Source organism: Aquila chrysaetos, chromosome 2, assembly GCF_900496995.4.
Source record: "Aquila chrysaetos chrysaetos chromosome 2, bAquChr1.4, whole genome shotgun sequence".
Classification (NCBI taxonomy): Eukaryota; Metazoa; Chordata; class Aves; order Accipitriformes; family Accipitridae; genus Aquila; species Aquila chrysaetos.
The window spans coordinates 60328068-60861477 of record NC_044005.1 but is presented as its reverse complement, the minus strand read 5'-3'; the positions used below and the strand labels follow the sequence as shown (position 1 = coordinate 60861477).

Genomic DNA, 533410 nt, shown 5'->3' with positions numbered 1-533410 from the left:
TCTCTAGCTGAAATTGTTCATTTAAATCGTTATAAAAATCCACTCTTTTCCAATGCGAATCCTATATTCCCAGATTCAAGTACTGCTGCCAGTGCAAAGACTTCAAATTCTTTGAGTGCTATCACACTGTGTCAGTCCAAAGCCAAATTGCAAACACTTATCCACAATTCCCCTTACTCAGCTTTAAGCTAATTTTTCCAGCAGGCAAGAGTAGCCATAAAAGTATAGGGAAAGATTGTTAGAAGAGCTTAAGAAATTGTTGATTGATGCCTTCACAAGCTGTGGCATAATTCTGCCGCATCCTCTTCTTGCAAGAAGCAAACCCTTTCGTTCTGTTACTTAAGAGATTTTTAGCATGGGGTTCTTCAGTGTCACAGTAATTAAGAGCGATCACACCCACTGAAAGATGAAGCACGGAACAAAAGATGAAGTGATTGTTTAAGCTGAAGTTAACTGAACCAAGAAAAGTAAGTTCACTGACATGAAGAAAAAAGCTTTCTTTGTGTCCTTGGACTTTTACAATTAGCAAAGCTAAACAGACTTGTGTAACTTTTTCTACCTACAGTGATGGATAATGTTCAGGTCACAACATGACGTGTTGGGCGGTGAGGTTTTTTCCTGTAGGCTTGTTAAGAGTATCGCTCACGTCAGGTCTTTCCTTTAGCTGAGGTATGATGTGCCCAACAATGCTTCCCTGTTAGTCGAGGTTCAAACACGCTGCAACAGCTAACAAAGTTAGCTGGGGCGGGGGGAGCGAAGTTCATTGAAAACATAGGCAGAGGACCAGTCTCCTCCAGTTGCAGTTGATATCTGCCGAAAAGTAACATTTCAGAGGCCAATGGAGAAAGGAGCAATTACTGTCCAGCAAAATTACAATCTGAATGGGCTGCCATTTTCAGTGCTTCACTAGGACAGCCGTGATTGCTATAGAAACTTCGGAGAGTGAGACAGAGAGGTTTTCCAGCACTGGAAATTGCGAATGGAGAAGGTTAGACTGGGTGCAAAGCCCATTCAGTCAGGCAGCTGCCAGTTGAGCCTCTTTGCCAAGTAGATTGTAGGAAATGCTGATTAAAATGTCCACTGAATGCACCAGGCAAATTAAATTTCAGTCACAGCTGCCCGGCCAGTTTCGGTGGGAAGATGGCTCCGGCGCGTGGTGCACCTGGGCTCGCTGTCCCCCCTCCAGCCTCTCCCACGGACGCTTGCCCCCTGCTCACAGGTATGGCAGTGATGCTGTGGCAGTGGTGCTGCAGCCGTGGCAGCCTAAGGACACAGGTGAGATGAGGTTTGTGGGGAAAGGTGGTAGGGGCCAGTCTAATAAAGGATGTCTGTGGGGAAAGGTGGTAGGGGCCAGTCTAATAAAGGATGTCTGTGGGAAAAAAAAAAAAAAAAGGAGCCAGACATCGTTCCAGGTGGGGGAGCAGTGTCTCTCCCCACCCCAGCTTTGCCGTCTCTCCCAGGGCACAAGCTCAGTAGATGAGGGCTGCTGCCACGTTCACCTCCCCCTGAGTGGGCTGGCACCCCCGTTTTGTCCCACCCGTGGCCTGTGTTGATATATAAATAGGACTGCTCTCTTTGAACGTGTTGCCTTCCAGCCCCTTCCCCTCCAAACAGCCTGCAATGGACAGCTGAAACTGTCCCTTCGGGCCAGAATGGCTGGCGGTACAGCTGAAAGCGCCGCAGACCAGGAGTCAGGGCTAAGCCTGTGGGAGGTCTCGGTGCGTGGGGCTTCCCCCTCATCACCTCTCCAGCAGCTTAGACAAGCCCCTGAAATCCCTCCCACAGCCCATCGGTCCCCAGCTTTGGTTGCACACCCGGGTGCATCTGCAACTCCTGTAATGTCTCTCCTTAAGAGGCTGCTCTTACCCCAAACCCCCGGTCCTTTCATCTATGCTGGGGAAAGGTTTAATCTCTTTTTGTGTTCATCACTGGCCTTGGAAAAACAGTTTGTCACCCTTCTGGCAGCAAGCTGGCAGCAGTTATTCCAGTACTTCGCTCCCCACCAATCCCCTCAAGGACCATCCGTATTATTAGGCTTTATCGCCATCGTTGTTTCATTTCCTCCTCTCTCCTGTCTCTCCTCAGCCTCCTCTGATTTAACTCCAGGCAGTCAGCCAGAAGAGTCTCAGGCAGGTAAGCTCAGACACACGAAATGCTGTGACACAGTAACATGGCCATTTCCCTTCTCCTCCACAAGCTGCATGCAGCTGGTGTGCCGGCTTGGGCAGCAAAGCCTTCAGCGCTGCACCCCTTTACAACAGCTCTGCTTAGGACAGTTGCTTTTCCAGTCATGCTTGGCTTTGAGACAAAAAAATAAAACCACTTTGTGAACCAATGGGATTTCCTACCTACCTATTTTGCAGTTTCCAAATATACTGGTTCTTCATAGGCTGCACTTGAAAAAAAAATGTTTGCATTTAAGTACAAAGAATTATATGGCCTGTATTAGTAAAAGCAATGAGATTTTTCTTGCAGCGTAAGGGTGAATGATGTAACAAGTCACAGCTTATCAAATCCATGAAATGCTTGCTGTATGGAATTTTTTTTTTTTTTTTTTTTCCCAGAAAAAAAAATTATGCACTTTTGGTAGCAAATATAATGGATATTTTGGTCAGATTGCAATTCTGTTCATTTACAATTTCTCAATACACAGTTCTTTAAAAGTCAGACTGACTTCATCCTCTGCTCTCAGAGAACCTGAAGACAGTGCTCAAGCATCAAGACATCTGCTCAAGCCAATGTCTGTCATTGTCTGCTTAGGCTTTTTATATGCATTGGTTATTTGTTTTACTAATGGCTAACACCAAGCTGTTACAGTAGTGTGTATGTATATGTGTGTGCATATATATATATACACACTCAAGGACCTATGAATGGGTTTTGCAGTCCTTGTGGCCTGTAACTGTTCCCATAGCCATGAGTTAAGGCTTGGTTAATGGATGCCGGTCTGTCAGTTCTTGAACAATTTAGGAAATTAGTTATTGAGATAATGGAGAAATTATCTGAGTGTATCACAGCAACCCATACTTGAGGACACCTCCGTCTGCTAAGGTTGACCCTAATAATTAACAGCCTTACCCAGTGCCCCAGAGGTGCTTTATAAGGCACAAGGCTGAAGGTTAAATATCTTATGTGCATCAGATGTGCTCATTACACCAGTATGTCTATAATGGCTTTCCTGAAGCCACAGCAGCTTGTTAATTGATTGTTCTCATTTTACAGTCTTTCCAGGGGTCCCCTGTACCATTACAAAGCTGTGCCCTTGTCCTGGCCAGATTGCCTTTTCCTGTTCAGCCTGAGAACTAGTGTCCCCTCGCCGAACGGGGACCCTTCGCTTGCCCTTGGTCAGCTGTACAGTGCTGCTCAGGCACCCACTGTTCCTCTTCCCCCAGCCCCACTCCTCCACCTCAGCTCTTCCTTCTCTGAAATTCAAAGGCTCCGTAGCCAGCTGCCTCCCGTTTAACCCTCCACCACCACAGTTTAGCATCGAGGCAGCCCTGCAGTTCTCCCTTGTTTGGTCCAGGGTTTTTTAACTTAAAAGTTTTCCAGTATGAGAAGGTGATGATGAATCAAAGGCTAAGTGTCATGGTGTGGAAGAAGAACAAGGTTTGCAAGGAGAGCATGACCAACTGGTAAACACCTGCTTCTCTGATCAACTGCTACAGCTGGAAAGAAAACCAAAAAGCTTTCTGGGATGACACCACCTTTGCTGGCTCATTTGGAGCTGAAGCCATGGAGCTGTTAATGCCACATGCTCCTGCCTACGTCCCAAGTGAGAAATGAGCTGCAAAAGCCTCAGCCTTGGCTCGAAATCCTCCCAGGTACTTGGGTACCTGGCTAGAGTGGAAGGTAGGTCCCTGCAAAGAGGAGCTGGGCTTTAGCACCTCCCGTCTTTTAAATAGGAAGAAAGATGACTGAATTTTTGTTTTGCATATAACAGGGTAAGCAGAGGCTAAAAGCAGGGGGAAGTGGGTTTCAGCAGAGCTTCCCATTTCTTGGCTTAAAACAGACACAAGCTCCCATCTTCCCATTGCCTTCACTCCACAGCTTTCCCACGGTCATGCAAGGGGGGGATGCGCAAAGCCCTGTTGTGTTATGGCTCTTGGGGAGGTTTTACCGTTCCACTTGGGCTGAGATGCTCCTGATGGAGGGAGAGGCTAGACACACTGTCAGGATTTCTGGCTCCCTCTCCCCTAACTTTGCTGGCAACAGACAAGTCCAATGCTGTATTTTAAGTGATTGACTTGAGGCACCACTGTTCCATAATCTAGGCAAAATGGAGAACCCAGGCTAAGGCAGGATAAGCGGTAAATTAGCATGAAAGGCTGACTCTGAGAGGAGCTAGTCCCTAACCCTGTTCCGTAGGAATACCTTTGTGCTTGGGAACATCATATGCCATCATCTAGCTCCACCGTGCGTTGGGATCTCTCCTCTTGCCTGCCACAGGAGAGAGAGGGTTTTTTTTTTTTCCCCTTCACCCTTTCCCACACCAATGTACAAGCACTAGCAATGCTTTCTCTTCAGCGGGGTGTTTCAATAGTACCAAGCAGGCAATTTCACGTAAATCACGCTCATTATTTGTGCGGTTCGGTAGCAGTTTCGATCGAAACGCCTTTCCTGTTCTCCTTCGCTCATCTGCTCCACAGCGTGCATACCCCGGCCTCTGCGACGGTAAAAAAGTAGCAAGCTGGGGCTATAGAATTCCAGATTGGCAAAGATCTATCGGGATACCTGTCCTTAGGATGATGGAAGGCGGCATCTGGATGGCCCAGGACCCCCCCCCCCCGCCAAACGCTTTGCATCCACCGGGGCTCTGAAAATGCACCCTCCTCAGTCAGTCATTTCCCCCGACGGGAACTAAAATGGACCCTGTGCCCCAGGACGGTGCCTCAGGCTTTCTCCTACCCTCGTTTTAAAAATATCACCTTTCATATTTTAAAACTGTTTTGGAAAACTTACTTATGAGGGGAACCCCCCCCAACCCCCGCCGCCTGGGCACACGGCGTTGTGCTCCGAGCGGTGGGGACGGGCTCGGAGGCGGCCTGCAAGGACGGCGAAGCCCACAAGATGGCAGGGCCGCACCGCGGCACAGGGGCCGCCCTGCCCGCGACGTCAGCGGCTGCTACAGAGGCTCGTTCTAAAAAAGAAGCGGCTCCAATACGCCCGGGCTTTCACCTTGCCGTCAGACTGAGAAGAAAGTAAAATAAATAGAGCGTACTAGCTTGAGAAGAGATTCCTCGCAGAAGGTGCTGGGAAAAAAAACAACCAAGGAGACTCCCAGCACCCACCCTCCTGTCAGGGAATAAAGCGTTCGCTGGTGCCTCCAGGGTGCCCTTCGGCCGCAGCTCTGGGCCACGGCTGGCCGGAGGGTCGCAGTGGGCGCTGTGGGGACAGCCCGTATCCCCCGTCAGGCAGGGCGACCACAAAAAAGGGGGGCAGAGGGGCGGCATGGCGCTGCGGGGGGGCAGGTGGGCAGTGGAGCCTCGTGCAGGCCTCGGATGACTTGACCCTCGCCGTGATACAGAAGATTTACGGGTTTTAATATGCAACCAGTCAATTATTACTTGGTTTTGGGAAGTGAGGGCTTCCTTGGAAGCGGGGCTGCCTTATATTCAGGTAAATATCCCATCCCTGGCAGCGTTCAAGGCCAGGCTGGATGGGGCTTTGGGCAACCTGGTCCAGTGGAAGGTGTCCCTGCCCATGGCAGGGGGGTTGGAACTAGATGATCTTTAAGGTCCCTTCCAACCCAAACCGTTCTACGGTTCTATGATACTTCACATTGCTTGATCCTATCCCAGCCTCTCACCCACAGCCAGATTCTGCCTTGGAATGGCTCAAGCAAAATCTTCCTGGTTGCACCACCATGCAGGATCCCGCAGTGCGGGGCACGAGGCACGCGTGCTCCTGTGCAAAGCAAAAGGCAGGCCCCCAAAAATGTTTGGAAAGCTCGGGGCTTCTGCATGGCTACCTTGTGACTTCTCAGGCAGGCACATCCCTGCCTGGATCGCCACCTCCAGCCTACCCTTTTTAGCATGTGTTGGCACCACATTGGCTTGGTGATGGGAGGCTGTCTCCAACCTGCGGTGGCAGAAGGTCTTCAGGGGATCGTTGCTGCCCCTGCATGTGGGACTTTTTGGCAAGTGGAGTTGGTGAGTAGTGCCATCCATGCCTGGGATTTTATTTAATTCTGGGATGCTCATTGCACATACAAGTGGTCTTATGAGAAAGGGAGAATCACCAAACTTCAGGTGCAGCTCTGAATTTCCCAACTTCAAGGGCAGCTGTGACAACAAGTTGTTCTCTGTATCTCAGTGAAGAAATCTCCTTAGTATGGTTGTCTTCATCTGCTGGGATCCTGACATCGTTCTCAAAAAAATCACGACACCTGGAACAGATTTGGAGTTGATACAGCCTCATTTCTTCCCCAATAGTACAAGCCACTGCCCTCCCAGCTGGGAGGAGCCTGGCTTTTGAACAAGCCTGAAACTCCGATGCTCTGAGATCCCAAGCACTCATAGGATTTGGCTTACGGTAGACTCCTCAAAGAAAATCCCTTGACTGTGCCTTTAAAAAGAGATGGCCCTTGCTTGGGCTTGCTGTGGTTAAGAGCTTCAGGAAGCTCCCCAGTCCTGTTCTGCCACCCCTTCATCACCACAGTCTCTCCACTCCTCCTCCTTCCACGTGGTTCAGCTTGCATCAATCCTCTCCATTGCCAGTGTCCTGAGGAGAACGTGCAGGCTGTATCCTCTCCAAAAACACGGGCAAAGAAGGTACTAGAGGAGATGAGTCAACTTCTGTTTAACATTTTGTGGGCTGGGGGTTTTTTAAAATTATTTTGTTGGTTTTTTTCAGTGGAAGCAGGTCTTGTCTGCTTGGGCTTCCCCATGTGACTTCCCCTTCCAGGCTCATATCCTCTGCCGGCTGGTGCAAGCAGCTCCTTGTGCAGTCAGCTTCTGTTCTTTTGAGGCACCAAACTCTCCTCATATAGACTGCAAGCACCCCACATGGCATTCAGTGAGCCAAGCATTTGAATGCTCAATGTTGTTGCATATTTAAGTACCTTTTAGGCTGTATCTCTTAATCCTCAAGCTCTAAAAAATGCTAAATTCAAATGGAAAATAATAGACAAACTTGTTATGCATTGGTACCTCTGTGGTTTGCCTAGAGGCAGAAACGATTGAGACTTTTTCAAGTGAAACTATTGTACAAACATGTTGAAGGGAGGCGCACATAAGAAGAGACTTTTACTGGAAAACTTCACTCCTATAGACAACGTGCTGGAACAGAGGTCTGGTGACAGGTAGAAAAATTACCCCAGTGTTTTAAGAAACAAGAAAGAGGATCAGTCTAGCTACAGTGAAGAAGAGACAAGGGGAAAAAAAAAAAATCAGCTCCAATCAAGCATGCCAGGGCATAACCCTCTCTGCAGATCTCTTCTCATAAGGGTCCAAGCCCATGAAAGAACTTGCAATCAATGGATGCTAAAGTCTACTGAAGGAGCAAGCAGGCCATTAATGTAACAAGTCAATGAACTTTGATGGAGCTGACTTTTCTGGAAAATTAGCTGGATTGCCAGGGTAACCAAATCACAAAAGGATGCAGGACACAATCAACACACAGAAGGATACGGACATTTGCTGAAAAGTTCTATGGGCATGACAAAATTAAATGAAACTGGATGTCCTAGAAAACAGTTTCCACTTTCATCATGTCTCTCGGCTGGATTCCACAGTATCGCAGAAATGTTTCTACAAGAATTGATTACTTCTCACATTCTGGGCCCTGGAGGGCTTCCCACACTGCACAGAATAGGTAGGTCTTTTTGCATACAGGCTTAGAGGTGAGATCTAAGCCAGCTGGGTAAAGCCACCATGCTTCAATTACACATTACTATGCATATGACTGAATCCTGCGATCAACAAGCTGAAAGGAAAGAGAGTAAAAGGACTAGCCACTTATTTTACACACATTTAGCAGCAGGATATGCATATAAAAGCTGATAAACTGGGGGAGCAACAGTAAACTAATCTGAGCCAGAGAGCAGAGGTAGATCTTCTTCTGACACTGAGAATAAGCTTCATCTGACTAGTGATGAAGCAAATGGATCCATGCTGCAGAGTGAGGTCAAAAGCAACATCTCCCCAGAGTTTTGAAGAAGTTTTAGACTCATGGGTTCAGTTTAGCCTAAAACATGGGTCCTTCAGTTCCAAAACTGAATGTTCCCCAAAGGCTCAGAACAGTGTGGATCAGCTCCTGCCTGGGTCTGTTTTCAGCTGCAGTCTTTGCAAATAAGAATAGCCACTGCAGGACTTCACCTGGTGCCCCGACGAAGCCATTTCCATCTCTCCAGCCACAGCCTTATTCTTACATCCTCTGTACCTTGCTGCGCTGGAGCTCTTTGCTCATGCAGATACTTCTACTGCTTTCCAGAGGCATGTGGGCCTCTGGAAAACTGCTTGACTGCTTGCATTTCCTAAAAAAAAAAAAAAAAAAAAAAATTTAAAAACATTTCTTATTCTTAAAAAGGTTTTTTTTTTTTCCACATAAAAATAAGTTCAGGACTCTCACTATTTGGAGATCTCAGTTCAAACCCCTGCTCTGCCTCTAACTTCCCAAGTTCCAGAGAGTTGATGCACCAGGTTAATGGCTTGTGGGTATTGATGACAACTGGATGACAGCTCCACCCTTTCATTTGCCTTGTTTCAGCTCTGACTTTGTACAAAATTATCCTCTGGAGCAAGGAGAAGCCAGCAGACTTGATTTAAGGCTTGAGAGAATAAAATTCTTGCATCATCCCAAGCAGAGGGGGAGGAAGCAGGAAAGCACTGGGACCCCAGAAAAGGCAACAGGGATTGGGAGATTCTTGATTTCCACCACTAACTGGTTTTCCAGGAGAGAAGTCTTGTTTTTAAAAGGAGATTAGAGCACTTTTCTAGATACAGATTGCAGGTATTTTGCAAAGATACCTTAGTGCGTTCCTGTCAATAGCTACAGCATCTATAAATTTATACTTCTGGATGAAAGCCACTTTATCAAAAAGTTCCTGACAAGCTCTTATCTATGCAGCACATCACTGTCATACCCATCCCGTGTGAAATCTGTGCAAGAAAGACAGGGTTCATTTTGTCAAATTATAAGGAACAAATGGTGCCAGACTGAGTAAGAAGCAGCCTCCAAGACCTACTGCACCACAAATCTCAATGCAACACAGTGCACCGAGCCCAGCGGCAAAGGCAATATAAGGAAATGGGTATGAGGGAAACTAGGAGGCATGGAGAACAGGTGAGTCCAAAGCTCAAGAAGATGAAATAACAACAAACAAAAAGGAAGCTACTTATCCAAGCTACCACATGAGCCGCTGAGCATCATAAATTTTTACTCATGCTCTCCTAAGATGAAAGACACTGACACCAATCCGTACAGAGGACTTGTGGACTGGAGAAAGATTGGTCTTGCGATGGGTGTTGAGAATACATTAGCAAAGCCCCAAGCAGGTGAAAGATACAGTCCTTGCAGAAACATAGGGTGTGTTAGTGTGCCAGCAACGGGGCTGTCATTTTGATTCTTCCCTTCCGCTTTCTGCTAAGTGCTGTTTTTCTCAGTCTCTCAGAGGTTAAGGACAGATGGGAACCATTAGATCTTCACGGCTCCTTTGGGAACTGTTAGTCAGACCTCTTGCATATCCCAGCCCTTCAAACTTCACCTGCTTACCTTGCCTGAGTCTTGACTACAGTGTCACTCATGCTTTTAACTGTAGTTAGCACACATCCATCAGAAACATGCCTGTCTTGGCTCGGACACATCTGGAAAACGCGCCAACTGCCCTGACAGCTTGTTACACTGATTAATCACCTTCATTCCAATAAATTTGTGCCCAGTTTTTCATATGAATTTATCTGGTTTCAGCTTGCTGCTACACATTCCCATAATTTACTAGATTAAAGAGCCTTTCAGTACCTGATATTTTTCTCCCAAGGAAGTTCCTTCACCATCATAATCAATTCCCTGCTCAGTCTTTTTTGATAAGCTAGAGAGAGCGAGTGCTTCACGTCTCCCATTGCAAAGCATTTTCTCCAGGCTCTGAATCATTTTGTGTGGCTCTAATGTTCCACCACCCATTTTTCAACATCAATTTAAAACACACAAGCCATCCCAGTGCCAGTCTCATGAATATGGTATGTGCTCATATCCAGTTGCTTGTCCCTTAGGACTCTTAAAAAAACCCAACAAAACTATTCAGAGTCTTAGGCAGATGCAAGCTGGCTTCCTTCTGGCTGGTATTTGGAGCAACCAAAAACCAGCCATCACTCACCTTCACTGGTGCTGCCATCTCAGCAGGTAAAGAGAAAGCATGACAAGGCTGTCTCCCTTGCTCATTCACCGTGATGTGATTCAACATTGGAAAGCAAGGCTGCCCCTGTGCAGGGTACCGCTCTGAGCACAGATTGCCCCAGGCACACCCAGACCACATCCATAGGGATAAACAAGCCAATGGACACAGAGCAGCCGTGTCCAGGCTATTAAACTCTTCTTACCTATCAAAGTGGAGTGGCTGCAGCCAGACTTTTTACATCTATGCCCAGGAATTGTTTGGGAAAGTGCTAGCAGCCTGGGCCAATGCTGTCCCAGGGACTATTCTGCAGTCTCGCCATGGACCCAGCTGAGCTCCAGTACCTGGGAGTGCTCCCCACCGCCACCCCCTTTACCAAGGGAGATAAATGCCGCCTTAACACAGAACCAGCCTCCAAGGAGGGAGAAGGATGAAGCAACTCCCTCGCTTTCTCCTTCTGAACCCTCTTTCCTGACAGGTTAGCAGGGCTTCAGACCAGAGGGGCAGCAACAGGCTGGGGCATCCTTTTCCTGCCCAGTGGCGGTCTAAGGGCTGGCACTGACCCTGGAGAGGAAAGATGTCCGTTGCAGCAGAGCCTCCGGCAGCTGCATCAGGCCTCTCAGCGCAGCCTCGTGTGTCTCAGCAAGAGAAAGAACACAGGAAGAAAAGGCAAGAAATAAGGAAGAAAAGGCAGTAAAGGCACTTTTGCATAAGCTCAGAGAGGAGGTCTTGTGTCTGAGGTCTTGCATCACCATGCAGCTGGGATCAAATCCAGGCTGGCAACCTCACCTGGGCTGATGCTTTAGCCCTAGGGGGGTCCCTGAGCTGCTCACCCTGCATCAAACATCCACCCAGCACCAGCACCCCAAAGTTTTCTCATGGCAGGCCTGTCCTGCTGCCGCTTGTCAGAGTCGAAACAGCAGTCACCCAGGTATCCGATGCCAACAAAGCTGGTGGCACTTCACACCTGTTATAGGTAGATGAGGTGCCCAGGCTGAGCCTAGATACCACTTTTTCTACAGTTCCAGGGTTCTCAGATCAGGAGCTTGAGGGAAGGGTGAGTTTGGGAAAAGATAGTCTCCCCCCCCAACTCAACAGAAGGGAACAAAAAATATCTGATGGCTAATTATTTTATTAGATTTTGACTAAAACTATAAGAACTTTCTCTTTTTCCACAGGATTGTCCCCTTTCTTATATTCTGTCAGTGGCAGAAAATGCTGAATCACAAACCTGGAGCTTTAAAAAAAAAAAAAAGTATTTCATATGCAGAAGAAACATATCTTACATCATTTCATGTTTCCTGCTCTGCTCTCTGGTGCCACGTTCCTCATTTTCAGGCTGTTTTAAAGGTCAGGATTTGTTCTGTGAAGCTGACCTCAGACATGGGAAATATGCTGCCTCATCACTCCAGGATCTTTTCTCACATGATTAGTCCCAACATTCCTGCAAGTAGAACAGTCCCCAATCACCACTGCTGCAGCCACAAAAAAAAAAAAAACAAAAAAACAAAAAACAAAAAAACCCGAGATATTTTTTCTTTCCATTCCCCAAGTTAATATTTACCACCATCACAGCCTCATTTCACAGGCTGGGGGCTACTTCAGCAGTGTAATGCTATTGCCATCTATGGGCAAGTAATAGTCTTACCAGTCATACTTAACAAGTTAAAGTCGGAATACATACCTAAACTGACAACTACTCTCAGGAAAGTTTTAAAGGACTTTAAAGAGGATTTTATTTAAGATTTTCCAACGGCTAAAATATACTATCTGGATAAAAGTTAGTCAAAGGCAGCAATTACTTCTCATGGTATTTGTTTTAATCCTTATTATGTATTCATTCAACTGGCTTCATTTTGCATGAATAATTTTATTTTGATGCCATAATTTGAGCAGGTGGGAGAGGTCACATTAAGGTGTTGATCCGGAAGAAGCACACACACTCTATTTCGAAAAAAAGATCTGAACTTATTTGAAATCACTACTACCGATTATCAAATGTTTAAAGAATGATGGAAGGCACAACAGTGATGAACAAGCTTCAGTGCTACAGGAAAGCTGAAAATTAATTTACTTGCTTAATAACTCTTCTAAAAATGTAGGATTTCAACCTTAATAAAAGAACCAGTCAATCAATCTACTGGTTATAAATTACAAATATATACTGACAAAATAGTCTGATTGACGTGTAAAAGTTACTGCAAATTCTTTTTAGCTTGCTTAAGCCTCTAAGAAAGAATCTGGCTCTTTTTCAGTAACCTAATGGACCATGTTCATATGAAAAAGTTTTTGTCAGTATCTGTAAGAAATAGAAATCAAAACTGAACTCCCACTCACTGGGAGACTCTACAGGTGACATTTAAAAGAAAGCACAACACCACAGCAAGATGAAAAATGGGGTTTCTGTTAAATTATAACTAGCCAGACGGTTATACTGCTCTCAGGTTCATGATAAAGGCATAAAGATTGCCTCCCATGCCTGCAGAGCTCATTGCCAGGTGGCACGAACTATGCATGGTTAACTTGTCAGACTCAGCCTCTTCTTGTTGGTCTCTGCTGAACCAGCGAAAGGAAAATGCTCAGGCCCTGAGTGCAAAGATTGCCCCACAGCTTGTCACTCAGCAAAAAAAAAAAAAAAAAAAAAAAAAAAGGCAGCTAAGGCATCAGACCCATCTCAGGCCCTTGCCAGAGGAAGGGCACTGTAAGACTGAACCTCACAGAAGTCATATGAAAAGAACCAAAGCACAAAGTCCTCCTCTAACGAAGTCAGAACAAAAATGTTTGGATAGGATTTCTGGAAGAAAAAGCCAGAGGTGTTTGTGAATAAGCAGAAGAATAGGCACTTCCAGTGATCGCAGAACTATAAACAAAAGCACTTTTGTGCACTCCCGGATTACTTGCTCTTATTTTCTCTTACAGTCACATGCTTATGTGGGCCTGTACAGTTTGAAAACATGATTCATTAAGACGCCTTAAATTGCTACCAAGTATTGTACTATTAATACTGACTTTGTTTTAACTTTCCTGTTACTTGGTATAATTTGTTTCATAACTGTATCATCTCTTACTTGACGAAATTGCCACTGAATCCTTTAAAAGTTTTTGTGGATATGTGCACTACATTTCCAAAGCATTTCAGATTTATGGGTGCCCCCCTCCCCCTGTCATTGTTTCGTTGGTTCAGGGACGTTCCCTTCTTTTCAGCAGATTGAAACATCCAGTAATCTGAAACAGATTTGGTGACCCTATAGCATTAAATCATGCTTTGTGGTGCTTTATTCCTGCTCCAAAAGACTTTATGCATTAGCGGGTACATAAAATTGCACCAGAGACTGAATACATATTGAAAAGTAATAAATGATTCCATATGGTCTTAATTTTTCAAAGCAGTGCACCACTGTTTTAAAGCAATAGTGTTTAATTTTCCAATTAGGAAGATTTTTAAATAGCCCTTCTAACCCACAGATATGGGAACACTCTCACTTCAGATACTCTCCCCAGCTGAGAGATTTCGGTGCACCAACAATTTTCACAGTCAAATGGTGTCCTTGGTTAGCTAGCTAGCAAGGGTACAATTAGCCAAGGCAGTTAATTTCCTCCTTTTATTCAAAAAAGCTTGTGTCATCATTACTGCGAAGACACAGGTCACAAAGCCTCTGTGAGCAAACTGAATAGCATACGTTCCTCTCTAAGCTTCACGTACTTGAACATCTGTCAGACCTCAGCTACAGTTCCTCCCCAGTTTTCCCTGTTTACTTCCAAGGAAAAAATCTATTCTGGTAAAACAAGGCTTATAATACCTGTACCTAGATACATTTTAAGCCTAACATGCCTATTTTGGAGAGTAGCTACTGCATTTGGAAACAGCAGCGTCTTCAGCAGATCAGTTCTCAGCGTGTATTCAATTACGTGTGCTCACTTAAATGGTACCCCCCCCAAAAAAAATTAACAAAATAAAATCAGGTCTCATTCTCACTGTCATTGGCTCTCCAGAGGTAAAACAGCAGTGAACGACTTAAGATGCACACCTTTAACACAGCGGCTTGCTAGACTGAAGGAAATGATTTTGCAAGGCAGGCGAGGGTGCGTACGAATGGAAGAATTCAACTTTTCAGATTCCAGGAGGAGTTTGCAGGGCAGTTAGCTATAATTGCATGCCCCGAGAATGTTTAAGTGACATTCACATAAGCTGCAAGGAATGTAAGGCCTTTAATACCAGAAGCAGGACCAGGGCAGAACTGAGGCACTGAAGTTAAGAACTGCCCTCCCAAAAGCCCCTGCTCAACCGATGCCTAATCCCAGAGGCTGTGGAGTCCTATTTTTAGGTTGTCAGCATCCCAAGATACAGGACATTCTGCCTTTCGCATACCCAGAACCACCCCATGCCTCCAGAGCTCATTGCCAGGTGGCACGAACCACGCTGGGCAGCTCCGTGCCTCTCTTCCCCCTGGCCCAGCACTGGAATTTGGAGCTCAGACACATCTCCATGCAAGACGAGACCCTCGGCCCCGGCTGCGCAGCCTGCTCAGAGCACAGCCGACACATACCAGAGGGCTCCAGCTCCTTACAGCACGCTGCTGTGATCGCTCTTCCAAGACGGGACAGCAGGTAGGAGGTGCCCGTCGCTATCCCATCGCCCGCTGCAGCGTGTCTCGGGCACTCAGGAAATGTGACCCCCTTCCCATTCCTCTGACTTGATGCAGCTCCTGAGTCAGCAGCCACCCAGTTCCTCCAGGGTGGGAGAGAGAGAGAACCAGCTGCAAATGCTTATCATCAACTTCCCCACCATGTGCTGAGCTGCCGACTGCTTTTGCTTAACACTTCACCAGCCCCTTTGAACCCTTTCTCAACTCCCCAGGGGGGGCACTTCCTTCCCTCTGTGTGCCTTGCAGGTGCTCCCCACACCAGGAGACCCAAGGTCAGCTTCTCCCCCTGCTGCCCCCGACCTTCCTGAAGAGTGTCTTACCCGGGAGGTAGGCTAGCCTGAAGAGTATCTACTGGGAGGTATGCTAGCCTAACACACACTCCATTTTGAACCAGCCTGTTGAACCCGTACTGCTGCCTGGGGGAAAGGGTGGGGATTCAGGATTCAAGGAGAGGCCATGACCTAGCAATAATAATATTGCCATGGGGAAGGGAGGGGAACAGCCTTGGATTTCAGTCCCCTTTTCCAAGTCTGCTCCATGTACTTTACATTGAACGTTTGTCAGAGGACAAAACACGAAGTTCTGGGAAAAGGACCAGGAGCCACATCTCCAGCTCCTAAGGAAGCGCTCTGATCGCTGGAGATACAGAATGACAGGGGGAGGGAGGTGCTTGGACTTCTTCCTCCAGGGGCCACATACAGGAGAAAATAATTAATTCTTCGAGGGAACAGAAATAGGCTGTAGGTCGGCACCTGCTCTCAAAAGGAGAGGCCAGGCTGTGAGCCTCAGCAAAGGGAAATCCTTCCCCGCAGCCCTCATTCTCTTCACCCCATCCCCGATTAAAACCTCTGCTATACAAGCGTGCCTTACGTTTGCAGGTAGAGGGAAGCAGGACCGCGAAGGGTGGTTATTTTAGGGCCGCGGTGCGCAAGCGCCTCTACAACGAAGCAAGGACCGAGGCTGCATCTCTCCGCACAGCACCGCGCAGACAGGACGGCCGCCTCGGGGATGTTTTTGGCCAACCAACACCGCCACGGTTCCAGAGGTGTAGCTTTCAGGTCTCCCCATCAGGGCCCTACCTCCAGGCACTCGGCACCCGGGACCCTGCCGCCAGACACGCACCGGGTCCCTTTCCCTCACGCTGCCTCACGCAAGGCCTGCGAGTCCCCTCCAGAGGTGGGCTCCGACGTAGCTTTGGGAGAAGGGGAACGGGGGGGAAACGGAGAGACCGCCTCGCTTGGTCCTCGGTGCGGCTGCAGCTTCTGGCTGAAGGCGGTTTTTAGCGCGGGTGTCGCAGCACCTTCAGGAAGGGCTTTTCTCCCAGCGCCCGAAGCCCGCCCGCAGCCTCCCCGCGCTGCCCGGCCGAACGACGGGGCAGCTTCACGGGATGGGGCCCGGGCAGGGCTTGCAGGGGGCTGTACCAGAGACCCCCGCCCCGTCCACACCGCGCACCAGCGGCCGCTCCCCCGCCCCTGCCAGCCTCACGCCAGCCAGGGCCTGCCGACCGGCGCTCACCCCGGACCAGGCCGGCAGCCCGTCGCGCAGCAGGCCCCGCCCGGCCCGGCGCCCAGCCGAGCCCTCCCGGCCCGCCGCCGCCGCCGCCTCCCGGGACCAGCCCCGGCCAAGCCCGCCCAAGGCCACGGCGGGAGGGGTCGGGGGGGGGCACCCACACGCTCCGCACCGGGACGGCGCCGGCCACCCCGACCGGGACCCGGGACACCCGCCGCCGCCCCTCCCCCCGCCTCGCGCCCCCTCCCCGCGCCGCATTTTACTCGATTGTTTATTATTTTCCAAGGGGCGGTGGCGGGGTGGATGCGCCGACCAACGGGAAGCGCCGTTGCCCTGACGGGCGACGGGCGGCGGCCAATGGGCGGCGAGGGCGGGCCCCGGCGGTCACGCGCGGCTCTAGAGCATGACATCATCTGTTTGCACGGCGCAGCCTAGCTTGGTGCGGGCGGGGCGGGGCGGGGGTGAGGAGGCGGGGCTGCCGCCAGGGGGGGGGGCGAGCAGCCGCCGCGGCCGGGGCTCGGCGGGACCGGCGGGCAGCGCCCGGCCCTCGGCTCCGCCCGCCCGCCCTGCCGCCGGCAGGGCGGGGGTGACCCCGGCGGCTCCCCCCCGAGCGGCAGGCGCGGCCGCCCCCCGGCCCGGAGTAGCTGCCGGCCGTTGGGCTCGCAGCGCCTCGGGGGGTGGCTCTGCCCGGCGGGCGCCCCGCCGCCGTTTAAACGCCCCGCTGAGGTAACCCCGCCGCCGGCTCCTCGGGCCGGGCCGCTGCCCCCCGGGGTGTGGGCAGAGGAAGGTGTTAAATCATAATAGTGGAGTAATTAAGCGATAAGTGCGTATAATTAAGCCCGTATGGGGTAACCGGGGCGGGTTAAGTGACGTGCCCGGGTTGCGCAACGAGTCAGTGGCGGGGCAGAACGGCACTCGGCCGCTCGGACCAGCCCCAGCCAAGTGGGAGAGCTGTCTGTCTGTCTGTCTGTCTTCACAGGTACTGGGGAGGTCCGTGGAGGTGTCCTGGTGGGGCAGGAGGCATGGGGAGAAGGCTAAATATTTCCTTCGATCATTAACAGAAACTGCTATTGGGAACGTTAAATCCTTCTGTGTCACCGAAGATGAAAAAAAAAAAAAAGGTGGAGTTTCGTGCTGGATCTTAGCAGTTTGACTCGTTTCACCCTAATGATATAAACTCAATAACTGCCTGTACTTCCAAGTATTCAAAAATTATGATGCAAGCTTTTGAGTAGCGTAATGTCAGCTTAAAAATCAGGTTTTAAAAGGTTTTAAAATATGCAATTAGGGTTGGTTTTTTTCCCTACTTTCTTGCTGGCCCTGAAAGTATACTTGGGTCACATCCATGGCGCATCAGGAACTTGGCTTTTGGTTTAAAATGGAAGCTGAGATGCTCCTTTAATGGGACTTTAAGAACAGGGATCTCGGGAAAACACCAGCGTTGCAGGACTCATAAAGAAAGCTGAGAGAGCTGGCAACACCGCTATGCACTGCTATTTGTGGCTGTTATTAAGTGTACAAAACACTGTTAGAAACCTACTTCTAGCCACGAGAAGCTGAGCCTTTCTGGGCCTACAAGGTGCAGCTTTTTGGTGGGCCTTGGCAATGCAGCTTCAGCAGAGGTGAGGCCGCTTTAATAACAATTTTTGAAGCTATAGGGTTGAATTTTCCCACTCCCTCAGCTTCACAGCTCCTTATGCAACCAGGGTTTTTTTGAGGTTTCATTGTAAAGATTGTTTCTTCCAGAAAGGTGATCCTGTTTTTTAATGTGGATGACTGCAGTCACTGTACTCCACACAGTGCAGAAATGGGTCAAGAATTCTTCAGCAGTGGGTGCGGAAGTTTAGGTGTATGCACAGCTGAGTGCTTCTAGCCTTAGAGTTCGCTCCCCAAATTGTCAAGATCACTCGAGGAAACAGTTCTCTCCACAGTAGTAATGTCACTGTCTCCTTTTGCTACTGTACTTCTCTTCCTTCCCCTCCCCTCCGTTAGAGCGGTCAGTCAGCCAGTTCACAGGCTGAAGTCCAACTTCAATTGATCTTTAAATTGCTATTCATCACTTTGAGGAAAATTTTATAGTCAGAACGCTGTAGCCGTCTTTGGCAAACCCTTCATGTCTCCGTGGCACAATTTGGACCCTTGCTCTGTGTCTATCTGCCAGTCAGCCAATCTCCCCGTAATAACTGTGGAACCCATTAGCCAGTTCTAGCCAAATTGGGCAGAAAGGTTAAAGTCTCAGAGTATGAAGTTGGCCGGCTTCTACACGACATTTCTTTCTAATCAGCTCACAGGTTGCTCTGAATCAGCCACAAAACCTACTGCCCTTTGCCCAGTCTGTGTTTAAAGGACATAGTAGGGAACTGTGGGAAGAACAAAAAATACACTGAGGGAGCTGCTCTCTCACGGGGTGGATGGGAGGGGCGGATGGGGTTATTGCAGTGGACACAAACTTCTCGGAGACCAGGCTGCAGGTGGCTTACAAAACAACCCGACATATACTTGTTTGTGTGAAGTCCATGTAGACAATCAGCCGTTGTTTAATGTAACTGCAATATAACATCGTTTTATTGAGCGGCAGTACGTTTTACAGTAGATTTCTATAATGATGAGAAGTTCCAGGTCCCCCACCCCCCATGCAACTTTAGCTCTAACAATGCTTCTGCAGTAAGATATTTGTGTAAGAGAGGTAAAGCCAGAAATGTGACCTGCACTTCTCTAACTACCAGCCTGGGAAAATGTAGGTTATGGCAGAATGAAGGAGGGATCATATCTGGGTTACCGCCATGAACTGGTACACTCTTGTGGGAAGCTGACGCTCTGAATCGACAAAATGGAAGAATGAGAATGAAAGCTGAGCTGATGATAGCCTGCTGTAGTTGAACGTAGCAGCTCAAAAGAGTTAATGCAAAAATCGCTTAGGAGGATTCCCACCCAGAGTGCTGTCACAGGAACGTTACTTTCCCCAAAGCAGTATGCCAGAGGCCCCACGACTCGTGGGTCCTGCCTGGTCCATGTGTGGCTGAGATCACCCACAGAGATGACTCGGAGCTGCAAAGTAACTGTGACCCCGCCAGATCCATATAATCAGGTACCCTGATAGGGACACATGTTCTCCATGTAAACCTGAGTGGGGATAGTAGATAAAAGGAGAAGCAGAGGAAGACACAGCCCTGACCAGAAACACTCACAGTCTAAGCAGGCACGGTAAAGCGAGCAAGTGAGGCTTTCAGATGGCCTCAGGGCTGGCCTAACTTTATTCCTGTTGAAGTCAGTGATAAAACTCCCATAAACGGAGCCTTTTTGAAAATCCCACCCTTGGGGCATTAAAGTACTTAAAGGAAGAGACTGGAAATTGTGCAGGCTTTAGATTCAATTTTGATCAGTTTTTACACATATTTCAGTGGGCCCAGCCACGGAACAGTGATAAGAAGGGCTCCTCTGTCTTTCTGTTTTGCTCATGCACATTTGGTAAGTAAAACGTCTAGGATCAATTATACTGTGGTTTTAATTCCACCTCTAAACTTGCAGTATCATGGGCACACACGTGCTGTGTGGAGCTGTGAAGAACTGGTACCATGACTTACGTGATAAAGACTGTACGGCTGATAAACCAGTGAATTCTGAAGAGGGCAGATAATCTTGCAGTAAAGGCCCAGGGCTGGCACTCGGGAGATCTAGTTTTATTTCTGAGTTCTGACATGGGCTTCCTGTATGACCTCAGCACAGTCATGTAATTGCTTGGTGCCTCAGTCCATCATCTCTTTAATAGGGTTACTACTTACTTATTTCCTTTCGCCCGCCCTGGCCTGCCTTACTTAGACTGCAATTCTGCCAGGGAGTGGAGCATTTCTTACCACGTGCAGGGCCTTCACCCAATACAATGAGACCTAATGGCAATGCCTGTACAGTAATGCAATGCCAATTAAATAAATAAATGAAGATGATAATATCATTTAGGACTAGATTTGCAGCTTGTAATCCGGCCCAAGGTCAAAGTGCTACGCTTCCCTGGAACCTCGGGGACCTGAGGAAGTGCTCTACAGGGAAGTTTCTGCACTGGTCATAATCAGCCCCAAGCAGCAGCAGGTTTTGGGAAGGGGCCGAGCGTCAGTCACAGCTTTGCAGCCGGCCTTCTCTGGGTAACTGCTGAAAGCCACAAGTAGAGGCTCCTCGGAGACGCGATGTTGGACTAAGCGTCTTCTCATTGTGCACGGCCTTGTCTGATCTTGGTTCCTGGCTCTTCAGTGCTACTGCGGTTCTCCTCCCTTACCAGCTGCTAAATCATACACGTGAATGCCAGTATCACAATTGCAGAGTAGCTGGTGTCTTTTTGAGCTGCCCTGCATTCCCGTAAGGGGCCACGTTACCACAAAAGCCATGGCAGGGCTCGCAACGTTGTGACCCAAAATGGAGCTGCAGTGAAAATTATTTCCATTACTCGAACCTGCATTCATTCTGATTAATTCAGTGTCTCCTACTATATTTAGATAACTGAGGATTAATTGTATGCGTGCTGAAATGCTGTCCCTTGTAATAAAATCATGCCGAACTATTCCTAACTTGAGTGCCACTTAAATTCGAAACCTAACTAGACCCCGAGGGCCTTAGCCCTGACTTAGCAGGACGTGTAAGGCACGCAGGATCGGGGCCTTGGTGTTTTCTAATCAAACTGAATGGTTTTCAAATCTCATTGCTTGTCTATAATGCTAAATAAATCAGGAATACTTTAATTTGTCTGCTAATTCTACCCAGCAATGCTTCAGCAGCACACCTACTTCTCAACGCGTGCAGCTGTCTATATCTGGTATCAGAGACAAAGCTACTTTTGTACTAAATCTGGTCCCTAGTTTAGGTCGATACAAAGCTAGGCGAGAACTGATACATACACGTTGCTATGTAATGTATTTATAACTGCATCTGTATTAATAGCTTTATGTTCCTTGGCTTTGTGGGTCACCCCTTTATCCAACCCATAATTAACTAAGTCTTCAAGTGAGCTCCTTCGGAGGGCCTTCTGCTCGGGCACAGCCTCCGAGGAGGAAGTACAGCGGGATTACATTCACGTGTGGATGTCTGAACGTGCTCCCGTATCACCCGCAGGCAGAATGAAAGTTTTCAAGAAACAGCCAAACTGGACTCCAGATTTAACGTTTACCGGAGCAACTCGCGCACCAGTAATTTACGGCCAGCGGAAACAAGTCGGAAAAGAAACGGCGCGCCATTCCTCCGCCGTGCCTGGCAGCCAGCGCTGGTTTGACGGCGCGGTCCGGGCAGCGAGCGCCGAAGCTTCGCGGCGTCCTGGTCCGGTGGGCCTCACCGAGCCAAGAGGTATGGAAAAGCGCGATGGTTGCCCCTGGTTTTGCCCTTTAAACTCCAGTGAGCGCAGGGAGCCAGGGCTAACGCAATCCTCGGGAAGAGCTACCCCATGCTCCGAGGGACCTGAGCGCTTCCCGCCAGCCGGGCGGCGCGGCCAGGCCCCGGGCCGGCGGGGGACGCACGGCCGCGGCGGCTCGGGCGGAGGGGCCGCGCCGGAGCGGCGGGGAAGGCGAGCGGGCAGGCGCTTTCCCCGCCGGGTCCCCGCAGCCTCTCCAGCCCGCCCAGCCCCGGCGGCTCCCCCCCCCCCCCCCGGGCCCGCCGCTCCCGCCCCGTCGGGGCGGCCCCTGCGCGGCGCCGCCCGCCCTCCGCCCGTGGGCGGGCCGAGCCGTGCCGTGCGGTTAGGTTGAGGCTCCCTGCGTGTGTCTATAACTTTGTGTTGCTGCCGGTGGTTGTTAGGAGGAGGGATGTGGAAGTCGGCGGCGAGCAGGGTGACAGGCTGCTCGGGCGGGCTGCGGCAGGCTGGCTCGGCGCGGGCGGATCGCTTGCCTCTCGCCGGCTGCTCGCAGAGGGAGCGGGCGGTTTGCCGCTTTCCCCTCCTTCGCCTTTAAAGGGAAGGCTCCTCGGAGCTGAAGGCGCAGGAGCAGGAGGAGCAGGAACCATGCAGCAGCGCTGCTTCTTCCTCCCGTGAATTCGGATCCCGATTTCTGCCGGTGTGGAGGTGGCTGTTGATTCCCCCCCCCGCCCCTCGCCCTCCCCTCCCGATGTGGCTCTCCCTGCCTCTTCTGCCTGCGCTTTTTAAATGACTTGAGTGAAGGGGGGGGGGGAAACTGTCAAGATGGCAGCAGCAGGAGCAAGGAGGTTATGAATGTGGTGTTGATGCTGGAACAAAACCTATTCTCTTTGGCAGCCCTAGGGAGGGCTTAAAGCTTCTGGACCTGTTGGAAGACTGGCGATTTGATTTGTTCCCGTTGTGTTTGCTTTTTCCCTGCGAGAAGAAGGATTTATTATCTTCTTTTTTTTTAACCGACCAGCCCCCGGGGTGGCCTTCTCCCGCCCCCTGCTCCGTCGGCTGCGAGATTTTGGGGGGTTGCTTGCGTGTGGCTTGGGGGGCACCGCAAAGTGACAGGCTTACGCTAGCATGCAGTTGGATGTGTGCTAAGACTTCGGCTCCCTTTAGGGCGTTCTGAAGAAGGAAAAAGTCTTCGGCGTAATCTGAAGGACCGCTCTCCCTGCCCTCCTGCCGAGGGAGGGGGCAAGGGACCACCCCCCCAGCCCCCCAAGAGGGAAGATAGCTGCGGAAGCGACGAGGAGCGAGCTCGGAGGCGCCGGGGGTGGGGGTGGGGGTCCTCTCCCGGCTGGATACAGCGCGGTTCCCGCTGGAGCTACTTCTGCATCCGCATGGAGTGAAACATAAACAAACGCACACACGCACCGCGGGAGCAGCGGCCGCCGCTCCGCCGGCGCGGAGGGCAGCGCCGCGGGCACCTCCGGCACCGCCCGGCCCCGCGCTGCCCGCCCTGCGCTGCCGCTCCGGCTCCTAATCTGATTTTTTTTTTTTTTTTTTTTCTTTTTCCCTCCCCCTCCCTCTCACCCCCCACCTCCCTCGGCTCCGGAGTGCGCATCGCCCGCGGGGAGCGGGGCTCGGGGTGCAGCGGAGAGCCTGCCAGCCCGTAGCGGAGAGCGGCATGCCCGCCCGGCGGCCCCCCGCCTGCTAGGCTCCCGTCGGCACCGAGGAGGAGGAGGAGGCGGCGGAGGAGGAGCGGGGTCGGCGGCCGTCCGCCCCGTCGCAGCGCCCCGCCGCCGCAGCCGCCCGCGGGGGAGACCAAGATGGCAGAGGCGTCGCCCCCCGCCCCGCTCTCGCCCCTGGACGTGGAGCTGGACCCCGAGTTCGAGCCGCAGAGCCGCCCCCGCTCCTGCACCTGGCCCCTGCAGAGGCCCGAGCTGCAGGCCAGCCCGGCCAAGCCCGCCGGCGAGCCGCCCGCCGACGCCGCCTCCATGATCCCCGAGGAGGAGGACGACGAGGAGGAGGGGGGCGGCTCGGCCATGGCCGTCGGCAGCGCGGCCCCCGCCGGCGGAGAAGCGGCGGCGGCGGCGGCCACCGCCGTCCCGGAGGAGGCGGCGCGGCTGCTGGCCCCGCTGCCCGGAGGCGCCCCGGAGGGACCGAGCCTCTCGCCGGGGGGAGCGGCGGCGGCGGGCGGCGGGGGGCTGAGCGGGGGCCCGGCGGCGGCGCCGAGGAAGTGCTCGTCGCGGCGCAACGCGTGGGGCAACCTCTCCTACGCCGACCTCATCACCCGCGCCATCGAGAGCTCCCCGGAGAAGCGCCTCACCCTCTCCCAGATCTACGACTGGATGGTCCGCTGCGTGCCCTACTTCAAGGACAAGGGCGACAGCAACAGCTCGGCCGGCTGGAAGGTGAGGCGGGGTCCCGGGGACGCGGCGGACCCTCCGCGCCGCCCCGACGGGCGGGCTGCCCGCGGGGGATGCGGCCGCGGAGCGGGGGTGGTGGTGGTGGTGGTGGGGGGGGGGGGTGTGCGCCCGCGGCTTTCCCCGACGGCAGCCGGCCGGGCGCTGCTGCTGGCCGTGCTGCTGGTCGCGCTGTCGCCTTTGCTTATTTTGCTTTTAGTTTTTGTTTTTTTTTTTTTTTAAAGGGAGGGGGTAAGAAAAGTTTCGTCTCTTTCCTGTTGCTGTGTGCAAGCGGTGAGGGCTGCTAACTCGGGGAGCAGGGGAGACGCTGGAGCGGAGCTGGCTTCTCTGGTGCACGAGCGCGTCACCAGGGAAGGAAGAAGAGGGGAAAAATATTTTTAAGGCTGGGGTTTTGTTTAGTGGTCGTGTTTAAGTTATAGGTACCTGTGGTGTAACTCGTGCTGGAAATAAGCAGAGTTGCTTTTATGCAGGGTCAGTCTGAGCCTCAAAGCTCCAGTACAGAACAACTCTATTATTTTTGTCAAGAAATACCCCAGTGGTTTCCCACATGTTCCTCAAAGGCCATAGAGGGAAATTCGGGTCTTGACATTTCCTCATAAAGTTAATCAAAGCATGGAGTTATTGGCCGCTCAGCCACGGGAACGCTTGGTTTGCGTTTCCTGCGGTGCCAGTGTATGCGGGCACCGTCTACTGACAAATCCCATATATCCAAGCATTTTTTGTCCAGCATTGCGACAAGTTAGCAGCTAAGATTGCTACTGTTTTAATAAGTGAGGAAAAAAAAAATCTGGTTTTGTGGCTTGTTTACTTAGCGCGTGCAAAAGCACGTTGCAGGCAGGCAGGGTTTTGCTCTCAAAGACAGAGTCTAATAAGGCCTACCAGCAGCCGGTGCTGCACGTAAAGCACATTTGAAGTGACTTCCAGAACTGCTTTTTTCTCCTCATTTTCCATGTCCATCTATTAGTGTCTGTCGGACGCGGAAACATCACGTACTTGCAGCTATACAGAAATGCAGGTGCTGCTTGATGTCGATACTGTTTGCAGAGGGAAATCCCGGTACGGTTCAGTTGCTGCCGAGGGCCAATGCTGGCAGCATCCGAGACCGAGTTTTTGAATGGATGGCTGAAGGCGAATTTGCCGGGAAGTTTTATTGTGTTACAGAGAAATTAAATTTCCTCTTTGAATCTCTCTAGCTTTGGATCAGGGGATAACTTACAGTGTACAAATCAGTCAGAAATACTGTATGGATTAAACATTTCTGGCAGTTTTTGTATTAGCATCCCTGTCTCATATTTTGGTGCTTGAGTAGGGCTTTCTGCTAGGAATTGAAGTACAGCTGTATGATTTTTACCTTCCAAATGGAGCACTGTAGAGGAAGCATTTCACTGACAGACTTGTCTCAGGCTGGGGAAAATAAAAACACAAAGTTTATCGGTGGCATAGCTAATTCAAGACAAGGCTTTAAAAACACAGATCCTTTTTACAGCTTTTGCATCTGTATTAGGTGTTGAATTTTGATCTGACTTTACAAGCGCGACACGGAGTGTGATAAAGGGTTACGTCTTCTGATGACAGCCCGTGCCTTCCTAAGTTGTTTGGTTTCACGCAGAAGCAGTGATGTCAGCTGCTATGACGAATCCAGCCTTTTTATCTGATACTTTGAATTTTCAGTAAATTCTCGATAGCCGATTCAAACGAAGACTTATCGAACAATGGGGCTGATACTGTTTCGGCTGAATTTGGTGGCAAAACTCCTATTCACTTCAGCTGAGGCAGGATCTGGGCCACAACACGAAGTGGTTACATTGATTAGTATGATTAATACAGTCACAATTTTTCTGACAATTTATACTGTTAATTTGATATTGATCCCTTTGCTGAGCAGCATTAACTGGTACTTGGAGCTAATTAAAATGTTAAAAACTTGGATCCCTTGAGATTCCCCTGATATAATTTAGTTCAGAAGTTTCTCACAAGCCTTTAAGATGACCTTTCTCAGGAGATGCAAGCACACTGGTAGCAGAAAATTCTGCCTCTTCTGTGACTGTGAGCTGCCTCTGGAAGTTAGGGTGAGGTGTTCGATCGGGTTAACGGCAGGTGCAGTTGTGTGTGGGTGGTAGGGGCACACGGAAAGGGGCAAAGGAGAGGTCAGGAGCTAATAATTTGCCAGGCATCCAAAACTGTAAAATTTAATTCCTTAGCAAGGCTAGAGTTTCTTTTAATGTATGCTTATACATTCAGAAGAGGACTATTTCAGAAGAGGACTATTTCAGTTTCTTGGCTGGAACGTCAATTAGTTTGTGCAGAGGCAACACTCTCAAATAGAGACTCCATCTTAGTCTCCCGATGCTAAAACACATTATATGTTATTATCATCTTTGTTTCTCTCAAAGGTAATGAATACAACTCTTCAGGAACTAATGTCAGCTTTTCACATCAGACTTTTTCAGATTGCTAGTTACACTGAGATTTTAAATGAACAGAAGATAGTTCTGTATCAGAAGGCTTTTATCTTAATTTAGAATATTTTTACACAGCTAAATTCGTCTTTGAAGGCAGCAATCCCATTTAACAATATTCTGCTCTGGCACTGAGTGGGAAAATTGTCATTTTAAACAAAGGCAAGAGGAGAACTTGGTTTTATTATCTTATGTATTATTATATATGAAATATTAATACTGTTTCCAGTGAGATGTACTGAATGCCATAATCCGTAAACATAGCTGGGATTATACTCCTCAAAACAATTATTTTAAGAGCTATAAATTAAAGTTACAACTATCACTTTTTTTTTTTTTTTTTTTTTTTTGCCTGGGGCATTAAAGCAGAAGTGAGTATTTCAGATGTGGTTAGGAAGGCATATATTACGTTTCCGCTAATTCAGATAAGGTTTGCCCAATACCCCCCCCCCCCCCCCCCAACAATCTTCTTTGCTTCCCCCTCCCCGTGGCCCCGGTGGGATGTTAGCTAACCTAATACTGCCTGACAGCTAACTAGGGCAGTAGTGTACGGTGCATCGCTGTAGAGCTGGCGCGCTGCGGACGCTGTCGTGTGTTACGGGCAGCCTGGTTTGATACAATCCTGTACGCTTCCAAATCACCGGGAAGGGTTTAGCTACATGATTCAATATCCGCTTACTGTCCCGAATACTTACGGAGGGTCGATATTTTTATTTATCATCACTGGAGGCGGGGAAAAGGTCTGCCGGTAAGCTGGTTTCACTCCTGTGAAATGCACTGTGCCAGGCGGCTGTTGCAGGTACTTCCACACAGCTCCTTGGTGACCAGAACTACCCGTCTTCCCAAATTCAGGTATCTGTTACTCCGTTGATGTCCTGCAGTCACGAAACTAGTGTGCTGACTTAAAGAACAAGTTTTTCCCCCTAAATATTAAGGATGCAGTAACTCACTTCACTCAATAGTCTTGAAATAGAAAACTGAAACACCTCTGTGTCCGTGTATATAGTAGAGGTGCCTGGTTTCACTATAGCTCAAGTACTTCCATATCTCTTCCTATAATGTTATTTTGTAATTTCTTGCAGCACTATCTTGTGAAACAGTGTTTTCTACATGAAGAGTACACTAGGGGGACTATTTTCCTCTTTGTTGAGTGGTGTGGCAAGACTATGAATCTGGTCCTTTATACACAGATATCAGCAATACCAAAATTTAAATGCAGCTGATTTGCTTTGATTTGTTTTTTATATCAGACGCCTATTTGTTTTACACCTGTTGCATTCATCTTTCTCATGAAAGATAAATCCTAGCTGCTGGGATATTTACTTTGAAGGGGAGATTTTTGTAAACTTTGTACATGGACATTTCATCATTCCTTACTGTGTTTTATTGACCAATATATACCGAAGGGCTGCAGTCCCTTCAGCATAGGAAATGCATGAGTCTCTTCTCTAATTATTGAGACTTGAAAAGACTTGAGAAATTTGCCAGCTATGTAGACAGATGTCTAAATCTGTTAGCCAGATGCTGATACGCAAGATGTGTCGGACTTTTTTTATCATCTTTTTGCAAAGGATGTGGGAAGGAAGCAACACCACTCCCTGTTCTTATTTCTCCTTCCTCGGAGTGGCACACAGCGTCTTTATCAGGAGTGGCAGCATAAAACTAGAGTTTGCATCAGTTTCATTTTTCTCTGCTGTCTTTTTCTTCTTTTTTTTTCTTTTAAGACACTGTTTCCCAGTTAACTGCTAGCATGAATATTTTTTCCAGCCTTCTGTTATATTGTTACTTTTTTTTTTTTCTAATTTTGAGCTGCCTTGTTCATCTGTACAGAAGGGTTTGGGTTACAAACTGTAGCTTGATTATTTTAAGTTTTGATCTACCAAAGCGAGCACGGGTTTAAGCACGTGAATGGATCCTTGGGACTTCAGTGGGATTACTTGTGTGCTTAAACTTACTGCTTAAGCATCTTACCTGATCAAAGCCTTACTGTGTTGTGCTTTAACAAAATACTCAATAACATTTGTGAGTTTTGTGCTGAGCAATGTAGAGAGATGTGCGGTTCCAGCCCCAAAGTTGAAACCACTAGATAACAAGCTTCTTGTATCAAAGAGGAGTATACTTTAGTATCAAAGTAACAAATGACTTTTTAAACTTTCCAGTAGAAACCATATGTAGGTATTAGCGCACATTATTATTTTATATCTGTAACGTACATCAAAGATGTCACTTTTCCCCAGCTCATGCAGGCAGGTGACAGCTATTAGAGGAGAGACACTGAGTAGCTCTCCCAGAATCATTGACATCTTTTGATCCACAGTGTGACAGTGAGGAGCACCTCCACTGAAGGACTTGTTAAATGCAGATATAAACACATCGCCTTGGTGAATGTCATCAGCTGCAAAGAGTCACAGGCTCTGATAAACTTAACTTTTGATGTGAATGGGAAACCTCCAGTGAATGATGCCGGATAGTATTGCTGTGAGGCAGACCTGCATGATAAATACTGGAATCAACGTTCCTCAGTTCTTTAGAGACAGAAGGTTACCTAAAACACTCAAGCAACGTCGGCGTTGTCTGTAATAGGTTATGAGTGTCAATATTTGAACATATTTAAAATAAGAAGCTTGAGAGTCAGAGGTTGGCTCTTACACTTACCTGTGTGTTTGAAAGTACACGGTTAATGCTAATAAAAATTAAATCACCTTAGTGGCTTTTATATCCACTGTATTGTATTGGCTTGAACAAACACTGTCTGCGACTATCAGGCTGGGGAAGAGAGGTGTCCTGGCACTCCTGCCCCAGGACGTCCTGCGTCCGCTTGGTTTTGTCCTGGTGAAGCGAGCGGTGCCTTACACGCGAGGCCATTTTGTATTCGGGTCATTTTGGTGGTGCTACACCACTTTGCTGTAATCCTAGGAGATTAGGGGAGGCTGGGCACGTGCTGGTGCATTTAGAAAGACGAGCGATTAGGGTTAGCCCTGTGGTTTTGTGAAAGCTCTTTGTGCTGATGTGGACAAAGTAGGAACCCGGAGTCGGTGGCGTCCCTTGCAGAAGGCAGGCAGCGCTGGGGCGAGTGCAGCCCCCCCAGACCCCCCCTGCAGCGGCCGGGCTGTTTTCAGCCAGCTTGCTTGGGGTGGATGGGGAGAACAAGCGTGAAATCACCCCAGGAGATTATGGTGAGTGTGCTGGGTTCAAAGGGAGGCCGAAGGGATTGCTTTGGAGATAAGAGAAAACTGAGGATAAACAGCTGAAGCATTTCTCTAGGTGGCAGCCTCCTAAAGGTGCCCTGCAAGATTTTGGCAGGCAGCTATTTTGCGTGGAAGTATGGAAAATCTTTTGTGAGGATTGTTTCTCACTTGCAGTGCAATTACAGTGGGTCTTAGTGTAGTGGTGGCTTGCCAAGGGAGAAACTGAACGTGCTTCCTAACACAGGTGGTTAAGTAGACTAAAATCTTTGCATGTTCTTGTTTCTCTCCCGCTTTTTTAAAAACCTTACTACTATCTCTGTCACAGAAAACGTGCCCAAGGGCAGGGTTATAAAATGGCAGCGTTAGTTTCTTTTAAAGGCACGAGGCCCTCTGCGTTTCGAGGCAGACTCTCTGGAGGAGGGCGACCTCTGAGCATCCTCCCACCGCTGTTTCGTTCCCCCCCCCCGCCGCGAAAAACTGCAATTCCCAAGTCGGGGCTGGAAAGGGGCCACAGCCTCGCCAGGTCCTGGGGCAGGAGGCACATCCAGGTCCCGCTGCACGTAGCGAGCATCCCAGTAAAGGCCTGCCTGATAACACAGCGCTCGGGGAGGTGCAGGGGGTTTTTTTTTTGATGTGGCTTTTCTTGGGGCTGACAATACGTGCGTAGCGCAGTGGTTCAGGAGCAAAATAAAGTGTTCAAGTAATGTGCATAGTCATTCAGTTTTTGGTAGTGCTGGCTCAGCACACCATGAGTTAAGTGAAGATTATGCTTAACCTTTTGTTTGCTCTTTCTTTTGTGCTTCTACAAACTTAGGCTGTTCTTTTCTGTTACAATTTCCTAAGCATTGCCACACACTAAGCTTGGAAAATGAAGTGCATTTAGCCAATTTATGGCCTGACATATGTTAATTAACATTAATTACCTGCTTGAATAGTCCATTTAGCACTTATTATTAAAAAGTGGCTTGTCTACAGAAGGGGATTTTCCTTCAGTGTGAGATGTTTTGTTCTAACTTGCTTCAGACAAAGTCAGGATGGGGTATCCCGTGCTCCTCTGCACGGCTATACCAGTTTCCTGATGTTCCAGTTGTGTGTGTGGGATACGATTGCACCACTGACAGGCACCAACTCCTTACCCATGTGCATTTGACATTTATTTGACATCGGTTTAGCTTTCCCACACAAACCAGCGTGTTTCCAAGTGGTTTTTGCTGGCGGTGGGTACGGCTTTTGCACCCCTGATTGAGGCAGCTGGAGAAAGAGCCATGCTTCTCAGCTCGCCAGGAACTGCAGGGAGATATGGAAGCCTGCGGTGATGTGGCCCCAGCCCCTGTTTGGGGGTGGAGGGGTAGGAGAAGCTCAGGTTGGAGGGGGGTGCGTAGGAGCTGGTGGGGCGCGCCGTGGTGCCCTGCAGCGAGGGCGTCTTCAGCTCTGCGTGGCCGAGGATGATGGACCTTGAGGCTCCCGCAGCCGTTGAGAGCAGGCCACCGCTGGAGTGGAGCGTGGTCTCCAGCAACAGCAGGTTATGTCCTACTGTATTCATCAGCTGCGTTGCCTAAATTATCTCCTGGGCAATGCGTTGGGCAAGGGTTGTCGCAGGTCGTTGGTCTAAAACCTGTGAGATGAGGGGAGTAACAAACAGAGAGTACTCGTGCGATTTCCAAATACCAATGCTTAAAAAAAAAAATACTCCATTCCTCAAGTCACCATCCCCCAATTCCTCATTCCTGTCTTGGGAGGCTCCAGGGACGTTATGTCCTACTTCACCTTCTCTATCCTTCCCTCCGTAACACCACCCGGGGGAGTTGCATGGTGCATGGGGTGCCTTTGTGGGAAATGGAGGGCTGGCTCGTAACTGCGCAGGGTACATAGCTGCGTTTTGGTTGGGGATACGGTGTGGAGGCGATTAGGCTACAGGACTGACGAGGAGCAATTTCAGGGCAGTGAAAGGGGTTGGGAACAAGCGAGTGATTGCGTTAGTGCTCTGCCTCATCCCTGCGGTGAAACAGCAAGGGAGCTGCCTTTCAGTGGGGCTGGAGGAGAAGAGTATTGCTGTGTCGCCATTGCTTTTTGCCAGAATGGTCCCCCCTGATGCTGTGCCTGGCTGCGAGGTCCGGGAGGAGCCAGTCTTGCCCTGCAAAGCCAGAGTCCTTTCTCTGGGCCACCCCCCTTGCATATTTGCTCAAGGACTGACGTGCTCGTAGCGCTGCTTTGCAGGGAATTTGGGGCAGGTCAGGAGTTACAGCATTGGTGTCTTGTTAATAACTCTCTGTGTGTGTCCTACCTGGACTTTGCTTATTGGGGCAATTTGCTCTATCTATACACTGGTACCTATTAAAAATAAAGGCTATTTAAATGCTCCTACTCGTGTAAAACACCTTTGTAAGATTTCATTGACAGAGAAATGCCTTTCTGGGGATTTGTACTGGTAAAGAAATGCCTTGTGAAAATTAGCTCTTACAACAGACTTGTGCTAACAAATTGAATATCCATTCAATGCTTGCTCGATCACAACATGCTATGTACTTAAGAGCTGAATTATGAAATGCTGGGTTCTCACTTGAACGTGTTCATTTGGCAAGATGTTCTTTTGCTTTTCTTTTTTATTTTGTCCCTGCTGGTGAGGTTGCCCCTCAGTACGCGTAAAGGGACCCGCGAGGGAGATGCGCGCTGGGACAGGAGGGCAGCGGCAGCCTGCGGATCGTTGCCGGAGGGCTGCGGGAAGGTCCACCTGAAGTGAGGGGGATGGCACGTGGCACCGACAGCTTGGCACCGTCACGGCCTTTGCGGCTTGTGCCTCCAGGTCTCCCGGAGAGCGCTGCCCGCCAGTTTCGGGGGGCAAGAGGCTGCTCGCAGTGGCTGTGGGGCTCTGCCTGTGCAACCTCCGGCTGCTGCGCACCCGAGCGCCGCGGCCGGCCGTCGGGTGCGTTTCCGCGGGGTGAGTCGCTGGATCTGCGTCCCTTCACCCGCTGCCTGTGCCGAGGTGAAGGGTGGGTCCGCGCTGACGTCCCCGTGCCAAAATCCTGTTGAGGGCTCTGGAATGAGGGCAGGAGGCGGGAGCTCTGCCAAAGGTGCCGTTTTTCTCCTTTGACGCCTGCCTCTGTGGCTGCCCTCGCGCTTTGCGTTGCGCCGTGGGTCTGCCTGGAGGCTGCTCGTAACCCAGCCCTCACAGCCTTGCAGTGCCTTCAGGCCAGCCCGACTCCTCATCCCTGGCTTCCCGAGACCTTCGACTCTCCCCAGGGAGCAGCGGAGGCCGTGGGCATGCCCGGGATTGCGACTAGTGGGTAGGACGCGGTCCTAGGAAAAAGTTTTCGGTAGGTTTGCTGGCTTCTGAGTGGCGTGAGCCGAAAAGGGTAGATCCAGGCTGCTTGCCAGCGCTTGAGCAGGGAGGTGACTTCTGCTTGTCCCGACCCCAGAGGAGCGGGAGGCAGCAGATAAGTTGGAAGGCTGATGAGGACAGACAGCGGTCTGCTGGGGCAGGACGGATAGAGGAGCACCCAAACACATTGGCCCACGTCCGCTTGGGCTTCGCTCTGCCTCCCGGCTGCTGCGACTGCTCAGTTCGTAGTGGGAATGAAAACTGGTTTGCATGGATGCAGCCCAGTTTATGATGGTGCAACTATCATGGGTAGATGAAGTAAAGAGAGCGGGGTCTGACTCTTGTCCCTGCTAAAGGCCACGTTAAAGCAGCATTGGGGCTCTCCTACGGTGTTGCAGCAGCATGCATTTGCATTAGTGTAAGTAAGACTCAAGCCAGCAGTGCTTAAAATCCTGATTGCAGCTGAGCCTGGACTCCCTGTGAGGACCGAGCATGACCAGGGAGTGTTAGTGACAGTGTTGCACTTAACTAAACAAAGCTTTGTTTAAAAATGTATTAACTACCTAATAATATTCTAATACAAACTACTCTTCTAGTCTAGACAGCCAGCACCTCTGACACTGTAGATGATTTGACCTTATAACTTAGTTTTTTTCTCACACTGGACCATGTTGGTTTCTACATGTTTTCCAAAATAGGATGCAGAAGAATAAATATATTGTTCTAAAGAAATCATTTTAGGACACAACTTCCAGGGCCATATTTGTTTCATCTAGAATGTAGACTGAATTATCTTGATACATACTCCAGTTATGTGTCAGTGCTCTTAAAACCTGCTGTATTTGTTTTTTTTTCTCTCCACGCTAGCTCTTCAAGCAGCTATTTCAGCTCTCCAAAGACACGTTAGCCTCACTCTCTCACGTGAAATTTGCAGTGTAAACATACCTTTAAATGTGAGACTTAATCCAGATCAAAAGTTTCTGACTTTGTGGGTATCTGTGAAGTTAGGCTGTGAACGCCTATCTTGTGTAAATATATTTGCTAGTACTTCGTGGAGGATTTATCATTTTCATATATAAAGTTCTAAATATGCTTAGTACATAAAATTTGGCGTCTGATAAGTGAGAACTGCGCTCAACAAAGAATGTCTTTGTGCGAGACTCTCACAGGCTCCTGCTTTATCACCTTTTTTGCTCATTGGGTTTGTGCTGAGAGCAGTGATGTGGTTTCCTGAAAGCCTGTAACCTACTGTTTGTTCTGCAAAACTGCTCTGGACCTTAACTAACTTTCAGAGAAATTTTTTTTCCAGGAATTCTTAGGAGAAGGTGACGCCAGTTCAAGTCGCGTCCTGAGATGCTTGTAAGCTGAGACATGTAGAGCTGCTGTTCTTGTTTTTGTGCAACATGATCTGTTGTGTTTAAAAGTTTCACTGTATGGGGGAACTCAAAACCATTTGTCTGAGATGTCATGTTTCAGACTGAATGGTGCTTCTTTAAGTATTCATCAAGACCTACAATGGGAGGCTGCTGGTCCTATGATGCCTTTGTAGGATAACAGTGTTGGCACCAAGACTGATGCTGCCACTGAAGAGCTGTAAAAACTCTGAAGCATTTTGTCAATCTTATTCAAGCGGCTTCTGCTTTTGCGTAGCCTGACCATATATATGGTCCAGATAAATGGGCCACATCTAAAATCTGTGATTTGCAAATGGAAGTCATGTCAGAGCTCTGCATGGATTGGGCCAGAGGTTTCCAGCCTAGTTTGTGCAGCAGCCAAAAGCTCCGAACCTAATATTATTATTTTCATCATGATGTTGACAGTGTGATTCTCACTTCCCATAGCATGTTGAGATTTATTTCTTGCCCCATTGCTCTTACAGCCTGGTTCATACATGGTGAAAATACTTGTCGTTACAACGTACTAGAAAGTTTGCAGGCTTGGGGTAGGAGAGAAATCTTTTATGGGGAGCTGTTTTTTATAAAGCTCTGGGGAAGGGAGCCATGTGCTTAAGAAGGTGTTTGAAAATCAATAGTGAGGCCATTTTACATACAAAAAAAGAGGGGAAGTGTGTAGACAATAAGGTAGTGGCATACGGGGCTGGGAGGAGGAAGGATTCTGTGAACTAGCAGTAGGGAGTAAATCAACCTGATGTATGTTCATATACATCTGATGTCTACTGGGCCTAGTGGGGTAGCTTGGAGCAGGTGGAAGAAGCATACTGTTTACCTAATTAGAAACATAAATAAAATCTTTCCAACATTTTTCTAAATTAAAATGCATTTGAAGCATATGTCAGACTTCTCACATCCAGGAAAGATCTCTAAAACCCTGCCGTTCCCCAGGGAGGCTGTTTCTAGCCCACCTTTTTCAGGGCTCTGCCAGGTAACGGGTCCTCCTGGTCGGAGGGTGGGCTGGGACGTGCATTAGCAGTTGGAGATGTTGAGGTTCTTCCTGAGCGCACCCATACTCCTCTTTAATCGGTGGGAAAAGTTCCATCATTTGAGGCAATAGACCAGGGAATTGGAAAAACCAAAGAAAATGATCATGGTTGAAATCATTGAAGATAGGATTTCACCTCTGTGTATTTATTGAGAAGCGGGTGATGGTGGGGAGCAGGGCCTGGGCTGCTGTACAGTCAGAGCAGCTCTGTATCTCCAGTGTATTTTAGACAGCGAGGAGACAAAGATGATGCTAATTGCAAGAGAAACTACTTAACTGCTTTGTATTATGTGTGAAATGAAGGGGGAATAACGCTGATTGAGTGACCTATTTTGACTTTCTCAGTTTAATGTTTTAGTCTTTTTCTGGACAGTGAATTATAATTTTATCAAATCCTGCTGGAAATAAGTATGTTGCTGGGCAAAGTATTTTATCCTCGCAGTTTTAACTGCAGAATTACCTATTGCCGCTTGACTCGGTGGCAAGAGTTTCCTCTTTCGGCTGGAAAGGTCTTTTGCTATGCAACACAGTGGCAACAGGGTTTTTTTAATACAAAATACGAACCTGTCAGGAAGAATATAAAATAGGTCACTGAAGGAGTCTAATTTAGAAGGAGAAAGGGCATAAATCTCCACCTCTCTCTGATGACAGAAGGCCAAAGTACAGCAGAAACGTTTCCCTGCTTGTAAAATGCTGGCCCTGATACCAGAGAAGTTTATCTGTTAAAGGCACAACTGTAGCTAACCTCCGTACAAGTTTTTCGGCTTTATTTTCGGTACGTAAGTGGATGTTGCATAAGGGGATTCTTAAGACGACGAAGCGCCTCCGTTAGGGTCTGCTCTGCTTATTGTGCCGTTACAGAAATTGTTTGCTGTTTTGGACTGGTGTCAGGCAGAATAATACTGAATAAGTCCCAGATGAATGTGGGTGGTGAAAGGAGAAAAATAACTTCAAATAAAGAGGGGTATTATCAACTGAGCAGCCAGTGTTGATCCTATGGTTCTGAAAAATGGAAGCAGGAAAAAAGAGTCTTTTTTTTTTTCTTTAAAGATGGAAAATCTTAGCTGAAAAATCTGTTCTGACCAGAGTTTGGTAGTCTACTTAAACTTGCAGCAAATTGGCATTGGTGCAGCAGCGCTGCGAAGTATTGAGAGGGAGAACAGAAGTACAAACAAGCCCCCAAAACTTGAGAGGATCCTCAGATTCTTTGTCCATTTAGGACAACATGACCTGTAGCGTCACTTGCAGCTGCTGGATCCAAGAGTATAAATAGTGAAAAGAACACTGATTTGGCCAGGATAAAATGTTCATTTTGGGTTTTTCCAACAGCTGTGTCGGGACTTAATCCTGGCAAAAGCTTCTCACGTGTCATTTTTTATTCAGGCTCGTACTAAGCATGTGGAATGACAATGTTCTCTAATGGAAAGGAAAAAAAAAAAGGAAAAAAAGTAGTAAATTGAGAAATAGTGTGGATTTGGTGTCCCCTCAGCCTGAAGGAAAAACAGTTTGCTTGAACAGTATGATAGCAGTTGTTTGAGAAATTAAGTATGGATTTCCTTTGATTGTAGTTGAATCATGACATCTTACTAAATTTATCCAGTCTTGAGTGCCTGGTTTCTGGTTTGACATTTTCGTTGGATGGTTGGGTTTTTTGGTTGTTGTTTTTTTTTTTTTTTTTTTAAATATGCTCTGCATGGGCTGAGAGATGATAGTTTTCTTATTTTCTGCAGGAAACTATATCAGATGTCAAACCACCGATTCTTGCAGGTGCCTACGGGCATGTAGGGGCCAGCAGCTCTCTCCGTAGAAGCACCACGATACAGTGGGTGGGTTTGAGCAATGCCAGTGATGGGTCTTTCTCATTTTCCAGGAGCAGACAGGGAGTAGGAAAGTTGGATTTTGCATGACTTGACCATTAACTGCAGATTGCTGGAGTATCTCTGTGGATAGTTCTCACTGTTCAGTGAAGTGCTGAGCAGAAGTACTTAATAAGAGCGTACTTCATTTATACAAAAATCTGGTCCAAAAAAATGTTTCAATATAAAAGCCAAGTAGTTGGGAAGTACAAAATGTCAGAAATAAAGTTGTCTGTAACACTTGAAATTACTTCTCATGCTGGCTATGACACTGTCATTAGTAACGAGCTCACACACTCTATCCACCCCCAGTCTCCTTGTTGGGCTGGATGCTTCAAGGGGTATTCAGGGTTTCAGCTCGTCCCCGGTGATCTCTGTGTGGGCCCTGTGCCACATTTGTTGCACTCAGCTCTGAGTAAAGAAATACACCCTTCCTGGTGTGCTCATCTGTGTCATTCGCCTCCCCAGTATCCGTGGGCTTCCCCGACGAGCACGGTCCCAGCCCTGCGTCCTGTTCTCCGCTCCCTAAGCTCCCTGCCCGCCCTGGTCTCCCGTCCCAGCCTCCTTCCCTGCGGTTCCCAGTCCTGCTCCATGCATCCTCCCTTCCTTTTCCTGTGATCTCCCACCCCTCTGCTCACCTCCCCTGGTTTTCATATCTGCTCTGCTCGTCCAGCTTGCCTCTTTTTTTGTCCAGCTCCCTGTTCCGCATTTCTCCCCTGCCCCAGGATTCCCCGTTTCCTGTGTCTTGCCAATCCCAGGCCACTTATCCTAATCCCAGTTTCAGTTCAGGTTTGCAGAGCTATTAGCGGTGGGGAACAGGGTTTTATAGTAGGAAGTGTTGGACAATACGAGGTGTAGGTGGGGCTCACAGCACCACCTATAATTTACAACATTGTTTATTATTTTTAACTAATCCACCCTTAGGTAAGCAGTCCTGGTGCTGTCAGTGTGCAAATCCTTAGTCACTTGGGTAGTCTTGTTCCCTCTGCTGATAGTGTGTACGGAGGGGTTGCTCATTTGTGTAAGAGATGGAGGATCCAACCTTAGAGAGACTTCGATCTCTATTTTAGTGTGGCCTGAACTAGACAGCAAACAGTGTCTGAGATAATGCAGTTCATAGGGCTACTGAGCTGTCCCTAAAATATTTAATGGCACGTGTAGTAATTGCTCTCATTTCCATGGTGTGGGGCTGTTCCTTTTTCCTTCCCTGTTGGTGAGAAGAGGGGAGACATAACAAGTTCCTCAATGATAATACATAAGACATGAAGGCATACAGTCCGCAGTCACACCATGTTCTGCATCCTCTAGTAGGTGCCCTCTGACTTGGTGTATTTAGACTAGAAAACATAAAGAGCCTTTTCCTTGTATAGCTCCACGGTTTTCTTGTATCTTCTGCCTCTGCTGCTAACTTCATGCCTTGTCTTTAATGATTCTGGTAAATGCCTCCACATCTAGGTGGGAACCTGATCACAGGTGTTTTGTTATCAGAATCAGACTGAGAAACCTATACTGAATTGTTGCTTAAAACAGCAAGATGATGCCTTGGAGTACAGGAGGATGGACACCTTTGCTGCTTTCACTGCGTGCAGTGTAGCTTCTGTCATGGTCAGTAGGCAGCTTCCAATGGACTTCGTGCTAGATCAAGTCATTTAGTGGTGTGAATAACCTTATATTGACCTTTTAAAGACCTTACGTATAGAGCGTGCAGTTTATGAGTCTCTTGTTCCTTCGTGATAAAGTTCAAAACTTCAATCAGGTAACAGGGTGGCGTGTCTTCTTTCTATCGCAGTAAAGCGCATGCAAACACGCATTGCAACAAATAGTGCAAAGGCAGATCTAGCATGCCCTGCTTGCTCTCCTGCAGGAGAAATCGGTTTATTCTCTGCCACTGCTCCCCAAGCCATTTCAGCAGCTCGGTCAGCTGGGGGGTTCACTGGTGGTGGCTGATGCCTTTCAGGTACTGTGCTTCAGTTTCCCAGGCTATTGATGACAGCTGTTTAGTCACAGCCCTCTGGGTCACGATGTATGGGGATTTTCTGATGGTTGTGGTGACCTTGGGGGGGAATTAGACTGGATGTAATGTTTCCAAGAATTGGAGACGCCTGTGCCATTGAGCTGGTGCATGTTGCCGAATCAATTACTAGCATTGGCAGGATTTTGCTTTAGGGGAATCTCGCAGCTACATCACAGTCTTGTTATTAGTAGATTATTGTAAATTGGTTTTAATACAGAGCCAGATATTTGCTCGGAGGAGGGACCTTAAACAGTTGGTTTCTGTGAAGTATTTTCCCTATATGCAGCACTGTTGCAGGGCATACCCTGACACTGTATCTCACTTTCATTTTCAGGAAATTTTTATCAGCTCCTGTGTGGAAATACACATTTGGTGTAGAATTGTCATCCTCAGGTGGGGAATGGCTCTGTGGTGCCCCGACCTCCTCCAAAGCCGCTGGTGACAACGGAAACTCTCTGCGTGGAGATATTGTAACTTTCATGTAACGCGTTGAATCATGATAAGGGGATTCGGCGCTTTTGTAACTCGGGCTGCTGCGGTGTAGGCCCCTGGTGAGCTTTTGCAGAGGGGCTCCCCAGCGAGACCCTCAGTTTTTACGTGCCGCCTGCAGTCTAAATCCAGGTCACCGGCCTCTCCCGCGCCCGTCGCAGTCGGGTGGCACGGAGCGGTTGCGACGCGACGTGCTCGGGCGCTTTTAATTTACGACCTAACAGATTGTGACCGTGCCTCTTCGCAGGTGACGAGGGAGCGCGCCGTGACCCCGCTTCACCGGCGCAAGCTTTGAGCCGCACGGTTTTGCTCCGCGAGATGGGGGTCAGCCTTCGGGCTGCTCCCTTCTTGCCCTTCTCCGTTTTGTGCCCGCGCGGCGTGGTGTTTTCGTGGGCCTGCTCAGCCGAGGCCCCGCTTAGGGTAGCGCTTGCTTGTATATTAGGAAATGCAGCCCCCCTGATTCGGTCGGTCCCTTTTTCACTGTGTTTGTAATTGACTGCCAAAGTGTTCCATTCAATTCAAGTGCTGGTGGGGTTTTCCTCAAAATGCCTGTGTAGCGTTAAGCCCGTTAGGAGTTACAAATGTAAATATGTTTACACAAAAACGAGGAATGCACGAAAGCTGGCATTGCTTAAGCAGCCAAAAGCAGCGTGATTATATGCTAGAGGGACGCTGAAAATGTAGGTTGCCGGAGCGCGGCTCCAGAAGTAAATCCCAACCAGAAGCGCTTGCAGTCCCTGCCTTCTAACGCACGGCCTGCCCGCTGCGCCTGCTGAGGCGACGGGGAGAGGGCTCAGGAGTCCGTGGGCATCCTTCTGGATTCTTATCGGAAAGTTTGAAATGCCGAAGAGAAGCATCGGCTGTGTCTAAACGGGTCCTTCTTTTAGACTTTCTCAGGCAGTAGCAATACAGCCTGCAGCCGGGGGACCTGTGACGCTAGTGTTTCATAACTGAAAGTTAGGCATTTTTCACAAGCTGTCCTATTTCAGGTTGTGAGCGCGGGCACACGCACACCCCTCGCACACCCCCCGCACACCCCCCCAGCACATTGTTTACTTCCTCTGTAAGTTCTGGGACATTCAGTACTAAGGAGCATGATACGCTTGCATAAACACCCCAGCCAGATTTATCTCTCAAGCCTGTCTTTCCTTTCCTGTCTTGGAAAGTGATTAATCTGCAGCACACATTTTGTTCTTTGATTGCAGGGCATTATTCTGTAATCATTTACAGTTTTGCAGAGCTGTAGCACTAGCTTGATGGAGTATTTCTGTCATGTAGCCGGCGCTGTCGGCTGAAGCTTCAGCTGCGTAACGCGAAGGGAGCATTACCGTGCAGCTCTGTGTCACGTTAAAACTGTTTTCTTTTTACATTGCGTGCTTTCTGTGCATTCAAAAAACAAATCAAATGTACATATTTAAAGTGCAGGTAAGTGTCTCTGCAGCAGTACATGCTGGCGGCTGGTTTGTAGGTTTTAGAAACGGTGTCAGTACTGCAGCATGCTGGCTGCCAGCTGAGGTTTTCCTATGCATTTGCAGAGGGTGGAGGAGTTTAAATAACTTTTGTTTTCCATGCTGCACATCGTGTATTGAAGCCTACGCCAGTTAGAAATCGGCAACCTGTGTAGATACAAGAACCTGTACGTACCACCTGGTGTCTGAGAAAAACAGAAAGGAAGAGATCGAAGGTGAATCAGAAAATCTGTCCTGTCTGTACTGTATCGAGGCTTTTCCATGTGCCCTTTGTGGTTTTTGTTTGTTTTCCACGTTTTCTAGTGTGCGAGGAAAGGAGGTAGGAGAGGTAACAACCTTGAGTTAACATGCCGTGGGTTGAGATAAGTCTATCAAGCAGAGTTCTGTTTGATGCACGTGTCCAAGCGGTAAACCACTTCTTCTTTCAGTAAAAAGGTGTGAAAAGTAGGTAGAAAAAATTCAAAGAAAACTACATGGCTTTGGGTTCTGACATGTTGGTAACTTTATTTTTGCAAGATATGTGCACCTTTCTCTCCTACAAAGAAAGAGTTTTTAATGGATCTGAAGCCGGTGGGTCTGGACCAGTCACCCATGCCAACGAGCGGCTTGTTCCAAAGAGTCTCAGAGATCTGGCCTGAACACTGTGTCAGACAAAACACTTTTCTGTCACCTTACGACAAACCAAAGCCCTGTAGTTGAAAGACAGAAGCCACACCACTGACATGCGGTGTGCGAAAACCAGGGAAAACTGAGGGGTGCAGTGTCTGTTAACTGAGATGTCCAGAGGATCCCCTGCCAGAAGTCAGGACAAAAAAATCTTCCAACAGCCTTCCCTGTCAGTCTGATCTTGAGGGCAGGGCAGGGCAAAGGAGGGGGGTTTCCTCTGACTACAAATCCAGCAGTTGTTTTAAATGGGCAGGTGTCAGAAGAGTACCCTGCTCTGCCTTGGTGACCTGAGAGCGCTGGGCCGGGAGGAGCACCAGCCTCACATCTCCAATGATGGGCTTTGGAGCAGGCGGAACAGGCAGCACAGACGAGTAGTGACATGGTATTTTTCTTTTAACCCCTGCCCCCTGATTTACTGACGTATAGGGGTATCTAGAGCATCTGATCACAAATTTCACTTCTCCATCCTAGAAGTGCAAATTTCTGTAAAGTCCTCATGCAAATTCCTTAATTATAAATAAAGGGGAACTTAAAAGCAAGGAGGAGGAAGACTAAGGCTCTTGTGAAACAACAGCTGTTTAGGAAACCTACCAAATTGTGTAAGGGAGCAACAGGTTCAGAGTGTGTGTATTTATGGAGGTATCCAATTGCTTGGTTGGGCTCAACCCCAGGATTAAGGTAGCTGTCCTGTGGTTGTTGGAGGGGAATGTGCCACTTGGGATTGTGAATTTGCACCATCTCCACCCCAGTGGGACGAGGCCTTTGGTTAGATGGCGTTTGAGGAAGGGGCCAGGTCAATAACATTTTCCTGCAGTTGTGAATTAGTGCCAACGGCAAGGATCTTAGCAATAGGCAACTTTTCTTAGTGTCCGAGAAAAGCTGAAAATACACCAACCAGTGCCAGCCACTTCCTGTACTCTGCGTTCCCCCAAAACCAAATGGAGCTGCTGCTTGTCTCCCGACGTGACTTCAGTCGTGCAGCCGATTTTAAGCACGGGTAAATGGGTGGAAGCGACTCCACACAGGAGGCAGAGCGGAGCGCAGTGCTGCTGAAACGCAGCCTCGCGGTGCGAGTGCCTGTGCCCACGGCTGGGACCTGCTGGGGCGGGTTGTGGCTCAGCTTCAGGAACTGAATAATTCGTATCCAGTGCCCTGCGGTGGGAGCTTCCCCCTGCTGCGCTTGGACGTGTGCCACGGGGTCACGGAGCCCAGGTTCAGCATCGCTCACCCCAAATCCCTTATCGCCTCAAAATGGTTTGTAGCAGTTGTGGTTGTGTTCCTTTAACAGCGAGAGATGAACCCCGTTAATCTCTGTTGTTTATATCGCTGTTCATACAGAGTGCAGCTGCCCACAGAAAGATTTCTAGGACATACTGGGTTCAGTACAAAGGAGCTTCACACTGAAAACTTGAGGCCCCATCCCATCAGGCAGAAAGGAGCCTTTGCCTCAGTGTGGGTTAATTATTTGTTAATAGCTGGCTGAGTAGGCAGGACAGTCATGGACAAGGCATGAGGCTGCTCAACTATGTCCAGAGTAATGTTTCTGGAGTCAGGAGGGGTTTTCCTTAGCCCTCCAGAAGTGTCAGAGCTAATGTCATGCTGAAGTTATGAATCGTGCAAAAGCTTTGGGAGGAAAAGAAGCTTTGGGCTTGAACATATTCAGTTATGGAGGAATACATGCACTGAGAGCAAGATCCTCTTGAGTGGAACGGGTACCTCTAAGGGAGGTTGTGGATAAGGACCAGGTGCTGGGAACATCTGTCTGAACATCCCAACCACTTGCTGGCTGAGTGCAGTAAAAAGCTGCTGCTTGGAGCTCAGCGAAAAACTTAGTATGGCCGGGGAGGCGGAGTTGTCCGTTCCTGCATACAGCCCCCTCAGCTCCGTAACTGCACTGTTAATACCTCTACCTCCACGCTTGTCTGGTGCGAGGGTGGATGGAAACAAGATGTGTTTGCTGGAGAAAGACCCTTTGCCAAGCTGGACGGGTGAGTTTATAAAGTGATGCTGTGGGTGTCAGTGCAGAGGAGCTACTGGCCTCCTTGTCATGCATCACATCAGTGGAGAACCCCTGAACCGTGAAAGCGTCCCAGAAGAGGGGAAGAGCCTGTTTGATTGCACACTACCATTTTATCCTCTTCCAGCGCAGCCAAAAAGCATGTGTGTTCTTCACCCAAGGAGTTTGTTTTTAGGCAGAGTAAGATACACCACTGCTAAGTGTAGCTGTTGTGCAACTGCACAATTTTTGGCCGTGATAGCTGCAGTTGGGTCAGATCTTCAGAGAGGACTTGTCCCGTGCAAGCCCCAGTAAGATATGTAAAAAACCCAGCAGAGACTGGAACCGACACTGGTGGTATCTGAAGGAACAGCTGACGACAGGCAGCTCCCCTCCACCACCACCCCCCTAGCTCATTGCTGCTTTTCAGTCCTTTCTTTTCCCTGAACTGTGAGGCATCAGAGATCAAGTCCTGTTTATAGGTCACCCACAAGGGAAACTGGACATTAAATTCTAAACTTCTAACTAGGCTAACGTTTTATTTCTTTATTTCATGCTAGAGGTTGGTTCTGGGCTCAGTCTTGAAAGTACCTCCTGTGCAACATAGAATGCAGCCCAGAGAGAGGAAATGAAATCAGAAATGGAGAAAAGTTATTTTAATCATAAATAGCTGCGGTAGGAAGGTAGATGTTTATATGTGCAGTAGTACAGTACCTACTGTGTGTATTTTAGGAGAACCTGAGAATAGCAGCTGTGCTGAATTACTTGACAGCGAAGTCAAATATAGTTTAGGTTAAAAAAAAAAAAAAAAAAAAAAAGAAAAGTTGCCAGGGAGGGTGGATTTGCAGCGTGAAGTCCGTCGGTGTTATCTCCGCCGCACAGCACAGAACAGCCTGTGACTCTGGCGCTTGTTTGCGAACGCGCAGTTCCCGTAACGGGATACGTCCCGCTCCTGTCAGCGTGGTATTGTGCCGGGGTAGACACTCCCCCGCCTCCCAAATTTCCCCGAGAACCACAGGAGGCTGACAGCTTTATTTCTCCGAAGGCTGCCTTTTCTGAAGCACCACTGGTTTTGCATCTGATGGACCTGTTGAGTTTTCGATCTATAGAGCTTGGAAGCAGCGAAGCCGCAGGCACTAAAACCAGAGCTCTTGCTCACGCGCCGAGGTCAAAAGGATCAAAACCTAAATTAAACTTGTCCCTGAAATTTGGCTCTGAATCACAAATTCAGGAAGTTGTACATGAAAATCGGTTTGGGCACTGTTTCTTTCTTAAGAGTTCTTCGGCTAAAAATAATATCTTGCGCTATAGTTATAAATAATACGGGCTTTTTTTTTTTCTTCCCCCATCTAATTAAATTGTTACTCTTGCCACAATGAAGGGAAAGGGAAAAGATAATAACATGAATCTGGTTGAACAAGTATGTAGCTTGCAGGTTTCAGCTAGAGTGTTTGCAGCTGCAGCCGATGCTGAACCTTACGCTAATGCATTTAATTGTCAAAATGAAAAGAGGGTGCTCTGGAGAGATCGGCAGTGGTTTCTGCGTGTCCATCATTTGGGAAACCCTCTTGAAAGCTCACCCAAAGTGGGTTTTTCCTGTGCTGTCAAAATACAGAAGGAAGGGATTTTTATCTTATGACTTTTTTTTTTTTGAAGGAAACTGCAGTGTTTTTTGTAAAATTGTGGTTGGACCATACAGTAAGAATTTTTGATGGACTGGTGTCTTACTAAAATGACAAGCAGCGGCCATGGATAGCTGTGCCATGACAAAGAGCGGCACTCGGCAGGTTTGCCGCAGGTAAATAGTGGATAAAGCTGGAAAAACGAACTTTCCTGCGTCGTGATTGCAGCAGCGAGATGCTCTTTGAAAGCTTCGTGGGCAACCTGGCCGTGGCCGTCTGCCTGCTGAACGGTAACGAAGCAGCCTGGCGAGACGGTACCTATCTCACCTATTGCTGCTTCTGTGTTAGCGCCCAGAAAAGTTCCGCGTGTTTTGCCGCTGGGATTTGTCAGCGGCTGCTGGGGCCTTTTAACAGCGTTGGGGGTTTGCGGTGGATTGCAGGGGCCGTCGGAGAGGCCATTTAACGCAGCGCAGCTCCTGGGAGAGCGCTGATAATGGTCAGTGAAAGCAGTAATCCCAGAGGCCTAAGGGGATAACGACAGGCAATAACATGGCTGCCAATCTTTAAGCTTAATCATGACATCTTTCAGGTGGCGAGAGGGGTTATTTTTCCCCGATGAGGCCGCGGTGGGGGAAAAAGGAGGGTCCTCAAAAGCAGGGTACCGCGATGAGGCTGGCCCGTGCGGGTGACAGGGCTGGGCACAGGCTCAGAGATTGAAATTTGCTGTCACTTGTGAAAAAGTGGCGAGGCAGCTGCGTTATTTCACTGGCAGTGATGCAACGCCGGTGACACACCGGGACGGGAGGGACCGGCACGCTCTGTGACAGCACGGCATGTACAGGGTGTCAGCCGAGCAGTGCCCCAGCCAGTCGGCTAGTGCCGGCACTTCGGCTAGGGCTTCGTTTTCAAGCCACTATTTTATTTGCACGTAACAGCTGGCAGCATGTTTTTGAAAGTAACACGTAGTTACTGCACGTGTACAATTTCCAGAACACCACCTTTGCCTCTCCTGTTTGCTGTGCTTTAAGGGGTTTAAGACTTTTTTTTTTTTTTAATTTATTTTATTACAGTGCAGACAAGGCATTTACTAATTTCTCATTCACTTGTCAACTGCTCTGCAAGAGCGAAAATCTCACAGGAAAACACTGTGCTGGGATAGGGTTGTAAACAGAAAGCAGAAATCCTAGTATTTTTTTTTAATGGTTACTGTGTCGTCCTGAAGTTGTCTGCTGCCCTCCAAAAGTTAGTGATGGCACAGGCAAAAAGAATACTGTAATATTGAAACGAAAGACCCAAAAAGAAGAAACTTAAGCATTTTTTTAAGAAAAAATGCAAAAGGGGTGAGGGAGAAAGCTGGTGAGTAAGTGCGTGTGTTTGTTTAAGAAATTGAATGGGTAGCAAATACTTTTCCATGTGTGTGGAAAATATGAGTTGGCTTTTGCAGTGGCTTTTTATGGGAAGAAAGATCAAGGGTTCAGGAGCTGAAATACTTATTCATAAAACGTAGGGAGCAAAGACAAGCTCCTTGTTGTGCTTCTGCGCATTTGCTGTAAGTCCAATCTAGCTGAATCATTTCTAGGAATGGAGTGGGTAACTGGATTTCCAGCCTCCTCTCCATCCTTGGCTTCTCTCCTGCATGGCTGCTGCTGATTAGTACTGGTTGTATTGCGCTTTATGTGGAGGGTACGTGCCTGTCCACTTGATTGCTAAAGCTTTTACCACCTTGGGATCTAAGCACAATCCACTTGAAACTGGATTAAAACAGCCAACTCGTTTTACACAGGCCTTTTAACAGCTATCAGGCAGCAAGCAGAAGCTGACCCAGGTGGGATTTTGATCTGGTGCCGGGGAACTGGAAGGCCCTTCCCCATCGCCGGTCCCATCGCCGCGCTCTGTGTGTGGTTTCTGACAAAAGCAAACCCAACCCAAGCATTTCCCCCAGCGTCCGAGGTCTTTCGAAAGGCTGAAGGCGTACGGTCTGCCGCGTGAAGCCAAGCTGTGCCACAGGTGTAACATTTATTATTTCAGTGAATATGATCTTTTATTTGTATCTCTGAAGAAATTTGGGGTTGGGCTGCACGGGCTGCTTGCCTGGAGGTTTTTGCCGCGCCGGCTGGATGATTTGAGCCCCACTCGGCTGCCGGGACGTGAATATAGGTCAGTACAGCAAGCTGGGCTCGGCCACCGCGCCGTTCCGCGCCCGGCTTTGTTTAATCTGGCGCCTTCCCAGCTCGTCTTAAATATTGCTGTATGCCTGAAGTTGGTGCAGCTCGGCAAGGCTGCGCCGCAGAGGGGCAAGGTGGTTTTGGGTCTTTTTTCCCCTTCTTTTCAGTAAGTGTAATGGGAAGGGGAATTAAAACGGCTGTTCAGAATATTTTTGAGAGCTTTGAGAGGGCGTGCGCCCCTGTGCTTTCCACGGGTTTCAGGAGGGATTGATGCGGCAACCGAGGACTAAAGTTTGTCCATCTGTCAGGAGGCAAAGGGGCTGGGCTGGTGCTGCGTGGGCTGAATTTGGCTCGGTTTGGTTAGAAAAGGCAGCCTCGGTTATCTTGGTGATGAATATAAACCCTTCTGGGTGTTAGCTAGCAAGTTTTACTATTTAGTATTTTTGAAATTTGGTTCTGAAAGAGGCACGGTTTGGAGCTTGTGTTCTTTTTCTCCCAAAAGAGGGAAGTGGTTTTTTAATGGTGATCTTGGTCCGAAGTGCAAATGTTTTTTAGCAGCAAGGAAAGAGCTTTCCAGAGGAAAAAGGTTCTTGGTAAAACTGTCACCTCTGCATTCTGCCATTACCTTGCATTTAACAAATGGCTTGGGAGGGCTAACAAAGTTCATTAAAAGCAATTTGTTTACCTAAACAAAGCCCCTGTGAAAATGCCATGACTGAAGGACTCAAAACCCTCTAATGATTTTGTGGGGAGGAAAGAAAGTTTTTTCGTCACTTTTTTGTTGCTTTTAATCCTTAAATGTGATTCCCCTTCGCCCCTGGCTTTGCTAGCTCTGCGCCCGTTTGTGTGTGTGTGCTTGTGTGGTTATCAGCCCAAACGCGGTTCCAGGTCCCTTGGGGCAGCAGCCTTGCCTTGCCTTATGGCTCTGACAGGGCTCCACGCAGCCAAAAAGATCCCGGCGATTTACGGTTACCACCCTGTTTTTATTGCATGCCTCTCGCAGGCTCCTCTGCCGAGGCGATGCTGTGCCAGATAAGAGACTTTTCTCCTCTTTTGGAGCAGCTGTTGTACCTTGGGGGTATTCCTGCTGCTGGGGGATGTGGGGGAGGACGCTGGCAGGCTGGGCAGAGCAGCTTTAGCCGGGATGCTCACAGCTCTCCGTACCCTCTGCTGAGGTCCCCCCATTTCTGCTAGGGGCAACCAAAGGAAAAGGGTCTGTACTCCCCAGCACGCTGTTGCAAACGCAAATAGGGGCACGCAAAGGGCCAGCGTATACTCGCTCCTGTATGTGCTGCTCCGTCGTGGTAGTGTATGAAGTACCCACCCCCATTACCTGTGCCGTAGGGGCTTCTTTCCCTTGCTGGCTGCCTCCTGGCTAGCCCCGTCAGATGGGTATTTTGGCAGCCGTAGCTTCAGCAAGGTTAGGGGAGCGCTCGCCAAGGCGGAGGGTCTGGCTGTCGCTGCAAGGGGCGGCCAGTTGTAAAGGGGAGACGATGGCCAGCCGTCGGGGCGTGAGGACAGAGGCGTCTTGGGCTGGCACGCTCCCCGCACAGTTTCGTGCGAGGCCAGGCTTCATCAACAGATATTGGCTCTACGCGTTACCAGCCGAAGCCAAGGAAATATTTCAGCCTGCCCTTACTGCTCACCTCAGTGAACTTGAGTCCTTTCCTGTTCAAAACAGCATGGATTAATGTGAAGATCGGCCAAATCGACGCCAGTGGGGTGCTGATGGCGGAATGATAATTAGTGGCTGCTATCTCTTTCCTTCTTGTGGGTGAAGGCCCCCCCCCCCCGAGCTGCCAGGACAACCTGGTCCCGGTGTGGGTACCAACACATTGGTGCTGGTACGCTGGAGTTGGGGTGGATGCTTAGGACGCGAGTGCTGCGTCCCCCAGAACTTCTGCAGCCTTTTGGGAGACCCACTGGTGGGGACTTCCCATCTTCCTCTGGATTCCTCTCTTCCCCTGCGGCGATGTCCAAGTCAGGGACTGGAGAGCCATAAAGGGAAGATCGTAAATGTATGTGATACTTCAATTGGATAGCATGTCTGCGTTTAAATACCTTTTTGGCTGCAGGAACTAGCCTCTCGTGCCTAACGCTGTCATTTAAAGGAATAAATAGCAAGAGATGGGACTGAATTGTTTTTTAAGTATTTTAAAGCTAGCCGAGATACAGATGCTCCCAAGACCTCTGGCAAAAAGAAATTAAATTGTTTTTAATCTAGTGTATTAAGAGGATCAAAGGCAACCTGTCTTTTGGGAACCTTCTGCCTCTTTTTCACCAACCACCTGGGGAAAGCAAACCTTTCTTTAGGAATTAATATTTCTTTACGGTGCTGGGACACAGTTGTCCAGTCTTCCCACCTTCGCCATCTCCAGTCAGTACTTTATTGAGGGAGTTGTGTTTATTCTTTTCAGCCTGAGAGTTTGTTTCAAATTAATGCTGTGCTTCCACATAGAGTCAACTCAGATCCTTTGTCATTATCTCTAATACATGAAGCAATTAAGATCGTTCGGTATTCTGCAAGACAAGCAAAATCCAAAGATGTTCCTCTCTCCTCCCAACCTCTTCCACATTGTGCAAGTGGTTTCACTCAGAGGCCATGCGTTTTGGGAGGTTTTCTGACTTCCTTGCATGTTGGGCCAGCAAAATTTAAATCCTAAAGGTTGAGAGGCAACTGCCTACGTGATCTTGCAAGTGTTGCCAGGTATGAGGTGATCCTGCCAGGCCATTTGAAGATGGAGGATGTTGACACGGTCTCACAGGGTGTGATTTACAGCCATCCTCCCTCAGGCAGGAGGTGCTGGGGTGAACCAGAGCCAAGTGACCAAAAGGCTCTGTTCATTGCAGAGTCCAGGCAGGTAACTCAAAAACCCCAACGTTTCCTTTGCAGTGTCTTAAAAATTTCATTCTGTTGTAGGTAATTAGGTGTATTCAGAACAAACCTGCAATGGGCCACCTATTTTGTGCATCATTTTCCTATAGCAAATACCAGTGGGTTGCCATTACCATTGGATCACCATTTTGGTGAGGAGCTACTTCTCCATACCAGAATGAAGATGTGTTAATAATTACATCAGTGCATAATATGCTAGGTGAAATGGTTTCTCCTCAGCAGAAATTATTTCAGAGTTCAGATTTAATGGAACGGACTTGAGAACAGTTTTGTAAACTCCTTGCTTATTTTAGGTATTTCTCAGTGGTTAGGTTTATTTGCCCTCCAGTAACCTCTCCCTTTTCTTTGTCTCCAGTGATTATTTTTGTGTGGGGTTGTTTCATTAGCCCTGTGCACGTGGTGGTCATAGTTTGCTGCCCGACAGGAGTTACTTGGATTCTAAGCAGGAAAAAGGGAAAATTAATTTGTAGTTGCATACTCGTAATTTTGATTTTATCCAAATACAGATGCAGGATTATGCCAGAGAAGCATTTAATGCAGGTTTAATGCAGGATGTTCTTCTGTGTCTTCTGACTCAGAAAGGAGGGAATGAAAATTGAGTTAATGTCATAATGTGACATTAATTTTGGACTACAATTCTGTTTTTCCACAGACTCTTAAGGAACAGTGTGAACAACTTTCCCAGACAATAAAAGAACATATTGAGAAATTTTTTTTTTTTTTTTTTTTGACTTACCATGTTTAGGCATCATTTTACAAACTCTTCTTTTAGCATGACAGTTGCTCCTCCAGAGTCAGTACGGCTGGGTATGGGGAGAGGGTTTAGACTGTGATTAAACAAGTTCTGTCCAAGAAGTTGGGCACTTGCAGAAGCAACCTCTTCTCAAGATGGGAAGGGGCAAGGCGAGAGGACATCACTGTCACTTAGGACGGTTCTGCAGTCAAGCAGGACGCGTCTGTGTGTGGATGACGGTCGCATTAAGGCAGCACAAAAGCTGGCTCGAAAGGCTCTGCCGCCTGCCTCTCTCTGTTGGGAGCCTCTGTGCTCAAAAAAAAGAATGTCATTTGGACTTTTATTATTGTTTTCAGTCTGGCTCGGGGTGTTGCTGGAAAGTAGCTCAGACCTTCAGTGTGTTATGACAAGCTGACTGAAATTAATACCATATTTTACATTGTTTTAGAGAGTGACCTCTCCTCACTCGGGAAACATAAAGGAGCTCATCTTATTTCCCCAGCACTTCTTTCTAAATCTATGTTCATTTCCCCTTGGTTGGGCTGAATTTATAACACTGGAAACAAAGTCAAATGCAGAAGATTTAAAAGAGCTGGTTCTTGAACTTTAAAAGTTTCCTTGAATAGACTGGGCACTTCTGAATGTCTCCTTATTTACAGATTTTTTTTTTTTTTTTTTTTTTTTTTTTCTTCTTTTCCTTTCTGGAATTCCTGAATCAGATGAAGGAGATTTCCAGTATTACTGTGCTGGAAATTTATCTGTGCTTTCCATGATACTTTAATAAAAAAGATCACCCCCCCCCCCCCCGCCCCGACAAAGCTGTATTTCTTTCCTTTTGCATTGTTAATCTAATTATTTAAGTGTAATCTTAATACACCTGATAATCAGATAGAGTATACAAACTCTCTTTGTTGAAAATTTTTAATTGCATTGCATTTCTCAATCACTGGCACCTGAACGAAGGACAACAGGGCTGACTCCGCAGCAGTTGCCTTCCAGCTTCCTTTGCTTGAAGAATAGGTGGCAGTTGTAACCTTGTACCCTGAACCCTCTTCTCTCGGCACTTGTTATGATAAATTCACAAGGTGTCCTTTATTTTCTGGGGTTTTTTTTAGAAATTGCAAGTAGTGGAATAGAACTGAGTCCAAGATCTGGTATATTTTATCAGAGTGTTAACCTATGGATTTAAATGTGTTGAACAGCGATGATGGAGATGCTTCTGTTCACCCCTCAGTTGCCTCTCAGAGCTTTGCAAGAGTTCTGTGGAGTAAGTTAGTAGATTTTTCTTAACAAAAGCACATTTTTTTTTACTTGTAAAATTCAAGGACCTGGTATCTTCTCTCATCAGCAACTTCTGTCAGTTAGAACTTGTGATGGACTCTTTGGATAATTGCGTTTTTTCCCTAACATGATTGACACAGTTGAGATGAGAGCTCCTTGGAAGTTTTTCCCAGAGCAGTCCAAGCCTTTGGACCCAAATCATCTCGGTACTGATGTACTTTCTGGCAGTCAAAGACAGGATCCTGCGGGGATTTCAGGATCCCTGACAGCTGCTGGAGACCTCAGCCGTCTTTTTGATGTGCATGCCCCTTGAAGTTTGTTGTACCCATATTTATGGGTTTCTAAGCACTGTGAACCTTGACTCTGATGGACAGAAAGGTGAACTCTTGACTGATTTATGTGAGCCAGTTTTAGCTGTGGTCTTCAGGCAAAGTGATCAGTGGAGAGCTCAGATCTTCATGTAGCTGGTCTAGCAGCTTTTTGAACATAGTGAAACTTTGCCTTTATTAGCAGATTGGTAATTATTGCCTTATGACACCTTTCACATTGTATTTTGTAATTTATTTTTGGTGGGAGGACCTGTTAGGCACAGCCCGAGTCTTCTCTTGTCTCACTGTGCCCATTGCTGTAGCGATACTGGAGGACATCCCCTGACCTGGACCACATGCTCCGACACATCCCTTGTAGCTCCAGGGGCTTCTCTGAGTACTTTGAGTGACTGGACTTTTTACTTTTTTACCTTTTTCTGATGTCCTCAAAATTTCCCGGCTTCCCGGGCTTTTCATTTTCCCCACCTTTCAGTAATTCAGATTAGAAGCAAGTGAGCAGTGGTTGTTGGAGGCTGTGGACCCAGGTTCCTAGTGTCAGAAGAAACCTGAGCAGTAATCCCATTTCGTCAAAGAAAACAAAAGCTGTGCTTCCCTCACCGGACAGCAAAATGGCTGAGCTGAGCAAATCTATTCATTAGGTCTGTGACTTGCTTCATCTCCCTCCCATGCAATTATTTGCAGAGAGAAAAACTCCCATTGCATATTTTCATTCACATCATCCATGCTTGAGGACTTGGTCTAGAAAGATTAAACTTGCGTTCTGTGTTTGCTGCCAAGATGCTGCAATCCACCAGAGATAAAATTAATTCCTTTTTGCTGAGTGAGAATTCAAAGCTATTTATTAATAAGGAAAAGAAAGTACCAGATCTTTCTCCTTCCTGTCTCATATGTGTGGGCATGTGAAGGGTACCGGTCCTGTTTTTGACCCTCCATCACCCCTTTCCAAGGGACATTTTGTATAAATCAGCATTAGAATTAGCATGTTTCTGAAACCAGGTGTGCCAGAAATGGCTTTAATTTAAAGTCATTCATGCTTTCCAGTGTTTCCATTTGAACAGTGATGAGGAGACTTTCAGGTTTACTAGCAGAGTTGGTCTCTCAACTCCTGTTGGCTTTTACTGGGATACAAAGAAAAAGCTGTTGCTGTTGTCCTTGAAAAATCCCTCTGTAAATACCTAGTATTTTGTGATGAGTTGGTGTTTCTCTCTGGGAGTCTTTGAAGCTAGTATTTTCCTCAACTTCTTACAAGAATTACCTAGCAAAGCTTTATATTCAAATATTTAAAAGATTGTAATTGCTTTAATTAAAAAAAAGAAACAAAAAACATGCATGTACCTGTATTTGATTTATATTACAAATACCTGTATTATCAGGTTGTATTTGCCAGAGTAAATACCTGAAAGGTTTTAAGAAACTCATTATGTTGAAGCTCATGGACTGAGCTGGCCTGTTTCTCAGGTTTCACAAGGTTTTGTCCTATCTTCCTATGTGTATGCATGTTTATATGGGTGTATATGTGTCCTTGCATTTACCCTGCCAAAAAGCAAGCAGCTTGAAGAGCTGTAATCATTCTTGGTCGGGATAAATACACATTGCCGTGTTTTCTAGAACTACTGCAAACACTGGTAAAATGGTCTTGAACTGCAAGAAAAGGTGTGGTTTGCTCCCACGTAGGCAGTCTGAGTCTCTCTCCTGTGCAAACTAAAGCAAAGTGGAAAAGCTTTGCTGCAAGCGAGAGCCAGGCCTGGAGTCACCAACCCTTTCTGCCTGGGAGCGCGTGTTCTCCTCCGTAATGTCACACGGAGCCACGTCAGAATTGCTGGCATGAAGAAGAGGTGCGCAGGTGATCTTCTGCTACCTTGAATTCCCGCCCGCACCTTTGTGGCGTTATATCGGTTGCTTCTGCTCTCACTTAAAAATATACTTTGGAAGGAAACACTAGGTAGGAGACAGCATTTTCTAACCTGTTCTATAAGGGATTTAACGCATACTATTGAACAATATATCTTACCACCTATATCCTTTAGCATATATTTCTACAGCCGTATGTAATGGTGCATCAAAACACGCCATGTGGTGGGGAGTTCCAGCTCGTGTCCCCACGTGAGTTGGGGACCAGTGTGAGCAAAGCTGCCCCATTCCTTGCAGGAGCCGAGGTCAGGGCAGGCATTCTTGCACTAAGCTAAACTTCAGAAAGTCTCAGGAATTCAGCAGTTAAATTTCACTGAGAAGTAAGTAATGTGAATCAAATAAAAGGCAAATATTTTTTTCTCCCAAGAACAGTACAATAGTCCAGTTGTATGTGCCTTAAACATGAAGATAGCAGGGGAGGCTCTAAATAACAGGGGTGACAGGTGAGAATGGGAGGAGAGGGACGGGAGTAGGAAGGTCGGAGCCTTTTTTTTTCACCTTTGTCCAAGGAGCGGAGCTGTAATGGAGGGACTCGCTGGATGGGTGATGGGGGTTTGAAGATACACATGCAAAATCTGGAAAGAGCTTTCAGTTTGGGGTGCAAAAGAGCTATCTTTGTTTGAAGGTGGTCTTGGGAAGGAGCAGAGCAAACAACGCTGTCATAATGCATCTTCTCTTCCTTGGCGTGCAGTTGTCACGAGAGATTTGTAACTCTTTTCTTGGTTCATTGTTCCCCGGCTAGTGTGTACTCTCCATTCAGTAGTGCCAGAATTAAGATGAAGCCTGCCTGTTTCAATAAGGCGGCTTTGTTGTCCAAATGGCAGCACTTGTATAGAAATTGGATTGACTCCAGCAGAGCTTGCACGATACACTGCAAAACTGTTGTCATATGATCCTTTTTATTACTAAGAAAAAGCCTGTTCTGAAAAAAACAGACTAGTCCTTTTTTTTCTGTTTTGTTGGGGGGGGGGGGGGGGAATCACCAGAAAATTCTTTCTATTAATAATTAGCTGCAAATTTGAAAACTATGCCTAATGATTGACTGTAATAAAGAGATCGGATTAAGTGAAGTGACATTAATGTAGAAATACGATGGAGCCCTATCTACTTCATTTTATGTGGCAGCAACCTTGATTAATCAACTCACAAGTGTAAGTAAGCATGTACAGTTCAACCTTAGCAAGAAGGGGTGGGAGGTGATGGCACAAAGGGGAAGGGAGAGATGTTGGAGTGATGCAAAGTGCCGCTGTGGTTTCTGAAAAGTATGTTTCTCTCACCTACCTGCATTTCCTTAAGATGCGGAAAAGAGACAGCTTGCTATAAACAAGCTGGCTGAGAGAGCGGGCATCTCTTGGTACTCTGTGTTTGTATAGCACCGAGCACTATGAGTCCCTCACCCAGGCCAGGCACAAGGTAGGATGCATCCTTATGAGAAAGTAGCTGCTAATGTCTGCTAGTGCTCATGATGGAAATTGCTATTTCAACTCAAAGGATTTTATTCTCTAAGAATTTCTTTCTCCATTCTGGAGTAAAGCATCCATAAAGAGAGCACTTCTTATCAACTAAGGTCCAGGTGTTGGATTTGAAAAGAGAATTCTCCTCCCTTTATTCTTTTTTTTTCCAGTCATGTGCAGAAAATAGGTGAACACATTTTGTTATAATTATTGATACTAATTGTTAAGCAAGAAGTGTTAGTAAAAAAATAGTGCGTTAACACTGGGGTAATGTGAGGAGAAATTGCCATAGGTCTAGATGAGTTTTATAAGCTTTTTTTTTTAAATTTATTAGTGCACTTTTGTCTTAAGGTGCACTAAGAAGCCTCATTTTGCGATACTTTGTGATTTATAAACTGTTTCTTCTTTAGCTTGTCTTTTGCATCAATGTGATGAATATTTGTATAGGTTTTGGTAGCTACGAAATGTAATTGAGTTCCTAGCACATACAGAGTAGAATTAATAGATTTTAAAGCTGGAGGGACCCATTATGCTCATTGTCTGACGTCTGTGTGACATACAGGACATCGAATTTCATCTAATAATTCCTGCATCAAGCACATAAATTCTGGCTGAGCTTGAGGGTACTTTAAAGGCATCCAGTCCTGATTTAAAGACATGAGATGATAAAGCTCTTGGAAGTTTTTCCAGCGGTTCATTACCTTTTTTCTGTAGGAAGTTTGGTACTGCTTTTCCACTCTGAATTTTTCAAGCCACTGGGTTCTTTTGTATTCTGTTTTCATGTGCTAACTTCAGCCGATGTCTGCTGTCAGAGATCTTCGCTTAGTGAAGGTACATGTGACCAGGTCATTTCTTGGTCTTCTCTTAGCTAATCTGAATCAATTGAACTCCTGTCCTCCCTGAAAGGTGTGTCTTTTAGGGCTTTACTCTGGTAGTCCTTTACTCTTCTTAATACCATTTTATATAAGTATTGCTCATTATGGTTTTGTTTGGGTTTTTTTTCTATTATAGACATTCTAAGCTTTTTGAAATAATGGAATTCTCTAAAACCCTATTTATTGTTCCATCAAGTACTAGTTCCACATCCATCTGTAGGCACTACAAAGTATAATTTGTGTTTGGTAGGTGCGGAGGTGACTATTTGTGCATTGAGTGACTGAGGAACTGTCTATTTTTAGCTGCTCCAAGAGTCGAGAGGGTTGTCTAGTCATATGTTAGATAGGTGTGCCAGGTAATGTGATGAGAGACACGTATGTCACATTTTAGAAAATTCTGTCTAACTTCTCTCCCCCATCCCTTCCCTGGCTGAGAGTAGTTATCTGGAGATTGATAGTTCAGCACAAATTGTACGTCTAACAAATAATAATTAAGTATAGCGAAGGCCAGTCAAGCTGCCCTCTGTAGTGTCAAGTGTTGTATACACCAGACGATGAATAAATTGCTTCTCACAGCTAGGGATTCAGGATCTTTGAATTCAGTTTGATTGTGAAGCTAAAGGTATGAATGTGCTTTCCTTTTGCTCTATAGCCTGCAGTGCTGCTACTCCACATGTTTAGTGTCTGCTCCAGAGTATTTCTGCAGTCTTGATGGGAAAATTAGCTCTTATCTACAAATTACTTCTTTTTCCTAATTGTGACTTTTTTTCTCCAAAGATTTTTGTTTACATGGGACATAAAGGAACAAATATTATTTTATACCATTAGTGGAATTCACTAGGCAGAGGTTAATGGAGCGGGCTTGGTGGATGGGCTTTTTACAACACGAAAATCTCACCTCTGCTCCCCAGTGTCCCTGAGCTGCTGGCAGCAGGAGGGACCATCACCCTGTGCCCCCCCTCCTTTCAGCCTCTTCCCCAGACACCTGCTGTGGACCACCCATGGTTACTGGGCTAGAGGGACCTCTGGTCCCACTGAGGGTGGGGGAATTTATCATGGTGGTCCTATATCACAAGTAGAAATTAAATCAAAGGTTGTATTTACTGTTGGATAAACCAGCCTGTTCACTGTGAACTGCAAGACTCAGTACTATCGGCCACTTCTTTATCTTGTATTATAACAATTAATATGAATAAATTAAGTGCTTTAATAATATTCAGGAAGGACTTACAAGGATGAATATACTACTGAACAGAGACGTTAGGGATAAATACATTACTGAACAGAGAAATTTCAAAACTCTACATTGGATGTTCATGAGGACGCATACTGCCCTTTGCTCTTCAGATTGAACTATGAGGCTTGGAGCATCCTGTTGTTGCAGAGACATGTCGGTCAGGTCTGTTTTGCTATCTCCCCTACCTTTAGCAATGAAGGGGTGGGCACCAAGTCGAAATCCACAGTCAGTGGCCCCTGTGTAGCTAGCGGAAGGAGAGGCAGGGTGATTCCTCATACCCGTCTTATTGTCAGCTGAGGCAGTCGTGACCCCTGGCTTTGTACGGACACCTGGCTTTCGGGTGGACAAAGCTGGTGGGAGGAGGAGACCTTTTCCCACGTTGATCAGGAGTTTGTGGGAGCAGAGCCCTCCTCGTGTGCCTGCCTCTGCAGAGACTTGCTTTGTAGCTTGACATGCAGCTGTACTCTGTGGGATTGGGGGACAGGAGCTCTCCTCTGCCTTTTCTTCTCTCTCACCTACTTCAATACCTCCTGAAAAGTGTTTGCAAAGACACTTCATAGTATTTGAGTCTGTTCTCTAGCTCCACAGCTCCATTAGTAGTACCTGTCTTTGTAACTGGAGTCTCCATGAAAGTTCATTTCTATTAGAAATTTTCTTTTACTAATAATTTTTTTATTCAGTATTAGGTTTTTGTTTTAAATTGAATTTGCTTTGTGGATTTTTGTTTGCTTGGTATTGTAATTGAATATATTTCTTATGTCGGAGTTCCAAAATGCCCACTTTCCTCTCTATGCCTCTCTGTAGGGAAAGACAGATTTCTTTACCTACCCAGATATGCTAAGTGTTTTGTTTTGATTTAAGTGGAAATAATGTCCTTTTTCTGTATTCCTCATCCATTTCCCTACTCTGCTGTGCACGTGGTGAAGAATTTAGCCTTTTGTAGATGAAGGAACTGCAGCTCTTCTAAACCCACTGAAACTCCAGCCTCCGTTTTCTGCTGCTTTTTGTTTGCCTGTTACCTTGCACTGCAGTTTGCGTGAGGAAGTAGAGCTGAAGCTCTTGAAGAGAAGAAGGGAAATGGTGAGCTCTGGCATAGAGCCACGTGCAGCAGGCTGCAAGCCCTTTTACCAGCAAAGTCAGCAGCACGTCGGGAACCTTTTCTACCTGCATAAGGGTGTAAAAAAAAAAAAAAAAAAAAAAAAATCAGAGGAGACAGTGTAGTATAAGGTGGTTTTTTTCAGGCGCTGAAGAGGGAACTGCTGTTTGTGTCACGTCTGGCTTCCGTTCCTTGAAGGTTAGCCATGGAGAGGGAGGTGCTTGCATCCACTGATGGTTACAGCGCGGTCTCCATGCAGGGAAAGGCGTAGGCGTCTTCTCTCGCTGGCAGGCCACTGGAAGCTCCATGACAATTTTGGCTTGCTTCTGTCCTAATCCAAATCCACAGCTTTCCAAGTACGTGGCACAGGGGAGGTTACTATGGGTCACTTAGTTTCCAAGTTCGGTGAAGCTGCTGCGTAGCGCTTATTAAGGGGATGGGAGTATAACAGGTAAGCCGAGTAAATGGATTAGCCGTAAGCAGTCCTATTGTTGGCACCGCCTGGAGATGGGTTGTGAACCAAGCAGGCGTGTCTTGCGAGCGATATTCTTTTATCCCACAATTACGGAAGAGCAGCATAAATAGAGTGGCCTACATTGAAATGATTCCTGGAGGAAAGAGGCATTTAAAGCCAGGGACGGTTATGGGTACTTGGAGCAAAGTGTTCAACCACAATACCCTTTCCAAGAAGAAGGGGAGGGGAGAGGGGAAGGAGCATTAAGCCAAGCATCTCTCTGTCCATCACTGTCTGAGTGCTTGAGACGTTAGGGACAAATGATTCCTTCAAGGCACGCAGCACTGCTGTTGTCTTTAGGACCTCCATGGAGCAGCTTTTACCTTTAACTATTTTTAGTGGTTGGCTACTGTTGGCTTGAGGGGGAGTTGCACGAGTAAGGTTGCTTAAGAGGACGCCTTTGTGTTTTATTAACAAGACTGGTTGGGGAGGGGTAGAAGCATCGTACGCTTGTAATGGCGCACGTTGATGTGTTTAGAGAAAGCATCACTCTGCGGCACAGGAATTGCTGATAAAAATCACGGTTTGTGCCTGTAGTCCCAGTCCAAGAAGGATATTTAGCCTTTGAGTCCTCTCTGCCCTAAACGCAAGAGAACGTGGCTTGCCCGCGCTGTGCGGCGGCAGCCGGCGTGTGCGTGGGACGGGAGCGCCGTGGGACGGGAGCGCCGTGGGACAGGAGCGCCGTGGGACGGGAGCGCCGGCCGGCCGGTGTTTGTCCCCAGGCAGAGCCCTGGCTCTGGAGGGCGAGCCCTCCTTCCCTCCGCTCTGCGGCTTGCTTTTCAGCAGGGCAGCTGGGGCAGATTAGTTTTCACTGAGGTGCGTCATGGTACGCTTGTTGGTGTGTTTTTTGGTGTCTCCCCCAGCCTCCTGGCAAGGTTCGCAGCGTTGCAAGTGTTTGGCGGTGTGGCTCGCTGGGATCAAAGACGCTCAGGAGGCTTAGGGTTGGATATTTATGCATTTGTTTATTACCTGCTATTGTCACTCATGTTATCTAAGGTTAACTGAAAGAGCTCGGGCAAAACAGTCGCCCCTGCAGTTTTCCTGACTGCGTCCTCTGCGCTCCGGGCCTCTTTCAGGGGGAGCGGTCTTACCTGGAGCTGCCTCCCCCCATCAGCATCTCCGGGCACTGCGGCATCCCCTGACGGGTGGGCGCCCACCAAGGGCTGCGTGTGCCCGGGGTGCTCTCTGCGGGCGAGGGAGGAGAGGGTCCTCCACGTCGCAGCTCACGCTTCTGCTGGGTTGGATCGTACTCTGGAGGAAACTCACTCCGCTCCCCATCTTTCCCATTATGGCACTTAGGTACCACTTAGCTACCACGGGTGTCTAAATCTGGTATCTTTAGCTCAGAAGGAGACTCTTTCCCAATCCTGGCATCAGTCTGGGCTTTTACCTGGGTATGAACAAGCCCTTTCAGGTGGGCTGAATGGGACAATAAATACACAAGAGGTTCTGGGCAGTTTCTGTCCCACCCCCTTTTTTTTTCTATTTTATTAAGCTAATGGGATTTTGAGCTGATAGCAGGTCTTTGATGAAGATAAAAAGACATTTTCTATTGTGTGCATTAAAGCCCCGGTAAGGTAAATGACTTCCATGCAAACCACATTGTTTGAAGTGTCCTGCTGTTTCTGCCAGGTGGAGTTGCAGGAATTAACACAGTTTTATCACCTAGAAACAATCTTTCGCTATCTGCAGGCAAAAAAAGATTCTGGGAGATAGAATAAAAACTCAGGGGCTCTGTATGTGGAGACTAGGGCTGTTTAGAGAACATGTTAAGAGTTAAAGGATCGCAGGGACTTGTCCTTCCCTCTGGGACTTCCCTCTCCCCAGTGTAAAACCCATTCTGCAAAGACTTGGGCATAGATGTCTGTGAATCAGTTGAGGGAGCTGGGGGGAAGCAGCACGCATCCAGAAACATGCGTATTTGGGATCAGCTCTTCCTCTCCTCTGCCTCACCCTCTGTTTGTGTCCATTGTCAGGGACTCCAGAGCGATCTGGGTCTGTGGCAGATTTGTTTCCACGTGTAAATTGAAAAAATTTTGCAGTTTCTTCAAGTGCATATCTTTTGATGTTTTTCCCACTGAGTAATAGGATTGGAAGTCACAGCAGCGATTGAAGCCAAGTTAGAAATAGATCCCTCTTCTGACACCCCTCTGTCCCGGACCTGGCACGAAGGGCAGCCCGCAGCATTGCCCTGACACTGAGAGGGCCCACCGGTGTTTTGTTGGAGGATGTGTCTTCCACAGCTGCTGCCGTGGGAGGTAACAAGCTCCGTCGGCAGCTTGTGTTCATCAAACTCCCGTAGAAAGCTCTCTGCTAGTGCAAGGGAGATGGAAACAGCCTAGGTGTTTTCTAGTTTAGCTGTTAGCACAGACAGATTTTAGGATCAGAAAGAACCGTGTAGCCATGTACTGTATCAATTTATCCAAAACTTCCTATATCAGATTGGAGTTTGTTGGAAATACAGCACGTTTTTCAGAAAGTCATTGACTTTAAACAATTGGTCTAATAGGATTACTCATTTTCTGATGCATTTGATTTTAAATCTTTGTAAATCTCTGCATGGCTCATTTCCCCCTCAAAATTATTTTTTTTTCCATGTGAAATATTCTACAGTTATACCGAACAGGATTCGTATTTAACGCAGCATGGAAATAATGTAATTTGAGTATGTCCAATTTTCATTTGATTTTTTTATTTAAAAGATTTCTATTAATGCAGATCTTAAAATACCATGCAACATTGTCTGCAAATATAAGCATGAAATGACTGTGCTGCTGAGCTCCGTGCAATTTGCCAGCGAGGCTGAAGAGCTTTCTCAGTGCCTTGCAGCAGGTCAGAGGAACTACTTCAGCTGCATTCTTCCGCTGCCGTTTCTGTGATTGCACATTGCTTCCACTGTAGGAATGATAAAGTGGTATTTCACATAATTTTTCTCCTTTGGCAGTTCTTCACAGAGAACTTTGTGAAGCTGCAATGATCCATTTGAACTCCACTTCAAGCGTTGAGCGTGTCAAAGAGTGGGTATGTGCCATCAGTTTTGGCCTCATTTTACGTGGAGAATTGATGAGTTTCATTTCAGGAATGTTAATTGAGCCATCTGAGTTCAGGTATGAACTCTTTGCATAACTGCCTTTCGTCGAGGGAGTGAATTCATGTGACCCTTGCCTGTCCCTCCTCACTGGTGGTGTTTCTTTTTTTCACCGCAGCCCTGCTCCTAGCTTATTCCATAATCTAGATTATGGCCAAAGGCAAGACCTACATAAGCATATGGTGCATGCTGCACGTTGCATTATCTGAAGTCATGAGGGTGTGATTAATGGGCTTAGGGTTTTAGTTTGGCCTGTCTTACTCTCGTGTCTCCCTCCAGTGAGGTTGCAAAGCCTGACAAGTGGCTGCGGGGTGCGCGCACCAAGTGGCGAGGGGACACGAATTTCCTTGAAGTGCTGGGCAGCTGCCCAAGGTAAACCTCTGCTGAGAGGAGGAGGAGGGGGCTTGCTTCAAACTGGCCAGCCTGGTTTAGATGGCATTGTTCTGTCAGATCCTAGTGTCTCAAAGCAGCTCAGTCTCTGCCTTCTGAGCTGCGGTGGAGAGAGCAGGTGGTCTAATTAATGGGTCACATCAAATGATGGCAGTTCCCTTTCAGGTGTTGCTTGGCCTCCTGGAGCGGTGTAGAGGCTGCAGGTTTGTAGGAGGGAGCCGCTTCCAGCATACTTGCTATGATAGGGTTCAACAGATGTGCAGGTACTGTCAAAGAAAAGCACGTAGGAGCTGGACCAGGGGATAAAATCCTCCCTGCGTTGTCAACACCGTTAAACCAGAAGTCTGATCTGCCTTGCAAATTTGTCATCTGGAATTTGAAGGTTGTACCTTCTTCATCAGATTTAGTGCATAAAATGATTTGTTAGTGCAATACATGGCTGTCCAGGAAGAATACGGTAGGTGTCTGTCCTGCACATGTAGCAAGAGGCGCTGGCTGGCCTGGCAGCTCTCCGTGCTAGAGAGACGGGGGCTTTATCGTGCTGTTTGGCACAGTGGGAGAGGATGAGTAGATCAAAGCAGCAGGTGCAGAGGCTCCTGTATCTACACTATATTCAAACTGAGCATTTTATTCCAGACCAGATTTAGTCTGGTCCTTTGGACCAAATGGTCTCACTGCATATGTAGGTTGAATCTGTCCAAGTGACCGCTTGTTTCAGATCCTTCAATCTCCGTTAAAAGACGGGAGGGCATTTCATGCAACCCTGGACCTGAATTTCCCATTTAGTTTTCTCTGAAAGGAATCTCGTTTGGGCCGAGCGGAGCCGCCCTGTGGACCAAGCCAGCTTGCAATGGGAGGGATGGCCAGGGGAGTTGCTTCAAAACTGCTCCGGACCACCCGCTCATATGGACGCAGCCAGGGTGATCGTAGCTGGAGGTTTAGGAAGTCCGCCTTTCCTTTGCATCTCTGGCACCCATGGGTGCTGCGTGGCTGGTGGGAAGCCACGGCACCTCAGACTGCCCCGTCTGCTTCAGGTAGGGTTGTGTGAGCTCTCCAGGTGAAACCTGCTTTTCATCACAGCTGAATTCTTCCTAGCTGCTGGGGTTCTCGTAAACATTGCGTGTGTGTTGTGGTGGGAGATGGGGACCTTGCACCGCATTCATCTTCCACATTGTTGTCTTTGCTGCTTTCACAACAAAACCCACACTCCATTCATAAAATAATCTTGAAGGTGTAGCCCTGAGTATGGGGCATGCTTGTCAAGGTATCGCTTGCTGTCAGCCATGCTACCTTGGTGATATTTCAACAGCAACAGAAAGATTTATGTTTACTTGTAGTAACTCACCTTAAAAGCAAAAAGAGGTGAAGCTTCAGTTTCCAGCCAGCTTGCTTAAGGTGTGAAATTAGCTTTACAGGTACAGAAATTGAAGTTGTATCTATTTTATCCACAGTGTGGTGTTCAAACAAACTAAATGAGAAGCTTTGTTTGTGAACTGATAGTCAGAATTTTAAGTTTTTATTTATCTTGGAAAGATCTAATGGTTTGTTTTTAGTAATAACAATTCTGCTAATTTTTATGTTAGGCAGCCAAATGTTGTTGGCTTAGATATCTGTGTCCCTCAGAACTGCTGTTTTTAATTTTTGGATTTGGAACAAACCCAGCATCCAAAGTTAAAAGCAAAACTTTTCTCAGCAGGTTGAGACAAAAAAGAAAGTGATTATATCACAGAATATATGCATTTAACAGCCGAGGTTTTTGATTCCATGGTTACGACAACAAAACAAAAAACCCCACACATATAGCCAGTTGGTGATTTTATTGTTCGAGTCGGATGGCCTTTCTTAAAATGAATTTTAATGGATAAGCAAGAAAGAATGTATTGCTGTACTTGTGCAACTGAAGTTTATGAAATAGGATTGGAAAAATACACAGAATAATTGGGCACATCCTGTACTTAGTGAATCACCGAGCTAGTGCAATAAACATTGCTGCGTTCGGGAATTTAGATCTATACCTTGCTTTTGCCAAGAACATTGGGAATTGCTTGGGATCGCGGATGATCTGTAACACGCGCTACCTGAACCATACCCTGTGCAAAGATTTGTCTTCTTTGCATATTTCATGTTCAGAGGTAATTTTTGTTTTCGTGACACAGGCATTAGTCTGTGACACCTCGCATCTGCTTAGACTAATTCTGTGGAACCTAGGAGGCAAATCAGGAGCCATACATAGCAGGACCTCTGCAGGCATTGGTATGGTAAAGGAAAAAGATTCGTGAGCACCGAAGTACGTGATCTAACCAACATCTTCCTTCAGAGAAACAGTCTTTTGTCTTCAAAAGTCAAAACAAAAGCTACAGACTTTTGATAGCTTCAATATTGTTTGCCAGATAAGAGGGCTAAACTTGTGAACATGTTTAAGAAATTACTGAATTTCCAGAAAACAGTCTGTTATTTAAGGGACATGAGAACCATTACGAAGCCAGAAACAAATACAACATCCAAATCTGCTCTTGAATACACACGTGGCTCTTGCAAATTCTGAGAGCTGCACATGCACAGGCTTAATGGGATCCTGATGGAAACCATCCAGGGCTGGAGTCTGGCTCCTGGTGAAACTAGGACTGCTGTCTGGCTAGGACTGACGTTTGGGTCTCAGGCAAAATGATGGAGATGTTTTCTTCCCTCAAGGAAATATGTGTTTAGTCGTCAGCCAGAAAGACAGGATGGCTTGTGTGCAAGGCTTTTGCAGCACTGCTTAGTGTTAGTACTGGGCTTCTTCCATCTTCTTTACTTCCCCAAATCATTATATTCTTCTAAGAAGAAACTTTACTGTTTTTCCCAGTAGCAGAGTGAGTAAACCAGTAAACTGAAGGCTGTGCTCCTGTTCTTTCACCCTGCAAGGACAACTGCCGTCCAGGAGATGCAAACATCATGCATTTCTAGTACCATTGAACTGAATGGCAGAATTTAAGTTTTCAGTCAAAGCAACCAGTAGTTTCCTCAAGTGTCTGCAAACATGGATTGATAAGTCCCCAAAGGGTCTTTTACAGTTCTGCTTCATCTAGGGAGCAAAAGCCAAGAAAGTAGGAATAGGTTGGAAAAGTCTCACTATCCCCAGAAAAGTGCTTCTGTTCGGAGTAGCAGGACAGCCAGAAAGAAATGGTATCACCAAAATTTCTATGTTAACAGAATTTCTGGAGGTTAAACTTCAACAGCGCAGCCTTCTTTGTTAAAGATGTAGCCTCTCTTGGGGGAAGAGAGCAATGGATTCAACCAGCAGAAAGTGCCTGCTGGTCTTCCTGCCCTCCTGGATAAAAGCTGTAAAGGTTCAGGACGTTCCTGGGGAGGGGAAATCAATTCCCTGCACTCCTCAGCTCAATGCAGATGCAGCCGTGGCCGTACAGTAAGTGACTCATTCTGTGGCCATCTTTTTAATGATGAAACTATTATGTGCTACATCGCCCATTCAGGCATTTTGTTTTCTAATTCTCTACCCCTGGTTCCCAGAAACATGAATAATGAGGCTTTTAGCAGAGAGGTGGAAATGCACCCTGAGACACACCACCAGGGCAGGACATGCTGTTGGTTGATTCTGTGGATAATATTAGGGATACGGGGGCCTAATTGGCTTGAACTTTTGCTCACCCCTAAAATTAAATCCAAAGCTTTTTTATCAAGTTCAGATAAGGTCCCTGCCTCTATTTGACTCCCATTAGAGCTCCGTCCTTCTGTGTAGCTCCTGGTGGTGTCTCCTTCCTTCTGCTTGGGGTTTCAGGTGGGAATGGCAGCACTTTGCGGATGCAATAGTTGAACCCTAGCCTACAAAATCCGGTGAGCTCAGATGATAAGGAAAGGCAGTTTATTACTCCAAGAGCTGCCTTTCCCACATCAAGTAGATTTGCATCAGGCAATTGCATGAATCAGATCTTGATCTTCATTACCACAAAGTACAGCAAGGAAAATCCCATTTCTGAGAGTCTTTCTACTGTACACAGATCCAGATGTAAAGCACCGCTCTGTGCACAGCAAACGGGACTCGTATGTATTTTATTAATGTAAGTGTAATGTAATTATTCTCTTGTCCAGCTGGCAGGTGGTGTTTTCATTAAGAAGTGAATAATCTAAGCTATAGGCTCTGTAGAGGGGGATGAGTATGGAGGAGATTCAGGTCATCTGCTGTGGGACCATAAATAGAAGCTAACAAGGGAGCCCTTGCTGTCCTTGTCTACTGAAACTGAAAATCTGTTGCTTTTATTTTTCCTTTAAGCAGACTGCTTGCAAGCTTAGAAGCTAGTCTATTAATGAAATCTTTTCACCATCATGCAGTTTAACTCCTCATTTATGGTAGTGGCTGGAGGCACAGTGTGAAAAAATAGGTGTTATATAAGAGAACGAAAACTAAGTCCTTATATAAACCACTATGCATAGGAAGATAAGATGAAAATCACGCTTCTGGAGGTGCCCGGTATGTCTCTGGGTGTGAAGTAATGTTTGAAAAAGATACATGGATTACTTAAGGGTTTTTATTCATGTAGAAGGTCCTGATTAAAAAAAGCAAAACAAAACACACACAGAAGAAGAACAAGCCTGAACTGTCCTCCAGAAAGTTTTGAGAAGTGTGGTGTGTGGAGCTTTCTAAAGGAAATCTGATTGCTCTCTGACCGTCTGTGTGGCATCTTCTGTTTCCAGACAAAGTTTTCTCATGTCCGCATGGAAACGGGAGCAATTTCCTCTTTCCATGTCCTAGCAAGACTTTTCTTGGCACAAGTGACAGCGCAAGGCCTAGTTTGAGTTTTGCCCTGGAAAGATATAAATATCCTGGCCCTGTCCCAGGAACGTTCAAGCAAGGATTAGGTTTTATTTTTTATCTGGTAACATTCAGGGAAACCTATCCGGGTGACCAGCCTGGGAGGGGTGTTCATTTAGTAAAAGCTGTAAGTCAAGAAGAAAACTAAGCTTTTAAAAAATCATTATTATTTTTTATTCTATCATTTTAAATTTAGGAGAGGATGCTGGAATGATGCTGAGTGTCTTTTCCTCATGTACAGTGTAGGTATTGCCAGGCAGAAAGCTAGACATTGTTGTTGCCCTTTTGTAAAAGCACAGACTTCCATTCAGACAGGCTTGTTCTTTCTCGGAGGATCCTGCTTACTTTTATTCCCAGTAAAGCTCAGGTTCAGTTGCTGTTCTGCCAGGGTGGAATGTGGAGGCTGCCGCACCACCACTTCCAAGGAAACACCTCTGAGGGTGCTCATTACCCCGGCTGCAGATAATGGGAAACTGAAACCAAACCTGAGCAACAGCCCCTTGAAAACAGCTTTAGAGGCTGGTTGCCAAACAGTTTAGCGCTGTCTGGAGGTGCTAGTGTGATCCCTTCTCATTAAGGATGCTGCTGAGCTTCTTTCTTTTGTGGGTACTGAGAATACTTGAGATAGTTAACTACTGCCCAACTTAGTACAAGGAGCAATGGGAGTAGGGACAGTAAATAGAGCAACCCCGGCAAATGGTGAGCTAGAGCTTTGCCAGGCTGTAATAAAGCATGGGCGACCCTTTGCCAGACGTGCTCTTCCCTCTCTATTTAAAGATGCTCTTTATCCCCCAGACTTCATGAGGTGTTGTCTGGAAAGGCTCGCTGTGCAGATCAGTCTTTACTCTAAGCCTCCTTTGATACACTTTGCTTAGGGGGGGGGTTCCACAGTTACTGCAAGAGTCAGTGATCTCGATGTTTAACAGTTTTATTGTTTCAGGCGAGAATCCACTTCTCTGAATGCATCAAGCCTCAACCATTTGTATGTATGTGTGAAGGTCAGTGGGCTTGTCAAATACCCTATTGTAAATCCTGTCACTAAATCAATTTCTTTTAATTAAAAAAAATGCACTGCTCTTCAGAAGGAGTGCACCCTTTCATCTGGACAAAACCCATTATATCCCAACACAAACACGATAGCCGTGAGCTCTCTGCTAGTCTCACGTTGGCTGCTTGTCTCAGCTGGTCTGTTTGTGGTTTAGATATCTTGGTGGTCAGAGGGGGCTGCATTTTCCCTTCCTCTGAAGGAAATGGCTACTGTTATTACCCTGTCATCATCTAACTTTGCAATGTCAGAAGCAGAAAAAGTCAATAGTGGAAAACAGGTAGCCACGCCAACAGGTGAGAGATGTTCAAGCCCCCCTCCTCGCTCCCCCCAGTGCCTGCACCAGAAGCACGCAGAAGTCTGACACAACAGCTAAGAGCAGGACAGGATTTCGCATTCATTTAGTAATTCCCTTGGGGTTATACTCTTAGATGACTTAATGACTTAGTGTATACCCTGTCTGGAAGATAAGCAGGCATAATTCATTGCAGGCAGGTCATTCATCCTTTGAGATAACCAGCAACTACACGCCATAGGCAGCAGGGAGATAAAGATACTATACATCAGCAGCAGTAGTTCAAGGTTTCAACCTCTCCGCCTCCTTCTGTGACCCAGAAGTCATTTGCAGTTGATTATTCAGCCATTTGCTTTCTTTAGAGAGAAATACACTGGCACCAGTTGGCTGAAGTAAGTACATTGTCTGTTCTGCCCGTGCCTTTCAACGCAGCCATAGCATATCTCTACCTGGAAGTAGGCGTCCTCGTGTCACTTAGAGGCTTTATGGCTGCATTAAATGCTGGTTTTGAAAACTTACTGTAAATTGCTTCTAGTTTTTCTGGTGTTATTTAAATGGTGAGTGTTGTTCACCTACTGCTTGGGATGCTTGCACATTGTTAATTTTCAGTTTCAGTCCGAGAGAAGCCTTTAGGAGTCCAGTTTATGTGTTAGCAATATATATGGTCCAAACTGAGGCACAAAGAGAGAAAGAGTGTGTATATAACATAGTATATTATATTTCTTGGTTTTCTTGTAAAAATAAAATTACTTTCAGTGTCGGCAGGTACATTTTAAAACTGAACAAGTCACACGAACCCATGCTGCTCCTAAGCCAATAAATATTAGGATCAAACATACAACGTGACTTCCCTCTAGTTAATATTCCCTCCTCCAAAAATCTGCAGTCCATAAACAGCGATCTACATCTTGAGATCCCCTGCATTACAAAGATAAATGATTGAGTCAGCAGGTACTTCATGATGACTAACTCTCAGTGAAACATTTTGTCTCTTGTCTACAGGCACAGCAAAAGAAATAGCAAGTACGAGACTTTTGATACGGACATATGATGGCCGTGGTGTGATTCACAGTTTGTGATGTTGCTCTATTTGAGGAGGAGTGGAGGGAGAGAAAGAAAAGTCTATTTTTGTTTGTTTGTTTTCTAATTACTTGAGCTATTTTTTCTTTGACTCAGCAGCTCTGGACAGTACATACTGTACTACTGTAACCGGCAGTTCAGGGCTGGGAGGTCGAATGATGGTGACGATAAAAGTAAATATCCTGCATTCTCAGAGGGATTAGGAGGAGATGGAAGAATTAGTCTCATTATGGTTTTGTGTGGTGTCACAGTCCCTATTTGCATCAATGCTATCCTGTATGTAATCTTTAGACCTGCATTTCTCCAGTGAAGTACTAAAAACAAACAAGAAATCGGAATAGTTTTACTTTCACATATTTTTTCATTTACAAACCCCATTTGTTTAGATGATGAAAACACTCACCTTGCACAAGAAAACATGCTGCAAAGAAAACAAAGGTGTCTTCTTGTTTTCAGTAGTGCTTATGGCCTGTTTGGAGAGCGTCTTAAGAACAGAGCGAAGAGTGATTTTGATTGATGCGAAATAATTTGATAATTGACATGAAAAAGTTTGATTGACATGAAATACCCAGTACCACATGATGCTTTCTTGTCAGTCTGCATGCTACACAGTAAGAGTTGTACTCATCATGGCACACCTTTGCTTGGTTGTCTCATTCAAAACAGTTTGAATCCCAACTTCCAAGGTGAGCCCTTACTACTTTTAAAGGTGTTAAGCTGCATTTGTGTTTTCACGTAAGGAAACCCTCAAGCCTGTAATGGATTGCAAGGGCTTCTGTCTGCAAGGGGAAGAAATGCAGCCTGTGGACTGCTTTGTGCAGGAAGGGATGCTCGCTAACACACTTGTCATCTTCATGTTCTGTGCCAACCTGCTTTGTTAATACAAGACATTCACATGTCAGGATATATTTAATACAAGACTTTCTGGCTCCTTGAGGGAAAAGCCTCACTTTAGCAAGAGTAATTCACTAAAGTTAGTTGGGTGTGAATTTTAAGCAGGATATCCAGGCAGAGGAGTTGGTGTTGAAGGTCACTGGGGAGCAGATTCCAGAGACCTTTCAAAGATGCACGGCCCCTCAAGAACTGGGAATTGAAAACTGTTTCTTACTCTATCTTACAGGCTAAAAGCCCTGCAAAGCACATTCTTCCCTTTTCCAATGTGCTCTTCCGAGAAGTTCCAAGCAATGAGGAGGCTTTGTGGAAAGACAGTGGGGTTCTTGGGAAGGATGGGCTTCCCACCCAGTTTTTGCATGGGTAGCAGTTCCCATCTGGTTCCTTTATAGAGGCTGCTGTTACAGGTTTTTAATGCTTTATTCTATGCTCTTGCTTCCAATATTCATCACAGTACTAGAAAACCTAAATATGTCCTCTTGCAGCCTTTAATTATGTGATAAAAGCCATGTCCATTTTAAAGCCTATTCTTTTTCCAGACCGGGTGACCTGTGGATGGCATTCTCTTGCGAAGGAATAGGACTTCACATTTGCTGTTGCTGGCTTTCCCTTCTTCTCTCTTCCTTACCGTATTTTTTTCAGCTCTGAATGGTTCTCTGTGATTGTAATTGTGCTAAGTACATTCGGTAATGCAGAAGTGACCTATTTTGTACACAGTTTAGCTGATTCTGCAGTTGCCTGTAGGGTTTCCTAGCAATGTTCTTCAGCTGCTCCTTGGCTTACAAAAGCCTGGTAAGTTAAGCATGGCCAGCGCAACATACTGGATGCAAGGAAAGTTCAAGGTAATAGGGGAGGATGAGCCATACAGGTATGAATGGGTTGGACCGAGTGTTTATAAGGCAAGGTGGAGGCCTCTGGAACAGATTGGGACGACTAGAATAGATGTCATTAAATGTATTAAACTGTTGGAGGTCCTTTGTACAAGTTTGTTAATATCCAGTGACATGGCCAGATATTGTGCCCCTGTAGGCCCAGCAGTTAATGTATGATACCTCTGGCATCTGAGGTACATACTCAACTATAAAAAAATAGATGAGCTGGGACCCATTACCATAAACAGTGTCTGCAGTACTAGGCCTGGTAACAGATTGTTCTGTGCCTCATTAACAAGGAGATAGCGCTGTCAGAGGAGTCAATGCTTCATTTTGCCGTGTTTGCTACATAATCAGTTAATTTTGCTTAATAGTGGATTGCGTCACAGATGTGCAAAAGGGCAGAGTCACTTCACTTTCCGCATAAAACCTCCACTCTGGTGCAGCTGCAATTTTAACGGAGCGTGTTAGCAGGCAAGCTGACTTCAGCCGGTGTCCCTGCCTTACCCCCGTCCTGGCTTCTCCCAGCAGTGCTCTGGCCAAGCTCCATGCTTGTAAGGATGCAAGGTAAAAGTTCCTCAGACTAGAAATTAGATACAGGTCTATATGAGGGTGGTCATTCAATGTCTGCTGTGCTTGTGCCTTTTTTTTTTTTTTTTTTTTTTTTTAAATCTTATATAAGGTGCTGTCAAAGACTTCCCCACGTTTCATTGGGAAGTACTTTAGTGCCTGTCTTTCATCTAAGAATTACTTAGAATATGAAAGTTAGCAAGACTGATTTCTAACGAGATGAATCCAAATACGTCTATCTTAACGTGGATCTTTACATTTTACTGCCCCTTGAGTGCAGCTTTTGGAAAGATGACTAACAAGTCAAATACTGCAAGACAAAATATGTGGAGAAGCCGAGTTTAGACCACTGTTTAGGGACAGATTATTAGAGATTACAACTCAAGGTTTTAGAAGATCAGCATATTACACAGTAATATGGCATATCCAACAATTACTGCTAATCGTATACTCCTTAAATTTGTAGTGAAACTGGGTATGTGTAAATGGTGTTCTTCAGATGAAAATTAATATATTCAAAATAAGTAAGTATGTTCTGTACTCAACATATCCCAGTCTGAGAGTATTATAGGGATCTAAAAATAACTGAGTTTATAAACTCTGTTTATAACAGAGTTGTATAAACTTCTTGCTTAAAAAAAAAAAAACCAAACATGCAAAAAGTAATCCTAGATGTGTGAAGGGCCCCTGTTTAGAAAAATAGGTAGACATGTAATTAAGTTCATCTTTCTTCAGAAAAGCAGGCAGGCACCTGCTTAAATGTAAATGTGCTTAAGTTGTGTTTACTTCAAGAAATACTTAAGTACATTTGAAGTTAATCATCTACACAAAAGACTTTCCCCAATAAAGACTTGCATACACACAAAGGGGGGGAAGGCGCTTCAAAACTTAAGTATGATTATAGGTGTGAGTGATGGGTTTGATTTTAGAAGAACCTGAAGGAAGTAAGTGCACAAATCTAATTGAAATTCAATGAGTCTGGAGCATCTAATTGTCTTGGGTCCCTCTGAAAGCCTCAGCCTCTTTTAAATGCTAACAGCTGAGGGAGGTGCTGGCTCTTATGAACTGATTTCACATTAGCACACCAACACATTGCTGGATGTTTCTCCCCAGATGCTCAGTGTGGGAATGTAACCCTCTGTGTATGGTGTCTCCAGTATTGCCAAATACTGGTGTCGCTTTGAATGTTTTTATGAACTAAAAAACTACATCAAAATGCCAGTGTATTTACAAACTTCAGTATTCATCACTCAGGGAGAATTGCAGAAGGTAAGGGGGGGGGAATGGTGGTTCAATTGCAGTGCTATGAAGTTGTGAGCAGAAGAGCCTTTTGGAAGCTAGCAGGGTCCAGGTGAGATTTTTAATTAATAGGTTCCTGACCTGGCCCCCTACCTTAGTCCAGGCATCCTACACAGGAAGATTTGGATCTAAATTTTGTATTTTTCTCTTTCTCCACTTTGGAAAGTTGAACCAAAACTTTTCAAAAAATCCGTGAATTTGGCCAAGGTGCTTGGTTGATTTTATCTGCAGCCATGGCTGTAACTTCCCAGCGGATGTTCCCATGCTCACAGAGGCTAGCTGCATGTTAGGGCACAGGGAGGAGGGCCGCTTTCGAGAGCCACATTTTCCATGGCTTTGTAAGCTGACCCTAAGAAGGTCTTTGGTTGTCCTGCATCCTCCCTCCTCTCCCTGCGTCCCCTGTTGTTTCCCATGTCCTCCCTTTCTCTACCAATGTCAATTCTTCTGCTGTTCAGCAGGCCAGTTCAGAGAGCTGATCTGGCCAAAATCTGCCAGGAAGGAAAAAAAAAAAAAAAAAAAAGAGGACTGTGGGAGCCCTGTTTGGACCAGTGCCACCCAACATGAACCTGCCCTCACATCGTGGTGGTGGAGCTGTGTGTAGGCAGGCAGCTCTCTGGATGGGGGAACTGCTAAGGGGGGAAAATGATACACCAGGACAAAATCAAGGGTATTTTTACATAGGGCTGGTTACCCACTCATGCAGCCACCTAAGCATCTCCAGATAATCCTGGGGCCCAGTGCAGGGACAGGCCTGGGCAGTGGGAGAAGAGACCCTCTTGAGGCAGCATTGCCTCTGAAGGACGTGTTCCTCAAAGCACGGCTTTCGTCCTGCTTGGCAGGCACGTGCTTCACAGCTGTAGCAGCAGAGATGTGATGCTGTTGCAAACAGATGCATTGGGACGTGAAGATGAATGCCTTTAAAGAGAAAGGAAGGTTTGGGGGTGACTGGCATTAGCTTTTAGGACGGTAGGATGGGAGTCTTGTTAGCGTGCTGTGCCTGGCACGGCCAGCCCTGATGTTTGAGCTGTGTGGCCCATGGGGTCCCCGGCCGTGGGCATGTGCTGCTTCCAAATTGCACGTTGCTCAAATCAAAGGGTCTTGTGTAATGGGGCCTACAGGATCTCTGGGATGCCTTTTTTTTTTTTTTTTTTTTATTAAAAATGACTGGCAACAATACGCCCTTCTGAGGTTGGCATACTTCTCCATTAGCTCTTCCACTTGCATGTAGACACGTACAGTCAGACTTGCGCAGCAGCCTGTCACATGCAATTTGTATTTTTTGTTTGAGAAGCACCCTATAGACAAAACCTGTTTGCTTCTCCCTTTTGTTGCATTAAGCTATTACTGAGGGGATTTCAGAGGCACAGATGGGTTAGGCACCTGATTTCTGCTGACTTGAGTAGGAATCAAGGCACCTACTACTGCTTCTGGTGACTGAAAATCTCCCCACAGGTTTTGGCTCGCTGAAAGCTGCTTCGTTTTGTGTGGAAAAGGATGAATAAGTCTTTAAATAAGGAGTGTGTGCTCTTTGGGGGTGAAGGCCTTGTCTTAAAGCTCTTAGTATGCAAGCTAAATAAAACGAAGCCTTAAATACTAGGGCTAGTAGTAGCTTCATTACGTCTTTCCTTTAGTCACATATTTCCACTGCAGGGAGCGAGGCAGCCAGCCAGGACTTTCTGCTGCCCTGCCTGGTTCCTTCTCTTGTTAATTTGGTGATGGCGGATTGTGTCTCCACGGGACTGCTACACCAGGCTGGCTTCTAGTGTGGGTAGCGTTCACTGGAGCCTGGGGAGAAAGGCTTGCAGGCAGGGGTTTGCATACGGGGGCTTTTAAAGCTGGGTCGTACCTGTGCTCTGTGTGTGATGGCTGTTCCTTGGGATCTCTTTCTGAGCCTCACACCTTTTCCCAGGTTGTCTCCTGCAACACCAAAGTGCAATTTCTCAGTTATTTTTTGTTTTGATTAAAGGACTTAACCCTGGTTATTGGATTTGTTGGGGGCGACACGGACTGTTAGATGCACAAGGAGTTTGCAAGTGCTGGAGAAATACCATCGCACAGGTAATAGCAGGTGTTGCATAGTTAGTAGGTTTCAAAAGCTCACACCAAAGCCTGTTTATAAACTGGGAACCACTTTGAAGGAAACCAAAAACATCTCGCATAGTGCAGTCTGCACTTTCTATCTTGGATCTTTTCCTGTCTCTTTATAGTAGCCAATCCTTGATATAGCATAAGCACCATAAAAACTTAATTTTCCCTAGATGCTGTTATGTTTAAATCAGAGTAAGTTAAAACATTTAATAATTTAAAATTGTCCATGCGGTATAATTGCATTTCTGTTTTGCTGTCTGCGGCTGGGTTTAACACCCAGGCATTTACAAGAGTCCTCTGCATCATATGGGACATGTTCTGCTCTCGCTCTGTTTGCTGAGCTCCCGCTGGTGTGAGACAGAGGTCCTGTTGGAGCTGCAGGAGAGACCAGGATTGTACCCTTTTTTTTTTTTTTTTTTAATAGCTGCTTATTTTCTGAGGTGCAAGTTTGGATTTCCCAGTGCTGACATGGAGGTTAAGGGACAGGATCCCAATTGGTGCTGTGTGGCCATGCCGTTTCTGCACCCACTGCCCAGGGTGCTGGGGTGGGAACAGTAGGTTCTGCCTGCTTTGCTCCTGCATGACACCTACAAAGTTAATCTGCTTTTAAGCTTGTTGGCGCTTCCTTCTTGAACAATGTGTGCTGTGTGCGTTGTTTGTTTTTCAGGCTTTTAGTCAAGCAGAAAGGCAATTTTTTGCACTTACTTTATGCCAAAAGTGATGGAAGTATTTTCCCCATGTTCGTAATTGGACTCAGTAATGACCTTAACCATTTAGTACCTGTTGTAAAGTAAGCTCAGAGGGAGGGAAAGGGTTTAAGAATTGTTGTAGTTCAGGCATGCACTGAAATGTACTTCTGCTTTATTGGGAGCTGCACAGGTATTCTGGGCAGTGAGAAATACAGAGGAACTTGCAGTGAAATCTTAAGAAATCATTAACATGGATGATTTTGATATGTAGATTAATACACAACGAATAAGACATGTTCTGGTTTTTGAGCCAAGGCTATAATTCAGCTAAGAGGCTTGATACAGTACAAATGAAGGTAAGATCAAAACTGGCTCTCTTGTTTATTCCTACAACTTTTCTAACCTTTCTTCCAGTACTTTGATGGGATCTCTAACACCACCAGTGGAAAAATATAAAAGGCTAGTGGGCATAACCTCTGATTTGCATGTCATTCTACCCATTTGTGGTTTTTTTCACCAATTCTATATGTCTTCAGTGGAATGGAGCTGGCAGCAATACTGTAAGTCCCAGGAAAGGTGCTTCCATTTTTCAGTTGAGAGAGCAATGCAGCATTACAGAGTGTATTGCAGGCTTCGTATAGCCCTTATTACAGTCACGAGTGTTACGATTAATGTCGTGACATGTGAATTATTATTTTGCAATGCCAGTCACTGCAAGCATCTCCTGTTGCACTAAGCGTAAGGAGCAGCGTATTGGGTTCAGACAATGGATTATGTGAGGGGAAAAAAAATATGCAGATTGCAGCGTTTCCCGTAACATACTGTTTATTTTCACCACTTAGGCTGACTTTTTCTGGCAAAAGCCCAGCACCTACACCTGAGGACTCTGTGCCAAGCTTGGTACAGTACAGTACATCTGAGAAAAACAGTACAGCAACATTGATTTTTTTGCAGAGATTTCTTTCTGTAGGAAAGGGCAGCATGAAGGCTCTTCACCAGGATCGGTAATGACAGGGCGCAACAGCCTCGCCGCTGCCTTATTAGCGCAGCGTTACGAACGTGTTTCACGGAGCCTCCATCGATAGCATTGCCAGCTTTCGATACGTAGCAGGAGGAGCAAGGTCTCCGTTAAGACCCTGACTCACGGCGTGGCGGGGTGAAGCTCGCACCTTCTCCGGGCTGGGCCGGCGGCCGTGCCGTGCCAGTGGAGGCTCTCCCTGGAGGGAAGGCAGGCGGCCTGGGTCCCGCCAGCCCTGCCCCCAAGGCTGCGTCGGGGATAGACGGCTTCATCTTGCGTGGGTGGGGATTAGAGCCAGAGGCTGCCGAAGGAGCGTACCGAATGAGTTTATATCCTGGCCGTGCACCTTGCTGGCCGAGGGCACCCTTTTAGGAAGCGCTGGCGAGCCTCCCATCCCGACAGTCCCGGGCGATGCTTGTGGGGTGCTCTCTGCCCCCTCCAGGCCGGCTTTCCCTGCCCTCGGCGCACAGCTGATGCCGCCGGACCTGGGGTCCTTCCCCAGCCCGACCCCTTAGGCAAGCACTGGCAAGGCCTTTCCCCTCCATCGCACGAGGCAGGCGAGTTTCGGCATCCCCCTCCTCCTGCCGCAGCAGCCTGGGGGCGCGAGCCCTTCGGGGGACCGGCGTGGTGCCGAGGCCGTGGGTGCAGAGCCAGAGCCTGAGCCCCGGGTGCTCAGGCAGCCCCTCGGCGCGGCGTGGGCACGGCCGGGCGCCCGTGTTGTGGCTCGCGCGCCTGCTCGCGTCCCCTCGGGTCTGGGCTCTAATCCTGGCTTGAAATTTTAAATATTGACGGGGTTAATTCCTGACCGCTTCAGACTGCAGAAACTGGTCTCTGATAAGGCTGTGTTTAATAGGGATATTCGTGGTAAAGAGCTTTGTTGGCTAGACAGAGCTTTGCCTTGCCGAGCTCTGCTCTAGCAGGCGAGGAAGAGGAGGTCCCCTCCCAGCGTGCTCCCTTCTTGCAGCCTGGCAAGCCTGGTGGAGTACGAGACACAGGGGGGTGATACCTCTTTCTTCCCCTCAAAAAATAGCCACAAACTACCTTTACACAGTTGGCTGCAAGCAGTACGAGGAGCCAGCGTAAATGTACTGCTGCAGTAAGCCTACACTCTTAAACAAATGCCAAAAATAAAAGCAGCCTACCTTACTTTTTCCACCTTACATAGCAGTTTCCAACCACATCAAGTGAAAAGTCTAGGTGGGTGTATAGTGTTTATCATCACTGACTAATACACATTACATTAGCTGGGACGTTTGTTTTGTTCCTGACTACTGGTTTTAAAATGGTTTTAGTGAGGGCAGGAAAAATGATTTTAGTTTATATTGTCACCTAAGAGATAGGAGTGTGTTCTTGATTTGGGGAGGAAAGCTGGGGATGTAAGTAATACTTCTTTTTTTTGTTGTTTTTTTTCTTTTACACTACAACTGCAAGTAGGTTGAAAGGCAGACGGTGGAAGTGCAGAATCAAGCAATGCAGGCTTGCTTTCTTTAAGAGATGGTGTCAGCATGGTTTCTGTGCCCGCATTCGTCTGCAGCAATCGTGTCCTCCAGTATTTGAAAATTGTTTACATAGGTGGCAGCAAAATTTTATATCCAAAGCAACAGAAAATTGAAAACAGATCCACATCTGAAACTGTACTTTTTTTTTCCCCCCATAGTATCTCTTGTACGAAATACTGCAAGCCTCTTTCCAGGGAGACTTGGCCCTGGCTAAATTGCACCCGAAGGTGAGTGCTAAGCAGTGCACGGAGGAGGGCTCGCTGCAGCGCGGGAAGCAGGCGATGGTGCAGCATCTCTGACCTGGGGGTGGAACTGGGGGAGCGGAGATCACTGAGGGAGCAGCAGACACGGTGCATGTCATAGTGATGCTTTGCAAGTGGAGAGGGCAGGTTTTGTCAGCCATGCTTGGGTAAGGTCTGCACTGAAAGCACTCAAAACAGCGAGAGGGCAAGTCACAGCGTGCAAAAGTTTTTGGTCCTGTGCGTTCTGCAAACGGTGGTGGTGCGATGCTGGGGCTGAGCAGGCTGCCGGCACATGGTGAGGGATGGATGGAGGAGGTCCGTGAAAGCAGGGTGAGAGGCAAAGTCCAAGTCTACCAGTTTTTTACAGGCTCTGAAAGTCAGAAACATACCAAATACAGACCCAGAGGATACGTAAGAGCTAGCGTAAGGGGAATGCTGGTGCATCTGGAAGTGCTGGACAAAGAAAACCTTGTTACCTTGCGGGGCTTTAGCCTTTGATGCATTCATTTCAGTCACAGGATGTTCAAGTTTAGCCAGGAGTTGGCAGACAGATGGACTGCGAGGCAGTTCACAGAGTGACTCAGTCTAGGCGAGCGTGAAGAGTCATCCACATAAAGGTAACCTATTACAGTATTTTCACAGAAACTTCTTTTTTTTTTTTTTCCCCTGGGCTCTCATGTTTTTGTGGTAATGCCTGGGTTTTTGTTCGTGGTAGTTTTCCAGTTGATATGTTGCTTCCCGCCTGCTCTGCCACCCAGTCATGCCTCCACCTCCGCAGAGAGGAGATGCAGGGCTTTTGTTTGCCTGACCCATCGCCTGGCTGTTGTTGGTGGCCAAGCGGTCTTGCCTTTTCAAGGAGCTGTCAGGCAGAAGTACGGTCAGCATAAAAATTGTGGCAGCATCCCCATATTTTCTCACCGCCTCCTCGCTCTCCTTTGCTGGCCGCAGCGGTTGCGCTTCCTTGTGTTAGCTTCATGGAGGACCAAGAAGCATCTGTGATGTGTGATTCAAGGCACTCGTCCGGCTGCTCATTGCTTGGTGTGACCCTGTTTTCTGCAGTCAGGCAAACTCTTCAGGAACAACTGTTACACTTGGCCTTTCTTTCTAGAAAGCCGTGGCCTTGAGGCTGCATCACATGGTGGTGGTTTTTTTCTAAATGAAGAGGGTAGGAAAAGCACTATATTTATTTATACTGGGTTTTCTCAGAGGGAGCTGAATAGGAAAGTTTCTGGTCTAAACAACAGTAGAGAGATTTTGCCTTTGGATTGAGGTTTATCAGTTTGTTATCTTGTTATTTGATGCCTGTTAAATTGCTGTGGAAGCGCCAGAGTGAGGAGCTAGTGATCTTTTCAGAAGTGAAAGAAAGAAAAAAATGAAGGATTAGTTTACTCTCTGAGGCCAAAATTACAGGTATTAAGTGCTTTGTTTTATTGGTAGAGAAATCTTTATTGTTTGTTACAAGTCATTTACTTGAGAAGGGCAAGAAGAAAGTCTGTAGTCCCTTTCTCTTGGTTCGGATGAATTACTGCGTGTGTTGCTAGTACTAATTCCTCTTCCCATACCTCGCTGTCGGCCTGCCCTCCCCCTCGTTTGGGGCATGAGTCTTGTGCTCCAGTCACTTTAATTGAAACACCATAGTCTTGAGACAAATTTCCCCTTTTTCATATGCTATTATTATAATTTGGTTTATTTCTCTGGGCATGCAAAGGTGAGAACAGCTTGCACAGAGCTTGCAATCTTAGCGACGAAAAGGGAGAAGCTGAAGGAAAAAACCAACTTTAGGGAGAGAGAAGAGGAGAAAACCATTGCGGTCTAACTTCAGGTGCCTCTGTGCCCCACGTGAGCGGTGGGGCAGTTGTGATCTCGGGTGCTCTGAAACAAGCGTCAGGTCTCAGGATGCCTCAGGAGCTTCAACTCCCAGCTTGGACATCCAAGGTGCCTAAAGGTGGGCAGCGGGGCTCGTCCTGCTCTTCCTCGCTCTCTGTCCCCGGTGTAGTGCGCATCTCCTGCCAGGGATGTAGAGGGTGTATGCCCCAGTATTGGGATGTTTACTGTAGGGCTGTGTGGGGTTGGTTTAATATCAAAGTAGTTTTAAAAACAACCAGGCAGGCAAGACAGTGGCTGCTGGTAAAATGACTCTGGGAAGATGCCTCAGGGGGGGATTAAGATACAATGCCGAAGCTATTAACTGGGAAGATCCTACCTCCTCAGCTCCAGTTTGTTTTGCCAGTGTTAAGAAGGAACAGATCAAAGAAACTATAAACAGTTAAAAAAACTTCTCCAGGCAGAAAGGAGGCAGTTGTTTGGGAGCCGCTCAATGGGAGCAGACACCTGTCTGCAAGTTTACAGGAATCTCAGCTTCTCAGCAGCTCCCGAAACACGTGGTGGCTCGGGACTGAGCTAGGAGAAACATATGTCCTCCTTTGTATTGATTTTAGAAAACATCATGCTGCCTACCTTCTGGTAGTAGTAAACCATATTTTAATTTGAGAAAGCTGTTTCATGGGGCTGGTGGTGCCAGCGGCCGACAGGCCCCGGGTGTCCCCAGCTGTCCCCGAGCACCGGTGGGCGCTTTTGGAGAGGGAGAAGGGATGCAGCCGTGCCGGGGAGCGCGTCCGTCGCTGCTCACCGCTCTGTTGTGCGCCGATGACCCCTGCACGCCCCAGGGGAAGCAGTAAATCCTTGCTGGCCCTTGAGGAGGAGGAGGAGGAGGAGGAGGGTGTGATGGGACTTGGGCAGGTAAGGTCAAGCACCTCCCAGCCCTCCAGCAGCAGTGCCGCATCCTTGGTGGGAGGCAGTTATGGCCACGGGTACCGGCACAGCCTTCAGCTCAAGGTGTGTAGCTCCAGGAAGCCTGACCTTTTTGAGCAGTCTCCTTTTCAGTCTGCCTTGCCTTCTCTGAGGATTTAAAAAATCTACTTTTCCAGTAAACAAGAGTCTCAGTCTTTCCCCTTGCGCTTCCTCGCCTATCCCACTCCAGAAAAAGGAGTTGCTTGGCCTCGCTGGCAGACAGCCTCTCATAAATCTCTGCGGGCCAGATGGTTTGTAATTTATTGCCCACCTACCCCACCAAATATTTTCAAATTACTCATGTTACTTGCTGGCCTGCCTTTTGCCGTCCATTTTCCCCTTCTTTCCCTTCTAGCAAAGTATTTATCCAAGGCCTTTCACACATGTAAAAATCTTCAATTTAGATGCATCCGTTTGGAAGAAGTCCATCTCCTTTGCTTTGGGTATAGTTTGTCCCTCCCGACTTTGACTTCTCCGTAATAGGAACCTGTGTCGCAGAGGAATCTGTGGCTATTGGGTTGCCTCCTGCATCTGCTAGAGGTGTTACCTGAAGCAACAGCCTCTGAATTTAGGAGGCTTAAACTGTGTCCTTTCCTGGATCTCCCCTGCCACATGTCACTTCTTGTATGTGAAGTTGTTTATTTGGCTAGATGATGGCAGTCTCTGGCTTTTGCTATCTCTGCAGGCGCATATGGTCCTGCTGATAGAGAGTCCTGTGTGTCTGCCTCAGATTTGCGGGTGACAGTGGCATGTGCAGAAAGAAATGGGTGGAGTTGGCTGCACTGTATGGCGTGCAAGGCTCTGCAAAATCCGTATCTGTGGGAATTGCTAGTCAGCTCTTATCGGTCACGTCCCGACGCAGTGAGTTGTAGAAATCAAATTAGCAGACAAGTCAATTGCTTACGTCAGTCAGAAGTTTTGCACCGGGGATGATGTGATAGTCCAGGGCCCCTCGCTGGGTAGCGTTCCTGGGTTTGATTACGAGGGCTGTAACAAAATGAAAACCTGACAGTGCAGTTTTGTTTCTGTCTTGCTTTTTTTTTTTTCCTTCTTTCTTGCTCAAAACATTTTTTCTTGCTGTCATTTGGGGCAAGCAGAGCAGAGAAACTGTCCTTGCTGTAAAAGTAGAGAAAGCTCTGCCCTGTTATTTTATAAAACAAGTTGTTGTGACATACCACACGGTTCCTCACATCACTCAGTAGTTCATTTAGACTGTCACTGTACAAGGATATTAAATGACAAGCTAAAAAACGCAAGACAGTACAACGGTCCATTAAAATTCATAAAGGATATCAAATATTCAGAGTAAGAGATGTAAAAAGAAGCTGTTTGCTGTAAATACTAATACCTGTAGTTGCATAAACATAATGAGGAAGTGCTGTACACCACCAAGCAGTGGACCGCTGCTGAGAAACCCACGGCTGCCTGGGAATCCCTGCAGTTAGGTATTTCCAGAGAGCTGCTTACTGCTTCAGCGAAAGGTCTCCTTCAGAAGCTCCAGCCTGTCATGTGAACCTCTTCTTCTAAACAAACACCATGGCTAACTTGAAATTGGAGGCAAGATCAATTACTTTCAAGCTCTCAGTGGCACAGAGTAACAAGACATGATGTTACTCATTTCTTGTGTCCAAGGCAAAAGCAATGGACCTCTGGCTTAACATTTTGGAGGGCTTTTATTTTTATTTCCCTGTACTGCTTTCCCTGGAGTATTTACGTCATATGTCATGATATCCTCTAGTAATTCTTAACTGTCTTCATAACTGCAAATGCCTGTATTAGCAAAGCGGAACTGAACTTCCCAAGTACAGGCAGTAGGCAAACTTTAAATTTTAAGGGTACACCTTCCGAATAAAAGCTTCAGAGCTCCCATCAGTTCTTTCAACAGCAAATTCCAAGTTCAGTTTCAGCTTCATCCCACCTTTTGAAAGAATATCTAGCTGTAAATGCAAAAACTTAGAGCAATGGAGAATCCAGCCTGCCTTTAAGTGTATTTTTCAGAAGGTTAATTACCTTCACTGCTAATATGTACATGTTACTTCTGCTGTGGTTTCAGTTTCCAAATACTTGGGCCTCGTTAAGGCTTTGTCTGCTAGTAATACAGTCCCCAGCCTCCTCTACCCCAATCTGTAATAAATTAGTTTGCAAGGCTTTTGTCTGTAGCGATTCTAAAAATAATTTCTTATTGGAATCCAATTGAATCCGAGGGAAGCGAGGTGATAATCAAATGATGTCACCCTCACGTCTTGCGCTGCCTCTCGCTGCCTGCCAAAACTAGCAACTGTTGCTATGTACCCAGGGGAAGGTGATACTCCCAGCCTTTTCTTGGTGCTGGAAAGCACTCCTTTCCAGTGCTTGTCAGGCCCCTGAGAGCTGCTGACATCTGTCCCAGGCTTTTCATTTTACCCTTACTTGTTGGGATAGCCATGGAGGAATATGGATTGTGTCGTGGAGGATGCTTTGAATTTTTCCTGTTCCTGAAGAAGACCATTTCTTAAAAAGACTGCCAGTCTGCAGGACTGATGTGATTTAGCTCACGGAGTGCCTGTATTGCAGTGCTTGGGCTCTGGGGTGGAGAGCTTGCTGCAGCCTGTGTGGCAATGTCCAAAAATCCGTGCATCAGGACAACGGCATGACACCGTGACGTTTCCCAGCCCGTTTATTTCCTTTTCTCAGTAGCAGCCCTGCAAACGTGGCTGATGGTGGGACTCTCCCCCCAGCTTTTCTCTGGGTACTTCCAAAAGATCAAAAAACCGCACCAAAACAGCACGGCTCGTTGTCATTTGACACGTCGTCATTTGACACGTGGGGCTCCAGAAGGTCTTCGATAGCGAACCCAATCCTGTTGTCGGCGGTAGGGAGGTGTTGTAGCGGGTTGCTTCTCTCTCCAGTAAGAGTCAGCATGACCTGGGGGATTCAGTACCTGGCAGACGACGTTCAGCACGTTGCAGGGACCTGTCGTCAACAAGGCTAGAGTTGCAGATTATTTTTTTTTCCCCATGCTCTCCTAGCGAAACATGCTGTTGGGGTCTCCCAGATCTGCTGTTGGTGAGGCTTCTTACTGGCAGGGTGTGCTCATGAAAGGGCAGATGCCCCTCCTGACGAGCATGTGACGACTATTAATCCTCGCAGGAGTTAGGCTCTGACGCTGGCACGGCTCCCCCGCCAGGCAGAGCCCCGGGTCTCCAGAGACCTCTCCAACACCGCCGGCGACACACTGACCTCCCTCGGCCCATGCCTGGGACAGAGCAGACAGCCCTGGCCTTAACTCTGGAGTTAAGTGTTTGCCTGGAGCCGCCCAACCTTGTGCCCTCCTCTGGCTCTGCCGGCTGGCCCCTTGCCCGGAGGGAGGGGAGCTCCAGGTGCCCCTGCCTGTGTCCCTCCGTGACGTCCACCCACCTGGGACTCAGGGTGGAAACCTGGGGGCGAAACAAGCCAAACGTTCGTAAGGCCCCGGCTAGCTCCCGCGCGGCTTGGCAGCCGCTCCCTGCCCTGTCTGCACTCAAAAGGGATTGCTTACAGGTGTTGCCTTCGTTTTGCTAGTTCTTTAAACTTGCAAGCTCTGTCTTTGTGTTTGTGTTGGGTTTGCGTGGCAAGGTTTTCAGTAGTGGGGGGGGGGGGGGGGCTACAGGGGTGGCTTCTGTGAGAAGCTCCCACGGTGGGTTTGGGCAGCGTAAGGGTGCTGGAACACAGGCAGCCTGAGATACGATCCTGGTTTTGTACAGGACTTCATTTTTTATGTTAAAGATGCATGGTGGCAAACAGCATTGTACCCAGGTCCAGCAACATCCTAATTCTGGGGAGGGAGAGGGGGACGGAGAAGGGGCACGGCAGAAGAAAGCGCTGTGTGTTTGCTGGCTGGCGTACCAGAGCAATGGGGTAGGGTTGAAGCACCGCGGTGTTTTACGGCGTTATAATTCCCAGGGACTCTCTTCCAAGCATGTACACCATCCCAATATATAGCAGCAATCCATAGCTAATTGACATGTAAGTGCCCATAAGTGATGGAGTAAAGTTATTTAAAGTTATTAGTTACTTTGCCTTTCACCAAGTGAAAAAACCAAAGTTATCTAAGTGGAAAAAAGGAGAGGAGGAAAAAACCGGCAGAGCACCAAACTGTGACTTGTTCAAAGAAGCTTGTGAAAGTATCTTGAGGTCGTCTTTCCTTGAAAGCCTTTGAAATTCAAAGACTATGGACTCTTGCCTCTTGGCGCACGGACCAATTCCTCTCCTCCTGGCAGATTCTGCCTAACAGTTGCCCTTTTTTTTGTCCTTTAAATACCCCTGAATTACAGAGCTTGCTCATTCTGCTTTTCTTCATTCAGGTCTAAAGCCTTAAGGACTGTGTTGAAGTAGCAAAGAGGACAGCATGTACTGGATGTTAGAGCCAAGGGAGAGGGGGTGGGCAGAGGGAAGAGATGACCCTGTCTCCAGGCTTCCGTCCTAATCCTGCAAATTTTTTCTCTCATGAAGAGTTCTGCAGAGGTCAGCCAGACTTCTTGCACGAACGGCAATTACTTGGTATTCAGCATCATGCTTGGATTATGCTTAAAGTAATAATAATAACACGGCCAGATAAGGCATGGATGGGGTGCTTTAAGCCAACTGAATGGAGAGGCTGCTGAAGACATGCGTGGGATTAATTAAATAGAAATTTTGCTTGTTTGGCAAGCAGGGCTGAGTTAGGCCAGACTCTGGAGCTCAGAGAAAGTGGCTTCCTAAAAAGAACATAGAAATGCAGTGCCACTGGTGTCCAATGTGCAGTCCCTGGCATTGGCCCCAAGGAGGAAGGTTAGTCCAAGCGCACATGATCTTTCCAGGAATTACCTGCCCAGGTGGCCCAGTTCCCTGCGTGCCGGTATCTTGTGCACTCCCATGTTTGGCACTGCCATCAAATCAGGAGGCAGCGTTTCGAACCACCCCGCGCTCCCGTTGCATTTGTGATTACGTTGTTGGCTCTTGCAGTGGGAACCATTCATTGGGGCCTGGAGCTGCAGAGCTGCTCGCCCGGTACAGCCTTGAGCCAGGGCTGTTGCTCACAAGTGTGGCACTAGAGCAGCAGGAGGGAGGTGAAAATGACCAAAATTTCACCTTGTTGTGCCACAATGCCTTATAAATACATTTAGGGTCTCCTAATGCAGGAAGTCTGTCAGGTAGCTGCAGTTGGCTTCCTGGAAAATGAGCTTCAATCCTTACTGTTGTGCTGGATAGATATTTTCTGGCATATGCCTATATTAAGCTAGTTCACTGAAATGCAACTTATTAAAGTGCAACTTAGGAGCGACGTGGAGTCCAAAGTGCCCAACACTTCCGCAGCATTGGAAAAAAGATGGTCCTCTATGCATATAGCTTTAAGGTTTCTTGCTGTCCTGACTTTAATTGCTTTTGACACACTCATTTTAGGGCAATGGGGTGGGGGGGGACACACAACGCTTCAGTGTGAGTTAAACAAGAGGAACCCAAGTGCTGCCTGCTCCTGCCCATGGAGGCAGAGTGCCACGGAGGCAACGGCTGACGAAGATGGCAGCTGCTGCAGCTGCAGGAAGAGACAAGTACCCATTCGCTCTCTCCTGCTGTCTTCCCCCTCTGTTGACAGCATTGCTGTTTGTCCTGCCGAATCCTGATGTGGCTATCGCTACCCATCTCCCCGAAGGCCCAGAGTATGGTGAAAGGCTGGGCTGCCTCCCAGCCTCTTCCTCCTTATTTATGTGTCACAGGAGGAAAAAACCTAGGCGGAGATAGGTTGTCCAGGGTCATCCTGTTGTAGTTATGATGATGGCAACAATTCATAGCTGAAGCATTTGATTTGTTAACCTTATAAAAAGATGCCATTAAATACTGTATTTAGCTCCTCAGGGGAAGTAGCCTAGTTTCTTTTTCATTTTCCTTTTCTCATCCCTGTTTTAACATTAGTGACTCAGATGTCACTCTGCTTCGGAAGGGCCGCTGGGGTTATAGCTGTGATTGGATGGCACCAAGAACCCATTTCTGCTGAAAATAATTAATATGGTGCGTTTTCACCTCAAAAAGAGCCTGATGCAAAACTACTAGAAGGTTTTCATTAACTTTTGCAAGCTTTGAAACTTGCCTGTGAACAAAATTGGAAATTTCTGTGTGTCTCCTCTTGTTTATCCTTGTTAACAAGGCAAAGTCTGGCAAAGACTGGTACATATCTAACCCTACACATTGAGGGCATTCCTGTTCAAGTCCACAAACCAGCTCACGGGGTATGCATTTAAATACATGCAAAAGTCTTTGCAGGTGAGAATCTCACTTTGCAACAGGGCATGTGGTCAGATCCTACAGACAGAATGAGTTTCCACCAGCTCTGAAAAAAGTTTGGCTAGAGACAACTGTGGACTCTTCTGTCTCCTTAATTTTGTCATTTGCCACTTTGATAATCTTAACCAAAATGTAGGCTCGTTCATTTCTGTTTTTCTAGATATCCCATTTCCTCTAAACTTTAATCACAGGAAAAAAGAAAAAAAAAAGAAGAAAAAAAAGGCGTAAAGCTAGTTTGTGTTAGCCCATTTTATATTTTGCATATTAGCTCATATTACAAAAGTATTAGCAGACTTGTCATAGTGTATGCGCATACATGTTGCTCAGGGTGCTTGGTAGTAGATCCCTTCCCTTTCCCAGAAGGAGGGAAAATATCCCCATAAGCATTTGCCAATGCTTGCTCTTTCTGCCCTCATCTGTTCAGCTGCAACTTGAAGGTGCTTGTTTCTTGTGTACCTTTGTTATGAAAATGATACCTGGCATACTTAGGAGGCCTTGCATTCTTGAGCTATGAATACTGTGAACAGTGTCATAAAAAAAGGATGATGTACAAAGGCACCTTCATTCTTAGCATCGTCCTTTAAAATTTGCCCTGGGTCTTGAACATGTAGGTGTTGAATAAGGACTTACTGAAAGCAGTGTAGTTCCACTAACATAACTCAGCGTTTTCCCCCTAAAAGCAGGATGTGACATGTGTCCACCCAACCCACCTGAGGTCTGGGACCAGTTTCTCTGAGAAGCAGGAATTCATCTGCCTGTCCAGCGGTGTAGGAGAGCACCTATCTGGAGGGATTGTGGGACCATCTCAGAGTACATACAGCTACTGCAACCCCAAGATGCATAGATTTTCATTCAGCAATCAGTACTTACAATTTTCCAGAGTAGGGGATGGTGTCTGTGAAGTAACACCATCTTAGGGAACTGAGAGTTTGCCTCGGTGCTTGTCCTGATGGGCAGGTAAGGCAAGACTGGTTTGTGCTAGCAAGTGAAACCAAAGCAAGCCTCTTGATTTTATGTTCTGTAGCATCTTTATTGAATTAATGCTACTTTGTCTGCCTGTTGGGGCTGTAAGCTTCCAGATGCAAGTGTCTTCTACTTGTGCAGTCCTTCCCACAATGGGCGCTCAACCAGACTGCAACCTACAGAGTGGGTAATTCTTGTCCTGGTACCTGGTGACGACCTTGGCTGTTGGCACAGTCAAGGTCCTGAAACCCATCGCCCTGTGGCTCTGTATCTGCCTCTGAAAAATGTCTCAGTCTATGTACTGAGCGATACAAGGGCCCCACCATGGCCCGAGTGTTGGCTTCAGGAGGGATTACTCATGTGTGCAGGTTCAAACTGGGAACATGAAAGGGCTCTTCCACTCATCGTTCTGCTATTTGAGCTCTGGTGTTGGGGTGGGGTACTAACAAAGCATTGGGAAGTGCCAAAGCATTTTGACACAGCCTAGCTTTAGGCTCAACATTTAGCACTTGCGATTGTGATTGTATCAATGACAGTGATCTTAGTTTCTCGGATTAGATAAATAGCTTAAAAAAAAAAAAAAAGATGACTTTCATACCTGTGCATTTACATGGGTTGTGAGGTTTCTGGGATGGTGATGCTGCCAGTCGCACGTGAAACAGGAATGTCCTGCTTGCTGTAGCAAAGGGCTGATTCATTGGCAGTGTAATAGGTGTCATCTTCCCTTTTGACAGCTCCTCAGGTATATTTTACCCCTGCAGCGAACAGAAAATAAATTAAAAATCCAGTAAAACCAGTAACACGCAAGTCATCCGAGTGAGGTGAGGTTCGACAAAAACTAAAACAGTTCGTAAGTGGGGTTAGGTGAGGCTGGGATGAATCCAGAGGGGTAGAGGGAGAGTTTGGTCTGAGTGAGGGCGAGCACTCTGAAGCTGCCGTGCCCTGGGAGGTGCCGGGAGCAATGTCCCAAAGCAGCCCAATCCCAAAGGCTCCTTGTGCGAAAGGTGAGATCCACCTCCATCAGCGGAGAGGGTTAGGCACTTGCAGAGGAGCACAGGAAGATGGGCTGGTGGGCTCATTTGCTGGAGACGCCCGTTTCTCCCTGTGACGGCCAAGGGGGGACAGTGTCGCTAGCTTGGACGTCAAGGTCTGACCTGGAGCTGCCCAGGCTGGGTAAGGAGAGTTAAATTTTAAAGCTGTAAAAAAGCTTTTCTCCACAGGGGGAAAAAAAAAAAAATAAATCTAATGCCGTCAACTCAGAGATTACAGCCAGGGCATCACAGCATGGAGACTAAAGCCACGTGCCTTGGCGGTGAGTTTGTGGGCAGGGCTGGTTTTGGGGCTGGGTGTCCCAATGCAATGCGCCCGTGGAAGTCAGGTTAAAGAATGGGCTGAGGGAAGACTCATGAAGTAAACCCACCTCACTACTGTTCATGTAAGGACGGTGAGGAGATGGATGTTTTTGTCCACCCATGTCATCTGGCATGGCATCAGCTTGGTTTGTGTATACAGAAGCAAGTCTGTATGATTTTTCAAATGTGTTCCTAAATGCAGTGTTTAAAATATGTTCCCCAATGCATGGGAAAATGTGCGAGACCATAAGAATCGGCGAGGCTAGGGAGGACCCCTGTGTTATTCTCAGGATGAAAGCAGAATGCACATCAGAATACATCAAAAGGAAAACTGATCACTTTCTACTTTCAAAAGGCATTAATATTTTACAGCTGCCATTATGTTTTGAAGAGTGTGCAGGTATTTATTGGTAGTGCCATAGCTACGCAGTCCCGAGTCCTGAAGGAGGAGATACCTGTTTTTCAAGTTGTTCTGTTCACTCCTCCCTCGTCTCCTAATTCACACCCCGTCCACACTGGCCCTGCAGTAACTTGGTGAATACCTGGAGCCCTGGTTGTCTGTTCCCACAGCGGCTGCCCTTCCCATGAGGCTCACAAGGGTTTTTTGTCCCTAAAAGCCAGTGGGTCAGACCCACTGAGAGTCATGCTTAGGTGCATCCCCGGCTTCCTCCGGTGCTTGGGTCTGTGGAGCAGGACTGTTCCCTTTGCTACGTCAGCTGCTGACTGAAGCACATCATATTTTAAAATGCACTTTAAAAAAAAAAATCAGATAGTATCTTCTGTTTCAATACTAAACTAATTATGTGCCTAAAATAGCACAGGAGAGGGGTCCTGTTTCAGATTAGTCTACATAGCAGAAGTGCCGGGGGCTGTTTTGGAGGTTGCTTGAAGGCTTTCTCGCGAGAAGGTCTCAGGTGCCTGTGCTGGCTTTTGAAGGGCTTGCTCAGGCCTGATCAAACTCGGTCAGGCGACAGCGTATCAGATCTATTCCTCTCATCAGTCACATGTCAGCCGTAACTGTCACCAGATTTGCAATTTAATGTGCACAGCTCAACACTTCCAATTAATCTAGCCAGGGTATTTAACCATCTATCATTTCAGAGCTAGCGCTTTACAGAGCCGCGTGCAAGGCAGCCTTGCACTTCAGGAAGGCTTTCTTCAAGCACACGGATTTTACTCTTTCCCTGCCACTGTGCGGTGGAAGTTACTGCTGGTTTAGTTGCATTTCATAGGCTTAGGAAGTGTTTAAAAAAAAAAAAAAATCAACACGACCACAAAAAATTTTCAAAAAATAAAGATTTATAATAGGTGATTCAGCAATGAGAGGCTTTTGTGATCTTCCATGGGAAGCTACTATTTTTAGTGAATTATTATAAGCAGTAGCATCACTCGCATTTATTTATAAAGGCATGAAAGAACGCCCATACGTGTTTCTAAATAGTTGATGTATAGTAACGGCCATATGCTGAGAATGAGCGAAAATAGAATTGAGCGCTCTGGTTTCCACAACACTGCGTGAGGGTTGTGCTGGGATCTTTGCATCTAAGAGGCGAAAAACAGAGGGAATTTTTTTTTTTTTTTCTTCTAGTTCTTCTTTCTAGCAAAACAAACCCAAAGCCTTCAGGGTGAAAGTCTGCCTCGCAGTAAAATTGCATTGTTTTCATTGAGGTCTAACTGGGTGACCACTGAGGTTTGTGAGGACTCTTCCAGTAGCTTCAGCAGCTGGCGGATTGGGGCTGTGCTGAAAGTGGTAGCTATTTTTATGAGAGTTACTGTATGTATAATATTTGGGTTGATTACTTGTGTGTGTCTGCACTTCTCTTGGGGCTCCGTGGCACAGAGGAGGAGAAATGCAGCGATGCTGTGCTAAAGGGGCTCCACAAATTCAGCATGGTGTCATTTCCAAAGTTCCTACAGTGAAAATGCTTTAAATGCTGGGGATTGCCATTAAGAAACAATATTTTTTTATGGTGATACCACTCCTGAACAGAAATTAGAACTGTTTTGATCTGGGTCTGCAAAGCCATGCTGTTCATTGCAATTTTTTTGTATGCAACTCCTTGGGTTTAAGCTCAGTAAAGGGAAACACCTTCCGTTCTCTCGCTGACTCTGTTCATATCCCAGTCAAGTCTGCGCTGACGTGCCTTGGGGTTTTCATGAGTTTAGCACCTTGCAACAGCAATGCTTTAAAGTAAATTCCTACTCTTAATTAAGTTAAATCCTTTGACTGAAATTAATTGTGTTCTTGAATTTTGGGCAGCCGTGATACGAAGCGTGTGGAAGGGAGTGAAAAAGGCAGCTCTTGACAAGGTGCCTTTAGCAACCTCCCCATGATGGTGCCTGCCTCCTGGTTCCCAAATCCCATTTTAACATGGAAAAGTGTCAGCGTAGCATGCAGAGGCTAACGCTTTATTTTTTAGGGGGCTTCCTATAGCAAAGGGTGCTGGGGTACATGGCTCCTGACGCCCAGAGGAGTAGCTGGAGAGCCCAACCTTATTCTTGTGCCACAGCTGCATTAGTTAAAGTATCAGCATTTTCCTCGCTCTCTGCTTCCCGTCTCCCAACACCCAGTGGAAAAAAATAAATGACAACCAGCATGCTCTACTCACAGCAAAACAAATGTTATTTATTAAAGTCCTCCTGTGGTCAGAGGACGTCTGACTGTAAAATTACTGGAGATTTTTCTGCTAACTGGAAGCGTGATGCTCTGAGACAATTTCCAGGCAGTGTGTATTTTCAGCTAAGTTTTATTTACGTCAGCGTAGCGATTTGCAATATCACTGTTTGCAAAGAGTGAGGCAGCAGTTGTTTTAGACAGAACTAAATTTTTATTTATTTATTTTTTTTACAAAAAACTTTTGATTAAGTCGTGATTTGGTCCCATAGGTCCATGCATTGAGATGCTTTTCTTTTCAAAAGGGAGGGCATAAACCTCCTCGGCGGGCACGTCGCTCGCCGCCTGCCCTTGTGGCAAGGAGCAGCTGGGGCGGCGGGGAGTGAGGCGCGCGTCGTTAGGGAGGGTTTGTTTTCCCTGTGCTAATCACCTTCTCCTGTCGTAATTTGGCACGGCGCGGCGCCCAGCACGCGGGATGGAGGCAGATTGGCGTACTGCTGTCCGATCTGAGCCAGCACATTTTGGAGGATAAATCTTTGCCAGACTTAACGTTCTCCCAAGGAGCTTTAATATCCCTCAAGGCTTTCTGCTCTTCCTAGGGGTGGGGGACAACGGGCAGAGACGCAGGCAGAGAGCTAATTACAGTGGGGGCCTCTTCTAGCCATTCCCCTACCACCAAGGGTCAGAAATACTCCTTTGAAGAGAGGATGAGGAGGGGAATCCACAAAGCCACCCTTCAGATGCTGAGCTGACGTTTTCCCCCTAAATCTGTGGGGTTTGGTTTTTTTCCCCTTTTCCTACAGGAGGGCGTGCTTGGGTAGGGCTGAGCCTGCGTCATCCCACTGATCCTCTCCAGGGCTGTGAGGACGGTGGCCTTTGCTAGCCGGGTGCGAAGGGATGTACCCTGCGGGACCCTGGTGCGCTCTCGCCTCCTGCTTCTGCTGAACATCTGGTGGGATTTGCAGGAGCTGCCTTAGGAACTTGCAGATGATACCAAACATTGAGCATTGAAAACATTAGGGTGTCAGGAAAGATTTCTTTTTGTGTGTGTAATTTGCTTAATGCTTTTTTCCCCCCCGCAACTTCCATAATTTAGGGAAAATAGAACAATCTGCAATACATAATATTCAGTTTTATATGGGAAAAGACGTACATTGGTACAACATGGCTGGATAGATATTGTGGGATGAGGACTTTCCTTATGTTTTATTTGTTACTTTTTCTGCATCTCCAGACCACCTTCACTACTTTATTAAATTAGATATATTTTTCTGTTTTGCAAAAACTCATGGGAAAGAGGAAGAAATTCTGAGACTTCTTTGGGTTGGGGATTTCAGAGTTCCTTGGGAAGAGCAGCACTGCAGCCTTACAGAGCTAGGCAGAAAATGACTGTATGGAACCAACAGATTGGTACTTCCTAAAGATGTCCTCGCCTAGACTCGCAAATCCCTTTCACCAGAAATTCCTACATACGTCCACACAATTGGCAACTCTAATTATTCATAATTTTGGAATCACTGTATCTGTTTTTTTGTTTTCTTTCAATTGAATCTCATTGGGGACTTGAAAGCAAACAAAATGTAAAACAAGTAGTTGAAGCAAATTTGGAGTTACTTCATGAGAAGGCACAGGCACTGGTCTGGATGGGTGGGCAAAATGTGTTGCATTATTCACAACCTCCTGTTGCAGCAACAACTGAATGCAAAGAAAGTAGTTTGTTTCATTTTGCTTTTCTTAAACAAATAATTTTTCGTGGAGGCCCTCTATAGGGGTGTTTATCCCAAAGGAGATTCATGCTACAACATTTTGAGCAAGGTGACATAGGCTGGAAACTGATGTTCAAGTGAGCAAGCAGAGCCATGGAGAAGTGGGGCTCCCTCTGGTCAGCTGGAGGCTGATAAGCTGGAGTTATTTTCATGGCTTCTTTTCAGTGGTATTAGATCTGATGCCTTTCTCTACTGCGTAGCTGCCAGACAACTTCATACAGTGAAGTTAGAATGTTAAATATGTTAATACAGTATAAAATAAAGTGTAATTCTCCCAAGTGAGCATTAGCAGCATTTATGGGTCTGCAGATAGCATTTGTTTTTCTCCCATCATGTCCTAGTATCCCACTTGTTAAAATAAACAACTGCTTTTGATTTGTAGCTGTAACTTTACAGTTCAGGAGCCTGTATCTGAAATAACGAATTAGCCACTCATTACAAAACACTGAAATAAAAACAGACCAGTGTGTAACTTGGACTCGGCAGCCACCAGCTGCACCTCATCTTGCTAATCTTTAGGCTTTTTTTTTTTTTTTTAAAAAAAAGCAGGGGCTTTTAAGAGTTAAGTTACACAACTCTCTTTTTATTTTTAAAGTGAGTGGATTCCTTGTTGCGTTGTTGAGGATGATAAATTGATACCACATGTTGCTTCCAGACAAAAAAGACTCTGTACTGCAGTAGAAGCACTTGCAGCTGGTGTCTGAGTTAATGGACGGGCTCCACAAGGTAAACATGGCTTGGAAGAGGCCGAAACACGCACAGGGAGGGGGAATTTTCTCCGTTTTAAAGGCTCAAGCATTTGCTGCTGTTGCCTGACCGGGGCTGAGTGTTGAAATAACGCACGGTCCCAGCCTCCCCAGGAGACTCATTCAGTTGCTCCTATCAAATGAGGTATATGGTACTTTGGAAATGTCTGAGTGTCCTCTCTGGGAGCTTACTCATGTGCAGTCTTATCAAAATATCAAGAGAGACACGTGTAATTAGGACATGGCAGCCGATTTAATTTTTTTTTTTTTTTTTTTTGTGAGCAAAATGTGGCTGGTTCCCTCGAGGAGTATTAACTGAACAAAAGGCGGTGCAGCGTATTGACATTTATAGAAGCTGAGAGCGTGGCCCCGAGTTTGGGAAAGTGCTGTTACCGCTTGTGTTGCTGCCCTGGCTACTAGTGGGCACCCAGCTGCACCCCTTCTCCTGATGCCATCAGCCTAAGCCAAGGTAGGGTAGCAGCGCCGCTTGCCTGCGGCACTGTACCACCCTCTGCTCGCACCACATCTGACCTGCCTCGTGTGTTCCTCTGTCCAGGTCTTCCTCACCTCCAGGGCCGGTCATTCTTCCCCGTAGGACCACTTCCCTGGGGGACCGGGACCCAGCCGGGCTGGGCTCAGTGCCGTACGGGATGCTCTTGATCTTATCTGCAGGAACGTCAAGTCTTCTGGCTCTTAGCAGAGCGCACAGCATTCTTCAAGTCCGGTATAAATAGTAACACTAATAAAGGGAGGAGCTCATCGTATTTCTTTTCTACTCTGTTCTTGTACAGTCCATATGTTCTACCCATCGGTAGTATCTGAGCTCTTTCCAAGGTGTCTGCAGCCTGGCTAGCATCTGTCCCATCTACATATGGTCTCTAGGACAGATTGATGGAAGTTCCTTTATAGATCTTTTAAAGTTTCTCATTGCATTTTGGCATGGAAAAATGTGTTATGTTTCCATCATCATGGCCTAATCCGTCTCCCACATAAGTCAAAGACAAATCCCCATTAATTTGATCAGCAGCGGGTTCAAATGATAAACTGTATTTTCTTTGCTTCCCCACCTCCTTTGTGGTTTGTCGCCTGGTCATATATTACTAATGCACGTGGTTGTGAGCAGAGATTGTCCCGTGATATTTTCCTATATTTTAAGCAGACGGGAACATTCTTTGACAGCTCAGAAACCAGGTAGAAAGTACAGTTATTTCCATCCAGATTGCAGCCTGGTAGCACAGCACAGCAGCGTTTACTGATGTGAGTTGTCAATCCTGGTGACTTCTGTAGTAAAATTGCATGTGAAAGGATAATAGGATCCAGCCCTCATTTGATTTGGCAGAGCATCCAACACAAGGAGAAACCAAGAAACTCAGATACTGTTGCTGAAGAGGTTAGCGGGGGAGGTTACGTGAAAGAAGTGGGTTTTAAGGCAGTGTTTGAACAGAGGGTGGAGATGGGGTACACAAAAATAAATTGGCCCATAATTATGCTTAAGAAAACAATCTTCCTACAGAAGAAAAGTAAAGAAAAACAGAAGCTGGAGTATAAGTGGCATATTGCTTAATGTAAAGGAAAACAAACTGCTTTGATTTTTTATAACCACCAATTTTCAACGCAGAAGTATTATTACATTCTTTTATTACTTGTGTAATACCAACACTGAGCAAAAAGATATAAGAAGAAGAAAATTATACATGTGCACACACATGCAGGAGCCCTCATCCTGAAAGGTAGTGCTTCAGTCTCACAATTTTACCATTTAGGATTTTTCATGGTTTTAGGCCAAATGGTTTCATACTATGGCTACCACCAACAGAAATAAGCCCTTTTATGAGAATACTATAGGTGGAAAGCTGTTAGGTGCTGGCACTTTGACTGGGTGTTTTTATATCTGAAGCTGTGTGGCACGCTGCGTATGCTACCTTGGGTGTTTCTTTTCTGTGTTTTCTAAGATTTTTTTCATTAGCAAGAGTCACGGTGCTGTGTATTCTTATACCCAGCATTTTTAGGTGGGGAACAGCATGGTTTGTATGACTTTTGTAGCCTGGCTTGGTGTGGAGGTCTAGCTCTGGTTGTCCTCGCCCTGCCGCTGGCTCTTTGCGAGGCGAGATCCTCGTGCAGATGTTCTCACAAGTGGCTGTCCACGAAAGTCCCAGGGGGTGAATGTGAGAGCTACCTGCATTGATGCAGTACAAGCTGGAATATCAACAAAGGTTATTTTTCAAAAAAACAGCAGTTCTCCAGCCAGTTGGGCGAAACCTGAGGAAGTAAGCAGTGGCGCCTAGTTATTAGAAGTTAGAAACAGACTATTGCCAGACTCAAAATATAGTTAAAATGTCATCAGTTAACTAATAAAAAGCTCTTTCCTTCCTTAGACTGAAGAACTATTATGCTGCAACTCAATCCACCATATTTTGATGGCATGATAGTTCCTTAGAAATGGACAAGTTTATAGCTGAGGCACTGACCCAAACTTCTCTTGAGTAGGTCTGCGAAGTCTGGTCTGCTGTTTTGTGCAAATTGTTTAAAACATAACAGTTGCTATTTTGAACCGTGTTCCATATGATTTCTCTTTTCATTAAGTGATAATCACAACCGCGTCTGCTGTCTGCGTGCGAGAACTTCAGGCATGTTTTCCATTTCACAATCTGACAAAACCCACAACACTTAACAGGGGAAAAAAAAGGCATTATATACTGAATATAGTTAAAAAAAAAGCTGGGCTGTATTTCTTTATACATCAAATGTGTCTCCAGTTCACTTATGTCAAACATCCATTTATCCTAAGGATGCAAATGTCGAGATTCTTGTGAATGATTTGTTGATTGATTCATTCTTTGCCCATTTAAATCTGGAATTTCTTCACTGCTTTGTAAATGAAGGACACTTACCTTGGATGGTTTGATTATGCTATAGTCCTTTTGACTTTGTGTTTTTAAAGCATGCAGGTAGAACAAATGGGATTTTATCCTCTTTATAGATATACCTCGTAATTGCCAAAATTTAAGAAAAAAGAACTCATGCAACTTTTTTAACTTAATCATCTTTAACCTGGAGGAATAGCACAACTGTTTTGTCAAAGGAATACGGGATAGCTCCAAAAATCTTTTGACTTGCACATGGAGGAAAAAAACCAAAACCTGTAAGCATTCTCACTAACAAATACCACTTGCTTGTCCTCAGCAGGATGAGCGGACTGGGATTTTCATCTTGGTTATTTCAGTTTAAATCTGGAGTCATTTCACTAGGGGTACCGTGGGCTGGTTTTCTTGGCCTCTTTCTCACTCTGAGATGATTATCATCGGTTTGAGCCAATGTGGTTTTTGGACAGTAGACATTGCTGACTAGTGCAAGCAGGTAATATGCAAAAGCAGGCAGTGCATGGGCTCCCCTGAAAGTACTGTATTTTGTATCATCCTGTATGGCACGGGGTATCTGACTGTGTACAGCAGCTTTACACAACTCTCTATCTAGCAGCTTACAGGGACAGGGATATCGTCATGCACTGTGTCACATCATGTTTTGAAGACTGTGAGGATACTATAGCAAGGGGACAGCTGGCCAGCTATTGCAGTACGGGTGTAATTCTGGTGCCTCTAATCAAGAGAGAAAGTACAGCTTAGTCATGCACAGAGTGCCTGTGGGAGAGGAGCAACAGCACTTGCAGTTTTCTCAAGAGTTATTGTAACAAATACACAATACACATGCACATGAAGAATTAAAAAGACATTTGCAGAGGCTGCAATGAGTGTGACTACCCCTCCAGTCAGATTTTTGCAGTGCCTTTGCAGTTTTTGTTTCAAGGAACCGATGGCAAGATTGCTGGTAGTATAGAGGTTTGTCCTGAGTCAAAAGTAAGGGAGAAACGTCTAGCTCCTTGCTAGCAGGAGTAGGGCTGTGTCACACTCCTTTCCTTAGAAAGCAGCTTTTGGGGGTGTAGGGATGGGCAGCAGGAATGCACCGCTAGTGCAAGCACAGGGCTTGTTTTACAGCAGCATGCTGGCATGCTGCAGTCACACTCCAGCCCTCCCGTACCCACCACCCGAGAAAGCTGTGGTGATGTCCAGGAGGGCCCAATGCTTTTATTCATGTTGCTCTTTTCATGTGATGTTGGTTTAATGATTAAGATTTGGATAGTAAAAGAAGTGGGGTGCTGGTCTTGACGTTTTGTTTTGTTCCTTTCCTGCAGAATTCAATCCGGCACAACTTGTCACTCCACAGTCGATTCGTCAGGGTGCAGAATGAAGGCACTGGGAAAAGCTCTTGGTGGATGATCAATCCAGATGGTGGAAAAGGTGGCAAGGCGCCCCGGAGACGTGCTGTGTCGATGGACAACAGCAACAAGTACACGAAGAGCAGAGGGCGGGCGGCTAAGAAAAAGGCAGCCCTGCAGACTGCCCAGGAGACGAGCGAGGACAGCCCTTCTCAGCTCTCCAAGTGGCCAGGGAGTCCCACCTCCCGCAGCAGCGACGAGCTGGATGCATGGACAGATTTTCGCTCCCGTACAAATTCAAATGCCAGCACGATCAGTGGCCGCTTGTCACCGATCTTGGCAAGCACCGAACTAGATGATGTTCAAGATGATGATGCTCCGCTTTCTCCCATGCTGTACAGTAGTCCATCGAGCTTGTCCCCATCGGTAAACAAACCATGTACTGTGGAGTTGCCTAGGTTGACTGATATGGCTGGGACAATGAATTTGAACGATGGACTGACAGATAACCTCATGGATGATCTCTTGGACAATATAACACTCCCTCCCTCCCAGCAGTCACCCACAGGAGGGATAATGCAGAGAAGCTCCAGTTTTCCTTATGGTTCCAAAGGTTCAGGGCTGGGTTCCCCATCAAGTAGTTTCAACAACGCCGTGTTTGGGCCATCGTCCCTGAATTCCCTCCGCCAGTCACCCATGCAGACCATTCAGGAGAACAAGCAGGCCACCTTCTCTTCCATTTCTCATTACAACAACCAGACGCTGCAGGATCTCCTTGCCTCTGATGCACTTAGTCACAGCGATGTCATGATGACACAGTCTGACCCACTCATGTCACAAGCCAGCACAGCTGTGTCTGCCCAGAATTCCCGCAGGAATATAATGCTCCGCAACGACCCCATGATGTCGTTTGCCGCGCAGTCCAGCCAGGGCGGTCTGGTCAATCAGAGCCTGCCCCATCACCAGCACCAGTCCCACAACTCCTCTCTTAGTGGCAGCCGTGCCTTGTCCAATTCCATCAGTAACATAGGCTTGAGTGACTCAAACAGCTTGGGATCCACCAAACATCAGCAGTCACCTGTCAATCAGTCTATGCAAACACTTTCTGACCCGCTCTCAGGCTCCTCTTTGTACTCCTCTAGCGTGAACCTCCCAGTCATGGGACATGAGAAATTCCCAAGTGACTTGGACTTGGATATTTTCAATGGGAGCCTGGAGTGTGACATGGAGTCCATTATCCGCAGTGAACTCATGGATGCAGATGGGCTGGATTTTAACTTTGATTCCCTCATCTCAGCTCAGAACGTTGTCAGTCTGAATGTGGGGAACTTCACTGGTGCTAAACAGGCTTCATCACAGAGTTGGGTACCAGGCTGAAGGATCTTTGAGAACAGGGAAAATGGGCAAACAGGTCAGTGCCCCATAGATGTGGTAAAATAATTGGTTCCTTAGTTTTATTGGAGTTTGCACCAAACCCATAATAGTTAGTGCACACTAATAATATTAATTTGGCTTGTGATGGCTTGCCATGTGTTGGTATGGAGCAGGCACAACCAAGAAACATTTGGAGGTGTGGAGGGAAACGAGGCTAAGCTATAAAAGCTGTTCAGCTGCAACACTGTCAGCACGCATCTGATGCTTTGTGTCCTTCTTAATTTAGGCATGAGAAACGTTAATGACAAATCAGGCAAACCAAGGTGGAATATTTGTGGGTTTTAGGAATCACAGAGTTCCAACTCGTCTTCTTTGAAGTTGCAACAGATGGATTCTTCTCTGCAGCCGATGCCACATCTAGCCAAGCTGTGTTACATAGGGACGGGGTGAGGGGCTTTGCAGTCAGCGGAGCGATGTTACTGCAGGGGAGGAGGAAGAGTGTCTTTGCAAGATCAGTGCATGCGCTGAGGATCGGGTGTGTGGGACAGATCTGGACTGAATTCGAGTTGCACTGCTGCTGTGGTTCAGCAATGCTAGAGAAGTTGTTTGGGGTTTTTTTTAATTGTATTTCTTGGCAAAGAAAATGCAGCAAATGGAGGAATTATATATTTAAATAGCAAAGGTGGGATCCTGGTCCCAGGAACATCCTGGGTTTAATGTTTTAAATATGTAAAAATTGTCGGTCCCCTCCAGGACTGGGGTGCGTATCATTTTCTTTTGGACTCCACCAAGAGAATATCTGTAGGTTTGGATTCTGACATAGGTGCTTTTCAAATGTTAGCCTTTTCAGATTAATTTTTTCCAGATTGATGTGGTTTTTTTCCATTGCTTCTTTTCCACAGCTGGGGGCATTTGAACTTGTAAACATTGTTTCTGTCATCCTTTTGTGATTCTGCAGGCTCCTGCCCATACCTCTGCCTGCTCACACATACATATTCACTGACTCATAGGGTAGGTGCCACACAAAGTGCCCTTTCTCCTTTGTTTATTTATTAGTATAAGGGAGTAGATTTCAAAATATAGTAGGATAAAAGGTTAGCTATAAATTATTGAAAGTGTTCTATTAACTTCAGAGTAGTACGTGGAGTATCCCAGTGGTGAGGTTAAACGAGGCTTTCGTTCAGTTTGCAGCTTACTTCCAACTTTCTTATTTTCTAGATGAAGGATGGAAAGGAGGAGTTGATGTCGTTTGACTTTACGGTGCATAATTTGCCCCTTTCATCTTTAATTGAGTTTTCCTTCTCTGTTTCACAGTTAGATGTTCAAGGGGAAGCTTTGCGGTAGGTGAGCAGTAGCGGTGAACCTCCCGAATGTCTTCTGTGTGTACGGAGTACCGCAGGAGACGTGTGCCGTGGTCTGCTGCCTGTGAGGGAGAACAAGACTGCACGGGAGCCCTCCCTTCAGTCGCTCTGCAAAGCTGCCTCGCTCCGGTGGAGCGGTTGGTTTGCACAGTCCTTTCTCTGTTGGTGGGAGGATTTCCTCAGGTTCTTTCACATCTTCTCGCCCAAAGCGAGAGCGTTGCAGTGGAGGGCCTGGAGGCGGGCTGTAGAGGACACCGTGTCCCGCTGACCCTGCACAGGATGGCGGCTTGGCAAGGCCAGGGCCACAGCTGAATTCTGGTTTTCCTTCAGTTCCGGTGCTGGAGAATTTAAGAAAGGAAAGGGGGAAAAAAAAGAATTGACTCATGAACCAGGAGGTGAAAACTTGCAGAAGGTCACGCTTGCTGACCACTTCTGTCTTCCTCCAGGTGCATGAGCTGTTTGGATTCAAAAACCCTTTTAGCATGAGGTAAAAACCAAAAGGCTGTAAGAACGTTATGGCAGTGAAACATCCAACAGGACAATCTGCCAAATGGGGCCTGAAGACCAGATGCTATTGACAACTTTGCTTGACGCAGGCAGACAGGGCAGCCTCCTGCTTTCGTAGCTTCGTCTCCCGCGTATCGATGGGTGGAAGCCGCCCGTGGGCAGACCTGCCGAGGCAGCGCGGAGGAGGCACACCACGCCACCGCCGCACCGGCGCTCGCCGATGCCTCTTCGCCCTGGCCTCTGCCGCTCACGGAGAGCGTAGCTGCTGTGATCTTTTTCAGGCTGCTCCCTCCGAATAGAGGAACTGACACATCTTTGTGAGCGGAGTCTCATTGCAGAGGACAGATTTATTAACGAGGCAGTTCTCCTCAGCGGATTACTGTCCAGTCATCTGTGGAAGCCTCTTTCCCTCTCTCTGACAAGCGGACCGGCTGCTGCGGGGTGCCTCTGGTATCAGGTGCAAGCGCAGATGATTTCTGCTGAGCTGGTTCATCATGCACCCTTCCTCGTCTGTTAAGCAGCGCTGTTTGAGAGTTTGCCTCCCTGTGAGCATCTCGTATTTTGTTAGGGGCACCTCGCATGACATCAGATTCAGTCGTTCTGAATTGCTTTCTCAGTTACTTCTCCGCTTGGCTGTAGCAATAGGGACCCCTGAATTAAAACCTTCTCTCAGCAGTGTTCGTGACCCCAATAATGAATCTTTACAGGCTTGAAGACTGGGGAACGCTTTCAGCAGAACAGCCTGGCAGTTGCTCATGCTAAATCCGTTTCACGAGGGTGGCCAGGTGTGTTTTGCAGGCAGGCAGAAGCAGTTACAATGGATTATTGGCATACCTGGGAATAGTGAGTGCTGTGTTTTCTATGAAAAATAAGAGAAACGTTGGAGTCAGTTTTCGGGAAGAAAAGAAAGAAGCCAAATGCATAGGTATTTAGTTTATACGTACTCTAGGTATAGAGGGGGTTTACTTTGGAAGAAAATCAACTACAGTTTCTTCATAGGGGAAGTAAAAAACCTGTACAGGAGATGCCACTGTTGCGGGTTTAGTGGCTGTGCACGTTTGCTGCACGTAAGCCTGTGCATGGTCCCTGGAGAGAGCCTTGCCTGGTTCCACCGCGCTGGCCCTGTGCCCGTGAGGTTGGCCATGCCCAGCCTTTCAGAGGGTCCTTACTGAGGCATATAAATGAATTTGGGTTTGGTTTGTGTTGTTTCTCTTACAAGAAGGAAAGGAGAAAATCAATATGCTTTTTTCTTGTTTTATTCACTCAGCCATAATTTTCCCCTCTTAAGCTGGCTGAGGCTTCTGTTCCTCTGTCTCTGCCTGCTTCCCAAGAGCACTGGATGTGCCCTCCTGCCACTCAGATAATCATCACCTTGGTTTTTCAGCTTGTTTATCAATAAAGACAGACGTCACTATTCCCTCACCTGTCTCTAGAATACCTTTTATTTTTAAATTAGTGGGTTCTCTTTCTGCCTGGGGTTCCCACAACTCTGCACTTTGCTCCCTGGTCCTTCTCAGCCAGCAAGTCCCAAGGGACTTGGCATTCACCAAAGACTAGTCCCAAGCAGAGTGGCAGGGGAGACTATTCGGGACATTTACTGCTGCTTGGAAGGTCAGGAGCTGGTGATCAACTACCGCTTGGGCAAACATTGGGCAAACCCATCCAAGAAGTTGTTTTTACCTCGATTGTTTTAGTGATCCAGTTCACAGCGGCACTGCGCAGGCAGCGATGCTGACAGGGCTTCGGCAGGGGCTGGAGGATGGCTCAGCGCGCGCAGGGCAGGAACTTCTTGAGCTGGTTTCACTGTCTGAAAAACTCATCTAGCTGCATCTCCTGAGAGAGACTTCAACGTGCCATTTAGCAGGATGCCTGTAACAGAGCCGTGCTGGAGTCCCATTGGCTTGTTTGAAAATTACAGGTGAAATACTTCGCAGATCAGTTAAAGTCACTCATTTTGCCCTAGCATCATGTAAGTCCCAGATCATCTTACTGTAGCTATAAAGTGCACAAGCTATGCCATGTAATGTCGTGTAATGTTCACACAATTTGATGATTAACATCTCTGATAAAGCAAAATTCTAGGAAACGTAATGAAATGACTGTTGGTATTTCATTAGTCCATATCAGTTTGGACTACTTGCCGATTTGTTAATTCGTGTTCAACCTGTTTCTGGGTGAAATTCATACCAAAGATGAATGCATAGGTCTGAGGATGACTTACTATTCACAACACCACCATCTTAAAAGTTGAAGTAGATAGTGAAAAGATCTCCATTTGGATGGAATTTCGAATCAGAGAGCTCTGGACAATATGCTGCAAGGAAGATGATTTTTATTCTTTACCAGAACCTTGTTTTCTGCTCATTAAAGCTGAAACGTGGAAACAGAATCGATGGACCTCTTGCCTGAGGGTGCTGACAGCCTCAGGACCATAGTTGCACTTTGTCCTCTCTGATTTTCAAAAATGAGGTCCTAGGGGTAGGGCTGGCAGGTTTCTTACATGGAGCCAAGATGGGACTGGCTGCCTTTAAAAAAGCTAAAGGAAATTCAGGAGCAGCAAATTCTTCTGCTCCATTTCTAACAGGTTAGTGGTTAAGGCGGTGGCGCGCTTCTAACATTTAAGTGTTGTTTCAGCCAGCCCAAGTTTTGAAAGGTGGTTTTGTGACTAGCTAAACATCACGCACGCCAAGTTTAGTCTTTGAACAAAAATATCTATGTAGAAAACGTATTTCGCTGGGAACAGGGATGCCATTAACTCCAAGGAGGGCCTGCCCCGAGCAGGCTCCTCGCTCCCCAGGCACGCACCAGCGGCACGGGAGCAAACTCGGCACTTGTGGCCACTGGGGAGGGGGAGAGGGAAAAGCCGGGCAAACCCCGCTGGGGCTGCCCCCCGTGCAGTCCCGCTGGCCGCAGTGCCCCTTGAAGCCCCTTGCATGCAGGGGCCAGTCCTACGCTTGCAGGGATGCTGTGGCTTTTGCTGTGTGAAGGCAGCAGGAGCTGACACACAGGCGCAATGAATTGCTCGCTCCTTCTGGGAGCAGGGCTTTTTAGTTTTGGTGGTTTTTTTAATCTGGGTTTATGTTTTGGGGTTTTATTAACCCAGGAAAAAGATCTGTAAAACCCAGGATTGCCTCCGCAGCCTTGTATTGTGAGTGTACAGCAGCTGAAGCCAGGACAGTGGTCTGATCTTGTGGTTTGGGTGTTCTTCTGTTGGTGTTTTATATAGATACATTTTTTAGTACCTCATGCTTTGTCATGTGATTCAGCAGCAATAATTAGGCAGAAACTTGCTGTCCCTGCAGATGCCAAGATTACAGGATGACATACTCTCACCAGATGACAGCACAAACTGATATTTTTAGAACAGCCCGCATCAACTGGTCTCCCCAGTGCTTTCCTCCCTGGATCGGCAGCACGCAGGTTTTATTATAGAATGAGTCTACACAAATCGTCTTTCTCATGTGAATGAGCCACAATGATTGTTTAGAGCCGCAGATCAGCATTGGTCCCCAGATGTGCTGTTGCCTGATAGCTGGGATGGTTACAGGTGGTTTTTCTTTTTTCTTTCCTTCTTTTGAGCCAGACTTTTAAGTACCTCCCCCCCCCCCCCCAAATGTATTTTCTTGAAGAAGTGCGTAATAAGAGATTCTTTTTAGAAACATAGCGTCATGCAGCTGAGGAAAGGTCAAGATCTTTTTTCATAGCAATTCAGCGCTCAGCCAAGGTGATGAACTGACAGCCAGAGAGGTTTAAGTCTTGTGTTGATGACAGCCAAAGAGCACGGGTACAGCGTAGGCAGCAGGAGTGCACATATTTAAGTAGTACCCTACGTAAATAGCTGGCCTTTCTCTCCTGGCCTGGGGAGGGAGGATGAAGGAAGGATGCTCAAACAACCCCCCTGGGCTCCCGGTGCCACTGGTGGAGAGTCTCCTGCAGGATGCTCCCATCAACGCTGTCCCTGATCGAGTCCCACACGGTGCATAGGGACACTGACCCCATTAAATCGGGTACCAGCGGCTGGGTGGTGGGAACGCTCAGCTCTGGTCCACTCTACGGGCGCTATTTAATCAGCTTTTCCACTCAGATTACCGCACAGGGTGGCAGTTGTTGGAGTCTGGCAGAGCGAACATCTGCTGAGCGGTAATCGGACAGAGACGCAGCTCAGCTAACGGAGGCCGCTGTGTAGCTGCGGTTGTCTGCCGTTACTCCAGGAAAAAAGCCACTTTTCCCAGATGATGCCATGGAGAATGGCTTGTGTTTATGCACTTTTACAGCTGAGCTGAATATCTTGCCCATTGTTTTTCCCCTGTACAGCCTGCTTCTCCTGGCTTTCATAGGTAATTTGTTTTTGTACAAATGCAGAGAAAATTTGGGTTTGAGGAAGGACCTTCCCTCTCTTGTCTTTTCTACCACTTGTAAGTCATCATAGAGGATGTCCTGCCTTATATCAACATGGTGGCAATCTTTTTGTGTGACCTGTGTGAGCACTATTGGCCTGTCATTTTCAACTTGCCACAGAGGAAAATGTGAAGACTCCATAGCAGGGAGGATGTTTTTAAAATAGGCTTGGTACCTGGCAGAGAAAAAGAAACTGTCTATAAGGACATTCAGAATAAAAAGTACCTAGCACATTTCCATAGCACTATAAACCCATAATTCAGGATATTTCCAGCCACGTGGGTACCTTTTACTCTAAAAAGCAGCTCTTGTTCTTCAGATTCAAAAGCAAAGTCCTTCTCTGGTCTTGCACAGGTGCAGTAGTTATCCATCCTTTTCTGATCCACACTAGAGGTCTCCTTCGCAGTGCTCCTGAATGCCTAAAGAAAGCACTGTTATTCCTGCTGGTGTACTTTACCCCTAACAGAAGATGTATTTTGCAAGCATTTTTGGCCTTCTTCCTCTAGTCTAGCAGCATCCTGCCTAAAAGGTGCTGTGTTCAACACCCAGGCTGATATCTTTCAATTAATGGCAGTGTCACCCATAACTGGCAGGATTTCCACCCTGCTCCTCAGGCCCCTGAACAAAAGGCAGGGGATAAAATTTACCATAAGTTTGTCAAGTTACGAAGCCTGGAGACCTTGTAGAGGGATGATGTCCTGTATCTAAGCTCTCCTCTGTTGGCCAGGACAGAGGATTGAACCCAGCCAGATGTAATGGTTCTCAACAGCAGTTGGGTATCAGCAGTGCTGGTGCTGGAAAGCCAGCATAACTGCACACTCACATGCCTGTAGGTGTAAAAACAAGTGTGTCAGCATATGGTCTTCTTGTATGGGCAACAACACAGTGCACAGTGATGCATGTAGTGGAGTTTGCATGCGCCTGCTTCTCTTGCAAGCAAGTGCAGAATTTCCTGTGAATTTGGTTGTTCAGTATCAGGTCCTGATACATTAGGAAAATCCTGATCTACTTTTCCTTTTAAGTGTGTGAGCATGGGTGGACCAATTTCTCACTGGGTGTCTCCTTTTCATCTGTAAAATGGGTGGAAGGGACCTTACCCACTTTTGAGGATAAAATGAACTGTCCAGAGAAGTGGTGGATTCTCCCTTGCTGGAAATATTCCAGACTTGGCTTGACAGGGCCCTGAATAACCTAACCTGAGGCCCTGCCTTCAACAGAACGTTTGACCAGATGATGCCGAGTCCCATCCAGCCTGGACTTTTCTATGATTCTGTAGACAAGTGGGATATCAGAATAATACGTTTATCAATAGTTGTGGCACCTCACTACAGTTCTGGGCAAGCCTTTCGTCCCAGGGAGATGACACGGGTGATAGAATGATATGCTGTCTTTAGTTACATTTACTTCCAAAATACTTGGTTGTCTGCTATGGTTTGCAATGTTTCTTGGAGTGTAAGAGCAGTAATGGAAGGAAAAGAGACACTTTCATGCTTTACGTGCCTGAGCAAGTCCCAGCACAGCAACTTTTTAGCTCCCGTAAGTCTTAGTTCTGTGCTGGAGTTCTTCCCCTTTCCATCCTTCTCCCGCACTCTCTGCCCCCGATTCTGAGCTGGAAAGATCTATTTTTACGAGTAGAACTAAAAGAGAAAAAGTGAAGTTGCGATGTGCCTGAAAGTTCAGGAAAGAAAGCACATTAAGTTGCCAGCTCTTTTTTTTCCCCTTGGGATTCGCACCCTGACCTCAGCGTTGTCTCTCAGCACAGAGCCATCCTAGTCCAGCTAAGCCTTTAGGGTGTCACTGTGGCATACCTGCCTTGGCATCGGGATTCCTAATTTTTATTCTGCTTGAACAAAAAATCTCATGCTGCAATGTTGTCATTATAGAAGAATTGGCCACAGTAGTTATCTTCCTTACTTGTTTCTAAACAAATACTGTGTATTCTTCAGTCTTGAGCTGTGAAACCTCAGGCAGAATATTAACTTGTAACCCCACATAATCAAGTCTTGCTTTTTGAGCTTACCCCCATTTTGGAGTAGAAGCTGTACTGCTGGTGGCGATGACAAATCAAGGGGCTGAGGCACCAGAACAAATGCACATCTGTCACTAAAGGACACAAGTTTCCTTCAAAACGTTTGCATCCCAAGTCTCTGGACAGTAAAAGTAGTTATTGGGATTTCCTGTCCCTGGGGAGTCATTACAGAGTGGTACCCAGGGAAAACACTTGTTTTACAGATAAGTGGTGATATTTTTCAAGATGTGATCCACTCAACAAGCCTTCCAGCCAAATCAGGAGGTCCTTGATAGGCTGCCATACAGAGGAGCTGTGTGTTGGTAGTGCAGTTTCTCATACCATAATTAGGTAAAGGAGCACATAACTTTTTTTTAATAGAAAACTGTATGTGCTGATTCTTATGTTAGCTTACTGATAAACTTACCACCAACACACGTTATCTGTGCCTCGCTCTGGGGAGCATCGATGCATCACCTTTCTATTCTGAAGAAATTTCCAGTGGTGTGTAATTGGCACTATTGGGAATCAAAGGGAGAAAGCAACAGGTGGCAGATGATCCTTCAGAGCTGTTCTGATGGTGCACTAGCTGGCTTGGGAGATGGCCATCCGGTCAAGTGGTGGTATGATGTGAGACAGAAGTGAGGAAATGTTGTTGCTGGAGGGAAATCGCAACCAACAGCTCAGCCACAGAGTAAAGCAAGGGTAGCATTTGTAACTGGTCAGTAGCCAGGTAGAGGATGAGAGGGCAGAGAAAAGGACAGAAGAAAGGGGCATCTCATCTGCCTCATAATTGCTTGCAAGCTGAAGAATTAGAAAATACAGAAATACTTGCTTTTTGGTTTACACTCTTCCACCAAATAGGATAAACAGATTTAGCATGTAGGGTTCAAAACGTCTGTGGGACGTGACAAAGCAGTAGTTCGTCCTCACCCCTTGCTTAATGCTTTTTCTGTTTCTGTTTTAAAGTCATTATTTTCACCAACCACATGCATATATGCTTGCATAAGTTATAGCTTGATATAGCACTGGGGATTCTTCTAACGTCCAGCAGATGTATCTTCTGCCAGCCTTCTGTACCCAGGGGGTCAAAACAGCCATGGTGGAATTGCCTCTACTTTCAGTGCATGTGTGCACGTGTGTGTGACAGAGCCCAGGTACCAATGCGGTTGTGAAGTCTGCACTCCAAAAGAAAGCCTTCGCTTTCTTCAGAAGAAAGTCTTAAGAAGTCTAAGAAACTTTGGGAGAAAGTCTAAAATTCCTCCTTCCTTTCCACTCCCCGATGATTGAAAATGAGCTTCAGGTTTGACAGAGGAGCTTTTCAAGGGAGAACTGAATTTTCCAGGGAGTGGCTTAAGGAGTACAGCCAGGTGATGTTTTCTAGTAGTGCCCTTTTTGGAAGTTCCCCCCAGCCTAAGAAACAAGAAACCATGCCACACATAAGAGGGGGCTCTATGCCTTTGCTGTGGCAAGTTAGTGAACACTGCTCTAACCCACTAGCCCTGCTAGACTGCACCTTTCTTGTATGCCTCCTTGACCTCTGTTCTATATATTTTTTCATCATTCCCTGTGCTCATATTTCTGCTGCTCTTATCCCCCAAAACAGGTCCCAAAAAGTAAAGGCCAGGAAAAAGGATAAAGGGGCGACTGGAGTATTTTACCTGGAGAGCTGCATGTTGCCCTTAGAGGACAGCGTTGTCCTGGCTCACCAGAGGAGAAACCCCGTCTGCCTCTGCAAATTCAGGGTGACACTCCAGAGGACAAGCTTTTCCCACAGCCGTTGGGAATGGGAGAAAACCTTGTGTTGGCTCAGGATGCAGCTGGAGATATTTGGATTTGGGGGCAGGGAGGGAGGAACACTGGAGAGTTGTGGTTCAGGACCACTGATAAATGGAGATGTAACTGGAGTGCTTGCTTCCCCACCTGATACAGTTTTCATTGCTATGAAGCAGCAGGCTGCTAACTCAGGGCTAACAGAGGCTTTTTGTGGTGAGACAGAAAGCGAGAGTGTGTGGTTCTATTACGAACTTTAATGGGGTAATTTGAAGGCAGGCAGGTTAAGACTTTGATCTACTTCTTTTCATTTTTTAATCCATTTGCAAAGTCCATGTAAACAGCTGTGAAAATGGAGCGTGGTTTGGTTCTGCTATGAGCAGATTTCACCTCAGCATTGCGTCTGTCTCCTAAACATTGGCACTGTCTGAAGGATGGGTGTCCTCACGAAAAAATGTCGGGCAGTGCCACTACCACAAATGATGCTCATCATCATCCATCCTCCAGTTTTTTCTCTTACCACTTTGTTTCATAGTATAGTATTTTACATACATTTTTAATTTAAACGTTAAACTACTCTGGTACTTCATCAGGAGTTCTGTACTTGTTTACTTTTAATTAATAGCTCCATTCAAAGTCAGCAAGACTTCTCACACATGCTGAAGTTATATATGAAGTTATATATACTCCATGCCATGCTCAGCATAACTGGCAGCTGTATGGGAGTGAGCTGGCTTGCTGGGCTGCGGCACGTGGGACCCAAGCCTTGCCTTCGGATGAGGTTGTGCTTTGGGAAGTCACCCATTTCCAGCCCCCCCTGGTGCTAAGGCTTTAAGGAGAAGTAGAGAAAAGGGCATGCACTCGTTTGAGCTGCGTACAAGCCACTAGCCAGGTTTTACTGGGGGCTCCCAGGCCTGTCTGGGTATCTTCTGCTGACCTTGTTATGGCCATCAGGACACACTCACCAAATGGAGTCCTTGCCAGGCAGTCACATTAATGAACTGCTAGCGTTAATTTGCCCTTTGAAAATGAAGAAATCAATATGTTGATCCAGTCGGAAATCCCTTTATTCACAAAACAGTCTACCCCAAACCCCTCCACATAATTAAGGCTAAAGCCAAATTTTGTTTGGGTGAAACGCACAATCTGTCTGCTCCCTAAGCTGTGCTGAATGAAGTTCTCCCCTAACGGCACAGGGAGCAGCTGTCACGCTGTTGCTCTAATAACCATGAGACAAAATGATTAAATTTCCATCAATCATTTAGCATTATCAGAATAGGTCATTTTAATAAAATGTTATCATAGGATCAGTGCCTGGCACCTTAGAAAGGAGAGGGGCAGTGATGGAGAGTCATCTCGTGACGGCCTTTGAGTGATCCCCCTTGCAGGAGATGCTGGTCCAGATTAATCCAGCAGTCCCCCGAAGCCACCATTTTTCATGAGGGTGCCTGATACCAGGATCTTCTGAGAGTAAAGACATTCCTGTAATCACCTCAAATGGCTTTTTGGTTTCAGCAAGTGTCCCCTTGTTCTTGTACTGTATAGAAAAATCACCGATCATTCGTCTTGGGGAAAATCCTCAACAGGTTGTAAGAAGTGTGGGGGACTAAGCCCTGCTTTCAGAAGCCATTTCAGAGCCAGAAGTTACATGCCCAGCAACGCGGATGGCTGCCAAGTGGGCTTTCTGTAAAAGGATTTCATGGGAATGTTTAAATGTACATACTTCGCAAAACTCTACTTGGTGCCTGTCTGTATTTTTAAGCCACAGAGTACCTTTAAAAACCTGGCCCCTTGGCCCCCTTAGTTGAAATGTTCATCTGTTTTCAGTGTTTTACCTACATACCATGTCCATTTGTAGTCATCTCCATGCTGCATCCAAGGCATCTTTCCAGCATCTGTCCCTCTGCAGAGAAGTTTCATGGCTACAGAATAAGCTGGACCCTAACCCTGTTTTTAAAGCCGGGTGGACCCTGTCTGTTGACAGTGTGTCGTACAAGCAGGAGAACGGAGAACTCCAAAGTCCAACCCAAAATTCGTGGCTCCTCACTGCTTCTCTTGAGCAGCCTCCTTTGGCTGTCCTTCAAGGGTGGTGGTCAATGTCAGATGCTGATGGAAGATTTGTCCAGCCTTTTGGTGATGCTGAGAAAGGGTGATCATGAAAAATGGAGAAAAGGTGGATGATCCTTCTGTGCTTCACCTGGAAATAATCCTTAACAAATAGATGATGCACTGGGTTTCTGTAAATCCAACTCGGCCATTGTTTTTCTTTGGAGAGAGCGTTTTTGCTTTCCTGCTTGGGAGCCAGCAAAGAAGCACGCTCAAACCTTGGGAAGGGGGAAACATTTTCAGGCAGGGTCACAGTGCAACTTATTCCTTGCTGTAAGTTTGAAGTTTCTGGGTGCAAACAAATCAAAATTACTTGTCAGAGTAAGCTGTTGTTGTGGTTGCCTTTTTTTGTTGTGTTTTTTTTCCTACATGCAGCAGTCTCACTGTCTTGTCTTCTTTTTCTTTTTCCTCTCCAGGCCCTCAAACTGACACGAGATGTAGAGAGAGAACCCTTTGCCAAATCTGCTGTCAGCAAGTGGACAGTGATACTGTTTACAGCTTACGACCTTTGTGAACCCTGCATTATTTTCCTAACGAAGCAGACTGTTAATAGGCCCCTTACCGGAGTGAAGATCCTCTTTTTTTTTTTTTTCCTCTTTTTTTTTTCTCTTTTTTGGGGGGGAATTGAACTAATTCTGAAGTATGCAAAATCTTCCTTTTCTGGGATGGCCAAGCACCTGCTGTGGAGACAATGTTCAGCACCATCCTGTTAAGAACACACTGTGTAGCCTTTACAGTAGTTACTTGTCAATGAGTATGTGGTGTTTCAATATATTAATGGCTTATGGGATGTTTTAAGTTGGCTTTTCTTTTTTGGAGGTTCTCCCTGTCTGCCCACCCTCCCCCCTACAACCTCCAGTTTGATTTCCTTAGATTTTTGACCATTTTTGCTTTCTCTCCCTGGGAAATCTGAAGTACTGTGCACGTGCCAGGAAATTATCGTAGCCCAACACTGCTCAGACGTCAGGGTTTTCTGAGTATACAGCATTTGTTACACCGATCAACCGGCTGAATTCCAGAGAGAGGTGATGTGTGTGGTCTGTTTGTTTGTTGGGTTGGTTTGTTTGTTTCTTTCTTACTCTTTCCTTAAATTTAATGGTACACCCCCGTTTTCCATAAGCGTCAAACCAGGGTTGATTGCAAAACAAGGGAAGCCGGCGAGTTTGCCTCTTGGCTCGTGAGGATGGACTGACAGCGGGTGCCGTTGCCCGCACGTGCACTGAGGCAGGAGCCCGTTTGCTGCCCACCAGAGCAGGCTCCCCTCCTGCCTTATGGTAGCAAGGCTGTCCCTACTGCTGCAGCGAGCTGGTGAGGAGTTATAAGCGGAGCCGCCAGACAAGTTGAACATAGCCACTTGTAAAGATGTGTTTGAAAAAGCGAAAATTAAGGGAAATACGTCACTTCGCAGAAAAGCTAAACGTAGAGGCTGGGCATCGGCAGGTGACTTGCAGTGGCAGCGCCGGGAGTTGAGGCACAGGTCGTTGCAGGGTGTGTTACTGCATCAGTGATCCTTTGTTTTTGTTTTGGACATATCCTCGATTATTTTTTCCTTCTCACTGTGTATAACCTGTTGTGGCAGAAGAAGCAGGAGAGGGAATGGCAAGGTGACAGTATCATACAAATGGCTTTTCATAGGAACGTAGATTGTAACAGGATAAATGTCACTGAAAGACAAGGCAGTTTTATATATTTTGCTTCTAAGATTTTCTTTTGTAAAATGAATAATAATTAATAATAATAATGAATAAAAGGTATGGTGCTGTATAGGTCCTCTCTATAATCTGGAAAGTTTGATTACTTTTTATTAGTATTTTGGGGAGGGAGGGATACAAAAAAAGAGGGGAAGACAACAATGGTACATAGGAACTCGGTATGAAGAGGTTCTGAATAGGACAGTGTATACATAATTCTCCAAAGCGATATATGAAGTTTTTTTCTTTGCATAAAAGCATTATGCATATAAATATATAAATATATTTTATTATGTACAGAAACGGATCATTATGCATGGATGTTAGGAAAACAAACTAGCATTTTAACCCAAAGTCTCAGTGCATGAGTTCCCACCAACCCGTGTCCCATGCAATGTGGAGTGACTCCCTCTCCCCACTGCCACCGCACATGCACAGTCGTGCGCGCGTGCGCACACACACACACACACAGACACACACAAGCATTCGTGGGCCCTTCCTCGCTCCTTACTTTCCAGGTCCCTGAGGTGACATTGGTGAAACAACAGCTCCTAGTGTGATGGAAGTTTTGTTTTTGTATCGTAGCCCCCACGCTGTTCTCTCGTAAAGATGCATCTCTTGGTTTCTCCCCGCAGTTAGGACCGTGTAGACTCTGTGCAGTTGTGGTTATCGTAGCCCTGTAGCATATCAACTCTTCCAAGCAGCCAAGGGTTTATCATTCGCCTTTTAAAAAAACTTCTCTTTTCTTTTTACACCGAGATGGTCTGTTTGTCAGCGTGGGGACTAGATTGTTAGATTTATTGGAGTTAGCCGATGCTCATTGCCCATCTCTGTCAGCAGCCAGCCACCCAGGACACTCGCGTGGGGCAGTGGTCACCTGGGCTAGAGGTCCCTTTGCTTATCGCAGTCCAGCTGCAGGCACCGTTTACCAAAATTGGTTGAGAGCTTGATCACCAGCCTCCTCTGAGCGTGTAGCATTCGCTCTCAGCTTCCCGGTACACCCCGCAACGCGAGTGTACGCGGAAGGACTTCCCTCCGGTGCTCCTCTCCCCGAGGCTCCTCCGCGGCCGCTGCCCTGCGGGGGGGCTTGTCCCCCTGCCCGCGGTGTCGGCCGCCGGCAGAGCCCACACGGTGCCTCCCCGTGCCGGGGCGCAGCGTTGGGCCCCTGCGCGGTGAGCCGCTCGTGAGACCCGGGGTGCCTGCCCAAAGACCACCGACCAGGTCACGGACAGCACCGGTAAGGCCTGACTTGACGGTATGGCCAAGGTGACCAAAATCCATCGTTTTTTGGGGTTTTTTTTTCTTGGTACGGATGCAGTTCTTGTGAAAGGCAAGGGAAGGCGCATTAGCTTAAAACAAATGGGGGCAACTTCTGCTCTGCTCCGGCAGCCTAGCCCCACTGAGTTCAACGGAGCTAGCTCCCGCTGGCAGAAATGAGGGAGAACGCTGTGGTCTGCTCTGTTCAGAAAATGGAGAAAAAACACTTGATTTAGAGACAGACCATCAATGGCAGAGAAGTTTGTTTTGGTTTTTTTTTTAAATAAAAGCATTAGCAGCTGAAAGGCTTAACCTGCCTCTCGGCAATGTCGAGGAAAGCATTTCCATTGGCGTGGCTGGGACACCTTGGGCCCCTACTTCGGAGAACATCCTAGCACTCGCTGGAAAGGGGTGGACTTGGCCAACCTCTTTGGTTTGGTTTGGTTTCTGTTGCTCATTTTTGGGGCCAGAATTTTCAAACGGAGGTGCCTGTTGTCAGGCTCTGGACGTCGGGGGCTCCAGCGTCGTCGCAGGGGGCAAGTTCCTCTGCCCTCGTGGCTTCTCGAAGGAAGGAGAGGTGCCAGGTCCCCCCAGGCCCAGGGGAAGGTCACCACCCTCTACGCCTGCTGAGGTGCCCAGCAAATGCCCTCCTCTCCAGAGGTGCTACATAAATCTCGCTGAATTCAAAGGGCCGCTTATTTAGGTGTCAAAATACAGACTTGAATGGCTAATTTGGGGAACCTACCTTTTGAAAATTTGGCCTTTGAGTCTTTGAGCATGTTTATGCCTAGAAGTTTTCCTTCTGAAACCATGTAAAACAGATGATTGTCCAGAACAATTCCATAGTTATTGTTTAAACACTTGGTCTAAACAAAAGGTCTAAAAAGGTGACATTTGTGCAGTTCCTAGTCACAGGTTTGGGGCTTGATTTAATGATTTTTGTAAAAGAATTTTATCTTGAGAATAATCGGGTAGTTGACCACTGCTTAACTCCAGAAATTTTTGTGCCACCGCTTCAAAAAGTTACCTTTTAGGTCATGTTTTTCTCTAAAATTATGTCATTGCTTGGCAATCGGTGTCCTGTAAGTGTTTTCTAGTACACAATATACCTTAGGAATTGCCAACAGATGCGAAGGGGGACCAGATACATTTCGTTACTATGGGTTGGAAAAAATGGATTGTACATTTGGCTTCACATGTTTAACTTTTTTTTAAAAAAAGTTGCATGATTGGAAAAAATATGTATACAGTATCTGTAAAACTGTTTTATCTGTTTTTGTTTCAAGCCATGTAAATTGGAAGAATATTAAATCCACAGCCTTATCGCGCATGGCCGTCTTTACATACCGAAGAGCTGAACAGTTTATACTTTTCATTTGGGCTATCTTGTACTTTCATTTGAAAGCAGACACTCTCATGTTGCAGTCTTACTGAGGATTTTATATTTAAAAAAAAGAAAAAAGATGCTGCCCTGGAGGAATATACTACCTTACTACACAGAGGTTGGAAGGAAGTTTGTTTTGGAGCAAAACCTGCCCCTTTCCAAACAAAGTAGAGACGCAGTGCTTACTCCACTTGGTGTTAGTAGATATTGCCTTGTGTATTCCATTTTAAATTGTAATCTAGTTTGTAAAAGAGATGGTGACGCATGTAAATAAAGCATAATGGATCTCTACATTGCACATTTGCCTTCGCTCTGTTCTGTTGTCTTGTGGACAGACATCTAAACGCAGGACCTGGAGAAGGGGTGACTTCCGAGCAGTGGGTGAAACCGGCTGGTGGGGGGGTTGGGGCTGGGGCGGGGGCCTGATCCTGCGTCCACTGGAGTCTGTAAATGCGTTATTTATGTGGCCCTCTGCCTTTCAACCCTTCAGCCAAGCCAGCGTAATTTTGGCGGTCAGATAACCCCCAGTGGGATCATTTACTGCTGCTAAAAATCACAACGTTCACTTTATTTGGGGGGGCGGGAGGGTTGTCCCCTGGGATGGCAGCTGCACCCTGCAGCTGCAGCCCAGCTCACCCGTCCTGGGAGACGACCAGCACAACTGCGAGTCGGTCAGGAGAAAAGTACACCCCCCCCAGCCGCCGTGGGCTTGGCTGGGTTTCAAACTGCCTCTGAAAATGCCTGGAGTACTTGAAACCACCGGTCTGGGATTTGGGATAAGAAAACCAGCAGCCTGACTCAGCAGAAAGTTATACCAAGGGCTCTGGCCAAGGCACAGGAGAGCGTGCTCAGAAACATGAGACATGTCGACAAAAAACACTTCTCCCACCCTGACGGGAAGCCACAGATGTATATGGGTTTTTGGAATCATTTTTCAAGAGCAAATGGTATTTTCAAGAAAGAGGAGCCTTTTCATGCAGCAGGGAGGGGTTTCCCATGACTCCCGGGGGGGACGACCGCTGTGTCGTCCATGCAAAGCCCATGGGAGCGTCGCGCTGAAGTACTGCAGTATAAAGAGCAGCTTAGGGATATCCCTTGTTCAATAGAGCAAGAGCTGTTCAGGCTTTGTCCTAACTAAAGATAGCCTGAAATATTACAAGATCCAGTCAGAAAATAGCCTTTGACCAGGATGAAGCCTTTGACCGCTTCCCAGAGTGAGAGCGCTCTCGTCCTGCAGCAATTAGAGCTTCTCCTCCGAAGTGGAGCAGTTTTGCTTGATTTTTCTGAAGGCTCCTCCGACAGTTGCTCTGGCGGGGAAGGACCCGTGTCCTCCGCCTCGCTGGCATCGCCCCACTGGTATTTAGGACAAACGATGACAGCGTTTGGCCCGGCGAGGTGCCAGGTGGAAGGGCCTCAGCTTTGACCTGATTTTAAGCAGGCGCAGCAGCAGCGATGACGGCCTGATCAAATCCTGCGCGAGTTTTGTGCTGAACCTACTTGGTTGCGTTGTGCAATGCCTTAGCTGTGACCTTCGGTTTACCCGACCTTGGAATAGATCATTCTTATCTTTCAGAGTACTTTCAAAATAAGTCCAAACATTTTAAACTTCTCCAAGTTGTCCCAGAAGACAAAAGGCTTTTCGAGCTGCTGCCGAGACTGGTGAGGCAACCGAGAGCTATTCTGGGAGCTCCCCACCGCATATGCTGAGTTGCGAGTTTGACCAGACCAGGGAAAACAGTATTTTACAGCTCTTGTTTGGCTACTGCTGCCAAGGAAGTTAGGGGTGCTTTCAAGAAGATTGAGATAAGCAAATCTGGGAGGCTACTTCTTTTTCTGGTGGAGTCATCGTGACGGGTATCTCCCCGTTCAAAAGGAGGACTTCTTGGGTGAAGCGGAGCCCAAGCCAGATGGAGTAGATACCGCTCTTGCTGGTGCACAGATTCATCCCACTGTCAGTGACTTCAGCAGCGTCTCATCGCTTCTTTGTTTGTCCGACCCAGCCCACAGAGCTTTTTTCCCACTGGCTCTGCCTGTGGAATTTTTTCAAATGAAGGTACTTTTATCATGTAAACACAAAACATAGGAAATTCCATTAGAACAAAAAAAAATTTAAGCTATTTTTTTTATTTACTGCTGTTTAAATCTTCAGAAAACTTTGGAATTGTCTGACAAAATGCAGAAACTTCAGTTTGGATTTTTTATTTTTGCACTTGGATTTTCTTTTCATACTAATGACACCAGTAGTTTTGCATGTGCCACAACATTTACTTATTAGAACAAAGCGTCTCCTGCTTTTATTGTTTGATGCTTTGATGACATACCAAGGAACTGATTTAATCTAGAAAATGAGATAAAATGTCTTGATTCAGTAGGAACAATTGGCCTAAATGAGGGTAACTGTTGTAACATTCTTTTATTGTTACATTATGCCATGCAGGTTTAACGATACCTATATCCTATGAATGACATGTGGTGAAATGAGGGGAAAACAGCAAAAATAGACGACATCTCATAAAAATCTTTCCAACTTCCAAGACAAATGCGATCCTGATCAAGATCCCCTCCCCCTCAATTTTCACTCTTTTTAGGTGTGAAAACTTTGGTTTTGCTGAAATTCAGAGCACAAGGCGATCCCCAAGCGCTGCCTTTCCCCGGGGGTGAGCGATGCGGCGGTGCCGACCGGCTGCGCACGCTGCCCTGCTCCGCACACCCCGATGGGCGTTGAGGCTGCTGCCGGCGCCCGTGACACCGCGTGGAGGTCAGGTTTCGGCTCTGTTTCACGCCCTGGGGGCCACTATAAGCCCTGTAAGAGCCCGCGGCGGGTGCAGCGAGGTGCCAAGGCAGGCAGATGGGGAGGACATCAGGGGAAGCGAAGCACGGCAGATGCCAGCACCCTGCTCTGGTATTCACGTGTCGCGTGGGACCTCCCTGAAGCTTCATCTGCTGCATGGACAAGGGATCCTTCTTCTGTTTGTAACCACCTTGGGAAAGGACGTCATCGGTTAGAAAGTGCTAATTAAGAAATATGGGTGTACTCTACCTCTGACGTCCAAAGCAAAAGATGGAGAAAACTGCATTGACAGAGCCACCTCAGAGGTCCTTCCCGGGGAGCGGTGGAGGATGCTGCTCCTGACACCTTCCCCTCCAGGAGGGTGAGGTCGAGCTTTTCCAAGCCTCTGCTGTGAACGACAGGCCTGGTGCCTGGGCAGCCTCTCGTGTTGCATTTGTTGTTTCGGTAGAAAATTCATACTTCACCAGCACTTTATTTTAAATCTCTATAGGCTCCTCTTAATGAAAGTGATCCAGGCTTGTACACCATTAACTAGTTCATGGATGAATGTCCTGGAGAAAAGTCAGTGCTTAGAAAGCAATTCATAAAAGACATAAAATAAAAAAAACCCCTACTTAGTCCTTTTACTCATTAAATGAAACCCATTGTCATTCACACTTCTCTTGAGAGTCATACTTGCAATATCAAACTGCGTATCAACCTCAGTGTGCATCTGTTAAGCAAAATTTATGGCGAGGCTGTCTCATTTATACAGAAGTTTTTGCTATGCACTGTCACTCAGCATAGCAGACTCCTATGGAAAAGCCACAATTTAAGTCAAAACTCTACTGTGCCAGCACAGTTATAAAATTATAGTGGCTTTCAGAGCTAGGAGATATCAAAGTCTCTTCCTGGGGAAGGCAGCTACCTTCAGGTGTCTGCTCTGAAGCTTCTGCCTCTAAGACTACAGCTAGCAGGAGAAGGTAGCACAGGGGAAGGTCAGGCGTGGAGGTACCGGGGGTCTTCACTTTGCAGTCGAGTTGTGTTTGCTCTGCAGTCTGGGTAAGGTGGGCTACCTTGCTGTCTCCAAAGGGTCGGTGCTAACTAGCTTACCACAGAGCAGGAGCCGTTATGTGGGAAGTTACCCTGGAGTAATACAAATACAAAGCCTCTCTTCCCTTTATCTCATCTCATCCGTAACTTGCACTTCAGGGTGAGCCCATTTCACTCTGTTTTTCACTAGAGGACATCAAGGTGACAAGTTGTCTGCAGAAAGTGCCTTGAATTGCTGGGTCTTGGGGGATTTGGCTGGGATTCTGTCGCTACATTTCCAGCTCTTAAAGCTCCTGCCTGAATATCTTTGCTTTTCCACAATCTCTTTGCCTTACCTCGCCAAAGCTTTGTTCCCTTCTTGAGAAAGGGCCTTAGGGACGATAACATGATGTTGCTGTTAGCGGGAACCTCTCACAGTTTGGTTTTCCCACACAAATGCATGTGTGAGGAGTGGGGGGTGGCTCCCACCTTACCTTTCTCATGGACCATGCATCCGAGTGGGCTTCTCTGTGTGCGCAGAGAAAATGTCAAGAGATGTGAGGGTACAGGAATGGCAAATAAGGTGGCACGTGAAAAGGGCCTAATAAAATCATAGAATCATAGAATCATTTAGGTAAAGGAAAAGACCTTTAAGATCATCGAGGCCAACTGTCAACCGTGCCCACTAAACCATGTCCTGAAGTGCCTTGTCTATGTGCTTTTTGAACACCTCCAGGGATGGTGACTCAACCACTTCCCTGGGCAGCCTGTTCCAATGCCTGACAAAATGCTGCCCTTTGAATGATACGTTGCCATGGGGGCACCTGAACCACTTCAATCATTCTTCGATCCATGTCTGAAGTCACCAGTGTTTCCCATTGCTGTCAGCGATGGTCTTGCTCACTTTCGATCCCCAAGAGCCTTTCTTTGAAGAGAAGTCTTTTTTTTTTTTTCTTCCCATTCTTTGACTTTTTACATTCTCTGTTTTTCTAAGGCCAGTTATTAAAATGTTTGTGGGGTCAGTAATGTCAGTTGTGGATACGATTATTTTTAATGATGTTTTTATACAAGCAAGAAGCCCAGGTAACAGAGTTATCTGGCAAGAGCTCATTGCCAGTACAACTCACTCCATTCCAGCTACGCTGGCAAGAAGCAGTCTTTTTTTTTTGCTGCTTCAAGCTACATCTGAGTCTGAAGACACAGTTTGCTGGTCTAGCTGCGTCAGCCACCTTTTTCTAACATAGGCTAAACGTGGAACATTGCTTCATGCAGAATAGCAAGTTTGCAGCCAGTGTGAACTGGTGGCTGTATTCAAAGGTCTGCTGAGGTCAGGAGATGCGGAGCTGAGAGTAAGTACAAATGGTTTGTGGACCTCTTACCAGGTATGGCTGCTCAAAGGGACACAAGCAGACCACTTCAGAGCAAACCGCTAGAGCCAAAGGAATGGGGAAAAAATGAATGCCTTGATCTTTTTAAGTGTCTCTCTTTGTTCATGCTCTGCTGAGTCTTTCTGTGAGAAATGGATATTGTGAAGTAGCTTCATACAGCCTAGATGCAGCCTAGAACAACCATCTGGAGTTGGCCATGGTGCCTGCCCTCTCGCAGTGCTGGCACTCGTGACCTGTAATACTTCCCTGGGCCCTAATCTGCAAAATAAAATTGAAAACCTCTGATTTTCTCTCTCTTTCAGTGAGTCAAGAATCTGCTACCTTCTCCTCTTGAAGGTTAACAGAATTTGAACATTTTATGCTGATCACCTCATCCATAAGCTAACAAAAGGCTTATCTGTTTCTTTTCCAGTGTAATTGACAATCCTCTTTAGACGCATGTTCAGCATTTCAAGACTAACTTAAAGGTCAAATTTATCATACAGGAAGATTGGATGAGCTCATGGTTGAGGAAAGACCAGCTAAAGGTGACTTGTCTAACATATCGGTACACACACACACACGCACAAAGCCCACACACATTTCTTTTTGGTCTAGCCTTGTCTCAGACATCACCTGTGTGCCAAGAGTCTCAGGACAAAGCCGTACTAAAAATGTTACAGGTGGGTTGAATTTGGCACCTGGAATATAAGAGAATAATAAGGGTCTGAATGAAGGAGATCTATTCAGAAATGGACAGAGCAGAATTGCATTCTTCTGACCCTTCTTACCTGAAATCTCAATTACTCCACACTGCTGAAGTACCCTGTTTGTCTTCAGGCAGTTTACTCCCAAATTTTATGTATCCAAGCATGGGTCTGTGCCGCACCAGAGAAAGTGTGCAGACCCCTACATCTCCCTGCACACGTCTGTGTTCAGCACAGGCGCCGCAACAGGCGATAAGGGTACCTGAAACAAAGCCTGGGGACTCTCGTAGCCCGCACGGGGACAGTCGTCAGCAAACGCTGGCCTGTAACACCGTGCACCCTGGGCACGTGCTGAGCCTTGCTCAGAACACAGCTCCCAGGGAAAGTAGGTACTGCACGTGCTCGGCTTCTTCACACAAAATTAATGTACGAAACTCAGAGTATGATAAAGCTGTAGGCACCGGTGAAAGCGTGAACTGTGTAGGGGAGGTGGATAACTTCCCCCAGTTAAAATCAGTATCTTCAGCAGCAGCCCCTCCACCCTATTTGGTAGGGGATGCAGACTCTCCTGTCGGGAAACGGTGATCAGCTAAAAGTCCCTTTCCCCTGGGGATTTCTCTGTTGCGTCCCACAGACTTTTTGGCCGAGTGTCAGTTTTCAGCCCCTCCACCCTCCTCCTCCAGAACCACAGGTGGTGGCCACGGAAGAGGAATTTGGAGCCAGAAGCTGGTTTTCCACTGAGACGCTATCAGCTCTCGCACGCACGTTTCCAAAGCAGGACCTCCGCGCTATCTGCCCTCCCACCTGTCCCGTCCTCCTCCTCTGAGCCTGATCTCGTGCCACACTTGTCCCCCTGGTCTCCGTGCCGCCTGCCGCACCCAGCCTTGGCTGGATGCCCATGGCCGTGGGGGCCTGGAAACCCCAAATTTGGCAGCAGCCTCTGACTGCTGGTGCGTCAGCCAGCCCAGCAGCTGGAGGACACCTGCCCCACACCCTGGGGAAGGTCCTCGTGCAGAACGAGGAGTGCCACCACGTGTCACCACGAGGAACCGGGAGGGAAAAGCAGCCAGATGAAATTCAGTAGGCAAAGGTGCACGGCACCGTGCTGAGGAAGCAGACAGCAGCTATGCGTACGCCAAGTGGGGCACAAGCAGCAGCGCTGGAAAAAAGGTGCCGTGGGTAGTAACGAGCTAGAAACCGTCTGAGCTCCTGGCGCGGGGTTGTGGCACGGGGGCAGTCCTGGGTGCTGGAGCCAGCCGGGAGAAGAGCAACAAGACTGAGCAGAGTCGGCGAGAATGGGGACCTATGGGAGAAGGCTGATTTTATTTGTTAGAACAGGTTGAGAGGGGACACAGACTGCCCTTTACATAGAAGATTACTAAAAAAAAACCCCTTCCTGCCCACTAAGGAGAGGACGTAGCTGCGTTTCACCTGCAGCAAATGTAGGTTATGTTCTCCTAGCTATGAGGGTAATTAAGAGACTTCCTAGAAGTGTGGACTTTTCTTCATTAAGGGTGTTTTTGGGAGCAAAACGTTTGCCTAGATTTTCCTTGGCCCTGCCTCAGAGCAGGAGGATGATCTCCTGAGGTCCCTTCTAACCTCATGCTCCTATGGCTTGCCTTAAAGAGTTAAAACAGCTTTAAAAACAAAACAAAAAGCACAGAGGCTTCTGCCCTTTCCTACCTGAGGCACATGTCTCTATGTACAGTAGCAAATTGTTAGCTTTTCTCCCGGTTTGAGTGTAACAGGTATTGAGTAATGTTGTCCTGGTGTGTTGACGCATGAGCCAGGGTGTGCCCCGGACCCCAGAGAGGTATTGATGTAGCACAACTGCCTGCTAGAAGTCTGGTATTTGGTTTCCTTCTGCTCTCTAGCGTCTTGCTTTGCCCCAGAGAAGCTGCATGTTGTCCTAATTCGCTCTCCAGGCACGTCTCACTACAAACAGAAGTTGCTCTCTCCTGTTCCTGGTGAGACTCAAAGCTCTGAGAAGATGTCCTGCCCCGTAGGTTTCCTTTTCCTGATGAAAGCCAGTGCAGAAAGTGCTCCTCTTGGGACACCACATGCTCCAGCATCTGTCGACCCCTCTCGTGGCTGGGTGCCTGCAAATCTGAAGGACCAGAAGTATAAATGCAGGTGAAAAGGCAGATATTCCTGGAGCGGGTCAGGTTTGTTTCAGAGGTGGCCAGCTTCCCCCGCCGAGGGCACGTGTTGGCCATTCCAGCAGGGAGGACGGGCTGGACCAGGAGAAGATGCAGGCAGCAAAGCCCCACTGACCGTGAGCAGCAGGGCTGGCCTGGGCAGAGACACAGGAGGCATGGCAGGGAGACGCAGCTTTGGGTGAGAACTTGCTTATCACAAAACCCAGGCCCTGGAGAAAGACACAGCCTGAAGCCGTTTGGGGTGTCCCCATCACTGCTGCCAGGCCACCAAGACTGGTGGCTGGCAGGGCGTCCCACTGGGTGGGGAGGAGCCGGCAACTGTGGGCAAAGCTGAGGCACTCGAGCCAGCGTGTGATGGGCTGTGCAGTAGGACAGCAGGGATGCTCGTGGCAGGATCAGCCTCCTCTCCTGCCGGCGAAGAAGAGCGGCCGCTGCCTCGCTGCTTTGCCGTGGGGCCAGCAGTAACCCCCCCAACAGGGTCCCGGCATAGTCAGCCAGGAACTTGTACCGGGCTCGGGCTCCCAGACAGAAAAAACAAACCACTGCGTGTTCAATGTTTACATTAGATGTTTATTTTACAGTTCATTTCACAATCCGTTTCTCTTCTCCCTTTGCTGCGAGTTGATTTATGGTGCTGCAGATCCTATCTGCCTGCCCTGCCCAGAGCATGGACTTGGAGAAAAACCTGTCAGGGGTCTCTCCTTGTCGTCGTTGCTGTTTTGTCTACAAGTGCCCTTACCTATGAGTTAAACTAGAGCAGTTTCTTCCAAACAGCAATACATGAGTTTCCTGCTCCCTTGTGCTTGTATTGGCGTTTTGAGGGGTGGGCAGCTCAGGGTCTCTGAAGAAAACAAGAGCAAACGAGCATGGTGCAAAGGGCTGCCCTGAGCTTCCCTCTGGCTGGCTTCTCCCCTGGCTGGACTGGTGGGGCGTTGAGGACTCCTGGCACGCGGTGGGACCGCAGACCCTGCGCCCCGTCCACTGTGCCCCCCCGAGGATGAGGCGCCGTACCTGGCTGCGGGGCAAGTCCCCGGGCTCTTGGGATGGCCAGTGACCGTGCGAGGTGGCTGGTCCCTGCCCGCCCTGTGCCATAAGGGACTGTCAGGGGCTGCTGGGATTAACCGGGATTACTTGCTCCATGGTACATTTAAATTTTGATTTTTATGCTGCTGTGTCTTAGCGGCATTCAGGGACGTGGTTTAGCTTCACTGGTTTGATCAAGGCCTTTCCTCCACAGTTGAACGTGCAAAAAAGATGCGCTGCATTTTACTGAGAAAATAAGAGATCTGATCTGAAGATCTGCTGGGAAATCCCTGAGTAAAACTTGGCCTTCCTTGCTGTCTGCGTGCTTTGGAGAAGGAGAGGGATTCACTGCTTCCTCGTACAGAGCCAGGTGCTCCCCATGAATAACTGGACCCAACCTAAAAGCAGAAGGAAGTGTATTTAAAAAAACAGAGGTGTGGTAATGACACTATCACGCTTTATGTGTATTGTGTAACCCGTGATGTGTGTGTGGCTCCTGAAGAGCCTGCTCCCCAGTCACGGCTAAATCACACCTTGAAAACAACAATAAAATCCTAATAAGTTGACTGGCTAGAGACGTTTGTTCCTTTTCCCCAGGATAATGATACTCACCACAAGCAAATGTGTATTTTTGTGGACTGAATGCTCATGTGACAGACACGGTGTCTTGTATATATCCAAGCCAAAAGTTTTGAACAAGTTTTCTTTTCCAGTTTTCTTTATCACTGCTAATTGCCCCAATGATGACAATGTGAATGGATGGTAAGAAATAGAACAGTTTCACATAAAGGGCACTGAGACCCTATGATTACCTAAATTAATAGCTAAATAAATGTCTCCCCACAAACTTGTTTAGCAATTTACACATTTCAAATTGCAGTTGTACCAAGTGGGAGGTTTAATGTTAAGAAATTGCTTTCATGTTCAACTTGATGCAAACTAGACCCTAAAAGAAGGGAATTGATTTGGCAAGATATGTGTTTGAGCTCTGGCTCACTGGTTCAAATTAAGCCCATTCCTGCACTGGTAAAAGTTCTTAAAGGGAATATGAAAATACCTGCTTTTTCCTCCTTTCCTAGAAAAACCATATGTACTTTCATTTAACCGTGGAATGATTCTTTCTTATCTGTAATAATTCTGCAGGCATTGCAGAATGATGTTGGAAATAGAGAAATGAAATGGTCAGGGAAGTATGAACTTCTTTGCTTTTGTGCACATGAGGATTAAATACTTAAAAGGAAGATCTGCTACATTTCACCATTTTATATAACACCTCCAAACAGTACATTAAAGAATAATAATCCAACCCTGTGAGTATAAAAATTGACCCTATATTAGCCAAAATTATATCTGATAAGCCCCAATAAAACCTAAACCATTTGCATCAATACTGTGAAGGTAGGGTATGGTTTGGGGGTTTCTTTCCCTCTGATTGAAACTGCGCATTTTAGGAAAGGCAGCAAGGGTAACGCTGCTGGGCAGCCTGGTGTGGACACACTCCTAAAAGCTTGTAAGAAAGTCAAAGGAAGAACTGAAAAGCTGAGGGGTGGCAGCGTTAGCGAGGGCAAGGATTATTTCTGCAGGATGATCAGGAGGTGCATTTCGTAAGAGAGAAACCTTCTCCCTGGATAATTTTTCATAGCTAGCAACCATGCCTTGCAGTTTCTGTCTTGCAACAGAAGTTGTATGCAGAGGTTTTGCCTCCCTGCCTGACCTGTCCGCCCTGCAAGAGGGCCATGAAGCCTCAGGGTTTCCCCTGGGGACTCCTGCTGACACCTCCTCGCCCGCCTTTCGTCCCCCACAGGCCATGCAGACGGGGGTGCAGAAGCAGGGGGTGGGTGCTGAGGGTGGATCTGAGACAGGGTAACCAGAGGAAAGGCAGCGGGACTTCTCTGGGCTGGAGTCCCCCAGGCGTGGACCGGTGGTGGGGCCTCCCAGGGCTTGATCCTGAGCTCAGCTGGGCACCCTGACACGGCAGAGATCCTGTGGGTACCCCGGCATCGCAGCATCGCCGTGGATAGCCCAGCACCGCGGAGGTGCCGGCGGTACCCTGACATTGCAGAGATGCTGTGGGAGCCCCAGAAGCCACCCGTAACCTCTCGTGCCCGGTGTAAACTCTGCCCAAGAGGCATTTGCAGAACACAGGTTTCCTCCTCGCAAGCCTGCCTTCATGTGGAGCAAAAGTGGAGAGGTCGTCCCCCCGCCTCTCCTGCCAGCCTCGCCTGCCCGACCAAACTGAAAATCCCAAGGGAAAAGATTTCACTGGTGTTTTGCAATATCCTTCCTCTGTCTGTTTTTGCCGACCCTGTTTCTCAGTCTGTTGGCTAAGATCAAGTATAATATCTCAAGGACACCCCGGTCCCATCCTCCTCTGTTCCTCAGGAGGGAACAAAGGGAGATGCAAACAGTTGTGAAAACACTTGTTTACATTATTTTGTAATTTCTTGGGAATCTTAAATGAAGTACAGCAACCCTTGAACTGAAAATAACCCAAGGGAAGCAGTTAGTAAAGGGATTGTCAAAATATGCAGTGAGGACTGAAACATGGCAAATATAACTCGACTAAAAAAGAATGGAGATATAGCTGCTGGGATCTGGGGTTTTCTTGTTTGTAAGTCAAATTTAGTGCCCAGTCAGGATGTCCAGCCCCCAGTTCCTGAACAGTTTGACTCCTGAAGCCCTGCTCCTTGCACTAGGCTCTGTAGGTTTGGGTCTCTGAAGCTTTTTCTTCAAAAATTCTGGCAGTTTGTGAGGAATGGTTTGCCAGCACATTATTCCACCACATCTCCCGAGAACGCAGCATAGGATTAAGGCAAATCTACGGTATCTCTTCGGAGCAGTTTGTACTTAGCGGTGCGATACATGTCATATTTATACAGGTAAACCTTCCCCTAAACATACGTGCTAGACATAGGGCAGGAGCACAGGGCTCTCCCAGCCTCGCCGTAGGAAGGTGCCCGCTGTGACAGCGGCAGGGCAGCCGCATCCCAGGGCTTCGCATCCCAGCAGCTTCGTGCTAGATCGGCCGCTCGGGGGTCTGCCACGGGGCGAGCCGTGAGAGCTACGGACCACAGGCATGCAGACCAGATGGAATGGAGCAAACTGCTGGCATAAAAAAAAAACTCGTGCTCTTTATTCAGTATTCAGAAATGGCCTATGATATCGGGAAGGGACGGATCAGAGATCCGTGGAGTGCTACTTTTTCTTGCTGATTGCAGGGGACTGCATTAATAGGGCTGCTGAATGTTGATAAGGGCTGCTATAGTGAGAGAAGCCAACCGATATGATAAGGCATGTATTTTTGTGTCACGTTTCAAGCCATTTAATAGCGTTGGGTGGAGGTGGGGTGAACCGGAGCCAAAGTTGGGTTAAAAAGTGTCCTTTATGTTAAAGGAACCTACTTGAATTCACTTTCCTGTAGTTTAAATGAGAAAGTGGGTTAAATTAGCTCTGATAAAGCACTAACTGTGTGAATTATGTTCATGGGCGGGAAAAGTGCAAATTTGTATCCCAATTCTGCCCATGCAGCCTTTTGGGCTTGGGGGTGGGTTTTTTATGACCCCCCATAGGACTGTGCTCGAGGCCTTTCCCAAATAATAGCATCAATTGTAAGAAACTGCGTGAGGATTCTGCATTATTGCTAACCCAGGGACAGGGATGCCAAACTTGCTTTCATTGCGGATGATTTGATTAACCTTTTATTGAGTCCGTGAAAGGCTATTGAACCGACTCGGACACGTTTTCTGTGTTTCAAAGACCCGAGGTGTTTTTTTTGCCCAGTCCCTCCCCTTTCCCTCAGAGCGCAAAAAGCCTGCAATTACGGGCAGCTTTCAAGGCTGGCAGGTCTCGTTAACAGCCAGGACTTGTTGGGGCGTAGAGTGGAGGAGCTGCATTGCACTTGGACCAGAATGAAAGCCATTTCAAATGGTGCCACTCAACCCCCTGGGGACTGAGGGGACCTCCCCTCATTTCTGGATGTGCATGCTCAGAGGCCAGGATTTGGACTTGGAAGAGGAGTAGCCCATCATTCAGGTTGTAATCACTTGCTCCTCTGCCGTGGGGAGCAAATACCCAGTGAACATATATGTGGTTCCATGTCCTCTGCTGGGACCCGTGACCCCTCTGGTCATGCCTCCCCATGCAAACCAGGAAAAGGTAATGTTTGCATGAAAACTCACAGGAACTGGGTCATCACTGAGATCCTCATGTCCTGCCATGCTGGACCAAAACCAGCCAACGGTTTCAAGAGCTTCTGTACAGGGAGCTGACTTTAAAGTCTGACTTTATACAACTTGTTTCTGTAGAAAACCCAGCTTGAACAACTCCTCAGCTGACCCGAGTGCCTTTGCAGAAGATGAAATTTCTTCACTTGTCTCCTATTCCCTGGAGCTCTTCAGAGGGGTTTTGGATCTTTCCATGACCTTTTTCAAGCCCTTCCAGAAGCCTTACCTGAAGCACAAATATGCTTGCAAGCTGGTGTTTTTCATCAAGAGGCTATGGTGGCATTAGCATGTGGCAACATCTAGATGAAGAGCACACAAAGGGCATCGCTGGAGGAAAGGGGAAAGGCATGACCTCTAGTCTTCCTGGTGAACCTCAGGGCCTTCCATTAGAGGACGGTGTCTTGTTCCTAAAATTTAACTGTGATGAAGCAGCTTGCTTTTGTAGGACTCAGCAACCTGCTCTGGTGTACCTAGATCTACATTTAAATCTAAGTGTCCTGGTGGGTGCTTCACGGTGTCAGATTTGTCTCTGGAAGGGGTCTGCCTCCGGCACTGCAGGCAGCTCTGCCCCCTCAGCCTGCAATTTAGGTAGTAGGCTAATTTTTACAATACTGCAGTATGTTTATGGAGGGAGGGTTTTTTTTCCTCCTTGCAGAGGTGATTCTGGGGCTTTCTGCAGCATGGGGGCTGGCAGCTTTTTGTCTTGGCTCACAGGGTTGTTAATGTTGTTAACGGTCATAAAATTATTGCACCCTTTCCTAATATCAGTTGACTTTGGACCTCAGAGCCAGTGCTACCTTTTACACTTTAGCATTTCACAAAGACTTTAAATGTTGGCAGTGAGAGCTGGGTATGAACTAATCTGGGCAGCAAGTTACAGCGTTGCTTCACTGAAGCTTTTCCACGTGTTGACTTCAGGATCAGAGTTTCTATGTGACTCCACTGTATGTAAATGTGAGAGTTCATTTTTTCCCCTGCACTTGTTGTGACTGAGCTTGAAAAATTAGTTCCTCTGAATGCCAGTCTATTTTAGGTTTTGCTAAAGTGAACTTTTCTTTCCAGACAAGTGGAGTACTGGGCTAAGATTAAACTTTGTGATTCAACGCTTCAACTTGCAGCCACTTCTCTCCCTTGGCACGAGGCTGAGGTGACACAAGGTAGAGACCATTTCCTTCAAAGAAAAAGCAAAAAGTTCTAAGAAGGCCTGAAATATGCATAGCCTGAAAGCTCCTTCAGGAATTTAATTTATGGTGCCTGTTGGTGGTGGGGGAATATCAGGTAGATGTATCCCATACATTTTTATCTGTGCAACGTGCATGTCTCTCTGATCCTTCACTCAGAATTTTATTTTAGTATTACAGCTGAAGACACGTATTTAATTGTTGCGTTGCCTATAAGAAAATACAGGCTCCTCTGAAGTCCTCTGAAACTGTGAAGTGTTTCACAATGTATGCAGAGGTAATTTGCATTGAGAATCAATATGCTAATTACTATGTCAACACTTATTGTTTTGGCATGTTTCTTGGCTTCTTGTCCCAGGGTATACAGCCACTTACGGTCCCAGTTCGTCTGTGAGACATAAGATGTGCCTTGGCTCTGTGACAGTCACAGGACTTGTTAAAAGAGATGCAAACCAAAGATGAAGAAGACCGGCACAGTTTGTACTGTCTTATCCAGTCTAGCTTCATTCTGTCAGGGAACAGCAATTAAATCAGATGAAGAAATTAGGGAGCTTTTGTCTAGCTGGTAAGTTAAATAAATATTGATTAAAATAAAATGATTGTTAAACAGATGAGTCAAAATAACTATCATACCAATCCGTACGGTTTATACAATGTCAATTGGTGTTGGAATACAAGTGTCAAATATGGGCCCAAAGATGTTCTCCACCTTCATTTTATTTATTTTGAAGATGGTTGTGCCCTGAGTCAGGGACCAGGAATAGCTGTGCCAGGAGCTGCGCTACCTCAGAACAAAAAGATGAAATTTGCCTCTTGGCTTCTTCTGCAGCCCGACGGCTCTTTGGGACACCAGGGCGACGCACTCAGGGGGAGCACGAGAAACAGGCGGACTGTACGGCTTTTAACATGGTGGCTCCCAGCATGAAACAGTATAAAGACAGGACGCAGGCAATGTGTGACTGCAGAATATTTGGCTGCAGAGTTTCTGCCATATAATACTCTGTGACGGGGCTGAGAGCCGTCCCGGACATCAGCCGAAATGGTCCTGGAAGCTTGGAGAAAGCAACCAGAAAACACCGGCTGTCTCTGCCAGACCTGTTAGTTCTTAATTGCTCCGTGGTAACTAATGACTAAGCTGCATAGGAAGAATTATCATGCAAACTTGGATTATGCTTCCAGTAAAGTGCTTGCTTTAGGGTCTCTGTATACGTGCGAGGCATGGGGAAGGCCGGTGAAGTGGAAAGGTGCTGTGGATCGGGATGAGTAGTTATATGAGGAGAACGTGCCTCTCTACTCACCCTTAGTGTCCCTGGGTACGTTGAAAAACAGTGAGGCAAAAGGGACGGGTACCCGCCTGAGAGCTCCTCGCTCTCCGGGTGCTCGCAGCACAAACGAGAGTGGCTGGGCCTCCTGCAGTTGCCCGAACGGTCGCTGCAAACTTTCTGGCAGATCGCTTTGCATCCATCCTGTTGTTTCCTCCTCACCTGGGAAAAAGGCTGCCGGATTATTGCTTTTCCAACCAGCTGCTAACCCAGTAGCACACAACCAAGTCTGACACCCCGCTGGGCTCAGAGATGCTTACCAAATCCTGTTACTTGTCCCCACAGCAACAAAATGGCTCTTAAACCCACCCTGTCTATGTCTTCCCTGGGACAGATGTATCTGCTGCGGATCTCGGTCGCGGAGGGCCGGGGGCTGGTGGTGGGGTGGGCGATGCTGGGTCAGTCCCACACGCCCTCCAGGTTTGCTCCCCACCTCTGCCACGAAGAAAATAGTTATTATTTGCTCTGTCCACTGCAAAGATAAAAAGCAAAAGCTAGGAAGGGTTTATGATCTATTTATATTTACAAATAATTTTCAGATATAATTTTTGTAAGTCTCTGTGATCAAGAACTAGGAAAAAAAATATTTGTAAATGGTGCTACTCCGCACCTCAGGCAGCCATCAAAGCCTTTATTTTTTTTCACAAGTAGCTCTAGTTTTACTTTATGGAGGCTGCCAAGGACCTTCAGAGCCTTATGACAAGCCTTTTCATTTGAACAAGCACATTTTTGGGTGGGTTTTCTCCCAAAAAGTGAGAGACGATACACATGCAAGGTGAAGCTAACCTAGAGATGACCTGCCCTGCTGCTGGCTCATCTTTTTTTCTTTTTTCTGTTTTGTTTTGGATTTGTTTTACTGGCAAATTTCTGGGCTACATTTGTTTGGCTTATTTTCTAACACCTTACCTAATATTTGCGCTTTATATGTCGGCTTTTCGTTTTCAAGTTGCTCACTACTATCAGATAATTGAGGTTAACAGAGGTTTCTTTCTTTAGCTGTAACTTAGTTAGCAGAGAAAGAGTACTTCACTGAACTCGTATCAAGTCCCGCTCAAAATTTTGCAGGGTGCTTTCACTCCTTTACCTGCAGTAATTAACGTCACCCCCCCGCAGCCCCCGGTAAGCAGCTCTGCCAGCGGGACACCTCCAGCAGCCGCTCTGCCAGGTGAGCACAAAGGCTCACGAAACAGAAATGCCTTCGGGCCCGCGGCGTGTCAATAGGTCTGCTCAGCTATGCCGAGTTTAGTCATGCATTTTAAGTTTCTTCCTGAAACCGGGGTCTTAATTCTTGTGCCATTTTACTGGAACAAAGAGGTCAGATTATTTATAAGTCGGTCGCCTTTGTGTGCGTGCAGCTAGCAATGCCTTCGGTGCTCTAGTTCCTGGGACTCTTTTTCCCTCCAGCTCTTAAGTCTCAGCTATTCTCTCCTAATGCAATAACAGTAATTATCCTATCGCTGGCCACCGCAGCACCCTCCATTAGCGCCTACCTTACCTAGCGTACAGTGCAGGCTGGGAGCCAGGTAAAGCGCGTGTAATTTATAGCTCATCAGAGAAGCCAACCAGCCCACGGTCTTCCTGTTTTGTAAAGAGATGGACTTATCGCCGAGATGCTGCTGCCACGGGTGCGCTGGAAAGGCAGGAACATCAAAGTGGTGCGCAGGCAAGCTCTGGCCCCGTCTCTGTTTGTGTTCTCTGTTGTTTCATCCAGGCATGCAGTGAAGCAAAATCATCATGACTCGATGCAACCAGAGGACAATACTGACGTGTTTTTTGCTCCCCAGTAGACCCACGACATTTCACAATGTAATTGTTGTTTCGCATCCGGCTGCTGAGCACAGAACGAGAGACGTGGAGCTGGCCCTGCTAAGGTTTCTCTGCTAAGGCCAGGATTCAGCACAACGATTACCTCTTACACATTTTATTTGACTGCCGTCCTATAGCATCCCGTAGGGCATGCTATATGGCACACGGACTGACTTCACAGCTTCTTCAGTCCTCGTACATTTTCAGGGTGCATCTGTGGCTCCTTTGGCCTGAAATCACAGTCCAGTCCTCTGATGTGTGACTTTGTCTCAAAATTGCAAAAAAGGAGCTGAATGAGGAGAAAAAAGACCTGCTCTGAAGGGACAGGGATGTCTGGCTCCCACCTGTCCTTCTGCCACCAAACCCCTTGGTCTGGGGTGGCCTGGGGCTACCCACCAGTCTGTCTGAAAACAACACCCTGCTTGTGTTTTTGCCTAAAAACCTGCTCTTTCTATGGCTTAACTCTTTCTCTCATTCTCCTCAACCCGGAAAGTGCGCGCCGGGCAGAGAGCTGCCCGTAGGGGATTTTTGTTCATCCCCCCCAAACTGAGCAGGGATGGTCTCTTGAGTTGTTGGTGACCCGAACAATCAGTGGCCATCCTGACAGCCCAGCTTCCCGTCTCAGGGACCAAAGAACTGCCGTCTCTGTCAAAAATATTTTCAAAAGTGTAACCTAACAGAAAACAAGAATCTATAAATTCTCCTTCACAACAGCACTTGTGGTGTGTCTGCTCTTGGGAGGAGAAATTATTTTTCTTTAACTGCTAAGCTGACACATCCAGCAGGATTTGGAGGGCAGAGGTGATTGATGAGGTTAGATGAAATGAACAGCAGATCATGAGAGAATCACTCCTGACACTGATCCCAGCCTCATGCAGGCAAGGCCAGATAGTCCTTTGTGCAGAGGGTGCAACACGCACCCATCTGCACTGGAGAGATCGGTCAAGGAAAATCTTCTCTGACAACATTTGGACTTGACCTGCTTCTGTCCTCCAGGTAGCAAGCAGTATTTTCTGCCGTGCCTTAGAACACCTTGGGCTGATAACCACATGCTTCCCAGCATAAAAGTTTCTGGCAACTTTTTGCTGAGAAGCTTTTGCACTTCTGATGGTCACACGTGGCCTCTGAAACTCAGCAGGAGCAAAGCTGCAGGGTCAGAAATACGCTTTGTCTTTGTTCCTTTAGCTGCTGCTCATGTTTTTGGCTGAGATAAAAACTCTTCTGGAAATTATTCATATCTTCACACAGTGCTTTGGCAATCTGAGGAGACTGCACTACTCGATGGTGCTTCAAGCTAGCAATGGTAGGACCCAGATATTCTCGGATTTGACAACCAACACGTCTTCATCGGTGAACTCGTACAAGGTGATGTTGTTTTGATGTGCAATTAAGTTACTAGGGATCTAGTCACAGAGCAGAGCTTTGAACTGGGTAGCTCTCACTGTTCGAAGCAAACGGGGGAATAAAGAGAAATACGTATGCGTCCGAGACTCAGTTTGCCAACGGGCAAGCTGATGAAGTGGGGTGATGTTCCTCAGCAAAGCTGGCTCAGGCGGAGAAGGTGGATGCTTGAGTGCAGAGGAGGCACAGGCAGAGGCATGGAGGTGAGGATCCTGCACCCCACCGGCTCGCTCCATCTGGCCGTGGCACTCAGTTCTCTGGTTAGTCCTCGGGAGTCTCGGGAAGGCTGTTGGGAAGACACGAGGGTTCACAGGCTGCAGAAAGAGGACCTGATCGTTTAGAGGTCAAGAAATGCCAGGGTAATTGTCAAAAGCAAACCTGAGCTGAAACTTGCAAAGTATTCCAGAAAAAAAATGGGAAAAACTTCTTCAAATGTCAATGTAAGAGAGGAAGAAAAGCAGAGTCAGGCTGCTGTGTAGTAAATGAGATTAAAGATAATCTAGGCATGGCCTAAAATCAAAGGAGTATTTTACCTCTGTTCTCGTTTAAGGAAGACAAATCCTAGAGGCAAAAGCTGGCTGGTTAATGGGAACAGGGATATGGAAATGGAATTGCTACTGTGGGGAAGCAAAGCTCAAAGAACAGGCTGCGCTCCTTTTGGGGGGGGCTGGGGGGGGCAGGTCATGCCTGTCCAGGAATTCTGGAAAGACCAGCATGTGAGGTGGCACATCTAATAGCAACTGGTTTTATACATCTGTCAAGTCAGTGAGGGACCCTGTGACTGTGGAATATCCATTACAATATGCTTGGTTGTGCAGGGTTAAAAAATAATCCAGCCAACCATCATCTGTGTAACTCTGACCTCAGTGGTGTGTGGGGCTTTGGCACATGCCTTGAAGGTTAATTAAAAATGCAAAGGCAGATCAAAAATGGGATGAAATGCAACTAAAGGTACATCCTGCCAGACTAACCTGATGGTTCTCTTTGATAGAACAATTATTTTTCCAGACAGGTGATATCTGCCAAATTTCCTTTATCTAGACTACTTTAATGTATTTGCTATGATGTCAAGTGTGAAACAACTGATGTTGCTGGAGACAAAATAGATTATCAGAGGAATTCCATTGCTGGTAAGAAGAGGAGACAATGAGTGCTGAGGGTGGAGATCTCAGGCCAGGAGGAGTTATCTGGGAGTGTTCTTCAAACAGGAGTTTTGGGACCAATTTTGTTTTAATCTTTGCATTAATGGCATGCTCCTGGCCCATGTGAGCATCGTGCTGATGAAATGTGCTGCACAAAGCCGTGACGCATTGCTGGCACGGGGGTGGTTTGGAGGCCAGGCAGGACGAGCGGGGCACCTTGAGAACAGCTGTAATAAAAGCAGGATGACATTCAAGTAAAAGACAAAGAGTCATGCAGGTGAAAACTGGTGTCAGAGGCAGCATTTGCTATTAACAGGGAGTGAATCAGTTGGGAAAATAACTAAGGAAAAAGAAAAATCAGCATTAGATAGTCATAGAAGAGTTGTGTGCTGCCAGCTTGATCCTTATGTTGCATCTATTTCCAGTTGAGATGAGGAGATATTAGTGCCAACATACACGGCCCAGATGGACTCTCCTCCCTTCCCACCCCTCCTTTTGGGAAAGATGCATTAACAGCAGAGCAGCTGCAGAGAATAACTGCAAGGGTGACGAGGGGACCAGAGACCCTCTCTCCCAGGCGGCCACGGGAAGGTCCTGGAGCACATGCTGTGGTGATGGGGATGGAGTCTGATGGAGAAGGCACCCTCCTGCAGTCTCGGGCTCAAGTATCCAAACGCTGCCTGCACGGGGCTGCTCTAGCCTAAGGCCAGCCCCCATTGCTGCCAGCTGCTAGCGCACTTACATTTATTTTCTTTGGATTAGAGGCAAAAGCAACCCCTTGGGCAAGTGGTATAGGCAGGGGTAGGGTAGAGGATGGAGGAAAGGCCAGGCTGGACCAGCTCGGTGGTGTCTCCCAGGGCTTTGGCACCAAACGAAGCCCTGGTGCCACGTTTCGCCCTCTGTCCTGGGAGTTACCAGCCCTTCTACCAGCACCTCACGCTGCAGCTGGGCTCAAGCTGTGCCGTGGCATCAGAGGTCCGACTCCAACGATGGCGTGCCATTGCGTGCAATTACATTTGTTTTAATATTTTTCCTCAAAGCTTGGAGAAGCAACTGAAAAATGAATAAAAACAACTGCCTGTCTGCACGATTCACAGCCAGAGCGATAAACTACATATTGCTCTGCCTAGCAATTACCAGAAGTTTTTCTGCATGTGTTACGGAGAAGGGATTTTGCAGGAGGGCCCCAGATGAAGCCTAAACAAGCAGGTAGGAACAGAGTCCGACCCTCTGGCCATGCCTCAAGCCTGTCAGACATGGACCAACCTGGGTCTGGAAGCCGCATTGCCGCCTTTGTTGGGGATGCTGCTGGAGAGGAGCTGTTTCTGGGGGCTGTCAGATAAGGCCCAGCAAGTTTCTAAGAAATGGCTTCCAGCCCAGGTTTGTCACCCAAATACTCAGGTCAGCAAGGGGAGCAGAGGTGCTCGGGGCTGTCAAAACTGGGCTGCAGGGCCCCGTGCCCTTTACGGAGGGACTGCGTGGTTACATTTCTGAATTTCTTTTGCTTCCCTAGGAGCTAATACTGTCTCCATCGCTGATGCCTTTCTAAAGAGAGGGGTGAGAGGGAAAGGCAGAGTGTGAGAGGAGAGTAAATAAGAAAGAGAAGAGCTCGATGCCCGTGCAAAACTGCAGGAATTAAAAGCGGAGGCTCTTAAAGCTTGTGTAAGACCCACACGGCATTTGCAGGTTTGGCAAAGCAGCCAGGAGGGCTCCCGCGCCTCTCATGAGAGCAGCTGGGAGCAGAGCGGGACTCTCCCACCAGGGAACTCCGGCAGCCTGTTGATAAACACATTGGTGTTGAGAAGCTAAGTCAAATGCAATTATTAAATTGATTATTCATATTCCATTCTGTTCACTGTGGGAAGATACTCCTTTTGGGGTTAGGTTTATGGGCCATACAGATTGTCGGAGTGAATCTAATTAGCAAGAGAAATCTGAATGGAACAATGACTGGTAATTGTTGTTAATGATGCAAGCATATTATACCGGCTAAAATGAAACCTTGGGTTGCAAGCAGCGCTGAACGGCAAACGAACATCAACAGTTGTACATTAAAACGCTGCAAGTCCCTACCTCGCTGCTGTCAGGTGTGGTTAAGGTGAGCTCCCACCTGTAAAACAGCAGTGACTTGCCAAATGCTTCCCGGCGGCCACTGGAATAAAATGCTGCAAGAAACAAACGACCTGCAGAGCTTTGGTAGGAGAGGTGGTCTGGAGCTGGCGTACGGGCTGAAAGCTATCCCCTGCTTTGCTTTCACCGAGGCAAACCTCAGCCGCCTCCAGAGCTGATTTAAAAAGCAGGCTCCTTTTTACTTGCACAGTCTCTGGATTGTGCCTCTGTGCAGGTGCAGGGCCTCCAGCCTGGGAGTCGGACCATCCCGGGCTCCCCAGCTGTTGGTGCTGCTCTTGGCACGCTTCTCCGGCTCCACCAAGCAAGCGTGGGGCAGGCCGCCGTCCAAATATTTTGGATTAAATTTGGATTGTGAATTATGCAATACACATACACAAAACCTATTTTGTTGCTTCTGCCACTGGAGGTGGGCACGCAGACCTTTCTGACCGTTCAGCGAGCTGTGCATCTGAATACGTTGGAAAGATTTGGTCCAGAGCCTGCATTTTGGTTAGCAACCCCCAAACAAGAGTGCTGATGGCTGGCACTCTCGGTCTGTGCAAACTGCCGGCCTTAAACACCCAGTGGAGCTGGGACAACTCGTAGCAGTCGTGGATTTGGTCCAGCACTGAGCTTCAGCTCTCACATGGGATGGCGCTGGTCCCATGCCTTGTTTCTCTCTTTCTAGCCTTCAAAATGTTCTGGACTGGTCTTCAGTTCAAGACCCATCTATTCCTTTGCTTTTTTTGGGTAGGATGGGTTTGCAAGAGGTGAATTGTATAGAAAAGTTCTTGGGAAAGGTGGTTCAAGCTGCATCGTTTTGTTTTTCAGAGGTTAAATGCAAGTTAGCATTTTTTTGACAATACTATAAATGTAAATGTGATGGGAAGCCTGGACAGTTGAAACATTTTCTACTTATTCATCCTTCCAAATGTGTGTGGGCAAGACAACCTGGTACAGACAAAAATGCAGACTCTCCCTTACATTATTTACTTTACATTTTCTGTAGCATAAAAGATGAGAGTTATAATGGCCAAGGGTGGGAAGGAAAGCAGTACGAAGAATGTGAGAGTGAGAGTTTTAAGACCACAGCACTGGATATCACCTCCATGCTTGCAGACCACTGCGTCCTTGACCAGAACATGCAAGCTGGCTGTTAAATATCACTTCATTGATACAGTGTTGGAGTGTTGGAGATGAAGCTGGGCACTTGGCTAAAATGAAAATTTTTTAGTTAAAAAAGAAAAAAAAAGTTTATATTAACAGTTGTAGAACTTGAATAAAAACAAACAAAAGGGCTGGCAAAATCTGATCCACATACTTTTGTTTGAAATAGCATTTAAGACTGGTCTGAGATGATTGGTTTCTTATAAAAACCCTCAAAATTTCAACAATAATTTTCAATGTGTTTGGTTTTTTTTTGATAGGTTTGTCAAAACTTTTAAAAACATGTAGAAAAGAAACCTTTCTTCTGTGTGGTCCTCCTCTTCCTGATGCAGGTTTTCGTCATTATAATGAGTCCATTGATAGGCACTGTTTTGCCAAGGGCGCATAAGGTTAAAAAATTAAAAAGCTGTGAAAGTACTCAGTACATTTAATATATTTTAAGGACTTTTGTTTGAGTTTTTCCAATGACTGGCATAGAAGTTTTTTTCATATATCCAAATTCATACCTAGAAATGTATTTTTCACAGCTAAGAGTGTCATTATAACTTCATTTTTGTCTGTTAAAAATAATGATGAGATTTGACTTTTTCTATGCTTTTATTTCTATGGTGATTTTTTTATTTCTCTTTGCTATTCAGATGTGTCAAGGAATTTCAAAGAAAAACAAAAATTTGCCATTGAAAACAAAATTCCTATGCTGTCAGGCAACCCTTGTTTTAAACATCAGGAGAGAATGCATAAAAACAAAATCTTCATTTTTGGAGCTATTCAAAACCTAGTTGAACAAGGCATTGAGGAGCCTGAACTAGTGTAGAAACTGGTCCAGCTCTGAGCAGGGGGTTGTACCATATGAACTCCAGAAGTCTCTTCCAACCCAAACTATTCCATGATACTAAAATCAAATTTTCTTACTTCACAATTTTTAGTATATTCTTTCTAGTCTTATTTGAATCTAGAGTTCTTCCAGATTTGAACACTTCTTTTTTTTTTTTTTTAATCAAAATCTGGGTCAGAGTTCATTTATCTCTTCATTATTATCAGTTACAATAAATAAATCTGTTACCTTCAACTGGAAGGTTAGGGAATGATTAAAAATTACAGAGAGACCTCTTGGTATCTCTTTAACAAGAGTGAACAAATGCTCAAGAGGAATCTTCACGAACCATTTTGCTAATTCACTTACAAATACTGTGTAAGAAGAAGTAACAGAACCAGCAAGGTATCTCTGATCATATTATAACTGAGCTTTATTCTGTAACAGCTCCAGTATACTAACAAAAGCCTTATGTCTTTATTACCAAAAACCATAGCACTGTATCTAACTTAAATTGGCTGGTGTTTTAAATGTACTTTTACAGAGGAATCTCTGTAATACAAGTTTCTCACATGTATGCCTTGAAATTATCAATCAATGGAGCATTTAAGAATATGAAAACAGGTGAAGCGTGGCAGGATGGGTCGTGATGGGCTCCCCGGCACAGAGCTGGACTCTCTCTTTTGCAGTAACATAGGGAACACACCATACCTCACATACAGTCCCCAGAATAACCAAGAAGGACGTAAGCCTTATTTATTCTAGAATCCATGAACCTGCACAGGTGGAATTAGTTTATTTTGTTAAGCCACAGATGAATCTTCCAAGCCTGTTTCTCTTAGCATGGCTGCTGCGGGTTTTCAGGAACTAGAACTATCCCACCTGTGAGATGGTGAATCTAGTGACCGAGTGGCTGTCAGTGGCACAAAGACTTGTTATCAGAAGCATGAAGGACAAAAATTGCAATTACATTTCTTGATTTAAATGGCATCATCCCTTTTTTCCTTGATGTACACCCAATGCTATCCCAAGTTGTTGTCCAATGTCCGTGTCCACTCCTCCTTTTTGTCCACATGACTTCTTCTCCATTCATTTGCTTTCCTAGGGGTTGACATTTTGTCTTGTCTATTAATACAGAACTGGAGGAGGCAGCAGCAGGAGGTGAAAAACCAGCAGCTATCCAGCTGGGATGGGAGAAAATGTGCTGTGAACATGGAAGCGTGAGAGGAGATCTGCATCAGAGCAGGATCAGGTTTATGGCATCTAAATTCCATGCCAGTCCCAACACCTAACGGGTGCTGTTGGACATTAGTTCATCTCCTGAAAAACACTGGTTAAAAAAAACCCAACATTTTTTAACCTCATCTCCCTAATGCAATAAACCTTCTTAACCTCATAAAATGTGATTATCAAAGAACAAAGAATTCCCCCTACTTTCTTTATTATGTACAATATACATACTACCCCATCCTTCCATTGCAGGTTGGTAATATTTAAAGGGCACTGAGATATGACAATAACAAGTACTACGCTTGCTGATGTATTATGAAATGTATCCCATTAGTCACTTTATATCTGAAAGGCAGAAAAATTTCCACCTAGCAACAGAAAGGCTTTTAGGATTGAAAAAAAAAATATTTGGCAGGCAGTAGGCGTGTTAAACTACACCAGGAGGAACCCAATTGGAGGTTCCTAGAGACAACAGGAGCATTAATAAGTTACCGTCAGCGTTGCCCACCACAGAGGGGGAAGACAATTCAAAGGTCTGTAACCTGAAGGAGCAAAATACCAGTGAAGGGCAGCCCAGAAGCAGCCGTGTGCTGGCTGTGGAGATCTCTGGGAGGAACTATTGCCCTGCAAAGCTGCAGAGAGAAACGTGGCAGCAGATGCTCCAGCTCACCTGATCCCCACTGTGCCACACTCCTGCTCGTCATGCGGGCCATAAAGAAGATGTCTTGCTTTCTTAGCTTAGAAAAACTGATCCACTACCAAAGATGCTCTATTAATGATGGTGCTGGTGAGGGAGATTGAGGGATTCTTGCCAAGGCTTTTTTTTTAACTCCCACGTAAGAACATAGCTGGTGCAAGAGATCTTAAGACTGGAAACCAGAGCAAGCAGAACACTTCAATTTTGGACACAAAGCAAGCCAGACAAAGGACAAGAACTTTTCCTGTTGTTTGTTTATAACATTAACTACCTAGAAAAGGGTTTTTTTCTGTGATCTGTAATCTATCCTGAAACAGAAATGTTCCCAATGGGCCAGGCAAAGGCTTTTCCCAAGAGGACCATGTTTTAATCACATTAAAGTTTCCACTCGACTCTTTTCCTTTGGAGAAGGAGCCCTTTTAGCAGAAGAGGGGTATGCAACCAGCAAGCCTCCTTGCATAGCTCAGGAGTGGCATGTTGAAGAGAAATAGGCAGCAATACTTCACTTCCCAGGTGTATCCAAGCCCAGGAGAGGGGCTTTCAGAAGGCGGCCAGGGAACTTCTACAGGCTTCAGTGAAGATCAGAAATCTTCCCCTGCCACAGAAGGACACGTGCCTCAGCCTCACAGCGCTACACTCCCAGAAAGCCATCCTAAAATGAGATGGAGGAATTGCTTTTTCCACCTGTGAAGTGATACTGCTTTCATATCTCACCACAATGAGTAAAATGAGCAAAATGAATATAAATGAGCATAGTGAATGCATGTGACCCCTCGGTCTGGCTTCTGGTCCTGGAGGGAGCTGGTTTATTGACAGGACAATCTTTCTGCTGCACAGCGAAGACCACCAGACAAGGATGCCTGAGAAAGGACAAGCGTTGTCAGCCCCAGCCTTGTTGAAGAGGCAGGAGATAAGCCCGCAGGAGTCGGTGCTCCTGCCCTCTCCCTGCAGTCATTACACGGACATTGCTGGACAACTCTGGCCGTTTGTCAGGAGGAATGGATCACTTCCTCAGCTGGGACTCACCAACACCCTCCCCCAGCGGGAGGGGAAGACGTTTGCCTTATTTTATTAGTGGTGAGTAATAGCATTTGTGCCAAACCTTCGGGAAAGGCTCCACGCTGCCCAAGACGGCAGCGGGGTCGCTCTGAACCGAGTGTTCGGCAACACCGAAGGACAGAGGAACACCCTCCGTCCCCCCTGCAGCCTGCCCCCCCGATGCCTTCCAGCACAAACGGCTCGGTGGTACTCCATGGAGGGTGCCAGCGAGCAAAACAGTGCTGGGCAGTGGAAAGTGGTCTGCTGCTGGCTGTCTAAGAAGCCTTCAGATGCTTTGTTTCTTATTCCCACCTACTGGAGATGGTGCTGGGGCTGATAAATCTCTGCCTGGAGTAAAACTCTTCCCACTCTTTATGTTAAACAGAACCCACTTTACCCTAGTTTGAGGCCAAGTCGTAAGCTGTAATTTGAGGATAGCTAAAATGGCTGTGCGCTTCCCTTCTGTTCAGCCCAGTCTTTGTGCTTCCTATCGTGAATTAGGTAGGGCAAATGCAGCCAGACAAAACAAGGGCTGAAACCTGCCATCAGAGCTCGGCCCCATCACGCAACCAGTGCCCGAGGCTGGAATTCGATCATGGGGGAGCTAATAATAACAACACACAGCAAAGAGCAGACTACTTTGCCGCTGTTGCTGAAAGCATGAAAAATACCATCTTAATTTAGAGACTTATTATGGCATGGCATGCCAATAAATGCGGAGCAGGTAGAAGTGCTATGCTATGGTATGTACTATTATTGCAATAATAAAGAAAAAAATTACCTTCTGAAAATACGGTTTCAAAAAAAGAAAGGATGTTCTGCTGTTTATTCAACAATAAAATCAAAAAGCTATGACATCCACAAAATGCTCTCTCTTTAAAGTGGGCAAAAACAAGTTACTTTTCTGCCTCTGAAAACCTGTTAAATGCCCCTGTAGCCTGCAGAATATTCCACACAACTGCTTTGTATCTTTTTCAGATTTGTTTTTCATCATACTTAATATGTCTATCAAATTTTGTTCTTAAAAATAACAAAACTCACGGCCAAAGGAACACAGGCACTTCAAAAGCCCGGTGGCACTCCATGGCTTTCATTTTCCCTGGATGTGAGAAAAAAGCTAAAAGCCTTTAAGACACAGCAGCAAGCTCGGTTAGGATGCAGTGCTTGCGTACGTGTACCAGAGGCAGCAGCACGTGTCCTGGGCCCACCAGTCTGCTCTACCGCCTTCTAGTGCCGCTCCAGCTGGGAAAGCAGAGGTGGGCTGCAGATCTGCTGGAGGCTCCCATGGTTGAAGGAGGACCTCACCTTCAGAAGGACTGAAATCCCTTGCTCCTCCCTGCCCTTGGCTTCCCGGCAGACCAGGAATGGGAGAGGTGGAGAAACTTAGGTGTACCATGGGGCTGCTGTCAACCAACACTCCTCAGGCCCATTACCAGTCTTTGTCGGCACCAGGGCTCCCCAGTGCCAAGCTGGACTCAGGCTGTTCTTTGCTCTTTCATGGCATCTCCTGTAGCACAGTGGATAAAGCCCCCGTGGTGCAGGAGCAGGCTGCACCACCAGCACAGCCAGAGCTTTCCACGTGCACCCTGGGAGGTGACCGGCATTTCATTTAACAGTAGCTTATAACAATTATCCAGTAATTGTAGGAGGGTTTCTTAGTGAAATACTAGAGAAATCCTAAATTTGGTTGGAAAATGATCCGCCTTTTCTGTCTGCAGTTACTTTGTGGAGAAATCATTCTCAGGAGTTATAAACCGTTCTCCAGTAAGGAAGGAGTGTTTGGGATTTCCAGCATTAATGCTCATAAGAAATCATCTGGCTGTCACTAACATTATGTAAATAGATGGTTCATGTTTATACTCCACAAAATGCACTTACAAGAAAAAGGCTGACTAATTCGGAGGTCAGCTTCTAATTCAAGATTAGTGCTCAACAGGTTTTTTTCCCTGACAAATAAAACCACTAAAGGCTAAATTAAAACCATGTGCTCTAACCTACCTTTATGTACTTACTCATATAAAGAGGGTGGAAGCAGTTTTGCTATCAAATTTAATGCCACTGTCTCAGGAGTGAAGTAAAATGTCCTAGAAAAGCTTTTGCACAAGGACACACATCAAGACTAGCCGACCTAGAAAGTGTGAAGTGCTCGAGTACGTGAAAGCCACCTTGCAGTGACCTGTCACTGTTATGGACTAGAGGCTTGATTTCCCAGGAATACATTGAAATAGATAGCAATTTAATCAACAAATCCTCCTCTTCATTAGGAAGAGCAATTGGCTACAGGAGAAAAAAAAAGTCGTCAGCATGATGACATTTGATTCTCTTTTAGATGTTTGGATATCCCAGTCATGGTGAAAGAGGTTAGGTCCATTAACTCCCTTAGACCCATACTAGATGGTAATATTGAAGACGGCTGCCAAATTTCTGAAAACTATCAGCTGCCAAAATACATACCAGCATTTTATTCTCCCTTCTAGCTATTTATCACTGCTTAAAAATTATCTGGTCTTTAAAATTTCACTTAAAACCAAAATGAAAACTAAACCCCACTCTTTTTTTATTAGCTTCTCAGGTGTAAGTAAAACTTGAAATTCACCCAGCATCTTCTTAAAATGTTTTGCCTGGAGAGAGTGGGAGCGCTCACCTGAAGACTTGAGCAGAAGGTCAGTGATGCTACTCAACTTCTGCCGGACTAGAAGCAGGGTGCAATGTTTCTGTTCAGCATGCTCCCAAATGATTTGAGGACTGAGGTCTGCCTGGCCCCATCTCTCAATCCCTCTGTGTCCAAGAAATGTTTGGCCCAGGTCTGTGAATGTGTGTGAGGGTGATAAAAGCCCAAGAGGATGCAGTACTTGTCGAGTGGTGGGACTGTGGTGTGCAGACAACTAGCTCCCATGCAAAGCCAGCCCGGTCAGGAGCTTCCCAAATCCTTGACCACCGAGCTACGGACCTTGCTGGGGTCATGTAGCCTCTTCCACAGATCTCAGACAACACTTCTAGTGCTTACAGCTGCAGAAGAAAACCTTCAGTTTATGAATGGAGAATTCAGTTGTGCAGCATTTGTCTGTAGAGCCAGCCAGCTCAGAGAGTAGATTTCTTTGTGGCAAAATCATTGTGGATACCTAACGTAATCTGATAACTTTGGAGTATAAAATACAAGTTGAATTATGAAATAAATCACAAATGTTTGCACTTCATTGCCCCAGTAAAAACAGCCACTTAATTTGTATTACAGGGGTTTGCACCCCTTCCACAGCATCAAATATTTCACCTGTTTAAGAGCTCTAATGTCCTGTTCCTCGCAATGTCCAGCTTTTATAATACACTTACAGGTCAGAGTGGCCGACGTGCATAACGCAGACTACTAGGGCTGCAAGGAAATACAAATAACAGCTAACTGTAGGATGTGTCTTCGATTCAGCGAAGGCCAGGAAATAAAGAGCATCCATTTATTTAACCGCCGCGGGCAGGGACAGCACAGCCGTAGGGCGGCCGTGTGCGGGGCTGGGTTTGCCGTCCTGGCTGCCTGCGTCCACCCAGGTCAGGAACGCTCCTCTGCCCCGCTCGGGACTGGAACGGCAGCCAGAGGACCGAGCACCCGTCCACAGCCCACGGCCGCTGCAATGGCAAAGGAGTCTCTCGAGTGCTGGGTATTTGTGTTACGTGGAGGTGCGCCCTGACCGAAATACAAATAACGGGCAGGGCTCCGGGTTCGAGGCACTGGTTCGGACACTAAACTGATGCAATAGGCTGAAAATTACTGAATCTGTCCAGAGCAAAACGAAGATCTCACAACTACTTTGAAAAGTGCTACGTATTCACTCTCCCAGAAGGATTTCTCAGATGCTGAACCGCCGTCTCTGCTGAAATCTCTCTTATTTCCCAAACCCTCTCCTTATTTCAGGCGTTACATCCATATGGTACCTTTAAACCCAACAAACCCTAAATTTCTTTGCAAACAGAACTATCACCAAAATGGAAAAAGATACAGTTTAAATATGTGCCTAGACTAGAGGTGGTGACACTAGAAGAACTGCAGTTAGCATCATGCCATATGCAAAACTTCAGTATCTAAAAATGATGACCACACACTTTTATAATAGGCTCAGTACTGCCTGTAGGTCTAGCATGGTATCCAGGGGTGTAATGACCCAGCAGAGAGTGGGAATAATCAGAGTGATTATAACCTAACGTTGAGTCTACGTAACTTTAATCGATCATGTTGCATCTGTACCTGGATTCTGACCATGACTGTAGTGGTAACACGCCTTCCACAAGGCAAGATACGCAGCCTGAAAAGAAAGAGCTTTAGGTTTTTGGATTAAGTGGAGAAACGGTTTTGAATGGATCAGCCAAGACAGCAATAACTGCCATGAGGCTTTATGTAGCTTGTGCAGAAAATGTTTCTCAGTCACTTATGGTGAATTGTCAGATGTAAGAGCAGACAAATTGAGCAGATTGTGAAAATAATCCTAGTATAGCTTCCAACAACAGAAGTTAAACTTTTTTGTTGCTAAGAAATGTGAAATTACAAAAAACAGTAACACTGGTTGCTGCAGAACCAACAAAAGCATAAAATATCGTTAGCTGCAATCATTCATTATATATCATCTGATTAAAAGAACTTGCTAAGCAGCATTTTCCAAGACTTGCCCTTAGATAAAATGACACGTTTTGACAGAAAAGGTCTTCTGTATTGACACGTATATAGTGAAACTCTTTGCAAATTGAGAAAGCAGTTTTAAAAACTTTGCTGAAAAGAGCATATTTTTCACGCTGTTCACTAGAGACTCAAATGGTATTAAAACACTTCCAAATGTTTTTCATTATCTGAAAGAGGACTAATCAGTTGTTTGTCTGAGTGTTTTCAATATGGTAATGAAGCAATGTTAGGCATTTTTTGGGGAAAAAAAAAAAAAAAACAACACCCCCAAAACTAGATTACAACCAAATTATTTGAATTTCAATACTAACCTTATTTGGAGATGCCAATATTAACTTTAGGAGATGCTACTTTCTAAAAATTTAATGAAAAATGAGAATGAATGATTGCTGCCAGCTAACTGTTGAAATCATATATATTGCATACATCCACAACAGATGATCATTTAATCTTCATTTAATCTTGAGGGTTATGCATAGCTTTCAATCATTCAGGGGGTTTAATCATCTCTCCAAATGTCAGAATTACCAACCTTTGTCAAACTTCAATTCATGGGAACGATAAGGCATGCCCTCACATGACAGTTTATCTCTATACCCTAAAGTTGAAAGATCTTAAAATGTTTTCCAGCTAATAGAAGTTATTTTTGTCCAGTAGTTAAGAATTGCTCAATTGCAATTTTAAAATTCCTTAAGGATGAGAAAGACAGTGATGAAGGAAAGATGTTTTCAGTGACTGAATACTCCTTATCTTCATCTCATGCTGTGCTAAAAGTTTCACTGCTCAAATTTTAAAGCTATCTAATCTTTTATGTGCTAAAGCATATAAAATCATGCATTATTAGAAGTACGAATTACAAGAAAAGTTCATTTATTTGGTGTTATATATAACCTTTATCTAAAATGCATTATATGGTTAAAAATTTTTCATCTAGTAATATTCATTAAGTCTCAAACTTTTCTTTCAGAGAACAAAATTGCTTCAACCTGATTGAGATACTTTATCTGGGGAAAAAAGAGTGAATTTTTTACAAAGTCTATAAGGATCAGTGAATGTTTTGATGCTTGACAGTGAATTGGATGTGAATCCTAGGTATAAAGGAAGTTCTTTACTGGGAGATCCATTCAAGTGGGTGTACAGGCCTCAGAACTCTCACACTGGAAAACAGTCACATATTCTTTCTTCAGAAATGCGCATTTTTCTATTTCTTAGAACTTGTGGAATGTGTTATATTCATTTCACTGTTGCATCTGAGGCATGTATGAATATTTTCTTTGTATACACATAGTTGGAAAGATTGCAGAAATCTATTAAAGGCAAATTCCACTTAAGGTTGAGCTTCCAATTTAAAGTGATTTTAAATGTAGAAGTAGGAGTTTTACCAATTGATTTTTTTAGGATGTGCTTAAATGTACTAAAATGATGCTTATCAGTTTACCAATAAACTGAAGCTTACCAGAGTGGAATGCCACACTTGAGAGCAGTGGAAATTGCCACCCTGGAGAAAATCAAATGATACTTGAAAGGCAAAATAGCGTTTCCCTGAAATGTCACTTAAAATAGTGTTCCTAATTCCTACCCAAAAAGGTGGCCAACCTGCCCAAGAATGATGCTTTCAGGACAAATGATTTGTTCTACAATGAAAACACAGTGTGAGTCTGCACCCATGCTTTTAGTTTAGTCCTAGGACTTGGGGCTTGGTTTTTGTGTTCAAGTGTCACTAAATCTTTCTCCCTGCCCCTCCGCTGCTAGATTAATTATTTTCTGTGCAAGGGCCCTTCTTTCAAAGTCCTCCATTATTCTGTTTTGACCATACTGGGGAACTTATCCAAGTCAACAAAAAGGCAGCCTTTATCACAGAAAGGCTGTTCATGAAGTGGATGGTTTCATACATTACTGGGGGAGAATTGCCTTAACATCGCCTATTCACGCTGATGTGCCAGGTGCATCCACTTACATGGCTCAAAACGCTGCTACCACCACATCCTCCGCTGCCAAGACCATTATGTGCTCCGAGTGATGGAGCAAGAGGCAGGACTTAGATCTTCTCTGTTGGGAGGTGGAGGGAGAGAGACCAATCTTTGTGTCTCAAAAGAAAAAAAAAAAATCTGCTGCTTTTAACTCTCTGCGGCTCCGCGACTGCGAGAGCTTCGGAAGAAGACGGGGAGGAAAATAGCATGAGTTTAGAGCAAGACTCTGCTCTGCATCACTGCCCCGAGATACTGTAAAGAGGACAAAGGGAAACTGGGATATAAATAGAGAATGACATTTTCCTTGCATTGTCCACAATGAATACATTTGTACATGAACAAAATCGTTGGAACGAGACAACGTGCATGCCTGATGTTGAAGAAAAGCCTGTTTGTGCTTAGTACATTGGAGACATTGTTCGAAAATAGTTCATCCTTTTGTAAATATTGCCTCGGCATTGGTGCCAGGGTCACTGTTGCTTTGCACTATCAGCTGAGTAAGTATCAGTCATGCACGTGCTGCTGGGAGAAATTTTAATATGGGCACCAGATTTAAAAGGAGAAAATTATCCTCCTAAGGACTGCCCCGTTCATTTGTAGTTAATACTCCCTGCTTTCCTCTTCTTGTTGTTTCTTCCAAACTTACCCTGTTTTCTTGTGCCTAGAGGGTGTTTCATACGTGTCACCAGGAAATAAAACTTGCCCCATCGCTCAGGTGGTGCTAGTATGCGTATAGAAAGCAGATGTCCTTTTCAGACAAAACCCTGGTTGGTGGAAATCTTGCTCTTGTTTTTCATCTGCAGTGATACAGCTACAGCAGGTCTAGGCTACGCTCCCTCCTCGTGCAAAGAGGCTGATGTCAGCTGAGCGGCGCCGAGCTGGAGATCTTGGCTCTTCGGTTTGTTTGCTTGTTTTCTGGAAAGACATTTAGGTGGAAACATTTCCTTTTTTTTTCTCCACAAGTTTTGAAAATCCAGCAAAACAAATACTTGTATCACATGCAAACCAAAATCTATGAAATGAATAAAATATGTTCTGCAGCCAGTGAAAGCCTCCTTGTATCCCTGAGCAGAAGGCAAATCTGATGAACAAGATAGTTTTGTATTCTTCCCCATACCCAGCTTTTTTGGCATGAAATATAGAAAAAAATCAGAGTTCATTAACATACTGAGATAATGGACCACAACTTGTCTTTAAGTATGCTTGTGCAGCTCCACTGTTATTAGTGAGAAAGAACGGGTGCAAATGAGACAGAATTTAAACATCACATGAAAAAAAACTGTTCCTGTGATGCATCACATCAAAACACTTGCAATCCCAACAAATCGTGCAGCCTCCCTTTAGTCAATGGGACAAAATGGCCTTTCTGGAGCACAGCTCCCGCGACATACTTCATATCCCTCGTTCCAACTGAGATGACCTGGTACTTACTTCTCTTTCACAAATATAAGGTGAGTTCAGAGAAGAAGAGGTGTGCGCTGTGGATGTTTAAAGATGGGTGAGGTCAATCCAAAATTTTTTGTTAACGGATCTGTACGAACAGCTTTTAGCAGTAGCTATAGACTTAGATGAATACTTAAATGAAATTGAGAGTAATACTAAGAGGAGAATGGTTGCTCCAAACAAGGATGTGTCTGTTGGGATTTCCAACAGACTGTGGTTAGTCTGGGAGGCAATTCTTACTGCTAGGCTATTCACTTAAAAAACATTTAACCAATGTGTTGGGTTTGGCAATCCAGGAATCGTGCAAGTGTGGGGGAGTGCGAAAGATGGCAAAGTTAGTCCAGTCCCTGTCTGTGCCAGCTGAGACCTGGTTTCAGAGAAGGTCATTGGAAATGGAAAGGTTTTAGCTGAATAGTCTTTGAGTGACCCCCAGCAGATGAATCCTGCTTCTAGGTGGCCTTGGCCTCTTCTTAAATCCTGGCTATCCATACCCAGTGGGGCTGGTTTAACTCTACTACAAAATAGAATTTTATATAATTTGAGTCAAATAATATTATCATTTTTCATATTTCCTTGTCACCCAAAAAGCAAAGTCAACACACTTACATGTGCAACTTATATTAAAATTGCATATATTTTCTCTCATTTTGGATATGCCATGCTGCCCTCATTTTCCTGCCTGATTAGGAATGGGCTTTTATTTCCTGAAAACCTCCTGCTCCAGGAAGGAAATGAATATATTTGTAATCTGAGGATACTGTTCCCCATCAAGATAAACCGCAGTCTGAAACTACAGAAATTGCAGAAGCCTCCAGCATTTCACGCTAGCAGGCAAATACAGTTATCCCTATGATACAGACAAATAAATCAGGGGAAAGTGAACTACTGACTTGCCCAAAAAACAGTCAATGGAAGAGCTGAAAATTATACCTTTAAAAATGCTATGATGTTCAGGCAATTTTGAAAACGTTTCTCTGCCCTAAAGAAGGTATAGTTCAAGTTCAAACAAGATGCGGTAGGAGCTATTGTACCAGGCTTATGCAGCGTCTGAGGATAACGATGCCACACGTCCTGAAGATTACTATACTCTGCCACTCTCTGCTTTTATCTCTATGGCCGTGCCCCAAGGTTAAAGAGTGGCACCCTTCAAATCAGGCCTCCAGATCTTGCAGTTGGCAGTGGGAGTTTCGTTAAGCTCCCCGACAGAAAGGGGCCATCGTGAGTATTTTGCTTTCAGCTTGCATCGCACCCAGTCTGAAGTTAAGTCGTGTCGCGCTCACCCACCTTCACCCGGCCACAAGGGCCAGGCGCTCGGTCTGCTCCCGCTCGGTGGGACGGGGCTCAGGGGACACGAGTCCTGCCCTGCTGCTGGCCTGCTGGGTGACAGCGGGCAACTCCTCCGAGAGCCCTCTGGAAGGAAACGGACCGTGGCATAGGTAGGCACCGCAGGAATCCCAGTTTCTTAGGAGGTCCATACGCTTCAGTTCAACAACTGCTTTTGAGCATTTGTGCTCTGCCTCGGGTTTACGGCACAGAAGGTGCGCTCTTCTGGGTATCCGCTGCTCGAATAGACTTGTCGTATTACCACCTTGATTGCAGTTGCTTAACTGATTCCTTCTATTTTTTGCCATGTTATTACGATAATAAAGGTTTCGCGTTCTGCTGTCTCCTAAAAAAAAGTAAAATAATCTATAGGTCAAGGATGAATGTCCAAAGGCTGTAGTAATTAATAAATGGAAAATCTACTTCATATTTGATAATAATGATTTACTAGAAATCAGTCCCTCATATGTCACTTCAGGCTTTCCTGATAAACACCTTATTGCAGTCAATGTTTATGTCTTCTAACTCAGGTCTACCATTCAGGAGCTATTTGGAGTTTGTGAAATATTAGATAATTGTCTGCAAAACTGTTGCACCTATTTTTTTTCCAGAAGCCATGCCATAACCCCCCTAAAACTAAAACATATGTATGCTTTCACATATGTAAGAATCAACTAACAACGGTAATAAATATAGAATTGAAAAAAAAAAGGCAGACCACTAAAATACATAATTCAGTCTTTTTTTTTTTTTTTTTTAATTACTCAAACCCTTTGTGGTTACACTGCACAAGGTGATAAATGGATTTTTTTTTTTTTTTCTAAATTGGTTATGTAGTTTTCTGAACTAAAATGTTGAGAAGACTGCTCAAAGCTAACGACACTACCCAAACAGTTTTCGTTTGAGCTTTGAACACCTTGGGCCCTCATTTCAGTGTAGTTCTCTGCACATTTTCCAGCACTGCAGTGGGGCCGGGATTCCATCCTTCCTGTTTCAATAGTTCAAAAAGAATAAGAAAATCTAGGGGTCAAAGGAAAACAGAATGCTTTTGTAGTAAAATTAGGTTGATTAGAAATGTGAATTTAAATGAGAACTAAAATCCATTTCTGTATCATACGCTGCTGTGATTGGCTTTCATATATGGTAGAACTCAGCAGACTTTTTTAGTAAAATTTGTAAATTTTACTCCAAAAAACTGGAGTAAAAATGTTCCTCCAGCCCAGCAGAAAACAGAAGATCAAAAAGTTGCCATTGTAGAAGTATGGATTGATTACTCAAAGAAATAGAGGACTGAGTAGTCAAGGAGACAGTATACTAACCCTAAGTAGGTATAGCTTTCTTCTGTAGTTGGGCTCTGCAATAGCTATAGAGCCTTGACCTTGTGCCATATTTCTGGTAAGTAGAAAGGAAGTTCGTCCATATCTTCACAGGACAGAATGCTAACAAAAACACTGCAATACAATGGAGTTATTTCAAAATACAGTTTTTCCTCAGTATTGGGTGGTTTCTTGATAGACCATAAAGAGGGAGTTAAATATATTCAAGAGAAAGCACTGCCAACACAGGAACATTCTACCTTATGCCTTGGGAGTGATTTAAAGTAAGCAATTTTATTAATAGGACTCTAGCAGTGACCTATACTACAAGGTTTTACCACTGCCTTTAGATGACAATCTGACATCATAAACACAATATATTATTAATTATAATTTGCTTTTATCATCCAGGTGTCCCACTTCAGACCAGGGACCTTTCCTCTAGGCATTGCAAAAATTCATTAGAAATGTGTCTGGAGAGATTAAAATGAGTATCTGGCTACATCTTGGCCTTGATTGCAAAAGAGCACACTGTCAAGCATCTTAATAACATATTTACTGATGTTCAATTAGATGCTAGAGGACAAAATTGATCACCACGCTTAAAAATATTTGCTGCTGCCTTACAGTGGTGAAAAGTGTTACCATCCATCATGCATATGGCAGACCCGTTGGCTGAACACCAGTTCAGCAATCACTCTCCGTGCCTTGCGGAGGAGCTGGTAAGTGCATCCAGCCCTGCTTCCTCCTCACCTTCAGTTTTCCACACGTACCTGAGCAACACGGACTGGGAATGCCATGGGAGACGGAGAACAAAAGCCCTTCCAAAAAAATCCCCCCTCCCTGTGCATCTTTGGATAACGAACACAACACTTTTTAACCAGTTCCCACAAGACACGCTCCATTCTTGTCCTGAACAGCTTTCTGCACGTGCTTATGTTTCACGTTTCCTGAGCACAAGTGACCCGAATCACGAATGATGCCACAGATGCGATTTGGTCGGGAAAGCAGATACTGGAAATCCTGCATAGGCACTTGCTATACCCTACACCTGCGTTTGCTTCTTTTCCAGCTGCATCACTCCAGTGCCCCACAGGGTCATCCCGCGACCTTCGCAGACCCTCATGTCTGTCTTGGAGAGTCTAACTCGTAAGCTCCCATCTGTAGTTGAAACTCCTACTAGTTCCTTAGCGTGCAGACATGGGTTTTAATTACATTTTTACCTGCTTTTATTAACGGAGTGGACACAGCCGTTCACTGTAACAACCTAGTCCTCTTCCGTACCGAGAGCGACTCCCAGCTCTTGCCTTGTTAGCAGATTTCACCAGTAGAGTTGATACATGGGTTGCGTCGTTGGTACAGGGTCATTAATGAGCATCTTAAATAACCCCGATCTCTGAGGTACTCCCAGTTGCCTCATATAGAAAACCATGTCAACAGTCTGCCGTCACATCTCTTTTGCCCAGCGTTTTGTGTGTTACAACCCTGGCCACAATGCTCTCTCCTGCTTACTAATGATTTTTAGCGCGGCATTGTAACAACTGCTTTACCATTATTAATAGATTTGATCTAAGAGGATAAAAGAGAAGAAGAGAGGTGCAAATAAGGGTCGAAGTATAATCACACTATTCTACATACTCACCTTCATCACTCCTTGGTATGTTTCCAGCGGTGCCACGGCTACCCTCTTATGCTGTTTCTTTTCCTCTTGGCCTTTCTGAAGGTGGGGGAGAAGCCTGTGAAGCAAACTGTTGTCTTCTTTTAGTACAGTGGGTTTTGTTTGTTTGTCTGATATTGGCTTTCTGGCTTTGATTTTGCAATGTTTTTTAAACACACACGTTGCTATGCATTTATGTTAAAGGCAGCCAGGCCAAAGAAACACATGCAAGGCTTGGAAAGTGGAAGAAAAGTTTTACACAGCACCATAATCATGGTGGGGGTTTTTTATTTTGTTCCCTGTCCCTTTCTTTGTAATTCCTAACACTTTGCTTGCTTTTTGATCCACTGCCAAGCAGCACATTGATGTTTTCGTGGAAGCATCTATTACAGCCCCACGACGCTGCTCCGGAAGGGTAACAGCCAGCTGAGACCCCCTCATCTCCCCTTGTGTGTCACAGTGCAGTTATCTACACCGAGGTTCATCTGCTGTTTTGTTCCTCAGTCACTCAGCTTCACGGTGTCTTCCCTCGTCCTGTCTCTGTGTTGACAGTAATCTCCGCAACTTTTATTCATGCCCCTTCCCAGAACATTTCTGAGCACGCTGTATAAAGCCAGTGGAGGGGCTCTGCTCTTTGTCTCCCATCACCATGAAAAGTGAGCGTTCATTTCTGTCCTTTGCTTTCTCTCTTCTCATGTGTTACTTGTCCACGTGAGAAGCTGCCTCTTTGCCCATGCAGCTTAATTTCTTTGAGAGCCTTTGGTAAAAGATGTCTGTCGTGGTTTCACCCCAGTCAGCAACTAAGCACCACGCAGCCGCTCGCTCACTCCTCCCCCCACCCAGCAGGATGGGGGAGAGAATCGGAAAAAGAAGTAAAACACGTAGGCTGAGATAAAGACAGTTTAATAGGACAGACAAGGAAGAAAATAATAATGATAATGATAATGATAATAATAAAAGAATTAAAATATACAAAACAAGTGATGCACAATGCAGTTGCTCACCACCCGCTGACTGATGCCCAGGTAGTTCCCGAGCAGTGATCCCTCCCAGGCCCACTCCCCCCAGTTTATATACTGGGCATGACGTCACATGGTATGGAATACCCCTTTGGCCAGTTTGGGTCAGCTGCCCTGGCTGTGTCCCCTCCCAACTTCTTGTGCCCCTCCAGCCTTCTTGCTGTCTGGGCATGAGAAGCTGAAAAATCCTTGACTTAGTGTAAACATTACTTAGCAACAACTGAAAACATCAGTGCGTTATCAACATTCTTCTCATACTGAACCCAAAACACAGCACTATACCAGCCACTAGAAAGAAAATTAACTCTAACCCAGCTGAGAGCAGGACAATGTCAAATGTCTTTTTTAAATTGTTTGTAGGGGTGTCGACCAGACCTCCTCTCCCTGTACAGGGGGACTTGCAAGGCATCGCTTCCCTTCACAAAAGCTGCCTGTTTCATTCCCTAAGTCACACTTACTTACCCATTTGTTCGCTAATTCTTTTCTTTAACTAGTTCACCTGGCCTGGTCATCAGGCCTAATGGTCTGTAGTTACCTGTGTCTTTCTCTAGAGCCATTGCTAAAACTTAGTGTCATGTGAACCAGTGAGCTTTTCCTTGAACTCATTTTTTGATACAGTTAATGGCATTTTTACATATATAGCCTGCCAGATAGAAGTTCTTTTCTGTTTTCTTCATTTGGGTGTAACCTCAGGTTTTTAAAGGATGCCTTTTAATGTATAGCAACCTTAACCAAGTTGTTTAGCTATGTTCACTTTCTCCTTAAGACTTTATGAAACCTCCAAGATATGACCAGCCCTTGGCTGGACTAGAAGTGAAGTGTGAAAGTCTTGGAGCAGTAAACTGCAGGATTTAGAGGCTCTTATGTCTATGGTCTTCTCAGCTACATGCTAAAGACTCCAAGAAAATCCATGTTTAACCACCATCTCTGTGAGTGACCTTCTCCATGAATCCTTTAGATGGAGATTAAATAGCAAAAAAAATTAGTTTCATTCTGGCTTTCTTAATTTCTAGGTGGGAAAATTTGTACAGATTGGTCCTTGAATCCAAGTAGAAGAGCAGCCACCTCAAACAGGATTTCAGAATTAATCAGAGTTTAAAAAGGGGAAAAATTGGGACCGCCCACCAAGAATTTGGATGCAAAGAAGCATATGATAAAATTGGATAAATAGAAAATAAGAAAAACGCTACAAAGCTTTCCTAAGAATACATTATGGCACACTAGCTGGACATTTAAAAAAACACCAAACCCTACTTTTCTACATCAAGGAAATGAGTTGACCTAATCTGACTGCATTTCAGGAAAACATTTGCTAGTATGCTACTTGGAAAAAAACCCCAAAACCTAAGGAAGACAGCAATTACTAAATTAACTCTTAATATGAATAAAAGCTTGCTAAGTAGTTTTGAAAGGGAAGTCTCAGGCTAGAGGAAAGTTGATAGTGGACATCCTTAAAGAACGATCCCAGACAGATCTTGCTAATTATTTTCACTGACTACCTTAACCTAGGAAAGATCAGCTAATGACACAAGCTGGGGTACTGTGTGCACAAAGAGGGGCTGCAATGTCGTATAACAAAGGGCACAAAAGTAATTTTACATGCTGGGCTTGACTCAATATCCTGGAACTCGGCATACACCAAACCTAGCAAAAGTTCTTCAGTATGGTATTTTCGCTGTAAAGATAAACCACAGTGGTCAAGTTTCTTAGTTGTCCCACAGGCACAGAAGTAAAATATATCAAATAAAATTGCTATATAAAAATGCCACAATAGAAATTTCATACAGCAAGTTCCAAGGGAAGACAAAGAGAAGAAAGAAAAATAGATTTTTGTTTCTTTAATTAGAGATAGTCATAATGTTACTTAACTTCCAGAAACACAACCACTGAAACCCTCCAGATTCTTCTATAAAAAAAATAATTCTTATTTTTACATGTTATTCAAGAGTGCCACACAACTCTTGTACATCCTGCTCTCCCTTCAATCTCACAGGCATAACCTGTGAACTGGAGATTAACCTACAGATCAATAGAAACAATATAGTGTGACACTAAGTCCATCTCTTCTGTTGATCCTGGAAAAATACTTCAGAATTTTGTCTCTTGCGCCCAGAGCTGTCAAATGAAGCCAGTGCAGGACACCGAGTCAGACGTACTGTACAACTTTCTGAAGGCTCACCTGAAATAACACACTACGATGTGCCTGAGGTAACGTAATACTAGAGACAACTCTGTTTCATGAGCCAAGCTAGCTCACCTGTAAAGCCCTGCGCCGTATCATGTGCATGTGCCACCTCACGTCCGTAGTCGTGCAAAGCGTAAAGATTCCTGAACAAATCTGGACACGCCAGAAAATTCACAGGAAGCCTGTAGTTTGGAAGAAACTGATGACACCCTTCTTATAAAAAAGCCTTTTGACACTCTTGTCATGCAATACCAGTACAATAGTGCAAAGGTCAAGGTCATAAACTAGGAATGAGTAAGAAGAAATTTTGCTATCAGCATCCATAAAAAAGGGTAAGTTGGATGTTTTGGTCAGTCCTCGTGGCCTGTGAGATGTTGATAGCAGGCAGTTCTGAATATAAACATTTTAAAAAATCAAAATATTAGTTGCTGTATATCTAGCAGGGATAGGAAAGTATTAATGCCACCACGAGAGGCCCTGGCAACATCTTATCTGGATGTGCCTACTTCTAACCCTGCATGTTAAAAGAGATTTACTGAAAGTGGAAAAGGCGTAAAGGAGGGTTAGAAGAATGGTCAGGGAAAAGCATCCTCCTTTACAACAGGTATGGCATGGCTGTTTTGGCTGAACTGAGGCTGAGCAGGTTTTGGCAGTAACTTAAGAAAGCTCAAGGCATGACAGATTGGAAGGGACTTTACACCAGGAGAGAGAAATGTTCTTTAAACAGAAGTCAAAGACCTCGCAGAACACGAGAGGTTCAGCTGCTCATGATACACATTATCTGAAACCTTCAACCATTCAGAGGAATGGAAAACGAGGAGTGACCTCATGATAAGGGTAGCTTCAAGATGGAGTCTGGTACCTCTGCGATTAAGTTGAACAGTGCAACACGGCTGCCTGCAATAGCTGGGATCAGGCCTGACGGCTGCGGAGGTCTTCTCCAGTCTTGCCTATGTCAAGGTCAGAGCTGACTATGAAAGCTCTGATTTTCAAAATGCATATCAAATTTACACACCTGCCAGTTTATCACCACCTGCTATCTTGTATTCAATAGTGTTACACAAGACTGTGAATTAACATGGAGTGCAATACTCCTAATTATTACAGTTGGGGAACAAATAGGGCTGTGCATATGCAAGTATCTAATTAGTCACATCGTGGTTGCATGTGTGTGGAAATACCCTGTTTGACTATGAAATCGTACTGCCTGCTTTGGCTTATACAATGATGTGTGTTGCTGTGACTCTTGCATAAGGAGAATTAGGCCTTCTGTTTTAATAATACTGCACCATTCCGCTCAATTCTGAGCCCTTAATCTTGCATCACAGTAAAACACTGTAGTAGCAACATATAATTGTATATTTTTCCAATTTTCCATTTTGTAAAATGCTAGTTCCTGACCTCTGCTAAATGTGTACAGTGGCCTACCTTGACACAGTATTAGATTAATCTTAACTGAAGAGAGTCCCAGTGTAGCTGTAATAGTAAAAAGAGTATGACTTTACCTACTCATGAATTTCAGTTTTCGGTCTTCTTTTCTCAGAAGAGCTCTATCGTTTTAGTATGTCACTCGTGTAGTTTCACAAATTCTGTTTGTTTTAGACTGAGATGATCTGGCCTTATTAGCTCCTTCTAACCCTTCCACTTTTGGTGGGGTCCCAAGCGCCTCCTTAGCGGTATTGCAGAAGGAAATCCCCATAAACCGCATAAAGCCCTAACAAAGCTGAGGGCAAAACTGAGCAGATCTCTGCTCTCGCAGGCAGTGTCAATGGCAGCTCTGCAAAGAGAAAGAGAACCACAGCCCACAGGTTTTGCTCACTCTCCACGTCTGAAAGGACACCTTCACCCGGAGCACCTTTTCTGTATTTGCTCGATGTTTAAGGCAGCTTATTGCTGGGATTTTCAGGGCAGAGTGTCGTCACTGTGGCACTTCTGTAATTTACAGATAATGGGCGACGAAACAGAAATGTAGATTGGAGCATTGGGCATGGTATGGGGTCGTGTTCTCTAAGGCTGGTGAGACACTTGCCTTTCTGCTCAATTTGTAGGGGCACCTGCTCGTTTTTGAATTATCACTACTTCATTTAGATGAGCATCAGCAATGGAGAGATAAAAAATTGTTTGTGTGGTTTTAAAATTACCTGGATCTTTTCTCCAGAATATAATCCCTTTTGCTTACATATAACAATTCAGATTCCTCCTAATTAATTCTAGGGTTAATTTTACCTCCTTCCCCCTCTCTCAACACACATTCATGTATATACTTATGTACATGCACATACGCATACCCCATCAAAATTATTTCAGCATAAGTATGAATACCATGAACCAAAAGTTTGGCATCCCTACTACAGTGAAAGTTGACTGCCACCTATGGGTAAGAGTTCATGTTAACATATTTAGATAAAATTTTAATATTATTCTTTGTAATTAATTCAATTTGTAATTACCTAGCAGGACGGAGTTTTGATTCTTTTGCTATATATTTTGTCAACAATAATCACTGCTCATCCTCTGAAAGCTGGGTATTAAAACCAACTCCCTTACGAAGGAGCATCAGCTTTACGAGTAAAAAAAATGGGGTACGACGTTCTTATTTTTCTTTTTGAATAAGAAATACACAGAAGTTCCCTAATTCCCCATGCAAAGAAAAAAGACTCACTGCTACACAGCTAGGTACATCATATTAGATAATGCTGTATTTAATGATCACTATAATTTTAAAGTTTAGCCACCTCAAGGTTTTAATATTTTTCTTACTGTTTTCTTTTACTAAATACATATGAATAGCTTAGCTATGCAGTCTCATGAAAATGTGTATATAAGCAGTATGCCATAGTAATTTTCTATTCAAAATTTTTCATTTTTCAGAGTAAAATGAAAGCTAAGTGGGGGAAGGGAGGCAGTAGAAAAAATGTATGGCTTGATTATGTAAGCCTCGATTTTTCTGATAGTCTATGTAGCATTTACTTAGAAAACTCAAAAGGAAGTACAGACTGAAAAGCCAAACTTATTGTATCAAAAATATTTTTTTCCAATTCAGCTTTCAGGTACTTAAACGCAAACAGGCTGACAATTCTGTGTATCTGACTACCAAAGAGAAAAATGCTAGATTACAGATGCTATAACGTAGTGAGCTGCATTTAAAATGGACATCACTATCTATTTCTCAGAAATACCATAGGTGAAAATAGCTGGTAGTCTAGCAAATTAATGCATATATTTCAGTTTGGGAAAAAAAATCATTTTGCTCCAGTAAACAGAAGCCAATCATAGCCATTCCATTTCCCCCTTTCGGGGCGGGGGAATAGTATTTCTGAAGGAAGAGAGACAGAAAGGAACTTACAAAAGGGAAAATCATATTAAAAGAGATTGCAACTAATACAAACTAAGAATGAGTCCGATACTCATTTTTAAAAATCTCCCTTTTAAAGTAATCTTAGTCCTGGGCCTTCTCATTTATATTCTACTTTATTAAATATGATAATCAGCCTATCTAAAAAAACTGAAATAAATATTACACTAGTGCTTACCTCGTGCATTTTCACTAAGTGTTATTACTAAACTTGTGTTACAAACTTATGAAATACGGTAAAAGCAGTCAGTAAATGCCACTTAAGTATTGGAGGTTATCGTATCAACATTTCACACTTGCTCTCCAACAGCATCGGTACCCTTTATAATCTACGTAATTCAAATGTTTATGGTAAAATCTTTGTGCTTCATAGACAAAAGTGTCTTGTAGCTAACATAACTCTGCTCCACAGTAATATATTTGTGATGCATTTTCCCGCTGACTTCTGAACTGACATATTTTAGACACTGCAAAAATAGCATTCTCCAATTTTGTTTCTTGCATCCACTTTGGCTACCGAATCAAGCTGTCAACTGTCCAGTAACACTTCCCTGTATTTTCAAACCACAGTTTAAACTTAACCCACTTAGTCTCCTTGGATGGAAACTTCATATCAGACAGAAATTACTCCTTATCATGTTTGATGAATCCAGCTTTAAACAAAATACCAGAACTGCATGAACATCTGTGACAAATGACTTCTCAGCCGTTCTGCTCTTTCTTATTTAATCTCCCACTGGAGTACAATTTAGTAGGTATACTATTTTGTAGTGCAGACCTCCTCCCACCAACCTACTGCTTGCAAAAGGAATAAAAAAAAATATTTTCCATGTGTCGTACCAAACCCTGAACATAATATAGTTGAACCTTTTAAAATAATTGAGTAGGAAAAGGGAAATAAACAAATAAGCTAGTACGCCAAATTTACAAGAGCAACAAAAAGGTAAAAAAATGTAAAAATGTGATAGAGGATTGGTAAACTAATACATCTATTAGTAGAATATGAAACAAAACCCTCCTTTCCTGGTGACACATCACTGAGTTACTACACATATACTTCTACAAGTATAAACTGAGAGCAAAATTTTTCTTTATATAGCCAGTATTACAAATTTTGAGATATTCCTATTTCAGTATCTTTAAAACTGAGGCCTTGTTAAAGGACAGAGTTCTTGGAAAGATCTCCATGATATTGGAAAACCCAGACAGGTTTCTCCTGATTTTTTTCCACCAATGATTTCTACGTTTGACAGAGGAAAAAAAAACCACCACAAATCAGGCAGTGCACCTAATTCTCTGAAGTGCTTGTTGTTAATTTTATGCCTTTACGAAAAGACAAGGAAAATTCCATTTCCCAAGTAAAGAAATACAGAACATCGTAACATCATAGCTTTAAAAAATGGTTCTTTCTGTTCTATATAGATGTCTCATCAATTTCACTTCAATGCTGCTTATACTGTATAACAGATTTTACTTTCAATAATAGTACTTAATGCCTATATGGATTTTTTGTTATCTAATAGCTCTGCTACATTGGTAGTGGATTTTTTACTATGCTACGTATTTTTTCAGTACTTGGTTATATGCCTGCATTTTCTAACAGACATTCAAAATATTACTGCATTCTGGTCTGTTCCACTGTGCTTTGACACCGGACAAGTGCATTCAGATACTCATAATATGCTTATAGATGCAACTAAAGAAAAAAAGAGATTACCTTGTGATGTACTGGAATGAATGGGACTTTCTTCTAATGGGGAAAAAACTGCTTGTTCATAATAATTTAGTTTATAGTTGAGAAAAGGGAGCAACGCACCTGGAACTGACTCATTGTAAATTCCAGAAATGGAAGGAGCTTTACAAAAAGTCTGCCGTTACCTTGTTTTTTAAGTAACCATGCAGTGCTGACAGCTATTAACAGTAGCAAAGACTTGCATAACAAGGACTTGAAGGAAGGCTTAGTACTATCCATGCTGGAGTGATTTAAAGAGAATGAAGGCACGTATTTCTTTATGATGCATTATGTAACACCACAGAGAGCTATCTGAGGCATTCAAAAAAATAGGGGACCCACATTTGATCTTATACTTGTTATTTATCACACAAATATTTTATAGTGCTTATAGCTTAAGGCTTATGAAACACCTAACTTAGGAATGTTACCCGGTACAAATGAGCGCGAAATGTTTTAGATGACATATTTTATGTTTTGTAGATCTTTAGGAAAATATAATAGGTCATATAATTCATTTTCTTCAAACTTCTGCAATACATGCAATCTCAGATAAAATAAAATTGTCAAAATCAGTGATAGCTGGACCTTCTGGTTCACATTAGTGTGAAGAGAAAACTGCTGTTGAGCTGACACATTGATAGACTACGAGTTCTGCTGAAGAATAGCTAAAAATGGTGATTCAATCTTGTCGCTACTATGTAAGACGAATAACAGAAGTGGAGATGTTACTCATGATATCATATCTTTCATCAAAACCCTAAAGGGTTCTGGTGCATTGAACACATTCTCTTCCTGAGAGCTTCTGGCTCTAAAAAATACCAGTGTAAGTAAATGAAACTAAATTGGCCTATTAAAAAACCAGGATGAGTTTGTGCCGTAAATTTATTTAAACATGAAAATAAGATCAGATTGTAAAAAGACTATCTTTTAAGGTTTTTTTCCCTCTTCTTTTTTTTTTTTTTTTTTTTTACAATAATGATGCTAGTCTTGCAATGATGAAATGGAGAGCTAGGAGGATTATGAAACACAAGTAGCATGAAGGGCAAATCTGACCGAAAGAGAGGGACAATATTATTCCAATTATTTAAAACTTAGCTGGGTTAGTTCCTTAACTAACTTAATACAGCTACCCTGAAATCAGTAAGGTGAGACAGATTCACCCAAGATGTATCTAGCATGTAAGATAATGCAGACCATCATCTTCTGTTAGGATAGTAAACAAAACACATGTGCAGAGTCATCTTTTCTAAATAGCTCCTTAATCTTTAGATATACAAAAGAGAACTTTTAAAAGAGGCACCTTAAGTACTTCTGCTATTCTACCCCTGGTCTTCTGCTGATCTGAACCTTGCATGGTCATTTATGCTGAAGTGAAATCAGATTTAAACACTGACATCAGTCCCTCGGTGCTTCATACTTCCCTGTGCTGCTGCAAATCACCACGGAAGGCTCAAGATGGAGGGAAAAGGGCCTTGGTGGTGGCTTGTGCCTTCCTCCCACGGACATCACCGAATGCTCCCGGTGCTTCCTTCCGATTCATCCAAGGAGTTCTGCAACAACAGAAGGGAAACAAGGCTTCACAGTCCTCATCCTTCACTGAGAGGGATAACAGGTAAGGAGAAGGAGGAAACAGAAATGGGGGGGGGGGGGGGTGTTCTTATTACAGGCTCCCCTCTCCCAAAGGGAAAGAAACCTTGACACAAACTTTATCACATCACAAAGACATACACAGGCAGGCACCTCAGATTTCTGAAAACACAGCAGTTCTCTTTCAGGGAAGGATAAAGTACTCTCTTGATTTTTATTTTTGCTTTTACCAGGGCCTCTATAGTAAGTATTTGCAGCTTCTCCTACAATAATTAATGTTTCACATTGCACAGGAATTTTTTATCTATCTTCAAAAAAAAAATCTCCCCAGCAAAACTGTGACTTAAGTTTTGTTCTTAATTTGAGGATGAATGGGGAAGAGGGGAAGAAAAGCAGCAAGGCAGAAAGTTCATCGCCTTGCTCTAAAACGTAGGCAGAGCCAGAAACTGAGATTAAATCCAAGAAATGTCTCAACCCCGTTCTGTGTTTTGCCTACAGTTCTTACACGCACATTTGCCTTTTGAGTATGCACACCGACATCTTTAGGATATTCAGGCAACGTATTAACACATTGTGGGTAAGGGGAAGAAACAAATCAGAAATATTTGGAGGGTGTGAAGCAGTAAACAGTAACCACGTAGAAACGTTTCAACCCATGCTATTAGGGCTTGACGGCAGAGTAGATTTAGACATTCTCCTTTCAGGCTCGTAAGCTTGGTAACAAGTGAAACGAGTTAAATTTCAGAGTTTGGAACGTAACTGATTTTTGTTTGTTCCACGATGCTACGCAGCTCTTAAATGCAAGAGCTCCCACCGATGAGAAGTCTGGTTTCAGGACAGGCCCCGCAGCGAGAGGCTGCGGCATGGCAGGGGGAGACCCAGGCAGTTCTGGCGGGGCAGCGCCTGGCGATGCACGACCCAGCAGGTACCCAACCCGCCTTACGTAAGGATTTCATTTTCCTCAAGACTACATCTCGCCGCGCCGCACAAGGCGAAGGAGAAGAAGCTATTGCATCTCCCCGTGCAGCGCCAGGCCCAATATCCGCATCCTCCTATTTTTTTTTTTTTAATTTTTTTTTTTTTTTTTTTTTTCCTCCAAACAGCACATCTACACAGTGGCGTTTACCTATTCGCTCGAGCCGTGGCTGCCATGCCACCTATCTGGGCGGCCGGCTGCAGAGCCTACGTTCACCGGAGCGTTGCCGAAGAGGAGACCCCCCCCGTCCCTCCTCGGCGCCGGGCGAGGGGCGCGCTGCGGGCCGGCTCCTGGCGAGCAGTTCTCCCTCGGCGGCGGCGGCGGCGGCGGCTCCGCTCTGCGGCCAGCGGCGGGCAGCGTCCATTGCAGCTCGGCGGGGAGCCTCCCCGCCCGGTGCAAACATCCACGGGCTCCGGCAGCCTGCGGGGGTACCCAGCCCCTCTCCGTCTCCTTCCCTCCCCTCTCCTAACACCGCTGCCAGGTGCGGTTATTTCTCATCCCGTCCTCTTCCCACAAATCCGCCGCCTAAGCCCCAGCAGCCTGGCTAGCCCCCGAGTCACCGCTGACAGCTGCATCTCTCCCTCTCTTCCTAAGCCTTCCCCGAGGAAGCAGGGCGGCGGAGCTGCTCTCCGCCCGACGCTCGTCCTGCGTCTCACCGCCCCCAGGACGCCACGGCCGGAGCCCTTAAAACAAAGGCGAAAACTGCCCCTTTCCACGCTCCCTTCCCTCCCCGCGCCGGCACCGCCGCGTTAGGCGCCTGGCTACAGGAGCTCGCCTAGCAGGGGTAAGAAACAAGAGGGGAGGGGGGGGGTAAGGAAAGAAAACCCACGCACCCAGCCCCACGGCTGATCCCCGTCCCTGGACGGCGGCGGCGGCGGGGCGCAGCCCAGCGCACCTGACAGCCCGCCGCGCCGCTCCGCGCCGCGCTGTATTTCCCTCCCTTAGCGACAGGGGAGGCGCGCGGCGGCGGCGGCCCCGCCATTGGCGGAGGGGAGCGGCGCGGCGCGGCCATAGGCCGGCGCCGCCGCCAATGGGGCGCGCTGTATCCGGGCGGCAGGGGGCTGTGGAGCTATTTAAATCCAGCTCGGTGATGTCAGCGGGGGCGGCGGTTAGGCGGGGGGGCGGCAGGGGGGGGGGGGGGGCGGTTGGCGGTGAGGCGAGCGCGGTGGCCGCGCCTGTCAGGCCGCGTTAGTCACGGGGCGGCCGCTGCCGCCGAGGGGAGGTGAGCGGGAGCGGCCCGCCGCACCTGCGCGTCCTGCCGAAACGTCCCTCCCCGCGGTATGTATGGGATCCGGCTGCCCCCCCGTCCCCCCCCATCGCCGCTAACCCGGAGCGGTGCGCTCGTCCTGTCTGGCGATCCTGGAGTATGTGGGTTAATTTCGGGGTGTTGGCATGGCGCACGCTGAGAGTGAGCACGGTCAGGTGGGCTCGCTGGTTGTGCGAGTTTCGTGCTAAGCCATCTCTTCATTAAAGAGAAGGCAAAAGGGCTACTCTCCGCAGTAAGAACACTTCTGCAACTGTTCAGGGGGAGGGATTACCTCACAGCACCTTTCTGCGCCGCTCTGATCCGCGTCCAGTGCCTCCCCATGGCCTCAGTGGTACTGCAAAAGCAATCGAGTGCGTTGAATTTCATCCCTTGAACCGTGCCTTCGGAAAGGCACGGCTTACCCCTTGGTCTTCCAGGGTTGCCTGGTCTTGATCCAGAGGGACTGCCACAGGCGAGAAATCCCCGACTGATGACGCTGGTGTAAAGGTGCGCGTTTGGGCCATGAGGCATACCGGTAGCAGGAACAGCCACTTTGTCTTGCATTTCTGATTCCAGTTATGGCAGGTCCTGTTCTGTGGGTTGCAGGGAGGTCTTTTAGATGCTAAAACTTGATAGATGCTTCTGGCCACCAGTGTTCTGTTTTCTAATGTCTTCCCAGCACAGCAATCACAGAAGGAGTAGAAATGGTGTTATATGTTACAGCAGAAGAAGATAAGCAAAACCAAGATCCAAATGCACTGGTCTGTCTTGGCAGAAAATGTCTTGTAATTTGTTCTGTGCTTAAGTATGTTGGAGACCTGTCCTGGAGGTCATCATGTTCAGTCTAATAGAGGCTGAAAAGTGGGATTAAAGTAGACTTGTTTGACCTGAGGCATGTAATCACCCTGCCTGCAGCCTGATGCCCAATACCCTGATGGTTGCACAGCTCTTTACCTCTTGTGTGACCCAGACTTACCGATGATGCAACCAAAATACAGGCATGTCCCATCATGCAATGGTGTGTCACTCATCTGATAGGAGTGCACATAAACATCAGGTAACAGCCAGCAAGCTCTTCTCAGTTTGCAGATGGATGTGTGCTGTGACCATAGATTTTGGCCTGTGACTACAGGCATTTTGGTTGCCTAAAGACATGTGTTCAGCTACGTGGCTGTAGAAGGACATATGGTGTGGTGACTTGTGGAAGTCGTTGCCTAAAAGCAGTGCTGGGGTGTGGTGAGCTGAATGCTCAGGGCTTTACTGAACATTGTTGGTACCAGAGAAGATTTATGAGGAAATTGGGACTGGAAAACAGGAGGAAGTAGGTTGCTGACAACCAGGGGACTGAAGGTCTCTACGGCCTCCCAAACAGGACAGTGGGAGCAAACAGCCCATGCTATTTCATGGTGGAGTTTCATAAATTCACAGTCATGTATTAGTATGAGAGGGCAGGTTTGACGGAGGACTTAGCTACTGAAGCTGGAGTGGGGAGCTGGTACCCTCAAGGAAGGATGAAAAGCCCTTACTGTTATATGTGAAGGAGCTGTCATTGAAATGATGTTTCTTGACTGTGGCAGGATATGGCAACAGAGGTAGGAGACAGCGGGGGAAGGCATGAGAGGTGGCTTTTGTGAGGGAACGGGAAGGGTTGTTGTGACTTGGGGTCTTCAAGGTGAATCTAATTTTCTTTAAAGGATGTTCTTTCACTAAGAGTCAGATGGAAAAATGTGAGAGCCCCTTTTGGGAACTGAGTCCATGTGCCTTTTCAGTCCTGTTGGCTTTTCCTTCCTTTTTCCCTATTTGGAAAGCTGCTTGGAATAAAGATTAACTCACTACAGTCAGTGTGTTGTTTATGTATTGTATTTGTCCATTAATGCCACACTCCAGATTTTCTGTGAGTTGCCTGCAAGGCTCAGGAAATAGTATTTTTTGTTGTTTTGATTGAACTTTCTCCCCGTGGTTCCTGGCTGTGTTACTTCTAGGATGACTTGGGGAAGTGTCACCTTCCTCTGAAATACCAGATAAGCATTAGAAAGAGATGAAAAGCTGGGCAGAGGTGTTTGTGGTGGTCCTGCTCCCGACGCATGCATCTTGCTCACATGCTTGGAACTAATCTTAGGATCAGATTTGAGTTGAGAATAATTTTTTCTCTAACATGGGCCATTGCATCTTGGGCAAAAAATGGAACGGGGAGGCATTCACTCTCCTCTGCAAGGTGGAACGTGGTTTGCTTTGTAAAATAAACTTGGGTATTTGGGGGGCAGGAACTGCTGGAATTGACAGAGCCCTTGGCCTGGAGTAGTATAAACCTTAAGTTTGGTGGAGGGGGTGGGGGGAGTATTAATATATGTGAGTGGAAGAGGGGAAGATGAATGGATCTTTCTGGACTTCACAGCTATGGCATAAACTTACTGGGACAGAAAGGAATGTGAAGAGTTCATCTGGTCCATCCTGTGACTTTACTGCCACAAAGCAGGATCCAATCTCCTCATCTCTTTCCTGGTAAGTATCCAAATTATTCAAAGATCTTCAGACATGGAATTTTATAACCTCCCCAGGCATCTCTTCCAGTGCTCCACTTTCCTTAGCTTAGGACAGATCTCTGTTGCCTCCAATTAGAAACTCCTTAGGTGCGGTTTAACCCCATTACTTCTTGCCCTATCCATGTAGAGAACAGGTCATTCCCTTCCTTTTTACCATAGAATTTATGTATTTTGAAGACTGTCAGCATGTGTACCTTCAGTATTCTCTTTTTAGGTAACCAAACTCTTAATCTGATCGATTTTTGATCGTGAGTAATTTTTTCTAGTTCTCTTCATGTGACCCTGGGAGACTGCAATCCCTGACCCCTCCTCGCTTTCAGTCCTACATACCTGTCTGGAGAAAGAAGGCAAGTAGTGATGTCAACATTTCCTCATAGTTCTTTTTTTCTCCTAAACAATCATGGTGAATGAACAAAATTAATGGCAGATGAAATTCGCAGCCCCTAGGAAAGGAGTACACACTGCAGAGGAGGATGGATGGATGGTGCTGAAGTGGTGACAGCTCAAAAGAGGGACATAGGGACAGCTGGCTGATAAACTGATGTGTGCAGCTCCACTGAAAAAGAAAAACCAGACCCCAACAAACCCCAAATTTTAGGATTCTTAAGGAAAGGGGATACTGAATGATGAACAATAAAATGTTACTGTAATGACACTCACTGGAAATTACTGTCTGTTCCAGCACCGCAGCTATGGAGTTTCACAAGGTGTACAAAGATTGCTGTTAAGGCTGAGTAAACTGAGGCATGGAGAAACTAGGAGGCACGTGAGTAACTGAAGTTCAGACAAGGCAGAACTGGAAATCCCTTCCCAGTCCTGACACTGCTTCTTCCTGGCCAGTCTTCAGAAATCATTCCTGCTTCAGACTAGTGATATGTGATACTGTACTTTTTTTCCTGTTAAGAACACATTTTGCAGAAGGGTCTATAAGCCTGTGTAGGATTCAGCTGAATTCAGGCTGCAAGATGGGGTCAGTTGCAGTCCTCTGCTTTAAAATATCATTGATAAAAATCTATTTTAAATGTTTTGGTCAGGACTAGTGAAGCTTTTCAATTTTTAAATGTGTTTTGTGTGGAAAATCCCTCTGTTAAATAATTAGCAAGTGCTCTAAGCATTACTGCTTATTTTATATTTCATCTGCCTGGAAGAAATGGACAGTTCTGTTGCTACTGATTAACCACAATTTACTTTGTGATATTTGTGACTGCTGGAAGACAGACTTCATAGTGTATTTCTTTTACATCTGATTATTCAAGGAATGGGGCTGGACAGAAGAAGGGTTTAACCACAACTTTTCTTCTATTCCCAGTCCCAGCAGACATTTGAGTTTACACAGAAAAAATCTGCACAGGCTGAAAATGTGAAAACCAGAGAGTGAGTGGTTCAACAGGCAAAAGGATTGCAGTGCTGGATCTTATTTTCTTGGCCGACATTTGCTCTGTTGGTTTGTTTATTTTACCTTTGACATAGCCTTATTCCACATTTCAGTGTAAATTTTTCTCAGGCGGCAAAAAAAATCATTGCTGCAGCTGCGGTTGCATGAATTAGTCTTGAGTACCAATGGACACTAATTGTGTTTAAAATGAAGAATTTGGCACAAAAACCTGTTCAGATTTAACCTTTTCCTCACAGAAATGGAGATATTAATGATTCTTTTTATGGAATGAAGAGTAAGATCACTTTTTAATTAATTTTGATGATCAGGTCTTTGTTCCTGAGGCTCTTTGAACAGTAGGTTGTGTCAGAAGCGTGTCCCTGGCTCTGCTGTGGGCAATTCTGTACACCTTGGTGCTGTTAGTAGGCTATACCAGCAGGCCTTGGAAAGCAACACAGAATAGTAACTGTCACATCTGTTTTCCTCGAAAGTTGTTTTGTCCTGTCTTTGAGACGAACTTTGAATTCTGAGATGTTTTTTAAGTTGTAGCACTGCAGTTGGCAGCACCACTCCTGAAGGAATAGAATGCTTCAATCTTCATGTGTGTTGGACCTAATAGCCCTCCTGGCAGTCAGCGGGAGGCTGTAGTATGCCAAAAAATGCAGACGTGGGCTCCTCAGCCTGAAGAAATTGCCCTAGATTAGAGAGTACAGACAAATGTTGATTAATCAAATGTGCCTACAACAAACAAATTCTCTTAGAGTATACGCTAACTTCCAAGTTCTCTCCTCTGGTGTAGCACCAGTAGCTCAGAGCTCTAAGCAGTCCTCTGCTTAATTTCACAGCTGTTGCTTAGGTAGCTGATCCAGTTTGTTTTCTAAGCCTTGTTATACAGAAGGCCATTACCTGTGCACACTATCTCTGCATGCACTGGAGCTCAGTTGTATATTTTGCCCACATCAGCTTCTTCCACAGTGTTGCCTGGTTAGCACTTGCAACAAGCATCTTGTGAAGCCTCTAGAAAAGTCTCTTCCAGCTGGCAGACTGGCCAGAGACAAACATGTAGGATGCTGGTGACCGTCTGGGATTATAAAGAGGATGGTTGCAAGAGTACTCAGTGGTCTGTTAAGCGCCAGATCCCTACTCAGGCCAACAAGGATTGCAGGGAAAAGATCAAGGACTTGAATAAAATTAATTCTCCATTCTGGCAATCAAACTGGGGAAATGCGTGTTTTCTTGCAGCCCTGCTGAGGCTTGCAAAAGCTCTTCCATCTTCAAAACATTGCTGAGAATGATGCCAATGAAAATAACCTGCAGAAACATTTTTAACATTTATGCCACTTGTTTGGAATTTGAGTATGGTGAACTCTTGTGTGTTGAAGTGCAGGGAGCAGAATAGAACAGACCAATCTGTCTATGAAGATTGGAGGGGCTATTTACCATCACTGAGATTTAGAGGATTTTTTAATGTTATTGATCAGTATGTCTCAAATGGTGTTGAACTGTAGCTTTCCTGTTGCGATAAAGCTGTATGACTAGTATTTTGATATTTTGTTTGTTAGAAGCTTGGGACCACATATCAAAAGGCAGGGAACACAAAAGAGGCCATAAGAATGTGTTCAAAATAGCACAAGGAGGGATTTTATGTAGTATTTCCTAGGTACAGTGTAAAATTTTACTCTGTTCTTTCATGAAACCTATCTATACATGAGTAACAAAGTCTGGTTTTTTTAAGTATTGGCCTGTTTGGGCAACTACTCTTAGATTTGGGACAAAGTATAGTGTAATGTGATATCATGTCAGTAGGTAATACTGATCTTTGCATAATTTTCCATAAAGGGCAGGGAACTTGAGAGGAATGTCCTTTTACAACCCCATATAATGACAGGGGAAGCTTGTCAGCTGAATTTTCCAGTATGTGGATTATTTTTGTTTTTAAAAGTTAGCTCTCGTATTTCAGCATTGTCTTCCTTCTCCCCACAATCCCAAAGAACAGTCTATTCAATAGCTAGCATAAAATTTAAGTCCAGAGATGACTGTTACAGCAAATACCAGCATGACTTTTAATATAAATTCTTGCCTAAAATATCTGCGATAAAGCCTAGATCCTATAGGTATGCATATGTATGTATTGGTACTAGAGTATGATCTAGGTGGGGTTTAAGCACCATGTTCCAAAAAAGCAAATCCACATAAACCACTCATCACTTCTTCATCATCTGAGCATATGCAGACACCTACCATCTTTGCGACACTGTTTTAATCCTATGTGGAGTGGCTTCATGAAGACAGCTGCATCTTTAGCATACGTGGAGCTTACTGAGTTCAGCACAGAGATATCTCCAGTCAAGAATGCAAACCAGCAGAGATGGTTATTGTCCACCTCTTGCCTAATGGCCAGCCATTAGAGGACTTGCTGAGGAAATCAGACTTTTAGCAGCCTCAGACAACAATTCCCACTTACTAGATGAGAGATCTCACCTTAGTGGCATGAGTGGAATCAGGACACCGCCTCTTCCATGGTTTTCAGAGTTGATTTATATTCTCTGCCATGCTTGCATGGGACTGTTTTCCTTTCTATAACCACTTAAAATGCTATATTCCTCTGGTTTCTGTGGAATTCCTGGTTTGGAGTAAGGAAAGGGATAGTTTTAACAACTGAAATTGTGTCTGACTCCTGAGTAGATAGAATGAGGAAAATGTCTCTAGTGCTATTTCCTTAGGTCCTTAATTTCTGAGATAGAAAATGTACATTGTGGCTCTGGTACACATACTCTCTGCCTCAACTTCTCTTGCATCCTTTGAATAATTATTCTGTTAGGAGTTGTAAGTCACGCAGGGCTTTTCCATTTATACAATTCAGCATGCAGGAGAAGTGCATATCAAAATTATGGGCTGAAATAGAATCATCAACCATTCACGAGGCAACACCTGCAGGAAGGAGCACTCACAGCTTCTTGTCCTGAGCAATACAGAACACTGAGCAGCTACTGGGTTAACTTGTCCTAACACAGAGCAAAAGCCCCTGGAGTGAATCCAGCATTACTTATCTGTTTAAGAGCTGTGTCCATGTGTTTGATTGGTGTCTTGTTTTGGTTTTGTTTTTCCAAGGGAATCATAACTCATTTGCACAAACAATCCCTCGTCCATAATGAATACACATACCAGGATTTATAACAGATAAATTAAAGGAGATGGGCTCATGAGACAGCAAAGCATGCAGTAGTAGAAAGGATAAGAAGTACCCTTTTCATGCTGTCTGATAAGAATAATCACTTAGAGCAGAATATAATTTTAATTTCTAAGTTATCCAAATACCTGCATCAAAAAAGGAAAACAAAGAGAGAAAATAGGTATTTATGGGCTCACTGGTGTCACAAGTGCCTTGGTATCCTGCTCTGGTACATTGCATTCAACTTCTGATAGGTAACACACAGCACCAAAGCGCATAGCATTTATAAAGATGTCATTAAAGAATGTGACAGTCTAGGCTGCGGGAGAAAATAAGAAAAAACATGGTCCCACTTAACTATTTGCCTGAATCTTACATGACTTTTTTCAAGGTAAGAAAACCAAGGACTGTTAAGCAGAAACTGTGTCTGGTGGCAAGTCAGCTGCTGCTCAGAAAAAGGGGTGAAACTCTGTCTGGCGTCCTCAAAAAAATGATAGTCAAGAAGAAGTTGCTATCTGCTGCAGGGAGCTGAGGGCACATGTAATTCTTTAAATCAATTTAGGTAAATTTAATTTACCAGTAAATCAGCTATGATAAGATGTTGGAGAGAGATAACCATGCTGTAGGTGTGGGTGGAAATAATATGCACAGCAAAACAAGCTGGTTGGGTATGTGGAGAAGCGTGTTGCTGGAAAATCTTGTGAGATACTTCGTACTAGCTGCTATATCGTATATAAACTTGTGTCACATGCTGTTGATCAGGCAGAATTCAAATGCTGAAGAGAGTCAGCTGTGTCAGAGTCTCTGGCTTTGTGTGATTGCCAAACAGTCCAGTGTGAAACACTTAGTATTATCTTAACTTCTAGTTTCTGCTTCTTATGACTATGTGGTGCTGTTGCATGGCAATTTTGAGGTTATTTGAAGGACTCTGGGGAACAAAGTCTGAATGGCATACAGCATTGGAATGGACACAGCAACAGCTGGAGGATGCAAGAGGATTCATAGGGGAGGAAGAGAGCAGAGGGCAAGGGAGAGAAGCAGAAGTGAGCAAGCATGGAGTGCAGAGATGGAACAGAGGTGTACCATTATGGTATAGTTTAAGACCTTACCCAGGGATGCTAGGACTTGTGGGAAGCTGAAGAGTCTATCAGTGCTGTTTGCTTAGCATGGCAGACCTGCTTATCTAACTATTTTATCTGTAGTATTTCTAGAATACAAGTAATGTGCGAGCTGTACTGCAATGTGGAGACAAGCAATAAAGGCAGTTCAGCTGCTGGGATTTGCAGATGCTCATGCCTGTGGTCCCTCATAATCTGGTATGTGGCTGGCAGGAGGGGAGGAAGCTTAGTAAAGAAGAGGAGAGCCATAGTACATTTGGTTCTGTGGTTCAGACAGCTATAGCTGTCAAACAATAGTGTTTCTTGTTTGGGAGTTAGCTTGGGTTAAAGCTCTTCAGACCTACTTGCCTGGGGCAAGCCTCCAGGCTGGAATGCTGTTAGGAATTTGCAGCTTAAAGCTCCTTGGCAGCAGTTGCCATTTTTCAGCTTTTGTGGCAGTGGAGCAGGTTCCTGGGAGTGGGAAGGCAAATCTCAGATGGTATTTGTGAGACAGCTGGGAGATGCGTGTAGGGATGGGGAGGAATCTGGGAGAAGCCAGCAGGGTGTAGTTGGTCAGTGTAGGGGAGGCTGGACTCAGTCTCTTTCCCTTCTTTAGACCTGCCCCCATCTCTTCCTCCCCAGGGGTGGCTCCTCATGTTCTTGGAGTTTCCAGCTTGTTTCCAAAGCCCATGACTGTCTCCTTCTCATCTTATAGCTGTCTTCCTCCATCAACTCAATTCTGCCTAGAAAAAAACCTTATGACTTTGCTGTAGCCTCTAACTATTCTCTGCTGAAAAGAGGATGCTGGTGTGACTCCTGTTACAAAGCAAAGAGGGGACAGAAGGTGGGTTAGGATTATTTAGGCCAGAACAGCAGGTTCTATCTCCCAAGGCATAGGCAAAATCCCTTGCAGTCTTCAGCTGCCCCCACCTTGTCTTGGCATACTGAGCTGACATCACTCAAGTAGTCACACTGATGTCGAAGGCCCACAGTTTGACCTTCATTATGCTGCTATTTAGTTCTTAGGGATGTAATTTTTGTTAGGGAAAGCATGATCAGGCAAGTGTTGTAAAGAAAATATAATTGGTAGAAGTAGCAGAACTAACCTAGTACAAGAATATTTGCCCAGCGACTTGCTACACCCATCATCGAGCAACACTTTATAGTGAACCACCAACCAATAAAGATCAGCCAACCTGGATGGTGCTCTCCACTTCATAAAACTCATGTACCTCAGCCTGAAGGGCAGTAACACAGCCCTACCTTCAGGGACACCTGGTTGTGGAGGACCTTCAGGAACATCTGGGACCAAGCTTGAGTAGCTGGAACAAGCACACTTAACACTCCTCCTCCTGACTACTGGCAACTGCCGGTCCTCTCAGCAAGGAAAGGGGAAGTAGAGATAACCACTCTTCTGTAACTTTGTAGTGTTCTTTGCCTTATTAATCACTCTTTCACAGAGGTAATGAATATCCACACTCCTTCACACATATCCAGTTATTGCATAATAATTAATGCGTGCATTTAGCTCATCCTGACCTAAACCACAAGATGCCGAAGTCTCTCGAGTCAGTTCAAGCCTGCCTTGTAGGTTTCTAAACCAGGATCAATTAATGGTAGATATTTCCTGCACACCGTCTCCAAGCTCCTTTCCCTTCAAAGTCTGGTTCCCAGTGCAGTGGTAGTCGGGAAGGGGTTGGATACATCAGGATCATAGCTCAGTGGGAAGAGACCTGATGGGCACAGTAGCTGCTTTTGTCTCTACACCTTTGAGCGTATGCAGAGGTTACATGTATGCATCTTTGTGTCTAGCTTAAATGAGCAACTGAATTAATGCTAACTGAATGTGCATGGATGGAATAAAACATTTTCCTCTTCATTCCAGATCTGTTTTCTACCCAAATTAAAATCTTGGCCAGTTGACTTATCCACCTCGTTGATAACGTCCTCTTGTCTCCTAGCATAAATAAAACACAGCTCTATGTGTTTCTTGCAAGCTATCCTGACTTAGATGACTAATCATCTCTTCATTCAGGTGTTGCCTTTGGTCTTCTCAGGGTCTTCATATCTATGCTGTGTGTAAAACTGGCTGATTCTTCCCCTAAGTTATCCCTAAAATAGTTCAATATTCTTGAACAATTGAAACTTACCTGGACTTCCTTCATCTTACAGCTTTATTAATGAAAGATCAGTTTCAGTGGTCTGAGAAGCCCTTTGTTCTCTCTCCTGGTTTTCAAGGAAGCTGGTTGCTATCTTTGCTCAGCCAATGCTTCCATACTGCTTTGCCTACCTGAGTTTCAACTCATGCTTCAAAATGCTTTCTTCTTCACTAGTCTTGAAGTCTGAGTAGTCCTTTACAAACGTGCATGGTAGACCATTTTAAATGTTATCCTTCTTCCAGTCATTCTCCAAAACTGTCTGTCATGAGAAGCACCAAAACATGGCCAGAATTTAGTTGCCGACATTCTGGGATTTACACTCACCATCATAGCCACTCCTTCATAAATAACCTTCTCTCTCTCTCTCTCTGCGTCCACCTCTCTTTTTCCTAAAAATTAGATCGCAAAATCTTTGTAACCAAGAATGTTGTTATTTTGCTCTCTATTTAGAGAAGCATCTAATACGATTGGCTTATCATTCATGACTGGAATTCCTAGGTATTACAGGAATACAGTTTTTTTTTTTATTTTATTCATGTATTCATTTAAAAATAGCATGTCATTTTAGGGAGTATTTTAGGAGATCTTTGTGGAATATTCCTGAGAGAAGACACAAACTGTCAGTGATTCAGGATTCTATCCATCGCTTAAATTGCCATGGAGTCCTTCTTCTTACCTTGTTTGTAAAACCAATATTCAGCACTTCGATTGTTGATCTGGACCCTCACCACAAGACCATAAACTCGATCAACCTTCACTGCAGGAATGCTGTGATATTAGGACAGAGCAGCTTCAAAACCTCAGCAAATGTGTATTCTTTTAGATACTTAAAGGAATAGTTTCTAAACTGTATAATCTCACCAGATTCTTGAAGGACACCATCTGGCTGTACCATTACAAAAATCCAAGTATGCCCTCCCCCTCCCCAAAAATATGAGATTTTTTTTGAAGCATAACTGTTGAATGTATTTTTACAATTAAAGAAATTTAACAATGTATTTGAAGATGAAAGAGCATCAACAAAACTAAGAAAGTGGATTGTGGGACTCTCCTCCCTAGAAATACTTGAAAATCCCAGAGCTGATGGAAATGTAGAATTTAAGCAATGTTTGTCCTTTGTTCCCCCATCTCAGGAATACCATTCTTCCTGCACTAGGGACAAAAATCATAATGCAGATCTCTGGATGTACTGTGGGAATAACAGGGCAGGATACAGAAATTAAATATTTACTTCTGACCAAGTCCCACTCTGTTTAGTGCTTTCCTGAATTACGACCATTACTAGCAGTAGATCTGATGATAGAGATGAGCTTTCTCATCAAACTTCTTTCTACTGAACTATGGCTTTCCAGTATCCTGCAAGTCCACAAGTCACAGCCCAAGTTCTAGCCGTGCTGCATCAGGGGCCTGGCTTATATTAACATCCCTAATAGATGAGAAAAGAGCTCAGTGTGTAGAGGAATCTGAGACTCCATTAAAGCCTTATTGCATGTTACTGCACATTTAAGATGAGCTGCAACACTCCGTCATCTGGATGAGGTATGCTACATCCCACCTGTGTATGGGCTTGTTTTGCCAATGAAAACACCTTTAATTCTTGTGTACTCCCATTATTGTCCATCAAAGAAATTTTGTTAGTATACTCAAAAGTGTTCCCTCTCTGCAAGGATCACTCACACTTCTATGTACATAATTTGAAAGTATAAATGTTTGCATGCACATATTTAAAAGGATAGGTTTATACACACAGACCTATAAGAAGAGCAAATGAGAGATGAAGTGATATTTACAGATAGTCCTAGGCCAGTGATCAAAATGCAGAGCCCCTGTGTAGGCAGGAGGAAAGAGTAGTGTTTCTTTTCATAACTGAAATCATGGGAACATGAAACAAGTAGAATGAGACTTCTGCTTGAATGCCTTTTCTCTGTATCCATACAACCCCTGAAAGTTCTGCTAAGGTGAATTTCAGTTCTCATTATGGATTTCAGGAAGATGCAAAGAAAAAAATTTCCCATTCAAAATGTATCGTCTGATAGTGCTTGAACTGGTAGTTGAATCGTCAGAGTTCCCACTTTTCTCAGCTATTGGATAAGTGTATTTCTCTTGACCTGTGATAGTAAAGGGAGACATTCTTTATATGTGGTGTTGCTGGTCAGAGGGGCTTCCCACACTCTTGGAGACCATCACTCCATCTCCTTTCTCGACAGTATCATTAAATCTTATGCTGGCATGGATTTCTGTGGAAATCCCTCATGCACATAAATGAGTAAAACTATAATGACAGCAAACTGCCTCAAGCTGAAGTATCAGGATGCAGTTTCACAGTTAGCCTAGGCTGCCCTCAGTCCGTTTTGCTGTATCCTTCCCCTGGGCCCCACACCTGCCAGCTGCACAAGTGGTTCTACAGTTACATACTCACAGATCAGCCACCCGATTTGGCAAACCCAGCTGCTTTTGGAGAGGGGACAGTGTTTGTTTTCCGCTTAGGCAGGTCCCTTCTGTGACTGCACAGCCCCATGAGAGCCAGTTCCAACACACAGCAAGGGGGCAGGGGCAGGACACAAGGATGTGTCGTATGGGGCAGAACATGAGGTTGTCCGTATCTTTAGCAGCAATGCAGATGACTTAAGTTGATAAAATCTCTTACTAAAAAAGATATTGGAACAGATTTATAAGAATGAATTGTGCAAATTGCCAGGACTTGATAGTATCTATTCTTGAATTCCAGTATAGCTAAAATATGAAATTGCTGTGTTGCTTTTTGTGATGTGCCACTTGCAATTCAGAAGAATCAAAGGTAGAGGGTTTGGGATTTTTTTAAGGCTCTGCCATGTGTTTGGTAAGCATAAGCCAGTATGTCTGATTTCTGTACCAAGAAAATGCAGTAAAACTGTAACCAAAATTAGAACTAGTGTGTACAGTAAGTGGGTAGAATAAGAAGGGTCAATAGGGCTTTGTCAGAGGGAAGCTGTACTTCAAAAATCTATTAGAGTTCTTTATGATGAGTGTATGAAACTGAACAAGGAGCTGAGAGGGAACCAGTTAGATTTCCAAAATACTTTTGACCAGGTCCCTTAGTAAAGGCTCATAAAAAATTGAGTTTCTGATGAGGCAAGAGACAAAATCTTCTGTGGGTCAGTAACCGTTTAAAAGCTATGCGGCAGTGGATAAAAATACAAGTTTTTTCACAACAGAGATTTGTTACAATTTCACTGGTGCTGGTCTTTTATTAATAAGTGATGTCGAAAAGGTGAAGAATATGGTGATGAGATTTACTGATGACAGTAAGTTCTTTCAGATACTAAAATCAAAAGCCAGCTGTAAAGTGTTGCAGAAGGACCCTATGAATAGCTGAATGAGAGAAGAGCTAACAAAATTAGGTTAAGTTAAGAAAATCCTAACTTTTCAATACAGACTAATGGTTTCTAAACTAATATTATTACCATTGAAGAAAGGCCATGGAACCATTTTGACCAGTTTGATTAAAATAGTCACAGTTGAAAGGCAAACCTCAAAGAAAGAAACTGAGAATAAATGGAAAACATTGGTGTAGCACTCTACTTTTCTCTTTCTCATATTTCTCTAGGTTACAAGGAAGAGCAAGAGGAATGATCAAAAATGTGGAACTTTTCCATATGAGGAGATAGTGAATGAGAAGTAACCACGCTAAGATGTTTCTGTTTGGAGAAAGGGTCACTGAGAGGATACTGTGAAAGAAATCTATGAAAATGGCAACTGGTATTAGGGCAGGTAGGGAGCAATCATGTACGGCTTCTCACAATAAGAGAACTGAATGGGAGTCTATAAAATTCTCATTTGGCAGGTTCAAAACTCAAGGAAGTAATTTTTCCCGTAACGTAGAATTGAACGTAGAATACACATACTGTTATGGTAACAGAAATGGGAATGGGTTAAAAAAGGAGTTGGAGCAATCTGAGAGACAGGCCTATTGAAGACTATTATACAGTGGCCTAGAAAGAAATCTCCAGCTTGGAATTATTGGGAGCTACAGGATATGCCCTGGAAAGAGTAAATTTATATGTCTAATGTGCTTTTCATAAGCACCCACAATTGGCCAGTGTGGGGAAGAGGGAACCAGGCTATGAAGACATTTGGTCTGCCCAAGTACAGACATTTTAATTTCTACTTCTCAAACAGAATAAATGACTTTAATGAGCCTTCTAATATCAACCACATAATGTGAGGTTAGCACAGGTAAAGGATATTTCAGATATTCCATTTAGCTCCATATTGCCTTGATAACAAAAATGAAATATCCAAAGGGCATTATTGGGCATCACTCAGTGGCATTGGTCATATGCCATGAGTGCAACAAGCCTATATACGAGACCAGAGCTCTTTCTACTGGTAAACACCATGCCATATGTTCTTATCAGGCACTAATTTGGGGGAGAATTAATCTTTATAAAGTTATTATGTTAGAGTGTCCTAGTTATGTCAAAGTATAGAGCTGGGGGCTTCTTCATTTATACAAATATTGCTGAACATTTAATTTCAGATTCTCAGTCTGGTGGATAATAAAAAATGACTACCCACCAAACTTGTAGCATTAAATGGAGACTGTATTTTTGGCAGCTCATCGGAGAGGGATTAATATTAGTGGAATTGCTTTGTTTCTCAGCAATGCCTCCTTAAAAACAGCTTCCTCTGAACACGTATTTCTATTTTATTGAGAAAAGGAAATACGGTATTAGAAATCAATGTTTTTAAAGGGTAATTTAAAGAAATCTAATCTTGGCAGATGCTGAAATATTTTCAATTTAGAACAAATAGTATTTCTGTCATCCAGTCGGCTTTTTAAAATTAGACCATTACTCCTTGATAAGTTAATTACAAAACAGAAAAAGACTCAACCAATCTAAAAAAGCGTATTAATGAAAGTATAGAGCACACGTCTAAAAGCTGCTTTTACTGATTTATTGGTGAAATTCTACTTTTTATATGAAAAACCTTGTCTCCAACGTCTTAAATCATAGGAAAAAATGCTCAATTTTTCACCCAATCACAACTGATTTTTTACATTTGTACACTGATGGACTATTGTTTTTCTGTGCTACCATCCATTATAAAAAGTGACAGCATCATAATTGAAATTATTTAAAATATGGTGCATTCGGATAATTCTTTACTTTGGTATAAATATGACTACATAAGAAAGGCTGCTACTGGAAATTGCTAAGATGAGCTACTGAAATGGAATTATTGCTCAGCAGGCCGTATTCCTCTGGAGGCAGGAAATGAAAAATATCAGAAATTCCTCTGAAATGCAAAAAGATAAGAGGAATGGAAGGAACATTTTTTGTTGTGTCTGAGGCCTGGTCATCTTTAGTCAAATCTTTATGCCACAGGGCAGATACCCAGTATCGAATGCTGCAGAAGTTTCACACTGCACAGGCACTTAGGCTCCATGCAGATATGGGAAACATGGAATATCTTGCAACCATAAGTTGAAATGTCTCCAGGTCCATCAGCTGAATCCTGGTCTCACTGAAATCCCTGGCAAGTCTTTCAGACCAGTGAAGTCACAATTTTACCCAAAGGATTTTGGGTAAAAGCCAGGAAAACTCACCAAAAAATGCACTGGGTGATTTAACTTTGTAATATCTGCCCACAGATGTCTCTATAACTGTGCTGGATGGCTGCATTTTTTGCTTCTTACAGTAAGAACCAGCCGAAGTGTCCAGTGAGAATCCTTCCTGGTTAGTGCTGGGGTCTCAACTGTGCCTGAGCCAAAGTCGTGGCAGGTATCAGTCTAACAATTTAACGGTATGAATAGTGGCAAGCCAGAATCCAGACTAAATACCCTGCCCCTGATTAGTTTACCAGTATAGAAGTTGTCCCACAGAGCCAACTGGTTTGGCAGTGTCTTGGGGAGCCTGTCACTTAGCAGTGTGTGCTGACTGGTAGACCCACTTCAACTAAAATACTATTTAGCCTCAAATAACCGGAATAAAATATAATGGAAGAGGAAAAGGTTTTAAACCTTAACAAAAATATCAATACACATCTTTCTTACCCCAAAATGTTGTTGTCCTAAAGTGAACAGGCAGGTTTAGCCTTTTCAGATACTGTACAGTTTCACAGAAGTGACGCCCCCCATAACTCAAATTTGTTCTCTCTGCCATTTTTCTGCAGTCCCACACCAGTTGGCACACACAACAGAGGCTAATATCTCCTTATGTCTATTTAATTGCATACATAGTCCTGAAACAGCCCGCTGACAATTCATGGGGAATGATCTTAGCTCAAGTCAGTGTTTCATTTTCCTGCCCATATTTCAGCAAAATGTATTTCAGCCCAATGTATTCATCTCTGAGGGCTGCCATACTGCACATCTTTCCCCCTTGACCATAGCCAGAACTAGAACATCATCTACATCAGGTTGCTGATTTTTCTTTCAACACTTGCCATGGCTCAGTTGGCCAAGAAGTGATCCGAGTTTCATGTAGACAAGGTTGTGTGACCCCAACAAGGGCAATCCAAGATTGTGATAATGGCAGCTGCTGCTCCTGCTCATTGTCTGTGTTACAGTTAGGATAGAGTAGAGTAGAGTAGACTAGACTAGACTAGAATAGAATAAAACAGAATAGACTATTTCAGTTGGAAGGGACTTACAGTGATCATCTAGTCTAACTGCCTGACCAATTCAGGGCTGACCAAAAGTTAAAGCATTTTATTAAGGGCATCATCAAAATGCCTCTTAAACACTGACAGGCTTGGGGCATCAGCTGCCTCTCTAGGAAGCCTGTTCCAGTGTTTGACCACCCTTTTGGTAAAGAAATGCTTCCTAATGTCCAGTCTGAACCTCCCCTGACGCAGCTTTGAACCATTCCCACACATCCTATCAGTGGATACCAAGCTGTAGAGAGCAATGAGGTCGCCGGTCAGCCTCCTTTTCTCCAAGCTAGACAAGCCCAAAGTCCTCAGCTGCTCCTCGTAGGACATTTCCTTCCAGCCCTGTCACCAGCTTTGTTGCCCTCCTCAGGACGCATTCGAGGACCTTCACATCCTTCTTAAATTGTGGGGCCCAGAACTGCACACAGTATTCGAGGTGAGGCCGCCCCAGTGCTGAATACAGCGGGATAATCACCTCTTTTGACCATCTGGTTAGGCTGTGTTTGATGCACCCCAGGATGGGGTTTGCCCTCTTGGGTGCCAGGGCACACGGCTGACTCATATTGAGCCTGCTGTCGACCAGCACCCCCAGATCCCTTTCTGCAGGGCTGCTCTCCAGCCACTCCTCTCCCAATTTACGCTTGTGCCTAGCATTACTCCATCCTAGCTGCAGAGTCCAGCATTTGGACTTGTTAAATTTCATCCCATTAATCATGGCCCAATGCTCCAATCTATCTAGATCCCTCTGCAAGGCCTCCTGTCCCTCAAGAGAGTCAACAGCACCTCCTGGTTTGGTATCCTCAGCAAGCTTGCTAATGGTGCATTCAACTCCTGCATCCGGATCATTGATAAATATATTGAAGAGAACTGGCCCTAGAATTGAACCCTGAGGAACACCCTGGTGACTGGTCGGCAGCCAGATGTAGCCCCATTAACTGCAACCCTTTGACTGTACCTGGTGATGTCCAACACCAGGTAAAATCATAAGAAATTTTAAGGAAAAAATGTTTGCAGACAATTTCTATACTTCAGGAAAAAAAAGCACAGGATACAGTAAAAACCCCCAACCTTCAGTATATACTGTCCAGTGGTAATTTTAAGAACCCAGAACTTTTTTCAAAACAGGACATTTTTTAATTACATGTGAAGTCTTCTTTATACAAGGTTTTCCATATTACTCATCACATCAGTACTATCTCAGAAATAACAACCACCTATAAATTGCAGTATTGCTTACCTTCCTAAACGTGGAGCAAAATTTAGGCAGACACTAGGCCTTTGGCTCTGTACCGCCCCCCACCCCCGCTTTTGATGAACAGCAATACAGGTACCACTGTAAAGTTTGTAAGTTTATACTGTTAAATGAGGATAAGCAAGGGAAGCAATTATGTCCATTATCCACAAGTTTACGAGTGCAGTGTCCAGCATCATCTCCAGATGTTTAGCCACATCTCAGTGGACACTGTAATGGGAGATCTAAGCTTGACCAGCCTGACCATTTCTTTAAAAGTTTTATAGCAGGTGAACATCTTTTACCATGTACTCCTGCAATCATGCAGGTAATTAAGTAGCACATCGCTGGTGAGCCCAATGAGCCCCTAAAATTTAATCCCTGAGCCTCACAATGTTATTGTAATTAGCTGTCTTTCTTACTAGTTTTTTTGTTGTTGTTGTTTTATTGCATCTGTCCTGTGCACTAGGGATGACAAACCATAATTTGACACAAAATATTTAGGATGTTTTATTACTAAGATGAGGGCTTATTTTCATTTTCCCAGGCTACGTGCTCTTTCTTTCCTTTGCTTTTAATCACAAATATTCATGGCAGTGAGAGATAAAGTAATGATGTTCGTCCCTTCTATTTAGAGGGAAAACCTGCCTGGTGATGTTTGTTTTATCTTCACCTTACAAAGTGACACAGTCTAAGTACCGTGAAGGACAGGCATGTTAGCTCTGCAGTTTTGATTTGGGCTTGTTCCAGGTTAGACCATTTTTTCAACACGACTAATTACCACTGTGGAACAGTTTGTATTTTGATATAAATGAAATGCCTTTCTTTAAGTGCAAACTTCTAATTTTCACAGAGGAAAAACAGAAGTCAGAAGTTCTATATGAAAAATAAATATAAGCTGCACTGAAAATTGGACTTTGGATCATTATTCATTAGTTCACATTAACATGCATTAGGGGAGTTACTGTTAGTATGGCAGCAGAGTTCTGAGCCCAGGTTCCATTTCTGTCACTTGCTTATGGCTTTTCAGCAGGAGTTTCTTGAGTTGCTCCATGGTGGAGCAATGTGTAAGGTCAAGTGGGGAGTGTCACCAAAGACCTGCATCCCACTTCTGGCTTTGAATTATTGTACTGGCCTTCAAGAGATGGGACGCGGAGTCTCTGTCTTCTACTGTAAGTTCTAACGAATACTTCCTGCGTGATGATGCCCTGTAAGTGGTTAATTTATTTTCTCCAGTTGCACCATTGGACTGATTTATAAAACTAATTTAAAGTATGTAAAGCAGCTTTCATTCTTTTAATAGTGCTCTGTAAGAATAAGGTGGGGGGGGTGGGTCGTTGGGGCTTTTTTCATTCCTCTGCATTTCTTCTTAGTTAGATTCCACATTTAATTTGCCGTTCAAATTTGCAGTATGTCCTTTTTGTGGAAACACATGCTCCTAACAAAAGTCAATTTGCATATCATTCATGGATGAGAGTCCCCACAGAACTTCTTGGGACTATAACAAGTATTTTCTTATTAGCATTTGACATCGCTGCCAGAGTACTAAGAGAGAACTTCTCTGTTGAACTTCATGGCTCCAAAATTTCCTTTTGCTTAGCTAGCCAGTAGTCAGATTTTCAAGGGAAGGGCACAGCTGCTTCGGAAGTGAAGTCTACCAGTTCTTCATAAATGTCTTTCCTTTCATATCCCCTGACATAAGGCAAAACCTTAATATCTGAGAAGTTTCCAACAATTGTCTTCTAAAAATCATAAAATTAGAAAATTTGCTTTAAGTGACCAATGCAGTCTTATTTTTCACTTTAAACCCATTCTCTGTGGTTCAACTTCATTTGTTTGGTTCATCTATCACTTGCAGACTGATAACACCATGGAGTCCAGTCATAGCCAGGTCTTCATAATGTGAGATGATGTATAAACACCCTAGAAAAATGATGCTCCATCCCAGAGACAACCTAGAATTGTTGTTGATCACAATCCTAAAGATGACCAGACACCCGAGGAAGTAGGTAGGAGGATTATTGGTCCACGTTACCATAAAACATGACAGGCTGGCTTTAGCTTGGCAGTAAGTTATCTTTTGTTACATATTTGTAGTCTTAGGGTTGCAGCTGTGCAATAAGAGATCCTTATTTGCTTCTCACATTTATTAATATTATGCTGTTCTGCTTGTATCACAGCTGGAGACTGTTAGAAAGTATTTGGGAGCCTAATGAACAAAACTTCTTGTGTTTTTCCCTTGTGCGGGCTTGTTCCAGGAGCAGTGAGTGGAGAGCTGAAAGGTAGAAAAGAACTGTCTAAAAATGTGGTGTGATAAAAGAAGACAGCTAAAAGAAATGCCAGGGTTTTTAAACCCCTCGCAGCTAGCAGTGCTGTTTCTTGTACCTTCAGTTTCATCTGCTTCTCACAGTCTATCCTACCAAATATGCCTACCTTTCAAAATTACTCCGACTTTGGAATGAAGGTGTCAGCAGCTGCCAAGACCCCACAGAGTGTGATTATCTTATTTCCTGTCTGTCGACTATGTTTAAACATATGCCAAACTGGAAAGGTCATTTTTCTAGTGTGACTCTGGAGTACACTTAATGATAGTCTTGTTACTGACTGACCTCTTGTGCCTACAGAGATTAAGCATCTTGGGCAAATTTTCATTGCTTGAATCTGCGCCAAATCCTTTTAATGCGTGAAGGGCTTGATCACTTTTAAACCAGTGGTGTACAGCAAACAAGGCTCAGTCATTTGATGCCAAAGGGCCTGCTAGATTTTTGCAGTAAAGAAACAGAAATTCATATCCATGGGGATAGCAAAAGAAAATGTATCTGCGCAGATCTTTGTTGATAGTCTAATCTGATTGCTAGGTACGTCCTGCCTGGACCAGGCTGAGTGACGCTGCAGCAACCCGCAGTACTACAGCCATGCTACCTTGCGTGATGAAAACATGTTACCTGTGTCCAGGGCTTACCATCAGAACCATAACCTCAGCTTTCAAAATAAGGGATATACTTTTTAAGTATTTATATTGTGGAAATTAAATTAGACCATGTTGTAGTGTTGGTTTTGGCAACTTTCACTTACTCTACATCCACCATATTTAGGCTTAAATGTAGCTGAAAAATCTTACTAAATCTATAATGGGGCTATTTTTAGGGCTGTTTTTATGCAACATTGACTATTAACATTTCACAGCATCGGGCAACACTGGCGTTTCTGATTATATTGAACCTTGCAGAACGGGAATTTTTGTATCATTTAAGAGCAATTCTTTGCACTGCCTGTATTCTATATCTTCTCCTCATAAATAGGGATGATGACAGGTGATGTCTCAAAAGATAACTAATCTTCCACTACATACCCTCTGTCTACAGTAAGTTCCGTAGATGTTGTACATGAAGTTCACAAGGAAAATTCATCATGGCATGTTACCTACTTTATTTATCCATTCCTCTTGATACAGCTACTAAAAATAGCTGCTCTTAGATGGGTGAGTCTTTTCCTCTCGCATGTGTCAGTCTGTAGGATCTAATTCTGTAACTAATTTTACAAAACTGAAAACTCGTAAGATGAATGGGCTGCATTCACCTACTAATAAAATGTGAAATTGTATCCTCTAGGAATATTTTGGTGATTTAAAAAATCCTTAGGATAGATGTCAATTAAAAGGAAAAAGAAAGGGGAGGGGTTCCATCCACCCTTTGACACTTATTTCCTCTTCTTCTTTACAGTGTTTCCCTTTTATTGCTTCTATTCTCAGATAAGCTTTCTGTCACCAAAGTAATTTTGCCATTTTGTATGGCTTTTTTTTCCTCTTCTTTAGTTTTGCATATTCTAGGTTACACTACCACTACGTGAGAGAATATTTTTACTTATTTCCAGGCATTATTAATGAGAATGAGATTGGAACCAAGTTCAGCATCAACCAATGGCTGATTAGTGGTCTTAGTATTTGTGGTAAGGGTGGGCAGATTCTGAAAGAGAGGGTAACTGTTACCAAATTTTGTGCACACCCTGGGCTGTTGTTGGTACTTTAAGTAGAAAAAGCAGATGACTGAATTGTCACCTAGCTTCTCACCACTAGAATGGTTTTCCTTACATCATGACTGAAGCCTGCACTGACAGGCAACCACAGAAAAGTTTCCAAAACCTGAGCTTGTGCATTAACATTGGCAATATATCTCCTGTGCACTAAGACACAAATGATGGGCCAGATTGTAGTTTGCTGGGCAAATATGCACAGGGACAAGGACAGAAGGGAAAAGAATTATTTCACCCAAGCTTTCCTTTCCGTGTTCAGGGGCAGGTTGTAGAATACAAGAAGTGGTGAAAAACAGCAGCTGCAAAAATATAGAGCAGCCCAGCCTTTCTTCAGAGGTGGTGCTGAGCAGGCCAGTAGGGTTGCAAAAGGAGGTGGGCTTAGCACAAGTACAAAGAGAGTACATCTACAATACTCGCAAGGTCATGCAAGTATCAGTCAAAGATCTATGAATATTTGAGCTGCAGCTGCTGCCAGAAATTAGAGTGGGTTTTTTTCCAATGTAATTCTACAGGTGGAATTATATTTTTGTACATAGGATAGTATCACTCCCTATATTGAGGTTCTTGTTCCAAAATAACAAAACCTGCCTTTTTCTTTAGTTTATTTATCATGGAATAGAAGTGTCCACACAGGGAGCTTTACATTCATAAATACATTGCTAGATTTTTACTGGTTCATTTTTCAGTGTAGGCAAGTCCTAAAACTATTACTTGATTAAAAAAATTGAGGAAGAACAGGAATAGTACTGATGCTGGGATGTCCTGGGGATGTTACCCTTGTATGCAGAATCCATGGCTGACTCAGGATGAATCTGGACCATTCCACAAAACATTGTCAGCAATGAAGCACCGTGTTTAGTAATTTAGGAAAGATATGTAAGGCAATAGAAAGGAATCAAAAAAAGCAACAAAGATGGTAGACACATGGTTGTGTGTTTCACAAGCACTGATCTCTCTTACAATAACACGGAAGAAAGAAAGAAAAGCCAGAAAATTATATATCAGCAGTACTATTTCTAAAAATAATGGTTTTCAAACTTTTCCATGAAGCATTAACAGCTCTTTAAGGGATAATCTTTATTGCTTTGTAATGTACAAAGCAATAAACAGCTGCTGAGATTGATTAATAGCCAAAGCAAAGTTGAGGCATGTAATCAATCTAAAAAGCCATTTATTGTGAGTATACTACAAAGCAATAGAGATTATTGCTGTTGCACAACAAACCATAACAGAGAAAACACACAGACACACACACATATACACACACACAGAGTGAAAACAGTTGTTTTCTTTTCAAGGCTTACAGTGCTATGCTGCCTTTTTCCTGAGTTTTCAAATGGCAGTCTCTTTGACTAAGGCAGATGACTGCCCTTACAGCAAGTGATCTGCTGGAAAAAGTAATGCTCTAAGAACTTCAGTGTCACCTGAGGGAAAAATAGTATTTGTTTTTTAGTTCTGTAAATAGAAACACAAAATTCCACATCTATTCATCTTGTCCTTGGAACTGGTACTGCTATTCATATTACCAAGAAAAACAAAGAATTGGCTCACCAATTGAAAAATTATCTAATTCGTGCTAATGCAAAGCTCATTTAGAAACGAAGGCTGTTTACTTTTGCTTTTTTAATGAATGGCTACTAAATCAATGCAAAGTTTTTCACAGGAATGCTGAATGGGATAACTGGGCCTCAGCTCCAGCTATTTCGGGCAACTACCTCACCCCGTTTTTTTAATACAACTTTAATACAGCTCTTAATATAGTTTGTTTTTTGCCTCCTCCAGTCTTCCTGGGAGGCTGTTTCAGAATCTTACCTCTCCAGTGGTTTTAAACCTTTCAAAAAATTTGCATTCTGAATTTTCCAGGTCAGATAATGCCCATTTGTTCATGAATCAATATTGTCTTCTAGCATAAATTTCTCTTTATCTTCTTTAAAGAGATGATATGGAGAGAGTCTCTCACCATTTACTTTGGCAGAATAAACAAGCAGTGCCGCTGTAGCCTTACGCCATGATAGGCTTGTCCCTTGATCAGTCTCGCCACCCTTGTCTGCACCCATCCCTGTCTCAGTCCCTCTCTCCTGTATGCGGATGGTCTGGATGGCACCGAGCTCCAGAGGGGGCGTCTCAGCACTGCCTCCTCCAGCCATACTCACTCGCACTGTCTGCTAGAAATATCTCACCCAGTAAACCCAAGGATCAAATTTGCCTTTTTCATATCCCTTTAACATTTGAAGCCAGCGGTTAACTTGCACTTCCAGGCACAACTGGCATATTTCTGTTTCTGAACTGATGACCTTGCAACTTATGACAGAAATTTGTATTAGTTCACAAGGGCACAAGCTTGCAATTTGCCTTATTAAGTTTCATTCCCTTTCTATTACACTAGTTCTCAAGGTTATTCTGAGGTCTTCCTGTATCATATTGCCATCCCCTTCCATATTAATGATGTCTCTCACTTACGTGTCATCAGCAAATTTCATTAACAAACTCCATCTTCCTATTTTAAGGTAATGAATAAAAATATGACTGAAGATGTATCCTTGAGGAACTCTGTTAGTGAAATACCATTCAAAGCCAGGTATCACAGCAGTAGGAACTGAACTCTTCAATTTCATGTTTGCAGGAAATACAGTTCAGCTTAGTGAAAAATAAATTTCAGATCCTACTAAACTTTCCAAACCCTTGCCTTCAAAAATCTGAACTATTTCATACCTGAAATTACCTAAAATGTAATATCACCTACTTAAAATATTAGAATAAGGATTTTCATAATTCCATGTACATACCTCTTTACAGCTATAAAAATTTGGAGTGTAAGAACTGTACCCATGGTGTAGTGATCACTTTGTTTCTAAGCATTTAACTCTGGTAGTTAAAATATTTGTTTTAAAGTTATTTTTACCCTAGCAGTCAATTTTACCCTTTAGCCAGTCTTACATTTAATTTTTTTCACTTTCATGCTATTCCAGCAAATCACAGCTTCCCTGGAGAAGATGATCCCCACGCTTGAGATCACATTCTCCCTGAATTCCTGTTCTCTGTGGGTCTGAAAGTTCACATTTCCTCATTTTCCCACTTTGGGCAGCTGTACCATTCTTCTCGCAGGAAACACTGGGGCTAGATTCATGACCTTAGCCCTTCCCTACTTTTTATCTTTTTTCCAGTTGGAGAGTTCAGTGTCAGCAAAATTAATGAAAATCTTTCAATAATTATAAGTGATATTTCTTTTTTTCCTGTTAGTATTTTATTTGCAAAATGATTGTCACTGTAGTACATGATCTTTTGTCAAAAATTTTAAAGTTAAGTTCCACTTAACAGCACCAAACCAAAGCTCATACCTGTCTCAGCTGTGTCTAATGCTACATTTGTTTTGCTAATCAATCTGAGAAGAGTGAAAGAGATCTTGTTTTTTCCAGCAGAGTGTAGACGGCCTCTTGTTATCATTTAGCAGAGAATGACCTACTGGAAGCTGGGTTTGGTGCATTGGCATCATACTGCAGAGAGGGGACTGCGGGTGGTAAGGCGGGAGTAAGCAAAGTAAGACGGACGGTTGCACTGCAGCCTAGTCAGAAGTGCTGTGTAACGCCAGTGTAACTGGACCCACGAAGAAGAAGTCCTCTGCAGATCAACCGTTGAATATCAAGACTTCATGCTAGCAGAACTTCTGCCAGTAAAACTTTGTAGTTCAAACAAGGCCAGCAGCAACAGCGGCGTACAGGAGAGGATATACAGGTTAGAATGTACGTTGGCCTGGGTGTTGGTGAGGAGAAGGGCAGTTGGGCTCTCCCCTCACGTCTTGCACTGCTGCCACTGTGCAAGCAGCCACCAGGATGCCCGCTCATGTGCCCCAAGGCTGTGTACGCCGCTGTTGCTGCTGGCCTTGTTTGAACTACAAAGTTTTACTGGCAGAAGTTCTGCTGGCATGTGCTACTGACATAGCTGTTTTGGCAGGATGTGTTCATATTTGGCTATTTTTTAAAGATGCAGTATGTCCTCAGAGCATCAGGCTTTTATCAGCAAAAGAAGTCTGGCATTATGGGAGGCTAATTCAGAATACCTTGTCCCACGTTCGGTAGATCGCCTTCTGGTAATTTTTTGCAGCATATTGTGGAGCTGCCATTGTATAGTGTGAGGTACAATGTCACATCATAAAATATGTGAAAATATTGGGTCAGATTTTCCAAAACTCTTCTATCTTGTGTGATAACCTATTTTTATATGTGTTGTTTCTCCATATTGCAGATTTCTCACTGCCAGAAACCCAGACTGTATCAAACAGCAGAGCTCTCTTGTTCATTTAGGGCAGATGAAAGGATTCTTTCGTATCTAAAGAGCAGCCTACAATATTGGGTACTGTGGACAAGTGGAACATAGACGCAATGAATGGTAACAATTTGCAGTAAGTATTTACTAAACTGCATGAACAAATTGTAGTTTTGAGTCATACTGTGAACACTGGATGTGAGAACATTTCAGAGTTGGATGTCAAGTTTGTGTTAACCTCATAGCACATTCACCCTGAGTTAAGAGCTGCTTAAAGAGGAGACAGTGGAGAAATAGGTGGTGCCAGCTTTCTGGAAATCTGTGCCAATCTTGGCATTTTGGCATTACTTAGGGTGCTCAGTCTCCAGTGGGCTACACAAAATTAAGTATTTCCTGCTGCATGGTCTTTTCATGCTGGGTAATGTCCTGGAAATAAGAGATGAACCTGATACAATGGCCTTTGCTAACTGTGGTGGAACAGTAAATAAGGTTTATGTCCAATTCGGCCCCACCTTGTTTTGAATACAAAAAATGAAAGCAGTGCTTCTCCGTGGTGATCTCTCTAGACAGTATTTTACATCAATGTTGTTTAGGAGAAAGCCCATGCTTTCCTCCCCATCTATACTGTTGTCAGTAAGATAGTTACAAACTCAACTCTGGCAACAGAGACAAGGTAGCTCTGGCTGGAAAGGTGTTTGTAAAAACAAACCCCCTGTTACTGGAAAAAAATAACGGAAATATCCACCAAACCACAAAACTCTAATTTAGCAGTCTCCTGCAAAAAACATGAATGGTCCCATAGGGTCCCTTCATTTGCTGAGTGGAGTTTCATCCTGTTTCCTGAATTCAGCACAAAGTCAGTGGCAGTGCTTTTTTTTTTCCCCATGACATTTCCAGATACTGGAGACAAGTGCATTTCTTAGATAGCTATCATACATGTAGAATACATAGATGGATGGAAAATACATAGAACTTAGAGACCATATGCATGCATGGAACCTGGTGGACCTCTGCATAACCACATGTGTAATGTGAGTTCCCGAACAATGAGTCTGACGTGTCATGGACATGCAGCACCTGTGGTCTGCAGGCAGCCTATATACATGCAGAGAGTGCAATGTGTTCTGGACACATCCAGTTTATCACATATTCACAGATACTCTGCTTAGCACATGCACAGAAGGACTAGCATGACTGTGTATGTGCTGTGCTGCACATGGACTGAGACTGCTGTCTTAGATTTCCTGGATAAAAATCAGGAAGTCCAATTTCTATAGAACTATTTACTGAAAATATATACTCACTCATTTCGTTCCACTGTCACTAAAAATCATCTAAAGTAACTTGGGTCTGTTCCAATGATACTACATGTTATTGGTTTAAAGCAAGTGTGTTCTGTAAATGATGAACATGCTCACTCACTGCTTTGCAATAGCTTTGTTCCTGCTCTGTTAAAGTTTTGGGTTTGACTTTTTGGACTTTTGCCAAATACTGACATTTCAGTACTCTTAGTACACTCTTAATATTCCCTCCCACCAGCAGCTGGTAGATACAATTTGACAGGAGAATGAGTTAGGAGGAAAGGCAAGGAATGCTGATGTCGAAACCTTGAGAAAGTAAATAAGATCACCATGTTAATACACCAGCCCTATTACAGTGAATTCCCTTCCTCAGTTAGCTACATGTGTTCAGTGAGCTCCCCAAGGGGTTCTGTATCTTAATAGTTTTGACTCTATCCAGGTCTCTGTTCCCAAAAATCTCTTCTGATTTAGCCAGTTCTTGGTATCCTTCACTGCAGGCTTATGTGAATGATAAGAGCAGTATCCCAGCTCAGTATGCTGTCTGTAATGAATGCATAGCCATTGTAAGGTGTGCACAACAAGCTGTTCGTAAAAGGAACACCTTGGACTGCTAAACTTAAGGTTGTGTATTGTAAGAAAACAAACTGCCTTTTCTTCTTCTTCACCTGGCACTGACTCTTATCTCAGCTTTTAGGCTTTACATTGGATTGTGGCCTCCTTGATCTTCACATTTTCCTTCCATATCTATTTATTATTGAAAAAAGGCTGCTTCCCCAAGTATGCCTTCCTGCTCTGGCTGTAGAAATTTGGGTCTTAAACTGAGTAGCAGCACCAAAGTCATGTGGAGTTCTGTCCGTCTAGTCGGGTCAAAAGGCAGACTAGAAGAAAAGCAGGCATTTCACTGACACACCAGGGATTTCCAGTCACTGGCAGAGGCAGCAGAATTAACAGGAAATCAATGAAAGCAGTCATTGATGTAGGGACAATTGCATAGTGGGTGTGCGGCTGGTAGATTGCTTACAATGCTTAGTTGGTACAAGAAGTCCTTGCATGCCGTGTGTCAGCACAAACATACCAACTGAAGGGGATTTCACTTGGGAAGCTAGCGTAACTTCACCAGGAAATCTCAGGATTTTATTGACAGGACTGAACAGTGAGCATAGAGGGAATCAAGTGCTGGCCAGAGTGAGGGTAAGGTGCAGAGTTTGCAGGACGCTGGCACAGTGACCACATCACATGGAGCTGTGCAAGCTAGAGATTGATCATGGCAATTTCCAAAATCTTAAATTTCAGCCAAATCTGAATAAGATTTTAAGGAATTAAAAAAAAAAAATACATCACAGAACATTTAAGTTTGGAAGGGACCTCTGGAGATTATGTAGTCCAACCCCCTTGCTCAAATCAGCCAGCTAGAGCAGGTTGCTCATCAGGGGCTTTTTTAATTAGATTTTAATACCTCCAACGATGGAGACCACACAACCTCTATGAGCAACCTGTTCTAGTGTTTGACCACTCTCACCATAGAAATTTGTTCCTATGTTTAAATGGAGTTTCTTGCACTTCAGTTTGTGCCTACTGCTTCTTGTCCTTTCACTGGGCACCACCAAGAAGTCTGGTTCCATCTTTGCACTCTTCCTGCAGATATTTATACACACTGATTAGTTCCCACACTGATAAACTCTTCTAAACAGTCCCAGCTCTCGCAGCCTTTCCTCATACAAAAGATGCTCCAGTCCCTTAGTCATCTTAATAGCGCTTTGCAGGGCTTACTCCAGTATGTCCATGATTCTGTTGTACTGGGGAGCCCATGACTGGACCCATGACTCCAGTTGTGGCCTCATCAGTGCTGCACAGAAGAAAAGGATCACCTCCTTCCACCTACTGCCAATGCTCTTCCTAATGCAGCCCAGAAGGCTGTTGGCTGCCTTTGCAGCAAGGGCACATTGCTGGCTCATGTTCAACTTGGTGTCAACTGGGACCCCCAGGTCTTTTTCTGCCAAGCTCCATTCTAGCCAGTTGGCCCCCAGCATGTACTGGTGCATGGCGTTATTCCTCCCCAGGTGTAGGCCTTTACATTTCCCTTTGCTGAACTTCTTGAGATCCCTCTCGGCCCAGTTCTCCAGCCTGTCAAGGTCCCTCTGAATGGCAGCACAACCACCTGGTGTACCAGCTACTCCACCCAGCTTTGTATCGTCAGAAAACTTTCTGAGGGTGCACACTGCTGATGACTGGCCTCCAGCTGCATTTTGTGCTGCTGATCTCAACCCTTTGAGCTCTGCAGTCCAGCCAAATTTCAGTCCAGCTCACTATCGACTTAAATGGCCCATACTTCATCAGTTTGTCTGTGAGGGTGTAACGGGAGACAGTCAAAAGCCTTACTTAAGATAAACAGCATGCACTGCTCTCCCCTTATCCACCAACCAGTCGTCTTATCATATACCCAGTGCTCTTTTCCTGTGACAGATTTCCCTGCTACATATAATGGAGATCTTCACAAACCTGTTTGATTAAAACTTACTAGGCCACCTACTATAGGGGTTGTTTCTAACTGCTGTAAAATGAACTGTTTCACCTGCCTTTGTAATGAGCTACAAGTGGTATGAAACAGAGAGCTTGTTTAACAGCACATACCAGATGGTCTATGCAAAGTTGAAGATGACAGGAAGATTTTTGTCCAGATCGGGGGTGGGACTGTTGTTTTGTTTTGAAAAAGAGGAAAGAAAGAGGGGGAGATGGGCATTGCATTGCCACTTGTGTTGCTGAAATTGCATTAGAGGCTGCTCTTACAGGTCAGCAACAAAGCAGCAGCAAGAATGATCAATGAACACTTGGCAGGCAAAGTGTTCAACACTGTTAACTAATTCTGAATTGTACTGAAATAAAGGCCTTGTGTGCTTGGATATCCAGGTAAGTTTCCTTTCTAGACAAATTTAAGTTAGCCAAACTGAAAATAAAGACTGGATGCCAGCAGAAAATCCCTTTCATGATTTTCAAATCTAAAAAATAAAGCAATTTGAATGAATATGACATAATTGAATACTTTGTATTTTTTCGTTAGGCAGAACTCCTCAGAACACGTTGCTTTTACCTCAGCAATCTCTTGAGCAAATACTGGCTTGCCTAGACCAAGTCAGTTTATATATTTTAATGATACTTCCAACCTAAAGCAGTGTTACTGCAAACAAGGAGATTTAATTAAGTACCCACATTTAAAACAGGTGGTGAGAGGGTTCATTCAATAAAAAGAACATGAGAAAAGGGATTTAAGTGAGGAAGATGTAACAGTTGAGACATAGCAGAGACATCACAAAAGAAATATTTGCTATATTGCCAAAGCTCAGAAAATGAATAAAAAATTAACTCTTCAATCTGATGACCTAAAAAATAGAGGGAGGAGAAATAATGTGCATATGAAAAGGATTAAAGAAGCCAAGAAGGAAGGCTTAGTGGGTTTAACTGGGTGGATTTAAAAATTGTTTAAAGAATGATGAGCTGATAACAGTAAAAAGAGATTCAAACTGGCTTTACCAGGAAACCGATCTACACGTTTTTCTGTGAAACTTCGCTTGTATTATCTGAATGAAAGAAAGGTTCAGAAGAAAATAAAAGAGAATTAGCTAACTGTGAATGATCTGAAAATAGCGTGAATGCACATGCACACACATTCTTTTGGCTTTTAAGGAAGAATATACAAAGAAAAGCAAGTACAATACTAACAAGGTTTTCATTACTTCTGAGGTATTGAACTTGGCTGCAGAAGAAAGAGGACTAGATGTCTAATAATTAGAGATAAAGTAGAAGCTAGCAGAGATAATGGTGTGTGTTATGTAAACCAGGTAGTGTTACACATGGAGATCTTTTTACTGCTATCATAATGCCTGTCAGAATCAAAAGAGGAACTGGAAGAGGACGTTTTTCTAGAAGTAAGTGGCGTAACAGGCTTATAACAATATTCAGAAAGACAAATTAAATTTAAAATGTCCACAGGGTTCTTGTCTAACAAACATGAGGAAGTAAAAGTTACAATGTCAGTAAGCAATTAGTAAAAGGAACTCCAAGGCAGTAAGTTAAATAAATACATATAGAAGATGAATTTATTCAGAGAGTGCTTTCAGATATATCTGAAGTATGTTATAAAGGAACCAAGGAAGAAGCGTGGTCAGATGGAGCTGTATTTGTTGTGTTTTTCTATTATTCACAGAGATAATAACTACCCTCCTACAGCAATTTTTAGATAAATTGCGAAACGCAGAGATGGTGACCAAAGACTGTCCTTGTCAGTCACGAACAACCCACTTGCCCCAACAGGCCTGTCTTTGTTGTTGTTACATGTCTGGAGATTTTCTGATACGGGCTGTGATCACACTACCCGTCCCGCTAGCGGGAGGCACGCGAGGGAGCTGTTTGGCGAGTGTCTGTTGCACCTGGCCGACAGGGTCCCAAAACCTGGCGATGGATGCACCTTTGGTAGGACCTCGCCCAAGAGGCAGCTTGGGGGAGACACTGCAAGTGACCCCCCTCACGCCACTCCTAACAAAGCTCTCCAGCCCGTGGGACCGATTCGTGCGAAGCTCTGCTACGGACGTGAAAACGTCCATCTTTCGGCCTCCCGGAGAACAGGAGGCGAGCAGGAGATGCGATGGCACTTCTGGCCTGTGAGGAACCCACCGAGCTGAGCGATCCGACCCTCGGTGCCTGACCGGCGTGACCCAGGGAAGGGGTTTTGCAGCTGCTGCCACACCGCGCACCAGGCCCCCGGTTTTATTGTGGAACGCTTTCAACGCCTCCGTTTCCAATCCGTAAACCTGAGTTCAGAGAGAAGGTATCGTAACAGGTCGCATCCAGCATTTCCAAACCGAGTAACTTTTGTCAACCCTAACCTGGGCTTTTGCCACCCACCACCGTGCCCTAAACGTGGGCTAGGACAGGCCGGGGGGAGCGCCCCCCACCAGAAAACCACCATCCTACGGGCCAACGCTGCCGCAGGACCCCTCACGGCCGCTGGCCCGGGGGTGCGCGGACGACGCCGCGAACAGGCAGCGGCTGCCCCCGCCCTGCGCAACCCGCCCCGGCCTCCACCGCGCCGCGCAGGCGCTTGCAGACGCCCGCGCAGGCGCCTTGGCGTCCCCGGGCTCCCCGACCCCCACCCCCGCAGGTGCGGCTGAGGTGGAGCGGGCGGCGGGTAACGGTACCGGCGCCGCGGCGGGGCCGCGGTCTCCCTCGGCTGGAGGTGAGCGAGGGTCCTGCCCGGCCCCGGCGCGCTGCCGGGTCGGCCGCACTTCGCCCGCGGCCCGGCGGCCATGGTGCGTACTGTTGCCATGGGAACAGCGGGCGCCGGTGCCGCCGGGTCCCTCCGCGGCGGGGAGGCTGAGGGGGACCGGGGCCCCGCGGAGACGGTGGTGGGTCCCGACCCTCCGCCGCTGGGGAGGGGGAGTCGGCGGGGCCGTTAGGCAGGCAGAGCCCCGCGGCCAGCGCCCGGTGCCGGCCGTAACGCCGGTCCTCGGGGGCTGCCGCCTCGCTGCGGGGGCGCGGAGGCCCGGGCTGGGGCGAGCGGTGAGTGGGGCGGGAGGGTTTGCAAAAGGGGCTGGAGAGGGAGAACCTCCGTTCCGTTTCCCGGTAGCTTGCTGTCCGCCGTGTCCGGGGGAGAGTCTTTTTTTGCCGGATTTGGGGTGGTTACTCCGCAAAGCCCGGGTCAGCTTTTACTCCACAGGTGCTGCTTATTTGGGGAGTTCCCTTGGACGCATTATCTGGCAGCTGCACTGAAAATCTTGCTCTGTTAGAGGGTTGCAGGCTCAATTTCTCGTAACTTTATTCTCATTTCTTTTTGATAGTGATTTCTCTACTTCAAAATTTCGCCAAGCTGAAAGCGTATCAGTTGTGATTGGTAAGTTCTGATGTTTAAAAGTATATCTAATAATATCCATTATTAGTTCACTCTTACTAAACCTGTATTTGGGTGCTAACTATTCTAGAAATTTGCTTGCGCAGACAGAACCTGGATTCGGACGTCAGTGAGCAGAGAGTTCACGGCTTGAGTACAGGGTTTCTCCACGCTGTACTTAGTGATCGCAAGTATACCCACTCTGTACGCTAGCAATCAGACAATACTGGTTTTGAGATGGGAGATAGGATGGCAGAGTCATTGTGGTGCCACCTCTGATGTAGTCAGCCATGCTTCTTATGTGCTGAATGACCCAGGATAAGTGCTGCAAGGGTGCAGCTATCTCACGTCTGGGGACAGCTAGGACTAATCCGGGGTTCTCTGATCTTGTACTGCTATCTACTGCTTTCAAATCTTCCTGTACAGCAAAGACCAAACCTCTGGAGTAAACAACTTGAGGAAAAAAGACAAAAGCCCAAGTGTGGCTTTTCAGGCACTTGTGTAATACCTTCCTACCTTCCAGGAGGCAGTCAGAGAGGAGCTCTTCATCTGTGCAAGTTAAAGGCTACCTGGGAAATGGTGACAGCAGTGGGGGACAAGATCTGTGCGTGCCGGTTATGCTGTCCCCATTGACACTGCAACATTCCCTTTACCTGTCCCCTGCTGGGACTGGGGAGCAAAATGGGAACACTGCTGGGAAGCACTAAGAATTAGAATTATTTCTTATTTGCAACTAAGATACTTTATTTCAAAAAGGTTATAGAGTTTGTGGAAAAAATAGAAATTCTTACAAATGAAAAGAAAACCAGGCAGGAGTAGTCTCGTATAAACAATGTAAGCAGAGGGTAAAACCAGATTGTGTGCTGGGCAGCCAGTGCAGTCATCTCCCTTCCACTCTTTTGCTGCTCCTTCATACTATACTTCCACTTTCTGCCTGTTGCACTTGTTTGTTGCACCTTATTTTAAATTAGTCATTGGCATTGTGATTGAATTATTCAGGTACCTTATGCTCATCAAAGTCAAGAAAGCTTCTGGTGACTGGAGGGTTTTGCCTGTATGCACCAGAAATAGGTAGTAGTTTTCTAGGAAGAGAACTGGTGTAATATGGCTGAAGGTGCTTCCTCAAAGCTTCCGGGGTGTGGGATGCTGGAGAGCAGTTGAAGCTTCTTTCTTGAGTGCTGCTGCAGCAGAGCAATTGCTTGATGCTAAGCTGTGTCAGCCTTAGGCATTATAAAATGGAGAGTACAGATTGCCTTTTGAGAAAGAGACGGTGGCTGTACTGCGATGGCACAGCAGCCAAACTCATTCAGGTAGAATTACTTGTGGTTTTTAAGTGCTTGCAAGAAAGAGTAAGCTTTCTTATCCTATCACATATATATATACACACACACACGCATCTCCTATTTTGTGACACTGCTTGCTTGTTTCTCTGTGTTCTGTTACATTTTCTGGGGTACCAATGAACAACATAACGGTATCGTATCACTACCACAATTCTGAATGTGTGTAACGCTGCCTTACGCCAAAATGACGAAGTGTTAACGCTCTCGTGGGGTCAGCGGCGAGTCTTACGTCGTGCTCACTGCCGCCCCCCCGCGACAGCGCCCGGCCCGCTCGGCTCTCCGCCTCCCCCCGCCCCTGCAAGCGGAGACCGCCCGCGGGCCTTGCGCCTGCAGCAGCAGGGGAGGGCCGTGCTCCCCCCTCTCCACTAAAGCAGCAGTGAGCTCAGCCAAGCATTCAAACCAAGTCATAGGTTCCCTTTGCAACGTTAATTGTTAAAACTTTGTTTTTAATGGGTTGGAAGGGGGACTAACAGTGCCCAAATAGCAGGACTTAACGAAGTAAGCTTATAGTAGAAAAGCTTCTTTGCCAGTTAAAAAAAAATACATAGGTAAGAGGTGAAATAACAGAAAAGTTATTATAATGGAAATTTTTTCTCAACTGTGGCAAATAAATGTGCTTCTAGCATAGAAAATTTGCAGTTAACAGTAGAATTAACAAAACCTTAAGCTGATTTTATCAGAGTCGGTCGTGTTCCACAGAAACACATCATATCTCTCGGGTTGCTTCTTAGTTTAACTATGAAGAACATATATGTAAATCCCATAAAATACACATGTTGATGTCAGACCATAGAGGTTTTAAGAATGAAAGAAAACAGTGTCCTTCAGAGATCAAATGTAAGAGATTACTTGAGAAGATTTATTTTAAAATTTAGCAAGGTGGATGGAAATATATAGACCAGAAAAGCAGAAATTTGAATTAATTCACATTTCTGATTTGTAGAATCATATTGTTTATGTTTTAGTATCTATTCACAGCTATTGTTTCCATGTATGCTGGATAATAACTGTATTAGACATATGGCTTGCACAGAAGGCCTTCGACTTAAAGGTCAAAATCATGACTCCCAGTAGCTGGGAGAATAGGGAATGATAATCTACCTTCCCTATTCAGTGAGGAATGGCTGTATAATTGCTCCAAATAGACTGCTGCAGTGGAATTCCTTACTTAAGTCTTTTGACTCATGTTATAATAGAGGGAAGAGTAGGGAGCACAAAGAGCCAAATTCAGTCATAGTGAAGAAAAGTAATGTATTAATGGTAATCAGAAAGATTGAAAACACTGACAGGCTCAGGCTCCTGATGTGTTCCTGCATTTTGTAATTATGCATCTTTTAGTGAAAGAGGTTGGTGCACTGCTCCTTAGCATCCAATTTTATCTTGTGTAGTTCAGCTGAAGGGGTTGGGTGGTGTATTAATTAAAGAAACTGTGCCAGAATGTACAGGCTCTCAAAGAAAGAACGGAAAAGACAGTTTGAAATTTAAAAATGCAGAACAGGAAGGAGTGAACTAAGAAACTAGAGAAATAGGATTTTTTGCTCCATAGTTTAGAAATAACCAAGATGGCGGCGTCTGATCTACTGTCGGTTCATTGTCATAAACTATGTGAGAGAACAGAAGTTACCAGATGGTCTGAGTCACAGACAGTGCAGAAACATATTTTTCTTTTTAGTTAAGTTTGAAAAGCAGAAGAGGAATTTTGGGTGATTTAAGGCTCATGATAGGTTTGCTGTACAATGACAAGGATGGTATCTACAGAGGACTGCATCAGCATAGTGATTGATTTGGGGGGGGCCCGAGAGATGGTGAAGCAAGTCTTTCACTGCCCACTGCATTTGCCAGAAGATGCAGCAGGACAGAACACTGATTGAAAGTTTGGCTTGATAGTTTATCTTATATTGGTGTTATCTTTGTTTGCATGTGCTTGGGGGTGGGTTGAGGAGGCGTTTCTTTCAGAGAAAAAAATGGATTGCTTGTTCTTCCTTGTCTCTGCTTATCAATTACAGATAACTGTGCTTCAGTTATTGATAATAATACCTCTGACTTATTAGGAAGCTGCCCTTGGTAAGGTCGATAACTTATATTGGGTATTTCCTAAGTTCATTGGAAAGAAACTGTCTCTTTACAACATATTATTGAATTCCTGTTTCGGCTATGATGTTTTATGAGTAATCAGATGTTAAGAAACCGATTTTCTGTAGTATTGGAGAGTACCATGTTTGGCTCAGAAAGCACTGTGGTACTGAGTGTGGTGTATTTTAGCTCCCTCTAAAAACTAAAGGTCCTCCATGTCAGATGCTTTCGGCTCTTCTTCAGTATTTTCCTACAGAACTGAGAAATAGTGAGGGAAATGCACTATCAATGAGCCTTATTTTCGACTACTTCAGCACTGTCTAGGATTTTGTTATAATACCCTTTTTAACTACATTGTGGTAGCATAACCATTGATGAATTAATAGTTTGTAATTTAAAACTAGCATTATATTCTGTGCCTTCCATATATATTGTACAGCGTTGTTCCTGTGCACTACTTTGCAGAGGAATGCAAGCTTCAAAGAATAAAAATACAGAAAAGGCAGAACCATTCTACAGGCTTTCAGTGCCAAAGCAGAAGACCAGTTCTGAGATTATAAATGAAGCCAGAAACGTTCTACGAACACTAAGAACTCGGAGACCGTTCACACCTACAGAGGATCAAAGGAAACTTTTTGGATCTAGATCCTCACGAGCTCCTCAGAATAGACCCCCTTCAGTTTTTAGGTACTGTGGCTTTAAGATTTTTTTCAAATATCCTTTAGCAGCAAGAGATTTGATTCTGTAATTATGTTTCCGGTGATTTTTTTTTTTTTTCCCCTGTGTTAATCTGTATTCCTAATCACATCCTTTGCCTTCTTCTAATGATCCTTACTGTTGGTGTTAATCTACATGTCCAGGAAGTTCCTGTGGATTAAAGCTACCAGAGGCAGTCATTACACTAGTATTGTATGTGGAGAATAGTATAGGAAAATGGTAACTCACCTTTTTCTTAAGACAATGTATGTGTTTGAGATAGTCTTCAGCTTTTCCCTGGAAACTGTGAAAGCTTGCTTGTTTCCACATAAACTGTATGCTAGATCCTTTTTCAGAGCTTTCCCAGATCTTTTTAAATATAAAATTGTAGGTGTTGAAGTTTGAAATGCTCATTTTTAAACAAAATTTATACTACTACAAAATTATTTCTGTGTGGAGTTTTGTTACATACTATAATTCACAGAGCTCAATAGATCTGTCTCTTGTGACAAAAGAGAAAAAAAATTGTGTATTGGGCTTTTTTCATCCATTTTCCCGGTCATTTTTTAGCTTTCCTTATATGCCAGTTCTGTAATGACTGTAGGGAGGAGATATGAGCTGTATTTGTAATGTTAGGTGTCAGGCATGCCAGAAAGGATGCTGAAACACGTTTGAATGGCCATACAAGTAAGTCAGTATCTATGCTGTTTTCATGGCAGCATGACTTCAGGCACTTAATGTATCTAATGTTCCTTACTGCATAGTGTTGTGCCCTTACAGAAGGCAAGAGCCTGAGAGTGACTTGGCTGTTTGTTGGTGACCAGGTAATGAGGTCCCTCTGGCTGACATCCATGCTTGTTCTGTCTGTGCTTCTCCTGTGTATGGGAAGGAGCAAGCTCATGCCTGCACAAACCTGGGGTTTCTGCCCTGCACTGTTCTGCAGCTTGTGTCAGATATCTTGGGCACTAACCACAGTTGGGTTCGTGCATGAATTTGGGCTCATATTAGAGAATTGTTACAGATGTGTATAAAATAAACTGTGTCATGGCAGGTGTGCAGGCAGTCTTGTAATTCTTCTCCCTTGATGCTGCTGGATTCCCGGATATCAAAGGTAAACAGCATTCATGGAAGAAGAGTGATAGTGTAAAAGTCACTTTTCCTTTCTTCCTCCTTTTCCCCATATTCACTGGCAAAGGGAAGAAGCATGGAATTTAACAAAAAAACCCAAAAAACCCACCAGAAAACATTGGGTCTGCTTTATTCATATTATGTTTAATTTCTTTATGCTAGTCTTCATGCATCCAGTTTTGATTTGGCTGAATCAAGACCAGTGTCTGGTGTTCGTCTTAGTCCACTGGATCATGTGAGTACTCTGGAAATAACTCATGCAATACTGATATAAAAATATGTGTATTGGTAGTGTTAGGAAAATATATGTTTTAAATAGGTTGGGGAGAAATAGAAGCCTGTTGTAATGTTAGTCTGAGACTTAGAAAGTCAGTTTTGTAAATTTTTTTCCCCAAAAGAAACCTGAAAATTATTTAAACTATTTAAATATTGCTGTATTGCATTAAAATTGTAAGTGACATTAACAAGAATCAGAAGGCGGATGCTTGAGTCAGCTTTCTTGTGTAAGATTACTAAAATAGAAAAAGGTCATGAGCATCAACATGAGCCAGCAACGTGCCCTTGCCGCTAAGAAGGCAGCTAATGGTATCCTGGGCTGCATTAGGAGGAGTGTTGCCAGCAGGTTGAGAGAAGTGATCCTTCCCCTCTGCTCAGCACTAGTGAGGCCACACCTGGAGCAGTGTGTCCTGTTCTGGGCTCCCCAGTACAAGAGAGACATGGAGCTACTGGAGAGAGTCCAATGAAGGGGCACAAAGATGATGGAGGGACTGGAGCAAGGCTGAGCGAGGTGGGACCATTCACCTGGAGAAGAGAAAGCTCAGGGGGATCTTATCCATGTATAAACACCTGAAGGGAGGGTGCAAAGAGGATGGGGCAGGCTCTTTTCAGTGACAGGACCAGAGGCAATGGGCACAAACTGAAACACAGGAGGTTCCCTCTGAACTTCAGAAAACACTTTTTCTGCTGTGAGGGTGATGAAGCTCTGGCACAGGTTGCCCAGAGATCTTCGAAAGCTTCCTGGACATGGACCTGGGCAACTGGCTCTAGGTGGTCCTACTTGAGCAGCAGGGGTTTGGGCAAGATGACCTCCAGAGGTCCCTTCCAACCTCAACTATTCTGTGGTTCTGTGATCGATAACTTGAAAGTAACTGGGTTGATTGTGCTTTCTATTTGACTTGCACATCTATAAAATGTAATGATTGTAGTTTATTTAAAAACAGATAGAGGTACTTGTAAGAAACCCTTTTTGCCCTCTGTGAAAATTTTGAACTGTTTTCAATTTGTAAGTGTATCTGCTCTCTCAGGGTTTTTTATATTTAATCTTTAAATATAAGATTAAGTCATGATCATTTGGTTAGTATCTGAAAGAACAGAGCATACTAAAACAGTTAAGTATGCTTGCTGTATATATTGTTTCTTCAAGACAGTAATCTGAATGTAGCATTCTTTAGGAAATAAGGGGAAAAAAATTCCCAAAAATGTTACACTTCAGTAGTTTTGATAAGGTAATGTATTTAAATGAATCAAATTTAAAAATTCTGACCATACTTATATTTAGATTAAATATATCTACAGTTGGATTTAAATACTGTTGTTAAATTTCATTTATCTTGTGTGTGAGGGTGGAAAAAAAACTAGAGAAAACTACTGTTAAGACCAATGCAAAAACTGCCTTTTCTGCTTTACCCGTGGAGATAGAGCTTGTATTAGTCATGGTGGTTGTGGGGAGTGGGTCTCACTTCTTGGGTATCTTCAACTAATACTGGGGAGACCTCTGAAGGATCAGACTGGAGACTTCCTAATGGATTTCTTATTGTAAGGAAATTGGTAGAGAACCTTGATCTTAGAGGGTAATGTGTTTATGGAGGGCACAACAAGTGTTTTACACCAGAGTTTTAGGGGGTTGCTCACATTCTCAAAGATGCAAGATACTGACATAAATAAAACTAGACCTTGCATGTTTCTGGATCTGCATGATTTGTCTCAATGTGATAGGAAGTGGTACATATGCTATGAACACATTTGAAGTGTTTTGGAAATACTACTTTAGTGCTCAAAAGCAAATCATAAAGAATAGATGTGCCTCTGGAACTGTTGGCGCAAGTCTTTGGCACAACGTTTTAAATTTTTTTTTTTTTTTTTTTTTCTCTTCACAAGTAAGTATACTGTAGATGATGTTAAATGAGTATTTATGAGGGAAATAAATAATTCTGAGTTCCATTTGCTCTACTCAGGCTAGTTTTTGTTTGTTTTCTGCACCCCTGAATGTTTGCTTTTAAATGGCTTTCTGTGGTGATAATGGTTTAGATAACCTGGCTTGTTCAGTGGTATGGTATCATTAGAATCTGGATATGGAAATGAAAATTTCTTAATGAGCAAACCTATGTAACTTTCATCTATTCTGCACTTAACCCTTTGTATAAATAATTTGGTTTTCTATTTTTTTTTAATTTTTGCTTGTATGAAAATGAAAATATCTGTGCTTTTATTAAAATGTTGTCTTCATCTTTGTCACAGAAACCAGTACTAGTCACTTTTGCAGAAGATGAAGATTCTTCCATTTCCCTTCCAAAACCTCCTGCCAGTGCTGCAGAGGTTAGAAAAGTCAGCAGTGCTCGGGCACGCTTATTTGGAAGAACTTGTCAGGGAAGTTTCCTTTCTGCTAAAATGGTTCCTCCTGATCAGAGTAAGAATGTTTTGATACATATTGTTTCCTAGAAAAATAACTGCATGATGGGTTTTAATATTGTTAATTACATGAGTTATTTTATTATATTAAAGTACCTGTATGTCTTTTCAGAGTAAATTTTAAAAATATTTAAATGGCTTTAAGGCAGTTTTGAAAATGTGTTTTCCAAAAATGATACTGGCTTTCACTTCTGAAAGTGAGTTGAAAGCTACTCAGGTGCCTTTTTTACCATTGAAGTTTTCTTCAGTGGGTAAAATTAACATTAAATGCTGAAATGTTTAAAGAGATAATGAGATGGCATCATCTAAGGAGATTCCCTGATGGATTATTGAGCATAAAAGGAGGAGTAAAAAGGAATGATGTGTCTTGACAGGCCTCCAACTACATCATATTTGTTGTTAAGAGTTTCATTAGTGGAGACTTAATAGAGGTTGCTAAATGTGGGATTTAAAAGTAATTTTCTTGCAGATGGGAAATGACTTGACATCTTGGTTTCCTGCACATTGGCCCATAATAAAACGTGCTGGAACTCTGTCTTTACTGAAGACTCATTTGTAATAATGACAATTCTTACATTGCCTGGGATTGTTACTTTACATGATAAACTGAATATCTCACTTTTTACGTTCTTGCAAAATAAGTCTTATACAAAAAGTACTAAACTACTTCATTATTATGTACATATTCTATAAATATTTATATATCTACCCCTGTATGTAGTTTAATCCGTTAGCCTTAATAAGTTGATGTTACTAACTGGAGAAGTTGAGAACCTAATGTAGTTATAGCCTGAGTTTGCCTCTTCTCCCTTTTGGGGATCGTGCAAATGTTTACGTAAGTTTTTTTGTGCAGGTTCTTATGTGTACATACCAAGGCACAAGATTAACAGCTACCTGTTGTTTGACTTCCTTCATAATATTCAGATCCTGAAATATAATCACTTCTTTCACAAGGTACAATCCACCTATCTGTAGAAGGGAAATAAAAAAAAAAGATGCAAGATTAAAATGTTAAAACACAAAACTGAAAAACTTCAAGAAATTATGTTCTTAAGAAGACTTTGACTACTTTGCTCTAAATAGTCTTAAGCCTTCTCACCTTTTAAATTGATAGAAGCAAATTCTGATAATGTAACATGACAAACTAATTCATTTTGAGCTCTGTCATGTGTATATGTTGTGTAAGAACACTTCTACAAAATGTATTCTCTTTGGCTATTTCAGATGAAGAGAAGCTAGATTCTGAAGAACCGGCTATGATGAATAATCTTTGCAGAAGTAATAACAATTGCTTAGAAGAGCAAAGGTCATACACACCATTTAATGATGAAAGTAGACGATTAATTTGTAATGAGTGTATCAGCAAATCGGAGAGGGAAGACTTGCTAAAAGGGACAGCAGGAAAATTTTTATTTCAACTGAGAGGAGAAAGGTCGGTATTGCTCAAGTATGGTAATGTGCGCCTTCCACACAGCCCTCTTCCTAGTTATTCAATTGTGCAAGTATCGAAATGTCTAAAATTGATGTAATTTGAAGGTAGCACTTTCTATGCATTAAAACAAAATTATGTTTAAATTACTAGGAAAAAAAATCTACGCTTCTGTTCTTAGGAAGTTTCTACACCGAAAAGACTAATCTGTCCAAAAATTGTTGGTAGGAAGTTGCTTGATATGAAATAACTTTAATTTTGTTTGATCATTAACATTTCAAAGCTAAGTCTTCTAATAATTGCATATAGAATATTCAAGTTTAAATTCAATGTGCTTGCTTTTACAGTTCAAGCCTGTTGTTTTAAGGTGCTATACATTCTTCCCTTAGCGCCAAAGATTAATAGAGCTGTGTTTTCAGTTCTGGTATTGGGGAAATATGTGATCATACAAAAAGCAGGCTTAAACTCATTGGCAATAGAGGCAGAATTTTTTTGTGGCTTTGAATTATTTTTAGGTTTTTTTTTTTTTATGACCAAACAGGTGTAAGAGGTTAATGAGGCTTATGTGCATGCTGTCTATTTTTACTGAACCTAGATTATTATATCCATTCTGTGATTCAGAATTAAGTCTTTTTTTTTTTTTTTTTTTTTTTTTTTTTTTGTTTCGATTCGGATCTGAATTCTTGCACAGGGAGGAGGAATAGTCCGTGGCACTATGTTCAGTAGGTGTATCAGTTGCTGGATTAGTAGTTGGACGAACAACCGTTTTGTGCTAATAACACTGGTAGATCTGACAATCTCTACAACAAAGAATGAATAACAGTTTATTTTCAAAACACATCTTATAAACACTTGGTCACTATTAAATGTAAATGTTTGCCGGTAGATATCTTTTTTACTAGCATGTTTTTATGCTTAGGAAAAAATTATTTCCCTGGATATTCTTAAACACCTTCGATATTAAGGAGTGAGTACATTCTTAATTTTATAAAATTAAATGCCTTTCATTTACTAACTTGATGATAGTACTGAATAGTTTAGAGAATATTGTCCATTGAGAATGTTACAGCAAATGATACATAGCAGAGCTATTGTAGCACTCTTCTTTTTAATCCTGCTTTCAGTTTAATATTAAAAAAAAAAAAAAAAGATTCTGAAAGACTGGTGACTTGTGGGAGCAAAGAAAAAGTTTCATGAGTATGGAGGTAGGGAAAAGGAGAAAATAAGCCCAGCAATGAAGAATGTCAGTGAAGGAAAGTAAAGCACCAAGGAGAATGCTTCAGTGCAAAATCACTTTCTCCCATTAAAATCAGTGACCCAAAAGACTTTTTAGGTAAAGACTGTATGGATTATCATATTACATAAGTTACTGTGATTTGACTTATTTAGTAAAGGTGTGGTGTGAAGTACTTTAATGTTGCAGTTGAAATCGGTAGTTAATGGTATCCAGGTGTCTCTAATGAGAAAGTCAGTTCATACTTTTACTAATTGGAAAGAATGACCTTCCTTCTGAGTCATAATTTTAAAACTTGCTGGTGTGATTGAACAGTTAACTCATTATACATCTGTGCTATCTGTTCAAAATTAAATGCTTCTCCTTTATAAGCTTGAGAGCTCCGCAAGTTTTTGACTTTGGTTTTTTGTTACTGGTGCTTTTTGCAATCACCCATTCATATGACTTTGTGTACCGTAGTCCTTGAGTTTTCTGGTAGCCTGAACCACAGAATGTCATGATTTACCTTGATTACCGTGATAATTTTTGAGAATGACTGGCTTCTCTATTGAAATATTCTTAGGAACAGGCAAAAAAAGCCTATTACTGAAAAGATTGCTCGTTGCAACATGAAGTCTTATAGGACATTTTCAGTTCGGTTTCTCTGTGGAAGAGAAGTTTTAGAAAATACAAAAAATTGAAAGGGGAGAATTATATATTTTCAATTCTATATTCTTCAAATATCATATGCATATTTGCAGAATAGGTTGTCAGGGTTCATTTTGCGTAAGCTCTGCTGGCTTAATTTCTTTACAACCTGTTACTTACTTTCCTGACTCTTAACGTGATAGCTAAGATACTGATGATTCTAACCACAAAAGATAGAATGTTAATGCATGTATCTTGTCATATTCATGTTTGAACTAGGGAGAATAATACTAGAGGTAGTTGAATCTCACCCATCACTTAAATTAGATTTCAAATTACTGGCCTTGACATAACATAAAAAAATCTTTTCCAATCTTGTTCTGATTAGTTTTCTCCAGAATAGAAGAGTGACACCGTATTCCTCCCACTTTCTGTGTTGAATGCAAGATCTGTATTTTTGAATGGTGCATCTTTACCTTCTCCTGTGGGTAGTGCATGCTTTCTGGGTGCTTGAGACAGAGATGACTATTGTCAATGCTGCCTAAGAGATGCTGCCTGTGCTGTTTTATACCCTTGCACTAGGGATTGCTAACAACATTTAGGTGCTCATATGGCTTAGTGTACCAGACATACCTGCAGTGCTGCAATATGCACAAAAGTAATACAAAATGCTTTCCCTTTAGTAAAGGACAAAGATCCCTCAACTATATCAGCCCAAGCAGTTCATGCCATCATATGAAGGAATCGCTCTAGGTAATCTCAGCTGCTCTCATACATTCTAACTCATTGCTAAGGCTTATGCCAATAAACACATTGGTTCAGTATTCACATATGATACTACATGAGTCAGGCAGACCTTGATCTATATCCTTTTCTGAGTTCAGAGATGTCATTCTTCATCTGACAAGGCAGTTGAAAGGTATCACAAACCTATCCTTCAATACAGTTAGTTGAGTTTGGTCTTTATAGGAGTTGTATATAAAAGGTTCCAGTACCATAGGTGGGTCATTGCAGTAACAGGGTTTTGGCATTCTTTATCAATAGAACATGTTTACACGTACTAGAAGATTGCTATGATTAGATTGCATCTGCTTCTGTGTCATAAATACTTGAGGCATCTTCTATGAAGTTAAAAGATATTTTCTATTTAAAGTACATTGTATTCAGGAATAATAGGATGAAGGCTTAAAGGAATGTGAAAACTTTTATTACCTGGAGTCCTGTCATTCTCGATATGAAGCAGTTGTGTCAGCCTCAATTCTGTATCCCAGTGATTTAAAATCCTTGCAGGAATTAAGCAAGAGGATTCTAGAAATAGTACACTTTGTACAGGAGAAGGTGCATGAGGCTCCTTACTCCTCTTTCTCCACAGTTCGTATATAGGTACCAAAATAACTTTTCTAATAAAGCTGTTTTTCTGTTAATGTTGAAACTGTAGAGCATGCCAAAATAGCATGGCAGATTCCCACCATTAATGCCATTACATTTATTTCAAAGAGAACAGAAGGGGAGTATTTTATTCTAGCAAGAGACTTGCTCACTTTCCGTTTCAGATTCCTTTGTTGTCCAGAGGACTGATGAAAAGAATGAACAGCACTAATGAAATCACTACTGCTTTGTAAAGATGCTGGGGGAAAAAGAGAAAAGGACCTTTTGAGGGGAAGAGTTATTTGTCATTTTGTTTGCAATTCTGTTTTTCAAAAAACATATTAATTGAAGCAGATTGAATTTATTGACATGTTGCCTCAGGAAAGCAAGGAGCAATTTCTGACAATCATAAGGAGCCTAAGTTTTGTTTACCTCTTCATCTAGCCATTGTGCCTTGCCATCTATTGTGATTGCTATAGAAATGAAACTTCTAAATGTTTTCTGCATTCATATATTTCAACAGAAGTGTCAACAGTGACGGCAGATTTGCTGATGAAGAGCAACAGTTTCCCTGGTGAGAAAAGATGAATTTTTTTTTTTTTTTCTCCTCCTCCAATTTCTCAATATTCTGAAAGCTTAGATGTCATTCCAGGACTCCTTAGAAGCATAGGTGCCTTCAATGAGGAAAAGCTTGGTGGCAAACAGTTGATTCCCAAGTGGCCTGCTCTACACTTTTTTTAATAAGTGATTTCTATAAATAGCTACAAAAGGATTAGAAGGTGCTGTAAAGAAGATACACTATGCCCTGTTTTCTATCTCCATTGCTGTCCTTATTAAATGCCAGTTTGACAGAATCCTTGAGAGGTATTCATCAACTGCTTCCATAAGACTAGTTTCTCTTTCTTGTGCTTTTTAGGGTTTTGGAATGCTTCAATAGAAAATGATAAAAGCAGGGGACAAGTGAATACTGGAAATCACTTCAGTCTGATTGCTTAAACTAGCTTCACATCTATGCCCAAAATATTCATTCCTTTTCTCCTCAAAGAAAAGGATTTCTGCAGACGAGGTAGATTTCTTTTGTGAAGGGAACACCCATTCTGTTTTGCTCTGGATGAATTTTTGAAATTAATGACATGGTGTGGATATTAGTTTGTTGTATGGTTTAGCTGATACTGCTGCAGATTATCTCCAGACTTCTTTCAGGATTTGTCTTTTCTTATTATGTATATTCACAACTTCTGGAGTTCTCATAAAGATATGGAAACAGGAAATTAATCTAGTCCTAACTAATCTTTCTCTGTTTCTGCCTCAGTTCCACTAGCTATTGAGACCACTAATTTAAGAAAGAAACAATCCAGTGGTGGGAAAGCTTTCGCAGGTAGAGCTTTCTACAGTGTTTCCCAAAGAAAATGACACCTGCCCTTCCAAGAAGGTGCATGTTTTTGTGTAGGGTTAGGGGATACTGAGAGAAAATTGGAATGAAGAATTCTTTTTTCAGAATTTTTTATAGACTTCTGAAGAAAAGAGCAACAGGTAGCTGTTATCTCTGGTCTCCTCACTTGTAAGAGTTGAGTTTAGACTCAGTTTTACTGCCTACTCCAAAGGGAGTCTTTCCACTCTAGTCATTGGTTTCAGGGTAAGGTCACTCATCTCCAAATCTGGGAGATCTAGGTCTTGAGAGTCCTTATTACCAACTGAATGGTAATTCTAGAATGGAAAAGTGTGCCATGCAAGGGGTAAAGAAGGAATGCCAATTCAGTCTAGGTAGGACTATAGTAACAATGGATTTAGATTGAATTTTTGTTTAGAATGAGAATGCTTATGCAAGTTTCAAGTTAGGAAGATGAAGCTGCTGTGGTTTTCAGACTCAGGTGTATTTAGGCTAGTATTTTAGGGTTTTTTTGTGGTTAGAATTAGGCTGTCAGTTGTCTGCTTGTTTAAAGATACCCTGCCACAAATAGATACTGTTAATATTTTCTGTATTAGGCAGAAGATGCAAAGACTGTGAAGAATAAAAAGGACAAGGATGTAGGTTTTTGATCAACCTCTATTATTCTTTTAAGCCATACTATTTAACATGTGCATGAAGTTCTTCATCAACAGCCTGTATAAATAGAATACTATATTTTCTTTATCGCCGGAGCTGTCGTAAGTAATGGACTATGCTCATGATTGTGTTTATAGAGGAATTGTTATTTGCTCATCTTTAGGATGAGTCAGAGTGTAGTTGGCCTATTTGTCAACATATTTTTGCAAATTATGTTGCCTTTCTACTATTTATCCTTTGTCATATCAGTAGTATCAGTTATAGTTTATAGTCTCAGTTATAGTTTTCACTCCCTTTGTTTTTGTCTTTTCTGGTGGTGTTACTTATGATATAATCCTCTACAATTCCTGAAATAATTCCAGGACATCTATATTATCAGTTTTTCAATTATTTGCATGCTTTTGAAAAACTTTGTAGCCGAGAAATGGGACTGACTAGAGGTTTCTGTAATTGGTTTAATATATAATTTATGTTTCTTTTAGTTGTCTGCAAGTAATTTACTATGTCTCTGTTGTGTTTTCTAAAAGGAAAATAGTCTTTAAAAATTGAGCTGTTCTACTAATTCTTTTTTCTTTGAGGGCATGCCTATTACTTGTTTCCACACTGTGTTTGTATCTATCTTGTTTGTCACTGAGATGACATCATAGAAAGGAAAGTTCAGTGGTAGTTGAGCAAAATAGGGACATATTGTCTTAAGTGGCTTAGTGAAGGTCAATTCTTTGTCTAAAAAGATAGAGTGCCTTTCAAGTGCGAAGTTATGGGTCAGGAAGAAATCACTTGGTTTGAAACAAAACAAAAACCGCAAAAACATATTCCCTACTATTGAACCAATGAATGACAATACAGAAAACTAATTCTGATGTCCTTTTGGCAACATAAAAGACCTGGATATTATAATTAAATAGGAATAAATGGATTAATGAAAAATGCCAATGTTAATTGGCATATGGAAAAATTAACTTCTGTGAGAGTGAATGGTAAAGCAAAATACTCATTTTTCTCATTTTGCCAAAAGTTAAACCCAATTCCTACTAGTTGCTTTGGTGAAAATACTAGGAAGTTGTTCACACTTCTTTTCAAAGCCTACAGAGCAACGTCTTGCTATTAAAATCAGTAACTATCATTTAGAGTTAGAACTCGTTTCCTGATTACTAAACACTTACGGTGGAAGAATCACGGTAGCAGAGGCCTTATGTTCTGAAGCAGTGGTTTCTAAGCATTGTGTAACTGAACGTTGTTTGAGAAAATCAGTCGCAGTCTCTCTCACTTGCTCCAGCTCCACATCTGACTCCCTTTCTCCTTTGCCTTGGCGTTCTTGCACCACCTTGTCCCTTGCTGCTGACTCAGGGTCTGCTGCATCATCCTTCTTGCCCTGACTCCCAGGATCACCATTAGTTCCTTTTAACTTTCCCTGGAGCTGCCATCCTTCTTTTTGAGATGAAGCTGCTGAGTCTGGATGTGCCCTGAGAAACTTGGTCTAGAGCCTTGGGTATCTTTGCACTGTGCTCCCCAGCGGTCCTGCCAAGAGGCCTCATAGGCAGTTCATGAGACCACAGTTCTGAACAATTTAGAAAAACAGTAACCTGCAGTCAGTATACAAGCAACCTATTGGCTGCTATGCCAGAGGGTTGTGTAGTCTTCCAGAGGGACCTTGACAGGCTGGAGAAATGGATTGACAGGAACTTCATGCAGTTTAACAAAGGCAAGTGCTAAGTCCTGCACCTGGAGAGGAACAACCCCAGGCAGTAGTATATACTGGGAGCCATCTAGCTGGGAGGCAGCTTTGTGGAAAAAGACCTGGGGGTCCTGGTGGACACCAAGTTCATAGAACAGCTCAGGTTGGAAGGGACCTCAAAAGATCATCTGGTCCAGTCTTTTCTGGAAAAGGGAGCCTAGATGAGATCATCTAGTACCCTGTTCATTTGTGTCTTGAAAATCTCCACCACACCTGGACTGCTGGATACAGTTCTTGGCTCCCCAGTGCAACAGAGATACAGACCAGCTGGAGAGTCCAGCTACTAAGATGATGAAGGGAGTCCTTCATGTGAGGAAAGGCTGAGAGAGCTGGGACTCTAGCCTGGAGGAGAGAGGGTTTGGAAGGGGTCTTATCAATGTATATAAATAGCTGAAGGGAGGGTGCATTGTGACACCCTCACTGGTTGTGTGACAAGACCTCTTCCTTCTCCCCCGTGGAGGACACTCAAAAGAGGAGAAACTAGTTACTTACCTGTGACTTCTCTTTAGAGACTTGTTGGTTCTATATACTTTCACAACACATCCTTGCAGCTTTTCCCTTTGTAGTCCATGTAGCATTTGGGAATCTTTGGTTGAAAGGAAAATACACAACTGCTTAAATAGTCAAATGGTCCTTATCAATAGAATGCATGCCATCCTGGATGCTGCTAGCATTAAAAATAAACCCAGATTACAGTGTAGATGTAGTCACACTCTGAATATACATGTCAGTAACATCTCAAAGAACAGTCTTTCTAAATGGCATATCTGTTTCAGGATTACCCATGATCGGGGGGACTGAGCTCTGGTCTAGTTGGAAAGAACACCTTTGTGCCTAGTAATCCTTTTGATACACCTGGCTTGCCTGAGCAGGCCCCCAGGATCTGCTTAGCATTGCTCTATATTTGTTCTTCTTACTACTTAGTGAAATGTCTTGATTTTTGGGTGTAGATATGTCATGTCTGGCTTTCCAATGCAGACAATGTATGTTTGTAAAATTAGATGTTCAGTGCTTGTATCTATGTATAAACAGTCTGCATCTTTTACTTATTGCAGTGCCTAGGCTGTTTTTAGAGCCTTGTGAAAAGTTAGAAATTGCTCTCTTAGACATTTGAAGACCTGAAAACATTGATATATCAAAGTGTCGAAAATAAAATTTGTAAAAATTTGAGTCACGTTTTTGGGTTTTAAATTAACTAAAAGAAAGGAAGTTTATGGGGGCTGAAGGGGGTGGAGTTAAGGAAAATATATTGGGGAGAAATTGAGTGACTATTGGGGGAAAATGGAAGAAAAAAGAAAGCGGGGAGGAATGCATCAGGGTGAAAAACATGAGGGCGGAAACTGAGGGAGAACTGCATGCAGGGCACCCCAACAGCACCCTCTATTTTGCTGGAGGCATCCGAGAAGCTTTTTGGTCACTGTTAGAAGACACTGAGCAAAGTGGACTTTCAGTGTGACCTATTATGGCTTTTGTATGTTTTTGTTACGTAAATGACTACTGTACTTTTAGATTAAGTACGACTGGTTTTGTTTACCTTATCAAAATATAGACAAAAAAGGGCTCCAAGGATAAACAATGAGACTATCAGGGGCTTGGATTTGCTTACCAGGAAGGAACTTAGAAGATTAGAATTGTGGTTCTATAGATATAGAAAATGCTCTGCAGATATAGGTGTGTAGAAATTGTATGCTCATAATTACAGTTTTCTGTCTTAAGAAAAAGGGCATCAAAGAAAAAAGGAAAAGAAATTGAGAGACAATAAACCCAAATGCCTTAGAAATTATTTAAAAATAAACTAAATATTACTTTACTTTAGAAAATGCTACTAGAAGTTAGCAATGAGGCCAATGTTTTATTGAGAGCACATGGATGATAAGAGATCTTTCACGTGGTGGCAACACAGACTAAGGCTTCTTATCAGGAAGGAACTTCTGAAGAGGTTTTTCTGTGAGTGTCTGTACTTATCAGTTTTTAAAAGACGTAGTTGAAGACAATCTTTTGGACTAACTAGACCATGTTCTGTTTCATATATTTATAAAATGTATGTAAATGTATGTTCTGTAAATTTTAGTAGTACTGTAGTTGATGCAGGTGACGCCTTCAGAAGGCAGTGTGCTGTGTTTTTCCAAGTATCTTCCAAGTTACCTTTTCTGGTTTAAATGTTGCTGATGTTTGAGATTTACTACTATATGGAAAGTTTTGTGTGGAGCTGACTGAGAGAAAATGGCGTTTTATTAGTCAGTCTGCATAAAGTCCTTGGATGTTAAGCCTAATATTCCTTCTATTTCTGTCAATGGAAGCGAGTTTGGTTCTTCTGATGTCTTCAACCCTCCCTCCCCCAAAGAAGTTGCCTTAAGCAGTCATGCAGAATTCACCAGCAAAAGATACCTATAAATACAAAGTTAAGGGTGCTTTGCAGAGTCTTGTTATCTTTCAGATCACAAAGTTGGTAATTCGTTTTCATTTCCTTGTTTAAAAATGGAAAATATATCTATTTCCAGACACCAGCTAGTGTCTACTGTGTATGGCTTCCTCACAGTGTTTACTCAGGGCAGGCAGTGCACTGTCTGCACTCAAGTAGCTCTCTGCCTTCGTAAGACTCTGTTCAGATTCTGGTTTACATGGGGTAGTGCCAGTTCCTATCTCTACTTCAAGAGAGAGACTCCACAGATTCAGTTTACATGGGTGCAAGAGAAGAGGCTCATAGTCTCTGGAGGAGCAAAGTCATGTGAGATCTTTGCACTTGCAGAAGCAGATAGTGTGGGACTTATGGCCTTTTCCATACCCACTACCCTTATCTTTTGCTCATTCCTCATTATTCCTACTCTTCTCTTTGAAAACTAACTCTCATATTCTTCATCCTGTATTACGCTATCTCAGTTACTGTGTTACTCTGTCTTTCTCCCACTTCCGTATTTTCTAGTTTTGCCTCCCAAAATTGTAAGAATATGTAGGTGTTACAAGAACCTTACCATGAGGAGAGGAGAGGGTAGTGTCTAGAGGGAATGCCTTCAAGTTCGACAATTCAGAAAAGATGATGATATTCTCTTTTCTTTCTAGTTAAGTTTTGCTACCTCACTGATCAAAGGTGCTTGTTCGGGACAATTCTTTAGAGAAGCATTAACTTGTTACTATTGGGCTATGTGTCCCTCTTAACTGGTAACTAAATAATCAGTGGGGCACCAGGGCTACATCTGTACTAGTAATTAATAAAAATTAAACAAAGGAGTTAGTCTCTGGCTTGGTGGTCAAATCCTTTGTCATGGGTTATGTTAATCCAATGGAAGTATTTTTAACCCCCTCCCACACAAAGTATTGGCTGGGAATGTCTCTACCTCTGTGCCCTGTGCCCAGGCATTTGTCAAGGAAAGTACTACCCTTCTTGGGCCAAAACCATAGCAGGCACCATGCTAAGGGTCTAACTGTATGGGAAAGGTGTGGTCCAAAATTCAGGCCCATTGCCAGACTCTGTTTTACAAGTAAAGAGGTAGCCAGATTCTCAGATGTTTAAGGCTCTGCAGTATAAGGGATGAGCCCATGCACTATTACTGTATTGGGATCTTACGCTCACGTTTGTGAATCAGACCTGGCTGTTGTGTGCACCTTCTTTGGAGAGAACTAGCCCAATTCTTTGCCTCTGGGTTGCAGTTCTTAGAAATGTAGTTTTTCCTGGAATACCACTGAAGGTGAGAGTTTGCAGATTTACCATTAACAAGAGGCTTATGGCAAGAACAAGCAAGTAAACATCTAAACATACAGACTTTCTGAATAAATGCTGCTTTCACTGAAATTACACATTCTTTCACCAGGGAAAAATACTGAATACACTACTGCAGTGCTGGCTCACCTTCGTTTTGGAAGTGCTCATTGTGTACATTCAAGAAATCAGTGTTCATAGGGGCTACTATGATCTCCCTTATATGAGAGGGACAGAGATGATCCAGTTGCCAAGTTCTTTTTCCTCTGTAAATCATCAGAGCCTCTGTCAGTTGATTTCTTGATGAGTCCCTTATCAGATGATCAGATTTCTGCCAATTGGCTTTGTTTCCAAGGCAACCACTGTCTTGATAAGCGAGTTCCCTTCAATAGTAGGTAACTTATTTTTTAGAGTAGGTTGATCACATTTTAACTGCATAGTTCTTAACAGGATATTGCTACTTAAGTTTCAGCCCTATGTGAAAGTGAAAAGATAACAAAGAAGCAAAAGTCTCTAACTAAAATGGTGTTGGCAGCATGGTAAAGATATATAAAGGGATTTTGTAATCTCTCACAAGATTCATAAATTGCACGTACTCCCTAAAGATAAGCCTGCCCACCAGTCATTCTCGTTTATGTATGTATTCAGTGTATTCTTTTTCTGAAAATAATGAGAGTTCCAGTTAAGCTGTTTAACTTACGAACATGTTTCCCAAAAGTACAGATAGTTCTGTGAATACCAGCAGTACAGCAATCTGCTTTCCTACTCACGTAGGTCTTTAAACTGGTTGATACTGGTGTTCAAGAAATCACAGGTTCCAACCAACTTTTTTTTTTTTTTTTTTTTTTTTAACGCAGTTCAGACTTTGACATGGTCTTACCCTTCATCTTGCATATGTGGTGTTTCTGTCTGATCAGTGTTCAGGTTATCACATCCTTTGCTTCAGTGTCTTTTCTATTCAGCTGCTTTTGTTTCCTACAAAACTTGTAGGATTGTCTTTGTTGAAGTTTCTTGGATTCATCCTGTGGATTTACATTTTAGGGGAAGAGGCACAGACAGGACATAGGACAGAACTCTTTCTGAGGAAAGCAAACTCAAACATCCGTATTCATATAGGCAGATAGTATCATCATGCCTACATATAATTCTGTAGGTGCCGATTTATGAATATAGCTGGGTTAGTATTAGGTGACTGAAGTTATTTTCTTGCTTATCCGGTGTCCTTTCAGGTTATAGTCTTGCTTTCACAGATAGCTGAACCTTGTAGTATAATTTCTTAAACTTTTAAAGTTTGTAGGACAAGGTATTCACATAAATGGAACCAAATTTTGATTTCTATTAGTACACTGAACTGTATTTAATGTGTGCTGTAGAAACCCTCTTTCTTACAGATGTCAGTCTATTTTAGAGTAGAGATGCAAGGACTTGACTATTTTTTTTTTTTTAAAGCATTGCTTCCCCAGAGGAGTTGGAATTGCCGTATATGAGCTGAAATAATTTCAAGATAGTTTGTGTAAGAATTTGGATTTTGGAGCACTTAAATCCTCATGCTGTAAAAGAAGGCATTATTCACTCTTAGCCATAATGAAGCAAGTGTTCCTCTGTAATGTGGTTGCTTGGGAAATTTTTGACTGATCACAGTGAGCTATCCAGTCCCTTTTGTAGGAAAGTGATCTTACAAGAGCTTTGTCTTTTATTCTGTCTCCATCTGTTGATAGGGTGACTTACATCTTCTGTCTGGACTGGCAGACAGGATTTAGGCGCCAATCCAGCAACCCACTTAAACAACAGTTTAGCTTTAAGCCTTATAGCAACTAAATTAACAGGTTAAAAAAAAATTGAAATAACATTGCTAACGCACTACTGTTATCTTTAGAAGGAAATTTAGGAGATTAGGTTGTACTGGTACACGAACTATAAATGGAATAAGAAGTGTTAAATTAAACATACACTGAGAATACGAAACATAGATTAAGACCTTTGTCTTTAGTACAGGATTTAAAGGAGGAAAGGTTCCTGTTTGCTAGCAAAGAGAGTCTATATCTTGTATATTTCTTTTAGATCAGTGCTGCTTGAGTGTGTAGCTAGGCAAACAGAATAGATTTATCACAGATGTATGTAGTAGTTTCCTCTGGCCAAAGAAAGACTAATCATACCATCAGCAGGAATTATGGCATTACTCACTACTGCTTTACAAAGAAATGACAACATATGTGTACTAACAGAGTTAGTGACCACTGCGCAGTTAGCAATAATTCACAGGCAGACATGGAAACTCTAATATATACGTTAAAGGTTACTAAAGGGTTTATTTCTTTGAAAATTCTTCTCATTAAATCTTTTTAAAGTGTTTACCAGAAGAAATCACTGTCCTTGTGAATGGATGAACTTACAGTTTTAAGCTAGTTGAGTTTATATTCAGTTAATGAAGCTGATGATAAAATAAAAATTGGCTCTTTCTGAGTTTAGTTTGGTTCAGCTTTCAGTTTTATTGTACAAGTGGAAAAGCTTTAGGTTTTGAGTTCCATAATGGTGACCTCTTGTGGTGTAAATATGTCAGTATTTCTGAAGGAGCTTTTTGTAATACATACTGGAGGAAGTTGTATTTATATGTCATTTTTAATGAGCAGATAACCTGCTAACTTACTAAAATAACTTATAATCTTTCCCAATTAGTTATTAATATGCAGATCTCGTACTGAGTGCGTGTGAACAAAGAGGCATTTTAAGCATTGTATTCTGATATACTTTGTGTGTGTCTATACTGTATCTTTTAGTGACCAGATGAAAGAGCCTGGCATAAATTCATCACGGCCAAGGATTACAGGCTGGAAGAGAAGAGTAACAGGTACTTCATAAGGCATTTCAATTTCCAGTCAACAAATGTGAAATACGGTCAAATAGAAATAATCTAATTTCTGTGATTTGAAGATCTTTTTCTTCTTTAGTCACTGAACAATATTTTTGGTTTTCTAGATGTATTGGGTTTTTTTACTATATGTTGTTGGTAAAGAGAAGCAATACTCAAGAGATCTTTACTCTAAAAATCTGTTGATATTTTCTGTCTTGTTTTTTCCATATGTAGGCTTAAGAATTTGCCAATCCATTAACGCCTTGTTTGCTCATCGCTTTTTGTAAACTGGTATAGCTGCACAGAAACTAATAAAGTTATGCCAAGCTATATTAGCTGAAGATACAGATTCTGGATGCGTTTTGCTAATTTTATATAACAGATTTTAATTACTATTGCCTCTTAACTGGCACATTTCATACAAGGCAAGTGCATATTTGAGAGTCTGGTATGGAAACCTGAAGTTTCTACTCTGCTATTATTATGCCTTATTGCTATTTTTCTAGAACTGAGAAGTTGCATTATTCTGAATCGTTCTGGCGAAGGCTGTAATATGCTCTGCTTTCATTTCCTTCAGAGGAGCTGAGAGTATTTACCATGTCATGGGAGTTAGTATTCTGTGGGGCTGTATTTTCTCTGTTTATAAGCCTTTTAATTTATTTGTGCTATTTTATTGATGCTATTGAAAAAATCATTTGTGTTATTAGGATCGTTTCTTTTTATATCTTTTTTTTTTTAATATTATGTAGCTTCCTTAGTTTGTGCATACTTCATCTTTAATCCCAGAATAAACAGTGGGATGGCAGTAGGAATTCTCAGTCATTTCTTCTCTATAGGGAGGTCCTGGGGGGGAGTGTTCATTTACAGCTTATTTGTATTTTCTCATATGATTTGTGTTTACACTTTCACATTTTAGAGAGGAGGTAGACTATTTTAATATTGATATATTCATAGCTAGTCAGTATTCTATGAAAAGGCTAAACATGATAAGTCAGGCAGTACACAGCTTTCGAAAGCTCAGTGTTGCTAAGGCTCTTGTATTTACATGCTAAAAACAGCAACCAATAAATGTAGACTGATTAGTGATTTTTTTTTTTTTTTTTTTGACAAGAATGCAAAGCTGTGGTTAAGACTCATGAAAAACTGAGACAACGAACTTCAACTTGCTGAATTCTTTTGCTTGAGTATTTTTGCTGTTGAATTGTGATTTACTCAGTTAGAAGGTTCAGGACAGCTTTTGCAGTATTTTAAATACAGCTAGCGCCATAACTTTTCATCAGCAGCTTAAAAATCTCCCAGGACAGAGACACATACAAGTTTACAATTTATTAATGTTGAGTTTCTTTATAATCATGTATTTGCTGTTCATTCTTATTGCTAGGATTAATATTGTTTAGTAAAAGCTGATTATCTTTTTTTTTTTTCCTAGTTACAAGAGATATTTGTTTAAAAAAGTATGCCATTATAACTTTTAGGTTGCTGTATTTTTCTGATGAATGCAAGACAACTGCAGCAGAGTGACAGAAAAAATCAGTTCTTTTTGTTCTGAACTAAAAATTGAATGGCTTTGTTAATTTTTTTTCTAGTGAGAAGTTTGGTCATATCTGCAAATGCATACATGAACTATTCTATTTCTTGCTTAATACAGTTAAGCGTGTGTGTAGTTAGAAAGTCAGTCCCATCTTTCAGTTTAAGAAGAGAGGTAGCTACAAATTGGAAAGAGAAGAAATAATTGAGTCAATATGTGGGTTTTGTGGCAGGAAGGAACAGTGCAAACTATTCTAGTGTTCTCATTTCAGCTGTGCTCTTACATTATCTGGAGTGGAACTTTCACTTTATTGCAAATGCTGCATAGTGTTTTATTAATTAAGCTACTCATCAATTCAGATGACTATTAACTTATTTGATCTAGAAAATAAAAAGAGTCTGCAAAATAAGTAATAATAATATTACCTAATAACATGTACTTATACTAATATGTATATATGCACACACCAACAATATACAGTTATTGTAATAACATACTTACCAGTGTATTACTTATGAAACAGCAGCATTTTTTTATAATCTGTTGAAATAGATATAACTGATAGATTCATTCTGTGTAAAATATAGGTAGACAGTTAAAGTTAATACAGATACACAAAAAGAGTCTGGATTTTTTTTTAAGAGCAAGCTTTTTAAATAGTCAGTTTCACTGTTCCAAGTAATGCTCAGTAGTCAATCATTTTTTTAAGGTCTGAGATACTGTTCTCATGATGCAAACCTCTCAATATTAGTGTTCTCATATAGTTTTTGGTTGATAATGATTATGTTAAGATTTTACATTGTCATTTAAGGGCAAGAGCTAGTAACGAACAGTAGGAGACGCTTTCTGGCAAATCTGTCACTTAAAAAAATGTATATATTCTAGTCTTAATGGCTTTCTTCATGTTATTTAGTGGACTTGTGCGACTTTTATTTCCCTATTTAAAAAAACGAAACCAAACCCCATCTTTATAAAACAACTTTGGTTGCCTGCAAGATAAGGAGCTTAACCTAATTTTGAAGTCAAAAAATATGCCTACATGCACCTTGTAAGCAATTGTTAGATCCTTTAAAACTCAAGTTGCGCAGAAACTCTGGCTGTCCAGCTGTAGCGGGCCAATGGTTGAGACCAGAATTCTGTCACTTCGCGTAGTGCCAGGTGAATGTAAAAAGGATGTTCAGCAAGTTGGAATACTTCCCAGTGATATTGCATCCATATGAAAGTCAATCCTGGGATCCATTTTTTAATAAACCATGATTCACCAACTCCTTTGTCCAATCTGAAAACAGATCCATGCTCCCGGTCTCGTTTCCAGAAGAATTCTAGACTGCTGATTTTTTGGTCTACCACTTTTGAACTTGATGTCTGCTGATGGACTTTTTTTGTCTTTTTTATACTTTGCTTCAAAAAGAAAAAGCTGAAATATTTTTTAAAACTTCTGTTTGTGAAGTGGACAAGTTTCTGATAATGAACAGTAGCTCTTTCTCAGTCACTCTGGAGGAAATTGGTTGAGGGTGGCCAAGAAAACTGGGAGTTGGTTGCCTTCAAGGTTTCTGACGTGTTTATTGGAGGCAAAACATCTTTCAGATAGCTGTAGTTTTTCTCAAGATGCTGTGTGAGAAATTGTTTGACGTAACAAAGAATAGGAGAGAAACATGCATTTTACAAAAATTTAGTTGAGAACTTCTCAAAAACTAATTGCTTGAAGTGGTTAGAATTGCTAACAGGATGTAATAACTAACAAGGCTATTTTTCCCTAACTGACCAAAGAGTCAGTTAACCAAGCTTAGTGTAATATTGTGCATGTGTACTAGATAAAATTGTACAATCCTAGAGGATTGTCTGCAGTATGGATATTTTTTAACACAGAATAAGCTGTCACGTGGACACAGAGCTGAAAAATAGGAGGACATGTTGATGTAAAAGTAGTCATTACCTTCCAATTCAGTGATCAAATGAAACATTAATGTCAGCAAACAAAAACAAATCTGGCTTTACAGTACAGCTTTACATATCAAAACATTTATCTATCTAGTTTTGTTTGAAACTTTTGTTTTTGAGAAAATGTAAATAAAACCAAAAGCTTGAATAGGTAGCATAACCCAGAATATAACAAAATGTGACATTTTTAGATTTTTTTTTTTCTGACTGATGAATAAAGTATTTGTAGCTATTTATTTGTGTAGAAGTTGAAACCTTCACTGAATATGTGCTTTTGTTTTGAATGTATTTTGAAGGCTTAGAGGATGAAACAAGAATAAATGAATCAGAAGAGGAAGAAAGCTTTTGGCATATAAAAATTCTACCAATTCTACGTGAACTGGAAAAAGGTGGGTAACGCTGTTCTTGAAAGGGTGTATTTTCTGAACTATTTCCTGCAGGAAACATGGGACTCATTTGTGTTTACTGCAAAAGAATAACAGTAGTTGGACTATGTAGCCTTTTATGCTTTCCTATGTTCAGTGATGTTGCAGTGTAAAACTGGCCTGGGCAACTCTCACTAGGTGGCCCTGCTTGAGCAGGGGCGGGTTGGACCAGATGACCTCCAGAGGTCCCTGCCAACCTCAACCATTCTGTGATTCTGTAAAAAAAAATACTGGTTTAGAGAAGGTCTTGTCTGATTAAATTACCTTATTTTAGACAACATAGCTCTGCCAGCTTAGCAGTCAGTGATGAGGTAATAATTATAAGAAGAGAGTACTGCACAGATTCACTGTTTTAAGCATAGTCTGTATTGAAGGTTTCAATTAATTTTAGAAAACTAAGGAGATCGTAATGAAAATTTTCATTTGTGCTTAAAGTGTTAGATGACTCAGAAAAGTATGTTGACCCAGAATATTGAAGCAAAACTTAGTAAATGTATGGCTTGAAAGATTGAACTCTGAAATCCATTTTAATATTTCATTCAAAGGTTGTTTAGTTGCCTTCTATAGACATTATATTCATTTGAATGGTGGGAATATAGAAAGTACATTTGTTTTTACAAGTGGTTAAAATTAGGGGATAGATTCTATTTTATGGGATCTTTTGCAGTGTTCATTATAGTATGGTACAGATTAGAATTTTTTTTGCACAATTTTGCAGATGTTGATGAGTGTGAAACACCTGTACAGTACTGAGTGATTCCCAGAATATATGATTATTTTAAAAAGACAGGATTCTCATTCCCACATCTGTCACTGATGTGTAGAAAAACAGTGATCAGGAAATTTGAAAACAGCCATGCAACTTCACGTTTTCCTTGCTTAATGCTGAGATTGTTAAATATGAGCCACCGAGTTAAAGTTTTGCATTGTAAGATATTCTTTATAGGTAAGCAAAATATTATTTAGAGGTAAAAATCTAATCATGTCTTTCCCTTGTCATGAATGTAACTAAGGAAAATCAATTTTCATGCCCCTTTTCCCCAGTCTTTAATTGATTTGGTTAGTGTGTTGGGGTTTTTTTTAGCTTTTTTAAAAACTTGATTATGGCTTAGTTTTTCTAATAATAGATGAAATTATCTAACCAGTTGATTGAATTTAGTACTACAAAAACCTTAAAGTTAAGAGTTTTGCTGCTGCTTGAATATTCACACAGATTGTAACTGAATTGCATTATTGCCTCCTGCAGCTGCGTGTTACATTGTTTTATTTAGGCTGTTTACTGCACAATTGCAGTTTTTCTTATCAAAATGAATATCAGAATTTCATAATTTTAATGTTTTGAGTGGGTCTGTTGCTAATTCAATATTTTAAAGTTTTGTGTGCGGTCACTTGCTTCATATGTTTCAGCTAATTCCCTGCACATGCATTTGGGTCACATCTGTTTTTTTATGTAGTGATAGGAAAGCCTTTTTCTTCCCCTTTCTCCCTCAAAAATATTTGCGGAAAACTTTCCATTCAAAAACAAATCTGAGGTTTAACCTGGAACTTAGTTATTGTCTAAAATCTTATGAATATCGTGCTCTTGAGATGATTGTTATATGACAAAACCAAATAGAACCCCGAAGTCTCTTTTTCTAAAGGAGCAAATAATTTATTTTGTTACATTCCAATACTCAAGGGAGAATAACCTTCAAAAATGCCCCATGGGATGAGTATTAAATAATTTTTGTTGTTGTTGTTAATTTTGATGAAATGGAGTGGAGACCTTTCAGTTTTGGTTCCTTGCCACTCCTGTTTCACTGCTTACTGGAGCAGGGGGTTTAGAATCATGCTAAATTTTGTTAAATTTTCTGTCACGATGGGAGTAGAAATGGAATAGTCATTGCTGTTCCTTGAGTATGATGATGGCAAATTGAGAGCTTCCAGGCACTGCTCAGCATGAGAGGCGAATCCTTGAATCTGCCTACAGGTTTGGGGCCTTAGATATAATGTTTTTTATCATAATTTCCTGTCCATATATATTTCATCACAAGTGCTTTGCCTCCTTGAATATGACTCTATTTCAGCTGTGAAATACATCCTGAGTAAATGCAGAGTTTATACAGGCAGTTTAAGTGGGTTTATATGGTGCTTTATTAGTGTCACCTTATATACAAAAGCAAATGTAAGAAAAGAAAAAAACCCCACAACCCTCACTCTTGAATTTTAAAATAGGCAAGACTTTTCCTTTTCCCTTTAAAGTAAACATGTACATGATTCCATTGTGTTGAGACGCAGATTTTGTAATAATTTACTGCACGTTTTATTTTTGTATTTTTAAATAGTGTCTGAGGGACTCAGGTTAGGAGGTAGATGACTTTTTTGTCAATAAGCCAACAGTCCACTCAAATATATCTTGTACCTCTACTATGCATTGGAGAGTTCCAACAAGTTTTTACATTCACTTGTTCTTAATCCCAGCAAGGTTTGATATATTAGGTTATGTCTATGGGCAGAAAAATATTTTTTAACTGTCTCTTTTTCACATGTAATGTTTGGTGGAGCCCTTTAAAGAATATATTCAGAATCACAGTTTCCTGGTAGACATTTGGTCAATCTGATTATTAAGCATTAAAGGTGAGTTTCATTTTAGCTTCAGGTATTATTTTGGCTCTGTGATTTCTTGGCTTGAGTCTCTTCTTTTTGAAAGAGCAGAATAAAACTGTTTCTGAGGATCGTATTACCATTTTAAGAGATTTATTGGGCACCTTGTTTTTGTAGTTTTGCAACCCATTCTTTATTTGTTCTCCTGTGTCTTTGTCTATTGAGATGCTCTGGAAAAGGTGGCACTGATAATTATTTTTTATTTTTCTCTCCCTTCTAACCCCCTTCAAGTAGAAGACAATATAGAAAATCTTTGTCTGGCTTGCACCAAGCTCTATCAAGCCTTGAATGAAGAAAATATGCTTGGAAAAAGATTAAAAAGAAGAAGTGTGCTTCTGAAGACATTATATAAACTTGTAGATGTTGATTCAGATCCACTTTGCCTGAAGCTAGCAAAGATTATTCTGGCTGTAAGTGTTTTAAAATGCTGTTTGGTAGAATGTGAAGCTCAAAATTGTGAATTACAACTTGCATTTAATTTTTCATTTCATACTCCTAAACTGTGTCTAAACTAACCCTTTCCTAAGCACAGTTTCTTGCCATACAGATACTAGTCTCCCATTCATCCAGATCAGCACTTGTTGGAGCCTATTTTTTGCAGAGAAATTACGTCTGGGGGAGGAAGGAGGGACACAAAATAGGATAGCTGGTGTATGGCTGCAGGAATTTTGCATAGGCATGAAAAAGAGACAGTGTCCTAAGCTGGGATACACATGCAGGGACTTAAACAAAACAATAATTTAAAAAATTACACATAGAAATAGAGCTTAGTTTTTGAATAATGTCTTGATCTTATTAAGCACCTCTATCTGAATATACCACAATCATTTTTCTGGAAAGTGAGTAAGTGTAATTATCTCTTTCTCTAGTATTTCCAGTTAAAATTCTCAGTGAAGTTGGTGCTTTAGTGTCTATAGACAGTCACTGGTGAAAGGATACCAGCTAGTGTCGTGTTGTAGACATTTTAGTAATTAATATGTGTTGGGCAGGAGTGTGTTCTCCTTTAAGGTAGCATGTGTTGTTTTAATCAGAAGATATAATTATATATTCAGATACTACATAGATGTTAAGTGGTGCTTATATAAAAAAAAGTTCTATTACAGACATTTTTCTGTGGAGTCTTTCAAAAATCATGAACAAGAGAAGAAATTTCCCTTGAAATGCAGAGGAAAGGAAGAGATTTGTCATTGTATTTTTAACATTTTTACTTCCCTTTCATTATCTCTCAATGACCTTTAGTACATCATAAGATCTTGTTTTCTGATATTTGAGAATAACTTTCATTATGACATGTACCGTTGTACTGGAGTTCTTTGTGGTATGGCCATAGATGCCAAACCAGTGAATCCTGTGCAGAATTTCTCTGTAAGAGTGAATTAGAGAAAAAACTTGCAAGTTATTGATATGCTACCTGCAAAAAATAAATAAAAAGTTTATGTATCATCTGTTATTTTGAAATCAGTCAGCACAGTTTGCTAAATAGAGTTAAACTAGCTAGGTTTCAGAGTCCCTTAATTCTGCAAACTTTTCACTTTGGCTCAGTGTAGTGTCAGGGTTTCAGGTGGAATTCAATAGTTCTGTGAGAATACAAGTTTGCCATGGTGTCTGAACTTGTAAAATGTTATGGTGCATTTTTGTATGTAGATTTTAGCTGTGATTTTTATGTCTTTTACTTTCTTTGCAGATGAAAGTGGATGGAAAAAATCTCCTCAGTGTTTGCAAGCTTGCATTTAAAATTTGCAGGAATGAAAAAAATGATTACATCATTCAAAATGATAGATTATTGGGTATGTATCCTGTTCTTGTGTATAAGTTAGGTGTTGAAATTCAGTAGTTAGATTGATCATTTTTCAAGAAACATTCTCAGAGTTAACTTAGTCATGCACTAAAAATTGGCTCCTAGGTCAAACTAACAGTCCACCTAGTCCAGTATTCTGTGTCTAATGATGGCGAAAGGGGATGCTGTTTAGGGAGAGCATGGAAGCCTACGTGTTTTCTGTGATCCATTTCCCCTGTACTACCCCAGGATCCAGAATTGTTACATTCTGTTACGGACATTAGATGGTGCATCCCTGCCTAATCCTTCTTAGTCTCTGTTTATAGATCTTTTGTTCCTTAATTTGCCTAATTCCTTTTTGAACTTTCTTATTCTGTCTGCCTCTATGATCTCATAGAGCAACAAGTTCCAGAAGTTCTCTGTCTGCTGTTTTAAACGTATCTACTTTTCATTATGCCCCTGCTTGTAGTTTTGCAGGATTTGTAAGAGTTTCTACAGTCAGCTTACCCTCCGCCTTCATGATTTTTTAAACCGCAGTCATATCATACATGTCTGCCTTCTCTTCAGACTGAGGCACCTCAGGATTTTAGCTCTTTCTTTGAAAGGATACTGTGTCATTCTCTCAGTTGTTTTTGTAGCCCTTCCCTGTACCTTCTCCAACTCCAGTAGATCCTTCTTGAGATGTACAGAACAAAACTTTCCATAGAAGTCAAGATGTGTCTGCACCAAACTTTATAGAAGTGAAATAATGGTGTCTGTGTTGTTGGCCATCATCAGGAAGCATACCGAGAACAATCATTGGCGTTTTTTAGCTGCTGCTGTACATTGAGCCAATGGTTTTGGAGAATTGTCAGCAATGGCTCCAAGATCTCTTTCATGATTGTAACTGTATTTGTGTCATCCACACACACCATGCAAATATGAGAAATATTAAGAAAATGACAGTGTATGAATGATACTCTGTATTGATTGATGGTCGTTCCTTTCACTAAAACTTCATTATGTTTTATTAACATAGGCCTTGACCTTGCAAGCATTTATTGCATGTGCATAAGTTAAAACGCATGTGTATATCTGCTTAAATAAATGAGAGTATTCATGGTCTTAAAGTTTAGTATGTGAGTGTTGTCAGAAATAAAGACCAGATAAGCCTTTCCAGTAGTAAGATCGACAAGAAAGGACTTGGAGAAAAGAGAACAGCTCTAATTGCTCAGCTGACTTTGAATACTGAAAACTACAGTTTTGTAGAGATTAGCATCACACAAAAATCTGAACAGGTTGAGTGGCTATGGCTGTGTAAGCATTGGGTTTTTTTGCTCTGATTTCCATCTTCACTCACTTTTCTTTCACTTGCTCTTTTTTCCCCTTTATTTTAAAAACTACTGAAGGAAAGAACATTTTTGGTAGGGTTTTGTTTGTTTGTTCATTCACTCTTTATGTTTTGGAACCACTTTATCCAGGCCAAAGACATGAACCTGGGTTATCAGCATAATCACCCAGATTCCTGTTGCAGTCACGGGGTTATAGATTCAATTTCTTTTTCTTCTTCTGGCCCTGTGAACTATTTATGTGCAGTGGAGCAGCTCCAGTAGAAGAAAGAAATTAACCGTTCATCCCAAAAGAGACAACTACTGTTGAAGACCCTGTTTGATACTGAGTAGGGCAGGGACCTGAAACTGATTTCTCACATTCCCACAACCCAAGTGATTTAGCTGACTGCTAGGCAGTTGGTGAGAGTAAGAGTTTGAGCAAGAGCCTAGAGTGTGTGTACTTCATCTGTGTACACCCATATACTTGGAGAGAGTTTCAACTTCAGACAGAAAAAACTTTAGAAATCTCTTAAGTTTAATGAGATGGGAAAATGTTTTTATTCCACTGGATGGAACACAGGAAGCAGAAGTAAATATCGGTTTCAATCAATTACTAGGAATTCAAAAGCATAAAATTGGTTAGGATTACTTATTTATTTAAGATACACCCACCAAATTCAGAGTGTCTCAGCTTGACTGTGAAAGATACATTGGGCTTGTGCTAACAACTGTTAATTTTAACATTTCAGATATCTGACAGTGGTAGCATAAAGCAAAACTTTTACAGTAACTTTACCTATATAAAAAGTAAATTTTAAAAAGGCTATGAATAGAATTCAAGTGTGATATTTGAATTGGGCACCTGTACCTTTTAGTGCTCCATTTGAGATGCTTTAAGACTTTGATTTTTAAGGAATTAGTGGGAAGAAACCTCTTTAGAATGTCTCAAGTTTAGTACACAAAATTCCAGGCACACACACAATCAGCTTTGCAAATCTTGACTGAGGATTTCAATGATTACTGCTGTATGTTTACAACTGGTGCTGGTTCTTGAAGCCTGGGAGAACAAGTCAGGCCCATTCTCTTACTCATCAATAACTGTTTCTTGGTTTCAATCCAAATACCCAATATTTCTAGCCCACTTATTAGAAACGCAAGAGTTCAATCAGGTTTTTTTTCCCAATTGTTAATCTCTTCAATGACCGGACTGTATCACATATAGTTGTTAATATTAGGCTTTCTGAATAATGATTTTCCTTTTAGATTGTTTGTTGGAGGTCCTGAGAACTGAAGATCTACAAAAAAACAATGAAGCTCTCCTGTATTGCATGGGAGCTATAAAATTAATGTCTGGAAATGCAGTACTCCTTAATGAAATGGTCAACAAAGGAGCTGTTGAAATGTTGCTGCAATTAATGAAGCAGATTAATAATATAAAAGAAAATGACACATATTTCTCCAACTTGGGCCACCTATTAGTCCAGGTTAGCATTTACTTTTATTTCTAAAAGTACACTCTTCAAGGGCAAATTAAAAAGGTAATTAGAGGAGATAAGCTACCTCCGTGTGCCACCGACAGAGTTGTACCTGTATTTGAATAGACTTTTTTTAAGAAGTTTACATGAAGTTGTTCAGGACCTAAATTTAATTATCATAGATATTTTTGTGTAGTCCATTTTAAAGGCTTTAGAAATTCTGAAGTTAATAGAAATATTTTTAGGTACCTAATAAAACCAGTTTCTTTTTATTACTTTATGGTGCTGACAATGTTCTGGATATTACCATAAACAGATAAAACTGTGTTCCTTGTCTGAATTCTTTAAACTGAAATAATAAATACAAACCGGCTCTGCAATCCTGTAGGAGATTACAAAAAGCTTTTTATTACAAGAATAATGCATTTTTAAAAATACATAGGAAAATAGAGTTACGTTTCTTTGCCAAACTGTATTTGAAGAACGGGAATTTAAGGAAAAGGTAGTTGTAAAAGCCAACACTTTTGAATCTTTTTGAAGGCAGCGGGTTCAAAACTATGTTTTCACTTATGAGGTACCTTGATGAGTGGCAGCTATGAAAACTAATCCTTTACCCTAAAACTGTTTCAACCTTAGTGTTTTAGGAAAAAATGGTTACGTAGCTAAATCTTAAGTTATGCATAGGTTGTGGGCTTTTTTGTATTTGTCAAGGATTTGCCGGGTAGATTCCTGGCATTTGTCTTGAAAGTTATTGATGTACAGCTTAGCAAATGGTGTAATTGTAAGCTTTTCGGGACTTCATAGGAAAATATATTGGACACTTTTCTGAGGTAGTTTTTACACTAAATTTCTCTACTAATTATGCCAGATTTCTTTAATTCTCTACTAACATACAAACAAGGGATTTCATACTTCTTGAAATTATATGAGAATACAGATAGCTTACATCATCATGTTACTATTACTGATTTTTGTCTGTTTATTTTAGTGGAGCTATGAGGTATGTCTCTCCTGAATAGTGTGTATAATCTTAATACAAACATAAACAGACTGGGAGATACTATGAAGCACTGAATGAAATGATGTGGCTTAATACTTAGTTTGGCTAAGGAAGTCCCAAAGTGACAAAATGCTAAAGACTGGGAGAATATATGATGAAACTGGAAGTTTATGCTTGTTGTGTTCCTATTTTGTTTCCTATCTGGTCCTGTCATCATTAAGTTCCTATATGAATCACAAAATTCTCTTCTGTATACTTCTGTCTTTAGAATTGGGAATGTTAACTTCCTTGTGGCACTGTGAATTCTCCAAACAATTCTAAAATAATCTGTGCCATTTTGTTGATATCATACCTTATATTCTATACAAAAATGGTATATGGGCTTTGCAAGCCTTCTTTTTCCAGAGAAGGTGTAATCAAAGTTTTAATGACTATATTTTTCTTGAATGCTGCTAGTTAGACTTTGTAAGTCCCAGTACTGCTGCAGTGCTGCCTTAGGGTATCAGTTTAGTTAGAAACCCCCTTTTGAAAACTATTGAGGCGGGATTGTGGGTCCAGAATAGATTCTGTTCTCGGTGTAATTTTCAAGGTGATAGACAGTGACTTAAAACACCTAAACTATAAGAAAAGTAAGTTTAGGTGAAGAAGTAGGATATGATGCCTCACATACAGAAGCTGTACAGTCATTTCAGTGAGTGGAAATTTAGGTTGTAGTTTTGGTAGGCATTTTAAAACCTAAATTAGAGAGATGTATCCTGTATCTCTTTTCACATCTATATAGTTTAAAAATATTTATCCTTCTGAGAGCAGGAACGGGATGATTAAAAGCAAAGCATATTACTTACTGGAGTTTGCTGGCTGCTTTTGGCATTAATCATATCATACATATAATGGGAATCCTGTTGAGTAAAGAGATGGAAATTTATGTTAAATAGATTTAAAAAGAAGTTTTTGCCAGTTGGGGCATTTAAAAATAACAAATGATGTCCAAGTAATAAAACTAATTAATCAGATTATTTTCAGCTGTCTGACTAGTTGTCTGAACTTCCCCACAACTCTGCAGAAATGTTTTTTCTTCCATTATTTGTATGTGGATAACTTTAATTTTTTTAATCAAAGGTTTAATTTGCAAATGTGTGAAAGGAAAATGTTACATTTTATGCTTTTTTTTGGTCATTATTATCTGCTGTTTTCAGTATGATTGGAAGTGTAGCAAAACTGTTTTGTACAGTTTTGAGTAGACTGGCTGTTTCTAAGAAGGCCTCGAGTATTTTGTGGAAAAGTCAATACTGACAGCTGTCTCTTATTGAGGTTGCTGTTTCACTTGCTTGTATTCTCTTCTGTAGTAGTACATATACTTCATTTTTCTTCCTCTTGTGAGAAAAGTAGTGATTTCTGCTGCTACAGAATTCCTGTGTGAATTTCTCATATCAGTTTCTTAAATCTATATTAATGTGCACCATTTCTTCTATGTGAGTTAATTGTTCAGTCATCATAGGCAGATGTAGGAATAGTTGTTTTCAGGGATACAGCATCGAAGAAAGTTTCTTCTGTGATTCATGTCTTCAGAATAAAGGAGGTTTTTGTGGCATACTCGTAGCAAAAGGTCAAATATCCAGTGACATGCAGAAGTAATGAATAAATACAAGTCTTCAGGAATAGAGAGCAAATGATATTGGAGGAGAAAAACACCTTAAATAGTCACAGTGGTCTCTGAGGGAGGCTCTGCCATCTCTTAATCCTGATAACTGAAGTATCTCAGTTAACGGGGACCAGCTCTTCATTCTTTAACTGTATAATTGCACAATCACCAGATGGCAGTGTTATACATAATCTTGCCAGGTCCTTTTTGTGGGAATAAAGTCCCTTTCTGATTTCTTCGTTGTTACACAATGGATTTTATGCAGAAGTCCCACAATACAAGAATAAAAATGTTTGCAATAATAATTACTTTTCCTAATAGAGGACATGAAACCAAGGTCGTCTTTGACTCATTTTATGTTGCTTCACCTAATAGTCTGATTATATTTATATAAAATATGGTAATGCTTAATCAAAAGCCAAGGCTTTTGAAGTGTCACTAACAAGACTTAACAAGTACTTCATGTTCCTTAATTGAAAACCACTTAAATGTCTTCTCCTTTAAAAATAGCATTTGTCTGCTGTTAAATTTTCTGTTTGGGTGAATTTGATCTTTCACATGGTAACATAAGGATTAGGGCTGGTGGGGATTGCTAGAGCCAATTGTTATGCATTTCTCCCTGAAGCATGGTGTCTGCTTGAAGCAATCAGAATCTCTCTTGCATTCATGTGCTGTTTGGCTAGCATCTATTATTTTTTAATTTATACTCTTCAAATTTCACTTGCATACTAACTGTTCTTTTGTGTATATATACTTCTATGAACTTCTGAATTTCATTGTCTCGCACATTTAAGTGTATACGTTTTTTTGCATTGCTTTTCCTTTCCAAACTCTCTTTGTGTGAAGTTGCCTCTTGAGAGAATTTACCACTGTGGGATTTTGAACCATCTAACTGTCTCAAAATTTTATTCTCTTTTTGGAGACCTCTGCACCACTATCTATTGATAAAGATATTTTTTTTTTCATCATCTAGTATGTAAGTCTCTTTCCTGCAGTGAAAACCCTGGTCTGGGTTTGAACAACACTTTTAATATATGGTTTATCCTTCATTTCCTTTATGTGAAGTTTAGCTAGAGCTCAACAAATATCATCCTACGCTAGCTGTGAACATCTTGTATGTGAGTGCTGAATAGAGTTTTCTGTGTCTATTCCATTTGGCAGGAATTTTTCCACCAAAACTTTTGAACAAGTGAAAGTATTTGATCAGAGTATTTTTATTTTAAAATATTTCTTCAGTATTGTGTTGATTTTTGAAGCATCGTGACTTGTGAAAGAATGCATATCTGGAAGTGTATTCTTTGCAGTTGTTTAGTTAAAATAACAAAAAACTCCAGGTGTCTTCTTAAATTGTGAGCAATATGAAGCAAATGGTAACAAACAGGCTCAGTTTCTGTTTATTCTGAATATAGTATACATTTCATATTTAGCGCTGAAGTTAAATCCATTCACATATCACGTTCACATGATCACATAATTTTTTCCCCTCTGTAGCTTGCTTCTCCATTTTGACACATTGTTCCTTCTCCTGTTGTTCCATTACAGGCTATCTTGTGGTAACTGAAGACATGTACACTTCTGGCAAATTTGTTGAAGTAGGACAGCGAATTTGAAAGCTGCTGGAGAATGGACAGAGCAGTGCATAGAATCCTATGAGCAAAAGCTCCTCAAACTTAACCTGCTCTTTGTCAGATTTTTCCTTTAAAATTAGCAATTACATATCACTGGACAAGCAGTCCAATTCGGTGATAAAATACTTAATATCTAGAGGTTTTTGTGATTACAAACAATTTGAACAGATTTAAAACCAAATTGAAGTTAAATACTTTATTCATACAATAAGGAAAATTTGAAGAATTCCCATATTCACATTAGATTATATGACTTCACATTAATTTTATAGTAAATTCTGGTTTAGATCAAAAGTTAACTTACATGTCATTGCCTGTCTGACCTTGGCATTTGAATACCCTTACCTTGGAAGAGAACCAGAAAATTTCAAAATATGCAATAGCTGATTCATTTTGTGTATCTGTAAGTGATAGATATTTTATGCTTAAAACTCCTTGAAATAGAACAGTATCTTCTGAAAATATTTTGGTTTCTCCAAAATAAACTTGAGGACTTAAGCTTTTAATTTTTGTATTGTTTGAATAGTGGATTTCTCTTGATCTTGATAAACTTTTAAATTTTTTTAATGAAAATAAATTTTATTGTCTTTTAAAATCAATTCATCTTAGTTTGCAACTTAGAGTTATTATCAAGATATATATCGGTATGAATTTGCAAGACTTAATGTCTGATTTTGCAAATTTACATTTATGCAAAAAATCACTTCAACTGTCCACAGCATTTCACCTAATTTCCAATTGGTCTATGGTTGTATACACGCATACAAGATTTTAAAACATATGAAAGGTCATGTTTCCCTCAAAGAAGGAGGTTACGTGCAGGCACAGACCAGCATCAATCTTCCATTTTCAAACAATTATTCCAATATACACAATTTTGTTACACATTTCCTGTTATAATTTATTGGTAGATACATACCTGCAGAATGCTAACAGGGGGTTCAGACTGCCTTAGACGTTATAAATGAGATCTGAGCTTTATTAAATTTTCAGAACAGTGTGGATTCTGTTGTAAACCGCTGTGATTAATAAATCTTTAAATATTCTATATGCAGCTGACAGCTACTTTGCGAAACTTGGCTGACTTGCCTCCGGCAAGACACCAGCTCCTTTGCAGTGGTGCAGTCTCTGAGCTCTGTGCGGCGCTAGAGCGGCGTGTGGATGATAAGGATGTATGCATCTATATTGTCAGGATATTCAGGTATGTACAGGGGACAGTGCTATTTCTGCATGTAGTCAAGTCAGTGTTACTGCTTTGAGTGACCTCAAAGGGGGCAGGATCAAGCACAAAAATGGGAAGATTTACATTGATTTTTTTTTTTCTAAAAGCGCTGTATAGTTTTTAATGATTTTGTATGATAATTGTGTCTTTATTAATACTGATAGAATTGTTTAATTGTAGCCATACAACTTGGATTCATTGTCCCTGTGAAAAGTGTTTTGTTGTATTGTGTTATTCTTCGATCCCACGGATTCTGACTGAGATTTTTAAAGTACCATTTCTTATATTTTAAAGCTGTGTAAATTAAGTATTTATTAATCCTATTTTAGGACATGTTTTAAAAAAATTGAGAGAAAATACACAAGCTTAAGTTATATCGGGGACTGCTTATTGTGAAATAAAATACAAAAAAAGAAAACGTGATCAGCGTTCATTGTTTTGAGCTGTCACAGAGTGTTTGAGGAGATTAATCTGTGGGATCAGGGCTTGAGTGTGCAGACGAAAATGCTGAAAGAATCTCAGTTTTATGAGCAGCTCAGTGGCTATTTCCCAAGATGTGCTTTTTAGAGGGAGATCAGTATGAATGAATCACCCCAAAAGATCCTTTTGTAGTCTGAATGGTTTCTTAGTCAAAAATCTTCCAGTTACCAAGCACCAGCTTGCAATATCCAATGCTAAACAGACTTGCAAACAATTTAAGGATTTTGAAGAAGTTGTGAAATTAACTGTTGGTAATTTCAGGAGGAGTTGGGTTACAAGCACAATTTATGAATGCCGTTCTGGAGGAAGTCTTTGCCATTGCTGCTTTGTTATTGTATTGAGTCATGTTGCCTGTGGCTTCATGTTCATTGAGATTCTGCTATGGACTTCTCTTCCTGTTCAGCCCCTCCAAATTATCCATCACATCCTCCCTGCTAGATGAGATTGGGTTGTGTTTTGAAGAGCAGCTACATAAGGGACTGTCATTCCTTCCTCTCCACAGCTAAAAATAGGCCAGTCTGGTCCTTTGCTGTTTGTGCTACCTGTAAAGCATGTGAATTGCTTCCCCAATTCCATGCCACCTTGTCCACATCTGTCTCTCTAATTTTGTTCCTAAAAATAAGTTGAGTTCTAGCAATGATTACAGCACTTCAAGTATATTTACCTCTTCTAAGGAGAGAGCATTTCTTCTACTTGGAAAATGCCATGAAAAGTGGGGTAATGCAATGGGTTTGTAATTAAATGTAATCGATACTTACACTGTAATTCTGACAAGGACATTTACTTGATCTAGAATTCAATACGGAGCAAAAGTAATTTGTCTTATTTAAAGTTTCCTACTGCTTCAATTTTTTTTCTTAAGTTTAGTGAACTGCATGCTCCGAGGATACAAATTAGCCATAAAATCAATTTAATTGGCTCCCTGGAAATTGCAGTCACAAAAAAAAAAAAGAAAACCCATTATAGTATGCAGTACAGAGCACAGATCTGAATTTTATTTTGTCTTCTAGTAATACAGAATGGTTATTCTTTTCTCTCAGTCGGTAACTTTAGGCAGCTTCTTTGTAGAGAATATGTTCAATCTATTCAGATTATTCATTTCTCTGAGTCTGTAAGTCTTGCTGTAATTGGTTGTAATCGAACATCAACACAGATATTTGCTGGTTTTGACTACATGGGAAGTAAGAGTTTATCCTAGTTTGTTCTGTTATTTCTGGTACAACCAAAGCACGTCCAGTTCTTTATTTTTGTAATGGTCAAGATGAGGAGCAGCTGTTAGGGAATATGCAGAGGTAAAATCGTGACTGCAAGAAGGCACTTTATCCGTATTTGCTGGTGAGAGATGTGTTCTGTTAGTGCTGTCACAGGGATCTACTAGACGTGCATTAGGAAGGGACCCTTTATTTCCTCTCCTCTCTGACTGCCCATGTCATCGTGAAATTACAGTTCTCCCATTTAATGCTAAGAAGCGCTAGTGTTAGCATACTGTGGCCATATGGCAAGCAGGTTGGGAAGCTCCTTATGTTCGCTTCTTCCTGTAATTCACTGTGGCAAGGATAGCTAGACTTCTGTTGTGCTCCTGTGTAACTGCGTATGCCTCTACTAGAAGTCAGAGTATTGGCATTCATTTAATTTTTTGGAAAATACAGCCCTAAGAGTCAGAAGCAGAGTGATTTTTTTTTAAAAATCTTTTGTGGAAAAAAAGTGCTTTCATTCATTTCTATTTTATTTTTATACCTTTGTAGCAAACTTTCTTTCTACAATGACTTCTGTGCAGCTTTAGCAGACTGCTCCAGATGTTACGTCTTATTTTTAGCCCTACTAAACAAATACCAGAAGAAGCAGGTCAGTTTTTTCATCTCTTGATTTTTATATATTAATCCTCTGATGTGTCTGTGTATTATTGTGTATAAGCTTGTTTTCAGTGACCTACTTTTATGCATTTACCAAATAAAAATTTTAAATCATTGACAGCATTTCTAAGTAGTAAAAAATGGAAATGAAATAATTTAGATTAAAAATTCAAAGCAATACAGGGGACAGATAGTTGATTAACTTGTCTGTCCTTTACATGTGTAGAAACAGTCCTTTGAGTACTTAATTTTTTTTCTTAGCTTTAAAAAATACTTTTTAAAGCAAATAGTTTATTTGAATATTTAATAGCATGAAATTGTTGGGATTTCTCCTGCCCTCCTCCCTTGCAAAAGACATGTGAATTTTCCAGAGTTAAGCAGTTCGAAAGCAGAGGGAAATTTGTTCCTTGATAACTGCATAAGGTATCAGAATATATTTCTCCTCTACCAGAGAAAACCATATGCCTAGAATACCGTATGTGGAACATTCACCTAGAAATAAATGTTTAGAATTTGTCAAAATGCCTCATATTACGAAGTAAAATTACAAGAGTATACTTGCTACAAACTTCATTAGAACTTCAAGGGTCAGGTGTTGCTGTATTGTCCTGCTGTATCACAGTGATCTTTCCTGTGTTTACTGGAGCACCAGGCTCTGGGAGTGTGGTGCGGGATCATAGTTTTAAATATTGCCAGGTTGGTAAGAGTGGAGTGCCCCATGTATAGCAAATTACTCAGCTCTGTTGCCAGGTAAGATTTAAGAAGTAAATAATTTTTATGTAAAGCATAGATGTTCAAAAGTGGAACAAGGTTTCAAAACATAGAACATTAAATCACATTAAGATCATTCTTAAAAGTAAGGAACTTTCTTGGCTGCTCCAGCATCTAAACTAGTTTGAGGACATTTAATTGTCCTATACAATTTATCCCAGAGAGAGTAATTCCTGGAGAATTGTTGGAAGGAGGTCTTTTGTGCTGCTGCTGTTAAAGGCAGTTAATGAAGATAACCACATCGGCTACACTGAACGATCTATTCTTTCTCTTGCCAAATACAAAAATAATTTCTCCCTGTCCTGTTTACCTGCATCCCTGTTTTCTGTGATAGTACACATGGAAGACGAACAAAGATTAAGTTGTTTCTATTCTTCTAATTGTCTGTTGATTAACATTTCTGCAGCATATCTGAATATTTCTAGGTTCAGGCTGCTCTTGCATTGTATAGTCTTCAAAGACACTGTAGTAAAATGCTACATAAATGCTATGTAAATAATACAAGAAATATCAAAGGCACAATATTTTACTAGATTTATAGTTATTTTTCCTTGTGAGCACTGTATTAAAAACTTAACAAATGATGGGACTGGGAATAAGGAGCTTAAATTGAGTAACATCTTCCTCTCAATCTTCATCTGTAATTTTAAGGGGAACTTTTCTAGGCTCCTGAGATAATAGCTTTGTGTCATAATGAATTGTAGGCTCATATATAAATTCAAATTGTTTGTTGTCAAGTAGTGTTCAGAATTTAGCTTCTCATTTGCCTATTTTATTAAGTGGTCCTAAAATACAGCTTTCTTCACTAGATTAGCATTGCTTTTTATGTTAAATTGTCAGTTGTTTTATGAAAATACAAATTAGTAAAGAAATAGCTTGTGTATTAAAAAACTTAGTTATTATGTTGTGATGATTATATTGCAGTGTCTTCAGAATAATTATTTCTTACTGCATTTTTGAAACAAGCATGCCACTGTCAGTTGTCAGCTGAGTAAAGCCCTGCAGAAACAAGAAGAGGGACATAGATAATGTAATACACCACTTTTTCTGTAGTGTATAATAAACACTTGAGCTGTGAGGAGTGCAAATGTTTTTCCTGAGGTGTAGTTGGCACTGCTAATCTTTCTTTCAAAATGCTGACAGCTAGTGAGTTATAGTGTGAGTTGGTATGTGTTGAAAAGAAAACAAGTAACAGCAGTGTGAGTAAAATTGTCTGCTGTGGGAAGAAGCAGAGAGGAGGATAAATCAGTAATATTAACTCCAAGCATTAAAAATCCTCAGGACTAAGAACTGGTATGTTAAGAAAGGAAGTGTGTGTGTTTTCTGAATTTTCAGGTTGCAAAGTTCATGGGATCATGTCTTTTTTACTGGCAATCATGGAAGCTAGAAACATACTGGAGAAAAAAATAAAACCAACATTCAGACTTTCTCAAGTGCTTTCATAACTGTTACTTTAAAAATAAGCATTAAATATTGTGAAAATAAAAACGTGAGCACTGGAAATAGGATTAATGACTTGCTGCCATACCACACACTGAATTCCACAGCTGCCACCCAAATAATCTCTGTTCTTCTCACCACACTGCAGTTTCAGCTCTTTTCTTTTTTTTCTCAGCTTGTTTTCTCTCTTGCGTAAAAGAGTCAGAAGGAATGGGAGAGTAGTAATTTAACTCTGTGAGAAAGACTTTTGGGGAAATTGAGTTGGCAAGACTTGCTAAATTCCATGTGTCATAGTCTTAGGTACAGAAGTACTTAGAGGAGTACAGAAGATTGGAAAAGCTGGATCTGCAAGCTAGGACTGGGGAATTCAGCAGTGCTCTTCTACGCATCATGTTCTGTTGGACTTCACTTGTGGTTGGTTTTGGAGCTTACTTATGTGGAGTAACAAAAAAATCCTTGGTGCCTGCCACATGCCATGAAAGCTGTCAGAAGTGTTCTTGTAGAGCCTCTTATCTTGCAGGATGAGCTTTGCATGCTTCTGTTTCTAGTCAGCATTGTAGACTTTTGCCCATCTCCAGAAATCTTTTAACGAGATGCTGTTCCCCTTTCCCAGATCATTATAATCTCTAAGCTTTTCAGATAAGGTATATGAAGGATGACTTTTTCAGGCTGTGGTTAATGTCACAAGTCATGAGGAGGCCATGCCTTTGGAACAGCGAGAATGCCTAAATAGGGCAGTGGCTTCTGTCAGTAAATCGGGCACTACCTGAGCTTAGATGGCCTTTTGGGGCCCTGCCAGCTTCTGTGAAATCTTTTATCAGTGTACAGTTAGGAGTCTATTTTCAATCCGAAGTGCACAAACACAGGTTGTGATACTAAAATTGGCATAGAGGAAATCTTGTGCCCATTGTGTAGGAAAGTCCCTTTATACTTAAGTGTAGCCTACTTTTTTGATCAGGAAGTATTTGTTAAGTATCTGACATCACTGGATGCAGCAATTAGCTATTCAGCAAAAGAATAATCATATTGGGTCACATGAAAGGTTCATCCAGCCTACTATCCATACTTGGCAGCAGTAAAAATCAGATGCCTAGAGAACAGTAAAAACAGAGAAAGCGTATACGATACTTCCTGTATATACTTACCAAACCTCCAGCTCTTTTCAGTTTGGAGACTTCCTCAGCCAGCTGTGGTTCTCTGTGTATGAAATAAACCTTAGTTGACTTCTTTTCCATGAAATTCTATAGTCTCCCCTCTACCCCATACAAACTTATAATATATTAAACATCCATTGGCAAGGAGTTGCCATAGCAACTACCCACTGCACAAGTAATTCCTTTTGCTTGTTTTGAATTTGGCCTTTACTATCTTTATTTGATACCCCCTGGTTCTTGTATTGAAAAGTCAGTGAATATTTAATCTAATCATTCATTTCACACCATGCCTGACTTTCTAGATCTTTATTGTACCCTCTTCGAGTTACCTCTTTTCCAGGCTGAAGAGTCTTTGCTTCCTTAGTCCTTTCTGATACAGAGAGTCCTTTCTGATTCCATACCATTGTGCATCCATGTTGCTTTTCTCAGAACTTTTTACAATCCTGATTCCTGTGTCTTTTTTTTGAGATGAGGAAACTAGAACATGGCAGTTAAGATGTGGCCATATCATAGATTTGCATGACTCTGTAAGTTTATTTCCCAGTAATTCCCAACATTTTATTTGCTTTCTTGACCTCCTGTGAGCGTTAAACCCCGATGAGGAATCTGTCATTAACCCCAAGATTGCTCTCCCAGGTGGTTATGGTTGGTTCAAAGGCTGAAATTTTATACGTGAAGGTATGTCTGCTCTGTGTTTTTCCACACATATCATTTCATGTTTATGTGCATTTAAATTTCATCTGCCATTTTATTACCGGTTGACTACCAATCCTTTTTCTGCTGTTCAGTCAGCCTTCATCTTTGCCACTTTGAATATCTTAGTGTCATCAGCAAACTTTCCCATATCACTGCTGTCACCCACTTTTCCATGTTGTTTATGGACAAGTTGACACATTTCCTAGCGCAGAACCCTGTGGAATTCCACCGGTCATCTTCCCCCATTGCAGTAACTGCTAATTTACTCTGTTTTCCATCCTCTAATCATTTATCTGTACCAGGACATGCTGCCTTACAGCATGGCTGCTTAGTTTCTCTAGGATTTTGGTGAGTGACTTTGTCAAAAGTCTCCTGGAAAGCCACATGGGTGATATCAGATGGGTCGTCTTTATGCATGTTTGTTGATCCCTTCAAAGAACTCAAGAATTGGGTAAGTCAGAACGTGGGAGTCTTAAAGCTGATTGTGTTTATTTGACTGTCCACTAATTTTATTGTTCTTTTTTATGGTCTCTTCTAATTTATCTGCTACAGACGCCAGACTTGATTCTCACTTGGATCCTTTTCACGTTTGTTACCCTTCCAGTCTTTAGGCATCAAGGCAGTTTTGAGAAGTTGCACATCACTGTTAGTAATTAAGCTATTTAATTCATTAGTTCTTTTAGAACTGTTGGGTGATTATCCAGTCCTGGTGATTTTTTACTGTTTGTTTTGTAAGTTTGTTCCTTAAAATTGTTTGCGATCACTTCAGTTTTGGACAGATCCTCTGATGGGTCTTTCCCGGAGAAGGCTGTAGCATTGAGATCTCCCCAGTTGCTTTCACAGTGGACATGAATCAATGCAAAGAACTCATTTAGCTTCTCTGCAATGACATTTTCTTCTCTGAATGCTCTGGTTTTATCCTGATCATCAATTAGTTCTGCAGACTCTGGCAAACTTCCTGGTCCTGATATGTTTGAAAATATTTGTTACTGGTTTTTGCATCTCTTGCATCAGCTAGTAGAACTGCACTAATTTACAATTATGAATTGCATGCTGCTTTACCTGTTTGATTTAACAATCAGATTGTCAGAAACAATTTATTAAATGAAGAATAGAGTGATGTTGCCTTGTCATCCTCTCTAAGAAGTTGTCTGCATTTATCGGATTCACTGTGCCTGGATCAGCCCAGCTTTCTTCCCAAATGCATCTACCAGGTAGCGGGTCCTAAATCAGTTTATAGTCTTCTGTGAGCAAGTAGGCTTCTGCTTGTGAAACTTCTTCTTGTCTTCCTTCAAGAAAAAGGCTCATTTCAGGGCTGTCGAATGTCCTTTTTGCTCTTAGGATTGCTGCAGTGGGGAAGGTTGTCACAGATGGGGCCTGTAAATGCAGAGAATTTTGCCACTTTGTTTCTGGCTTTATTTATTAGGCAAAGGCTTATCTGCATGCAGTGACTGGCCTTCCTGGCTGTATTTTGGCTGGCTTATGGAGAATTCTGTGATGAGCTCCCAGGAACCCACTATCTGTCTGTTTCAGTCAGTCATATAACGTAAGTCATGTAATACCCCAAAGCAACCACAGGCTCTTAATGATAGAGTGTAATGCTGCAGCTATATTTATTTCAGATATACGTGTTTGCCTCTTAAATGCTTGAGAGTATTATTGGTACTCTGCTCAGTGCCATCATAGTCTTATGAGATACCAAAGATTTTTTTTTTTATTTTTATTGGCGGGGGGTGGTGGTGGTGTGTTTCTGTATCCATAGCTTGCCTCTAAAGAAATGGTCATCAGTGCTGACTAAGTGTTCTTTGTGTTTCAGTTACTCACTTTTCCCCTCTGTGCTATCTGTCATTTGGGTTGAGGACAGCTGTTTGTGCGACAGCGTGATACATCATGTCACAGAACTGACCCAGCTTCCAATAACCTTAAAACTGAAAAAAAGAACCCCAGTCTTTTGCTGGGTTATCACCTGCATTGCTTTCCAGTCTAGTTTGTTGAACAGCCACTCAAATAGTTCCTTGTTCACAAATACTGAGGAACCAATATGGGAGAGGAACCAAACTGTGAATGGAAAGGAGAGTGGGTGCTGTTTATCCCACCACTTCTGCTGAAATGCTTGTCAAGGTAACCCTATGAAGAACTTAACATTAGATAATGTGGTTCTTTTCTCCTACGTTTACAAATACATATTTTCAGTTGTATTCCTCCTCCCTCTGGCCCGACATTATAATAGTGCCTTGGAAAATTTAAAAAAAGCTGTGAGAGGAATATAGTAATTGACCATTAAAGAACAAAAGTAAAAGATTTTTCTCCTGTGTTTTGTGTGTGCACATGCACATTCATAACTGATCATTCATTCTCTCTGAATTAACTTTTTTTTCAAGAAGGAAATATCCATTTTAGGATAAATATTCTGACAACTCTGAAGGAATTTCCCTGCTGATAAATCTGAATAACCACAGTAGGTCACCCTTTCCCTACAGTATGATTTCTGACAGTATGCTGGGCTGATAGTGTATTTGCATCTTCCTAATACTTTGGTTGTGATTTTTGTTTTTGTCTGAAAGAAAAGGCAAAAGTGGTAAGGAGAGTGCAGAATATGTGATATGTACTCTGAATATAAAATGGTCAGGAATGTACAGCTCAAAGTTTGTAGTCAACCAGTCTTCACTGGCATATATCATATAGAAACCTGCTGTTCTGGTGTATCAAAAGATACAAGAGAATGAATGTAATTATTAGATAGGTAAACATTAGAATATGAAATAAGAATAATAAGAAGTTATTACTGCTTGCTGTGACAGACACTGTCACTAAAATATTTTGCCTTAATTTTTGGTATTAATTTCTACAAAAGATGCTGAAAGCTGGGGAACGGATCTGAAAGAGCTAAAAGAATGATTAGAGTTAAAAACCCCCCTCAAGATTATGCAAATAAATTTATCAGTGACAAAGGTCAGACCATTAGCAAGTTGCCTGTTAATAGAATCTGTACAAGGAAGAAATTTCTGTTAGTAGAACATCCTTTAATCTAGGAAAAAAGAGATAATAAGAAATAGTGGCTGAAGCTGTACAAATTTAGTAAGTAATAAGAATAATAAGTAATAAGAATAAAGATTTTAACCAGGGATCAGTAATCATTGGAGCAATACTGTGGGGGATATGGTTTTCAACTTTTTCAGTTCGTGATTTCTGAAATGTTTTTTGTTAGAGGGTGTACACTGCTTTTCATCAAATGTTGTTCTGGTGACAATGGGCTTTGCTTTTCTTTGTTACCTTTCCCAGACCTCCAGATGTCCACAAACAAACCTAAGGACACAAGTTCTTCATTGCTAAAAATCACTAAGTGCAAATGGACCCTTTTCGGAAAAGTTTACCTAAACAGATCAGATTTTTGGGTGTAGAAATTATTGGGTAGGGTCCTGTGGCATGTGATACATAGGAATATAACTACATTCTTCTAACGGCCTCTCCTTCCCCTCAGCTGCGTTCATATTTGCAAGGGAAGGGGGTTTCCTCTTTACTGACAAAGTACTCCCTGCTATCACTGTGGCAAAACTTCTCTTGGCTCCTTTTTTCAGGTCCCTCAGTCAAGAACTTCTTCATTTGCTTTTGCTGCTTTCAGGGTGTTCTACCCTCCTCCCCCTCCTCCTTTTTTCTTTAAATCAAGTTTCATTTTGGGTCAGTTGCTCTTTCTGGGTTTGACCAGGAATTTTCACAGCCAGAATGTCACTTCAAGATGAATCCTTACTGTGTTTGGAAAAGATTAGCTCCAGGATGGCATAACTATTGTTCTTTTGTGTATAAGTAGACTATCATACCCTGAAAAGAAAACTCTCAAATTTTCTTTCCAAGGTACATAATAAAGCAGAAATACAAATTTGGAAATGAAGTGTAAATTAGATGTGAATGAGAAGCAGTTCATACTGCTGGACAGGTGGTAGAGGTAGAATTTTGGCTACCTCCACTGAAGTTTGTGGAACATAGAAAGCACATTTCATTTACAGCTGGAGATTCAATAGGAACTCAGCTGCTGGCATCTGAATTTTTGTTTCATACTACCCCTCCCCTTCTGAGGGTCCAGACACCAAACAGACTAACGACAGGTACTTGGCCAATGAGTACAAACTCTAGTATGGACTCCCCTCCCTTATTTATCTCATTTTAGTTAGAAATTACTGACCTATTTGGCTTTCCTTTCCTACTGTACTATTTGTTCCTCTCCTTATCATGCTTTACACTGGAAGGCAGGTAGACTTTAATTGCCAAAATAAATTGCTGTCAAGTTCTGTGACTCAGCGAGTACATTGGGTACCTTTGCTACTAGGGCAGTGCTAGGAATAAATTTCTAGAAGTAGATAAGCAAAGAAATCTTTCAGATCAGTGATCAAATGTATATGTTCCAGTTGTCAGAAAAATAAGAGTTAAATGCAGATGGAGTATGTGGTGCCATTACCACTTTAAAAACAAAGATGTCACAGTTTCATCACAGATTGGAAGCAAAGAAAAAAATTAGTTCTCCTTCTCAAGCTTTTCTTTATATGTTTCTTCAAATTTGTGTAAGTGAGGTTGGGTGGTCTTATATATAACCTTCCAGTCAGGTTTGGGTACACTCTCTGGACAGCATGTCTCACATGAATGCCTCATTATAAAAAGATGAAATAACTAAGTGTAATTCCTGCCTTTAATCTAATTTGTCTTTAGTGCCATACATGTTAAAAACTCCATATTGTATAAATTAATCTGATAAATGTAATTTTCCTGTAAGTGTGCAAGAATGTCTGAAATTTCTTATGCAGTTAATACTCCAAACATTTGGAGATGCATAATAATCTCATTTATTATACTGATTTTTTCATTATGTACAGAAAGGCCCATGGGCCTTGTACAGGTTTAGTCTTGCAAGCAGTTTCAAAATGCCATTTGTCTTTACATGTATTTCTTTACACAGCAATTCTAAGCTAGTGTTTCTTACTCTTGCAGTGCTTACCCCATGAGCATTTAAAAAAATATAGACAAAAATAATACAAACCCTTGAGTATTATACTACTCAGGAGAAGTTGTACATGCTTTTCTCTTTGACTCTGCTAGTTAAATTTTCACTGGAAGATAATTAAACTTTGGTAATATGCTATTAAAACCAGATGTGCTTAGCTAAAAAAGTATTTTGTAAGTTTGTTTTGCTAGCCTGTAGGTGGAAAGCACAGTTGAGATCACACTTCTCAAAATATCAGTTGATTGCTGTACGGTACCTGTTTGTCTGTTTTCTGATTGGGTAGAGCTGTTGCTGGGCTGATACTGTTTTGACCAAAATTAGAAAGTCAATATAAACGAGTCAAACTAGACTGCTTGCTTTTTTCAGTTCTCTTCTGATTCATCAGTTGTTTGTTTCAAATTCTTACAGCCTTTGTGAATTGGGGGTTGTGCCTGCAAAGGTGAAAACTCTTAGTGGTTAGTCAGTAAGAATGTTCATAAAATTTTGTCTTGATGACATTTAGATGCTAGCAAAAATATGATGCCTAGTTAAAAAAATTGGAAGTGGGTCCTATGGAGTGATCATATTAAATACATGGATGTGAGAATCTGTTCCTCACTTAGGAGACTGCCTGCTTCTCATATTCAGGGATAGCATTCATCTTCTTGACCCTAAGAGGATGTTATTGCCAATGTCTTGCAGCAGAGGCTTAAGACCTGAAACTTATTGATGAAGGCATGTATGAAAGAAGGATTCACTGCTTACACATCTTTTTTCATTTGGTATTAGTGTGTATACTTTAACAAGTTGGATTGTTATTATTACCAGGGAGGATTAGAATATCTGTGAATAGAACTTATATTTGAAGAAAAACAGCATGTAAATCGTTTAGCAAAATTCTAGGTTAGTGCAAGTACAGCAGTTTAGCAGCTATGGATAGATGGCATTGCTGTACTTGAAGAAATGCTGTTACTCTACCTGTACTGTTAAGATAAAGCTATGAGCTTTTGGTTTTGGAAATGAGTAGGTTTTGATGCAAGTGGCAGAGGCAAATGTTTTAATTAGTTTATACTTGGATTAGTTCAGACTTTCAGAATTTCTTTTTTCTTATTACATACAGGTGGGTAAGAAAAGGATGGGGATGCTGTTGAGTGCCGTTCGGTTTGGATCCGCTAGCCTTGCCAAAAAAAGGCTATTTCTCAGTATGTCCAAAATGAAGCAACAAGAGATGTAATTCTGTATCCCATTGAAGGGCAGGGATAGAAAGTGCTTTAAGAGAGCAACTTGGTTAAATCATAGGACCTCAAGATACTGTATAAAAATAGAAAGTAGGTCTCATTTAGTAATGATAAGAATAGCAAGAACACGTAAAATCAAAATCAGAAAAAAACAGCACAAAATGAGATGCAACTAGAAAGGGACATAAAAAGAAGCAAGAAAACTTCCTATAGTACATTAATAGTGAGAAGACAATAAGGAAATAACTGCTGCAGTGTTCAGAAGATGATGAGAATTATTGACAGATGCCACTGTGATTAGTGAAGTGTGGAATGCCTTTTTTTTGCTGCTTTTTCTGAAAGGGTTAGGTATGATCAAATGATTAATCTCTACTTCAGCCTGAGTTCTTTCATCACTAAAAAATGAGCTGGAGCATATTTAAGTGTCTTCAAACCAACCAGGCCTAATGAAATTTACCCTTTGGTGCTTACAAAAGGACAGAAAAGGTAATGTCTCCGGGATTCTTGGAAAGTTATGTAGGATTGCAAGGTTGTAGGGCACCTGTCTTTAAAAGGAGAAAGAGGAGGAACTGCGGAATAACAGACCAGTCAATTTAGATTACATTTCTGGTAAAAATCTGGAACAAATAATTCAGCTATCTGTAAGCAATTGGACTTAACAAGGAAATGAATAAGAGCTAACATAGATTTAACAGTAACAAATCAAGGGGAAGTAGTTTAACCTCTACAATGGGTAACAGGCCTAGAGAAGAAGAGAAGGTGGTGGTCTTTGGCCATCACAACTGACACTTGCTTACTTGAAAGTTTAGTAAGCTCTGGCCCATATGATTATTCTAGTTATATAAAGTGCTGTTTTAAGATGTTTTAAGATTACTGTGGGCTTAGTAAAAATAGATGACCTATACTAAGTTTATCCCATTAGTATTTATCCCAATGCTATACTAGTTCTGTCAGATGTTTTTGACTTCTTCTGTAAACCGGGTTATGAAAAATAGTAGCATAAAAAAATTATTTCTAGTTGCTATATTTGGCATTCCTTCAGTTGTTCTGGACCTGCTATTAACTGAATTGTGAAGCAAATTAAGTATTATCTTCTTTTTAAGCAGCTAATAGCTTCTGCTGTTTTCCATGTAATATGGTTTATTTACTTTATTGCAGGATTTGGTTATCCGTATCATCTTCATTCTTGGTAATTTAACAGCAAAGAATAACCAAGCCCGTGAGCAATTTTTTAAAGAAAAAGGAAGTGTTAACACCTTGATATCATTATTCCAAACCTACCATGAACTTGATTTGAATGCACAGAAATGGTACCATGAAAAAGAAGGGGAAGGAAAAACCCACCCAAAGGATCCTTCAGAAGCAGAAGATGTTCTGATAAAATTGATAAGAGTGCTGGCCAATCTCTCCATTCATCCCAGCGTAGGAGCAGCTCTGGCAGCTGCCCATCGTGTTGTAGAATTACTTGTTACAGTACTAGGTAATAAAATCTGTGTTGTGTTTGTTATCTTTGTTCAGTCTGTAAGAAGAGTTCAGGATTTTTCTACTTGACCTTCTTATCTAGGTTGAGCCATAACTAAATTGGTTCCATTGCTAAAATAACAAAGTCAATCTGCTGATATTCATAAACTGTTTTATGTAGAAAGCCTGTTTGAGAAAGTGAAAGCATTGCTGCTTTGGTACTGACTTTTCAGTGTCTGGGGAAAGATGATGTAGAAGCATTTAATTCAGTGATCAGATTTGCAGATATGATCATTAAGGATAAGCAAATAAATTGTATTTTAAATACATCTCACTGAGAGTTCATATATAAGGGAAGTCTGTTCTTATCAGGTACTACATAGATGTATTTGGGGGGGATTTTTTTAAGGTTTGCAGGTTTTGTGACTGTTCTGGATTAAGTATTCTTTTTGTTCCCTGCACCCATAACTTTCAGTCTCCCTGAAAAATTTCCTCTTATTTTTTCTTCTTTTTCGGATTTCCAGTCTTTGTCTCGAGAGGGTCCCTTTCCCTCCAAACAGAGGCTTAGGACTGCAGTTCCTTTACCACTTACTGATCCCTTTGTAAATCTAATTACAGGCTAGGACTGGGCAGTCTTCTCCCTGTAACAGAGTTTAGCAGTGACAAGATATATGTCAAAGAACTCAGAATATTTTAGTGTGTGACAAGAACATTAAATATTATGTAAAGACAATCAACTTAATTATATGCTAGCTTACCAGTCTTACCCACCAGCCATGGGGGATTAGAGGAGGCAGACTCACTGCTTCGTCCATTCTGTCTTACGCCCTGTAGGAGCTCCTGGGTTGGAACTGGCTTAATCATTGTGTAAGCACTTTTGAGTCTCAAAGCTCTCCGTCACGCTCCCCTCTTCTTGGGCACTGTATCAGTTAGTTTAGTACTAAATGTTCTCTCTCCCTGTGAACTTACCCCTCTTTTATTTCCTTCACTCTTGGTTTCTGAGGCCAGAAACCTCAGATAAGTCGGTATACACAACTTTCAGACTTGCTGGTGTAATTTTCACTGGTTAACATTCTGTCAGGAACTCTTCAGAGAGACAGTCTTTCAAGTATTGTTAAAGAAGTCCCCTGTCCTCCCCCAACTTTTCATGGTGTCTGACATTTAAGTATAATAGTCCTTGGTATTTCTCTGTGCCTATCGCATAGGCCTGTTTCTGCATGTGGATTCTCCTCAGTTCCATCTTAAAACAGCAAATAGGATCTTAATGTCTATAATAAAATGTCTTAACTAACTGACTTTTAAACCATGTTGCCTTAGTCACAATGATTTCTGTCGAAGAGTTGGAAAGAGTGACTTCGTATTGCCATTTTTGGATCAGCTGCTCTTGTTGGTTTCTGCCATGTTACTGAAAAACAGAATAGTATTGTTTGTAATAGTGACCATGCAAACTATGGTTCAGTTTGCTTTTATATAAGTTTATATATATAATGTACTGCTAAGTTAGATTCGTGCATGTGTGTATCTACATATGCATATGTTTTCTGGTTTGTTTTTTTTTTTTTTTACTATCAGAATACAAGTCAGTTGATGACTGTGAGGAGTTGGTCATCAATGCTGCAACAACAATCAACAATTTATCCTACTACAAAGTGAAGAGTTCTGCTGTTCAAGACAAGAAGCTACACATTGCTGAAAGTAAGGACTTTTAAACTAGTACTTTTTGTATAGCTTTTTGAAAGTGAAGTTATTCATGCTATATTTTGATACTACAGAAAATAAGGACACTGATAGTGTTTTGTGGTATCATATTGCAGGAATATAGAGTTGATAGGGCTAAATTCTTCCTATAATGATTTCTTATTCTTTTGGAACATAATTCTGTGACTTATGTGGAAATAGGTTGTTGACAAAACCCCTCCCTTCTTTTCCTCCCCAAAGGAATTTGCCATGTTGTTTTCTGTTTAGGAATTTTTGCTAGACTTGTTCAAAATCCATATGCCTGAGCCAAAATAATCATGTTCCTTTTTACTTCTATTCAGAGTATGATAGAGAAATTTTTTTTTATTTCTTAGAACCTTCTAGACCTGCAAAATCTGATTTATGTCTGTTTCCGGCTTATATAAATACATTGGCAGCACAGGAGTTGTGTGATTCTCTCCCCTCTGACAGTATGGACAATAGTTATATTTTAGTGATGTGTAGGAACTGCAGTCTGAGTTCTGGGACTCATTGCTTTAATGTTATACAAAAGGTAGAGAGTCTACATCTTGCATACCTTTCTCTCTAAATAGACAAGACATGGGGGAGAGACAGAGCCAGAAGTTCACATAACAGGTATGAGGAGCAGGAAAAAATATTCTGGCTGTCAACTTAGTGCCCCAACTGGTAGACATCATATTCTCTCTAGGTAACAGTTCTGCTGTTCTGTCACGAGTAATTTTATCACCCATAAACCAGCTGTTTCTTATTCCTAGTTGGAGAAATGTGGAAACAAATTACTTCTCTGCCTGTCCCATTTGCTCTCCCTCTCCTGTTTTTATTGTTAGCATGTGGAACCAGTCCCATCACCTTTCCTCTGCCTGAACTGAGAGAGAAAACCTTTTGATAGCAGACCAGCAGGCTTCCTCCTCCAGGAGGCATTTTGAGAATATGTGCTGTTTGATACAAGTGGTAGATCCCAAAGACAAAAAATAATCATTTCAGACAAGTTCAGGGCATGTTCAGTATTGCAGCTTTCAAAGACGGAAGTAATGGGAAGGAAGCCAACCTCTTTTCTATATTTTTTTCTCTCACTTTTCTGTGGTAGAAGGGTTAGGGTTGACTGATTTGAGTCCTTTATATAATGGACTGATTTCAGTGGTTCACTTCATACTCACAGGAGACTGATAAATGTAACTTCTGTAACATTGGTCCTTTGTTGTGCACTGAAAACCTACATGATGGTAGCCCTTCCTAAGAAATGCTGAAGGTCTCATTCTGTCTGCTGAAGTTACACACTAATCTTATGTGAAACTGCTAAGCAGGAAAGCAGCAAGCAAGTAAATGCTTCGGATCGGGGCAATATTAAGTAGCTGTTCAGATAAAATGCATTTGCTTGTTATAGCAGCACTGAGAGAAAATAGAGCTAATGTCAGAAAATAATTTGAGTTTTAGAAGACATCCCACCATAAGACCATCTGTTCAGGATATAAATCAATTCTCTTACACATTACATTTTTTTCTTCTTTGTCTTGCTGGATTTTCACATGAGCCCACTCAAAACTGTATAGCAAAACTGGCTCCCATTATTATAACTGTGCTTAGGCTATCTTCATAACTCCTCATTTGTTCCTTTGCATTTAGCCCTATATTGGAGCTCTTTGTCTCATCTTCATAGCGCTACACAATTTAGCTCTTGTTCTACCATCAGCTCACCCCCTTCACTGCAAGACAGATAACTGTTCCCATTTATTACGTTTATTGCTGTTGCTGCTTGCATTCTGATATTTATTGATAAAAAGCCAAGCACATGTTTGTGATATACAAGTAATTGTTTTTATTTCATTTCTCTGCAAACCAACAGTGCTTTTAAAGCTGTTAATGAGCAACAATATGGATGGAGTTGTGGAGGCTGTCAGAGTCTTTGGCAATCTTTCCCAGTATCATGAGATCTGTGACTTCATCATACAGAAAAAGAGTGAGTTACTTTTGCATTTGTAGGAGTCCTGTTTTTAAATGTCCATAGTTCTAAAAAGGAAAGATTGTTAATAAGCTGTCTCAGTTAAAGGGTAGAAGCAATCTTCTCTGATGTTTTGCAAATTAGGCAAATGTTAGAATCCAATAGTAGTCATTATAAACACCATTTTATTTCCGTTTCATTAAAATGGAAATATTGGAGTAGGAAAAATATGCCATGGTGCCTTCACTAAGGTAAATGCTACAAAACCTCTGTTTTTCCTAAAGATTATACTTTTGAAATTTCCTTTCACTCCCTCAGTTTTTCAAATCCTACAGGTTAATGATAGGATATAAAATGAAAATCCACTAAATTCTCATTTAGGTTCATAATCACAGATTTTTTGATTCCCATGTTCAACAGCTTGTTAGCACTTTGTAACATGCATTTAAGATGTTTGACTGCTTCAACAAAGAGACCTCCTGTTTGCCTCTGGGTGAAGTAGGATACAAGTCTTCTCAAGTCCTTTTGCTTTGGGTGTCTAAAGAGCTTTGGGAAAAAACAGGAACTCCTTGCTACCCACAGAAGGTGTGTCATAAGTTTAATTAAACACCAGTTCACTGTAAATTTTTTTGTATCTACCTGTCAGTGCTGGAAGTGAGGGGATACGCCATAATATACAACCCCTTCTTTCAAGGGTGGACATATCACCACTTTTGGAGAAGAAGGTATCTGCAAAGGGAGAACTGACACTTGGTAGCTGGTTGCTGATGAGCTGTCTCAGTCAAAGGACTGAATTTTCTGCCTGGGGGAGACTGTGGTGTCGGTGTGCCAAGCTCAGGAAGCGTTGAGAGGCTGCCTCTCCATTAGGCAAGACTGACTCCCTCGCTGGGGTTGTCTTCCGCTGCCTACCGAGTTCAGCATCGGCAAGTGCTGCGAGATGCTGCACGTCCTGCGTCTGCTTCTTGCCCATCTCCCGCAGGAGCCCCAGGCTGCAGCAGTTCCAGCTGGACTTGGTGCAGTCTAGGGCAACCCTGCCACTCACAGAGGTAAGAACTTTCCTCTCTGAGTGCCAAATGCCAAATCCGAGCAGTTTCCGCTGACTGTGCGATTGAAAGGAGAGTGATACTTTTAAGAAATAAGCTGTAATTCAGTTTGGTCAATGGAACTGGATCTTCACATTACTTTGGTGTATTTTTATAACTAGAATTTTGTAGGTGGTGTTTTGAAGAAAACTGGCATTCAGCACGATGTAATAATGGCTGTTACTCTGGGTCATATGCCTACTCTACAAATGTCACAGTAATATGCTACAAGGTTAAATTTTTGGGTAGGGTATCCTGCATTTGACTGCTTTCTGAGTATACATGTTTAATAAATGTGTTGTAATGCCACTGGTATGATAAGTCCATCTTCCCAGTAATGCTGTTTCCTTCTTTACAATCCAGTATACAAGTTCATGATTGCTTTGCTTGATGCCAAGAACCAAGATGTCTGTTTTTCTGCCTGTGGAGTTCTGCTCAATCTCACAGTAGATAAGAACAAACGAGCTCTTCTGATGGAAGAAGGAGGAATTGGAAAGTACGTTCCTGATTATGCTTACGAAAAAGGCAATTTTGAGTAGTTTGGCCAAATAGTTTCAATCAGATTCTTTTTTACTGGTGCCAATAACTTGTAATAAGGATACATACTTAATAGTTACTCAGCATCTAATGTTCTTCAAGGAAGAGCCTTTCATATTCTTTCATATGTTTTTTGAAAAAGCATTAGAGTGGTTTAGCTGCAGAGCCAAAAACCATAGAATAATCTCCCAAAGATCCTCCTGATATATACAGCAGAGGAGAGTACCATACAACAAAGCAACTAAGGCATAGCTTTGCAGTAGCTGCTTATGCTTGACTTAACTGGATCCTGTGTGGGCTACAGTTAACAGGCACCATTAATGTGTATGTGTTGGAAGTGTGAAGATTACTTCAGGAACTATACCCCACATGGTCTCTTGCAATTTTTGTAACTACTTAGTACTGTAGGGAAAACTATCTGATGTAGCCATGCTTGGCAGAGAATAGTTCCTGAGTCTCCTCTCTCTGAGAATTCAAGCTTAAGGCACTTACATTGTAAGTGGTATTAGATCTTGGAAAACCACTGTGGGTGCAACACTTGTGGCTTTGATGTTCAGATAATTGCGGATCCAGCTTAATTAGAGCAATGTGAAAGATCGTGTTCCTATGCTTGTAAAGCAGTTGATACAACCCACATTTATGAAACAATATGCCTAACTTTCAAAATGCTTTCCTGTTCATACATCATATAATTACTTTTTTATACAATGTAAACAATGCATAGTCTGCTCATCCCTCCTTCACATGTTCTAGTTAACTTGGGAAAATATAAAGCTGAAAAAGAAGACTAAAAGGAAGTTACAGGCAAATTGAATAATAAATGTGAGAAATTTCTATTATATAGAATATAGAATATTCCATAGAATATAGAATCATATAGAATATAGAATTTTCTATACTCTGCCTGAAAATTTGTGAAGGAGTGAAAAACAGTAACAGTATGGAATAAATCTAGAGGATTTGGAAGTGATTGTTAAGGAGGTCATCCTGACTGTGCCAAACCAGCTCTGTGGATTTTTGGAAATTAGGCTATTGTACCAATATATAGTGGCCCTAATAAAACATGGAATTGTACTCATAAGAGAGTTAAACTTAAAAAAATTAGGGCAAGTTCTTTTGGCTTTTCATTAGATGCCTCCCAGTCTTCCACAATGATTGCATCCAGAGAGGAGAGAAAAAGAAAAACTGTTTTTGGTTGCTTTTCAATTACTGCTATTTTCAGCCATACCTGAATGTGATAGTTATCCTGTGTCCCCTTTACTAATCACCAGGTTATAAATCTCACAGTGAAGTAGAGAAGTGAGGGAAAGAGGGGGTCCTAGGGTTGGGGAAGAGAACAGCAGTGAAGGATTACTATTAGAGGTCATTAGGGACAGCAAGTGAAAAACATTTACTTCTGCTGCCCCAGGACTTGTGAACACTGCTGTTTGGTAATGGGAACTCTGGATAGCTACTGTACATTAGCTGGTGCAGGCAGAAAAGTTATGGCTTAATTTCAGAGTCCTGCTTATCATCTAGCCTGCATTTGGTATCTGCAAGGAAGTGAGATTGGGAGAAAGGTCAAGAACCTAATGGTCCTCAATAAAACTGGCATTTCTGAGAGGAGTCCATTGGGAGTGCGGGCTGAGGAAATAGAAGAAGGGGCGAGATCTGAAAAATAGTCAGACTTCACTGAATGTAAAAGGTAATTCTGTGAGTCATGGAAGTAGCGAATTCCTTTGGATTTGTCTTCTGATCAGATCCTCTGATGTGTAATAAGATGGATATTCTGACTGAAGCTTTTTCCTGCATTCACACCATCTTTTCCAGATGAATTCTTGGTGCCTGATAAGGTTTGGCTCACATTGCAATCTCTCCTCCAGTGGTAGCCACAGATTTGGAACAGTCACAGATTGTCATGAAATTTCGTGGAATTTTAGTGACTTTGAGGTGGTTACATTTGTGATGTGATTGAAATTGGTCAGTTGGGTTAAAAAGTTACAGGGGATGGACAGATGCAGGCAGGCATACGCATATGTGTAGACAAAAGGCATGCTCACATCCTTAGGGAACTAGACTAAATGAAAAGGGGGAAGTTACTGAGGAAGAAAGTAGCATCTTAAGTTTATTAACATAGAATTTTCCTGCAAACTTTCATGGAGTCTGCATACATTTCTAGACTGCCAGATTTTGAAGGGCTCAGGAGAAAACTACATGGAGCAAAACACTGTTTTTGTTTGATACTGACAGGTTAGTTGACTGTTTACAAGACTTTGGGCCAGCAGACTGGCAGCTGGCTTGTTTGATATGCAAAACCCTGTGGAACTACAGTGAAAACATCACGAGTGCGGCCTCATGCTTTGGAGAAGATACTGACACGTTGCTGGTGCTGCTCACATCACTCTTAGGTGAGATTGATAATCTTGGTCTCTTTAATGAAAGAAATAGAAGGAACAAAATCAAAGCAGTATTAGTTTGGTTGGGAAGTCTGTCATGCAGCTTTAAGTGGTTGGCCGGTGTAGACTATCCAGCAACACACTGGTCTATTGCCATTCAGCACATTTCCTCAGACCTTACAGATTGCCAAGGTGGAATTGGCTGCTGTCACTCTCCACTCTAGTTTGTCTAGTTAGCATGCCGCTAATGCTTTTCACCAGCTGCCTTTTTGCCTGCTTGAGCCAACTATCCTGCAGACCTTCAGTGCAAAACATGCTTTTCACTGGATGTGGGCCCTTTTGGGCTCAGAGGTCATTGCAGGTATTGACAGAAGCAGGGGCTCAGCTGTGATGCACCTGGTTGCTGCACAGCACACACCGGGCAGTCTGGGGAATATGGCTTTTCCCCCGAGCCGGAGGGCTGTGTGGTGCTATGAGCTGAGCTTGCTGCTTGTGACAAGAGTCCCTTGGCTGCCCTTCTTTTCTAATCGTGATCTCCTTCTGGGCAAGGACATCCTGACAATTTCTCATCTGCTCCCTAAAGCTAGGGAGGGTGTGCTCCTCCCTAAATACAGGCTGGAAGGTGCCTACAAGTGAATGTTAAGACCCTGATTTGCTTACCCAGCTGGATCTTTTCATCTGCACATTTACGTTTGCTTCAAATTTTACAGACTTTAATTGCTATGTAATAATCCTATAGTCACTATATGTAATTTTCCTCCTTTATTTTATGAGCACTGCTTTGGTTATGGTTTTACTTTGGGTAGGTCATTTGCAATTATCTTTTAAAAAAAAATCTTTAAAATGTAAATGAAATTGAAGCAAACCTTAACTAATTTTGATTTGGTTTTAATTGGAAATTTACTAAAGATACATGCTTGCTGTGCAGAAGGCCGCATGTTAGTCAGACCCAGACAGAAAGTGAGATCCCCGTGGTCTCTTTTGTTTTTAGACAATCAGAAAAGTGGGTGGATTTGTGAGGATTTTTTTCCAGTTACAGCAGAATTACTTCTATTCATTGTTGTAATCATTCCTTGCATTACATTCCTTACTATGACAGAGCATATCTTATTGAGAGCAGTAATTCCATCTATTTATCTGAAAATACTCAGTGTTTCAAGATCATTAGTGGACTTTTTAACATTCTGCAACAGAATTGCAAATTTTACAGCCACAATCGTGCTTGAATTTTCTGGCATGCAGCAATGAATATATATCTTTGATTTGGAAAATCCTTACTTATTTTTTACTCTGCATTTAACACTGCTTATTCCGGCAATTAATTTGACTGCAGAGTCCAGGCTGGGTAGTGACTGGAACTCTCCTTAACTAGTACAGCTATTTCATGTACAATTGCAATTGCAGTTAGAATCGCAATTGTAATGCAACTGTAATGACAATTAATTAAAAATAGGTCAGAATTCAATCAGAAGGCTAGCCTTTCTTCACACTACAGTCAGAAGAGTAGCTGTAGAAAAAGTGCATCTTATTCATTGGATCTGTGTGTTAAGAGCCAACAAATTTTAGTAATAGCAGCTGGTTAATATTGTCCTACATCTTCCTCCTCCCATGGTATCCAGTAACAGCCTTGAACTGTCATTGCTCTGATTCTGTCATTCAGGAAGCAGGAGGCAACTGCTGACAGTCAGTGGACTGTACTTAGGCATCAGCATGCCCTCAGGAAGCGGAAAAAGTGGAGCATGGCACAGCAGACACCTCACTTCACCTGCTGTGCTTGGCCTCCTCCCCTTTAGTTTTCTTTCCCCTACCTGGCACAAGATGACAAAAGATATGAGGGAGCCAAAAGGGAGTGGAAATAGCCTGAAAAGATGTTGGGCCCGAGAAAGGCTGCACAAAAGGCACCATTTGTTTTTCCTTTCCCTGCCTGATCTCAGCAGCCTGAGAAGCAATGGCACTGCTTTCCAATGGCACCGTCGTTTGCCTTCTTTCAGCTGCTCTTGAGTTTCATGTCACTTTATTGGCTCAGAGCTTCTGGAGGCTGGTGTTTCCAGGCCCCTGGCAGCAGCTTTGCCTTGCTCCGGTCCCTCAGGAGCAGCAGTGGAGATGAGCCTCTCTCTCGAGAATGTTCTTGTTTGGTCATTCAGTGAAATCTCCTTTCTCCTTCTCTTTTTCCAGACTTTTCTTCCACTCACCTTTACCTCCACTAGCAATTCGAGGATGTTATTTGGAATCTCAGTACATGTGAACTCTTACATGGCATGACAGTAGCTTCCAGGGCTCCTGGCCCCTGTCTTGCTGGAGTTACAGGGATGGGTAGCCCTTGCAGACTAGAGTCTGTACTCCAGTTTTCAGCTTCCCCCATAGCATGCAGACCCAGTGTGCTTGTCTTGTTCCTGGGCTTGCAGCCAGTTCATATGCTGTTTGGCCAGTACCCAGTTTTGCTAGTTTTGAGGAGAATCGTGGGAAAATTAAGTGATCTGAGGATGCACAGCTTGCATGTGGGACGCTGATCCTCGCTGATCCCCACGGTTACTCACATTCTGCTTTGGGAAATTCACTGTTTTGGTTCAACACTTCAGCTTTTGAACTGCTTCTGACCCTTGTTCTTGTAGGCTGGAATTCCCGACCTCAATGATTCCATAAGCATTCAATCAACTTCTAGGCAGTACAGCTGTCTAATAAAAGGGAGAAATGTCTCTTGCTCTGCGTTAGAAGGTAGTTAATTTGGGTAAAAGAATCATTTCAGGAGTAGGCAAAGCGATTCTCCCTGAAAACAAAAAACATAGTCCCTTATCTTCCTCTTCGGGGTCTCTCACTTCTCTGCTGCTGAGATTCATTTTAGATATGTTGGGCTACTGTGCCATTGATAGGACAAGAGCTAACGGGCACAAGTTGCAATAAGAAAAATTCCAATTAAGTATTAGGAAAAGAAGTTTCCACCATGGCAGGGGTTGAGCACTGCAACAGGCTGCCCAGAAAGGCTGTGGAATCTCCATCCTCAGAGATGTTCAGTACTCAACAGTACGTGGACCAGAGCAACCTGATCTACGGTGGCTCTGCTCCAGCCCTGTCCAACCTAAATTATCCTATGATACCATCAAATATAGATCTGAGGCTGGATTTTATCTCTGATTACAGGGTTTCTTCCTGCAGAGATATGACATGTCTTCTTTCTTGAAAGAAGGGTTTTTTTTCTCTTTATTTTATTACAGAAAGCCTCTAAATGGCATCTTTTCTTTATGCAGGACCCCTTTTGGAATCTACCTCACAATCAGCATCTCTTTAATTTTGGTAATTTAGAAACACTGTAGTGGAATAGAAGTCAAGTATTGTTTGCAGTTACTGGTAACTTTCTATGAAATGGAGCCCATCTCCATGTTGTCTCTTCCTTTAGAGCTGTTGCAGCTCAGGCCATGTGCTCTGCATAGGCACCTTGGCATTCTTTTAAATGGGACTAGTTGCTGTTTGAGCATCTCTTTTCTACACAAAGTTTGACTCAAAATGTGGGTAACTGAAGTTTCTCTTCAGCTCCAAGTTGTCTTTTACCTGCTGTGAATGTGCAGTAGCTCCCTTACAAGTTTGTTTATTTAAGATTGTGAATCTGCTGCTCTTTCATAGTCTAGGACAAAGATAAGTCACACTGCCCATTCGGTGCAGGGTTGTATCTTCATTTTAGGTCTGTTCAAGGCCTAAAGGCTGTCAAATATCCTTATGCTAAACTGTGTGAAAACATTTGTTCAGCCTTATCAGTTGTGTTTGTAGATTCCTGATTCAGGAGCATGCTTCTGGTTGCAGACTGATATCTTTTTTTCTGTAAGGGTTTGTTTCTTTGCCACATCCAATGCCAGGCAAAATGGAGGGGGAATAACGAGTGATGACTTCCTTTCATTCCTAACATTGCTTGTCCCTATTAAGAGTGTCCTATTATTTTATTTATGAAGTTTGTGAGGAAGGGAGGGCATCAGTAATACAGTAACTAGTGTGGTTCAAGTTCTTTAAGTATGATAGTAGATATAGTTTGAAAGGGTCTTCATGAACCAGATTAGCAGAGCAATGAACCAAATTAGCAGAGCAATTTGTGGCAGGAAAAACATCGTTGTAGTTAGATGAATTGATTACTTACATTAACAAAATTGCTGTGGAAAATGTTAAACCCAAGTAGTTTCCAGGCTGACAGTCACAGTAAATGCTTGATCTTGGAGACACAGTTTAGCTACACCTGTGAGGTGTGAGAATAAAAGAACCTGCAGTACCCTTTTTACTGTTTTACTGACCTTAACATCCTTTATTTTCAATTAAATCTCTCTGTGATGCTTAGTTTGTCTTAAACATAGGGTTGTTTTTAAGCCATCAACATACACAATTGATAAGTTGTATGTGCTGCGGTCATAAAGTACATAGTTGGGTATATTTTTATTCAGAACTGATGACAATATTTTCCTTGCTGACAGATGAAGAAGTAGCATTGGATTACAGCCTCGACAGAGATTTAAGGGACTACCAGAAACTATATTGGGAAAGAGAGTTCAAACCTGTGGCGGAAAAACTTCTTGATAGAATTCAAAGCCATCACTTTCTTCCAACTGTGACTATTACTCCATTTTAATCAGTCGTTTGGGGTTCTTTTGTGGTGTAGATTGTACAGCTTTATATTTCTAATATGCCTGCACATTGCCATTGGTAAGCATGTTGGAGAGCATGGCAATTTCATTTTAAAACAGTTAGTAAAGCCTGGCATTTATATACTGGATACTGTCTTTTGAGAAGCTTGCATGGAATTTTTGCATGTGTAACTACTTTTTAAAATATATTTGAGCTGATCAGCTGTTCAGTGTGACTTGTCTGTTAATTGCGTAGTTTCTTGGCTGGGAAAATGAAACAAAACTATTTGCTGAACTTTTAATTTTTAAAAGGTAAATTACCACTGAGTAACCTGGACCTCTGTGGCACCAAAAATGCTGTGCACTGTGAAAGAATGTTACTTGACAGGAGCCGTATCTTACCTACAGACTTGGACATGCTTTTACTTTGTATTAAATTCTGCAACAGAGTAAATGCTATTGGGGCATTCTGCTGTATTACATTGTAAGCTTCATGCTTCAGATTGAATGCTGTCAATGGGCGGGGCGGGGGGGGAGTTGCTCCCCTTTCCTTTGGAGATCCCCCTTTTTTACCCTAGCCACACAGTATCAGGTAGTCCCAGCTCCGGTGTTGGTGCTTGGGGGATATAGGTCCAACTGTGCTGGGAAGAGGCTTTTCTGAATTGAGACTTCACATCTTAAGGCAAAACACCCATATTTCTGATGTAAGAGAAGCTTTTAGCTAGTCTGGTGTGTTCTTCTTTCAGTTGTTCCCACATTCCCAGGAGCCACCTGCGTGCCTGTATTTCTCAGACCGTCTTGGCCAGCCATCTCCCCTGGGCTCGTGTCTCCATCCATGGGGCAAAAAAAGGCTCTACATCGTTCACATTCCTTCTGACTGCTGCTGGCTTGTTTATTGCTCAGTTTTCATCCTTTCAGTGTGTAGAAGTCCCTGCTTGTAGCCCATGGATCAGCTCAGCAGGTGCATCACTGGCCTCAAGCATTAACAGCCCAACTGGCTACGGAAAGCTTTACAGACCTGACCCATTTGTCTCTTTTCTGACTTCGGATTACTAAGAATAAAAAGCCGTGCAGGGGCTGCCAGGCTCCTGGCTCTGATCCTAAGGGTCAGCAGCCTCGTGCGGTGCTGCGTGCACCAGGAGAGCAAGTCTCCAGCCTGGCAATCCCTGCAGAGAGGCTGGAGGAATTTGTTTTTCTGAGGCAGCAATTCAGAGCTCCCTCAGTGGCACTGCTGTACCTTTGGCAGTGCCTGGACCTCTGCTTCCAGGTGAGGAGATGAAGTGGGAAGGCTGGGAAGCAGAGCAGTAGTAGAAGGGCAGGGAAATGTTTTTCCTGGTTTAGGTCTCTGCTTTTGCATTCTTGGGGACTTCTTTACTGTTGATGGGGCTGGGGAGGGGGGAGATTTCATGGTCCAGGTTTTGGGAGTGGTGAGGAAGAAACTTCAGTGAAGGTAATGAAACTTGCAAAGTTCCTTTTGTCGCAGCAGCTTGGGTATTTCTTGTGACCAGCAAGGATCAGCCCCGCAGTGAATCGCTTTGGGAGCATGTGTGGCAGCCTCCATCGCTGCAATCTGCAGGAGAGAACTGCTCCACAGTTGGGTATGGTTTGGCTCCAACAACATTCTGCTGAGCTCAAAAAGATCTCAGTTATCGTTCCTTCTTTTGCCATTTTGATTTCAGCTGAAGTTGAGGGGGAGGATAAATGGCTTCAATGCCCCATTTGTTTCTTGGAAAAAAGAATGGTTGTGCTTTCTGGGGCCATTAAAGAAAGGCTGACGGGTAAGCACTCCCCAGTGGGGAAGGGAGCTAGAGGCATTTCTTCTTGGCATTCGCATCAAGGCAAAAGGCAGGCGAACACCAGGCTGTGTAACGCAGGGTGGGGATGCAGTGGAAAAGGCCTTGTGGCCAGGTCCTGTCAGCATGTCTGATCAGAACTGACAAGCGCCGAGTATCTGTCAGAAGGCAGCCTGAAAGTGATGCTTTGCTCAGCTCAAGGTGGTTATGTACGCAGTTAAGATTTGTTCTAAGAAAACGCTAGTTGTGTCAGTCGTTACCAATCAAACTGTAAACAAGGGCCGGGAGTGCTGTGTAGCGTGTTCTGTAGCATGGGGCAAATTTGGGTATCCCACAGTGGAGAGCAAAGCTGGGGCAGCTGCTGTGTGTAAGCTCTGGCCTCGTGTTCAGAGTTTGGCCTGCGACTGCTTCAGGAAGAGAGACGTGCTGGGTAGGGCAGAGAGAGCAGTGGAGACCTTGGAGCACCTAACAGAAAAACCCAGCAGCTGCTCCCATGGAGCTGCATGGGCCCATGTCTTTCTCTGAAAAGAAACTTGTGGGTAACACGAACGAGCCCCAAAATGCTGAATTTCTGATGTATTCTTACAGCATCTTCTACCATTTGGGTGTCTTTGCCACAAACCTCAACAACGAAGCAGCACCCTTGTGACTTCAGGTGCCCATTCCTGTTTAGCGACCAAATGCTTGGCCTGTGTCACGCTGCTCTTTTTTATCTATCTATCTATCTGGGGTGGGGGGTGTGCACGCACACACGTGCACAAAGTTTTGAGCTGAATGTACAAAGACGGAAAGACAAGGGTTGCTGGGGAGGGCCGTTTGTTTGTTAATTTAATTGCTGCTCACAGGGCAGATGGTTCTGCCATGATCCTCAAAGCACAGACTCAAAAAGAAAATCCTGTGTGGTTTGTTCTTTTTTTTTTTTAATAGTGTCCTGCCTGAGCCCATGCAGCAGCCAACCATTAGTTCCCTTCACCCATGCTGGTGCACACCATCTCCTTCCATGCGTTGCGTGGCCCTTTGGACAGGATCCCCTGCTGATGCGTCCTTTTGGGGTGAGCTGCCAGTACTACTTTGCAGCCACAGGCTGCGGCTCTGCAGGAGCTACTGGGGAGCTGTCAGGGCTTACAGCCCTGCAGCAGCAGAGGAGGGCAGCTCATGCCCTGGCATCACACAGAGCTGCTGCTCTGTGCAACCATCACCACTTTCATGGACCATCTGCTGACTTAACTGTTTTCCTGTTTTTAAAGACTAACAAACAACCCCACTGTCTTTGGTTGCCACTGTGCTTAACAGCCTTGCTTGTTCTCTTCTACTTAGGACCACAACTGCCTCAGCATTTTTAATGGAAAATCCCCAAACATTTTCTGGCCCTTTCTCCAAAGTAAGTAAGTAGCTTGGTGCATAGTTCGGATTGTCTGTATGTTGTTGTTAGTGCTCTGTTTGAAAATGTGACTGTATGAAGCCTCTGACACACACACGCACATACACACACACTGCAGCGTTTACTGCTTGAAAAGGGAGAGAGTGCCTACAGGTACCTGCATGTGTCTGGAAAGTGTAGGATGGGAAGGGCCAATTTAGGCTTCTTGGAAAATTTCATGTCTTCCTTTGACCCCCCCCCCCCCCCCCAAAAGCAGCAGGAGCATCAGGTGCTGCAGAAACTCCATTTACAGACTGGAAGGACACTTTCTTCTGTGTCCCTAGGCGGCATAGCTTAGCTTTATGATATGCCCTTAGACAGGGAAGTTTTGCTCTGTTTTTGGAACATTAAAAATCCTGTATTTTTAGTTAAGAGGAAACAGCAGATGCTTCCTGTTAGTCACAATTTTTGTCAGTTTATTAATCTTTCTCCCCTAGATCTTTTTAGATATTTTAACTTCTTGCACTGTAAACTTAAAACTGTTCTCAGAATGTTCTGTAGTAAGACAAACCAGTCTGAGCTGGGAACCAGGCCAGGGGACAGAAATCTTAATTTAATTCTATCTGTGGGCAGTATTTCTTTCCTGCCTTACAAATAATGCTCCTACACCTTCCTATAGACAGGTAGGAGTTTCTATGCTTGAGTGCACTATAACCCCTGTTACAGCCAGCTGTAGGAGTGTGTCCAAAAGAGTTTGTCACTCCCCTGTAGCAAATCCCCCTCCCGGCGCCTGTTACTTCTTGCCATAAACTCCTCAGTCTGATGGCACAGACCTGACCATCCTTCTGAGACCAGATATCCTTTTGGCACTAGCCCGTGAAAATTAGCAGCCTGATCTGGAAGATTTAAAATCAGTTTTAACTCTTAAAACAGTATTCAGAGCTAGTTATTGAAAATAAGTGATTATATAAACATCCAGTTGGAATCTCTGATCATATCACTCCTGTTACCTGTGAGGAAAGAGAAACCCCTATATGACAGAGTATACCTGAACATGAGGACTGTGGGAAGGATGAAAACGTCAGGAGTATACAAGTGGTGTTCCTACTATAGTTTTAGTGAAGATCTAAATCTACTTTTTAAACTTTGTTTTCTCCCATCATTTTAGACTCAGTTGAAAAATTCACAGTTTGTCATTTTAAGTATGTTTGCTCAGTTACTGTTTCAAACTTTTTAAAATGGTCTTTGAATCAGTAAGTAAACCAGTAAGGACAGAAGCATAAAGTTAAACCACACAAACACACCACGAGAAAAAGTTGTTACCTTTATTTAAAAAATACCAATAATACTGACAAATTTAAAAAGCAATTCACACTCATACAAAAGTATTCATGTGTTCTCCAAAACCACTGTATATTAAACATCAGCATTTTAATCATGTTTTGATTTACTAAAAATAGATGGTTTTTAGCCTAGTTATTTAAGCAACTGCAAAAATCAGTAAGACCAGCGTTGGGCATGTAATACAGTAGGACTGTTTGGCAGTCTAGAACAACATTCCCACACCTTGTCCTAGCTCCTCCTTGGTTCATCCTTGAAAAACAGGACAAGAAGCTACTCAACACTTCACGTAGTTAGATCTCTCAAAAGCTCTGAGGACTTGAGACAAGTCCCCTTCTTTCCATAGGAAGGCCATTGCACTTTTGGAGCTCACCGAATAATGCTGAACAAATGTCCTGTAGCATTTTAAGGCTAAACTATTTGAGAAAATTGACTGCTATTTTTCAAATTATCAGTGTGGGCAGAGGAGGTTTAGTTCTGATTAAAAAAGAAATCTAAATAACAAGGCTTTTTTGAAACCACACACAATAAAGGCTCAGACAATAGCAGTGCTCACTTTCACTTTTAGCTTAACTGGAACAGCCTGTGTCTGTTCACTCCACCAGCACAAATAGCAGCATCAAGATTTTCTAAAATTATTCTTGTAGGGAAAGCAAATGTCATCAAGTCCCACTTCTTGTCACGCTCCAACTCCCGTAGTATTTGCCTTAACACAAGATCTATATATCTATCATTTGCTATATTGCCACAAGTTCATAGAGTGTCCCGTGCTGTCTAAAGCCAAAATACCATGAGCAGGCAGCACTTCTGCACAACCCTGTCTTTTCAACTGCCAAGCGTTCACTGCCGAGGGGCAGCAGTGATATTCCAAACACGGAAATAGCTGAAACTAAAGGAGTTATGGCACAATGGGCATCTTAACTTATAGCTACCGTTGGTCCTGAGGCTTCGTATCTTCCTCTGCCATACTGCAGCTGCAGAACATTCCAACGTCGACAGGCAGCCAGAGACATCAGGTCATATAGCGAGTAATAGCTCTCAGAGCATAAAGTAGTTCGGCTTGCATCCGAGCTTCTACCAGAAGCAAATTTACATGGACCTTCAGGAAAGAAAAGAAGTTACACTTTTAACGGTGTGCTCACAATGACATACTCGAGTGAAAGGAAGTCTGTGGGGCTGTGGTTGCAATAGCAGTGGGGGAGCACTTCGCGTTTCAGCTACCCAGATAATTAGTTCTATCTGTAAAGCTTGCTGAGGGAGGAAAGACTGAACAAACCCTGCACATAGTATTGCAGCACAGTGCAGCAACGGGTCACAGGTACACTTAAGCAGGGCCAGGTTCAGAGGAAGAGGTAGTCATCCTTTAGTAGACCAGCTGGTTTAGCAGGAAAAAACAGATAAGCTTTCAAGCACGCAAGCCCTTCTTCAGCAGCAGACTATGCGCAGCTTCAAAATAATTGTTCAAATTTAGCTTAAGTTAAGCAATTATTTAAAGGCAAAAGGGTGGTTGGTACCTGTGGAGCAGAGGGGGTTGTTAGCAAAGGAAGAGGTGATAAGGTCGTTTGCCCCTGTGGGACAGAGAGAGAAACACACGGGTAATTATCACCTGAACAACATGGAGTGGTTAGCTGAGGTGAAGCACAAGAAAAATTGTAACGTGCCATAAAACTAGTATCGTTATTGAGACAGAGGTGTTCAGTAGCTACCGGAGGTAAGAATTTTCATTCCCCAGCTCACCTCCTCAACACCTTTACTGTATTTCTTTGAGGGTGAGATCAGAAACCATGTGGGGGAGGGGGTGAAAAGTATTCTCTCACTGACAGCAGGTTGGCTGTGAGTTTGTTCTGGGACGTAATGGCTGCGTGTGGTTTCATTCACGTGATTTCCATGAGGATGGATAGTGATTGCGTTCAGTGACACGTACGTGTACAATCATTGGATTTTGATGGCTATGGAGATGCAAAAGTTTTGGGCTTCAAAGAAGGATTTGTGTGCTTCAAAAGCTTGTCTCTATCAGTTAGTCTAACCAAAACAAACATATGTAGTATTTTACTTGAACCACCTTAAATCATTGTAGTTATAGTACCCCTATTACAACTGCGTATCTCTAAACTATTTTCACAAGGAGTTTAGCAAGAAATGGAGCCTCTGATGATATGAACACTGATTAAGGCACATTTATGTTTCAGTACTATATCAGCATTCATTTTAAGGGAGGCCTAGAAATATTTTTCCAAAGAAAAACTGGAGGACATGAACTTGATGGAGTAGACATCTGAGAGTTAACAGCAAGAAATATTACTGGGAGGTGCAATTCAGACTATAACCCAGCAGCAGGACTTTAAGCTTTAACACAAAATAACTGCTTTGGGGCCATTCACACCAAAAATGACCACAGGACTGCAAAGACCCTGGGCCAGCAACCAAGCTGCTCTGGGGCTGAGGCCAAGGGATGGATCTCGCATCACTTCCCTGCCTCTCTGGGACACAGGCAGTACCAACTGACAGCGGAGGAGAAGGCTGCAGTCGAGGTGAAGCTGCGCCGTTTACGTGTCTAACCTCCCCATACAGTTCAGAGCTTGCACAGTCGGTGTCAGCTGTTAGCTAGCAAACATGCAGTAGGAAACGAAAAATTATTTCAGCCTGGGGAGTACTACACCTCCTAATGAATTTACTGAATGTGAGCAGAAGCCCAGTAACATCAGCTAAAGCTTAAATACTAGCTGGGTAGCTGTGGCTGTTAGCATGGCAAACAGATCTAATGCCCATGTCCCTCAGCACACATGCAAACTGTACCTTCTCAGAGTGTTCAAACTGCCTCCAGAAGCTATCATACATTCTTTTTGTGGTCTTTTCAGGAGTGCAAACCACAGTCTTGATATAAACTTTAAAGCTGCGGTCCAACAACTGATTAATTTCACCATAGTCATAATCATCGTATCTGTTTGGAATTGAAAGAAAAACACTTTCATTTTCAAGAACCAGTTATTTCACCTGCATTGTTTCTTAAGTTCCTATGGCAAAATAAATTATTGTGTAATTTGTACCACTACTGGCCCGCCCCCATAAACAAAAATATGTTTAAAAATACATGCATGTTTGCTTAATAAATAGCTTTGCTTCAATCTGGGGGAAAAAAAAAAAGCCAATGCTAACAAGTCTGATGTATTTAGAACGAAAGTAGTAAAACCGACCTTATTCCAAACATACAATGAATATAGTTCCAAATAGCTCGTCTTAGCATTGAGGTATCCACATCTTTGTGCATGGCCATTGTGTTGTAAGTCAGATTATAGGCAATATGAAACTTCTCATCAAGTAGTTGTCCCACATCTGGGTAAAGACGATTAACCAAGGAATAGCCATGGTCTTCCCAGGAGTAATCCTTAGAATAAGTAAAAATGCAGAATGGAGCATTTCAGAAATGAACTTATGAAGAACTAGTGCTTTAATGTAATTTATCTCAGGGCAGATAATCCGGGGGGGTTGGGGAGGGTTGTTCATCTGCTTGCTTTAAGCCTTCTCATCCATGGGGTAGTAAGTTACAGCACAGCAATTTCCAGGTTTGGCATCTGGCACAACAAACAGATTGTGCACTAAGCCTCCTGATAGCAGCCCCCATCCTTGTTACCTGAACACGAAAGGTGGGCACGTGCATTCCATGTCTGGAGAAGTCTTTGTAACCATAGCTGGTATCCTCAAAGTGACGAGACACATCTCTTGATGGTGCCGATTCTTCATCTTCTGTTAATTTCAAACAGAATTTCACACAGTTTCAGTAAGAACAAATTGGAAGCGTCCTAGCAGAACTCTTGCAGACGAATGAGAGTCTCTGTGCTTTTTAAATAAACACACAGTTTCGCTGGACTACCTGTATTAAAATTCTTTGGTACAGCTCAGTGTGACTGCAACTATGGGTTTTAGAGGCAACTCCATGAAAAACACTCAGATTCTTATAGACAAACATCTTTTTCTCCCTTCTTTCATGTACTAGTCTTCACCCTATCCCCTAAATCTAGGGGACATTTTGCTCCTAACTCAAGGGGTCTGTAAAAAAGTCAAGGGAAAATCTGTTTTGGAAGAGAGTGCCTATTAAAAAAAGAGACCTCTAAGACTTCCATGCCAAGCTTACTTTAGAGGAAACACTGTTGAAGAGCCCACAACAACCTGAAGCTTGTAACAGATTAAGTATTATCTCACAGTCATCTGAAAAGTAATGTTTCATACACTTAAATAGCTAAGTGTGTGAAGAACTTCTTTTTACAATGTCTTGCAAGACGCTTAAATCTCTTGTGAAACTTTTAAATCTCTCTCTCGAGATTCTATTTCTGTTGGAAATTTCTATTAAACATACTACTGGTCAGTAAGTATTATGGTGTGTTTGAGAGAAACCACAAATCTTGGCACTACTTTGCTTTTAAGTGTTCCTGGAAGAAAACAAGGCACCCCTAATCTTGATCCCTTCAAAGAAATTTTAATGTTTTTGAGACATCTAATAACACTTTCTTTCCTTTTGTGGTAATAAGTATTTCCTGAAGTGATGTAGAAAAGTCTAAATAAATATATGTACACACTACATCTGTTCTACCTGAAGAACACACAAACATGCTTTCTCTCTTCTCTCTTTCAAAACGTGTAGCCATCTCTTCTTGGCTGGCTTCCTCTTCATCTCTACACTCCTGCAGCTGCTTCATTTTCTCCATAAGAGCTTCAACTTCACAGACAGACTCTGTAGACTTGAAAAGGAGAGAGAAACATTTCACTTCCATGAAATGAAGTGACAATGATGGCAGAAATCATCAAGCCAGAATATTTAAATACAAGCAATGATGTCCTTCATTTACATCTTTAAATACCAATTTTTCAAGGAAAACAGTTCTTGAAAAAAATCTGTACTGACCCAACAGTTCAAATTTAGTCATCATCTTTTCTCAATTAGATCCCCGGTATTTTTAGCACATTTTAAGATTCATAGCTTTTTGGAACAAGTGGCTCTCACACTAAAATTAAAGTAATTTCTCTTACTTAATCTAAATGTTTAACAAGTGAAAAACAAGGAGCTGTAACAGAAATTCTAATAGAGGAAGTAACCACAATTTACTACCCAACTGTATTTTTCCCTTTCTCTGCTCACAGAGAAGAAACATACTGAAGGAAAAAGGAAGAGTGAGTGTAAATGCAGATTTTAATGAAGCCTCAGAGGAAAGCTAGTGCAAGATAATCTTATTTCACAAGAGCTGTTTTAACACCACAATACACTATTAATTTAATACCTGGTCTTGTAAAAATCCATCAGCACAAAGCAAAATAAGTTATCTTCAATTTATACAGTTCTGCCCCTTTCATCTCTGCCTTTTGCAGTCAGTTTGCTCCTTCAGAGAGCCAACAAGCTCATCAGACAAAATTTAAATGCCACCCACACTACTGCAGTAAAGTCTCATAGGCAAGGAACCTGCACTGAAAATACCATTATCACTGTTCTTAAACCAACACTTGGTTCACATCATGCTTTTCACTGAGTAGAAGCAAGTACAGATCAGTGAGCACAAGTGCTGCAGGCAGGAAGTACTGTTTTAGAGAGACAGAGTCAGAAAATCGTGAATGATCTGTTGTGTGACGTATCACAAACAATTCAAGGCAACAAAGTCAAAGACTGGAATCAAAGGAAGGACCAACTTTCCACTGCACCCATGGAAAAAAGCATTCCTGGCCACTGCTGCCCAGGACAAGCACCATGAACTAGCTGAGACCAGGAGTTAGGTCTCAGTTTGCCTATATGAATGACAAGAGACCAAAAAAATAGACAACTGAGAGACTGTATCTTTGTTTCTCCCTTCGGTACTTTCCCCCAGCTTACCAGCGTCCTTTCAGCTTCTCCTAAATGTTATCTTTTCAACTGGTTACCCCTCATCTGGATTAGGCTAATTAATCCCACTCTCACTGAACGAAAAGAGACGGACACCCTCCGTGTATTAAGTTTACAAATAAACTACTACTATTGAAAGAGATTGTTTGTTCAGACAGATACTTACTGGAATACTTCCAGTTGGGCTGGCGTGAATTTCATCCACCCCGTGGTAACCATTTGTAATATCGCATATGCAATAGCTGCTGACAGAAGGGGGCCTGAAGGTGTGACCACCTTCACAGTCGATCTCCGGGCTGATTCCACAACCGAACGTGAAGGAAGCAAGGGAGTGGTAGTGTGTAAGGAGAACGACTGCGTGGATCAGCTCTGCCAGGGACCAGCTATTCTCTTCAGTCTTCAAAAGTTGCTTTAAAAATAACACAAGACCAAAGTATTAATTTAAAAAAATCGTTCAAATGATCCCACCTTAGTGCAGTTTATCAACGTTTCTTAGACCAGATAAAATTATTTTTCCGACATCCACAATTGCTTCCTAACTCTCTGCTGCCATTCAGTGTGCTCAGTGTCCCGTTACCAGGTGACCTGCCAGCCACAGACTCGCGTGGTTAAGCCACACAGGAGACGACTTCTCGCCCCTCTCTGGCCCTCAGCTGTTGAATCAGCTGGGGTTTCCGTTTTGCGCCATATAGTTTGTATTGAGGCCAGACCGACTTGCATCGAAGTTTCACACCTCCGATGCGGACGCAACCACCACAGTTGCACGTTTCTTCAACCGGTCTTTACGGTCTCAGAAAACCCTGGCAACTCCTTGCGGATCAGCTGTGTAAAAACCTGGCATCGGGGCCGGGCTCCCTCCATCTTGTCCCTGTGGGTGGAATGCTCTACATTCGACAAGAAGCTTCAAACCCCAACTTCCCCTTCAGGCAGGAAAGTGTGGGAGGTTTGGGGCCTTCTGGCAGAGCACGCGCGCCCTCCCCCACAGCCCAGCCTCCCAGCAGGACCCACCGCCGCCTCTCCACCCGGCAGGCGGCACCGAGAAAGTCCCAGCACCGGCCGCCTCCTTGCTAAGGGTGAAGAGAAGAGCAGAGGAGTTGCTCCAGTAGCCGCGGCCAGGTCCCGGGGCAGGCAGGCGCCCTGGGAGCTGGCTGACGCGGGCAGCCCCCGGAGGAGGGGGCAGCAGGAGCGGCTGCTTGGTGGCTTGCTGGTGCTGCGGTCCCGGCTGGCTTGTACCACCACGGCTCCCCCGGGCTCTTCTGCCAGCCTGCTCCCTGCAACCCAGCCCGAGAACTAAGCGTTTGAACCCGCGGCAACTGAGACAAGAATGAGGTGACTGGTGTTCTGCCTAACCTCTAGCAGCATCTCAGAAATGCTCAGGGGGTTCTGGCTGCTGAAAGCACACCGCTTCAGGAAGGGCACACCTGAGCACGTCGTCACCGCGCCAGCAGAACGCTGACGTGACAACTCTGAAATGTCAGTGTCTTGTACATTAAATCTGTTGGTCATTTAGGACCAGTTATGATCACGTTAGTTTTCCAAGGTCACAAGTGATACTATATCACGCAATATCACAGTGATAGAACACTGAAATGAAAGTAACACGGAACGTCTTTCACCCTGTCTGGCTCTTAACTCTTAAGAATCTGTGATTGCATTACTGAAAAATAAGGGTACTTTCACATTACACCATGAAAGATTTACTTCGATATGTTCCTTGGTGATAAGCCAGGGTCGGTGAGCCAACATTTTGTTCAGTTCTCCTAAATTCTGCAGTTTTTGAGGTGCGTTTTCCAGACCATTCAACCATTTAGGGTCTCCACCAACATGAAGGAAGTCATTCACATGGAGGTTAACAAGGTAAGAGCACTGATGTCGTGCTGCAGCCTAGAGCGGAAAACACAATTGTGATACAGAAAACAATTACACTAAGTTAGTGCTTTATGACAAATACTGTAAGTTATCATTTCCTCAAAATGTTCAAGAATAGACCTGCAGTGATCAAAGGCTGAAGTAAAAAAAAAAAAAAAAAAAAAATTTTAGATTAACACATCAGCCTGCTTTGATTATTGTTCTCACAACATAAATAATCCTCATTAATATACATTATAACTATGCTGGCTACAGGTGAAACATGCCTACATCCAGGGAGAAGGACAGGCATAGATTTACTGTATGTCCTGAAGGAAGTTACCCATACTGCATAGTACTCTCCAGGGGAGAAGCAGCAAGGCTGCCTCTAGGTGAATCTTTACCAACAAAAACAAAAGCAGGTTTAGAACACAAGAGAGACTAAGGGCAGCTTTTCAGCAAAGAACAGACCCAGTATCATTTATTCAAACAGTAATACTTTCCCCATCAAACTAAGACACAGCCCCAAACTAATTGCAACTTCAGCAAGCAAAGATCATCAAATCGGCAGATTGGAAATTACAAAATCAACTATTTCTGGCAGAAAACTTGCTTAGAATTTAGAGATTCAGAAACAGATGATAGGACAGACTACTGAGTTAGAGGGAGGTGTATTCGACAGGACACACACAAAAACAAGCTTTCTTGAAAAACAGTTTCTGAGATACTAAGGAAACCAAAAATAAACAATTGTCTTATTTTTATAACAGATTTTTTTTCCCCTCTTTCTCACAGTCCTACTGAAACTATGAACATACAGTACTGGTCTTACAAAACAATTTGTAAACCAGACACAAATAAACCTACTCTGCTTTTCCCCTTAGCTCCTGGTGAAATGCCTTTCCAACTAGAAACTGCAAAACGCAGTAATAACTGCTATTAAACAAAACCAGAGATTGTTGCCAAAGTGGCTGTTTCTGCTTGCTGCTTTATGTTCCAGCATACCATTATCCCGATGTAGTGTCGATAATGAAGCGGGAGTGGACCGTCCATTTGCAGTAGATAGTGCTGAGTTTTTAGAAAGCTTTCAAGATACTGTGGGTGGAAAACCATCACCAAGGTAACATTGTCCAATCGGCCCAGCGTAGCAAAAGTATCTGCAAACAGTGCGTGCATCATGGTGTCTTCGTTTCCCACTTGAATCGTCTGATTGAACGGAAAGAGCAATTAGCAATATTGTCTAAGAAGTACCAATAAAATAGTAAATACATATATTACCACAGCACCCAGAGGCCCCAGTGAAAGGAATTATATTATAGATCTATTGATGGCATTAAATCAGTGCATGTAAGGCAAGGCACATAAAATCCCTTTAATACCTCTCATTTAGGAGATCACAAGTGGTTATAGCAGCAAAAGGACATTTTTGCCTTTACACTTTCTCTCGTACCACACTGACTTCTCATTTTTAACTCTCACATTCACTTTCTCGAATGCTCCAAATTGATCTTAGTTTATTATAATAACAAAAAGCTAATTGAATCATCATTTTTACTAAGGGAAAAAGAGGGAAAGAAGTAAAAAGCTAGCTAAGATGACACAAGAGAGAAATAAAAGGAAATTGAAACTTTGGGCTCTAAAATTCCTAGAAAACCACAGGCACATTACTAACTTTTCCTCTGCTCCGAATTCTTTTACCAGACTATCAGGAGAGAAGCACCAGAAATGCTCAGCCACAGCACTCTGAAGCTTCTCAGATTATTCAGAATGGTAGAGGCAGCTCAAGAAAAAGCAACCCCAGAGCAGGGGGGCAGGTGCCTTGTGGACCAGTAGGAAATTACATCCGGATGTTCACAGGGAAACAGACACTCTTACAGAAAACAGTATCGGGTTTCTCTTATGCTAGATAGCAGTACAGGAGGGATCATAACTATTCCAAAGCTCCCCAGGGCTCTCACTGCTTCTGTACACTAGAACTGTGGCCAAAGTCTCACCAGAACTGAATGTGATCATGACTGAAAATGTTTTGCAGCTCAGCAGCTGTCCTGAAACCAAATGTGGGTTACTAGTAAAAGAGTGTTCCTTAAAAGCATAAAGTTCACTGTGTACTTGAAAACACTACCACACCTCTTTCTCGGGGATGAATCTGCTTGGTCCGTGTCCCAGTGGTCTAGGAATTCTTATTCCAAGTTCCTAGAAAAGAGAATTACACCATCTTAGCATTTAGTTACAAACAGCTTTTTAGCTGTGGCTGCAATAAAGAAGAGTTCTCCACTCAGAGTTGGGCTTATTTGGGTACTCATGGTACTCTTACCCGGGTACTTTTACTGGTACCATTTGTACAAATGCAAATCATTTTTTATACAAGTGCTTTATAATTAGCCACACTTGTTTACAGTGTACTGCCCCACTCCAGCAACAAAAAAATCAACAACAAAGGCCCTGCCAACCAAAGAAAACACACACAAATTTATATGCGCGCGCACACACACACACACACACACTCTACAACCTGGTTAACAGAAAATTCTGCATAAAGCATATTTTGGCAGGGTGTCCAGGACAAGAAGTTCAGTACAGAGCCGCTGTGTGCTTATGCCACTGATATAAAACAAGACTGGTGTGTGTGTACATCCGCAGTACGCCAGCACATAACACTCTGTGCATCTGTCAGGAAATGAAACAGCTGTAACCCTAATCAGATTTCTTTTTCCCAACCTCAAAGAGCTCTTAAACTGCTGAAAGTACCTGATCTACATTTGTATCTGCTTTCTTTTCAAGATAGGATAAAAAGCTATTCACGTTGGGAGGGAGGGAGAGGATTTTGCTCAATGAGAACAGAGGCAGCCGCGTCCTTGCACACAATTCTGTGGACATGATGGCTTGCAGGTAAGAGGGAGGCTGGATGTCCCTCCAGCAGTTCACTCCTTGCCCTATCCCTCAGCTAGATGAAGCTTTCTGCCAGGCGTACGGCACCCTGGGCCCTTCGTGCAGCCAAGGAGCAAACTGCACAAAAGACCTGGGTGAATTTGCGTCCTTCCTGTTAAACCATTCTCTTTGGAAGGGTGGGAGCCATGGGTTCAAGGGCAGCTTCTGCGTTTGGCACAGAGCAGCCCTCAGAGAAGGCACAGCAGGGTCCACGGGGCACGTACCAAAGCAGGACACGGCCTCACCTCGCACATTCAAACACGACCACCTCCCCATCGCTACGGAGGCTCGCTCCTTCATGTGCGCACCACTCGCTGCAAAACAGCTCTCCTGAAGGGATTACTCCCCAGCCAGCGGCATGGCTTCCCCAGGAAAGATGCCACTCGAAGCAGCTCCCAACTGGGCCGCTGATGGCACGGTGCTCTTACAGATGGAGGGAGACCTGGGATTAAAGCTGGGAATGGAGCCGAGTGCTAAACACTAGGCTACATATAAACCAATGGTTTGGGGTCCTTATCTGCTCCCTCTCCCCCAGTCATCCTTTAAAACACATCCATTGCCTCTGCTCCATAGCCCAAACCACTAATTTTCTGATGATACCAACCCTCATCCAGGTTCTCAGCTGGGTTTTTAGATGAATAAATACCATGTATTGGGCCATTTCAGGCCACACAGAGCAGGGGGGCACCTTCAGCTGTTTTAGGCCTCAAGAGCAAATGAGGCCCCTAAAAGCTGTCTGCCAAATGCAGTTTTTAACTTTGCTACATTTTTCCCACATAGATAAAAGGCTGTTATAAACAAGCAATACTGGTCGCACTCACTATTGCACTTTTTCTGTCTTTAGCTGAGGTTTCTATTTGCACAAGTTCATTGTACGAGAAGCAATTTTATTAATCAGTTACCGTTCCCTGAACTTTCCCCTAAGATTAAAAACCAGCTTCAGAGAGCTGGAAACAATCAGCACAGGTCTAAGTTGGAACTACCAAAGCCCATCAGACTCTGACAGTCTCCTTAAGTCCTAAGTCAGATGCCTTCATTTCTCAAGTCTTATTTGGATAAAGTGAGATCAAAGGGCAGCTCTTACTACTATCTTTTTCCCTAGGACAGTAAAGTTTGTGATATAGCTTTTTCCTGCTGAGGGTCCCCACATTCAGAAACAAATTTTGCCTGTCGGCCAAGTCTCTAGCAATGCCACTTGTAGGATGGAATTTACATCTTACAAACACCCTCTCTCCTCACAAAGCTCTAGCAAAGCTTCTTATCTCAGCTACAACTACATTAGCAAATTAGAGAAACATCTTACATCCAAATGACAAGGATGCAAGGAAAGCAAGGAAAAAGTCTGTACACACCATTTAACTTAGCAGATGTCTGCAGTTCTCTGCCAACTCAAGCACTCCAAGAGAACTACCTGGAAGTTTAATTCTTGAACAACTGTGTTTCAGTCTTCTCCTTTCCCAGAACAGTTACAGGAAGAAAAAAAACCCAAGAATTAAGAACCTGAGATCCCAGGCTGCTAACATATTTTGCCTCACAATCTAAAATACATCAGTATCAATACACTTCACATTTTTTAAAGCATGCAGAGGTCAAACTGCTATGATTACACTGCATATAACAGGTTACCTTACTAAAGTAACCAAACCCTCTCTGCAAAGTGACTTAAGAGTTTTTTGGAGGACTGAATAAGTTGCTTTGTTTTCCCTCAGGAGAGAAAGCATCCCCCTGAAATCATGGCACCAGCCTAGTACTTGGGAAGCCTGGGTTCAAGTCTCTGTTCTGACAGAGATGTTGCAAAGGATTTGTGAACATGAGCCTCAGTTTCCCATCTGCAAAATGGGGGTAGATATGTTTCTTCCAGAGGGTGCTGAGAACAGAAACAAGCTTGTTGTCATAAGGTGCACGGTTACCACAGTCATGAGAGTTGTATAAATTCTGACCCATTAGAAATATTCTGAAAAATGTTATTGTTCAGTTACAAGCTATGGCAGACATTTAAAAACTGTTTTCCCCTCTTTTTCAGAAGCAGCATTTAATCAAGTTCTCCTAGTACTTGAGAAATAGTAGGCATCTCCAGGTGCTCCCAGTATCCCAACATTTCAAATACTATATAGACAACACAGTAATAATTCTCAAAACAGTCCTAGAGTACCTTCCCTTCGTTTTGAACATATTTCCATGTTCCATGATGCCCTTCACTAAGTCTCCATCTTCCAAATACACTCAAATCAAAGAGCACCGCTCTCCAGCTTTCCCTCTCAAAAGCAAGACCTGCATCCTGACCAGCCGCACCACCACGTCTCTCTCCTTCACCTTCCTCTTAAAGAAGCACCTCAGCTGGAGCACTGACAAGCACTCAGTGAAGCAATCAAGGCTAGGATGATCAGCAGTTGCAAGCAACTGATTTTGGTTATTACAGAAATACGAGCAATTTTCATGTGATTCCAGACCGAGTTGCATGCCGAAGTGACATACTTACTGCTGTTTTCTGCATCAAACTTCTCCCGGCTTCTTTCCTTCTGTTTGTTAACCTTGCCACACCACTTTCATTCAGTCTAGAAATTCTGCAGCTGAATACAGCTCCAAGCTCAGCAGAAAGCCAGCTATGACTGAGGCTTCAGGGGCAAACAATACATCATCGTAACAATAATAATGCATCAGAGGCGCTCCATCTTCGAAGTCAGAACACAGAACTCGGATAGATGGCTGCAAAGCTGAGCACCAAGGGTGGTACAGATTTCACCCTCAACACCCAGAAGCTCACAGCTAATGAGCCAGGTGGCAATCCACTCCACTGCTCACCTCGGAGACGGAACTTGACAGAGAAGCAAGACTTCAGCCATATAAATGCTGTATCGCTATGCTGGTGGAGACTACCTCAGAAACCACAGAAAAGCCTCCTCTTTCCCCTTATGCAATCTAACTTGTATTTCTGTACAGCCACTATTATTATTTCTATGGGAACTATGTTCACCAGATACCTACCATTTCTGAATCTACACGTCCCTCATCACTGCTGTGTCTGACCATCTCATCTCATGTATTTATTTAATTCATGCAACATTCCTGTGAGGTAGGGCAAGTGTATTATCTGCCATTTAGAAAAAAAACCTGAGAAACAGAAAAGCTGCATGTCTAACAGAGGCTGCTACAGAAGACTGATGGCTTGAGCAGAGATCTCTCAAGTCACGGGCTAATGCCCTAACCATCAGACTGTGTGCCTTTTCGGAGACTTCTCAGCCAGGAAATATGTTTTATGCAAATTTACACCAAGAAACAGCTCTTCAGAGCTGAGAGAGAAAAGTTAATGAGACAAGTCTGCAAACTTAACTATATACTTCCCAGTTACCATTCTCTCTCACCAGTCTGGCCCACTTAGTACATCCAACTCCACAATGACAACTAGACCAAAGATCTGTACTGCATGCACATACATGCTCAGAGAAGACCACTCTAAAACCGCAACCATGTATAAACTCATTCTACTTATGGCTTTTCTGTATCTTAAGACTCTGTCAATCAAGCCCACTTTTAGGTAACTTTTTTAAGCAACAAGAAGCATTCCTATCAAATTTAAGTAAAAGCTTGAAATGGAAAATTGAACTGCAGATGCTTTTAGAAGAGGTTTTTAAATACTTAAAAGTACAACACACATCACCTCTGCTAGTAACAGACCACCTTCTGCTTTGGTTCTAAACCTCTTTAAAATATAAGTGAAGAAAACAGAAAGTCACTTCTAAACAGACACCCAATATCAGAAATTCCACCTTTAAACGCTAAAGCAGGGTTAAGTTACAAGCCCGGACGCAGGGCCTCTAGAACAGGAACAGCTACCTAACCTTAGCTACAGCTCTTGCTCCATAGTGCGCCTAAAATGCTTTTTCAGATCCCTGTTCCTCCCCCACTACTGGCTCCTGACAGCTAGAGCTCTGCCTCTTATCACAAAACCTCTCCCAAAACTCGATTACAGTTTTGTCAGATGAGTATGGGGATTGTTATCAAACTGCTAATTCTCAGTCATTCAGAATTCACGAGCTGAGCACTAGCTATGAACCACAATCTTCAGACTGCTTCCCTCATGTTAGCACAGTGAGTCATTTTGCTCCCCTCAAGTACAGTCAGTACCAATATTAAGTGTTATATCTCCCAGAGAGACTTATTTACATACTTAAGCCTCCTCTAAATGGCAAAAAGAACATTTTACCATAGACAGGCAAAGTGAAAATATAATTATCGATTTACTTCACTAAACCACGTTTGGATTAACATCTTCAACTGAATCATCTGTCTCCTGATTAAGCACTAAATATTGGTAGATTCAAACAAAATTATACAAAAATCACACACTGTAAAGCAATATAAAACAATCTAAAAGAAGGAGCCAGGGAAGGGAAATGAGTTTGAGGTGACCTTTTTTGGAGGTAACATTTTCCTAGACAACCAGTGACCATTTTACATAATCTAAGTGCATTCCTACCCAAGCTTAGGGTTGAGAAAGGCACAATGAGCTGCATATTAAAAACTCTTCAACACAGTCTCCTAGTAGAATTAACCCTCTCAATGTGCCAGTGCTAAAAATTCAGCTTCGTACACTATAATATGCATTTGAAGCTGACATTAAAAATACCCATTTAGAGCTTTATACACTTGTAGGATAAAATGCCCCAAAGCATCTAAGTGTCCAAGCAGCTCGCGCTGCATTTCCAAGGGAGACTTTGGCACTTACCAGTCTAAGAGGCCTGGGTCTGGTTCCTACCTCCCCTTTAAAGGTCACCGACAGCAAAACCTCACTGGTGGTGACACTGACAGGCTACAAGTTTGGAGTTTCCTTGTTTAGGATCTTAACGACAATGACTAGCACAACTGGCCTCACAGGACAAGTTATTTATCACCAAGCTGATACATACTCAGCTTAAAAGCTGTATTTTCAGTTCTGCTAAATGCAGTAGCTACTGTAGTTTCCTTATCAGATGGGTATCTTTTGGAAATTAAGGGATTAAGAAACAAAGAGTAGTGATTAACTATGATTCTTTTCCTACAAACACTAAAAAAAAAAAATATCCTACAAATCCTACACCTTTCCTAAATGTGGGGCTACACAGAACTGGCAGTTCTTCCTACTTTATTCATTTACCTAATCCAGAAGTAGCTGCAATTGTTGTGGCTTTCTCAAACAAACCATGATTCAAGTTAAAATGACAGAAAAATGATCCCCAAAATGCTCATGTACTCTAAATTTTTGCACTAGTTCCATTTTTCTGTGTGTCTCAGACTGTCATTCAACTGAAGCACTAGACATGTCTGCACTTGCATGGATTTAAAGAACCGAGAACAAGTACTCCCCCTCTCCTACAAAGCACTTTGTTCCACAGACCTGCTCTTCACTGGAACTGTTTCTATTTCACACAGAATACATTATTCTTATATGAATTTAAATACTTAAATTATTTTAATATCAATAAGTGTACTTTCTCTGAATGTCTCAAAGTCTTTTGAATACCAGATTTTAAAAACATCCAACTAGTTTATGTGACTCGATTCAAGACAGAAATCAAGGCAAGTGAGTGTGCGCCCAAGGTCACACACCCTGTTCACAACAGCAAGAATAAAAGCAAAGCCCAGTCTCCTCAAGTCTCAAGCTCTAACACCTCTTCTCTGGTCATCTTTTGGGACCGAGCAGTAAGAGTAGGTCCAGCTGGAGCAGTCTCAAGGCACCTAAGTGCTACCTATTCTTCCTCAGCAGTAATAGCTCTTCCTGGAGTGGTTTTGTGACACAACTGCCTAGAGACCACAACCCAATTTACTTTTGACGTGACCTCACTGAAACCAAGAGGCTGAATTTCAATGATGAGTGCCTAGCTTTTCTATATGCCAGTTTTGTAATGTGTACAATGAAACAAAAAGTATTAAAGGGCAAAGGATCTGGAAGGAATGTCTGCAATTTCCATGCTGTAAACACTGTTTAAATACCAATAAATCAGTGACACAGAAGGAAACAAGTTTAAACGTGACAGTTACCATTTGCATTATGTAGACTGTACTGCTGGATTATGTCAAAGCAAAGCAATTTGTATCCAGGTGGTACTAGACCTGTACAAACCAGAAAAATACAAAATAGTTTCTGTGGCAACCTGCAGCAGTTCGAGGACTGAAAAATCTCCTTTAAAAGAAGAATCTTAACGCGGTGACTCTAAGAAACTTACAAGAGAGATCCAAAGCAGCACTTTAATTCCCGTCCAAAAACCGCTATTGACTTGCATTTGTTTACAGTTACAGCAAGCTCTTCTCTACCAGAAACGCAAGACCAGCCTCACTGTTTCAAAAGGATAACCCAACTCTGTGCAAGAACGAAATAAATACCGGGCCATTCAGAGGCAAAACCTACTTGGACGGGCCTAAAACCCCAGCAGAGACACCCCACCACCACACACACAAGCGGTACGCTGCCCTTCTGGGACCAGCTGGGTCCTGGGGGGGGGGGGGCTCGCCACAGCACTGCACGGCCACCCCAGGCAGCGGCCGCGGGATCTCCCGCAGAACGGAGCTAGGAAGGACCTGCAACCCCCCCCCCGAGTTACCCTCCGGCAGCTCTGAACGACGTCTCTGCGGGTCGAGCGAGGACCCCGCAAGGAAGCACCGCTCCCGCCTCCCCGGGGAGGCTCAGCCCTGCGGGGGCCAGACGGTGGGGACGCGGCCGCGGCCTCTCGCCACCCGCGGGGTACCTGGTGCTGGGGGCCCGGCCTCGCCACCCTCATGCCGGGGCTGGGGCTGGGCTCGCTCGGCCGGCAGCCCCGCCGCGGCTCTGCCGCACCGCCCAGCGCCGCCGGGGCGGGGGCGGGGGCCGGGGCCGGCCCTCCCCGCCGGGGCGGAGCAGCGGGCGGGGGAGAGCCGCTGGCCGCGGCCCCCGGCTTGCTCCCTTTTCCCGGTGCCTGCCAGCCCCCGGGAATGCCAACGCGTGCCCCCGGACCGGGCAGAGGAGGCGGCGGCCGCTGCCGCGGGGGAAGCCGCGGCCCGGAGCCGCCCAGCCCGGGGGCAAGTGCCCCCGCAGAGCCCCAGGGCCCCCCCCAGTCCACCCCGCTCCGCCTCTCCGTGCTGCCCCCGGGCCGGCCGGAGAGCACGGCGGAGGCGCGAGGGCCCCTCTCCGCCCGAGACCCGGCCTCCTCCGCTCCGCTCCCCTCCCCGGCCCGGGGAAGCTCTTCGGACACCGCTTTTCTTTTTCATCTCCCATGGTTCTCAGCAAGAGTTTGTACCTTCTCTTTAAGCGACAAAGTCATTATGGCTTTTGAACTGAGAACTCGCAGAAGGTTAACGTTTTGTAGATACTTGTGTGACTAAGCATGCTGCTGCAGAAATCTGGCCTCCTGCCTATTCCCAAGATCGTAACAGTCCTGAGCAAACATATGTTTTGCAATCACATCAGCAAAACACTCAGCCTTTGTTTGCAACGGGCTGTACTTCTCCCGTCGACCCCCCAGGGCTGTAAACTCTGCCAGATGCTTTTATCTCCCACCTCTTTTGGTTTGGGATTTTATGGCATCAATTATTTCAAAAGAAACGAGTCCCTGAGCTGGCCCACATTATTTATTTTTTTTCCTTCCACTTATAAAGCTAAATTCTGTTAGATCATTTTCCTTGAAATACTTTGAATTAAGAGGAGAACTTCTATTGCAGTTTTGATGGGAGGAGGCCAGGACAGCTCCCAACCCCTGAACATACTCATATAGGGGAGGAAGGCTTCTGCTCACAATTCAGGCTGCTCGGTTTTGTGTCCTACCAAGCTATCTAACAACCAAGCAGGGAAATTCCATGACACTGAACTTTACACTTCTGTTAAATGTAAAACTGAACACTGAAAAATTGTTCACAGGCTGTTCCTGTTACGGGTGTACAAATCTTCCAGCGAAATGCAGAGAACACTGAGGACAGTGCTGTCAGGAGAACGTGGCAACATGCCTCAAGGCAGCAGTTCTGCACGTTTCTAATGCTAAAGCTTTACAGGCTTCCTTTCCTCTCCACTTCCCAACTACCACCACCACCTCTCCAGGCTATGCAATTGACTCGGGAGAGCTAAAGGACACTACTTCTGAAGGCTTAGCAGCAGTTACAAAGTTAAATTACCTAGAGATGCCCAGGTACCACAGCTCCTTACTTGAGGCCTTGGCTTTAAGCTGCCAGTTTCTCCAGCAGAGAAGAAATGAAGTATGCTTCGTACCTACTTGCACTTCATAAAACGCTCAACAGAAGCGTGGAAAAAGAAGAAGAATGCAATACTGGCAAGGAAGATTGCATTTTGTGAGCTAATAAAGTAAACTAATGAAGAACACTGTTTAATTCCCACTGGCTACTTCCTTACTTCAGGCTAAAACATAACAAAGAGAAGGAACGGGCTCCTCTTGCAACACAGGCAAAGAACTGTCTTGTGCTCAGAAAAACTGTTGAAAAAGAGAGTAATTACCTGAAAACTGAAACGCAAGAAGATGCCTCACCATAAGAAGTCTTCCTGGGTGTCAGATGAAAGGTCATCCTCTTCAATGAATTTGTTAACACACTTGGGGGGGGAGGGGGGTGGGGGCGGGAAGGGCAGCACTCCCTCAGTTCCCTGAAGTGTTTTTCACTCACTGTGGCCGATTGCCCTGCCTGGATATTTGTGAGGAAGCTTGTTTATGTTAACAGTTGCTCCTATACAAAGAAGCTTGGCAGATACAGATTTTTCTCTGACGTCATCCAAGGTAAATTCCCCCTCATTAAACAATCAACTCAACAGCAGAAGGTAGGAAATTATACCGTGTTCTTTGCTTTCTCTATCAGAATAGATGAAGGCAGTGACAGCGTGTCAGAAAAAGCTGGTACAAAGGGGAAGAGGAAGTTGCACAGCCGTAGCAAACAAATAATGGTCTTAAAAGCTCTCCCATATGGCCTGAGTACACAAGCTCTGCTCAGGCCCCAGGTATGTCTCTGCCTTAGCAGAATCTTATCACCCCAGTCTGCTGCAAGTGCTTTCTCCACCCCAGCCCTCATGCAAGTATTTAAAAATGCAACTCCTCCAAATCAAAGAACATGCAAAACGGAGCCACGTGCTCATCTGTAAATCAGTATGCAACTGTAGACTGAAATTATTTCCATTTGGGGGCTAGTAAGACAAGCTACACAAGCAATTTCCATGAGGGAATATGGTTTGACACTGGCACAAAGTTCGTTCAGGTACTAACGCGTGCAGAACCCAGTGCAGCCGGGGGACACGGGGGCAGATCTATGGTACAGTTTGCATAACTTGAGCATTCCCCTGTGGAAACACAACAGTATGTTTGACCATGTATCAATGCAAGTAAACAGAGATCTAGAGAAATGCTTATAAGGGAAAAAACAACAACAAATGTTTAACATGAAAATATCGATAGATACCAAGTTTCCTTTCACCCAGAAAGAGTGTATTATAGATACACATGAAGTCACCTAAAGCAAACACCACCTAAAGCATGGAAACATACTCTTTCATAGCAAGCACTTCCATAAAAGCTGCTTGCATAAAAGGATGGCATTTAACATCTGTGTACTCTAAGTTAAGTCATCAGAAAAGCAATTTTTCTTTATCACTACAGTTAAAGATATGTCCTGGTGAAGCTAAAAGGAGACCAACCAGTTACAATGCGAAAAGCCTGATCCTGCAAACACATACATCTGCACTCAGCCCCTGTAACTTGGAATAGCTCCGTTTCAGTCCAATAAGGGGACTTTTTTGAGTCAAGTTCAGCACAAACAGATGACTCCGAAGAACTGGCAAACCAAGATCTTAAATTCTTTCCGTAGAAAAGCTATCCAAGCAGGAGCACTCGAAATGCCTGTTACTGCAATGCCCTGGACATCAAATTAGTATCTTGGAGGACCATCAGATGATTCTTTCCCAGGAACATTTAGAAGTAAAAACCTAATTCTTCAGGGCTCTGAGCTACCTGATTTGTATTAGTTCTTAGGACTGGATTTCTCTCTCTTGTGGTTTCATAAGGTAGTGCCAGCTGTGGCAAGATGTAGCAAGCTTAGCAGAATGGACGTAAATACCAGCATTCGCGTCCAAGTGTCTTTGAACCCCCTGAGATGGCTAACGGCCACAGATGCATGGTGTCTCCTATCTGCAGCTACGCCAGCTGAAGAGGTTACTGCACTAACCTGGGTGTCACTGCCTCCCGGGAAGGACGGGTCTCTCTCCTAAGACCTGCCCACCCAGCTGCTGCAAACAGCACTCAGTACTGCTTACAGTCCAAGGAAGCGACTGGAGGACTATTTTGGGTTGAGGGGGGTTGATTTAATTGGTTTAGCTCACTTCAACTGATAGAGGTTAGACATTACTAATAGCGAACAGATCTCAGGGAATGTAGCTCCTAGCAAAGCAGCAGCAATAAAAGCATGGGGGCAAGAACGTCTTCAACCAGAACAGCTCGAACAGCTCCACCTAATCTGGCACCTTAATAAAGTCACCAGGTGTTTCAGCAATGACTAAGCAGCCCCACACTGGCCACTCTAAACACTTCCCTGTGGATTCCTCTCGTTCCTCACTGTCCACAGCCACTACCCTTTTCATAACAAATTTCAAATGTATCTCCCTAATCTCTTCTATCCCTTTATTATATATTTGTTATTTCTAAAATAGCAAAAATCTTTATCATGATAACAATATGGGAGGCACAGCAATTGAACCATTCATTATAGTGATGAAAGAATTTAAATTAAATAGAAGAATATATCATCCTAGCATATGAGTCAAGAAAAAATGGTCAGTGTTTCAAAGCATTCTTCTTGATTTAACCTTAACGATCTGACTTGTCAGTCGTCAAAAAACTCACTCTAGTATTAGAATTAGCACATAATTCTAGGGAGGAAGATAAACTGTATTCTTTGTACAATCTAAATTCTTGCTGTATGTGTCAAAAAGGATCAGCCCTTAGGAATGGCATTGTACCCGATACCTTTATAATAATAACAAAACCAAGTTGTTCATGAGAATGGAGGGCTGACAATTGGCCACATCAGGAAACAAATTTAGACCAATATATAGAAGCTTTCCTTTTGTAGTCTTTAGGATTGCAAGGCCAGCTAAGACTTAACATTTTACAGTATTCAGAGATTATACTTATCGTCTGTTCTTTGAACCTTATCCATCCTTGAAAGGCTATTTTTCTATTTCTAGCTCTTCCTTACATTCTGCTTTCTTAATGGCCACATCTTCAGCTTTAATGGGCAAATTACGTGCAAGTAATCAAGGGGTTTTGTGAGTAATTACAAATCAGGTCATTCCCAGCCCACTGTATCCCCAGCAAAAGACCCAGCATCTTTTCTCTCAGAGCTGCAAGAGGCTGTGAGACTCAGTTGTTACACGTGAGCTGTTTGCACAGTTGACTGACTTTAACTGACCAAGCTCCAGGAACTCTAGTGGCTTTATCTGTTCCCTGAACTATTTGTTCATCACTCAGGACTCTTATTCCCCCAAAACAGTCATTCCTCTGGTAATTTCTGCCTTTAAGATTCTACCACCCCCACCACTAAACCAGAAGTTGTTTTATTTTTTCTCTCCCCAAAGATTGTCCAAGTTTAACATTCTCTTCTGCAGTTATTAGGTAGCAGAAGTACAAAGTTTAATTTAGAGAGCTATAAGAAGTTGAGATCTTGAGATTATTCATGCTTTGGCAAGGAGACCAAAACAGACTTACGGTTTCTAAGACTATTACAAATAGGTAGATTAAAGATGCGTATCTGAAGCTTAGTAGATTGAAAGAATGTCTTACCAGATTATTCTTCCTCCTTTTTATGAGAGTACACAGCTCCTCCTAGGCTGATAAACAGCAGCTGAACTATAGAAGTTGTTTGTCTGGCTTGCTGTGAACATGCAGCGTTAGAGAAGTGGGTTCTTCTGATACTGTTCTGAGGTGGCTCCAGGCTCATGCACTGTGCAAGAATACTCTGGTTAACAACTCTCCCTAGACCCAGCTCTCCCAAAATGAAAGTCCGTGTTAACTAGTTTCAAAATTGACCTTGGTAACTCACAGGTAACTTCTGATCTTTTGGTAGCTAGAAGGTGGATGGAGAGGGGATCAGTTGCCCAGCTGCAGATTGCTGCTCTCTGCGGAATGGAACATCTGCAGGCTGCCAGCCACTCTACAGTCTTTCTCAGTACTAAATAAACATTAAGGTTAAAAAAACCCTAGTTTAACCTTAATGAAAGAATGTATTTGGAGTTCAATCAAGAAAAATAAAATTTAACATAGCTCATAGCTGTCTAGAACTGGTTTGGCCTAAAGAGGTCTCCCCTCTTCCCTTCAGTTAGCAAACTGCCAGGTCACACCAATGCCCAAGACATTTTGCACAGCTCCTTGGAGTTGGGATCAATTTTACTATCTTTTTCTGAGGCCCTTGCTCCCCAAGATGAATCCTGAAAAGGGACAAATATCCTTGCTCAGCTGAGTGAAAATTGGGAACTTCCCGCAACTCCTAGTCCTCAATTGATTCAGTTAAGAGCAATGAGACAATGCAGTACCTTACTTGCTGTGCTACCTGAATGCTGCCTGACCGGGCTTCACCACTATCATGTAGAGATGCTGTTGGAAGGCCTGTCCTACACAGATGAGAGTTGCCTTATAATTCTGGGCAACCCACTACAAACAAAACCTTCTACACAATGTTAATGTGTGGCTTCAAAGTAAGGGAAGGCCAGCTGAATCATCTCTTGTGTGAGTTTAAGGTTTCTGGGCTTTTTAAACTGCATTTGACCTCAGAAATAGTCTTTATGTAAAAGAGAAGAAAAAGCAATGAAATGCATCTCATTATTAGCTTCTGACAGAAATCAGACACAACGGCAAGCACATGGGGGAAAAAAAATGCCTTTAGGAGTACTGGAGTGGTACACCTGGCTTACTGGAATTGGATGAGACCATGGCAGCGGGTGACCCAGAGCTGCATTGCTATGAGGTTACAGTGAGTATGCAGGAAATGCTGTGCAAGTGTCCTGTGAAGAAGTTGCAACTAAGACCTACTTTCATACTCTGGTACACACAGACATGCAACCCAGAAGCTCTTCTCCTCACCAGAAGCTTTTTGTTATCTTCACCCTTAGGGGCCCAGGTGTATTTCTAGAAAATTGCTTGCAACTCTGACCTGAAGCTCATGCCTGACTTGATTTTGCAGATGCAACAAGCAAAAAGCTTATTTCTGCAGAGCCTTCACCAAGGAAGAAGCCAGGAATTTATAAAATGCTCTGTTAGACATCTTCAAGTCAACCCTTCATCTCACATATATCCACACTACAGCCAAAACTTAAGTGATTTTTTTTTTAAATAAATTCAACGTTTTCCCCATAAAAAGACAAGTAAGAAGAATGCAATGCAACAAAAGCATGTCATGTCATTTAATGCACTTCAAGAAGACTCTCAGCTATTTTTCTATAGCTTGATTGTTACAATGAGATAAAATCAACTGGAATAGTACTAAACGAATATGGGAAGTACCACTAGAGATTCAGGAACGCTTATATCAGTAACTGCAGTTTGGGCAACTGGTTTGTGGCTTTCTTCATACACTTGCCACTTTGAAGGACAGGCTCACTGTGCCTCAGAGCAGCAGACAGGAGGAAAAAACCCAAACAAACCACCAGCTATTTTGTTTTCAGTTTTCACAGTCTAGCTGTGACCCAAATAATATACGTTATTTATCTGAGTTTGTGAGTTTTAGAAAACCATCAAAGTTTTTTTTATTAGGAAAAAAATCCAAATACCTATAAAGCTGTAGTCCCCTTGCAATTTCTGTAATGACCTATCTTGATGGTAAGGTTGCAAGTTCCTCAAGACTGAATCTCTCTCCATATTTGTTTAACATATAGAGCCAAGTACAATAATATTATAGGATTTATCAACTCCTTTAGAATGTTATCGTGGCAAATAGTTAAGTACAAAAGTAAGTAACATCATCCTAGACAAGTAACTCACATCATTTATTTAATGATAGCAGGTAAGAAAACAGATCATCCTCTAGGTACTGTTCAACACCTGATTGTTAAAAGTTAAGGAGATAATACAAGATCTGCCATTTTCATATCAAATCTGTTTCTTTTATACTCAAAGAGAAACCCATGAAGACCTCTGCTCGAGGAGAATCATGAAAATAAAACCTAGATGAATCATGTATTTCTTGCCATTTTGGGCGGCTACTGTTGGTGTTTTGTTTAAATTCAGACAGCACTGTATTCTTCATTCTTCCCTGAGTCCCTATTTGAGAAGATAACACGGCTAAGACATTTTGACCCAAATCGGTTTATTGGCCTTTGCTTTCTAAAACAGAAGAACTGAAAAAAGCACTGCTTTCTTGCTGATACAAATCCTAAAACATCTGGTCAGTCTCCTACTCAGCAATCAAGACCATTTCCTACAGTGGGTTTTACTAGTTTGACACTTGCATTAATATGCCATTTCTTTCTCTTACTGTAAGTTAAAAGGACACTGACACCTGCCCAGGGGGTACAGCAGGGAGCAGAAGCCCCCCAGCCCTTCAGGGGCCACCCCTGCCCTGTCACTAGCATCACTGGCAGCCAACACCCGCTCTGACGAGCCCCAGAGCGGGCGCAGTGAGCTGCAATGCCACCACCAGCACGTGCTTCAAGGACATAGTACACGTGCCCCTGTTAAACGCAGCACTACTTCTGCATCCTCCTAAATTCTGGATTTCTCTGGAGCTTGGAGAGCTCCCTCAAGGCCCCTGGCACAAGCTGCCCTGCCACCAAGCTTGCCTACAGGACCATCTCCCTACCCTCCTACCCCCACCATTGCCTCCTCAGTGCTTTTCCACAGGCCACAGAGGCTTTGGGTCCCTGCAGGACAACTGTAAAATCACAGGGAGATTTCTGCAACTGAGCTGCTTGGGATCTCAATAAAACCACAAACTTTTCTGGGCTTTGCAATGCTGCTGTCTGCAATGGTGACGTCCAGACAGTGGAACTGTTAATAACTTGCCCCACTTACCTTCTCAAATGCATGTTTGCTAGGGGAACTAAGTCAAAACAGACTTGAAACCAATTCTAGCACTTTCTGTTCAAATACTGTTAAGTGTCTTTGTTTTTTTGAAAAAGTTAACTGCAATATTGGAACTCAGCCTTAAATCCACTGTTTGTTAACAATCATAATTTTAAGTCAACCACTTGCTGTTGTGAGAGAGGAAAGGCCACCTACCATTGTTGGACCACCCTGACTACTTACTGTACAGCATTTTAAACATGCAATACTTCAAAAGTCCTGGGAAGGGCCAGCACTGTATGTGTAGCCTGTCAGATTCAAATGAACTGAAACCACATACAAAATACACACAGCAGACGTGCTGCAGAAGACACAACGCTCTCAGATTTCCATAGCAGAATCAATATTTTGCAATCAAGCTAGCATTAAAGCCTGATTTATAGCAGTTTGCAAATGTAAATAAACAAAGTACAAGTAAATAAAGAAAAATGTCCACATACCATCCTAAACGCACACAAATTTTACTAAGATAGTATTAAAATAGGGATAATGTCCTTAAATAAGGGTTTTGGTGTTGACAGTTCATATTTGAGCTTATAAATCTGTTTCACTGGATATGAAGCTATAGCATTCAAACACCTTCTCATTTTGTCAGTAAAACTACAAATCTATACCTGCCCTTCTGCTTCTCACGAGCGTGACAACTGCCCTCTAGCTGCTCAGCAGGGATTCCAGGTCAGCAAAACAATGCAACAAATGAAAACTTGTGGAGAACTGGACCACGTTTCCACTACCGATGAAGATGCAACAATGATCACTGAAGCCTGTAACTAAACTACTAGCAAAAAACTCTGGTTGATTTGCTGACATGCCTATATTAGTAACAACAACAGAGAGGATGATTTCTCTTTATCAGGGTGTGTTTGTCATCTTCCTGAGAAGTCCTCCTCTTGAGAGACACTACCACAAAAATCATTCATTCCATTATTTTTGTAAATGTAAAGATAAATTTCATAAGAGTAGCAAATTATTTCTAACTTAATGTGAAATGTGACTTGAAAGAAATTTACATGTACCATCACACTGTTCTGAAACTGGTAGGACTGAGGCTAAGCCAAGTTTGGATGGTAGCCAACAAGGGCCAGAGACCAACTCCTAGACCTGTAGCAAACAAGGAATTACTTGGCAAAGTGTAGGTCTGGAGTTGTCAAGGATCACTGCACAATGGCTAAAACAAACAAGGCTGGGATGAGTCCAGGAGAAATTATTTTGGTGAGCTTAGACCTGGGGCTTACAGAGAAACCAGAGCCAGGATCTGCATTAGGATTTGAACCAGCAAAGACTGGAAGGCCAGAATTCAGGCGTTGGGCTAGGAAAAGAGATGACTCCTGAGGATCTTCCATCTAGATTTAAACTTACGCCTGGTGGGAATTATTTTGCTAAGGCAAGGTGTTTGCATGTCCACAGCCAGCAGGTGAAGTTTAGAGCTTGCACTAACCAGGATCCAGAAAGGGAGGCTCAGCTGTTGCAAATGAGAGGGGTCCCTCGGCCCCTCATTTTTGTTTGCAAGAGGCTGATTCTCTGCTCTGTAAGAACAAATAAATAAAACCCTGCATCCCTGGATTCATATTGCAATATCATCTATATTCTTTCTTTCACATGTAATGGCCACCTTTTGTACAGTACATTCGTTCTCAGGGCTATAGAAGATTAATGCAGCATTACACACACAGGCAGGCACTTTCTTAATAGCTTGTCCTGCATTAATTCTTTTCTTGAAATACAATCAAGACATTGCTGGGAGGGAATGTTTTATACTGGGGTCAGTTGAGACTTCAGGTTGTTTCTGGCAGCACATTGACCTGGCTGAGGGAAATGTTCTTGTAACAAGCAATCAAAATTCATCGTCTGACCACGCCTAAGCTGACCTAAACAGGAAAAAAAGATAACCCCCATATAAACCTGTACAGCAAATATGTTAGGAGTGGAGGACTTTGCCCTGTTTCACATGATACAGCAACTAGACAAATTCTCCTAACGGCTCTAAACCTTTCTTGAACAGAGCTGCTCTGAGGGGCAGAGGGAAGAAGAAAGTAGCTAGAGGCAAGCTGGGGAGCTGGTTCGTAGGGAGAGACTCAATAAAAGAAATCACTGGATAGGGGCCCCACATTTCTGGATGGGAATGTGGGCACAGCCCAAGTGGCCAGCATACATGATGTTAAATCAACAAATTTTGAAAAAAACATGAAAAGTAACCGCAGTGCATCCAGAACACATCTAGCTCACTGGGCACTGCCTGTGACCTCCCGAGTATTGCATGTGTAATAGGTCTGATCCTGCCCCAAACACACCAGACACCCACCTGGCTGTATGCACCCAGCAGTCATTTTACAGAGACTATGTAACCAGCTACCAGAAGCTCCAAATGACCAAATTCCTTTTTTCCCTTCTCTATACAATCTTCCAGGAGGGGAGGGGAAGGCAGAGCAGGGGTGGAAGGGACAGGAACGTGTGTGGGTAATGACAGCACTGTTTATGGGGTCCTAAAAACAGACTAACTCTCTGCATGGGTACTCACTGATAAAAAAAAAAATGAACACAACTGCCTGCTCTGCCTCATAACAAGACAGATGTTCACATAAAACAAAACATACATTTAGATTTTTGGCTCAATATTCTTGTCTCTGAATTGTTGCTTTACATACGAAAAAATGATCCTTTGTTTTAAGAAAGCCTTACCGGCCACAAGTTTCCCAAAAGAGGGACACTACATCCTCCAGCACTGGCAGGCCTGCCTGGTAATAAGCAACCAGCACTTATGGGATAGATGGCACAAAACCAGGGCTGAGTATAGAGGAATCACAATACTCTCCAAGAGAGAGGGTAAATTAAGAAGGCATCTGGATACAAGAATGACAGAAAGGTACTGGCCACAGTTATCCTGCAACCCTGCTATGCTGCCTTGCGTGCCAGTTTGTTGACATTTATGTGGCTACTAAAAAAGAGAGAACAACCACAAACAAGTCACTATGCAAAACTTTTTTCTAAAAGTACAACACTAAGGAACATTGGACACTGAGGTGTCCAAGCCAGTCTTAAAGCAATCAGCTTCACTTTGAGAGTTACTGGCTAACAATTCTCAGTCAGCAGTAGCTGAAAACATGCTCAATCCCAAGCACCTAGTGCATGGGAAGGACTGCAGCCTATTTAAAAGTCAGGAATATCATGAAGAGCTGCAGTAGAACGAGAAGTCTGAACTTGCCAAGTAAATGCCTTTTCTGCTCCCTTTCAGAACAAACTCTAGATGGAAGTTGTCTATTTTCACGTAATTGAATTTTGCATTTGAGTATCCTACTAAATTCTTAACTGAGCTATGCATGGTTAGAACATTTTTTTAAAATAAAATACAAGAATATGATGATAACGGGGTTGTTTCTTTTTATGAACAGTTTGTTGACAGAATAGAGCAATAACACTTTACATTATAGTTTTCAAAGAGTAAATAAAAACTCTAAAAGCAAATTTATTTCATGTTTTTACTGTCAACTAGCAAAGTATTGACTAAATGTTAATGGCATTTATCCTGCTATTTTAGTCACCATCAGATTTGAAGGAATACAGCTGCATCCATTTTTCCTGCATGTTTTATACAAGCGTCTCCCTAAATATGTTCTTCTCCCCTCCCCACACAAAACTTCCACCAACTGTTGGAGAAGATACTCAACTGCATTTGACACTTATATGAACTTCCTGATCCGACCATCTACAACCTTTAGCCCATGTTCCCACTTGTCTCAGGGGGCAAAGGAAATGGGTAGCTGCTCACAAAGTTTGTAACTAACAGTACATTGTGAAAGGAACATGAAGGGAACTAGAGTCAACAGATTAGATTTTAAGATTTAAGCGAACTGCCTGGAAAAACAGCACATATTTTTAGTCCGGTAACAACCTCAAACATTATGTAAGTGTACTGTGTATGTTACCCTGGAAAGCATACAGTTTCTGTGGTGGAAGGGTGCTTAATCTTCATGGCTTGCTGCTTACAAACAACGGTTTACATCAAGCAGAGGATCCCATCTTAGGTGCCCTTAAACCAACTTGAAAACCTACTAAAGCAGTGTAGCAATTATGTGAAAAGCAGGTGGGAAAAGACCCAGAAAGAAAGCTTCCAAGGTTTTCAACTAACTTCTAAGTGACACTTCTTCTAAGAATCAGCATGTCTGTTCTATAATGTGAAATTATTTTCCAACTTTTTCCTTTGCCCAGTATTTTTGCAAACTGACTAGTACTGCCAAACACAGATAGAAGACTCAGAAGAGTGCACACTGAAAGACATTTCAGCAGGACCCTGGGTTCATGACCTATTTTATGTAATGGAAATCTGCTTAAATATGAATCAACTGTAGATACCGGAACTCTTTACATTTAGATGGTATCAACCTATGTGTGTATCCCTTAATACATGTGTACTGGTAAGGCTTGTACACCAAGTTCTTCCCTGGTAGGAAGCCCCTTCAGCAAATACAGTCACAAAATTCAAAACACAAAAGCCAGTTACTGAAGACGACACCTAAAAGAGATGAGAATGTATAGAGAACAGCTGGGCTTTTAGATTCAGATCAGTGCACACTAATCACAATTCAGTCACAAGCTGGCTTCCCTCTTCTCAGCCTGAGCTCCCTCCTCCCTACATCATCCCTCCTTCATGTCTCTCACTGTTCCCCTTCTCCACCATTACTTCACTACTTCAAAGAATCAGAAATTACTGTAGAACAAATCTGATTTTCCTTTTCTTATTACCCTGTCTTGAATTGCTTACTGTTAGCCTGGTTGGGCTGTAATTAACTGAATTGTGCTCTGGATCAGTACAGCAGCCCTGCCTGCTCACCTGACTCTAGACACTACTAACTATGAGCACCAGTGATGACTTAGTGGTGCCATAGGCAGAACAGAGGATGTTCTCCTTTCAGAGCATGTGCTAGTTCCAGCAAGGACAAATATGAAAAGTCACTATGACTTGTGTCATACAAAACTGGGTAATACAGACAGAAATCAGGATAACATTTTTCTACTGTTTTATTGTTTTCAGTCTCTCTTGCCCCCACTGCTTCCCAAACGAGGACAGCTCAGCTCTTCCATGACATGAGAACTAGAACTGTAAAAGGGGTTAGACTGATGTACTAAAGCTTAAGGACAACGCCCAGCAAGCAAAGCAGGCCCCCAGTACTCCTCTAAACCTCCACCTGTGAAGACTTTTTTTCAAGGTGTGGAAGAGTCTGATTTCTGCTCTGCTACAGGTTGCTGCTATTTCCAAAAGACCTCTAGCTCTGCAAGAGCAGGTTATTACTTTGCTGATCAAAGCCACTTGCAGATTGAAAATGTCCAAACTGCCCCAGGAAACACAAAGTCTGGCAGACTAGGTTTCAGCTTGTTATTATGAACCTGAAACTTGCATGAGTTCACTAAATGCAGGCTGAGTTTCAGCTAGTATCACACCACAACTTCCTTCTACCTCGGAAGAACTAGGAAGGTGAAAGTTGAAAACTCTCCCTGTACATCATATGCACGTAGAAGTAGAAGAAAACAGGCTGCACTCCCCCCCAGTGCCTGACAGCTGGATGCACTGATCATTAAGGACAAGGGAGAGTGCAAGGCCAGAAAAGGCAGTTTCTGGAAATGAAGGATGGCAAACCAGAGGCTTAGGCAGGGAGCATCTGGGGCCAAGGACTCCTAGGGAAAAGGATCCCTCTACTTGTCTGGCTTAGGGACACCCCCCCCCCACCTTAGTATAGGGACTCACCCAGGACCACAGCTTCATAAATTGCTATGTAGTACATCAGCAATGAGTGGAAACCACATCTTTCAGACTAAAAGCAGTTTTTGGGGGGTGAGGTTTAGTATGTGATTCAACTTCATTGAAGTTTCAAACAGTGAAAGTTTAAGATAGGGCAGGGACTTAATGGAAAACACAGGTTTACCCAAGTCTATGACCAAACTGCAACTAAATCGGTCCCAATGGTCTGAGAGCTTTGCTGTATAACCTCTGCAGATGGATTCAATTCTTAGAATTGAACTTTCAAGTTTTCTTATGAAGCAGAGCTGCTAGCAAACAGAAACAAATTCTGTGCAAAAATAAAATGGTAGCCTATCTATTCCTTCCACTGCAGTTACTGTATTTGTTTTCTCTCTTTGGACGAACACTCACCCAAGCTTGGGCCAATTCCAGCTAGTTACGTCAGCAGTTACATACAAAAACTAGGGTTCAGTGTAACTCTGTGGACTTTATTACAATTTCCTTCTAAAATCATCAGCATTATTTAGAGACAATCTTATATTTTATTAAAGCTATAGCATCTAAGAAAACTCAGATGCCTTTATTTCTGCTCTTCAGAACAAACACAATAAATCACAGTTACAAAGAGCATCTAATTATCACACAGATTTTCAGAGACATCGAACTATCATTGACTTTGCAATTAACACTACAGGCCAGTGACAAAAGATGTAGGACTACCGGTTAATACAATTTAACAAAAACAGTTAAGTCCCAAAGTAAAGAGGGACTCAGAACCTTTCAGTAGGCAAGAAATAGTGAACAGGTGGCAACACTAAGAGATTTAATGAATACAGCAGCATTCAGCAGCAATTTGAAAACTGTCTGCTTGGGTAAGGTTGAGTTATTAAAAGAAAATCTCCATTTATAAAGAGTGTTGATGGGATTTAAACAGCCTGTGTAAGAAGGATTAAAAGTCAATTGAAAAGTCTGTACAGATAAGAAAGCAAAGAAACGGTGCCCTTGAATTCTGTACATACTGTTTAACCTTATCACTGTTTCAGTCTCCTGGCGCACAGTGGAGGTAAAACAGGCTGCCTTATGCATAGCTGGTGAGGTGGGCTCTGTGTTAGGGCTATTTAATAATTGTACAGTGCTTTGAGCTATCCTGTCCCCTCACTCCCCCCCTCTCCCTCTTTTAAAGTTGGATAGTAAAAATCATCATTTACCATCCCCACCAGGTACAGCTCGCAGATACCAAGGACATAAATTGCATGAGTCTGTCCAGGCATGCTATAATTATTAGGTGTTTTCTCTCCTTTATGTAACTGATGATCTTGCTATTCTCTGTTAGACTTTTATAACTGTACACCTCAATATAACTAGTGTAAATATTGACAATGGGGAGGCAAATGGGGATTTCTGGGAGGAGGAGTAGTGGGTGGGAGGTGAGAACTAGGCTCTAAGATTTTTTTTCCTCTTGCCTCCAAAGTATCCTGTAACATTCTGCTTTACACAAAAGTTATTATGGCTTTTAATTTACGTATCACTTCTTAGAATAAGAAGACAGACAGCAACACACAGCTAGCTCTTTTCATTCATTAATCCCTCCCCTATCCGTTCTCATCTTCTCATTTCATCCAAAGTCCAGCCTATTCTGGTAACCTAAGTTGCGTATTTCTGATGTGCCTTTTGTAAGATGGCCAAAGCTAAAGAGCATTCAAGGTGAAAATGTACAATACTGTGTCTTGTCTTGGTTTCCCTACCCTGTAACACAGCCTAACATTTGACTTGCTTCCTTTGGTCTCGTCCAGGATACAGCAAGAGCTTTATAAAAAAGCTCTGTAAGAATCTGGGCCATTGATTTGAACAAGGACTCTTTAGCCATGACACACAGCATGAAAGAGAACTGCTCAACAAACCAGCTCTAGAAGCAGTATTGCCATTTCAGCGCGGGGCTCTAACAGTAGTGTAAGTGCTGGGCAGCAAAGCTGGACAGCTTCTGAGACCTCAGGTTATCTCCTGGCGCAGTCCTCCACCGCACTGTACCAGCCTGTCAGAGCTAGTTCAGGTGGGTCCAACACAGCACCACAAAACACACTGTAAACATATTCTGATTACTTATCTGTGATACTTATCAGCATATGCTTTTTCCAAGGCATCACACAAACCATTACATAAACATAACCAGAATGTTACTGGCAGAAGGGGACAGCTATTCCACTGGGATGTGGAGTTATATTCAAGAAACAAACAAACAAGCCACAGATATTTGGGAGTACATTGCCTCCGTGCAAATTTAGGGAAGAAATTAAGAACATTAATATACAATAGCCCTAGGGAGATTCAAATAGCTAATCAGCTTACTTGCTGTATTTGTATAAACTGCACAAAACACTCAAATTCTGCAGGAGATACAGTTTCCTAACTCTTACGGCTGCAAAGTTCATCTTTTAAATGCAGTTTTACTGTAAGTCAACACAACCCCATTTCCACTAGTCTGCTAGAGCATGAAACCACCATAATCGCAGCAATCTTCTCACTCTCCCTTACCTTCATATACGTGAGGAAGCTAAAGCCCTAGTACAAATATTGTTTGATGAATGCCTCCTTCAACAGATTTCATCATACAGTTGTTATCTGGTTACTGTATACTCTCTGTATTCATGAGTATTACTCCTTGCATTTTGTAAGTATGGTTTTATATCCTGCAGAGTAAGAAGCATATCGTCATTCAAAACACATTTGTGACTATTCATTTTGCAGCATTGCGTTCGTGGTCCAGTTCTTACTCTGGATACCATACCCAGGGAATCCACATGAAAGAAGGAGATGGAAATAAACGTAGCAAAACCAATCCCTCCTTAAAGCACATCACTCTTTTATGCAGTTCCTACTGCTGAAAAAAGGAGGGTTTCTTGATCTGTATTTCTGTTTGGGCTGCAAAGTCAGCATATATAAGATAGCTGGGTCTCCCTATTTATTAGTGCCCCTACTTGTTTATATGACAACAAAAAGGATTGGATTGCCATTCTATAAGGACTATGAAAGAGGAGGTGAGCCTTAAAAAGTGGAAAACCACCTTGCATCTGAATGCACTCAGGCAGCTGCCTCACTGAAACTCCTTAAGAGTATTAGTCACAGGTCCCCTGCTTCAGTGCACGTAGTTAGAGGATTATGATCTAAAAAAGTGCAGTTTGGCTCCCTCATTGTAACCTCATGATGTTATTTGGGCATTTATGAATAGCCAGAGCTCCATGCAGCAGAGCTGCTAATAGTATGGCATGTACCAATCACACTGCAAAGCAAGTGATCTCACCTAGGCAGCTTGTGTAAACACAGCACAGCCACACAAATACAACAAGCTTTGGAGCATACTTCAGGTTATTCTGTGAAGAATATTTACTGTGTTGCCTGGAAGCACATAAATAGGGATTTTGGGGGTTTTCTCACCCACCCCCCAGTTTTCCATAAAGAAAATTTATGGAAAGAACAGAATTCCTTCAAAGAAGGGGTTTGCTATTGTGGTAATTTGGCATACCATACTCTGAAGAATAAATTTTCTAAACAGCATTTCCAAACCCAGCAATCTTCCTTTCTGAATACCTGTTTCCATTAGGAAGTATTCTGCTACTATAGGCAAGAACTGAGAGCACTTCAGAGTGCCCTATTTGAACAAATATACCCTTCTGTAAGAGGACAGATTCTCCCCATAAATGCACTTTAGAGAATTACTATTTAAAGCTCCCTGGACATGACAGTGAAACTGAATTCAAATTCTAAAAGAAAAAGAGTTCAAACCCTTTGAAAGAAGTTATTAATATTTGTGTACCTTCTTCCTTAAACCAAGAGATGTTAGTTACTTGTTGGCGAACTGTCAGGAAAATTAAGTCTTTGGTTATTCGCAAGATCTACCAGAAAGTCACTAAAAACCAAGAATGGGTAGATTCAACTGTCTACTGATCTCACAGAGAAACAGCTAAACCCCAGTTCTGCCCAAATTAGAAGAGGGTAATTTCTATTTACCTGCATTTAGTCTTCCCTATACTATGTCTTCCATTAATAGTACTTAGGGCAGAAACCTATTTCATGTGGAGCAGTGTTATAGAACAGAAATCCCATAGGAGTAAATATGAAGACCACCAAGTATGAAATTTCTGGTTTGCAAAATATTTACCAAAGAATCCTGTAAGAAAATAATGTTTATTTTTAGATAATGTATTTCATTAGATCAGCTAACACACTGGGAAAACTACAGGGGGCAAGCTCTACTTTAGATCAGGCTTAAAAGCTTATTTACTGTTACCAGTTGTATGAGCTTGTCTAAGAAAAGCCACTACCTCTCCCCACAAGTCTGATTTACTGTTATCACAGGTACAACGCTATTTTTACTCAAAAAAGGAAGAACAAGCTTAGAACATTTGCTAGAAGTTTTTAGTTGTTTTTTCTCCCCGTCAAAATAGCAATTAATTCTTTCCTTAAAGGTTCCACTGCTACAAATACCAGAACAGGAAAAGAAATACTGGTCAGACAACTTATTTTAGAGATATATGCTCTGGATTAAGTGCAATTTCAGAGAAAAACTCTGTGCTAGCCAAGTGATAAAGAGGTTTAGCCAACAGCTTTGCTATTTTTGAGGTAACTTTGTAAAGTGAGCAGCTGTTTAATTTCAATATATAGTTATTGAACTCTGGCTGGCTTACCTGATGGGTACAGAAAGGTCTAACAGAAAGTGACAGAAAATTACTACATATTCTTCAATGATTTAATCTTCATGAGCAGTAACAGAAATACATCTAAGAAATTTGTACAGCACCCCTTGCAGAATACTTTGGAAACAGTCACAAGGAAATTACAAAATTATCCCAGCTGTAGCAAAAGGACAGACAGGACCCTTAAAAGCCTATTTAAGACTAACCTCTTGCTTCAACCGAATCAACTACAGCTTTGTCATCCTAACAGATGTTTGCCTAACCTGTTTGAAGGACTCTAATGACAAGACATGCCATGACTCCCAATGTAAAGAGTGCTCAAGTATCCTTAAGATCTAAATTTTACCTGGTACCATAATGTGAATTAATCTGTGAACACAGAATGACTCTTCATTGTTATACAAAAAATTTCTCTTCTTTTTCTAACTGCTGAAGAATTTAACAGACCACCAGTTCTCACAGAATGTATTGCTAAGCAAGACTTTTATTATGCTGTTGCTGTGTGTCTACAACTGTCTTTTCATCCAGATATAAAGTGGAAAAAATGCAAGTCTAAGAGCAAACAGCATCAAATATAACGCATGACAGAGTACAGCTGACAGCAGGTATTTCAACTTCAGCATGGCTCAAAGCTTTACTGTTCTCAATTCTTTTATGGCCACAGTGGATTTGTGACTGAGAAGCAGGGGGACAAGGATAAAGAAAAGGGTGATTTAAAATTTCTAAAGAAAATTGCTTTGTGATAAAACTTTTCAGAGCAGGGCAATGAAGCTACTAGGAAAAGCAGCAGCACACAATCTTACTGCTCCTGAGAACAATGCTTTGCAGGTGGGAGGGTAGAAGAAAAAAAAAAAATTAAGAGAGCACTCTTCCTACTCCCTGATAAAATCAGTTGCAGTACACCACTGGGAAGGGTGCTTCAAAAGGCTTAGATGCCGTCTCTATTCACTCCCACTTCAGCACCAGCTCTTGCAAATTTCTGAGCATTTCTTCTCCAGCAGCGCCACTAGCTTCTAGATGAAAAGACAAAGAGGAGGATGAGATGGGGAAGGAAAAAAAGGTCTCTAGTTTGAGCTGAGCCAGGTGGTTAGAGGTAAGCATCTATAAAAGATTCCAAGCACTTGAATTTATGAAAGCCAAGGTAGGCACAAAGGGAAAGAGACAAGACAGCCAGCTAAGGGAAGGAAACTGAAGGTGATTCAACTTGACAGAAGCAGCACTTCTTGTCAATCAAGACAGCCAGTGCTGCCTTAAAAAGAGCCAACTCAGGCACAGTCTGATCCAAAGGAAAATAAGAGACATGCACCAAGTTCCCAGAAAGGCCACTAGCTCTCTTTCCTGCCGTTTGTTTCAACATGTGGCTCTAGAAAACATTCTCCTGTGACATTGAGGAAAGGCCTTTTTATATGTCCCATGATAAGTTTAATTTGTTTTAGCTCTTACCTCCAGTCTATTCCCAGGGAAGGAATATAGATTGGCAGAAACTAGATGCATACCACAATGGGTATGCTCATTTACATAGATCTTCCAAAATGCCTTGGCTGTCTTATGAAAGCCAAGTAGGACACCATTCAGCATGTCCAGCCATAGAACAGCTGCACCTTGCATGCTCTCCACCTGCCTACAGTAGCTCAAGGACGCTACTGGTTGCTCACCTTTGAATGTACGTGACAACAAAGATCAATCCCATAGCAAAAAAAAAAAAAGGAGGAAACAATGCTGAGTGCAGCTCTGACAGGCTGGTGTAGCTGAGATGAGTACCTTTCCTTCCACTGGAGCCTTGGACTAATTTCTGAACATTTGCACCAGAGAGAGGATGCGTGTACAATGGCACAGTAAAGACAGGGAAAGAAGATTGTTGGAAAACTGGAGCTCTCTTAACACCCAATGTTATTAGCCCTTTCCTCTCATCCTACAAGTAACTTAGGGCTCCCTGCTTCCTTTCAAGAACTCCTTAAATAAAAACATTGTGCCTGCGCTGCTGTAGCCATGCACATAAGCCCCATTTCCACCTTTATTTGTTAATCAGTGCTAGGTTTTCTTCTTTATTAAACTGGCTGCTTATTCATCATTATGGCTCAGCGTGAGGCAATGATCAAGCACTTCAATCTACACGGGATAATTTCCCATGCAGACAAAGTCTTAGAAAGACACTTGGGGTTTTTTTTCCTACATTTACAATCTCATTGGAGAGCAGCAGAAAGAAAACATCATGCTAGAGCAGTTACCACAGTGGGAACCCAATCAATGACTACAACTTCTAGGAGCTGCCATAACACAATAACAATAAATGAATACCTAGGAAAGAGACTGAAATCTGTTGTTTGTCAAATTATAATATAAATTAGTATACTAATCCATGAAGGAAAAAAGCCTACATATGTAATCAAATTCAATGCGAAATCCCACTCTACAAATATCTGATAGAGATTTATTATTACTATTATTGTTGTCCTCTTTAAGTATGTTGATCTTATTTATCCAAGCATTGTACTTATCTGAAACTGAAAACTTACTTTATCACCAAGACAGGCAATTCTTTTTCCAGTTTATGTCTGAAAGTTCTTTTACGTCTGCATCAAAATGTAGTTGTGTTCAAGAAGCATTATTTGATTGCCCTTGCACTATAGCTCAGTGATTCCATGTGAAATATATTTAGCCCATAAACAAAAGCTTTTTAAAAAAAAGCTTTATACAGTTTGTACAGCTGGGCTTGCAAGTTCATCTGGGTCCAAAAGTCTAAAGTGCATGTCTACCGAGTACAGTCGTACACTTAACTGTGCCGGTGCAAGAAGGTGTCTGAATGCAAGCCAGCTTCTCTGCAGAAACTGTGTAACTGTGACACTGTTTTCACCATTGGAGCTAATAAACCCTGCCTTTTAATGTGAGAAACAGGACTATGCCTCCTAGAAGACACCCAACCATAATGAAGGTCAAATTACATCCAGATATGTACTTGGAATATCACTCTGTTCAGATCATCAACCACCATAGAAAACTAGAAAAGGTATCGGATTTCAAGCAGCTAAAATGGCTTTGCTGATGCTGCTCAATCCTGGATGACCACTGGATTCATTCTTACTCTACTATAGAATTCACCAAACTAACAGGAGTCAAAAGCAGCGAGCATTCATGCCAGTTGCTATGCTCAGCATGTAACTACATTGTGAAAGGAGACAAGATCCGTTGAGAAAGCAGTCTTTTTATAGCCTTAGCTATATGCAATATTTGTAGTTAAACTGCTACCAATTATTTAAAATGGGTTTGGATAAACTGTCACAAACTATGAGTGTACCTTTTTAAACACTGTTTACAAATGGCTTAAACAGGAAAGAGATAAAAACCAAATCAGTAAGAAGCTTTTATAAGCCAATGTACATTTATTTACATCAGGACTCCAAACAGCTGATACATTACTGATGAGGGGGGTTATGTATGGAACAACATTTGCAAAACAGACTACCGACAAAACTATGTAAATGTATGCTGTCATTCTTGCAGTACTGTCAAGTCAGCTTGGGAACAGCTACTGCTGTGGTTTCCTTGTGAAAGTGTAAGCACTTTAAGATCTGATAAGAGACACTGTAGGAGTATATTATAATAAAGACAGAAATTCAGCTTCAATTCTTCATCCTCATAAATTCACAAGGATAACAAAAGCCCTGCGTGACATACGTGCAAGTAATTCTGAGCTTTGAACATGAAAACTGCAAGTCTGAAGCTTAAGTATTTGAACTTGACACTGTCTACCAGTACCAGATGAACCAAACAAGATTCCAGATTTTGGCCCTTTTCAGCTTCAGACAAGATGTTTATGAAAAGCTTAGTGTCCAAATCAGCAAATTTAAATATGCATAATGCAAATATCTGCATGTTGTTTACCTGTAATTCAGAATTAGCATACAGTTCTCTATAGCCGCATTCAAAAAATTCTGCTGGATTACTGATGTCAATTTATTGTTGAAATGCTAATTTCATACAATGAGTATAAATGGGGAAGGACAGAAAAGAAACTAAAGAATCACTCACTCAGCCATTACCTGGGCATCCACAAAGTTTGTATGCTGAAGAAACAGCTTCCTTTATTTCTCAAATATGGTACTGCACCCTCCAAAACAAAAAAAACATTACTTGAACTGTAATATGGTTTCAGAGAGATGCATGAGCAAAGCATGAAGGGGAAATGGCTCTCTCTGCTGTGTGTCTTCAGGTACAATGAGGAAGTTCTAGAACTGACAAATCATAAACCTCTAAAGCAAAGAAACCTGCTTGCTGTATAGCCTGTGTGATAAAAGCTCAAAATGATACAGTAAATTTTGGTATATTCTGAATTCTTTGGAAATGCTGTCTATGATAAACACTTGTATAATATTAATACTTTTATGCATATAATTTTTCAAAACACAAATTGGCAAACAGACATTGGTTATATTACTCCAAAAACTTACGCTGCATTGCTCAATGAGACTAGCACAAAAGTTTAAATGGATCTGCAACAGTCTTTAAAGTGGTTGAGAAAGCCTGTATGATATGCTCTTCTTCCTCCTTCAAAAAAATGGGAGAGGTAAAGAAAGTCTTATTTGCTAAGCTTGGAAATTCAGGTCTTGTTTACCCAAGCCACGAGAGAACTAGTACAGATACACTGCAATTTTAAGCAAGTAAAACTCTGGTCATAAATTACAGTGTGTATAGCCAAGCTTGGCATGACTCATTCACTTTGCAACTGCGCTTTAATATCTAAAAGGCCCTGCCAATCAGCCTGTTTCCAGGAATACCATCTTTTTTGCACACCTGCCTAATGCTTTAGACATAGAATTTCAGGCTTTTGTTTTCGTCAAGGGAAGCCCAAGTCCTAGCACAGGTCCTGCCTCCCAAGACCAGCTCTGTCCAGTGGTGACAGACGCACACAAGCACCAGCGTCTCTGGTTTAAGTGGCAGCCTTGTTGACAAGGCACTTTCCCCCAGACTCTTTGGTTCTCTGGTCCAGTCTTAGGCCACATGACTTGACTGCTGGAGAATAATACTCATCTGGGTAAGCACAAGGAGAAAACTGCAATGAAGAGTGGCTACAAAAGGATTTCATTCTGGATGAAAAGGGGATTTACAGAAAATTAAAGGGGAAAGAATCATTGGTAGACTGCACTCATCTTCTGTTAAGAACAGATATTTTCTTTTTTTACTTCATTTAATAAGTAGAAATATTTTAGAGGCAAAATATACAGTTATATTTCAAAAAATTAAATGTATTTACAGTTTTATTGAGAGTTTAAATTAGCATGATGTAACCATTCCTTTATAAGGGAACCTTTATACTCACTTTGAACAGGACATTTCTCTTTTCATTTTCAACTTAATCAGACAAAAATTGTCAAAGTCTATTACCAAGAAAATTTAGCTGTTTTTCAAATTCTGAAACAAAGATTCACCTTTTCAAATATGCCTGCATAAACCAAAAAATCTAAATCTTTAAATATCTTGAAAGATTCCTATAATTCATCTGATTGTAAATTACTGGGTCTTTGGTAAACAATTCACAGCTATTTGATAAACATAGGGGCTACTGGACTGTTTAAATGCCATTCATAAATTAAGACATTCTTCCATAAAAATCGCTAAAAAGCTTGTATTTCAGAGATCTGGCTTTAAACTTTTGTGTTAGCCACAATATAATGCATCAGTATGTGTGTACACTATGTATTTTTTAAATAAAAGCATTTTCCTGACAAGGAAATTGGTCTCAGCTACAAAAGCCATAGCTGACTTCCTGCTCTTTCATTAGACCTAAATAATAAGTCAAGGCAAATAAAAGAGAGCACATATTGCTACTTCTCCAGGAAAACATTGGTACAAGCCATCTAACATTCAGTTAAAGAGTTCAAGTATCAACGCCAAGATAACCTGATATTATCTTAAAAAACCTTGTCTGGAACTTCTGTCCATATTCCAATTAGAAACAATATTATCCTTGCTCGCTCATCATATTTTGGTCTATATTATTAATGGTCAAGAATAACTTGAATTATTTGGTACAGCTGCTATTTCCACTAACATATGCAATTAGAACATAAGATGTTGTGACACAGGCAACACATGGACATGTGGCTATACCATGGAACACACACTTACATAGCCCTGAAAAGTGAAAAGACTGCCAAAAACTCAGAAATTCAGAAGGTCCAGTATTTTAGCATCTATTGTCCTCCTAACCTGGAATTAAAAGCAAAAATTTTGAAATTCGGAGATGAGATAATAAGTGGAACGGAAAATAACAAAAAGCTAACATTACTCATACAAAACCATCTGAATTTCCTTTTTTAACCCTCAGAGCTTGATACCAACACAAATTCTCAGACTAGAAGAGAGCAAGTCAGGCCTGAGAGAATTTAAGTTATTTTTAAAATTAGCTGGGCTTCTTTAATTTCACCTTGAATATATAAAGAATTAACTGAAAAGGCTAGTGTTATTTTCAAGAATTTATAGAGGATGGGCGAAGTATGGGCGAAGTATCAAAAAACAGAGAAACAAGAAACACAGTGCAGGGAACCAGTTCAGCCAGCTGAATTTCAATTCCTGAAAAAAAACTGGAACAGAACAAAAAAACAAACAAAAATTCGGCAAAACAGTTTGTAAGTGCCTAGACGATAACATGCGACTGAATGAAAGCCAAAAATCAGTCTGACGCATGTTGAGGGCAGATCCTCAACAAATCTTTCTAACTTGCCTTCCACAACAGGATAGTAGGTTTGAAGAAGAGAAGATGCTAGTACGTGTTACAATTATGACTTTAAGCTACGGAAACTTTTTTCCAATGAGACTACAGCAATATGAACAAAAAACTGTCTTACGCTGAAAGAGCAACCATCAATGGCTCACTGCCAGCATGAAAAGACGCAACGCATGGGTTTCCATAGCAATTGCCCCCTAATCTGGTTCTATGCAGAATGGCGACCTGAATTATGGATTTGGGAGAATGCTTACATTAATGAACCAGTAATACAAAGCTTGTAAGGACCGAGGGAAACTCAGAGGACAAACTTGAACTTCTAAAGGTTCTTGACAAATTGGAGAAATGTTCTGGAATCACCTAAAAAAGGAATACAATTCTTAGGGAAGAGATTTAAATTATTATTCTCCAATAGAAATTATCAACTATACAAAGGCAGGAAAAGGAAACAAGATGCTAGACACACTCTTCTTGAAAAGAGTTAACGTTATAAAGGATTATGGCATCATGAGGTCAACATGAAAAAAAACCAACAAAACCTTAACGTGATTCATACACAGTAATTTAGCTTGCAAGACAAAGGAAGCAAACCTCTCTGTTCTACTCGGCAGGAATACCCCGTCGTTTTGGTCAATGCATATCAAAGACATGAACTGAATGCTATCCTCTGTATTCTCACCAACAAAAGTAATCAGATGCCTAGAAAAGATGACTGAGAAAGAAAGACTGGGAACAGGGACTAAACCAAAACACCACAAAGACATTTAACCTCAGGAGGAAGAAACTGAGAAGAGAAAGGAGATTCTGTAGAGTCTTGACTGCTGGTAGTCTTTAAAACAGGCAGATAAACTTCTCATGCACAGCCTAGATTTAATAATTGGTTCTTCCCTGGGGCATCTTGATAGATCTAACAGATCTCTTTGGGTCCTTCCCTACCTTCCCTATTCTGTGGTTCTATGAAAACACATTTTAACATAGCTAGCTATCCCACACATAAAGACAAAGAAAATAATCAACATGTACACATGGGAAAGTAATTTGTAAAGCACTGTCTCCAAAAAGAACATTGGGAACTGCAGATCAGGTTCCACTGTGCATTTATAGTGTGGTTCAGCTTCCCAGAAGGCTAATTTGACCTAAAATATATAAAAGTAGGAATATGGGGTAGAACAAACAACAACCTTTCCTGCATACACTTTGCTGATCTGACTGTTTAAGAATATGACGACTTTCCTGGTGTCAAAAATTATTTGGAAATACTGGAAGGATTCTTATGGCTTCTGTTTGACTTGATAAAGAAAAGGGGCCTTGTAGTACACAGCTTAAAAACCTCAGTCTAGGCAAATTATGAAAGTTGAGATATGACTTGATTTTTTGCATATATACATACACATACATACATATTTATATACATACACACCCTTAAGACTCATTAAGATGTCTGAAAAGGATGAAAAGATTGAAAAAAAAAAAAATCAAGATTTTTCACATTCATAAATTAACTCTCAGAAAACTACAATGAATGGAAATTGACATTACACAAATGTATCTTGCAGAGATACCATTTCCTAGCAGCAAGAACAGTTAAACTCTGAAAGCTCTTACTACAGGAAATGGACACCACTCCTTCAATTTTTTAAGCAAGATTAGAGATCTTTCAGGAAGATAGACTCATATTCAGCTTCTGGGAGAAGAACAAAACTCCATGACCTACATATACAAGAGATTGAATCAGATTATTGCAATTCTTTAACCTGGCCTAGCAGCCTAAACACTTCTTTCCCTCAGCTATTCTATTAGATGCTTCCTAGTCTATGCATTTTGCAGCAAAAGACAGCTGAAGGGACTGAATACAAAAGTGACCTGATGCAGAAATAGGCAGAAAGAATACTGTTTCTGGTACCTCAAAGGCAACAGCCATATAAAAATCATTCCTTAAATTCCACAAAGTAAGAAATGAGCTTTAAGACTTGGCAAGTAGAAAACTCAAAGGGCCATAAGGAAAGGAAAGATGCAAGGAGAAAAATGAACATAGCAGGAGGAAGATGCCTGCTATCCATCAGGGAAGAAATGGCGAGTTGTCTCTTGAAAAGGCTCTGGGCATGAAATACGTGCAAAGAGAAATGAAACTCATCTGCTCCTGAAGACTGGGAAGAAAAAAAGACATTCCACTTCCCCTAAAGGCTGCCTGACATGTTTCACGTTAATTGTACCTGAGGCTTTCTGTTGTCCCTCCATAGGCTCAGAATTGCCTAACAAAGCAGTTCCAAAGTCACTTTGCTTTCAGGGATGTCACAAAAAGCAAGCATGCATTTTATTGTTATTGCTGTACTGATTAATCAATGTCTAAACCTAGCCTGTATATAACATATAGACAATGTTTACATTTTAATTACTGTACAAGCTGTTCCAGAGGAATCTTTCCCTTTCCTATGGTAACAACCAGGAAAAAATTCTCCAATAATAGATGAAGTTTCCAAGTGTGGTTATTGTCATAATGATTTAACCTTCAGCCCATCCTAACAACTACTGCTAGAACAAATTCTCCCTTTGGCCAGCAATGCATCAAGTTGTACTCCAAAACACTGTCAAGGCTGCTACTGGATGCTCAGCAGACGACTTCAGCAGTGTAACTAATTCATGCTACCTATCTGCTAAAGAAAATTTAAGATTGCTACTACAGCTGGATCTTTTCTGTGACAGCAAAATAGCATATTTGACATGCTTATAACTTACAGCTCCCAGGCTTAAGGTCTCAATATTTTTGTCACAATGTTGTAACAAAAAATCGCTAATAATGAAATTTTGTATATCAAAATAAACTATGAAGTGGTTGGAAAACAGGACTTCAGTTAACTAGCTTTTTAAATTACGACATTACTGTAGAAAGGAGCCCTAAAAATCTAATAATGAGAAAGATTTATTGTGCTGCAAACACATATATGACTCCAGAGTAGCCAAGACAAGGTATTTACTCATAATAGAACAGGGGGAACCTTAGGACTTTTTTGCTGTTTTGGAAGACATGTCAGAGTAAGTTAAGTTAATACAGAATACACTTATACTGTATAGCCTTAAATAAATACATTGGTGACATTAGAAGAAATATATACTTACGATTAAATTACAGTTAGATTAGATGCGCACTGGAGCTTGGACAGTAACACTCAGACAGGAGTCCTAAGGGATGATGACCTGGGGATTGGAAAGTTCCCAAACAGAAGAATGAAAGGATGTTATATTACAGGGTTATCAAGCTTTCGGAGACTGCCAAGAGATGCGGGGGAATGCAGGAGGGACATGTGAAGAAAAGCAGCCACAGACAAGGTTGCGTGTGGTACATGTTAGACAAGAAACCGGCTATGGAAAGATCTTTGTGAATCGGGGCTGAAGTGATGTGCAGGAAAATAACAGGAGATCCTGCATTTCTTCAGAGTGAAAATGTGATTTCATAATACCAGCTAGGCCTATGGTTTTCTTACATTAATCTCAGTAATAAAATAATTAGGATTTGGAATCTTATGTGTATCTACCATGTGTTTCTATAAGAGTGCTGCTGTATGTCCAGGCAACCATGGAACAGAGGGTGATATGGAAAGGTGCCCTTTAAAAAATAGTCCTAGAGCTGCTCAATCCTGAAGTCCCATTTCTGCCTGAATGAAATTTTGAGTTCATGGGACAAAGATAAAACCTTGTTCTATGTGTGATATGGAAACAACAGAATGTGGAAGAGTTTAGATAGGTGAAGGAAAAAAAATAAAAATATAAAAGGGATGTGCAGGGAAGAAGAAGAAATAATATGGCACACATTACAGACCTGAATAATGAAGAGAAGGAAAATGTCATCAGCAAGGCATACAAGAAAAGAACAAGCTGACTGTGTTAAACCATTTCTGGAGCTGAGTCATCTAACAAACACGGGAAACATTCCGAGAGATAAAACACTCCACAAAGCATACGGAGACAAAGTGTATGTTTAGGAGACAGGGGATTTTTCACAGTATTGTAAGGTAGGTTCTGCTCCTCTTTTCAGTGTTCTAGTTACTTTACAGCCACTTAAACAACTGGCAATTTAATATTATGATCTTCTAAAACTGCTAAGATTATTAAAACCTCTAAAATCCTGATTTTAAATGTTCGTAACACTTGAATTCAACTTCAGATGTGTTATAAACAGTGCTTCCTATGCAGACAAACAATGCAATATCACTAAAGCAGAAGCCTGAATGACAGTACAGCCAATGACATTAAAACGGAAACATCACTTTCTGAAGTATTTTGGAGAATTGCTTTTAATGTAGATATTTAACATTAGCTCATATTTACTGAGCTCCAACTAAATGTTGTAAACTTTTTTTTATTTTTAAGCTGAAAGTGAAATTTAAAATTCTTGCTAATTTATTACCCAAGGGATGCATTAGGGGCAATACCTCCTTACTGAGCTAGGACGCACCCATATTGCAGGAAAGTATGTCAGCCAAACAGGCCAACCAGGAGTTGTCTGCTTTGGTCAATACTTAATTTTCACGTGGAAGAACATACGCAACCTACCTAGGAAAAACAACTCTAAACTTTGCAAAACAGTCAGGCTATCCGTATATTTTTTACCCCAGTATCTGTACCAATGCCAACAGTGCATAGCTGTTTCCTAGCAGAACTACCTCAACCAGCCAATATAAAATTCCTGGGAGATCAAATACTCAGTCCTCCAGAATCCAGAGCAGGTTTGATTTTTCTTCTTAACAGAAAATTCATGTTGCGATGCTGTTATTCTGGGAAGCAGCCTAACATTGCCTGTCTTTTTTTCCTAATTCTGAATCTGTGGACAAAGAAGCAGTACTGATAGGCTTTTATTTTAATTGCTGGTAGAAAACTGTTCAGCCTACCATTTATTGATTCATAATGCTCTGATAGTCCTAGGAAAGCTTGTAACATATTTATATTTATGATTTTCATATGTAAATCATGTATTAAAATAGGGCTTAATTACATCTTAAATTCCCCCTCCTCCCCCCATGAAGAAAGGATACAGTACACAGCTTTCACTGTAAGATAAAGCTGATGAAAGAGATTAAAATAGAACTTGCTGTACAGTTGCTCAGAACCACACTCTTGTTTTCTGCAGTTTCAGCATTTCCAGAACTTGCAGGAAGGCATAAATAGACTACAACAATGAAACAGAGCTCCACCAGAGATCTGAGACAATGTACGCCAATACAGGAACTTCCCTTTTTCAACTCTTGATAGTCCCTGATCCATAGAATATCCTACATCAAAAAGTTTAGATGAAAGTTGGACACGGGAAAATGCTAAACTTGCCCTTGACTAAAATTTTAGTTTATATTCTCAGAATTTAATTGGACAGTGACTGTGGTGAGGATCCCATTTTCTATGCAATTGAAGAGAATGTCAGCGCTCAAGGGGACAGAATTTAGGTTGCATGAATGATTTCAAACACAAACAGCACCCTGCATAAACTCCCACTAAGCTTCAATCCTGGAAACTGTGGCACTGCAGCACAATGCTGTTGCTGGTGCCCAAGGTGGGGTACAGGGAGAGCTTTACTCACAAGTAAAAGTTTCTTTACACATGACAGGCTCTTAGACTCTCGAAATTCTAGTGAACAGCAACATTTATACCCATGTTCCAACTCTAATGGTTTTCCCCCATTTCAGCTCCAGGGGAAATGAAAATCCACCGTGACTACGTGACTAGACTGCAGATTTGTGGACAGAGCCCACTCTTACCGTCTTAACACCTCCACCCTCACAACTGATCTGAGAGCTCCCTCCTACTCCTAGGCAATGCCCATAACTGCTGCAAAGTCTTCAGAGACATGTAACTGCACAAAGGGAAATCCTTCTTTTTAATACTTATACCCCTGACAAATCTGAGTGGTAGTCATGGAAAAAATAAAAGGCCTCCTGTGCAGTTCAGCTGCTCCTGCCAAATATCAAAAGATCTGCTGCAAAAAATGGACAGACTTTCTCAAAGAAAAGGTCATAACAATCCTTTCCAAGGAGAAGTTAGGGCATATCTATGCAGGTTTGCACATAATATTGCCTCAGTAATAGAAAGCAATACTAATTTAGAAATAAATAGGGGTATAGCTATAAAGCTCCCAAAGGAAGACATAGTAATGACAAGACAAAAGTAATTCTATTGCTACAGTTTATAGCTGTGGATAAAATAGAGAATTTGTAGTGTGGAAATTTTAGACTGACAGAAACATTTCTTAGCATTAGCATTACAAAATAGAAAAAAGAAAAGCTCTAGAAGGTGCAAAAATCCCCAAACTTATCTTGACACATGGCGATTTCCGTGTTCTATTTGATCTATAAGCCAGCTAACCAACCCAAATTACTGAATCATGCACTTCTTCCTCCCAAATCAAACCATATTCAGTGTTTTCTCCAGCTCTGATTTAGTGACCTCAAACATTAGATTAGTCACTTGTAATATATCTTTTTGTTTCAAGTCTTTCTTTACCCTTAAGTACATTTACTTTGGGGTATTTCATTCTTTTCCTTCAGTTTTTCAATACAGAGAGGTTACAGCCACCTGTCTGCATAAGTAAAGACGGGGGGGGGGGGGGGGGGTGGTGTGTGTTAAGCTACACTATCTGGAGCTTTTACAGTAACTGAACAAACTGTTTACATATTTTTGCCTTAGTTTCCACTTGAAGCAGAATGGCATAACTCAGTCCAATCCCTCTGTGTAGGAGGCAATTATTTATCAGCTTCCTTTTAGCAAAGATTTTTTTCACCTCTTATTTTAAGGCACTGAGGGTACCAAGGTGTTTCCTGCTGAGCCATTTATCACAGCAGGCTTATGATTTATTTTAACAAGAAACACAAGATAAAAAGGATATCACAGAAAGCGTAATGCCCCACAGTACAGGGAATATAATTCTAATAGCCACCAAGACAGGGTTCCAACTCTGAATATTCTCCTACCAAAGCAAGTGCTGTTAATGGATGTTTAGCCACAGCATTGTACAGACTGCTGGTATATTCAGGAATTACTGCCCCCTCCCCATTCCCCCCAATTAGACTGTTCACAGTATTATGAACAAGTTACATCTAACCCCACAGAGATAACTGACAGTTTTATATATATACACATAAACACACACATATATATGCAAAAGCGTACAAACAGTCCACATCATGTTACTAAAAATCTGGATTTCTTCTGTCAGGTCTCACCTTTTAACAGGTATGTACATGCTGTTCCAAAAACTAGCCTGAAGAAATTAGCTCCTATATGGCTTCCACCTCAATTTCTAGATTAAGATTCTTCATTATAAGAAACAGTTAGCACCAGCTGATGAAGCTAATACTTTGGTTGAGCTTTGAAATTGGTACTAAGTTCACGTTAACTTTGAAGCCACTACAGATTTGATAAAATCTATTTCTTTCTTTAGTTTTTAGTTGCTGACACAACAGATATATTCCTACTTCCTCCAGGAGACATGTAATTAAATTCCAGAATTCATTAAATGTTTGTGCTCTGCCTATTCCCTGGGCTGCATGACGAAAGATCCTGGACAAGTGAGCATAATTGAAGCTAAACATTTCCCTTATTCAAGGATAAAATTTTGGCCTCTATCTTCTAAAAGAAAACCAAACTTTTTTTTTTTTAAACTTCACCTTTTCCTTGAAGATTTTGAAGAAGACACTTACACACAAGAGAACTTTGCACTTTTTTCCCCTCTTAAATTTATCTTTATTATTTGTAAACTACTGCATCCTCTCAGCATAAGGAATTAATCAGTTCTTCTCTGAGCCACCCAACCAATCCACTTTCCATTTTCCCAGCCAAACATCTGTACTTGCCCTCCCCCCTCTGCTGTTCTTGTTTAGTTTACCATCTCAATTGCTGTAACTTCCTTTTCAGTTTCACTAGACAATAGATTGGTGCTTTCCTGAATGAGGATGCCTTCCGCCTTTTCTATCACTCCATCTTCTCCCCTTCACTAAACTGAGGTGGTAAAATGAAACACAACAAGCAGAGGCTCCTCTCCTCTGCTTAAAAAGAGAAATCTCTTTTGTTTAATTCTGGGTAACTCATACGTGCTAGTTTTTCCAAGATTAAAATTAAGATATTGAAAAAAATAAGATGACAAATGCAAATACAAGCCAAGACCAAGGACTCCAAATATATATTTATGTGTGTATATATATATATAAAACCCCAAACCAAAAAAACCCGCTACATTTGCTCTAAAGCAGACTAGGGAGAAGGCCATTTAGAAGCAACATGAACACATTCCTGCAAACCACTGTAACCACTGTTAAACATTTACTTAGTTTTGCCTGTGTGCAGTGTTACCCAATTGGCCATTTCCATTTTATTTAATAAAGTAAATGTGATGAGATGCTACAGTACCCAATGTTCTCAATTCATGAAACATTTTAGTTATGTATGTATTGCCCAGGTTATAAAAACCTGTAAATGTAAGAATCTTAAATGAAAAATAAAACAAATCTGTAGTACATGAATCCTACAGGCTGAAGAACCAGAAAGCAGTAAGTAAAACCTACAACTTATTTCTCTAAGTCTCACTGTTTCGGGGAGCCAAGAATGGACTAATGGATCAGATTGAGGAACAGAACTTTCCCTTCAGCAGACTCAACAGCTTCAAAAACAAACCACTCTACCATTTTATCATATTGATCTGCAATAAAAATGTAAGACTTAAATGAATTTTCTTAGACTACAGTAAAACAAATTTACATAATTCCTGGTTTCCTTGCATCTAATGGACATGGCCAAGATCTGAAGTGTGTTTCTTGGGAATTTTTTATTATTATTTGAATGGTGTGTATGCAAATGGAACTATAAAACTCATACCAATGGTTAATTCCAGATTGACCTGACTCAAACAAGGACGTTAAACCATTTCTCCACAGACTTTCAGTTCTGCTTTGTGTAGGATCCTCTTTTGCTATTACCAGCACATCAGTGCCTTACAGCAGTATGCAAAGTGTCATGAGATTTAACTACTAGCAGTCCATATTCCTCTCTAACCCTTTTCCCAGGAAGAGGACTGTATGTATAATATTTTCTTCTCATATAACTTTTTTTTTTTTTAATTAGAAGTAGCAAGCTTGATGTGTTCTTTTTTGCACTTACAGGGGAAAAAGAACGGGTGGAAATGTCCTTGAACATACTTGTTTCCCTGTGGGCATTTAATTCATAATCTAGAAACAATCACCTGCAAAATGAATAACTCTATGCTTCCAAAGTCTCCCCTGTGCCTCAGGAATATAGTTTTCAATCACGGTCTTGGGTTTTGAGCCTTTTGCAAACCTAAGGACTCCTTTTACAATGCTAAAAAATACCTGGTGCATCTTCTAAGCATTGGAAATAACTGGCGATCTGACAAAATCCAGGACTGCTCTACAAATCAAAGAAAAAAATGACAAAGTTTAGTTGTTAAAAAGAGACAGATGTTACACTGTTTAGGTCAAATGTGAGGTGACAGCTTCCCTGAGAAAAACAAAACAAGACAACACTAAGCTCTTTCCTATCAGCATCTCTAGATACCTATCACCCACAATTACTAAAACTAACCTCTTCCTTTACCAATTCTTCCAAGAATCGTAAAATGTTATTTTAGTAACACATTCACCTCTGAAGATGAAAACTGGTCCAGGCTTTTTGATGTTGAGAACAGAAACCAAATCTCCTAGCAGTTCAATTTCTTAAAATCTTAGCAAAAGTAAACAAAACCAAGTAATTTAACACAGCCTTCCACTTCTAGCTTTAAAAATGGCATCATTTCTTTGATACCAAAGTCAGGAATTTGAATTGGCTGGAGTTTTGTGGGGCAATGTTTCATTTGAGTCAAATTTAGGGCAATAACTGCATCTTCAAACAGTAAAACCACAACTGTGTAGATGTAAGTCAACAAACTCTCCAACAAGCACTACTCTTTTCTAGTGCAAGATAAGATCCACTAAACGAAGTAAGTTTCGAACTAAAGCGTTATCTATCAATATTTTCTTGCCCTGTTCCTTTTGCATATACCATGTCACTACAGCAGCTACTGCAGCAAACGTGAACATCCAGTATTTAATCAAGTATACAAGACTGATCTACTTTCTCCATGAGAAAGAGTACGGAAGTCTTAAATCTCAGTAAGATTTTAAGTTAAGCTACATAGGAGAATTAAGGCTTTAACAGTGCTGGTTGCTTTTACTGAGAGCTAATACACAGCATGTGAGGCACATGAGCTGGAAAGTCCTCCCTGGGCTGTGAAAACAGGTGAGTTCATGACTGTTCACCGAGTCCGTTTGCAGAAAGGACAGAGTCTTTCATTCATGCCAGAAGCATCAGCTCCTTAAAATATAATTTTGAGATTTTGGTTGCACTTCTCCCCTCCTCTTTTTATTTATATCCCTCCCCACCTGAGGACCCAAAACATTGGAGAAAATGGTTCTGCTGAACAGTCACAGCTACACAGGTATCCCAGCAACATTGAGGTTTGCTTTTTGTTCCCCACTTCTCATTTCATATATGTAAGCAGAGCACTGAGAAAAAGCATTTGGCCACTAACAGCCTGCCTTGGGACACTTCAACAAGGTAAATCCTGTTAACAGATGCTTTACTCAGTGTACCCTCATTTATATTTTTGACCCTTGCCCTTTTTTCTTCTATTTGCAAGTGCAATCCTCCCCCTCCCCCAGCAGTGTGGCTCAGTACAGTTTTTCTGTGTTTTTGAGGGAAGGCTACTTCTATGTTTGGGACAATAGCACAGTCATCCCTTGGTTAGTGCTAACAAGAACAGCAACCAATACCAAAGGCCCAGAGAACAGCATAACATAGAAGTTTCACAGCCCACTTGCCTTGCTAATGCCCTCCCTGCTTGCCTTCAGCAATCTGCCACTCAGACTGAGCCAGAAATGGGGCAGTACATTTAACACGCTTCCAAAAACCTCTCCCAATTCATTATCTAGTTGTCTGAACCAGTATAAGCTACTGGCAGCCATACTAGCCTACAGAAATAGTTTCAAAGTTTATCTGTGCCTTATATTAAAAAAAAAAAAAAAAAGCCATCTCATTTTCCTTGCAACCTACCACCCAACAATGACACTGAAAGCTCTTTATTCTTTCATATGAGAAGGAAACAGAAATACTGTTCCCATTCTCTACACTACTGATTTTAATACTGTGCCATACCACTCCTTCGCAATTCTATTCCAACCTGATTCTCAGTCTGTTTAGTTTAGATATTTTCCATCCTTCTGGTCATCCTTGCCCCACTTCTCCATGCGCTCTTCTTGTTATTCTATACGTGTTTTTTTTAAACTAGAATACACCTTGGATTGTGACTTTTATTTCATTCTTTGTCTGCTATTTGACCAAGAATGGAACAGACGGATCTATTGTCATCTCACTGTTTTCTGAGTAGTAAACACATAAAGCACAGCCCACCACAGCGTGTAAAACAAGAATCTGTTTCCCCTTACGTGCATGCCTTGCACTGGTCAGTACGGAATGCCATCTGCTATCCAATCACACTTTCTGAAGCTCTCTGCTACCAGCTTCCAGTTTTACTAACCAACTTAGTATCAGCAAATATTTTAGGAAGTTAAGAGAGCGTCACTTAAGATAACAAAATAAGAACACTCAGAATTTCCACACTAGCTTTTTTCCCCCTGGAAAAAGGGAAGAGCTGCACCCTTTGTTCTGCAAAAGTGGCTGAACAGCAGCAAAATTTACGTGAAGGGGAGAGCATTGTGCTAAGGTCTGCACTGTTCAACATTTTCATGCACAATTTAGAAGACAGCTATAGCTACCTTTCAAATTTAGATCTTAAAGACTAGATTCATACTTTAGGCTTACTAAGTCTCAGGTTATGCAAACAAAATGCTGGTAAACCAAGGAAGCCCTAAATTGTTACATCAGTCCTAAAGCATAGATATAAAGGGTTCTTCTCAGGACTTCTTACAGTTTACAAAAGAAAACTAGGGGTGGGGGAAGCAGCCAGAGAAGCCCCTTTCTTTAAGCAGGTCTTCAGGAATCTCTGCATCAGTGAACAAGCCTCCCTCCTTCACACAGCCATCCTTAATTATGCTAACTTAAAAATATTCCAGTCACCAGTTATTAAAGTAAGCATAAAAGAAATGAGGTTGCTAGCTCTCCCATTCCTATCCAACATGAAAAAGGTTTTCTTTATGGCAAAAGTCACTTCTGCTATATAGCTTATAACTAACAAAAAAAATTAGAAATCAACAATACCATTCCCGTTCCACTCCTCCATTTGCAGCTTTTGAATTACATATTTATTTATTTTTTAAGCTTCTGAGGAAGGCTTTTCTCAGCCACTTTTCTGGGTTAAGAACTTAAACAAAACAGACTTGTGCATCAGAGAATTTAAAATGTCTTTTGCTGCTAATTCCTCCATAAGTGCAGGTGTTATTTCCTCATCACTTCACTCCAAAGAGCAAGGAATTTTAATGGGATAATGTGAAAGCTTATAAAACCATCACTGAGGGTGCAAAGATTTAAGAATGGAATGTTTAATATTGGTTAAGCAACACCAATGATGTAGCAAGGCTAGTCTTTTGAAAATCTTGAAATGTTAAGTCTATACAGATAAGGAAAATACAGGTGCTTATTCAAAAGCTGATTGGCAATTTAAGTATTACCAACTACTGGCTTTATCCATATTTAAATATAACAGAAGCAAAAACAATTATTCAGGGGGGGGGGGGGGCGCTGAACTTGGGTTTAAAGAGCTTTCTGGTAGTCAGCTTCTCTTGCCTTTAATCTTCCCTCTGATCCATTTCCGTTCTCATTTTCCTATGTAGCTTTGCCTCTTCTTCCTGAAGGCAATAAACCCTATAGTCAATATTCCTGTATTTAGTGCTTGTCCAAACCATTGTTACTTGATACAAACCACAAGTTCCTGCTTCACAAACTAGCTTTTCACAGCCTTCTGGTTCTGTATGCATCTCATCTGAACCACAACAAAAGTCATATGTATTTTCCATATAATCATCTTCCCTTGAAAAAAAAATTTTTTTTTTTGAGAGGAAGTAGGTTAATGAGTTCTGATGTATTCAGTTATGCCAGATACTTACTCAGCTGGAACATTCACTGCAGCTGATCAAATCTCTCATTCAGTTATGGTCTGAAGTTATTTTACATAGGACTTCACAATGTTTTAAGTCCTTAACTTAAAAAAAAAAAAAAATCCAAGAAAATTCCAGATCTATTTAAATTGAGTTAAATGAAAAAAAGAAGCCATAGCTCACTAAACACGATCAGGAATAGTAACTTGATATTTACAAAACCAACAAAAGACATTATTGCAAGTGCAAACAAAATTTTACAGAGCAGACATAAAAGCAGCTTTGAAAGAATAATTGCTTTCAACATAAGCTGAAGTCAGTATATTATAAAATCTGAAAAACAACTTTCAGCTCTAGTTAAGATGCAAGAAAGTTCTTCAATATCATATATACCCACCCAGAAGAATACAAACAACAGATCTAGACAACTGACACAAGCCTCATTGTACTCAGGAGAGGGAAAAAAGAAAAAACCCAACCCCCAAACCAAAAAAAACCCCTTAATTCATTCCACTCATTCAGCTCAAGTATTACAGCTGTTCCAAAAAGGTTAACTGTGTTTGCTCAAGTTTATTTGGATATTAAATGCACGATGAAAGATCTCTAGATGAAATGTAAAAGATTGTATCTTATTTTTCGGAAATAAACAGATTCCAGAGGTGTGTTCCTGCCTGGCCAATCCCGAGGCTGTCGTGCAGCTCTGCCACCTCTGCAAGCCCAATCGCAGCTCCGAAGGGAAACTCGTTTTGCTGTTTGTCTCGGCAGTGCTGATGATGAATGGCTGCTTCAGGGGAAGAGATCAAGCTGTGTGGTAAATCTTTCTATTTGTTCCATCTGCTTTTCTATTTTAAACAGCTGCAGTGATCAGCCTGGCACCCTACATTAAGTACATGTGAATTTCATAAGAGAAAACATTTATATAAGTGAAAACATACCTTAGATTTGTCCTCCCGTTCTCAAACTGAACACTGGAACTTCTGCAAGCAGCTGCAGAAATTTACTATTATTTTGTATATACCTTCCAGAAAAGGTATGGCATAATATAGCTTGATTTTACAGCTTTTAGAAGGGCAGCTTGGCAGTCATAGGAGATTTCAAGATCATGGCATTCTCCACCTTTATTCCTCCTGCTAGCCACCCTTTGCAATATGACTTGTAAAATGGCAGGAAAAGTAATAGCAAGCAGAGTATGTTCATTAGAATATGCCCTTCAAATACACAAAGGCCTAACATATAAGCCTTACTTATCTTGCAGTTGTGCTGAGGTTGTGCTAGCATAAGGTATGCCAATCAAGCCTGGCTCCAAAGGTCACCATTTTAAAGGAATGCTTTACAGTAAAGCCCATTAGTGATTTCTAAGCTGAAGGGACTAGGAGACATACCCAGACAAGCAATTGGGTTTTTTTTGTTTTGTTTTCAAACACCATTCTTGACTTAAGTTAAGCCCAAGCTTTCTGGCCAGCTCCCAGTTTGGCCGGATCCTGCTTTCCCCTTGTACTTTCAGTATGTTGTTCTTTGTATCCTGACATACTGTGCAGCACTGCTGTGTTCTGCTAAACAGAACTTCTCAAAGCTAGCTGCGTTTCAATGGCCAGCAAAAAAAGCTCACTGTCTTCATGATAATATCTACCCTACCTCCAAATTAAAATGTTTTAGGATTCTAAGGAAGGAAAATGCAAGCACGTGTAGATGCAAAGACTGTAAAACAGTTATTTTCACCTCCTTCTATTACTCATGCTCTATTTCTCTACCCCAACTTAAATTCAGTTTCTTTGAAAGTTTGAACATGTTTAACTACTCCTGAGTTAAAGCAAATTAAAAGTGAAATGGCAAGTAGCAGCACTGTTGGTTGCCTGTTCACAGTATCAAAAGAAATTATTACATCTCTTAGGTGAGATAATTTCCACCATATACCATCTATATATAATTTTCTTCATATTAATATGTTATGCTATAGGAGTTTTCTGAAGTGAAGTAGTGTATAAAAGTTAACTGGAAGTATTGCAACTTCAACTAAACATCTCTCTCTATCCTAGCAGCTTTTCACATTACTTAAAATTACTGTAAAGTTCCATGAACGTTATTTCCATTTTACAGATAAGCAAACTGAAATGGGACTATAACTCATCCAAGATCACACAGCAAATCAGAGAGTGGCAAGGCCAGGAACAGAACTCATTGGTAGTTCCAGGCCAGTCCCAGAACTGTTATGCTTATTTCAATATTACTAAAGGAGCAGAAGGTACATTTTGGGGAGAAATGCCAGACGAAGATTTCTTAGTAAGGAGTCTTGAGATGTCAGAGAGAAAACACACGTGCCAAGTCCTTGAGAGATCAAAGTCTGGATTGTACTTCCGTCCCCTCCTTACAACAAACCAACATATAAAGTACCTTTCAACAGAAGGACACATGAATGTGAATGTAACACCAAGTTGGCAAAGGCTTCAGAAGTTAAGATACGATCTTGAAGACTACCTACAATAGCTTTGATTAGCAGAATTTGAAGCTGAGAAGTTCACAGATTCACTGTACAACTCTTTGCAAATACAATGACTGAACAACAAAATAACCACAATCCCAGTACTAATCTCTTAGGAAAAAAATCAAAATTATTTTTTTGGAGAATTGCCTATTTGTACAGTCTATATTACTTCATAAGTTTTATTTTAGAGACAATTTTAATCTTTAAATAAATTTTAAGATGGTTAGAGAAACTTAGCACCTTTATGAATTCCAGGACAGGGATTGTCATGTTCTGTGTTCAGACAGACCCAAACTGGAAATTTTGAATAATATTCTAATGGTAATGCAATACACAGTTAAGTCATGCTACCAAGGGGTTTTCTTTTGGTTCACCAGTGAGCACTGGAAAAATAGTCCAAAAAGCCTCTGCACAAGCATCTTGAAAAAGACACGTCAAAGTAACCTAGAAGGTGGGAAAAAAAACCCCAAAACACCATACTACTACACTTACCTGCTTTCAGCTCTTAGAGCTGTATCTTAGATTTATGTAGATGCCACTAAGTTGTCATACTCTGTCAAGGAGCTGGAACACTAAATTGTGACTTCCCACAGGCTGACTTTTTTTTTTTTTTTTTTTTTCATTTGGGATTTCAGACAGTTAAACATTGTTTGCTTTATTTCCTCACCCCCCAGCCCCATGTCCTGCCTCACCAGTACCTTCTTCTATTATGCTATTGTGCGTCAGAAGGACGCGTTCCTACAGCCCCACATCCTGCATGATGCAAATATGTGCAATCTGGAAGGACTGTTATTGATATAGGCCCAGTATGGTACGTACTTTTTAGGCACACAAAGTTAGACAGATCCTGTCTGTATAGTCAATACCGAAATCAATGGCTTCATGTAGTAAGTACCAGTGGATCTGAACAGATGTTTAAAAACCAATGTCTTGGTTTCATGACACTCAGTTGGCAGCATGAAATATTGTAGGAAAATAGTAAGATGATGGCAAAGTTGTAAGCAAGAGCAATGAGAAGACTTGATGAGAGACTAGGGAAGGGTAAGGCTGAAAGGAGTTCAGTTTAGGATATGCTAACTATGCTGGTCAGCAAGTGCAGACATAAACTTGATCTATGCACAGGCAGCTGAGACAGAAAATGGAATCTGCAAATCAGACACCAGAAATGGTCTACCTCCAAGAAAATTAATAGGGAAAACACTGATGAGTTCGATGGTGTAAAGTGTAAAAAAGGCTACAAAAATAAAACCCTGCAAGTTTAATTAACATGGACATAGAGAATTTGCACAAAGATGCTACAGTTAAAAACCTGGAGTTAGCCTAGGCATAAAGACATTTATTGAATGGATTTTACCATTCACATTGCTTTCATTTCCAGATTCTGCCAGTCGAACATTTGCAGGTTCCACTCTTCCCTTACGATTGCTGGTTGTAGAGCTTAGTGAAATGATTGATTGCTAACTGCCAAGTATTCTTGTGCCTTAGGAGGCTATATGCTACTTCATTCCAATAATATGATTTTATTTGACAATTAGTACAAAATAGGCATTAGGGTTGTGATTCACTACTTGGTTGTCTCAACAGTCTAACACTGAATGAACTTCTTTCCCCCTGCCATTTGATATTCAGACTATTAAAAGGCTAAAACAAGCAAGAAGTTTTCAAAAACTTTTTCTACAGAAACGTGCATATTCCATGGGGCACTTTTCAAAGACAAGCACACCAAACAATCAGCCAGAGGTGCTGTCGTGGCTTAAATTCTAAAGCAGTATTTATTACATTACTATTAAGCTATACTTTTTCCTCATACCTTTCCCTACTGCCTCATATAAACACCCACTCAAAGCTCTGACTTACTGAAAAACACCACTTAGTTTTGAATATATTCTCAAAGCTTTATGTTCTCACAACCTTTATGGAGTATGGAATTTTCCTTTCCTTAAGTGTACCAGTGAAGGGGAGGTAACACTGAACAAGCTTCAGAAAATCTTCCAAACCACACAAGCTACTGTGTTGATCCCCCTCACCAACCTATACCTCTCTTTCTCTCACTCCAGAAACAATAACTAGACTTCATCTCTTGCTTCAGCTCTATCTTAATAGAAGAAAGCAAGTAGCATGCATTACAACCCCTGCGCAGCTCTGAGCCCTGCTCCACCAGCACTGCTGGACAAGGCTCTGCCTGGCTCCAAACTCACCTGAAGCAGCAAGCCCAAAAGCCTCTGTCCTCCAAAAGGCTGGATCTTGAGCCAGACATGCAAACTGCTAGACTGTCATGAACTGAAAACTGCATCTCAAATTCTTCTACCCTAAGGAAGAAATGACTAGAAGCAATGGGATTGTTAGAGCTTGGACCATCTCCTCATTCCATGAAAGCCTAATGCCAGAGTTAAGTGTCTGTTTTCTCCTTCAGCCTGTAATGTTAATTCTTCTAAAAGTTAAAGCTCACAAACCAGCACTTGGACAACGTAAACTGTAGGAGCCCAAAGAGCTTGTTACTCTTTCTTTACATCTCTGCTATTCCTGGACTCTGTTTGGTCCAGAAGCAGGTCTAACTATACTCACTCAAGTCTCTATAAATCACCCTTTTCCCAACCAACTGGGTCTACTAACCCAGAAGGCCTGGCTGAGTAAGATCTTAGGCCCAGAATGGAACAAGCCACTGTGGGATAGATTAATTTAATAAACGTACATTGTTTACGCTGGGGAGACTCCCAGATTTCCAGCAGGGAGAAATCAGACACTAGCAGTGGATCACTACACAGTCTCACTAGATTCCACTCTGCACAAACTGCTGCTTTCCCTGGTTCCACACACTAGGTGTAATAATCCACAGTAAAGAACTGAATAGAGTCTGTCCCTCCTTCAAGGACACTGATAACTTGTTCTTAAAAGGAAAGCTACCAGTTTTTGTTTTCCTTTGTTTTTGTTGCTTGTTTCTCCATTTGATATTTTGAAGATTAAAACTTCACAGAAGAGGGAAGGAATCACCACAAAGGAAGCCTGCTAACCTGACAATGGGCCAACCTTCAGTTTTATGCTAGCTATTGCAGAAACAAAACAAACAAAAAAACGCCGCACCAATTTAAAATTCCATATTTATAACTCTAGGTTTCTGACGTTCATAAAAGCTTTTACAACTAGGAGGTCACTAAGCAGTCACCCCCAGGAATTGTGTAACTAATTCATGTCACTTGGAGGAGGTGGGGGGAAAATAATTAGCCCAGTCTTGTGGGAAAACAGGGAAAGAAGTGGCCATCATCTGCCATCTTCTTTTATCTACTGCCAATATATTAAACCAATAATTGTCTACAGCACCACTGCTGTTTGGCATTTGCTACATTTCCTTCCTTTCCAAAATCTTTCAAGAAAGTTTTGAAGATGGTAGAATATATGCTTTAGCATTCAGGCATGCTTTAACACAGAAGGCAAAAGAAACATTAATAAGAGCTGTTACCAGAATAAGTTCACACAACTGCAAACAATTTACCAGTCTTGTGAGTTAAATCTTGTCACTTCAGCCACAGCAACTGCCAGTACACTCTCTGCTTGACATGTTTTACACAGCAAATCAGACAAGTCAGTTTTTATAGGTGAGCTACTCAGAAGTTCATGGTAATTTAGTTCACATGCAGTCATGTGAAGTTACCCTAAAATCAGAAGGCCTGAGTATGAAGGAAGTGTTGCACTGAGAAAACCTCAGTTGCTCTTCAGGTTGCAGATTTTCACAGTACTGTTCACAGAACCTCTGGCATTTCAGGATGCTCGTGGCCATCCACTATGAACAAGATTCAACTGCACACAGATCTATGTTTGAATGAAGTTCTATAAAACAGAGTTGAAGTACAGTGTCACTAAGGAGGCATGTATTTCATCTCCTATTGTTTCATGTAATTAGGGGATGGGGAAACAAAAAGGCTTCTGCACATTTACTATATGCTATTATGTCATCTAGTTGCATGTTTGCTAGAGGCTTACTTCATTTGGCCTGAATATAAACTTGGAAGAACTTCAGGTTCTTTTAATGTTAATGATCTAGTTCCTGTATAGTACAGTCAAGTGAAAAGGCTTGGCATGGGAAACCCTAAATAGCAACAAGAGTACACATTTCTCTTCAAGAAGAATTTAAGCTTCACCCTGTATGAAACTCAGCAGTGTATGGTATTTGTTGACACTATTTTGCTCTTCCTCCAGACTGTCCTGCTGGTTCTGTAACCCTGTTTCAGCCACTTAGCTGCAGTAGTGCAGGTTACACACATCTTGTTGCACTTGGGTTTTGAAAGGAAGTTGGAAGTTCACCTGAGACCAATTATTTCCTTTCCAGGTGCCAAACTGTACTACAAAGTCTTATACAAACAACACTGGTATTTTAAAGAACTGTTCTTCTTTTCCTTTAATGGAAACTTCCGGATCAGAACATTTTTCTCCAAAACTGAAGATAACTAAAGCGAAAACTCACAAAAAACATTAGAGACACACCCATTCTGGTTCAAACCTCCACTAAGAACTTGTAGAGCCATTCAAGCATAAAGGAAGAATGAACCTACAGTGCCCTCAAGTGTGAGGGGATGTGAAGTGGAAGCAGTCTGGAGATCTACTGGAAAGAGGAAAGCTCTCAAGCCTTCAGAAAGGACCCTCACTAAAGAAAAACGTGATTACTTGTACCAGGTGGGGGGCGGGGGGGGGGGGGGGAAATTGTCCTTATAGTACATAGTCTGTCCATAATGCATGAACAGGTGCAAGAAACAAATGACAAAACATCTCCACTTTCAACTGCCTTTTCAAATGCTTGTGAGCTGTAAGTTCATGTTCATTCTCACCACAGGAACACAACAAAGACAATTTAGTTATCTACTGTAGAAGCCTTTAAATGGTATTTAAATGAAGAAGTATGTTAGTGGAAGGTCAAATTTTACACTGTAGAGACAAGTCCAATGATGCTCAAGACAACAACACTTCTCAGTGCCTGAATCTCTTAGCAAAGATCACACTTCAGTCTATCACCAAGGGACACAAAAGTTATATTTATTATAGCTATATAAAAATGGAGGAGGGTAATGCACCTCAACTAGCATTCACAAAAACCTACAAGTCAAGTTGGAAGCCACCTAAATTAGCCAACAGGAAGCACCAAAGACAGAAGTACATCTTCACTCTCATCTCTCACTGTGCTAGAGCTTTCTGCCTGCCACCAAAAGGCACCTGCACCTATTCAAGACCACAGCCTCAAGCACAGAGACTGGCTCTCTCACCTCAGCGGTTAGATCACTTAAACAAGATAGAGGCCAAGTTCAAGTTATTAATAAGCCTGAGGTGATTTCAGCTTCTCCTCCCTAAACAACAAAGTGAAGCTATTTAATGATGGCAACACCGTCAGCACTTCCAACTGCACTAGACCTGCTTTATATGCAATCCTTAAGGTGTTCACTGGCCCCAAAACGAGAGCAAAAGCTAGTCTAATTCTCTCATCTTGGGAGCCCAGGCACGTAAGAGGCATGACTTTGAATCACCTCAGGCAGAAAAGGTGCTGAACCTAGAGTCCTCGCTCTTTGGGAATGCTCTCACCACTAAGCTATTACTCAGGAGTGGGAGGGGTAGCTCTGGTTTGTTTTGTGCAAAGCCCATCTGATAGGTCTTCAATAAACATGCTCCGAGAACACCATGTTCTGCAAGCTCTGAGAGGAGATAGAGAGGGAAACATTTAATCTCTGGATCCAGAGTGAGCTTGAGTACAGGCGTGGAACTATTTGCCCTCTTTCAAAACTGAAAACACTTAGGCATGGCTGAACAACTGATGAGGTTCTGCCTCGCTGCTCACTGACTTTACCTACAGGGTTAGAAGAATCTTGAGTTTTGAAGCTCTGAGTTGGGGCATGAACACAAGCTTTCTGAACTCAGCTACAGTCTTTGGGCCGCAGAATTGTCTTTCAGTGACTTGGTGAAAACCAGGACCTTTGTCTTGCTGAATAATTATAATACAGGACAGAGGAATCCCCATGTTGCTGACTGTAAGATATCTTATTCCATTTTTCAAAAAAAACCCTGTACTATAAAAACATCAAGTTTGAAAAGCAAAGCATTCTGATGCTAGGAACTACCAGAAGTTGAGTCTACCTAGATGATTCCAACTTTCAACTTTTAAGTTTACATTCTACTATAGGGAAAACTTTTTCTGTTAGGGTTACCTCTTCCTACAGTGCCACCTACTGCAGAACGTCACCTCTTCTATTGTTACTGTGAACTATGTATAACAAACAAAGCAGGGACAAACTGGTCAATGAAAATACGGCATAGTAAGCTCTGTCACAATCATGATCTGAATGTACACCAAGTGTCTGAATTACCATTCAAATCATCTGTAGGAGGCTATCCAATGCATACCCAGACCTGTAAGAAGTAGTACAGCATTGCATATGAAAACACGTCAAAGATACAAGCTTTGCAACTTTCAGTTGCATACCTATAGTAAGGGAGTTGAAACAATCTGAAGAGTATTTCCATCTGACTAAAAGGCCACAAGCGCCAACACTTTTTTTCTCCCCTTCTTCTTTAATTAGTAATACCACCTATGTATTAGAGCCTGGTGGTAAAACTTTGGGGATACATACAGTCTGTTGGGTCATTGCTACAGCAAGGGCTGAACTAAGTACAGCACCCTCCCAGCTGGAGGAGGCCTTGCCATCAAGTCATACAGCAGGAGAGAAGCTAAAATGCAGCACAGCTGCCAGGAAGTTTCACTATGCAGGGTCCCTTTTAGCATGCCTGAGCAAGTCCTTTGTCATGGACCACAGTCACAGAGCAAATAACCTAGTTTCTTCTAGCAAGTGTGGACTGCCAATGACAAAGAATTATCTTTTCCCCTATCTTTCTTTATAATAATGGACAATTAAATAGTATTTAAATAGATTTTTTCCAAAACTCAGCCTGGACGATGCAGTAGTTTTACTCTGTTTCTAACAGGAAAAAAAAATAAAGCAGCAAACAGCAACACTACCATGCAATACATTATTTTACTTTACAGATCATACAGTTCAGCAGAAAAGTTGATTTTATTCTAGAGATAGCTTAAACACATTCATTGGTTTTGTTTACTGAGCTAAAAAGTCCCAAAATATTAAATGTCAGCCCTCTCCCCCCCACTAGAATCTACTCTTTTGTGATCTCTCAACTTAGAAAATTAGTTAGCTGCCATATGCTAATTTAAAATTCTTCATCGATAAGCTCATAATTAAAGTTAGGAGTTATTCACTTAAGTTCTCTGACAATTTCATTGCCCTCTCTTGCTAGATCCTTCAGAAAAAAGACTGATTATAGCTATTATTTTCTCCTAGTACCTATGCTAGTATTTTCTGATTAGATCAGGGAAAGTCTATGCCATGGCCAGCAGCAGAAGACACCATCATACATACTCAGAAGACTGATTTCCTTCACAAACCTCAGCTTCTTGACCCCAAGTGTTTCAACGATTAAAATGTCACTATAGTTAGGGGTTTTTTGTTGTTGTTTATAATATGTAGGAATAAGTCTCCTGTGTTTAGAAGGGGTGAATTCTTGCAGTATGTGCATTCTTTCGTGTTTGTTTTTTAAAGACATATTGATGCAAAGTCTGGATTAACACTACAGAGATCAAATTTGGGAAGTTTCAGCTGAAGTTAAATTCCTTATAAACTGAGATACTGAAAATCAGGAATTAAAATAGAAGTAGGCATGCAACTTGAATATAGCAGTGAGCATTCATAACTAATATATGAAGTGCTGCAATGATCTGGTTCACCTACTATCACAAACTTCTTATTCAAGCATGCCCTTCTTTTCCCTTCCCCACAACTGTATCACTCATCAATGCTTTCATATCTAGGTAGAGAAGCCAGTCAGTTACAATTATATAATTTTAAAAGGAAACTAGTAAGGTATCATCACCAACAAAAAATACCTAAAAATATGCCCCATCTCAAGAAGCTTTCAAGTTACTGTTCTGTAACCAGCAATAGCACAAGAAAATAAGTTAAGGACAAAGGTTTCGTTTTTCAAGAGTTTTAGAATAACAGATCTCAATTCACAGTGACATTACCTCAAACAAATCAAAAACTGGAAATAAAACATGAGACATGAAGTCTCCCCCAAGTGTTCCTTCAAATTCATTACATCTTTCTGCAGCAAGTGCATCAGCTTCAGTTCATTTAAATCACCTACATGTTAAAACAAACCTGTGTAAGAAACAGAAGGATATGGATACTATCCAAAGAAAATGGCTTGCTCCATTACAGCTAGGGATCTAAAAAACTGCTATTTCCATCTCCAAGAAGCCTGGCAGAGCTGAACCGTAGCAGGTTGTCATCTCAGGATTGCTACCTGCTATCACACCCTTTCCACATGCAATTCTGTGAAGCATGCTCAAGTCAGCAACAGTTTACTTAAGCTAATTTAACTGTAAGCACTGGCATGGACTTTATCTATTTACTGCTATGGTAACTGGCACACCTGGTAGCCCATGATCAGTGAGCCAATTTGATCATGAAAACACTGCAGCTGCATTCATATGACATTACATTTAACCTCCTAGGCCTTGCTAAAAGGTACACCACCACACAAATAGAGATTCTGCACTTCCAGGCTCAATATGGCACATCCAAGACCTCTTTCCTTCATCCCTCTACTCAGAATGTAACTTCTCAGATTAAGAGATAACCGTGACTGTCAGCTTGGCACAGTGATCACAAACCTTATGGCCACAAAAGGTCTGGGAAACCTGAAACCTGTAAGAGGAAACACACAATTGTTCATAATAAAAGGAAGTACTAATGATGTTTTGAAATGGAATCAGCAGCAAGGCATCAAGATGCTTTTGGACAAACCAACCAGCACACAGCCTCAATCCTGCAAACATGTGTACGCTTCATTTCACCACACATGAGCAGTCCTGTTAATTCAGGGCTCCTCCCAGTAATAACATGAAGCAGTTGTAATTTTTTTCAGGATAATGTCAAAACTGTCTGTTGTATACAACATTTTTAATGAAGGACCTGCTGGTTTATTCTTCATCCTAATTCTTTGATCATCAGATGGTAATAACGGAACTACCCTCAGTAAACAGTTCCCACTGCAAATGTGACAGTGGGTAGCCAAAATACTACTGCTGAGACAAATACTCCAGTTCAAAATTAAAATCTTCAGGAAAAAAAAACAAAACCCAAAAAGCCATCCACAACAATCTTCTAATTAAACAGATTTGTTTAATATCATAATAAGAGACATAGGGATACAAACCTTTCACCTGAATAATGAAAAAATGGTTTGTCCTTCTGGTACAAGAAAATTCTGACCTATTTCTATAGCACAACATATTTTTTTTTTTCCCTCTCCAAAAAAAGATACCAGTAGCTGAACCTTGAACAAGCCATATAAATCTGTACATCATCCTAGTGTTCTGAAGTTAACATATTTAGAAGTGTTCTAAAAAAGAAACAGGAGATAAATACTGAACATTATGATTGGCAAAATTATTTTAGCATGTTTCAATCTTCACCAAAATCCTTGTTCAGCACACCTCATTAATCTAAAAACTGTATTACAACTACTTAGATAAAATCCTTCACCCGACCTCAGAGGGACTTAGAACCTTACTTACCGCTTTGGCTTTAATATAAAGCACTTTTGCACTGAGGCAAATGAATTTCACAGCAGCTGAACAACAGGTATTTTTTCCTGATTTGAAGTTTTAAGACCTTGGGTACTTACTTCTCCATGTGACATCCTGTAAATAAACAAGACCTCCAGGACCAAGTTAGGTCTCTCATTTGAGATGAGGCAGACCACGTTTCAAATTCCAGTTCAGTCCAGATCCCACTTATGCTTGAATGGGATACTCATACATCCAAGGCAAATGCTCTAAGATATTTACTACTTTAAAGAAAAACATCCAATTTCTACTGCTTGAGAAGATCTACTTTGTCTATTCAACCGCCCTCTCAGGTCACTGATCTGAGAGGGGCAAAGTACAGACTGGAATACGAGACTTTCATGCTCATAGTTTCTGGCTATTCTAAGCCTGTTTTTCTTCCTAGTCTTCATGGGACTTTCACTTGTTACCGAGGAAGCCTTCCCCTGCAAGCACTTTGTGAAAAGCAGTACATTTTCACAAAAAGTTTTTATTTTGATACACCAATCATCTTTGAAACAACCAAGCAAACCCTGATATCCCAGAAAATTCTAAACTTCACTCTCTAAAACACATCAAAGTTGTAGTTGAAATACTGTGGTGGGTTGACCCCTGGTTGAACTCCAGGTGCCCACCAAAGCCACTCTATCACTTCCCTCCTCAGCTGGACAGGGGAGAGAAAATATAATGAAAGGCTCATGGGTCAAAATTAGGACACAGAGAGATCACTCACCAATTACTGCCACAGGCAAAACAGACTCAACTTGGTGAAATTTATTACCAATCAAATCAGAGTAGGATAATGAGAAATAAAAATCAAATCTCAAAACACCTTCCTGTCACCCTTCCCTTCTTCGCAGGCTCAACTTTACTCCAGATTTTCTCTACTTCCTCCTCCCCAATGGCACAGGGGGACAGGGAATTGGGGTGGGGGTCAGTTCATCACACATTGTCTCTGCTGCTCCTCCCTCCTCAGGGGAGGACTCCTCACACTCTTCCCCTGCTCCAGCGTGAGGTCCCTCCCACAGGAGACAGTCCTTCATGAACTTCTCCAATGTGAGTCCTTCCTACAGGCTGCAGTTCTTCACGAACTGCTCCAGCATGGGTCCCTTCCACAGGCTGCAGTCCTTCAGGAGCACACTGCTCCAGCGTGGGTCCCCCAGGGGGATCACTAGTCCTGCCAGCAAACCTGCTCCAGCGTGGGCTTCTCTTTCCACGGGGCCACAGCTCCTGCCAGGAGCCTGCTCCAGCGCGGGCTTCCCACGGGGTCACAGCCTCCTTCGGGCATCCCCCTGCTCCGGCGTGGGGTCCTCCCCGGGCTGCAGGTGGAGATCTGCTCCCCCGTGGACCTCCCTGGGCTGCAGGGGGACAGCCTGCCTCACCGTGGTCTTCCCCACGGGCTGCAGGGGAATCTCTGCTCCGGCGCCTGGAGCACCTCCTCCCCTCCTTCTTCACCGACCTGGGGGTCTGCAGGGCTGGTGCTCTCACAGGTTCTCACTCCTCTCTCTGGCTGCAGCTGCTGTTGTACTGGCTTTTTTTTCCCCCTTCTTAAATCTGTTATCCCAGAGGCACTACCACCATTGTTGATGGGCTCGGCCTTGGCGAGCGGTGGGTCCGTCTTGGAGCCGGCTGGCATTGGCTATATTGGACATAGGGGAAGCTTCCAGCAGCTTCTCACAGAAGCCACCCCTGTAGCCTCCCCCCGCTACCAAAAGCCAATACAAAATACAGAGCCAAGGGGGGGCAATGGGGAATACATTCTTTATTTAATAACTTGCCCCATGCATTTCCTAGACTTATTTCCACTACAAGAGAGAAATAAAAAAAAAAATTGTTGTAAGACATTTCTAGAGCTTTATAATTTGCTTCAATAATGTCAGTATCCCCTTTAGGATGCTCTCCTGCAAATGACTGGATTTCCAACTCAGAGCATACTCTGTGAAGAGTCATTATCCTATCTAATTAAGTGAAGGAAAGCAACTGCCACAAGGACATAATAGCTGTTCCTCTTCTATGTTTGCTTATAATAATCAGATTGTTGCAGCAGAATATTATACAGCATGCTGGTTCAATTCTTTATTCATTCTAACCTTCAGAATTGTTAAAAATTCCAGTAACTTCTTAGAACAAGCTTTCCCTTGCCATCTCAAAGTCTCAGGGTTCAATACTTCCAAACTGTGCTCAATATTAAGAAGCACAAATTACGTAAGAGGTATCACTCATTTTGAAGAGAAAGTAGTTTACAGATTCTATTATCCACATTAAGACTGTCAATCTCCAAGAGATGGAGTGCTTGATTCCAGTGAGCATCAGAATCTACTGTTGCACCAGATACAGGAATCATGTCTCAAATGAGGCATATTATCCCTGGCTTCTGGTACTTACAGAAGGAGAAGGTATTTAGCATAATTTTATTCCTAGTAAAATCCCTCCATGCTATTTCAAAATGAAATAAATAATGCTTGGCTTAAGAATTTAGAGTTAGTTCTTTGTTAGATTGCCTGCCTTTACCATATTGTATACACTTAGTAACAGCTTACAGCATATGCTGTTTCAAATTTGATTGCCATTTACATTTCTTGGAAGTTTTGGACAACAAAGGAACTCAATGCTTTTTACAAGTCCTACCTAGTTGGATAGTCTACTGTGTTATTTGTAAACAAATATTCAAGTATTATATAGAGGAAATATTTAAAGATTAGTATTCATTTTTCTGCTGAAGTTATCTAAACACTCACATGATGATACAGATTTGTATGTTTGTTTCTGTTACAGAATGAAGAAAGTATCTCCTTATAGCTGCCTAAACCAACTACATATAAAGAAAAAAATTCATAGTTTTTTGTAGTGTGATTCAAGTACATAGTCTTTTGGAAAAATGATAGCATATCCAGTCAGCGTCCTAACAGAACTGGCATCAAATGAACTACTTTCACCACCAGCAAGTGACAGAGGATCTGTCTCGGTTCCAAATTTGCCCAGCTCTAGACAGCAAGGTAGAGCAAAGCCCACTGTGAAATCCAATGCTTGACCCTATATAGTTCCATTCAGTTCAGCACGAGCACAACCAAGGTGAGTCTGTTACATCCAAGGGGCTAACTCACAGCATTTTTACTTGACAAATCTAGAAAATGTTTTGTAGTAACCCAGAACAGAGTATCTTTCTCTCTAGCCTATCCCTCCACAGGAACAAGGTATTTAGCAACTGCGCTGAGACAAGTTTTCAGCCATTCTAGACAGTGCCAAGTACCAGCATGGCCAGATTTCTGCTTTGGCTGGACTGCTACTGTACAACAGACTGGGAGAACACAGTGAAGGTCACTCTATCAGATTACCACTCAGGCATCTGGCCCACTTGATCTCCCAACCAAGGCATCTTTTGCCAACTTCTGTGTGCAAATAGGAAATAAGAGATGCAAAGTATTACTACTGCAGAATCTCCACATACAGACCAGACTTCATCACACAGGACAGAACCAGACTGGTTATGTTAGAAAGGATGACCTGGGATAAGTTAGCACCAAAGCCGTATCTTCAGCACAAGGTAGTAGACTTTCACTGAAACACACTGCTTTGGCCCTCCCACAGCAGTAACCATGTTTGCACTTTATTCAGGGATACAACTGCCCACTGAAACAGGCCATTACAAACTAGGGTTAAATGGGGCTGGCACTGAAAAGTGGTTGTCATTGCTGCATTGATGGATTTGCAGCATTAGTCTGGTTTATCAAGAAGAGGTAAGCACTGAGGCATCTAGGTAACCAGCTCTGAATAACAAGGGTCCCAAACAGTCCCCAGATAGCACACCATTTAGTCCTGAAATTAAGATGGGATGTTACAAGGATTTGGGGATATGTCTACATTTTGCCTGTTTACTTCAGCGAAAACTTCTCAGGCTATATAATAAGCATTTACAAGGACTCTCAGAAATTTCTGAACTGAGATGAGCTCTCTGTCTGAACCAACATGAAAAAGTTCAACTCTTGTTTCTGGGGTGTGGACACTGATCAGTCCACTTCAAAGGCTTGTTTTGTCCAAATTCTTCCTCCATATTCATGCGAGTATACAGTAAAGTAAATTTTTCATATACAGTTAACTATTAAGTTTTCTGAAGAAAAAAATCTTATTTTTGACCAGTAATTGACCTTGATGCCATTTCTGTTTATTTAAATAACACTGTTCCTGATGTACATATGTCACTACAGATCTATTTGGAAGTCCATCAATATTAAAAATTAAAATCCAAGAATCTTTCCTTCCTGACTGAACACACTAAGTGGAAGGAAGGACTTCTTGCCTTGCTTCATATGCAAGTTATTTCTTAAGACAGAACAATTCCTCCATCTGCTCTGCCCCCTACATAAAATCTGATATTATATCTCAGAAGACATGTTTATTCCTGAAGTCATCTCTATACAAACAATTTATGAGTGTACATTTAGAGAAATCCTCAGTTTCCCAACCCCATCCAGAACAGGTTTACAACATGCTATTAAAATCTGAATTCATTCTTTGTAAAGTGCTTTGTTTTTATTTTAACCTCAGGGCATCTTCCCAAGTATTTTTTTAGCAACTATTTTTTTGAGGGAACAGCAAGTCACTCAGCTTCCACGTGAGGTTTTCAGAAGAATCTTCTTACTCATCGTAGCATGGTTTTACACACATGCATGAAGATTTATTACTACTGGGAACTACTTTTGAGCCATGTGGCTACCCTACCCCAGAAGATCTGAGATACAGGAATTGTACCTCCCTGCAAAACATGGAAATCTGTGACACATATTGCACTGCTGAACCCTCTAATGCAGACCTCTGGCTCCGAGAGGAGGAACATAGGTGTAAGCCACAAACATGGAAAACACACCACAGCCTATCACTATAAAATTAATTTTTTGCACTGGAAGCACCATGAAGCAGCCATATTTTCCAGGGCCCTTAGGAGTAATGATTTGCACCCTGAATTCAGAGTGTATGAAGACTGCACTTCCCCAAGTCTCTTTTACCAGCACAAGCAAACAAACTAGCCAACTCTAAAAAGGAGAAAAACACAAAACAGTCTGTGCATCAGTATCAGGTATTCACTTAATGCAAAAGCTATGAAGAGTTAACTACTACCTTTAGAATCTAAATTTTCAAGATATTTTACATTGTGCAATACAAACGGTATCTTCTGCATTAAAAAAACACAGCTGTCATTCCTAGTGAAACCTTACCCCAAAAGTTGAATCCTTTAACAGAAAGGCCTGACACCAAGCAATGAAAGAGAAGCAACATTTGACCTTCCCAGTTTACACACACCCTTCTTCCAACAGATTCCAGACATCAGCCAAGCAGAGTTGCCATGTTCTAAATAGTTAGAAAAGCAGAACACTAGAAGCCAAAGTACCAATATGCCTTCTAAAAGCCAGACAAAAACATTTCCATTTGGCTTCTTTTCCTGCATCCTGGAACAAAACAGGAGCAATAAAAATGTCAGAATTAAGCTTCTCTTATAGAACACTATTTATACATTAATTTCTAGGTAAATATAAGCAACTGTTAGAAACATACCTCTTAAAAATAATCTAAGTAAAGTTACAATGCTTCCAAATACTTTTCTGTAACACAAGCAGAAAGGACAGAATGGACTCATTTGAAGTTAGGGCAAATATCAAGAGCAATCTTGTCCTGATAAGGACATAACATGAGCAGCTCGAGAAAATGTTATGTGCATGTCAGCTGCCAATTATTTAGTACTGTTAAACAGACATTAGTTTGCACTCAGCATTGATTTGAAATTCAGAGAAAGAAAAAGTTTAAGAAAAGCTTTTTCCTCTCTTTAGTCTTTCTTCTACATGTAAATCAATGCAAATCTAGATTAGAACTAAAATTTAGATAAATGGAAAATCCAAACAAACAGTTTAATCTGAGTGGAATGTGCTGTTGGCAAACAGGCTGCATTTTAAAGCTAAAAGTTTTGTTGCACCAAAACACCAGGACAGTGGAGGCTCAGCAACAAGCTGCAATGGAAAAAAATCTTTCGGAGAAGAGGTTCCCCTCCTCCTCCTCAAAAAAAAAAAAGAAAAAGCACGCACAGGAAAGGCTTTAGAGCTTTAAATAAGTTTCCATTTTCAAGTTTATTCCTCCTTTGAACAAATATATTATTCCATGTTTACTCTCTAAGAGTTAAGGAATCCTTAACTAAAATACCTATTTTGGAAGAACAACTGTTTAAAAACAATTCAATAGCAAGCAAGAATATCCCAGGGAGGAACATTTAACAAAGAGGTGGTTACACCTTGAGTCTCAAAACTTAAGCTCACAGAGCCAGTCAGATATTTAGGTAGAAAAAGGACTTGCTAGGAAAGACCTGCAACGGAGAAAACCTTATTACTGACCCCAGAAAGCATAGAAAAGTGAAGAGAAGTTACAATTTCCAATTAATTTACAGTAAAAAAAACCCACGTTTTCAGAAGCACTGTGCTTTCCTTTAGCATAATGCCTGTATTGAAAGTAAGTTCTTGTAGTTGCCCAGAAGGAAGACTTACATAAGATTACATGACATAAGTAGTAGTATGCATTCTAGCAACACCTCTATTTTTAAAATACCAGCCCAGTGTATTTTGGGGTAATATTAAGGCACTAGTACACAACACTGGGTGACATTTTTGACCCAAAATGACTTGAAAGAACAAGTTTGGTTTCTACGTAAAGCTGGAGTAAGGAAAATGGTTAATTGCTTACTAGGTTTAGATAGAACTAAACCAGTTCACCTTCCCAATCCAACTTTTGGCAGCAATCTAACCTAGGCTTTCCAGAAGAAAGCACAAAATAAAAAAAATAAAGTCAAAGTCATTGGAAACATCAAGAGAGTGGTAAACAAGAGAAAAACCACCACTTTTTGGATTTAATTCATGTATGTAGGTCCAAGTGAAGATTTCACGTTTCACTTGATTTCCGGAGAGAACGCTAAGCTTCACCACCACCACCCCCCAAACTGTAAACAACTTACTGGAATAGAAAACCATACTGACAGCAAAACATATTTTTGGAAATTTAAACACTTAGTATCCACAGGAAAACATACTCATGCTTTCAAAACTATTTTTCTGTCCCACAATGGTATATTCAGTACTTTTCCACTATGGTTAGTTTAAAAGGAGAAACCCTGACCTGAAGAAAAAGCCAAGAGTAAGATGACAAAACAGGTATTTCCTCAATGCTCACTTTGCACTTGTCACAGTGAGACAATGTAATTTTCATTTAAACAATGTACTTTGGTCAAGGTAGTGGAAGATATATTATTTTACATAACCTAGGAGTCCACACATTTTTTTACTTAATACTTTGCATATCGTATGCTAATTTCTAAACCTTTCCAGATTCTTAGTGCTTTTCATTTTGTTTGAACATCTCCTCAAGATGCATAAAATTTCTCCATATGTAAGCAAAAAGCATCCAAATGCATGCCAACGGCCCAAAATGAAGACAGTTATTTACATACTAAATGGGGAAAACAAATGTTAAGATTTTTTTTTTTTTAAATAGAAATAAGTTGGCTTTTTGACAACTTAAAGCAGAGCAGAACTTTTAGGAAAATCAATGCAGAGAGGGGAAAGATCACCGCTACTCATACACCATTAGTATCAGAGTGAGAAAACTAATTACGATAAAGGACTAAGTTGACACTAGAATACATGAGTGTAGACTGGAAAGGATCATCTCCAGCTATGACTTTAAAAGAACAGCCAACTTCTAGAATTACCTCTAGAAAGAGAAGCAGGAAAAAAAAAACCAACCTGAAACAGAGCTTGTGTGACTTAGCAACTGCTAGATCAGGAGAAGAGATGCTGTTATTTAAGAACGCATTCAAGCTGAAGCATTTCTGGTTTCTACAGATCTCTAGATATTAGCTCCTATGAAAAAAATCAGGAAACAAACCTTTTTTTATGTAAGCCACCAATGCACACCCTACAGTTGCTTATCTCATTAGTAAATAATAAGAGATGAGGAAATGCTTGTGCTTGATTTCTTCAATTTAAAGCATTTCAGTAGTCAAAAAATAAAAATCAACCAAGCCAATATTACCAAATGTGTGCTTCACTCTTCACTTCTTTTGAAAATAAAAATTCTAGTTACAATGGCCTGAAAATCAATTCAGCATTATCATGTAAATCCATAAATTTAATATATCAAGTTATCCCAAACAATCGTAAGAAAAAGTTGACTAAGCAAAGCTTATTTCCATACAAGAAGAATGGCATACCACTAGCATGGAAAATTATGGAAAGGCTCCAAACACAGAAACAGCATTAGAAGTGACCCAGATATCCTACTTTACATCACTTTGAGAACCTCCACTGTTTTCAAACAACTCTTTATTCCAACCAAAGACATTCTCAGGGTCAGGCAATTCTGCAGTTGACAAGCTCAACAAAAGAAAATTTCCCTTCGTCTCTCTCCACAAACAGACTGAAGCCTTCAGAAAGGAGGCAAATAGGCTGAAGGAGGGAGGAGTCAGATAAGGCAATCTAAGGACTATTGACAATTTAAGTTTTTAAAAAAATATGTTCACACCCCTGCTCAGAAGATTACATGACATGTCAAGATTAAGTCTTCTCCCTTAACTTCTCCAGCCAGCCTCACCACACACACGTGATACAGACCCATCATCAGAACATGTTTACAATAAATAGTGCAGAGGTACAGTTCTTTTTGTAAGCTAGCAGAAGCTGTAAACACAAGTAAACATTTAAGTGCATCATGTCATTACTTCAGTCTCCGTCCCAATATTGAGAAGAGCAAGAGTATCTGAACACCACAAAAAAAAACCCAAAACCCTAACATGAAAATGTTTTTTAAACTAGCAATCTGGCAGAGCAACATGTGACTTTTGAAGGGAGCACCCTACAATACATAATTAAACCCATTCCACCTAATGGCTAGAAGAGACAGCACATACTTTTGCTCTGAAGTGAACTCACAAAAAAAGGATGTTTTCATTCACTTTACATAAGAGTACTATGGGAAACAAACCGATTTGGGTGTTGGCATTGTGCAAGGAGACTAGTCAGCTTCCAGATGGATCAGATTCACCGCCACCAGTGAGGATACTATATTTAAATTCGTAGGCTTGAACAGACTACAGATTTCATCTGAGACAACTTTCCACGGTGACTGACCAACAGTAAGCATCACAGGGGAACATCATTATCATGCAGTAGGACACAGTCAAATTAACTCGGACCAAAAAAAAAAAAAAAAAAAAAAAATCCCACAACTTAACAGATCTGCCTAGCAATAAATTTCAAAGTTCACTAAAGGAAGTTACTTCTGTTGTGCAGGAAGACTAAAAAGACTGAAGGCAAAAAAGACTGAAGATAAAGTTATTAAGTCATTTACCAAAGATTACACCAAAAGCAGATTAAAGATTTGGAAAGTTAGCCAGTCTCCTGTAATACCAGAGTCATCAGGATAAACCATTTGAGAGTAAGGAGCCTATTTGGGTTTCACTCTTACTACTCTTAATAAGCATGCACCACAGAGCTCAGACATGGAGCATACACAAAGCAAAGAGGTAGTGAACGCTACTGGGAGAAAAATCTAGCAATGAAACAGAAGTAACTACTATTTTATCCTTTATGGACATACACAGGGGAACTACTACCTTCTCTCCTGGCAGAGGCTTTATTTGTCCCACACACTGTGGCAGAGGAAGAGGACAGGATGCCTGCTCTGGCTGTGACTAGAAGTCTTCCCATCCTTTCTGGATGCTCATTTAATTTAAATCCATACAAGTATTTTGCCAGCATTTGGAAAGGTAAGTTATTCCATTCCACATCCCCCACGAAGCAAGCATCGGTCACAGGCAGTGCCTGAAGGTTATAATACAAGAGGATATATATTTGGCTGCTGACATGACCCCTTCTCTTGTTAGGTGCCATACAGCCCTCTCCAAACTATGCGATTCTGTTACATTTATCCACTGGAGCAGTAGGCCGAAGATAACAAGGAGGTACTCAAAGTCCTCCCAAGCCCACCCACTGCTTTTCATTAAGAGACAGAGGTTCCACACCACAGGTTCCAGTGCTACATATCTGGTAAATATGGTCCTGGAGATCAAAGGGAAAGCACTTAGAGGGTGCATCCCTCCAAGCAGTTACCAACACAAAACACAGAAAAAGAGGCTGGAAGGAAAAATCATCCAGTTAGCAATGTTCTGCCTTTCCCAGGGAGAGATCAAATAAGCATATCACTCCTGCCTGACGCTTAAGAACAGTTTGGACAAAGAGTTCTAGTGATGAACATGACTGGATAGTCTATGCCATTGCTTTACTATCCTAATCCTTGAAGTTTTCCCCCAAATGTCTAACCCAAGTCTTGCTGGAAATTAGATCATCTGATCATTCATTCTAGCTCATGTTTCCTTCCTTTTTGCAGCAGTCTTTTCATCCCCTCCATCCCCCATTTATTTGGGAACATATTGTCTTAGCCTCCTTTTTAGCTGACCGTACCACCACCAATTTCTTCAAATTTTCTTCACCAAAAATCAGAGGTGTAGAAGATATGATACAAGTTCCCATTAACTATTAACATAATTTTAAATTCTATGGCTGCACTCCAGTATTCTTGTTCTCCCTCCCAGTTTCTACTCTGCAATTCAACAAGCCCAAAACTTTGTTAATCAAGATCATGCTGAACAGGACCTTGTAGAATCTGTACCAAGTACTTGCTGCCTGACCTTGCTTACTTTCTGGGGATGGTTTTCCAGCTAATTTTACTCACTGCACAGTAGTTTCTAGATCATAATTCCCTAGCTTGTTAATGAGAATATCATATGAACATTGAGGACTCCAAAATATCAACATATTAATTTTATAGCATCTCTCTGCACTACAAGGCCTGTTACTCCATCACCAAAGAAGTAGAAATGCTGGATTTTAAATAATTTATCCTGGATAAGTGTTTTGGCCATTGCCCAACTTCTTTTTCTAGGCACTAAAAATGTGTTTCGTCACTGCTCCAGTATTTTTTCTTTGAGCTAAAGTTAAAATCCATCAGTTTCCTCCTTATCCCATCCCACTTAGCCCATACCGAAGAGATATGCACCATTATTCTTTGAGTCTACTACTTCCCTCAACTATCTTAAGATTACTGTCTGCTATATGAGATTGCTTCAGCTGGTTGGTTTTTGTTTTTTTTTTTTTTTTAAGCACCTCAGAATGAATTTCATCAGGCCCTACCAGATTGAAAATCTGTTGCTTATCCAAGCAACATACAGATTTTTTCCCCCTAGTCTAGGAGAGTACTATTTACGCTTTTATCATAGCTATTAACTACAGTGGCTGGATTAACCATTTCAGAGAACATTTCAATCACCTCAGCATTATCTGTTAATCCATTAATCTGTAGATCTTTTATTTCTTGCTATCTTCCAATATCCCCTTTAGCTACACCTCATTATGTATTCAACTGTCCTAGTTTTGTTCACGCATCTTCGCACACTCAGTGTGGATCTTCAACAACATAGTTTCCCATTTTCTGTATGTTTCTTGGGTTTACATCAATGAAGAGATCAGCAGAGAGCAAAGTTCTTTTCTCATTATTAATTTTCCCCTTCACTGAAAGTGTTTGGCACTATTACATCTCAAAGAGGTTGAGACCAGTTTCTTTCTTCCTTATATTTGCCCCGCAATCAAGCTTTACATGCCAAATTCTAAGCTTTTTTACATTTGTGGGTTTTATTCTGCTGTGCTGTCATCTTTTATTGTATGTAGCCTAACATCTCGTCACTCTTGCAGAACCTGCCTCCCATCTATGCATTCTCTTTGTTAATCTAAAAGACTATTTTTATGAATTTACATACCTCAGCAGAGCAGTATGTTCTGCTCAATCATTTCCAAAAGACATTGGATACTTATGAGAGATTTTTAATTAGCAAATCTCATACTTTCAACGATTCTTCTCCAGCTACTGACATATACCTAGTATTTATATTCCAGTCACACACATCTAACTGATCTGATTGAGCTGGGCAGGATACTTTCAATGATCACATGTTAAGATCTTCCACTGCTGTTCATTCCCCATATATTTGTGTCAGGGTGCAGACACCTAGCGTACTAGGTGTAATGACCCACTATTCTGCAAGGTCATAAGCAATATGCTATAAATAGGTGCAAAATATCGGATATGCAAGAGGTTATCAAAAAGCTATGATATATTTGCAGTTTTATCTCAAAAAACACTCATCAAATATTTTCACATGCAAACATTCAAACTCTTTTCACTTGGTTAAAGCACTGCAATTGAAATATCTTTAAAATATTTTAAAATAGATATATATATTTGGTCGAAGTGACTTCAGTGACCTTGCTTTTATCAATAAAAGCAAGAAAGTCTTAATTAGAAAAAAGGGGGCTAGTTTATTGATACTAACTTTGTAATAATTCTTACAAAAACAACTTGTCTAATCTATAATGAGAAATTAGATATATTCTCTTAGGCTAAAAAATATATATTATTATACATATATAAATATATACAGCCTACAATAAGAAACTCATTATCCTGAACATAAGTCAAATCAACAGGAATTTACATTAAGCAATAATTTATTTTTATATCTTCTGATACAGGCAATACTGTTTATTAATAATAACATTAATAATACTATTTATCAGTATTTATTAATAGCAAAGAAGAAAGTCGCACACTTAGGACTCCACCATATTTCAGATAAATTTTTCCTCCAGAAAAAAAAAAAAAAAAAGGAAAAAAAGACCATAACAAAGGCAGGCTTAGAGGGATGCCGTGCTGACACAGGCTGCTGCGAAGCCTGCAGTTTACCAGCTTATACCAGCCATATAATGCATTCTACCAACTTGCTCCAGACACAAAGGTGCAAAACCACCAGCAGCATAGTTGCTCACGCCTAAATATTTTTTGATTACCCAAACAGGCAAGAGGGCACTAGCCCCAGAAAGAAATAGCTATCAGACCACATGGAAAATTCAAATCTTTGATTTCCTCACTGACCTATCCTCAATGCAGGGCAGAAAGACGAAGAAAGCACATTTTACAATTCTCAGTTTCACAGGGGGCGGGGGGAGAGAATCAGTCCACGCTCAGACTACTAGTCTGAGTTGGACCATCCCACAGGAGAGAGAAGGATGGCAGCAACAGTTCCCAGGAGAACCTTTGGGTTCAAAGTTGCCTCTCCTGCCCCAGGCTCTATGTCATTTAATAACTTGGCAGAGAATAAGGTTTAGACAGCGTAATGGTACCTATTGCTGTGGACTTAAAGATTGTTTCATATCCTAAAACCGGGAGATAAAGTAAGACAAGTGAGTCCTTTAAGTACTGATACCGTTCTGAATAGGATTTCACATTTTTATAATGTTACTAAGCTATTTACCTTTAGAATCACTGCTGAAAGCCACGAGTTCTATGGGATAATTATATTTAATTTAATAGTTTGCTTTATCTGCCATCTTCATTGCAGAGATTTGAATAAAATTCCTCTTGGCCATGAAATCAACAGAAAACCATTTCACGCCTGACAATAGTCCACAGCATCCAAAATGGAATACTTGGATTGGATTATTTCTTCCACAAATGCGGATCCAAAGATTAGAATGAAAATTTTCATTTTTCAGTACAGCCGTAAGAACTAAGACTTGCCACTCTATATTCATAGAATATAGAACACTTCTCTCTTAGATCTACTCCCTAAAAAGAAAAGTTACAAAAGCAGCTTTTAAAGATTTTCTTAAAGTAATGTTGCATTTGATTTTATTTTGCTTAACTTGTTGTTAAACCTTTACTGCAGCTTGTGTGTATACAATTGGTTTCGTATCTGCTACATCTTTCACACCTATTTTATTAATCAAGCCAGCTACAACCATGGGATTTGAACTTGCGCTTGCTGTATCAAATTGGACTTATTTTCTGCCAGAACTTTTTGGCCTATTTAAAAAAAGCTAGGAACAAAGTTTCTAAACAAGACTAATAGGCGAACATGCCAGTAACTTCATATATAAAAACCTAAAAGGGAGTCATCAGATCATATATTCTGACCTCCTCCAAGACTTAGGTGAGAGATCACCACCTGTTTGGCCTTTGAATAGACTCAGATAACTTGGGCCTGATAAAAGCAAGTCTTCCCTTAGCAGTCTGTTCCAGTGACTCATCATTCTCACTGGTAATGGGCTCACTTCTGATTTGAATCTTTAACAGGGAAGATGCTGATGCAAAGGTGCCACATTAAGTTTTCAACTTAATATTCAAGTTGGGTTTGTTTGGTTGGGTTTTTGTTTCGTTGGTTTGGGTTTTTAAAGAAAAGCCTTTCACGTAGACCATATGTTGTATTTACAGCTTATACTGACAAAATTTGCTTTGAGAAAAATACCCCATACAGCCCAAAGTGTATAAAATAGATTATACAGTATTTATCACATTGCACACTATTGAGAAATTAGACAAAATAAACAGAGCCTCTCCCAGTTTCAATAATCCAAACCCAGAATTTCTCTGAACCACTTCAAAGTAGGACAGAGCAAAAATGGATCTATACACGAGTTCCTTTAAAATACTTACATATGTGTATTTTTATATATATTATAATATATGTTTTATATACAATATATATATATATGTGTGCGTTGTGTATATTATAATATATAATGTTTATGTATATATTTTTATTCTTTTGCCCTAGATTCCCCTATATTAAACCTGTTCAGGGAGAAAAAGCACAATAGTGGGAATCAGGCAGCTAACTCCAACCACAGCTCGCTGTATTCATTTGTGATTAAAAGAAACACCTGAATTTCCTTTTCCTACTCTGCAGCAAGCAGTATTTTTGGTGGTGCTGCCGGACCCACCGATACAAGCCCTGCATCACAATTTCAAGACCTGCGCAAAATAGGTGAGCAAGAGAAGTGCGATGAGAGTAACTATAATTAGACTGTAACAGTGGAAGAGTACAAAGTAACATTTATTTTTGTTAGCATAAAAGGTCAGTAAACGTAATCCCCTATTGGCTAGACCACCTATAAGCTATAAAAAAATAGTTTGGATCTTACCGATTCCAGTGGAGAAACTACTTACCAATAAACAACAAAAGGGAATTTTGACAGGCTCTGCTTTAATAGTCCTGAAGCTCATACACCTTTTAAAAGCTCAAAAACTTCCCATACCGATTTATATTTTTAATTGGCAGCCCTGGATGTTTATACCCAAATCTTTCCTGCTTTTGTATTAAAGCCAACCGGTAATATCACAGCACTGGTCATACAGACCAAAACTACAGCGTTAAAGTTGTCATTTCAGCGCTTCCTTCGGGATGCCCCAACGATCAGCTACTTTCCAGCCATTCATCACTAAATCCTCTCCGCCAGACTGCACTCAAAAACTTGACGCTTTTCTCCCTGCCTTTTAATAACGCTTTTCCAAACGTTTCTTCGCGAGAGGAGGGGAACAGTTCGCATGTATCACTGCACGAATAACTCGGACCGGCCGGGGTCAGATGCCCACCCCGCTGCACAGCTGGAAGCCGAAGGTGCCCTCCCTGCCTGGGACGGGGCCGGCAGAGCTCCGGAGCTCCCCCGGCCCCGTCCCACGGCGGAGGTGGGGGTCTGCCGTGCTTACCTGCACCTCGCCGAGGATCTCCTCGCTCTTCTCCCGCACGTCGGGGAAGGGGCAGCGCTTGGAGAGCATCAGCAGGCGGGCCAGCACCTCGCTCAGCCCGTCGCGGGCGGCGGGAACCGGGAGCCCGTCGGCGGCCCGGGTAGGCGGCACCGCCGCCACGGGAGCGACGGTCTCGCTACGGCGGAGAACGGCTTGCCCGATGGTGTCCAAGGCGGCGGCGCGGGTGGCAGCGTCGCGGCTGCACAGCCCGTCCCAGCGCACCTCGCCTTCCCGCTCCTCCATGGGGCCGGCCGGCTGCTTCCCCACCGCCGCCTCAGCAGCCCCGACGCGGCCGCCCCATGGCGGGCTCCCGGCAGCCGCCAACCCGCCCACAAAGACGACAAACGCGGCGGCGAGCGGAGAGACCGCTGCCTGCGCCGCATGGGGGGCAGGACGGGCGGGCGGGCGGGCGCTCCCTCAGCCCCGGCGGGCGCCCCCGCCAACCGCCGCCCACCGACGCCGGGGCTGCCGAGAGAGCGACGCCGCTGGGGCTTCTCCTCTCCCGGCGGGGAGCGGGGCAGCCACCACCCCGCGGCGCCGGCGGCTCCTCCTCCCCGCCCCAGGCATGGAGGGAGGGGGACGGCCCCGGCCCTGCCTCTCCGCCGCGGTGCGGCCCCCTCAGCCCTCCCCGCCGGGGCCGGGCAGGGCAGGGCAGGGCCGGGCCGGGCCGCTACAGGCCCCCGACGAACCCCCTCACCCGCGGGGCGAGGATGGGCAGGAACTAACCCCGCCCAACACGGGGAGCCCCGCAGGACGGACGCGCGCGGCAGCCAATCGCCTTTCAGCACTCGCTACCGGCCGCCCAATGGCGGCGGGGAACGGCAGCGCCCGGAGAGGATTTTGGGATGTGTAGTCCGGCCGAAGGGGCGGCCCCTGCGCAGGCGGAGGAGAACTACGTGTCCCGGCAGGCAGCGTGAGGCGGGATCGGTTCGCGCGTAGCCGCCGCCTCCCGGCGCTGCAGGGGGGGCTCCGGGGGTGTCTGCGCCCGGGGAAGCCCCGCCGGCAGCGCCCGCGGGCCCCCGCCGCCCCTCCCGAGGAAGGGTAGGTAAGAGAGAGCGTTCGCTGCAGTGTCTGGCCAGGTTTTTCCCGCGGTGTCGGGTTTTTTGGGGGTTCCGCCGCAACAGGTTGCCAAAAGCAGATGGCTGGCAACAGCCAGGGATCAAGCCACTCCGGTGGTGGATTTGCTTCAGAAATCTGCATTGGCAAAAAATTAAGCACGCGCGTGTTTTAAGCAGCTGCAGAGGCTTGTCAGATACGCGCTTCGGCAGAAGCCTTTGATGTAGCCTAAGTAAACACATCAGCAGAAAAGAAAAAACAGTTGATGCAAGCGAAATGCAGCACCTTCAGCGCTTGAAACAAAAGGGGGAAAAAAAACCTCCCTGGAATATTCACGTTGGGCAACAGTTCCGCAGTCATTTTATCCGAATTAATCCAAGGGGGTTTTAATCCAAATTATGCTGGGGCTGATGAGCGTGGAGAAGAGACGGCTCAGGGGGAATCTTATCAATGTATGCAGATACCTGAAGGGAGGGTGCAAAGAGGACAGAGCCAGGCTCTTCTCAGTGGTGCTCAGTGACAGGACCAGAGGCAATGGGCACAAACTGAAACACAAGAGGTTCCCTCTGAACTTCAGGAAACACTTTTTTACTGTGAGGGTGACCAAGCACTGGCACAGGTTGCCCAGGGAGGGTGTGGAGTCGCCATCCTTGGAGATACTCAAAAGCCATTTGGTCATGGTCTTGGGCAACCCGCTGTAGGTGGCTCTGCTTGACCAGATGGCCTGCGGAGGTCCCTGCCCACCTCAACCATTCTGGGATTAAGTGTAATCTGCCACCGAATGGGCTGGTATTGCTGTTTCCCTTGCTTTTCCTGCAGGGAAAAAAGGTGCTTTTCTGATGAAGTTAATTTTCAGCCAAGTCAGTTCCTTGATCCAATTCACCTCTTGGCAGAGAAGAGGAGAGGGAAACAAGACCCATTTGCAGCTGTTGTATTAAAGCAATCATAAAAGTACAATTTTGACTATACTGAAAGGCAAAAGAATGATTACAAGTAAATCAGAAACAGGACATTGGGCCTATAGGGTCTTGCATAATTATTTTACGTTTCTCATGTACACATTTCCCACTCTAAAATCCAAACCTGAAAACTGAAGTTAAATGCAGAACAAGCTACTCACATACCACAGAAAGACACAGAAACTGCCTCTGAGTCCAGGAACAGAGCTTGGGCTGGTTTACCCACACCAGCCATCAACAGCTCTTTTATTTATAAAGAATCTGGTTTCTTCATCTGACGTTCCTTTTGTTTTCTGGAACTGTTTCTCTAAAGCTTGCAAAATAAGTATCATTCTATCATTACCTGTACCTTTCAAGGAAGACCAATCTCTCTTTTCCCATAAAATCCTTTCTACAAGATTGCCATTGTTTGGCAGCGTGGACAGGTCTGGACTGCTTCGTGCAGCTGCTTCCTCTAGGCCTTTGGCACCCTCTTGAACAATATATATCTACTGAAATCATCACTACCTGTAATAAATGTGAGTCTTGATTTCTCTAAGCACTCAAGGCCTCCACCCATCATAACTGATGGTTCAAAGAAAATAATTCTGCCAGTGCCTTTTATGTTTTTGGGGTTTTGTTTTTTGTTTTTTTTTTTTTTTGACATTAGCTACCACTTCAGCTTCCCGTCCCGTTCTGTCGTCACTCACTATGGTCTCCCAGTTTTCCTGTGAATACGCACGTCATGTATGCTTGCTTTATTTCTATCTAAATTTTGATCTTCGGAAGTTGGATAGATCTCATTTTTCCCATGATAAGTTTGCGCTTGCTGGGCGTCTCTGACAATGGCTACATACATCCGAGATCAATAAAGTAAACGAGAATCAGAACTGAAGTGTTGGTGTTAGACTCTGGTACGCCTATATTCCCACACCAAATGCTAAGATTGATTGAAAGTCACAGCACTGCCTTTTATCTTTTAGAAGTTGTTTTTTCCACTGGCTGCAAATGAACTCTGGCTACAGGAAACAGATTGTGAAACTGGCTCCAAGGCCTAAACTTCAGATTTCAGCCCTTTGTTTTATAGATTTTAATGTAGTGCTTTGGTAATGGAGATGATGAAGGTGGCTTTATTTTTTCCAAACCAAATCTCTGCAGTTTTCCGATACCAGGTCAAGCTTCTGTATGTACTGCAAGACATTGTGGAAATCAAGGTCAAAGGCTACCAGTGGGATTAATCAGAGCCTGAAGTTAGGGGAATGTGTTTGTTTGATTTGCGTGTTCACTGGCTGAAGTTTATATGCTTGGTTTTGATCCCTAAAGAATGGATAAGAGAAAGGCAGAATTATGAAGGAAACAATCTGGCAACTCATCCAGAATTACAGCATTTGAGTTTTTGAAATGATAAGCTGAAGAAAAACAAATTTGTGGCTGTTTTAAACCTCAGTATTTCCTTCCTTGATGATTTATCAACTTCCCTCTTTTTTTAACTAGATAAGGACTTCTATAGCCGTGTGCAAATGATATCCAACAGCAGAATTTTTTTTTAAAATACAATATATAGTAGTCGTATTCATGTCCTTTCTAAGATATAAGATCTACATTATATTATATTTACTTTTAAAACTGTTTTCCGGTTTCTGTATGTCACAAAAGAGCACTTTACTGCAGAATACACTTAGTTGATTACTGGAGAACTAGTAATAACACAGTAAAACTTGTTAGAAGGAACTGCTTTTTAAATTAGATTCCTTCAATTGCTTTTATTTACACCTGGTTTTGTTGAAGCTTATTTCATTCCAGCTAGTAAATACCTAGGATGGGATCCCTCTCTTCTAAAAGTTCACCCTCCCCTTTTAGATCTGGGTTTTGGCATGTTGCCACAATAAATGGGCACTCCATGGTACATAATGTATTTTTCTCCACAGTAGCCCTCTGAGGAAGCAAAGTTCTGTGACTCCCGTTTTGCAGAGAGACACCAGAAAGCCAGAGGCTGCTCCTCTACTGTCTTTGAGCCCAGGCCCAAGCTTGGTGTCAAGCCCAGATTCATGTGTCATCCCAACAGACTGGCCTCAATGATCGAGCAAGCTGCAGCATAAGACGTAGGAGAAAATGTGGCATTCTTTTACTTCTGAACACGTTTGTACATCTACCATGTGTTCTGGCCTACTGTGGGTTGCATGTGTACGTTTGCACCAAACTCTGCCACCCTGCCTCTTTAGAGGTCACAAATGCTGCAGGGATGAGTAAGTTAGCCACCGGCTTCTTCTTAGGAGACCAAATCTTTCTCACAGAAAGACCATGGAATAGTTTTATGCGGAAGGGTGTGTTGCTCTGAGAAGAGCTGTGCTATGATATACCAGAACTACAGGCCACTTAAGGTCCTACTGTACAGGCCACTTAAAGTCCTACTGTATTTTGCCAACTATCTGACTATACTCCATTTAACTGTATAAATGTAGCCTGGAAGAGTAGCCCTTGCTAGACCCTGGAAAAGAGTATGGGTAAACTAAAAATTCAAATCTGAAAAACTCCACTGAGCAGCCATCTGAACTCTGGTAGTCTGTTTCTAGTTAGAAATGTCCAGAATTGCCCCAAGCTGGGCATCTTGGCACCTCTCTCCCCTTTGTGCCCACTTGTGGTCTAGGAAGCTGCTAGAGCAGCTCCAAGAGAGGTCCAGGTGAGAGGGACCTCTCCAAGCCCAACAAATCAGGTTCTTCTGTTATAGCCACAGCTGGCTTCAGTGCCTGGCCACATCTGGCAGAGTGCTCACCTTCAGTGCCGTAACCCAGTGATGAGAGAATCGGCTTTTAGCTAAAAGGGATTTACGTCAACATCTTGTAACTCTCAGGAGAGTGTCCCAGGTGCTCAGATGGACTGCAAAATAGAAGGGAAGCATGCATCGACTCACCTGTTGAAGTTATGTCCCTATTGAAAAGGATGGCAAACGTGTGGCCCTGGTGTGAACTAGAAGCAAGGAGACACAGGGAGCTGTAGGCACTTACTCCTGGTTTCTGGTAGCTATTCCCAAGCCAGCGCTGTTTTTTATCCAGGAACTATTTGCTACAAAAATGCATAAATAAAACCCAGGACTCTCTTTCGACGATTAAACTAGGTGAGAGAGACACATTTTTGTTTTACTCTGTCTTTTGCCTCAGCTGCCTTCTCCTTGTCCTAGACTCTTACATGCCTCTCTGAACAGGGTCATAACTTCAAACGAAAAGGTGGTGACTCCCTGTTTCCTTCCTGCTCTTCCTCCTCCCAGTCTAGCGTGATGGTCAGGGATGAGGCATGAATGCACCCCAGGAACTCCCACTTCCCGGCCAATGCTCTAACCACTGGGTAACAGCATAGACAAGATGGACACTATTTCCTCCAGCTACACTTTAAAAGAAAATGTACATTGCTTATTGGGAATTTTTTATCTGCTGACAGCCCAATAGGCCTTTTAAACACCTTTGGCAGGCTGTCTTTTAACACAGACCTTGGTGTTTTCCAGTAATAATACAAAGAAAAATGCTGTGGCCAGCAGCCACATGAAATGAAGTCACAGACCAGAGAAGCTACAGGGACTCTTTATTCATTGTTTTAAAGAACAGATTTTGGCACTCACCGCTAGAAGAGGACTCCAAATTCTGAGTCCCAAGAGGACAAAGATGCCAAGCACCAGGGTGGGACTTCACACACATCTATGTTCATAGTTTCCCCACACGCAGCTTTTGTTAGCTCCTCACTGAGCATGCTGCTTGTTTTGGCCGTGTACCTGCACTTTTTTAACATGCAGGGAATGTAAGCCTATCATTACCAAACTTGGGATTCAGCCCTGAGGCTGGAAGGCTCATGTATCCTGGAACATCAGTCCCTTATCAGTCCCATCCCTCTGTGATTTGGTAAGGTCACACAGAATAGCAAGAATTTAAATCAGGTCCCTAGAGATCCACTAAATTACCTTGCAGTCAGAAACTGTGCATCTATTTACAGGGGAGAAATGTCTCTTAAATAATTTATAATCAATTGAAGTTAGTTTTATATATGCAACATTGTGCAGGATTTTGTAGCATCTTACTCGGATTTTTTTCTGCATCTCTGAAGTCATGCAAGTTTAAATATACAGATTACATGAAACAAGTATTCTGTTGCATGGCTTTAAATGTTGTAAGTTTTCCCAGACAGCTCAGGGGAGAAGTAGAGATAGACCATTTTTGAGTATTCATTGTACCATATGATATACAAACTATTTGGCATTAATACTTAGGATATTGTGCCTGTTCAGGATGTACCATGTGGATGTGTTGGAGTTGCTATGAATATTCCTAGTCGTGTAAACAGGTGATATTATTTGAAATTATTGTTCAACAAAATAGGTCTCCAAAATAAGATTGAGGAGTTGCTCTGACTCAGATCTGCTTGCAATTTTTCTGCATATTTAAAGACAACTGACAAAAGATGACTTTGGGAATAATTTCTTGCCAGGAGTGAAACTTATCTTCTCCTCATTAGTATTTTTTTCTTGGCTCATTCTTGTTCTTAGGTTGCCTGATGTACAAATGCAGAATGGAGTTCTTGTTTGCTGCCAGGTGCCTAGTTATCAGCAGCACAGGAATATATGAAAAAAAAAATGTAGGGGTGGTAGTAGGTAAAAAGAGACAAATCTTATGAATAATTACCCTCTTTGTGTTTCTCTGCTCGTCCATGTCACGCTCTTCTAGTTATCTGGCTAAAAATCTACCTCCTACTCCATCTCCATGCTAGGTTAAAGGATGTTGGATGAAGAGACTGACACTTTCCCTGAGAAAATATTGGTAAAAACAGAAGTTTACTTTGAAAATAAATTCCAGGGCAACCGTCAGGGACACAATCTGTGTGTTTCATCTGCCTAGAGGGCAAGTTGCAACGTTCAGAACCATCTTTCAGTGATCCCATTAAATATTTGAGACATAAAAGCTGAAAATTGTCATGCAGTAAAAGTGTTTACTGTGAATGAGTCAGTACCTGCAATAACTATCCCCTACCTCGTTATATTTCTTCACTATGATTGTCATTTCAACCCACTCTTATATTTGCCCCACCCTACCCTAGTACGTCTTTTCCTTTTTGCATTTGCCCTCCTAATCTCTAATTATTCTGCCTGTGCAGATACACAGTCTTCTATACTGGAGACAGTTGCCCTTGAAAACCTTCCCTTTCCACAACAGCAAAGTCTTCCTCTTTTTAATCAAGGGTCAATAGCCAGAGCCAGTAATTTCCTCCTGCCTTCCAATCTATCAGGACAGACGTATTCTGCTTTGCTCTCTAGAAAGCAGTGAGAGCTGCCCCCAATCTAAGGAGCAAAAGCAGATTTTTGGGGGTGGAGAGAAGTGACCAAGCTAAGCAAACTATGTATGGAAGACAGTGTGATGGCATCATCAGCAGAAAATAACAGTGGGGAGAAAAAGTAACTTTTTATATTCTTCATGTAGAGTACAGAGGAGAGCACCGTCAATTTCAATGTCAGTCACTGTATTGAGCAAACAGCATCTGTTGGAACTGGATCCTAACTATGAAGGGAAAAAACTTGATAGTTATTCTCGTGTGGGAAAAAATGGCTCTTTTTACTTTGTAAAAAACCCTAACTTTTTATGCTAAAAGAGGGAGCGGGAGAAAAAGAATACCAAAGGGAGAAGAGCAAGGAACAAAGCTATAGGATGATGTAAATACAATGGAAAGAGAGGAGATGAGGGAGAAAAACCAGCTATAACGTGCAGGTGGGTGAAAGAAGATAAGAGGAACAGAACTACGAGGGAAGCAAGGAAGTATATTAGTGACCATTTATAGTATTTGGTTTTGTGTTTGTTGTTTATTACAAAAAGGTTATATTTAATTACTTTGGACTGATTAAAGACTTAGAAATGTAATTATTTTGATAACACTATATTCCAAACTAGATGCTTTCATGCTAACATAGCAATTGTTACTAGATAGGAATTTGCAGTCTTGCTCCTCTGAATGCTAAGTTCAGTTATCATCTTCTCATACAGGTTAAAGCAGTTTGCACTAACTTGATTTCCCCACAAAGTATTGAGTATGATTTTATCATGCAATTACGAACGAAGGCCGAATTCAAGGAGGAATGGGGTCTGCTGTGCTCATTGAAGAAAACAGCAAAACACTGGTGACATTATGACCCAAGTTTGCTTGATACACTGTCAGGTTAGAACCTTTTCCTAAAAAAATTGTTGTTAAAAAGATCTCTGTTTTTTCCCCATCTGGTTATTTCTTTGCCTTGTTCCCAAAGTACTTGTATAACTCATTCCATTTTCTTTCTTCCTCTTTTTTGTTCTCTCTCTTTTATCTCTAGCAAACAGGAACTAGAGAAGTATCAGTATGAATGCTTAGAAGGTCTGACACAATGAAATAAAAGGCTTAGGAGTGGGTTTTTTCATTAAAATACCAGGTTTTATCATACTTCACAGTACATACAGTGTCATGAGAAAACACAGAATGTAATTTCTTTTCCTTTTCTTCACATACTTTCATCCATACTGATTGTATGAAAATTCTGCATAAGACTTGAAATTCAGGAATTAATAGGTTTTGCTACAGTGGTATCAAAGAAGAAACTGGGCACTTAACGTTTATATATCCAGTTCTGAGACTCAGTTTGTATCTCACAGTTTGTACAACAAACTAACTCCCATGGATTTGCCTGTGTCAGTTTTTCAAAAAACTCCCAAGTTCCTTAATTGCTCTACCAAATTTTAGTCATTTGTTCTAAACTCATTTAAAGTGGGACTCAACAGAACTTAAAAACATATTGAAATGCCTTATTGATTCAGTGAGGTTTCACTTCCTATTAGTTTTGCAGCTGTCACCATTTCATTTCTAACCCACTTAGATTAAAGAAGGCACATGAGTACCAGTTACTTAGATATGTCCTGAGCAAGGTCGTATGTTTCAGGCTGATTAAAGCGGTTGTGTCAGGATGCTAGAGACTGGGTGTTCCCAAAACAACAATGCAGTTTGCCTACAACATTATTTATTTCTTTTTGTCAGTGGAAGGGCTGTTCTTTGTCTGTCGGGAATAAGGCTGAAAGAGCATTGCAGCACAGCTAGTACAGCTGACCAAGCTTTTCCCCTGGTTCTTGAAGGAAAGTGAAAGGGGAAAAAAATAGACCAATTTGGATTGTGTCATGAAAATGGCCTCTCACATAACCTTTCGCCAGCAAGACTTGGCTCAAATAGACAAGGCGGCAGCCAGCATTCTGGGAGTTTCTTGGTGTAGCCTGTGTTGAGGCAATTCTTTAAAATTTCTTTTATAATATGTCAGAAAAACAGTGAATCATTCCTTGATTCATCTGAGACTTTGTTTTCAGTTATGAAAAAAACCACTATAAATTGTGCATGCCCAGTAGGTCAGGTCAGAAGATAGGTATCTTTGTACTTCTTTGCGAAAAATCCTTTGATCTGTTTTTTCTTTTTCTTCTTTGAAGGTGTTCTGACAGCACCTCTTTCTTTGGTTCTAAAAGGTTGCCCTCACAGCGATTTGAATGAACCAGGATCTCTGTAAGATAGCAAATGTTGGAGAACTTAGTGGAAGCATTGCTTACATTATCACATTATTCCCTTAGTTTATATCTTTTGGGAAACTGTTAAGCCAGCATTATTCCCTGAATCTGCTATAGTTCACATGTGGAAAAAGCTTTTCCACATGCTGCTTTACAGTATGGGACATAATTGTGTATGTGGCAAAACATTTTTGGACTTTTAACATTGGAAGCAATTTTTCTGAAACTTTTTTAATGCTGTGGCTAGCAATGGGGGGGAGGAACAGGATGGAGGAGGGTGAGGAAGTCATAAATGGTCTTTCTGTAACATTTAGGATTTCAGTGTGTTCAGTAACTCCCTATTATTGGCATGCTTACTTGGGCTAGGCAGCAGTAATTAAAATTTCAATTGATTTTTACAGCAGCCTGATCCAGTACTCTAGCACTCAGTGCAGGCCATATTCAGCAGAAATAAATAGTGTAAAGGTAAATCACATTAGTACTTACATGACCGTGATGAAATGGGATATTCTCAGTTTGTCTTAAGGTACCGAACTCCAGCTTGCTTGCTCTCCTCTGAGGCATGAATGTCACATATACAGGTACGGACCTGAGGATGGGATTGCTCCCCAACAGCCTTTGTGCCAGCTCGCTCCCAGCCCGCAGGTGACGGTGAGCCAACAGGGAGAAATGCTCCTGCTGAAGGGACCAGCTCTGCTCATCCTCATACCCAAGGGGTGAGCACACAGGCTGCAGCAAGGTAGGAGGTAGGCAGTGTAATTGCCTTAGTGCAGTGCTGTCACAGAGCTAATTTGCTATGCCTGCCACCCTGCACCGTGCACAAGGTTGCAACCATGTCCTCCTGGCTGAGGCTTGGAGACAGCATAGGTGGCTAGGGCAGGCTGACAGTTAACGGCAGGCAGCACTAAATTGCCCCATGCTTGATGTACGGTATGTATAAACCGGCTGCTTTATGTTTTTCTGTGTAAAATAACATGGGGCATCTGACCATCACCACTGTGTGCACCAACGCAGGCTGGGTCAGTTCTGGTTAAAAAACCCAAGGGGCCGGTGGTGACTTCAGATGTGACCTGCACAACGCAAGTGCTTCACCCCGCTCCCCGCAGCGGTGCAGGCTGCTGGGGTGGGAGTGGGGCATTTCTTCCTTCTTCCTCCCCTCCCCTCTGCCTATAACCAGGGTATTTTCTCAGCCTCCATTTAATATAATATGCATACTTCTCCCTTGGCTGTTACCCAAACTCGAAGGAGTGCAGTAATTTCCTCAACCAAGGACTTGTCTAAACAACGGTGTTTTGGCTTCTTTAACGAGTGTTGTTCAAGTGCTAAATCCCCCTAAGCCTGGTAGAGTTACATTAGTACAAACATTGCCATTCGGGATGCAATATCTGCTTTAAAGCACCACTCTAGGGCTGTGTACCAGCATCCAGGGTAGCATGGAGTTAAAGAGCGGTAGGTTAAGCTTGCAATGGTTGTGGGGTGTGTAACCCGTTTTCAAAAGAAAACCTGGGATGGTTTTATAGAAACTTAAAACACTTGTGGGGGAAAAGGTTGATGGTAGGACAGTTGATGTCCAAACATACGTCAAGCTACTTAATTATTTCCTGATAGATTTCTTGTCCTAGTGGGCTGAAAGTGGTCAGGACGTTTGGTGATGTCTTGCTGGTCTAGAGTGACTTGGTCCTTTTCCTGGCCAATGTCCTTGCCTGAGGCCTGCAGGGTTGTAGAGATTACACCTGTGCAGTGTGGTTATTACAAACTGTATTTACCTGCTAAGATATTAAAGGACAGAGCACCTCTACTGGAGAAATTATGCTGGCAGAGCCTCTAAGCGCTTTAGCAACCGTTCCCTCAGCCTACTTCACACAGCTTCTGTGTCTGAGGAAGTTGTGGCAAAGCAAGGCACCCGTAACCATGTCCACAGCAGGGGTTCTGCAAACACAGGTGTCTCGGTCCTGCGGTATTGTATTCCCTCACACCCCTTGCTGAGCCTGTGCTCTTAGGAGTAGCTTGGGGAGCAACCCCCTCCAGCCGCAGGGTGCACATTACCCTCCGCTGTGCTGGCAAAATTGTGGGTTTGCACAAGTTCTCTGGTGCTTTATTCCCTCCCTCTCTTATTCATTATTTGCTTCAGATCACCGCCCTCCTTACAACTGTCCACAGCCACATCTCCGTGGAAACGGCAGAACTTGTTTATGTGACAGTAATAAGGAAACTAATTGATGCGTAGCAGCTGCAGGCGTGTGAGGGAGCCATGTTGCACCAGAGGACGTCAGAAAAGCAAGTCTCTGCTTATGCTGACTGACGAAAGGTTAGATGGCATGAGCAAAAACCACCTTCTTCCTCTGGAGTTTCCAAAATTGCCTTCCCCTGTTCACAGCAGTGGTAGGAAGCTTGTTGTACATACGTGTATTTTTATGGACCTTGTTAGTCTTTTTTATCACCGACATGTAGAGGTTGAGAAGTGATGGGAAAATTGGTAAGTCTTGCTTATTTCTTGTTTTGTGGAACACTGTGCTGGTGCACTGTGCCATGCCAGGCCCATCTCCTCTCCTGTCTCAGCCCTGACCCTGCCTATGGCCGCAGGACTCTCTCATCCATATTTTGAGACTCCTGCTGCTCCCTGCTTTGTGCCCTTCACTGCCACTGCCACTGCCCCTTGCGCTGTCAGAAATGGCCGATACGGCTGTCTGGCCTAGCCGGCCGTTAGTCGGTTGGGTATCCCTGCACAGTGTTTCCCGGTCCTCCAGGAGGGAGCTGTGAAGGCCCATAAACGGCTTGTGCGGCCATAACTGTGGCAGGGTCACCAGGTGGGACCTCTCACCAGAGATGGCGGCGTGCCTGGCTGCCCGCAGCAGCCGGCACAGCACCAGGAGCTTGCGGCCTGGGCTCGGGCAGGATGGCGGTGGGGCCCCACAGGTACTATGCGGAAAAGGCCTGTGGTGCGGGGGGTAGCCTGGGCAGCCCCCATCTTGTGGGTCTGGGGGGCCGTGCTGGTGCTGGGGGGGCCGTCCTGAACTGTGGGAGCTGCCCCGGGGGTGTTCGCACACAAAAGCAGCAGTGTCTGGGAGGCCCCAAGTCAAGCAAGCCCTGGCAAAGAGATGTTCATGTCGATGTCTCCGTGATGACAACTTGGAGGAGGAAGGAAGTATTTCTGTGTACCTTTGGTTTAGTGCATATCTTGAAGAGGCGGCGTGGATGGATGATGATTTTTCTATTTTATATGGCCTCTGAAACAGTGCTGGAAGAGCTGTTCCTGGAAACTTTTTCCGTTATTGAAAACTTTCTTTCCCACCCACTCACTGTGAACGGCTTTTTCTGGGGTGTGCTTCATCAGCAGGTTCCAGTCTTGGTTTGGGTTTCTTCCTCCTGTTACTAGATACCACCTTTGGGTGACTTTCTTGGGAGCCTAGCATCTGTAAATAGCCTTGCCCAAGTGGGAAGCCTGTGCCAGTTGCATGCCCTATATTTTAAACTCGGGTGATACCATAATTGTTATGTCACTGAACCTTCAAATAAGCTGTTTTTCTATCAGCTGAAGCTGTATATACTCTTCATTTCTTCCACTGTATCAAGTGAAAAGCTTGCTACTTTGATAGGTAGCTGTGGTGTGATTTAAAATTTGCTTTAACCTCCTAGAGGTTGTATTAGACTAAAGCACTTTCTGCAAGTTTCACTGTCCATGTCTTGAGTATCAAGGAAAATCACTATTTGACAGGGTGTAAACTGTCTTCAAATGTGCTTCTGATAAAGAATGTTTAAAGGGTGGGGCAGAAAGGGAGTGAGAAACAGAACTTAATACATATGCTTAATAACGCAGAGAGTGCTGGGGGTATTGCATGTTAAATATCCTTCTGTTATCTCAACACTAAATGTGGAGAACTATGTCTTTATTATGTAATAAAGCCATATGTAAAAAGATAGGCTTTAGAGCACTAAGGAGGCTGCAAATGAAAACAGGCTGTAAGACTTAGAATGCTTGCTCCGCAGGGAGCACTGAGAGGCACACTGAAGTCTGTAAAATAGTAGAAAATGTTGTTGACCCTTGACTTTTAAAAGGACAAAAATCAGCATAAGTTATTAGAAAGCACCAAGAAAAATCTTAGAAAATTTTGGGTGGTCGAGAGCTATATTTAGTGTTATGAAAGACATTGTTTTGGAACAGCATTAAAATACAGGATTCATCTGGGGGGGGTGGGGGGGGTTAATTATTATTTTGGTGCACATGATTTGGTTTGATATAAACAGAGCCATGGATAGCCCAGTGACATACTTTGAAAACTGTTACATAGTCCATTAAAGAGCTAATGGCATTAAATAGCTCTCTTTTTACAGGCTGTGGATTCTGAATCAAAGAACAGTTTCACAGGAAGCTTTCTTCAGCCCCCAGATAAGGATGCTTCCTGCAGCCTTTGCTTATATAGAATCAAAGAAGTTGGCAGCTGTTGGTGGTGACAGGCCTTCTATCCCCAATAACCAAGGTAAAGCCAAAATATGTCCTTAAAGTGGTCTTTTTAATTGTTCCATGTGAAATCTCTTAAGCAGACTCCCCATTCTGTTTTACTCAGTTCAATGACCTGCTGCGATTATCAGACTGACATTGAGACAGGATGTATGTGTGTCCTAAGGGAGTAGTCTCCCTGAAGTCATATGTCTGGAATGGAAACTGCTGCAAGTCTTCTAACATCCTTATAAACTTTGGCTTTGAAAATTGTTTAACTTAAAATCGTCAGACTTCCTCTCAAAGCAAAGGAGAATGCTTCAAACTCAGCAGAAGCAATTAATGATTTTAAATACAGCAAAAAAAGATCATTAGTGTGGTACACTGACTTGAAATTGGCTTTGCGTAGTGCTATTTGACTCCCTCCAGTTTAAAACCACTTCTAAGGTTTTTTGTGTGGTATGATCGCTTGGGAGAACTTCTGAATAACACAGACTCTCAGGAAAGTTAGCAGCATGAAAGTTAGTCTGTGTGAAATACGGGTCTGCTATGGTTATCATGTGCCTTAATGGGTGATGATTCTCTGGAGCTCACAGGGCAAATGCTCGGTGGCTTAGCATATCTGGAGAGCTCAGTGAATCACAAGGATACCGTATTTGGATTTACTGTCATGGACAACTTTGCAATATTGCACAGACATAGCCTATGTTTGTGCAGGTGATCATTGTTCATGAAGAATCTGTGACTTCTGAGTAACCTTTAGTCATACAGAGTTTGGGCTTTTTGGATTAAAATGTTCAGCTTAATGTTATGCAGCGAAGTGTTTAAGTAAGGGAATGTTTGGCATGCCAATAGAAAGATAGAAGAAGTGGTCCCACTTCATCTTTCTGGTCTCTGGTATCTGCTTTTTCCTTCTTTGGGCCCCCCCCCCCCATTTTATTCTAATGGGGCTATGATAAGCTGATGAGAGTTGTTATGGAGCTGGCAATATTTGCTGGGTATTCCTTTACTGAGAGAATTTATTATAGGGAAACTATTAAGGCTTATAAAATGTCAGAAAAGAAGCTTGACTTGTTACAGAACATGTCTTAAACTTCCACAGTGTGTATACTTTTTTAAGAGTTAGTAAACTTTTCCTTGTAGCTGAAATTGCAACTTTTATTTTTGGCATAATTTTGACACATACTGATCTGAGGCTAAAAGCAAAATGCTGCAGACTTGTTTCTGTGGTTTAAAGAATCATCAAATACAAGAAACTAGACATTGAATCATTACCTTTTGAAACAATAAAGTTTTTAAAATGCATCCTCTCCTAAAATGTCCCTTTGTATCTGATTTCCCCCGTGTCCCGAGCCTGGTTTGTTTTTTTTTTTCAATCTGTCCACACTAGTTGCATTACACCAAAACTTGTGACCTAACTTGGATACTTGGATTCCCTGCTTCTGTGTAAACAGAAGTCCCAGGGTTTCTTATACTCAGTTTGCCATGATTTCTTTGTGCTTGCTACCATTTGGAGTGAAAATAGTTTTGCTCATACGACCTATGCTTTATACCTCAGTTATGCAGTAAACATGTCCATTTTCTCCCAGATATATACTGCTGGGGAGTATAATTAATTTTAGGGGTGATCCTAGGAAGAAAATTTAGGTAGTATATTGCTGTTTGAAGTGTTTTGTAAATATAATAATAATAATAATAATAATAATAATAATAATAATAATAGGAACTGTTACTCAAGGTGTAACTGTTGCATTGTTTGCTAGCTGTGGTGGCAGCCCTGAAAACTCTTCAAGAAAAGATCCGCTGTCTAGAGTTGGAGAAGTCACAGGCTGAAGATAATCTGTGCAGCCTCTCCACAGCAGCTGCTCAGTTTAACAAGGCCTTAGAGCATGAATCCTACAAAAAGGACATAGCACATCAAGAACTGATGCAACAGAGGAAAGGTATTTCTCTTGAGTGATAAGGTGTAGCCACAGCAACTCCAAGACTGCATAATCTAGGGAGTGTTTGTTTATTTTGACAAACTGCTAATTAATGCGCCCCCCCTTTCTTTTTTGCTTCAGAATTGGGGAGGGGCAGGAGCCTGATAATTGTGAATCAAGTTGAGATCTTGTTTTTACTTATACTAACCAAGTATTGCATAACTCATAAAGCTATTTTAAAGAATAAGCAGATTTCAGGTGGTATGTTTAACTCCTACAATAAGCAAGCAGCTGCTTACATGTATTAACACTGCTAACTTGAGAAAAGTAAGGAGAAGGGAAGAAACCAGATTCTGTTTAGATATCTGCTGATATAAATCAAAGTAACTGCAGTGCTCACACCTTTGGAATTCATATTAGGGACTAGCTCTGGAAAAACATCTTGATTCTCATGTCTTACATACAAAATATATTTTAACCACATGACTTGTTCAGTCTAACAAAATTTTCTTGCATGTTTCAATTCTCAATGAGAATTCCTCAAAGAGATGACAGACTGGCTAAATGTGTAGCTCCCATTGCTGTACTGAATGTCTTTTGTTTCTCTCTGTAGATGCAAGCCTGCAGTTAAATGCAGCACAATCTCGCTGCTCCCTGCTGGAGAAACAGCTAGATTACATGAGGAAAATGGTTTCCAGCGCAGAACTGGAAAAGAAAATGGGTTTAGAGCAACAGGTGAAGCCTTTTAGCATACTAACAAAGTAGTGATATAGTTAAAAAGTATAGAAATGTGTAAGATCAGAACTTTATTATGGCCATCATTCTTCCTCAGCTCTTCTCAGGGTGGTAGCAACGGAAGCAATTTACTGTCTGACTGACTGATGACAACAGTTCAATGAATTGTATGAAAAGACTCCCTAGGTGGAACTCTTAATGAGCAAACCCATGCTAATACTTGCACATTTGGTAGACAAAAAGGCTGCTGGAAACTTAAGTCTTATTTGTCTGCTTGGTATTTTTCATCACTTTGCAATTTAAAAAATATGAAATTTAAACTAGTTAAACACCTTTACTGTAGTGTGTTTGGTTTTTTGCTGCCTGAAACAATTTCAGTCAGCTGCCAACTCCATTCTCGCTTACTTTTTTCCAGGCCCAGTTTCAGAAGGAGGAAGATCAGAACCGCTTAGAACTGCATGCAAAACTTGAAAAGCTTGAAATGCTAGAAAAAGAGTGTCTTAAACTTACTGCTGCTCAGAGAATTGCAGAAGTAAGCATGCATGGAATGACAGTCTGAAAGTAATTCGTTCGATATAATTTGTATGGCATACTGTTAACACTACTAAGTTTTGCAAAAGTTTCCTCTGTTAAAGCTAAGATCATAAAGCATACCTGACTGAATGCCACCTTGGCTTCATTTGCATGAGTCTTTTTTTCAGTCTGGGCTTTAAAAATTCCTACAGTCCTGTTTTATCCCAGATTACACTTGCAAGCTACTTTAGACTTCTGATTCACCATGTCAAACTGAAGGGTAACTAATCATTGTTGCCTTCAAATTCAGGACAAGATCAAACACTTAGAAGAAAAGCTTCATAAAGAAGAGCATCAGCGTAAGCTAATACAAGACAAAACTGCTCAGGTAGACTGAAAAAGTTTTATTTTATCTTATTTTTTATTACTGAAGAAAGCTGATCTCTCTGTCCAAAATACCCTTTTTTAATTAGATTTAAACTCCACATGTTTATTACCCAGGAAGAACTCCTGGAATACTACCTAGACCAGTTATAAACTACATAGTAGAAAGCTTGCCAGGTATGTTGCATATCTCAATCAGGGAAGATTCTACTTGGGTTTGTGTTAATGGTACAGTTCATCACCCTCAAAGCTGCTATAAGTGGTCTGGGTAGAGAATTAATTTCTGGAGAATCTGCAACTAAATCAGATAACCTTAACTTACGGTAACTAGAAAACAGTCATATAAGAAACCTTATACCCAAAGAAGGTTGGTTATTCTGTTTGTTTTCCTCTTTTTGTTAAGATCTGCTGAAATCTAATATACTGGACTATACTTGGAAAAGTCTTTAATCAGTGATACTGTTACATTGTTCAATAAGTGAGAGCTTGAATAATTCATTATTCTGTGAAGCCATAGTCAGTTTGTTGGGCCACCATCCATCTGAGAGAGGAATATTTGCCAAAGAGAGCAAAATCAAAGAAACCTTTTGTTAAAAGGGCAAAGTAGCTTCAGGTTTTCCAAACCTCACTTCACGGAGAAGTAGCAGCCATTTTGAAAGAGAGCAGTTGTGGTGGCATTCCCTTGGGGCAGGGTGGGGGGATGCAGAGCTGAAGAATAATATTGAAAGAACCTAGCCATAAATGAAGATGACAGCATAAATTAATTCATCACTGCTGTCAGTTTTTATACTTCATCCAAGGATGATAGGCTTTCATCAGTCCAGGAAGCTTGAAATAACATGCAGATTGTAGCCCAGGTATCTGACCGCCTCCAGAATCCAGCAGAATGACGCAGTTCAAAACTTGCAGGTTTTGGGGTTTCTTGCTTAAACTGCTTGCTGCTGCAGAGCAGAAAGCCTAGTATCTGAAAGCCTTATCTTCTGAGAAACATAGTAAGAATGATTTTCCCAGAGCAGATAGTCTGACCTTAGCAGTATTATAAACATTTGCTCAAGAAAGGACTTAGATGTAGTAAACTGAGTCCTGAACTAGTATTAGTACCATCTTAGTTCACTGCAGGATCGATTTAGGTCAGTTGGATCTGGGCTGGGAAACGCAGGGTGTGGGGTGGTTTACTTCCTTTTGATGACAGAAAAGCCAGAATAATCTCACTTTTGTGATGGACCTTCAGCATTGTTTAGCCGGAACAGTTATACATGCCAAAACAAAGTCCTTGTCCGATGTTTGATTGGGAATGTCTATAATCCTGTTTATCATGGGCCTTTATATTGAACTACGGAGCAATCCAAGGATTGTCCAGCAGGTTTTACCTCAATGTTACACAGATGGGCTCAGTTCTCTCTGCCCCCAGATTGTAAAATCCAAATGTTCATATTCTTTGGATTTTATGATCACATCCCCAGCATGCAGCAGGATTGGGTCATCTCAGTTGCTGGTTGTCACAGTGGAAAAATACAGCTGCTGCAACTGAATATGAAAATGAGGACTTCTAAGACAGAGCTACAAGATCTGCCTGATACCCTGCCATCCTAGTAATCTGTTCAGTTTTTAACTGTAGCTTATGCCTTCCAAGCAGCACAGTTAATAGTGCCCTTAATTGGTTCTTATCCATGCATGAAAGAGGGAATTAATTAGACCATGTGATTTCATACTTCTAATATTACATTAAATGGTTGTTTTCTTTTTTGCTTATTCCTACAGCTTCAGACAGGATTTGAGATAAACAGAATTTTGATGTCTTCAGTAACATCTCAAAATGAACCTAAAAAAGAAAATGGGAAGAAGAAAAAAACTAAGAAGGTAACATGAAAGTTTTTATTAGCATACTGTTGTTGATAGCATCTGACTCGCACAGAGATAGGAATTTGTGAAAAACGGTGATGTAAGAGGCACTTGATTTGTCTGCTGTACTTTACTTCATTTCCAAAGTGAAGAACAGTGCTGAATACCTCTTTTTTTTTCCCTTTGGTAATTAAAACTGGGCTAGGTCTGGTAGCACTTCACTGGAAAACTTTCCCTTACTAGCATGACAATAACCTCTGTTACAGTCTTACTGCCATCCCCCATGTCCTATCTTAGCTGCCTTTCAGTTTATCTGTCAAAATTTGTTTCCAAAGCAATTTTAACTAAGCATGTTAAGATGGTGTGTTTTGGGGGGGATTGCTGAAATCAAGAGAATTCATTTTGCAACACATGTTACAGGTCAGTCAAAATTTTGCAACTGCGGTTTTGCAAACTTAAGTAAGCAATGTTCAATTTTTTAATGTCAACCTATTTGTCAAACTGTCTGCTAAACGCATCTAGAATAAAATTTACTTGTCTCAGCTGTTGGAAAAGTCCTTCCACATACAGGAGGGAAATTATTTTTTTCAAACCAGAAGGAAACTGAGATGATGCATTTCACTGCTTGTTCATTTGAATTTTACTTACTAAAAAAAAAAAAAAAGTTTAAGATTGTGCTATTGGGTCAATAGATTGAAATTTCTTGTCTTACTTTTTCTGTCTATCTTACGGCAGAGAAATCCTACAATGAAGAAAATGCACCTTTCACAGTTACATGTAAAGGCTGGTGAACTACCTTTTGTGGCTGGGAAGGTGAGTGAAACCAAATGTTCTCACTAAATTGGCATCTCCAGTTTGAATAAATCTCTTTACTGTAATTGTTAATCACTTCTGTAAACCACTTAATAATTCTGCTTTATTAAGTCTGTCAGTTCCAGCCATTCTGTTAGTGCAAACGTACAAAGTGTGTTGCATATTATGAAGCATCGCAATCCACGTATCTCACCACAAAGCCAAGGAGGAGCTACATCTGGGATTTCACGACACAATGCATTTTCAAAATCTGTATCCTCTTGTTCCACATCACCTACTGCCACCAGAAATCTTTTGGACCTTCTGTTGGCCATACAAGATGAGCTGGGCCAAATGAGCTTGTGAGTACTCATCCTTGGTGTTATGAGTAAAAGTGACTTCAGTGGTAGCCCTGTGAAGCTACAGGTGTGCTATAGTCGAACCTAGCCTGTTTTAAGTGTAGGACTACTTGTTGACAGAATGGCCTGAGCAGGCCTGACTGGTAGGATTTTTGTCATTCAAAAAATTCTTTCTATCCTGGTGTTTAACTGATCTTGTAAGCAAGCAACATACTCTTCAGCTGGGTTTTTCTGCTTCCACATCCTCTTCTTAACCAAGCTGCTACTGTAACCAAGTTGTACTACTTAACCAAGCTGTAGCAAATGAAAAATCTTTCAGGCCTGTGGTTTTTAGAAATTTCAAACATACTCTGAGATCTACAGAGTAGACCAAAAATGTTCTGGAGAAGGCTGCAAAGGTGGTGTTGATGTTGAGTAGGCCTGCAGCATGCAAGTCAGTCTGGGTGGTAGAATAGGTTAGTACAACTGTGGCACGAATCGTCCCGTCACAACATCTAGCCTATTCCTTTGTACTCACTCTTTCTGTGTTCCCTCCATACATGCATACCTGATGGGTCTTTGTGCTGAGACAGTCTGGCATTCATACCCTTTCCTTGTTGATAGCAGGAGAACTTGCAAGTCCTGTAAGGGGGTTGTGAAAGACGGACAGTCTCCTGGCAGAAAACAGACAGGGTGTGGAAGAAGCTAACACGTTAGATGGGAGTGTATGTATCTTTCTAGCCATGCAAGTAAATGTGGATTACAACTTGTTGTGTTCTTAGGCATCTTCCCATTAATGCAAGCTTGTAGGATTGTGGGCCAAAGCTGTGTAGCTGGTCATAGTAGACATGTCGACATGATGAGCTGTGGTTTGAACAGAGGAGGATGTGTTGGTTAAACCAGTTAGGATGTTGACACTGATTTGAAATCCTTGATGTGGCAAAATTTAAAATGGCAACCAACCTCTCCTTCGAAAAGCAATGTTTGGCTTACTCCTGACAATTCAAGGACAAGTTTTTTTTTTTAATAGCAACAACCACTTGCTTCAATTAAACTGTCAAGGAGTAGCGGTTACTGAGAAGTCAGAAAAGAAGGCGTAACCATTGTAAAGAGAGTATTTATCTAAGAGAGGGTCTCTGTTTTTGACTAGTTCAGATATCTAGGTATAAAGCAGATATACACAATTTCTTTTAATTAAGCTGGTTAATTTAAATAACCAGCCCACCTTGCTGCAAATCTTTTTGAGTAGAACATTTTAATTTGAATAACCTGTCAAAAACTATAACTTAAATGTACTACTTTAAACAATACTTCTCTGTATTACGCTGAGCTTTCAAAGTCTGCACTAAATTGGGCAGGAGGTGAAAATACAATACTGCATAGCTGCTGTTCACTTTCCAAATTCTTATTTTGCACACTATTGCACATGTAATTGTTATGACTGTGGCAAGAGGGAGGAATAAGATGCACATCAGCTACAAATATGGAATGAGAAAATCAGACCCACTGGAAAAACTTTTTCTTTTCTAGTGTGAATATATTCCAGATTGATGTGTGTTGTGTGAGAGGGTAAATAATGCTAAATTGCTGTACTCTGGACAAAATGGCTAGCAACTCCTGCAATAGACTGAAAGTATTGGAAGAAATCCCAGAGACTATATCACAAATACTTAGTGTGCCATTCTTGTCTTTAATAGTGACTATCAAGAACTTCTGAAGCAGATACAGGAGGCTCAAGACTCCAAAGTTCGTGAAGACCTAGAACGCAAGCTGGCTTGCCTTGTAAAACAAATGGAGATTAAAGAAGAACAAATATCCAAGCTGAAAAAGCATCAGGCTACTGTAAGAATAAAATGTAAACTCTCTAGCTAGATGAAAATTTTCAACACTAGTTGAAAGGCTGCCACAACTCTGCCTCCTGTTGTCATTAACTAGAATGTCACTGGAATGCTTAAGCCAGGATGCTCCAGTAGGGGTGATTATAATTAGGCTGCCAGCTCCATGTTGTTGTACCTCCAATTACTTCTTTTGATCAAGAAAAAGTGCTTACAGCTGGCAGCTAGGTATCTATGCTAGTGGGAAAACTTCCTGCCCTATGGCAGTTCTGCAATACAGAGCTGGGTTGCTCAGTCTGTCACTTCTGCTCACTGCATTAAGTCAAACTGTTGAGATTTCTTTCCTTTGTGTCCTGTCCCTCTGGGGAGTGAGAAAATAGAAGCTATAATTCCTGTACAGACTAGATTAAATGTCTTTTATATTATTGAAATATTGAAGCATTTAATTAACCAAATAATCTGTTGACCACAGCTTCTCTAAAATCATAGCCAGACAAGCCTTTCAGTTTTGTTTAACCCCTAACCTGTAAGCATTCTGTCAGTATCTGTTTTAGAGCTGTAGATAACAGCTCTTCATACATGCCTGTATAAAAAAACTCTTCTGTTGATGAACAGCTTAACCCTTTTGTAGCAACTTGTCCACGTAATTGCAAGCGCAAAGGTGCTTATGTCAAAGCAGAATTGTCAGAGTTGCATGTTAGCAATATGGACTAAGGACATTGACTGTTGAGTCCTTACTGCCTCTCTTGGCAATGTCAACTGTTTTTTGGATAAATCTCTTACATTCTTGAGGAGCCAACAATTACAATGCTATTCCTTGCCTCAGAATCTTGCTGACTTCATCCTCCAGGAACCTTAGACAATGGACAACAACCGCACCTTTGTTTATTCCTTTTGCATATCTTTGTGGCTACAGTCTGCCTTCATTTTGGGATGAGGAGAAGAGGAATATCACATACAATGTGGTGCAACCTTGTTGTCATCCTTGCCTATTATCAGGGTGCAGATCTGCTGGCAAGTAATCTGTGCTCTGGTACAGTTTATCAGAGCACATGTCTTAGGGTCATGATGTCAGTAGCACATTCTTTGTGTTTGTCTGTTTGATTACTGTCCATCATGCCCTGGTTATCAATACAGGCCACTCCTGTAACCCCTTGCCTGTATCGTTTTTTTCTGGTGCTTTTGCACACAGACATTTCTATTTGTATTTTGTACAGACCAATCTTAATATTTCTGATGCATATTTCTGCTTTTAGAACCTGTCACACTAAAAATGCTGTAGTCATCATTAACTGTTTCACAGTTAATAACATGTTCTAGAATGCAATTAAAGTTAGTTATTTTTAGAAATGGACTTCAAGCCTGAATTGGCATATGGAATGCTTCCAGCCTAATTTTATCTTTGGGACTGACCTTTTCATGCCAACTGCAAGTCAAGAGTTATTTGACATTTAAAAAAACATTCTTTAGCAATCAACCCTATTTATTCTGTTTTCCAATTTCATTATGAGGCTTCAAAGTAAACTGCTTAGATACAGTAACCGATAACAAACAGTATACATTTTATAGGTTTGTTGGGGTTTTTTTTGCTTAGGGTAGTACAATCTGAAATGGAAAAAGACCATTGTAAATATAAATTGGTAACAGATGATATTCTGTCTCTCAAGCAAACATTTTTACCTTAGGGAGTGGTGGGGTTCAACAACTTATTGAGAGTGGCTGAGGATGGTTTTCTGTAATGGTTTCTGTGTGGGCAAGGTCAGTTTTCTGTAGTGCTTTCTGTTACAGCGAGACAATTGTGTGCAAGATTAGTAGGTTTCAACTTTTTTTTTAATGTCCCTTAGACACCCTTAGTTTGGAGTTTGGTAAAGTCCGGTAAGCTCTACAGCTTTAGTTTTCCAAGTATGTAACATTCTAATTAGTAATTTTTCTTCCTAGGTGCAGAAATTAAAGAGAAAAACTCAGAAATTGAACCAAGGGGCAGCTCATGTCAAACTAAAGTGTGGTGACCAAAAGGAAGCAAAGGAGATTGCAGTCACTGTAAGGGAAAGTATGTCTAAACCTTGTCCTGGGCAGAAAAGAAGCAGCTCTCTTCAGCTGCTAAAAAATGTGCAGAAACTTCAGTCAGCACTGAAAAAAGATGATATCATGTGGGAACAATAGTTCTGAAGTTTACTGCGTTCGAAGTTTTTGAAGTTGTCTGACAGCTAGTAAACTTTTAATTTCACAAAATACCTTTTAAAAATAAAATAGATATAGCATAGATATAGATACACATTCTAAACTGCCTATTCACTAGTCAGTTTGTTCACCTCAGAATTAACTTTCATGTAGAGTAGCTATAATTCAACTACACTGACTTGTAAAAAAGTGTTTTAATGGATTAATGAAATGCTTACTTGATAACTTGTCAAATAAAATTTTATACCTTTTTTATACTTAAAATAGTATGCAATCTTTGGTGTCCTGTTCCCCCCACTGCCAAGGAGATACTTAGAGCTTGTTTTTCCAGAATGATTTGGGCTAGTGCTTCTGTTCAAGTAAAAACAAGGTTTTTCCTTTTCTCTAATAACTGAAGATTCAGATCATTGCAACTGAGACAGAAGAAGAGGTATTGTCTCCTATTTATATACATTTTCATTATTATTAATATTATTACTCTATAAGCGTTATTGACAGTCTTAGTATTAGGAACAGCTAGGGACTGGAAGCACAACCCATGACTTGGTTAAACCGTGACAACACGAGAGTGTTCTTGATAAGTGCATGGAAGGGGCCACTACCAAAACTTGGGTGCTTGTCTTCTCATCAACAGAACCTGCTTCTACCACAGTATAAAATAATTGAGCTGTCATAGAGGAGACCTTGAACTGTGTACCAGTACATGTTGTGGAATTTGTGTACTCATACAAATGCAAGATAGGTCTTCATGCTTATGATGAGTCTGCTCTTTTCCGTCCACGGCTATGTACATATGGTAAAAGATGTAACGGTGACTTTGGATGGACGCTGGCTATTTAGTTGCAATAAATTCTTGTTCTGAGGTTACTGACTGATACTGACTTTCCTGGGTGTTTGCATATGTCAGAAAAAAATAGCTTCCACAGGATGTGTCAGTGAAGTTCTGCTGTAGATCTCTGGTATAAAGAAAATGTAGTGGTCTTCTCAAGCCCCTGTGCAGGTGTGAATAAAAATTGGAGGCATGCTCTGTTGTCAAGGGTTTTGAATAAAGGCTGGTAACAATGTATGGTCCTAATGGAAAGTTGTGTCTTTGGATCAGTAAGTTTTGCTCTGGCACCCTTCCAGAGAAAGGATTAGGGAAATTTTCAGACAATTAATTTAAATTTTGAATAAACTGTTACAATCTGTGACAGGAGGTACATGTATGAGCTTTTTTGGGTGAGAGGGGCAGTTTATATGTACTAAACATCTTTACCAGAACTGTGGAAGACCAAGTTGTTCAACTGATATTTGGGTATGGGTTTCCTACACTCTCTTAAATTGTATAGACATCTTTCTTACTTATGGATTATCTCTGGCTTAGAAAAGCATGTTGTACACTTAAAAATGCTTAAACACAGTTCTAAACATGGTATTTTCCTGGTATAGATAGCGTTTCTGAGGTAGGTTTATGCATTTCTGGACACTGGAATCACTGATACCGGAGACAAAGTAAGCATTTCTGCTATTAACATTTTCAGATTGTAGGTATTCTGCTGCCACGAGATAAGCCTTTGCCATTCCTAGGCGTAGTTAAATAATCTCTGAAGCTCTGTACCTGTGTGTGAAAGAGCAAGCGAGAAGGGCCCTACCGAGCCCTGAGGAGTCTAAAGTGTTGTATTTCACCTGGCGGTCCAGCCCTAGGCAAAAATGGTCAGGCATTTGATTGAGAGAGAAAAATTGCCAGCAATTTGCCCCAAATCCATAAAACCGGGTGGAACGACTTTGCATGGCGGCAGTGGCACTACTGAGAGCGAGAAGTTCCCCGGGGCTTGCGGCTGGGGGCTGAGAAGCCATTGCAGCTCCTATAGGTTGGGGTTGCTATAGGGACAGCTGGGCCTGTCCAGGCAGGGAGCCAGCACATCAGTCACCTGCTCACTCTGTGCCTTGGCCTGGTATTTTTGTTGGCCAAAGAAACCTGGAGAGACGGGCCCATTTTGGAGCTGGAGCCGGAGAAGGAGGGCCCTGGCTCCTCTCTTGGGACAAGGGGCTGCGGTGGAGGGCGGCAGCTTTGGGTCGGTCAACCAGGTACTGGATGGGACGCTGCTTAAACAATGGAAGCATTGAAGAGTCAGTCTTCCAAATGTGTGTGCCAGCGGGGGCTGTCCAGCCCCAGGATAAAACTGCTCTGTTTGTCTTTCTGGGGGGCGAGTGGCTGGAGGGAAAGGGAAACGGCTGAATGTGGTCCTGCCGGCAAGCGAATGTGGTCCTGCCGGCAGCTGGGCGCTTTGCATCTCTGCCTGCTTCAGAGGGGCACGGGGAGCTGAAAAAGCTGTCTTGCTGAGAGCCAGGAGCTGGGATTGGAGAGGGGAAAACAGGAATGGATGACTTGCGAGCTTATGTTAGTTGACAGGGGTACATCACTTGTGTTTCAACTCAGAAGATTTCATTGTATTTTAATAATTCTTTTGTGCTGCTTTTTTTCTGGAGCCTTTATTTCTCTAGTGCGTGTCTTTTCACACACTAAAGCAAAGCAGCTGTGCTTCAGCATGAGCTGAGAGAGTCAAACCAGATACAGAAGTGTATCCCAAACAAGTTTTCTTACTTGAAGAAATGCAGAAAATTTGTTTTCAGATTGTATCTTGGGGGGTGGGGAGCAGGTAGGGTAGGAGATCAGCTTATGTATTTCTTTATTAGCATATTGACAGTTTGAGGCAATTGTCAATCACATAAAATAAGCCTTCAAAGAAATATACAGCAATGAATAATTCTGCAGAAACCACCGTGGTGAAGTTAAGCTCATGCACAAGTGTTGGCGAGGTTCAGCTCTGTGAGAATTAGGCAGGCAGATCGCAGTGAGTTTTGCTGGGATCTGAATGCTTCATGTCTCACGCTCCAAAAAAGTTCTGGCCTGGAACTCCATAAATGCACATTTGGAGAAAGCACAGTGGTCAGACCAGGCTTCTTCACAAGAACAATATGTTTTGGCTTAGTAAGTGCTTGCTTTACTCTTTTACAATCCTTGTTTTGATTTATGTCCTGCATGTTTTTGTTTGTCTTCTCAGACAAAACTGTATATTTCTTTTTTTTATGAATGTTTTGAATCTAGCTATACAGGGCAGCAGACAAAACCACACAGTGATCCCAAAAAAGACTAATTGGTTTATTTACTCAAAATTCGGGTTCTCTTACGTTGAGTTATGCAAAATTGCTACAGCAGGTTTTGTTAGTATTTGAATCTAGGGATGGCTAGACATTAAGGAAAATGGACAAAATACGTAGGTCAAACAGTATAATTAAAAATACAGACCAGCAAATTGTATGCAACAATAGTTCACTTTCCTGCTGCTAATGAAATATGCTAGCACAAATTAATGGCTTGTTACTTAAGCCTGCTGGAAAGACTTTGTCCTAGTACAAAAGGCATTCAGTTTGAGCGCGTGTGTTACAATCTTCTAACCAGCAAAGCTGGAGGTTGGATGTAGCTATAAATCCAGTGTGTTCTGGGAATAGAAGCTGGCAAAAACACTCCCAGCAAAATAATCAGAGCAAGATCTCGCTGGGATTTGGATACTGGCTAATGTAACTAAGTGCAGATGTTTATGTGGACCGAAAGACATTCCCAGAATAAGAATACTGTACAAACACATGATGATTTTTATAGCAGAAAAAAACAAAGATGTGGGGGTAATAAAACATATGCTCTTATTTCTGATGAAGCATTTTCTGTTTTCCTCGGCTCGCCTGCACTGAAGTGGGCAAGGCTGCCTCTACAGTATCCTCTGCTGGGGCCTGTTGAAGCTTCTGCAAGTCGCTTGGGTTGCAGCTGTGGTGCTTACCTGAAGGTCTCCGTGGGCTCCCCGTGTGGGTCCTGTAGTCTCTCTTCCACCTGCGGAGAGAAGCAAGCGTTTCTGAAAGTGTTACCCTAAGGTAACGGCTAAAACAGGTCAGATGAATCCTATCCCAAATGCCTGGTTCCCTCTACCGACTGCAGAGGGAGTTTGGGGTGATTGATGAGCCAAAATGGAGATATTTATACTGTACCAAGAGTTTGGCCAGATAAATTCTGATGAAATGTGGAACTCTTTCCTCTGATTTCTGGGGATCCTGGGTTAGCTATTCAAAATCTTCAGAAGTACTGGGTAAGTCCTGGGCCTGAGAACATGCCTACTGTAACTTCCCTATGATGAGTAGTCTCACTGATCCGAAACTAGGAAATCAGCATCTTTGTGCTGTGTGGTTCAGGAAGACACAGACTACTATAGGATTTTATTTTGCTGGTACTTAAGATGACTTCTTTTTGCAGCCTGAATTTATTTATGGGCAACTTTACTATTTTGCCAAAAGTTTTGCTCTATACCCCAAAACAGTAAGTTATATTCCCACTGCATCACTCTGCTACCCTAACTTTACTTCTGTGTTCTCAAAAAGCTGAGCTAAGTAATTGCCATTAGTTTTACAGCCATATCTGAATTATTTTTACCTGAACTCCACTGCCTGCATAGTGGCATCATTTCTTTTATCTTGGATCCTTCTTATTTATATAGCTGAAGAACTGCCTGCTCTTTATTTTCCTTACCAACTTTTAATTTAGCTGGTATTTCTTGCTTTAGTTCAGGGCTTCCCGGCCCTCTGATTTTTTCAGTTTTTTTTTCTTTTTGTTTTGTTTTTTTTTTCCTGTTGTGGTTCTCTGCCTACTCTTCATGACTTTTTGGTTGGCTCCAGCATTCTTGCTTTCAACCTCTTCCCCCTGCTTTTATTCTGAGGGCAAGTTCCATTTAGCTTTTTACCATTGATTTAAACATTGTCCAGCTTCTCCAGTGTTGAAATCCTTAAGGTATTAGTTGCATTTGAGTTTTCTAATTACTTTCATTAATTTCTCTAAATTAGATCCTTTTGGACATTAACACTTTACATTCAGGTTTGGTTTTGTTCTTCCATTCTAACCCAGATTATGATTGCTTCTCCAGTGTTCTCACTACTTAACAAAACTGTCTGAAATATGATCTCAGTTCAGTGGCTAATTGAAGACATTTGTAGAGCACAGCAGACTTTTTTTTTTAGTACTAATCTAGTAAAAATCTTTATCTTCATTCCCCAAAGTAAGTAAATCTAATGCACATAGATTCCCTTTGACTTTTGAATAGTGTTAGCCATTCATAAATGTCAATGCATTAAAATCTATCTCATTACCTTTACCATAAATTCAGTCTTTCCAAAGCATCTCAAATCCTGCTGCCAAGGTGTGGTTGCTATTCTGCCTTGTTTATATTATGCTTACAGTGTCAGATTTCATGTCTTCTGTTGTTAGTCCAAGCTCTCACATAGGCATCTGTTTGTAGTGTATGAATATACTGGCTGCTTCTCATTGATTTCACCCAGATCCCTGGCTGCCTTCAGTAAAATCTTTTAGTCTGTTTTTTTAGGTAACACTTGCTTCCTTATTTTAGTCATCTTGTCCCCTGCTGTTTCTTTGTATTCCTTTTTACCTGAATTTCCTCTTCTTTCAGCTGTGAAATTCAAGTGCAGAGATCTGAACTCTCTGATTCCTTCCCACGGTTGCTTAGTTTGCAGCTGTTACTATCAGCGAGGCCAGTCCCGTAACAGAGACAAGGATTTGCCCAAGACCTTGGGGTAGCATCAACCAAGAAAAGCCCCCAAAAGGTACATCCTACACTGCTGTATTCAGCCTCTTGACCATGTCTTGTGTTTGTCAAGTCAAATCTGACTGGACCAACAGCTGTTACCTTTCAGTGGTCTCTCATGAAAGAAAAAAGGAGAAACTACATGCCCAGAGCAGCCAGACAGATTCTGCAAACCATTGAGAAATAGATGCTACAGATGGTTGCTCTGTGATTGATTACAAACGAACTAGCCTCTTCTTCCCCTTTGCTTCCAAGAAAGAAACCCTAAATCTTTCCGCAATGACTTGCTTCTTCCCTTAAAAAGACAATTTCCTTTTTTTTAGTTTCTAATTGATTATGTCCCTCACTGACAAGTGAATAGAATAACTGTAATTCCAGATGTTGGGAAGAGAGCATGCCTACTTTAGAAATTCTCACAAAGCAAGTGTTTCCCATTAGAACTGAGTGAATTTGGTATTTGTGAATCTTTTGCAGAAAGTACATTTGTCAAAGTTGCATTTCTTGCAAATTCTTTCATTCCTTTTATTCTGGTCAACTTCAAGTAATAGTTTCAGGTGAGAGAAATGGGGAGAAAATAGGTGTTGAATGTCAGTGTATTTTTTTTTTTGAAAAAATGAAAGCAAAAAGTTTCAATTCTTCTTTTGTAAAATGTTTTATTCAGCACATCAAGTTTAATGTTTGATTACGTAAACTTTCTGAAGTGTCCTTAAGAAACTGGGTGAAGGAGGGAGGAGATAGCATTTGTTAGTGGGATGCAAAAGGATACTTGAAAATTTTTGGCCCCAAACAGTTTTTCTCCTATTTTCCTCAGGCTGGCAATCAAAATGGGAAAAATCATATTCACCCGGTTCTGTTCCTGATATTAAAAGAAAATTCTTTTTGTTAAAGGAGATGCTGAATAAACAATTCTTTTGCTGCTTATTATATAATGTCGATATAGGAGTGGGAATTCGTGCTTTTTACCTGGACAGTTGTCCAGGTCCAGAGTTCACAAGTGATTTGCTCTTGAGAAAGGAACTTCTTCTTGACTGCTTTGTCTTTCGGTCTGCCAAACTGAAATAGGCAAAATGAACGAAGTATACCAGATGTCTTCTATTGAGAAGGTGCAGCAGCTGGAACAAGAACTAGCAGCACAGCTGGCAGAAGGCAGAAATAGAAGACAACAGGATACTCCAGGGAACACTGAGTAGGGCATACAGGTAACAAGAGTTTGCTGGGGAATGAAGGAGAGAGTGAGATTATAGTAATGCATTGTATCTCTTCTTGGCTTTTTTTGGTCATGACACAAAAGTCATGTGTCTATATAACTGTTCAATTTCGAGACCTGAATATACACGAGAGCCAAGAATAGCAGCTTTTCCATTGTGTGTCTACCACAGAATTACGGTTGAAATGGAAGGGAATGTCAAAACATAAACTAAATTGATTTTGTGTTGAATATGGTAAACATCTCCTTACTATGTCAAGTATTTCCTTCTTATAGTGAAGAGGAAGTAGCTTCAAACATAACATTGGGGTGTATAAACAGAATGGTCATATATAAGAGAGCCGCTCTTTCCTCAGCGATAATGAGATACAAGCTATGACACTGTACCCAGGTTTGGCACTATGCTTCAAGGAAGCTGTAGACCATCTGCAGAATATGTGGAGGAAAACAGAGGTGAAGAACACTTGACTAGGACACTTGAGACAAAAAGGAAGGGAGCTGGACTTATGTCTCCACTCCATTTTCTCTAGATTCTAAGTCTTCAGACACATGGGAGATTGCTGTAAAGATGAAGGGAATAAACTTCTGTTGCACTTATGTATAGGACAGAAAATAATGCGCTAAAATTCAGGCTTTCCAAAGATAAAGTTAAACACTGATATCTAGACTAGGAGGTTGCTGACCATCCGTGATGACCACCTGTCTTTAAGAACAGGTTAGACAAACACCTTTAGGGAACAGATTTGTTTTCCTGCCTTAGAGCAGTGGAAGTGGTAGATGATCACAAAACTCCTCCCGGTCCTACCCCTTTAGGGCTCTGAAGTGTTCAAGCAGAGTTTCCCTTGTATTGCTTTTGGACAAGGCTTAGGAGCCCTTTTTTTTAATGGTCCAGTTTTCACCTATTTTAATTTTCATAAATTCAATTTATTCAGTTACATTAAAATTATGTACTGTATGCTTCCTCTAAGTATATTGATCATAGAATCATAGAATATCTCAAGTTGGAAGGGACCCATAAGAATCATTGAGTCCAACTCCCGGCTCCTTGCAGGACTACTGTCATGGTTTAACCCCAGCCAGCAACTAAGCACCACGCAGCCGCTTGCTCACTTCACCCCACCCCAGTGGGATGGGGGAGAGAATCGGAAAAAGAAGTAAAACTCGTGGGTTGAGATAAGAACAGTTTAATACAAGAGAAAAGAAGAAACTACTACTAATAATAATGATAACACTAATAAAATGACAACAGCAATAATAAAATGATTGGAATATACAAAAGATGCACAATGCAATTGCTCACCGCCCGCCGATCAACGCTCAGTTAGTCCCCAAGCGGCGATCCCCCTGCCCCCACTCCCCCCAGTTTATATACTAGATGTGATGTCACACGGTATGGAATACCCCTTTGGCCAGTTTGGGTCAGGTGCCCTGGCTGTGTGCTGTGCCAACTTCTTGTGCCCCTCCAGCCTTCTTGCTGTCTGGGTTTGAGAAGCTGAAAAATCCTTGACTTAGTCTAAACACTACTTAGCAACAACTGAAAACGTCAGTGTGTTATCAACATTCTTCTCATACCTAACTCAAAAACACAGCACTATACCAGCTACTAGGAAGACAATTAACTCTATCCCAGCTGAAACCAGGACAACTACTTAAAACTAAACCAGATGACCAAGAGCATCATCCAAGTGCTCCTTGAACTCTGACAGGCTTGGTGCCATGACCACTTCCCCGGGGAGCCTGTTCCAGTGACCGACCACCCTCTCAGTGAAGAACCTTTTGCTCGTGTCCAATGTTGATGCATGAGAATTAAAAAATAGTTCTCCTCCAGAAGTTTTCTCAGCCCCTCCTGCTGTGATACAGGCACATTAGGGGGGAAGTTGACTAAATTGTGAAGGATGTTTGTCAAGGAACTCCACTGCAGAGTTGTGGGTTGTAATAATGTGTCCATAGGATTGACAAGCATCCAGATGGACTTTTTAAGGGCTTTGACTAAAAAATAGAGGTGGAAGCAAACCATTTGCTAAAAAATGTCTGCTAATTAAATAAATTCTGCTACTTTATTATACGTTTTTGATACCATTAAACTTGCTTACTGTTAACTTCACCATCTGAGTTGTGTTGGGCCTGACAAATGTTTGATTTATACCAGCTTGTATGTAACATCCTGTTGAACTTTTTTTTTTCTGCTGTTCTGCTGCAATTCCAAAGGATGCATCTTATTTCAGAAAAGAAAGGGAGGTAATACTGAAGAAAGGCTTACAGGTAGGTAGCTAAAATGTACACTGGCTTAAAAAAATTCTCTTTGCTCTTTACCAAGTAGCAACTGGAAATTAAAATCAGAGAAAATGATATGATTTTTGGAATCTGGGCCTGTAAAGACAGAATGGGAAGCCTCGTAATGTTGTTTGCACATTAGTAAAAGAGCACAACCTTTCATTTATTCGAATAATAATGTGGACCCGGCTCTGGAGCGTTTGTTTATGCGACAACTCCCAATTAAATTCAAAGCCTCAACATTTTTCTGTCTTTACCACCTTTTTTTTTTTTTTTTTTTTTAATATCCTGAAAAAGAGATGTGTTCAACACGTGCTCCGTTTGCAGGGGACAGAAGCAAAAGCTCTTGTTATTCAGGCTGCTGTCGTGCAGAGGGAGTTAGAGAGCTGCTGGAGAAGGGAGCGCACAGCAGCAAACTTGCCCCTGCTGCTGCACCAGGTAGGGCTCCCGCTGCCTGGGAAGATGCAGGAGCTTTCCCCTGGCCCAGCGGGTTGCACTGTGCACATTCGAAAATAAAAACAGTATGAAACTCCTTCCCGAAAACGGGCACGAAAACGTTAGTGCTTGCAGTTTCCTTGTATGATGTGAAAATTTCCGCTTCTCTTTCTTTGAAGGACAGGAATCTAAGCCAGGTCAGATGGGCTGGGACAAGGTTCTCCTTGTTTCTTGATGCTTTTATGCCGTTCTAGTACATCTGTGTTGGGGGTTATTTTTATTTTCATTTTTAAAGCAGAGTTTAAATTTCTAGGTCCAGTGGACTGAATTCTGCCGTTTTCCTTGTATTAACTGCTTTTTTTCATTCCCACAATACTACTTCCACTGGGACAACTTAGGGAAGTACCCTTCATGGATAAATATAAGAGCTCAGTGGTCTTTGGTGACTCATTAGCTGTTGTTTTGGCGTTATTTTCTGATGCTAATGATGACCTATATACTGCTTAAGTTTCCTATAATGTTAAGCTGCTGTTGTTTACAAATGTGTGATTTGATGGTTATTTCTGATTTTATTCAAGCTTTTTACAGGCAGAATTGCTCAGCTAGTCCAGACTAAATATTTGCACATGCTTAGATGGAAGAGATTTTGTACGCACAGCAGTGTTATTGAACAGCTTTATCCTCTCTATCAGGTAGGAACCAAAACCTAGGATCTAGCACGCATATATCTAGCACAGTAGCTGTTCATGAAAAACAAAGTGTTAGCAATGGCTTTTTTCCACCCAAATAAAAAGCTATTAATATTATGGGTAATTTATCTCTGGAATTTGTCTCTGGATATTCACTTATTCACCGTCTGCTTATGGTCAGTATTAGCTGCTCAGAGAGATTCACTGTTTGGACTGAAATTCCCTTTTCCTCAGTGGGTTGGAAATGCCATTCATAAGCATTTAGGAAGGAAATAAACCTTTGCGCTTACTCTCAAACTAGGATTCCTTATGCAGTGGGAATGCAATGGCATTCTAGCTAGTAAGGGAAGAAGTTGCAGAAATGCAGAAAATGACAATGTCTCTTTTATATACATAAACAGAAGCAAATTAGTCACATCATGGAGGAATACAACGATGCAGTTCAGAGGGCTGCAAGACTTTCAGCGGCAAGGGAAAGTTTCCGGACAGGAAAGAAAAATCCGGTGAATGTAGTGACACAGGAAGATCTGATGATTTACACCCAGTGGTTGGTGTGTCACCTACACTCTCTGAAGGGCATTCACCATTTTCTCCAGGTAAGATGAGCATTTTTTGAACAGTGAAGTATAATTATGAAACATTTGAGTCTTGGATAAGAAAGTAAACCGAGCAAGATCAAATTCAATGTAAAAGAAATCTAGAGGTTTGCAGGCAATGAGCTAGACTGCGTACATATGACTTTCAGTTCTTTTAGCAGACTGATTTTACTAGAAAGAAAATACTACAATGATAAAGCTGAATTCAGGTAAGTGGAATAATGAGCTCCCTGGGTGCAGTGTAGATAGTGTTGGGCTGCTTGGATTTGAGGAGATCCAGGATGAGAAGGAGAAAGCTTGGAGAGACCTTTTTTCTGTATTATTACTGTGATGATGTTTTGATAGAGCAGGACACCATCAAGGGGCTGAGTCATCTCAATGAGCAGTCTGTTGACTTCAGGAGTATTTGTTTTTTAAGCATCACTTTTTGAAAACAAATCTGAATACTTCCTTATTTTATCTAGTTTCTTTAATGATTTTATTATGTGAGTGCTACAAGTCATTGACAGTAAATAAACTTCTGGAATTATACACAATGGATAACTATGGTTTGCTTTTTCTCTTTTGTGTTTTATTTTCTTACTAAATTTGGAATTGAATAGTTTGTATGCTTTCTAAATGACAGAGAGAATAACAACAGATATGTTCTTAACTCCACGTTCTCCAGCATTTGCCTATTTCTCACAGAATGAATGTGGCTGATGAGAAACATCCTGATGTGGTCCAAGAAAACTGGGACAAATTAAGAAGTACTTTTGACAAGAATTCAGATATTTTTAATATTGATGTGTTTCCCTGTTCAAGAGTTTTAAGAAATGGTGAGAAATGATCAGCCTTCCTTCAAAACCACAAGTCCTACAGATAATGCATTTGTTGATGTATATTCTTTGAGAAAGGTCAACAGTGGAAATGTTGCCATCCTTGGTTTGTATGCTTGAGAAATTTGGAGTGTAGCTTTTAAAGTCAGCAAGAATCTTGGAAATCTGGTGTCCAAATTTCGGAGTGTGGAGCCCTGAATCTGCAGTGGCCACTCTTCTGGCCTTACTGTGCCCCGGGCTGCAGAAACAGGCAGTTCAGAAGGATACCCGTGGGATCAACTTGGTGGAGAATCCAGGATGTTGTCCCAATTATGCCAAACACTGAAACTCACCCTTATAACTTTCTGCAAGAATATTATTTAAATATTTCTGTGGGTGGCCTGTTTCTGGAGAAACTAAGAGAAGAGAGCTATTGTTTTAAGACTTATACTGATATATCTCTAGAAAAATCTCCTTATGGTTATTTTCAAGTTCTCTTTCCTTTTGAAGGAAGGGAGGGAGTGATGTTGTTTATGTAGAGTTACCTGTGTGAGTGGTACTTAGCAAGCAAGGCAGCATTCCTGTTGCAGAGTGTTTAAATCCTCTGTTTTAACCCGTGCTTTAACAACAGAGTGGGAATGGTGTAGAACTGTAGGAGTGCACAGGATTGTCTCTGGGAAAGCACAACCCGTCTCTCCTGGGGATTAGGCAGGGTGTACGCCTCCTCCTTGCAGTTGAGAAGTGGGCTAGCCAGGGTGGAGGAACGAAAAGAGGCTGTGACTTGTCCTCCCCATCTTCTTTCTCCACTGAAAACCTTTACCACACGGGATGTAACCGTGGGTCTGCACAGGGGAGCAAGACACAGCCTGGGCCCGGAGCAGCACTGCCCAACCAGTGACAATTGATTGAGAACAGTGCTAAGGAAAATACAGATTTACCTGGGACAGATAGGGGGCCTTTAGCCCTTAGTTAGTGGTCTAACTAGGCTCTAACTGGTCTAACTGGCTGTGCTGGTGCAGCCCTCTTTCACTCTTTAGGTCCCACGGTGGGGAGATATGGCAGCACTACCCCAGAAGTGCAGCACAGCTGGTGTTAAGGCGCAGGGAGAGGAAGGTTAAACTCTTCTCTCCAAACGAAGCCCCGTGAACACACCACATTTCTCTTATATGAGTGGGACAGGAGAGGGAGGGATGATTCCTGGTCTCGGATACGGTGGGCTAATAACATACAGAGAAGGGCGCAAGACCTACGATGTTATAGAGTTCACCTGAGCCATTCATTTTGCCATGGAGTAGATAGACCCTTACTGGTATTAAAAAGCAACTCAGAAGTGCTCTAGCTCATTTTGGTCTTCAGTATCTAGTTATCTAATATTTGAGGAACAGTAGTATATTACCATCATAAGCTTCATTCATCTGCTATTTAGATCTGAGCTTCATAGACAAAATAACAGAATGACTAAACAAGACATTAAAAACAAAGCTGAAGTAAAGCATGGAATAGAAATGCAGATGGCCCTTTTTTGCTGAAACAATGAGATAATAAATTAGATTACATGTGGTTCCACTAAACCCCAAGAGTTTTGCTGAACTTTAGCAAACTGTATCTTACCTATTAGGATCTTTGCATGTATCAGCAGTATCTGCCAGTACTGAGTAAAGGAGAATCAGCTGAAACTTATTTGGACTTTCAAAAATCTTTGGAAAAGTAGTAGCAGAAAAAGTGCTGCTGTTTGTTATGGCTTGGCCTAAGACAAAAACCAACCAACCAACAGCCAAACTCCCAGTGTTAAATATACCTGTCAAAGAGCTGAAAAAGGGAAGAAAAGATGACAAAACTTACAGAAACACAGTAGCTTTGGCTCTTCAAGGATGAAGGAATACTGATATCCTTCAAAGCCTTGAGCAAGCCTGAGATGTGGTAAAAAAGGAGGAGAAAACATTTCAGTTCTTCTAAAAATGGGTGCTATGTTGCCAACACACTCTTCAACACTGATACCAGGCCAAACTCAGCCATCCCCAGTACACCCTTGTTTCAGAAGTTTGCGATGGCAGCATCATGCCAGAATCAGATACCGGAGGAGTGATAACCCTGAAATAGTAACATACTTGAAGTTCCTGTGGCATGTGAAGATTTGGGAGGTGTGTGTGTGAGAAGAATGTTGTACACCCCTGAGCCAGGACTCTGTTCAGGCAGTAGGATTTGTTAGCTGGCATCCTTTCCATGCTAGAAAATAGGCACTCCTCCAGGGACCCTGGAGGTGTCCTGACCTATGAAAGCTGTTAGTCTTTCAGGGTCTGGCGGAAGGCCCTTAAAAGAGAAATTAAAATAATAAAAGTCCATACAATGTGGATTCCCCCCTGCCATCACATTCCATTCTCTGACATACTTCTGCTTCAGGACAAAAAAAGGGGAATTACATCATTGTGTGGATACAAAACAAAGGGCACTGACAGCATTGCTTACAGTCATCTTACAGTCATGTTGCTTAAAATGTTGATGTTCTCCTGTTGTCCCACGAACAGGGTTCATTTATCCAGTGTGCAAGCCAGTAACACACAGAGTCGAGGTATTTTCAAATTAATTTCATTGGTGTGCATGAATGGGTGCCTGTCTCAAGACAGCACACCCTTGTCTCAAAATTCCTCACATTTATACGCTTAACTAATACATATTCATTGTTATTTTCCTTAATGATTGGTTCTTTCTTCTTCACCCCTCATGTAAATTAGTGTGCAGACTCTGTCTTCTTCCTTCATTGTCTTCTTTTGAGTAGGTGGTATCATTGGAGTAGGTGGTCAATGAGTCAGTGGTTGCAATCTCCCCCTGTAGGAATTACCTTTTGCCTACTTCTTCCCTAATCTTGGCAGTTCCAAGTGGTTCTTCAAGGTTTATTGACCAGACCACAATCCATTACCTTTTCTGCCATAAGCATAAACATAAAGCCCCATTGTCCAATACTTAGTTCCTAAACCCTAAATCATGTCTAGTTATTGTTTCCCTATTTTAAACATTAACTGATGTGGGCTGTACACAGGACTTTAGCAGCTCCCTGGTTATTTCAATCATATTACACGTAGTAATTGATAACACTATAGTGAAGTCGACCCAGTATTTGCTCAGTTATTTACCTAAATCAAATCAAATTTAATTCTTCTGTAAAGGGCTTTGATTTAACCTTTAGCAAATTCTGCATCCTGTTACTAAGAGCTGTGACACAAAGAGTCTTTTCAGAAAAATAAGGAAAGAACAGAGTGCAGAACACCATATTGAAAAAGGGAAAAAAAATCTTTGACCAGGCTGATCCAATGTTACATTCAAATTAGGTGCACATTTTGCAGGGCTGCCTCATTAACTTTATGGTAAAGAATGAATTCTGATCCAGCATAGATCTATGAAGCTGGCAAGCTGTTCTTCCCAGTACTTTTAAATCTGACCAAGATTTCCATGACTAAAACAAATACCTTTTCCTTTCCTCCATCCTTCCTTTTAATAGAATTTGAAACATCCAGGTGAAAGGAGGAAGTCCCAATACATTTTGTACCATTATTTGGCACTGAAGTGAGAACAAAGGTGCATTACATACCAGGAAATAGTAAAGACAAACAGTGTAAAATGAGGAGCTTGTATTTACTTGCTACCTTCTTCCAAGAAGAACCATTTTTAAAGGCTTCTATTGCTATACCCCTATCCCAAGTGTTTGTTTACACTGGGAGGTTAACTTCTGTAATTATACACCTAGGCATAGATGTCTGTAATTCACTTTGTGGCACTCCTAGTCAAGAAACAGAATATTTTGAATGTTAATGTCACTTCTGCTGACTGCAGTACTGGATTCTTGCCTGGGGTGTTACCAAGCTAACTAGTGACTCACTGCCAAGGTAGATAATTCTCTTTTAAAGATGCAGAAATTTTTTCAGAAAAGTATTCTATTGAACAAGTGCTGCAGTCACAGCAATTTGGGACATCAGTCAATGGGTGTTCCTTTTAATTAGTGCTCAAGTCTTTGTGTGTGTGAGCTTATCTCCAAATCTTGCAAGTGTAACTTACCCAAGAAGGCTTTAAAAATATGTTGCCTTCATATTTGAAGATCAGAATTTAAGACACTTTTTGCCAAATTTGAGCAAAATTAGAAAAAGGGGAAAATGTTCTACCTTAGTTCAAGAGCTAATCTCGTTTTGATGCCTTCTTGGTGCTTTTTTGTGGATTTATATGCCTGAAGGAAAAACTAGACACAACAGAAATTTTGTACAGTTTGTCTTACTCCATGGTAGTATAAATGAAGCCACAGTGTAGGGTGTTACCTGTAAAAAATAATATTTTGGCAACATTTTATTTTTTTGTTCTTTGCTAATGACTAAATACCATGTTTCTAGGCCTGGTCCACCCTTAGATACATTGATTGTACAGAATTGCAATCCTTGCAGAACTGACTGCTTGTGTCTCTGTGTTTCTTTTTCACGGCATAGGTCCACAATGCTCAGTTCATGGAGTTTGCAGAGGTGGAAAACCATGACGACTTTCACGCTAGTGAAGATGGATATATTCACACGCAGGACCAGCGAGGGGTTTACATAATATATGATGTGGCTTTAGAGGACCTGAAGGAGGTTAAGTACCAGCTGCTGCTTGTGGCCAGCCACTACACTGAGAAAGATAAAAGTAAGATATCTACAGGTCCAAAACACTGTGATAATTTGGTTTGCTGTTTTCAAGGTAGGCTGATCTTACGGCTTCTTGAATCATTGCTGTAATTCCGCAGGACCAAGTTCTAACTGGATTTTTGGGACCTTTCTTTATCCTCCTAGTTAGCTAAGTGATGAATGTGTTGCAAAGACCTAACTGAGCCTGTGGAATTCCTTGTCACATGTTGTTAATGTCACAGTTTTGCACTTATTCAGGGTCACAGGCATCAAAGTCGTCCTGGACTGGAAAATAACACAGAAGGGACATTTACTGATGTAGTTAAGTAATATAATGAGCAAGCACATCTTCAAGGCACAGAGAGAGTCAGAAAAGAAAAATGTTAATTGTTTCTGAATGCCTTTTAATTAATGTATTGGATTGTTTTTCTGCAGAACTAAATTTACCTCCCACCACTTTTAAACCTTTTTCAGTTGTAAATAAGAAGCTGCAAAATATTTGATGTTCCAGACTTCCTTTTTTCCTGCTGCTTTTTTTAATAGTAGGAACTGAGTTGAGACAGACTATATTACAGATTTCTAAAAAGAGCAGCTGTAGTTCTAGAATAGTGAGGAGGAAGAAGCTTGTAACTGTAGAAAGCATGGGGGGAGGGCCATTAGAAAACAGTGAATAAATGGCACAAACACGTACGATATTCAGAGAATTGCATAAAATATTTCTTAAATCACTGGAATTACTTTCTATATTGATAGGGCAATGTTTTCGATGTTTTAGCACGCTTCCCTAAAATTTAATGTTCTGACAAAGAATGCAGGGCATAGCTGAGGATTAAGATGACCAAAAAACTTTACAAACCTGTGAATGCCTAAATGCCTGCTTGGACCTTCTTTGAAGCCACCTGAAGGTCCTCACTGTGGACCTTCTTCTGGAGCATCTTTCATATGAGGGGAGGCTGAGAGAGCTGGGATTGTTCTGCCTGGAGAAGGCTCAGGAGGATCTAATCAGTGTGTGTATACATGCCTGGTGGGAGGGAATGAAGACGAGGGAGCCAGACTCTTCTCAGTAGTCCCCACTGACAGGACCAGAGGCAATGGGCACAAACTGAAACACATGAAATTCCATCTGAACACAAGTAAACACATTTTTACTGCGAGGATTCTCAAACGCTGGCACGGGTTGCCCAGACAGGTTGTGGAGTCTTCAACTGTGGAGATATTCAAAACCTGACTGGACATATTCCTGGGCAACCCACCCTAGGTGACCCTGTTCGGGAGCAGGGGGTTGGGCTGGATGACCTCCAGAGGTCCCTTCCAACCTCAGCCGTTCTGTGATTCTGTCACGACAGAAGGCAGACTACTGAATGAGGCTGGGTACTCTGGTAGTCTGGTATAGCAGTTCCTGTGTTTACAGGTCACTTCATTTTCACCCTCACACAGCACGCTTGAGAACTGATCGTGTTCAACCTGTCCTAGCTCCTTATGCTCCTTCTTGTTATGATCTCTTTCTGTGTGCCATGAACCCAGACACTTTTAATGCTGACTTCTCCAGTGATCATGGACTTCAAATTACTCTCTTGTTCAGCTTTTGAAAAATAAGACACTTAAAGTCTGGAGCTGAAGAGTAGCTGCTGAAGCCTCTTTTATTTACCCCATGGCTGGTTTTTAACTCTGCAGCTCTAAACATTTCAGATTTACTCTACTTGATTTATCATCTATTGTCAAAATTAGCTCTAATTTAGACAGTATCACAACCAAGGATCCGAAAGCATTATTTCTTTAAGGATTTCTCATGGGCTGCTAGTGTAGAAACATTTGTAGTAATTTTTTTTCCTTCCTTCACAGTAATTTTTAAATTATGAAGACTGGCTTTTCTAATAGCAAGCCATCTGAAAAGAAAGCCCTCCCCTGGGTCTGCACTCTGCCCTGCTATATCTCTGTAAAATTTATCTTTGAGTAGTCCATGCCGTTTTTCTTTGATCTGAGAGTGAAGGTGAGGTGGTGAAGACAATCCCAACACGATTTGGTGCTGTGAAAAATTAAGCTTCCTTCTCTTTCCTCCCCTAGTTTTCTTGTGCTTTCTCTGACTTTATCTCTTGATGCAGGCCTTTTGAACTCCAGCCATTGCCCTTTATCTGAGGGAATAGTTGTTAAAAGATGATGGAAGAGATATGTTTGAACCAAATGCCTGGTGTGCTTGTTCTTTGCCTTGCAGAATACTCTGGGGCCCTCCAAAGCTTATGGGACTGAAATCTTTTCCTGGCCTGGGGTTCCGTGGCAAGCAAAAACCACAACCCTGTGCTATAAGTAAAAAGAATTACCACAAGCCCTGGGACTCTAGGTGTGTGGAAATCCCTCTGATACTGGCATCTGCTTGTTCTCTACTTAATTTTTTTGCCTTAGGCAATGTAACTTGTGAGCAATTCAGTAGCAGCAACATTCTTCGCTGGGCACATGCCTCTGTGGATCAATTTGCTGTGCTGCTTGACCTCTGGACCTGTGAAACTGCTCTCTTGGAAAAAAAATCCCAGGTACAGATGCTCTTCTTGGACTGAAAACGGTAATTTGCAGTCAGTTCACTTCAGGTTGCGTAAGGTTCCTTTTAAACAGCATTTCCCAAGGTGTATAGATACGGATGTCAGAGCCAGCAACTGTGGGTGGTGGTACTGGTTTCAGATGCATTGGGTGCCTGGTGCTGGGCTGGGTGCAGAGGGTTGGAGCTGCTGGGTGCTGTGAGTTGGGTCCGGAGGACCCCAGGTAGTGGCTTTTGCAACAAGGGAGCAGAAATGCTCTTGCTGTCAGACAGCAGCCTCTGGTAGCTGCTGTGCCAGGGGCTGGAAGCGCTTCTGCAAGGCCTTAGGGAGAGTCACCCACCGCTGGATAATTGGGAAGGATAATTGGGAAAGACAAGGCCAACTCCAGAGCAACACTGCAGCGCACGCTGTGTCCCTCCTTGCATGCCAAGGAATGGAGCAAACGCATTCTAGGAAGAATGGGGTGCAGCCCTGAGGAGCCTGGGCCACCACGAAGTTGAAGATGCAAATTTTTTTCTGTGGTCCTGGCTGTCCCTGCTTTCTGGGGCTAGTGCAGGAAACTTTTAATGGTTGTTGTCAGAATTGTAATCATTGCATCTTTGTGAAGCCCATGGAGGAGAAACTCAGCCTGCAGCTGGCTAGGCGCATCATTTGGATTATCCTTTGTCAGCAGGAACCAGAGATATGTTTTGTATGTTACAGCATAAAAAATAATCCATTTATTAATAAAACCTATAGCTATGATTCTATATGTATTATAGATTAGTTACTTGGAGTAAAAAATGCCATGATTTAGTATGGAGTTAAAAAAAACAACAAACAAACCAATACTAAAAATGTGTATTAAGCGATTCGTAGCTTTACCGTTCACAAGGGCTGCTGCATATCCTGCGGGCTTTCCGCTTCCTCTCTCTGAATCTAGTCAGGTGTCTGTATTTTGCCATGGGGCATGAAAGCATAGAGGGTTTTTGTCCAAAGACCTCAGTCTTGAAAGATGAAGATTAGACAAGTTCAGAGGAAAGGACCCAGAGGATCTTGGAAGTGTATTTCTGACTATGGGACTCACCAGTCCCAAGGACGATGCCGTGAGTGTCAGGAGGTGGAAAGGAGCAGGTAGTCCGCTTCAGAAGCAGTGAGAAATGGCACTAATTGAGGTCGCCTTCACACACTTGAAATGTTTTATTCACAGTCCTGGAGTAACACAAGGCAGCTCTGAAAATAGGAATGCTAGAGGGTGCTAGGGAATCTCCTGTGTACCACTGAAGAGGCTTTAAATAGAAACCCTTTTAAACTAAAATAGTTGTATGTAGTTTAGGAAATCTCCTAAGGCCACTCTCCCATTTTCATAGAGGAGCTTTGTGTGATGGAGCTATATAAAATACTAATTGCCTAGTTCACTAGGTTTCTGCTCTCACCCCAATAGACTTCGCTTTCCATTGCTGTATGATCATGCTACCTCTGTGAATCTACCTTTTATTATTGTCACGGGCCTTCCGTATAAGGAAACGTGCTTTCTTTTTCGAAGAAAAACTCCCAGTAGAGAAGAATGAAACTTCTACAGCAACAATGCACTAATTCCCTTCCAAAACCATCAAAGAGTATATTTTGGAACTGCTCTCACAACCCAGCTCTCTAGGCAGGATTAAATGTACAGATGTGCTGTTGCTGAAGGTCTTTTGCTTTTAGCTGAAATTAAATGGAAGTGGGTCTCGCTAGCTTTGGTTCCAGCTGGCATTGAGTTCTTTCTGAGTGAGGAAACAATAGCCCTTTGTCCAGCAGCTGAGACAGCTTAGCTTAGCCAATATGAAACTTGCTTAGGCCTGTTGCTTAAGCCGTGTTTTAGCTTCCTCTGGAACAGTTCAGGTCAGGCAGGTCTAAATCAGAGAACTTTACTCTTTCCATTGAAATCTGAATTCTCAGCTACCGAGTTACCTTCTGCATCTTCCTCTTCCACAGTCTTCTGGTTTCAGTATGGAAAGTAACGTGGATGCTTTTCTACTTCTGTGTCAATGTAAAATAGCCAGATGTAGATCATTTCATATTGAGATGGCCTATTTGTCCAGAAGCAAGGCAGTTAATATTTTCAATCCCATAATTGCCATCTGACCAAGAAGTACTACAATGTCATCTGGAGAGTTCACATGCTGTCATGCTTGGCACATTTCTTTTTCTGTCCTAAGCTGTGGGTATTTGTAATTAAAATTTTTACTTAAATGAAACTTTACAGATATTCTTGGTAGAGGAGCCTGAAGAGGGCATGCGCCTTTGTACATCTTTAATTACATCTTCAATTACTTTGGAGTTTCTCCAAAAAATCTAAAGTAACTGTGACAGTCATGGCCAAATGAGATAACAGAGAGACTTGGATGGGTCTGCAGCTTTCAGTTTGGGGGAAATGGAGTTTTTCAAAGATACAAAACCAGTGTGTGTGCTGGAAAAGAAACAGAGAATAGATTAGAGTGGAAGGAAGTAGGTGTTTTTAAAGTAGTAAGTACATTGTCTTGTTACTTTTTGAAGGGAAAAATGTGCAGAATAAAAATCTTCACGCTTCAGTGGGAAAAAAAAATGTTAACTATGCAAGATTTGGAAGAAATTTCTCATATGGTCAGTTCTGTTCTCGAGCCTTCTGATGAAGCATCAAGTAACATCCTGTGCCAGAAACAAGATGCCATATTGGGTCACTGTTGGTTTGATACAGGCGGCAAACTCCATGTTCAGAAATCTTTCCCCAACAAAGAATGAATATTTGGGTGAATAAAAATTTCTAAATGTGCTTCTGAATATCTCTTCAGCTTCTAAATGTTTACTCTGAAGCTTACCAACATGCTTTGGACCCAGAGGAAAGATTTGCTTGGCCCAACCAATAACTGACATCATGCATAAACGTCCATGGTTTGATCTCAACCTTGAATATTTTGTCAACACCTACAAAGATGAACGCATCTGTTTACAACCTCACCTCCAAGTGCTGAGGGACATAGTAAACCAACAAGTACGTTGAATTTACAGTATATCCATCTTGGGGAAGTAGGAAATGAAATCCAGAATGGGAAGCTTTGATTATAGCCTGCATGTGTTTACAGTGTTAAGATAGGTCAATACTAATTTAACAATGAAGTCTATGGATGCTTTGTAAATTGAAAGCATGAAGCTCAAGAGCAGAAAGCTATAATTTCATCAATATCAGAAAGAAAATGTTGGAAAGATTGCGGAGCTTCATATTTCATGTTAAAGCCACATCTGCTACCGTTTGAGACAATTAGAAATAACAGTTGAGAGGCATGGAAGCTAAATAAAATTATAATCTATATTTGTTCTGTAATGCAGTGGATAAGGAACTAGCTCTGTTTATAGTAAGAGAAAAGAGAATTAAAAAAGAATATAAACAAAGTTTGCACTTTAAAGTGCACTTTGAAAAGCAGTATATTTCAGACAGCTGTGAATTCCTGTGTTAATAATTAAATCACAGCATTTGAAATACTCACATTTTTCCTCTGGTTTAAAAATCTGCCTCAGCTTTACTCTGTATCCTGCCACAAGATATTTCCTTTCTCTGAGCTTTGATTTCAGAGGCTGCAAGCTGGGAAGTTTAATTAGCTAACATTTGTAACTTGGCTTTTAGTCCACAAACAGAAGTTTGGGTTTTGGTACAAGAGGCTACTGTTGTGCTGCTGTTGCCACTAATGCTACCATATTGCTAGCAATAAAAATGGAGCCTTGTCAGTATTGGAGCTTAAATTTTGTTGTGAAGGAATATGAAAGATTCAAAATAATTTTATCAGGAATAATTCATCTAGAGTGGGTACATAAATAACTGACTTGAAAATTTATATATATATAAAAATAGAAAATTTTGCAGCTTATGTTTAAATAAAGAATAGTTGGTTTTGCCTTGATTTCTAGCTATGTGTGAATTTCATTGGCTAATGTCACTTGTGTTTATTGCTGTGTTTTAGATAGATGCCCAGCGGGATTATGTCCACAAGATTTGGCAGGAAGGTCAAAGAGGTGGCATTGGTGAATTTGGACTTCCTTATAATGTAATTACTAAGCACCTTATCTCTCTTAATACTAGCCAGTGAGTAATTATACAGTTTTATTTCTCTGGAGAGTACCTCTTTCTGTTCTGGTTTCTGTAATTAATTGTAAAAATTTGGGATCCAGCACATGAAAATAAGACTATTTGAAAAAATGACAGTCTTAAGGTGAATCAAGCAATAGATGAGTGTCTCACGTTATTTAGTCTCATGCTATTTAGATAGCCAGAAAAACATTCAAAGAAGAAAGTCGTTCCTCCCCCCTCACGTTTACACTGCCCTTTCATGACAATGGATTTGATAATTGCATCTTGCAGTGCACCGGGACACTAATATTCCCATGGGTAGACTATTAAACAGTAGTGATGAAAGTGGGTGCTGTGGTTAGACCACTCACTTCAGACTTGCTGCACCAGTATCCTGACCTGGCTTCACAACTTTTGCTGCCCTTTGGCCGCAGTCTATTGCTCTTTCCAGCACAACTGTCCGGCTGGATGTGCGTGTACTCTGTTTTCACACATGGAATCCACATCTTACCTGCGGTACAGACCTGCCACACGTTCCCCATCGTGCAGCTGTGCAGTGCTGTGGGTTATGTGAAGGGTTTACATAGCAGCTAATTGTACACCCAGAAGCCAACAGCCCCTTGCCTCTGGTCCCTTCTGGTTTCCTGCCTCTGTCTCCAGCTCCTTGGCCCTATTCCTCCCCTGACACACATTTTGATTTTGTGTTGGTTATCTGAGGGCTTATTTTCAAGTGCAGTTTTAACGAGCGGGCATAATAGACGTGAAAATGCAGTTAATACAACTGTCAGCTAATGAAAGAGAATTTTAAACATTTTCTGCTTTCATTAGCAAATGAGACTACTTAGATGTGTTCCAACATAATTACGTTTATTAAGGCTTCAGTTCTATTTTTAGATTTGATGATTGATTTCTGATATGCACTAACGCCATTGCAATTTATTCTTGCAAATTAAGCAATTGCAAGTTTTCTTTATATATACAATTTATAAAAGAATATTTGAGAGCTATTTATTCTTTCTTTGTTTTTGTTGTTTTCAAGTCCTACTTTGAAGAACATTTATTTGCTGGAGTTTCACCCTTCTCTTGGTCTGGTGTGCTTGATCCCCGAAGCTCTTGAGTATATCTACCAGGAATTCTACAGCATCTGCAGACCGAAAACAGCCAGTAAAGCAAGTGTGTGATCTTGCTAGTTCATTTACACTTGCTGGTTAAAGTTCTAGTTATGTGATTCTGAATTCAATTATTTGCTTATGATTGGTGAAGATCCGTTCCATCCACCTTTAAAACAAGAATTTTTTTCTTTGAATTAACACAGGAAGGTAGAACTCTTGATCTCATGCCAGTATAAAGTAGGAACAATCAGCTTAATGAGAAGGAAAATAGACACACTGAAACTGACATGAGATCACGGTAAGTCTCCAGGTTTTGTGTTTGTGTGTGTGTACAGTCTGGAAAAAAAAAAAAAAGACTGGACATTAAAGCAAATTTGTTACAGGTGGACCCGGTTATTACTGTAATGTCCACCATTTCCTGGTGTAGAACTCTGATTTTGGTTGGTTATAATTTTGATAAATGCTAATTATTGTGAATGAAATTATCAATGCTGGACATCTCTTTGAGGTTGATTTTTTTTTTAATTAGTCAGCTCAGTTGTTGCTGGGAGCAAGAAATGGAAAATAAATTATTTTATCTGTTTTCTCTATAAGAACGTAATACAGCTACGCTTTGGAGCATACGTTTCAAGTCTGGGAAGACTCATTAGGTAGTGATACGCTATGCTTTCATTCCTGCCAAGTTTGGCCAGCATAAACTAAAATAAAACACGCTATTGCCACATGTTCAGCAGGGCGACGTTATCTGAAGTTTCTGTGTGCCACGGTGTATCTATAACCCGAGGCAAAGCGGGACTTTCGGCTGTCCCTGCAATAACAGCTCTGGTCTAAGTGACCCACGTTCGATTCGGGTCTGGGCACTGGAAGTGAGCACGAGGGGCTGTCAGCCGGCACTGCCACTCGCGTCGCCTTGACCCGAGGCAGCAGAGGCAGCCGGCCGAGCAGATCGCCCAGGAGACGCGGGGAGCAGGAGATGGGCAGGAGCATGGAGAAAATACAGCTGGCTTGGTAAGCGGGACGGCAGCCAGGAAATGGGAACGAAGACTGAGGTAGGTGAAAAGCTGGGAGGCAGAGACTAGAACTAAGATCCAGTGGGTTCCTTCCTTTCGGAAGGAAAATACATGGGGAAAAAAGTGCACAGTAAATCGGGGCTGGGGCAAGGAGGCACCTCGGGGGCCGGTGGTGGGTTGAGAATGGTTTGGTAAAGAGATTGGCTCAAGCTGCCCAAAACCAGTGACAGCAGGACTTCGCTAATCAAGGGAGTGGGGATGAAAATGGGAAGTTTGAGGCGTGGAGACAGAACTGGTTAGATGAAGAGACTGTGAAGACAGTAATGGGTAAGAAAGTATAGAGGCAAACTAAAGGCAGAAGGGCACAGCCTCCTAGGATACTCCCCTCCCTGGCCTAGAGCAAAACCCAGAAATTACTTATCCGGCATCTCTCTGCTGCCAGTAAAATCCACTGGCAGTGTCCCACTACTCTCTTGTCCACAGCAGATCACAAATGATTCTTTGCTTTTTAAATTTTAAATCCTAGAAGTCAGTGGCAGAGATCTGTGCATGGATCATAAAGTTACCACACTGCTGTTGGAAGGGGGAAGGGAAGGATTTTGTTGTGTTTACTTCTTGCACATTCCTTTTCCTCCAACAGAAGCTGCAGATGAGACAACCACACGCAAGCAGACAATGTTTAGAAGACACTGAGGTTGTAAAAGTCTAGCATTTAAATTTTAGGAGATGTACTTTTGCCAGAGCAGATTTAATTTGGTTTCCTTTTGCATAGACATGATGATGCAGTGTTTACATGATTACATATTATTTTTCTTTATGACTTGGTGTGCTAAAATCAACATTTCTGTCCTTCCTGGACGGCTTCTTTTGTGACCCTGGCCCTCATTCTTTCATGTTTTTCCAACCCTTCACTAAGGATGGTTTTATAAGATCCAATTTTTATTCCCCATCTGACTTCCTAAACATCTCACAACTTCATAATAAACAAATTACCCAGGGGTGAGGTACAGAGGCTGCCAGCCTGGGAACAGGTGGTTTTCCTATGTAGAAATATCAGAGAGGCCATATAAAAAGAAAAGTGATTTCTGGAATTACAAGACTAAATGATCCCTGGGAAGCTGTGAGTTCTTTCTCTCTCATCCCAAGCCAGGAGCAGCTGGATCATACTTAGGTTCTTCCCATGAGATAAGTAGCTGTCCTGTTCTTAAACACATCCTGTGACAGACTTTTCCAAGCAGTTTGTTGTAGTGCTTCACCAGCCTCACCGTTACCAAGGTCTCCTTAAAGTCTCGCACAGATGTGCCTTGTTACAGTCTAAGCTTATTACCTCTTCTCTTGTCCTCATTGGAAATAGGGAAGATGCTATTCTCCTTTTAGCAGCTCTGTGAAGAAGCACATAAAGATGGGTTGTCCTGTCCCACCCACCCAGAGCCATAGAATTACAAAAGCACATTGTAACGTGCTGGGTAAGAGAGACAAAATCAAGTTGCACAGCTTCTGACACTTAACTTTGGAGTGTTGTCTTTTCAAACTTTTTTTTTTTTTCAGTGTAGCTGTGAAAGTGTAGCGAGTGGCAGGTGTTAAAATCTAGGCTTTTATTACTAATAACTACATGGCTGGGTTCAGATTTCCTCATGATCTGTGATTCATTGGTCATAAGCAGCAAAGTGTGAAGCCACTCAGCTATAGCAGTGGCCTCATCTATCCCGTCTGACACGAGCAGGGTGGCACAGTTGTGCGGGCTGTGACAGCTAGAGACAAGGAGCACCTTTTCCTGCACACAGAGCCAGGAGCTGTTCTGTCACCACTTCCACAGCACAACAGCCAATGGACCATTATCTTCTTTCCAGCTCTCCACATTACCAAGCTGCAGCTTTTGATAATCTTTCTTTCCTGGGTTTTCTGCTCTTTTGGAGGCTTCCATCATCCCAGTAGAACAGCGGTCCAACTCTCCTGAGTTATCTGACCATGTGAGTTTGCTGTCCCCATTTTCAGATCATCATACATACAGTGGCACATGTGCTAGGATCTGCGCACTCTTTAGAGGAGGAATGGCCTCAGCTAGTAATAAGTGAATCAAGTTACAGAGCCGCTGCTTTAGAGAGGTATATACACCTGAAAGCCTTCTGAATTTTGATTATAATAAAAAAAGCAAATATCTTGTGTTAGATATAAAAAATAAATAAAATAAGCTTTGTTAAGTCCTTTGAGTAAAGCCAGGTTTATAGATTCAGCGTCTTTACCTTTGGAGCAAGTGGCAAAACACCAGTGTATTTTTAGGGGTCAGGGTAGGCACAATTCTCACCTTGCATGGGTTGTGACCCCATGCAACTCCAGTCATGATTTACTCCAGAAAAAGGAGAATGATCCCCTAAAGTATTTAAAGACCTTTGTCATCTGTATGTAAACGATTTCTCTGTTTCCTTCTCCCCTCTGCCTTTCTTTGCAGTTATTTGCTGAGGTACTGATCGAAGACCCTGTGCTGGTGCAAGAGATTGCTTTGTCACTATCAGAGATGGGAGCAGACGAAGAAAAAAAGACAGCCGGAGAAAAACAGCTATTTACCCTGGATTCCTTCTCCATGCTCCTGGAGCTTGCCACGCTCCACCATCAGCTGATAGAGGTGGTGATAGAGAGCACGCAGCTAGCCAGGTTAGTGGGTCAGTACTGCTGTTTTAGCAGCACTGGTAGGGTGACCGCAGAGAGGTGTGGTTTGTAGTGAAAAAGTAACTTCTTTTAAAGAGGCGACCTACTACGGTTGGAAAAAACCACAGAGAGATGAAGAGTGTCTGCATCAGTGTTGTGGGAGATATGTTTGCTTGTTACATGGAGATGGAGTCTACCTGCGGTTTGCAGACGTTCATTGGTTTCAAAAGGTGAGGCCACGCTGCTCCTCAAAGGTTAACAGGAGAGGCCCTTTCCCAGTGAAAATACTGAAATTTTGTCAAAAGGAGGAGCAGGAGGAATTCACTGATCGAATGAACACAAAGATGCCTCCTTCTGCAGAGTTTTACACGGATGATTATTTTAACTGCCTTCTTATGAAGAGTAGTGCAGTGTAAGAAAAGGCACACAAGAAGTACAAGCTTTGTTCACCACCAGAGGTAGAAAAGCGTAAAAATTGTTCTGGCTGAGCTGATCTTTACAATGATAATGAAATAATCTACAAAAGGGAAGTCTGTGTCATGCATTTATGGAGCTATCAGCTGGAGGAGATGACAATTTGTACAGGAAGACATAGAGATAACGACTGAGCTAATGGGGACACTACAAAGGGTAGTGTTGAACTACTGGCTTGGAGGCAGGTTATTGGTGAAACTCCTATTGTTCAGCTCCATATTACTTGGCATTTTTATTAATGATATCAGTAGAAAACATAAGAGGGTGTTATTAAATTCAGGACATTGTAATGCTGGCAGATAAAACTGATAGGGAAAATAAATGGAATATCTTACAGGAAGAACTCATGGTTCTAAGGACTGGAGTAGTAGAAAGCATATAAGGATCAATAACACAAATCTTGAGGTTATGCATAATAATACGAAATTCTCCTGTGAACTTTGAGCTTATTAGTTGGAAGCAACAGAGGAGGAGAAAGAACTGGATGTATAGCTGGCCATGGGATGACTGTAAACTGCCAGCGTATCGCAACCGTGGCAGGGGGAAAGCCATTATATCTTACTGTGAATCAGGCAATGAGTTTTGTAATCATTGGAGAGAGGGAGAACTGATGCCGTGTATGTGATTCTGGTGAGGCCTCACCTGGATTATTAAGTATAATTTGGAGATTTGTGTTCAGGCAAGATAAATTCAGATTGAAATGGGAGCAAAGATGATCTAATAGCATGCTGAGGGGAAATAGAGAATGCATTTTACAAAAGCAAATGAAATATCTTGGCTTGTTTATCCTAGTAAAATGAAGGCTGAAAGAAGATAAGATTATTCTCTATAAATACACCAGGAAGATAAGAACTGGGAATGGAGAAGAGGTATTTAAGCTAAAGGCCAATTTTGGCAGCAGAACAAATGGATTTAATCACTGTGAATAAATTTAAGCTGGAAATTAAAAGGGGATTTCTAAGAATCATACAACAAACTTCTAGAAGGGAAAGAGCAAAGGGTAGAAAACTTAACAGTTTTAAAATGGGGCTTGATTCATTTATGAAAAGGATTACTGGGACATGATTGCTTGTGATAGCAAAGTTGATTGTGTAGGACAGATGACATTCCAGTCATGTTTTTTCTTTGTCTTAACCCTTTCTCTAGCTTTCTTCTTGGAAATTTAGAGTCCCTATCAAAAAGTCAGCAGGATTTATTTTCAGCAGCTGAAAACCTAGACATCTTTAAGATACTTAAGCCACAACCATTCAACTTAGTTTCGTGGAAAACCTAATTTTCTGTCACAACTCTTTTCCATTAAAATAAGAACTTCTTTAACAGCTATAATTTGATATCTGGAACTTTCTTGGGCAAACTAACAAACAGGTTAATTTACTTCAACCCAAGCAATTCCATGAAGCAAGGTCTTCTTTCTTGGTAATTTGTGTTTCTTGTTCAGATACTCAGCTTTCTAATAAAATACAGGTTCTAGTTAAACTTCTTCCACTGGTTGAGATAACTCTTTGTGTTCCTTCACTCATACACATACATACATACACACACATACATTTTCTGGTAATTAATAAGGGGTAAGGTTATATTGCAACTTTTCACTTAGCTGAAAAATCAATATCCAATTGCCTTTTTTCATAAAACCTGTAGGAACTTATTATCTTGAAAGCCCTGTTTCTGTGTCAGATTACATTAATATTCACCAACTGATTTAGAAGTTATCCAGAGGAGACAGATGAGCAGACCAGATCAGATCATCACATGGCTGCATTTCTTTCGGGAACAGGGCTAAGAGGACATACTCAGCTGAGGTGACATACTTACAAATCCCTGAAAAGTAGCAGTAAATTGTCATTTTCCAGGATGGGAAGTCAGTGGAAAGTTATGACAAAAAGTAAGACTTCATGATGCATACGTAAGGTCATTAAGCATAACATTATATTCATTTAATAGAAGATGGCTAAGTCAATCTAAATACCAGTAGAAACATATATAGTTTATTCAATGTGACATTTTAAGGGGCTATTTTTACATCTTCTTTTGTTGTGATGAAGTTCACAGTTCATTGTAATATGAACTGTTAGAGACTCAGATTCAGACTGAAACATCAGAAATGTTAGTAATCTTTTTTCCTGCTATGCAGAGTGAAGTGTGTGCACCTACATTTGTGGATTCCTCTACCTTATACCATAGCTTCTATCAGAGTTTTGGGTCGGACCTGCCAGAATTACTCCCATTACTTGCCTGTCACTCCATTCCCAGAGTGGAAGGTCATTCACATCTAAAAGTACACATTTATGTTGTACGTACTGTTCCTTGCAGCCCTTGTTGCTGCTCAGTGTTCCTCAGTTCCTCAGTATTCATCTTCTACCATCTGGTGAAAAGGGACATCCTTTGGTAGAATAGTAGAGCTAGACAGTGCAGCAGTCTGAATTTTGCTTCTCTGTTTTTGCTTGACACAGCCACCTTTTTAATCTCTTTTTTACTATTTTTTCCCTTTGCACACTATTAATAAGCTGATTTGTGTGCTGATGTCTGTTCTATACAGGCTATTCATATGTCTATACTGGTCAACTAAGAGAGCAACATTTATAATAATTACACAGAGGTCTTTGTTTTAAGACCTTAGAGTTGATTTTGGCTGTGATCCATATGATTATTGACTGATGCTTATGGTGTCTTTCATATATTATTTTGTCTCCTCCCCTTTTCTTTCCCTTGCTGTGCAGGCAGGGAATGTTACCTGATTTCAAAGGAGAAAGAGCTACATCTTCTAGGTCCTGTTTGTGTCTTTATCACATTCTAATGATATAGCTTCTCCGTGACCTGATTTCTTGACTGGTAAAACACCTGCCTTACATGTTAGGAGAAAGCAAGGAAGTATGTTATTCCTTTGCAGTCTGTATCAAAAAGTCAAATTCTTTCTTTTTAACATCTTCTTTTACTACATGAGAAGAGCCATCGCAGGCCAGATCAGTGTTTCTGTGGTCTTGCATCTGAAGGAGTGCAGGGATGGATCCATAGGGAAGGAATATAAAAAGCAGGACAGTGCCCAACTTCTGACGCTTGATGCTTTAGAGATTTCCTGAGCTAGTGGTTGCATCTAGACCATGTGTCTACTGTCTGCTGATGGACTGCCCTCATAATTTGTTATACTGGGGAGGTTGTACTGGGGTTTTGTCATACTGGGGGCTTCTAGAATGAATGTTTCTTAAGTTATGAAGTCACTGTTTTAATAGTAATAATGTGTACGAGTTCTGCTCGTCTATTGAAGCTTCCTCTCTGGCAGTCAGTCCTCCTCCCAATTTCTAGTCTAAAATAATATTCTTCATGTCTCTGCCAAATGCAGTCCTTTCTAAATAGGAACATTTAGCATATTTCTCTTGATTTTCCCTTATGACATTGTAGACTCGCAACTTATTGTCCTTTGTTTGTAGGTGCTGTCTGTGTCAGTGGAATGGGTGATACTAAGCAACCATCAGCTATCTCGATACAACACTTGTTTGCTTCGTATCCATCATACCATTTCAGATGCCAAGAAATGTTTTAAGTAGAATGCAGATGTCTCATTGAAATTAACCTCGTGGATGTAGGTTTCTAAATGTATATTGCTTACAGCAGGAAGAAAGTTAATTTTTCAAATGCATCCATGTGTTTTTCTTTCTAGGTTATATAAGGCTTCTGCAACGGAAGCAGGTTTTGGTGAGTTCCATTTGTACCTGAGGCCTGCGCTCTTCGAATCTGCATCTCACAGGGAGAAGGCAGAGCACCTCCCACCAATGTTCATTACATCTCTCCTGGAAGATGACAGCTGTGTTGACAGGTAGACTGAACTTTTTTTGTGTTTCATAGGGTGTAATCTCTTTAGTTTGGATGGGATCAAGCCTTTAGTCTGCTTAGGCTCACATATAAGCCACAAAAACTTCAGAGTGTAAAATACATAAAATTATTCAGGCAGAAAATGTGACATGCTGCATGATTTATTTCCTTTTTGTATAGAGTCTGGGACTGAATAATACTAATTTGAAGCTGTTGAGCAGTGAAAGTGAGGAGACATCGAATTTGTCTGAAACATTGGCAATTTTGGAAGTAAAGTGCATTTTCTTTCAAAGTGAGGGATGCCTAATGGGGCTGGCCTGGAAGTGATTGCCCCAAGCCCCATAGGTAGCAAAATGGGACCTCAGAAACTGTTGTGAATAAACTCCTAATTCTGAGCATGGAGAAAGCTTATTCTCCTAGAATTATACTGCACTTCATGAAGTGATATCTTTGATCTTTGTTTTTCAACTCAGTGACCCAATCTCTGCATAAGGAAAAGGCTATTTATTATTTTCCCTTTTCTTCTGGGGAAAGTGACTGGAACAAGCAGATTTTACAGTTGCCGTGGTTTACTCTTTAAAGAGTTGGTGAATATATGTGTATACACATACATAAATAACACCAGTTCGTGTGTGTGTTTGTGTGTATTTTAGATCAATGTTTAGGAGGAAGAAAGGAAACAACTTGTGAATTCTCTTATTAGATTCAGGGAGGACATCCCATCAGTTGTTCACTATGGCTAATGTGGGCAGCAGGGCTCCCTTCCGACTTGTACGTATACCACCTGCAGTCCCATGCTGTTGTATGCATCCTATTCACTTGCATACACCCGAGCCTGCTGTGAAAATTGGGCTGTTCCAAACAAGTTTAGCAATTGCGAGCAACCTGGAATGAAGCTTCAGCTGCTAATGGAATTGGGGCAGTGATGGACATAAGAGCCCAGAAGACAGTACAGCAGCACAAAAAAAACACATTAGGAATCAATACTTGAAACAAGACATGATTAAACTGAACAAGCAGACTAAGCTCATCTAGGAGGAGCTAATGAGTCATTGTAATGTCAATTACAAAACATGATGGGATGTATTCCTTTTCTTACAAAACTACTTCTAAAAATTAAAGCAACATCCTAAGATCACTAAATTAGGGCCTAGAGTGGCCAATTCCATTTTCTCTTCTAAATTTAAAGGGGGAAAGAACTGAAAATATTTCTAAATATATCACTATTCTCCTTTCATCCTCAGTTTGGCTTCTTTCTCTGTCATACTCCATGTTTATAGGTAATTTTGCTTTCATTGCAGATATATTCCATCTAGCTTAACATTGAGCATCCAAGAAATCGACAGTCATCTTGGAAAATTTAGTTTCCATACAAGAGATGGTGTTATGCAGGTGAATGATTTAATTTGCAGAATAAGCAAAAAATATGTATTATGTTATTATTTATTTGCGAGAGTATGAAAGGGCCTCAGTCATGCGTTTACTAGACACTATAAACTTCTCTATAGTTTGTCTTTCTCTGAGTGATAATATGATTTAGTCTACTGTTTTATAATTAACTTCATAAAATTGCACTGAAAATTTGATTGTTAATGCGGCCTAATCCAGGAATACTTACTGGGATGAAACTCTTTTAAGTTAGCAGAGCTTTGTCTTGTAAGGAGCTTTGTTAAATAAAGGAGGATGCCTGTGTGTGGCTGTATGCACACATAGTAACAACATTTGGTGTAGAGAGTTCTGTAATGAAAGAAAACAACCTTAGTCTTCAATGCTGTTTTGCATACTTATTCCTTTCCTTTTCGTATGAGTGTATAAAAACAGTATCACAGACTGCCAGGCCATGGAGATTTCTTCTTTCTAGCTCTCCGCAAAATCTGCTTCTTGCCATCAACTCCGTCATGACCTGTACTCTGCAGCAGGGTGGCATACAGTTAAAAATTCGCCAAGGAAAAACAAGCATGTTTTATTTGGTGTCTACTTCTTTCCCAGCCTGTTTGCACTTGGCTGCACTGTCTGGCACTGACCTGCTCTGGAGTAGAGCTGAGAATACAACTCACTAAATACAAACGAATGAAATGTTTCTTTGATCTCTACAGTCAGCCGTGTTTCAATGATAACAACATATATGTGTCCCGTCCCCCCCCCATGTCTCTTGCCTCTTACTCTGCCCAGCTCGGCTGGAAACGTACGTTTGCTGCAGAAACTGCTACAGCCTGTGACTCCTCAGGTTGTCAGCTTGGCCCTGTGTAGACAGTGCCTCTTCACAAGGGAACGATGCTCTGGTTTTAGCAGAAAAAGGTGTCGGTCACAGGCAGCCACGTATCACTGCGCACAGCTGTTTGGCAGGTGTCTTGCTTGTTCAAGCAGAGGCGTATTTCTTGCCTTGCGGTCTTGACGCCAAAACAATGAGGGGTTCAAGTTACAAAAGCCTTTTGCCATCGGAGCGAGATGACAGCTAGATTTCTACCAGCGCTGTATTTCAGCTATGTTGCTAGCTGAAAATGGCTGGCAGGCCAGGAGATTTAGAGGGGTCTGAATTAAAGAAACCGAGTGTTGAAGTGTTTGTTTTAAGGAGGCGAACTAGGCAGCCAAAGGAACTGAGCTGCCCACCTGACTCATTGACACAACGGCCCATCCAGCCTACTAAGTACTGCGCGTCGCAGGCAGCGAAGTGCAGCTGTGACGCTTGCTGGCGGGAGCGGCACAGAGCTACGCTCCCGTCCAGAGCAAAGATGGAACCTCCAGGGCTCTACGGTCATCTGCTAAGGACATCTAATATACCAACGTGCCCCTTTGCCTTCCCTGCTTCACGTCTAATTACTTTGCAGGCTGGAGGGCAGGGTGGTAAGTAACACCATGCAGCGTCTCTTATCGAAGTGACAAGGCCTGCGCAGGAAGCCTTGTGTGTATGCAGGGTTAGGAGAGCAGATTATTGATAGCACAGAGGTGAGGAAAGGTGCAAACACCACAACGAAGCCCAAGGCTAACCAGCGTATCGCTCATTTGCAGATCAGCCACTTGCACCTGGTCTGCTCGGACGTGCTGTTTCCTGCCGAACAGAGCTGCCACTCTGGCGCAAAGCGGCTTTCGGTCTCTTCTGGCCTGCCTTCGGGATGTCATCTGCGCTGCTTTATTTTTTTAAATCTCTTGCCAGCATCTGTTGGCTCGCTGCCGCCGCTCCCACAACCCTGACGCCACAGGCAGAGCCATACAGCAATCCCGGGGGGGCAAACCCCGACCTGTTCTGCAGGCTCCCTCCGCTGCTCCTCCTCCCTAAGTTATGGGGGGGTGGCGGGAGGGACCGGAGCAACCCCCAGACTTCTAAAGCAGTCAAATGCAAAGGACGGAAACGGTCCAGCCGCCTCGATGCTTTTTGGTACGGAGGCAATGAAGGTCACCGCCCGGGCTGCGAGCGGGAAAAGGGCAGGGAAACGCAAGCCCTGTACCCCCAGGGGGTAGTGACCGCCGTTGGCTGGTCCAAACCGGGCTGAGGTGTCAGCCATTGCTCACCCCCATGCTCAGAAAAGGATCGTTGAGGGGGTGCTGCCGCTCGCCGACCACCAGTCGGTACTGCCGCTCGGCGGGGGGGCGCGCATGCGCGGTGCGGCGCTCCAGGCTGCCGTCCGCCGGTAACGGCGGTGCGATGCCGTCGCGCTCGCTGCTGCCGCCCGGTGAGGAAAGGCCGCGGCCGCTGGGCGCGCAAAGCGCGGGACCGCAGCGCCGGTGCCGCCCGCCTGGTGCTCGCTTGCCGCCGCTGCCGCTTCGTGGCCGAAGCGCGGAACTGCAGCGCCGGCACCGCGCAGGTGCGCAGCAGCGCGGCCGCCTCTGCTGCTGCAGCACGGCCGTGTGCCGGGCGCGATTCCCGGTGGTGGGTGAGGGCCAGGACCACCGGTGCGGCGAACGAGCCCCTTCGGCGGGTGCGGGGGTGCCTCCTGCCCGCTGCCCCCCCCCCCCCCCCCCCCGGGGGGGCTGTTGGGACGGGAAACTTCAAGCCGCCCGCTGCAGCAGGCTTCGGGTCTGCTGGAGGCGAGCCGGGCCAGGGCAGCCCCAGGGAGTTCCCCGGGAGCTGACAGAAGGGAGGAGGGGAAGGGGGCTCCCCCAGGTCACCCCCCAGCCCCGTCGTAAAGGCAGCAAGGCGGCCCGGCGACGCGCTGCCTTACCGCGGGTGCCGTTATCAGCCGTGCGGGGAAAGAGGGGGGCCGGCCCGGGGCCTGCTGTGGTAATGAGGGTGGCTGCCGCTCCCTTCTCTCGCCCAGAGGCCGCGCCGAGGACGGGGTTGTCCGTTCCTCCCCCGGGGATGCCGTTGGCCTGGCTCTCCTGGCGGCGCGGGGACCAAAAGGGACGGGAGCTGCCGCGGCTGAAGCCGGAGAGGCCACCGAAAGGCGAAGAAGAAGAACTTGAAGGCCACCCGGCCGGCAGGTGCCTTCTGCTGCAGGTAAGAGAGACAGCCTGCCTCTCCGGGTGAGGAAGGGTCCCTCTTCGTCTTCGGCAGCAGGTCAGGCCGCCAGTGTCCACTGTTGTATGGATGTCGCCAGCAGCGCCGTACGGCCGCGTCGTGCGTGAGCGAGCAAGGCTATGTGTCTGCGAAGCCTCGTCTCGCCAGAGCTGTAAGACACCCACGTGTCCTCTTAGGTGGAGGACAGCCAAGCGGCCCGAGTTACAGAAGAGGAGGGGAGGAGAGATGGAGAAAGAAGCATCTGAACTGTCGAATTCTCCCAGCAGCCCCAAGAGCTGTGGTGAGTCCTGGTGCCCTCGGGGCCCTGGCGCCCTTCTTGTGCATCCTGGTCCCTCCCGGTCCCTCCCCTGGCCCCTTCTCTTTCCCACAGTGCTGCAAATTTTTCAGTTTTTTCCTCCCCTGTACGTCTCCTCTCTATTCTTGTGTCTTGGTCTCTCTCTCTCTTTTTTGTCATCCTCTGTCTCTGTCCTGCAGCCCATCGCTTTTTTTTCCTTTTCTATCTCTTTGTCCTGATCTGCATCCGTCTCTTATTTCTCCACAATTTCTCTGGCCTGTTCCCTGGCGTTCTTTTCCTCTCTGTGCCTGTACATGCCGCTCTGTGTCCCTGCCTTCCTATCTCCTTCCTTCCTTCCTTCCTTCCTTCCTTCCTTCCTTTTCTTTCTCTCTCTACCCATTTGTCTTGCTCACTGCCTATGACTATGAGCAAGAAAGACAAATTGAGATCCATTACAATGACCATCAAAGGCTGCATTTCATGTCTGAACCGCTTATTAAATTTTTAATAAATGTTATACACTTTTTACTTCAGTGTTTATTTTTGCTCTCATGCAGGTCAAAGTTGAGTCTGCTAAAATATAGCGTTGAGTGACTGGAGTGCTGAGAAAGCTTATGACCTGCAGTAGATTTTGAAGTGGATAGGAGAGGGGATAGAGTACGCTCTATGTTGTGAAAATTCTTGCAGCTCCATTGTTAGCTACAGGACTTGGCTAAATAGATATGTCTCAGTCTGAGTGCAGGAGTGCATTTGTCTCTGTTTATACACCTCTTTTTTTGCTAAACAAGTTAAAATCAGATAGCTACACACCAATGAAAAACAGAAAGGAATTACCATGAAGTCTTAGATATTCTTCTGTAATTTACACCTCACCAATTGCTATCTGTCTATGTCAGCATTGGGCTTGCAAAGCTCAGGCTCAAAACTAAAAGAGTTAACTGCGAGGCAGAGTGTTTGTTTTAATAGGAGTACTTTGCTCTGTTTTTTTAATCTTTTTTTTTTTTTTTTTTAACATGGTTCCTTCAGCCCCTACAAACCCTAGAATATATGTGTTACAAAATAACCTACATGAAAGTGGTAAGAAAGTCCTTGTGGAGTTCAGGTGGGACAGACCTGAAAGGGACAATGAAGTATTAACGCATTTCACGGTTTACTATCAACTACTGAGTCACAGTGGCACTGCTGACATTTTCACGGAGTGGAACGTGAGCAATGTTAAATCCACCCTGATGCTCTTTTCTCTCAGGGATGTGCTTCCCAACCTCACAGTAAGGTTTCAGGTATGAAAAACTACTGAGCTTATCTCATGCTAGATGGTAGATGTTATCAGTGCAGCCTGATGCGTTTACCTAGGAGATGGTATTGGGCTTGGGGCGAGAACTTTTGGTTTCGCCTCGTGGAACTGCTGATTCACTGACTCACCCTTGGATACCTGGCTTAACCTTTCTACGGATTGTATTGTTCACTAAGTAAGGTGGAAAACAATGCTGCAATATTATACAGGTTTGGTAAAGCCCAAAAGAAACTTTCCTAGAGGTTTCCCAAAGCCACTGCTAAAAGCTGCGTGTTAAACACAGATTTGACTGAGCTGGTGGAGGGTGACAGGCCATTAAAACAGACCCACAGATCAAGAGAAGTTCCACTGCTGGAGAAATGCACAGACTCAAATGGCTTCCATAAAAAGAGACTTCTGTATTAAAACTTGTAAAGAGGTCATGTTTTCGTTGTGATAAAAGGTTTGGAACACACAGAACGTGTGCTTGAAAGACAAGTTAAAAAACACGAGAGCATGTAACAGACCAGGTACTGATGGGGGAGAACACCGTATTGGTGGCAACATCAACCAACAACAGGAGTTGCTGCAGCCTGGGGAAGGAGACAAGGCTGACTGGTGTCCTATGAGCTCTAATTGATAGATGCAGCATGAATTGTCACTCTCTGGGCCACTGCTTAAAATTCTCTTCATAGCTATGGTCCAACCCTGACTGTAGACTTTGAACTGACAGCACAGCCGCAGGTCAAACAGAGCACGTGCATACGTTCCTAGCTGAGCAGCCAGGGGATCTGGTTCTGGTTTTGTCATTAACTGTGACTCTACAGGCTCTCAAATGCAGTCATTTATGCTGCTACTTAACATATGTAACAATCTCCTGTCCCACAGGTGCAAGCCTTCACCTCTGTGGGTCCAGGACCTTTGTCTAATATAGCAGAGAGGAATTCATTAGGTATGGATGACTTAGGTGCCGTCTCATGGTTTGTGTGTAATAGCTGGTGAAATCGACAGTACAGGAATTTGGTAATCTGATAAATAGCCTCTGACACTTTGTGTGACGTGTTCCACCCTACAGTAGACACCACAGAGGAAATAGTTACAGCTTCTGACATGAAATGATTAACACATTTCTTATCATTAGATTAAATTTCAAGAATTTCAAGCCTTTCCTCAAAACTATGCTAAATTAACTTTTCTAGGCAACCCCAGGGTAGTATGGAACAGCAGGTTTTGATGTGTAATCTGCATACTGCTAGAGATCATAGAATAGTTCTAATTGGGCTGTGAAAGGTGACCAGGAGAGTTAGAGATCTGCTAGGAATTATAGGCTATTAAGTGAGCAAATCTGTTTTTACTAGGCTTACATTTGTGAGGTAAGCATCCACAGTGCCATTGAAAAAATCTCAGGAGTTTGCATGTGATGACAAGAAGGCATCTCATTATTTTATTTATTTGCTGTCACATACGACCAAATATAATTTATGCAGGACCATCATTTATTTTTATCTTGTACTTACTTTCCTTATGAATGACTGCTATTGTCTAAAATATTTTTTGTAAATTCTGCTGTGCCCTTTCCCTTCCAGATCTTTTCCCTGTCCCAACTCTTATAAATGTTTCTGCCAACAAGTTGTTTCTTACTGACATAGACGATAATCATACCATATAGGAACTTTCAGCAAAGACAAATGTAAAGGACATCTGTTATACTGCTAATGATAACAAAGTGTACTATATCATAGAAGATTCTCTTTTTCTTCTGAATATACAGACTACTTCAAAGTTTCAGGTATTCCTTTGGTCATTCCCTTGCTTGTGAGAATCTAGGAAAATACGTGGCCATTATTGTCATTATTTTGGGGCTAATTATGTTTTTTAAGAAGTCAAACCCGCATATTTGACACAGAAGAAAAAGCAGCATGGTGAACAAAGCACATTTAATGGCAAAATACAGTGGGGAAAACAGAACTGGAAAGCCACAGTTTTCTTAATGACTGTCAGTTCCTATGAGACTTAATATGAAAGAGATTAGCTGGATAATTTTCCATTCTAGCAGTACAATAAAAATATGTATAATATAATAAAATTTGGATTTCAATTTTTTTGTCATCAATAGCTATTAGAATAGGCCAGAGTATGCCATTGGTAAAGTTGTCCTATTAAACATGTATGGTTTTACTGACATCTGCTTTTTTGATAAGATATTTCAACAGACATTTAGTTTAAAATTCACACTATTAAATAACAGAAATTTTTTTTTTTTGTATCAAGTGTAATTTAATTTAATTTGATTTCATTCTAATTTCAAGAATATGGAAGCAACAATTGATATTTGTGAAACAATAGTTTTCATTTGTATAAAAATATTGGAATCTTCGTTCTATGGCATCTCTTTATACTTTGACTTCTACTTACCAAGTAGAAATTATTTCAGAACCAAATCTGATTTCATAATATCCTAACACCAGGTGGGAAATTTCTGCTTTCAAGCAGTTTTAGTAATGTTTTTATTTTTTTCTTAAGTTTTTCACAGAAGCATATCTTCACAATGCCACAGCCATCACAGTTGACTGGATTGTAAGACATCTCTTTGTTGCCCTGAAAACACCAGGAATGAAACTCAAATATTTGTTGTTGATCTTGAGCTCAAGATAATATCTCTAAAAGCCTTGAACATACAGTTGGGTAAAGCTAATCTAACTGTATCATCTCTTGTCATATCCTTTCTTAAGATAAGGCATATATTACTAATAACTTTTTAAAGCGTATTTTAAACATGATTTTCATGAAATCATCAACTGTTAAGGACCAAAAAGGATTTTTATAGTATATGAGTGTGATGGGTTGACCCTGGCTGGTTGCCAGGTGCCCACCAAAGCCGTTCTATCACTCCCCCTCCTCAGCTGGACAGGGGAGAGAAAATATAACAAAGAGCTTGTGGGTCGAGATAAGGACAGGAGAGATCACTCATCACTTACCGTCACGGGCAAAACAGACTCAACTTGGGGAAATTAACTCACTTTATTACAAATCAACCAGAGTAGGGTAATGAGAAAAAAACCAAATCTCAGAACACCTTCCCTCCACCCCTCCCTTCTTCCCGGGCACAACTTCACTCCCGGCTTCTCTACCAACCCCCCCCCAGCGGCACAGGGGGAACGGGGATGGGGTTTACGGTCAGTTCATCACACGTTGTTTTCTGCCGCTTCATCCTCCTCAGGGGGAGGACTCATCACACTCTTCCCTGCTCCAACGTGGGGTCCCACCCACGGGAGACAGTCCTCCACGAACTTCTCCAACGTGGGCCCTTCCCACGGGCTGCAGTTCTTCACGAACTGCTCCAGCATGGGTCCTTTCCACGGTGTGCAGTCCTTCAGGAGCACACTGCTCCAGCGTGGGTCCCCCACGGGGTCACAAGTCCTGCCAGAAAACCTGCTCCGTGGGCTCCTCTCTCCACAGATCCGCAGGTCCTGCCAGGAACCTGCTCCAGCGCAGGGTTCCCACGGGGTCACAGCCTCCTTCGGGAAAACCCACCTGCTCCGGCGTGGGGTCCTCCACGGGCTACAGGTGGAGATCTGCTCCCCCGTGGACCTCCCTGGGCTGCAGGGGGACAGCCTGCCTCACCATGGTCTTCATCACCACGGGCTGCAGGGGAATCTCTGCTCCGGCGCCTGGAGCATCTCCTCCCCCTCCTTCTTCACTGACCTTGGTGTCCGCAGAGTTGTTTCTCTTACATGTTCTCACTCCTCTCTCCAGCTGCCGAATCTGCCTGTCCCAACTTTTTTCCTTCTTAAAAATGTTATCACAGAGGCGTTACCACTATCGCTGATTGGCTCGGCCTTGGCCGGCGGCAGGTCCATCTTAGAGCCGGCTGGTATTGGCTCTCTCTCGAACACAGGGGAAACTTCCAGCAACTTCTTACAGAAGCCACCCCTGTAACCCCCCCCCGCTACCAAAACCTTGCCAGCAAAACCAATACATTCCACCCCTCGCCTCTGTGAATCACATTTTTAAGAACTATCATTAAAATCTACATTCATCACACAAAATCTTCACTCACATCAACAAAAAGAATTCCCACACCGAAATCAGAATAATATCATCACAAAACCGACAAAAGGTGAGCAATTTACACACAATCCACCCCTCGTCCCTTCACCACAATTACAACAATAAAATTCCCCACTCGTCATGCAGCTCTTTGCATTGTATAAATCTCAGAAATTTCTGGATGTAGTTCTACTTTTATACAAGTAACCTCTCTTTTTGCTGCCATTGTCTACAGGAGAGCATCACCTGTGAGCTGCCAGTGGCTCCTCTTGCACACAGATCATTTCTTGCTTTTTGTCCTGAGAGCAGTCACATTTTTCCCCTTAAGAAAACCTCTGTTTAAGATGAACCTGTCTCTGTCTTTCAAATGAAAGTGAAATAAGAGGTGCAGGCACTCTGACACTCTTCTTTTGGGGTCCAGACATGCTATACTTTGGAAGTTCTCATCCAACCATGCTATTTTTTTTTTTTTCTCTTAACACTTAGATCTCTTAGCATCTGCAGCATCAAGAAGAAAGGCTCTCATCCTATGTGGATTTCTGAATATTATGAGCATATTCTTAAGGAGTCTATGGCAAAAAATAAGAAAAGCTGGCCTATGATCAGTAGGTTTCAATTCTTTGCATGGGAATCCACATCTATATTGTAAAATTTGTACGACATACTGATTGGATACGATTGAATACTATTGGGATGTGGCAAGAATTCACACCGTTGCTTCTTTGTCTGGTAAACTGAGCCATCCTGCAGCAATGTACACCCTTTCAGTGGCGAAACTTAAAGGTAGCATATGAAATGGGAGACTGGGTTGCTCCACTGAAATGGAATTTTTCAGTCTCAAGTTGAAATGAAACGTGAAACTCAGAACGGGCTTCTCTAGTTGGGGCAAAACAGAACATCGGGATAAAAATAAAGTCCTAGACAAAAAAAAACCCCAAAACAACCAAAAAAACACACCAGCCCCCAAACCCTGAGCATTTTTAATATGTATTTGTATCAACATTCAGAGCTTTTCACAATTTGTTGAAAAATTTCCAACCAGCTGTAAACGTAATGTATATGTGTCCTGGCACTTATGTTCTCAATTTCATGAATGTAACTGCTAGTTTAAATTGTAATCAGATGCTGCTAGAGCCTCTTGAAGTGTGTACACTATTTCACACCTCTGAAGCTGTGTGAATTCCCTCTGTCTTTCCCTCCATTCTATAACAAAATGAAAGAAGCTTGGATTAATCTGTACTTTGGAACAAATAGTGAGCTAGAGGGAATGAAAAAAAAGGAAGACAACTTGGAAAAATTAGTGCATTGTTCTTGCCACAGAGTGTCACTCTTACTCCACATATGTTTTAGCTAGTGAAATGAGAAATTTGTCGTCTTTACTAGTCTAGCTGCTGCACATTTCATTTAAATAATCTGCAGTCTTGCTACTAGGGCATAAATTATAGTATATGTAGCCATCATTCTGATATGTTGGGAACATAGATAGTATAATGACTTCTTAACTCTTTACCTATCTGGACAGTTCAACAGGAAAAAAGAATTTTTAATGCAGCGTTGGGGCATGCCATATACCATTTCAAAGTCTGTGATCCCAAAGCTTCAAAGGAAGGGTTGATTTTTCCAGAACAATTACTGAGTAACCGGCTGGCATGGGCATCAGACCAGCAACCCAGTTTCTTGCTTACACATCTCAGCCAGACCATGTATTACTGAGTAAAATTGTAATAATTGGCAATAAATGCTTAGTTTCGGGTTTTCTTTCTTCAGACTTTTCTGTTCAGGAAAAGACTTTCCAATTGGAATAGTACATGGGTATACTTTTTTTGTGCATGTCCAAGTAAGCATCATATTAAACTCACATCTGAGACCCTGATTAGAAAACTAAGAGAGCAGGAATTCAGTGATATGACTATAAATGTAGAGGTGTAGGACAGCAGCTGGGGTTTTTTTGTCTGCTTGCATGGTAGGATAGCCAAGGAGATACTAAAAAAGTCCCTCAAAATATTTTGAACTTGTCTGCAGCTCACTGACTACAAGAATATGAGTTTTACATGTGTAGAGTGTCAGTCCTGTAAATGGATCATATTCATATGCTTATAACTTTTTTCTTTCCTCAGTGACATTTCTTGACTTCTCTAAAAATAAAACAAAAAAACAAACCAACCTCTAGTGAGATCTGTACCTAAAAGGAGATTAATTTTTCTTTCTGTTTCAGTACCAGAGGGAGTTGATTCCATTAAGACAGTGGTTTTGTCTGACACCACCATCAACATACCTTGGAGTGAACTTTGAAGCCAAATGGACCTCTAGAATCCATCCACTATCAAATCTCTGTCAATTTATTACCTCCTATCCCAGCGACACCCTTGCAAAAAAGTGAATTTCCAAATGGGATGCTTGCGTGGTCTGTCAGTGGGCTCCAATCCGGAACAAACAATTTATTCAAGGTATAATTACAAGCAGTTTTACCTATTTGTTCACTAACCTGCAAATCTTTAGACTGCTCTTCTGTAAAGCTATATGTGTGTTTTTGAAAATATGAGTTCAAAACTTTGCAGACTTCTCTCAGTCCTTCAGTCTTAAGGAAAATTAAACATCACAGTTTATTCCTACATGGGTTGTTCGGATTAAATCCTTAGAGCTCAGATCTTTTCTATTTGGGGAGCACATCACAGATCTCAAGAGTAAATAGGAGTTTCTGCTGCAATCCTGCTGTTATTGCCTCAATACTTGATGCAACATGCTAAGAGAGGGTCAAATGACAGGTATCCCCTGTTCTCAAAGGAGGATGCCTGGAACTGTGAGCTGCTTGTGAAGGACTAGGTGAAGTGTAATAAGCAGGGCTATGTGAGTGTGAATGGGTCATGGCCAAAAGATAAAGGCTTTTCTCAGGAAAGCAACATACCAGAAACTTTCATAAAAGGGAAACCTCTATATATTATATCAAGAGTAGCCTCAGGCATTTTGCCAATTGCTGCTTTTCCTTTAATAAACAACTTTACATTTAGGAAAAAAAAATTCCAAAAAGTATCTGATATATCCATAGAGATATAGGTGATCACTCAATTAATAGTTGACTGATTCTGTCTTGCAGCAGTCACATTTTAAATAGAAGTATATTATAAAATATGCATGCAAAGTTCACAACAAGAACGATATATCAAAGTTGACCCTTTAACAAATGCAGAGGACTAACTGACTTAAAAATGCAAGTAGGTGCTTGGCTATTTGGTAGCCTTTGAAGAAAATTTCTGTAGACGAGAATATTGAAGGGTGGTTGCAAACCCGCTGATTTTGGATTTCATTGAAATATGATGCTGTCAGTACAATAGAAGAAGTAGTTTCTTCCGCTGTCCAGGCAAGTCACAGACAGAGGTTTTTCAACTACCATATTGAAACAGGAAATTTGTAGAAGCAGGAAATGTAAGAACAGGCCAGCCCCATGATAGCTAGCAGAAGCAGCAGAATAGGATATCCATCCACCAGCTGCTGGAGTTCACGTGGACCCTATGTCAGCATCACGCAAAAACTTTGGTGGCTTGTGTAGTTATGCTGGGCTGTGAACGGTGAGAATTGAGGGGCAAACACATCAGCCCCCCTGCCACCCCTGCTGTCAGACTCAGGCAGCAAGACTTTTTGGACAGCCAGGGCAGAGGGAGCACCATCCTGAAGTAATGTCAGTATTACCTGCCTGAGCATGTGTGTCATTGCTGTAGGAATGAGCAGAAAAGAGTAACTTCACATGGAAGTGAGATCAAGAAGGTGGAGGAGCCAAAGGAATTCAAAGTAGCAAGGACTAAAAAGGCAGTTGGGAAGGCTCTGTTAGTATGCTGAAGAAGACAACAAAAGGAATAACAAGTTGCAGTATTTAGTGCTTTTTTTGTTTAGTTTTTAGGAACAGGAGACCTGTGACTAGACACAACTGCATGAAGCCAACAGTAGTGCAACAGGTTAAAGACTATTTATGTAGGTTGTATGTATTTAAGTCAGCAGCATCTGATGGCCTTAAACTACATAAGGAGATGGTTAAAAACAGTCTGTGAATGTTCACAATTATCTTCTGTAACTTTTGGAAGAGGGTAAGTCCCGTAGAAATAGCAAAAAGAGGTCATACTTAGCTTCAAAAAGGAAATTGTTTTTTATATATTAAAAATATATTTTTATATATATAATATATATTTTATGTATATATTTTATATATATATAGTGTAACTTCAGTACCTGAAGTTATTTTAAGGACATATACAGTTTTACTAGGACTGTATTAGGACATATATAGCTATGATCGGGACTATATTAGAACAAAATGGTAAACAGTTGGTATACAAGCACCTAGACGATAACAGAGGAATAAAAATGTCCAATGTAGATTTGTAACAACAAAACATACTGCTTCTCCCTTTAAAGATGAAGAGTTAAAAGGAAAACAGTAAATGATGTATCTGGACAGCAGGGCTCTCACCAGAGTGGCAGGAGACCCGCCAGGAGCCAGCATCTCAATCCATCCCACTCCTACCAGTTTGATGCCAGTGCCAGCAAAAGATGCCCAGTGCCTGCAGAGGGATCACAGGTCAGCAGGAGAGCACTGGAAGAGCAGCACAAAGGAATTCCAGCCACTCCAGCCAGTAAGTCAGCTTCATCGGGAGCCCAACCTAAATGCCTCTGTGCAAAGGTATGTAGCATGGAGAATAAACAAGAGGAGTTAGAGACGTGTGCATGCCTGCAGGGCTATGATCTTATTGGCGTCACTGAGACGTGGTGGGATGGCTCCTATGACGGGAGTGTTGGAGTGGAAGGATACAGGCTCTTTAGGAAGGACAGGCAGGGGAGATAAGGAGGGGGTGTCACCCTCTGTGTCAGTGACAAGCTGGAGTGCATGGAGCTGCACCTGGGGATGGATGAGCAGACTGAGAGCTTATGGGTCAGGATTAAAGGGAAGGCAGGGAGAGGTGACACTCTAGTGGGGGTCTGCTTGGTAGAGTACAAGGGGATAAAGCCCTGGAGGGAAGACGGGCCCAAGAAGTCTGGTTAATATTCAAGGATCACCTCCTCCAAGCTCAGGATCAATGCATCCCAGCGAAGAGGAAGTCAGGCAAAAATGCCAGGAGGCCTGCATGGATGAACAAGGAGCTCCTGGACAAACTCAAACACAAAAAGGAAGCCTACAGAGGGTGGAAGCCAGGACAGGTAGCCTGGGAGGAATACAGAGAAATTGTCCGAGCAGCCAGGGATCAGGTTAGGGAAGCTAAAGCCCTGATAGAATTAAATCTGGCCAGGGATGTCAAGGGCAACAGGAAAAGCTTCCGTAGGTATGTTGGTGATGAAAGGAATACTAGGGAAAATGCAGGCCCTCTCCGGAAGGAAGTGGGAGACCTGGTTACCTGGTACATGGAGAAGGCTGGGGTACCCAACGACTCTTTTTCCTCAGTCTTCACTGGCAAGTACTCCAGCCACACCGTCCAAGTTGCAGAAGGCAAAGGCAGGGACTGGGAGAACAAATAACTCCCCACTATAGGAGAAGATCGGGTTCAAAACAATCTACGGAACCTGAAGGTGCATAAGCCCATGAAACCTGATGAGATGCATCTGCAGGTCCTGAGGAAACTGGCGGATGAAGTGGGTAAGCCACTATCCATCATATTTGAGAAGTTGTAGCAGTCCGGTGAAGTTCCCACTGACTGGAAAGGGGGAAAAATAAACCCCATTTTTAAAAAGGGAAAAAAGGAAGACTGGGGGTATTACAGACAAGCCAGTCTCACTTCTGTGCCTGACAAGATCATGGAGGAGATTCTCCTGGAAATTCTGCTAAGGCACATGGAAAATAAGGAGGTGGTTGGTGACAGCCAACATGGCTTCACTAAGGGCAAATCCTGCCTGACAAATTTGGTGGCCTTCTGCGACAGGGTTACAGTGTTGGTGGATAAGGGAAGAGCAATGGACGTCATCTACCTGGAGTTGTGTAAATCATTTGACACTGTCCCACATGACATCCTTATCTCTAAATTAGAGAGACATGGATTTGACAGATGGCCCACTCGGTGAATAAGGAATTGGCTGGATGGTCACACTGAAAGCGTTGTGGTCAATGGCTTGATGTCCAGGTGGAGAGCAGTGATGAGTGGTGTTCCTCAGGGGTTGGTATTGGGACTGGCGCTATTTAACATCTTTGTCGGTGACATGGACAATGGGATTGAGTGCACCCTCAGCAAGTTTGCTGACAACACCAAGCTGTGTGGTGTGGTTGACACGCTGGAGGGAAGGGATGCCATCCGGAGGGACTTTGACAGGCTCGAGAGGTGGGCCCATGTGAACCTCATGAAGTTCAACAAGGCCAAGTGCAAGGTCCTGCACATGGGTCAGGGCAATCCCAAGCACAAATACAGGGTGGGCAAAGAATGGACTGAGAGCAGCCCTGTGGAGAAGGAGTTGGGGGTGTTGGTTGATGAGAAGCTCAACATGACCCAGCAATGTGCGTTTGCAGCCTAGAAAGCCAACTGTATCCTGGCCTGCATCAAACAAAGTGTGACCAGCAAGTCAAGGGAGGTGATTCTCCCCCTCTACTCCACTCTCATGAGACCCCACCTGTAGTACTGCGTTCAGCTCTGGGGCCCCCAGCATAAGAATGACATGGACTTGTTTGAGTGGATCCAGAGGAGGGCCATGAAGATGATCAGAGGGCTGGAGCACCTCTCCTATAACGACAGGCTGAGAGAGTTGGGATTGTTCAGCCTGGAGAAGAGAAGGCTCCGGGGAGACCTTATAGCAGCCTTCCAGTACCTAAAGGTAGGGAGGGACTTTTTACAAGGGCACGTAGTGATAGGACAAGGTGTAATGGCTTTACACTGAGAGAGGATCGATTTAGATCAGATGTAAGGAAGAAGTTTTTCACTGTGAGAGTGGTGAGGCACTGGAACAGGTTGCCCAGAGAGGCTGTGGATGCCCCATCCCTGGCAGTGTTCAAGGCCAGGCTGGATGGGGCTTTGAGCAACCTGGTCTAGTGGAAGGTGTCCCTGCCCATGGCAGGGGGGGTTGGAACTAGATGACCTTTAAGGTCCCTTCCAACCCAAACCATTCTATGATTCTATGTTTCTATTATTTTCAAAAGCACCCAAGTAAACCTTGTCTGCAGAACGCGCACTGGGTGCATCACAAATACAGTCAGAGAGTGGTTTTCACAGTTCATACATGGTCTGGGAGGACATTCAGCTGATGGCTGGAGGGGATCTGTTCTAGTCTTAATTTGATTTTGTGCTTTTGTTAATGATTTGGATGATATAATGGGGAATACTTATATACACACATACCTGTATACCTATACGTATGTATGTAAGTATGCATACCCCAACATAAGTCATATTTGATTGTGGCTTAGTGGAAGGTGCTGTGCTAGGGCACCTCCTCACCTTGTGTTTTTGTGATTCTAAAACACTGCCTAGTATGTGATGTGACATCTGCATGCCTGTGTAAGAGCATGTGGCATTTAAGAAAGGTCTAGAAAGAGAAGAGTCTTGATAGAAAGATGAAACGAGAAACTAAGAGTCTCTGAGGAAGGGGACTCTAGGCCATGAAGTTCCAGCCCAAAGATGTGTAACACTGCAGCTGTGAGGCTCAAAACCTTTCTACACCTATAACTGTATTGCCTGAATATTGTCTTCTTTGAAAGCAGCTAGTCTTCCAAACACTTGGAGTTGCTAAAGGCACCTTTCCCACTGGTCTGGTACTGTACAGTTCATCCATTTCCTTACTAGGTTCTTGCTTTTCATCCTGATGAAAACCAGTGTTCTGAAAGTGTCCCTGTTACTGCAAAATCTTTAGACTCCACCTGCACCTGTCAACATAGTTCCCAGAAATACCAGCTTCCAGCTAGGATGGAAAGCTCCTCTGCACATCAATGAAACCAGCTTCTGGTTTGACCTGCGTAAGGTAAAAATACCCTTTAGTTTTTTTCCAGATCAAATTTAACCCACTCTGTCCTGGCGAGCAGGACAGGGTGGCAGGATGTATATGAAGAGTCTCAGTGGATAATTTGGGCATGGTGACATCAGTCTTAATGGCTCAGAAGGGGCAGGATGGAGGCAGTGTTTGCCAGGAACAAGGAGGAGTGCAGCTGTAGCATTTAATACTCCATAGTGCCAAAGAACATCCTGGATGACCCCACCAGAATTCCTCCCGGGTCTCCTATTTCAGTAGAGTCCCCTCCCTCTTTCCTCACTGCCCTCCCCCAACCTGGCTTGTAGCTACAAATCTTATGTCTGCTCTGCACAAGAAAGAGAAGAAAAGGGTTTTCAGCATTAAATATCAGCTACAACCTAGTATCTAAATTTGATTTTGCTGTGGTAGAGGTTAGGAGAAAATGCTGGAGAGAAAAACAGGTCTGGTAGTGCAGGCTGTAGAGGTAAGTGCTGCAGTGACAGCAGCATGGATGGAAGCTTCAGATTTTAATGTCTGGACCACTGGACACAGAAAATGTCATGTGCTAAACTGGATCACGTAGATTCCTTAATATAGATAATCGGATTCATTAGGGCTACACCAAACATTTCCCTGCCCTAAAACAAATGTCATAGCACAATTCCACTACACCGCCTCCGTTCAATTGCATCATGGCAAGCTGAACTCATGGGCACATCATGGTGATCCAGAAATACAGGCTGCACAGAGATAAGCAAGGGGAAGGCTCCTTTTGGCTGTGCAAAGGGGTCACTTAATCTGTTGTCCTTTGTGGCTGCTGAGACTTGTAGGTCTCCTGAAAACAAAGAAAAAACCTAGGTTTTGTGTCCTTGGTCTCTAAGAGGACAAAGTCCCGTGACTGAAACAGCATGTGTGTAATCCCTCCCCTACAATATTAAAAGGTGGCAAAGTAGTTAATCTACCAAGGAATAGAACTGTGACACAATTTCAGCAGAGCAAGAAGGTTGACCGCAATGATATTTTATTTTTCTAGTGGCAAACAAAAAGTGACTGGTTTTCTCCTGCAAGCACTGTGTGCACAGCAGATCTTGTTTACACATGCAGTCTCACAGGAACTCTTCCTTCAACCAACTGCTTTGTAAAAGTAACAGTAGTTCATGTTACAGGAGTGAAAAGCACTTCCTCTTCAACAAGCTTTAAAGCTACAGGTAAGCACTTAATGTAGGGAAACAAGATTTTAAGACTATTTTCAGGACGTGAATATTCAAACACAGTATTTTGTAAAATTTAGCAGGCAATTTTCTTATACTAAGAGCCAATAGTTGTGTGTGTTTGAAGAATAAATAACACAGTACCATATCTGCAAAAGTAATAGGGGGAAAGAAATGAGGTTCACTTCCAAGTGGAGCAGAGGAGAAGAGTGAGGGAAGCTGAAATGAAATACCTATACACATGTGAACTCATAACTACTGGGGAAAGGCTGCATATGAATGAAAACTCTGAAATTTGTCGATCGCAAAGAGAAGGCCGAAGGTTCATTCTCCATGGGGATTATTGATATAGATCCTCCATCCTTTTCTATGTCTAAACATCCATGTGCATGACTAAATTTTTCTTTGTGCCTGTTAGCCCTTTGTCTTGCTATAAACACATTTTAAGGGTTCTGTTTCTTCCCCTGTTTGGCCTAAGCTGGTGTTCCCAGTAAGCCGGGAGTTCCAAAAAGAGCAGAAGACACTAAAAACTCTGTACAGTGGGAAAAGGCTGATGGCAATGGAAGCAACCTGACCTACTACATCTTAGAAAGCAGGTAAGCTACATGTGCAGGCACTCTTCCCATAGGGAGCAGCCCAGGACAAATGTGGGTGTGCAGGGGCTTTTGGTTTGACTCTGATGGGAAGAGTGGAATATCTATGATGCAAAAGGCCCTTCTCATGGGTTCTTTTTCTTGAGTAAACTAAGTAACCTTCATTTCCAGAAATTCCTAGAAAACTTGGAAGAAAATACATTTCCAGACCAACTCTGAAATATAGGGATATATTTGGATATAAGTTGGTGAATTAGAAGAAGATTTGGAGATGTTTTCAAATCACAAATTTCAAGCATGTAGTATGTATTTTTGGCTAAAACATATGTAGAACTATCTTAGTGTTCAGAGGACTCATGAAAAGGCCTTATATAGTTGCCAGAAAAAATCATAAGGTTTTCCCACCAACATGGGATGACTAGAAAATTTTTAAAGTGCTCTGTCATCAAATGCAGATTGCCTGGACTATATGTGTCATTAGGCATCTGTAGAATGCCAATTCACACTTATTCCTACACTGGCTTTGGAAGGGCTGAATGGACAGGTTAGAGTATATTGCTGTGGGCAGTGGCTTTGAAACTTCTCATTTTTTGACCATGACTCTGGAGGGGTCTGTTTAAGGCAGTCAGTGCAAGGCTTAATTAATGTATTATTTAAAAATTAGGAGAGTCCATCTTCTGAGATATTCCTATGACACTGTTTGAAATCGGGATTGATGGAGGGAAGCAATTTTTTAAACTCAGCTATTATTTCTTTTTCCTCAGTTAACTCTGTGTTTATGAACACAGCTTTCTAAGGACTGAGAGCGCTGTGGAGCTGGGCATACTTTACCTATATAAGTTTTCACCCAGACATATTTTCCTGGTGCTGTAATCTTCCTCCATACAGTTCTGTGAGCATACAGCAGTGCTGACCTGCATGCTATGAGACCACAATAATTTTGATATGCCAACAGCCAGTTTGTACCTGGCTTGCTGTGGATGGGTAAAGAAAGGACAGTCCCTTGACCTGTGTCAGGGCTGTGCGTTACCCGCTGTGTTCTCCAGGCTCCAGCTTCTTACTCATCTCTGGAATCATAATGCATCATTGAGGTGGTTTTTTTGTTGTTTTTTTTTTTTTTAATGAAATAGGCTTTTCTCCTGCAGTTTGAATGTGCACATGCTGATGTTTTTGACTGAATTTCGCTTTGAGCCTCATGGTCCTTTTATACCAGGTAGCAAAATGTTAGGTCAGTTGCATAACATTCTAGAAAATATTTGCATAGCTCTTTGAAACAACCCCTGTTTTTCATATAGCTCTGGTAGGGATATGTACACACCAAGGACATGAATATATAGTTTTCCCATGTCTTTATGGTTTAGAAGTGTTTGACCTTTTTTCTGCATTGAAGTGTGTTGGGAGAATGATTGACATGCTCATGAAGGTCATTTCACATGAAATATTACGGTCTTGTGTGGCATGAAATGATATTTCAGATATGGCCTTTCAAGTTTAAATACATGGTCTTCTTTTGGTTGTTGAATAATCAGCTCTGAATTTATTGTGAGCAATCAATCTCAGTCCAATGGGGAAAGGAAGAAATATACCCAGCAGTCAGCAGATACTATGGGAAACTGGCTAGCTAAAGAATTGTGTCTCCACTGCCAATGACTTGCTTCCTGTTTAGCTTGTGAAACCTGATGCACAAGAGCCACTGAATTACTCTGGGCCCAGGAAAGCAAAAACGTCTAACAGGACACAAAAATAAATGCTTATTTTTTTCTGAAAGCTAAATAAGAAGGTTTTGAAATCATGTCTGTGAGGCGTGCACTGAAACAAGTGAAAGAGTGCTGGAGCTTTTTATGTCTAAAATGTTCTAGCATTTAATTTCCAATGCCAAGCTAAAGATGTGTGATTCCTAGCATTGCTGAAATAGCATGGTACAATTTTCTGCTCTGTAGCCAAAACCCCACGACCAGCTTGAGCTTTCATGCAGGCAGAGAGATGTTGTGAAGGCCATGGAACTGAAGTGAAGAACGGGGAGGGGAAGCAGTAAACTACCCTCACTGCGTTAATGACATACCTGTGCTATTTTGCTGTGCCCGTTGCAGGAAGCAGTCTGACAACACCAGCAAAGTGAAGTCCTTGTGGGAGGTGGTTTACAACAGCTCCTGTGCCAGTATTTGCACATGGAAGGCCAAGAACTTAGAAGGAACTTTCCAGTTCAGAGTGGCAGCTGCAAATGTGCTGGGTCTCGGTGAATACAGTGACACAAGCAAGGATATCATTTTGGGTGAAGGTATGTTCTGTACTTTCTTACTCTGTTAATCAAGTTTTTTATTCAGAATAACCTTACCAATTTATGAAGAGACCTGCTATTTTAATAATGATGTTGCTGCACAGGTAATTTGTCTAAGTTAATAGATGGTGGCATTTATATGGTGACCCCAGCTGGTGGTGCTCATCAGGCTCTTTTGCACGGAACAGTGGGCCTGCATTTTGCTTCTGCTTATTTATACCTGTTTGTCTCTATGGCCCTGCACTCTGCATTATGGTATGGTTCTTGAAATAAAGACAAGCTCCCACACTGGGTTAAGGATGTAAGGATTGCTTCTTGCCTTAAGCCAGAATGTTAGATGTACATTCTGTGGGTGTTTTTGAAAATCCCACCCTTTCTCTTTCCGTGTGCACAGTAGGTCATCGCCACAGGAATGGCCCAGAGCTGGGGGAGGAGGATTAGTCTGACTAAATGTAGATATCTACATAAAGCCTACAAGAGAGCTTTGTGCAGAGGAAGACATTTACACAGCAGGCAGCTCAAGGGTTCTGTTAAGGTTTGCTCAGCTCCATAGGATTGATACCGTTTGTACACACAGTCATTAACCAATTTTCCCCTTCTATTTAACAGATCCTATGATCTCCCCAGACACCATCATTGTCATTGCTGCTGTGATCGGAGTTGTTGTGCTGGGCTTGACTGTGGTCATACTATTTGGTTTTGTTATGTGGCTGAGTTTTTTGCATACCCTTGGTTCACCAGGCCTCTGTAAAAGGCAGTTCAGATGGCAGGAGATGATCAGCCTTCAGGTTTAGGGAAATGCTGAACAATCCCCAGGGTGGGGAGCTGGCAGGAGTTTGTATATTCTCATCCTTTGAGGCCCTAGAGATGGCTGGTTATGTTTTCAGTATTAAGGACAAGATACCAATTCACTCCATCCTCAGGCATTTCTTGCTGTTGATTCCCTGCAGGGAGAGCACAGGAATGCTGATAGAACTCTGATGTTCCTGTGTATCCTTATAAAAACTTGTACCTTATAATTCTCAAGTTGGGCACTGCATTTATTCACCAAAGGGTCCCATTTTTTTCCTCTTAAGCTTTGTTCCTGAAGAAAGGATGTAGAGATTACCCTGATACGTAGATGTCCACCTGTGATGGTCCTGCCTTCTCACTCTGCATCCTCTCCCTGGGATACAGCAGCAGCCCTTCAGGCTTGGGTCTTGCCACATACAGAAGTGGGTGCTTGACTGATTTCTCAGCTCAGGAAGCAGCTGTCTGTATTTTCTGGGAAAAAGATGATGGCCAGATGGAAATGTCTTGCTTACATGAGCTGCTGGGGGGTCATGTTGAAGAGAATAACAAAAAACCTGTAGCCTTTCAGCCTGCTCACGCACTGGGACGCTCTCAGAGTGAAATATCTGATGGTCTGCTTTTCTGTTCCCGTATGCCACCGAAGATGGAAATCCAGAAAACAGGCCTTGCCTGGACAGATAGTGTTTGTCAAGGAAGACAAAGAAGTAGCTCAATTCAGGGGGACCGCTGAGACAGTGGGACTAGCCAATGCCTGTTATGCTGTGAGGTATGTCCTTGCAGCAAATGTATTTTCAGGACAAAAACATCTAAGAGGACTTCCCTGGACTGGTTTTCATCAGTGCAGTCGTCCCTAACACCTCAAGGTAGAGTTAAGGGCTACATCTACACAGCAGGGCAGGTCTGCTCTGAAGTACGCCCTGCCATGTTGGCTCTCTGGCGTGTACCCTGGCCTGGATTGCCCCTAGCCCACCCTGCATGCTCAAGAAACGCAAGTGCACGGGGAAGGAAGAAGACCTGGTGTTTTCCAATAGTTTCCAAAACATCCAGGCTTCACCTGAGCTCCCCTTAAATGTACCTGATGAGACAAATAGTACCAGATTCATTGGAGGAAAAATTTTAATAACATTTAAAACATTCTTAGGTATGACCAAGTGACTAGTATTGCCGTTTTGTAGCACTCTTCCTTCTCAAGCAGAGATTGAATCATTGCCAGCTTTCCCTTGGGACAAACTGAACTTACACAAATTGTTAGGAAGCGGAGCATTTGGAGAGGTGTATGAAGGGACTGCAGTAGATATCCTGGCAGGTGGAAGTGGAGAATCCAAAGTAGCAGTCAAGGTAATCACAGCTGTCTATTTCTCTGGCAACAGAATGGGATGGGCAGAGAGATTTGGCTCAGAGGGTATACCACAGAAACAGGTGTTGACGGATTTGGGTGTTTCCTTGCAGTATTTTTTGCAAGTCACTTAAAGCTGAGCCTATCTCCTTGTAATGATTGCTGGAAAATAACCTGTATTTAAGGCCATGTCTATGTCTGATTGCGTTACTTAAGTGCTACATGATAATGGTGGTGGTAACCTAAGTGTTATTACACTTTTGCTTTCTGTTGAGTAGACTTTGAAGAAGGGTGCGACAGACCACGAAAAGAGTGAATTCTTGAAGGAGGCACACTTAATGGGGTAGGGACAGCTTTGCCACTGGGCACCCTTCGAAGCCAGTATCATGTGAGGGTGGTGGCCTTCAAAGGAATGAAAGCAACGTGTTCCTCTAAACAAGTTACTGTGGCATTTTTGGGGTGTTCTCCTGTTTCTGTTAAAAAATTAAATCACTACTGGTGAATTTTATGAAAATAAAGCTATAAAACTGATTAGCAAAATTTAAGATACAGACTGCAAGTTCAGTATGCTCATATCATGGATTTATTGGGGTTTGGATTGATATATTTCAGTACCTTTGCTCCCCTAAAACTAAGTTAGTTGTTAAAGGCAATTGGGCAACGTTTGACTAATCCCATTTTACCAAAATAAACATATCAAAACAAGCCGATGCCTTGAAGTTTCAATTTACTGTGGAAATTGTTTTTTAAAAATGTGCATACTTACCACTAGAGGCTGCCACATACCTCTTCCATTGAGGTAGACTTAAAAAAATAATGCATCTGTCACCAGTGCAAGAATTTCACATAGTAAGGTCTGTGTGTCAGCTAGAAGTCTGGTTTTCCAGAGTGTCCACACAAACAAGTAAAGTTCAGCTGAAGTTTTCAGCTGGTAACATAAGACTGAGAGTGTGGTTTAGTTTTCAGGTGCAATTCTGCACTTTTCTGACTTTTATTTCATGAGTTCAGAAATAGAACCATCTTTTGAAAAATGAAGGATTTTATATCCTGTACAGAAGACAGTGTTATTAAATTTGAAATTGGTTTTCACAGCATTCTTTTTTGTGTTTACATGTTTTTAAGAAAATATCTTGCATCTTTTTGCCTAACTTCTTCCACACACTGTACATTGAATGAGGTAAGAGGCTTGTGAAAACCAAAATGGAACCATGTCACGAAAGTGTAAATTAAGGACAAAGAGTAAGTGTTGTGTGTAAACTTCCTACAATCTATCTTCAGTCTACCTAGCAGTTATAAACCCAATTAAGGTCTCTTTTCTGTGTAGTATGAAGCTTCCCCAATACTGCTTTCTTGTTGCAGCTAATAATCCAAACCCAGAAATCCTAGAAAAATATATAATTGGAAATTATTACATTTAAATGTAAACACTGATGTGGGCCCATATGTACACCAATACAATGAGACATAGAAACAAAGAGAATAGAAAAGTTTAAATATTATCTATTCCCAGTAGTCATTAAACAATGATAAAAAAATTTGGTATGTGTTATATGCTTTAAATCTTTCATTTTTTTAACATGAAAAAAGAATGATTTAGTTCCCTCATGGAGAGCTTAATGATTTTTCTTGACGTTCATCTGTAAGGTCTCATAAATGAAACCAAGTGCAGAAAGGAAAAATAAGTGGACCAGATTGTTTACAAACCTTGATGTTAGGTATTTAAATGCAACTTTTATTTTGCTTGCCTTTTTGGATGTTCATTAAAATTTGGATTGTACTGTTATACATACTGTCCCAGTTAAGCAAAGACTATTTGTTTCTTCTATTATTGGTGTGCAGCAATGGGGAAATTCGGTTGCTTGTATTTCAAAAAGTCACTTGATATTGGTTATTGGTAAGTCATTTGTGTACTAATATATGTAGCAAATTCTTGAGTGTATCCCATCACTTGGGAAGTAAGGAATGACAGGTCAGTGGAGAAAAGGCTGCATGAGCTGTAAGGGAAGTGCCAGGTGCTCCTTCTCCTCTTTTTGTTCTTGAGAGCACCAAAGTTTGTCTGATTGAGAGGTATGTGCTAGGGGCCAGGGGGAACTGTCAAATTCAAAACCACACTTTTTGCTGAAGTCTTTGCCCACACATAAGATTATGTGAACTGAAAGAGTTTAGAAGGAAAATGTCCCTCTGTTTTATTTGTTTGTTTACACTAGTGCATTTGACAGCATTTTGGACACCATCAGTTCCCCCAATAGAGTCAAGTTTCTCTGACTGCTGGCGCAAGTCCTTTCACACAGGAGTGTGAAGAGAAAACCATTTTCTTACGAAGAAATGTGATTGTAAAAACACGGGCACTGACAGAGGCAATAAATATTCTTCATTCTTTGAAAAGTGCTAGATCTGAGAGTAGTGATTGCTCTGTGGTAATCCCTACATTTTTGGACACACACAGGCAATTAATAGCATATCTGCAAGTATTCCTCGTGCATATTTTGTTTTTCTTGAAAATGTACTGTGAGAAACAGTTCGCCTCTGAATTGTGAAAATAGCATGTTGCACCTTGTGCTTTTACCTTTCTCTGTGCATTTCTCTGAATCAGCAGTTCTACTGTGAGTATAGTAGTAAAAGTACTCTATTAAAATCATAGAGATACCTTTAATGTACAGGTGGCAATTCATGTTATTCCTAGATGAGATTGCCATTTGGCTACCTTTCTTTGCTTCCTGGAAGTATGATGAAGTGTGATTTTAATACACATGCATGCGTTAGAGTGCCTATCAAAGTACAAGGGTAAGCCTGTGTTTTGAAAGGATGTCCCTGAACTCTCCCCATGACTGAGCAAATCCAGGCCCTGTAAGTTACTAAATCACGTTGTTGGTAGAGGCAGGATTGTAAAGGCCAAACTGCTCATTCATTGCTTGCAGCTATATGCACTTTAAAAGCTATCAACCAGCTGGATTTCTCATATGTAAGCTTACAGTTGTTTCCTTCTCTTTAGTAAATTTGATCACCCCCACATTCTGAAGTTACTTGGCGTGTGCCTGTTAAATGAACCTCAGTACCTTATACTGGCGGTGATGGAAGGAGGGCATCTACTTAGCTATTTATGAGGAGCCAGAAAGCAAAAGGTAGGGTAAAGACCATGAGACTTATATTTTTAACCTGTAGCTGCCCACAGCTTCTCAGTTTTTCCATTTCTCAAAGGCCATGCTGATGTTCAGCTGTTTCTGTACCTGCAAGGTCTGGCCTGGCTTTTCCCTAACACCCTGTAACCTCAGTGTTGCATGCTGACCTTGCATTCAGAGTTGCTGTGAAGATGATTGAATGTCATTAGACCACTGACCAAAATTGTGTTTTCAGTTGTGAGAAGTCTGCTGAGTTTCTCTCTATGAATACCGTGAACAGTCCTTTGAAAAGTGATCATAAATAATGGTGGTCATGTATCTGATCTATTAGGCCTCGTAGGGTTGTGGGGGTTTTTTTGTCTTTCAGTAGCAGCAGTATCTTTAATGTGCTAGGTATAGTCCAGGCATATAAGAAAATACTCTGTCCCTGTGCCTGTGTCCTCAAATTCTTTAGAAGGAAAGAGGAGGAAAGAATAAAGAATAAACTTCTTTAATTAATTAATTTTTTTCCATAGTTAGCATGGAGAAAGAATATGGATGATAGGATTGTAGGTCAAAAGGATTTGACACTGGAATTTTATAGCATTATAGCAATTGTCTAGTTCATTTACATGATCAGATCAAATCCACAGTCAGTATTGAATTCTACTGAAATGTCTATACATGTATTCTACTAGAATAATATATTACACCAATAAATACAGCAGCAAACAAACCTGATCTGATAGTGGGAGGAAATTTTCAGGGTCCCATTTCTTCCACTGTAGTGACGAAACAATTCCGAAGGTCCCAGGATATTCTTAGCCCCAAATCAAAGAACAGGATGTGTTCACCTGCCTTGCAGTGCAGTGATTTGGCAGTTTACCCTGCCGGTAATTAGCATTTGCTCTATTGACATACAGAGATTTTGCACCTGTGCTTTGCAAATTTTGGAAAAATCCTATGCATTTCAAATGAGGAAACAATACTATCTTTGCGTAGGGAGGTTGTCATTCTGTGTTTGTAAAGCTGGAAGACACGGCTAACTTCTGTCTTTGTTTCTTGTAGCTCCAGAGTCCCTTACTGACAGTGACTGACCTCTTGGATATATGTTTGGGTATTTGCAAAGGCTGTGTCTATTTAGAGAAAATGTATTTTATGCACAGGTAGAGAACTTATTTCCTTAGTCTTCCAAGGTTTACCCACAATATCGAGTCTAATTATCTTACCTGGGAAAAAATGCCTAGAAAGATGTCACAATGTAACAGGGAAGGTGAGAGCACTGGAGTAAAATCTAATGTTAAGCTTTTCTGCTAAAAACCACCTACAGTTCTCTCACAAAATGGTGGGCTACTCTAAGATCTGAATCCAGGACTCATTGCACCCCAGGCAAGAATCATATTGTGTGAGAAGGGCAAGTGGGGAGATCCATTTACTGTCTTCATCTGCCTAATGGGTAGCTATAGAGGACACAGAGCCAGACTTTTCTCAGAAGCGCACAGGGAAGAGATGAGAAGCAAGAGGCACAAGTTACAGCAAGGGAAATTAGATAATATTGTTCACAACGTGCAGGATCAATCACTGGAACAGGTTGTCCAGACGGGCTGTGTCATCTCCAGTCTTGAAGATATGCAAAACTTAACTGGATGAGGGCCTAAGCCACTTGATCTGACCTCGAGGTCAGCACTGCTCTGAAGAGAGGGTTGAAACAGATGACCTCCAGAGGTCCCTTCTGACCCGAGTTACTCTGCAATGCTAACTCCATCCTCTTGTTTCTGCCTTGCAAAGCAGGGAGCTGGCTGCTCGCACCTGCCTTGTGTCCGAGAAGGAATATGAGAGCTCTTCCTGGGTAGTAAAGATTGGTGATTTTGGACTTGCCAGAGATATCTATAAAATTTGTTATTACAGGAAAAGAGGAGAAGGCCTACTCCCTGTCAGATGGATGGCTCCTAAAAGCCTCATTGATGGTGTCTTTACAAACTGCTTTGATGTCTGGTGAGTTATAGCAGCCACACAGCTGTGGGAATAATCGTACTAAATCCCACAGCAAAAAAATACTGGTTTACAGGAGGAATGATAAGGTTGCATATTGCCATCTCTAATAATTTTTAGGCTAAGGCAGATTTCCTCCTAAGCGATATTTTAATGAGCTAGTGAAAAGTTTGGCACCACGACAATACCTGCATGGATATATTTCTTAATGCTTTGAGCTCTAGCTTTGGATTCTGGCTGGAAAGAACTAGTATCACTCAATGAAAAAATTTTGTACTAGGCCCACAATGTGGGTTTTGCTTGATTGGGCAGTGAATTGACTGCCTGCATGCTGTTCCATTTTGTTTTCCATTAGGTTAATTGGCATTTCCTTCCTACAGCCAAATACTTTCCCCTTACTGTTTCACCCTCTTCTGATGACTTCTTTATTCTGAAGCCCAAATTTCTCAGCATCATCAGGGGAAGGTCATAATACTTTGCTGTGGAGGTTTACTTAAAGCGTGTATTTGGGTGGGTTTGAGTTTATGGTGAAGAAGCAGAGGCCTGCTGTCAGGAGGCCTGGAAAAAATCAGACCAAACCAGATCCATTAAACCTGAGATTCACACAAGTTTGGATTTCATTAGCCATAGGTACTCATGGTGGGCTATAGCCCACCAATCTTGTCCAAGTCCTCAGCCCCTGCAGCCCATCCATTTGACTGCCACTCTTACATTTATCTAAGTAAGTCATTCAGTGCTCTGTGCCAAACCAAATGAAGTGGTGATTGCTTTGTGTGTGGTGCTTAGGAGAACTTGTATCTCTCCATTTCCAGTGACACCTCTAGAGATTTCTAAACACTTGTTTAGGTGAGGACATGCTCAACCAGACAGTGCTGTCCAGGGAAGCTGTGGACACTCAATGTCTTCTAAGCTGCATCTCAGTGAGTCTGGGAAAGTGTGTCAGTTCTTCACATTTATTTTAGCTATTCCAGAGGCTGGCTTTAGGACATATGAATTGTTTCACAAAAAATTTAAACTCTTACTCCTAATTTTTCTGAGTCTTATTCTTAGGTTAGAGACATTTTAACTGTTGATAGGGACATTGTTCATGATTACTATGGTAATTAAATTTTTTTGTTGGTGTTTCTTAGGGCCTTTGGAGAATTAATGTGGGAAACATTAACTTCGGGTCAACAACCATATCCAGGTTTCTCCAATACAGAAATTTTACACCATGTACAATCAAGAGAAAGGCTGGAATCTCCAAACAATTGTCCTGATGACCTGTAAGTTAATTTTGTTTAAATGTTGTTGATAATATTTATAAGAAGCAAGAGGCTTACTGTGAGGTGGCTGTCATTTTGAATGTTACTTATGCCCATGCAGAGTTCAACATCCTCTATTTTTTTTCAGCTAAAACAACTAGCACTTGTAGCTGCCAGCCTGCTACTAATTCATCCAGTAGTGCAGCCTGTGAGTAAGAATTTAAGTGTTGAAGTTGAATGGTGAATATTGGTCTTTTAAACAGGTTTTCAGAGACAATATAAAGTCAGTCTTGGGCATGAATCTGGTAGTAATGTGATAACAGGCTGAGAGTGCCTGATGGTATTGGTTAAAAGTTAAGATGGATTTCAGAAAGAATTTACTGGTCCCTGTACACCATGTGCCTGCAATAGCAGATATAACTGGCTTTCTTAATGGTAGCTGCAGGAATTAGGCTAATATTAGAACATACGTGGAAAACAAACCATGCTCTCTTTGCAGATATAACTCTTACAAAAGCCAATAAGAAAAGCTGAAGCAGTACAGCAAAAGGGAGGTCTGCACTTCTGGTTAGTCTTTAGCTGAGCTGGATAAACAAAGCTTTCAATTTCCATTTGTCTCTTGAGCACAAAATTCAGGTTTAATTGCAAAATTCTTGCAATTAAAAGAATAAAATGATTACATGTAGTGGATCAAACCCATACTGGCCAGAGGTATATAAAGGAGGAAGTTGAACCTGAGCCCAGCGATCACTCAGTATTGTCTAATTTCATGTCTCAATTCCTATATCACCCACTCTGCATAAGCAGTGATGCAATGCACTTGACAGCTGGTCCTACAAATGAAAGGAAAGGCTACTTAAAAGTGCACAATTCTTAGTCATGGGGCTGAGGAAATGGCTTGAGAATAATTCTGTGATTGGCAAACCCAGATCTCTGTGATAGGTCTCACATCAATTACCATGCTCTGAGTTCCAGAGAGGATGATTATTTATCATTATGTAGGTGTAGCTGAAACACCATATTAGCAATAGAAAAAGGTAAGCTTTAGCACTTGGGGGAACTGAAGAACTGAAGAGATTAGGATTTTTTTTTTTTAGAACAGAGTGAAAACTGGAAGTCACAGAACAAATGAGAGCCCAAAGCAATTTCAGTTTCAATATTTTCTGCTGAAAAAGGTTTCCTCAAAAAATTCCTGACAGCTGTCCTGTGAATAAAAAAGCATAGGAGGTAAGGTATATCCATGTACTAGTTTGATATTCAAGCTCACACAAAGGCTCATAAGTTGCCTTTAAAATGAGTGACCAGATCTTCAGAGGAATCAAGAAAACTTTGCTTGAAGTAATTTTTAAGGTCCCAGGTCCTAAATTTAGCATAGCACCTGGGCTTAAACGCTGGTCTGCCTGTTGTAACTTGTAGGATCAGGGCCTAATAGCAGTAATGTAGTTTTTGAAAGCCAAGGGGCTGAATGAGCTCTTAGAGTCTTGTACCATCTTTTATCTCATTTGGTGAACACTCAGCACCTGCATGCAGCTTCTGTCAGTAGCGTAAATAGCTTTTTGCTACTTTGCTAGGTCATTAATGGCATGCTGGGATTCTTGTCATTCCTGCTTCCCTCCTTGTGGTTTTGAACCTGCATCAGGACATCAGCAGTCAGTAATTGTCTCCTAGGAACTTTGGCTTGCTCATTGTCATTTGACAAAACAAAACATCACTGATAGGAAGAGAGTTCAAAGGCCAAACTACTTCAGCTGAGAAGTGTTTAGGAATCTGTGGAAGGCTCACACTGCAAGGGCAAGTAGGGCTGACACAGAAACCTTGGGGTGTAAAAGCACAAAGGAAGTGGGATTGGTTTTTTCGGCAGGGGGGAGAAATTCTCCCCCTCGCCTCCACAAGCTGTTGCTCCAGGGAGTAATCACCTGCTTTCCCCCAAAGAAGTGTGGGTAGGTAAAGCTTGGTAATGAATTGGAAAAGGGGGTTGGGAATCTATGAATGAGCCACATTTATTGAAATATGAATTAGATGTGTGAATGGCACTACTTTTGCAGTCAGAGATCCACATCTGGCACAGCTACACCCAGGTGTGAGGCTTGCATGCAAGAGCATGCCAAGGTTTGGACTGAACTGAGATAATTTAAGATAGATCCTCTAAGGCTGTGGATTACAGTCAGGAGAATTTATACAAGAGTGGTGCCACTTGCAGCTGCGGTTTCACCAAATGCTCGCTCCCATGCAAAGTTACACAACTGAGTTTGATGAAGAAACTTTAGTTTGGTAACTAAGAGCTTTTCCTATTTGGTTCTGGGAACACCCCCCCGGAAGGATTTGGAGGGTGGGAGAGAAGGGCTTGCTCAGAATGCATCAGATGAAAGCAGGAAGTCTTCTTCATTCTCACAAATTTTGTCCTTTTCTAAGAAAATCCCCACATCAATTATATTTTCCATCTCATGTGAGAGAAAATTGGTAATTTCCTGTAGCTTCTGTGCACTAAAGAGCATTTCAGGAGTTGTTCACTTTCAGCCTCAAATATTAGATACTGAATATTAATTCTTTTGTTTTCCAGGCTCTCGAATTCTTATTTGCCCCATGTATGCAGATCTGTTGTACATATGGTTACCAGTTGCCCCACCCAGATAAAACACAGTTGTGAAGTGTAGGTGTACATCTAGGTGTACAGGCTAGTTCTTAAACCTAACATAAACTTTTAGCTGATGTTGTGTTTGGATCTGTTATTTTTCATTTCTTCTTGAAAGGCTATCCTCATGAAGTAGGGGAATCCTCTGAGTCTCCTCCTCATACTGAAGTGACGCACTATTTGCTAGCCAATATTTGGCTCCAAAAAAAAATAGGAATGTGCTCAAGCTGTCATTCCTGTACATCTTGGCATATTAACCTGGTGCTCACCCTCTTGACTGGTCTCATGCTGATGCATTTCTGGGCTAGTGAAAGTTTATGCCATGTGACTTAAAACTTTGGATGTCACAACATGCCACGAATAGCTGTCTGTGCAAAATTTGCAGATATGTTCTGAGACAGCATGAAAATTTTTGTCATTAGAAACCTAAAGCCTGTCTGAATTAAATACTTTGTGAACAATATCAGTTCTACCTGGTATTAATATTTTAAGCCAACCAGCAAGTAATTTGATTTAGGAAATAAAAATATGGAATATAATTAAAATGAGACAATCTCAGTTCTGAATGTTTTGGCAGCAGTGAATATCCCCACTCAATAACAAAACTGAATGGCTTTATAAAGCAGATTGTCCAATAAAAATTAGTTATTCAGAAAGACAGAGATTGGTTTTAGGAATACAAAAATATTCAGAATCCACATTTGTTGTGTTCTTGTTTCATAAATGAAAAGAGGGTTGATTTAGATTGTATATAAGGAAGAAGTTCTTCACTGTGAGGGTGGTGAGGCACTGGAACAGGTTGCCCAGAGAGGTTGTGGATGCCCCATCCCTGGCAGTGTTCAAGGCCAGGCTGGATGGGGCTTTGAGCAACCTGGTCTAGTGGAAGGTGTCCCTGCCCATGGCAGGGGGGTTGGGACTAGATGATCTCTGAAGGTCCTTTCCAGCCCAAACCATTCTATGAGTCTATGACTTATGTATCATTTTCCATTTCTTTCTCCCTCTGTTGGCCTGTGGCTGTCTGTTCCTTCCTTTCCATTAGAAGAGCAGCGTACACAGTCACCTCTTTTACTTCATTGCTACACCTTGCACAAGGCTCTGCTCATGAGAGCCCAAGTGCTAACCTGGTGGAGCACAGCACCTGAACTCACCTTTTTTTCTTGGGTATCCTACCAACCAGCATGACCAGAAAGTAGATTGTTTGGCTTCCAGCATCCAATGCTAGCTTTGGAATTCAATGTGACAGACGCTTTGCTGGCAGCAGAAGGAAAACCAGAGTTATTTCACCTCATCTTGAGTCTTATTCAGTACTTTTCCATCTATATTTCCAATGTCATCAATAACCAGTACACCTGAAAGTAAGCAGATTAAGTGATTCAGAGCGTTAGGAAATCACTACCACTTTTTAGATTCTTAAAATGGATTTTCAAGATTTCATTGGATCCTTTTGAAAAAAAAACCCCAGAATCACTCTGTCCAGCTCCACAACCACACGATACAGGTCGATGAAAAGTGGTTCTAGTTTCTACTCATGTTTCTCACCCAAGCCCAATATTTTAATGAAAAATATCATTGAAAAATCAGAAGTCAAGAGATTTCTCTTACCTGTCACCAAGGGCTTTGTAAAATACTCAATTGTGGTGAAGGACAGCAGTCTCCTTTTTAAGATGGATAAGTGAGGATCTGAGCAAGCCAATTCATTTCACATAACTCAGTAACACGTGGTATCACATAGCAGCAGGTCTGGGAGGCTGTTTGTCAGGGGAGGATTTGAACCTAGGGCTTAGAGGTGAATACTCCACATTCCAGTAACAGCTTCCTGAACCAGCCTTTCACTGGCTGCTCAAACGCTGCTCTCCGGTTTTGACACTCTAAGACCTCTCTCCACTCCCAACACTTAGCATGTCCAGGTGCTGGCTGTGTTTTGGTTTTCAGCCTGGCTCCCCCTGGCTTTTGTAGGATTTGGTTTTGTGTAGCCTGGACTCACCTTGAGTAAGCAATACAAATCAGCCCTATCCTTTAGACAAACAGGAGGGGCAGTTTTCCACTGAATAGTACAGATAGTGTTGTGCAAGGTGGACTAGGATCCCTGCACCCAGAGGAAACTCATACCATTTTTGCCTTTGATGGGAAAACTCACTCCTATTTGTTTTGGTCTGGAGGCAGAAGTCTAAATTAACCCTCTCTGTGCTGGAGGGTTTGCCTTGAACTTCCCCTAAATTTGAGGTAGCATCAGTTGAAGGAAGATTAAATGAGCTGATAGCTTCAGGTTCATTTCTGGTTTTAAACATCCTTTTTCTTCTGTGAGACAATTACCTCCTTGTCTGCTTTCTTAGAAAATATTGATGACTTCTTTGGTGACAACAGATGTTAATGGCAAATGTGTCTGTCTTTTTAATGTTATAGCTGCTCCCAATCTCAAAAATATCCATCTTTGAAAAATTAAAAGCATTCATAATGAGTATTCCTGACAACTGATCTTTAATCTGCTTTTCCTTCCCTCAGCAGCTGATGATAATCTTTGTACCACATACAAAGTTTTTGGAAGTTGAAAATCTGGGCCAAACTTGCTTCTCAGATGATTTAATGGTTGAGATTAATGATTCTATTATCTTTAATGTTTGCATTTTAACAATTCTTTTTCCAGATGTGATTTAATGACAAGATGCTGGGCCCAAGAACCTCACAACAGACCTACTTTCTCTTATATTCAGAACAAACTGCAAGAGGTAAGACGCTCTCTGCTGTCCTTCATCCACTACCTTGAAGACAAAGAGACAGCAACTGGAGTCATCAACCAAGGTTTTGAAGGTGAGTGGGGGCCAGCACCTGCTGTCCCCATGGCTTCTTCCTCACGAACAAAGTGGGATTCAGCAGTTCTTTTCATTGCATTTGTCACTGCCTCAAATTCTCTGCCTATAAAATGGGAACAGCAATGATTTACCTCTCATAATGAACTTGTGAAGATTCATTAGGTGCCATTAGGTACAATGCATTAGGTAAAGCACATACAAGATTACCAAGCAAAAAGACCTCCGTGAGGTTGCAGTTGAGCCTGTCTCACAGAGACATCCAGCTTGCATCTAAATTTTTGGTACTTCATGACCCTGTTCCGCTAAAGTAAATGCTTAAGTTCCTTGTACAGCCAGGAGAGCTTTAGAAGGCTTCCAGATGGAAATCTGTTCCAATTTCAAAGGCATCTACTCCCTCTCCATCAGCTAAACCTGGCAGTTAGGCACTTACTTTAGCAGTACTAATTTAGTAGCTGCCTGAAAGTGAGGCATAAATTAGGTGCCTAAGTAAGGCAGCCTTTATCCTAGCCCGAACTATGATAGCTCCAGCCAGGAGTCACATCATGCCTGTGCTCTGCACGCTGTGAATGAATAGAACTAGGTGATGTTAGGGAAGATATACTTAAGACATGGGACACAACAAAGCCCAATTATGTAAGAACATTATTAAGGTTGTGAAGAGAGGAATTAAAAAAAAAAGGTGATGCTAAATTTGAAGTTGTGTGTGTAACTGTGATTCACATCATCTAAACATGGAAGTAAACATCCTGACTGGCCTGACAAGAAGCTTTTCACATCCTGCAGTAATTCCTGACTGGCTAAATCTTGAGGAAAAGTGATGTCTTAGTAAACAATGTGATCTGAAAATCTGCAAAAAGAAAGTTTTTATCAGTTGAAATATTTCACTTTTATTTCACAGAGTGTTGTTTGCGTTTTTTTAATTTAACCGGTTTGCATTGTGTGATTTTCTAATGAAAGATATTTCCTGTTAACAGAATTACTTTCCATTCTAAAAAAGGAAAACCTAGTTGTTTCTAAAATATCTAAAGGCTTTGTTTTGATTTTGGATTTTTTTTTCCTTCACAAAATGTTGTTGAACTAGGAACTTGCCCTGCTTCATAAACAGTTGTGATACATCAGTATTTTCTGATTTCCTAAAAACTCCCTGGTCCATTCCAGGAATGACACAGTACTAAATTACACAACTACATAGTGATTTTTCTACAGGATTCTACCTATATTCAATTCACTGGCATTGGTATTTTGCTTATCTTTTATCATTTGGTATATTTAATATTTTGCTTATCTTTATCATTTGGTGTAGCTTTACAAATGTCAGTTTATCCCCATCATGATTTCTCTCTTTGTCAAATCCTGTCTGTGCATGACACGTTTGTATGTCATTACAAGACTAGAGACTTTATCATATGTCATTGCAAGGCTAAAGACTTTATCAAGACATGATGGGACCAAAGATAACCTATCATTTCATGCTTTTTTAACAACTGATTTTGCACCCTTATGCTATAATGAAAAGCATGTAGTGTAATTTCCTCGTTTCTTTAAGGGCATCTGCGTAGGGAGTTCAGGAAAGAGATAATCTGGCACAAATCTAAGACTGGCATTAGCTCAGGAAAGGAGTACAGCTAATTAATTAGGCACTATGCCCAAGCTAATAGGCCTTACATTTTGGATGGACTTTATCTCACCTAAATACAGCTGTCTAGAAGCTAGGAGTCTCATCTAAGATACTCTTCTAGGTTTCTCACTCAGGAGCAGAAACAGACATCTCCAGAGAGTGACAACTCCTATGTTTTAGGCATGTATCATAGTATGAAAGGGGTCACCTTTTGCCTTTCTCTCCACTGATGATGGCTGGAATCTAGGTGACTTGCCATATTCGACTTGGATACAGCATCTTGGACTAGATGTTTAATTTTAAGATGGCAACAGGAACACAACATCCACTGGATACAGGGCTGTACAGGACTGTACTGATTTGACTGCTTGCCTCTACTCCTGAGCTAGTGTGGTTTCCTAGCTTAGACACCTTTGCTCTGCGATCCCTAACTCCAAGGGCAAGAGGGACATGAAAACTAAGGGAATTAAGAAATTCTTGTGGCATTACATCAATATCTGTTAAAATCTTTAGCAGGGCTGAAACTTTTAAATATGAGCCTGTCCTTCTGCTGCTTGGAGTTGGGGAAAGAGGCTGGAATACAGGTTGTCGTCCTTTTGGTGGAGCAGGCCTGGCATAGATGTAACATGCAAGGAATTTAGTTTCAGTGCAAGTCTCTGCTTAGCATGTGCCAGCTAAGCATGATCTTTCCCCTGCTGTTAACTAGCTCAGTCTAGGCAAATCGTTACTTTCACTGGAATGACAAATACATATTCTTAATGTAAAAAAGATTATTTTGCCAAAATTTCAGGTTCTGCCACACAGCAGAGGTCACAGAGAAAAAGCCATTGCTTTATTTGTTTGCCAGGGACAAAAGTAGCATTCTTAGAAATGGCCAAGTTACTGAAAAGGAAAATATGGATTGAGACTTCCATGAAAAGTTTCAGTTTGAATGGTTAAAATTTGAAAAAACCAGTTTACTACAGAAAATGGGGTTGTATAATGGACTTTTAGGGTAGTCTTAATAGCAGTACTCCATAATGTGTGTTATATTCAGGGAATCTCTTGGCAGTGGTCACTTTTTGAAATCAGACTCCATTAAGCCTGTTTATAATAACCTAGTTGGTAAAATCTGGCCCACTGTGGTAAGCAGGGCAATTCAGTGCAGGCAGAGCTTTGGCAATAGCTCTCAAAGTCAGCCTGTTTTGCTCTCTCCCTGAGCCTTACCCTTTTCTCCACCAGCTACCCTGTTCCTTCTTGTGGCTTCCCCCCATTCTTCCCTTTCCATAGGCTCTGCCTAGCTGTTGTTGCCACAGACCCGCTGCTGGATCAGCATTGGGATGGGAAGACAAAGCGACTGTTTTCATGCTTCCATTCAATGTTTTCATGCTTCAGTTCTTGAAACTCCTCCTTAACTTCTACACAGGCTCATTTGGTGATTTTCATACAGGGAATGCCCATCAGGAAACAGTATAGCTTGAATTTTATTTATTTATCTATGTGTCATCCTTTCATTTAAATGTATTTTAAAAGACTAAACACTTGATAAGCTCTTTACATGTCTCTATAATGCACATGCTTATTTCCCCATATATTCATAGTTCGCCTGTAGGTTATCTCCCTCTTTCCTCAAGTAGTCTTTATAAGCCCATTAAAATGTTATTCTGCGTACTTGACTGAAGGCCTAGAGTCCTGGTGATGTCTTAATGTTGCTGGATTATCTGATCAGGGACACATGCATGTCAGTTTTCTGTAGCTCTCCACCCTTAAATTAATTCAACAGTTTTTCTGCCTGTGATGTAAATCTCATGCAGCGGAGTTCAGTGAAATGTGGGCTCCAGAAGTGCTATTGATTTAAGCAAGAACTGGCAATTTGGGTTCTGGTTGAGCTTCCAGACTAAAATGCATGCTCCATTATGACCTTGTTGTAAACAGTTTGGGGCATGGAATATGTCTTCGTCTGTGATTTGTAAAGCACTGTTTAATAAGTAAGCGGTTTTTTAAATTTGCATTCATTTTTAGCTGGGACTAAGTGAAGTACTTCTTGTATTTGTAGTAGTAGTGGGAAGATGACAGCCAAAACAAATAAACCAAAAGACTGTTCCATGATGGATTGTCCTGGACAACATTTTCCAAAAGTGTTACGCGGTCATTGGCCTTTGTGTGTCATGAAACTCCTGTCATGAGCCTCCCGCCAAGAAATGCTTGCTCTCACCAGAAGACTTGATGCCAAAAGAAAGAACCAAATGTCAAGCAAAGTGAAATGACAGGCCTCAAAATAACTATGATACATGGAATCATACATCTTCCAAATTCTGTTGAGCCTTACCTGCTTGTAGGTAGCCACACCTTTAGCAGGTCTGTACCTGCTGTTGGTGCTATTTCCTAGGTGGGAGAGCTGGAAAACATTAGAGGTTCTCAAGAACATTAATGCCGGTGCAGTATGACACACAAGTTGCAAGTGTGGGTGAACTAACACAGACACTATGATAGTGGTCTGGAGAGCACCCTAACAGGATAGCATGGAGATGACAAAAGGGACACTGGCTTTGTTATTGCAAAGGAGGTATCGAGTGGCAGTAAATATGCCTGAGCAATACCAGCAGCTCCTGGCACTGCTGGTTTGGAAGGGAGGGAAGCAAACTCAGGACCAGGAATGGGTCTACCAGTTTAGTTTTTCCTTCTTGCTCTTACAGACTTTCCTAGGACATTGATCATGGGCATTAAGTAGCATTAACAACATTTTTTTGAGTGAGAGAAGCGCTATCCAGCTAGAGGACTGAGACACCAGTGGGTTTTGAATCCAATGGGAATTGATTGAGCAGAGGCCCCATCACAAGAGACCCATTCATTACTGAAAGATAGGCTGTTCTTCCCCCAGTTTCAAGAAGAGCAAATGAAATGTCATGAATCAGCATGCTAACAGGATGGCCCTGCATTGCTGTAAAAATAACCAGTCCATCTATTTTCAGACATAACTTTTTACATTTGCACATACAAGACAGCACTATATTTTTTCAGGTCCCAAGCATGCCCCTTTACAGATGGAAACACCTGTTTGTTTTGGCAAACGTCTTTGCCGACATCAGACAACTGGGCATTAAGCAGCTGGAGCGGCTCCTTGCCTTTATGACCCAGGAGGACTATTCTTATCAGGGCTGCTCCCCACAATCCCTTTTGGACCTATAAGGAAAAAATGTCATAATTGCTCAGAAGCTGTGTCGGAGCACCACGCTCTTACTGCTAGAAGTGGCTCCTCTGGTGAGAGGAGATGCAGAGCGGTTGAAGGGAGCCTGAGGAAATCCAGGGTAAAAGACTAAAAGGAAACACATTTGGCCTCAAAAATGTCATTTTTAAATCCCTAAGCTGGAGATGTTGCTTGAAAAATTTCAGAAGATAAAACCGTTAGAATTTTGTAATGTTTCCTTTTTTCACTTTTCTTTCCAAAGCCAGTGACTCAGTGTATTTACTTTTTTCAGCAATTAAGGTACTTGCTAAAAATGTCACTTTTTCTTTTTTTAAATCTCTCTGCAAAACTGTGCATTGAGGGGATTTGATATTAAAATCTGGAATCAGTGATTTCACCATTAATTATACGTCTGCCCTTTCTGCTGGCTGAGTGGTACTGGTTTGCTGTTCCCTGTGTAAGAATCATCAGTTTATTTTCCTAAAACCAGCTGCCTTTTAAAAACTAGTCTGCATACCTCTCTGAACTTCAGGTAATCACTTGAACAAAAGGAAGCTTCTCCAAAGCATATGTGTTGATAAGAGACATTTTTAAAACCTTATATCTAGTCTCCTTTGTATTTTTCTGAAATTCAGTAATCCTCTTCCCCACTTAGCTTAGTGAGTGGCTGACCCAAAGCCAGTGGAGGTCAGAGAAAAGGCTTCTTCCAAAACAGTGAGTGGTTACAACACTGCAGGAAAAGGGGGACTTGGTGGTGTGATCACTTCTTATTTGTCCCCTAGACAAATGCTGTTTGATTCCAGAGAGCGCACGTGAGCTATATGATACTGCAAGGAAAGTCATGCTAATACTTTGCCCTGGACTGAGGAAAAAAAATCAGATGATATGATGTTATAAGAGCTGACATTTGTGTATGGGTGTACAGATATAAGCAACTAAAACTTAGGCACTGTATTTACGCTGGCTGTCTAGGCTGTTTGACAATCACCGGAGAGTTGTAGACAAGTTCAGGGAACGTTATTGTGTAAAGGTAAGGATGTGAAATAAACATCTCCACAAAGCAACTCAGTCCTCCTTTCTCCCTCCATTGACTGTAAAGGCAGCCTAGGCAAGGAGCTTAAACTGGACATGTAAGATCTGGGTTATTAAAACTTAGTAAAATGAATCCTGCTTTGTGACCTGGAGAAGGGTGGTGTTTTCCTATTTATATAGCCTTACTGTATTGCAGCAAATGTGGAACTGGCCTTTTTTCGGTGCTTTTGTATTAAAAATGATAATAAACAAGATAATAAACAGGTTTATATATTATTTCCCAAGACAGCTTCTTGCACACAGAGGTTTCAGTCCACAGATCTCTGAAAAATCTATTAAAATAAGAAGAAAGACAGGCAGTCAATGCTTTAAGCAGTTTAGTGCAGTGGAAATGCAGGATGAACAAAATTCTCACTTTTAGTACCTTTAGTGTCTGACAGAATAACAAGGCTCGGTGAGTCACCCTGAAACCATGCAAGATCATATGCTTCATTAGACAGGAAACACAGATATATCTCCACTGATATATAATACAGAGTGGAGTATTAAAACGGATATATATTTGTTCTATTTATATTCTTACTGGCAATGTGCAGAAACTGAAACACAGCACCTCCAGCTCCAGGTGGCCAGCAGGTATCAGGAAGATACACCCTGCACAGGAACTATCTCCTTGAGCTAACCAACATAGCTGAGGTGGAGAAGTCAGGGTTCAATAGCCACTTTTTCACCCTTAACAAAGATATGTTGTCATCAAGCACTTCTTTTGAATGCGTTCACTCTGGGGTACATCTTTCAGCTATGCCGGTAAGTCAGCCAGTCTCTTGTTTACTACCACATACGTTGTTTGGCAGGGACAAAGGGCAGAGTATATATGAGAAAAACAAGAGGATATTAATGGGAAAAAGCAAATGTGGCTGCACTTCTAAATACCTTACCATGTTGAAGGTGCTAAGCGTCATACGAGATTATATTACCCCAGAATTAGTAACGTCTCAGGCTGGCTACTTAGCTGGTGTAAATCAGTGGCATCCCACTGGTTTCTATGGAGCTTTGTTAATTTGCGCTAGTTGAGGATCTGGCCCTGAAATAGCTGTAATAGAAGATCAGCATCTCTAGATCAGTTTGTTCAGTCTACCAATCAGCTTTTCTACTGACGTTTTTTTTTCTTCTTATATGTTGTCACCTTCTGAACTTAAAACACCAAAAACCCATCTGCTTATCAAGACATCACAAAAATTTGCACCCTTCCAGGCAGGATTTCAAAACATGTTGTGAGCCCACACAGCCTACCAAGCAGGCAAGGAAAGACACTCTGCAATTGCAACGCAGGATACACGGCCCAGCTCGGCACCCCAGCGGCCCTGCGGCAGGAAGCAGCCGACTGAGATGCTGAGATCGTGAAGCGGGAAGCACAGATTTTATCGGGTTAGGACCGGTCTCCTCAGAGGAGGCTAAGCAAGCAAACTCCATCCCTCATTAGTATGAGTCAGGCGATCATAGTTTCTTGTGTCAATTAATGTGTGGCTCCCTGGAGTAAGCTTCTGCCTACCTCTGGAGAGATGTGTTGTAATTAATTTACCTGCAGTTTGGCTACGATGTTGCGTTTTAAGCATACCACTACCAAGAAAAGTGTCTAGCAAGGTCAAAGCTACATGCATTTAGGACCTGAAACAGGTATCCATGCAAGTACAGTGCTGAGCTTTGAACATGCTATTTTAGTTATTGGAAGCAGTCTACCTGAGAGAGCACAGAGCTCAGTGGGAACCTGCTTCTCAGCAGAGTACTCCTCAGCCTGTACAAAGATCTGGACTGCCAGAGCTAGCCTGCCTCATGCCCTGAGGTAGGTTGTTTGAAGTGAACGTAGGTAACTCTACACTATGCAGCAGTCCACAGTGTAGACACCCCCTCAGGATTTAAGCGTTTGGAGTTGACTTCCCAGCACGACTTCAGATTCCATGAAGGTGTTCCTTGGACGGCTCCTCTCAGGGTGTTTTGTTGGCTCAGCCAGGCTTTGCTTGTGAAATCTGAGGGGATCACATCACATGGTTTATCCTGCATTTACTCACGTATAACCCAGCATGACTATACATCAATCAACTAATTTTAGCAATGTTAAAACTGAAAAGAAAAGAATGATATCTCATGAATATACTGACCTGCCTTCCCACTCCAGCTTCTCTCTATTTGCCTTCGAATTCTTAAGATTTTTTGGAAAGGGTTTGCAAAGATTATTCAGAATTCTCTGCATTGGCTTATGGCTTCCCAGGGTGTTGGCGGTGCTTCTAGCCTTCACATTTCTGGGGGAATTTCACAACGTATAATGATTTGTTTCCTCAATTGCTCATTTTCAGTATCTTCTGTGTCCATCCATCATACAAGTAAAAGTGAGCAAAAATCGCTTGCTTTGCTGACTTACATGAGGGGCAAGTATTGTACTACATAACTTGACATGTTTGCATAGATGTTTTGGCTCGTACAGCAGAATGGTGCTAAGCTTTCATAGGTGCCAAACACTGTGCTAAGAGATGACACAACAGTGAAGGAAAGGGCACTTGTAGTCAAAAATCTCATTGTGAAAGTGGCAATGTAGCTTATACGTGTCATATTGTAAGAGAAAGGTCATCAACATTATATTCTTCCTCCGTCTTTGGATAGGATAAGAATATTCTGCAAAAATAGTCTTTCTTGCTCATTTTGTTCCCAAAGCTCAAAAAGTAAAACCAAGGCAAGGTGTTTGATTTTTTAGCTCTTTTTCTCCATAATGAGAAACACAGTGGCACATAGGCTGAAAAAGGATTATAATATTTTATATATTCTGTAGTTCTTCAGACCTGTTGGGGAAAGAATTAGTAATGTATCTATATATCTGGTAAAAATATCTCAGTGACCTCATACTCACATTTGTGTAAACATCACCTCATCAGTTCCAGATACTTATACAGGAAACAAATCTGAATGCTCCTCTAGTGTTCTATACTTAGGCAGGTCAGCCGGCATATGTCTGGTCTGTAAATACCCAGTTTTACTTGGGTCCTTATTTTAAGGTTTCTCTCTTAAGAGTTTGCTGCAAACATGCCCTCAGCATTTGCCAGTGTGCCTTTTCCAAAGTAACTTGCCCCTGAGGGTTCCCATTAAAAGCTTTATTAAACAAAAACCAAATACAAAGAAGAGCTGTACCAGTTGGTAATGGCTTAGTCGGGATTGAATTACTAAATATTGCCATAATAGTCCTGAACTGACAAAGTGAGTATCAAATGATTTTTCGTAGCTGTCAGTCACTGTGGTATGTGACCACAGTTTGCTCTATGTCCCAATCCCAATCTTGCTGACAGGTTTCTAAAATCAAAATTCTCCTTCAGACTTTTCCTGATAATCTTTCCTAACGGACTCTAGCATGCAGAACAGACTTCTGACTTTATAGCTTGGGCGGGTGTGTCATTATAGTGACATAATGAATTGTATGTTGCCTGGTGCAACAGCACAATGCTTGCGATTCTGTTGCACAGATAACCTGGAATGTCACATGCTTAATTTTCCAGTTGTGAAGTAAAATAAGGAGGGAGTGTAATAAAAGAAGGTACATGTTACAAAAATAAATGCAAAAAATAGCAACAATTATAACTTGAGTATTTAGTTAATAATTTTTACATTTTTTAAAAGGTATGTCCTCTGCAACAGATTTCAGGCAACTCTATATATGGGAACCGCATAAAATTAGGGAAAAATTATAAAGTTTTTAGAAATGGGAAAAATACACTGGCTTGCCAAGTTCAAGCTTCTAGAAAGACAGAATATTACAAGTCCTCTAGAGAGACAGTATATAATGATTTAGTAGGTAGAAAACTGCCTATGTTACAGGACTCTAGCAGTATTATTAGCAGGGTTACACAAATGTACAGATTAAAATCACTTTGGCTTTATGCAGGCTGCCTTTACTACCAAAAGAAGCAAGTCATGTATTCGTAACTGTATTGCTGCTTGTGGAGGTATAAATGGTGATGACCAGCCTTCCCTAAGTGATTTGCTTAAAGCTATACAGGCAATAGCAGAAAATAAATTTGAATCATCAGTCACTCTTTGTGAGGTCACTAGACCAACTTTCTCCAGCAGCTGTCTGATTTTGTTTGCTTTCTGATACTGCGTGTATATCACTGGACTGTTATCTTTTCTTTTTTTTTTAAATGCAGATAGTGATGTTCCATGTGCACATTCGGACAGTATTCTTTCAGCCACACTAATGGCAACAAGGAATCAAGAGGGCTTAAATTATTTGGTATTAGTCAAAGACGGCAACCAAGATCAAGGAAAATCAATTCTGCTGAACTTAGTTAAGTCGGGTTCCCTCTGTTTGTAAGAAAGAGGGAAAGAAGAGAAAAAGCTCTACCAAAAAAGACATAAGCCAAGGAAAATACTCTGCACATTGTCATACTAACTAAGAGATATCTTAAAAACCCAGGAACTCTCTAAAACACTAAAACTACCAGAGAATATCATAAGGTACTGAATGATGTGTAGCAGAATAAGACAGCAATTATGTATCTTTTGATTTTCTACATGTTATGGTTTGTTTCACAGGAGCTAGTTTAAGGGAATAAAACATGTAATCAGGCAGCAAGTGATTTTACTGTGGTGTTGATTAAATTTATGCAATCACATATGCCTCAGACGCAGGCAGTCCTTGCAAAAAGGGAGTACTGGTATGGTGTTTCAAAGAAGAGACCAAGTCGCTCATGAAAAGAAAAAACAGCTGAAATCTAGCTTCATTGTGCACAAACAAGGTTTTACAAATTGAAAAACTAACATAAATTCTTGTTGTATTTTTATGAACTCCAAATCAGGAAGCAATTCAAGAAGGGTGACTGGGTTGTCCACTGCTGCGGATGGTCTATTTCACTATTTAATTTAAACAAATGCTTGCAATCATCTTGTATGTTAAGTTGCACAGCAATTGATCTGTGAATCTAGACAGTCCTGTTTTCTTACATTTCTTTTCCTTTCCCTTTTTAATGTTCATCATCCTTGCTTATTTTTTACCAGACTGGGTGAAGGGAGATACTTTTCCCTGATGTGTTTGGAGATCAAGTCAAAGTATATAATAAAATGATACATAAATCATTACTGAATAGAAGGCAGCAATAAGCATTTTGGAACATTTCATCATGAACAGTAGTTTGCAAATTATGCAGAGCTATTCACTGACATCTGTCAGGAAGCTAGAAACATGCTCTGATTTTATGCAAATATTTGATAACGGGGGACACTGAAGAGTAGTAAAGGCACTATCTGAATTCAGAATGTGAATATTTTTAAGATGCAACTCCACTGAAATCTAGCTTCAAAAGTTTCTCAAATGGAGATCCAAGACAGATGAACAAGAAATGTGGGTTTTGACAGTTTTACTCAAACGAAATAGAAATTGAGAGTTTTTGAATTAGGATTCTTCAAAGTCCCTGACAAAGCCCATTCAAGCAGTCTATAATTACATAACTGCCTTTTTCTTCATCTACAAATTAGTGTAAAAGCCAGATTTGCCAATAACAACAATTGCAGCACTTTGCTATGCTCACCAGACCATGAGTGACAGATAAATAAATAAATACTGTATAATGTTTCCTTCCTCTTCAAGTGCTGCTTGACCGATTGTACAGCCATTCCTTCCATTTCAGTGATTTAAACATGAGTAATGTTTGCTAACCAGTAGCATGTGCTAGCCAGAAACCAGGAAGATCCCAGTTCTGTAGTCATCATACCCGGATGACTTCACGTGCATATGTAATTCCACTTGACTCAAGAGGACTGCTCAGTCAGCAAGCCACAAACAAAGGTTTTGAAAACCAACAGGACTTCATATGATATCTTTTCATTTAGCAGGAGAAGCCTGCAATCCTGCCAAAATTTTGTCTAGGCAAAACCTTTCACAGGCCTTGTGACCACAACTGTGATGTGACAACCCAAGTCGGTTCAGTTTCGTGTAGGTCTGGGCTGGAAAAGAATCATGCAAGAGCCTATCCAACATGGGTAAACTGGGTTAGTGGGCAAGGTGGGCGTCAGCAACAGCAGTCGGAAGTAACGCCTTTGAGGTCTTGAAGTAGTCACGAATACCGAAAGTGACACAGAAAGAACAAAGGGGAAGGTAAGTCTTGTTTTGTCCACATTTTGTAAGTGTTGCAAGACCAGTTTTAATGGAGGATTTCTTACAGCATGGTGAGGAAGAATGTGTCAAGTTTAATGCATTGCCGTGAATTCATTGCCATGAATCAGGATATTGACCAGTGATCTATGCCTTTTGCACCTAATAGTACGAAAAATGTATTGGACTGGATAAAACACAAATCTCTTGATCCAAATTTAAGGATCCTGATCTATAACTTGCTGAATTCTAGTGGAAGAAAAAATACCTAACCTTCCCCAGAAGTGCAGTGACCTGAGGCACACTCAGTGATACAGCATCAGGTGGGAGCATGGCCCTACCCATCACTCCGTTCTCCCTCTCTCATTTCTCTGCCTTAGAGGACTAAGTATGCAAATGCAACTATTCCACTGAATTACATTAAAGCTGAATTTGATGTGTGCAAACTTATCTCGCTTGCATCCACCCATGATGCTGCTTGCAAAGAGTTCCTTAATCCCTCACGTTTCTGTACCACCCTTCTCTTTACCCATCTTCCTCATTACACCTTCTCATTGAAGTGATGCTTCCTCTCTTCATGCTAACTCTTCATGATGATTCATGTTTTATTCATCAACTCTTATTCACTATCAGGAGAACACCTCTTGCCTTCAAGCAGTCAGCCCCTGATGACAGTTTTCATAGCTACTTTTGGAAACAGTAGGGGAGACACACATATAAGAGGTGATGAGAATGAAAGACCTTTTTAGCACATTCTGTCTTGGGCAGGGAAAGGGACACTACTTAGCCTGTGTTTGTCTCTAATAGTTGGTACCTCCTCCTGTGGTGGATCAAGGGAAAGAGTCAAGAAAGCCTTGAGTTCAAGTGTCTTGACTTTCAAGGCTATAGGTTTTTAAATAAGCGTAAATGGGTTTAGGGGTGATAATGCAACTTAAAGGAAGTATGTGTTCAAGGGAGAAAAGAATCCTGACATATCAGAAAGGTTAAATGTGACATAAGGGTACAAGCGAAGCAGTTGTTGTGACCACACTTGTGTGACATACTGCTGAGAGACTCATCCTCAAGCATAGAGGCAATAATGTGCATTTTTACCTTCTTCATTTAAGGTGTACAGTGAGACTGAGTCTAGGGTGTGATATCTATGTAGTAAGAGGAATTCTTTCTAGATTACCTTGTAAGCCCCAGGAAGCCACATAAATAAGAGGAGAAACCCATCCTGGGAAGGTTCCCTCTGCAAGAGCTGGAGGAACCAGAAAGTGATGTCTGAAGTCTGAATCATAAGTGCATAGGGGTTCCTGTCAGCAATCCCAAAAGCTTCTTAAGAAAAGAATCATTTTCAGGCTGGTATAAAGCAGATGGACCCAATCTTCACCTAAATCAAATTAAATATGTTAAGCTGCACTGATGTACAGCAGTGGAGAAACTGCCTCGAAGTCTTTAGCTTCTCAAGATTTGGCCTGAGACAGGTAGACCTATGTCCAGCCAGTTCCTGAGCAAAAGATGGCTAATGTCCCTAAGCCTCCTCCTCTCCATTGTATTGCTGAGCACATTATATGGCATGGAATATCTCTGGTTAGTTCGAGTCATCTGCCTGGTTGTGTCCCCTCCCAACCTCTTGTGCACCCCCAGTCTATCCGCTGGGTGGGGGGAGAGTGAGAAGCGGAGAAGGCTTTGATGCTGTGCAAGCACTTTTCAGCAATAACTAAAACATTAGCGTGTTACCAGTATTGTTTTGGTCTCAAATCTAAAACAGCACAAGATGAGCTGCTATGAAGAAAATAAACTCCAACCCAGTACAGTCTTTACCCTGCCCAAGAAGAGGAGACATGTGCCCCCAGGAACAGATCAGGGGATGTCCGAGGTGAGTCTCTGGGTTGCAGCCAGTTACTGTCTCAGGCTCTTCTTTGTTCCTTGATGCCAGCACAGACACTTGGCGAGATCACTGAGCAACCATGGTGAGCATGCTTCAGGATGTGATACCACACACAACCCACTGGTGCTGGGCTCTCAAATGGCAACGACGGAACTCTGAGCTGTGCTTGGACAGACATGGACATACTATGTGGCTTTAGTTGGCTTATTTAATCTCTCAGCTGCAGACTTGACATCCATATAAATGGATGAAAAATATTTACTGCTACCTATAAATAGTATTTACTACAACATAACACAAATGCTGTGGTGATTAATTAAAGTTTGTAAATGATTTTGGAAATGTGAAGGGCCAGGGCAGATGTTACTTATTTACTAAGGCAGCATTTTCTAGGTCTGCTATCTTCAGTCCCCTCGGTCTACAGCAGGTGGTAACACCTGACTGTCAGTGAATTTCTGGTTTTCAGGGCTGCTTGCAAGGGCTTTTGAGCTGGCACGTGATAATGACCAGATCCATCCAAAACCTGTGTGCCTCATGCTTTCCATTTGGGACCACAATCAAGATCCTACAAAGGAAAAACCAATGCTTTATGACAAAAATATTGAGTCTTTACTGGGTCAAAGATAAAATTATGGAAATTTTGCATGTAGCTGCTGCTGAGATATGCCAGGCTTCAGTGGCATCACTCACTTATCCCCATGTGCCACAGAGGGAGTGCTCAGCAGTTTGTCATGAGCTATGGGAACATGGCTGTCAAGAGCTCTGAACAGAAAATTTATACAGCTTGAAAAGAGAATTTTTTGAGATACGAAAGGCAAAAGATGTGTTTGCTTGTATCATGTAGGACTGAAAAACGTGGGGTGTCAAGATGATTTCTTTGCCTTTTTTATATTTAACATTCAGGTCTCATCTTCTATGGGAGACTTTATTGTCAGTTATTCAATGGCATCATCCCAAGATTTGGGGAACTTAAAAACAACCACCAGAAAGGCAAAAGGTTGTGCAGCTACACTGCTACCGCAAGTGTTTTCTCTTAGTCTTTTTTACCTGCCAAAACTCGTAAGTGGCAGGGACAGGAAAGGCAAGAGCTGAGTTCGCCACATCCTTGCTTATCTGAGAAGCTGGAGACAGGGCCTCAGCTTTGCTGGTACCCTAGATAACAGAGACTAGTAACATCCTCCAGATCACAAGGTCCGTCAAAATTTGTTTCCCTTACCACTTGTATGGAAGGGCACAAAGATCCTTACAGCAGGGCCACTGCATCCCTTGCTTCCCACAGCTGTTTTCAGCAGAGAAAGCTTTACCATCTATTTGAATTGACTAATGTCTCCAGTTTTTTTCTTTTTTTCCTTTTTCTTTGGCATCTGCGGCATGCTGCCTATGATGGTTTGAGTCCTCAAATGTGGCTTTACTGAGCATAACCAGGTGAAACTGATCCTCTGTGATTCAGGTTTAGGACTATTGCATTTCAAGAATAACGGTGAAGGCAAGATTTTCTCTAGATTCAAATTTACCTCTTTCTACACAAAGCTTATCTTAATTTAGCTATAACAGACCTGAAAATAGTCGTTATAGAAACAAATGTCTGTAAAATAGCCCTGACAGGTCTGTTAATGATTAAAAAGTTCTAATTCACCTTCATTTCTTTTAATTGATTCTTGAAAGTTTTTCTTACACACACACTGGAGTGAGTTGCAGGAGCTTGCATACCGGGTGGATTTTTCAAACGATCATGGCTCTATTTATAATGACACTTGGCACCTCTAACTGACATTATGTTTTAACTCTAATAAATAACCAGAAACCCAGTGCATCAAAGCCAAGTGATGATGCCAAAATATTGTCATTATTGCCAGTGACATGACTGATACTGCCGTATAAAATAACCTTTTTTATAATGTGTTAACTTCTTCTTCAGATGACGTCTTCCATTTGGAGGACGTTCATCACTGCCTTCTATCTTTTACGGTAAGAATGGAGCTGTAGAATAGCCACTCTCTGTTTGGATACCAACCCCTTTTGCAATGCTGTTGACATAGCTGGATCTTCTTTTTCCTGCTTTTTTTTCTCTCCTATCTTCCCTGACAGTACAAGCCACCTAGTGCTTGTTAGAGATGAGGCCACCAAAACACCTTTCTTGTCCTGCGCAGTACAGTAAGCAACTACAGTTGCCTCTTCATCTGTCTTATAGGAAACTGAGGGGAGTTTCAACATCGTTTTTTAGCACCAGTATCTCATTACTCTTGATTAATCTCCTGGTGTATTTCTCTTCACGTATCCAATTTTCACACCTTTCCAGGGGGCTGACCATGTTTAAGTTCTCAGTAGTTTCCAGTCACAAATGTATTTAGCTTTCTCTTGCAGAGAAACAGAACTCTGGGAGTCACAGAATTAACCTTTTATGAGAATATCTTCTCTCACATCTTCATATTTCTTCAGTCTGACATCACCACATCCCCAAGGATGGAAACCTACTCACACAGTGCAGCCTTGTGTTCTTCAAGTAGGACCTTGCCAACTTTGTGCTTTCCTCAGTTTGTCTGCTGACATGGTCTTTGTTATCTTAACAGAGGTGTCACTCCATAATTTCTGAGTCTGTTGCTTAAAGCATGAAGAATTATCCTCTACCTGAATCTACTAAAACAAAATTAATGGCCATGATAAAGCACAGTCAGTTGCCAAACACATCCTATTGCCTACCCCACTCAGAGGTGGCTCTTGGCTTTAGTGGCAGCATCACCAGGTTAGAAGCTGTCATTCCTCTTCACAGAAGCAAGCTGAGAAGGGACTGCTGGTCCTGCTTCTTGCCAGCGTTCAAAGTTGGCATTAAATAATTAATACAGGCCTCAAAAATGAGGGAAAAATGACACCTTTAGAAATATCTTTGAAAGTCTTTGTACACTTAATCATGTGGTCTTGCAGCAGTAATTTTAGGTGGTCACTAAGGGCCGAGTGAAGTGTCTCCAGGAAAACCGTTTGACCTTACTGTAGCTCAATTGTCAGGCCTGCATGCAGTGGTCATACTGCCACCAAAATCAAGCTTTCCCACTCCTCACTTTTGGGTTGCTCCTTATTTTTTACAGATCTTCTCTGCTGGGAATGCTTTCTGAAATGCCAACTTGTCTCCATAATGAAATGAATTTCTGGGGAGAATTGTTACTAAAATCCTCTTCAGCATTCTTTGATTCAGTTTTATATTACATGATGAGTAAAATACTTGATCTTGATGGAAGCAATATAAGAAAAGGTGGTGACAAAGTGACTAAAGCTGCAAGTGCCCCATTGCTACCGTGTTTGCACAGTTGTGTTTTGGCTCAGATCATAGACTCCTGCAGCTTCAAAGTAGTATGTGTGTGCCTGGGGCATGAGAAGCAAAACAAGAAATGTGAGGAGTAAGATGGCTTTTAAAAGACAGGCCTATATGCAGAGAGGTTGGACTGTGACTAAAAACTTATGACTGTTACTGTAAGGACTATGCAAATATGAAAAATTGCAAATTCTTATCTGATTTACACATTTTTTTTTAAAATTGCAAGAGCGGCAAGTTAAGTGGCAAAGCTAAACAGCAAAGTGCCCTGGTAAATACACTCCCAAAGAGGGTAAAGAAAATCAAATACAAGTGCCCTCTTAAACACAGGATTTTAATTTTCTTAGCAGAATAAACTCTCTGCCTCGACTCTCTGTGCTCTCACTGAAGTGGAGGTCATGGCTAGTGACAACTGGGAGCTGTTCCTGGAGGCTCTCTTGCCTTTTTAGGTTATGAGGGTCTCTGTGTGTTTAGGATAATATGATTGACGGCTCCACTCCGGCCCCAATTAGCACCCTATAATTTATTAGCTTCTGCTTTCAGATTATGCGCTAACTTCACAAATATTTCAACCACGGAAACAGCGGCTATCAAGTATCTCTTTCCTGATCCAGCTTACTGGGACTGCAGTTAAATACAAGGAGGGAGCTGTGCAGGTCTGTCAAGAGAGAATAATCATTTGTTTCTGTGTGCAACTGGGGCTGTCGCAGCTCTTTAGGACTCAGCGTGCAGAAAAGAGGAGGTTGTTCCACTGGATCGGGGATTAGGGCTTGGTTTCTACCACAGGGGTACGGTGCAGGATTGAGGCCAATATGCTGGCTCTTCTGGAGGGGGTCTATGTTTGCCCAATTCTGTTTATCGTAGAAATACTGATACTTCAACTTCATGCAAACAGCATTGATAGAAAAGTTTGTGTCCCTCCCAATGCCGTTCCTTTGCTCCTCATTGCTACAGCATGGGGCCAGAGCAGTAACGGCAGGAGGGAAGAGGCCGGGTGAGGCAGGAGGTGCAGGGTCAGGGCTGGGGCCAGAAGTTGAGGAGAGGAGCAGTGGAGAAGTCGGGGGTGCGGGGGGTGATGAACGAGGAGGGCATCGTGCAGCCATACCTGGGCCAGGTGGGGCAGGAGCAAATGTGCAGTGGGGAGATGGGGCACCCTCAGCAACGTCCAGCGTGGCATTACATCTCCTAATGGGACAGCTCTCCTGTTTGGTATTTATCCTGCCTTTACCATGAATGTAAATAAGCAACCGACACGTCCCCAGTGAAACGCTCCAGCCCTTGGCCGGCCTGTGTTTTTGCGGGCTGCAGCCGAGCACGGCAAAGGGAGGTGCCTGTGCACGACAGCGGGGCCCAGGGGCATGCACCCCTGCACCCCTGCACCCTGCACCCTGCACCCCTGCACCCTGCACCCTGCACCCTGCACCCTGCACGGGCTCCTCCAGCACCTTCCCCTTCTCCCGCAGGACCTGATGCAGAGAGGGCAGGGGCAGGAGGAGGGGGTCATGGCACCCCGGTGCCTCTCCGTTACAATTTGCGCTCACAGGTTCGGTGCGCATTATTCACAGATTATGCCTGGCTAAGGAGGCAGTAGAAGGTGCACTGCAAAGGTAACTCCTCCGGTATGATTAGAGATGGACATGAACAGGGGGACCTTGCTAGCCTGAGCTGCTTGTCAGTACAGTCGGTTTAGAGAACAATCTTACCATGCTGGGAACTAAATTAACAATACGCTTCCCAAGGCTGTAGCCCCAAAGCTTGGGGGCTGACTGAAGTAAAGCTTTCCTTTTTTTCTTTTTCTTTTTCCTTTTCTTTTTCTTTTCTTTTTTTTTCTTTTTTCTTTTTCTTCTTTTTCTTCTTTTTCTTTTTCTTCTTTTTCTTTTTCTTTTTCTTTTCTTTTTCTTCTTCTTTTTTTCTTTTCCTTTTTCTTTTTTCCCTTTTTTATTTCTCTTTTAATGATCCCCTGTTCCCATTTCCCTATGCAAAATTGCCTAGCCTACAAAATCAGTACCTCATTCCTCCAAATAATCACAACGCAAGTCTCTCTCCTTCCCCTGCTGCAACTGCTCCTCTGCGTGGCAGGCCAGGGAAGCCAGCCAGGACACCACAATCCCCCAGAGGAGCTGGCTTGCCCTTCTGTAATCAAAAGGGCACACTAATTACAACCCTTGCCCAGAAAAAGATGCACGAGGACTGCCAGTCAGAGAACCCTGGTGCATCTAAAGCCACCAGCAGCATTTTCCTCCCTTCCAGGAAGGGACCAACCTTTAAGCCCTCGCTAGAGCTTGTCATCAGCCTAAATAGGACTTCAAAGGGAAGGCGAGAAGGGATGGCAGTCCCTCCTAACCCAAGGAGGAGACAGGGCAGATACATTTCCCCAGAGTCGGGCGGCACACAGGCCAGGGGAGACGCAGGGATTACTCAGACTCTCTTTCACCCTCTCTCTCTCCTCTCCTCCTCCTCTGCTGGGGGGTCCTATGGAAAACCCACTGGAAAAGGAGGTGGGAAGTAAGCGACGTCGCCCTAAAGCTCTCCAACATTAGACTGTAAGTGCAGGGGCACATATATATGTGTCTAAGAGCTCTGTGCTGCATTCTTGCAACTGCAGCTACACGGAAGCAAAACCCTCATTAAAACAAAGTGGAGACTGCGACCACAAATACTGTGTCCCATCCCTACTTCCACCCTGCCCTTGACAGACCACTGTTAACCTCAGAGTTCATTAAAACGGTATTCCTTCATGCTTTGCTAATTTTCAGTTATTTTCAGAACGGGCAATAAACATCTGCAGAGAACACGCCTGGAGCTTACTTTGCAAACTCCTACAAACTCCTCTCGCTCGCCAGCAGTGGATCCTCTCGCAATGCCCAGTACTGCCGTGCTCTGCAGCAGATCCCGTCCCTCTGCCTCCTTCCCTGGGCTCCGCACGAACGGGTCGGGAGCTGTGTTCGTTCGTCTGTCCCAGCCGGGCTAGTCTGTTTGTCGGGTGGGTAGCTAGAGAGCACAAGCCGGTGCTAACCTCTGCACGACACTCGGAAAGGGGCAGCAGGAGGATCGGCTCTTCAGGCTGCAGGACCTGGGACTCGCGGCCCTGCTCTTTTGGTGTGTGACAAGCATGTGACAGATAAGACATACATAACATACAAAAAGGGTTTCTTTTGTATTTCCAGATTTCTTGCAAGCATTCATGATTAAGCAAGTAATAACCTGTGATGCAAAGAGGAACAAAACAGACTTGCAAAATGGCACGGAGGTTATTTGCATTGTTACTGCATTAGGAGTGGTGGCTCCAGTCCTGCAAAGACTGACACCCAAGTCTTAAAGGTAGGTGCTGTGAGAAGTCCCCCTGGAGTCAGAATAACACAGAGTGAGCAAAACTCTGCAAGGATTAGCCAAAACAGGGCACGTGTGCTTTCAAACTGCAGTCCATCTGGAGTAGGAGCATTTTAAAAAAGTTGTTTGCACATCTAACACCTTGAGCCACAATCTTGACTTCGGTGTTTGGATGCTTTCACAACACAACAATAAAAAAGAGTACCTGGAGAACAAATGTTGAAACCAATATTCATGTATTCATTGCATAAATTCTCATGCTTCACAGTCAAAATGAATTGTAAATGCCAATGACGTAAGTGACTGGTTTGTGCTTACATGAATATTTCCAAATGTATTTGGGCTGTGTTGCCCAGCCCTCCTCATTGTGAATTACAGAGGAGAGGAGGAAAAAAGAAAGAAAGAAAAAGAAACAATTGTGGTGAAGCACAACCAATGATAGAGCCAGATTAATTTTTTTTCTTAAAAACTTTAAAAACAGCCTAAAAAAAACCTGCAGGCAAACACTCACGGAACGATCCTGTTATCTCCAAGCCTCTGCAGCAATAAAGTTAAATGCTATTTTTAGTTACTTTTCTCCTGCAAAGTACTGCTGCCTTCTTTCTTGATAGATGCCTCAGAACATTTTTGGTTTAACTGGTAATATAAATTCTGGAGTCCTTCCCTTGCCCTTTACAGCTTGTCTGAGCTCTGGCTAATTGGAGGCTGAGGGCGAAATGCTCAGGGTCTGGCTGAAGGAATCCCAGCAAGTCACCTCCTGCCATTTGCCAAGCTCTGGCCAGGGATGCTCTGCACATATTGCTCCTTGCCAGCTTCGCACAGTATTTACTCACGCTGCTTTATCATACTCTCACTATCAGGATTCCTATTCTTTCCCAGAAACAGAGTTATTGCTGAGCTGAAACCTAGAAGAAGCAAGTTTGGGTTATTCATAACTCCATTTCTGACACATGGTGAACATTATGCCAGATTATGTGAGAGTGTCGGAAGGTAAAAACTCTCATCACAACACAAAAGTCCATTTTCTACTGCTTCTCCTGGTGTCAGAGGGGTAATGTTAGGACTCTTCTCTTACATGCATTGAACTTTGTCAGCCTTGAAAGACATTACATTAAGAAAAAACAGAAAAAAACCAAAACATGGTAGTGTTGGGATCAAATGTTTTGCCTGTAAAAAAGTCAGCTTTTAGAGTAGAGGGTGAATTTGCCATTTCTGCACTGTTTCATTAATTATTCATCACCCTGTAATAGCATTTTAATTTACCAGTGCAATAGCAATGCTAAATGCTACAGTCCTCTCTTCTATCAGCTTCACAAAGAAACATCTGTTATTATGGAGCAGCCCTCTTACTTTAACCCATCTTACAGATACACCGTACACTAAAATGTAGCATTGCAACAATCTTGCATTTTCTTATCTTTTGTATTTATCACTGTATTTTTTACTAAGAAAATATTTTCAACTGCTAGGATTTCTATTTATCTTTAATGCAAAGTAATAAAATAACTCACTTCATCCACACGACAGGTATTTTTCCTATTTCATCCTGAAGTTTCCAGTTTGCCTCATTTCTCTTATTTAGCTTTAATTCTTCATAAAAGCACACAGGGTGAAAGAAGGAGATACCTTTAATGCAGCTTTCCTACTGTTAAATAGATATCTTATTCCCTCTTTCAAAAAAACCCCAAACAAAACAACTATTAAAGTGACAAAATGACAGCAACAAGTAGACAAAGAGAAATGTTAGAGGCAACTCAGACCTATTGTCCACCACGTGCCTTTCCTTCTGGTGTTCCCCTTAAAGGCTGTTGGATTGAGGGCGAGCCGTTCTTCACGGGTTTCCTTCCTCCCCCTGCTTTAAGAGGGGTTTACTTTCACCAGAAATGTTTCTTGTAAAAAAAACCAAAACAAAACAAAAAAAACCCAACAAAAAAAAAAAAAACCACAACCAAACAACCGTTATATATCCAATGCAAATGTTGTGCCAAACTCTGAGAAGTGCCACCTTGGTTTTCGTCTTTCTGGGGTTTGAGCAGTTGTGCGTGGAACAGCTGCATCTCTGTAAGCCCGGGGCAGGTGGCCCCGGCCAGACACTTGCCACTCACAACCACAAAGCTGAAAAATCTGACCAGTTCCTTGATAGCCCGAAAATGTTAGTGAGTTCCAGTTTCTTCTCCTTTTACTTTTCTATAATGTAAAGTAAAAATCCAGTTCAAAACTGCTAAGTAGCTTTCCCATGTTTGCATTCGAGAAATAATTTTTACTGCCATAAAAAAATATTCACACCACTAAAAAAAACCCCCCATGATTTCCTCTGTGCCCTGTACGAAGGCCAGTGGTTTTGCATCACCATCCATGACATCATTTGACTCTTTTAGAGTAGTCTGACTGAAGTTCTGGCTGTGGGGTCTGCTTAAATAGAAGTTCAACGTCTTTGGCTCTCCTCTTGCAACAGAAGGATTTTCCTCTCCGAAATAAGTCTAAAGTACCGTCCTTGCAATGCCGGGTCCTTTTAAGTCCCGTTGTCTTTCCCCGAGCTGCCGGGCCACGGTGGGCTTGGAAAAGGGCAAGGGGGGATCTGAGAGTCTTTGAGTCAGCACATCAGCTCAGAAGGGATCCACCACAGAAGGAGTAACGGCGAGCTGCAAACCAAGATCAGAAGCTGTTACAAACTGACCCGATTTCAGCTCTGAATGCCACCATGTCTAACAGGCAGAGATCTACAGGGGAGAGCCAGGGGAAGAAGAGTGAAGGACAGCTCTAAAACCAGTATAGATCCTTGCTTTTATCCTGAGGCTGCAAACCTGAGAACGGAGAGAAGAAAAAAAAAAGGAAGAAGAAAAATAGGTACAGGCATTTAAGGACAGAGAAAGACAAACTGCATTTCTGCCGGCTGAGATCAGAGAATCAGTCTAAAGCATGGGCTCCCCAGAGCCCCAGGAGGCCGTGAAGCAAGGAGAAGAGCCCAGGCTAGACTGGAGACAGGCACACGTCCCTCCTGCCTGAGGTGAGGCCACCGTAAGGAGCCAGCTGTGGCCGCGATAACCCAACTTCAGCACGGAGAACTGTCGCCAGAGCGGGCTTTCCTCGCCTCCGCAGCCACTGGCTCAGGAACTGCCGCTGCTGGCTATGCCTGTGTCGCCTTTCTGTCACCGCTGTGCCCTCACAGCCTTACTTCCAGGCACCCCACCGGGCACAGGGTGCCACTACCAAGGGAAAACCGCTGCCCTTTCTGCTCAGCAAATGCAATTGTGCTTTCCTCTCAAGAACTGGGAGGAAAAAGTAACTAAGGAGAGGAGGGGGTTCAGGAACCTGCGCGGGGTCTAGAAATGACCTGCTCTGCGGCAGCCCGTGGAGGGAGCCAAGCGGGGACATTTGGGGCGGCTCCGTCCCGCTCCCAGCTCTCGCTGCTCAAGGCAAGAGCAGGGCCAGGGCCAGGACAAGAGTACCTCAAAGCAACCTGGACCCTCAGGGCACGTTTGCGGGTGCTAGAAATTCAGAGGGTGTTGGGAGGGGGGGGTGATGTGTTGCCCTGTCCCGTCCTCCCTCTCCCCTTCCTCGCCTGCCTGGCCCGAGAGCCCCAAGAAGGGCACCCAGGGCAGAGCTCAGGTGTCTGCCATGGGGCTCCCACCCCCGATTTATTCCCCCCCAGCGGCACCCCGACCGCCCCGCCGCGGGGGAGGGGGGTGCTTCCCCGCTACTGTGGACGGCGTGAGGGAGGCAGGGGGCAGGGGCGCAGCCGAGCCGGGGGACCCGGAGGGACGGCGGGCAGCTCTTTACCTGTGTCCACGTTGAGGCCGAGGCTCATCTCCCCCGCCGCGTTGGGGAAGGGTCCCGGCGTCGTCCAGGCCGCGGCGGCGCCCGCCTCGCTCTTGCCCAGTTCGCAGGGGGGGCTGACCGGCGTGGGCACGGAGGCGGGGGTGAGGCGGTGGGGGCGGACGGAGGCGGTGGGCACCAGGAGCGAGCCGTAGCGGGGGTCGAAGTGGGGCCCGTAGACCTCGTGCATGGCGGCGGGGCGGGGGTAGGCGGTGCTCTGCGTCCCGATGTAAGGGTGGTGGTGGTGGTGGTGGTGGTGGTGGTGGGCATGGTGCCAGGGCTCGGGGCCACCCTGGTGCAGGTGGCTGTGCAGAGAGGCCGGCGCGTAGGGGTCGGCGGCGGCGGCGGCGGCGAAGGGCAGCTCGCTGTGGGCGGCAGCTGCCAGGGGGCTGCTCAGGGTGGCTGGGACCGAGGAGGGCTGGTACGTGCTGTTCCAGAAGGATGGTGGGAAGCTGCGCTGGCTCATCGGGAAGGAGCCGTCTGGGTGAAGGGAGCGGGAGAGAAAGGAAAGGCAGCAATGAGCACAACCAGCGAGCCCTGAGCTCCTTTCCCGACGGCTCTGTCCCTCCCGCCAGATCCCCCCAAACCAGCCCTCTCATTCCCTTTATCCCCCAAACAGCTGCCAGACCCAAGAAAATTCTCCCAGCCGGTACAGATGCCTTTCCAGCTAAACGTCCAACACACCTAGCCTAGGGCTTACCTGTGAAACTGAAACTACTTGCTCCAGGTTTCCCTTAGTACGTATTTGGGGAATAGGCTATTACTTAAGGGGAGGGAAACACCTCTTCTCCTCAGCAGTGGAAACTGAGTCAGAGCCATTACGCACTGCAGCAATTTCCAGGGTTGGATTTTTCTTGTTTGTTTTTTTTGTAGTAATCTCCCTGTTTAAGCATTTACGCCCAGCACCTCGGAGGATGCCCGACACTGCTGGGAAAGCGGGTGCTGCCTCAGCGCGGTTTCAAAGTGGGCAGGAACACCATGAGATGCAACTAAGGGCCAGCCTGAATTTTCTAAACATCTGAGGGCAATTCCCCATCTCTTACACACGTCTTAGGCCTGTTTCTTGGGTATATTGCTAGCATATTTGGGAAGCACTCTGCAGAACTTTGGAGATTGGCAGGGCAAAGGACAAGGACCCTACATGTTCTTTGCCTGGTAAGCAACATGCGAGACAGACTAGTGATTATTAATAGCACAGATAGACATTACACATTATTAATTGGGAATGCACACTGTTCCCCAGACAAATAAAACCATGCTCCTGATACATGTTTGCCAGCGAGCTACGTCAGCTCTGCACCCTGGCATTACTTAGGAGAAAGGGAAGCGGTTCATGATGAGCAAAGAACTCTCCTCTCCTGCCATCAATTCCAGCGCTGAATATCTTTCGCCCGTGAAATATGTAAGCTACTATTTCATTCTTAGGAACTACTGACAGCAATTCATGGGGGGGCTGGGAAACAGGCTTTCAGCTGGGCGGGCTGCCCTGTGAGGGAGGGTCCCCAAAACTGCCGCAAAAGAAGTGCCTGCCCTAACTCACTGGTGGGCAGAGGGTGGCGAAGGTTATTATTCCCCTCTGCCCTGGGTACCCCCACGGCCTCGTCCTGGGTGAATCGGACACGGCTATGGAGAACTGCGCATCAGCCGCAGCCTCGGCATTGCCGGCACAGGGCCGTCGCCGTGGGCAGGTCTGAAAGCCCTCATTTCAGAAGTGTAGCGTCCTTGTCTCTGCTCCAGCACCAACCAGGGTGGCGATACGCATAGGGCGAGGTACAGGGACACACGCAATCTGGTTTTTAGCGGTGGGAAGCTGGTGAGGTGGTTCCCACGCTTGTTTTCTGCTTTGTTCCCATGTTTGATTACCACTGCGCTAAACTTTAAGCTGCCCCGGCAGGCTCAGCGGGGAGGCTCTTGCCACAGCCACAGCGAGGGGGTCCCCTTGTTCGGCTGCAGCCCCCGCCAGGTAAATCGCCTGCGCTGTAAAGGCCATTCAGTTCCCCGGGCAGCCTCCCAGGCCGCTTCTCCTTGGGCCACCGCAGCCCGGCGTGAACTGAAGGGTTTTCTTCTCTTCTTTTTCCCCCTAAAAGGGTCAATCGGCCCGGCGGAGGGGAGTAGGGAGAGGGGATGCATGGCCGGCGGAGGGGGCGAGGTGCCGGCCCGGGGTGCGGGGAGAACCCCGCCGCCCCCCGCGCCCCCTCCGCGCCCCTCCGCGCCCCTCCGCGCCCTCACCCCGCCAGGAGCCGGCGTTCCGCGCTGCCTTCGCGCTGCCCAGCGAGAAGCTGCTGGGCTGGCTGAGGGCCCGGCTGAAGTGCTCGTCCACCACGGCGCTGATGTCCCCCTGGAAGTAGGTGAAGAGGACGCAGCGGGAGTTGATGTACTCGGCCTCGGGGGGTCGCTCCTTCTCGGGGCTGCAGTCCTCCTCCTTGATGCTGGCCGCGGGGTGGCTGGAGAAGGAGCTGCTGGCGCTGGCGCTGCTGCCGCTCTCCGGGGCTTCTTGCATTTTGGAGTAAAAGGCGAGTTTCTGGAGGAAAGGGGGAGGGAAGGAAGGCAAGAAAGAAGATAGAAGCGGTCACGCAGCGCAGCAAAGTGCGCTGGCCCTCCCTGCGCCAGCCGGGATGCAGCGCCGAACCCGCTCCCGCGGTCTCTCCGAGAGGATGCGAAAGTTTCGTCCCCGGCTGCCCGCCGTCCCCCCAGCCGCACCCCCCACCCCGTAGCTGCCTTTCTGCCCCACCCCGGGGAGGCAGCGAAGGGGCTGCAGATAGGGCTTGGGGGCCCGAAACCCGGAGATGCCGACCGGGATGGAGCAAGACAGCCTCCGGGCGGGGCAGGCGCGGCCGGGCGGGGGGTTTACACGCACGGGTCCCCGCACGAAGTCCCGCACAAGAAGGCACTTTGCAGGCCGGTTCCTGGGGGGACGGCGGCCGCCGAGGGGCTGAGATGCGGGGTGCGAGGCGGGGGGGGGGGGGTACCCCCGGCAACGGGGGGAAGGCGAGCGCGGCTCGGTCCTCGGCTGGCAAAATCTGCCCCAAAGAGTGTCCTGTAACCCACAGCGGCGAGGAGGAGGAAGGGGAAAAAAAAAAAAAAAAAAAAGACTGGCAGCCTCAAACACATTTCAAGGCAAAAAAAGCATTTCCCTGGCCAGCAAGAAGCTGCAGGTATTTCGTACGAGATTATTCTGTTTTTACTGGATTCCGCCAGGTGGGAAAACAGCGGGCGTTGAGGAGTTTGCTGAATGTTTCCCATCTTCTCTTTAACCGCGTTAGCGTGTCCGCAGTTGCTGGGAGTTTGCGGAGCGGGTCAGAGCCTTGGGCCAAGACACGCGAGATATTTAATAATGTCACTCCTTCGTGACGACCGCCTTTCCACTCGGCTCCCGGCTCGGCCATTGAGGTAATGATCATCCCCCTAAATAATGTCACGAAGCCGTATGCGGGGTGGGCGGGGGGGGGGCGGCTGTTGGTGGTGGGGGGAAGGCAAGGTGGGGGAAGACATCATTTGCTATTTGTAACAGGTATTCCGGCCCCGCTGCCAGGCGCTGGAGGTGGGACACGGGCCACCACGCCGGGGGCTGCGCGGAGCGGGGCCGCTCGCCCCGGCACCGGCGCTGCACGGCGGGGGCTGCCGCCCGCCCCGGGCCCGGGGTGCTGCTGTCTCTATCCATCCCCTCTTTCGTTGTGCTGGGGGAGGAAGGAATTCATTTCTGGAGGGAACGAGGGGGAGGAAAAAAAAAAAAAAGAGAAACCCAGAGGGCGAAAGGGAAAGCGGCGTGCAGCAGGTGCAGCCCGGGGAAACGAGCCCGGACCCACGCGGGACGGTGCGCGTCCCGGGGCGGGCAGTTCCCCCCGCACGACGGGCTGTGCGTGGTGCCGCGAAACGTCCCCGCGGCCGGAGGGATCCTTTTCTCGAACTCCGGGGATTAATCGATCCCCGCGATAGCCCGGGCGGAGCTGCACGCAGCGCGGTGGCTCCCGCCCACGAAGTACCCGCGGGTCTGGCAGACGCGACCGCCGCCGCCGCCGCCCCCGGGAGCCCGCTGTGGGCCGGGGGACGGGCCGGGGTCCCGCCGCCGAGCGGCCCCCGGGAGCGGGGAGCATCCCCGCAGCCCTTGCCGCACCGCAGCCTTGCCCCCCCCCCCCCTCGCCGAACCGGGGAGACCCCGCAGCCTCCCGGCGCTCTCGCCTCCCCCGCTTCCAGAGGGTGACTCCGGAGCAGCCCCTCCAAGGCGGCTGGTAAAATATCTGCCCGAAGCGGCTCTCGCAGGGGGTGAGCGATGTCCCGGGCAGCCCTGCCTGGCCGCTCCCGGCGGGCCGGCTCCCCGCAAACCGAGCAAATCGCTGCCCCGAGCCGCCGCGCTCGGATGGAGGCCGTCCCGGCAAAGGAGAAGGAAAAAAAAAAAAAAGAAAAAAGAAGAGAAGGGGAAAAAAAAGAAGACGACGACGAAAAAAATCCCTGAAAAGGCATCGCAGGGTTAAAATCGCGCTCTCGCTCCCGAGGCAGCCCGCAGCCCGTCGGTCGCCGCCGGGGTACGTACCCTGCCGAGCCCCGCGCCAAGGTGGGATGCGGTTCTGCTCCGCTCACCATCGCAGGCTCCCAGATCTTCCCCCCCACCCCCCACCCCCCTTTCCCCTCCCCTTCTCCTTTTCCCTTTTTCCTTTTGGTAAGGCCCCAGACGGCCATCCTCCAGACGACACCCCTCCCACCCTCTGCCTCTTCACCGCTGCCCCCCGCCCGTACCTGGTGATAGGGGCTGTAGGCTGCCGCGAAGTAGGGCTGGGGAGGACCGTAGACTTGGTACATAACATCCAAACAGCTCATGGCTGGCCGCCGCCGCGAATTATTTTTTTTCTCATCAACTCGTGTTCTGCAAAGTGGAGCAGTGCTTCGCGGGAGGGAGGTTCCCGGGGGTTAAGAGGCACCACTCACTGGTGGGAGGAGTGAGGGGGGATGAGACCGCGCTGGGCTGAGACGACACCCCCCCCCCCCGCTGCCCTCCTTCCCTCCCTCCTTCCCTCCCTCCCTCCCTATAGCGCGGCTCCCTCCAGCAAATGCGCCGGGGCCGGAGGGTCCTCCTCGGCCGCCGGGGGAGTTTCAGCCCCGGCCCCGGCGGCTGGTAGGGGTGGGGGAAGCCGGAGAGAGCCCCCTTCTGCAGCCGGGGCTGCCCGGGGGGTGCGGGGGGGAGCTCCGGCACCCGGCGCCCGTCCCGGCCGCGCAGGGACCCTCCGGCGGCCGCGGGGTGCGGGGGAGCGGGGTGGAGGGGGGTCTTGCCCAGCGGGGCAGCCCCTCTCCTGCTGCGTTTCATTTCATTTCATTTCTTTCCATTTATTTCATTTCATTATTTCATGCGCTGCCCCGCCGCCGGGTCCGTCCGCGCCCCCCCGCGCTGAGGACCCCCCCCCATCCCCCGGTCGGGTCCCGCTGCCGACGGGGGCGAAGTGGGGCTCCGGGAAAGGCAGGGATCTGGGTACCCCCCCCCCCCCCCCCCCCCAAATCTCACAGAGCCTGGCGTCCGCCTGAAAACCCTGCCACCGAAGTTACGGGAACTGAAAGGTCTGGTGAAGCAAAGGAGGAAAAAAATCAATTGTTCCCCAGGAGGAATGTCCCCAGGAATTTTGAATCATTATAAATGCCGGGAACGGCGATGCTTTTGCATTTAATAGAAACTAAAACGAGCGCCGAGGGCAAAGGCACGTGAAAAGAACAAATGATCGTGAAGGTAAACTGGATTTACTCCCCGGCTTTCTGCCGAGTACGGCGCACACAGGCGTAAATAGGTGAATGTGTCTTAACTGCTAATTTTGACGGCGGTGTATAGGCGGGAGATTAGTTTCTAACAGAGAGATGTAAGTTCTCATTTCAATAGCAGCCCTTTGAAATATTCAGCTTCATGGTATGGGTCACAACTACTATGAAAAGAGACACGTTTTAGCTTATGTTTTAAGCATTTGCAATGAAGCCAAAACATACAGAAAATATGAGACAAAGAATATTACTTGGTTTTCAAATGATGATTATTTACAAAACTATGGGCAAAAAATCTGAAAAGAATGAACACTTTGAACTTTGAAGACCTGGAAATCTTTACTTGAATTTTAGCAGAAAATCCTCATAATTAAAAATTAATATTTGCCTCTATTTTGTTTCCTCCCAAATGTAATTTTTATATTCCAAATGCTAGGAATTGTTCTGAATGCCCGTCCTTTGCCAAAATCATATTTCAGTGCCTAATGAGCATAAGTGTCAATTTTTTCTGCACCAGGTGCAAGGTTTAAAATTCATATTTAAACCATTTTTTTCTCCCTCTTCTAGTTTGGTAAATTTGTTTTTCATACTGCAATGCAGCCTGGAACGCCATGGCTGCGGGCTTCAGCCCCAGCACCGCTCCTTCTTCCATCAGAGCAAATTTTGTGTCGGTGGTCGAGAAGCAAACGAGGGGAAAGAACTGCTGGTATTAGGCCTTACAAAAAGAAATGTATCTTATACTCTATCATTTTATTTCTGCTGAGTAGCAAGCAAATAGCCACGGTACGGGGAAGGACTCACTCTGTGGCTGGCATCCAAAACAAGGCAGTCAGCTAAGGAACGCCCCTCCGCTCCTCGCAGCGAGAGCCTGAGGGACCTCACTCGGGACGACGGGATCTCGCTTCTCCCGTGTGTCCCTGCTCCTGAGAGGTAGGGAGCTTTCCCACCATGCAGAGATCTGTGCCTATTTCAAAGCTGACATGCAAAAAAAAAAAAAAAAAAGCCCGTTTCTCAGAAGGTGAGTCTGATTCGGACACATACTCCAAAGACACAGCATACTTGCCTGCTGTTCGTACAAGCTCTTCACCAACGACTTTGTGCAATAGCAAAGGTAGGATCTGACACTTGCCAAGGCTGAGCGTTTGCTTCTCGTGAAGAAAAACCCAAAGTATAATAGCAACACGTGCAACTGGGTGCTGCGATGTGGCAGATGGTCGAGGTTGTGTCCCCTGGAGAATCTCTCCTTGAGGGCTGGACTGAAGGGTTTTAGCTCACACTCAAGTACATGTTGGGGGAATCAGGTCTGATGCGGCTTGGTATGAATTCAGTTTCTTTTATAAACAGCTATTTGACTGTAAAACTGCCCAATGTAAGACACGAGCAAACTTTAGTGCCATAATGCAGGGCAATATAAACACTCATGCAAAACTGCTGGTGGTGTTTTACCTTCTCGGTGCACTCTGTGAAATCAGTCCTGGTATAGGAAATTATCCTGGAAATCAAGGGTCAGAAACTATATTCGCCAATGATCTCACTGCATATTTACAATTATATATAAATAGTTTTTCTTGGTCCTAACTAAAGAATTTTAGGTGGGTTGAGTCACACAAGGAACTACAAAGGCTTGGAAAAAAACAGCTGAGATATCTCAGAGAGAAAATTATGACAGCAATGAAGGAAAGCACAGTTTTAGGAAGGACATGGGTTAAGAATTGGCCGTGTACCATTAAAACACTGGCACAGGCCTACTCCTACGGCCATACACTGGTAATGTTTCACAGCAGTAATGTGAAAAGAAAGTCTTGTTGTTAGGAATAAAGAATGATAGGTTCTGATAAACAGCAAGATGCAGAAAGTTACAATTTGCCTCTGAAAACATTCCTATAAAGCAAGTCAATGTTATCTTCTAACTAAGCGAGAACCTTTCACAAAAGAAGAATTCGGTATTGCTGTGAATGGCTCACTGGACAGGCAAACAGATCATCAAACAAAACATCAACATTCAGAAAGACTGGGACAAAAAAGTCATGGAAACGTGATAGCACTGACCACGCTTGTTGCTCACCTTCCCTGGAAATCCTGCATCCAGTGTCAGCCCCCCGGGTGCAAAAGTTGGAGCAGCGAACATCATGTTCAATAAAAGGATTAAGTATTTATTAGCCAGAAGGGACCTTTCTGTTTCTTCAGTCTGACCACATATATACTTCATGCTGTTGATACTATACTTTTTTAGAAGCTTGGGGAGAATTTTGCTGTTTCCAGAAAGGCACGCTTTCCCGACTGGAAGGTACCAGGAGGTGGATGGAGAATCCAGCCCTTGCTGCAGCCGTTTACCATTGTGCTTAGTCGCCTTCGGTGTTTCTCACTTCCAGCTTGAGTTCAGCTGGCTTCAGCCTTCAGCTGTTTGTTCATGTAATGCCTTACTTCACTTAGCTAAACAGTCCTCCCATATGTAATATTTTTTCTTATGAAACTCACTTTATTCCACATAATAATCTTTTTTTTTTCTGCCAAAATAGATGCAGCTCCTTAATCTTCTACAGCAATTTCTCCAGTCCTCAGATAATTTTTGTACCTTTTTTTCTTTGCACCCTTTGCAATTTTTCAACATTGTTTTATAATATTGACACAAGAACTCAGTATTGTTCTAACATCTTTCTTGCTGAAGGTATACACAAAGTAAAATACCTTCTTATCAACTGATGCTTAAGGCCGTTAGGGTTTTTTTTTTGCCACCACACAATTTTAAAGACACATCATGCTGGCGTGCTTTCCCACTGTGATCATCACAGTATTTTCAGGATCACTACTACAAGTTCGTAAGAACCGTGGACTGCTTGGTTGTGTGGAGCTGATGGTACAGGAATGTTTCTGGCATTTCTTCTGAGCTCTTACATAGCTGATGATTGAGATTGCAGGTAACCAGGCTGAAAGGTTTGGTGATCCCATGCAAGCCTATGACATCTGCTCACAACTCCTTGTAGAGTCATCTTTTCCAGGAAGGACCCTTTCCATCACCTGCCTTCTTGGTGCTAGATGTGCAGCACTGCAAAGAGCTCCATTTGTGTGCTCTTTGCTCTTGAAAGTGCCAAGAGACTTAGCAATAGACTCAGGTCTTTCCAAATGTCCCACCTCCCACCTTACTCAGCATTCCTCTTGTCACTATGTTACCTGCAAAATTTATTGGTGTGATTTTATATCAACTTTCAAGTTACCGATAAACAACTTGCACAGTTCACAAACTAGCTAATATGAATAATAGTGTTCAGATACTATACTCCTATATAGCAGTATTCATACTCCTAAATACTAAAGATTTTCTGTTGACTCCAGCTTCTTGGAATTTGTATCCATGTGCTGTGTGCATTATTTATATTGTGCAGTGCCTCCTCTATGAGATGGTAACTTTAGTTTCACTAGGCTTCCTATTTCTGCTCTCTATTTTATTCTCTAATGCCTCAATCTGTCTGTAGAATTCAGCACGTACTCAACTTTCAGTTGAATGTGTTACTTGTGGGTTTACATGGGTCAAATCTGGCTGAAATGAATTAAGATCAATATTGCTGTTCTTCTTTCTTATCTTGTCAGTCTTTGTGCTCCGTCTCCCTAAAAGCTTTTTGGTTTTTTAGGGCTTGGCAACTGTTACCATGGTGTTCCCAGGGATGTTTTTGAGGTGCAGCCTCTGGGTCTGCATTGATGTAGAAGACTTTAGGCTCAAGAGGTGCTGGCTTGGTAGTTTTCACGGGCACTGAATTAACTGAAATTAAAGATAAAAGTCAGTATGTTAAAATAGCACGCGGACTCATATACCTGACTTCCTTGTCTCCTTTACTGTTGCAAGGAACCCAGTTTTAATTTGTTTTTTAGTTTTCAACCTCAGAGACTTTGTATAGTTAATTTTAATCTTCCTTTGGGAGCATGACTTTTTTTTTCTTTTCCTTTTTTCCCTGTGGCTCGAAGAATTAACCGTTAGCTGCTAATTATCACACGTACAGATACTATTTGGTGCGCGTTCGTATATGTGACAACACGTCTACTCCAGTGACACGGTCTGCAGCAGCTGGAATGTACGCGGTGATTTTTACTCCGTGATGTATTTCCAGGGGAGCTGCAGCCCGGCTCAGGGCACAGCATCTGGCGTGTGTCACTCACCCGTCCTACCCAACCCTTACAGGCCGGAGGCATCACCTGTCTCCCCTCTACTGATTGCGGCAGATGAAGAGATCATTATGCAGGGCTGGAAGGGAAATCTAGAGCTGTCATGAGGGAATATATTAACATGTGTGAGAACACACTGAACGCATTGAATTTAGGGCTTGATTTTGCAATAGGAAAGCTCACGGAAGTTTTTCCACGAATTGGCATAGGAATAGGCTCTGTTTTGCCCTCAGAGGTAGAGCTAGCAGCTTTTCTGATGCATGTATTGTGGCACGCTCGGATCTGAGCTCAGTCGCTGTGCACCTCTTTCCCCCCCTCAGCACTGAACTACTGGGAGGTGAATCTGGCTTGTTCTGAGATTCACGCACCAAGACGCTCTACAGTTATTTTTGTATTTGTATATAAGATATATAATACATATTTCCTCTGTGCTCAGGACAGAGAGGCAATTTCAGACAAAATGTTCCCTAACAATCACCCCCAAGCACAAAAGATGTTTCTTCTGTTTTATTGTACTTCTTTCTATTGCTATGATGTAAAAGCAGAAACAGGCTGTGTCTGAGCTCTGTTGAAGTTTCTTAAGCACCAGCCCTATTAACATAGGCACTAAACTCTTGATGTAATTGAGATACGTAGATCCTCTGCAATACCCAGTGCCAGTGATTTTGATGGCACAGTCATACATTTGCGTGCTTTGTTTTCAAAAAGAAAGTGCCTTTCTGTGAAGGCCTTAATTCCTGTAAATGTTTTTGTTTTAGAAGTGTTTGTCTTTCCACTTTTGTAGATAATATTTCAGACAGAGGGAGGTAGGTGGCAGAGAAAGACTGCAGCTTGAGAGAGTAAGTGCCTCGATGCAAGGAAACAAGATGATCAGGTTTTCAATAGGGCAGAAACATGTAAGGTATAAGCTTTTTTGTCTGTACAGACTTTCGTATAATACCGACAATATGAAGCTGGCATGAGGAAAAGAAAGACTGTCATTTACTTCCATGATTAGATCTTCCTTAAGTGGAAACTTTTATTGCTTAGAGTGGGCAATATTATATCACACCGGAGGGACTCACTGGTTCACTTCTGTTTTATTCGATGTGTATTTGGCTAAGCCTCCAGAAAATGTCATTAGAAAATGTTAACAGAGTATATTTTAAGCAAAATAAGTGCAAAATAGAATAAAAAGAAAATTCATAGCAAAATACTGGAGGTGGAGCCATGGTACAGGGAATTGTGTTCTCATCGCTTGGAATTGCCCCAAATAATGTAGCTCCTGGATTGAGTGTAAATAGGTGTGATTTCAGGGGCTGGAAAATATCCTGACTCTCTGAAACTGAACAGAGCCCATGTTTAAATTTTTTTATGGCCATACTTAACAGAGAACTTAGTCCTGATGGTTGCAAAAACCTACCCCATCTTTAGAAATGAAGTTGGAAAAACAAACAAGAAAAAGAGAGGAAGAGAGTAAGAAAGGAATAAAGGAAGGTGCTGCCACTGTAGGTATGCACTGTGTGAGGGAGAAGGGGACAAAAGAAAATGTAATTTGATTTTCAAGTTAATATCTATTTATTGTAGCCCAGTTCACAGGAAACCAATGTATACACAGACGTGTCATAGCCCAGCTGGAAACTCTGCTTTAATTTCATATTAGTATCTGTGTAAATTTATCTCATTTGATACTGAAGGATAAGAAAATAGTATGCAGATGAATTATTTGTAATAAATAACAATGCTCCAGACTCTGTTGAGGACACATGTAATCTGTGCCCCATTTTGTACACAAAAATACTAGAATAGGAAAGGAATTATGAAATCCCATGCAATAAACACACCCTCAAAGGGAAATCATAAAGTGCATACCAAGGATCATGTGCCGGGATCTTCACACAAGATGGTTGTACATTTTAAAGAAGGATCTTTTCTCATGCTGAGGTAGGCGCTTTCCTGAACTGCAAAGTGTTTTACATGTACATACAAACTAGTCAGTGAGCTGGCAGAGGAGGTAAGAGCCATCAATTTAAAGAAAGTAAGCCATTTCATACTTCTCCCATGATTATGTTTTCTTCCTTAAAGAAGGCTTGTGTGAATTAAAGAACTTCTGGTCTACTGAGTTAGATTGATCGAGATACTATCCTAACAAATCAAGTTTTTGAAATGCAGGTCCAGTTTATATATCAAGGTAGGAGAATGCAATTTTCAATTCAGAAAGATATCCCAGTTGAGGAAAACTTTAAAAATTACCTTTAAGTCTCTGTTGAGGTTCTGTATTAGCTGGTAAGAGCCAAGCACACAGGGTGACAAATACTTGGAGTTGCTGCTTCACAATAAATGAATAGGCAGGACTTCATTTAGGCTCAGAATTTGGCATAACTTTTTGAATACCAGTTTTCAGAAATTGATTTTTAACTCACAGACAGTTCACTGAGCAGATGGGAGGATGGTTTATTGTGGAGGAGAGTATGAAAGCCAAAGAGCTGGCCAAATGTAGAGTGGAATGGGAAGGCAGCTCGAAGCTATTTCTGTGTCCTTGGCTGTTGAAATAATACAACCACAGCATTAAATAAACTGGCTTGTCCACCATTAAGGTATTAATTTTTGTTATACTGCCTATTGCTGGTCACAGGGACAATTTTACCAGTCTGTGCAACTCTCGTCCTGATCTGCTCCTCTATTCCTGGCCTTGGAATAGACTGGGACCTGGCTTTACTGGTTTTGCTGTGCGGGGATGCTGCTGCCTCCGGGAGCCCTCGTGCACCCTCCTGGCGCAGGCTGGTATTTACTTGCAAGGCAGCTGAAGCAAGGGCTGAGGGTGATTTCCAGGGAAATCAGAAACAGGCAAGAAAAAGCTGTTGGGGAAAGCCTGCCATCAACTCCACGCTCCAGAGGAAAAGCAGGAGCCTTGGGAATCCCTTCCGGCTCCTTCCTCTCCCACATGCCCCATGCTGTGTCCCAGCCTCCTGCACACCCGAGGACAGAAGCATGTCTTTCAGTATGCTGTGTCTTTCCAGCCGGCGCGTGCCAAGCCATATTTCAGTCTCTCGCCTTCCAGCACCAAGCAAACTCCACAGTCCTCGCATTCCCGCAGCACGGGACACCCCGCTCCTGCTCCTTCCAGTATGGAGCACAGCTTGCGGCCATGCTCCAGGGGAAACCACACGCAGGTTAATGGGTGTTGTGCTCTTTTCCAGGTGAGCATCTTCTCATGGGGGAGGAGAACTTTCATTATTCAGCAAAACACACCCAGGTGCCATGCTCCACTCACCCGCAAGTGCTGTTACACTGTTTGAAGCCAGTGTTGGAGAAGATGTCATATAACATCTTTGCCCCTGTGCTTTCTCTTGCCCTGTAATCTGAATATGCAGAATTATGCGTATGCTACTTCTTTTCTGCTTGCGGCCAGTTTGGAGTGTGTCCCCTGCTCTTCACTGGAGCTTCAGAGGTTGGCCGCCAGTTCTTTTTCATGTCACTTTTGCGCATTACCCTGGCACAGTGTCAAAAGTCCGTCAGCCCGTAGAAATAGGGTAGTGCTCGTCTGTTCAGTGTTCTCCAGTTTGCCAAGGCCAGGGATCCCTCCTGCAGCTCGCTGGAAAATGCACATCCTTCCTGCAGTCCCAGCAGCATCCTAAAAGCGACTGCCCTGTGGCACCCTTCTGTACGCTTCTGTTATTTGAGAAAAGCAAGATGACTCCCGCTCCATGAATTGTATCAGTGTTAATCTCCTAAATCAGTGATGCTGCCTCACAGCTTTTACGTAGATGAGAGAAAGCTGGCACAAGGGTAAAATGAACTTTCCAAAGGGCATTCAGGGCATCCTGAGACTGCATGTTTTTATCCAAGTAGTTATACGTGCTTTAGCCAGAACCGTGTTTTCTTCTGCATCTGGGAGAGCACATGCTAACATAGGCATTCCACACATACAAGAAACACTAAGCAGAAAAAAATACTCTGCCGTCCTCATTGACTTAGTAAAAAGACAATGATCTTTAAGTCAACACATTTTTTCTTCAACTATGTTCCTCTGTACTCACCATTTATCCTAAAATGTAAGTTGTTTACAAGTTTCTTTATCAACACAAAGAGTCAATCCTTTTGCTTTTCAGAAACAATAAAAAATATTTAAAATATGTATGAAAACATGTACAAAATACATACAGTGTCTTTCACACTAAAAAGCCCCAAATGCTTTGGAAGTTGTAGTTTACATGTCTGCTAGACTGTTTCTACCAAGATTATTTATCCATTTACTATCTATTTATTTATCTATCTACCTACCTACCTACCTACCTACTAGCCTATTATACAAATTTCCCGCAATTATCAGGTACCTAAGCAGAGACAATTTGAAAGGGATTTCATGGAAAGGGAAGGCTGAGCACCTAATATCTAGAAGCCAAGCCTTCAGAGCTAAAAGATATGGCAGGGGAACTTCTAAACCAAGGACTGGAAAGAGCACTTTGGCTTGTCGGGGTTGAGAAGCCTGGAAGCTATACGCAGTAGAATCATGGACAAGATTCACCTCCAATCTCTTTTAGGGACTCATCACATTTCCAGTTTGCTGTTGTCTTTTGTGGAAACACTTGGCCCAAACCTAAACCATTAATTTCCCACAGCTGTACTGAGTTAATATTTTTCTTCCCCTTTTTAAAAAAATCATTTTCAAGTAGGAAATCTACTTGTGTTGGGAACATTAACATCTTTAAAAACCCTAGTACAGGTTAATTAGCATTCAGCTATAATATAATATATAATATACCATATACAATAAATAATATATAATATACAATAAGCACTACAGCTGATCACCGTTTAGTTCTCTTGTAGTTGATGGTTTTGACAGGGCTTTCCCTGATGCTGTTGCTTTCTAGTGCTGATCCCTCTGTCATGGGGGAGGACTTTCACCTTATGCCCCCCCTCCTCCGCCAGAGTCATCCTTTCCATCCTTTTTGCTGGCGTCAGCTGAAGTCTCAGCCCCTGGAGACCCCAGTGTGGTTCCTTCAGTTTTCGTGGTGAGATCTCACTGCGTGTGTGCCGTCGGCAGGTGCCCCGCACTTCTGCGGGCCCGGTTTGGATTGGGACGTTTTTCTAGGACCTTGTACCCTCATCTCAGCCCTGCCAGTATAAGCAGCATTCCTGGCGTGGATGGCCAGCTGGCTGTTACAACCTTCTTTGACACCATGCTATGTAAACCTACTCAGGGCAGGTCTTGTTGATGTGTGAAAAATGCTTCTAACAGCTTGCTCCCACCTGCGCTGAGCTTTCCAGCTTCACAGACTCGCTGACCCACAGTGAGCAACAGTTGGGAAAGCAAGAAAATGGTTTGCTATAGGCAGGGAAGGGAGAAGAAAAGGAGTGGAGGAACAGGTTTGGTTTTCAGAAGAGCAGAAGTTTTCAGAAGCATGCTGAATGAGGATTGGCACTGTGGGCCGACAGCAAGTGCAGTAAGAATGGGCCTGCAGAAACACTTGTTATATACACAGCTCTTTCAAGAACCTGTTTAATTGATTAATTTATATGTATCGACTGCTTACCAGCAATCAACTTACATACAATACATGTACATTTGGCTTTTCTGGGTAAATGGGGTTTGTGACTGCTCAGAATGGTACACCACTGGTGTACCCGCCACTTGGGATGTACTACCAGATAAACAGATGCCGACACACTGCCACAAATGGACAGTTTCTTGTGAAGACGACAGTAAAAGTGGTTAAAAAGTGTATGCATGTATGGGTATACAAATATACATGCGCATACATATATGTATATATGCATTATATACAGATAGATATACACACATATTCTTTTTCATTCTCTGGCAACTATAATGAAAGTCTGGAGATGAAAATTGGCAACAACCAACTAATTGTTCACTAAAAACTGGGAAAAGGATACTTTCTTAAAAACTGCTAAAATCTAGTATTTGATTGAAGAACTGCCTCAACATGAAGCATGTGGCCGGATCAGTGGATGATGCTTCCCTGAAACCAGAAGATGCCAGAAGCACGTCCTTCTTTCTCTCCTGGAGGTCACGGAAAGTGGCTGTTCCCAGAGAGCCCCTGCAAGGGAACACTTCCTCCCCTCAGACTGCAGCTGCTCCTGCACCATGTACCACCACGTTATAAACAGTGGTTGGAGACATTGACCAAACCTATGGGAAAAAAAAACCCAAAACACTGTTCATGTTCATGTGGCAGTGTTTGGTGGAAGTGTAACAACTCCCCATACTTTGGAGGAAAGCTAGTGTCTGTCTGTTTTTTACAAAACAAATCAAATGTCCACGCCACAAAAAGTGCGCTCCCAAACCCACTGTTTGTTGTCTGTGTCATTTCAAAATCCAAGGCAACTGGGGCTGGGAATATTTACAGCTGTCCATGAACATTCTGGTCTTTAAAATGTCATTAGGCTGTCTTGATAAATTTTTGTTTCTTTTTCCCCAGTTTTTGCTTACCTCTAGAGCAGGTTGGAATGCCTCAGTTTTTTCCTGGGCCCACTTTTGAACAAATAGGAAAATACTGAGCAAATATGGAAATATTTTGGAAAAAATATTCCATCTCCATTTCACCTCTGGAAAACTGTTTCACTGGCCAACCTCACCTGTGCTAGAAGATTACATCTGTTAGTGAGTGAAGTTCTTGGAAATAAATTCTCAGTGCATATGGCACAACCTTAATCTAAAAATGAACTGTTAATTGAGGCAGGAGCAGGGCAGGGTTAGGAAAAAATGGGATTCGTTAGGAAAGGGATAATTTAGAATTAATGCAGTGGAAGGTCATCAGGCTAAAAAGATAGTTTTTAGTGACTTCACCTTTCTACACTTTTCTGGATCTGCCTTTTTGCCTCTGTTTGAATGTGGTATGAGCAGACCCTTCAGTGCAATATAGGGCAGCTGGACAGTTGGGCACGGCACGGGGTGGCCCTCAGGGAACTGTTCCTCTGGCTAAGCTTGCTGGAGAGAATATGTTTGGATTACAACCTCTCATGGTTTTTGGTAGCACTCTTGATTTGATCTCGAGTGCTTCTCATGGTGGGAAAATCAGCAGCTCCAAAGAATAACTATGTGTCTGCAAACCTCCCAGGTCCAAAGGAAGCTTCGGTTGGGTAAAGGATCTGTTCCGATCATCTAGCACTGCATCTCCAAATACTCACGTGTCAGCTGGGAGCTGTGGAACATGATCCCATTAGGTTTGGGTGTGCAGTGGAGACAGCCCTATCAAGGATGGATGGATAGGGAATACACTGTATGGGCCATAATCAGGTCTTGTTACATGCTCTAAAAAAACCGAGGATGAGAGAATTTCTGTTTTATTATTAGTTTGGGAGGTGTTGAGAATGAAACACTTTTGATTCTTCGGTCTGCTTTTGCCATTGGGGTAAAATCTAGAGGAAAGAGCAAAAAATTAATCTAGAATTAATTCAATTCTAGATACCATCCAATGATTTATAAACTCCTGATCCTAGCAGCCTGAATGCAGGCACGGAGAGGAAAGCAATCCTGTAGCCCTGGACTTACCCCCAGTGAGCAGTCTCGTCCACTGACTCCCAAAAGGCTTTTAGAAAGAAATGCTTGAAGCAAGATATAGAAATAGGGATCTCTGTAAAATGTACTTTTAAAGACAGTCTTGTATACATTGGTTTCATGTTATATAATGGCATGTCAGACACGCTCTGCCCCCATCCGAGGGCTGAGCCCTTTTCGCTCAGCGCGGTATGGAGCACACACGGTCCCAGGCTGGTAACAACTCCGTGCTTCGCATGGACGACATATTTTGGAAGACATCGAGAGACTGGATTCAAAACAAATAGAGAGAAAATAAGAAAGACGTAATGTGTAAAAGAGTATTTCACGCACGTGCAAATTATGCCCGGACAAAATATTCTTGTGAGAAAAATAGCAGAGTGCAGGGAGAAAGGAAAGTGCAGTTTGGTGGGGTGGACAAAGAGCTAGCTCAGGCAAGCCTGGCCGAACAGCGGTTACTAGGCTGTAAAAAATGGACATGGCAAATGTACTGCATTTGCTAAAGGCTCCATGAAACTCCAGGGAAAACAGAGCATTCACAGAGTGGCTCCGCCGACAGCGAGAAAGTTTCATTATTATTAGTCATATGCTGAGGATGTCATGGAATTTTAAGGCCGCACTCTCTGCATTTTTAGAGGTTATTAATGAAATAGCATAGCAAGGTGAATTACATTAAAATATTTTTCTAACCATTCCAGAAATCTTGGTCCAAGTTGGCATAGGGGGGCTGGCAAGTGGTGAACTTTTGACCGAAGCTCGGATTGCCGGGAGACACATCCTCCTTGTTAGTTTCGGGTGACAGTTCACTGTACTAGAGGGATCCACTTGTGTGTAAAGAGGCGAGTGGGGGAGGAAGATTTAGCGCTGCATTTTCACAGGGGCAAGAAATTCCATCCAGCTCAAATGTGTTTTGGCCCACTGCCCGGCTCCTTGTCAAACACATGACCATCACTCGGCTTCCTATTTCTGGCCCGAATCTGGATCCTGGGGATAAGCGAGCCCCATTAGTGGTTAAAATTAGGCAGCCGAGCTGTGACAACACATGCTGACTCTCCAACAGAGGGTAGACATATTTAAAAACCAAAAAAGAGCTAGACGCACCAAGATTTAATGTCAGCGCCATGTGTAATTCATCAGTTTGGGCTCCTATAATTCCGATAGCAGCTGATCTGCTTCATGGAGAGGACTTAGCAGGATTTTCTGGCTTCCTTCTGACCAAAGACTTCCTATAATGATTGCTAAAGATACGATTATGCCGTTAGTTTTTTCATGGTAGAAATCCATAGCCCTGGCTTCTCACCCTGTCATGATCTAGTTGTATGACGGACAACTTCTCCTGACCTGAGAATGACAAACCAGGCCATCTGGTTTCCACAGGGCTGTACTTTAACTGGGAAAGTTTATTTCCAGTTGAAACAGCAGCAAACTAGCTGGTTAACAAGTAGGCATTTTAGGTTGCTCAGTAATCAGAAGTTTCCATTTGCCAAAACCAGTTCAGTCAAAATGTTTGTGCACGTATGGATGACTTTCTTGGATGCAGCGCTCTAATAGCCATTGCACTTGTTTCCGCTCCTATCACGCCTACCTCCATCTGCTTGGCTGGTGACAATGGCCACGGCAGCCTGTCTGGCAAGGTCCCACACAGCTCTCTGGGCTTTATCGTACTTCCCCATAGCCTGAGATGGCCTCCTTGAATCCATTCATGAAAGACAATTATCTGTCCTTGAAACCCCTTGCTAAGGCTTTTCTGCATGTTGACATTGTCCTGGGTTCAGCTGGGATAGAGTTAATTTTTACAGGAACCTGGGAGGTGGGGGGGCATAGCCGGGGCAGCTGACCTGAACTAGCCAAGGAGCTATTCCATACCATGTGACATCATGCTCAGTATATACATGGGGAGTGGGCCGGGGGGAGGGCTCTCCTGCTCTCGACTTTCGGTGGGGGAAGTGGCGGAGCGTCGGGTCCCGGGTGGTGAGCAGTTGCACTGTGCATCACTCTTTTCTGTATACTCTTTCATTAGTACCGTCGTTGTTGTTGTAACTTTTTTGCGTTGTCCCAGTAAACTGCCCTTATCCCAACCCTCGAGGTTCCAGTTTTTTTTCTTTTCTCTCCTCCGTCTCCCCCCTATCCCACCGGAGGGGGCGGGAGGAGTGAGCGAGCGGCTGCGTGGTCCTTTGTTACCGGCTGGGCTGAAACCACGACAGTCCTTTTTGGCGCCCAACGTGGGGCACGAAGGGTTGAGATAACGACAGATCTGGCCAGAGCGTGTTGAAACAAATTTGTCATACGCATTCCTTATATTAGATAAATAGATGTTAGTCACAATGTTGATTAATTTGTTTACATGGTGGCGTTTTGTAGGTCCTTATATGCTCTATGTATTGCCTGTAGTTACGTTTCTCACCTCTGGGAGAGTGATTGGGATTATCATTTTGCTGTACTGGGCAATGTCGACTTGTGAAATGATTACATCACTGGTCATGAGGTTAAGCTGGTATCTGTATGAGGCAGTGATATCATTTCCATACTTTGGGCACCTTCTATCGGATTTTATTGGTAATTACAGCCAATCCATGGGGGAGTTAGGGGGGGATACTTCCCCCCGTCCGTTCGCCTCCCTTTTCTCCTTCCGACTAATTACAACAGCTTTTGAGAACTTTGAATATCCTTGGGATGCACAAGCCACTGTGCTGTTAGTGCTATGCCTCCTGAATATGTTTCAGGTCTTGTTTAGGGCTACAAAAAGGCTCTTTAAGAGTACCACCCAGAGATCTGCCCCAAAGCTGGATATTCATGGGTGGCACGGCACGTGGGAGGATATGGGCAGGTATCTAGAGAACTTCTCACCCCCAGTGGCTTGGAAGTTCACTCCCGAACAACTACAGAACCCTCATGAAGTGGTAGAATATTTGAAAGAAAAATGCTGTGGCTATTCCAAAGACGTACAACTTGCTGCACTGTGCTGGGCCCTGGCCAGTATCTACCAAACACTGCTTGATATTATGCAGCACCCTCAGGGAGAAAAGGGGGAAAAGATGGAAAACAGGGCAACAGGCACCGTGGCTACCCCTATCCCGGCAACAGGCACCGTGGCTAGCCCTACCCCGGCAACAGGCACCGTGGCTACCCCTACCCCGGCAACAGGCACCGTGGCTAGCCCTACCCCGGCAACAGGCACCGTGGCTACCCCTGCCCCGGCAACAGGCAGCGCGGCTACCCCAACCGCAGTGACGGATACTGCAGCTAAACCAGAGAACCAACCTGTGCCAGTATCAGTCGCCCCTGTACAGAAAAAGAAACACACAAAGAAATCAGTTCGCTCAGTGAGAGATGAAGATGAACCAGGGTCATCACGAGAACAGGAGGAAGAGGCAGAACCTGAAATAATCACCTGATCTCTATCCCTGAGTGAGTTGCGTGACATGCGAAAAGATTTTAGCCGCCACCCAGGTGAGCACATTGTTACCTGGCTGCTCCGATGCTGGGATAATGGGGCTAGTAGTGTGGAATTAGAGGGTAAGGAAGCCAAGCAGTTGGGATCTCTGTCTAGGGAAGGGGGCATCGACAAGGCGATTGGGAGAAAAACACAAGTCCTCAGCCTCTGGAGGCGACTTCTGTTAGGTGTAAAGGAAAGATACCCCTTCAAGGATGAAGTTACATGTCACCAAGGCAAGTGCCATGTGCTTACAATGGTGGAAGCAACCACTGGATGGCTGGAAACATATCCTGTGTCCCACACCACTGCCCAGAACACTATCCTGGGCCTTGAAGAGAAAGTCTTATGGCAACACGGTACCCCAGAAAGAATCGAGTCAGACAACGGGACTCACTTCCGAAACAACCTCATAGACACCTGGGCCAAAGAACATGGCATTGAGTGGGTATATCACATCCCTTATCACGCACCAGCCTCCGGAAAAATCGAACGATACAATGGACTGCTGAAAACTACATTGAGAGCAATGGGGGGTGGAACTTTCAAACATTGGGATACACATTTAACAAAAGCCACCTGGTTAGTTAATACTAGAGGATCCACCAATCGGGCGGGCCCCGCCCAACCAAGACTTCCACATACTGTAGAAGGGGATAAAGTTCCTGTAGTGCACATGAGGAGTATGTTAGGAAAGACAGTCTGGGTTAGTCCTCCCTCACGCAGAGACAAACCCATCCAAGGGGTGGTTTTTGCTCAGGGACCTGGGTACACCTGGTGGGTGATGCAGAAGGATGGGGAAGTTCGATGTGTACCTCAGGGAGATTTGATTTTGGGAGAGAATAGCCAGTGAACTAGGCTGTATGATATTTAACTGCTAAATAACCTGCCAATGTATGTCATTGTATCTATAGTGTCTATATGCCATATCAAGGGTATTACTGTAAGAATTACCCAAATGACTGAAGAATGGACTTTGAAACTGAGCCAAGAACAACAGTGATAGAACTTGAACTGGCGCCCAGCAATTTCCTCAAGATCAACCTCTTCGACCTGCAGACCAAGGGTGTGGGTTGCATCAAATGTACCAGCCAGAAGTTCCAGAGACAGCATACAACAACCCAACACCTCACACCATCTCTCTTATCCTGAAGAAGTGTTACAACAGATGGAGCCTCAAAGTCATGGACTAAATAAAATTGATGGACACATTGGAGGGATAACCCATTGACTAAGGGAATACTATTTGTATGTGTGTGTGTGTGGGGGGGGGGTGTCCATATACATATATATCTATATATAAGACAAGGAAAGTGGTAGCGGTTGATTGGAAAATGTAGGATCTGGGCATGATGTAAATGGTATAGAATAAGGGGTGGATAATGTCCTGGGTTCAGCTGGGATAGAGTTAATTTTTACAGGAACCTGGGAGGTGGGGGGGCATAGCCGGGGCAGCTGACCTGAACTAGCCAAGGAGCTATTCCATACCATGTGACATCATGCTCAGTATATACATGGGGAGTGGGCCGGGGGGAGGGCTCTCCTGCTCTCGACTTTCGGTGGGGGAAGTGGCGGAGCGTCGGGTCCCGGGTGGTGAGCAGTTGCACTGTGCATCACTCTTTTCTGTATACTCTTTCATTAGTACCGTCGTTGTTGTTGTAACTTTTTTGCGTTGTCCCAGTAAACTGCCCTTATCCCAACCCTCGAGGTTCCAGTTTTTTTTCTTTTCTCTCCTCCGTCTCCCCCCTATCCCACCGGAGGGGGCGGGAGGAGTGAGCGAGCGGCTGCGTGGTCCTTTGTTACCGGCTGGGCTGAAACCACGACAGACATATATCCAAGAAATCAGCTAGGGAATGTCAGGCTGAGCGAGCAGCCTATTGTAGTGGTTGGTGTTTTAATACATTACAGAGAACTTAAGAAGTGAATGTGCATTTCCACACAGGCACTGTACCCTTCCTCATCACCACTGGCATCTGTGTTGCTCACTAACGACTCTGAACCGAGGAGTCTGACGGTGATCTCTTGCAAACTAATCCCTTCTGTTGTGTAATGAGCCCTCGCATTGTACAACTACCCACTCAAGTCAGCCTTTTAAACCTTTTAACAGGTGAATTTAGTTCATCCTCCTCTCCTCTCCTCTCCTCTTCTCTCCTCCTTTTCCTTTCTTTCTCCTTTCTCCTTTCTCCTCTCTTTCTCCTTTCTCCTTTCTTTCTCCTTTTACTTTCTTTTAACTTCCTTTTTCCTAGGGAATGTTTGCACAATATTGACTGTGAAGGGGATGTATTAAATTCCATGCCCTACACTTCCCAAAGCAGTTCGCCTTACTGCTGCCTTCTTCCAGGCTCCTGAAAAGCGCTGGCCTCCTCTGCAACACCAGACAGACTCAATGGGAAGTAGAACTGAGATTCTCTACCCCCCAAAAATCCCAGTATTTACAGGATCATCTCTGTTGCTCCGCTAAGCATTCTCCCTAAGGCAAAAACTACAAGCGTGTGTAAAATTTTAGGTCTTACCATTCTCTCAATGATCTGAGAGATGCATAACAGTGTCTGCCAGTTGTGCTGGTGAGGGGGAGCACACCTCGCTGGAACTGCCTTCCTGGACAGGGACACTGGGCACAGCAGCCTGGGCTGGTATGAAATACCCCTCTGCAGGGACAGGCACCCCCTCACACAGCAAAGAGGCTCAGAGAGCTCTCTGGGATACTGGGGGCATGGGGATGGGAAATGCCCCGTCACATCTCTGCTGACTGCATCGAGAAATAACTAACTTCGAAGGGAACTAACCCCTAAGCTGCTTAAAAATGTGTATGTTAAAAACGAGACTAAAGTTTTACCCTGAGAAAAATGTGGTAGGTAATGCAGGCTGGAGTAACATAGTAATTGAAGAAAACTCTACTAGAGGAGACAGCCTGAGATATGTTGCTCCAACAGAAATTTCCAAGAGTTCTTCAGTTATAGCACAAAGCAACATACTTGAAGTTAATAAGAAATACACTTACTAAACAACAGAGCAGTAAGAAAAGTGCCTGCTGTGCTTTTGCAAATGTCTGCCGCTATTAGTGGTATTTTAAATGCTCCCAGTCTAATGAAAGCTTTGAAGCCAAAGGAAATACATCTGATACTCGTGGGCTGATTACTCTTTGTGGGTATAAGCGATGCTGCAGAGGCAGAGAAACTCCAGGTGCCAACTCAGGTGTGACAATGTGTGTTACCCTTTAGATGGGAGGATGCCGAGGCAGATCCACATCAGAGAGCTCAGCACAGCATTCCCAGCCCTACCTTGGGCTCAGGGCACAGTGAGGTGCAGCTGGCTCCAGGTCTGCACGCAACGTGGTGCCCGTGCTAACTCAGCCCATGCAGCGCCAGATGGGGGGACTTGGGGACTGAAACGCTGGCCCCAACCCCAAGGTAGTCATTTAGACTTTTTGATTATCTGGGATACTCCTGCCTTCTGCTACCTGGCCCCGCGGAGAGCTGGCTGTGCTTGTTGGCACCTGAATTTAGCCATCACCGGGCATGCGTTCATGTGTGGGTGTTTTATCACACTGCTGCTGCAGTCAGGTTAATCAATATGGTCCAGGCAGAAAATGGCACATGGGGTTGGTTACTGTTTGGACAGAAAGTATTTAAAAACCCATTAGACCTTCAGGTCTGGTGCAACAACCTCCTGCCTTTTCTTTCTCTTTTCAGTGCTCTTCGCCCTCAGTTAGCAGGGTCTCAGCTGGCTTTTCTGCTGTGCTCAGACGTCCGCTATGCCTGACCCACAGTATGCCAGCGAATTCCCCGTGCTCTCAGGGTGCCAGCAGCTGCCACTCAAGAGAGAAGATCAAGAAAATTCCAGGCAAGGCAGAGCTGACCTGTCCAACTGGCATGGGGGCTGTCACCAAGGGGAGCAGGGTTAGAGGAGCTGCTGGAGTTAGACCTGGTTTGTGATTATAACATATATCCTCATTAGTTAGATGTTAACTCTAAAGATTTAAATCTTTTGCCTGATATCTTTCAGTTTTATGAAATGTTTTAATAGAAGAATCTAGGGTTTCAAAAAGTGTGTAAAAATCCATCTTTAACAGTATCACCTTTATTTAAAAGATGCAGGGTCTGCATCTTTTAATGTACTCTTCTTTGAGTCCCTTAAAACATACATTATGACTTCTGTTCTCTCAACTCTGAACACTGGACTCCCTCTGCAAGAAAAGTGATGTGTTTGCTCATTCACATAAATTTAAACGCTGACCTTCCAGGTATCACTCAATGGCTTCTGATTGTTTGGGATGATAAGCTGTTACAAGAAGTGCTACAGATTCCTCTTCCTTGGAAAAGTAGCTTAGGATTTAGAATTGTTCATTAAATCATCGCTTCAACAGCTTTCTGAAAATAGATTTCCCTAGTTCTGTTTTTTATACAAAAGCAAACTTTCAACTTAATTTCATCACTGCTGTCATTCTACTCAATCAAAGAGAAAAGATAGTAGTCAAGAATTGGTTTTTATGTGCTCTTCTGTGAACATGATGAAGAGATAATGTTTGTTTGGCTTAAGACTATGGAAGAGCAAGGACACAGAGAGATCATGAATGTCTGGGGCAGGCCAGAAGATTGCTTCCTCCTTAAATACTCAAGCATCTACATTACTTATTTGAGTTGGGCTGCTAAATAATTTCAAATACATAAGGTTTAATTGAATAGGAGGGCTTTCTGTTCAATTTTTTTTAATCCATTCCTGTTGCTCTTGGGTCTCACCTTCCCCTCTTGCTATTGCCAATTGATCTGAGCAGCGTTGGCCCAGCTGATATTTCCTGCCACCTCCGAGTTGCTTACTGCTTCCTTTTGACAGTGCGCTTCCTATAGCAAGGGTTTAACGGAGACTGACTTTGCTGTCAGTGAATTAAGCAGCATGCTGATTGTGGCTTTCTGAAAAAGTTTAAAAATATGTATCAGTGTAGATGGCCAAATTGCCATTAAGGAGCCCTTAGGCAGATACGAAGAGCCTGTGGTCTGAGCCTGGTCACACACAGCTATTCATCTCAGTCTCCACAGTAGTAACAAATGTCATCTATATACAGAAGCTACTCACGTATCTCTTTTGGCTGACATTATTGATGCTTGCTTTTCTGGATACATGTATTGACTAAATGCAACTGCCAGTGTTTTAAGAGTCAGATCAAATAATAAAAGCTGATGGTGGCTAAGTGACATCTGAACTCCCAGGAGCCTTGGAAATATGGAAGAGTTATTTCCATTGGTTTGATAGAACAGTGTATTAAACTTATCACGGGACAATATTCCAAAAAAGTGCTCGTTCTCTAAATTTGTTCCTGTAAACATGCCATTAACAGCACCCTTCCCTGAAAACAACCCTTCCCTGTGTCCTTCCTGACAAAAAGAGCTGGTGGAATGGAGGAAAGAAAAGCAAGAGGTTTAACACAGCACCTTGCAGACTGCTGTGAATTATTATCACAGTTCAGTTCCTGCCTAAACCTTGTGCAGGCTGGAGCTCCTTAATCCATCCTTGACCTTGCCCACTTGGTAAGGAACTCTTCCCAAGAGGTGGCCAGTTCAGGTTGACCAGAAGAGCTTCCTCCCCATGGTCAAAACTGTTGGTGAACCTCTCTGGTTCTTTTTCCACTCTGCCGCCCCAAAAGGTTAATGTCACTTTTCTGGTTCTTGAGCTCTTCCAAAACCAACTTCAGAGATAGATAGTTAAAAAGTACTTCCAAACTGATGAGGAAAATGGGCTCAGCAGCCTCCCCCTTCAAAACATTTCTTTTGGAAAACAAGAACCAGCCTGTAGGGTGAGAGGTGTGGGTTATCCATGAGCTTACCAGGGTAAAGCAGGCGTTTTGAAGGAATGTTAAAGCAATGCATCTTTAATACTACAGAGGAGGTAGGGACGAATGAAGAAACGATACGTTCCAAATTCTGGTGAGCAGGGAGGCTAGTCTGGAGGTAATTAGGTCCTTGGCTGTGTTTTGTCTTAGGGGAGACTTTGTTTCTTCACCCCTTTTCCCTTAGGCTACACCCACATGCCTATATACCTACATATGCAACATTTTACATAAGCTTTGCTTTTTGATTCATTTTCCTCTGTTATAGAAGCCATCCAAGTCAATATTCTGACCACATTAATTTCCTATTTGACAATTTCAATAATAGCCTCCATGGTTTTCTTTGTTGCTCATAAAGACTAAATGTACCTCACAAAGGCATTGTAACCATCACGTCATACAAACCTTGTCTCTTGCCCTAAACATCCAGGTGACACAGGCATCTTGTTCAACCTCATGTAACTGCTTTTCAAGAACAACTGTAAGTGCTTAACCATTTCGCTGACACAGGCATAATTAATTAGCACTCACCTGACCCGGTGTAGAACACACTTTCATTCACTTGACATTTAATAACTTGTTATCCAACACGTTGCTTGTGTCCTCCTAGGCATCCTGTCTATTCTAAGCATCCTGTATAACTAAGACCATGTGCACGTCACATTCATATAGTCCTCACTTCTAACATTTTCTCTGCCAGCCCCATGCAGCATCCCCATTCTTCCCCCCTCCTCTCTACTACTTGCTTACACTGAACATGACTTCTGAGTCACTGCACATGACCAATATTTCCAGCCCTTTACTACAACACAGCGTACCTGATGAGATGTTTGGGAGGCAGTATTTTGAGTAGCCCTTGTCTCTCTGCATTCCCCAGACTCCAATGAGTACAGTTGTGTGTCAGGTAGACACCGAAATGGGTCCACTGTCACTGTGACATGACTGTCCTTGCCTCCACATCACTTCTGGTCCACAGGACTGCATTCAGTGAAAAGCGGAGGCTGGGTCCCTGCTTATCAATACAGGCTTTTTGTTAGCAGAAAAAAGGGACAGTATGATCTCTTTCTCTTTCCTAATAAGCTGCAGCTAGCAGTAGCTTATCAGTATTGCTTGTAAATTTTGGAGTAGTAAAGATGGAGAGACTTTATCCACTTGTTAATTATCTCTGCCTCTTTTTCTCTTGCCACAACACTGGCAGTACGTGTGTTGCTCTTCCAGAAGGTTGAGTGGGGCAGGAAATAGGAGAAAACAGGAGACATGGCTGATGGGGAGAGGCAGTGTGTCTTCCCACAGCTGTTTCTGGAGCTCTTCTTGGTCCACTGTGGCTATGCCTCCAGGCAGCACTCTCCTTTCTAGCCTGCAGTCCAGGCAGCACATCCTCTCTTCCCACCTGAACCTGTGAAGTAGGGGGGCTCCATCTCCCCATTCGCAATGGGTTTGTCTGTTCCTAAAACAGGCAGTCTTGATCCGGTGCTTATCCTCCACACATTGCCACTGAGGAGTTACCACCACCATTCAATCCTGGGATATAGCCTCGTCTTCAAATCTGAGGCTCTTTCTGGAAAAATATTCTTTCCTCATCTATCTGGTAAACAAAATAATTAAAATCACAAGTATTTTTTTATTTGCCCTGCTCTTTCGTTAGGCCTCATGCAGGTTCTTCACAGCACCAAGGCTTACTGCCAAGGAGAGGAACTGCAGTCCAAGTTTGCGCACGTAACTCCAGGCTTACTCTAACAACACCTTTGTTTTTCAAACATGCGCTCTAAGCTGGCAGATGTTATTTAGTTACCCTCCATCAAGCACCTGACTCAGGCTTGCAGCCTGGAAAAAGTAACCTCATGTTAGGCTTTGTGGATTGCCTAAGAACCTGATATTCCTAAACTCCCTCTGCAACCGTCCTAGTGAGATCTCACGGTGGTGACATATACTTAGTGCCATATGAAGAGGGGACACAGAACAAGAACTGAACATGGCCAAGGTGGCCGTGCTTCTGGGATGTGAAAAAGAGGCTAAGGAATGGCACAGTATCTGTCCTTTCATGGAGATTACAGGGAACTCTTCCCTCCCATTCATCATGACATAACTTTCCTGTGGGGATTATAGCATTTGTTGACAAGGAAATGTAATAGTAGGAAATTATCTGATGCATTTTGATATGTCTAAGTGATATCGAGCGGGTGGAAACATGAACAAAAGCTTCCATCTGCAAAAACAGAAGTCCTGTGCTTGTCTTCTATTGACAACACTTTATTATTTATATTCTGCAAGGACAACAAGTAGAAATGTCACATCTAGGCCAGGGCTGAGAAAGCCAAGTCATTCAGCTGGGCAAAGGACAGAATACTTGACCAGTTAAAGAGGGGGAGTAGGGGTAATGTGTTAGGGAAACTTTCAAGACAAATGAGAAGGGAGGGATCACGGGGCAAATATATCAGGAAAGGAAGATAGATATTTCTGGTTCATCCTGGAAGAGGCAAAGATGATGACTTTCAGTGAATTTAGGGACTGGAATATGACTGCATAATTAATATAAGACATGAAATTGCACCTATGAGTTAATTCAAAGTTCCTACACGAGAGACTGCAACATGGCACCTCCCATACTCAGCACGTCCACTACCAAGAGTGAATATTGGACTGTAGTTATGTTTTTACGTCCTTCTCAGCAATCTTTTTGCTTTCAGCCTCCAATTAAAGTCAGGACAAGGTGCAGAATACACAAACAGACGTTTCCAGGCCTGGAAGTGAATGGCTCTGGGAGCTCGTTTTGGTTGCAGCGATTCAATAGTGATGTCTACAGTGGGCTTTGCAACTGAGCAGCGTGTTTATTGGTCACGGCATTGAGCTCTGATGTATCAGTGAAGCCCAGACAAGGTAAGGCCACCATTTTGTTAAGCAGGTATGTTGGCATACGATGACCTACACCTTTCCCTGTTTAACCTCGTAAGTGACGTTGTCACTGCATACCATCTTGCTTTGTAAATCCCAAAGATAAAATTCACTCCTATTCTAACCTGTTTGAACACAAAGCAGAAGTGAGGGCTGCAGGGAACAGTGTAACTGAGCTACAACTTCTTATTCAAAGAAACAGGAGGAATACAGAATCATTCAGGTAAATCTAGAAAACTTATCAATGACTGCTTTATGATAGGAAGAATGCCTCATCCTGGATATTCCTGACATCCTGCTGCTACATACATTGCTCAGCTTCTGTTTTCATAAATCCAGAGTTTAGCCCTGCTGCAGATTACCACAAAGTGTTCTTCTCTGATATGTGGATTAATGTCACAAAGCTGGGTGCTGGCAACCTCCGTACTACAACATAGCAAGCTCAGTTATTTCAGGTCCATTTTCCAGGTAGATCATGTAAATTCTTTTAATACTTTATTTTCAGGCATAGTTGTAAGCCATCACTACAGAATGAGTATTTTTTTGCCCAGATTGGAGCTTCATTTTGTCTTAAAACTTTAACATTGTAACTTTTCATTGAATCAGGCTCGAAGAGCTTGATTAGGAAAACAAAATGAACCTGTTTGAGCATGTGGAATAGCAGGCTTCTCCATAAGGAATGACATCACTGACTTGGTGATACATTGCTTCACAGCAATAGAAAAAGCTCTTTCCACTGCGGAAGGTGGGGTGTCAGCTGTCTTCCTGCAAGCAATCTGTAGCTATGTTTCCAGCACAGTACTTTCCAGTACTCAGTAGTGTTGGTGTGCAATGCAAAACCATCATGGGAAAAGCTGACATCAAGCAGGGGCTAGAGCTGGTATTAGGGAAACAGCCTGTACCTCTCCTTCGGAGTGGGATACAGGAATGGCAAGAATCCCCCATGACTGATAGTCTGTTTACTTCTGTCTCAGAATTCCCATTAATGTCCCCAGGAATGCGCAAGATCTTATACAGTTCTTCACATCAAGTGGCCACAGTTGAATACTGTCCGTAGATTTGGGACGGTGACACATTTTCACATGTAGACAAGTGGTTCCACTCCAAATCACATCAGAGCACTAGCTTTCCTGGTCATCAGTCTAATTCTGCATTTTTAAAATTTTGCCTAACCCTGGAAATGTTCTCCTACAATATCAAAAGGGGTGCAAATGAAAAACATTTAATCTTGCCTCTAATTGTAAAATATTACAAACATACCAGTCTTCGCAAGCAAATATGCCTGACATGAATTGTTCTTTCCTAATAGCGAACTGTCTTGGGATGTGTGCAACGTAGAACTTTTCCTATAATTACACTCGTATAAGCTGAAACTACGTAACTAGAGATTATAGCCCCACTTCTCCAGAGGACGCAGTATTAGCTTTCTCTCTGCAGACTCTGACTGCACGGCCCGGTGTCACATCACCATTTATTCGCCCTATTGAAGTTCCTCGTGTTTTAAACGCATAACATCCTAATCATAACTTTACACGAGTATGAGCATAAACCGAACCACAGTTTGTCTGGCACTGCTCACATAAGGAGACGTATCTCTTCATGCTTCCAATGTGCACCCAACATACTATGGGTGTGTGTTTCACTGTGAAAGTGAAACTAGACAGAATGCCGTTTAAAGAATAAAGTGAGGTGACATCACTCCGCCTACTAAATTAGAAGTTTACTCATTGCCTCTTCAGGTCTCAGCTGACCTGATTTGGATTTTAACCAGCAAGTAAACAAGCCCTATTAACAACACTATTCAACACCACTTCTAGCACGATGCCAATACGCTTATAGTTAAACAGTATTTCAGACCACCAGCACCCAGTCACTAATTTAAAAACTGACCTTTTGCATTCGCCACGTGGATGAGCCCAGTAAGTCAAAGGATGAGGAAAAATCTTATAAAAAAGAAGAAAGTCAGCTGCCAAGGGTGCGATCGGATCAACTTCAGAGTAAGTCTGCGGAACGGAGTGGCATTTGCAAAGGCACTGGAGCTCTCTCGTGGCATCAGGCTGGTGGTGGTGACAGAGCCATCTGTCCTGTCTTTTTTGCCCTTTCCTGTCTGCCATTAATTTTCCACAAAGGCTCCAAGCGACAGTCCCCTCATAGTGACCATACTTGGAAACAAGGTGTATGACAGGCGGGGGGAGAATGGCAATAATCTCTAAGAGCCCCCGTGTTACGGCTTGGGAAAAAATAGCTGAGAGTTTGCAAAGTAGCGAAGAAGGAGGGAAAACCGAGAAGATCTGCTGACAGGAGGATTCAGCAGGCACGCACCCCCTCGTTACATGCGCCTTTGAATCGCGGCGCAGGAGCGGAGGCGTGCTCTCCTTCTGCACGCGCTGCCGGCAGTAAACAAGCGAGTATTTCTGGAGCAGCTGCCTGTGTAAGAGGAGAGGTGCCTGTTGCTGTCCTGCAAACTTACGGTTTTATAGGAGTGTGTATCTTACGCTCCTGAAACTCTCTCATTTCTTGCACTAATCGTGCCAGGCCTTCATTCAGCAAACCGTTCCTCGGGGCTGAAGCCCGTGTTTAAAGCTAAGATACTTTGCTGAGCTGGATCTGTAACAAGTAAGATTGAGTGCCATACTTCACCTTTTAAAATGAACAATCATCAACATGATCTCAGCCACAGTATACACAGAAATTAATATAGTTTTCTTTATGTTCAGATTGGTGCTATTCTTAGCAGCAGGCAAGTCTAGACACGTTTTACAGAGTTTGATTACACAAATTCCAGTTCAGAGATATTATGCTAAAATTCAGTTCTACTGCCCATATGTTCAGTTACCATGTTCACCATTAGGTTGTCTGACTATCTTACAGTACTGTTTCACACAATGCAGTTAACACTTATCCCACGTTTATTCTCTCATCTTTTCCCCCAGAAGGATATGTGCAGCGGAGGGTTTTTGTTTTGATATCTCAAAAGTAATACGTGTGCACACACCCACATGCACACACTGCTGCATGGCCAAGTGTGTATGAAATGAGCTGTGTACTTGGCGCAGAGACTATTTCATTCGGTGTTAGCTGTTGGTTACCGAGGGAGGTCGCACAGGCTGGCCTCCGTGAGACGTCTCACTCCTGTTATTGCTGAAACTCTTACGGTATCCAAGGACTGAGTCCTGCCGCCTCTGGCAATAGGCTTCCTCCAAAGTGATTTTTAAGAGAGAAATGCCTTACTGACTCTTGAAGATTTTGACTGCATGCCTCATTGCTTGTGACTTATCCACAGAGAGGGGGAGAACTGGGTGTTTAATGACTCTGCCCAATGATGGGTACTTCCCCAGCCTTTACCCCCTTCCCATGCTACTGTTCTCAGGACCCAGTTCTCAGGACCAGCTCATATGATGAGCTCGCATTTTTATTTCACATTATTTCTGTTACACAGGAGACACACTAGTGATTTGGCAGGAACACAGGGACCTGCAGAGACATGTCTCCAAGTGGCTTGTGTGGATATTCATGACAGCAGATAAGGCCTAGTACTTCTCAGAATCGGTGACTTTACTCTTGTTTTCTCCCTTTCGATTAAGAAAAGGAGGGAGATATGTAAATTACATTATCCTGACAATGCTTGTTTTGCTTCCAGCATAGGAACAATCTTTGATTCCTCTTTCATTTCAACTTCTGAGATAGCCTCTCCTTAATAAAGTCGGGCATATCTCTCTCTTGTGTCAAGTATGTTCTAATGTTATGTGACCAACTGAACCATGACATGGTTAAACCAAGTGCTCAGAACAGCTTATTTGATCAGCAGTTTATTTCATGTATTTTTTGATGCCCGGAGTAATTTCTGCTGGCTTCTAGTTAGAGCTAGAGGTGCAAAGTTTCTGGAAGTTTTGAAGCCCCAGGAAGCAACAATCCTCCCAAGGTTTTTCAGGTTTTCTTGTAGTTGTTTGTTTTCTACTAACTGAAGTTTGCAACATCAGTGTGGGCTACTTACTTGTAACCAAAATGAAATTTTCTTAACTTTAAGAATGTGAATTATACTACTTAGTTAGAAAAACAGGTGTATGTTTCCAGTGGAAATAGTGAAAATTCTAGTGTCCAATCCTGGATGGTCTAAGAATACAAGAGATGCAAACTTTGCAAGAAAAGTAATGTCTTTTAGCAGCTTGTCTAGCTACATCACCTCTTCCTAAAAACTTTGTGTTTATATATCTATTCTTTGGGTTCAAATAGTGAAAATAGAGCTAATAGCTAATACTCAGTTTTATGCCATGAACATGTATGTGGAGATATTTTTGTATTGCTAACACTGCACAATATTAAGTCATTTGACCTAAGGAATAGATGAATTTTAATAATGCAGAGCTGCAGTTTTTCCAGTGAACTAGCATCATGTGAAAGGCTTAATTTTTATAGAGGGAATTGCTTGATGCATCAATTGCTTGATGTTCAGCAGCTATGTCCTTTAAGAAAATACTCTAAAGGTTCTCTCACTCTTCCTTCCAAGAGCAAGTATCTCTTCTGCGTGGAAAATGTTTCCTTGTAATTTTTCCAAAGCTCTCCAATTTTTTGCACAGCCATCCACAGAAAAAAAAATGGTGAAGAAAACAGCTTCATATTCTGAAGTTTCCATGTCTTCTCCCAGACCCTCAGACCTTTAAGCAGCCTGCAGGGGCCCAGCAGAAGTGCTGTACCTCCCGAGTAGTGATCGGCAGAGTCGCTGGTTGGAGCGTGTGGCAGCTGTATGAGAAGGCGAAGACTGATGGTGTTACCTTGCCTCTTCCCCTTCACTCACCTGGAAGCTGCAGTGGAAATACTCCTGTACCCTGAAGAAATTGTGTCTGTGCTTGGCTAACACTCAGGATTCACTCAGATGAGAGATTTTTTGGCATCATCCTTACACTTGTGGACCTGCTCAAAGTTTAGATCTTTGCCTTGGGAGTGTTGAGATGTGCAGTTTTGCTCACAGAGGACGTCTGGGGACGCCATTGACTAGGTAGCTTTGTAGGTAGTGTTGAATGGAGAGAATTAAAGTGCAGTTGACTGTTCTGCTGCTCCTAAGGTAGGCTGTCCTTTGAACCCCCTTCCAACATTTTACAGATATGTGAGAGAGGTTCAGGCTGGAATCAGATCCACATAATCTGGGTTACTCAGGACATGTTCTGGCCAAGAGTTTTTGAATATGACATTATAATCATTGCTTGGCTACTGACGTGTGAGGTGTTTTTATCTTCCTCCATTTGTCTCATTAGCATTAGCATTAGCATTAGCATTAGTATTAGTATTAGTATTAGTATTAGTATTAGTATTATCTTTCTGTTAAAGGGGAAGGACCCCTGGCCAGGAAGAACATATGCAAACACTCTGCCCTTGAATGAGTGACTAAGATGAAGGGTCTGGGGCCACCAGCAAGGGCTTTGCTGTCACGGGGTGACGTGTGACCACTGACCATATGTGGCCACAAAGGCTTGGGCTGTGCCCTGTGCTTTGAGGCAGTCCGTCTGGCAGAGAAGAGAGCGTGTGACAGCCATCTGTGTCCTTGGGGACTCCTGGCCTCATCCTTGGGTTGAAATCCACCTCCACTAAGTCAAATCTGGATGGGGATATCCCATCCTTCCTTCCTCTGGCTTACTGCCTGGAAAAAGCCCAGAGCCCAGCTCCCTCCAAGTGGTGTGGGGCTGCAGGGGCTGGAAACTTCCCCCTGGGTGGAAACTGTGTCACAGGGTAGGACACCCTAGGGCTGCCGGCAGGTTTCGTGCCCGACTGTCAGCCAGGGCCAAAGGAGAAGCCTGTGTCATCTCACCGGGAATGGGGATGGGCCGGGAACGGAGGAGCTGCGCAGGGGAGCTCACTCGCGACTGCGCGGGGTCTGCTCGCCCCGTCAGCCCTCGCTGGTGACTGGCAATGCTGGTGACCACGCAGCTTTGTAGGTCACTTCGGAGCGTTATGTTTGCTGGGAAAAATTAAACTGGAGTTTACTTTTCATCTGTGCTAAGGTAGGCTGCCCTTTGAACCGCCTTTCAGCTTTTTGGGAATGTAGCAGCAGTGGTTAGCATTGTGAGACTCAGCATTATTTGATTTCGGGAGAGAAAGGATCTTCCAGATAATTCATACAGCCTTGCAATGGAAAATTTCATTTTTCCCACTGATGCAATGACTTTTCAAATCAACAGCTGTTTTGCACATACCTACATTAAAGTAATATACATGCAAACTGTAATTTTTTTTTTTTTTTTTTATTTTCAGGGTGGGGAGAGGATTACCAATGTACATTAAAAATATGAATTAGTAGCTGATTGTATTGAAAGCTCTGGAATATCTTACAGCACAGCACATTGGAGACAAACGCCAGAAATGAGAAAATTGGTAGTTACACGAAGCATTCAGTTAAGTACAACTTGACAATATCTAAAAGTGGGTCTGCTTTGTTACCACCACTTACTTTATTGTGTCAGGGCCATTCTGATCTACAGCTTGGGCTTGAATTGGGGGACACAACGAATTTAAAATATGAGTCCCTACAGCTGAAACTGAAGAGCTGCTTTAGCATATTTCTATCCACTGTGAGGTGGGCCCCCCCCAGCAACTGATTACACAGATACTAAACCTCATTGTAATATTAGATGTTCTTTAATATTCTGTATTTTTTATAGCCTGAATGTTGCCTCAAACTGCACTGGCACATGTGCAATGGAAGGTCCTTACAAGCAAATGCACCAAAATCAGGGCTACTCGTTGTCAGAAATTTTTGCTTGCTGCTGATGCTAAACCATAGCTGCTGGTGCTAGTGCAAATGAGATGTCCAGATGCACAGAAATGGCCAGGAAGACGCAGACAGTTTTGGGTTTATATGGTCATATGGACAAGCATAGGCAAGTTGCTCCTCATATCCTGGACTGTGTTGGTCATCACTTGGAGTGAGCCATCTTGGTTATCTGAAAGGATTCTCAATATCCTAAAGAGTCCAAATTGTTTTGAGTGACTTTCCTTAAAGATGGAAGATGAATGTTCACAGGAAATATCTAAAGCGTGATCTCTGGAGAGCATAATACTTAGATTTACTCTTCACCAAAACTGCCCACAGAAATCAAAGACATGGAGAGTTCACAGACTTCCCATGGCAGTACTTCTCACGTGACTGTTGTCAAACTGAGAGTTTGGGGCAGTTTTGACCCAAAGAGTGTTTGCAAAATTCATTCCTTAACCAGTTTCACTCAGCTGGATGTGTTTGAGGGAACCCTGTTGCTTGACCGTAATCTGTAGGGCACCACTTCCTTCAGTAGAATAAGAGCAGCTGATTAGCAGAGGGAGAGTAAAACCACTCAGGAGGGTGGAAGTGAACAGTTAGAAGATGAAGTTACATTTGCATAAAATGAATGGAAACCTCTGGTCCAGGCTATCCATGATCATACCACATTTGGTACCTGAGCTGGCCATTCAGTTGGAGAAAGCTTGAAACACCTACGTGGCTCGAGACACCAAGAAATTTTATTGTGTAGTGTGGATAACACATACAGGATTATAGCCCAGGAGCTATCCTGTACAAGGGGAGGGGTGGATTTGACAAGTGAACTGAAAAGAGATTTAGGGATCCTGGACGGATAGTGGTGCACAAATAGAAGTTCATGAGGACATTGCTTCATGGTTATGTAATGGAATCGGTAGCTGTCTATAATTGTCCAGCTGGACTACTTAAATGAACTGAATAACTAATTGAACCTGTCTCATGTTATAAACTTTTTTCAACTGGGCTTTTTTTCAGTGATCCCTATAATGTCATCGTGGCTAATTTTAGCTGCCATTTTCCCCCTGAAGATATTTACCAACATGGTGCCCTCAGCCTGCTGTAGTATGGGAAGCTGGGGCTGCAGGGTGTCTCTCCAGGCTGAATGCTCTCCTGTCAATGAGATCAAATTATAAGTAGCTGCACTAATCTGCCTATCATCAGAAATAGCCAAAGAAAAATGCACAAATGTAAACATAAAAGGGAACTCTCATAATTTGCATACTTGTCATAGTTTGCCATAAATCAGCCTAAATGCCAGCGGGCTTGTTCTTTTTGACACGATCTGGAGGCTAGCTTCACTTGTTGACATCTTATCTTCTCACAAGATACTGTATATTAGTAAAGTTAATTGACTAATCATTTTCATCACTGGGAGTGTAAGTAAATAATTCCATCTATTTCTACCTAGGCTTCTGTTTACGGTCCGAGGGTGCCAAGCATTCAGACTAAATGAAAATATACCCTCTAGTAACCATGCACGGCATCCCCCATAACAAGCTGCAGAAACTCTCCGAAGCATTGCTGTTATGTTGTGGGGAATCCTGAGAATCTTAGGCTTAACTCACCATGCCGGCCAGCCTCCCGCAGGGCCGGCCAGGCGGAGGCTGGGACGACAGGGGATGCATCTGGGCAGACCCGTGTTAGAGCACCGGCATCTGTCATTTTTAGGGAAAGGGGGCAGGTCTGCAAGTAATGAATTAGTGGTGGCTGGGAATGTGCACGAGACGATGTGGTAACACGCGCTTCAGCTAGATGAGAAGAGCTGGAGGGTTATCTAATATCTCATGTTTTCCATCTTTTGACTGTCCTGGCACGACTAGCCGTAAACATTTTGTTCCTTTGACCGGTTTTTCCTAGTGGTAGGGAAGTGAAATTTGCTGCTGCTTCTTCCTTCCATATCTTTGCTATCTGGTAAATTAAAGAAAAATTGACTGTGAATTAGACTTTGGCTGTACTTGTGGTTTCAGTGACAAGACTTTGGTGGGGGTGAGAGTTAGTAGTCCTGAAATTTTGCTTTAATTTGTGATGAAGATTTTCTAGGTGATGTAGGGTCAAGTTATCAAGTTGCTAGCTCCCCATTTGACCCACAGGAATACAGGACCAGTTTTTTCTGCAGCTGTATCTCAAAATTAGTTAGGGATTGTTTGATATCACCAGACTGCCTGTATGGTGTCCTGCGTTCTGTTTCTTCATTTGTGCAAAATCTTACTTTGTCTAGAAAAGTGTCTTGGGTTTTCTTTGGGCACTGTGTGCCTAAAAGATATAGCCTGGACACTGTCACCGATTTGTACCACGCTGCCTCGTTTGTATGACTTGCTCCCGAAACTTCTCCCTTCACGCCTCCCCCCTCCCATTTAGAGGAGAGCAGGGTCCTGTGCTGCCTGCTGGATTTCCCTGCTTACTTTGGTCCTGGTTCTTTTTGCCGTGACTTCTGCCATCAAGGGTATCGATTAGTGCTGGGGATTTTTGCCATGCACAACCACCTGGTTTGAGACCACCAACTTTTTCCCTGCTGGGCTGCAGGCATGAGAGGCAGCAACTGCTGACCGCGGCCGGGGCTGGCCTCGCTCACACCCAGGATTTACAGGTGAAAGGCTTGCAGCAAAATGCTGAGACCAGGACGGTTCGTTCCCTGCCAGACCGTGCCAACCTGGCTGTCGTCAACAGCTTTGGCCCACTCTCTTGTGTTAACCAAACCAAACCCTACCTTTTCTACTCATTGGGTTACAAGAAGTGATGACAGCTAATTACTTCTGCATGAAATGAACTTTAAAGAACAGCTTTTTTAGATTTAAAAAGCTGAATTGTAAATGAGAAAAGGACCTAATGACATGCTTAGGTATCCCTATATTCTATGCTTTCTTGAATAGGTAGGGACCTAAACACTTAGTTAAATGCTTCTAGTAATGAAGATTTTAGCACACAGAGCCAGAGAACTTGCAACTTTGTGCCCTGAATATTTAAAATGTATTTCACCAAAAAAAGGGCCACTTATACTTTAATTTAATCCAATAATAGTAAGTAATTCCAATCTATGTTATCTCACATCTATAGCACGTTCCCATTTCCAAAAAGTTCTCATATTAATACCCCAAATGAAGTTCTGTTGACATCTTCGTGTGTTCAGCTTATGGATCGTCTTAGTTTGCGAGATCTTTACTACTTCTCATTCTAGCATGCAAAAAATCTTTTATGTGGCTATATCAAAACACAACCTTGTATGCAAGTCATATTTGCTTCAGACCAAGTTGTCCTCTGAGGAGCAGGGTTGCGTAAAATGTGTGTGGGAGGGAGCTAAATGTAACATTTAATGGGCAGTCCATTCAAACCCTCTAGCAACTGGAACTAATGGGGACAGACAGGGTTGTGAAATGTGAGCCTACAAGATCTCCACTGAGAGATATCCATTCCATTTTGTCCTCCCAGGCCTTACTTCCCAGAGACATTGGGTTCTTTCCTTTAAATCAGTTCAGAGATTTACGAATAAGAGCAGCACCACAGTGATTTCCTTCTAAAGGTATTTCTTGAAATCCAAGAAAACTTTCCAAATGGAGAGAGTGTTTCTAGCAGCGCTTTAGGCTGTTGGCTTTCTGAGGTAGCATGTTGCTTCTTTTTTCTACCCAAAGCAGTGAACAGCTCTCGGACAGGAAACAAAACAACTTTTTTTTATGGTTCCTTAATTAAATGAGCTTTAATAATAGAAGTTTGTTGCATTAGAATTGGTAACAGTTTAGCCGTACACAATCCTTAGGGATATAGCAGGTGTTAACAGAGTAACAGCATATTGGGCAGAGCTTTCTGCGGAAGGACAGTGCAGATTATTTTAGCTTATGAAAGAGACGATACTTTAACGAAGGAAAACATCTGTACATGAGCATATACTGCAGGTTTCTGAGTCTAATTCTGAACTGTTTATGTATCGGACACTGAACACTGCACCATCTGAACACTTTGAACACCTGAACATCTATGAACATCTGAACTATGAACATCTGAACACTTTATGTTTTGGGGAAATTAAGTAGAGACACTTCTATGTTCTTCCTGGTCAGAATTCCAATTTTAAGTCCGGTGTAATCAACCACCTCTAATAATTGGAAATATGTGTTATTACTTTGCTACTACCAGAGTAACTTTTCATCAAGCTCAGTATGAACACCTACTGCAACAGTATTGGCCTAATTCAGGTTACTAAATACCCTGTGGCTCCAGACACAGAGGACCCTGAATACGCTGAAAGGGACAAAGTAGCCTCTGAAAGTAGACAAGACAAAGGAATTCCCCTGGCTGACAAAAAGAAAATCTTTTGACTTCAGAGTGATGGAGGGAAAGGAGAAGGAATGGGGAAAAAAAGACAGTCCATTGATGCAGCCATGAACTGCAGACGTTGCTGAGTGAAGACTAAGAAGTGCAGTCTTCTGGGATGCCATGAGGATTTAGTCAATTGGATCCTGTGCTTGCCTCTGGGTAATGAGGCATTCCAGGCCAACTGCTTTGCATGGATCAGATTTATTATTTTCTTGGCCACCCAGCTGGCTGGAGGACGGCTGGCATGGTATTAAGTCTTCTGGACCTAGTTTGGTCTACAGTACCTTTGATATTTATGTTGTGTCCTTCTCCTAATAGTATCTGAGCCGGAAATATCCCTGATTGCAAGTATTAGGGAAAAAAGAAAGAGTAGGGAAAAAATATGGTAGGCCAGCAAAGGAATTTTCATGATGAAAAGCACTTCCATAAGATTGCTCCCTAGTGACTAAGCTGCTTCAGTGACTACAAGAGCAAGCAGGGAACTGGGTATACTGGGAAGACTTAAGCGCAAACCAAGGGCACTGCAGGCTGTGCTGGGGAAGCTAGAGACATTTATAGCTGTGGTGCCAAGGAGAACACTTGCAACCTGCCCTGGCATCAAAAGTAGCATTACTGGGTCATTGACTGCATTTATAGTGAGGAAAGATGTTTAAGAACAAGAATGGAAATTTCCTTTAAATCAGAGGTAGTACAGTTCTTGTCTCTCCACTAACATTCTCAGTCAATTAGAAACGGAAGAGAAGAATAAGCATGGACTACTGTATGTTTTCGCTTTTGTACAACAAGCTTTAATCTACATACCCACAATATATAAATATCTGTATGTAGTTAGAAAATGGCATACAGCTGTAAAATAATTCAGACACTCTTCTGCCTGACATAGTCTTTAAATTACGTTAGTGTTTCCATCAAACAAGATCTTACTTCTGTGAGCATCTTTGCTTGAAAATACTGTGCCCTTCCAAAATTAAAGCTCTTGCTCTTTGAGTAGCGAATGTGTATTATTGCTTAAAATACAAAGAAGTGGAATCCTTCCTTTCATGCAAAATTTAGTGCAATCTTAACGAGGGTGTCAGGATCATAATGAAAGCTTTTATGTGACTGCAACAATACATGAGCTGCATAGAATTAACTACTGAAAAGTGAAATGTGTGGGTGATGTCAGCCTGGAAATATCTAATCAAGATGTCTGCTGGTAGGTTACCTTCAAACATGTAACCTACTTAACCTGCAACATAATGAGGATAACTGTAAAGCTGCAAGTAGCTTCCCAGCAACTCTGGCTGTTGTTTGGAGATTATTTATGTTTAGCTAGTCTGGTACAAAACTCTGACGTGCGATGCTTTCACCTGGCCTGGATGGTTTACTGTTGACTCATAACTGTGATCAGCTTTAGCAAAAATGAGCTATTATTTGTATGCTTTTTTAGTGAATTGGCCCAGAACTTATTTTTGGCTGCTTAAGAAAGCAGTCCAAACCAAATTTCATACCCCTGCCACCCCTCTCCCTGGACATGAGATAAAGAAGGGCTCACTGAGTACTGGAAGCACTGAGTTCAGTCTTGCTCTCCTTAACGACTCAACAAGTAAACTACGGAACTGTGCCTGGAGAGACTCTGTGTGTCCACTGTCCCAGGAGATATCTGTGGGTGGTTTTCCTGGCTATGGATCAGTATTGTAAGAACTAGTTAACTGACTCCTCCCTTGTATGTTTTCACTAATATGATCTTGTCACATTTTCCTTATTTACAAAATTCTAACTAGTTAGATTCACCTTTTGCTAAGTAATTTAGCTGCACAAGTCTAGAGAAAGTCAAGGACACTTGTCCTTCCACTTTACTTAAGGCTATAGGCCCTATGAGGTACACCTACAGGGGAAAATTACACGTCCAGATATAAGCCAAATATTGTAATTTAATAACCATTCATATTGCTTTTATCCAATATTTGGATGGGTAATACCAGACCAGGTAATATAATTAATGGCAGATGGATATTGTCTGGGGAAGTAATTTATGCTTGGTAAAAGATTGTTGTGGAGCCTTGGACTGGTAGGTATTATGTACAAAATTTGATCTTCCTGTGCCTAGACTTCCGTCACCACCAAATGTGTCAATAACTTGGAGAGAGAGCTGCGACTTTATCTTTAATATTCTCTGTATGTCTTGTTTAATGCTGTTTCTTGCTGCAGGGCCAAAAACATTTACCAGGATTTTTTTCAGCTGAGCTATCAAAGCCCAACTTAGTTTCCTTTTTCTGAATGTAATGCACACAGAGCAAGCAACTAAAACAATGGGGCAAAGATAATTTAAAAAACCAAAAAGTCTTTCTGGGACAGACACTATCCAAAGTATCTACTGATTGGGCTAAACTGGCAAATTATGGGTATCTATCTCAGAGTTTGCATTGTCACCATCTTGTAGACTCTACTGTTGCTCTGTGGCAGCCTATAATAGCTCTTTGACACTCCTGGGAATGCCATTTTTCCAGGGTCAACTTTTTCCTAGCTACCTATCCAGAAATTATAGTCATTCAGCTGGTCAATATAATTCTCAGTTATGTCGTAGCAGAGAAAACACCAAAGAGGGTTGCGCCAACTTAGAACAACTGCACGAGCACCGTGGCTTTCTCAGACCTAGTCTGTAGCACACTGATTAAGAAGGCATGTATTGTATTGGAAAGGTGTTTACAGTCAAAATGAATGAAATAGGATATGGATAATTAGGATGGCCATATTACTGGAAAAGAAACAGGGAGCAAGCTCCTAATTCCATTTGAAGATAATTAGGTGGCCTGTCACTTTGATAAGATGGTTGGGCTCATAGAATCTGCTTTGTTGAGGGTATTTCTTCTTTAATTGGCCTGTCAATTACAATTTGCCATGAAATGCTGCAAACTGCTTACAGCCTGTTTTCCATCTGTCTTAACAAAATGGGTCCCAGAAACAGGGTTTTCTTTTCCTTTTTTTTGACCAAAAAAAAGCATTAAAATGCATACTGGTTGTTATTCTCCTGGTTTGTTTTAACTGTTTTTGCTATTCACTTTGATACCTTCAGGACTGAGCTACTGAAGTCTTCCACAACTGCAGAGGTAGGAGTTATGCTCATGGTGCAAGTTGCAATGGAAGAATTAGATGTAAATTGAACATGGGACATGGGACACAATGTTGGTCTTTCCTGGGGTGATGAGCTGAGAATGCTAAAACTTAACAAGAGAAGCAGCAGAATACGTGCCTTTCTGGAACAAGACATTTTTGACCCATCATTAAGGGTTAGCTGAGAAACTGAAAATTAGGAAGTACTTTTTAGAGGGAGCATGGAAAAAATTAAGCATGAAATAGCAATCTATTGACCTCTGGTAATGTGATGTCTTGATTTAGGCAACTGCTTTACAAGCTTGACAAACAACTTAATGCCAGCGATACTGGACTTTTTATGGTAGTTTGCTAGTTACTCAGATGAGGAACGGTCACCATGTGACAAAACATTAGCAGCTGACTCAAAGGCATGCTTGGTCAAAGCAAAAGCAAGTGTTTTCCATGTTGGTATTATTTGTTTCTGTTTTCCTGGCTGAGAAAAACAGTTCAGCTAAATGCAAGGGTGCTGTATGCTCTTGCTGACGGGCAGTTTTCCTTTAGGAAGTAAAAACTGAGAACAATTTGCTGTGAACTTACACTGTTGAAAAAACCAGTAGTGCTAACCAGTACATTAATTTAATTCTCGTGTTCCTAGGCATGAAGTGCCTGTATTCTCTCAGAGCTGCAGTAGCCAGTATATAGTCCCTGTTCTTGTCCTTTCCCTTTGCACCACTCAGGTGGTATGAAAGAGTTATTTTTAAAGAGATTTCTATAGGGAAATCACCCTTTCTCTCTCTCCAATGACAGACCGAGCTGGAGAGGGCAGGAGCAGCAGTAAATGCTTTTCAGCTGTGTGTGGAATTAAATGGGTGCCATAAATCCAGGAATAGGTGTGTTATGGATGTGGATGTCAAAACCTAAGTCACTATTGGCCTCTAGTAACTCTCATAACTATTGCAACTATTTGAGGGTTCTGGCTAAGCCAAATCCTGTTTCTCTCCTCTTACGAATCGCAGCAAAATGTCCTGACCTTAGGAGGTGTGAAGCGTGTTTTGCAAAACAGCATTTGTTTAAAGGCACTCAGCCCTGTCTCAGATCTGAATGGAGAGCAGTCTGCTTTAAGATGTTTTCCAAAGTTCGGATTAGGTAGAGAAACAGTCATTTCTTTTGCGGATTTCCTCTCCTTTTTTCCTAAGGCCAGGTTCTACTAACACGTATTCAGCAACTTTCCTCTGCAACAAAATGTTTGTATGTTTGTGGCCTTTGTTTCATTTTCAGACTAGAATAGTTCAGCTGCAAGAGACCTACAATGATCATCTAGCCCAACAGCCAGTTTAGGTTTTTGCTGTGACTCAGATTCGAAGGGAGGTGGCTGCAGCCACAAAGCAGAGTAGTGACCACTCTACGATCACGGCCGCCCAGCGTCTGGTGCCACCGCCGTGCATGGACATCGAAAGCTTGCCTCTTATTCTGACGCTATGTCTAGTGGTGTGACTTAAAATTTGATTTGGGTAGGAGAATTAAAAAAGCTAAATAAAATGATGACTCAAAATGCTACACGTTCGTCAGCCCCTTGAATAGCTGTTTACACTCCTACTTTTACTATAAATTGGTACCTCATGGCTTCTTTGTATAAGACAGTGAGCTAGTCTAGCGGGATGACCTAGTTATTTTTAAAGCCCGCTTATGTCAATGCTCTCTGTCCTGTGACCATGTTGGCCACCATTATTTCGGGGTGAGGTCAGTCTTTTTCTTTGCTCGGGCTGCTCGCCAGTTTCTCAACACCTGCCCTGAAAGTGACAGCTCTACGGGTGTCCTCATAAATTACAAATCATGTGCCTCTGCCCTGATGCCTTGGGACAGGCACAAAGTTAGAAACTGCCCTGTAACCCAAGCCCGGGGGCTGCTGCATGGGACAGCTGAGCAGCAGGCAGCGAGCCGCAGCAGCGGGGGGCTGGCTACGCCGCAGACCCCGCGCAGCGCCCAGCCCGGCGCGGTGGAAACTCTGCGCGCGCCGGTGCCAGCGGGCACGTGGCTGTGCCCGCCGAGAGCCAGGGCTGGCCCCCACGCAGGGGTCTTCCCCCACGGGAAAGGGTGGAGAAACCAAGCGGCTGACGAGAGGCTGCTGTGGGTTTCGCGCGGCCCTCGCGCGCCCGGGACGAACCGAACTGGCAGGGACGGGACGGGGACGGGGAGCAGGCAGCGGGGGTCTCCGCACTGAATGGGCAATCCCGTGCACAGTTGACGCTGTCCTTTGCCACCTCCCAGCTCCTCGGTTACAGCTCTGGCATATAATTGACCGCAGCGCTAATTCAGCGATGTGTTTTCCTCCGTCCTGTGTGCGCCGCACACACACGCTCCACAGCCTGACGCAGTCCGAAACCTTGAATCCAGCAAAACACTTAGGCGCTCTCCTTCCCCCCAAACCTAGCTGCTCAGTCTACCCTGCTCTCACCAACCCCCCCCATGCAGGTTACATCCACCCCCAGGGAAACTGTTAGACAAGTCAGATAAGCTGCAAACACCCCACTGCCCTAATCTGTCCCCTCCTTCCCCAGATGTGTGTTTTCCCCCTCTGTTGCAGGATCCGTGCCCGGTAGTGCCCAAAGTCTGGGGAGCAGCACTTGCTCTACCACAGCCCCACGGTCCTCTCTCAGCTCCATAACTGCGGGTGCTGGACGCAACTGTCAGTGTGATCCCTGATGGACTGGTACGCTGTGAGCTCCTGGCATGGAAAAGCAATACAAGTGCTGAACAGAGCAGAGGCTGATCAAGCATCCTTTTCAACCCACCTGTATGCTGCCTCCAAAAGCACAAGCAAAATCTGTTACCCGATTGGCATGGGATCCTTAGCTGGATGACTAAACTGCAGCAAAGTGGAACCCTGAATTTTTTTAAATGATCCATGAGGTGTATTTTAACAGAGACTGGTTTCTCTCGTTCTTCTAGCTAGCAGGCATCTTCTATGTTCCTTTTGACAGCTGGGTAGGATGCACGGTTGATGCTCTTGCCCATTCGTCAGTAAGAGAAGGCTGCAGAGGGGTGCTGATCAGAGCTTCCTGTAAGCGTGCACCACCTTGTTTTCGTCTGATTTTAGTTTCATGTGAAAATAAATTGTACTTCCTTACAGCTGTGTTTCTGAATATTATGAATATTTATTTCCAAGGGAAATACTGAGCTGGGACTGATGAGTAGGCTGCAAAACAAATTTATTTGCTTTGTGAAATAATGAGGTTACACCTCTTTTTGGACACCCGCACACACACCAATTAGGTCTCTAATTGGCTGATTGGAGGTGAATGAGTGAGAATCCAAAGATAATTTGCTCTAAGTTTTGTAATGTCGGCTCCTCCAACTCCTGCAAGTGATTTATCTTCCCAAGCACACTGTATGGTATGGGGTTTTCACCCTGGATCTGGTATGGATGATATTTTTCCTTTTAGAGGGTGGTGTCTTCTCCTCAGAAAAAAACATCTGTGACCTCCAGCCAACTCAGGGCAAACCTTGTAGGGATTTTCTGATTCAAGTATTTTTTCTGCAGTTCCTGAGCACACCACCACCACAGTAATGAAAAAGTGTCTCAGCATAAAAACCTGCCATAGTGGAGGAGCTATTAATCAGAATGACAAGAGGTAGTGCCTTGGAGCAGTCATTGCCCAGTGTTTCTGCAGTGCAGACCCAACACTTTACTGATAAGGTCCCACTCCCATTCAGTACTTCCCATACCGTATCTCAAAATAAATTCATAAGCATCAATTGGTGCTGGAGTGCTACTGGTAGCCCTGCACTGTGTACTTTGGCAAGTCTCTTGGTACGCATGTTCCTTGAGCTCCTTTCAGCTCCTGCCTCCGCGGCGTCCCCCTCCCGCTCGTCCCACCCGGCATCTTTCTGGGACAGACACTATCCAAAGTATCTACTGATTGGGCTAAACTGGCAAATTATGGGTATCTATCTCAGAGTTTGCATTGTCACCATCTTGTAGACTCTACTGTTGCTCTGTGGCAGAAATATTAATATTTAAAAATATTTTTGTTTGTTGAATCACTGCACAGGCTTTGTTATGTTCAAAGAGTTTGGTATTCAGGTCTTGCCTGCAGCTAGTGATAAAAACACCTTTCATCCCTATAAAAGCTGAAGGGCTGCTTTAAGTGCTGTGGAAGCAAGTTCGGCACCTTTTGATGTCAATTTGGTTATATGTAGGTGGATCTGTTTACACTTAGTACATACAATGCCTTAATACACTCCAAGGCCAAGAGAATTCAAAAGTGTTACTTGCTGAAAGCTTTCCTTCCTGCGGTTTGTTCCTCTCAACTTCTTTTCTTCTTCCTCTCCCAGCCCTGTTAGCAACTGCAAGCACTGAGGACTTGAAGTCCCTTTTCCCAGCTGGCACCACAAACAACAGTGATAAGACTATGGGCATACATGGTTTGAGGTCTTCTGCCTTAAAAATATCTAACATGCCATTCCTGCATCTGGTGACATTTTATAGGTAGATGGGACAATCCAGACAAAACTGTAGTTTCATAATGCTCAGTTTCCATGGTACAGGACATAGACACACACACAAACCCTGAAAAGGCTTTCTTTGGGTGGTAGTATCAACAGGTGCAGAAAGATACCTGAATCTGGAAGAAAATACATCCAAGTGATTTCCTGCTGAAAACAGGGGAAAATTAATTTGTTCTTGCAATGGGGATTTGAAATTTGAACCCGATGATAACAAAGGATGCACACTTGTGTTTCGGTAGGGAAAAAAAAAAAAAAAGAAAAAAGTATGAAAAGTTGAAGCTTACCCTAAAGGCTGAACATCTAATTTGTTCTGTCCAGTTCCAGCTTCCTTCTCCTAATATCTCTTTCCTACTGTTTCAGGAAAGCCTAGGTGGGGTTTGTCACCTCTCTGATCTGAATTTTCTTTGGATGTGAGGGAATTCCATGGACTAAGTCTAGGGATGGCAAGGGAAGAAAGCCTTAGTAGTGTATGACAATTAGAGGACTATATATGCACACAAGTTGGCTGTATATAGAGTTGAAAGGCCAGGTCTTGGAATTTTATGTTGAACTTTAAGCCATTTATCTTATCTAGCCTTCAGTGATGCAAAAGCCCATGTCCAGCTACGTCTTTCCAGAAAGGAACAATTTGCTCTTGCTATTATTTGCAGTAAAACAAACCAAAAAAAAGGGAAGCAGTCATAGTTCAGGGTCCTTGAAGTGACCCATGTCAGCAAAGGGACTGAGAATAGAAATGAAGCGGGAGGAGCATCTCTGGGGAAGGCTGCTCCACCGCCGGCAGAGTGGGGGGCCAGCTCCTGCCTCCGCGGCGTCCCCCTCCCGCTCATCCCACCCGGCGCAGCGCTGGGCGGCACGCCGAGTGGGGAGCGTGCCTCCTCTCCTCTGGGCCTGGTGGGGACAGCATCTCCTGGCCCCCGGCCGGGGTGGCTGTGGCCTGGGAGGAGGCATTCAGGGATCTGAGAGGTATCCGCTGGCCCAACAGATGCTCTTGGTTCCAGGGGACGGGGACGGAGCAGCCCGCCGGGCACTGGAGCACGGCCCCATGGTGGGGAGGGGGAATGGTGGGGCTGCAGGAGAGCTCAGCGGGGGCTGAGGCACAATGAGACTAGGGAAAAACAAATGGGAAAGAGCTCTGTGCCCATTAGTAATAAGAAGAAGTAAGGATAACTCTTCAGCACAGAAGGTAAGTGCTTCTTGCAGTGTCACGGTTTTGCTTTCTTCTTTTCTTCCCCTAAGGGAAAGCGCTCACAAAACCAATATTGTTAATAAACTTTGGTAAAATATCACCTCACACCTTTCCAAATCTTGAGGCAATGATGCCATTGCCAAGGCGATCGTCTATTTGCCATCCATGAGCGACAGTAACAAGTATTTTAAATCAAAGCAAGGGGTCACCCCAATGACAGCAGCGCAACAGGAACTTCCCCGGCCTTTGGTGGACTAATGTGTTGGGTATGTCAGCTAAAGGTCAGGCTGAGATTGCCTTGGGGAAAATAAGATGGTCCTTGTCACAGTGATCTAATAGCACCTACAGCTGTCTTCATCAGATCAGCAGTAATATGGAAATAAGGAACGATCCACTGAAGTAATTTTTTCAGGGAAAAAATTTATGCTAGTTGTTGAAGAAAGCAGAGATTATGGTATTTCTGCAGGTGAGATCAAACAATTCAGACAAAACATGGGGCTCAAAGAGCTAATAATTGTGCTTTTTGTCTTTAAACAGAACTTTTGGCCTGAGCCAACATGTTCTGAAATCAGCTGAAATGGGACCTTTAAGATTTTCAAAACTATCAAAATCCTGATGCTGTAGGATTATGCTTGTCTCAGAAAGGCGGTACTGCTTTGTGGATTTAGAACATGATGACATCAGGTGACTGCTAATTTTATTCTTGCTCTGTGATGCACCTGTGCCTCCAGAGACCTGCTTGTCCTTGAAGAAGCCATTTAATCTTCCGGAGCCTCCACTTCCCTTCCCTGTGCTTCCTCTTCTCATTGACTTTGGCTGTCAGTGACTGGGTATGAGCCCCCTGTCTCAGTCTTAGCTTCACGACCCTCCAGTGTTACGGGCATGTAAATAAAAGCAATGCCATGTGAAAACACAGGACTGTTCTGTACTGTGCAACCTGTGGTACTGAATCAGTTATACACCAGAAAAGTGGCAGCTGTGGGAGTCATGGTGAGTTTACTGCACAAAAACATGGTTTGTCTGCTGAAACCTTTCCTAGCTGTTCTTCATTGGGTGCAGAGTGTGGTTATGTTTGAACTTCTGTTGTTGGTAATGTAATTAGTGCTGAACACAAAACAAAATGAAGCCTGCCTTTCTCCTGAAAGGTTGATAATCCAGGGTTCTGAACCTGGCTACACTTATGAACATGTTTATTTTCCTGAAGATGAGCGGAAGATGCCTATTTTTCAACCATAACTACTGTGTCAAGAAAGGTCTTTACAAAAGTTTCTATCATTCAGGATCATTTTAACTTCTTATCCCTTCCTCTCCCCACCAGTTTTAGGGTTACCTGACTTGATTTCTGTGGGACAAGTTGTGTGCCTAAAGTAGCTTGAGAACCAAAAAAAGCCTAGGTAGGATCTGGGCCATAGAACAGCAGCATTGTGGCCTCACTTCAGCCTGTGAATAGCTCTCAGCATTTCCATATTTAGCCCACAAAAGATTTAAGAATTCAAGTCAGACAGTAATACTTGGAGGTAAACATTTTCTTTAGTTAGGGTCTTACATATTTTCTTGGTTGTGTCCATCATGGGAAAAATTCTGAACTAAAATTTGCAAAAGAGTGCTAAAGAGTCACCTTCCAATTTCATTATACAGACAGGTTTTTATGAGGAAAAATGGAGTAGAAAGCACGCCAATGATGCCAGATCAATTTTATGCTTTAATCGTCAACACCTTGAAAGGTCACAGTTACTAACTTATTTTACAATGCTCCAGAGCAGAGAAATAATTTATATTGTAGGAATCCCTGCTCAGAAGAGAGAAGAACATAAGCTTTTATTTCTGGGACCACATATGTACAAACGGGAGCCTGTGAGAACAGGAGATGTTCATGGTTGTGCCATGATGTGCTGGTGGATGTCAATTAACCATGTCTTCTGGTGGCTATTGATGATGAACATATCTTGTGAGGAAAGGAGGAGGTTCTGTGGCTGTCATGAGATGGAATAAAATTTCTGTAGCTTGAGCTTCTTAATCCTGTTTGTGAGGCTTTTACACCTATTACAAAATGCTGCCTCACCATTGCTTTATCCATGATTCTGTACCGATGTGTTGTTCTGTGTGCAAAGTGAGCGTGTCTGCATAAGGCAAAAAGTGAGGGAATGGACTCAAAGTGTCTGTAAATATAGTCTGGCAATTTATATATTTGCATGTTGGAAAAGCTAAGTGTGTGTTCTACACTAAAAATGTGAATTCACTTGTTTCTATGAAAGTGACTGTCATTGATTTTGTTCTCTACCCTGGGGCTACATCACCTTTCAAGATCTCTTCTAGCACTATTTTGACTCCCCTAGCCATCACAAAGTAGACCCTAGCACCTTGGTCCATCAGGATACAAATATGCAAACTTTATTTTGTAAATGTTTTTGCATTCAAATACTTTAACTTAAATAATTGTTTTTGGTAACTTCCTCTGTAATTTCCTCCTTAGAGTCAATGCTGTCAGATACAGCACATCATTTTGTGGTGAGAAGAGTTAGATTCATGGCTTCTCCTGGAGCCTGTCAACAGTCCTCCCACTGACAATGTCAGGCATTCACTCATGTTCTTGAGCAAGAAAGCAGGCTGATAGTAATGTGGGACCTGTTCATGGAAATAATACAAGATCATTAAGCTTCTCAAAGAGATGTGCCACAGCATTTTGTTTCTGGTATTTTAATATATTTGAAGAGATGCACAACTGTCACTGGCAACAAGGCACCTCCCAATTGTTGACCTCCCATGAAAACTCGAGGCATTTTCCATTACAATCCAACAAACAGAACTGAACAATAATAAGGATTCCAGAATGTGTTTAAAAATATTTTTGCTTGTTGAATCACTGCACAGGCTTTGTTATGTTCAAAGAGTTTGGTATTCAGGTCTTGCCTGCAGCTAGTGATAAAAACACCTTTCATCCCTATAAAAGCTGAAGGGCTGCTTTAAGTGCTGTGGAAGCAAGTTCGGCACCTTTTGATGTCAATTTGGTTATATGTAGGTGGATCTGTTTACACTTAGTACATACAATGCCTTAATACACTCCAAGGCCAAGAGAATTCAAAAGTGTTACTTGCTGAAAGCTTTCCTTCCTGCGGTTTGTTCCTCTCAACTTAGCACCTCATTGGAAACCATGACAGTAAGTTTTCTACCCTAGCAATATTTTAATAAGGGCCAATAACCTGTATCGAGTTCATCTGGAGGATATCCAGCGCTCCCTGTTCTCGATGTCTTCATTACAGGACAAATCTAATGGTTATTTGAATTCACATGCTGTGTTTTACCTGGTTTGTGCCGTGGGGAGGTTGGCATATTCATTCACTCTCTCCACATATGTGTTGCCTAACCACTGTGCTGAGAATAGCAGAACATCTGGGGGACTTCTCCTACCCTTGTTTTGCCCTGGAGTGCTGTTGAAATGCACAGCATCTTAGGGGTAATAACAAAGAAAAGGAAGGACCTCTTACTGATTTGCAAATTTCTGTCTTTAAGTTATGCTAGACCCACCTCGTCGACTTCAGTGGAGTTGAACTAGACATCTCCAAAGGTGAATATTTCCACATCTGGCTGAGGAGAAACGAGAATATGCTGTCTGTTGCCCTCTTGTAACAGTTTGCATACTGAGATCTGGCTGGAGGAGCGAGCTGAAGTATCCACGGCAAAGAAAGGCTGCATGCCATGCTTTCAAGGCACCAGCTGCACAGGAGCCATCAGGGCTCCATGTAACAGGGTGCACTGATGCAGCTTCTCTCTCCCTTTGGGGAATCAAATTTGCTAAGTGCTGAATGTCAGTGAAGTTCTCTTGGTGACCAGGCTGGTATTGCCTTTCCTACGCAGACTGTTAAAGTGCACGGACTATTATTCACCTACTCAATTAACTGCTAAGGAGACAGAGGAAATATGTGCCCAGCGGAGAAAATGAAGCCATCTTTATTTGCTGGCTAATCAAAATCCAATGGCTTTTGAAGACAGTGTGAAATGATCATTAATTAGGAAGGATACCTACATTTGGAGTTCAAAGAACCTTGTACAAACCAAGAAAAAAAGGCCTGGAGGACAGAGCTTGTTCCCCTGGGTTGATGAGGGCTTTGTGGACTTAGTCAGCAGGAACCAGCCTGTATCTGAACTGGACCTAGCCTGAAACACATCTTCAGTTCCCACAGGTAAATGCATCTGCAAGCCAGAGATTCGGTGCATTATAGAACACGGGTCCCAAAGAGCAATAGGTTAATTTGGTAACAGCTTCAGTGTATAGCAAACAGAGGGTCCTTAAATGAGGGTAGATTGAGACCACTACTGACCGCTCCTTGCTCTCTCATGCTCTGTCTGACGTCAAAGAAGCCATCAAAATGCCAGGTGACAACCCAAGCCGAACTGTCCCCCGGCTCTCCTGGGGCTATGTGCGCTAGCGTACGAGCGAGTCGAGGAAACACCGAAAGGACAGGGAGGCTCAGCTGTGGCCACTGCCGCGCACGCACCCGGGGCCACGTCCCTGGAAAGGCTCTGAAGCTGTGCTTATGACGAGGACGGCGGGATGATCCCAGTGAAACGTAAAGGGATGTGGAAACGCTGCAGGGGTTGACGCCCAGGGCGAGGGGGAAACAAACCACGCCGCTGCTGCACAAAACCTGCCGCGTGGTTCACGGCCGCGCGGCCAGCGGCTGCCCTGATGGGTATCCCAGAGCCGAGGCTGCGCGTGGCAAAGGCACCTGGGCGAAAAGGAGCAGGGAAGGGAGGTGGTGAGCTGCGGTCTGGAGAAAGGGGGATTGGGAAGAGGTGGCTACATGGCAGCGCACAAGCCCCATGCCCTGTGGAGCAAGACCTGCCCAGCCGTGTAAATTTTTCCAGTGTTTTCTTGTTAGACTTTACCCCAGAAGGGAGATGGTCCATGGCTTCTACCGACACAGGTCCTATTGCTCCAGGTCAGTTGTTTGTCCTGCCAGGGTCCCTCGCAGGGCATCTCTGTGTCTTGGTGGTGACCTGACCATAGCCGCTGTGGTGAACCAGGTGGGATGTACTTAGAAAGTACTTAAAATGAGTATATAAGGCAGTAAAAATAAACCAAAATTCATTTCCAAAGAAAAATCTGAAAGTGTGCAGGTCTCTTAACAGTCAGCGCCCCTAACTTGCAATAGACCTTTGTTTTGTTTTCACTGAAAAAAAAAAGCTGATTACAAAATATACTTCCAATTGTGTACAGAGGAGTAGATCTAGGATTTGTTTATTCTTCCTTCAAAGGATGTATATACAAAACATAATACCTGAAGGTATTATAAAGGTTCAAGGATATTCTGCAAACACATAAAACCAATAAAGCACTACTGCCTGATTTTTAAGAACAATATCACTGCAATCCTTTGTGAGTAGAAATCTGTCTTCAGGCTCAAATCAGAGTTGCACTGTGTCTTTGAGAAGAAGAAATTTTGCCAGCAATGTGCCCATTTATTAAAATAATTATGAGGTAATCCAGCTAGCTATAGGGAAACCTGAGGAAAAGAGAAGAGACCAAAACTAGAGCAACTTAGAAAATAAAATACAATTTTCTCAGGGTCAAGGAGCTGTGGTATTTCTCTCTTGGGAAATAAACACTTTAATATGTGTAGATCTGACCTCAACCACTATCTTAAAGATTAGCCTGAAAGATAGTGCACTGGAAGGGCACGCAGAGAACTCCATGTGATAATTTCCTGGAATTTCTGGATCGAAACAGATAAGAGCTGCATGTTGACATCAGTGAATTGATGTGACCTTTTGCTTGCAAGCTGATCAGACTATGATCAGCAAAGAACCATGCTCAGAAGCACTTAATAAAGGACTCAATGAGTTAAGTTTGGGAAAAAGAAGCAAAAAAACCCCTAAGGACTTCAGTTCTACATAGATCAAAGTGGTATTTGCAGACTCCCTCACAGAAGGACTGCTTCCTGGTCAAATTTACTGTCTTATTTCTACATGCTAAATCTTATTAAAAAGTGTATACTGGTCACTAACCTTCAAGAAAGCAATATCTGCAGTTCCAAGGAGTACAAGTATGTTAAAAAATACACCTTGTCTACAAATATGCCACACTTTGCACTTTCTCCTTGCAAATGACTTAATTTATGGATTAAAACCAGAAATGAGGAAATATGGACATGATAAATAACATTTTAAGATGCCATTGTTTTGAAGAATACACCTTGAAATTATACTCACCATAGTTATATTACCATTACTTTTCACAGAGAAAACTGTAACAAAGCTTCAAGAATATGTGCTTCCTCTTTATTTATAAAGCTTAGATATTTTCATTGGGCTTTTCCTTTGTAGTCAACCTATATTATTAGGGAAGTTTGGGAACAGGGGCAGAAATCTTTTTAAGCCATAAAATGAAGTTTTGCCATGGATTTTAATAAAGCCAGATGCAGGCTTTACCATGTCTTCTTTCCAGTACCATGTTACTGCCCATGACAGTCACAAGTCCTAACAACAACTTGCATTAGAACAATGATGTAGTTCAGTGTGAAAAAAGACAAAACGTTTGTAGGAGAAGGGCTATTTAGACCTTCGTGTCTGTATGGAGACATTTTAGTGTCCCAGTACAGAAGTGCTGGGCAAGCATATGGCCAAAAGCTGAAGGCTGAAAGCTCAGGCAAAGCACAGTGAGATCCATTGCTACGGAATAAAATCACTTCCTCTCAAATGACTCTCCAGATTTGTCACTCTGAACATACGTGTGGACAGCCTTCCCACTAGAGACCATCTACACACAGGTGTGGCTGAATTTAATTTATCATTGAAAATATATTTCTCTGAGGCTGTAGAATCATAGCTTCATAGAATAAATTTAGGTTGGCTACAGGTTATCCAGTCTAGTCCCCTGCTCAAGACAGGGCTAACTTCAAAGTTAGAATAGGTTGCTCAGGGCTTTATCAAGCCAAATTTTCAATGATGGAGATTCACCAGCTTTTCTGGACATGTGTTTCAGTGCTTGTTATAAAAGATATTTTCCTCATGTCCAGTCAGCACTGCTATTGCTGCAGCTTGGGACCATTGCCTCTCGTCCTTTCATTTGTATCTCTAGCTCTATCATCTCTGTAATCCACTGTAGATACACCAGCAGAAGACCGCTATTAGATTCATCTTCTTGCTTTGTCTCCTCCAGGCCAGAAACACCCGTCTCCCTCCATTTTTCCTTTTATATTGGATACTCCAAACCATTCCGCTAGTCCTTTGCTGGACTTGCTCCAAACTGATCACGCTGCTACAGGCAGTCAGGTGCAAAACTGAACACAGGTGCCGGGGCTCTGAGAGTATCCCCCCTCTTGGAAGCTGGGCTGCTGGGGCTCAGGACCAGCATCCTCCCGCAGACTGTGGGCAGAGGCTGCCAGGCAGCGCTGTGGGGACACCGCGGCCAGGGATGACGTCCCGTTCTGTTCCCAGGGAGGCACCCGATGCCCGGGGCTGGGGCTGCCGCCGGCTGCCCGCAGGCTGCCCTGCTCCTGGCTGGGGTGGTGGGACGGCTCTGGCTACCAGGTCCTGCCCTGCCACGCTGGGAGACCCCCCACTGCTCCTGGTGCCTGGGGAGCCCTCATCCCCTGGATGTCCCCCACAGCTCCAGATGTGGCCTCACAAGAGCAGAAGAGAAGAGAATAATCCCTTCCCTCAGCCCGCTGCTTAAATTCCCACTCTCCACCATGGTCGCTGCTGTCCAGTGGCTAATCCTCTGAGCCAATTCCTCTCCAGCCTTCTTTTAGGAGACAGCTCAAACCACCCTTACAAACCCTCTCTGGTAAAATGGGTGTCCTAGTGGTCCCCATTTTCCACCGTTTCTATACAAAGGCAATAACAAGGTGTATTTAGGAACACAACTTACTTTATATATCCTGTTTTTAATTACCAAGGTGCTAAAGAGAATGTGTAAAGCACCCGATAATAACACACATGTTAAAGACCTGCTGGAGCATTTATTAGGAGAGTATTTCTTTCTTCTTTAACATGTCAATGTATATAGGGAGGATGGTTTTCCTGTTCCTTTTAAAAAGAAAAATATTAGGCTTTGATTCTCTGGTTTCTTTTCATCTTCTAGCTTAAAAAGCTTCTGGAAAGGAATAAAAAAAGATAGAATAGCAAAGAAATCACAAAAGGAAGATATCAATAAGAAACACCACTGACTATTCTCTAAGCAGTTTCCAAGCAACTTTTAATGGAAGGTCAGGCACAAGCAAGATAAAGAGAGGAAAAAACAAGACGTTATTTCATACAATAAAGTGACTGTGAATGCTGCCAGTTACAAAGGAAATAGATTGGCCAGCCTGAGCACTTATTTATGTTTTTCTGTGAATACAAATGAAAATCCTGTATAAAGGGCACTATCAAATTTGAGCGGGAGTGTTAATTCCAGCAATAGGTTTGCATTACTCCTCCAAGAGGCTTTCATCACTGAATATGAGATGTTGACTCTGCGGTAATAATAACGGTCCTGTTGGACTCCCTCAGCTCCTTCTGTCTGAAGATCTATAACACCTTTTGTCTTTAATTAATCATGTCTCACTTTTGCAGCTCAAAGTAGATTTGGTATGAGTCATATGAGTGGGGCAACTGAGGCATAGAAAGGTGGACTGACTTTACCAAAATTGCTGTAGCTATCCACAGGCATCCTAACGCAGAAATTGCAATGGCCAGAGGTGTGCCTCCAGTCAAGAAGAGACAACAATACATGCAGACAACCCTAGCTACGCAGCACTGCTGGCTCCCTACAGCAGCTCACCGTGGAAGGAGATAGAGGCTGTATCTGAAGTGCATATATCTGTATGTGTAAGTTATGTGTCATGTCTACTTCTTTCTTCACCCAGCATCTGGCGGCCTTAGCGAGTTGGCAGCTGAAATAGTCCTTCTGAACCTGAGTGCCATCGCAGGCAGTCTGAACGCATCCCTTCGGTCCCAAAGTCACAGAGCACGAAATATCCCTCTGTACTCTGTGACCTGTATCATGGTCAAGGAGCAAAAGCTCATGTGTCCATGCCAAGAAAAGCCCTAGGAAGGAATCCAGGTGTTGATTTGGAGGCCTGAAAATTGAAGAAGCCCAATTATTAGTTACCTTGAGAATGCTGGCCCATTGAGTAATGATAGCAAGTGCAAAATAAAACCTTTCTCTTTTAGTTTCAGTCTTGGAGTGAGAAGTTAAGCTCACAAGATGATGAAGTTTGGTTTGGTAAAGCTTTACTTCTCATGCCTGGATTTTCT

The 533410-nt window shown here is 42.9% G+C and overlaps 7 protein-coding genes, 4 long non-coding RNA genes and 1 pseudogene across 48 annotated transcripts; 8 read left to right on the top strand and 4 right to left on the bottom strand.

The window, feature by feature from the left end:
• Positions 1–7231: 7231 nt before the first annotated feature.
• LOC115338606 lies at positions 7232–16594 on the bottom strand. Of its 2 annotated transcripts, none has more exons than XR_003922451.2 (3): positions 14878–16594; positions 11617–11774; positions 7232–8473 (listed from the first exon to the last, which is right to left on the bottom strand). It is a non-coding gene; the product is annotated as an uncharacterized LOC115338606 (long non-coding RNA). The 2 variants fall into 2 exon arrangements; XR_005931955.1 differs by lacking the exon at positions 7232–8473 and adding an exon at positions 10096–10968.
• Positions 16595–23416: 6822 nt separating this feature from the next.
• On the top strand, positions 23417–118989 carry FOXO3 (forkhead box O3). Of its 2 annotated transcripts, XR_005931978.1 has the most exons (4): positions 23417–24213; positions 100809–102243; positions 102493–114426; positions 114776–118989. XR_005931978.1 is itself a non-coding variant. In XM_030031065.2 (3 exons), the coding sequence occupies exons 1-2, from the start codon at positions 23629–23631 to the stop codon at positions 102207–102209; spliced, it is 1986 nt and encodes a 661-aa protein (XP_029886925.1). In that variant the 5' UTR covers positions 23417–23628; the 3' UTR covers positions 102210–102243; positions 114776–118989. The 2 variants fall into 2 exon arrangements, 1 of the variants encoding a protein (XP_029886925.1); XM_030031065.2 differs by lacking the exon at positions 102493–114426.
• Positions 69219–75727, top strand: LOC121233159. The gene is made up of 2 exons (XR_005931979.1): positions 69219–70253; positions 70864–75727. It is a non-coding gene; the product is annotated as an uncharacterized LOC121233159 (long non-coding RNA).
• Positions 118990–123292: 4303 nt separating the features above from the next.
• On the top strand, positions 123293–128315 carry LOC115338639. 7 transcript variants are annotated; one of them, XM_030007319.2, is made up of 3 exons: positions 123293–124952; positions 126442–126700; positions 127964–128315. In XM_030007319.2, exons 1-3 carry the CDS (start codon positions 124592–124594, stop codon positions 127965–127967), a joined length of 624 nt encoding a protein of 207 aa, XP_029863179.1. In that variant the 5' UTR covers positions 123293–124591; the 3' UTR covers positions 127968–128315. The 7 variants fall into 7 exon arrangements, 1 of the variants encoding a protein (XP_029863179.1); XR_003922471.2 differs by lacking the exon at positions 123293–124952 and adding an exon at positions 124967–125737 and having other exon boundaries at positions 126574–126700; XR_005931888.1 differs by lacking the exon at positions 123293–124952 and adding an exon at positions 124963–125657 and having other exon boundaries at positions 126574–128315.
• A 21752-nt stretch (positions 128316–150067) lies between these two features.
• Positions 150068–170045, bottom strand: LOC115334384. Of its 5 annotated transcripts, none has more exons than XR_005931312.1 (5): positions 169259–169933; positions 161528–168095; positions 158237–158342; positions 154886–155624; positions 150068–153427 (listed from the first exon to the last, which is right to left on the bottom strand). It is a non-coding gene; the product is annotated as an uncharacterized LOC115334384 (long non-coding RNA). The 5 variants fall into 5 exon arrangements; XR_005931311.1 differs by having other exon boundaries at positions 155240–155624; XR_005931313.1 differs by lacking the exons at positions 150068–153427; positions 154886–155624; positions 158237–158342 and having other exon boundaries at positions 159619–161637; positions 162961–168095.
• Positions 170046–170266: 221 nt separating this feature from the next.
• LOC115334401 lies at positions 170267–176746 on the top strand. 2 transcript variants are annotated; one of them, XR_003921122.2, is made up of 3 exons: positions 170267–170386; positions 172750–172856; positions 173580–176746. It is a non-coding gene; the product is annotated as an uncharacterized LOC115334401 (long non-coding RNA). The 2 variants fall into 2 exon arrangements; XR_003921123.2 differs by lacking the exon at positions 173580–176746 and adding an exon at positions 173164–173244.
• Positions 176747–203223: 26477 nt separating this feature from the next.
• Positions 203224–270093, top strand: ARMC2 (armadillo repeat containing 2). Of its 5 annotated transcripts, none has more exons than XM_030033658.2 (20): positions 203224–203393; positions 203995–204047; positions 207900–208147; positions 209447–209519; positions 211802–211970; positions 213197–213404; positions 217154–217204; positions 226887–226957; positions 230726–230818; positions 233732–233907; positions 235182–235284; positions 237848–238068; positions 243385–243530; positions 245777–245876; positions 257314–257635; positions 259189–259311; positions 261179–261292; positions 262720–262852; positions 265123–265280; positions 269720–270093. In XM_030033658.2, the coding sequence occupies exons 3-20, from the start codon at positions 207930–207932 to the stop codon at positions 269872–269874; spliced, it is 2634 nt and encodes an 877-aa protein (XP_029889518.1). In that variant the 5' UTR covers positions 203224–203393; positions 203995–204047; positions 207900–207929; the 3' UTR covers positions 269875–270093. The 5 variants fall into 5 exon arrangements, with proteins under 5 accessions (XP_029889518.1, XP_029889499.1, XP_029889508.1 ...); XM_030033639.2 differs by having other exon boundaries at positions 203225–203393; positions 207926–208147; XM_030033648.2 differs by having other exon boundaries at positions 203225–203393; positions 203874–204047; positions 207926–208147.
• Positions 270094–274333: 4240 nt separating this feature from the next.
• SESN1 (sestrin 1) lies at positions 274334–358740 on the bottom strand. 7 transcript variants are annotated; one of them, XM_030033716.2, is made up of 12 exons: positions 291728–291782; positions 291024–291095; positions 284205–284270; positions 283083–283283; positions 281931–282113; positions 280396–280638; positions 278952–279099; positions 277995–278107; positions 277558–277748; positions 277160–277304; positions 275878–275931; positions 274334–275462 (listed from the first exon to the last, which is right to left on the bottom strand). In XM_030033716.2, exons 2-12 carry the CDS (start codon positions 291030–291032, stop codon positions 275376–275378), a joined length of 1440 nt encoding a protein of 479 aa, XP_029889576.1. In that variant the 5' UTR covers positions 291033–291095; positions 291728–291782; the 3' UTR covers positions 274334–275375. The 7 variants fall into 7 exon arrangements, with proteins under 7 accessions (XP_029889576.1, XP_040984863.1, XP_029889549.1 ...); XM_041128929.1 differs by lacking the exon at positions 291728–291782 and adding an exon at positions 291209–291225; XM_030033689.2 differs by lacking the exons at positions 291024–291095; positions 291728–291782 and adding an exon at positions 358060–358740.
• A 232-nt stretch (positions 358741–358972) lies between these two features.
• CEP57L1 (centrosomal protein 57 like 1) lies at positions 358973–383691 on the top strand. Of its 13 annotated transcripts, none has more exons than XM_030004653.2 (12): positions 358973–359139; positions 368218–368352; positions 371969–372114; positions 373838–374017; positions 374610–374731; positions 375147–375263; positions 375555–375632; positions 377390–377488; positions 378203–378283; positions 378395–378624; positions 380298–380442; positions 382374–383691. In XM_030004653.2, exons 2-12 carry the CDS (start codon positions 368306–368308, stop codon positions 382596–382598), a joined length of 1470 nt encoding a protein of 489 aa, XP_029860513.1. In that variant the 5' UTR covers positions 358973–359139; positions 368218–368305; the 3' UTR covers positions 382599–383691. The 13 variants fall into 13 exon arrangements, 12 of the variants coding, with proteins under 12 accessions (XP_029860513.1, XP_029860514.1, XP_029860526.1 ...); XM_030004654.2 differs by having other exon boundaries at positions 358973–359143; XM_041120860.1 differs by lacking the exons at positions 358973–359139; positions 368218–368352 and adding exons at positions 366610–366730; positions 369768–369944.
• Positions 383692–385456: 1765 nt separating this feature from the next.
• Positions 385457–416153, top strand: LOC115334074. The gene is given in 13 exon segments (XM_029997845.2): positions 385457–389439; positions 391656–391709; positions 392735–392848; positions 393247–393441; positions 398708–398900; positions 401282–401409; positions 404205–404259; positions 404262–404404; positions 405369–405490; positions 406515–406644; positions 410047–410249; positions 414376–414531; positions 415829–416153. Coding segments are annotated over 11 exon segments (1551 nt in total). The 5' UTR covers positions 385457–389439; positions 391656–391709; positions 392735–392782; the 3' UTR covers positions 415989–416153.
• A 2017-nt stretch (positions 416154–418170) lies between these two features.
• LOC115334067 lies at positions 418171–460915 on the top strand (annotated as a pseudogene).
• A 10492-nt stretch (positions 460916–471407) lies between these two features.
• Positions 471408–479618, bottom strand: VGLL2 (vestigial like family member 2). Of its 3 annotated transcripts, none has more exons than XM_030004468.1 (4): positions 479487–479618; positions 476982–477273; positions 474717–475232; positions 471408–473740 (listed from the first exon to the last, which is right to left on the bottom strand). In XM_030004468.1, exons 1-4 carry the CDS (start codon positions 479565–479567, stop codon positions 473697–473699), a joined length of 933 nt encoding a protein of 310 aa, XP_029860328.1. In that variant the 5' UTR covers positions 479568–479618; the 3' UTR covers positions 471408–473696. The 3 variants fall into 3 exon arrangements, with proteins under 3 accessions (XP_029860328.1, XP_029860349.1, XP_029860339.1); XM_030004489.2 differs by having other exon boundaries at positions 471408–473778; positions 474696–475232; positions 479487–479589; XM_030004479.2 differs by having other exon boundaries at positions 471408–473578; positions 479487–479589.
• Between the last annotated feature and the right edge of the window lie 53792 nt (positions 479619–533410).

Excerpts from the sequence above, each read along its gene's own strand:
- ARMC2 (XM_030033658.2), top strand. The coding sequence starts at position 207,930 with ATGCAAGCTTCAAAGAATAAAAATACAGAAAAGGCAGAACCATTCTAC. Across the intron at positions 213,405-217,153 it reads TTTCAACTGAGAGGAGAAAG|AAGTGTCAACAGTGACGGCA; the intron begins GTCGGTATTGCT and ends ATATTTCAACAG. Across the intron at positions 261,293-262,719 it reads CTTCATCATACAGAAAAAGA|TATACAAGTTCATGATTGCT; the intron begins GTGAGTTACTTT and ends TTTACAATCCAG.
- FOXO3 (XM_030031065.2), top strand. The coding sequence starts at position 23,629 with ATGGCAGAGGCGTCGCCCCCCGCCCCGCTCTCGCCCCTGGACGTGGAG. Across the intron at positions 24,214-100,808 it reads ACAGCTCGGCCGGCTGGAAG|AATTCAATCCGGCACAACTT; the intron begins GTGAGGCGGGGT and ends CCTTTCCTGCAG.
- LOC115338639 (XM_030007319.2), top strand. The coding sequence starts at position 124,592 with ATGAAGGAGATCTATTCAGAAATGGACAGAGCAGAATTGCATTCTTCT. Across the intron at positions 124,953-126,441 it reads GAACACAGCTCCCAGGGAAA|CGTCTTGCTTTGCCCCAGAG; the intron begins GTAGGTACTGCA and ends TCTGCTCTCTAG.
- SESN1 (XM_030033689.2), bottom strand. The coding sequence starts at position 358,341 with ATGGAGGAGCGGGAAGGCGAGGTGCGCTGGGACGGGCTGTGCAGCCGC. Across the intron at positions 283,284-284,204 it reads GATTCATCCCCGAGAAAGAG|ACGATTCAAGTGGGAAACGA; the intron begins GTGTGGTAGTGT and ends CCGTTCAATCAG. Across the intron at positions 277,749-277,994 it reads TGCCCACCTTTCGTGTTCAG|GATTACTCCTGGGAAGACCA; the intron begins GTAACAAGGATG and ends ACTTATTCTAAG.
- VGLL2 (XM_030004489.2), bottom strand. The coding sequence starts at position 479,567 with ATGAGCTGTTTGGATGTTATGTACCAAGTCTACGGTCCTCCCCAGCCC. Across the intron at positions 475,233-476,981 it reads GAACGCCGGCTCCTGGCGGG|ACGGCTCCTTCCCGATGAGC; the intron begins GTGAGGGCGCGG and ends CCCTTCACCCAG. Across the intron at positions 473,779-474,695 it reads TAAAGAGCTGCCCGCCGTCC|TTTCTTCTTCCTTTTTTTTT; the intron begins CTCCGGGTCCCC and ends CCTGTACCTATT.
- CEP57L1 (XM_041120860.1), top strand. The coding sequence starts at position 369,856 with ATGCGTAGCAGCTGCAGGCGTGTGAGGGAGCCATGTTGCACCAGAGGA. Across the intron at positions 375,264-375,554 it reads CTGCTCAGAGAATTGCAGAA|GACAAGATCAAACACTTAGA; the intron begins GTAAGCATGCAT and ends CTTCAAATTCAG. Across the intron at positions 378,284-378,394 it reads TACCTTTTGTGGCTGGGAAG|TCTGTCAGTTCCAGCCATTC; the intron begins GTGAGTGAAACC and ends TGCTTTATTAAG.